The following is a 493,549-nucleotide window of genomic DNA, read 5'->3' as shown; positions in this document are numbered from 1 at the left end:
CCGAGTGATGTGACAGTTTACAGACCTCACATGTGTAATCAGTGAAAACACACTAAGACCTGTTCTCATCAAGCAAAACTGCAAACTTCCACTTTAAAGGTCAAATTATTTCAAGATTAAGTATCAAATTCCAGCTTCTGATGCAGTTCTCTTATTCACCTACCTGACATTTGCAAACCTTTCAAGATAATTGTAAATAACCGTGACTCAAGGCGGCACAATGTCACTGTGATGTTAGAACTCTAACATACAGAAACCTCCAGTCTGGGCCAGAAACACACAGGAAAGGTTAAGGTGTGTTTGTCACTGCAGCCTTAAAAAAATCGAAAGTTTCTCAGTTCATTCTTTCTGGGTTTTTGGGGCTGATGCTTCCTGGTACACAGGAAGTGAGGATTTCCCTCACTTCCTGTGTACCAGGGAAAGATCAGGATACAATATGAATCACTTGTGTTGATGAATTGGTACTAATGGGAAGCAAAATGTATTTTTAGAATGTCACAGGCTGTTACTTTAATGAGAGGACCAGGGGAAGGTAATCCAGTTATGAGCATCGACTGAGTTATGAAGACAATGAGAACATTTGATAGAAGTAAAGTATTAGAGCAGCACTGACAGTCCTTTCTGAATGCAGTTATGTTTGCATCTGTCTGTCTGTCTGTCGTTTTGCTGGGAAGTGAGAGAGCAGGCCCCTCAGCAAAGCCCCTTGGCATTCTGTCACGCAATGGGCTGTAAAAATGCTTATCCAACACACACACACACACACACACACATACACACACACTCAGGTTATCCAGCATGCAGACAGCCGAGTGCCAGTCGGGAGTAATTCCTGCTCGGGGCACTGTGCTCCAGGCAAGGCAGGCGCGTGCTGGATATTTCATTATTCATTAATTTACTGTTTAACAAATCCTGTCATTACTGAGTCCGAGTCGAGTTCACACACACACACAAAACACACACTTGCAGCAGCAGGGGTGTCAGGCATGGCAAATCTGCCTGTTTGATCCCGGCCTTCTCAACAAACGGGGAGAGAGCCATGAATAATAAGAAACGCGAAGCCTCGCCGGAACGAGGGAGCGTGACACTGTCTCACAAAAAGCCCTTTAGCGTGGAGCAAAGCTCCGCCGGGGCCTCACCGAGGGCCCAGGGTTCATCATATGAAAAGACAAAACAAACAGTTGGCACAGCCATGATCGATATGAAAGGCAAAGCTCCCCCACACACACACACAATAAAAAAGTGAATCAGTCATGTTTGACAAAAGATGCAGCACTGTTTGCTTTCTTTACGCGGAGGTGTCTAGCATGGCTGCTGTTTACTGCTTTCACCACTGACTCCACTAATGGGATAAGGATTAAAGCTGTGAGTGTGTTTTTGGCTCAAACAACCCCGTTTTTTGGCTGAAATCCCTGCAAAAACAAAGGAGGTATCATCCAGAGTTTTCACCCAAACAGTTGAACATACACAGACTGATGAACTCATGCACTGGAATAATGACTTTTTTACTTTCCCTTTTCAGTCTAGTTGAGTTAATTAATTAACAAAGCAAACCTCCAGGGTACAAATATTCATTATTTCACAGGAAGAAAACAAGTATCATAAATATTATAATGCTATATTTTGTTGTACAAATACATTTTATTCCAACTAAACTCTTAATGTCAGGGTGTGACACTAAGACAGGAGAAAGTGGGGGGATCAGACCTGCAGGGAAGCGAAGGCTTAAAGCCTTCAAGCATTGGCAATGAATGCCACAGTGTAAGGATAAGACTGGTGTTCCAGAGGGGGGATACACTTTATTTCTCAATCTGCTGCCCTCAACTACGCCGCGGTGTGTGGGTGGCCACAGACTTGATGTCATTAACATGTGACATATGTAGAGCTGACTGGAAGTGGCTGGAGGCCAGTGTTTGTCTCCACTGCTGTTCTCGTGTCTGCAGGGCCAAGCAGGCAGGGACTGGGCTTTGTCAGCACTCAAGCAGCCAGCCAGCCAGCCAGCCAGCCAGGCCACTGTCTGCTGCTGTTGATAGTGAACGCATTTATCAGTATGCATGACGGACAGTCATGAATGTGTGTTTGCTGGTAGCTCAGGGCGGGAGCGGAGGGTGGTGGTGGTGATGGGGGAGGAGGAGGAAGAGGAGAGGGGGTCTTGGTTGAATGGCTGGGCAGGGACACGGGCAGTCCGGGTCCCTAAGTTTGGACTAAAGACGCTGAGTTGAAGTGACACAGCTGCTGCTGCTGCTGCTGAGGCAAGGCTGCGTCTCCAGACGGGTCAAGGTTACACAGAGGAGAATACACTTCAGCCTTGTAGCTTCTTCAGACACACACACACACACTCCCTCTCGCCTGCACCACAAGGTCAGAAAAATCCTCTTACTCTTGCCAATTAGAACAGTAGAACATCATCAACATGTCATCTGAATTTATAGCTCCGATCCCTTTGATTGACAGCTCTAACTTATAACTTCACTGTCACACCTTTATCTGCTTTCATATTTAACACTGGTGTGAAAGTGAGACCTGGTGAGGCTGGACACAATACACTAGCATTGTGGGCCATCTCTGTGTCAAGGGCTTTAGTTGCATGGTAGTCAAATTATGCAGGTTTGACCAGGCTAATGAATCTGTAGCCTAACCTTAGAAGAAATGGCAAAAGCGTCATAATGTAGTATTTTTTCATAGATATTATCCATAGACAAAGAATCTGACACCACCTATATGTGTCTGAGGAGCCATTTTGAGCTACAATAGGGGCTTTAAGTGTCACTAAGTTAGCAGCATCTGAGTCTGCCTGAATTCCCAGTTATTTCAAATACAGGCAAGAAGCAAGTCCTCAAGTAGAGCTGAGACAGGGGGCGGCCATACATGATCATGGGAAATTAAATAATATATTGAAAAAAATCTTCCCCTGTCTCCACCAGGCTGTAAACATGTTTATTTCTGATTTAAAGTTGGACATTTTAACACGAAATTCTGTGTGGATTGAATGACCTTTGGGTGCCAGAGATGCAGTGGTAAATGCATGTTTTATTCAATCATGTCAAAAAGACTTTGACAAAGCTGCAAAACAGGAACAATATCTTATTTTAATCCAAAACTATTTATGTATTATCTATAAAGGAAGAGGAAATGAGTCATTGGTGTGTGAGAATTACTGCAGTAACTGTGCATCGTCCCTACTGAACTTGTGTGTGTGTGCCATTATTTACCCCTCATTAACCAATCCTTCCCAGCACACACACACTCCCCTGAGAGTCCTTATTAGCTGTGTTGGAGGCATGTTTGGGTCATACCACTTACAGAGAGGCATGAACAGGGAGGAGAGGAATCTCTGTCTCCTTCTGAGACCTACAGAGATTCACAGGAAGATGATGAATACTTTAATAAACTGTGAAACATTTGATTTTATATATGTTCTGTGAAAACAGAAACTGATTTTCAGCTACAGACACTGGAATTTGTGAGTTAAGAATGTGTCCTGTTGTTTTGTTTTAGAGAACGCAAAATTCTAATACCATTTAGGACATCTGGAGACGTGTATGAGATGTATATGTAATATAATATATCTTAATAAAAAAAACAGGGCACCTCACATGGCTATCAAATTAAATGTCCTTTAAAAAGTGGTTAAAAACAATACATTTTGCAAATGTAATAACCGGCTACTGTATTTAAACTAGTCTATCAATCATTCTATCCTTTAACTATGCAGAAACTGAGTGACCCATGCACTCAGCTGTACGCCATAATGTTGCGGTACCCTAGACGGGGATTTGTTGTAAATTTTATTAGTTCTAAAATATGGCTGCAAATTTAGGATGTAATACACTTAAGTACAGTCAGGAAATGTTTTGCTAACGGTTGCTAATCCATGAAGAAGTGGCAAGGAAAAACAGGTGAATCAGTGTGGTTTCAAAGTCAGTGAGCCATCTGAACTGTGCTGGATGTTTGGCTCCTGGTTCCAGGTTCCAGGTTCCATTAACATCCCAATTAGTGATTGTGCACCAACACAATCAAAGATGATGAAATGATAACGAGGCTGGCTATAGAAGAGGATAAAAGACACACTGTATTGTTTGTTGTTTACAGATATAATAAAAATTCTGCTTGGTTCACCGACTTTGTGGAGACGGTCAGAGGGAGCGAGAGAGGAGGATTTGGCCTCAGGGCTGTAGAGGTCTCTGTTCAGTGTCTGAACAAAATGCCTAGTCTGATCGAGTGAGCAAGGCCATGAACTACCATCAACCCCTATAGCATCCAGCCACTCTCACAACACTCTGTGTGTGTGTGTGTGTGTGTGTGTGTGTGTGTGTGTAAGGGTAGACACATAAAACAATCAGTCCTCTGACAGTTCAGTCTGATGGGACGTATATAATGCTGTTTGTTTTAATGCATATTTAATATAGAATAGCCTTAAACGCACCATATGCTGAAGCAGAATGTTTAATATTATTATGACAATAAATGGATAGGGATTATTTTCAGGGTTTGTCTTTGAAATATATTAAAGTAAAACGAGTATATAAAGGTTACAGGATATAAGACATATCAGGTTTTAGTACTACTCCTCCCTCATTTTTAATCTCTTGGTGGTTGCCGTGGTGATCAATGCAATAATAATGTGTGGAATAAACATAGACATTAACCTTAGGAGAAACCATATTAAACTTTTTGCAGAGCATAGTTAAAAAATCAGATCATTTAGTTATAGCTGGTTATTCCACAACGTCTGATTTTTAATACCCATATCTGTGTGTGTCTGTGAGTGAGTGTGTCTGACACGGGGACAAGGAGACAAAGGGGACACTGGTGTGGCCGATGGGCTGCTTGTGTTAGTTTGGATGGCAGCAGCAGGGCTTTCTTTGACATTGAACCAAGAGGACAGGAGGAGGGCCCGGCCATGACGCTCATCACATCTGAAGCCCCCATCTGTACTGGTGTCTCCCCACCAGTCAACTAGCCAACGTGCGCACACACTAACATGCACGCATCTAATCTTTTCTGACAGTGCTCACATTCAGTTAGGCCCCACAGTGCTTGTGCATGTCACTGACCATAAACAAAACATACACTCCTCTACAGGAGGACACGGCGGGGCGTGGGTTACCCGAGAAATACCAGAAGACAAGGGTGTAGTGAGGGTGTGTTGCAGAAGTGTGTGTGTGATGTGTGTGATGTTTATGATGATTGTGTGTGTGTGAAGCTTCCAGGGAAGGAGAACAGATGCCTGCAGGTCATGTCATATCCCTGACATTAGGGCAAAGTCAATGGCAGCAGAGCCAATGGAAAACAAAGGGACGCAAGTTTAGCAAGCATGGCGGGTGCAGTATGAGGTCATAGCATCGCATTATCCGAATGTCTGCTTCTTTCAGTATTTATGGAGGATTTGTTTCTACAGCATGGAAATAAAATGAAGCCCTATATGGGAAGAGCCAAAAAAGTTCAAGTGACCAAGAGACAGAACAAACATGTAAAATGGTTGCCCAGGAAACACAAGTCTTTCTTCACAGATGTTAGCTAACGCCTAGCATTGTGTCTCAAATGGTTATCTTTCACTTACTTTGAGCAACACATCAGGACTTTGATTAGGAAGTTTCTTCCTGGTTTTTTCTTCTTCTTCCTGAACCTTATATCCAGCACTCCCCTGTCCGTATGGGCCAAAGCTTAAAAATATTTGTGTACAGCTCCTGCTTTAGTATGAGGCAGATATACACTCATCTCATGATGCACTGATTGGTGCATGACTCTTAGTGGGGGCGACGACTGGCTCTCTGTTTTGTCGGCTTCTAGTCTAAAGCCCAGAAAGCTCCACTACAAGCATGCACAAATACAGGAAGTACAGTGTGTACAGCAGCAGCTTCAGGGTCCATCAGTGGCAAGTAAATAAGCTGAGAGCTCTGGAAGCAGGCTGCATGGAAGGAGGTGAGACAGGTACTTTATTTGGACAGGTTTAGTTCAGGGCTCCAAAATACTAAACAATGCTATAGATTCACAAAAACATCGTTACCACTCATATCATATCAACCTGACCTGTTTGTAAGATAGTTTGTGCAGGTCTAGAATTATTTCTCATTCCAATGTTCAAAAGTTTAAATATAAAACACATTTTTTAAAAAAGAAGGAAGAGGAAATCATTTATTCCTCTTTAGAAAAAATATTGACAGACACGCTCCCCCGAGGTTATTTCTCATATTTTTAGCTACTGTCAAAAATTATTACTTTAGATTTTGCCATTGTGTTTGTGTAGATGAGCTTCCAGTGAGGGGGTCCCTAGAGAAAAAGTTGGAATCCCAGTGCACCAGCTCTTTGGCTGCTGGCTGCTTGGTAAATGGAAACACGGTGAGACGTTTTCCACCAGAGAGACGGTGCTGTTCAAAGGCACTTCTAGTTTTACTAAGCGATACAGAGTGGAGTAACACGGGAGAAGGTGAGAACGGCATAAACAAAAGAAGCAAAACATCATGTAGATAGCATGTATCTTTAGATCAATTATTCAGCACAACAAGTTATCATGGTTGAGGGAGAGAGCTAACAAAAACCACCTCCAAATATATGATAAAGTTTACCCACACCAAGATTACCTTCATGGTTAACATGAGATAAGCAATGACTGCTAGGTCATGGATCCAAAGGGGGGAAAAGTGAGTACCATATAATATGTATATAATATAATATAATATGTATATAACAATATACATATCTGTATTAGGCCAATCATTAGACTGATAAATGTATCCATCATCCAATATGTATACGTATAAATAATACGTAGCATATTAGTTTATGCTTTGGCAGATATTTTGTTGTATCATTGCACTGTTGCAACAAATTAGGAAAGCAAAGGGTAGTGTTTTCAGGGACCTTAATACGTGATGGACCATGTCTATATGACATGCTAACAATTAGCATAAAGATGAGTAGTGCACCAAGAGTGTTCAAATAAATCTAATTTCCATCTCCGCTATTATTAGCAAACCTCAGTTACTTCAAGGCGTTAATAATAATAAGTGTGTCACAGCAGGTCCGTCACCCTTTAAGGTCCATGGAAACATTTCTGTTGTCTTGAGGGTATTTTCACTGCATGTGTATTCAAATTGATGAAGATAATTGATTTACTGCTCTTCGGTCCCTTCACATGTGTCTTATGGGGTTACACACCTTCTGTACGGGATATTTGTATATTTGATCACTTATATAGTGTTATACTTACATTTGGCATTTAACATGCAAATTACAAAAAGGTACGGTTGCGCTTTTAAGGAGAGAGGCCTCGGTTTCTACCCATATATGTACGATTTATGTTTAAGAAACTCACAGTTTCTGCTGCAGAAGAATATATGTAATAGTGAAGAATACACAATCTAGTGGATTCAGATACACTGCTGCCTCCCTTTAAGTTCACTTGGAAGAACAACTGCCCATCCGTTATGCCCACCTGACAAAATCCTGCAGGGCTAATGGACAGAAACTTCCTAGTGGCTCCTACTAATGCTGGTTTTAGGTTACTTTAATAAACACACACACACACACCAGTTTGGACACTGATTGACAGCTCTGACCTGAATGTGCACATGGCTCTGACCCTCGAGCTACAAGCAAGCATACACATACCACACACTTATATTCTTACATGTAAGCAAAAGACAAAAGTATATCATGCTATCTGTGTAAGCATGTGTTAGATATAAGTATAAATGTATGCATCTAAGCTTTTAACTAAGCCTTTACATTTATTTAAATTCCTTTTTTTCATTCTAATTTTATTTGTCACAGGGGAATAACTGTGACTACATCAGCAGGACAAAAACACAACTTTCCCTTTATTCACATTTATATTGTGCATTGTTGTCAAGTCAGGATTGTGGGTTGCTGTGCAGATGGAGCATTGTTTTCTCTCAGATCTTCCTCACAATGAGCCACAGGCGAGTCGCAGTGAGTGTTAAAAGGAGGAATACCAGCCACTTCCAGCAGTGCGCCTCAACTCGCCCGCTGGAGCCAACAGTGGGCGAATATCATCCTGCTCACATAATCATTTGACTTCAGCGTGGTGGACTGAGGGGTTGTTCTTATGACCTGCAGGGCCTCGGGAGGGGGGGGGGGGGGCTACAGTACAGTGGTTTGTTGGGATCATGTGAACTGGGAATGATGAGGAACTACATTCAGTTGAGAGAGTATCAGCTCAATCCTTGGCGACTTTGTTGAAACTTTTAGCTTAAACCGCAGAGCCAAATGTCTCCATTAGCATTTTTTATTAACATATATAAGTTTAGGGGATTTGAAGAGGGGAACAGATGCAAAAGAATGTGTATCCCCACCAATTTTTTTCGAGGCACAAACTGAGAAAATTACTACCATTATCCTGAAATCACTTTTTAATTTGAATGAATTGACTTAGGCATAAAAAATATTACATACTATGTTGCGACTGTGTCATGCAAAGCGGTGATAAAGTGTAATAAAGCAGACATGCCCTATTTCTAACTTTTTAAAAACAGTGCAGTGTAGCACACACACACACCACACCACACACACTGATAGCAAAGGCGGAGCAGAGTGTAGTAAGGCAGAAAGCGAGGAGGAGGGCTCACCATCTTCTCCGTTAAGCCTGGCTGACTAATTCTTGCTGCTAATTTGCGTTTGGGTTAATTAACTAATTACTGAGGATGTCTGAGGGCGAGGCTGTCTGTCAGCCTGTATCAGTAATTATTTTCATCGTTTTAAATTAGACTCAGGACTCACTAGACTCAATTTCTCCCTCCCACAGAACACACACATACTGACGCATCCCACCAGTATAGAGATCCTATAGCTTCTATATCAGGTCTGCAGAAAAAAATGAAGGTTCAGATAATCTGCATTATAACCAGTGTGATCATTTATAAGAAGAAACTGCGGCTAATTTGACACTTTAAATTTATACCCACTGCATCCCTGTGTGGTGCGAGGTTATAAGGATTTAGCTTGTGTAGTCCTGATCAATACCGCTCTCATATCTGTCCTTTTCAATTGAAGCTGGCTCCGCAGACTGGTTAGTGGAGCTTATCATAAAGTCTGGAAACAGCTAACAAACAGTAGGTCTGCCTGAAGGTAACAAGCACCTCTACAGTGTCCGGACACATTTCCTAAGCCACATTCACACAATAATAAGAACAACACAAGTTGCTTCATGGCTGAGGGCATTTCGCTGTGGTTACAGAGGAGAAACAGGATCCAGGAAAGTGAATAATAAATCCAGTTACAAGGAGTTACATGGACAAGGACACTGCCACATGGCAAATGCAGCGGCCCCTCCTACACAGACCAAAAACCTGTGGGTGGCATGTGTTCACCCATTTTCATGTACAGTTTGATCGGACCACTTACTTTGTCACTTTGCTTTGTTTTATGTTGTTGGCTCCATGGCTACTTCGATAGGTTTAGAAAACATAAACAAAAACATTGTCACAAAAAAAAATGCATATTTGGTTGACAGGAACAACACATGGTTAAAGTTAGATGGTCAGAATAGCACATTTGGGACTAAGGCCTAACTGTGTCAGCTAATCAAGGGACTGTTACAGCAGCAAAAATCTGCATGAGGATGCTGGAGGGGTGGTTGGTGGCTCTGACCCCGAGACCCACCCAAGAGTCTCGGGGTTAGAGCCAGCCTCCCAGGGCCTGTTACTTAACTTATTTTCTTGCTTCATGGACACACTGAATGTGATCTTCATCAACAGTAGCATCACAAATGCCTGGTTAAAAGTTAGGCGTTAACATCATCAGTTTATGTGAAGGTCATCGTTTGAGTCAGAAAAAGACATTTTATGAAGAAATTCCTCCGATGCTGCTACCATGGTGATGAGTCTTGCCTTTCAACAATATGTTCTGTGGTCATTCTTCTGAGACCTGGAAACATCAGCTGCTTATTATGTTTTCTTAGTGACAATGGACTGGATTAAACATGTTACAAGACAACTTCTCTATCCGCTGCAGGCTAATGTGTCATTTCCGTGGCTACCATACTGCAAGCCCCAGCCTGACTGAAATAATTACATGCACTTATTAATGCACTTATTAACACTCGGACCAATGGACCTGTACTTGTGCATTAATACATGTATATGGTAATTATTATGGCCTCATTTTGTGAGGTAATCATCAATTGGGTTAATGGTGTAAGACATTGTACTCTACTCAGTACAATGCGTTGCTGTTTGGACACACATCCATGGAGGACAGTCAGATGTTTGTCAGGGTAAACAATATGTGCTATGATTTGTATTTTAATATTGACATCATAGAAGGAAATATGTACTAGAAAGAGAAACAGCTTCAGCTCTTACAACATCCTTGAAAAATTACTTCTTTCAGTGCTCATTATTTTCTGTAAAGCTCTATATGTGGTCCTTGCTTTGGTGCTAAAATCGTTGTTTGTTGGCTTATTGTTGCTGTTCAGATGTTTCATGCCCAGAATAAAATGCCTCATCAGCTTTCTGTCGGGTCAGAGAGAGAGAGAGAGAGAGATGGGGGGGGGGGTCTGTATATGTGAGCAGATCTCTGGCAGAGCAGCCGCACAGCAGATTTCATCCCAAGAAGCCAACTTTAGTAAATAGGCAGAACTAATGAGGACACTGAATACACACGTGCACACATAGACAGACAGCCAAACCCACATACACACAACTCAGTGTCTGAGCATTTGGAGGCCCCGGGGCCCCGGGGCCAGAGCAGCCCAGATACCTGATGGGAGCAGGGACATCAAAGCTGCAGGATTAGAGAGAGGAGAGAGGAGAGAGCGCCGCAGGAGGAAATGCTAACTTATTATCGCTTCCCAGCTAATCCTGTTATCTACAGAATATAGCTGTGTTTAACCCCCCCTACACACCTCCCTCCAACAACACACACATATGATGTACACACACAGAATTCAGTGTTCATGGGGTTCAACAGCCTCCCAGAGCGCCCCCCTGTTTCCACACCAGACCCCCAAAAACCATCTGCCTCCGCATCTCGGTTACAGATAACGTAGATGTAGTTGAACCTTCACCAAGTGAAGTCCAAGTCCCGTTCTTTCATCTAGATCCTTCTCCGGCAGCCTAGTTTTAGGTTAATAACTTGTTCCCAAATGGGTTTGGAGTTCCACGTCAGTTTTTGTAGGCTTTCAGGTGATGTAACACGCCCTCTGGCAGACATACTGGAGGTCCACAGATCAGGGTCGCCTCGGGCTCACAGAGACACCAAAGCTGAATGTGATTTAGTTCCCCTCAATCCATTTTCACTCAGAACGCCTACATTCACAAACCCGACTCTGTATAAAAAATTGCTTCAAACTATGTGTAAGTTCCAAAGTCATCATGTTTCTTAAAGTCATTATTTAACTCCTAGTCAGCTCAAATAACTTAAAACAAGATGAAAAGAATAAATGTTACCACACTATTAAATTTAAGCCTACATAAACATGCAGATATAAGGTGTAGATCTGCTCCCCAGACTTTGTTATTCAGAAAAGCTGATCTGGTTGGTCATGCTCACTTTAACCCCTTCCACCCGGGAGTCTCTGTATCAGGACCATCTGTTATTAAAATGCAACACACCGCCATTTTTTGAAGGTTGCCAACCATGGAACATTTTCTGCAGAAGCCACCTGGTACTACTAATTTTGGCAGAGCTGCAGTGTAGAATTTTTACAACAGTGTTACTGAGTCCTATTTACACTCCAATTTAAAGTTCTGATGGGACAGAAGTTCTACACTAAGTGTCCCCAGTGTATCCAAAGAGGCCAAGGTTCTTCAGTCTGATGTGGAGCTACATCCGATTGAAACAATCAAGGACTTTAATGTGCAACGTTCGCAAACACTCCCCTTTCGTGTTGTTTGGGACAAAAACGTCTTTTAACAGTTTTAAAAATATATCAAATAAATATTTTTTTCATATTTTTTTGCATAGACCTTTTAATTAACTTCAAAAAGTAGTTAAAAATCATTTTCCCCCAGGATTCTACCCTTTAACATACACACACAGTGTGTAGACACACAATTATTTGCTAAAATACTCCCTATAACTCCATATACAATCCAGAAACTGCACTACATAAGCACAGGTGTGCAGGTAAAGGGTTTTAATAGGGTCATCAGGTTGTTAACTGTAAAACCACACATTTTACCTCCTACCAACAGGGTAAACCACCAACAATCAAGAATGCATGATTATGGTGTTGCCATGGCTGTGCAGTCTATGGGACAAAAATGTCCAACACATTAGGGAGAAAAAATGAAAATCCAGTGCTGTGCAAAAACTAATAATACAATAAAGTCAATGTTGTTACTAATGTTTGACATGACCAAGACTGTAATAAAGGTTAAAAAAAAATCCAGTCCACATTCACCTTTTCTATTAAAAATGTTTTGTGTGTTTTTTTCCAATTTTCAGCACCACCCCCTTATGAAATTAGTGTTAAATGGTTAAAATCCTGGGGGGAAATTATTTTTTCACTACTTTTGATCAGAACTGTTAATTGAAGTTAATTAAAAGGTCTATTCAAAAAAATTTGAACAAAAATATTTATCATATATATTTTTAAAACCGTTAAAATTAGAGGACGTTTTTGTCCCGAACAACACGAAAGGGGGTAAAATTTGTCCACAAACATGTTGTCACATCTTTACAAAGAAAACAATGTAAATGCAAAAGACAATAGATATGTTATATGACATCTTTAAACTGAATTGACTTGTAAACCTGCTGTTTATGTAGCCACACTGCAAAAAATAGTGTAGCTAACCCCTAACCTCTATTTATTTTAATGACTAACCCCAAAACAAACAAAAAAACAAAATGGAATTGAAGTTCACAACTGTCACAAAATGATGCAAGTATGCCAATGGGTGCATGGGTGCTGAACTCCTGGGTGACAGTGCACTGCAGGTAGGAGTCAGGAAACAAATGGCTGATTCATGTGTGGGAAGAATGCTAGTTCTGCTAATGCAATTGTTTCAAGGCTGCTGGTTGGGGGAGTGTGTATATAGGAAGCATAATGATTCATGCTGCACATGGATAAAACTGACAGGTGTTGTGTTGTGTAGCTTGTTTGCTAGTTAGCCACCATTTGTGAGCAGGTAAGACTAAACTTTCTTGGTTCTCAAACTCTGATGGGCTCCCTCTCTGTATAATTGGAGTGTTGTGGGAGCTATGACAGATGAGATTAAAGACACACTGTTGTGTATATGGTCACCAAACTGTTGCTGATGTGCTATGTTAATGTTAATGAATAACAACTGTGTAAAATACAGTGAGAGTGATTGAGCAGCCGGCCCTTGTGTAGTATGTTTAAGATAATGATTCCTTTTATGTTCCGCAGGAGCTCTAAAATAAAAAATGTACTTGTTGCATATTCTGCCCTCTCTGCTTAGTTCACTTCAAACCAGGCTTTTGTTTAGAATAAACACCAAATATTGCACATTGCATCTATTTACAGTTTCATAATCGCATTTATTGACTCTTGGAAAAGGGCAGCAAAGTAATCATCCTTCTGACAACATGTAGGTGGCACACGGAAAATTCTACCGAGTTAAGCTGCAATACAATGTGGTGTGAGATTTTTGGCTGGTGCATATACTGTAGATTAGGCTTCCTCCATTGAGCATCATGTAAACTGTGTCAGTGTTAATTACATACTAAAACCACAACAACTTATTTTACTACTGCGACACGGCTGCACTGATGCAAAGGTACCAAGTGGTCCTGCACATTCATTTACTGCAGGTACGAGAGTTTACTGCTGGCCATAATTAGCTCATTGTCCTTTGTGACCATAACACCTGTAAAATAAAGACAGGAAGCAAAAGAGAGGAGAGAGGGAGGAAGATGAAAGAGAACGTTTCTTGCAGATAGTGTTTATGTGAAGAGAAGTACTAAAAGAATATAGTGTGCTAATACATGTAGATGAAGTAAAATTGTCATTAGGCTAATCAGTACTAAACTAATTGGGAGTCATGGACCCTCCTATCAGCTAATTCTAACCCTAAACCCCAGCCCATATCTGCAAGCAAATGGAGGACGGGAGAGAGAAAGAAAAGTGGAGGGAAAGAGCTGAAAATGAGAGTGAGGTAAAGAGAGGAAGAGAGAGATGAAGCCTAATTAAGAGTGCTGGGATTTATGCAAATGAGACGGTGCTGATATGGTAATCAGAGCCTGCAGGGCCGTAACAGGCTGTGTGCTATACACTCTGTGTGTGTGTGTGTGTGTGTATCTAAGAGGCTGACAGCTGGCTGTGAGGAAGGTCAGAGCCAATCAGGCTCTTACTCTAATGCACACTGCCCTCTGGCCACTCTACCATCTCTCTCTCTCTCAGCTCCTCACCGTTATCCTAACACTCTCCATGCATTCTCTCTCTCTCTCTCTCTCTCTCTCTCTCTCTCTCTTCCTCTTGCTCGCTCACTCTCTCTCTCTTTACGTTTCACTGGTTGTCTGTCTTGATGCATCCTGACATGCACACAATCTCAAACCTACACACAACAATTGTTTTCACACATTTTCTGACAATTTGACTTAAATTCACATTTATAACTTCAATGCACTAGATTTTCTTGTTATGATACTGACATGTATATGCACATAAAAAAGGGTCATTAGTAGCTATTATTTTTCTTCCAGTCTGTCCTTGCTGCAAGAAGGGGCTTTACAACAAAATACGCACACAATTTATAAGTATTTCAGAATACCTGCATGCTCATCTGGACAAGCATACAAACATACAACATGCAACAGCAGTAGACTGTATAACAGAATGACAACTTTGTTCTGCTCATTCTACAAAAGTGATGCTAAAGTATGTTAGCTTACATAAACATAAATCTATATAATAAACCATTTCTTGGAGAGAAAAATATTTGAGGGGGTTATGAGCTTTACTGCAGCCAGACACCAGGTGGCAATCTAGATGTTTACGCTTCAATTTTAGCCAGCTGTTATGGTGCCCATCTTAACAAAACACAGATTCTCTGTTGGAAAATAAACATTAACATTCAGAAGCAGAGTCGAATGTCCCCACAGGACTAGATAGTCAACCCAACTAAATGGGTTTTAAAGGTTGCACCATGTTATGCAAATGCAGCACAATATACAGGGAATACAAAGCTGTGGGACAGCGAATCTGAATCCACACTTACACTGAACTGTTTTTCTCACCAACTCTGGCCAAAGGTGTGGTGTGGTAGAGAAGCATTTATTACAAAAAAAAATATGAAAAATCTGAGAATTGTTGCTTTGCCAATATTGATTGTGGGGTGCAGATTGTATGTTTTTTGGGAAGTTAAATAATTAGATATCAATACATTTATTTGGCTGGATTTCTTTATGAAGCTACACAGAAAGACGAACATTATGGTAAAGTTAGAGTAATATAGAAAAAGGATTAGGACAGATTTAGACCATTATTGTTATATTATCTATGTCCAGATCTGACATCACATGACTGTGAGTTCTCCAGCCTCCACCTCTAATATTTCCAGTCTTTGAAATATGGTTACATGTTTGAACTCAAAACTCCATCTTTACCTAAACCTAGCCATGTTTCTAATGCCTACCCCTTAACTAGGGCTGCAAATAATGACTATTTAAATAGTTGACTAGTCATCGACTACCCTAATGACTAGTCGACTAATGGTCTACTTTGGACCGCTAATTTCTCGTTGCTTCATCCGCCTCCATGCTGCTGTCAAGTATCTCTGCTACTGGATTCTGGGTTTAAAAAAGAATGAGTGTGTTTGTCCCATATCTGCCTGAGGCGCATTACTACGGAATCTAAACACTTACTACACACCGAACTAACAAACAGCTCATCTGAGTTTCAAACCCAGGACCTGATACACCTTATCCACACAGACACTCCGATCAGGGTACAAGGCCGGACACAGTAGAATGGGCTTTAATGATGAGGCACACTTCAGCTTTATAATTAGCTACATATGTTGCTGTCTGGTATCTGAAATTGATAAATACAATAAATGAAAGGGTGCTAGCTTAGTAACATATCTTAACTTGAACATAGATAATCGTTTGCACATTAAATTTTCAGACTGTATAACTCCTCCCCTTTCTGTAGGGAGAAGCGCTAGATAATCATGTCAGGCATCACTGTCATTCCCTCCACTTGTCTATATTATGTTTACTTAGCACCTTACATCTCCATATTTGTATCCATGTATCATATATTGTGCTCATACTGCGTACTGTACTCTTTTTTGGATTATAGTGACACTTATACTTATACTCTGTACTTAACTGCGTTTATTGTGACTTGATACCTCTGGCACAAGAATTTCCTTCAGGATTAATAAAGTTTTATCTTATCTTATCTTATCTTATCTTAAATAACAATACAGATTGCTACTACTTGGGTACTTATAACCCACCTTATCACAAACTCAGACAGGCTTCAACGCAAAGGAACACGAAAGCTGCCGCTAACGGGCCAACATATTCTCAAGGACCCCTTAGCTGCCCAAGGAGGTGCCTGACTATAAAACACTAAATATAGCTCTGAACAGTTCCTGCATAAACTCAGCAATAATAGGGAATTTACAACACTACCTTTAATCAGTAGTTTTTAATGCTTAACCCAAACCATGACTAAAAACAAAAGAATGGTAACCAGGAGTGAAAAGAGAAGTGGACATGGGATGTAATTATCGACCAAATGTGTCAGCAGCAGGTGTTCAAAACCAGGATGTTGTGAGTATTTTCTAAACATTCATGTGTAACTATAATTGTGCCATAACCCTAACAGACAGATGCTGCAGAAACTGGATACGAGGAGGAGAGTTGCAGAGGCACCGCAAGCACAAAAAGTGTTCACATCAGCTTCACATTTCACACACAAGCAGTTCTACTCCTTTACCAACTGCAGAGTGGATTTTATTGACTACAGGCTACTAATACTCCACAAGTGAACTTCGGGTATATATATGTATACCTCTGAAGTATATTGTATAATTTAATCAGGATTTTAGAGTGATAGCAGAAATAAGAAACGATTTCTGACAACATGCAGTATTCTTTTATAAGAAGTCTGACAATGGTACACAACAGCAAAATAAGGAAGTGATGTATAGGACACACTCAGGAAGGATGTCCAATGTATTAGCAAAGTCAGTGTCACACCATTTTAATATCACATATTCATCTTCCCACCTTCTCATAAACCCAGAGCCAGTGGAGCTGATCTGCTGTGTCTGAACACATTTGCCTGGCTCAAACATAATGAGGAGGAGACATGTTACCTGTGTGCACTGTGCTGCTGACCTCACGCTATGATTTTAAACTTTACTGTTTAACCATGTACCAATATATCCATAATAGCTGATATCACTGGCTGATACAGATCAATATAGCTGTCATCATATACCTGTTTCTACAGATCTGTACAGTAACACCAGCGATCAGGAGAAAGTGGAAAATACATTACATTACATACAATACATAATACGTGTGTGTGACAATGAACAAAATTCTGCACACACTTATACACTACTGTTAAAAAGTTTGGGGTCACTTGGAAATGACTTTTTTTTCAATGAAGATAACATTAAAGTAATCAGACATACAGTCTAAACAATTAAACAATTAAACATTGTTAATGTGGTAAATGACTGTTCTAGTTAGAAAAGGCTGATTTTTAATGGAATATATACAAAGGTATACAGAGGCCCTTTTCCAGCAACCATCACTCCTGTGTTCTAATGGTACATTGTGTTAGTTAATTGTGTTAAAAGGCTGCACAGCTGAAACCGTTATGCTGATCAGAGAAGCTATAGAACTGGCCAGGTGACCCCAAACTTTAGAACGGTAGTGTATGTACTACTAAAGCATTCCACAAGAGGCCACACCAGAGATCACAGCCCAAACATAAACAGCCCGTATTACTTCCTTATAGCATCATTCTGTGGAAAAAGTGGACTAACAAAGCAGTCTGAACAGCTGGACAGACTGTCCTCCCCTTGTCTCCAGGTCAAGGCTATTCTGAACTTGGGTTTGCTACTTTCAAAACCTCACACCAAATCCCCCAAACTGTTAGAGCATGTGTGGAATGTGCACAAGAAAGACCTGCAGTCTGAGAAGAGTGACTTTACACATACATCACTGAAGGCTCTCTGGACCTCACAAGTGGAATGAAACACAGATCTGTTTAATAATTGTTAAAATCATCCATGTATGTGCACCAACACACACACACAGATACATACACACACACACAGAACCCTGGGCAATGTGGTCATATCAACACATCTGAGTGTAATCCAGTTAACAGAGTATCCCAAATGACTAAATTAATCAGAGAAAAACTATCTGGCTCATCTCTCTGTGCTGCTTTGATGTGCACACACACACACACACACAAAAACACACGATCTTTTACACACATGGATACACATATAGAGGAGGAATCAGTGTGGAACATTGGTCTGAGAAATTACTTTACCTGCTCTGATAATAAGGCCTCAAACCCACGGAGGGGCCCGTGAGATCCTATCATTATACAGACACACCCAGAGGCATGGAAACACACACATACACACACACCTCTGTTGTAAAGATGGGAGCGAGAAAGATCAAAAGGATGCATTGATTCACAATTTCAGATAGACAGAAGAATAGCAGGAAAAATAACAACCATAACTCTGTTGTATCTGCGGAGTACAAGTCACAGCATTCTTAATTGATGATGCTTTGTAGATACAGCACATGTTACTGTACTGTAACACAGCTCTGACTTCCTGATCCTCTTTTATGTTACAGCTGCTCACAAATGAATAAAGGTGGCTCCTTTCTGTTGTGTCATCTTTTGAACATCATGTTACAAAATGTGCAACTACAAGCAGTTTTTTTTTTTTTTATTATAGTTGACATTTTTGGTGCTTTTCCACAAATGCATTTTATCTTTATGTAACAACAAAACATAGATGTCAATCATCCAAAAAGACAGAAATAGGTCATTATTTATAAATAATTTGGTACGTTTACAAGTTAAAATCTTAGGAATGTTGTTAATAGCTAACCATGTGGTGAATAAGTGATCAGCAGGCAGCATCAAATAGCATTGAATCAATTAGACGCATCATGGTCAAATATCCACTTAGGCTATGTATTTAAACTTAGCTATAGCTACAGGCCCTCAGGGGCGAGCATGATGATGTTCATCCTCAGATTTTTGAAGGTATCTTGAGTTCTTCACACTGAAAGTCTCATTTTTTAAAGCTACATTACAGTCATTGTCACATTGGTAAGAAAAAGTTCCTATGTAAATAAATTTAGGGTTATCCAGAAGTTTTATGCCAAATTGTGTAAAAATGATATGTAAACTCTGTATTTGCGCCCAACTTATTTTGTTTGTCAAATGTGGCTTGGCTATGAAAAGTTAATGTTGCAGGTTACACACATAAAAAAATAACCTATTTCGCTCTAGAAAAAAAAAAAATTTTTAAAGCAACAAATAGGCATTGGACGGTTCAGAAAAAAAATCTGAATTGTTCAATACACATGTCTCGGTGCATGCAGGAAGGATTTTTTTAGACTGATTTTCCAAATCTATTTTTTTTAGTCAAAGGTGACTAGCAACAAATCTTGTGACTTTCTCTGGTGACTTTTGGACACTAACATGAAAGCATGTATTGTTGTGCAGTTACTTTCCTGAACAGCGGGTGCGACTGTGAGCGGTCAGAGCAGAGAGGAGACTCCAATCGTGCAAAAAGCGTCATACCTTACAGACGGGATGTAAATAGCATATTTCAACAGCAAAAACAACAGTGGTAGTTCAAATGCTTTCAATTATGCAAATTAAGCAATGATGTCATTTAGTGGGACAGCCAATAGCTACTTTTCTTACTGAAGAGTTGGCAACACTGGAGCATCTCTCTGAAGCACTAACACAAGCAGTGACAGGATGGAAGCTTCAGAGGGGCGACAGCAGCAACACAAAGTAACTGATTCTTAAACATGGCAAATGTTGGATTAGGCTATATATATTATGCTGATCTATGGTATTTCCAGAGTAAATAAAAAAAAACCTTAAACTTAAACAATGTAAACCGAACTGACAACCGTGACCCCAGAACTTCGAAGTTTTAATTACATGTAAGACTTTTTGTGTCACATCCCTTCAGTGAAAACCATTATTCTTGAGATGTTTCCTGTTCTGCTAGAAACACATTCTGGTTGGTCGACGGATGCTCCAGCTGACCAATATTACAGTGTCGCCATATTAGCATGTGATCCAACATCTTTGGACCATTTGGGGTTTTCTGGATTGATTAAAAAGAGGCATGTTAGCAGAACCAGGTGGCTTTGAGCTAAACCAACACTCACAAGCTGAAACCTCCATTAAAATAATGAAAGCAATAAAAGCAACAACAACAACAACAATAATAAAACCTTTGGAAAACATTTCATAAACCATCAGCAGCCAATTAGAGGAGCCGGCACAGGCTGTGCTGTGTTGTGCTTTGTGTCTATGTGTGTGTGTTGGGTATTAGAGCATTACAGCGCCCAGCCCGGCTGTGCCCTGCAGGCCCGACCTTCTAATCATTATCTGTCTGTCTTATTACGCTCCAAACCGGGCCACTCTTAAATAAAATATGCAAAGGTTTCTTAAATGATGACCCGAGGCTGCGCGCGCCGCCGCTGCTCTACATGCTGTTAATCTGAGAAATGCAAATTCCCTTCATCTCGCACTCGCCTTTATTAACTTTTTTGAATTTAAAATTCCACGAACAATGAGTTCTGTCAGCTTCTGAAATGATATTTTCTCTCCTCTTTTTATGTGCGCACGGAAGCGAGTTTAGAGCATGAAATTACCAGGGGAAATATGAGCGGTTTCATCTCTCCCGCACAATTTAATTGGCTGCTTTGCAATTATTAGTTTTTGCTGCTAAAGTTTTTTTTTTTTTACACTTACTGTTTCCTTAAAGTGGCAGCTCACAACAGTTTTTTATTTTTTCCGGGTATTTACGTGCAGTACCACCACTAGCCATCAGCCAGCTGCTCTGATTGGACAGTCGTTTCCATGTGATTTTTGCAGTGATTTGATGTTCAGATTTCAAATTCAGTGACGCTGAGCACAGACCTGGAAATTCTCTGGCAGATAAAAATTAGACAGACATATACAGATGGCTACTTCACACAGAAACACAGGTTTATAGCACATGGCATGCATTTTTCTTTACATTAAAAACAAAATAACAAACACAGGAGGGTGTCTAATTCTGAACTTTTTCTCCTTCCTGCTCTCTGTCTGAAATCTTGCCCCTCTCTCTGTCCCTCTCCTCTCATCCTTCACGCTCTCATACAGGATCAAACACAGCTACAGACAAGCATGGACTTCTCTCTTCAGCTCCACAGACTGTCAAATCAACGTGGTAATGTGTTCATCACTGTTTTTCATATTTCAGTTTTAGCCTTTCTTTTAGCTTTGTTTAGGTCTGAAGATGGACTCTTATCATATTATTTACGTTTAAACAATTCCAAAAAATCCTTTGTGCATTCATAATCCATGCAGTTTTGTTATACAAGACTATTAATTATGCAGCTTTAGGCACTGACAGAAACAAGTGCCTTACAGTCACACATTCGCACAAATATCAACACTGCACCCACTGGGACCTATTTTAGGTTAGGTTACTTGCCCAAGGACACTTCAGCATGCAGCAAGGGATGGAACCACCAACCATACCATTAGTGGACAACTGTTCAACCACTAAATCCACAGCCACCAAGGATGAAATAATAGCTACATTACTCATCTTGGGAAATTAGACCAATTGGACTTTACCCGCTATACTCCTGTGTAATACCAGTTTAGACCACAAGTTGGTACAGTGAGTCAGAGTAGTAACCTTAATCCTAATCACTTCCTGATTTCCCAAACTACACGGCTAGCTGACGGTCATAATTGCAGAACATGTGTTAATTGTGCATTATATATGTGTTAAAATGAACATGCAATAAAACATTAAGAAGTTAACTTAAATTCTACTTCTTATCTTTTAAAAATGAGTTTTTCTTTCCATCTTCCTCCTCTCTGTCTCTTCTTTTCTCCACCTCCTGTGTGGCGGCGCAGAGTAATGGACTATGTTATGAATGTGTGGAAAGCCACTCACACAATTGCTTCAGATGAATAATGACTCTGAACTAATGTTGATTAGAAAGAAAGGAGACGCAAACATAACGAGGGCTTGCGCTTCATTCCCCTTAATCACCCTCCTTATTTACCTCTCTGCCGAAGTGCTTAGTCTCAGCAGCTCCACTCAGAGGAAGATGATCTGAAACATGAAACATGTCAGTCTACACTATTCTAAGTATATACTGTATATTAAAAAGGCATGAGCATGAACCAACACATGGTTACACATGGACATAACAGCACATCATCTCACAAAAGACCACATTTGGAGGTGGAGCTGTGGATGGTGGCTCTCATTTAGCTTCAGATTTTCACCCAGAGAGCTACAGTACATGACCCCTGAGGGCATTTTGCTTTCATTTATTGGAGATCTCAATGACCAAGTGGCAATCTCTGGGACTAATGTGAAAGTTTAACAACTGCAGTTCCACCTTTAACCTCTGGGGCCTGTCTTTAAAAGTGAGTCAGTCCCGCATGGACCTCCATGTTAAAATGTATCACTATGTGGCCTTGAATAACATTCATTCATACTTGCTCTACCAAACTAGTGTCACTGTGATTGTAATCATTAGTAGTAAGACAGATGAGATTGATTATTTACCTAAGAGATTTCAGAAATTTCTATTATATAGATGGTTAAATATGATATATGCAAGAAATCTGTTGGGTTGTTTTTGTCAACAATCTCATCACCAAAGGAAAAATAGAGACTGTACACTCACTGTACACATGAATCTCGTATGCTCCCAAACAGCATGTACACAGATCCTACGACTCTTCTGTAACAAGCTGTAATTTAACTCTGCAAACATCGCTGCACCCCCACAATTACAGCATTTCCCCGCTCTCATCAACCTTATTCCTTTGTCCTTTTGGTGCACAACTGCTGTACTTCAAAGTACATTCACACACACAATCACACCCCCGCCCTCTCTTCTCTGTGTTCTCCTGCCCCTCAATCCACTTTGTTTTGCCGACAGTGTTCAATAAAATAACTGTCTAGCTGTTGAAGATGCTGACGCTAACTCAACACAGCAACAATGTTAACTCGCCATTTTATTTTCAAACTCTATGGTTGAGGCATAGACATTCTAACTTTCAAAAGGCTGTAGAGCACCCGCAAATGGTTAAAAGAGGAACCACACCGTGGAAACAAAGTGATGGTGCTGTGCTTGTGTGTGTGATGAATTGTTGTGATGCTGGGGAGTGGAGTACTTGATTAGCTGACCGTATCATTGCCAGAAGTGCAGTGCATTGTGAGTGATGGAGAGGTGGCGCAGTGACACTTGCGCACACATGCAAACAAACATTTACACACAAGCACATTTATCTTCCCTGTGATATTGTTGGTATTGAATAATTCAATGATTTTATCAGCCTCAACCATAACAAATGACTTAATTATGCTAATCGGAACCAGAAACTCAGACGTGTGTGTGTGTGTGTGTGTGTCAGCAGGATTGACAGGGGCCTGCAGGCCTTCAGCACTGAAACGCTGATCTGGAATTTCACATCCTTATCCTGAAAGCCTTAGGACACCACACACACACATACATATGTACACACACCTCTCAGACACACACACTTACTGCTCAAAAAGCCACAGGGCAATTAGCACTACACTACCTAGAGTCTTTTGATTTGCATACCAAGTCAGACAGAATTCATATCAGTGTGCAGCAAGTGTGACACACACTACGCACCAGAACACACACACACGTGTGCACAAAGGCCAGTGGATTGCTGCCTCCACAGTAAGGTTATAATTCAGCGTGATGGACTGTCTGTGTCTGCAGTGTATCACCGTGGGGTAGATACAACAAGGAGACAAACACCTGTCTGCTGAAAAGTACTGAAAATGAAAACACTTTCTGATGTTACACTATCATATATCAGTCATCTATGAAGGATGTCAATACAGATAATATGCTAATCATTACATAGGGTTTAAAGAAAGCCAAAAAGTGCAGTTTCCAGTCCCCCACATGCTCCAAAGGTTAGAATCACAACTCACAATCCACATAGACCTTCACGTCAAAATGTCCAACTTTATTTACAGCCTGGAACAAGAACAGTTTTGATCTCTACTATTTGTTAATTAATTAATCAGTTTTTACATATTAATTTCACATCGGGTGTGACCACTTTGAGTGACAGGTGTGTGCCATCTACTGAAGTGTCCGCCACCTGCTTCATCTGCACTCTTGTTCCACCAGGGCTGTTCAACTGAGACTTCATAGTGTTGCTTACATCTTTTACACCGGCTTATTCACATCAAGGCCCACATTTTAGTACAGTTTCAGTTCAGAAATATGTTATTTTATCCATAAAACAGTAGTGCTGTGCTAATGGATGCTGATTAATCAGTTGAAAAAACTGAGATGCTCTGAGTTGTCGGAATACTCAGAGACATCTCTACAGAGGCTCTGTTGCTGCTTGCTGGATGCGTTAAATCATGATAGCGGAAGCTGTAAAGTGCTTTGCGGCATCACTAATGGATATAAAGAGGTATTTTTTTAACCTAATAGACTTCATAGGACATTCTGGATATCCCTATAAAAAAAACGGACGTTTTTTGTATAAATTATCTGGTTCAACATCTTTAACTATTTTCGGGTTATTCAAGTATTAGGAAGACTCAGTGCCAACATGGCTGACTGAGCTCCAACAACTCTGTGTTAATGTAAAGAGGGTTTGTCCATTTGTCCATTAAAATGTTGACTTCTGAAGATCAAGGAAGAAAACAACCAAACTGAACCGGGAATAAATAAGTTATAAGGCTCTGAAGAGGAAGGAACCCATATAAGTGTGGCCTGAGCTTATGAGCTATAACGATAGAAAAAAAACTCTAAATGTGAAAGTTCAGCAAAGTTCTCCTAACAGCCATTTCGTACTGTATTATTGCATCATTGCAGATATGACAATAAATAAATGCTCAAAATCTGCAGCTGATATTCAAATACTAAAGCTCATATTTATGCTTAAAAAATGTATGTATAAAAATTAAATTCAATCTTTTATAAAATAAATCAATCAATAAATAAATAAAAATCAATGCTCACACACACACACCTGAATGTTTTGTGTCTGGGCATAAAATTTGATTTAAAAACTTTTAAATTTAAAGATTTAAAAAAAAAAAACTTCTTTCTTTGCTGCATATTTAGTCTTGAGGTTTGAGGGGTTTTATTTTATCTTCTACAAATAAGTTGAACTTTGTGGGTACGTGTGCTCTCAGCCTGTTTATTTTCTCCTGTTAAACATTCAGCACGCCTTTAGCTCAGTGCTGTCCAGCAGCACAGAAACACTATATTTGATGGAGGCCATGAAGACTTTTATGGAAAACAGCTGTATTGAATCTGTTCCAGAGCTTTTTTTTTCTTCCCCCCACCTCATGAATGAAATTTCCCATGCTGCACTGCTCCAGGCTTTGGCACATCTATGAGGTAGAGCGCTCTTTCTTTCTTTCTTTGTCTCTTTCTTTAATGCCTTCACACACCTTATAGCCATTCGTCAATTACCGACACACATTTTGGCAACAAACACACCATTAATTGAAAGATTTAATTAGCATTAAAACCAGGAGTAATTAACATCTTTTCTGCTGCGCTCTCTGAGCTGGGCTCAAATTCTATTAAGGCTTTAAGCAGCTCTCTATTTCCCTGACTTTTTGTAGCATCTGCAGATGTGTGTGTGTGTGTGTGGACGTGTGTGTGTGTGTGTGTACTCAGGGCCCCAGGTAAGAAGCCTCCGTGAGGAGTCGAGCACCAAGGCCAGGCCTGCTGGGTGCCCAGGGGAGAAAAAGAAGAAAGGCAGTTGAGGAGGGAGGCGAAGACGAAGAGAGAGGGAAAAAAAGAGGGAGGAGGTCAAGAAGGAAGGGGAGGGGAGCGCCTGAAAGGGGAATGGAGGGGAGAAGGAAGGTGGGAGGCAAAGGAAAGACACGAATGAGGGAGAGAAGGATCGACAGAGGGAATAAAAGAGGAGGAGAGAAGAAGACTGGGATGTGTGTGGGGGTGGGGGGGTGGGGGGTCGTGTGAAAAGACAGAAATGTGTGGTGAAGCAGTGCAAGTATACACACTGAGGATTAACCATGTGTGTGTGGCAGTGTGTTTTACATACAGAACGTGTTTGCACATACTTCTGTGTGTGTGAGAGAGAGGCCTACTTGGAGCAGGGGCCTGGATTAGTTGCGTTTGCCAGGGCTGGGGGGCAGGATTAGCAGGCCGGGCTGCTGTCTGACGCCGCTCTGCCACCACTAATGGCATTATTAATAGGCAGCTAAAAAATTCATTAAAAAATCCATTAAAAATAAATGTGTTTTACATAAGATTTTGCCCCAGGTAGAAGGGATAGGGGGAGGCAATGGGTGAGATGGGTGCATGAGGGAGAGAGAAAAGAAAAGGGCGACTGCGAGCTTTGAGGTCAGCTCGGCATCACAGTTCAGATAGTGGAGAGAAAAGCAGCAAGGAGTAAATACACAAACACCCAACCGACTGGAAATCATGATTTGGGATAATGAGGCTAAACCAACAATACTGACATTTCCACTGCTCACAGACACATATAGAGTGCCGACGTCAAACACATCAACCTCGGATGTTAAATACAGGTCTGCTGCTGCTGTCAGTCATCCTGTCAAATATTAAAATATGTCTTCAACAGGACATTCAAGTGAAGTATGCTGATTCAAAATGGCTCAAAACAGGAAAGACAACCTTGCCTTATTTTTTCCAGTTAATTCCAAACTAAGGTATCATAGCTTAATTTTTAAAAGGCTCACATACTTCCTTCAATATTCAAAGCGTTAAAGTGATGCAAGAAACAAACAAAAATAAATAAATAAATCTGCCCCCTAACAATGCCCTTGTACACAAGAATGCTCTCTTATTGCATAGCGCAAAGGCAGTAGCTAGCCATACAGTATCAGAACATATATGTAACTATCCTAAGTATAGACATCAGCTGTGATACTGACATCAGTGTTACTCAAGGTTAGTCAGGTTCTAATTTATACATCCTAATTAGAGTCAGCACCATTACATTACATCAGTGAAGTGAGTTAGTTGAATGAAGTGTTTTAATAGAAAGAAAGAAAGACAAAAACTGGACTGTACTTTATTCAATACAAAACCAAAACAAATGCTGCTGCACTGAGCTTCTGTCGACACATCACCCTGCACTATTATCTGTGTGTTAAACTGATTAGCCTCTTCAAATTAGAGACATGTTTCGGGATTATTATTAACTGAGAGAAAGAGCAAGATGATCAAGAGGTCAAAGGTGAGGAGGTTCTGCTTTGTGTGCGCCCTGGGGGCATTTAACCAAATCAGATTAACAACAATAGATGCAGCTATCCACACACACCCACCCACACACACACACACACTATATATAAAATAGGGGGTGCAGGGGCCTCACAAAGTGCCCTGGGGGCCTTCGCTGTAGCCTGGAGGCGTCACATGTAGAAAGAAGTCAAGGGGGAATTCTTCTTCACATTATAACTCACTGACATCTCCTAACACATGCAACAACATATACAAACAAACACACAGATATGCAACGTGTGCAATAATGGAATTTGAATAAACAGGCAATGAGATGTAGCTTTGACAGAAATCATAGTTATTTCCATCATGGCCACTCAGCACCTCAGTGTAGATAACGCACACACTGCTGCTCCAACTCATGCACAGCATGCGCATAAACTTATTTACATTTTAATTGCTGTCAAAACAAGCCAGCAACGTCTGCAGCGATCAGAACAAAAACACAAAACTTAGATTTGGATTTACACACAAGTTTCCTGCTTACACGACTCCTACTCCACCTGTTACTGCCAACATAGGAGCCTCCCAAAAGACCTTAGTCTTCTTCAGTGGTCCAGTTATGTCATATAATATCAGAGCAATCAGTACCTTCAGTACTATTTCAGTCTGCAGTATGTTAGGTTTCTGTGAAACAGTCACGATTTAATGTTTTGCACTTACATGATTTGTAAACCACAGTATTTAACTCCTTTAAAGGTAGGGTAGGAGATTTCATTCTGATGCACTTTTTGTTAAATTAGTGTAACGTCTCTTTACAATCCGATAGCAACCAATTAGTTTGGCAGTTTCGCTTTAAACAAAGAATATTAATCATCTGTGGAAGCTATAAAACGCTAAAAATATCAGCCAATCCTACGAGGCGCCCCTGCGCGGAGTATTGGCTGGTTGTCACTCTCTTCCTGCTCTGCGTGCACCAGAGGTACGTGCATGATGGCCGAAGTAACAGACTGGTTGGGAGGCGCGGCTTCAGGGTGACCTCCAAGAGAAAGGGGCGTGTGTTTACTTTCAAAATCTGGCTGACTCTCACTGAGATTTCAAAATCTCCTACCTTTAATGTCCAATCCTAATCCTGTGAAGGGGAAAACGAGATGATCGTGATATGATACACTTAATTAAACTAAAGTGACATGAACCCAGGAAGAGTCATCCACCGCTCTATTTTCACAAACAAAACTGGATGAATAGTGCTAATGTGCATTAAACAATGGGTTAAATAACATGACAATTTCACATAAAGAGACACAAAGCTGCATGCACTGCACCTATTGTACAAATATGCATACATCATAAAATGACATAATATACAATAGCACAAAAAACTACAGGGTGAAAAAAGCTGCAGAGGGTCATGATCCGATCATGATCAGCTGTGGTAGGAGAGTGTAACTAAGGTGGATGTGCCAGAGCCAGAAATTTTAGAAAATGGCCACAATGACAACAAATTGTGACAGTTCCACTTAAAACCATTATCAAAAGAGAATGACTTTGACGATGCAGTGAATGTAACAGCACAACTAAATGGTAATTCAGTCTGACTAGCAGGATAGCATAATCTGAACCCAAAAAACTCAGTGATGGTAGCTGAGAAGATTCTGAACCTGGATTTTTACTGATCCACAATACTGAATATCAAAGATTTTTTGCTACTTGGGGCTAGAATTGAACTTGGTCTCCTCCTCCTCCTCCTTCTACAACATCACCACCCTCCATCAAATGCTTGTTGGGTTGATATCATAAGGTGATTAAGAATATGTCAGCAAAGGGAATCTGAATCCGGAAAAAAGTAAAATGCAACTTACCAAATTTGGGCGAGGAAGGGCAGAAAGTAAAAGGCAGGAAAGAGCACCTCCCGCTGTGCAGAGAAAAAGACAGCGAAAAGTCAGCAACATTCACACTCAAAGCAAACATCAAACATCATCAAACACACAGAATGAGACACTTTGATCTCCCTGGCTCCACAGGAAGCCAGCATCTTTAGAAAATCCTCCAAATGTAAATTAATTTACTACAGATAGAGATCCCGAGGCGCTGGTGTGCATCCGAACATCAGACATCAGAGGGTTAAACCCAAACTCTGCAGCTCAGCCCACAGAGACACTTCAGCCCTGGTGAGTACATTTTAACCCAGGGCCATGCACGCAGGTCCCCACTGACAGCCAAACTAATGTGCATGACTGAGTCTTACATTACTCCGGAGTCGATTGCAGAATCTGTTTGTGTTCATCATTACTGACATCATAAAAAATGCCTTTTCCTCAGCAGATCTTCGTTCCAGCAGAGGCCTCTATCTGAGCACTGAGTGTTGGAGGAGGATTTAGGAAGTGTAAGCAAACAGAAGATTCCTCTGCAGGCATTCGGCCATTGATGAAGATTCTCAGTCATCCAGGTCATAATACAAATAGAAGATTGAAGCAAGGCATCTGGACTTGTAGAGTTTTCTTGAAGACGTTTCGCTGCTCATCCAAGCAGCTTCATCAGTTCTAACTGTTTGGTGGGGAAACATGGTTTATATGTGGTGGCAGAGCTCAGTGTGTGGGTCTGGATAAAACTTACAAATAGCACTAAATGTTTCCATACTTACCTGATCTGGCTGCCTGTGCCAGCTGTGTTTAACGACTGGCTATCGACTATGGAACTGCTGGAGGGGGACTGGTTGACAGCCCTTTGTTCTTACTGTGAGCATTTCTCACTGCACTGGACTGCATTGCTGTGTTTCTCCCTGGGAGTCTTATCTTTTGGGTGAACCAGTCTCTGTCTCAGTGTTGTCATCGGTTTGAAATGGACCGGGATGTCATGGTTTTTGAAGATCCTGCAGAGTTTCTCTGATACTCCTGACACATATGGAATGGAGATGTTCTTTCTCTGTCGGTTGTCCTTCTTGTTGTTGGGGGGTCTTGTTTTTGTGGCTGTGATGAGTGCCCACTTGGGGTAGCCACAGGTTTGCAGGGCCTTCCTGATGTGGTGTTGCTCCTTCTTCTTCCTCGCTGAGCTGGTTGGTACAGTTTGTGCTCTGTGCTGCAGGGTCCTGATGACTCCCAGTTTGTGTTCCAGTGGGTGGTGTGAATCAAACAGCAGGTACACTTCCACGTTCAATTCAATTCAGTTTTTTTTATATAGCGCATTTTACAATCAGAAATTGTCTCAAGGCGCTTCATAGATACTCAGAGCGTGAGACCCAGAACCTGAACCCCCCTAAGAGCACTGTGGCAAGGAAAAACTCCCTTTAAGAGGAAGAAACCTTGAGCAGGACCCGTCTACTTAAGGGGGAACCAGTCCTGCTGCTAGTCGGCCGGGTAGAGGAGGAGAAGAAGAGGGAGACAGGACAGAGAGGATGAAGGAGAGAGAGAGAGAGAGAGGAGCAAATATGCAGCAAACATGATACAGTACAGAGCAAACATGACAGTAAGATGAAACAGTGATTATATTATAATGGATATCTATATATATCGTCAGTCCATAAGTAGTAATTGGAATTTGATAGTAATCAAAGCAAAGATGAGCAGCAGGGGCTGATGAAGTCAATGAGCACAGGAGAGTTCAGGGGTTGGACTGCAGGTCAGTATGCAGGTCTTGAGACCTGCAAAGAGAGAGAGAGAGCGAGAGCAAGGCACAAAACTATGAGGAAGACAGTAAACACAGATTATGAGATGATATTACCCAGTATGAGCCAGACTAAGGAGAGTAGAGGAGAGGTCAGAGGGTGAGAGGGATACTGCTCAGTGGATCATGTTTGTGCCCCCCGACAACGTAGGCCTAGAGCAGCATAGCTGTGCTAAAAGTTAAGATTTTATCAGCCCTATGACACCTGTTATACCTGTAGCTGAGGCGACTGTAACTATACCTACCAGCCCTACACACTAGGTCTAAGGCTAACTAAACGCCTTACTAAACAGAAAAGTTGTAAGTCTAGTCTTAAAGGTGGAGGCAGTGTCTGCCTCTCAGACCCAGATTGGTAATCGGGACCATAATAGCAGTGCCTCATAGCTGAAAGCTCGTCCTCCCATTTTACTTTTATGAATCCTAGGAACTACAAGTAAACCTGCACTCAGAGATCTGTGTCCTATTAGGAACATATGGTACTATCAGGTCCTGCAGATACAATGGAGCAAGTCCATGAAGAGCCTTGTAGGTTAGAAGAAGGATCTGTGTAGACTCAAGTGTATTCTTGAGTCTACTGGGAGCCAGTGAAGAGATGCTAGAACAGGAGAGATATGATCCCTTTGGCTGCTTCCGTCAGAACTCTAGATGCTGCATTCTGGATCAGCTGCAGACTATTGATGGAGTAATGTGGACATCCAGACAATAAAGAGTTGCAGTAGTCCAGTTTTGAAGTGACAAAAGCATGGATGAGCTTTACAGCATCACTCTGAGAGAGGATGCTCCTGATCTTAGCAATATTACGCAGGTGAAAGAAAGCAGTCTTGGAGACCTGTTTAATATCAGAGACAAACGTCATGTCTTGATCAAAGATAACTCCGAGGTTCCTCACAGTCATACTGGAGGCCAAAGTAATTCCAAAAACAATGACCTCAGTCTTGTCCAAGTGCTTCTGGATGATGTTTCCTAGAGGGAGCATGTAGAGGGTGAACAAGATGGGTCCGAGCACACAACCCTGTGGAACACCGTGATTAACCCTTGTACATGAGGAGGAAACATCATTAACATGAACAAAGTGAGATAATAAGATAAATATGATTTAAACCAGCGCAGTGCTGTTCTTGTAATCCTGATCTCGTGTTCTAATCTGTGTAGCAGGATGCGATGATCTACTGTGTCGAAGGCAGCACTGAGATCCAGTAGAATGAGTACAGAGACGAGTCCACGAGGAGGTCATTAGTGACTTTAAGCAGTGCTGTTTCTGTGCTGTGATGGGCTCTGAATCCACACTGGAAAGCATCGAGCAGACTTCCTATGCAGGTGGTCATTTAGCTGACTTACAACAGCTGTTTCGAGTATTTTGGAGATAAAGGTGAGGTTGGAGATCTGTCTGTAGTTTCCTAAGATGTCCGGGTCCAGTGAAGGTTTTTTAGGTATCGGAATGATCACAGCAGTTTTAAAAGCCTGTGGTACATATCCTGTTTCCAGAGACAGGTTGATCTGTCCTAATATAGAGTCTCCGATCAGAGGACTAGCATCCTTGAGGAGATGTGATGGGATCGGATCCAAAAGACAGGTAGTAGGTTTAGACTTGCTGATGCTGGTGGTCAGCTCAGGGAGGCCGTTGGGCATGAAGCAGTCCAGATCCTATATCAGGATCTGTTTCCAGAAGTAGCGGTGTATCCTCAGCGGTCACAGAGAGATTGTGGTTGATTAGTCCTCTAATAGTGGTGATGGTGGTGAAGAAGCTCATGAAGTCTTCACTACTAAGAGCTGCAGGAATGCGAGGCTCCACAGAGCTGTGGCCCTTGTCAGCCTGGCTAAAGCGTTAAAGAGAAAGCTTGGGTTGTTCTTGTTTTCTTCTATTAGTGATGAATAGTAGGCTGTCCTAGCTTTACGAAGGGCCTTCTTATACGTCAGCAAACTGTCTCTCCAGGCCCTCTGGGAGTCATCTGATTTAGAGGACTGCCACTTCCTCTCCATCCTTCGTGTAATCCGTTTCAGTGATCGGATATTGGAGTTGTACCACGGAGCTAGCCTCTTCTGATTTGTAGTTTTCTTCTTCAGTGGAGCAATCCTGTTTAAGAATGAGTGTAATGTGTCTGCAGTGTTGTTGACAAAGCAGGAGTAATATTTAAGTTGGTACCCCCTAAGTACTGGTAGGATTGCTGTCCTAAACTGCGATACGGCGTCTTCAGACAGACATCTGCTGTAGTAGACCTTTTCCTCAGATGCTGATAGGTCTGAAAGAGAGAAGTCAAAGGTTATTAATGAGTGATCTGAAAGAACAGGATTTTGAGACCACACTAGCAGGTTCTCAGCTTCCAAGCCAGTAGGTGAGAACCAGATCAAGGGTGTGACTGTGACAGTGTGTGGGTTCATTTACTAACTGATAGAACCCAACTGAATCCAAGAGTGAGTTGAAGGCAGTCTTCAGACTGTCGGAGTCAACGTCTATATGAATGTTAAAGTCACCCACTATAATGACTTTATCTGTGCTGAGCACTAAACTTGATAAGAAGTCTGAAAACTCCAGCAGGAACTCTGAATAACAAGCAGCAGGTGGACGATACACTATGACGAGTAAAACAAATTCTGACTTCTTCCAGCTTCCGTGAGACTCTCAAAAGAAGTATGAGTAGACTTAGGTTTAGGAGTCATCCGAAGACTGGAGCGGTAGATTGCTGCCACTCCTCCGTGACCTGTAACTCGAGGAACATGACAGTTAACATAACAACACGGAGTTGATTCATTTAAAGCAACATATTCATCCTGTAACCATGTCTCAGTGAGACAAAATATATCAGTGGGATGATCAATAATTAAGTCATTAACTAAGAGCGACTTAAAGTGGAGGGATCAAATGTTAAACAATCCATACCTGAGTGTTCTGTTACCTTGTTCTATGTGTTTGTGTGTGCTAGTGTGTATTTTTATGAGGTTATTATGATTAATATATCTTAACTTGTGTGCTTGATGAACTGTGGGAGGACGTGCGACTGACACCACTTCAATAACATTGTTAAGCTTAGCGTTTCTATGTGTATTTGTATTTAATGTGTTTTTAACGGAGGGCGGCAGTCCTCCAGAAGCAGCAGAGAGGTGTGTAGGACAGCGACTCTGCCTCCTGGCCTCGACCCTGGGTTGTCAGGTTGGTCTAATAAACTTGGCTATGTTGCTAGAAATCAGAGCTGCACCACCCTGGGTGGGATGAATGCCGTCTCTCCTAATAAGACCAGGTTTCCCCCAGAAAGTTTCCCAGTTATCTATAAAGGCCCCGTTTTCTGGACACCACCATGACAGCCAGCGACGGAGCGAGCTTCCTTCGAACCGCCACCCAACCTCTCTGACTTTCCGCCTGGGCGGCTAACATCAGCTAAGGCAGGCCGGTCCGCACAGGCTAAGTGCTGCTGGCTAGCTGCTGCGGCTACAGGTCTATTATCTAACGTGCAGAGCCGACCCTCTAACTTGCTTAGCCTCGCCTCCAAGACTGTGAATAAGCTACACTTTGTGCACACCTCACGCTCACTAAAGGAGGCAGAGGAATAGCTAAACATGTCACACACCTTGCAGTGGGCAGGAGAGGGAGAGGCAGAGGGAGAGCGAGTGGAAGAAGCCATGCTAATCGCTAATGCTAACCGCTAAGTTACGGTAAGCTTCGCTACAGTGATAAACGAGAAGGGAACCCAGAGACTGCTGCACTTAACTCTAATACTAAGGTGCTTGTGTATTACCACAATAAAAGCAAACACAATTATGTCTAATGCAGAAAGTCCGTAGCACCAACAACGCACACCAAGTGAACAAACAAACAGGACAGTGTCGAAACAGGAAGTGACGCAATACGTTACCCGGAAAGTTGAGGCTCCTGTCCTCCTCAATGTGTACTGTGCAGTCCAAGAAGGCCAGATTGTTGTCCCTGGTGTCCTCCCGAGTGAACTTGATGTTGTTGTCCACTGCATTGATGTGTTCTGTGAACCGTTCCACTTCCCAAGTATGTTTTAATGCTTGAATTATGTGCACTAGGGGTGTGCATCTCTCCAACATACGATCTGATATGTATCTCAATACATGGAGTATGATACGATTCAGAAACGATACATTTTAAAATGGAACGATTCAGTTCGATTCGATAGGATTTCATTGCGATACGATACGCTTTGATTCGATTTGACAGTTTTTTCTTTAAAGTAGACAATTTACAATTTGTACAATTTACATTATGAATTAACATGTCTGAACTATAGATGTAGCATTACTTGACTTCCAATAGATTTGTTAAAGACAAGAGAACATCTGTAACTTTTGACATGTGAATTCAGAAACATGTCATGTTTATTAGTGTAACATATTGCACTGTAAGAACTTTACAAAGCCCCTCTGACAATGAAAAACAAACAATATTCAAGCTCATTATTGGCACAAATTAAAGCCAAATAATCAACTAAACAAGGTGAAGGAAATACACCTTTGGAGGTCTGTTGGCCTCAGATCAAGCAACAATAAGCTACTGAGGTAGAATATAACATTTGAAAAGACATACCTCGTGTAATATTTTCTGAAAACAGAACACAGAAAGGGTACAGGATCACTAAACTGTAACCACACAAAGAATATCAGCCTGCAATATAATTTGCACTTGCTTGGTGAAATGTAGTGTATTTCACTTTTTGAAATTCTGCCAGATGTAAACTGAAAACAAACTACCAAAAACAAATTTTTACACTTTGAGACAGTGTCCATTCCTCTATGCTTGGTGCACTCACACATGTACACACACTCTCATAAATCTTCACACTTGTGCTTGTCAAGGTTCTTCTTGAGAAAAATCAGTTGATCAACATGGTCATGTCGGAGTACACTGCGTTGTGTGGAAACAATGTCTCCTGCGGTACTGAAAACTCTTTCTGAGGCCACACTGGTGGCTGGTATGCAGAGATATTTTTTTGCAAGAGACGATAGCAGTAGCAGGTCTGCCTGTGCTTTCCACCAGTGTAGTGGGTTGTCAGTCAGGGGCAAAGAATTCCGTTCTCTGTACCTCAAGACTTCCTCACTGGCCTTCTCTCTTGAAGATCGTGCTGCTGCTCTCATTTCAAAGGTCTCCCCAAACAGCTGGTCCAGTGCTGCACTGCTTTTTTCTTTTTGCATGGAGGATCATCATCTGAAATACAATGCAATCAGTATATATTACTGGTTGTTTTCTGTAAGCCTTTAGAAATTATCTCTCACCTTATATCATATGCTTATACCTCACTATGTATAAAAAACACACCTTTTGACTTATCCTGGATCTGTTGACCAACTATCTTGTTGTCTATATCTCTATGAGAAGGTTCTCTCTGCATTGGATTCTGCTGATCAACATGTTCCTGGCTGTCTACACCCTCTGCTTCCTAATGAAATTAATGTAAAAAATGATGATTAAAATATTAGGAAAACATTTACAATAACCTCAAACTCAAAACTTGAATTAACTAGTGTAATTTTTGTTAAATCTTGGAATACTGTATATAGATGATAACTCATATGTAGCAGAATAGAGCTAAATATTACCATATGTTCAAGAGCAGCTGTAATAACACTATTACCAATAATAACACTATAATTGAAATGCAAGCGTTTATTATACTTGAGTGTTGTTCTGGACACAGTATCACGATTTTGACCCCCTGAACGTGCTCAAAAACTCACCAAATTTGGCACAAAATTGTCCCCCGACGAAAATCGCGACTTAACACTGTCACCATTAGCGGGTGTGGCTGCATGGCTCTGCAGCGCCCCCTAAAGTGTGAAAATATTCACCGCAACTGCTACAGGCTTGACACTCGGTACACTGATGGATCGCCTTGTGACAAGAAAAAAAAGCCTCTTGGACGAAAATTCCATGACGTACAGGAAGTCCGTCATTTTGAAAAAAACACGCCATGTTGCACTCCTCGCACTTTTACGAACTCCTCCTAGGGGACTTGCCCAATCGGGCTGAAAATAAATTGGTGTGCTCGCCCTTAAGGAGTTAGGGACCAAATGTTAACAAAAATGTAGCACTTCGCGGCACTTATACGGTTAGGCTGTGGCGCCACTACGAAGTTGACCCTTCGCCAACACACAGGAAATAAATGTATTTGTGCCTGTATCTCCCACATACTTCATCCTATGTAGATGAAAAAAATCAGGCACGCTGAGCCTGTCTTTGTTTAGGATGAGCCTGTCTTAGATTGATATGCTAATGATCTGATACTCTCATAGAGCCACGTACTGGCAGTATCAAATGTGTTCAGGCTGATAATCCATGTTCCACACCGCATTTGAACGAACTCCTCCTAGGGAAATACTCTGATAGACCTGAGATTTTGTCATATGGTTCTGAAGGCAGCTCGATGTTACACCGTGTGGGTGGGGCAATGCCAAGAAGGTGACCCTTCACCACCATAGAGAACGCTGCTGTGTTTCTTGATTTTTTAATCCTAGCTGCCTCTTATTCTATCATGACATCAGCCCTGTGCACCTTTTCATATCAACTTATCGTCATATGTGGGCGTGGCGAAATAGCTCAGCAGCACCCCCTAGAATGAGATCTGAGTCCCCGCTTGACCTACAGATATGAAAATCCGGTACACATATGTATCACCTCTAGACGAGAAAAAAAGTCTCTTGGAGGTATCCTCTAAAACGCACAGGAAGTCCGCCATTTTTAAAAAAACTGCGCCATTTTGCATTTTTCACTCCCATCACTTTTACGAACTCCTCCTAGGGGATTTGTCCAATCGGGCTGAAAATTGGTCTGGTTACTCTCAGGTATTAGGGACCGAAAGTAGGGTTGTGCAATTTGACGATAAAAGATCGTGAAGGATTTGAACATGTTGGCGATCGGCCAGAACGGACATATCGTTTTATCGTCCATAGAGCACCTTCTATTAATTGCAGTTCTATGTTCGTGCAGCCACATTAGTTTTTTTCACTCGTCCAACTCTCAGTGCGCTTAATGTGAACCTGACCAACCAATGACAAACTCCCTGTTAGGAAGCTACGGCTTAAAACGAAAAGAAAACGGAGGAACTGGTCCCGAACTCCACCTCCACAGTGGAAGTGTCATGAGCCAGGGTCTTGGCTCCTTGTCTTATTATATTGTTTATTTTGTTATTTAGTTTTCAGTGTTTGTCCTCTTTCTCTGCTCCTCCTCAGTCCTTCCCTCTCTCCTTCTCTTCCTCCCTCCTCTTTCTCTGCTCCTCCTCAGTCCTTCCCTCTCTCCTTCTGTTCCTCCTCCCTCCTGTTCTCTGCTCCTCAGTCCTTCCCTCTCTCCTCCTCTAGCCTCCTCCCTGATTATCAGCTCCTCCCTAATTGTGTTCACCTGTGTCGTCTCTCCTCTTTTTAATCCCTGTGCCTTCCCTTTGTCTTTGTCAGTTCTTCCCTTGTGATTCCCCGTGTGCACCCCCGTGTGTACTCCCTTGTGATCCACCTCTTCGTCCTTCTTCTTCCTCCGTGTTTCCTCATGTTTCCCCGATCATCCTCAGGTTTGGTTTGGTTTATTCTTTTGTGTTTATTTTGTACTTTTTACCTTTTGTCTGGCACTGTTTCCAGTAGCCCTCCTTTCGTTTACCTGCTCCTCTGGACTGCTTTTGTTATCTAGCTTTGAATAAAGCTCCTATTGTTGAACATTATTTTTGTCTGCGCCTGGGTCCTATTAAAACCCCACACGTCACATAACAGAAGAACTGACCATAATGGACCCAGCAGACTATTTGTTCGACTACGTTTCTGCCTTAAAGGGGGTGGAGGAGCGTAGGAACTTCTTTTTGGCAAACTGGGAGTTTGTATGGGATTATGCCCTCCTTCCTAGGTTTGAGACTTTGTTCGAAGGGACTCGGCTGGCCATGAGGTTTCCCTCTTTGGGTGTGAGATCTGGGGGACGTAGGCGGCGTCGGCGTCCAGCTGCTGTTCCTGAGACAGCTGGAGACCCAGCCGAGGCCCCTTCCTCGCCCTCAGTGGAGCCAGCAGGGCTCCAGATGACGCCGCCACTTCCGGTTCCGTCCGGAGGCGGGCCCCCGGCGACGCCGCCACTTCCGGTTCCGTCCGGAGGCGGGCCCCCGACGACGTCGCTCCTCCCCGCTCCGTCAGAGGGCGGACTCCAGACGACTCCGCCACTTCCGGTTCCGCCCGGAGGCGGGCCCCCGGCGACTCCGCCACTTCCGGTTCCGCCCGGAGGCGGGCCCCCGGCGACGTCGCTACTTCCGGTTCCGCCCGGAGGCGGACTCCAGGCGACGTCGCTCCTCCCCGCTCCGTCGGAGCCAGCAGGGCTCCAGACGACGTCGCTCCTCCCCGCTCCGTCAGAGGGCGGACTCCAGACGACATCGCTCCTCCCCGCTCCGTCAGAGGGCGGACTCCAGACGACGTCGCTCCTCCCCGCTCCGTCAGAGGGCGGACTCCAGACGACGTCGCTCCTCCCCGCTCCGTCTGAGGGCGGGCTTCTGGCGAGGTCACTTCCTCCCGAGCAACCCGAGGGTGGTCTTCCCTGTGCTGCCCCTTGTGAACTGTCTAACGAGACATTGGATTTTTTATTCTGTGGAACAGCTGTGGCTCTGACTTTGACACTGGGGATAGTCTATTCAGATTACGTTGGACTTTCAGCCTTAGCCTCCTGTTCGGTCCTGGGTCACAGTCCTGACCCAGGAGAGCCCTCAGCCTTTGTGACCGGTCTAGTCACCGAGGTTTCCTCGCCCCTGGTCTCCAGTCCCACGGTTCTGTTTTCCTGTCCGGACCCCGGAGGGTCCTCGTCTCTGGTTTCCTGTCCGGACCCCGGAGGGTCCTCGTCTCTGGTTTTCTGTCCGGACCCCGGAGGGTCCTCGTCTCTGGTTTCCTGTCCGGACCCCGGAGGGTCCTCTGCCTTGGCCTCCTGTCCGGACCCCAGAGGGTCCTCTGCCTTGGCTTCCTGTCCAGACCCCGGAGGGTCCGCAGCCTCGTCCTCGTCTCTGGCTTCCTGTCGAGACCCCGGAGGGTCCCCTGCCTCGTCTTCGGCTCTGGTCTCCTGTCTGGACCCTGGAGGGTCTTCTGCTTCGTCTTCGGCTCTGGTCTCCTGTCTGGACCCTGGAGGGTCTTCTGCTTCGTCTTCGGCTCTGGTCTCCTGTCTGGACCCTGGAGGGTCCGCGGCCTCGTCTTCGCTGGTGTTCTGCCCGGACCCTGGAGGGTCCGCTGCCTCGACTTCGCTGGTGTTCTGCCCGGACCCTGGAGGGTCCGCTGCCTCGTCTTCGCTGGTGTTCTGCCCTGACCCTGGTGGGTCAGCCTCACCGTCTCCGCTGACCTTCTGCCCGGACCCTGGAGGGTCCGCAGCCTCGTCTCCGCCGACCTTCTGCCCTGACCCTGGTGGGTCAGCCTCATTGTCTCCGCCGACCTTCTGCCCTGACCCTGGTGGGTCAGCCTCATCGTCTCCGCTGGTCTTCAGCCCGGACCCAGGAGGGTTTGTCGTCTCGTCCTCGCTGGTCTTCAGCCCGGACCCAGGAGGGTTTGTCGTCTCGTCCTCGCTGGTCTTCAGCCCGGACCCAGGAGGGTTTGTCGTCTCGTCCTCGCTGGTCTTCTGCCCGGACCCAGGAGGGTCCGTCATCTCGTCTTCCTCGCTGGTCTTCAGCCCGGACCCAGGAGGGTCCGTCATCTCGTCCTTGCTGGTCTTCATCCCGGACCCAGGAGGGTTTGTCGTCTTGTCCTCGCTGGTCTTCAGCCTGGACCCAGGTGGGTCCGTCTCGCCTTCATCGCTGGTGGTCTTCCGCCCGGACCCTGGAGGGTCCGTGTCTCCATCGCTGGTGGTCTTCCGCCCGGACCCTGGTGGGTCCGCGTCTCCATCGCTGGTGGTCTTCCGCCCGGACCCTGGAGGGTCCGCGTCTCCATCGCTGGTGGTCTTCCGCCCGGACCCTGGAGGGTCCGCGTCTCCATCGCTGGTGGTCTTCTGCCCGGACCCCAGAGAGCCCTCAGCCATGTCCCTGCTGTGCTGCCACCCGGACCCCGGAGGGTCCTCACCCCTGTCCATGCTGGGCTTCCGACCGGACCCTGGAGGGCCCGTGACTCTGCCCCAACTGGCCCTTTTGCCCTTTTCCTTGCCTCTGTTGGGCAGCTGCCAGGACCCAGAAGGCCCCAAACCCCTGACTGTTTTGGCCCCCTGGCCATTTTTGACTCTGTTTGGGCCCTCTGGCCAGTTTGACTCTGTTTTGGCCCCCTGGCCATTTATGAACTTTGTCTTCTTCCCGAACTTTTGCCCATTGGGTCACCTTGTGTTGAACTCTGGCCTTGTAATTTTGTTTTGGTCCCTCCTCCGGACCTCCCCCCACCCTCCCGGCTCAGTTTTGGACTCTTGTTGTATTTTTCCTTCAGGGACGTCTGGGAGCCGTCCCTTGAGGGGGGGGTACTGTCATGAGCCAGGGTCTTGGCTCCTTGTCTTATTATATTGTTTATTTTGTTATTTAGTTTTCAGTGTTTGTCCTCTTTCTCTGCTCCTCCTCAGTCCTTCCCTCTCTCCTTCTCTTCCTCCCTCCTCTTTCTCTGCTCCTCCTCAGTCCTTCCCTCTCTCCTTCTGTTCCTCCTCCCTCCTGTTCTCTGCTCCTCAGTCCTTCCCTCTCTCCTCCTCTAGCCTCCTCCCTGATTATCAGCTCCTCCCTAATTGTGTTCACCTGTGTCGTCTCTCCTCTTTTTAATCCCTGTGCCTTCCCTTTGTCTTTGTCAGTTCTTCCCTTGTGATTCCCCGTGTGCACCCCCGTGTGTACTCCCTTGTGATCCACCTCTTCGTCCTTCTTCTTCCTCCGTGTTTCCTCATGTTTCCCCGATCATCCTCAGGTTTGGTTTGGTTTATTCTTTTGTGTTTATTTTGTACTTTTTACCTTTTGTCTGGCACTGTTTCCAGTAGCCCTCCTTTCGTTTACCTGCTCCTCTGGACTGCTTTTGTTATCTAGCTTTGAATAAAGCTCCTATTGTTGAACATTATTTTTGTCTGCGCCTGGGTCCTATTAAAACCCCACACGTCACATAATAGGAAGGGCTGCGTGTACACGAATGTATTATAATGCTACGAGCACGTACGCGCCCACCTCTCTGAACATTATCAGCTCGTTATATTCAGGTTCGCTGCTGTTGTGCCGTCAGCAGCTCTTCTACACCTGTGTGTGTGTGTGCGCGTGCGCAGTGGGAGGGCCACGTGTGTACATCGGATGCAGACAGAGGCAACAGCTAATGACGTTATACCAAAACAATAACTCAGGCATTTGAGGAAGAGGCTCCATATGAGGACTCTAGTAAATGGTGGACAGAGGAGACAGCAGCAGCTCCGTTTTTCCTTAGATATGATTCCCACTAAAGTTTGATCATGCGTTCTAAATCACATTGAACTTTAAGAGTTACTTAAGTCTCAATACTGTATTTATTGTTTAACCTTAGGAGGCACACTTCAGTCTGCTTAAATGACTGTTGAATAATACTTTACAGAATTACATTAGAGTCTTCTTTTTAACCTATTTGAAATACAACTTTATTTTGTTCTGTAATTGTTATTTAAATTTTCATGTTTATTAAAAACTAATACTGAGTGCACGTTAGAGTTGTTTGCCTTTAAAATCTACTGATAATTTTTGAGTGAAGTGAGAAGGCTACCTGACGTCATTTACATAGAAACATGCAAATTAGTGTCAATGCAAAAACAAATCATGATAAAATTGTGATCGTGATTTTATCATTAAAGAATCGTGATATAAAATTTTTGCCATGTCACCCACCCCTAACTGAAAGTTATCAAAAACGCAGTACTTCGTCACACGGTCTGGCTGTGGCGCCGCCACGAATTTGACCCTTCGCCAACGCATGGGAAGTAGATGTTTTTGTGGCTGTATCTCCCACATACTTCATCCTATGTGGATGAAACTTTACAGTCATGCTGAGCATCTGACTCTGCACAGATTGATATGCTGATATGCTACAGTCACTGCGCCACCTACTGGCCCGGAGGACCTGTCTTTTATATATGTGCTTGCAGCTTTAATTTATTTTGTAATTTAATGAAATTGTGTGTTTGTGTGTTTTACCTTGCTAAGCAGGGCAGTAGCTTCAGCTGTAAAACTTATGAATATGCTCTCAGCTTATTCATCACTGAGGAATGGAAGAGTTTTAAAACGAGGGTCTAAAGCAGATGCAGTCTGAGGTCCTTGAGATGTGTGTACCGCTTCTCAAAGTCATTGGAAAATGCCTTCTTCATCTCTCTGAGTGGGGCAATCATTGATACTGTGGGCATCTCATCCTCACAAAGGATAGTTGTCACAACTTTGACAGGGGCCATCAACCTGACGATGTCCTCATCTTTCCAGATGTTGAGGGACAGCTGGTGTTTTTATCAGAGAACTGTAAAGGCTGCAAAAACCAAACATCTTTCTGATGTACCACGTGTTTTGTTTAAAACTGTAAACTCTGTTCTTAATGCTCCACAGTCAATTGCTTGGAGAATTCCAGTGAAGTATGTGAGAACATCCTGAACTTTTTCATTGACAAGGTTGTGAGCACTAGGGCCCTGATTACTCTCCCTTCTTATGATCCTTCCATTTCTGTCACATGCTCGGCTGTGTTTGACCAGTTTGAGCATGTCAGCCTGCCTTTTCCGAGAGAAATAATTGATCATTTGAAACCTGCTGGGTCTCCCAATGATCCAGTCCCACCTCGTCTTTTGAAAGAGGTCTGTTCTACTCTGGCACCACATTTGCTTAACATCATAAACAGCAGTTTGTCAAGTGGGAGTGTACCTGTGAGTTTTAAGCATGCGGTGGTGACACCACTGGTTAAAAAGCCTGGCTTAGACCTTTCTGTACTTTCTAATTTTAGGCCAATTTTTCTTTCTTAGATTCTGGAGAAAATTGTCTACTGTCAGCTGAATTCTTTTTTAGAGTGAGCACATCACTCCGGTTTTAGCTTCCATTCATTGGCTCCCAGTGCATTTTAGGATTGATTTTAAAATTCTTTTATTTGTTTTTATATGTCTTAATGGCCTCGCCCCACAGTATCTGTCCGACCTGCGTCACCTATACCCTCCCTCACGCTCTCTCAGGTCGGCAGTCATCCCAAAAACAAAGAGGAAATTGAGAGGTAATCGTGCTTTCGCAGTCACTGCCCCCAAACTATGGAACAATCTGCCCTGCCAACAGGGTTGATTTTAAAGTGCTATATAAATAAAGCTGAGTTGAGTCATAGGAGCTGTTCCAGCGGGTGGTTCTTTGTGAGCAATGTTCCAGTCAATACATGCTTCTTTTAATAAAGCACCTATATTTTTGCCCGTGTGGGACTCATTGAATACCCTGGTTTGTAAAACATGACTCCTCAACTCCCAGCTGGGAGAGATGTGCACTGTGATTGTCACATAGGAATCAGTTGCACATGACGTCCAGGCATCTGTGGTAATTGCCACTCATTCTGCGTTAGACATCTGTTCTTTGACTTCAACTTTTACTTTATTATACGGCTCTGGCACGCACTTGTCAGTGAAATGCTGCTGACTTGGCATGTTGTAACGGGGCTCCAGTGTCTTTATCATGTCCCGAAAACCCTTGTTCTCCACGACAGAGTATGGTCTCAAGTCTTTAACAATTATTGTTTAATAACAATAAAATTACGTTATTGACGCCGTTATTACCTTGGCTCTAGCTGAGTTGTGGCTGAGCTTCGGCTGGAAGAAGTCTTGTATGTCTGTGTCCTGTCGTGTCTTTGCTCGTTGCCTGTTTCCCCATGGCGTCTCACCAAGTGAGTGTTGAGATTTGTCGTACTACCGGTGTACTTTATTGTGGTTTTACACTCTTTGCATATCGCAGCGGTTTTATCCAGTGCTCCAGCCTCCATCCCTCATATAGAATCCAAATCTCTTCTGGACCTTTGACTTTAAACTTGATGGTGCGTCGGTGTCTGACAATAGATATTTATCACAATAAAGATAAAAATAAATAATATAAAACTTATACACCAGCCAAAATTATAGAGTAATGTCCCAGGAAGGATTTATGGATATTTTCAGTTACTCTGCACAATATTTGTATTACTGCAAACAACAGATTAACTGTAACATTAGGTGTAATTTGATTCATACTGTAACAGTGCTTACAAAGTTTTTGTTTTGAACTTTAGCTACACCTAATTTCTCTAAATATCCTACTTAACATTCAATATATCCTGCACTATCAATGGGTGTAGCAGTTGCTCTAGCAACTACCGTATTAATGTACACACTATGTTTGCTTAAATTCTATCCTTAAAATCCTAATGAATGTACAAGACCTATGTGAAGAGCTAATGTTGCTAGCGCTAGCTTAAACATGCTCATCTTTGCATCATGCTAGCTAGCGTCACTAGCGCTAACGCCGCTAACATCGCTTGCGCTAGCTTAGCAGCTATTCATTATATCACCTCGCCTCATAAACGGAGCACATTTGTTTTGTGCTACTTTTTATCTAAGCAACTTACCTCAACATGACAGAGCCAGACGAGTTATTTCCGCTATTGCAGTTGAACCAGTACGAGAGAAATGCACATGTCAGAACCAAGTGCTGCCACCTAGTGTCGGATATAGGTGTCAGATTTCTGTCGGTTTTCAGTACAAGTCTTTATTACTCATACTTTTTCAGTTAAGGTTACTTAGAGTTGATAAGTTTAATTTAGTTCTCCACCAAAAAGTTGTATTAACTACCGTACGTGTAACAGCAGAGTCAGCAAAGTAAGCACAGATCAGTAAAGATCACTTCATATTTTAAGTTATACTAGCAATTACATTTTACAGTGTAGGTGCACGAGCCTCCTGCTTCCATGACTGACTCCTGCTTCCACTTCTTTGCCTGTATTTGGAGTTAAGGTGGATATATTACTACCAAAATATTGGTCCCAAACATCCAATACCTGCCAAGCTAATATATTGTGTATCTATACCTCCACTGAGCAGCAGTTTGGGTCACAGTATGTGTTCTTTTTTAAGAGTCAGGATTTCAAAACAGGTGAAAAGGGCTCCAAACAACATCTCTCCACATCACCTCCAGCAGGATTTCATGTAAGGAATGCTCGCCATGCTGTCTACATATCTGTCCTTCAGGTTACGATCAGACATGAGCTTATCCTCTGCTGACTGACATGCTTGTCTTTGCCCTGTCAGAGTAGAATAGCTGGTAATTGTGAGACCAGGACTCTGTGTCTCTCTTCTATACCTCTCCTTCACACGCTGCGGCCCCTCTGCCCCGCTAACCTGCCTCCAGGTCCTATAATCTTTTTACAATGTGTTGAAACAGAGCAATAAATCTGTTAGCTTACAATCTAATTTCCCTGGCCTTTTCCAGAAATCCTCATAAACTTTTGGCGCCCCCATTAAAGGCCCTATTGAATCAGAGCGCTTAATCTGCTTCCAGGTGAGGGGTCAGAAAATGAATGCTTTGAGATCCATCACGCTGACGGGAGCAGAGAAAACTGGGCGAGGGAGAGCGCTGGGGAAAAGGGCAGCATCTCTTCCTCATAGGTCAATAGCAGCCAAGAGAGTCAGTCATTCACTTTTTCCCTCAGTGCCGCTCTCATTTTCCATTTAATATGGACATCCAATTAATGTGAGCACGTCTGGAGCGGCCCGGATCCCTGTGAGTTATTGCCCATCATCCCGCCAGTTATGGTTCAACAGAAGAGGAGCAGAAAGGAAAGGAAAGGAAAGGAAAGGAAAGGAAAGGAAAGGAAAGGAAAGGAAAGGCATGGCATAGGGACAAGAGAAATACAAAAAGGGGGGGGGGGGGGGGGCGAGGAATAGGAAATGAAAAGCAAAAAACGGAGGAGGAAAGGAGAGGAAAGGAAACAAGGAAAGAAAGAGAGAAGAGAGAGGGTAAAAGAAACAAGGAAAGAAATCAGGATAGAAGAAAGAAAGGGGCTGAGGAGGAGAGGAAAAGTGCCTTAGAAGAATTAGAGATAACTGATTGGTTGTTAGGACAACAATGGCTGCCCCTGATTGGCTGCTAGGAGGAAGAAGCAGATTAGTTTCCAAAGTGGTGTAACAGACACCTGAGTGTTGTGTGTGTGTGTCCAAACAGCATTACACCAGGGTCTGAGATATTAAACCTGGACAGCACCACCTTATTGTTGCAGCAACAGGGATTTGTCATTGTACCTCATTATCCAATTAACACTATGTGGGCCCGCGGCCAAACACACACTAACCGGACCTTCCTCTGAATGTCTATGTGGTTAACGTGTGGGTTTCATCCAAGCTGTAATAGGAAATGTTGGAAGAAACTTTTAGCACAGCTGCTAGCTGCTAATGCATTTGCTCTTTTTTTAAAATCATGACACTTTGGCAGACTTCAGGTCATTAAAAAAAAACAATTATTAAGCTTCAGATTTAGGCTAACCCATCTTATGGGTGATAAAGTGGGTTGTCCGTCATGTTTAAATGCTTTTGTATCACCATTAAAAAGAGCATATGTAAAATAAAGTTCGACTTAACTCGCTGTTTTGCTCCCGTTACCATTTTTTTGGTAGAACGTATGTTTTAGCGTAGCATGCGCCTTATAATACGGTGTGCCTTATGTATGTGTTGAGTACAGAAATAGACCCTGTAATTGCGTAGCATGCGCCTTATATGCAATTCTTTCAGTGTCCACTTGAGGCTAGCTCCAGTAGTGAGTCAATACATTTTCAGACATGACAGGGCTCAGCATTAATGTTTAACCCAATTGCCTGGCACCATAACTCTATGGTTGGGCAAGTGAAATGTTAACCAGGCAAGTGAAAAACAAAGAAATGCATCTGTATTTTTTTGCCAGAATAGATCTGTCCACAGTCTATTAAAGAGACAATAAGAAGAAACATCTTAAATACTTGCCCTCAGCTGCACATCATTGCACGTTTACATTACAATTCTGGCCAGTTTGGAGTGTAAATCAAGCTGCCAAGATTAGGGAAAAATATGCTGACTCTCCTAATTTAAAAAAAATGCAGCTGAATGTCACAGATGACATCAGATGCAGTTTACAAAAAGTACCAGGATGTCACAAAAGGTTTGTCTATCTTTATTTACAAGCTGTGTGAGAATGTCAAAGGATATGACACAAAACATTAATTTTACTAAAACCGTTTTAATAAAACTACTCAGGATAGTGGAAAAGTGTTTCAAATTGACTTGTCACTATGGCACATTTTTGGACTTTAGAATTTCATTTCAGAAAATTGTGGGAAAGCAGGTGTCCCAGAGTAAAAAGACAGCCCGTCCTCTCGGCGGCTTGGCACGCAGGGCTCAAAGTGGACAAATTGAAACCTTAAGTGGAGAGAAGAGAATGCAGGAAAAGAAAACAAACTAATAAAGAGCATATCAAAATATGGGTCATCCCTGTATTTTCCTAGATTTGGAAACATTTCAAACTAAATGGAAAAAATGTGCATTTCATTAAATGCTAATATCTGAGAGCAGCTCCAGACCCTCTCTCTCTCTGCTTACAAAAGACATCTCTCCCCGATTTTTGGAGCAAAATACAGGAGTTATTGCAAGGATACAGGAAGTATTCCAGTGCAGAGCCCTCTAAATCCTGATGTCAGATGTTTTATTATTAAAACTCAGTCCATGCTTTGCTGTTCTCAGAGGCTCAAAGACAGAGAGGAAAAGAGAGACGGGACAGGCTGGAGTCACTAATAATGCCAGATACAACACATCTTAACTGGTCGTCTGCTGTAACACCAATGGAAATGAACGCTCAGCAGCCTTATGTAAAAGACAATCACAAATAAACATTTTACATGAATGAAATACCCTGTATCTTCTGAAGTATATTACATTTTTAAACTTTCTGACCTTTTTCCACAGAGCACAGGAAATGTGGAAAGAGGAAGGGGAGTGACCACAAGAATGCAAAGCATAAAGATGTCCAGCACAGTTTAATCTCAGAGGTCAGCTCAATCAGCTGTGCTATTCACCAGTATCATGGAATTTCAATGAAATCCTGATCAAGCCCATCAACCTCAGATAAGTCTTTGTATAGGAGAGATTTCTGAACTAATGCACTGGTTTGCCAGGTGATTTGAAAGTTATCAGGCCAATGACAGGCTGTGATCATTGGCACAGTTCTGGCAGATGAGTAGAAGGTCCGTTATCCTCCATTGTGATGAGTGTTAAGAGAGATACGCCTGTTACAATTAGGGGGATGCTGGTTTATCTTATGAAAAGTTAACGCAAACAATCTATGGACAAAAGTGTGTCAGCCTCCACGTTTCTGATTTCCTGTCCAGCTCATTAAGATTTGTAAAGTCTAATGAAAAGGGATGAGGTCGATGATAAAAGTTTGGAACTACAAGTCTGGAAACTGAAACATTTTCAGGATAGTTTGTCCATAAAATATCAGAATACATTGACTGATAAATCATGGAAAAGATAGTCATTAATCCTAACAATCATCAGACTGCAGCATTAAGAACTAAAACCAGACCATTGTGTCCATGACACCATCAACTGGCCTGACCAGCTTAGCAGCACCTGGAAATGTTTCCCTTTATTAAGAATGAATAAGTAATAATGTCTCTACTGGAAGACACGAGCACTGTGCTAGCCATATACCAATAGAGATGGAGTATGTTACAGTAATATTGCTGAGCATGTGCACAAGAAACTCTACTGGATTTATTTTTGTAATCTGTCATGGTTAAGTAAGCTCTATTGACATGATTATGACGACAAAAACATAACTACTATGCCTCAGTGTTAAATCTATTGGATGATCGCCCATCTACAGGTAGAGAACAGAGGAATGTTCCTTTAAGATAGTCCAAATTATTAAGTCCAAAAATAGAGAGATTTCCAGACAGGTCTTATAATGACACTGTGTCAGGCTCAGTGCATCAAAAGGTTACAGTGATATAAAGTAGGTCAGCAATGACCTTCAGACAGACTCATAAAATACCAACACCTTTTCCACAGTCGTAAGAGAGTTTAGAAAAAGTGATTAGACAAAAAAAAAATAGACAAATCATAGCCATTTACAGCAAATAAAATCTGCATGGCAGAATTGCATAAGCACTCTGGCCTTGGAGAAAAGTGGATGGGATTGTGTGTGTTGTCAAGAGTGTGTCTGCACTGCATCGTAGCAATGTTTATAAAGACCTAATGTTTCCTGACATCCCACAGTTAAAGTATCATAGAGGCAGAATGATCGCCCCTGGCTAGTGGGAAAGAGACTGCCTGGGGCCTTTCGCTCTGGGCAAGATTGTGTGCATGTATGAGTGTGTGAGTGTGAGTGTGTGTGTGTGTGTGTGTGTGTGTGTGGTGAAACGGCCTTTCAACATGCAATATTCTCTGTGTCATCAGCGTAAACAGCTGAACAGGGTGTTCAAGGGAGCGAGGAGGAGAAAGACAGGAGGAGGGCGGTAGGGAAAAAAAAAGCTCTCACAGCTGACTCGCAGCATTACAGCCTGGCTTTGCTCCGGACTCCTTTTAATGAAGGAGAAAGAGAGGGAATATCTTTGTGTTAAGTCATTTCTTATCATCTCATTATGCTTCCCTCTCTCCTTCCTTCTCACATTCTGTCTTACTTTGCCTGCACAGTACGCTACGATCTCCATTAGCAGGGATGCCGAGAGAGAGAGAGGGAGAGCTGTGGAGTTAAAGCCCGTTTGTTGTCGTCCCTGAAATAATCAAGCGGCTTTATAATATTCAGCACTAAATTATTCAAGTGTTTAAGGCTCAGAAGTTTGAGCAAATTGCTGCCTTTCCTCCTCTTTTTTTTTTTTTTTATTTTGTTAACGATGTGCACCGCCGGGCCCAAAACTACTGCAGGCCTGGACTTGTGGTCTGATCTTCTCTTATTAGCACTCCCAAACCCTTTAGTGCTTTTAAGGTTGAGATCTTCAGCTCCTATAAATAGGCAATTAACATCAGAGCAGATTCCCACAATGCAATTAGTGCTAAAGAATAAGGCTTTTTAATATTCTTAATGTCAATGTAGGTAATAGCTGCCAAAGAAGTGTGTCTAATAGATACACAAAGCCATACCTTACAGATGTATTATTAGGACACAGCTGCAGTGGTTTTTGGCCTGTAGCTGCCAGTGTGTAGGAATGAGTGAGAGAGAAAGGGAGGGGTCAGGATACAGTAGTTTCTAATAGTGTCTAGTGTGAGTCCACACAACAGATGAAGTCATTTCACACTCGTCTGTGAATGAAATGAGAGCCCGGTGATACCATCTCCCCTCGCGCCCGCTCTCTGCCAGCTAAGCTTTTGATCTTCCTGAGCGGCGCTGAAATGATCTTCTGTCCGAGTTTTTTACAGCAAATCAGTGCCGGACAATTCTCTCCCTCTGTCCCCATTTTCTGTCTCATTCTGAAAAGCCACCGAGCCAAGAGTTCAAAGCTGGAGCCCAGATGAGATGAGCACCACTCCTTCGTGAGGAATTACATTAGTGCCTGGCTGTCCCATGTGCCAGCACGCAATACATCAGAAAGAGAATATTTTCATGACTTGAAGATGTCCTTATAGTGCTGTAAAGGGCTGACAGAGCGTTACTGCAAATTCCTGTGGCATTAACCTGCATGTGTGTCGATTGGACTGTGATCAGGGGGAGCAAAAATAGATCTTAGGTGCTACATCTGACTGCAAGCACACAAAACAGAAAGGAACTCTATTCTGCTGTTAGACATGATATAATCACCTATTAGGAATCATTTAACACACCAAGCTCCATCTCTAACATAACCTCACCTCAGCACTCAAGATTTGGGTGTCAAAAATCAAACCACCCAGTCCCAGTAAGACAATAAAATACACATAAACAAAACATTCTTGAACTTTGTGCACCCCCTTAGGCCTTTTCCTCACCTTCCATTTGCAGTTGTAGTACCATGATTTCTATTGGTTAGCATAAGGTAAAGCACAGCACCAGGGCAAACAGGATGCCGTGGCGTAAAGGAAGTCTTACAAAAATGACACCAGTGGTGCATCAGTTTTCAACTCTCAAGGTAATGCATCATCCTGCTGCATGTGAATGCAACAAGTTGGCAATACAAGGGGTGATGGTGGTGGTGGTGGGTCATTTCTAAGCGGCAGCCTCCGGGGCTCAGACATGAAGCTAATGCTGAAAACTCCAAAAGTGAGCCAATCCCCATAGAATGTGTTAAAACTGTCCAAGTATACAGCAGAAACCAACAGGTGATGTCACAGAAGCTTCGGCCATAGTTTTATACTGTCAATGATCAACACACAGAGTGCGATTGCTACATAAAAGTTTATGTACTACTCATTTTTTGTATTCTTCCCCGTCATTTTCAGGTCATGCAATTAGGTTTAGAAGAAATAATGTCTGTTACCATAGCATGAGAGCTTATTTGTTGTGTGTAGAGTTACTACCTGTGACACCGGCTCAGAGGCTCAACTAAATTTTCCAACACTGTTCCATGTTACTATCAGATTTTCAATTTAGCTTGAAGTTTGTGTCAGTCCTTAGACAATTATTAATACAGAGTTAAATAAACCTGTGATGGACTGTTGTCAACTCAGAGTGAGCTTTCCGCCCGCCTGCCTCAGCTACACTCTCACTCCACCTCTTTACCTATATTAGTGTCATTCTGTATGGAATCTATGTGAGGCTTCTTTTCCCTCTGCAGTGACAGTGTGGAGGTTTCAGGACTGCAACGTTCAGACACGGCTAGCTAGATAAGCTATATTACAGAAGAGAGTCCAACTCTGCATGATGACGCGATTTAAGACTCTAAAAATGCTAATAAAAATAAGAAAAACTGAAAATGTGTTCTCAAGAATTTGGATTAAAATTCAATGTCCTAGAAAAAGTACAAAACAAAGGTTGTGTGTATCAAACTCATCCACACATTCTCTTTATCTCTCTTCTTGTGCTCATGTGGAGAGAGAGAGAGAGAGCAACATGCAGGGAGGGAGAGTTGAGCCATGAATCATGACTATTATCATTAGGTTAAGCACCAACCAACCCCAAAGGCAGTGAAAGCCTCTGTGGAGAAACGGCACTCTAAATGAGCCTGATTATTATTATTGTCCTCCAAATGAGAGTGATTAGTATTGATGTCTAAATGAGCACTGAGGTTATTATTGCCATGATTATTATTATTATTAGTATTGTTATTGTGGTGCTGTTATGAGGAGCAGGCCGCCTTGCTCATCTTCGCTTCATTCACTTTTAATTCCACAGGCTGCTTCTTTTACCGACAGCAGCGCCACATGGCTGCTGTGACACTCACACACACACACACACACATCTACATGGATGCAAAAAAAAGCTGCAATCATAGCTAGACATGCAATACAAAGCGACAGGCCAACATGTCAAAACAGACAAAACACACACGTTCATGCATGCACATACACACATGTATTAAAATAACCAGTGCTAACCTGAAGGAAGGCTGCATGCATCAGTCTCTTATGGAACAGATGGTTCGAATTCCCTGAAACAGAATAAATAAATCATCATTACATCTGGACAGATTGCAGATTCGAGGAACCAGCTGAAAGGAATGTTGCATATGTTAATTCAGCGATCGACGTGAGGGGGCCCATCATCCCCACCGTGTTGTTTTTGGAGCTAATCGTAGCTGCTAATCTGTGGGTAAATACTGCTGCTGTAGGTTATTAAAACGTCAGAAAAACCTTACAAAGATTCATTCAAAGGGCAAATCTGGATTAGAACTAGGCCGGTCTTTGTGCAATCCGTACACATTTGCGAACATGTGCGTTTATGTGTGAGTCAGGACAGCTGTCAGATCACTTCGCTGATTGGCCGATGTGACAGGCATCAAAAAGCGCCGTGGGAGGTGCAAGGAGGAGGCGGGCTGCCCAGCTGTCAATCACTGCCAGTCACAAGTCCAGCTCAGCTAACAAAGTATCACCTGGGCCCACACATACACATACAACCCTATAAAATCCCACATTAACACACATAATCCATAAACTGCCATGCATACATTCACAAACACAAAATGGCACAATCACATAAAACAGACAAGACACAAACTTGAACTGCTATGCACACACCAGCTATATATCTCTCTCACACACACACACGTCATCAGTCTTAACACAGACAGGCATTCATTTTGACAGAGTAATTATGACGTCCCACTCTGAAGGAGCCCTGGGCTGAAAGGTGAGAGTTATTGATCCCACACAGGAGGAAATTTATCAATGTCCAACCGCTCAGCTCTGACAGGAACCCAATCCACTTAGAGCACAATGTTCAAACGGCTCAAGTCTGCTTGGAAAACACACAAACACACACACACACCTCAGTGGAAGAGAAGCCGACTGGGACTGAGAGCAAGGCGAGGGGGTCAGATGGGAACGTCAGATAACCAGACACAGCTTTTGTCTCATCATCCTCCTTTTCTGCTGAACTTATTACATTTAAATACAGTGAATTTTCATGTATTGTCATTGACCTCTGCGTTTATATTTGCAGACCCTGCTGCTAACCCAAAACATGCGTTTTTGGTGGTACTGTAATCTGGCTTCTATCATTCATGCACAACTCTTATGTTCTATTCAGTACTATATATTTATGATTTGGCTTATGTTGATTGACTAACATTCACCAAGACTGGGACGCTCCAAACTGCATCCTGTTGCTATAAACTGTGATAGAATGTGAAGGCAATTCTAACTCAAAGTGAGACACACTTCCATTTCTCGTTGAAGCAAGCAATTGGCCCAATCTTTGTTAATAGCAAGTTTCAGAAGTTTGATAAAACTTATTGAGTTGTGTGTAAAGTTAGCAACGTCAGGTGTGTAAACTTCTGAATAAATATCTAGCTTGGCCAGCCATTATAATTGCTTTTCTACTCTAGGTAAAGAAATAGCCTTGTCTTTGTAGATTCAAGACGGATTTCCAGAGTCCAAATGTACCAAATATTGACACAGTTACAGGATGGCACGGGCTACACAAACACCAGCTGTTTATGTAGCCTTTACATTTTAACCACTGCCGCCTTTGCCCGAACTAACGAAAAAGCAGCAGTAACTGTCAGCCACAGAAAAGTCGGGTATGGGTTTTATATTGCTTCCATCTGTTTTATGTGCCAGTCTGCCAGGGGCTACAGGTTTTTGGCAATTATTCACACACATACTACCAACGGCAAAACCAATCCTAGCTTTCAAAAGCAGTACACGCCACCTTCTAAAACATCACTTCGAGTTTCTAATTTTTCCTTAATTCTCTAAATTTACACACACTAAAACTATGCAGAAGAGAATATATGTATTAGTACGGTATACTTCTTGAGATGTGGCTTTATGTGAATGTTGGAATCTGGGAGAAAAATACAAGATAAGAGCATTAATCACATTTAAGCTTCAATTTTAATTTAATGAATGTCAAATCATTTGTTTCCTCTCAGTGTGTTGCACACAGTCTGAGTTCTCACTCTGCCGCTGTACTGAAAGCTTGTGTCAAAATATTTAGACTGCTTTCAAAACTCCCCGCACCCATGTTGGTTGGAGTCAGTAACATTTATCTCTGACTGACAGATCAAGGCATTAGACTCTGGCTTACCGCAGCTTGAAAAGATTTTGATATCAAGCTTGTAAGTACTGGGATTCTCGCCACAGGAGAACTTGCTCCGATTTTATAACACAGACAGTGAATTTAAGAACTACGGAGCTCACTGTACCTTATTGAGACCAGAGATCTGCAAGCCCAGTGTTTGACATAAATGTCAATAAAACGAGGTTTGAGTTACATAATGATGTTGCCTTAGACAACCTAGAGCTTTTTCTCACACCACATAGCTTCTGATCCAAAAAATATGTCATCTGATCATATTAAAGAAAATCACATATTATATAATCACATATCAGGGTTACATTTACAAAGAGCCCGCTTTCAAACTGCCATTTTCACCCATCAGTCTTAAGGTCAGTCAATCTGTCCCTATAGAGGAGAAGCAGCTTTTCAGCATGATGCTTCCACCACCATGCTTCACTGAAGAGTGGTGTTAGCTGGATGGTAAGCAGTGCCTGGTGTTAGCTAGGTATTCAGCAGTACAAGGCATTAGCCAGGTCAGCAGTGACTGGTGGCTCTTAGATTAAGTGTGGTCTAATCAAACTAGACCTCAAGATCTTAACTTATTAGTCATCGTGGATAGATCTGTGGCTATAAAAGCTAATAAAATCTTCAACTTATTACTTGTTGGTCAACCTGCTGCCTGCTTTTAATCAGTTTGTGAACTACAAAGATGGATGGGGAGGCTGATTTTTAAAAGAATCGACATATTGCAAACTGCTGAGGTGAAAAGTGTGACTATAGATTAGTCGCCATGGCGATATAATAGGAACATTTGGGAAGTTAAATGAAAGCTAAGGGAGGAAACACCAACATCAAAGTATGCAGATTGGCGTTTGTATCAAAACTACAGGAACTGCTTTATCTATTAATTGTATCACTTTACTTTTCCATTTGAATACATTTGGTCCAGGTAGTCTAATATTATGAACTGTTTACATACAGATAAGAGGTACAATATTTTTTTCCACACCACCATCAGACAGGGATCAGGATGTGCTATTTATTTCCTTGAAACCATTTTCAGCAATTTTCTGGATCATAAAAAAACTGATTGCTTTCTCCATTTATAGTAGTTTGGTCAATATTTCTGTCAGAAGCCTGCTTTCAAAATGAGACTGTCACCAGAAAGACCCGTTTACTCAAATGTCAGCAAAAAAAAGTGTGCTGAAAAATGCAACCATTAGGGACCTGTGTGTGTTGTAAAGTTTTGATCCTTATAAGTACACCAGGGGAAAAACACATAGGGCACTTCATTATCTGCCTTTCCATTCATCGACTCCACCATCATCCCAGCCGAGAACCTGTGGACATCTGCCTGAAGCCCGAGGTGATGCCCGCACCTTCATTTTTCTCAGACAATGAGTGGAATCATTTCGCCTCGCGCTGTCCTCTCCATCATTATTGACACAGAATTATTGATCAAGACCTCGGCCGGTAAATTACAACCTATTAGTCAAACTCTTTTCCCCCTAGATTTCAGACAGACCGAAGAGCAAGAGTGAGATTATGAAGAAGGTAGATGGTGGCTTACTCTGCTGACTGGTATTATATATTCCAGAAATTCTACATTTTTTTGCCTGTTAAGGAGATTTATTAGGTGAATGCAGATTAAACTGTAGACAAATACAGCCCATTCCTCAAGGTGGTCCTGCCACCGAAACAACATTAGTTCAAGGAAGCCGAGGTTTCAGGTGAAATCTACAACACGTGAAGTTAGAGAGCCCACCATCCTCACTTAATTTTTTTTTTTTTTTTTGATGTTTTGCCTGAGGCCTATCCTACTAAAGAGAAGTAATTTGGCTTATCTTATCCCAGAGACCTAGCAGCTGCTTTTTATTCTTTTTTGTGAGGTCTTTTTTCTCATTTAGTCCAACAAAGATTGTCCTCATAGATTGACCTTCTCTGTGCCTGCAGGCCGTTGCCCTCATGCCAGTAACTAGATAACACACTCTATCAGAGATTTGAGAAAATCATTGGGAAAGCAGTGGGGCTGATAGTGGCATCAATCCTAACCTGACACCAGGCTGGGTCAACCATTTATCTCTCCACACTGCCTCTGGTCACAACAGCGGCCATCTTGCTCTGCTACATCCTTCTTTAATAACCTTGGCCATGTCTCTTTGCAGACTGAGAGGATAAGGAAGCACGGCACTCCTAGCGCCTCGCCTGATCGCTGCTGTTTTGTTTGCATTTACCCGTGACAATCACGTTTTCGGGTTTCAAGATCGACAAGATCCTCAAACACGCATGCAAGAAATGTGTCTATTGAGAGGGCAAAAACTCACAAACTCGTTAGCATGAGAGTTAATGGTGACTCCGCTGTCATTAATTCCCCATGGTGTTTTACTTAAATGCTTCTATATTGGTAGAGTAAGAGCTTCCCAGAGGCCTCTCAGTGCTAAGATCGTTGTTTTTCACTTACTAACAATGAACTTATGATCAGAGCGCTCCAAGGCTCTTAAAAATGCCCCACAGGATCATTACAGACCCTGTGTGTGCTTGTGTGTGTGTGTGGTGCCAATGAGGCCGGCAGAGCAGCAGTGTGTCCGAGGCTCATCTTGGTGCTCTGTGGCACAGCCGGGATGAGTGGGGAGGTTAAATGGGGCGTCATCAATCTCAATGAAGTGCAATTATTTTCTCACTTATTAATCATTGCAGGCTAATAGCTAGTGGCAAAGCCGGGCCCACCATTTGTCAAACTTAGCAGATTTCTGTAATTTTGTTTCCCCATTTTCCCTCTAATGTTTGTGTAGACTTTGGCAGATATCTATGGAGGGCTGCAATAAGTCTGTGCCTCCAAGTATCTATCTCCTACCTGCACTGCAGAACTAACTGAACTTCTCGCTGTTTCTCCTTGTGAGTGATTCTCTCCATTTCAGAGCTGAGTGACTATTTCATGGTCTGTGGCTGAGCAGAATGGAAAGCTTTATTTGCAGGGTGCAGCATGGACGGCCTATTGATGGTTACCTACACTCAAACCCTTACAAACTTCTTACATTACTCCATATTGCAGGTTGTTTGTTTCTAATTCCACCGCCATATGTGTAGAAAATACATTTTTAAGACCATTTGCCACACTGAGAAACAGTCATTTGGCAAATGCAAATGTAAGTTGACATTTACAAGAATGGTCATAATGTGCATTTTTATCTAACAAGATACCGTTGGAAATGTGCCCACTAAGGTCATGATTAAACAGTGACCTAATGCCAGGTTGAAATGAATTGTTTAGCTGCCTGTCACGGTGCTTCCATTCAGAAGACTGGGTCTGAGGAGTGATACAGTGTTGGGACACATCTGTGCCATTTTGAAGGCTCATATAAATGTGGCAGAGAAATGCATCTAATCCCAAGAAGCACCAAGTGATGGGACAGATAGCAATGCTGATGTTCTGGTTAAAAAAAAAAACAATCAGCACAGAGGCACTCTTCATTGACTTTGTATTGCATATTTATGTCTGCTAGAAAAAAAACGATAAATATGTCTAAAAGTTGATTTATTTGAGTATGACTTACCAACAAGGTAAATAACCCAGAGCTAAGTTTTTATAAGTCTACAGACCATAAAACTGAATCTTTATGGAGATAAAAGCAGAGACAGGAGGCAATAACATGTGAGGGATTAGCAGTTTTCTTGTAGAAGAGTGAAATGGTGAGGAGACACATTCCTATACAATACAAAGTCAATGGAGAGCAATTGTTTCTTCCCATCTCTGAGTGTGATGCCAATATTAATTACTTTAAATATGTGACACTCGAAACTTGCCAATGTATTTTAGCATTTTAGCATCATGTGACTGGCTGTGCCACCATCTGTTCAGCTGCTACATGTGCTGCAGACACTGCTGACAGTATTGTAAACAAACAAATAGATAACATACACCTACAGCATAAAGCATTGCAGTATTACAAACATGTAACACAACACAGGTAAAACTTTGAAAGGCCGATACATCTATGTATAAAAACACTCCAGAGCTTAAAACATTTTTTTGAAATTCTCTGTAACAATTCATATGATATATTTTGATTTGTTTACAGCTTTTCCCTTTTACCTCTACATACTCAATAAAATCAGTTATTTCCACAATGATTTTTATAGAACTTGAGTCACTTAAAATAAACATTATTTTTGTGTGTTATTTTCACTGTGCCAAGTCAATTACATCAATCAAAATCTAGCTGTATAAAAAAAACGATATATAAATAACTGATCAAAATACTGAACTTGTGAAGAAAAACTATAAGTGGCAATGAAAGTACTACTCATAAATACTACTTTAAATTTTTGTGGCCTGTCTGCAGCTTTCCTTTATATTTTAAAGTGTATGTGTTTTATTCCACTATCTCTACATGTTGTATAATGTCACTCAATTCTTATAAACAAATGCAAAGAGACTGTAAGCGTTGGACCAGCTAACAACAAAAAAGTGTTGCGTACAGAAAAATTAAACTGCAATGATATTTGAAATCTTTCCATTAAACTCATTTTGCTGAGAGCATTTTGCAGCAGATTATCTTTACATAGTATTATTTTTAACAGGATTCATCACCAATCTCATTCTAAGTGATGACCAAAACTATGATGTTGTGCATTACCAAATATAATATTTTCTTTTGTTTTAAATCCTGACTAGTAGCCACTAGTCAGTACTTTACATCCCGTAGCACCTTAAATATCAGAATCTCTGGGTCACGGATTCAGGACACACTGACAGCCAGAGGCAACAAACTGTCTGAGGCCCGTCTGCAGGATGCAGAAGCTGAGCAGCTCTGTCTGCCAGATGTGTCAGCAGCTTGAAAAGGCTGCTTTTTCTACCATTATGTCTTTGTGGTGTCTTAATTGTTTATTTCATTTCATTTTCATTTATTTACAGAGACCAAAAAATGTGGATATTGCTAAATTAATATTTTTTAAAGATGACAACCAGAACAATTGAATGAATGAAAGTCACATTTTAACTGTATTCAACAACACATAATTGGACTCAAACTTAACATTCACTGCTCTTTATTTTACTGTGATTGGGAGACACGGTGATGCATAAATGGTTGGTGAAATCTGTAATTTGCCCCTCAGCCATATAAAGAACAGGCAGATGTGTTTAAAGAAATAACACAGCCCTGTGGATGTGTTTGGTTTGGCAGCTTTATTCACTGAAAACTGGAGGCTGCAGAGAGAAAATTTAAGCATGGGCAATGGGGGACATCTAGTGGTAGTACCACAGAAGAACATGCTATTTAAACTGGTGTAGTATAGATTCACCTTTATACAACCAGACAAACCTGAAAACTGTTACAACACACCATACTGTCTGACTCGGTGAAACATTTAAATATTTAACACAATACGTAATGTGTGACACTTATGTGTATGCATCACATGCATAGCTGCAATGGGGGAAAAAAGGTATAACATCTGTAAACCACAATGATAATACAAACTAAGACTTCCGTGAAATATTGCAAAACAACAGAATAGGGTTGGGCGGTATTAAGGTATACCGGCGGGGCACACAGGTAGCGACGGTATCATTTTTAATACCGTCAATAAAAAAATGCAATCCACTTATAGAAGATAAGGATCAAATATTAAACATATTTTATTTGATGCCTTTGTGGTTGAATCTTCAGTTTTACTTCAGTAGTATAATATATTTTACTTTTTGAGATGTTTGATAAAGTTTATGAATATGACGTGATCTCGGTAGATCGCTAGATCCACCCTCGAGAGGTGGATCTAGCAGGATTGGCTCAAATGTGGCTCAGGTGTGAACGCAAATGTGGCTAGCGAATCCGGCTTGCCACATTATTAGCCATATTACGAGGCGCCACCTAGTGGTTTGGAGAACAGCAAACACGCTGGATGAAGCCGGATTGAGTGCGGACACAACTGTGTGCTAGCCAGATTTGAAAATAGGTCTGAACGCATTCAGCTTAAAGGCTGTCTGGGCTCAATCCTACTCTAGCTGGAATGACTTTCTCCAGTGTGAACGGGGCCTTAAGAAGCGGTGACACATACCGAGCTTTACCGGTATAAATGACACCTGCCAGCCAAGTCTATGGCAAGCCAGCCACTCTTTACGCCATACAGCGTTTTACTTCCACTAAACCTGCTTTTCCAGCGCTGTGCGCAATTACGCACATGTACACACTACTGATGTGGCACTCTGAGATCGGTACTAGCGAAAACCAGGCACGCCAAATACCACGGTGGGACCTCTGGCTGCTGGCAGTTGTGAACTTCAAATACACCAAAGCCATACATTTAAAATTCTCTGAGCAAATATGAACCCATTGTCACCAAAAATAATTTTTCACTACAGTTGTATTTTTACTAGAGTATATTTTCAGTTTACAAATAAACACTGTACCAATATGTCAAATAACAACAAGCCGATAGGCTAATGAGCGTAATAATTACCAAACACAGACGTCCGTTGTAGTCCTTGTCGCTGCCAATGTTTGTGTCGTCCACTCTGATTTTACTCACCGTATTAGGCTCCCATAATTCAGGATTCAACATGCAGAAGTCTCAATTTCCAAGCGAGTTGAGTACTTTCAGGTTGATATTACGCGCCATTAGGATGAAGCATGCTTACAAACACTTCCGCAAAACCAGCCAATCAGAAAAGGAGAGCGGTTCTTAAAGAGACAGGAGGTGATGTGATAGTTTTATTATGTGTTTTACTTTAATTTTTGTACACCACAAATAAAACATCAATATGTTGTTGCTTCATTGACTCATTGAATCAGTTACACAGTAGACAGTGATGTATTTGTTTATTAATTTTTAACAAAGGTTGTGAAAATTATTATTTCGTAGTGTAATGTTATGTGACTTCACATTAGGACACTTAATTTGAGTCTGAAGGACTCCTGAAGTCATTTTAGTTCCTTCTTAAGGCCATGAATAATACATGGCATAGGAGGTCTGTTTGTGAATACACAATGAAAAACATTTATACACTGCTCAAAAAAATAAAGAGAACACTTAAAGAACACAATGTAACTCTAAGTCAGTCACACTTCTGTGAAATCAGCCTGTCCAGTTAGGAAGCAATACTGATTGTGAATCAGTTCCAGCTGCTGTTGTGCAAATGGAACAGACAACAGGTGGAAATGAGGCAGTTAAAGACAAGCCCTATAAAGGAGGGCGTAGGAGGGCAACAACCCAGCAGCAGGATCACTACCTCCTCCTTTGTGCAAGGAGGAGCACTGCCAGAGCCCTGCAACATGACCTCCAGCAGGCCACTAATATGCTTGTTTCTGCTCTCACTGTGAGTCCATGAGGGTGGTATGAGGGCCCGATGTTCACAAGTGGGGCTTGTGCTTTACAGACCAACGCTGTGCAGGGCGATTGGCATTTGCCAGAGAACACCAAGATTAGCAGATTCACTATTGGCGCCCTGTGCTCTTCACGGATGAGAGAAGGTTCACACTGACACGTCTGATGTGACAGACGTGACAAAGTCTGGAGACGCCGTGTACATTGTTCTGCTGCCTGTAACATCCTCCAGCATGACCAGTTTTGTGGTGGGTCAGTAATAGTGTGGGGAGGCATTTCTTTGTGCCAGCCACAGGTACCCTGACTGCCATTAGGTACCAGGATGAGATCCTCAGACACATTGTGAGACCATATGCTGGTGCAGTGGGCCCTGGGTTCCATCTGATGCATGACAATCCTGATTTTATTTGATGTTTTTTATGATTTTATTCTTTTTATGATTGTAATTTCCTTCTTAATTTAATGTTGTATTCTGTGATTTCATCTTATTTAAAGCACTCTGAATTGCCTTGTGTATGAATGGTGCTATATAAATAAAGCTTGCCTTTCATTTTGAGTATGGTTCCAAATCCAGACCTCCATGGGTTAATAATTTTGATTTACATTTATCATTTGTATCATATTTTGTCCTCAACTTATTCCACTATGTAATGAATGAAGATTTTCAACTGGAATATTTCATTCAATGAGATCTAGATCTAGATCTAGTGTTCCCATTATTTTTTGAGCAGTAGTTTTTGTCATTTTATGATAAGACTTGTAATATTAGAATTGTACCACAAGGTGTCAGCCTTGCAACAGAAAAGAGTGGACATCAGAAGATAAACTATCTAAACAGCTTCTATGTGCATTTATTAAATTAATCCTGAATGAAAATACTTGTGTGTATTTGTTTGGAGGAATTACAAAGAGAAATCGCACTGCGTTGCTCTTTCGGGCTTGGTAGTAGCTGACACTGTCCACAGCCGCTAATTTACCCTGCAGACTAATCCATTTGGATCCACATTAGATTAATGGACAAAAACGGTGCAATTTGTTTGCAGCATTATGAAACGCTTCCAGCTCACAGGACTGAAAAATCAATGCAGTCATCACGGAGATTAATGCTCAGAGAAGGGACTTTCCCTTCTCTCATTTTTTATGTTTATCACATCAGCTGATGAATTCGTGATTCATCAATTTGTGACTGAAAAGGCTGTTTTTTAGTGAACTGCTCCTTTTCCTGAAGAACACAACTCCTCATAGTCATCGTGTCCCCGCCCAGCTGAACATGACTCCCACTGCTGTGTCCCCGCCCAGTGCGTGAGTGTGGACGGGGAAGATAACAGTGGAGAAGGGCAGGGTCTTCCCGCACATGAAAGAAGAGTCGATACACGCGCGATGTAGCCTACTTTCTCTTTTGACAGATGACACGCCGATACGCAGATCGAGGCTTTATTTGCGCCTAACCTGGACTCGGCGTGACATTTGTGATTCCTGTGGGCGTTGCTGCGCCGACACCGGCGATGTTGTTCAACTTTGAGAAGTAGCCTGTGTGGATTTGTAGCTAGAGCTGAGACGGAATGCGCGGATTTGGTGGCTTTTTATCTCGTGTTTTCTTCGTGGAACATTGTCGTGACCTCAGCCACTTTGCCGCGGACATCAGGCTGTTTTTTTAACGTGATTTTAACAGCAAACATGCAGCATGATGTGGAGTTACAGCAGCGCTTCTAACAGACTGCGTACCTGTGTAGAAACAAGGCAAGGTTGCACGTCGCGCTTGTGCAGAGGTTCTATGGGTAACCGCCGTGCGTAACGCTGGCTCTCCATGGAGCTCTGGTGGAGAAGCTGCTCATCACAACCCACACTTTAAACAGTGAGAGACACTTGAAGCGAAGATGAGTCAGGACCAAGACGGGATATCGCTACCGGTCCCTTGTTTTGGTGCTTGTCACGGCAGAGAGAGCCTCAGCGGGGAGAATACCAGCAGCAACAGCGGAGCTGTTGGCGGCGGAATCCCTGCAGCCGGGACTTTCTGGCAGGATTCTGTGATAGGAGGCGTCAGTCCGACCCCCGGGAGCTGCCCGATGGAAGGGGGAGGCTTACTGTCCACCGGTAAGTCATGCAAAAGCAGGCCGGTGACGGTGGCCTATGTTGTGAACGGAGAGGCGAGCCAGCAGAGTAACGCGGAGAGCATGGCCCTGCAGTGCCTGAAGGACGCGTGTGAGACGGTGGGCAGCAAGCTGGAGACCGTCAACTTTGGGAAACTGGACTTTGGGGAGACCACTGTGCTGGACAGCTTTTACAACGCTGGTAAGTCGAGTCAACCACCAACTACTCATCCATCAAGTAAACCATATGTGACTGACAACATGAAAGATTGATCATAAGTGTTTGTACAGTTCACATCAAAGTCATAACTCATCCTGCAGATGTGATCAAATTGGGTGATTTGGCCTTTTTACGCCAATCCTCCTCCAGTGATTTCACAGGGTTTAACTATGCTCTCCATTATAATGTTTAAAGGTCTGTGGAGCAGAGTGAGTCTGTCACCCCTGAAGTGTGATTATTTCACCTCCCTGTCAGAGGTCAGAGGTCATAGTAGCTGCTGCATTCTGTTCTCTATTCTTAGAGATAGTTTGCTTGGAAGACAGGTTGCTCCGGGCTGCCCAAACAAAACACACATTGACACACACACAGACACACACACGTTACTGCATGTCAGGGCTTGAACCTGCAGCCTCGAGTCTTTTCCACACCGTAACTACTGGATGTCATGGCAGCAAAACTGACAGCATCATTTGTGGTTGATTTAATTTGCTCCAAAAAAATGTGGAGATCATTGTTAAAGTTTCCCCACACACACAGTTTCCTACTTCTATTGTGCGCTTCCTGTGTTGTGCAGCAGGAGTGTCATGGTTTGAGCCGTGAGGCTGGACTTTCCACTGGAATCTACAGGCAGAGACGCACGCCATGTTCTACCTCTTACTCATACTGCACTGTACATGTAGTTGGCTCGTAATCCTGCTGGAAATGTTCAGTTGCATAATAAGATCTCAGACAGCAGACCTTAGAGGGATTTGGGTAAAATTCAAAACAGCTGTAATGCACAGTTTGCATGTCACTAAGATATTCAGCATTATGATTTGTTGAGCAGATATAAATCTGCACATCATATATGTGGGACAGCTATTTAAAGCCACAAGCCTTTTAGAGAATAGGGCTGTAATCAACCAAAGAAAGTCTTGGTCAACTGAAAGCCTCAAATTCCGACTAAAAATCGACTAATCAAGGGGGGGGTGTACCTGTGTGCGAGTACCCATAAATATTCAGCAAACCACCAGCCGGTACTCTCTGTCTCTAGTGGGTCAGGCTAAACCAAAGTAGTGAAAACAAGGGGGGTGTTCAAAGATTGACTGTTACCTGTGAAATGGGTGTGCAGAAAACCCCCATTAGCACTTGGTACATTCCTCCTGATAAAATTACACGCAAGAAAAAGTCGACCAATCAGAATTTTCAATAAAACTATTATTTCTCCTGCCAATAGCATCTAAAACAAATGACCAAAGAGCACCTTAATGACAGTTATGAGTGAAAATATAGATGCTGTAGATGCTGCTGCATGTGTTTTAGAACCCTTTAATAGGGAGGTTTGGCCATCTATTAAAGAAGTGATGAGGCTTGCAGTAGTGTACATCATCCTCTCTAAAAATGGTAATAATGAAAAGCTTATTAATGGTTGCATTAAACCAATTTTTCTTTATTTTTCCTCACAATATTGATTTTTTGCATTAAGTCATTAACTGAGACAGGGCAAATAAAAATCAATTCGGAGGTTGCACATGTTAGTAAGCATTGATAACTCTAAATATAATTTTTTCGATTCTATTCATTCATGTCTTATATGGCAGATCTGACCCATAAAGTGTTCAAATATTCAAGTATAGTTGTTTTGCAGACACATTGATTACACTGTATTTGTGATGGGCTGATGTTGTCTGATCGATGTCATGGCTATAACATAAGTCATAATAGTTAATTTGTATGGGTGCACTTTATTTAACATGGCCATCTGAAAATCACCCTCAGATTGTGACACAGTAGCTACCCTAAGTGGTCCAAACAAGGACATCAGGTTCACAGTTCCGGGCTCAGTGATGGCTGGCTGATGCAGTCTGATCCCACAGAGGACTCAATGTAAGCACAGTACAGAGGCATGAGACTGGTGTTTTTTAAAAAATTAGACTTAAGTCTAAGACTTAGACTTAGAATTAAACAATTTTCTCAGTCAGTTCCCTGTATATTATTTGCTCTTCCTACTTTGAACAATGTTCTCATACCTCACATGGAAGGGTGGTGGCATTTTCCTAGAAACTGTGGTATCTGTTCAAACACACACTTCTTTATCCTCTTCCTGCACAAGTGTGTAGCAGAGATGAATGCCAGTCAACAACTGCACAAAAAACAATGATGCTGACTGGAAGTGTGTGTGTTCCTTAATTTGAAAAGAGGATTTGTCAGATTCAAATGCAGCCCTTACATGATGCTGCGGACAGACAGGGCAGAGCCTGCCACAAAAGGCAATGTAACTGTCAGAAGTAACAATAAACAAAGTAGATCTATAGAGCCTGTGTAGGTGGGCATCGTTTATAATTTAATGGCAGCAGTCCTGGATTCCAAACAATTCAATGCAACACAGGTGAATGCACCAGCTAACTGAGGCTTTTAGCATCGACTAACTTATTTCAGAAGTCAATGTTTGTAGATGTTTCTAATCTGATCGCATTGATGGAACATCAAGTGAGAGAAGATGAGGGGATTGGATCGATGGTGCTATGTCTGCACAGCAATCATGAAGTACTCAGGTAGAAATTGCTCAGTATGTTCCTAATGACATATGGCTTCAGTCAACTACAGGCCTTTACTAATGGAACATCTGACAGGGCAGATACCTCAGTCAGTGATTGGGTAAACACAACCTGAACTGAGAGCAGCTCAATACAAGTTAATGTTAGACTGATATGCCCTGTTAAATGCAGCAGTCGATGTGAATCAGGGATCAAACTTTTTTGGTCATTGCTGTGGTATGCAGGACTTTGTTTCTGCAGTTGATCATTATGTTACAACACGGTATAATTCATAGGCAGTTCAGTGAGTTTCTGAACTGTTCCTCAAAGCAGCTTTGCCTTAGTGTTTGGTGGCTGTTTTTATCTGGCCAGATTGCCTTTGGTAGTTCCACCAAGACATACATTGTGGTCATCAGGGGGTGAACAGTGACACCATCAACTCTTACACCTTAGCATGTTTATCACCCCTGTGATCAGATTATGTCGGCCCAATGTCCAAATATGTAGTTCTGATCATCTGGTGTAAATGTACCCATAGAAACTACTGAACAACCAAACTACATGATGATCTACTTTGAATTTAATGATCTGATCCTTCATTGATGCAGGGACCAGGCCTCGGGCCCTATAAGGGTAAAGGAGTCATCATAAACTGAGGTGTGGCAGGAGATCCTAACACTCTGCAGATAGTTCAGATGTTAGTTGAGAGGGTGGGTCAAGGGTGGACCAGGACACACTTGCATGCACATTTGCATTAGTGATCCGATCTCAATGCGCCTTTAATCCATGCTAGGTTGATTCATAATGGTACTTTAGAGCAGTCCTTGTGTTAGATATATGTTAGTCCAGGTAGTATAAAATGACCAGGCAAGGTCCTACTATATCCAGGGTCAACTCCGCAGGGGGGCCAGGTGGCAACTTCAGATTGAGATTGTCTCGGGATTCACTGGCATACTCAGCTTTTCAGCTGAGAGGCAATGCTGCTCTGAAATCCCATCAGCTGGCCCTCTGCTAAGTTGTTTATCCTCCGTCCTGTTTACTCTTCATGCTTGACTGCCTCCTAGAGGTCAGAAAGCACAAGGTCAGAGGGAATTTGTCGACTGGCGGCTCTCTGGCGTCTGGGGTAAAAGTACCATCACCTCAGTGGGAGAAGTAAGTTGCAGTGAGTACATGTTTCTTCTTCTCATGCTGGCATTTCACAACAGGAAGCATAGTGTGGACTCACTGTGTGACACATTGTGAAATTCACTGTACAGATTTATGTCAGGAATTAAACTCTCAGACAGGCTGTCAAATGGATATTATGCATGTTCTGGGATCTAACATGCTTACATGCAGGAGCAAAACTAACTTTCAGGACTTGTCAGAGTTCATTTAAGGTGAATGGCAGCAGGAGTGGGTAAAGAAAGTAGCAAAGGGTGACAAGGAACTGAGTCATCTCAGTTTTTGTATCATGGTTAAGACAGGACAAGCAGACCAGTTTCCTCAGTGTGCTGTCATGCGACATGTTCACAATGCAGTATATAATTATATCACCATAACCATGCTGCAGCAGAGGTGTGATACTCATCTGTCTTTACAATTACTCCTCTTACATACACTATGCAGCTACTGTTGCTTCTGTTTTGTTTCACTGTCTGACTTCTAAATACACACCGCAAATGTTAAACAGTAAAGTGGATGCAAATCTGCATGGGTGGCTGTGGGTAAGGAAAAAAAAACATTCTGGGCAACAACATAAAGAGTTTCAGTTTACATGATCAGCTGCATAGTGTGTGTCTGTGTGTGTTTCTGTGTATACACTTATCCCAGTAAGGTAGATGTCTGGTCTCTTGTAGAATCCCAACACACAACATGCAAACAATTCATGAATTGAAGTTGCTTCATATTGTGCTTAGTGGTGGTAAATCCAGATCTTTTTGTGGATTCAGGGTTCCTCTGATTCACTCACTAAACTGATCCGGGTCAGTGAGCCATCTTGGTTGCCTCATGCATAATTGGCCATCAAGGCTTCCACTAATTTCCAACTGTTCACCTTCAGAAGTACTCGGATGACACAGCCATAGTTAGTTGTGTGGAGAACGGATGGGAGGATGAGTATAGAGGCCTTGTGGAGTGTTTTGTCAGGTGGTGTTAAGAGAATCACCTGCAGCTGAACGTGGCCAAGACAAAGCAGATGGTGGTGGACTACCACAGGGAAAAGCCCCCGCCCTCCCCAGTCTGTATCAGTGGGAAAGATGTGGACATAGTCCCATCTTACAAATTCCTGGGGGTCCAACTGGACAATAAACTGGAGTGACACTGAGGCACAAGAAGGGCATGAGCAGACTGTACTTCCTGAGGAGACTCAGGTCCTTCAATGTCTGCAGCAGGATGCTCCACATGTTCTACCAGTCTGTCATGGTGAGCACCATCTTCTTTGCTGTGGTGTGCTGGGGATCAGGCATTAAAGCAAAGGACGCCAACAGACTGGACAAACTCGTCAAAAAGGCAGGGTTTGTTGTTGGCTTTAAGCTCGCCAACCTGGAGGAGGTGGCGAGGGAAAGAGTGCTGACTAAACTGCTGTCAATCATGAACAATCCCTCCGACCCTCTCCACAACACTGTGGACAGACTGAGAAGCAGCTTCAGCAACAGACTCCTGCTGCCCCGCTGCTCTAAGAAACGGTACAGGAACTCATTCCTGCCGTCCACCATCAGACTGTATGTAACTCCTCTGTGACTGTCAGAGCTGTGCTCACTAACTCGGACTAAAGCATCATCACAGGTGCATTTCAAACTACTCAGTTACATTAACTGTGTGTTACGCTTCTTATCTTCATTGATCTGCTTTATGTGTGTGTATGTACATTTTCTTCTTCTTTTGTTGCTGCTGTGCATGTGCCCAGACCTTAGTCAGAATTAAATAAATAAATTTATATATGACTGTAAATATACTGTATAATTATGTATTTATTTCAAAATTTGTTCTTCAGACACCACATTTATGTATCTCACGGCATTATTTTTAAACAACTTGGCCGAGTATAGGTAAAAGATCGTTTATTAGGTCAAACAGTAGCTCACACTTTTCATGGATATTCCTGGAAATACCAAGAAATTATCCACCATGATTTTTTTTTTGTGTGTGTGATGATTTTACCGTTTCTTATCTGTAGCCCACTTCTCAGGTTTTCCAGGTGTATATTTGCACTCGTTTTTTTTGCCCAGTGCAGCTGCCTCATAGTGCAGCTGCACTGGGTTCCTCATTCCTATCAGGGGAAGTAAGAGTGATTAGGTTAAAACATTGTTTGCTTGTCATTAATACGAATCCCCATTGTTTCAAAAGAATTCTGTTTCATTGAAATACAAGCAGGAAGTACATTAAATATTAGGAAAGGTTAAGAAACCCTTTATTTGTCCCACTTTTTGGGAAATTGCATATGCATGTCAGGGCAGCATGTGTTGCGGCACAGGTTTCTCCCAGTGTGTTTGTTCACATTCTGTTCTCAGCTATTTTCTTCCCCTCGGGGCTATGGCATAACAGTTTGTAAAATCTCTCAGTGTGTGAAAAAGCAACAAAAGTGGAGCAGAGGTAAAGAGTCTGCCAGGAGGAGCGGTGTGCAGGGCTGGCAGGTCGGCCTCATTTCCTCCATCATGGTGCTTTCTGGGCCGTTTCTTTCAAAGCAGACTTGTGGCTAAAAATAAAGGGAGCATTTATCTCTCTGCTGGGCAGGGCATCAGAACTACTGAATAACCATTGTGTAGTATTTCCCATACAATCCTGTGGTAGAGCATTTGTAGACAGAAATGCTCAGCTGAAGGACTGTAAGCCCCCTTTTTTCCCATTCCCAGGGTTATATTTTTGGTCTGTATTTGGCCCCACGTATTTTATCACAGATAGAGACAAGCATGCATTTGGGCTATTTGTGTACAGTTCAAAATCACTGATTATTGTTTTGGTTTGTGTTTTTATGCAAAGAAAAATAAAAGCAACGCGTCGTTTCACATGGGTAGTAAAGACTCCCTGAGGGACCAACATGCAGCGCCTTGTCTTTACCTGGAACTGTGGCCTGACTAGTTTTGAGTCCTAGGAAACTGTTATAAGAGTAGACGCCTTGCAGCAGACTGATCCGAATTACCTGTTGTAGGAGGACACACAAAGCTGGGCATACGCTGTATAATGTTAAAAAAAATGTTTTCTACTGTACAAGTAGATCATCTTCAATGAGTCAGATTTTGTGCCAGATTTTGAAAGTAAACACACGCCCCTTGCTCTCAGAGCTCACCCCGAAGCCAAGCCTCCCAATCACATGGACGCGCATTGCCTGAAGACAAGTCTGTGACTTCGGCCATCATGCACGTACCTCTCTGGTGCGCGCAGAGCAGGAAGAGAGTGACAATCAGCCAATACTCCACGCAGGGTCATCCCAGAGGATTGGCTGATGTTTTTAGCATTTTATAGCTTCCACAGATGATTAATATTCTTCGTTTTAATGCGAAACTGTCTAACTAATTGGTTGCTATCGGATTGTAAAGAGAAGTTACACTAATTTAACAAACAAACAACAGTGTATCAGAATGAAATCTCCTACCCTACCTTTTAATAATGCTAATAAATAAGGCAGCCAAACAGTAGCAGCTGGTAAATACCAACTACTGGTATCTTGACTTGACAGGAAGAAGAGGAAACCTCAAACCACTAACCTTCTCCGCTCTTTGTATCTTGTCATATTTGAGCACAGATTGTGTCTTGTTGCCGTGACGCTTTTAGAATCTATCAAAGCTACCAAGCTAGCTAAACAATTTGCATCCGCGTAGATGATACTTCCGTATTTGTGTGAAAATGAGGGCATAATAAGGTAGCTATATGGGGTTAATTTTGGACAACTTGTACCACAACAATTACAGATACAAATCAGTATGAAATACATAACCAAAAGTGGAAAAGGCAAATTAAATTATAAAAAGATGTAATCGTGCACAAGTAAGACTACTTGTTCGCCTACCTCAGTTCTTTTACTGCTCTACCTCTTTGCTTGTATTTGGATCAAACAGGAGTTAGGCAGACTTACATGCTACCATCATGGTGACAGGTGGAGACTCCAAAAACTGTAAGTGACCTCACAGAGTGAGGTGACATGATGATTGGTCCAAACAAACGGCCCGGCAAGACCTAGGCAGCATGTGATCTTGCAACTCAAAAGAATCCAGCTGCTTAACAAGGTTGCTTTTAATAATTCCTTATAGCTTGGGAAGGTGATTGCTGGTTACTATCACATTAGATCAGAATCAGGTCTGCTAACACAAGAAGAATAATTTCAGTAGAAGTCATTATAATGTTTCCAGTTATTATATAGTAAAAGTCTGACATTGTCACAATGGTAACCCAGCAGGAACTCCACATTTAAGTCTATAGTCCACAGCAGCCTGCATATCACAGCAATGAATCATCATTAGTAGCATGGGTTTAAGAGCCAAAAATCATGTAGCTGCCCTAACAGGCATACACAACCACCCTCCTCCCTGCTGTTCCTGGAAATCTGGCAGAGGATTTGGACTTTATGCTCTTGAAGGTTGCTTTTTTTAGGGAGAGGAAAAAGACCTCTTGAGTGTGGGAAATAATTTCCAGTGGAGCTTGGGGACAGTAATTCAACTGTCTCCCTCCTGTCCTCTATGTGTGCCGAGCTCCAGGGAAAAAACTCTTTCTGCACTCTGCTCCACTAACAGCACCAGCCTCATTCCCTCCTTCTTTATTAGAGATAAAGGGGGGGAAATGCACACTGATGGCTTCACTCACAGCATTTCCTCACTGAGTTGCCATGGTTACAACATCTTATGTGTAGCTGTTATGTAATTGATTGTAACAAGTGCTTTATTCACCTACTGTACTTCTCTTGCTGGAGTCAAATGGGGCCATCGCTATAAAACTGCAGGTCTACACAGCTGGCACTTGACTGACCATTGTGTACAACTGCTCACTGATGTAACCACAAGGACTTTTAGCATTTCCATGCAATGACAATTTCACAAATAGGAAGTGCTGTTAGGCCAAAGTGAGAGTACAAACTAACACATGCAAACAATTTATGCTTCACTTTCCCAGTCAGATGAAGCAGATTGTACAGTATACTGCTGTAATCCTCTGACAGGGGAACAGCTGTGGTATACTGGAAATAACATGGAGGAAAGCAATAAAGTATTTATCAGCAAAGTTAAACAAGATACAAGGATTCCTCCTGTTCTACATCGATAAACACGCAGCTTGCAGAAGTAACTGGGTCTTTAAAAAGATACCAGCACTGTACATTCAACTTAGATTGGTGTGTGCATAGGGGGAAGTCTAAGGCAGGGAGAGCACATACTTCTCTGTGTATATGAGAAAATATATTTCCCCACATGCCCATGTGCATATAAAGAAGCCTAAGGCAGTGAGAGCACAATATTCCATGAGAATATGTGAAAAGCCTAAGATTTGGCAGTACAACTCAATACCCCAACAAGTGCGTATGTGTAAAAGTTCAAGGAGGGTAGAGCACAGTGTGAATGCCTAGAAAGTCTAATGTAGAGAAAACACAATTCCCATCCTTCATGTGCAATTGTGGAATGCTTAAGGTGGGGAGAACACAATGCATTCACCTTACGTACATGAAAAACCTAAGGAGGGCACATTTTGTTATGTAAATAAGTGGGGGGCCATAGGTCGGGAGAACACATCGTCTAACACTAACATATGCATAGAAAGACAAGGGGACCAACAGCAAGGTGTCATCCTAGGCTGTAAGAGCTTGTAAGTAGTGCAAGGGAGTCATTATTCTGAAAATAATTAGCATATTTCTGCTAACGCTAACGACTCCAAATTCTGTTAAGTCATCATGCTACATATTATCATGTATCATGTTCTGCATTGCAGTGCAGTCAGAAATCAGACAACACACGAGTGATCATGAAGTTGTTTTGTATTATGCATATATGCATATTCCACTGCATATAAAGCTGAAGGGATGTATAGTGGGGTGTCTCAGCGTTGTTTATAGCTGATGGCAGTTTGTAGCGACTGTTTACATTCTCCACATCCCACACTCATTAAAATAGATTTCTTTGTGTCCAAATGTATTTGGCTGTGGGCACAGTGGAGACTTTGCATTGCTGAAATAATCCATATCCACTTGAACAGTCTCCAGTGCCGTTTAGACCCTGCTGTGATTGTAATATTGAGCAGATACCCCCTTCCAAAAAGAGCATGTGGAACTGGTGGCGGCTCTCAGTGGAGGGCTGAGAAGGATCTATAAAGAGGAGGCAAAAGACATGCAGGATGGTCTCCAGTGTATTCATGCAGCTCACCACTCACTCAGCTGCTCATCACCTCCCTTTTCTTCCCCCCCTCAGAGGCCCCGCAGGGCCTAAGGAACCTGCAGCAGCAGGCCCAGTGCTGCTCAAAGTGTGAGAGAGTATTGAATTATTTTCCCTCCTCTGCTTTGAGCTGTAGGCGAAGGAATCGGTTTAGTTTTTGGTCAACAGCAGCAGGTCCAGCCGTAGGAGGTGCAGCAGGATTATCAGGACATCACTATGCATGTTTCACTCCAATTTATCTTATCTTTCCCTGCTGTAGACACACGTTGGTTTATTAGCTATTTACAAGAAACACCAATCAATGTGCGCATGTGATCGTGTGATGGCCTGTGACTCAAGTCTCTCTGCCGCTGTCTCTCATGCTGCCTTCTGTCAACACTATGTTGGCAGGTCCGCTCTTACACTGGCATAAACTCAGCTTTGGTAAGCAATCACGACATGAGACTGCTCTCCAGAATCAGTCAGAGACTTCCAGTGTACACATGATGGTTTCCATTTCTCTGCTGTTTGTCTGCATGAAATCAAATTCATCATCTTGAATGTGGCAGATTATACATTATAAAGCTGCTCGCAGGATTCATTTTTGCTGTTTTTTAGCATTTTATTCAACCTGCAGAGCAATTTCTTCTTTGATGTGTTTACAGTTTCACATGCTTATTATCTACAAAGTAGTAGTAGTAGACCTTGTAAATGTGATTGCAGCAGGTCTACATGTTCAATAAATATTAAAGGACCTTGACTTTTGAAACATAAGACATTAGCATTCCATATAATTACCAGGCACACTGTGCAGCATGTGCCATGATTATAAGGTGCTATAATGTATGAAAAAAAATGCTGAAGCATATTGAAACATGCTGAAGTGCAAAAACTGCAGTTCCTCTAATGGCCACCTGAGTGTGGCTCCAACAGTGAGTCAACAGTGGAGTCATTCCATGTTAAAATGAACTGTTTTTACAAATACATTTATTTGTAAAAACACTTTAGGCTCTATAACGATCAGTTTCTCCATGTGGAGCTGGGGTTCAGCTACCCTCATATAGAGCAGACCAATTTTTATTCGCTTTGAAATGTTATTTTTTGCTGTATAAATGTATATGGATTTACCGTAGACCTGTCCATGGTGTACCCAAACTCTCACCCGTAGATAGCTGGGATAGGCTCCACCCCCTGTGACCCTGCACTGCAGGACAAAATGTGGGGCAGATGATGGATGGATGGATGGATGGATTTATTGTGACTCAATGTGCTGGACACAGCTGAGAAAATGTGTGATTTGGTCTGAAAGGCTGCCACTGCATGCAGCTTCTGTTGTTTGTTGTTATGAGAGCAGGCTGAAATATACACTCCACGCTGATGCTAGTCGAATGTTGTCAGCCCCCGATGGGCTTTATTGTGAGCACAAAGCACTTGTGTGAACTGATTGCTCGTCTCATCTTACAATCTTTCATTTTTTTCCTTCATATTTGCACCAAGTTGGCTGAGCTCCTTCCTCACCACCTTTATTAGACCTGCCTTGTGACACAGCAGCAAACATTTTTCACGGCTCAGACAAGCAGGTGAGGTTTCCAAGCAGAGCGGTACAAAACTGTTTTTTCTTTCTTTTTTTCTGCCGAATACAGCTGAGCTGTTGCTCTTAATGGCGCCTTTGCATTAAAATCTGTTTCAGATGTAATATTGATGGGGTCTGCTGCCAGCAGAGAAATGTAATAAGCTTATCTTTTATTCATCAGACAACCTGTGCTGTCTGATGCTGATGGGAGCAGTGAGTGTGATTAAAAAGTTGCTAGACAAAACAAGATAGATGTTTGCCTTTAAAAAAAAACATTGGTCTGGCAATTTATCTTTTATAATATGACTCTTTTTTGTATAATTTTATCAGGTCATTTGTTACTTCGTTACCTCTTATATTGTCACTGACATCAGAACTTCCGGAGTCAGACACTGTTGCAGTGCAGGAATAATCCAGCAGCCAACCAGGATGATAATCTGCTGGATAGCCCATGCAATCTTACCTTACTGCAGGTCCAGGTCTCCATTTTTAAGTGTTGCCTGATGCATTTGGTGAGGGAGGGAATGGCTCTCTGGTTAATCCTGCTCTCCAGAGGTTATCACTTACATTTTTTGATTACCTGTTTGCACTAGTGATACACTGATCTAATATTAATATCAGATATTGGCCTCAATATTAACTACTTAGCTAGATCAGGTATCCAATAATGGGGCCAATCTAGTTGTGTCAACTCTGTTTGTGTTACATGCTACTTCATGCATCAGAGTCATGTGGAGCATACCGGTGGACTTGACTCACAAGGAACACATAGAGTGAGTCAGATTTATTGAGGTATTTAATGACATTACAACATCTCTAAAGGAAATGATATCAGTTTGGTATCCGGTATTGCTCAATAGGCAAAGCCCTAGGCAGCCCTTTGATTGGTCTGCCTATGACATATACAGTTCTGTTAAGTCATCATGCTACATATTATCATGTATCATGTTCTGCGTTGCAGTGCAGTCAGAAATCAGACAACACATGAGTGATCATGAAGTTATTTTGTGTTATGCATATATGCATATTCCACTGCATATAAAGCTGAAGGGATGTATAGTGGGGTGTCTCAGCGTTGTTTATAGCTGATGGCAGTTTGTAGCGACTGTTTACATTCTCCTTATGAGCCTTATGAGCGTATGTTTGCCAATACGTGCTGTTTAAAAAGTTGTGCCTCCTATAGGAAGACATATTTTATTTCCAAACAAAATGTAGTACCAGTATCAGCCCCAAAAATCCAATATCAGTCAGGCAGTTGTAGACACCAGTATTACTTTGTATTAGGGATCTCTGCAACATAACTACTATTTATTACTGTTAAGGCATGAATATTTGTTCTGAGAATTTTGTCAATGACTCCAGTCTGGATCTGATCACCTTAAGACCACAGCTATGACTCGAGTATCTGTTGCTGCTGTAAACCGTAGATGCTGTAATGGTGGTAACATTACATCTATTTTGCAGTTGTCAGACTTTCTGAGAAACACAATTTTCAGCTCCTCTTCAAAAAGCGAACAACCCATCATCTGAGTGTACGCTGACATCAACTGAAGACGACTGACTGAATGTTTCGGTGGTTTTTCAACAGCTCTAATGGGCAGCAGGCTTGAAACGGCCCATTAGAAGGTAAAAGATTGGGTCAGCAGGGTCAGAGCATATCTGCACCTCCCAGAATCTGTGTAATGTGTTTGTTGACACAGAGAGGTGGATAGTTGGAAACAGATGAAAAAGCAGGGCACGGCCTTTATCTCTGTGACTCTCTGTTATTGCTGGAACACGGCCATCAGGTCATCAGGTGATTTGTTTTTGTTGTTATCAGCAGCTGGAGGACCACCATCCTCCACACTCCAGTGTTTTTTGGTGTTCCATGCCAAACACAATGTCATCTAACAGCATGAACAGCCCTCTAGTCAATGAAGTCTTTGGTAAAAGTCCACTAGCAAAACAGAGCAGCCTGAAGCCCTGCTGCCCTGAGTGACTGTTAGCAATATTTACTCCTCCTTGACCTATTGATCCTGACCTGTCCGGTTTGGGTTCAGCTGACATCAATGAGGTTATTGAGTGTATTTGTATTCACTGTCATCCTTATTAATGGGATTCATTGAAGACTTCTGAATTAGCTCCACTTGTATGTCTGACATGAGAATCTATAGCTATACGGACAGGCTGAGCATCGCCTTCTTCTTACACACTTCATTACACGCTTATTGGCAGTTTTCACTGTAAAATCAATAAAAACAGGCAAGTGGTGGCTGTAATTAAAAGCAGACACGTGGAGCTTTGACATAATGCAGGCTTTAAACACATGAGTGTTTTATTGATATATTGACTTTGTCAAATGATCATGAGAGACTGTTTATATACAAGCAGGGTTTAATGTATAGAAAGATGGAGTAGAGCTCAGACGGGTGGTCCTGTAAACCAGCAGGCACTGCTCATTCAAACCTTAAATTATTCATAATTATATACTATAAACAGATGAGCTATATGCTTCTGGTACCAGCCTGTAAACATGTTTGTTTCTGCTGTAAGGTTTTAAAAAGGAACATCTAAGGCACATATGTCAAAGTCAAGGCCCGCGGGCCGAATCTGGCCCGTTAATGAATTATCTGTGGCCCCCGGGATGATATTTGATTAGTATTAGAACCGGCCCGCAGGCCGTAGCCGCCCGCTGGTGTTTTGCACGCACTAATACTACATTTCCCACAATGCAACGGTAACCCGCGAACTCACTGCAGCAAGCGGACTTCGGCTTCATCATTCATTAGCAGTCAGACCAGATGTCAACTTTCAGCTACCTCCTCCACAAAAAACGGCTAAACGGAAGGTGGATGCTGAGAACAGGGGGTTTCAAGCTCGGTGGGAGGCAGAGTACATGTTCACTGAGGTAAATGGCAAACCTGTGTGTCTTCTGTGTGGAGAAAGTTTGGCTGTAATGAAAGAATACAATTTAAGAAGGCACCATGAAACGTCTAAGAAACACACAGACAAAGACAAGAATATGGACACGGAACAAAGGCTACAGAAGAAGAATGTACAGGACATGTGATTTTTCTTTGAAGGTAGTTTGTTCTTGTCTGTGTGCCTGCTGAAAAATGTTTTCCCGATTATTCATTTAATCATTAAATAATACACTGTGTTAGGTCTTGGTTCAATAGGCTACGTGCAATCATTTCAATATGTTTTAATAAACATTGAATCAGTCTGGCCCTCGGCTTATAGCCAATTTGTTTTTTTGGCCCTCTGTGTATTTGACTTTGACATCCCTGATCTAAGGGGTTGGACTCACTTTTAAAAGCAGCCTCGAGTGGCCGTTCGATGAACTGCATGTCTGCTACCAGTAACGGAACTTCCATTATTTTTCTGGGGACATTTTTTTTATATATTTTGTTTAGCTGAGTGATTGCTCTGTCTTCTTAAGTTATAACCCTGTCAACCTGCTCCATTGATGCCTTTATTTCATTCTCAGACATCGCCGTGGTAGAGATGACAGACGCCTTCCGCCAGCCCTCACTTTTCTATCACCTGGGGGTCAGAGAGAGCTTCAGCATGGCCAACAACATCATCCTGTACTGCGACACTAACTCCGACTCCCTGCAGTCCCTGCAGGTAAGCCGTCATCAAGCCGGCGGAAACCGGGACACTCTGACCCCTCATCACTTTAGCAACAATCCAAACAATCACAAAGGTGCTGATTAAAGACTATATTTAGGAGGGGGCTGGGAGGAAATGTAATTTGATGGCAGCAGCACATAAAAGCATTGGTAATAAGACTTAAGGAAATGCAATTCTGCTTTTATGACTAAAAGTGTCTTCCTTGATTGATTTGCATTTTTTTCTCTCAGTGGTGGTTTGGCTCCTTCTTCTCAGGGATTACAGTGTCCAATACAGTGATGGTCTTTTTCACTTTAATGTAGTGTTTTTAGGTGAACCTTTTAGCCTCTATAAAGGATATTTTCATTTTAGTCTGGATTATTTCTTTGCTGAGAAGTTTCTAAACAAAATATAATAATATGAAGTGGGCCTTCAACAGAGTAACCAGGCAACCAGTTTATTTGTGTTTAAAAAAGACATTTTGGAACAGGGCCTAGAGGCCAGTGGGGGAACTGCAGTTTTTGACACTTAGGCTTCATTTCTCAGCCCCAGATAGACGACAAATTAGAGGGAAACTCGGGTAGTGTCAGGGAAGGGAGTCGGTTACCTGTTTTTTACAGGTTTGCAATAAAAACAGCATGTGTCAGCATGTTAGAACAAGTGTCAGTTCTTTAGCTCCTGTGTGTCAGACAAGGCTAAAAAAAGCAGCTGTGACTTAACAGCAGAGGAACACTGAGGCCTTTCTTTTACGTCGCGTGGTGAAGAGAAGCTGCACAGCCAACCTACAGTAATGCTCAAAGGGCAGTTTGAACGTGCACTCTTTGATGCTCTGATGTAAGCTCACAGGAGTTTCCCCTCCCTGTGGTGTGGCACGGTGCCTACCCGTCTGGCATAGTCGGTGGGCTTGCTGCTCCTCCTCACCCAGCCTGACAAGAACGTTTGCCTCCGGTGGTTTCCTTCTGATCTTTATAAGACTGTGAAATTGTTTAAAAATTCAATATAGGAGCTCGATTATTAAAAAAATGCACCTTAAAAAGCCTTAGTGTTCCTCCCTTTGTTTCTGTAAAATAATACACGAGCATGCTAAAGATCTTTTATACTTTTCATTTCCTCTTTTGAGTTAAACACAGCAGCATGAAAAAGACTATTGATTGGACACATTCTGAAGGTCATCACAGCACTTACATTCTGTAATATGATATTGATGCTTTGCATGCACACATTATTGCCATGTATTCCTCAGGGGGAAAGTAACACTGTGCCATATTATGTTGTAGCAGTATAAGGATATTTCTTTTGTGCTATAAGAGATCTGTACTCTGTGTAAAGGGACAGTTCACCCTAAAACCAAAAATATATATATCAGAGCTTTATAATGACACCAGTACTTAGGTACTTAGGGTGTAAAACTTAACAAAGCATACATTTAATGTTGATGAAGATTCTCAGTCATCCAGGTCATAATACGTAGAGAAGATTGAAGCAAGGCGTCTGGACTTGTAGAGTTTTCTTGAAGACGTTTCACTGCTCCTCCAAGCAGCTTCATCAGTTCTGTTTGGTGTTGGCCTTTCTTCTGTGGAGTGGTTGTTTAGTTTCTCCAATGTACAGATCAGAGCATTCCTCACTGCACTGGACTGCATATATCACATTGCTGTGTTTCTCCCTGGGAGTCTTATCCTTCGGGTGAACCAGTTTCTGTCTCAGTGTTATCATTGGTTTGAAATGGACCGGGATGTCATGGTTGTTGAAGATCCTGTGGAGTTTCTCTGATACTCCTGACACATATGAAATGGAGATGTTTCTCTTCCGTTGGTTGTTGTCCTTTTTGTGGCTTTTTTTGTGCCCACTTGGGGTAGCCACATGTTTGCAGGGCCTTCCTGATGTGGTGTTGCTCCTTCTTCTCCCCCTCTGAGCTGGTTGGTACAGTTTGTGCTCTGTGCTGCAGGGTCCTGATGAGTCACTCTGTGAAGAAGCCACCCCCCAGTCTTTACATTTTTTTCAGTGTTATGTTATTCAACAAGGACTTATTTTGGAGAGAGAAACAACCTTGAGTTGTGTTGCCGTGCCTACACCCTGGACAAAGGCATTACATCTCTGTCTCGTCTGTACACAGCTCCATCCCATTTGTTCAGAAAGGCCTTGAAGATCAGAGCTAACATTCATGCATTTATTATAGGTCAATTTGTTGCAATTTGACTGGCTGGCCACATGGCACAAAGAAATGTTGTGTAATGACACTTAAGGGGGCAAAGTGTAAGATGATTTCCATTCGATTTTCTTTCACCTGTCCCTTTCTATGGTGACCAGTGCACCAAACACACAAAACCAATTGAAAGCCCCTTAAATTTTATTTAAAGCTGTTGATGCTACTATCAAAGTCTGTCCGCAGATACTTCCTTGATGTCTCCTCATCTGTGACGCCTGCACATAACAACCACTCCTGCTGCCGGCTCCCTGTCCTCCTCCTCCCTGAAAAACAAAGCACAGAGCACAAATGATAAATGAGAGTGGGTTTATTTCTATGACTGCACTCACATGAACACATGATCCTCCTGGTCTGATCATATGCCATTTACACAGAACATGGGTACCATGGCCATTCATGTCCCTGTATACATGATCACATCAACAGTATCCAGGTTTTTTATCATGTACCCCAGAGAACGTTCAGAATCCTGGATGCAGCATTATGCTGCTAACTGAAACCAGGATGAGATGTGATTAGGTGTAATATAGAATATAACCATGTAAGTGCAGTTTATAATGAAGCTATAGCTAGCTGTACATAACTGCAATGATAAATTTCTGCATGTATTTCAGCTCACATCTTGTTCTTGGCATTGCAGCAGGAGCAGGAAGTGTACATATTGTGATAACACAACAAAAACAGCATCTAATCCACATATTCTGAGCATGTCTGCTCTATTCTAAGCAACTTGGATAAATAGGATTAGGATTACAGATAGGTTAAACATTTATTTAATTGAAATTACAGATCGGCATGGGATTGTGCAAATTATAAAAGCTAATTCAGGGCTATACCTTTTGAAATATTACTCAAGAAAGGAAAACAGCACAAAGCGCAGCAGCCATTATTGTTGTTGTGTATGTGTGAAGGAAAAACATTGTGCATGAACAGTTAAAGATACTTCTCACTGTGCTTTTTTCCATAATGCATCTACTTTGCTCTTTTCTCCATCCATTCAGCTGTTAAACAACCACCAAAATTCCTACAAAGAACATGTTGGCTGTCTCTGTAGTGATGCACTGAATTTACTCTTCCAGGATTGTTATATTTGAACCCCCTCCCCAGGAAAAAATGATCTTCTTTGAATGTTTTCTTCTCTTTTCTCTCTTCTTTCAGGAGATCATTTGCCAGAAGAACACTGTAAGTACACAAAACATTTGCTTTTTTTTTTTTGTTTTTCACACATTACTCACCCATTGCTCACACATCACACATATTATGTGTTGCAAAGAATATGTTTTTTTTTTTTTTTTTTTTTTTTTACAACGTGCAGTGAACAGTGCCTTATGTTGCCTCCTCTCTGTGTTGTTAAAGGTTGCCTTCTCTCTCTCTCTCTGGTGCTTTTTTATTTTTGTTTGAAAGCTGTGATAAACGTTCGGTTTCATGTAAAAATGTTCTCTTCCACTTTCAAGATGGGTTTCTCAGATGACAGCTGTTTCGTGACATGTGGTGAGGCGGGATCTGCATTTATAAAAAAAAAAAAAAAAAAAAAAGGTGCACAAGCATTTTGAAAATTTGACTTGCAAAAACTGCAGCATTCAAATGCAGCGCTGCCTTAAAAGCTAAGGAAATCCTGTTCTTAACTGCCTCAGATGCTGCCTGCAGAACAGTCAGTCTGTCATAGATTTATGCACTGGAAGACGCATTTCGTTGATACTGTTGATGCACTAATTGGTCTCTGGCTGTGTTGTTTAGCACATAGAGGCCAGGAGTCCATGTTCAGGAGCCAGATGAAAGGCTTAGTTCTATCTTAAGTGGCTTTTCAGAGTAGAAGGATGTGGCCTGGGCTGCATGAAACGCACTGTTCTCTGACACTGACACGCACTGCGCGAGGAGAGCTGATTATCACTCGCAGTATTAGAGTGTGAACTCACGGCTCTGTCTCTCTTTTTATGTGCACTCCTTTCTCTCTTTGTTCTCTCTCTTTCCTGCTCCTATTAATGCCCTCTGCACTGGTAAAAAGCATTTAAAGTGGACTTTTTGATCATTTATTTCCATTTCCACAATAATGTTTTCCCATCTTTAGTTCCTGAAGTCACTCCTGACCTACGTCTTGCATGATACAATCTAAAGCATGACCTTTCGACCTTAAATACAATATATGTACTATAATATGTGCTGTTTACGACCACCTAATAAATAAGTCCTTTCTCTTAGCTCTGTTTTTGGTCTCCTCCACATCCTGCAGTAAAAAAACTTGGACCAAAAATAAAGGCGACACCATGTTCTGGTTTGTCTTTAGCTGTTTCAACCAGAAAGCTCAAAGAAATGATCATCCCTGTTTGCTGTGGAAAAACATCATAGATGATGAATGGGCTGTACAGGGAGCCAGCAAGCACATAATGGTGGTTGGTTGTCCACATGCTTTTGTCCATATAGTGTATGTGTCTTTACCATGTACCAGATGTAAATCTCCCCTCTGTTCTGGCATTATGTAGAAAATAAGACTATGAGCATGTTGAGAGTGGTGGAAAAAAACATGCATATTCAGGTTCTTAATATCAGGCATAAACAACTCAAACCAGATCATCCATCTTGATTTTTGATTCTTACTTAAGTTTTTTTATGATGTGGTCCTGGCTGCGCAACATGTATGTGACTCTTGGTGATTCCTCTTTTTGGGTTGGCCTTTGGTCTACAGATCCAGATCTGATCCATGCTCACAGAGTCAAGCTCTTGCTTAGGAGTAGTAGATTGTTGTAGAGACTTCAGGACCAGGTGAGCTGTCAGCTTGGTCCTTTGGAGTTTATTGTCAGATCACATCATAGATTGTGTCATGTGGTCTCCGTGTAGTGACAATTCTGCTGGGGCAGGTGCAAAGGTGCCTGATTATTCTCTGCTCTCAGAAAAGCATGTGTTGCTAATTGTCTTTAACAAAGTACATTTAACTGCCTACCAGGATAATTGAAATCCAGGTAATCATCCTCTGTTTCTGCATATCCAATTAGTGTAATTACATACAGATTTGGTCCTCTGTGTTGGTTTTGTTGGGTACAACCTGCCACAGCCTGAAGTGTGTGCTTCCCACATGTAAACTAGAATTAAGCTGCAGTTTGTGTGTGTGAAGGTGAGAGAGTAGACAGCGCTTCTCCTGTACGATCCTGTTGTAACTACAGATGGACTAAACAAGATGACTCACTGGCTGAAAAACTGACTCACTCTCAGTCACATTCACCAGATTCCCCCATGAGCCGGGGTTGTCACGTGTGTTTCAGCTCAGAAACCTGTTACCTGTTACCTGTAAATGGCCAGTGCAGGTGAGCTTCAGATGACCCCTGAAATATGCATCGGCCTGTGAAAACAAACCTGCCATGTGATCCCTGTGATGGCACTGCACACACACACACACATGGAGGGGCTAAATATAGCTTTAAGATTTAGCAACCTGTCTGGCTACATCTAACAGAGGCAGGGGTCACAGGTTTATTTTTGACAGTCGTGCATCACCGCTGCTGCAGGAGCTGATGATGTCATGAAAAGCTGTTGCACAGGAGGAAGTAGTTATCAGAGGATGGCTTTCATTGCTTCAACACTGCACCTTCCTTTCACTTCCTTTTTTTTCTCTTTCTGCTGGTGCTGAGAGCAGCAGTATGTCTTTTCTCAAAGCTGAAAGCGTGATAGAATATTAAAGGATGGGTAGCATCTCCTCAGTCTGGGAATAGCTCTCCTCGAAAAGACCTCAGCCCTTTCAGAATCAGAATCAGAATTACTTTATTTATCCCCGAGGGGAAATTCTTTAACTACTTTAGGTTAGCAGATTTCCTGCACCTCTGTAAACGCCACACACACACACACACACGTGTTTTGTCTTTTGTTTATTCAGCAGTGATGGACAACAGGAGAATGGAGAGACTGGAGAATTAAAACAAAAAACAAAGAGCAAATGTCTAGAATTTGAGCTAAGTAAATAAAGACTTTAGGTGCTAGCTAACAGTGAAGCAGACATGAGAGCTTTGCAGCTTTGGTTTCTGCACAATTTTCTCTCCTGCATGAACAAGTGGAATGTAAGCTGTGGTTGAAAGAGAGCACAGCTTCTAATTAGGCTGTCACCATCATCACAGCTCTCCTGTCTGCTGCTGCCTGTTTAGAAACTAAAGACAAGGTCACATAAACACTATTGTGTGTGTGCAGACAGATCAATGATGAAGCTTTGGGGAAGCAGCTCAGACTTCCCAAGGCAAACTGCTTCCTCTCTGTACAATGATTTACAGAACATTTGAACTGAACAACAGTATTATCATTAATATATAATAAAGTCTGTGTTCATTGGATGTAATCCTTATTTTTTTCAACGATACACCCACATTTGGCTTAAACGTCCCTTTTGCCTCTTCACACCAATCCCACAGCGTCTTCTGATATTAAAATGTATAATTCTGATCCGTTTTCTCTCACATTCACAGACATGCTCAGCAAACTACACCTTCATCCCATACATGGTGACGCCCCACAACAAGGTGTACTGCTGTGACAGCAGCCTGATGAAGGGTCTGACTGAGCTGATGCAGCCCAGCTTCGAGATGCTGCTGGGGCCCATCTGCATGCCCCTGCTAGACCGCTTCATCCAGCTGCTCAAAGTGTCAGAGGCCAACTCCCAGTGAGTAAACCGGACCCAGACTCCGATTTCTGCCATAGATTGCTCATCACGTTTTTCATCAACTATAATTGAAAAGCTATTGGTAACATTCACCCCTGTGGCAAGTCAAACTCACTTCACTTTAATTCAGGCCTTCTTCTTTAATAGAAGAACTTATTTAGATGTAGAAAACGCAATGTTTGGATGATGCTTATGAAAAATCTGCAATATGCATTCTGTTCCTCCTGTTGTTGGCCGTTGTATATTGAACATTAATAATTAATCCAAACTCTACGTATGATTTGTAGTAGCTGTAAAGGTACTGTTGTGTTTGGTGTGTTGCCAAATCACACAATTTCTGCTAATCAGCATCTAGGCATCTAGCTGCATTGTTGATTTGCTAAGCTAATATCAGCAGGCTACTAAGATGCTAAGTTATCAGAGTGAATGCACATTTTCACTACTCGAATAAGAAAGGTGGCTGGGTGCTCCCTTAGAGATAGGGTGAGGAGCTCTGAGTAGAGCCGCTGCTTTATTACATTGAGAGGAGTCAGCTGAGGTGGCTCTGGCATCTGTTTCGGATGCCTCCTGGATGCCTCCCTGGGAACGCCTCGGGATTCCCCCAGAAGAGCTGGAAGTAATGTCCGGTGAGAGGGAAGTCTGGACGTCCCTGCTTAGACTGCTGCCCCTGCAACCCGACCCCGGATAAGCGGTTGAAGATGGATGGATGGAACTTGAATAAAAATACAAACACATTGAGATTTTTTGCAAACCATAGCTAGCTATATCACTGCTGGGGTTTTGGGTAGGATATTTATTTTATCTATTTTTTTGCCTTTGCGTGGCTTATTGAAGTGTTAATGACCCTGATTTTTTTTTCTTTTCTTTCTTTCTTTCTTATTAATACTACCAGCAGAGCATTTGGGTTTGATTATGAGGAAGCAAAGGCATCTATTTAAAGGCATTCCTGCCAACAGAGGTGTCTCTGAATGCATTACTTTTGTTGGAAATGCCCTTTAAAATATGCAAAAGGTTACACAAGGGAAACAATGTGTGAGTGATTTATTGCACACAGTCAGGTGAAGGTTGACACATAAATCCCAGATCAGAGATCAGGAAGAAAGCATTTATAGTGTGAGGAGAAGAATCAGTGTGCAGGTGTTTGAACAGAAGAGGCCTTATTATACCCATACTCATTCTTGCTTTAGTCACTGTAATTATTTTTTTCGTGTGCGTTCATCAACTTTGACTACATTTTGAAAAAAACAAAAAATCTTTGTCTTAGTTGCTGTGGTAATATTGTTGACTCTCCTGCCAGCAGACAAAACAGCAGCCAGTTAGTTCTTCTTCAGCTCCAAGTGACGCAGGTTTACAGGCAGGTTCCCCTCGATTTGGGTTTCGTCTGCTAGAGACCAACGTATTCAAGCCATACTGTCTGTAAAGGTCTTCTTCAGGTTCTCTGCCTCTTCAGTAGTCATTTATCAGTCAAACTGACTAGAAGTTTATTTAGTTTAATCAAAATCTATGACCGATTTCTGCTAAAAGCTCATTTAAAACAAGAACAAAATGTCTCACCTCTTACCAAAGAATGATCAGACATTATGAGAAACGGCGCCACAATGCAGGAAATGAATGACTTTGTGTCTGGAAAATGTTTATCTTTAAACAAATGTTGGCGTGAATTGCCGCTTTTTATAGTTAGCACAATAACACAATATGCTTCTAGGTGCATTGCAATGTTACGTGTAATCTCTTACATGCACGTATATGTGTTTGTTACTGCAGTCAGTATTTCCGTGAGACCATCCTGAACGAGATCCGTAAGGCTCGGGAGCTGTACACGGGCAAGGAGCTGGCCGCAGAGCTGAGCCGAATCCAGCAACGTCTGGACAACGTGGAGTGCCTTTCAGTGGATGTCGTCATCAACCTGCTGCTGACGTACAGGGACATCCAGGTACAGCCGTTAAATGTGCACTGACTGAGCAGCAGTGTTGCTCAAAGCAGACAAATAATACCCCTTGCTGGGAGGTCGGTGGTTCGATCACCTGCCCTGGCTGCAGGCCAATGTGTCCTTGGGCAAGTTGCTCCCACTGGTGTGTGAATGTGGGCTTGTGTGCACGAAAGGGGTATATGTGAAGTAGTGTAAAGTGCTCTGAGCAGGTAGAAAAGCACTATATAGACCATTTACCCACATAGGGTACGGACAACACAACTGTGCTCAGCCTCATAACAAACAACAGGGCGGAGGCAGGCTCATGGTTCCTTGTTTACTCCCTTTGCTCCCTTTAAATCTGCCGCCCTTCCCGCTCTTTAGTCTTGGCAGTAGCACTCACATACAGATCCTCCCACTCACCATAGGCAGTGGCTCATAAATCATTCATTAGAACAACAAGCATTGAGGATGTGCTGAATTATTCAACATGCATTGGGTATATTGACTGTGTAGGCTAGTGTAAGAAACAAAAATGCGATGAAGAGGCCACTCAATTATTGAAGTCGGTGTCTGTGTTAAGACATCTGAAAGGCTTCCCTTTAGTTTTCGAACTCACGGTGAAAGCACAGCAATGTCTAATCAACGTGTCCTTTACTCGTCGTCTAGGATTACGAGTCCATCGTGAAGCTGGTGGAGACTCTGGAGAAGCTTCCAACCTTTGACCCCATGGCTCATCCACATGTGAAGTTCCACTACGCCTTTGCACTGAATCGGTAAGATGACACAATAACTGTGTCTATACAAATAGACACACTGTGTACAGTGCAATAAAAAAAAATGAATGCGAATGTTTTGAGTGTGAAAATCACGGTTTTAAATGTTTTCAGTGGGTGACAGGACTGGACTACAGGCCGGTTTAGCACCCAGAACTAAAACAAAAAATGAGTGCAGCTATTCTGACTGATGGGTTTTTGGGATGATGTGAGCTTTGTGAACGATCCATCAGAAGATAGTACACTGTGCTCATAAAGGGGTGGACAGGCTCAACAACAATGCTCACTTAGCTTTTTGCCTCAATTGGTACTAAGGGGCCCAAAGTGTGCCAGGAAAATTTCCCCTACAACATTACAGCTGCAACAGCAGCCGGAACTTGCTGATACAAGGCAGGATGGATCCATGCTTTATGTTGTTTACACTAAATTCTCTGGCACCAGAAAAAAAGACCAGGAAGTGTTTTTTTTACAGTCCTATTGGCCAGTGTTGGCGAGTCTGTGTAAATTGTGGCCTCAGCTTGCTGTTCTTAGCTGTCAGGAGCGTCAGCCAGTGTGTCCTTCTGCTGCTGTACTCCATCTGCTTCAAGGTTGTTGTGCGTTCAGAGATGCTGTTGTTCTGTGTAGTCCTTTGTTGCTTGTATGAGTTCCTGCTGCCTTTTCTTTTTTCAACAACTATGCCTTGATTGTGTTAACAATAAATAAAAAGCCTAATAACCCCCCCCCCTGTTAAAATTGGGTTTCTTCTACATATACAGCATCCCAAGCTTTTTTTGTATGAGTTAGTTCCTTTATTACCAGTAAACGTAACTTGGCATCATGTGCCCGAGCAGCAGTAATACACATGTGCTCTTCTCAGGCAAAGACAGGAGATGCACACCACAGGAGGTTTTGGCTGCCTGTTTTTCTCACCAGCTGCCTTTCTAGTAAACTTCCTGCGGGTTTCATGGTGCGACTGCCTCTAACAGCAATAAAAAGCAGCTTCCACGTAATTCTGAGATGAATCTTTAAGTTCTGTTGCGAGGATTGACAAGACGTTGTGACACAGCTGTAAGAGGTCTTCAGGAGGACTTAATGAGCTTGCACACAAATGCCCGTCCAGTGTGTGTTGCTGTTGTGAAACTGAATGAATTTTTTCCTTCAGCTCTGACTCAGTAGCGTGCACTGAGATTATTATCAATGTTTAGTGCACAGTAAGTGATCTGAAAGTAAAAGCTAAATGAATCTGTCAGGTTAAAGTGGCTTTAGCCTCAAGCATGTGAATGTTGGATGCTGCTGAGAGCCTGACAGGAAAAGCGAGGAAAGAATCTCCTCTACCCATCATCAGCACTCTGGAGAGAAGAAAGAAAGGAAGCACAAGGAAGGGAGTGAGCAGGTTGTGCTCTTCCCTCTGGGCTGGCCTCCATAGTAATAGCTGTCAGCTCATATGTTTTATTTAACCTTGGCACCTTGCAGGGGCAGCCGTGTTATGTTTAGTAGGATTCTCTTCATGACTATCACACGTTTTCTTAAATAAAGACCAGGCTGATTAAAATGTCACGCTGTACCGTGAAACAAAGATTCCCCCAACAGAGGACGTGCGCTCAGAATACATTAGCATAATAACTAGGAATCAGATGTTTTTTGAAGCTTATAGACACCTTTGTAGATATATGGTTTGTTGACCAGCAGGATTAAATGCTTTAATAAACTTAAACTGCTGCTGCAATTAATACACAAGACACATATTTGACCTGAATATGACTCTACTTTTGAAAAACAAAGCCGTTTTATTGGGTCCCCACCAATGTCCAGCGATTACTAAGTTGTCCCCGCCAATAATTCGATCCCCTTTGGAAAAACAGATTTACAGTGTGCAGGAAGGGTTAAATTCTGTTTTTTTTCTGGTGTCCTACCAATAGATATTTTCCTGTCCCAAAGCCCTTGATATTCTGATTCTGATTGCTTATATCAAGGGCTCTGGTCCTACTGTGCCACATATGGCCATGTGATCGGCTGGGCCTTACCCTGCTGTCATGTGTGTGGCTACGTTAGTGCATATCAAAGAAATGGCAGCCATTAAGAAGGTCTGTATAAGGAGCTATTTTATAAACAAACCTGTAAGTCACTTAGGCACTGTTCACACAGAAAGTCAATCCAGCTAGAGCAGGATTGTATCTGGATAGCCTTTAAAGTGGATACATTCAGACCTATTTTCAAATCACACACGCATGTCCACGCTTAATCCGGCTTAATCCGGCTTGTTTGTGGTCCTCCAAACCGCTAGGTGGTGCCTTGTAATATACAAAGTCTGTTCAGGCCGTGGTAGGACCACGTGTGCGCATGCATCGTGCGTTTTTTTTTGTCTCGTTTTTTCTTTTTTTCAGTTCAAAAAGCAGTTTATTCCTTTGTAGCCCTGTCTAACGAAGCAAAGCTGTCATAGTTTGATGGTTGTTTACATACAGCTTTTGTACGCAACCCGGACACTGTCCCCATGAACCAGAAGTATCACGTCGCTAGCAGGATTTGCTAGCAGGATTTGCTAGCTGCATTTGCGTTCAGACCTGAGCCTAGACCAATGTCAAAAGCAAATCTACCCACCCTGTTGGATATTTAACACCAGGGCTGTTGCATGAGACTTAAAGTCACACCATAGTGTCACAAATGATGACTCATCCTGCACTTGGGGATTTTGTACACACTGAAATATTCAGGCCTTTGGAGCTGACCATCAGAGCAGACTGAGCTTGTCAGGAAAGGGGGAGGAAAACAAACACACAACCAACATGGCCTATCCCATCTCATTACATACTGGACACATGACCAGGAAGACTGATCACATCCCGTGTATGGCAAAAGTCGGTCATCAGCAGGGACATTTAGCATGTGGGACGGACGGGAGAGTCATACTCAGGGTTCAACTAGGGGGCAGGTTTAGTTGATGTCAGTTAGGTGTCATTATGAAGCCTGAGTTGAAGTTTCACTGCCTCTGCTTCCTCATTCCTTCATGGTTTGGTTTCTCAGTTACCATGGTTATGACTCCCGCCCTTTTGACAAAATGATTGGTTGAAGAAGACAGACTTACACCGCTTTGCCGTGTGCTAAAGCAAAACTGTGGAAGTCTATAGGACAACTGAAGCTAAGGTGGATGCTACGTTTATAAGCTGTGATCATGGGTTTGTAGATTTTGATGCTCTGTCATCAGTTGTAATCAATAATCTGAAAAACCAATCAGAGAAATGAAGCATGTGATATAGGCAGAGCAACAACCAGTTATACCGATATGTTTTTTTTTTAAATAGGACAGTGAAGGTGCTTTGTCTTTCTATAGTAATTTAGGTGTACTAATAAAAAGGTAGAATTATGTGCAAGAGTTAGATCATTAAATCAGTTTAATGTTTAATTAATAAGTATGACAGCTTTCATGGACAGACATGTAATTTAAGTAATTAACACCTGAAGAGTTCATTTTCTAATGAATAAGCCCTCAGATAATGTCCTTACAGTTCAGTTATAACCTGCAGTAGCTGAATGATAGCCTTCAGTACAGTCTGAGTTTCACCGTGCTAAATAAGAGTCCTGATTCTTTTATTGAACTCGGTGTCCTCTGTAATTTAAGCAGGGCTGCTAATGGCCTCCTCCGTGCCAGCTATCACTTTCCCTACAACAAAGGCCGTGCAACTGTTCCCTAGCTACTTGCACGCAAACACATGTGCACCCACACGGCTACTGTTCTTCTAAACACAATCTGTGGAGTTTCTCTATTGTTCTGTTCCAAATCTATCCATTGATGATGTGATTTACAGAATATGTAGGTGATCGAAAATATTTTTTGTGTGTGTGTTGTCTTTGTGTAGGAGGAACCTGCCGGGTGATAGACAGAAAGCCTTGGACATAATGCTGCCGCTGGTGGAGGGCGAGGAGCAGGTAGCATCGGACATCTACTGCATGGTGGGGCGGATCTACAAGGACATGTTCCTGGAATCTCACTTTACTGACACCCAGAGCCGAGACAGCAGCGCACAATGGTGAGACAGGATGTGTGCATGTGTGAGACACTGAGTCACCTATAAATATCATTAGAGATGTTTTTGAAGGGTAAAAAAATGCATTTAGCATGAATGATGCCATCAGCGCTGCAGTTGTTAAAAGGTGTTATCAGGAAGGTAATGAAAATCAAAAGTCTGTCATGGACAGACTTTTTTTTATTTGAATTAGGCTAATTCATGTACTCCACAGCAGTGCTCGGGCCCTAATAATAATAAAAAACACTACAATTACAATAGGGCCTTCTCACCACTCGGTGCCCTAATAATAATAATAAACCACTCGGTGCTCGGGCCCTAAATAAACATTACAATTACAATAGGGCCTTCGCACGTTTCATGCTCGGACCCTAATAATAACACTGTCATGCTGGTGATTGTCTTAATCTGGAAATAGTTTTTAAGATCTCATATCTAAATATGCTGCTTAGATAATCAAGCGCCCATCTGCCTGTTATTTTCAGCTCAATGCCACAACTTGGCGCAGGCTTCTAATAACGTTCACACGCCTTCCCTCCGCAGAACAGATTGCTCATTAAATAAATGATTTATTTTTTGTTTTATGGAGGCACTCACAGTCACTGTTTGTCGTTCTGTGGCCCCAACTCAATATGGCTGTAATTGTTTTTTCTCTCTCAAAGTGTCTCAGAGAGCCAGAGGATGGGAGCCCTATGTGCAGCTATCCGTTTTCTCTCGGAGATGCTTGGGATTTGGAATGACGCATTTCTTGGAGGAACACTGTTTGTTGGGCTCATTTTTTAATTTTTTTTTCTCTCTTTCAGGTTTAAAAAGGGCTTCGAGTCAGAGCCGACACTACACTCTGGTATCAACTACGCCGTTCTGCTGCTGGCTGCGGGACACCAGTTTGACACGTCTTTTGAGCTTCGTAAAGTTGGTGAGTAGAGAGCCAGGCTGGATGTTTGTGCGTCTTGTGTCTTTGTGTGGAGCTTTTTTATTAAACAGGACATTTGATGCTAATCACCCTCTGAGATTGAACCCCTGCAAATTCCTTAGGGCATTTTCGCATCTTTCAGCTGATCGTTTCGGTATTATGTGCTCTCATCAGCTCCTATTTCTAGCAGCAGCAGGCAGCTGTTTCTAGTAAAAAAACAACAAGTGGACAAACTCCTTGAGGGTGTTTTCACACCTGGTCCCTTTTAAAAGATCTGAACTCAGTCCTCTTTAAGTGGACCAAAATGTGTTCACACTGTGAGTTTATTACAAAGAGAACCAGGTTCTCTTTGGCCTCGTTCACACTGGATAAAGTCAATCCTGTTTACATACGGCTTTTTTAAGCGACCCGGACACTGTCCCTGTAAACCGGAAGTATCATGCCGCTAGCAGGATTCGCTAGCTGCATTTGCGTTCAGACCTGAGCCACATTTGAGCCAATCCGGCTAGATCCACCTTTGAGTGTTGGATTGAAATCAGTCCGGATATATCCGGATTCACGTTGTTCAGACTCAGAAAAAAACTATCCATACATATATCCAGATACGGCCTGAGTCCCGCTCTAGCCAGTTTTATTTCCCCAGTGTGAACGGGGTCTTTCTGGTGTAGTTCAGCATTGTTGTCGCCTCAGTCCTCTTTCTGTTCACACCAGGTCCTCTAGAGCTCCCAGACCCCCTGTGCACTGAATTCTGGGTAGTTTGAAGCAAAATATCTGCTGCTATGCTTGCCTCCTCCTGTGTTTTCTGGTTAAATTAGTGCACAATTATAAGGAAAATAGAGCTATTCATTACATATGAGCACAAAAAGGGTGGAAAGTTCAAATATATGCAAAAAATCATCGATCTGAATTCGTTTAGAGGGCTGAAAGGGAGTAAAAAAAGAAGAGTTAAAAACACCCTGAGTGACTGCTGAACATTTTGGAGCAACTAACCTAGAAAAATATTATAATTTTTATTTTTTTTTATTTAGGGCCACATTTGTTTTTACGATAAAATAAAGATAAAAAAATATCAGTATCAGGACCTTCAAAAAAAATGAAAAAACTGCACCTGTTCTATTTTGTCATGGAGGAAACCAGTCAGTTTAATGTTGATGATAAGATGATATTATATGTAGACTTAATTTAATGTTAAAATCCCCACTTTATCATTGTAATATATTCTTATTATTATCTGACTGAGCTGCTGTTATTAAGTGAACAATAATTGGAGATAATCTTGCTCTGTGTCTGTGTAATCTACTAATCCTAAAAAATCTGGCCTTAAATTTAAGTGTAATATCCTCCTTCCTCTTCCTGTTAGATTTGTTTTGGTCTGGAGGGAAGTATGTGACTGCCTGCTAAACGTTGGTGCCTTGCAGGTGGCACACTGTCAGTTGAAAAACACACCTATGTGGATAAACCAGGAAACTACAGCTCTGTAGTTTAATCTGTTAGGATTGATGCTGTAATATATAAATATAACTTTTATAGGGTGGTGTTTCACTTTCTGTTCTCAAAAGGCAAAGGGTGTAATGTAGCCTGGTCTGTATTGTGTGTTTTTTTCTTTCCTGTGAAATCTGAGGCTCAGAGGAGCTGGGGAATGTGGGAAACATAAATTAACCCCACCCTCCAAATGACAGTTTCTGCAGACAAAGTGTAGCCGCAGATGCATAAAATAACATAAAGAGTAAAGACTTGACAGGTTGTGGCACATCCAATATTTGACCTTTTGTTGCTCCAGTTGTGTACAAATATGTTTACTATCTCGTTCCCAGGAGTTAAGCTGAGCAGCCTGCTGGGTAAAAAAGGCAGCCTGGACAAGCTGCAGAGTTACTGGGATGTGGGCTTCTTCCTGGGCGCCAGTATCCTGGCCTGCGACAACACCAGGGTCATCCAGGCGTCTGAGAAACTCTTCAAACTCAAAGCCCCCATCTGGTGAGAACACAAAAAAACACACACTCGAGACCACCTCCATCACCAACTGCTCCTGTGTCACTGTGTGATCTGAAGTTTGCTTTCCCATGAGGCCGCGGTGGCCATCTGTGTTTCTTTCAGTTAATATGGCGGCCTCAAAATGTATTTGTGTTGCTCATTGATTTCATACAATAGAAGCCGATGTGTAGTTACTGTGGTTGGTTCCAGGTATCTGCACTCGCTGGTGGAGACCATCTTGATTTACCAGCACTTTAAAAAGCCCAGCGGGGAGCAGCCGGCTTCCAAACAGGAGCTGATGGACTTCTGGATGGACTTCCTGGTGGAGGCGACCAAGAAAGATGTCTCCTCTGTACGATTCCCTGTAAGTGGGCACACCTAAAGCATCAAATTGACATTTTCCGAAGACTTTTTTTCTAATATTAAAAACTTGTGTATTCATACTTTCGACAGGTGTTGATATTGGAGCCCACTAAAGTGTACCAGCCTTCATATTTATCCATAAACAAAGACGTGGATGACAACACGGTGTCTATCTGGCACGTCGCTCCTGATGACAAGGTGACCATCTACAATAAAGACTGCTGCATCTTTGAGCTGGTTGTGGTGTGTTTGATCAGTATCGACTGTGCTGCCAGTCACCATGGCAACATTACACTGCTTTACATTATTGTACAGTAAAGGTGATAATAAAACTAGACAGATGATGATGATGATGATGACTACAGATTTCTTTACTCTGTGGATTATTTCCTTGTTATTTGTGTTATTTTCCTTGTTACCCATTATTAGAAATTGAAACTCACTGTGTCATCATATGTGCAGAAATGATGTCATTCCTTCTCTTCTGTCCTGCAGAACAAGGGGATACACGAGTGGAACTTCAGCGGCACGTCTGTGCGAGGCGTCAGGTCAGTGCAGCACTCGAGCTTCAGCTAGCGTGGTGCATAAAGGAGAAATAAAACCACAAGTGTTCAGCAGAGCACAGGCTAAGAGATGGAGTGTAAACAGCAGACTCTGGGTTTAGTTAGCATTTTGCTGGGAGGAGGCCGTCTTGCGCTCCTTTTATGATTTTTGTGGCAGACTACAGGGAGTCGCAGCACTGTGCTTTCAGCTCCAGGCCAGGAAGCACATTTTCTAAACTGTCGAGACTACACTTCCTGTGAGTCCCTGCTTTGTATGAACTTTGCTGCATGACTCAGAGCACATGTTGTGTCATGTGCAGATGTGTGTAAGCATGCGCAAAAAAACACAAATATACATTACATTACATATGTGCTTTAAGCTAGCACCACTTCACCTCTCACAGCTGCACACAGCAGTATCATCCTTTTTTTTTACCAGAGACAGTTTTCCTGATGTCTTGCTCTGTGCCTGTTTTTTTTTTTTTTTTCAACGCTCCTCAAAGGAATTCACTGTCAGATCAGTGAGAAGTGGAGGGCCGTGCTCACATGTTGCTAGGGAACAACTCATTCTCTGTGCCCACTCAGCTTGCAGACAGTCAGCGGGACACAATAGCAGCTCTGCGAGCAGCTCGTACGACCACACACACACAGAGGCTTTCCGTTTGTCTGGTTCAGCGGCTCTGGCCTTGGCACTGCCACTCCAGAAAATGGAGAGTAGTGCTCATCAAAACAACGATGTCAGTGCTGCTCATGGCAACTTTTATTTGCTTCAGTGGGGATTTTGCAAACACACATAACACCACACATGAGCTTTGTGTGTATGTCTTTTATGTTTAACTGAAGCTGCCTCCATGTGCAGTGTTAAACTATTACATCGCCTTGCAGTCTTCATGGTAGATGTCATGAGTTCAGTGAAAGGCTTAAGTGTATCCATCCGAGTCATCTGCTCCCAAGTGATGAGTAGACAACTAACTGTGCACTGTCTCTCTACAGCATCTCCAAGTTCGATGAACGCAGCGCCTTTCTCTACGTCCTTCACAATGCAGAAGACTTCCAGATCTATTTCTGTACAGAGATGCACTGTAAAAGGTTGGTCAGACATATATGTGTAATGTTTATGACATCATATAACATCAGACATCTGACATCCAGTCATCCTTGTGTTGTAGCATGAGTCTGCAGTCATGCTAGAAGCTCTATGCTTTGAGCATGTTCATCCTCTCACTCTGATGAGGAAAACGTTAACATTTCGAGTAATCATGCTAACACCCGCATAGCCTCGAGTGTACTCACTGCTGTATGGCGCTCTTTGCTGGGCTGTCTTAAGCAATTTCCCCATTGTGGGACTAATAAAGGTTTCAAATTTAATTTAAAATTTGTAAAGGTTGAAATCAAAAAGCACTATTTACAGAGAGATTATTCATAAGCCTCTTTAGCCTATTCAAATTCTTAGTAGGAAACTCCTTATATCCTGCTCATTTTTGAACCAACATCGTCCGATAAATGTGTGACAGGCCACGATGATGTACTGTGCCTCCTCTGTGGTTGCACCCATCCCTACAAGTACCGGTAGTTGAAGTGCACTTGTCAGCTCTGCACTCAGGTGGGAAATTTCACACTTTCCCCGTCACCACCACGAGCACACCTTGTGCACACCATTGTGTTTCTCTCTGGCTGCTCGTTGAAGTGTTCAGATTTGTGACTTGCACATCTGAGCCCTGCCGAGCACTTCCAGTTCCATTATTAAGAGCGTGAGAGAGTCAGTGAGTCATGCCTGCTGTTGTTATGATGCTGCTTTCATTTGGGCAGGAGTGAGAAAGAAGGAAGGAAGGAAGGCACACGTGTGTGTGTGTGACTGAACACCTGTGTGACAGCATGACGAGGAGACGCGCTAATTCACAGCTTGCGGTAAAAGGTCACTGTACGACATGTATCTGTGTGGGAAGTGTGTTTGTAAACATACTGTAACCCCTTCTGGATCAGATCACCAGCTAAATAACACAACTCAGCCTCAATATGTAATAAAGGGATCGCAGACAAACTGTGCAAACTAGAACATACATTTTTGAATAAAAATAATATGTTGTATTGCTCTAAGATATCAGATCTTGCATTCAGAGTCAGATGTCTGATCACTTCATATTGTGAAATATATAGCAGTACAGAGCAAGACACCTGGTGTCGGTGTATTAAATCTTATCTCCATACAATATGGACAAACCATCTGTGAACCACATGCGTTTCTTTGGTCTCCATTTTTCTGGTGAAGGTGAGATGAGGTCAAGTGTCAGGTGGCCTTAAAGATATTTTTCTTTGAGTTTATTTTCACACAAAGTTATCATCTAAATCCTCACTGTAAGCTGAAACAATTGAATAGAAGTTTGGAAATTTTAGTTTCTACTGGTTCATCCACTAAATTTCAGAATACATTGATTGATTAGGATTTAGAGTGCTTTCACACCTTTTAAAAGAACTGAACTCAGTCCTCTTTAAGTCGACCAAAAAGTGGAGCAACAGAAAAAGCTCTCAGTTCTTCTTGTGTTCACACTGTGAGTATATTACAAAGAGGATCGGCTTCTCTTTCTGGTCCAGTTTAGATTTGTTGGGGCCTCGGTCCTCTTTCTGTTCACACCAGATTCTCTAGAGCTCTCAGACCCCCACTGCACTGAATTCTGGGTAGTATTCACTTGAAGCAAAATGTCTGCTGCTATGCTTGCCTCCTGTATTTTCTAGTTAAATTCGCGCATATTCAAAAGAAGTTATTAGTTACATCTGAGCACAAAAAGCGATTGAGGAGACTACATTATTTATTGCCATAATTATTGTTTATTGGGTGTCTAAATACTACATGGTATTTATTGGTTCACTTTAAAGGGGTTTTGGGTATGGTTGGAGCGTTCCCTTATGTGCAAAAAATGCTGAGTCATCAATCTGAGTTAGTTTAGAGGGCTGAAAGGGACCAAGTGTGAAAACACCCTAAGATTAAGATTAAGGATTATTTTATGAATCCTAAATTTAGGTAGCAGTACCAGCAGCATACATAAAAAAACAAGCAAAGAACAATCAATACAATATATACAGGAAAACACTCATATGCAAACACGCACATCAGCAGCAATCAATCATGGATAATCTAATCAGGCTATGACATTAAGATATTATACCATTACAACTAAAAACAGACTAGCAGTATGCGAAAGGTGGTGGCGTCCCTTTACTTTTGGTAACATAGTGTGTGTGATTTCAGACCTATGTGGTGCAGTGGGTGTGAGAACAACATGGCCAGTAATGTTATGCTTTTATTTTGAAAGTTTTTTTCTGTCTCCTTTTAAACATGATAACATGTATTATTACATGTGATATTAATAAATGAGATTTCATTTGGACTGCTCTGGACTCTTTTCTTTTGGCAGATTCTGTGATCTGGTTAACAGCATAACAGAAGAAGCTTGGAAAGGACCGGAGGAAGGAGACTGTGATGCTGATACGTTAGAGGTGAGATGCAGAACCTTGAATATACACTCTTGAAACTCTTTTTGTGTGTGTGTGTGTGTGTGAGTTGCTCCACATTGTTTGGTTGCATCCTGTTTTGTTTCTCTTCACCCACCGTTGAAATGTCACAGGAAATATGTGGTGTTTGACAGAAAAAAAATGCTAATTAGTGTTGCAACTTGGTGTTTTGATGTAGGTTTTGTGGCTTAATTGTTAAATTTTCATCCTTTTCCACCCATCTTTTCTTAATTCATCTTGTCACAATTCAGATTCACAATTCAGATTATAATAACAGGATCAAAACACAGCAGCAAACACTGAGAAGTGAACAGTAACCTGCTGAGATAAGACCTGGATTTTTTGCTGCTGTGCTTTATGATGCTGACGGTGTGCTGAACAGACACCTGCTGCTGCATTCACCTGTCTTCACCAACGAGCAGAGCCAAAGGGGTGGGGGGGGAGAAAAGCTAATTACACAAAATGCCGCTGCGCCCTCTGTGACTCAGCGTGGCTCAGATCGACTGCCTAACAGGTCCTCTCACAGGAACTTTTTAAATGTCTGTTTGACATGTGATCAGCCTGACCTGAGGGATGTAGCTTTAGCAGCCACTTAGCACAACAAAGAAAAAAAGATTTTAAATACATTTTAGGCATTATACAGAATATAATATTTGAATTTTGTATTTATTAGCTTGTTAGCACCAGAGTGTCACTGCTAGCCAAAAATGGACACACACACAAATTAGTACATTTAGGTTTGAATAAATAAGTAAATGTGTGGAAATTTTTGATGACCAAAATGTGTTTGTGTGATGTGTTGTATTTAGATCATTTTTCAAATATGTCTTCAGACTGAGTTTCACGGTGTGTGTCTTTTGTCTCTGCAGTACGACTATGAATACGACGAGCACGGAGAGAGGGTGGTCCTGGGAAAAGGCACGTTCGGAGTGGTGTACGCAGGCCGAGACCTCAGCAACCAGGTCCGACTCGCCATCAAAGAAATACCAGAGAGGGACAGCAGGTCAGGAACATGTGCCATCATAATGGTTTTTTATTCACACAGGCACAAGCAACAGAGGCCTAAGAACAGTGATATTCATGATACCCAGAGGATAAATCCTGAAGTTTTTCCCTGACCTTTTGAACTTTGACCTTTGCTATAGTGCCAACATCACAGCAAAATGTCATATTATCTGATTAGCACGCTGCTATGGGGGTTAAATATTTGAAGCCACCTGCAGTCATGGTTTACATCATGATTAGCTCAGGTCTATTAATTGTACTGTTCTGTTACTGCCTCACCCTGCTGTCGGGCAACATTTAGAGGACAGCTGCAGCATACCCTGTGGGGTTCTTGTGGAGTGGCTGGTTAATGGAGGGGACCGTGAAGTCAAACTCCCAACCTCCACCTTTTTAATTTCCCATCACTGCTCCTAAAGCTGGTCCACTCACGGTTCCACCTACTTCCACCTCAGACTGCAAGACTCTCTCACAGACTAGAGGATTCCACCGTCACGCTAATCACATCAGTGAGTCAGCCAGGCGCTCAGCTGTGAAGAATGTGGGGAATTTAGGGTAAATAGTTCAGATGTGGAGCTCTCTCCAGCAGAAAGAAGAGAGAGAGATATGTCTAGCACTGGTACTCTTTTCATCATTTTAATGTGTCATTTTGTTTTTCATACAGGTACTCTCAGCCACTCCATGAGGAGATTGCCCTGCACAAACACCTAAAGCACAAGAACATCGTCCAGTACCTCGGCTCCATCAGCGAGAACGGCTTCATCAAGATCTTCATGGAGCAGGTGCCCGGAGGTGAGGTCATTACTGCCATGCTCTGACTGAATAACTAAGAGCACTGCATTGATAAACGCCACAGTGCGGGATCAGGTGGAAATAAATTGGGGTTTGTGTAATCAGATCTGTCAGGTCAGATCGGGTGTATAGATCGCTGCTGTACTTTGTCCCTTTGTGTGTGCAGGGAGTCTGTCTGCACTGCTCAGATCCAAGTGGGGCCCTCTTAAAAACAACGAGCCCACCATCGGCTTCTACACGCGCCAGATCCTGGAGGGGCTCAAATATCTGCACGACAATCAGATAGCACACAGAGACATCAAGGTGATGACAGCTTCTCTTTGACCCCGTTCACACTGGGGAAATCAATCCAGCTAGAGCAGGATTCGGGCCATATCTGGATATATCCGGAAGCTTGAAGCTTGATAAGAGGAACAGAGGAGACTAAAGTGCAGGAGGGTGTGCGTTTAAAGGGTTATTCCAAATAGATTGTTCCAGGTTTAAACACATACCTTTTCATAACAGCCTTTTAAAGATCTCTCCCTAGCTTCGGGAAGAAGTTGCAGACTCCTTCTAAAAATACATGAAAGGGGCAGCCTTGCTTTATCAGATTAAGTCGGTAGCTTCTCAATCCAAAGATGGTTTCATACAGAAATTCCCTCCTGATGTTTCTTTGGACAGATATGCAGCAACAGCGGCACAGTTTATCCCTCTGATTACAGTGGCCAAGTGAATTTAACAGACTGCAGCTTATGAAAACATGTACAAAGAGAGAACAAAAAACACCTGATTAAGAAAACAACATGCACTGCATGTAGTCAGAAGAATAAAATAGTTGTAAGTGTGACACACGTCATTTTTGCTAACAGTAAATTCTGTCGTATTGGCTACATCACAGTAAGGGTTTAAGAGGCTCTCCTTGTGTTATCTCAGCGATGACAAACCAACACTGATAACAATCCCATTAGAGGCAGCGGCCTCTTCCTCCACACATCTACCTAACTTAACAACTGGCTCATATAAGCCTCGTTAGCACCATGTAAATGTTAATCACCTTGTTTTGGCTCAGAACCCCACCTCCTACGTGCAAAGCTGTAGCTGCGGTGTGTCAGTTTTCAGGGATTTGCAGGCAGTTTTGCTTATTATCAGAATCCGAATCAGAATCAGAAATACTTTATTGATCCCAGGGGGGAAATTGCTTTCATTCCAGGTGCTCCATGTATACTAAAAAAAAAACAGGTTAGAAATATAAAATAAGGTAGTAGTAGTAGTAGTAAGAGTAAAATAAATATAAAACCTAATAAATTCTAAACATTCAAGTAAAATCCAGGCAAGTGAAAACTGATAGTCATATATAATACAACTAATACTGTGTGCAGTAAAATCTTGTCTACAATAAATCCAATATGGATATAATTACAAGACAGTGTGTTAGATTGTCTGATCTCAGAGGGAGGAGTTGTACAGTTTGATAGCCACAGGAAGGAATGACCTCCTGTGGCGCTCAGTGGTGCATTTAGGAGGGATCAGTCTGGCACTGAAAGTACTCCTGCACCTCAGCAGCACGTGGTGGAGAGGATGGAAGCTGTTCTCCAGGATCCCCTGCAGCTTACACAGCATCCTTCTGTCTGACACACCCACAACATCACCGGCCCTTCTGATCAGTTTATTGAGTCTGTTTGTGTCCGCTGGCAGAGTCATCAGAAAACTTCTGAAGATGACATGACTCTGTCTGGTAGCTGAAGTCAGAGGTGTAGAGCGTGAAGAGGAAGGGAGAGGGGACTGTCCCTTGTGGGGCCGTGGTGCTGCTGACCACTGTATCAGACAAACGCCGCTGCATCCGCACATACTGTGGTCTACCAGTTAGATAATCCACAATCCATGACACAAGGGGGGGCTCTACCTGCATCGCTGTCAGTTTCTCACCCAGGAGAGCCGGCTTGATGGTGTTGAAGGCACTGGAGAATTCAAAAAACATTACTCTCACAGTGCTCGCTGGCTTGTCCAGGTGGGTGTAGACACGGTTCAGCAGGTAAATGATGGCATCCTCAACTCCCAGCTGGGGCTGGTAGGCGAACTGGAGAGGGTCCAGGTGAGGCCTAACAGTAGGCCGGAGCTGTTCCAGAATGAGTCTCTCCATTATCTCAGTGGCATCGTTTCGATGTGTGCGTATTCTCACGGATGTGCTTTCAATTCACAGGGTGACAACGTCCTCATCAACACCTACAGCGGCGTCCTGAAAATATCAGATTTTGGCACATCTAAGAGGTTGGCTGGGATTAACCCTTGCACTGAGACTTTCACAGGTACGGGTACAACACTGTTCACACAGCACATACTCAGACAGGCTTGATAAAGTCTTAAAGTTTGCTCAGTAGTAGCCATAAATACACTTAAGCATCGAAGTAATCCCAGCACAGTGTCTTTGGACAGCACCATTAATCCAGCCTTATTTACTCAGCCAGTAGGTGACATCACTGAAAATAGCTGACTGCTGCTATTCACAGACACTGTGTTTGAGTCTGCAGTTAGATCGGGTGGGTCTGCAGCTCTCTGATGTCACCACCACGGCCGCCAGTGGCAACTCAGCTTGACCTTTTGAGTCGTCTGACAGCAGCCTGAATGGCGGAGCTCTTTCAGGAAACTGGGCTACTCCTTTTTATAGTCCAAGCCTGCTAAAAATGTATCCCCGTCTGTTCTTATGCCTGTACACAGGTTACTAATAGCAGCAAATAAGCAGCCAGCCAACAATATACTTCTTATTATTATCTGAATATTCATCTGTGGTTGTGTTACTATTTTGTGTTGTTTCTCAGGCACATTGCAGTACATGGCTCCTGAAATTATAGACAAGGGTCCTCGGGGTTACGGCAAGCCGGCAGACATCTGGTCCCTGGGTTGCACCATCATAGAGATGGCCACTGGGAAACCACCTTTCTATGAACTGGGAGAACCACAAGCTGCTATGTTTAAGGTACTATCCTACTAAATAGTGTGTTTATTTTCACCCTAAAGATGCACACGACAAGTAGGGAAGTACTGGTTAAGGGGTGTCTTAGGCTAAGTTAGGGACACCTGTCTGTATTTTGCTGTGTATAGGAGTTTCAAATCTGGTGTCTGTTGGGTAATTTCAGCACCAGTGCAGCAGTAGCCAAATGTAAGAAATTGTATGGAAACGGAGTAGGTGTAGCCTTCTGGGGGTACGGCGGAGCCTCTAGTGGAAAAAAAAATAAGGTTTTAAATCACAGACTAGTGTTCAAAACAAGAAAAAAAAATCTAATATAATGATGTACTGTAGGTAACACTTGATGATGTACTGTAGGTAACACTTACTGCACATATTTGACAAACTATCCAAGAGTCAGAACAGAGAAATCAGAACAGATAGATGGTTTAGGCTCCTGACTGTGATTATTAGGAGCCATGGACAGTTCTGGTGTCACACCATCTTTCATTGTCATGTAAAAACTATGAAACATAACCACCATTATAACCCCATTATCTCCCCCATCTGCAGGCTGTAACTTGGTCGAGCCCAGTAGAAACTCCAAAGAGAGTAGTGCACGAACATTTGTTTGAACACAAACAAGCTCAGTGAGAGTAACCTTCTGTTGACGTGTGTTTGATATTTTCTTTGGGTGGAAATGGAGACTGCTCCCTACCAACGAATTATTGTTCTTAGCCATGTGCAGCCCATTAAGGGCAGTGGAGATGTTTAAGGGATGTGTGGAGAGCGTGACAGCCCTGCTGTCAATGCTCTGAATCATGCAGTTTTCCATATGATGTGATAAAATTAAATAAGGACCTTATAGTAAGGAAAACAGAAAAGGAGAAACTTGGATTTCCTCTCACAGTTTCTGGATATATCATTGTGTGTACAGTCCATAATCTCCATCTCTAAAAGGATCTCATGTTGTGTCTGCAATTTGTATGGAATTCTCTTAAACAGTCCTCTTCATGGAATGTCTCAAGGGAGGGGCATCTCTCTGCTAATCTTAAGTCAACATTCCTCAACACGAACGGCAGGAATTTCTAGTGTTACCTCTCAACAACTGCTGCCTCGAGCTACAGCCGGGCCCATGGTAGTCTAACTTCACTGGGTAAACACTGTCTTTGCAGCTAAAGTAATCAAACAGTTTAGCCAGAGGGGAAAAATCTATATTATTATTCTAAAGGTGCATTCTGTAGGTGCTTTTTGTGTTATTTTTCTCATTTTTAAGGTATGTTGTGAGTGTTTGTACTGTAGCACAGTGATAATCTAACAACCAACATGCATGGTCGGTTAGATAAGCTATCTGTTTGTAGCATCCCTAGAGGCTGGTAGCTGAGGAAGAGGTGGGTGTTAACAGTATGCAAGAAAGCAGAAGAGCAGCAATGCTAGGCTAGAAACACCAGCCAGTGAGCCCTTCCACTGTCCTGCTGTCAAATAACTGACCATAAGCATTAGCCATTGTTGCCTTTTCTTGTTTTTTAACTGTTGCCAATTCAGTAACCATCTGGTGGTACAAAGTGGTATTACACCATCCAGAACTAACTGATTATTATGCTAACTTATCAGGCCAGCTGTGCAACACAATATGTAGACATCATACATAAACCTTTGTGTCGTCCTGCCTTCTTTAATTGAGTGTGTGTCCATTTATTTTCAGGTTGGCATGTTTAAGATCCACCCAGAGATCCCAGAGTCCATGTCGTTAGAGGCCAAAGCCTTCATCCTGCGCTGCTTCGAGCCTGACCCAGATCGGCGCGCCACCGCCCTCGACCTGCTCACTGACGAGTTCCTCACCGTCACCAGCCGCAAAAAGAAGAGCAAGAGCAGTTTCACGGGTGGGTTTAATTCTCAAGTCTGTCTGCTTTATGTTTACACCATCCCAGCTTGCATAAAGTTAAAGGTTAAAAAACAGCACAGTAAGCTTGTAAATCATAATCTGTTTGCTGACAGATTTCTTCTGTTTTTCCCTGCAGCACTGACATCGGGGTCAGGTGAGCAATTTTGTCCCCCACACTGTCAGTTTTGTGATACATATGCATGCTTTGCCGAAGAGAATCTAGGCAACAGTTCACATTTTTCTCCTGCCAATGGCGACCTACCTTGTGCAACTAGGATCTTTTCAAGACTACACAAGTAGATGCATGAACATCTTTTTAATCAGTGTAATGACTTATACACAACAATTTACTGCCAGATAAATCAGCTCAAAAGGAGGACAATTTCAATCAGTTTTCACTAGTTTGATCCTCTTAAAGGCTTCAGTTCTCTTTGTTATAGAAGAATAGCATCATTTCCTGATTGGCACAGGCAGCTGTCTCATTAGATCATTTTTGTGTGTATGCACCCTCTTTAAGAGTTTATTTTTTATATTCAGAGTACCTCCGCAGTATCTCCCTGCCTGTGCCGGTGGTGGTTGAGGACACCAGCAGCAGCAGTGAGTACGGCTCTGTCTCCCCTGACAACGACCTCAACACCAACCCCTTCATCTTCAAGCCCAGCGTCAAGTGCTACAGTGAGAGGGATGTCAAGGGACCCAGGTCGCTCTTTCTCAGGTAGAACAGCTGAAACCAGAGCATGATTTTTGACACCTTGAATGAGGCTGCCATTGTGGTCTAAGCTAGAGGTGTAGATATAATCCTGACCTACATTTACACACCTAGGGCCATTTCATACTCAACCAGGGGCACACAGACACGAGACACATTGGCCACCATAATGCATGCTTGCGTGTGTAATACCATATGACCCCAACGGGGGAAATAATGCCAGTAAAAGCAAATAACATAAAAATAATGAATGACAAATAAAACACTATTAGTAGTATGGCAAATAAAATAGCATTATAATAGTATTATTATAATATATAATGGTATATAAACATATTAAGTAAATTAAAAATTAATGAGTTATGTTAACTAATTATTAAATTCAAATTAAAGTTAAATTAAAATGTTTAAAAAAGAGACTTTAATTAAATTAAGTAAAAAATTCTAATGCTAAAATACTATAAATAAATAAATAGACTATAAATGAAATAAATACTATAAAATTAAGTACACAGTGCAGACTGTGCAATCTAAATAGGTAAACAGTATAATTTAATTAAAAGCCTGTTTCTAATAATAATAATAATAATAATAGGTTTGTAGGATTGTCATATATTAAGCCAGTTAAGACATTTATGCGTTGCTACTCAGCATTCCGGTGGAAAACTTCGAGGACCACAGTGCCCCTCCATCTCCTGATGAGAAGGACTCAGGCTTCTTCATGCTTCGAAAAGACAGCGAGAGACGAGCCACCCTGCACCACATCCTGACAGAGGACCAGGACAAGGTGGTGGCTAACTTAATGGAAGCCCTCACACAGGTCTGTAATGGAATAAACTATCAGAAGGTGTGTGTGTATGTGTATAAACCCAAGGCTTTTCCCCTCCTCCACCTCCAGGGCTCAGAAGAAATGAAGCTGAAAGCTCAACACATCTCCACCCTTGTGGTCAGCCTGGCCGACTTTGTTCGCATGGCGGACAGGAAAATCATCGCCAACACTCTGTCTCAACTCAAACTGGAGCTGGACTTTGACAGCACCGCCATCAGTCAGCTGCAGGTTGTGCTGTTTAGCTTCCAGGATGCTGTAAGTATCAACAGAAACACAGGGAGGCTTGAGAAGCAGGTCTCTCTTATGAATTACTGATCATAACGGGAATATAAAACATCATCAGTTTGAGATTTATTTATTACAATTGAGAATTGAGGTTCTTCTGGCCTTCGCATAAAGCAAAAAACACATGAGCTGCAGACAGCAGCAGGCTGCACTGTGAAACACTTATAACCTTTAAACACGGTGATAAAAAGACACACACACACATGCAGAAATACAGATGAAAAGACTGTAGAACAAGTGGTTGTTTTCATACTGAGGGTTATTGCATAATCCTAGAGGAAGATGAGGCTATGGTGCCTCCTGTTGGTCATCGGTGCAGACTGTTGAGCTGCAAGTGATAAGAGTGTCATCATATAATATATTACATACATACATTATACAAACATATTTAGTATAAAGAATGCAATTTAAAGTGGAAATTATCTCATTTCCAGGTAAACAAAGTGCTGAGAAACCACAACATCAAGCCTCACTGGATGTTTGCTCTGGACAACATCATCCGTAAAGCTGTGCAGACCGCCATCACAATCCTGGTTCCAGGTAATATGGATGGATGGATGGATGCATGGTTGGTTGAATGTGGGGTGGATGAATGGATGGATGATGAATGGATGGATATGTGGATTAAATAATGAATGTTTGGGTGAATGCATAATTGGATGGATTAATGGATGGATGCATGGTTGGGTGAATGTGGAGGTGGGTGCATGGATAGGTGGATGGATGAATTGATGGATGTATATATGAATGAGTGCCGCTAAACATGTGTTGCTGCTGTGCTCAGAGCTGAGGCCTCACTTCAGTCTGGCCTCTGAGAGCGACCCGGCTGATCAGGACGATGTCGATGATGACGGCGAGCCAGACAGGAACTCCACCCACCAGAGCCGGGCGCCTCCTGTCGCCACTCACGATGACACAGTTGTCACATCAGGAGTCAGCACGCTCAGCTCCACTGTCTCCCACGAGTCCCACAATGCACAGCACTCGGTGAGCATGGAGCTGGGCCGAATGAAGCTGGAGACCAACAGGTAAACGTTCACAGCAGGGGAGGATGTTTTCAGCTTCACGTCTGGCAAAAAAAACTCTGAAATAAATTCTCCTTCTGTGCTCCCTCTGACATTGTTTGACTCCAGGCTGCTGGAACAGCTGCTGGAGAAGGAGAGAGAGTATCAGGCTATCCTGCAACACGTGCTGGAGGAGAGAGAGCAAGAGATCAGACTACTGAGGATGCGATCTGAGCCAACAGGTCCGTGATTTACCTTTTTACACTCACTCCTTTGCTGCTGCAAATCCCAGTCTGCCTTCCCGTTTTAAGTTTTTTGAGTCACTTCCCTTTCCACAGAAATGTATGCCTAAAAAATGGAACAGGCTTATAAACAGTGCAGAGAAATATCCAATGATGCTCAGCTTTCTAAACAATTTATACAAGTCATGACATGAGGGATGCACACAAACAAAGCTCTTTTAGCACCTACTGAAGGTGCAAATGATGCATTTCCTGCTCCAATTAGGTGTGTATTGAAGTAAAGTTCTGCTGTGAAGCAGAAGCAATATAATCAGATTATATTAGTAAAAATAAGTCCAATTGTTTTTGGGCACATATTGGAGGGAAAAGTGTGCAAAAATAAATTATCCCATACATCATTTTTTAATGTAGGGTGCAGGTTTTCTTCTGTAAATGTGTCCTCTGTATGTTCTCTGTTAGACCCCTCCCTGTCATCAGATGGCCTAGAGGGACAGAGAAGTCAATCTGCAGAGACACATGAAGACCCAGCACTGACCAGCTGGCTGAGGCTTTACGGCGCAGACCAAGACTCCATAGACAGGGTGGGTGCGCGCATGTCTCTGTCGCTCTCTCAGATGTCAGATTAATGGTGGTTGTCGTGTATTTTTCATACACAAAGATGTATTCCATTGTCATGTTTCTCCAGATATTGAATGAGGAGTATACATTGAATGACATCCTCAATGATGTAACGAGAGACGATCTGAAGAGTTTGAGACTGAGGTAGTGAACAGTTTTCTTTATATGACTGGCAGTTTCGCTTCTGCTTTTAGGCACATAACACAATGCTGACATCTGCAGCTCTCTGATAAACAGGAAGACGGCATGAAGCTCTGACAGCTGTCTGTTAATTTCTTGTTCTTACTGTAAATGTAAACATTCAAATTCAAAATGATGTTCTCAGAGTGACACTTTTTTGGCACTTAAACTGAAATCAAAGACACAACATCATTAATACAAGCCAAGATGTGCATGGTGTGTATATCTCTGTATTTGGCGCCCCCTAGTTGTCATATCAAAATGAATGCAGCACATGGTGGCAGACTTAGACTGCTGTAATTTTACAAAAGTCCTAAATATTTCTTCTCTGAAGGATCAATAAAGTTGGAAGAACCCATAATCTGATCTATTCCAGCACACCCCACATAGTGTCCTTTGGTTTCCAGCATCTTTCTATACTCTGGTTGTTGTATTAGGATTATCATATGGGCTGTAAAAACATATTGACATATTGAGAACCTCCTTACATGTAGGAGCCACATACACGGCCATAGATACCACTCAGGTCCCCAAGGTCTGGACCTCAGTATTGTTTGCAAGGTGCATATCATAAATGTCACATAATGATTGGTGCTGCAAAGATGTTATATAATACCAAGATGTTTCACGTGCTTGTTTGTTGTATGTGTGGGTGGATGATGGGAGAATTAAAGGCTTTGTGGTTAATACAATATATTTTAACATCACAAAGGTTTTACTGCAGTAAAGTGAGACGTCATCTGAAAAAGTTCTGTTATGCCAGCTGACGTATAGTACGAGTTCTGCGGGCATCCAACATTACATGTGTTGATGCTGTTTTCTCTGCTCTTCCTGTCAGAGGTGGAGTCCTGTGTAAACTATGGAAGGCCATCACAGACCACAGGCAGAAGTTGACCTAAGGCCTTGAGAGAGGCAACAACCACTCAGAGAAACTCAGCATTTCCTCTTTACCTCAGTATTTATAGGAGCAAGATGTTTCAGGAGGAGTGCGGCGTGTTCACCGTGTGTGCAGAGCAGCTTTCCACCCACACAAAAGAAGATCTCCTGGAGAATTTTTCAAATGAGCATTTTCTGGGGGATATTAGGTCATTTTTTCAAAGTCAGAATTTATTCAGAAGGGCCACTAGTTTTCTTATGCCTGATGGACACAACACAGCTTTTGTTACAGATGTGTGTTAAGATGGTTGTAAAATTAAATTATGACATGATCTGTCTTTAAAAGATGTTTACAAATAAAAATCCCCTAGAGACTGACTGTTTTCTAATACAAGCCTGAGATACAAAATACTACATTCAACACCATCTGTACTAATATTCCTTATGGTCTTATCACTACTTTATTTAAATGTATTTTAATTTAATTGCCATGGTAACCTGAAGGACATCAGTGTATGCCCTCAATGAGTTTTTTTTAATCCAAACTCAGATTGTTTTGATATTGACAGTGCTTCTTTTTTCACATTTCCTGCTATAATATGAATCAGTTTTACTTTTCATTTCATTTCCTTATCAGGAACAGTGCACACTGTTAAAACAGAAACAACTCTATTGTGTAAATATTGTGTTATAGGGTTCTATGTGGAGACCTTTATGTACCTATAAAAAAAAGATTAACAATTTTCATGTGGATTGGACCAAGTTTACGATGAACACGTGACAAATGAATTGTATATTCTTGTATTTTTTAGTGTAACAAATCACCTGAGAGAATAATAAGTTACTAATTCATAACATCATATCAGACTATTTGTTTTTTATTGTTGTACACTGACGAAATTGTGTTGCCTGTGTAGATGTGATCATTAATGTGTTCATATTGTAATGAAAAATCTTTCACATTGAAGAGCCTTTTTTTATTGTTATTATTATTTTTAAACCATGATGTCAGAAACGAGGGACGTAATCATGAACTGTGTGTTCTTTTTGTTTCATATCTAAAGTAAATCAAGATTTGTTGTGTTATATTGTTAAAATAAAAGTTTTCAACCGAAGCTGTGAAAGACATGAGTCACTGAATCTTAATTTACAACTTACTGGGGTTGAAAAAGGTTCATACAGAAAGAGAAGTGATAATATCTGACATCCATAATTCACTTCTTTCTTTTTAAAATAAAAGCAGTTTTTATGATTTATATGCAAAGGTCATTAAGTTTGTCATGTCAGGGTTCATCAGGAGGAGGACACAAATGCAGAGGCATGGAGCGGTTAAGGTTAACAAAAGCTCCTTTATTCAAAGCCAGGAGGGCAAAACAATACAAATAATTAATATATTATTAATAACGTGCTGCAAGTGGCCCTTCCAAACTACAAAAAAATGTTAACCTGAAACATAATAATACTATTATTATTATTATTATTATTATACTAAAGAAATGGGAAAAACACGTTATCACAAAATATTGATCAGTTAACGATGATAACGGGACCTGCTACAGGTGAACTGTTCTCCGCCATGTTTGTTCATCATTGTGACGTCAGCTTCTCGCGGTCTCCCCCTCCCCTCACCATGACAACGACAGATTTGTAGCATCGTCAGAGGACAAGCGGTGAGCTCCGTGGCTCATGTTTTATTTACCCGAACAGCGTATTTAAAGCCGGGGATTTATTTGGTGTAGGGAGGCCGCCTGCGCTGTGAGGGACCCTCATGACTGGGGAGCCAGTCGGAGGCAGAGGTAGAGGCTGTTTTTCTGCGTGAACGACAACATGGCTCTGCTTCAGCATCCCGGGCCGCTGCTGCCACTGCTGGCTTCTGCGCTGCTGCTGTTCGGCGTGAAGCGCATCGACAGTCGTTCTTCGCCCATATCTGATTTAAAATCCAAAATATCTGGCGTGGAGGAGCTCCTGGAGGAATTCCGCAAGCAGCTCCAGCAGGACCAGGCGCACAGGGCAGGGGATGTGATTGACTCCTGCGTGGGCGACTTTAACGCAGTCGGGGAACGCATTATCCGGGCCAGGGCCTCCATCGAGCAGGGGGCCACTTTCCTGCTAGCCCCGGAGAGGGTGTACACCTGGAAGGACTGCCTGCACGCCTGCTGCTCTCAGCCTCACTGCACCGTGGCGTTGGTCCAGGAGGAGCGGCGGCAGCCCGGGGACACCATCAGCTGCTACCTGTTCAACTGCACGTACAGGGGTAAAAATGTCTGCTCCTTCGCTCCGCAGCAGGGCTTTACCACCTACAGCCGGTCCCCCAACATAACGCAGGGACACCTCCCCGCTCAGGCCGGCGGCCCAGCCAGGAGGCCCGGGGAAGAGGAGGATGACACACAACAAGGTGGGGCAGGGCTGTTGTTATGCTTGGAACCTGGCCTTGGAAATACAGGCTATGTGAAACATTAAATGAGTACACTGATCAAGTCATTAGACATTAGCATTTTGTTGTTATTATCCAGCTAACAACAAGAAGTGTCATGAAGAGCGGTGGCTGAGCTCATGTCCAAGGCTTTTTATGATTTTTTTTTCAAGGAAACAACAATTTACAATGCGTAAATGTGTCCATTTATTTAATCTCAGAATGAAAACAGAATTTCTTTCCTGACTTTTTATCCTGATTAAGCAGGAGGGGCGAGTTAATGATTTGCCTTAATGGCTGTAGCTGTGTTAAATGAGGTCACTCTGAGAGCAGGTGCAGGTGTTCAGATGAGAACAGCTTTCTTGCATTAAGAAAACACACCTAATTCATGAACAAGGTGCAGTCCTTCAGTTGCAGAAAATAAAATAAGTGAAATAAACTAAGAATGGAGAATAAATCTGTCACGTGGTGTACGTCGTCCTCTGTGCTTTTGCAGATGCGGATGAGCCTCCTCGCAGCGATGCCGGACAGGACGTGGTGATCCAGCTGCCCACAGACTGGGCCGTGCTGGACGGCCGGGACAGCGTGGACGACCATGGGATCAACCACTTTGAATGGACACTGGTTAAAGGGGACACAGCTATCAATATGAAGGTCAGTGTATATTCTGCTGTTATATGATGTTTTGCAGCTGAATGGAGACACACAAGGCGAAGCTCATATTGTTTGCTCTCATAGGGAGCAGGTGTCTCTAACATTTCCATGTGCTGTATTTAAATAGTCACTAAATGTCCTCACAGGCACCAGTGACTAAATGCATTTGAGTATTTGCATTAGTTAAGTCAACAAGGTGGCTTGTGTGCAGAGCTCCATAAACCTTTTCTGTATCAGCAAAGATAAGAGTTTTTCATGCCCAATCTGCAGCATGGACAGCAGCAGCGTCAGACCCTGAAACTTGACCTGCTTGTACATATAGTAATAGATCACAAACACGTGTAAAATATTTTTTTACACTTTAAGAACTTCAGTTCTTACACTTTAAGAACTGAAGTTGATTATGAGCTATCCATCATAGCTCAAGCAATAATGAATGTATATATAATTACAGCATTCATGTAGGAAAATACTATTGGATTGTCTTTATCAGATATGTGTCTGTGTGGAGTTTGCACGTTCTCCCTTCATGGGTTTTCTCCGGGTGCTCCGGCTTCCTCCCACATTCTAAAGATGTGCTTGTTAGGTCAACTGGTGACTCTAAATTGCCCATAGGTGTGAGTGTGAATGGTTGTTTGTTTGTGTGTGTTGCCCTGTGATGGACTGGCGACCTGTCCTGGCGTTACACTGTAACACAAAGTGGGTTCAGATGATGGATGGAGCTCCATGTTAACGTGAATCAGCCTCAATTGAAAGTGCAGTTAGATTTGTCTGCTGACATTATCACATACGCATATAGTGTTGTTTATATTGCTCAATACCTTTTAACAAACAGAAATAGTCTTATATTTTGAGCTGCTTTACTCCGCTGTTTACAATACTGTCGGCAGTGTCTGCAGCACATGTAGCACCATCACAGCTGAGCATATGGTGTTGCAGTCAGTCACATGTCACCTACTAGCCAGCAACACTATCTGTATAATGTTGAGAAGCTACATAATAAGATAAACTACCAATAAAATTATACAATAGAATCAAAAAAGAGTATACATATTAACAGTTATTGCACAGGTGAGTGGAGGTAGAAGTGGTTTGTAAAAAACTATACATAGTGCATCAAAAGAACCTAAATAAATAGTTTATTGTACACTGCGGTGTGTAAATATTGCACCTATCAAAAGTGTTCATTATACAGTCTAACAGCAGCAGGAAAGAAATCTCTCCTTCACACACCGAGGGTTGAGCAGTCTCCATATTGATATATTTACACAAAAATATCTGTTTGGTGCCATCCAGCCCTGAAGGTTGCTGATGCATTTATAATATAGATACACATGTAAATAAACTCCACATGGCTACGTAACCAATATAGCAATGAGACCTGATAAGCATCAACAACACAATGGTTGGTAGGAACAGGGTTATAGTGGAGTTACTGTAAAGGGAAACAGTATTATAGCATAAATTAGAAAGGTAATATATATTTTACAAACACAGATTTAATGAAGACACTGCTGGACTATTTGCCTGATGACATCTGTATGTAAAGCTTTTTCACATTTATGTTCTTTAAAAAAACATCCTTGAACAAACAATAGTGTCTGAAATATATTATGATTATATATTATATTATTTATTTTGAAGGCGACCCATCCAGGACTGTTAAAGATCAGCGGCCTCCAGGAGGGTGTGTACACGTTCCAGATGACGGTCACAGACACAGCGGGACAGAAGAGCTCGGACAACGTCTCCGTCACTGTCCTGGCACCGAAACACCAAGCAGAAGGTGAGAAGGCGGACATCTTTGTCCTGCAGTGTAGTCTTTAATGTCACAGTGCTGTAAAGTTCATGTGAAGCCTGCGTCTGTGCCCACAGTGTGTACCGGTCACTGCTCAAACTACCAGTTCAAGTGCGACGATGGCTGCTGCATTGACATCACCTACGCCTGTGATGGAAAGCAACACTGTCCAGACCGCTCTGATGAAGACTTCTGCCCAAACTGTAAGAAATATGAATGTTAGAATGACAAAAATGATGTTATCATCATCTGTGTACTGATTATATTTTTGGGGTTTATTTCTAGTTGATAGCAACCGGAAGTCAGTGACCCACCCTGTGGAGTTACCCAGCCTTCAGCAACCTGTAGCCCAGACAGAGGAGGCTAAGGAGGACTCTGTGCTCCCCAGGAAGGCCCTCACACCACCAGCCGACAGGAGCAACTCTGCTCCATTACAACGTCCCAGTGAACAGGAGGATTCGGTCAGTCAAGGTAAAGTCCTGATGGTACCTGTTTGTATATTTGTGTGACAGAATGATTCTGTCTCTGTGTCATTAGTCTGGACATGGAGACAGATGGAGCTTGTAGGCAGCCGCTGAGTCAGAGCAGTGAGCCACAGGACCACTCTGCATTCCCACTGAAAGCAGCTCTCTGCCTGCATCTCCTCTAAGTGCAGGAACAAAGCTTCTCTGTCCCCTCCGCCATCCGATCCCTGAATCACACCAACCAAAAAGGCCTTCTCTCCCCCATTGTTATTTCTTCACCATTACATGCCTGAGGTGGGGCGTTCTCAGGAGTCTTTTCTTTAGCTCACAATACACTCAGCCTTGTGTACAAATGCTAAGTAACGAGAGAGACTGAAGTCAAACGAAAGCATGAAATATCACTGATGCATGATTGAGCTCGTCTGACTCTGAGGCTGAGTCAATGGTGAAAGTGTGTGTGTTTCTTTTAGATCCGTGTGCTGCAGCTCCAGTCGTGGGTCCATGTAAAGGAATCTTCCCACGCTGGTACTATGACCAAAATGCAGGCGAGTGCAAACACTTCCTGTATGGTGGTTGTCAGGGTAACCATAACAACTTCCTACAGGAATCGGACTGTGTCAGTGAATGTATACAAAAAAGTAAGGACTACCCATCATTTTCATTTTTTTCTTGCATTTCTTTTATAAATGCAAAACCATGAATTCATTTGATTTAATATTCGTGAACGTCTTTTAGGTCCAGCTTTCAGACCGGCAAGCGTGGCCCCACCAGTCACCAAGCAGACTGAGATAGGTAAGTACATCTAATGTTACTGGAGTCAGTAATATAGCGTTAGTGACTGGCCGCTTCTTATTCTGAGCTGTATTCATTTTTTTGTCGAAGCTGCTCCTAAAGAGTCCCAAAAACAAGCAGAGAGTGACACCATCTCCAAACCTTTTCCAGTAATGGGAGGACATCCAGGCCCTGAATCAGGTTAGACCTTGTGTGTCTCCTGTGTCTTTGTGATGAAATATGTTGCTCCACTCGTCCACCCTCCTCCTGTCTCATCCTCCAGGTGCGATCCTTCCTCTGGCGCTCGGCCTGATCATCACTGCTCTGCTGCTGCTTATGATCGGCTGTCGCCTTAGACTCGTCCGTCACAAACTGAAGAAAGCTCGACCTCTCACCACAGAGGAGTCTGATTACCTCATCAATGGCATGTACCTGTAGCCAATCAGCCGAGAGACAGACAAAGGTCACCAGAGTCTGATCCAGGAGGGTTTTTTGCACTCTTGCAGTCCAGTGTCTGTTTTTGTCCTTGTTACATGATGGAAACAGCTGATGCTCTGCTGTCATGAACCTTCCACACTGACTGGTACTGTAAATCTGCTGCTGATAGATGCTGCCTTCACAGCCTATGACATATTCCGATTGCTTGTGCATTGATATTTATGTTAAGAAAACCTGATTTTGACTCATTGTTAACAAAAAACATTCCTCAAAGGTGACACATAAAAGGACCATTTGTCCTTTTTATTTTCATTGATTGATTCCTGAAGTTGTTTGATATCAATTATTTGTCAATTAGCACTGCACTGTAGCACTGCACAAAATATGGTGTATTTCTGCCACTGTGTGGCACTAATGTGCCATATTTGTGCTGCAAATTTAAAGTGTTTTAAAGGAACAGTTCACTCCAACTTCAAATAGTCACATCCTTCACATAGCCTGCGCTACTATTATCCATGTAGAGTGGGTGTAGAAATTTGTGCCTCTCTAATGTGACAGAACTACACTCTACAAGAGCAGGTCGCTGCAGACGTCACAGCCCAGTTACTCCTAAAAAATCCACATGACAGTGCAGGGAGGCAGAGCACATCTATTTATGACACCAGGCTACGTTTAAACATTGATGGCCTGCTCCTTGATTGGGCTGCACACTGCCTTCTGTGCAGTGATACTGTTGCTGGGTGTAGTTTGGTTAAAAAAAAAAAAGACATTTGATTTTTGGGGGAAAACTGTTTTAAGTCAGCTTAAGGGCAGAAATATGACATGTAAGACTGCCTATTTTAGTTCAACAGGAATCAACTAATTTTAATAACGTTCACCTGAATCGTGTTAAAGCCACAGCAACCTCCTATGATCTATTGTCCTGTCTGAAATTTTACTTTGTTAAACACATGTGGAGTATCATATGTACTATATATTCGTGCAGATGTATTCCCTCAAAGTGCTGTCTTTCATGTGAGTTAATAAAATTTATTATATATATAAAAATACTATTGAATTGTTAGTTCACAATCATACTCATGACAGATTACACTACAACATAAGACTTTAATGTGCACAAAATATTCAATAAGAAAAAGGCAAGACAAAAACATAAGCATCTGTTTATTTTCATTTGCCATTCCAGAAACTGTGAAAGCCAAATGTCCATCACTTCCATCTCCCAAAATAAAATGTGTTTTTTTTTTATTTCATGTTTTTGAAAGAAAACAGACATTCATTTGCTTTATATTGTTGGTGTTTATTTTGGCAAAGCAGTGACTCTCCCCATTTAGTGCGAGTCGCCAGAGGAGCCTGCACAAACTGTTAATGCAAAGCAACACAAGTGGAAAAGCACACAGCCCTGCGTGTTGGTGTTATTAGTGTTCTGCTCTCAGTGGAGTATATTCACTATGATTCCAGGTGTTGCTTATATTCTACGTGTAGAGTGCTGCACAATAAACAGGATGTGTTATTGTCATTGTGTTGCCTGTATGCATGTGTGTGTTTTTGATACTGCTGGCAGGGGGGAAAAAGCTGATATTTGAGCAGAAAGGTCTACAGTTATATGATCGGCACACACACACACTGTAGCTATGTGACTTATCTAAAAAAGGCTCAGGCGTTTTTCTTCACTGTTGTCCTGCTGTTCATCCTACATTCAGCTTTGATGCTGCTGAAATGTACAAAACATCTGACTGCCATTCAAATGGTGAAACCACAAAAGAAAAAAAATCAAACCTAAAATCCAGTGGTTAAAAAGTAAACCCAAAAGATGCAGGCCTGGAACTAAAACAAGCCCTCTTGTAAATTTCTGTGCTGAGCTCAAAAGCAGTCCTCCATCCCTGCCATTCAGGGCTGTCATCAGTGTGATACTCCAGTCCCTCCTTAAACAAAAAAAAGCATGTATGTTATGCTTTGAACAAAATGTCAATGGCTATCTGACCACATCCAGGTTTTCTCCAGGTTTCAAACGAAAAAGGTGGATTATGGGCTGCATTCCTCTTCAAAGTTCATCCCTGCGAGAGACACAGATTCACTGTTAGAACAGAAAACATGCAAAGAAACAACCTGGCTCCTGTCATGCAAACAGAATCACATGCAAAATGTTAAGAAACACATGGCATGGAAACAGTTGTTTTTGTCTGCATCTCACAGAGAAAAGATTAAAGCAACATATTTTAGGAGTTGGGTTTTATTGTCTAATAGGCATCCAAATTGACCAAGCATTCATGCTCTTAAAAAACGAAACCTTCACACTGTTGCTTTTGTGTTAAGGCATTTAAGAAAAAAAGTTAATTGCATTAGTTGGGTGGGTTTTATTGAACCAATTTGCAACTATGGTGTTAAAAAAAGATGAAGGAAACGTGCAGCTTTGTTGGTATGGTATGGAAGAAGCAAAAAAAGTCAACAAGCAGCAAAACGCAGCCCCTTGTCATCCATTGCTTGCTCCAAGCCACACCATTTCACCTTTGCCACTGTGAGAAGGAGAGAGGGGGAGGAGGGGGGAGAAGGAAGTCACTTCCACCTGGACCACTGCTTGTCTTTGTCTGTTAAAGGCACATAAATCACCCCCATCAAGGGCTTCATTTTGGTGCTGCCATCCTCCATCTTGTCATACTGCTCCAGCATCTGATTTCCTCCCGCCGGGCCCACAGGCAAAATGAGCCGGCCACCAGGCTTCAACTGATCCAGGAGCTGGAAGACATGCATGAGAGATAAGTGTAGGTCGATGGCCGAACATAATGTGATCAACAGGATTCTAGTAGAACTCACAGCTTGTGGGACAGTGGGAGCTGCTGCGCCAACATGGATGGCGTCATATGGCGCCTCCTCTGTGTAGCCCATCCGTCCGTCTCCCACTGAAACACACCACAGGGTATCACTTACATCCTGCTAGACTCAACAGTGAAGGAAATCCTCAGCAAACTGTTTCATTATCTATCTATTAAATAAAGATTTTATTATCTGCAATGGCTTCATCAACACTATTTTCATCTCACTCATTGTTTTAGTGACAACGAACAACAGACAACTCTCCATGTAGGTCTGAAAACACAGCTGGACATAAGAATGGTCGCCAGCTGCTCAAAAAACATCTTCTCTCCACCATATGTTGACAATAGCTGCTGTACAGTAACTGTTAGCATGGCTAACAAGGTAGGCAATGCCTGTAACTTATCCAACACAGCTCCTGAGAGGAGTTTGGAAGCTAGGTGTAAACATAGTGAACATCGGAAAGAATGGATGCTGAACTGCAGATCCTCCCTCAACCAGGCTGCTGCCAGAGGTTTTCTCCAAATGGTGTATGACATCACTAATACACAAAATGTATTTTACTACTATTCTAAATCCAAAAGATGAACTATAATAATTGTTTCATCCCTTACATTAATGTCAAAATATTGCTTTGAACCCAAACATCGTAGACTTTTTAAGCACTGAAGTTCATCCAAACAACTTTTATTATTAATAACTTGGGCATGTCTGCGAAAGTAGGCACCCCCTGCTCAATTATTTAGCACTACAGGCTGTTTTTTCACTGCTAGAGATCATTGTACAGTCTCCTGTTTTATACGGAAGAGAAAAAAGAAAGCAGTATGCATTAAGTGCATGTGTTTGTCATCTATAATGTCTTACCTACAAGCGTGACTCGTCCCGATGTTATCAAACTAGGATCATCTTTCTTCACATTGTTTATAGAATCATCTACCAGCTCTTTGATGTGATCAATTCCTATAACTTTCCCTTTAGGACCTACCTGTGAAGGAGGAAAAAAAAGAGGTTCATGCATTTATTTCATACATTTTACATGAACTAGTTGGCATGTTATTGAATGCAAACAAAAAAATAAAAAATACAAAATCAGTACGTCACCAATAAGAAATCATATGTGTTTACCCGTCATGTGTGTGGCTCACCATTCGTGCGAAGCAAACGGACAGGATTCCACTGCCAGAGCCGACGTCCAGGGCTTTGGCTCCATCATACAGTTGGTCGTGTAGAAGCTCCAGGGCGTAGGCATGCTGGGTGGATGTGGCGTCAACAGACAAACAAACAAACAAAAAACCTTGCATTATAACCAATTAGTCAGCATTTATACTACATCTCTAAGACCACCCAGGGGAGATACAACTAGCTGCTTGTCTCATTGGGTTATTTATTTTAACTTGTGGCAGAAAACATAATAATCTAATAAGCCCAAAAAAATCTTCTAAAAATAGATGAATAACTGATTGGAATCAAGCTGTACAAAAACTATGCACAAATGTCTAAATGTCTGTATATTCATACCATGTGAGGGGCGCTGATGGTTGCTTGGTAACCTTATAGGTTAAAAAAAGGACAAAAGTTGTGTTAGTTCATCGCTCAGACAGAGTAGTTTTGCAATGTGCTGCGATGCATAAGTGATCTCATGAGCAGACGTACCTATTGACTGCGGCGAGTCCATGTAAGGGTTACATCTAGAGAAATGTGCTCGGTCTGTGGCCAGCATTACTTCGTAGACCTTGTCAGATTTAATAATGCCATTTTCTGAGGACACAAAAGAGTTTGTCACTGTGTATTATTGAAACACAAGCAGAAACACACGGCAGAAGTACAGGTGCAGCAGAATCAGACAGACAAGGACATTTTACATAAATTACATTTGGGGTGTGCAATATAACCACGCATACTGTGAGGTTACTCATTAACTCTATTTCCCATTTCTGTAAGTAAGACAGGGTTTAGCACACTAACAACGCAAATACACAAGTCATGGAAGAAACCACAAAGAGAGAGTGTCAGTATCTTCAGGATAATCCCTCCCAACAGGTTCCTATAATGACTTGAGCCAAATGCAAGAAAAGCCAACGACAGCCGGCACCGTTCTCATTCCTGACCTCCCCCCGTGCCCCCACAACATGTCTCTTTAGGATGTGTTACAAATAAACCACACAAGTTGCCAAACAGACACCTACAAGGGATTTCTATAATTTAAAATAAGCAATAGTATTCTATTTAAAGCTGTTTTATTCCTATCCATAATTACCCTCTACAAAATGTGTATAATTTAGAGACACATTTCATACTTCCTGCAGCACATGCATAGCTGGGTGCTAAAAATTAATGAGGCACTCAAGATTTAACTGACTGGTCTTAGTCCAAGAGGACAGAGTGAGACAATAAGAAAGTCGTGAATTAGCATGCATCCTGCGTGTGACCTGCTTAAATGCAGCTTATGCAAACTTGAGTTCAATTTAAGCCATTTATGTGTTTAATGGGTCACCGACCAGTGAAGTGGACAAAATGAAAGCACATAAAGCAGAGAAGAATAAGAAGTAATAATGCAGCAATTACACTTATTCTGATTTGTACCATCAATTATTACCAAAGAGCTTAAACTTCCTTATATTATATGTTCTTTTTTGTACAACTACAACATAGCAACACATAAATAATAAACTAGGGTTACTAGCCTGCAAACCAACCAGCTTTAAGCAAAATACTTGCAGCTTGCAATAATATACTGGACTGCACAGAATATAAATAGCCCTGGTAGATATTTAATATTGAAAGTTGCGTTCGCGTCTGCAGATATCATCACAGTGAGTATAATCTGATGAAGTGCATGTCAGTTCAGAGTCTGTGTGTTTGAACAGTAGCTGTCAATGGCTAAGTCTTTGTTTACCACACACTGCACTACACTCTGCTGGCAGATCAAGCCATGTGGCATTGATAGTATTATTACAGTGGACATGGCACTATAACCATTAAACGGGGTGGCACACTGCTCTTTTTCTGCACCCTGAGTGCAACTGATAGCAGTTGTGACACAGCAAGTTGTCACGTTCAATCATCCACTAACAATGCCCCCTCAACAAACTAGCCTCACATGCACAGTTGTCACTGTCATTTACGTAAAAGCAGCGTGAACCCTTAGAAATAACTATCAATGAACGTGGGCAGGGCACTTAGCTAGATACTGCTATCGCTAGCTTCAACGTCCCAAATGACGCACATAGTAGCTCTATGCATGCTAAGCTAACTTCCAACAAACATGAAGCTGCACAAATATTCTACTGCTTCACACAATAAAAATGTAATATTGTTTTTATGACTGGGTCTTTTTCTGCAATGACGAAGGCATGCAGCTCTTCCTCGCCGTAAACGTGCTTTGGGAAAGGGGTGGAGAGAGGCAACGCTAGGTCTACGACAACACAGCACATAGATTAGCTCAGCTAGCTACCGCTCCTCTGTTTAACCACAGCCTCTAAACTGAACCGTTTTACGCATGGCGTGTCGATGTAAGTATCGGTGCCGCCGCTTCACAAACCATTCGGACTTACTGCGGAGGTTGTTGACAAGCTCTGCGTGGCTCGCTCCTCCTGATTTCCAGGCCATTATTAAACAGACTTTGCGGAGTAAGTAGACAGCAGCTGTCAGTGCCGCGCCTGCGCCAACGGTTTTGCCGATGAAGCTGACCACCTCCAGAGCAGACGGCGGAGCGGCGGATACGTCACTAGACATCCAAATGATTTTAGAGCAGGGCCGCTAATTAAACACACGCCCTCATCTAGGACAGTATAATATTCATCAAATAAATGAAATGTGTAGATATGTGCCTACGCCAACGTTTGGGAACGCAAGGGGAATGCCACATTCCCACACTCTGTGCTTTATCAGATTTGCCGCAGTAACATGGACTGCAGCCGCTAGGTGGAGTGCCACATTATTAGTCGGTGTTAAACGAAAAGCGGATTCTGGCTTGTTTGGCCTTACTGGGCCACCATCCTTACGTACGAAGTAGCAGGCGCGTACTGTTCGGTCTTGTTCATGAATGCTAAGCTAACGCCATTAATAGTTTGTTCGTTTTGAATTGTAGAAACGGGCTGTCTTTCCATGGAATGTATAAATGCTAAATACGTGTCCCAGAAAATCAGCAAAACGAGATGGCGGCCAATATCGTACTCGTCTCTGCAACAACCAGAGATATTTGCGACTGGCTCGTGGGACAACGAGGTTGGGAAGTTGACAGTTATCATTTACGATAAATATGACTAAAATGGTCAAATGTTTTGTATGTTTCTCTTATTGGCTCACTGTACACACTCTACACCTATCTTTTTGGTATTTTAATCGAATGTATGAAGCAGTGTTATATTTGCTGCCCAGATGTTAATAACCTCAAACTACTGTTCATATTTTGCAATATAAAGATATTTAACACGGTTAAAGTCCGTAATATAAATTAGAAAAAATGTACATTACAAAGGCAATGCTATTTGATCATTGTGTCATTATTGATCGTTGATAAGATTTTGCTCAATTGTGACTTCATTTGTCCCAATCTGTGTCTACTGCAGGACAACAAGATTTCTATTTGGTCTGTTGGGACTAATGGAGGTTCTGGACTAGAAGATGAACTTGAAGGTGATCCACAGCTTTTATGTGAACACAAGCATGATGGAGATGTGCTCGACCTTCAAGTAAGACTCAGCATTATATCAATTGACCATGTTTAATGTCAGCACTCATTCAGAGATAAAGAACAATGGTATAATATAAAGTTATACATGCATACAATAGAGGAATCATTCACATGCTTTCACATAATGCCACTGCTTGGCTGTTTTGTGGTTAATTTACAGTTTTTGGACCAAGACAGAATTGTCACAGCATCGTCATCGGGAGCTGTCACCATCTTTCGCCACCACCAAAACACCCAGGTACTGTGAATTCTGTTTTCTTATGTAGGAAGTAAAATAAATAAAAACCAAATGAGATTATTTTGGGAGGACATTTAGTTGTGCTGAGCAGAGCTGTAATGTAAATAGTTGAGACACAGTTTCTTGTACAAACAACAAATACCGCCTTCTGACTCCTTCACAATAATAGCGTTGTGTTCTATTTTTCAATTGCAGGCAATGTCTATTTCACAGCACTGGGCAAGGGCCCACCGTTATCCTTGTAACAATGCGCCCTGTACTGGCGTTGTGTGCAGTAGTCCTGAGATTGTAACGGTTGGTGAAGATGGTGGGATCATTGTCTTCAGAGCCGACCATGAAGGAGTGATTCGAGTCATAGGTAAGTAATAAGCTGTATAATAAGCTGCTGTAACCTGACTTTCATGTGTAATATTTTGAACTCACGTACAACAAGGTATTAATGAGTGACCGTTATTTTTTAGAAAATGCGGACAGCAGCACAATTCATGCTGTGACTTACCTGAGGACAACAGAGATTTTAACCGTGAACTCCATCGGTCAGCTTAAGCTGTGGGATTTCAGACAACAAAGCAATTCACCATCCCAGATTCTCTCCCTGTAAGATGCTTGAAAAGGTAGATTTTTATATGTTTTCTTTGGCATGTTTTGATTATAAATGAGCTGGATGTGTTCTTTTTTTTAGGTCAGGGGACAGAGTTCCTTTGCACTGTGTGGACAGACACCCAAATCAGCAACATATTGTGGCCACAGGAGGTCAAGACGGCATGCTCTGTGTCTGGGATGTGAGACAGGGCAACGCGCCCTTCTCACTTATGGAGGCGCACTCTGCTGAAAGTAAGATAATGGGCAGATAAACTGAACTGTTTAGTTTAAATTAAACATTCATTCTTACATTTTTTTATTTTGTTTGGACAGTGTGGGAGGTTCACTTCCACCCAACCAACCCAGACCACCTGTTTACATGTTCAGAGGACGGCTCATTGCTGCACTGGGAGACTTCGTCACATTCAGACATGCCCTCTTTCTTACAAGGTGAGGAATGTTGATGGAGTTAAACAACTCTGTTGTTTAATGTGATCGGAAGTAGATACTTAAGATGCTGCAAAGATGCTCTAAAGTCATCATTTATTATTGTGTTTCCAGGTGGAAGAAACAGTAGTATAATTTCTCGCAGTGCAATGGCCCCAGCTGGAGGGAACCAGTCGCTCATTAGCGCCTGGCTTAGTGGAGACTCCAGCAAAGGCCACCTGGAGACGACTCACATGCTGCCCAGCCAGACGCTCTCCGTCAATAGTTTGGATGTACTTGGACAGTATCTTGTATGTGGGACTGACGGAGAAGCAATTTTTGTCAACAGACAGGTCCCAGTTTAAATAAAGTTGCTGTCAACTTCTGCGACAAGAGATCAGCTGTCTGATGGATTGCACAGGGAGGTTTTTCTTGTGTATTTGTCTGGGATTGCTTCATTCATCACACCTCAAGGTTTTGTAAGCCATTCCAAATAGCATAGTTCAATCCAACTCTTTTTTACAGATAAAATTGTTAAATAAAATGTAATAAAAAGCCTTATTACAAATGTATCAAGGGTTCATTGATTCTTTTATTAATACTGGACTATATATGACTGTTCAAAGCTATATATTTGCTTGTTTACCCAGCCTCAGCTCTACTTACACTCCATGTCTGTCAATTTTTGAGCATTATTACAGAAAACAAGCAGCATCCGGGTATTTTATATGAAGTTTCACCAGGGTTCACTAATGAGTCTTTTAGGAGGACTTCCGGCTGTGCTTTAGAAATTAAAATTCTACTGTCGTACCGCTGTGAAGGAATGAAGGTCTGACATTATGCCGACGTACATGGAACTTTTACATTACGCAATACGTGTATTTTGTTGTTACAAATCCCATCACAAAATGTTTTATTTCTGAATCAAGCCTGCTAAAATATGGCAACAGAGCTTTATTATGAAAGCTTGGGGCCGGAAGTGTGTTGCGTTAGTTTTGCGTGTGGTTTATCGGTGTTGTACTTGTCATTCAGACATCCCAGGAATTCAACACGACAAGGAACCAGCCACCACGGCACAACAAGGACATTTTTAGTTAAAATTGTGTTCTTGTTGACAGGAAACGACGAGCAATTCTCGTTATTTGTTAAAGCAGGAAACGCGTCGAGGAAAGTGGCAGAAACAGACACTAGTAAGTTGTCTAACTGAGCTAACTGTTGCCATAGCTAGCAGGCTAATTCTCAACCTGTTGTTGAATTAGCCTAGCAGCAAATGGATGCCTTCAACACACAGGCCGCGGAGGCTCTGCTGCGCCGTTTGACTTTAAATGAACTCAAACTAGCGATACATTTCTGGCTAAATAACAGATATATTTGGAGGAATATGACAGAGATTTTTTGTGTTTAATGCTCCACCTGGCGCAGCAGGATTCGCGTTAACGACGCGCTGTTAGCGTAAAATGCTAATAACGCTAGCAAGTGGATGAGGTCTTGGTTTGTGAGAGCATACGGTTTCCTCTGAGGCAGGTTTCCCTTCATATGTCATTCATATATCGAAGTGAAAGTAGTAAAGTAATGGTATTACTGTATTTTACTCAACATCATAATTCAGAATAAGCCACAGTATTGTCATCTGAAAGTTAATTGCTACTCTGATTTGTCCAGCCTGTTAGGTAACATAACATGTACTCTGGATGCCTGCTCATCTCATATTGGTTTTTGCATATTTGCAGCCGCGGAATGCAGATGTGAGGTCAGACATCACAGACCTTTACCGTCCCTGCAGCCCTGGATTGGTGACATCCTGTTCATCCCCATCATCGTCCTCATACATGCTCTTACATGAAGAGAGGGGAGAAACCCGAAGGTTACAGACAGATGAGACCCAAAACGTTCCCCGCCAGTAACTACAGCGGCAACAGCCAGCAAATGCTGCAGGAAATACGGAACAGCCTGCGGAACCTGTCAAAACCCTCAGACCAGCAGCCTAAAGTTGATGTTGGTGAGCAAGGAAAAATGCACCCTGAGGACCCAAGGCAACAGGGACGATGCAGCAACCCCAAAAACCCCTACCATAAGGCCTTACAGGAGATACGCAAATCCCTGTTGCCTTTTGCCAATAAGTCAAACACTTCAGGACCTGAGGATAACAAACACATGTCTCTTGACCTCCCCTGTGCTGGGTTTGAAGAGGTGAGCAGATTACTTGTTTGTGTCTTTGTGTAGGGGGATTATTTGAAAAATGACGGGTATGCAAAGTGGAATGACGAGTTTGTACAGTTGACAATGCTGAAGTCATCTCTTAGTTGGTAGAGTGTGTGCATGCAACTGACGTATGTGGTGGTACCAGTATGTAGTGTAGTAGTATCAAACTGTAACACACAATTGAGGATAATCTGCACATCAAACCCCTTCAGATATTTAAATGTAAGAGTTTACTCGACCATTTTCATATGGCTGTTGCACAAACAAAGTACTGTGATTACCTAAATTAAGTCACTTGTTTTGTTTTTTGCCTCTAAAGCCAAGCAGCATTCGTGGTGCAGGGGTTGTTGCGGATTATATGGGTAAAGTGAGCTACCAGGACTCAATGGCCATTGCCAACCCCAACAATATAGGCCTGAAAGCCCCAGGTACGTATACAGTCCTCTGGGATTTTTTTTTGTCCTTTACCTTCCACCCAGGGCTATTCATTTAGCCACAATATTGTTTGTAGGATTTGGGGCATTTTCCTGAAATGACAATACATACTGTGACAAAGAGTATGTAAGGGGATGTTCACAGTGGCAGTAAGATGATTTACTAAATCAAAGGACATGACTGTGTTATGTACTGTACTATTTAACCATTAGGACTTAACTGACACATTCTGCTTTCAGATACGCAGCTCTTTTTTGTTGGGTGTCTCAGGAAGTATTCTTGACAATACAACACATCCTAACTTTTCTATTAGTTGGCTCTGTTATAATTATTTGTCATGTTTAACATTTTAATTAACATGCTGACATACAGTTGTATATCCACCTTCATAATCCTTGACATTGCCATCACGTTCCACTTGTCATAATTACTTTCAAGGTTGAGGTTTAAAGAGATGACTTGTGTACATGTGAGCTGTTGTACTGATACTTTTTGTGTCCCTATAGGAGCTCCTCACATCCAGCAGGCTGTGCTGAGAAGGCCAAGCTGGAAGGGCTCTAAAGAGTCTCTGGCTCCTCGACATGGTCCTCTCATGGTGGATGGGATGATGTACCGCTCAGACAGCCCTGGACCACCTCCTGCCTTCCCACAAGGCCACCCAGGTAATAGTCAGAGAGTCAATCCTCCCTTGCCACCTCAGGTGCGCAGCGTCACACCCCCACCAAACCGCGGAGCCATGCCACCTGCATCATCCTGGGACAGCAACCCATCAACCAAGCGCTACTCCGGAAACATGGATTACCTTGGGCCCCGTATCTCTCCAGTACCGCAGGGGGCCTGGCCTGATGGGTACCCCGCAGCAGCAGCAGCACAGAATCAGCGTGGGATCAGCCCAGTGCCTGTGGGTCACCAGCCCATCATAATGCAAAGCTCTGGGGCAAACAAGTTCACCTTCCCCTCCAGCTGGACACAAAATGGTTCCACTCAGCCAGACTACATGGGAGGAACCAGCAGACAGCCCCCTCCACCTTACCCAGTCAACCAGAGCAGCCGCCATAGTCCAACCGATCAGCAGATGCAGGGGCCAGGATCCTCTCCTTCTTATGTCAATGGTGGAAACATCCCTCAGTCCATGATGGTGCCCAACCGGAACAGTCACAACCTAGATATGTACAGCATAGGTCCTCCTCAGTCTTGGCCCCAGCCCCCTCTGGCCTCAAACCAGCCTCAGTCCTCCTCTGGCAACAGCAGCAACCAGGATCTGTCTCCGTCATGGCAGCACAACATTCCTGTCCGCTCTAATTCTTTTAACAACCACCAGCTGAATGGCCGACCTGCCCACCCAGCTAGCTCCCAGCCCTCTGCCACCACTGTCACTGCCATCACACAGGCTCCCATCTTGCAGCCAGTGAAAAGCATGCGTGTCCAGAAACCTGAACTGCACACCGCTGTTGCCCCCACACATCCTCCATGGCTGCAGCAGGTTCAGCCATCTACAGCTGCAACTGCCTACCCAGAACCCCCAGCGTCTGTCACTCAAATCCCTGTAACACCCGAGGTGCCTAGCTACCAAGGCCCCCCTCCACCATACCCCAAGCACCTCCTCCAGCAGCAGGCTGCACCCTGCCCCCCAGCGTATGATGCAGGGGTCAACAGACTCAGCATAGGTAGAGAGGAGCCTGCTGAAGGGGAAAGCGCCACCGGCGACAACCCCAGAGAGGAAGCATCAGAAAGCCCTGAAAGTGCTGCAGCAACAGAAAGAGAGAAGCAAATCACAACATCTCCTGTTCCAGTGCGCCGCAACAAGAAAGATGAGGAGCGCAGAGGGGAGTCTGGCCGAGTCGCTTTGTATTCCCCTCAAGCCTTTAAGTTTTTCATGGAGCAACATGTTGAGAACATTCTGAAGAGCCATCATATGCGGATAAGGAGGCGGAAGCAGCTGGAAAGTGAGATGCAGCGGGTAAGAACACTGATAAAAGTTTTTCTGACCAGTTTTAAATGTTTTTATATTGTTTTCCAGCCTTTTTTTCCCCTTTTACTGTCTTGTTTTACCTGATATTTTTCATACTGCTCTTTTTCTTAGCTGTTCTTTCTCTTTCTCTCCTCGCTGTCATTAACAGCTGATCTAAAAGGTAACAGTTTCTCTGCTGTCCTGTGACACACATTATTCATTCACATAACGTGTTTGTTGAGAGACTGGTGTGTGGATCCTAAGCGTACTGCATTTTGTGATAAAAAGCATGTAGCTAAAGTAAATGCATGCCACTCCATAGCCTGCATTTTACTGATTATGCTATTTTGTTTCAGAAAATCACCTGGGAATATGTTGCATACAAAGTTGATGTTAAATGAATGTTACGCTGCTTTTCTTAGTGTCTTGCTTTCTAACCAGATGTGTGGTTTGTATGTTGTATTTGACTGTTGATCTTGTTCTGTGCTCAGGTGGGCTTATCTTCTGAAGCCCAAGAGCAGATGCGTATGATGCTCTGCCAGAAGGAATCCAACTACATCCGGCTAAAGCGGGCCAAGATGGATAAGTCCATGTTCAAACGGATCAAGACACTTGGCATCGGAGCTTTTGGTGAGGTGTGCTTGGCCAGAAAAGAGGACACTGGAGCACTGTACGCCATGAAGACACTTCGTAAGAAAGATGTGCTGCTCAGAAATCAGGTGGCTCACGTCAAGGCTGAGAGGGACATACTCGCTGAGGCCGACAACGAGTGGGTAGTGCGTCTCTACTACTCCTTCCAGGACAAGGACAACCTTTACTTCGTCATGGAGTACATCCCCGGAGGGGACATGATGAGCCTTCTTATCCGACTCGGCATCTTCAAAGAAGAGCTGGCCCAGTTTTACATTGCGGAGCTCACCTGCGCTGTGGAGAGCGTCCACAAGATGGGCTTCATCCACCGGGACATCAAGCCTGACAACATCCTCATAGACCGAGATGGACACATAAAGCTGACCGACTTTGGCCTTTGTACTGGCTTCCGCTGGACCCATGACTCCAAGTATTACCAGAGCGGTAGGTACCAACTTTCATTACCTCAGGCAAAAAAATTCATGTATGAGTAAGCTAACAATTTTTCAAAAAATCACCAATTACATATAGCCACGCTTCAGGTTGCTTGCTTATGTGCATCAACATTTAACATAAAATAATGTCACGTCATTATAATAAGGTAAGATAAGTAAGACCTTATCCTGTAAGCTCGTTCAGAGCCGTTTTCAAAGGAGGACCTTTGTATCTTTGTAAACATCTGCACTACTCTGTTTGACTTTCCTCTTGTTATAGTAGCTGCATCTCCAAGTTCTCATGTTAGCTTTTTTACTCGTATCTATCAGAGGTCCACCCTCCTTATCAGACCAAAGTAAGAAATAATGTGAACTCTCTCCAGGTGACCATGTGAGGCAAGACAGCATGGACTTCAGCAAGGAGTGGGAGGATCCAGCTAACTGCCGCTGCTCAGACCGGCTGAAGCCTCTGGAGAGAAGAAAGGCCCGGCAGCACCAGCGCTGCTTGGCCCACTCCCTGGTGGGGACTCCCAACTATATAGCACCAGAGGTTCTGCTCAGAACAGGTAAGTGGACCAGAACCCTCGAAATTAAATATGCACAAAAATTAAAACGAGAGCAGCAAACTTCCTCCCAAATCCTGCAATAAGGTGTATTTATAGTACGATTGCTTTAAATCTTTTCCTGTTCTTCAGGATACACCCAGCTCTGTGATTGGTGGAGCGTTGGTGTCATCTTATATGAGATGGTTGTTGGACAGCCTCCATTCTTGGCGACCACACCCCTGGAGACGCAGCTGAAGGTATGCCAGGAACTTACAGTGAAATGTCATGCATCCACAGACTTCTATTGTTTGTTCATGTTGTTTTATTTTGTTTACTTTCTCTTTGGAATCAGGTGATAAACTGGATGAACACGCTGCACATTCCCCCACAGGCCAAGCTCAGCCCAGAGGCCTCCGATCTCATAGTTAAACTGTGCCGTGGTCCCGAGGACCGCCTCGGCAAGAACGGCACAGATGAAATCAAAGCCCATCCTTTCTTCAAGAGCATCGACTTCTCCAGCGACCTGAGGCAGCAGGTGGCGCCCTATATCCCAACCATCGCTCACTCCACTGACACCTCCAACTTCGACCCCGTAGACCCAGAAAAACTGTGGAGCAGCGACGGCGATGACAAGGACAACCACAACGACACCCTGAACGGCTGGTTCCGCAACGGCAAGCACCCAGAGCACGCCTTTTACGAGTTCACCTTCCGACGCTTCTTCGACGATAACGGCCACCCGTACAGCTGCCCCAAACCCATCGAGTATGAGAGTTATAACGAGGATGAGGCAGACTCAGAGGGGATGGCACAGGAGGCAGCGACACAGGGCCGTGACCTGGTGTACGTGTAGAGCCTGGGGCCTGCACAGAACAGATTTGTGGCAGGTGTCTGTGTATGTGAAGGGGGTTGTTGCGGTACAGTATCTAAAACCTCGGCCATAGGAAAGTATTTTGCAGTACATAATTACATTAACAAACACACACTACAGATTTAAGGAGTAGTACCACATTTTGGGGACATATGACATTTTAAAAAATGTCATATGCCTCTCTGTCCTAAACCCTCTCCCCCCTTAAACCCTTAATTTATTTAAGAAGTTTTACCTGGTGATGCTGTCATTTAAAAAAAATCGTCTTAATTTATATTATGTCTATTGCAATGGGGACTTAGTGTCGTAGAGATTTGCAGGGATAAATTGCTCTAATTATTAATTGCTGTGCCTTTTGTGATTTATTCTTACTTTTCACCAAAAATAAAAGGGGTTAATAATCAGACTGGCATTTTAAAATGAAACGTAGCAGTAGTTGATTGAACTACAGTAGATTTGTGTTGTTTTATTTTTCTAATTTATACCTAAATGTATTTATAAATTAATTTGTACACAGTGGATGTAAATATTTTCTCTTCCCTGTCAGCTGATTTTGTCCTCTTTTATTGGGCAGGCCCTTGTCAGTGTCCACTGATGCCTATCTACTTTCTGCCTCTTAACAGTAATTTACAGGTACAGATTTAATGCCTCATTTTTCTTCCATTTACACTTCATACTCATCTCTCAACCAAAGCACTAAGTAAGTGGGTGTTGACTGTAGTAAGTAACCATGAAAGTAGTATTTTGTGGTTTTATATTCACACTATCAGCCAGAAGAGCCTTCCCTGTAGGCGCCTCGTCACTTCATCTTCTAGAACTGTAAGAGAAACTGGACTCTTGGTCACATATCATGATGATTGTGTAAACCGCTGTACTTTTCTCTGTGTGTAGGAAAGATCTCTGAACGTAGTTGTTATGGACTTAACGGTGACCACTGTCATTCTGCACTGGTTTTTTTTGTGTGTTTTCATTGTGAGAGAATTTTATTTTTGTGTACATTGTTGCTCTGGGAGGTTTGGGAATAGGGTGATAAATAAAGAATGTAAAGAACAAAACTTGCACACCTGTGAATTCAGAGTCCTGGTGATTACCATCTAGTAGAAACAAGACTACTGAGGTTTATTGATTACAGTAACAGTAAATCATCACCCCAACTGTCAGGGCCTCATGTAGGCTAAAAGTTCAGTGAAGGACATACTTTGATAAGATCATGAAAGTGTTCTGCCCCAAAATAGGTCACAATATGAGCAGTGTTTTCATGTTTTACAGGGCTGAAATCTAAAAGTTCAGCGAAAAAAGCATATATTTATACTCATGTAGCTGGAACAGTTTACCCAGTTAGTTTTAAATGTAATTTTTTTTTAAAAAGTACACTTTGAGTAAATGGTTACTGTGTAAGGTTTGCCGGCTCATTGTCACCTGTGCTGTTCCTCCAGCAGGGAGTTAAACTATCTGTTTTGAATAATGAATATAAGCAAGACCAACAACCATAAACACTTTAACCGACTCGCTGAGGTTTTAAACACAATCCTCAGTCCATCTTTTAATGATGGACTTTTCTTTTCTTTGTTTTTTCTCTGTGGTGATGGCTTCAATTTCACAGTGCAAACATCAAATGACACACATGCACACAATTGAGGACAAACAAGTTAACTTAAACAAGCTTATTTTTAATGGATCTGCAAAATTGTTTGAATTTCCAAAGAGAACTTCTGTACCTCCCACCCACAGTTACCCAGTGACAAATGTTACACAACGTTACAGAAACGCTTCCACCCAAAGTAATCTGCATGCAGGAAAAAAAAAAAAACCCAAAAAGGGGGAAAAAAACAAAAATTGTAAAATAAATCATACAGATAAAAATAAAACATTAATAAACAGGACATACTGTATAATGCCGTTCTCTTGGCTGGAGGAGAAATTCAAACGCTTTAGCTTCAGCTCGGCTTCTTCGAGACAAAGAGCCTGAACCGACAGAATAATAAACTGTAATTTCATTGGGTGGATGTGGCTCCGCCCACCACACAGCCCCGCCCCTGTCTTCCATATAAGGCACAGGACAAAATAAACCCCCACATACAAAAGGAGCTAGCCACGCCTCTGTCACTTGGTAACAAATAGTAAATGACCAAATACGTTAGACAACAGAAACCTCACTAAGTGTACAAAATGTTAATCCTACATGTTTTTTCTCTTTTTTTCACTTTGATTTCCTCTGACTGAAGGTGAGTGCTGTGGGTGGGTAAGGTTCAGAGGGAGAGGGGGGAGGTGAGGGCGTCCAAACAGGTGATCAAACAGGCAAAAGAAATATTAAAAATATGAGCTTGTCTTTTCACACATTTTTTTTTCTTTTTTCTTAACAACCTTTTAAAACAAATGACAAGAAACGTGACTGGATTTCTCTTTTTATCAGAAATAAAAATGATCATCAGATGCAGAGTGGAGGAACATTGGGGGGGGGGGGCAGAGAGGAGGAGGGTTAGATGACTGTGGTTTATTGTTTTATTCTGATAAAGAGACAGAGAGTGTCAGTGTGCAAGAAAACTCTTGAGACAGGTTAGGGGGCGAGAGAGTTAGACTTAGCAGTTAGAGAGAGAGACACAGAGAGAAAAAAAGTAAGTGTGTGTATGTGTCTGTGTGCGTTAGTGTGAGTGAAACAAGAGTTGTTGTTCAACTGCAGCACTTGCTCTTCCAGCCTGTGACTCCACCTCCACTGCTGATGTCGACATTTTCACTGTTGGGCTCTTTTACAGGTGTCTGTCACACAAACAGGAGAGATACGGCTTGTTAAGTACGTCGCACTTGAGGAAAATTCTAACACTGAAAGTGACCTTGAAACGCTCACCAAGGAACAACACAAACAAAACTTGTCTTGAAGTTCAGTGCAGGTTTAAGCTTGTGTTGTTATGATCACTCAAACCTCACTTCTGTGTCCGCAAAAGCTTTATTCAGTCATATTAATGGTCCCTTTTGAACAGCAACTAGGACGGTTGGAAGAAACACCCTCCTGTGCACACATCAGGCAGCAGGTGGCTCTGTCGGTCCATAAACATTTGCACCTCAGGTCAGCATTTTAATCAAGTTTCTATTTCCCTCTGTTCATTTGTTGATGCATTTCTGGCTATTTTCTCTGAAAAGGAAACCTGCAACCATCAACACGACCCATTACAAGTGTGGACAGTGTGTCTTTAAGAACTTGTTCTGAGCGACTATAATCCAGATATTAGTCAGTACCTGCCTGCAGCTAAAACAGCTAATTCAGTTTGACCTAAACGGTAACTTTCAGGGCTGAATATGAAGCAAATGATTGAATGATGATGCAATTCCTCATGTGGCCACTTGAGGCTTCCTTTAACGAGGGAGCTATACATAGACCTTGAGGTTAAATGTTTTTCTATAGATACTTTCTCATGCCAGGGATATTTTTGTCTATAACTCATTTAATTATATTTAGCCTAAAATGTTTAAGTGTCCCATGCACCTATTTGGATCATTTGATCATAACTACCAACACTGAACCTCAGAACTGCGTTTGACTCTTTGGCAGCATGTATCAAACACCTTCAAATAAACAGCACTTTATCAGGTGACTGAAAGCACACACCTTTCTGAGGATGTCTTCTGCTAACGTGAGGAAAGCCTTCTCGATGTTGATGTTGGCCTTAGCACTCGTCTCAAAAAACCTAATGCCATGCTCCCTCGCAATCTGTGGATAAGAGAGCAGCTCTGTTAGTGGACGTGGAGGTCCAGTCCAAAAATAAAGAGAGTAGGACAGGATATCAGGTATCACTGAAGCGTGCACAAACACACACACTGTGCTAGCCAGGTGTGCGTGTGTGTATGAGTAAGCAGCAGATCTGTATCTGTCACTATCCTGAGTAGTGACTGCAGGTTTTCTTAGATAATATGAAGAAAAACTTTCCAAAGGCCCACACATGTTTTCAGTTAGTCTGAAGGATTAGATCACTGCATGCAGTGTTTTCAATCAAGTAAAAACAAATACAAAAAATACACCGAGCTAAAATATTATGATCAAACAACGTCATAAGGTCTGGGCTATTTTTGACATTTTTCATCCGGTGTTAAATGAGGGTAAAATGGACAGATGAGCCACTTTGATATGTACCAAGTTATCAGAATTAGGCGACTAGATCAGAGAAACACTGAAGCTAAATACAAGTGATGACAAACTCTGAAATGACAGAACACAAACCCGCCAGGAAACTGGATAACTAAAATATAACCACATTTAAAATTAAACTAATAAATAAGACTTCATTAAGATGGATTTAGTCTCCATATTTCAATTAAAACAAAAACGTCTGCACTTCTCAACAGAAATAGGAAGTCCTGATTGACACTCATGTGACTGGCAGCCACATGAAAAACCATCAAGCTTTTTGCTGATCTACAGGTTTCCTACAGCTGATGTGTGGAGTGAATAACTGGCTTGTGGAGGCTGTAAATACTTAAATATGCCATGAATGTGATCTATTTCATAAAATTGTTTATACACTGCTAATGGCGTATGATTCAAGAAAGCATGTTGTTTAAGCAGCTACATGGCATGTGTAGACTAACAGCAGCTTAATGTACATTGCATGTAAACTATAGACTATACATTAATGTAAAGAAGTCTGCTCTGTGTCAAAGACTGAGCTGATTAAGGCCTTTGAAGTGAATGTCCAGAGCAGCACGAGCTAATCAGCCAATCAACACAGGCCCTCGATGACGAAATACCTCCACACCGCAGTCACTCACCTGCTCCCCCTTGGCTTTTGGTACGACCCTCTTGTCCTCCATGTCACACTTGTTGCCTAGCAGCATTCTCTCAACATCCTCATTTGCATGCTGTAAAATACACACAAAGGGTCAATCCGATCAAACAATATATGGGCAATAAGTATGTTTTTATTTAAAAAAAGTGTTTCTGCAAAATTGATAATAGCCACTAGGGGGCAGACAATGTGGTTGATACACATCAAGGTGTCAAACAACATCAAACAGCTCAATCTGAGAAAGCGACGGTGAGAAAAATTACAAGAAATCCTTCCAGCCAATCCCAAACCAAGCCAATCCCTAAGTGTTACACCTTCACACTGATTGTGTAATATTGCAGTGTTTTGTTGCACCAAAGAATAATGAAGACGGATAATGTGAGATATCCAATATCTGTCACATTAAATAATCTAGTCTGTTTGATCTGGATAGGATCCCAGAAGATCTCACATAATAGAAGAATCACACTTGAGATAAAGGATACAAAAAAAAAATCATAATTATCCTGAAAGATTTATAGGGGAGCAGCACAAGGATGAAGTGATCATATGTCACCAACAGAATGACATCTAATATAATCACCACACAATTTTTGAGGGAGACTGACGTCACTAGCTGCATTAGGCTAAAAACGATGAGCCCTTTATGACCTTGTCTGTCGGTGTGACATATTACAAGCGTCTTGGCCTCTCACACTGCTATTTTCCAATCCTGTGCAACACCTGGAGTGCATCATCTACAATAACGTAACATGCATGAAAATAAAATTTGTAAAAAAAAAAAAGTATAGTAATTTCTGACTATTTGGTGTGAAGGTTCTGTTTTTAATAATAATCTAGATTTAAAACAAAGAGTGGTTCCTCTACAGTGAAACAGATGCACGCAGACATCTGGCTCATCTGACACAATTTAGTCACAGACTTCAAATCCACAGCTCGCTGCACACAGTTTAGTAGCTGGCTTGTTAGTCACACTGGCTGCATTCCCATCAAATATTTAACACTGTGTCATACGCCAAGGATAAAACAAAAAGCCCAAAAGGAGCGCCATAACACAAGGTCTGACCTAAGAGCATACGCCCACATAATGGTCAGTGTGTCTTGGGAGGCTTTGTGTGCCTGTGTCTAACCTCGTCAATGTTGCGCAGCCATTTGCTGATGTTTTCGAAGCTCTTGGCGTTGGTGATGTCGTAGACCAGCATGATGCCCATGGCTCCTCTGTAGTAGGAGGTGGTGATGGTGTGGAACCGTTCCTGACCCGCTGTGTCCCTACAAACAACAATACACACATTTTATTCGTATATTCTCTATTTTGCGTGTTAAAACCGTAACCAAAACAACAAACGGTTCTGTAATTAACTGTAATTACTGAGATGTTCTGCCTTCAACACTTATGTGCTACAACAAACTCAAATTCTTTGCATTTGTTACTTATTTACTGAAATATTATGTCAGATTGTGTGCCAGACATGTGGCATGTATTTGTGATGCAATTCTTTACTTTACCAACAGAGGCTGATAAAAGTCATAAAATATTTAATGCTCCATTAGTGCACTGTAGATTTGAGCCCAAAAAAGGGTATGCTGCCAGCCCAAAGGGCAAAGCGTTGCTTAATAATAATTTCTTCTCGCTCTCTATATGAGGAGCCAGCTGTGCTGGAGAAGTCGAGTTGAACCTGGAACAAACGCATTCAAATCCACCGCAGGCTAAACCGTGTCCCTCACACGTCTGCACTAGTATGCACCTCAACTATGACATTTTCCTATCTGGTGAAGCCCTGCCAGCATCCATCCATCACTGCTGATACAGGAAAATAGAGGACACCCAGGAGGAGCAGGCTTAAAAATAGCAAACCTGCACTTCGAAACGCTACTTCAGCGAACTCTGAAACAGTAAAAGTACAAGTTTACACAAGCTGTGCAGCGGGTGGTAAGGTAATACTGTAATCTGCACAGAATATGCTCACAAAGGGAGAAGAGAAAATGTGATTTGTACAACCAAAAAAGAGGCCTAGTGGACAGTATGAGGACAAATGTATCAGGCCAGATCACATTAAAATGAAGAATATTAATCATCTGTGGAAGCTATAAAACGCTAAAAACATCAGCTAATCCCCCGAGACCACCCTGCGTGGAGTATTGGCTGGTTGTCACTCCCTTCCTGCTCTGCGCTCACCAGAGAGGTACGCGCATGATGGCCGAAGTCACAGACCGCAGCTTGTCTTCAGGTAATGCGCGTCCATGTGATTGGGAGGAGTGGCTTCGGGGTGAGCTCCGAGAGAAAGGGGCGTGTGTTTACTTTCGAAAACTAGCTGACTCTCAGAGTTTTCAAAATCTCCTACCCTACCTTTAAAAATGTTATATATATATATCAAACATGTGCTCTAGTGGTTTTCTATGGACAAGGAAATGGAAACATACCAAGACATACACATGCAGTGCCTTTAAACTTCAAGCTAACATCAAGGGCAGCAACAATTTCTCAGAAACAACAGTTTCTCAATTTATTGTTTGTCCTCAAACAATGCACAAACACTTATTGCCAATTACCCTATGCACTGTATTTAACCTGTAGTTACAATGACAAGCAGTCACAAAGCCCAAAATCCATTTTTTTTCCTATTGTTTGTGCTTTCTCACACAACAGTGGGTGTGTATACTGGTGTCCCTGTCTAGATAACACTGAAAGGTTAGCACTTGTGAATAGACCGTCTCCTGAGAAGACAAGGGATCATAAAAATGCTTCCATATCAATTACAGTTTTATTTATTGACCTCAAATCTAACAACTGACTCTTTATGATTTTAAGTGACAAATAACTCATCTTTAACCCTGTGAACATCAAAATCGTCCACCAGTCCAAAAAATGCACACCAATCATCACAGCAATACACTGCCAAAACAGGAAGAACACCAAACTTATCCTTCAGTGCATCGTGTTTAAAGTTCCAGTACAGTTCCTTCATAAAATACAACCAAATATAAACCATAATATTTCATTAACACCAATTTTTTTAATCTATTTACAAGTTGGGAATAAAACAAGTACCACAACTATTTATTTTTATGTTATGTAATCTATTTTTTCCTCTTTATGATGTGTAGCATTGTTAAGTGCTGTTTCTCTAGAGGTGCAGAACATTGTATTGGAGTGCAAAAATGGGACTAGTGACATACACATAGAAACTGATGAGCCTCCATTCAAAAGCAAAAACCTGGCATGATCTCTCAGAGCTCAAGATTTAAAATTCAAATGACACTGAATAACAATATTTGTTGTGTGAAGTGGTTAACTGTCAGTTCCAGTTGGAGGGGGGAAAATCAGCTGTTTGGGACTACAATGATAACCCTAGAGATGGACTGATGACCATTTCCTGTTCTAGCATACTTTAGTGCTTAGGGGAGGTATGTGGAACAGATGTTTCACTCACAATACACAAACTCAAGAGGCTACACTGAAATATGATTTTCACCATGTCTGTGTGTTGCTTGCAAATACATATGCAAAAAAAGCTAGTCTCACCAGATCTGTAGTTTGATCTTCTTTCCTTGTAATTCAACAGTTTTGATCTTGAAGTCTATTCCTGTAAAACAAAAACAAATGTGTCAGCATATGCAATAAAAAGCATGCATTAAAAAGTGACGTGCTCGACACAGTGGCACAGATGAATGGATAAATGAAGGCTTTCAAACACAGACTGTAAACAACAAGAAGCTCAGAAAATGATACAGAGAATCACACACAGCCAAAGAAAGACATTTAGGGGAAATGAGAAATTAGTGGCAAGTGTTTTCAACAGAGGGACAATAACGTTATCTCTTCCTGATTCTGTGGTGTCATGCCCAGCCTTGAACCTATCAGCAGACAGCTGGCCAACAATGGGCACACAAGAAGCAGGTTACTGAGAAAAATCAGGTTAAAGGTAGAAAACCAGAATGTTTATATGTAGCACAATCACCCCATTAAACATAAATCATCAGAGTTAGCCATAGATGCTTCACAGAAAATGACACACCACACCAAAATCTAAAAGCACAAGTGAAATGAATGAACATTTTCACACAAAGTGTCCTGCACTGTCAGCTTTGTGAAGGCCTAGGAGAAGCCACTTTAAGGTCACCAAACGGTGTTTTCCTGTTAAAATACCGAGCTGTCAGTTCTGCTCTGGTCAGAAAGTGTGGCTGGTTAAAAAGTCTGAAAAACAGCTGTGCACTAGGTGGGGCAGGGCTACAGAATAATGAAGAACAGGCCGCCAAAGTGTGACTCACTAAAGTGTGCACTCCCCAGGGAGAGAAAGAGAGGGGAAGAGCGAGGTAGTTGGACAAAAAGAAATGAAGACAACAGGGATTAATACTCAGGATAAGGAGGAGCGTTTTCTTAAAAAGTTAAGCTCTCAAAATCAGGCTCAGCAGGGATGACGTTAACTGTGTGTGAGCAAATACACTGTGTGAATCTTTTTTTCCCCCTTTGTGAGGTGCACTGTAGGCTTGTGCAAAATCGTATGGTGTGCAATTAATCGTCAGAAAAACTGTCAATAAATCAATATCAATCAAAATCAATAAATATTTCAAACATGGTTTGTGCCTAATCACTACTTACCAGCTTAACCTGTTAGAATGAAGTAAACTTGACTGATGATTTGTCAGTATCATTTTGGAACAATGTGGCGATTTAGTCAAAAACATGTAAGTGCAATTGTCATCAATTAATCGTTATCGGCTAAATGCCACAAATAATCGTGATTAATTTTTTTGCCAATATCACCCAACCCTAGTGCACTGGCAAGCTGTCAAGGGAATATGCACATTGTGTAATCACACTATTTACCCAATCATTGGAAAATTAGGCACACTTCACTAGAGTGTGAATGACACTTTCCATGATTTTTGAAGACATCTTTACCAGAAAGTACATGGTTTATGGACGGCTTTCTTCTTAACCCCAGAGGATCAATTCCTTCCACAAGTATGAATTCCACTGTAGCTATTCGCCAGTTTCCATGCACAATTTATTACACATATTTTGGAATGAGATTTCAGATTGCAACATGCCGCATATTCAGGACTTTTAATATGCATATTCTCTAAATGTGTAAGGGGAAGGAGCTGAGAGGGGGGACACTCAAAGGACTAGGAAATGAGGATGATGAGGGTGGGGGGGGGTGGGGATTTCCAGTTGGGGGTATTTTGAGAAGCAGCTGTGCATCTGTGTCTCCAAAGGTATGAGTACTGTGTCAGAAGAACACACTCCCGTTTCACATGTCCTGTTCCTGCGGTTTCCTCACACACTTTCAGGTACTTTTAAAGTTTGCTGCTATGTGGGGAGTTTTCTAAACATAACAGGTAAAGGTTTTATGGCATCTTGACAACTTATTTCCTATTATAGTTATCTCTTTCAAAACCATTCTGTCTGCTGCTGTTTATTGTTTGAAAACTTTTGTCCACGTCTGTCTTCCAGCCTCAATGTGGTCAAATAAAATAAATCTTTACTGTCATTCTAGTAATTCAGCCTGTATCAGTTTTTGTATGCACTCTGCTACATTGCTTTAGTTACTTTTGTATACTGGTTTCATACTGTGGGGGCTGAGTATCCAAAGAAACTCTATCCAGCAAATGTAGATCAAACAGCCAATTACATATCACTTATAATCACCACCATAACCATCACAGCAGGATAAATACTGCTTCCTTTTTTTCCAAGAGCACAAAAAAGAAGCACTAGACAGCATATCAACTAAGGATTGGCTATATTCGAAATAAATTAACATCAGGATCATTTTACAGAGTTGAATAACATAGTCAGTAACAAGTCAGTATTACAAACGTTCCAGAGGATGACATGTTGGACATATTCTTAATTTTTTTAAAGCTTATCTCACTGCATGCTGCTTTGTTTTGAATACAGACATACAACTATGACACTAGATAGAAGCTTAAGACTGCATAATAGGTATGTGGTGGCTTCAAAGGGGCCATCTCTGGAAAGGAAAATGAGAAAACTATGCGAGTTTCCAGATTCCTAACATTTATATCAAGGTAACATTTCCGGAATGGATTCAAGCAGTTCTTGCTGCAAATTCAGGCAAAGTAATTTACCTAAGCAAACCAATGTAAAGAATAACTCCTGCATTTGCTGCACATGCTTGCAGGCTTCAACTTACTACCCAACTTGGCAGAAAAAGCAAGGAGCAAAGGTCATTATCGGACTTGGAGAACCTGTTCGTCTAGGCTGCTTTTCACCCCTGCATCTGTTTTTTTTCCCTCTGCATATGCTCGCTTTAATCCAAATAAAGGCCACCCAGTCACTTCAATCTTGTGTCTGATTTAACAAAGTTTATCCAGCAGATATTTAAAGAGGAACAAACCTGAAATGCAAACTCTACTTAAAGTCGGGGAAAGCTAAAACACAAAATACATGTGACGGCAAACTTTGCAGCAGTTCAACAGTTCACGGCTGTACCTCAACAAATCTAATCTAGCCTGGATGCCACTGTGAACACTGTTGCCCATTATGGCTGTGTGTCGTTAGGTCATACAGTCAGGACGAGCTGACGGACAGACACAGACACACACAGACACAGACAGACACACACAAGTTACAAAAAGGAGTCTTGAAATAAAAGCTCAGTCCAGAGATCAAGGATGTCAATGCCAGCACATTGTAAACAGTAAACCAAGTGTGGTTCTGCAAAGCACATCTAATGTTACACTATTACTCAGCACTGATCTTAAGCAACGGGGGTAAATGGAGTCTCAACTTGGCCCATACAGGGATTTGACATAGTTTGACAATTGACTCATGTGAGCGTGACGTTAGACGCATGCGTGGAAGAAAAAGGCTGATGATGCCACCATGATGAATTGTTTATGGTTCTCAGGAAGCTATGAAAAGTACATTTACTTCAGTAACAACTAGTTGTATGTCATCTGTGTATTTCCCAATACTAAGTGTATTCTAGCTACAGTCATCTGACAGTTTTATTGTGTACACTGCACTTTCAAAACATGTTTATAACAGACGATTGTAACGTCAAGATTAACGACAACAATCTGAAGCAACCTGTTATGAATAATTGTAATTTTTTCCCAATTCAAGAACATTTTGCTTCTACTGCCACTGTACTTTTACTTCTGTTAGCTGTGTAGTGTTCCTATACGTTAGTGCTGCCACGATCTAAATGCGTCCGTAGCTTTAAAAGACTTTTGAATAAAAACCGACATCTTTGTAACTTTGATGGTGCAATCGATGTTAGGAACAACTCTATAATGGTATAAACGCGGACACTTAGAAACAAACATGTGATGTACAAAGAGGGGCGATTTTATGGTTGTTGTAGCAGCAGCACGGCCCTGCGATGCTACTAGCCTTGTTAGCTTATTAGCCACTGGGTCAACTGTCATGACAGCAATTGCTGTAGCACATAAACCACTTTGAAGTCAAGTTCAGTCCAAACAATGATGTTTTCTCATGAAAGACTTTTGGAATTGTGGGTTTGGCTTAAAACGTACATGGCCTAGCCTTCAAGCTAACCTGCACGGGCCTGAGAGAGCCAATCCATGCTGATAGCATACTAGCTAACTAAATATGTCCTGCCTACCATTTCCAGCTGCAGGGTAGTGTCAGGCGGGTCTCCCAGCTGTCAAACTACCACCGATGGCGGTTAAACAAAATCAGAAACACCTGGAACAACAACCCACTCCGTGCCTGTGTCCCTGGTGTCTACTTACCTATGGTGGAGATGAAGGTTGTGTTGAAGGCGTCGTCAGAGAAGCGGAACAGCACACAGGTCTTCCCAACGCCCGAGTCGCCGATCAGAAGCAGCTTGAACAGCAAGTCGTACGTCTTCTTCGCCATTGAAAATCAGCTTGTGTTCACCCAGATAGATACAACAACCGATAACCTAGCTCGCCTATGTGAAGTCTAAAGCCAGCTCCTTGGCCAACCTGACCAACTATCCCCGGTCCTCCTGACTGTTAACAGTTAACAAGCTGGGATTTGTTGGTTAGCTTGGCAAGCTAGTTGGCTAAATACCACCCAAATAACGCGCCCGTAGACGAGTCCGTGAAGTTATATATCCCAAGCCCGACTCTTTCCCCCCTACAACATGAGAACAGAAAGCAAAAATAGGATCTCCTTCGGTGTGATTCCTCTTTTCCACTCTTTCTTTTCTCCCACACAGTCGGGACAAAATGGCTCCTCTCTCTCTCTCTCTCTCTCTCTCTCTACCCGACTCACTCTTTCTTCAAACTAACGGCGAGCTAATTCAAATTCTCGGCACACCCCGTCATTCCGGAGCCCTGCCACAAACTCGACCGAGAAGAATTTGAAAAAAAATCACAACAAGAAAGTGTGTCAGATTCTCTGTCCGTTCAGGGCAATTTCCCTTTTTTCCAGGAGAGATTAGAACCGAAATATAGACGACCGCCGTCGCCTTCGAATGGGAGCCTCCGCGGCGACACCCTAGACCCACTGGCACGCCTTTCCCCGCCTCTTCTGTCAAAGCTTACTCCTCTGATTGGTAAACGTAGCTGTCAGTCCCTTAAGAGTCCTAATGTGATTGGCTATACTGGACAATTTGGCGAGGTAAAGGGGGCGTGTCCTAGCGTGACAGAGAGGGCAAATGTTACTGACTAAGTTCCTCGGACATTGAGGCTCAGAGCTCTCTTTGCTTCTCAACGTGAGACATATACCTTTTGATCCAATATGGCAGCCAGTTTCACGCGGTTCCCAGGCAGCAGGGGTGTGTTTCAGTTTTCATGGCAAGCTGGCATTTTGGTTGCAGTGACTATCCCAGCTGTGAGTCAGGCAAAGTGATGTCATATATAAGTACTTCGGTGCTTGTTACGGGCGTTTCCCCACATCCTCTTCTCTGCGAACTGCGGGAATATTTATCTTCCAAAGCCCTTTAATAACTGTACACACTGAGAGACTATCTACATGTACACATCATTACTGTAGGTGTATGTGTCAGTGTGGGAGAGAGAGACTCCTTCTTCCGCCTGTCACAGTAGTTTGACTCTCAGACACTCCTTAGGAATGCCGAGTATGCCCTGAATCTTACTGCCAAGTACAGACTTGAGTGAGACAGAGAAAGTAATAGATGTTAAACAGGAAAAGTTTAACTGTCTTTTTGCAACTTGCAACTAATCCACTAAACTAATCTTTTAAATGGCATAAAAAAGTCACTTTTTAAACTATGTAATCAATCTATCTCCAATAATCCATATAGCTTAGAAGCTAGCTTGCTAAACAAAGTTGTTGTTCTACTAAATAGTTTTTAAACGTTTCTAGATATTTGTGACGTTGTTAAATATAATAACTAGTCAAAAACTGCATTTCCCATGATTTATGTTCATGTTATGTGCATGTTAGCTAGACCTGCTACGCTAACGATGCCATAAGCTAGCAATTCAGGTAAGTCCTTAGCTTGTAGCTACTCTTCAAGCTAAGGGTCACTTTGATATAACCAAACTATTTTTAATACTTAAAAACAAATTCTTTTATGAAATGTATTTATTTTAAGAAAATGTTTATTTTGAACTACTTTGAAAATTATTAAAAACAATACAAAAGTATATAATATGTCTCATGATTTTTCACAAATACATCGCAAGAGGTGATTTAAGTATTTAAGAAGTATAAATCGCCTGTGTCCATGCTGTTAAAAAAAATGCTCAATTAATAAATGAACAATAGAAATGCATCAAGATTTGTATAATGTCATGTGTACTTGGGAAATAACTTTTCTTCTAGGGACAATGAATGTTCTTCCAATTAGTTGATTAGATTTCTCTGTCTGGACAACACACCCTATAGAACCATGATACTGCTGAGCATCCAATTCAATAAGTTATGCTTTAATGTGGAACTCTTTCCAGATCAGGCAGCATTCCTGGATTTTGCTGCAGAGACCGCCCAGGGTGTTTGTCTCACACTAACACAACTCACATTTCTACTCTGTTCTGGCAGTGATAAAGAGGGAGGTCTGAAGTCTGTCTTTACATGTTCCTGTTTGACACGTGTTTTATTAAGAACGTTTGTCTTTATTTGGCAGCTGAGAGGCAACAGGAAGCACGAGCAGAGAAGGGGGGGGGGTAAGTGTGCGTTGATAGACTGCAGTATGTTTAGCTGGAAAAAGTTTCCCTTTCCTTGTGTTGACGTCCTTAAGCTTAACAATCTCCATGGTAACTGGGTTCACTATGTGTAGGCAGTGAGTTATTATCTGTGCATTTCTTGATCATTTTCACAATTTTATTAGCAAAATGTGTATTACGTAAATAAAAATAATATTTGTACATTCAGTCCTGGTGATGTCAAAATTACCTTTTAGCATTTTCAAGTCACATGACCTCACATGCCTTTTATTCGTATCATAGTTCCTTGTAAATGACTCATTAAATGTGACACCAGGAACACCTGAGCTAATGTGAAACTTTTGTAAACATGTGGGTTAATTTTCCAGTTTTGCTCCTTCTCAGTGAGGTCAATTCTTCATCTTTGACCTTTGACCTTACCAATCAAACAGAAAGGGTTAAAACAGAACAAGGTTAATGTGGAAACTTTTAGGAGAATCAACTTCCAAACCCTTAACGCAACACAGGGGGCGCTGTTGTGTCACAGTTGAGAAGGAGCGATGGTTAAATAAGCCTTGTTATATTATATTATATTATATTATATTATATTATATTATATTATATTATATTATAATTAATTTGACTGTGATACAGATCTGTTTTTGTTGTTTATTTGCTATTATTCTCACAATAAGAATGTGTAACTGTAACAGTTTGACCAGATGGTGGCAGTTGGACAAGAATTAACTCTTTGCTGAGGCTGAACTCAATCTCCCAGGATGCTTTGTTGCACACCGCAGTGATGTGGGGTGTGGCGTTTGAATGACTGTGTGTGTATCTGCCAGTGTGTGTGTGTGTTTTGCGTACAGGCGGGGGGGAGAAGCTGTGTCTGTCCGCACAGAGCGAGAGACGCAAATCCAGCTCGAGCGGAGGGACGGGAGGATGCGGACAGCGGTGTGCGGCGGAACCTGCCCAACCAGGAGGACATGAGTGCGCTGTCTGATTTGATTTGTGTCATTACCGGCTTTGTTGGATTTTTTTTCTTCACCGACTGAATGGAGCGGGACTGTAACGGAGCGTCGATCCAAAGCGTGAGGGGGTGCTGAACCATCTGTCTGCTTGTAGGCTAATATTACAGACAATAAGAAGAAGAAATCAGCTATTAGACGCAGTGACAGCTCACTGTTGTGCTGGTAAAGGTCTGAGTGTGTGTTATTAGACACTGTAGCTGTTTTCCTTTGTGATTAGACCAAGAAGCCATACTGAATTTGTTAGTAGTCATTGAAAAATTCACAAATCCAGGCTGACATAGACCTGTGTAGTTTTGGATCATATAAATCATTAGAAGGCAACCATGTCAAAGAATAAAAGCAGCGAATCGGTGAAGGTAGTAGTCAGATGCCGCCCTTTGAACCGGAAAGAGGAGTCCAATGGGCCTGCAGGGGGGATCGTGCAGATGGATCTCCGGCTTGGACAGGTGATCCTCAGAAACCCTCGTGCACCACAAAGTGAGCCCCAGAAAACCTTTACATTCGATGCAGTCTACGATCCAAACTCCAAACAGAGAGAACTGTACGACGAGAGTGTGCGGCCGCTGATAGATTCAGTGCTTGCAGGGTTCAATGGCACCATATTTGCATACGGACAGACCGGAACTGGAAAGACATACACCATGCAGGGAGCATGGCGGGATCCAGAGAAACGAGGCGTGATTCCCAACGCTTTTGACCACATCTTCACGCACATCTCCCGTTCCCAGTCTGACAAGCAGTACCTGGTGCGGGCGTCCTACCTCGAAATCTATCGAGAGGAGGTCCGGGATCTTCTCGATCCCAACCACGCTAACGCAAGAGCCCTGGAGCTCAGAGAGAGCCCGGACACAGGGGTGTATGTTCGAGATCTCACGTCATGTGTCTGCAAGAGCATCAAAGAGATCGAGGAGGTCATGAACGTAGGCAATCAGGCCAGGGCGGTTGGGATGACAGACATGAACGAGCATTCGTCCAGGTCCCATGCCTTGTTCCTGATCACAGTGGAATGTAGCCAGCCTGGGCCAGATGGGAGGAACCATATTCGAGTGGGGCGCCTTAACCTGGTGGACCTGGCTGGCAGTGAGCGCCAAACCAAGACTGGCGTCCAAGGAGAGCGCTTGAAAGAAGCTGCCAAGATCAACCTTTCCCTGTCAGCGCTGGGGAATGTGATCTCAGCTTTAGCAGATGGGCGCAGTGGCCATGTGCCATACCGGGACTCTAAGCTAACCCGGCTGTTGCAGGACTCTTTGGGTGGGAATGCTAAGACTGTCATGGTGGCCACGCTTGGCCCTTCATCACAGCACTATGATGAAACACTTACCACCCTACGGTACGCCAACCGAGCAAAGAACATCCAGAACCAGCCCAGAGTCAACGAGGACCCCAAAGATGCTCTCCTGCGTGAGTTCCAGAAAGAGATCGCTCGCCTCCGTGCCCAGCTCGACCACAGGAAGTGGAGGAGCAAACAGAAGAAGGAGCAGCTGGATGGCGAGTGCTGGGACGAAGGGATGGAGGGCGAAGAAGAGGAGGAGGTGGAGAAGGACGCAGAGGAGTACGTGATAATGGAAGAGCAACGGTTGGAGAGGGAGAAGGAGGCCATCCGAGAAGATCAGTTCCTGCTGGCTGAGGAGAAGCAGAGGCTGCTGGGAGAGAAGGAGAAGATGATGGGAGATCTGAGGAAGGAGCAGGAAGCCACAGAGCAGCTGACTGCCAAATACAAGGTAAGTTCTGATAGAGTGTTGGAGCTTTCAGAGCTGATGGTCACATGTTCTCTGTTCCTTCATCAATTAGTGTAGGACAAACAAATAAAGCCAATAAGGTCAACTGCAGAAATTTAGGGCTGGTTTGAGGTCGTGCAACAAGAACTCAGCATTGTGGTTCCTTCCGGATACCTAGCAAGCACCACAGGAAGAACAAACTGAATGAAAAGGTGGAGCAGGTTCTGTTGGGCTATCGCAATGTGACTCACTCAAGAATTTTTGATTTATTAGGTCAACTTGTGAGTCTAAGGTAGCTAAACAGACCTATTGGACCTATACATTCCTGTAAACCTGAGTGCCTGTGGTTGAAAAACACCTTCTGTTGGTCTGCATACTACCTTGCCCATCCAGCCATTAATGCCATTACTCATGCTTTGCATGGTTGAAATTTAGTCTGCAACAAATATGATAAATGGTATGATTGTTAGGTTGGGGACAAAAAAAATATGTAGGTCTGGTCAGTTGTGCAGACAGGAACTGTGAGCACTGTAGTCTGAAATGTCTGTCATCTCTTTGATATATTCACACAGCCAGCTATCAAAGACTCAGAGCTGCATTAATTACTTGCTCTGATTCATATCCACTCAATAAGTCACTCATGCAGAATGACTGCATCTCTGCAGTGTGGCACTGTAGCTTCAGCCTGGATGGTTCAACACAGGACCAGCTGGATCGGCTTAATCCCCATCCTGAAGCTCAGAGGTGAAGAGAACAGAGGAGAGTCTCCCTCACTGTGGAGTGACAGGAAGATGAGCCGATGATCAGTTTGTGAAGTTGAATCTTTTTGGTGTTTGCACGTCATATGCTATATAGGGAGGCTTTAACAACTCTTAGAGCAGCAGTGTGATTGAAGCTGTGAAGAAGATATGTTTTACATTTTTTCAAAGGTTGCCCTCATGTGCCCCAACACAACACGCACTGTGATGTAATTCCGGTCTGTCGAGGCTGATGTCAGTGCACGTATTGATCTGTTTGCCTCTTCTACCATATTTGATTTGCACCATGCAGAGTTGCACTAAACAACAAAAAGCAATACCGTGATGATAACAGGATTATAATACAGAAGTATATACACAGTGATACAACAGCTGTCTGCCTGCTGATGCTACTCTGGCTGCTGGGATCTTCTATGACATTGTTTATGTTTCTGAAGTAGCACTGCTCACACATTGTTAGTCACCGTGAGCTCATCTGTCAGTGTAATATAAAATCATGGCATGTGCTGGCAAATTGTCAGCTTCTAAGGGTTAAAATGTCAGGTTGTATACTTTATAATGATGTAAAGCTGTCTGATGCCAAAACTCAGCTCTCTCATTCACTTTACATAAAGTTTAATTTCCCCTCAGCTTTCATGATCAACACAAAAAGGTCACTGAAATTAACAAAAATTAAAAACTCCATTGAACTTGTGACTACCTACTCACAAGAAGAGGAGCCATTTGTAAGATTTGGCACTTTAGTGAGTGGTCCGAGGTGTCACCACATCTGTCTCTCCTTACATTTTTTTGTGTCTTGCTGCTCTCAAAAGAGCTGTGGTGTCAGTATTTCTAAGCGCTAAACTGTATAAATCTGTATGTTTGATGCTGACTAAGCGGCTGACGAATGAAAAGAATCAGCAGCTCTCCACCTGAGCAGGAAGATGGTTAAGAATTATTTCCTGCTTCTGGTGCATCAGTCTGTTGTCTGTTATCTAAAATCAGCTGCTCAAAAGTAGCGTCTGAACTTTCTTGCAAGTTGTTCTTCAAGAAACAAGACAAAAAGACCCAATTAACAGTGAAAAAACTAAGCACAATTGGCAAACAAAGTAGTGATGACATCAGCAACCTCTTCCACTAAGATAAACAAAGAGATTAGTGGTCTCTTTTCTGGAGGTCCAAGATGATGCTGACTTCTAAAAAAAATGTTAGGGAGGCCACTGACAATTATCCTTCATATACATCATGGATAGATGTCAACTGATATTATAGTAATTGTATTATCTAGTCAACTTAATGGTGGTTCCTAGCTACAGCTTCTGCTTTCATCTGATTGGTTAAGACTGATATTAACCCACCAATAACAGATTATGGCCTGAAGGTCCTTTTTTTCCTCCTCTCTGCTTTGCTGACCACTGAAAGAGAGAGAGGTTGCCAGGCAGAGAGTCAAAGAGAGAGAGAGCAGCAATAAGCTTAGAAATAACCAATTATAGACAACATCAGCTGTTAGTTCCTCATACACAAGAGAAGTAGGTCAGAAAGCAGTCTTGTGAGGCCGTGTTGGGTCAGCTGGTGCTTCTGCAGGGTGCTGTTAGCTAACTGGCCCCTGAAGGTGCAGCGCTCCATCTGTGGATTGGCGCAACTGTTCCTGAGCTGTTGCCTCCTCGACTACAGGGGCTACAGCTTTACAAAGGTAACAACGTCTGACATGTTGTTGGCTCTGCAGGTCATTACATTGAAGTTACAGAAGCTTTTGTTCAGACCTGAGACCGTGGTTTTAGGAAGTTTCACTGGTCTCTTCACTCTTCTTAACTTCAGCCTTTATTCATGCCATTATGAAACACCCGGTCCTAAGTGGAGATCTTCATGTGGAGCAGCAGCTTCTCGTCATCTGTGTGCAACCCTCCACTTAGACTATACTTAGATCTGCTTTTCTGGGTCACACTGAAACGTCTCTCTTCTTCTTTCATCTCTCACATCCAAGCCCTGACCGTGTTTCTGCCTACCTTATGCTCACATTTGTGTTCTGCCATATTTTTCTTTTACTTGTTAGAGTTTTTGATCACATGAGCTTTTTTTTCAGACCTTTTAGGAAAATCTTTAGTTCTATGATAGCTGCTGAACTGATGAAGATCACATGGTATGGCTGAAACATCCAATAGGGGAGCTGTAGTGAATAACGTGGCACTTATTCAGTGAGGACCTTTAATTTGTCTCATTATTCCTATTGAAGGCACTAATTTCTCTATAAAGCTTTGTCTGGAGTAAACTTAGTAATGTTAGTTTGTGATTACTAAACATTTAATTAGCTTGTCACCAGAGTGTGAATCTAACAGCTGAAACTAAGCATAAAAGTCTCCGTGGCAGGCTGGCCAGTATAATTCTGTGTGGGGGAAACACTGCGCTCTTTCTCTGCCTGTGCTTTTGATCTCTTGATTGCTTTTGTATGGAACCTAAAATAGTTGTTGCATTGTCAGGAGAGGAGGGAAACTTGGCCTGAAGCAGGATAGTAACAAATAAATAGCATGTGGTTGCAGTTTCTGTATCATCACTAATAATGTGAACATATAGCATGAGCTCATTTCTACCCTCAGTGCATCATCCGCTCTGTCCTTTGTTATCGGAGGATGTTAAAGTGCATTAAGGTTTTTCCTGCTTCCTGCCAGCTGAAGCTCAGCTAATCAGAGCGCACGGGCAACAACAATACCCAGTGCCTCATGGGAAATATCATCAGCGTGACACACAACTACTGTATACACGTGCATACGTGCACATACGTATCAGGTTTCAAGAGTGAGCACAATGTGTTTTCAACACACACACAGGCATTTAGGCCTTTCTGTCCGAGCTTTTTTCCTCCTCTAATTTGACAGGAAAGCAGCTATATAAACAGGAAACACAGTCATTCTATCCATGAAGCTGTGCCTGTATGTGTGTGCGTGAATGTGTGTGTGTGTGCCTGCTTGCCTATGCGCAGTAGAGAGTAGGCTGATAAACAGAAACTGCTCATCTCTGCTCTCCATCTTTCAACATGGAGGGTTTCATCACTGAAATATTGATGAATTAACTCTTTGTGGGTCTGTGTGTGTGTGTGTGTGTGTGTGTGTGCACTGACACTTGCATGTTGGCTTTATGTGGCTTTATCTTGCACGGAGCAGGAAGTGAAAATATTTTTTTGGATGGATGATAGATGTAAAATATTGGTGATGTAATCTTATACCCTATTAAATATACAAAACTCTTATCAAAACATGAATAATGTAACCATTTTTATAGCCGCTGTTCAAAGAACTAAATGAAGACATAAACAAACATGCTGTGATGTTTTAACAGGTTGTGTTTATGTAGATATGTGCCCTCCTGTGGTCAGTATGTGTATTTGTCTTTCAATTAGCAGACAGATTTAGTCTAATCTGTGATGTATCAATCGAGCAGTTTGTTAGCCTGCAGTTCACCCAGTGGCCACTTGAGGGTGTCATGTTAAAATATCCAATGTTACAGGAGATGTTTACAGCCTGGAAAAAAAATAGTATAATAATGATTTTCACAGCCGAGGGGCGCTGTCATGCTAAAGCTGGATCCATACGCCGCGAGAACAGAGAACTCCCTTCCCCCTGCAGACGTTACGCCCACAAAATGGCGATCTCGTACACATGGCCTGGGCAGAACTTTTTCTCTCAAGGCTGTGCATCAACAATGTTGTGATTGGTCGGAATTTATTGTGGGCGTGATGAATGTGGAGAAGTGCGAGAGCTTCTTCAGGTGCAGAACACACAGACAGAAGGAGGAAGTACAACGACGATGGACAGTTTAGATGAGCAGCTGGCAAACAGCTCCTGGAAGGAGAAACACGGCACACAGAGCAGAGTCTGTCCAAAAGGTGGAGATAAAATTTAATCCCAGTATTGATCACGGTGTTACAGTGGCTCGTGCACATTAAACACTGGGAGACGGGATGTATTATTGCAGACAGTCATCCACACGTTCACAGAATTAAAATCACACAGACCAGAGGTCTGCTACAGTCAGCTACACTGATCTTCTATCTATTGTCATGCTGTACACCCTCTTTTCCTGAACATGTTGATGAAGATTCTCAGTCATCCAGGTCATCATACGTAGAGAAGATTGAAGCAAGGCGTCTGGACTTGTGGAGTTTTCTAGAAGACGTTTCGCTGCTCATCCAAGCAGCTTCATCAGTTCTAACTGTTTGGTGGGAAAACATGGTTTATATGTGGTTACAGACCTATGTGGGTGGGTCTGGGTAAAAACTTAAAAACTTACAAACAATAGCACTAAATGTTTCCATACTTACCTGTGATGTTCTGGCTGACTGGGCCAGGTGTGTCTAACGACTGGCTAACGACTATGAAACTGCCGGAGGTGGACTGGTTGACAGCCCTTTGTTCTTGCTGTGAGTATGTGCAAACTTCCTGGGAATGGATGGAATCACTGCATTGTATGTGGTAGAAAGATGATGTCTGAGGCCACCACCTCTGTTAAGGGAAGGTTTTTCCAGCTTAACATAGATGGCTTCCTTGACTCCTCTTTCATACCACCTTGTCTAAAGACAGGGAGGAAAGAAGTCCAGACGCCTTGCTTCAATCTTCCCTGAACATTATCAGCTCGTTAGGCCAGGTAACCACGACTGTGCTCACAATTTACAATACAATTGCATTGTCAACCTTTTGTGTGTGACGTGCACTGCGTAGGAGGGCCGTATGAGGAGTTCTGCACACACACGTCTCGCGTTTTTGTTTTTACTCTTACCACCCGTGGAGCGAGTTCTCTGTTCTCTGTTCTTGTGGAGTATGGAACAGCCTTAAGGCCTACTTAGGCTTATGTGATTGTCCAGCAAGCCTTGTTCTGTGGCCTGTCTTTTCAATGAGCTAAGCTAAACTAAGCTAACAGCTGCTGGTTCCAGCTTTATATCAGTAGAACTAGATTTTAGATCCAATACACAATATTTCCTAGGTTCTTCTGCTAGAGGCCACAAACTTATCAACAACCTATTGCACAGAATATTGTCAATAGTTCAAGGGAAAATATATATTTAGATATACAAAATAGAGATTAATTCCTGCAGAAATTGTGTGATTTCACATCCTTAACTGGATCATTTGTTAGGAGATGACTGACAGTGAGTACACCATAATGAGATTTGAGACTTCAGGCTGTGGCTGATGAGGTGGTTTTTGCGTCAGCTAATGTGAAACAGATCCTCCAGAGATATCCTGGCCTTGGATTTTCTTCCTAACCTTTTCTTTTTCATCCTCACAGTTTTCTTCTTCTGCTGTCTCTTCCCAGCATGCTTTCTGTCCCTCTGCTGCACACACACGAAACCTGTTGTCGTCACATTGTATTTATAGCCCGGTTGCTCCCAGCGGGGCCTTGCCTCATTTTGATTGGCTGGCTGCGGTAGATGAGCCGGCTCAATATGCAACACTTCCCCATTCTCTTCACTTTCCCATCAGGAGATGGATCAGTCACAGCCAAAAGAGCTTGAGCATGCAAACTGGCACACACACACACACACACACACACATAGCAGCAATGCAATGTATTTATAATTGCTTCAGTGTTTTCACCTTTTAGCATCCTCTTGCGGACACTGCGGTTCAGAGAGTAAACACAAAAATATGTATCACAGAGCCAGATCTCTGCACGCATGCACAGTTGCTGTTGTTTTCTTCTTAATTCCAAATCTTTTTCTTGCTTGTGCAAAACCAGTGCCCTACATCACCCATAATTCAACTGGCTGAGGTTAGGTTGTGATGTGCTAGTAGCAGGGAATGTTCTTTAGCTATTAGCTTGTAGGTGAGATGAGGAACAGAGGATGCTTGTCATTTGCTTCTGTTCACACAGTGAGAATTCAGAACCCTTACAGCAACAACAACATTACCTTTAGTTGCAAAATGCTTTCTGAAAATCAAAAATTCAAGATACCGTGTTTAAAAATATGTCACTTAATAAGTTGTTCCCCAGTCAATGTTCATAGCAATAGTTGTCAGGTGAAGGAATAAATGTATCTTTGTGTGCAGCAGGCAAGGTTTTCCTGCAAAAAGCCATCACAACAATGCCTACATGTACCAGGATGCATTGCATCTGCGTTGAAAGCAGTCTGAACATTTGAACACCACAAACAAAGATTTCAATATGTCTGAGCGCCCCCTGTATACCAAACAGCTTGAGAATCAGTGATGTCATCGATGTCACACCCTGACTGTTTGTATGGTATTTGTGTTAACACAGATACCGGTATATACACCTTAGTGTGGATTTCAGTCAGGACTGTAGTAATGGTGGACGAGTGAGGAACAGAACATAAGTCAGTATGATGGCCTCCAAAGTGACGGGAAGACGACTCTGTGTATCTGATTGGAGCCTTGGCTTGTCGCAAAAGAGAATAATGACTCCAGTTACAAGGGAGCTGTTTCATGTGATTGAAGTACATTGGGTGAGTCATCTTCCCCCCTTCCTCCTCCCTTCCTGTCTCCTTTTCATCATCACTTTCTGCCTCTTATATGTGGAAAAAAAGCTTTACATAGCAGTTCAAAACATGATGTGTGTTTTGTTGTAACCTAAATTGACTGGCTGTTATTCTATTGTTTTTTTCACCTTCTTCCTGGAAATTTGCCTTAAGAACACATGATCCCATGTTTGTGGTGAATTCCAGGATAAGTGAATTTTAAAGTGAACACAAATGTCAAACTGTGTCCACTTCCAATTGAATTTCTACACTCTTCTAATGGAACATTTAGTTATGCATTTCTGGAAATATGTCCCTTTTTCTTTTTCGCAGTGACTAAAAAGATAGCTGTTTATATATTTCATGCCCTTCTCTGGGCATTTGTATGCAGCTCATTGGATGGAAAAATGGTGGAAAAACTTATTGCAGATGGATGAATTATAAGTTTGGCAGCCTTTATACCTGTGTACATTGGTCAGAGGGTCAGGCAGGCAGTCCAGCAAAACGTGACTATATGTTATTTTGAAGAGAAGGTTTAGAGTAAATCTACATATTTTGGTTTGTGTGTGAAGACGTGTTGGCATTGCAATTGGCTCCACAGAATCATGTGATCACAAGAAGAAGAAATGAGCTCCATCAAAATAAGAGTTTTAGTAAAAGAACTTGTTTGACATTGAAGTCTTACCCAATAAGAGCTGTGTATTCACTGGATATATCATGATGAACAGACGGGTGGAGGAAAACCGAAGCTCTGATTTAAATGTAAAATGTCAAGTTGAGTCACTGACCATTCATAGGCCTCATCATAAAAGTCTGCATATAAGAGGAGCAGAGACACGAGATGCATGAGAGGGAAACTCCCTGACATGAATCAGCTCTTTAATGAAGCTGAAAGAATATGACACAATACAAAGAGTAGCAAACCAGGCAGTCACACACACACCGAACACAAAGACAGCTCGAAACAAAGAGGCTTTTTGTGGAGACCCGCTGCAGACGCATCCTCTCTGAAGGACTGCACTGTACTGTGCATGAGTTTAAGTGTGTTTGTGTTTGCTCATATAATCAAGGGGGCAGTGTGGTATGTGCAAATGCCAGAGTGTATAGGCTTCACACACACACACAGTCTTTTTGTAAAAGTCCTGGAATGTGGCCAATACTAAAATAGCTTCTGTTTGCCCGTCTTTGGGCCCCTTTCCTTTCTACGTGTTCTTCTCTGTGCCACTCTTTTACACATACACTCTCAGGGAAAGGATCTACATAATTGTGTGTGTCTGTGTGTGTGTGTGTCTGTGTGTGAGTTTGAGTGTGTGTGTATGGTTCCCTAGGTTCCCTAATCTCCTTGGTTACCAGGGATGCTATAACCAGAGGCTATGGAATGATCAAATGTTTCAGATATTATTAACGCACACATTATAATATCTGCACCTTTGAAGGGTAAAAGTATAAAAAGTGAAACACAGAAAGAAGCAAACACTCACAGAGGACATTCAAATTCTAATTTAACCATTTCATAGCATATAGCAGCTGTGTGTACAGTTGATACACTCAATGAATGCTTCTCTTTGAGATAAATGCTACAATGCTAACAATTGACAACAATTATGTACAATGTTTGGACCACAATAATATTATTATTGTACATAATATTAACAATATTATAATTACAATGGTCCAAACAGGTCTTAGAATGTTAGCATGCTAACTTAAAAATTTGTTGTGCATTATTTCATTTTAACCTTGTTCATCCCGAGAATACATAAAAATAAGCAAATATTAATTATTAATTAATTAACACTTGCTAAATTACACTCTAGCACTCTTGCTGACTATAGATCAGCCTTTTGTTGCTATATGCTAAGAAGGTCTAGCCTCATTCAGTTATAAAGATATGTGCAATAACACATATACTGAATTAATTTAAATCTATTGCTCACACAGAGTAATTTAATAAAGACTGCTGAGTCATGCGTCTGTAGTCCTGGTTGTGAATTACATCTGAAGCTCTATAAGGTTTTTTTCAGCACAGCTCTGCTTGTTGTAGTATGGTGTCATCATGGCTGACGTTAGGCTGCCAGCCTCCAGCGACTGTCTGCCTTATCAGCACAAAGTCTGCACTGACTGCAGCTCACAAAGCCTCAACTGTTTAATGTCCACATGAACTCTGTCTGACCCCCCGTCTGTCAGAGATCAATAGTTACATTGTTCTCACTGAGGTGTGATGTCAGTTAGAATTTGGATGATATATAATTCTTTGATCAGTGTTTCTTTGTTATGAAAAAACGTCAAAAACTGATACATTTTAAGTTTTATAAGTTTTATGACACAGAACAAGATGATAAACACCATGACATCTGTGAATGAAGGGTTAATCGACAGCTTTAATCATAAAATCACTTCTTTAAAAAAAAAAGCTGTAAAAGTGTTACCGTTCTTATATGAATCCACATGTTTGTTGTTCTCAGGCCATGGAGAGCAAGCTGCTGGTTGGTGGAAAGAACATCATAGATCACACCAATGAGCAGCAGAAGATGCTGGAGATAAAAAGGCAGGAGATTGCAGAGCAGGTAACGACACAGAATCCACATTTACAGCACGCTACATTCTGTTCTGTCATCATCTGTACATTCATGTGGTTCGGTTTATGCTCTCAGTCACGTGGTGAGAGGGAGATGCAGCAGCAGCTGTTGGCTCAGGACGAAGAGACGCTGGAGCTGAGGGAGACGTTCACTTCTCTGCAACAGGAAGTCGAGGCCAAGACCAAGAAACTCAAGAAGGTATTCCTACTGCAGCTACACATGTGAAACGTCTGTAACATGAAGATACACACCTAATGTGAGAACATTCCTCTTTACCTTATCTGACCCCTGACCTGGACACCCACCTCCTCCCCCCTTCTCCGCCTGATTGGATACACACTTAAATCTCACAGTACCTCAAGGTTTGTCCTGTTGTCCCGTCTTCACTCTTTTCCACACTAACCGTCAGACTCAGGTTCTCCCTCACTAAACCTGCCACCGTGCAGAGCTTAAAATAATACCCCTCCACAGCTCCACACAATGTGACTAACAGTCCCCTAACTGATTCCCAAAGTGAGCCTGCTCCTACTGCATGATCTCTGAAGAAAACATTTTTTTCACACTGCACTTTTTTTTTGCTTTTCTTCCAAATTCTTCATGTTTTATGAGCAATTGATGCAAAATAAAGGTGACAGCAGGCAATGCATGCATTTTCTGCCTGCAGAGAGAAAACAGAGAGGCAATGTTAAGATGCTTCTGAAGGACACTGACAGCATTACATGCGCACCCATATTAACCTGAGAAAAGCATACTCTGAATGAGGCGCCGCTATGTAAACACCCTCTTCTGATTACCTTAGACTGATTAAGGTCACAGTCAGAGTAAACCATAATCGTAAAATACACTGCTCAAACAAGGGAACACTAAAATAACACCTCCTGCATCTCACTGAATGAAATATTCCAGTTGAAAATCTTTATTCATTACTTAGTAAAATATGTTGAGGACAAAATAACATAAAAATGATCAATGTGAATCTAAATTATTAACCCATGGAGGTCTGGATTTGGAACCATACTCAAAATAAAAGTGGAAAATCACATTAGAGGCTGTTCCAACTTGAGTGGAAGTTCCTCAAGACAAGTCAGAATGAGGCTCAGTAGTGTGTGCGACCTCCACGTGCCTGTACGACCTCCCTACAACACCTGGGCATGCTCCTCATGAGGCAGCAGATGTTGTCCTGAGGGATCTCCTCCCAGATCTGGATTAAAGCATCAGTCAACTCCTGGACCCCTGGTCTGTGGTGCGACGTGGCGCTGGTGGATAGCATCAATGCCTACATTACCCAGGGCCCACTGTAACAGCATATGGTCTCACAATGGGTCTGAGGATCTCATCCCGGTACCTAACGGCAGTCAGGGTACCTCTGGCTAGCACATGAAGGGCTTTGCGGCTACCAAAGAAATGTCTCCCCACACTGTTACTGACCCACCACCAAACCGGTCATGCTGGAGGATGTTGCAGGCAGCAGAGCGTTCTCCACGGCGTCTCCAGACTGTCACATCTGTCACATGTGCTCAGTGTGAACCTGCTCTCATCCGTGAAGAGCACAGGGCGCCAATGCTGAATCTGCCAATATTGGTGTTCTCTGGCAATTGCCAATCGCCCTGCACGGTGTTTGGCTGTAAGAACAAGCCCCCCTTGTACTGTCAGGCCCTCATACCACCGTCATGGAGTCTGTTTCTTACAGTTTGAGCAGAAACATGCATATTAGGGGCCTGCTGGAGGTCATGTTGCAGGGCTCTGGCAGTGCTCCTCCTGTTCCTCCTTGCACAAAGGAGGAGGTAGCAGTCCTGCTGCTGGGTTGTTGCCCTCCTACGGCCTCCTCCACGTCTCCTGGTATCGCCTCCATGCTCTTGACACTGTGCTGACAGACACAGCAAACCTTCTTGCCACAGCTCTCATTGATGCTCTCCTGGATGAGCTGCACTACCTGAGCAACGTGGGAAGGAATTATTTACAAACATTGCACACCAGCATAGATGGTAATGGAATATGGCACAATAAAAATAGTACAGTAAAAATAAAAGATGAATTATATACAACATTGCACACCAGCAAGGTTATTGATACACAGGGATATTGCGTTATTGCACTTTATAGTAATAAATTATTGCACGTGTGTTGTATCAGGCAGGCTGTACTCCTCCCTCTGTCTCCCCCTCCTGCCAAAAGCAGAGTTGTAAAGTTTGATGGATCGGGGGACAAAGGAGTCTCTGAGTCTGTTGGTCCTGCTCTTGGGGAGGAGCAGCCTGTGACTGTTCAGGCTCCTCTGAGCACGGATGACAGTGTGCAGAGGATGACTGGCATCATCCACAATGGCCAGAAGTTTTTTTAGTGTTCTCCTCTCTGCCACTGTCACCAGGGAGTCCAGCTTCATTCCAACTACAGAGCCGGCCCGCCTGATAAGTTTGTCCATCCTGTTAGCACACCTTTTGTTAATGTTACCCCCCAACAGACAACAGCACAAAAAAGTGTACTGGCCACCACAGACTGGTAGAATATCCACAGGAGTTTCCTGCAGATGTTGAAGGCTCCCAGTCTTCGCAGGAAGTACAGACGGCTCTGGCCCTTCTTGTACAGGTGATCTGTACAGCATGTCCAGTCCAGCTTGTTGTCCAGCCACAACCCGAGGTACTTGTAGTTGCCTACAATCTCCGCCTCTTCGTCCCTGATGGTCACTGGGCGTGGCTGTGGGCTGGACTTCCTGAAGTCGATGACCAGCTCTTTAGTCTTTGAGGTGTTAAGCTGGAGATGGTTCACCTGACTCCAGGTGAGAAAGTCACTGACTACATTCCTGTACTCGTCCTCTCCATCATCCCTGATACACCCCACGATGGCTGTATCATCTGTAAACTTCTGGATGTGACACAGTTCTGAGTTGTAACAGAAGTCTGAGGTGCAAAGGGTGAAGAGGACGGGGGCCAGCACCGTCCCCTGGGGAGCTCCGGTGCTGCCTATTACAGTGTCTGATGTGGTGTCCTTAAGCCTGACATACTGCGGTCTCTCCGTGAGGTAGTCAGCAATCCAGGACACCAAGTAGTGGTCCACTAACATCTCCCTCAGTTTGTCCAGTAGTTCAAGAATAGGATCCTCACTGTGCCCCTCCCTTTGTCCAGATGTGGTTGAACACGGTGTAGGAGGTAGAGAATGGCGTCCTCCTCACCCACACCTGCCCTGCCCAAACTGTAGGGGGTCCTGAGCCTGATGCACTTGGGGCTTGAGGAGGTTGAGGATGAGCCGCTTCTTTGTCTTCATCAACTGTGATGTGAGTGCCACCGGTCTGTAGTCGTTCAGCTCACAAGGGCAGTTTCTCTTTGGAACTGGAACAACACAGGATGTTTTCCACAGGGTAGGCCCAGCTGTAGACTGAGGTTGAAGACATGCTGGAGTGGTTCCCCCAGTTCAGCAGCACAGGTCCTCAGCAGCCCAGAGGGCACCCTGTTGGGCCCGCCGTTTTCTTTAGGTGGAGCCTCCTCAGTTCTCTCCTCACCTGGTCTGCTGTGATGGATGGATGTTGAGATGATGGGGGTGAGATGAAGGATGCTGAGATGGGGGGAAGGGTGATAGGTGGGGGGTGGGTTTTTTTTTACTCTTACCACCCGTGGAGCGACGAGCAAGTTCTCTGTTCTCGTGGAGTATGGAACAGCCCTTAGTCCTCAGTGCAAAAAGTTCTTCTCTTGAATAAACAAGACGACTGTCGCATGGTGGTGCCATGTTAGAATTAAAATATATCCACAGGATACATAAATAAGTAGATAAAAACGTTAAAGTACTGTAAGAAAACACTCGGGTGCCACTGGTAAGGCAGCCATCTCCTACAGCGCCGAAAGTAGCAGATTTCACAGAAGAGTGACTGACTTGGAGGTACATCGTGTTCTTTAAGTGTTCCCTTTATTGTTTTGAGCAGTGTATATGTGGAGTATGTTGATCTTAGTTAGATTATTACAGCATTATTGCATGTAAAATGTTAATGTTTTAATGTCAATTTTAGAATTAGACAGAAGCACAGGCTCTTCTTAATTACACTCATCAGCCACTCCATTAGCTGCTCATTAAATCGAATCAGCCAATCAGATGGCAGCAGCTCAGACATGTAGACATGGTGAGGACGACCTGTGAAGTTCAAAGCAGCATCAGAATTAGAGAAAGAAAGGTTATCTTTGAATGAATGTTTTGGGAGTTTCACACACACACACCTAGCTCTATTGTTTACAGGAAACCCAGTGAGCAGTAGTTCTTTCTAAATGTCAGTGGTCAGAGGAGAATGGTCAGACTGGTTAGAGCTGATAGGAACTCAGACAAGCACTGGTCTGTGTAGAAAAAGCAGCTCTGAATATACAACAACCTTGAACTCACCAACATTGAACAACAGAAGACTGGAAAAAAAACACTTCTTGGTCTGATGACGCTTTTAATTCTGCTTCTGCAGAATTTAGCAAGTATGTATCTTTGTGTGATGTAGCTTTAGCTGTAGGAACATCATCTGATGAGCTGCAGTGTCATGAGGGCTGAAGTCAACCTTATTAAATCCTTGGGTAAAGTTAACACTGTGAAAGAGCAGGAGCACAGAGGAAGGAGCCAAGTTGGTGAGCTCCCATTGGCTGGCTGGCTTCTCAGACACCAGTGCCTCCAGTGCTGTTGCTATGGGCAACTGAGCTGGAAACCAGTTCATCAGCGGGAACTTACTGCCTCTCCTCACCCTCTCTGCTCCTCTCTTTCCATCTAGCTGTACGCCAAGCTCCAGTGCATCAAAGCGGAGATCCAGGACGTGAACGATGAGCACGTGAGGAGCCGGCAGGAGCTGGAGCAAACACAGAACGAGCTCACCAGAGAGCTCAAGTTCAAGTGAGTGAGGACAAGTAAACCTTATTAAATGCAGAGCCAAATACAAAACCTTACTATGAAATCTGTAAACAATACCTCCTTTATTAACACAGATTTTTCTGTGACTTGACCTCTAAATAAATCACTGCATTGCAGGTATCTGATCATAGAGAACTTCATCCCTCCAGAGGAGAAGAATAAGATCATGAGCCGGCTGAATTTTGACCCCGAGGAGGATCAGTGGAAGTTCCAGTCTCTTGTTCCTGCTGAAAGGTCAGTGCTTAAATATTCCCATTTGGGCAATTTCTGCAGCTTCATAGCATTCAAACCTAATTGGATTGGTGCATTGATTTGTAATTGATTTCTTTGTATCTCATTGTTCCACACTCTTCAGTAAACCCTCGCAGATAAAAAAAAGACCGGCATCTGCGGTTGGATACAAACGACCCATCAGCCAGTATGCCAGGGTTGCCATAGCAATGGGAGCTCATTCCAGATACAGGGTAAGTGTATAGTCATGTTGTAGGGAAATGCAACAACAAAGTGTGAAATTTAATATTATAGTTGACCTTTGTGTGTTTTAGGCTGAAAACATCATGTTTCTGGAGCTGGACATGACTCCTCCAAACACTGTGTCGCTGGATCGCTCGACAGAGGCAGAGACCAACCAAAGTCCCTCTGTGGACAACTCCCCCACTAAGGACAAAGGTGTCCGCAAGTCTCGCTCCTGGTGAGATTGGACTCCTTCAAAAGTTTCAAAACCCTGTTAATACTGAGAGCTTAGTTTAGCTAGATTCCATTGGTCAAGCTAACATTAGCAGAACAGGCATATATGACAGATGATATGATATGATTTTGCTCAAAGAACACTTAGGAAATACTAAGGAAACCTGACTGTACAGTCCAGCCATTGTCTGACTACTGAGCCATAAATGACTTAGAGTCAATGCATCTCTAAATAGGATTATTCGGGATTAGCCACACCCTCTCCAGGTCGCCCTAATCTCGCGGTTTATCTGTCATTCTCTCAGATGCTTGTAATCTCAATTCTGATGGATAATCTTATTAATCTGTCTAAATTGTTTGTAAAAACAGAGACTGTACATTAACAATTATTTTTTTATTTTAATCCACACTTTTCCTTTGCAGGTGTCAGACCCCAAAATCCATGACTTCCTCCTCGTCTAATGTTTCTTTGTCGGCATGTCACATGGGCACACCAACAGCGGCGCAGTAAAGCTTTACTGACAGGAGGTTTTTTTATTATTATAATTATTATTTATTTTATTCTTCTACTTCCTCTTATGGCCAGTGATCCTCTTAAAAGCCTCTCAGTGAGGCCTACAGCTGGGACGCAAACACACGCCACCACCTCTGCTGGATCCTAACAGGGTCACAGACTCTTTAGAAACGATTCTCTGACAGGAAACTGAATGACCTCAGAAACTTTGTAAAACACTGTAAAGACCCAACCAAACCGACTACCGCTCCCTTTTCCTGCATGTTTCAGGCCGAGAACCCAGATCAACCATCGAATAACTGACGGTTGTGTGCGTGAGTGTGTGTGAAGTGTGTACATACAGGGCAGTATGATTGCTTGCTTTTATTTCTAGTTGTGACCAATCTGAAAGCTCACAAGTTTCTTGAATCCCCTGTAAGACATCTGTGTAAATCTGTTTTCTGTGTAAAAGGTTCATAGTTCATATGTCCATGTTGGCTTTAGTGGAAAAAAGAAGAAGATTTAAGATGTGTGTCTGTTGTTGGTCAGATGAGGTCCTGTGAAACCTGAATGATGACCTGTACCTGTTTCCCATCATTCTTCTTTCCCTTCACACTGTCCAATTCAAGTGAAATGTCTTATTATTAATGTCATTAAAATGAAGAAGAAATTAGGTGGGTCATGCCTTTAAAATCAATATATTTGGATTTGTATTCATGCAATTGAAATGGACATTGAAATTATGATACTTACATTGGACCTAAATACCTTTTTAGGTCCATTCAGGATTTAATAAACATTAGAAGTATCAGAACAGTTATTGTAGGCCATGGAAGCTGGTCAAAATATCACTGAAACTGATTTTACCATAATCTAAACCTGTATTATAAATATAATAATAGAATAGTATATTTAAATGATTGTCGGTCAGAGATCTACAGCTGGAATTCAGAAAAGCACACTTTATTTTATTTAGTGAAATTAACAACCCTCCAAGTGAAATATAGCAGGAACAACGTTCACACTTAATCCTAATAAAAACTGAAAATAAGAGCTAACGTGATTCTAAAATGCTCATCTGTATCTCCACCAGTTTTCACATGACAGAAATGAAAGATGAAAGCAAAACAATGTTTAATGGTCCTTTTTAGTCTAGGCAGTCTCTTCAGTGAATATGTGATATTTGACAAGGTTAAAATGTATTGTGACATTTTTTAATGACTGACGCAGCCTCATGCCTGGCAGTAAAAACAAATGTGTTTAATATAAACCAGAGGCTGACAAAAAAGGATGGAGGGCTGCAGTGGTAACCCCATGTTTGCAGCTGAAGTGCAGCAGACCGCTGTGTTCAGAGAGCACATTTAGTGTCACTTCATGGAGGTTAAAAAGAGCAAAACAGTGGGGGGTCGGGCTGACCAATTATCACTGGATTATTGATGCAAGAGATCCAGTTACAGTGAACCTCCCACTGCCTGTAAGAGGTCTTATTAACAGTGTACTGTATAGTGGATATGTGTCTTCTTCCTGCTGTCCTGCTGAATGTGCATGATATATAAAACCACATCAATTAAAGTGGCAAAAAATGTGTCATCACGCATCGTTTTGGACTGTTGTCAACGATCCAATCCTCTCTCAGCCATTTACAGATACACACGGAGGATTTTATGTTTTTACTCATAATTGACCCAGTTTGTTAGCGATCAAAAGTGGCGCTTGAAATGCTCCGAGGCTTCTTCCAAATGTATGTATTTGTGCTGTAAAATACGTGCAGTTACCTTTTTTTCTGAAAGATTTACACCAAGCAGAAGTGTGTTACTGACATGGAAGAAGACATAATGCATTTATTTGGAGAGTTTTATCATACAAAAAAACACACAGAATGCTGTCTGGAAATACCTTAGAATGTGTAGGAATTTTTTATGATAGTGAGATGGATAATATGAATATGATGGTGATACAAGGATAAACATGATTGGGTTGAACAAACGTGTGAAGAAAAGTGACCCTGCCTCTTAATATTTTATAAACATTTTGGTCAAATTAAGGCTACACAACACCTGTGTTTATGTCGGTTACATCTGTGTGAGGCCTGTAAAATATTGTAAAAATGTGTGTGTGTGTGTGTGAGGGCTATGGGGGTGGGAAGGAGGAGGAGGATGGACAGATGCAAGGATCCAAAGACAATCAGGAAGTGAAGAGTCAGAGTGGAGGAGGTGGATACTGAGCCTGTTTCCATGGTAACCTGCCTGTAGAGGGTGTGCTTGGATGGGGGTTTGATGGGGGGTTGTGTGTCTATATGTATGTATGTATGTATCATGGAGGGCCAGGTTGGATGTGCACATGTCTGGCTTGTGAAAATAAATAAAAAATAAAAAAACAAACAATAAAGACACTGACTGGTATAGATGCCTGCCAATCAATCATTTTCTTTATGAGCAATAGCTTTTTTTGTAAAGTGTGTCAAATTAAGATGTTTTTTTAGACCAAAATAAATAACTACAAAATTTATATTAAATAAAAAAGTATTCATTTTTGAAATTCCAATACTGCAATTCCACATTAAAAAAATAAAAAATGAATAAAATATTTTAACACAGCCATAACATAACATATTAATATTATTAATATAACAATGATTATATTAAATTTACAATCTCATGTCCTCATGTTTGATTTATGAGCTCACCTATTCAGGTTTGGTGATGACACATCATAGGTGACGCACACAGGTCTGTAAATTCCTTCCTGTAGTCATTTTAGTTGGCTCACAGGTGATGGAGGCCTCCTCTTTATCATCTGCCTGCCGAAGTTTAATATTTTATGAATTGAGAGCTGCTTCATCGGGGCAGATTCTCTCTGACAACAAATGTCAAAACACTGAATTCTGGCTCGCATATTAAAATATGTTGTTTTTGTATGTTGTAATTGGCTGTCTCAGACACCTAACAGTATCACTGCTCTTTCCCTACTTATCAGACCTATTTACCCAGATTATCTGATGTGATCACACATCAGTCCTGATCTGAAACAGACCACAGCAAGCTTCATTGATCACATGTTATGCAACTGATTGCTGCATTGCTGCACAGTGATCCCAGCAGGTAAATGAGAGGTGTGTAGAGTTTTTTTAGAGGTAGCCATTCAGCACTGAGGTGCTGGCTGGAGGTCAGGGTTTACTGTCTGAGCTGAGGCTGCCCTCTGCTGTACAACGAGAGGACAACACAAAATTTCTGTGACAGTTTGAAGAGCCTTATGTCACAGTAAAGCTTTTCTAACACTGCAGAAATGATTTACCAGTTACTACCACACAGATTTACAAGAAAGTGTGTCACCGTGACAGGTAAATTGCATGTAATTTTCCCTATTTTTACTGTCTGTTGTGCAAGTTCAATTTTAACCCAGTCGAACAGAAGAAATGGGTTCAGACCACAGGGAGTGAAAACATTATGATCTGTGTGATGTGCACTGTCAGCTGTCAACTGCTTTTTTTTTTTTTTAATGTGTTTTTGTTATAAATTATGGATGATGGCAACAAAAGCTCAGTGCGTTTAAGTGATGAGTCCTAAGTAATTTCCAAGAGTTTAAATCGAGGCAACTGGACTCAAGTATTGTGCAACACGGTATGGGAGAGGTGAGAGATGTGCTTCCTTCACAATCAGTGGTGGCCCTGGTTCACACACCATGATGTTGTGTCTTTTAGGTGTGATTGGTAAAATCAGTAAAACATTTTGTTTTCAATTTAATTATGGTGGAAAAAGACAATGATAATAGCAAAAAATAGACAGAATAATTATAGTGCACATATAAATAAATGTAGCCATGAATGATGCCACTGCATGTTTCAAGGGTATAGTAAACATAAAAGTTAGAATGAGTTTTTCTGGCCATATGAAGCCATATTTTAAAGTTATAATCACATTAAGTATGATTTTTATTACATTTTTAAATGTCACATCTGGCACTTAGAAGAAGTAGAAATTTCACAGTGGGACAAAATGTTGAAAAAATAAGACGTTTTCACTGCTGTGTGACCTGAGTGGAGTAGTCCGACAGAGGAACATTATATAAACCAACAGGAAACTGACACCTGAGCTCCTGAACAGGGCTCAGCAGTGTCACATTAGTCCTGTCCAACCAGGTCACGAAGTTCTTCAGATGATCATCACAGTGGAATCTGTTCATGCTAAGGTCGAGGACACTCAGAGAGTGGAAAGCTGCAGGGTCAGGGGAGGCAATGAAATTGTTGGAGAGGCTAAGCCTTTGCAGACTTTTGGGGAAAATGTCAGGCTGGAGATAAGTCAGGCTGTTGAAAGAGAGGTCCATCTCCACAGCTGAGGACAGACCTTTGAAGATGTCGTTAGGAAGAGCCTGCAGTGAGTTGTGGGTCAGGCTGAGACTGGTCACATGTCTGAGATTGTCAAACAGATTCAGACACTTGCCCTGAGTCCAGATGGTCTGGAGGGAGCTTCCATGGAGATCCAGTATTCGGAAATTATTCGGACCGATCTGTGTACTGAGCGTGCACACCTGGATTCTGTTTCCACCGTAGAAGAGAGACTGGAGATGCTTCAGCTGAGACACAAAGGTGTAAACATCCCCCAAATTTGTTAACCTGTTGTCCTTAATGTTTAGTTTCTTGACATTACTTGCGAACTGGGTGATAGTGTTCACAGAAGAGGACGTCAGCCTGTTGTCATCCAACATGAGATAGGCTAGACTGGGCAGAGCTGCAGGGAAGCCTAGGTCTCTCAGAGAGTTTCCTGTCAGATACAATGCTGTCAGGTTGGGAAGTCCATCAAAAGAGTGATAACCCAACGCACCAATGTGATTATGAGACAAGTCTAACACACGCAGGTTTGTCAGAGAGGCAAATGTGTAAGAGTAGATTTCCCCCAGCAGGTTGTGTGACAGGTTGAGCATTTTTAAATGATCCTGCAGACCTTGAAAGGCATTTCTGTGAATCTGATTCACTCTGTTTTGGGAAACATCAATAATTGCAACTTCTCTGAGTAGACTAAAAACCCTCTCTTTCAATGCAGATATTTTGTTTTTAGACAGATCCAACAACATGACTGAACTGTTCCCCAAACCTTCAAAAATGCTGCGGTTTGGATCAGGGAGGTTATTAAAGGAGAAACCTCTGCCCATGTGCCCTGACAGTTTGAGATGGGAGATCTTTGTCCCCTGGATAGCTCTGAAAAAACGCTTGTATTTGCCAACACTCAGTCCACTGTAGGACATGTCCAGTGTCTCAAAGGACATTCCTCTGAAAGGATTCCCACATTTCTGCCAGTCAAACATGTCACTGGACATTGCTTTAAGGTGGACAGAGTTCAGGCTCAGGGTGGTGAAGTGCTTTCCCTGGAAACCAACAAGATCAGACTCACAAATTTGATCAAATTTGTTCAACTTGAGATTAATGTGTTTCAAATTGGTCATATTAGCAAAGAACAGTGAAGGCTGGAGCCTCTCTATCTGATTCCCAAAGAGGTCCAGGGTCTGTAAGGACAACAGCGGCTCAAGATAATGGTCTCTCAATATAGAGCCATTAAGTGAGCAGTAATCAAGGCGGAGATTCTCTAGACTGGGCAGCCCCTCAAACGCCTGTGGCTCTAGGTGAAGGCCGACATTATAGCCAAGCATCAGCGTCCTCAGATGTCTCTGCCTGCTGAAGCTGTTGTTCCTGATCACAAGCGGCACTAGCTGTCGTCCAAGGTCCAGCTCCACCAGATTCTCCAGGCCTAAAAAGGAGGTAGAGTTGATCTCAGGGATGTGGTTCATCTCCAGGTACAAGTGGGTGATGTGGGGAGGCAGATGAGGAACCGAGCGGAGGCCCTTAGCGGCACAGTAGGCCAATGAACGTATTATGAAACATGATGGGAAACAGCCAGGCACCTGCAAGAAACAGCAGAAATCGTAATAGCATAAGGTTTTGTGTGTGTGTGTGTATCTACATTAGTTTTAATTGACCATAAAAACAAAAGTCTATGACCATGATGGCTTAAATGTTTCATCTTTGTGACATATTGTGGCAACACTGCACTAAAATGTCACTGGCCTATGTTGTTTTAATTAATTTGGCCTCTTTTGTGTTGCTACTTGACATTTTGAACTTTTTTTGTAAAAACTAAGAAAACACAAGTTTTTAAAATTACAGTTCATGGGACACAGATTAGCCAATAATTTACAGCTGACGTATACAGTGTCAATATACACAAAGCGTCATAAGATGTTTACATACCTGCAGGAAAACCCCAATAACAACCAGCTGAAGAGCCAGCATCCACATCCTCATGCTGCGTGAAAGAATCCAGTGTAAGTCAGATTCAGCGTGACCTGCAAAGGCAGTGTTTTTATCTGTGTGTGTTTGCGTAACATTCCGTGAACCTTGCTTAACTGAGTGGGATTTCCCTTTTTCTAAGGCACAGTCCAGGTTTACATGAGAACGGAAAGTACATCTGCACATTTGTTGTGCACTGTTGCTATGTACTATATCATATGCGTGCGATGTCAGGACACCAACTTATGGTGTCAATACCAACAATATTGCAAAAATAGCTGTTTTTCAAAACTAGTTTTGTGTTGTGTAATTATTTAACAGTGTTAACAGCTCAGCAAAACAGACCGCATGTAATGGTTTTGCATTACATGCATTTGTCATGTTCACATTAACAAAAAGACACAGTAAGAGGCCAAAGATATGATAACATACACACATAATAAATCATTGTGAGTGTGTGTGTGACACTAGTGTTGTAGGAGGGAGGGAAAGGAAGATATAATAATAATAATATCACTCCCTGTCATTCTGTTTTTTCCCCATGTAATGACATTACACATGAAATTCAGGTATGTTTTATTACACAGTTGGATATTCAACTCTTGCTCTGTTCTGATTTGTACATCAATTTAATGAGATGTCAGGATGAGTGGGAGGCGGACACAAGTGCGAAGACAAAGGGCAGTTACTAGTCAAAAATAAGGTCTTTATTTAAAGAAAGTTCAGGCAAGCGGTAGGGTAAGTAGGGCAGCAGACTGTGGTAACTAACAACAGGACTAACAATCACTGGGAAAAACTCACACGGAAAATAAATACGCTCAGTAAATAAACTCAGGAAAAACTAGTCACAGAAACTAAAGGTCACTGGGCCAAACGGGCCACAGGTAAAAACTACACAAACAAGGACTAGGGCTAAGACGAGGAACTCTGGAACACTATGGTAACACAGGTAGGTAAAACTAAGGCAAGGACTCAAGAACACTACGGCAAGAACAGGTGAGTAAAACTGAGGTAAAGAACTCAAAAACACAAAAACACAGGTAATATACTATAACTAAAAAATCAGGATTACAAAGCTAGGACAAAGACGAACAAACCCACAGACATCCAAGGTTGAAGAGACAGAGACTAAATACACAAGGTACAGGGGAGACAATGAGACACAGGTGGCACACATTAGGGCAGGGCAGGTAATCACACAATGAGGGAAAACACAGGAAGTAAAACACAGGACAATACACAAGGAGGGCAGGACTATCAAAATAAAACAGCAAACACAAGACAAGACAGAGTCCAGAGAGCAGGAAGATGATCCAGTCTCTGGGGAAACTGGCCTTTGAGCAGCTGCAGAAGGGAAACCTTATCTTCATTGAACAGTATAATATATTTTTAAGTTAAAAATTGTGTATTATAACATAATTGTATCTAAAAATTTTTAACATGAAGTGTGGTCATACATATTAAGAGCATATGTACCCTGTATAAATACGTATTTTAAACATATTTAATACTTCTACAATTTTAGCAGCACCAAAAATCTTCCAAGTGAGAGTGTTCAGATGGAGTGTGTGTGTAACAAAGTAATAACTAGGATTCCTACCATTGTAAAGATGTAAATTCAGCTCATGAAGACGCTCTGATACTGTGATAAAACTTTCTGCTATGATGATCTAAAGATCAAAAAGAGATGCTAACTTCCTGGTTAGACTAAAAGAATACTTCATCCCTGCTGCAATAAGGTGATCCATGTTGCTTTTGCTTTGCTACGTCTCGTGCTGATCTGTACTTCACTGACTGTTGAGCACCATCTTGTGCACAGACATTAGAAGTGTCAGACGACAAGTGACTTGTTCTGTGTTGGAACAAAGAAATCTACTCATGGTATTAATGAATTGTCAAATAAGCCAATGAGAAAATAATGTTCAAATTAAATGTTCAAAATAATGCCCATTCATTGTAATTTGCCTAAATCACTGACACTGACTGACTATGTGTGTGTGTGTGTGTGTGTGCCATCACACAGGGTTGATGAATTTCACAACCCTTGGACACTAAATGTTTGCACAGCAGTATTTCAGCTTTTCCTAATTACAACTATAACTACTGTGTACACTTTAGAACAGTAGGCTACAGCTACTGTGTTTGTTTCGGCCCACCATGATTTTTTTTAATACAATATGCAGAGGCATATAGAAAAATTCACGTTGCAATACCATAGTTGGCCACTAGGACACATTGACACATTTTCTGCAAGGATGATTGACTTGCAGTTTCCTCCATAGAGTGCTTCAGCCCAGGAATGGACTGTTATGGGTTATTTTTTTCACAAATCGATGTGCACCTTCTGTTACACATTTTATATACTTCATGTCGTCAGCAGTCATATTATAACAAGAGATTTTTATACTTTATTTACAACAATATAACACAGTATATGCCTGTAAATACAACACCAGTGATTTTTTTAACCTTTTAAGAATAAAAACAAAATGTGCACAAAGTTAACATTAAATTTTTAATTCTGTTGTAAAGTTGTCATAATTGATTTGGCAATTATTAAATTAATTGTTTAACCTAAAGGGGGGAGGGGGGGGGGGCAACAAGAGATCTGCCCCTGGCCCCCTCTGACAGGTCACTCCGTCCATGTTGGTTGTAATGGTTAACTTGAGCTGATTTATAGACATATTTCAAATGGGAAAACACTGACATAGTATCGCATTTGAAATATACATTTTTAAACATACATACTAAAAGTGAACTGTTAGATGTAAAGTGAGCTGATTCACTATCGAGGGGGAAGGGGCCGGACGGACCGGGGAGGAGTGACTTTCTTTCAAAAATAGTACACTTCATCACAGCAGCAACCGGTGCAGCAGCAGCGGCGGGCGGTATGGAGGGTGTGAAACATGGCTTATTACGGAAATAAATAACGGGACCGGGTGGTGGACGATAGCATTACAACCGAAGAGGAGGGAAAAGGACACGGTTAGAAGAGAAGAGAGAGACAAGAAAGTGGGTTACAGCTGAAGTCAGTGCCGCACGTTTCAGTGTTGATGTTGGTATTTGTCCACGAATACCTGCCGAAAATAGTCCCGGTAAGTGAAGCTCGTCTCATATAGCATGCTAAAGGCTTATAACTTAAAACTATACATATAAATGAAGGTTTTTGTTTTCTTAAACATGACTTTTTTTGTGTGAAAAATGTACGCGAGTTGACGTTTAAGGAACACATTCATTCGGTGGAACAAGGTAAACAGGGAGTTAAACTTTTCTGCAATATGGCCGCTCAGATGTCACACAGTATCCCAGAAGTAGGCTGAACTAGAAGAGCTTTTGACTCAAGTCTGTTTTTTGTAATTAAAGGGACCTAAAAGTGTAACAGGAACGCAGTTTATATGTTGTACCTATAAAGGTGTGTGCAGCGGCGCCTCTCTCCGTCTTCAGTACAGTAGTGGACCAAAGACATGCCCACTTTTTAAATCAAAACTACTATTGGTGCTTGTGTCCACTGCTGTGGGAAGAATGTTACTCCATCCAAAAATCTGCCGTTTTCGGGTTATCGTGCTTGTTGCCAAACACACATGCGTCGTGGAGCACGTCCCAATGCCTTGTTGTAGTCTTACCGGTGTATTGTGAAATTCGGCACACAATATACAGCACACACACAGCGATATGTGCATATATGTGCAGTGAACCAGGCTCAATGGAAACAGATGTAGCAAGAATGTGAAGACAAGGATGTGTGTTTGGAGTCACTACATCAGTTCATCCGATCAGATAGGTGAAATGGTTTAATTAATAATAATAGCAGTTAATGACTTAACAAATGAATCATTTCCTGTGACATGTGGGGTCAGATGGAATGATGTATCACAGCACAGCCTGTCAAAATCTGTTATCGGAGGCGGCTAAAGCATGTTGGAGGATCCATGTCCACAACTCCATGGCAGTCCAGATCTTATAATTCTACAAAAGTGATGTTAACTCAGGGGGGTGTCCTCTTAAATACATTACTTTTAAATAAAATCCAGGTTGACACATACACAAGTTAGATTATTGTCTGATTTCTTTAACATGTTCGGTAAAATGTACGATCAAATGTTTGTTCCCAAATTATCTATCTAAGTTTGTTTTGATCTTTTATTTAGTAATAAATAAACGATCAAAAAATACTTATGTAAAAATGTACATAAGTGAAAATGTTCACACAGTCTGGCAAGGTTATCGCTCTGTTTTCTTTCAATGGTATTTAATGGTGAAGTTCAATAACAGCTGGGATGTGTACAGGTTGTGATTGAACATGTAAACATCCACATCCTAGAACACCCCCCCCCCCCCCCCCCCCCCTTAACCAAAGGAGGAAACCAAATGGAGAAGACTGACAGTGAAAAGAAGAGATTGCACTAACTGATGGGCCTAACTGCCCTGAAGGCAACTGTTTCCCTGATAGATGTGTATTGTGTGCTTTAATATGAGCAGTGGGTGATTTGTTTGGACGGGGCACAATGAAAGATGAAACATGAATTAGGCACTCCACAGATTATCCAGGCCTTCTGCCCCTTGTACCTGATTTACCTGCAAGAAATTCATTCTCCATTTCAGCGTCTCCTGTAACATTTGAGTGTCTACACATGGAAAGATTTTAGTTGCTGTTGATTTACAGCAGCGCTGAGCTGTGTTAACTGTTTCCACTGTGGGTGGGGAGATAATAGCGGTGAGGGAGAAACCTATGATTATCCTCCTCTGGTTTATATACTTTCTTAGGAATTAAATTATAGTGAAATTTAAGCATTCTTTATTTTAAATGAATCCCACCACTCTTGGTGACCTCAGAGCTCTCCAGTCAGACTCTGAACTGTCTTCTCTGCTGTAAACTATATTTTAATGGCTTTCAACACAGAATTACTAGTTCTGAAATTTCTTTGGAGCAAATTTGCTTGCTTTGAACTCCTGTAATGGTTAGATGTTTGACAGTGCAGTATGTTTGCTCTCCAGTCTGTTCATTGATCTGCTGTGTAGCTTTGTGACTGAATCTACAGGAATCCAGTACAAACAGTGATGGTCCCTGGTCCCCATGGTGTTGAATTATTATACCTGGTAGATCTTAGTTTTTACCCTAGGGATTATTATTAGGGCCCGAGCACCGAACGGTGCAAGAGCCCTATTGAAACCCTAGGGTTTTCATTCATCTAACTCGATGATCGCAGTTTTGGAGGCCTTAAGGCTGTTCCGTACTCCACGAGAACAGAGAAGAGTGAAAAAAAAAGTTTGTTTCGGCACGGAGGTACCATACTCCGTGAGATGTGTGTGTGCAGAACTCCTCATACAGCCCTCCCACGCAGCGCACATCACACACAAAAGGTTGACATGCAATTGTTTTCTAAATTGTGAGCACAGTCGTGGTTACCTGGCCTAACGAACTGATAATGTTCAGGGAAGGTTAGGCATGACAATAGAATAGAGTGTAGCTGACTGTAGCAGACCTCTGGTCAGTGTGAGTTTAATTCTGTGAACGTGTGGATGACTGTCTGCAATAATACATCCCGTCTCCTGGTGTTTAAGGTGCGTGAGCCGCTGTAACGCCATGATCAATACTGGGATTCATTTTTATCGCCACCTTTTGGACAGACGCTCTCCTCTGTGCGCCGTGTTTCTCCCTCCAGGAGCTGTTTGCCAGCTGCTCATCTAAACTGTCCATCGTCGTTGTACTTCCTCCTTCTGTCTGTGTGTTCTGCACCTGAAAAAGCTCTTGCGCTTCTCCACATTCATCACGCCCACAATAAATTCCGACCAATCACAGCATGGTTGACGCACAGCCTTGAGAGAAAAAGTTCTGCCCGGGCCATGTGTACGAGAGTGCTGCACAACGGGCGGTCCGAGAGAAAAAATGACGTCATTTTGTGGGCGTAACTATAACTGTGTTTACTGTCCGATCTGTACCAAATGTCACATGTGTGATCAGTCTGACCCTAAACACATCTATACAACAATATTGACGTTTTGACAGAGCGCCACCTACTGGCTACAAAAAGTATCATATTAGCAAGAGACAATAAGGAACACACACGTTCAAGATTGTGTACTAAAGTATTACGGTTTGAAGAGGGCGTGGTTTCAAAATTTGACAATTCCATACCAACCAGGAAGTTGCTGTAACTTCTGTGGTTACTGTCTGATCTGCCCCAAAATGGACATGTATGATCGGAGCCACACCCTGAATACTTGGGTAAGACATTGTTCAGTTTTTGACAGAGCGCCACCTACTGGCTACACAAAATGTTGTGTTTTCATAGGTTTCATAGGTGTTTTAAATTAGCTGTTAAAGACGGGATTTTACAACTGTGTTAAAGTATCACAGCAGCAATTGTTGTAGGTTTTGTGACTGTTGCAAGGTACCCTGTAGAAATGCCAGTACTTACCAAGAACATAAGCATGAGACGATTTAGTTGGCAAAAGCAGTGTCCTGTCGGGTAACATTATGTCCTGATGTGGTTAGAAACTTAGCACAGGTGCGTCATGTTCCTACATCCATTCATGAGGAATAAGCTGCAACAGTTCTTTTGGTTTTGTTTGATCTTATTGGATCTTTAAAGACAACAAATTCAACTATATATGGAGTTCAGAACATGCAACTTGTCTTGGTATGCTAGCTGCCCATCCTAAATGTGTAACCACAGATGTGTTGCTTCTGTTTTTACATGCATGGTGACAACCCCCAGGGGTTGTGCCAGGTCAGACGGGTTGTCTCTTCGATCGTCTCAGGGATCGGAGGTCAGGAGTGAAAGACTGGGGAGGCAGAAAGAGCTTTAGGGTTCAACTTGCTTGTAGTCAGTGCTGAGGAGGTTGAAGGTGTTACTGCGTGAAAAAGGAAGCTCTAGGAAATGTTGTTGGTGAACTAAACTTTGTATTCTTATGGGGTTTAAGCAACAAGTGGGCAAAAGGAGGAATGTTAGATTTTTGTTTGTCAATATAAAGCCCCGTATCTTATGCTTCTTCAAGTATTTACTTAACCATTTGTCAAAAATGACTTTGCTGCATGTTATAAAGCATAATAAGACTAAAAAGTCAAGTGTCTTTAGAGGGTTCATTAATAGATCTGAGATTTATATAAAATATGGTCTATGGTGAACATATTTCACTATTTTCTGTTGTTGTTGACTGTAGCATACGCCATTTTTTTTCATTGATCCTATATACATTTCCTGAGGAGATTCACATGTGATGTCAGTTAAAAAACATTATACAGTGGCTAGGATACATTGACTGGACCTGGTCCAATTTTCAAGCAGTAAACTAAATGCAGCCTTTGTTCTGTTGAAATTTCTAGTTTAAAGCCAAGTTACAGTTTATCTGGTCTTCATTATGTCCAAAAATGTTTGGGGACCCTTGAGTCCAGACCAAACCACAAGCAATCCTGTCAGCCCCACATAATGAAAGTTTCTTAATTTCCTAAATCTTAAAAAAATAAAAGAAGAGAATTCTACAAATCTTAATTTGGGGGACTTGGGCTTGTGAGGAAGCCTCAAATGTTTTATGCACAGTAAAAGCTCATTCAGAGGATAAATGAGGCTCATACTTTAGGTATTTCAGGTATGTCAGAGGCTAAAGTTGCAGCGCACAGTACTGTAAATACATCGTGTATACACACACGCACTGCACAGGTCCTGTCAGGGCAGACAGTGAGAATAGTGAGCAGCTGCAAGTGGTAATGTAGTCATGTGGCATAGATAGAGTGGTAAACACCCTCTTTAGTACCTCCCATCCTGCCAGACGCCTGTTTCTGCAGCAGTGACATCGTGCTCTGTCCTATTTGAGGAGGTTCTAATCGGTGGAATCACCCTCAGAACTCAGTGGTGAGTCCACATGAGAGCAACTGATGTTTACAGTAAGGACAGGGGTGTGTGTGAGAAAGAGAGAGTTTAGGTTGTGGTAGGCAAAGATAATGTGTGTATTTGTGTTCAGGACCATTTGTCTTGCTCGGGTGTTTGATCTGCATGAGCAGTTTAGATGAGAGGTGTGTGTGTGTGTGTGTGGTGGCTTTAATGAACAGGTGCACTGGTTGGGTGGTCTGTTCCAAAGCCACACCTGTTTTATATCTTACTATATTGTTGTAGGGAAATAAAAACAGTGTGATAAATCTTTTTCATGACTTGTTTCAGTGCAATAATGTGAGGAACTTTAACACAGTGTTAAATATCTTGATCTAATATACCACTGGCAACGTGGAAGGAGCTATTTTGGAGCTACTGGTCCTGGAAATAGAGTCCCATTATTTTTTCCCATAGACGGTGACACTGCATGTAGACTCAAAGCTGGATGCCTTCTGGAGCTGGAAAGAGATATTCTCTCTCATAACTGTAGATATCTGTGGATGCTCGTCATCCAGGTCATAGTCATTTTCAAGAGTTTAAATCGAGGCAACTGGACTCAAGGATTGTTTTTTGAAGATGTTTCGGCACTCCCCCAAGTGGCTTCTTTATCTCAATCCTTAAATCCAGTTGCCTCGATTTAAACTCTTGGAAATAAACTCTGTAGAGCAACGATGAAGCCATGTTTTCACTGCAGCAGCCACTGAGCCTTATGAGTGTTACAGTACAAAGAGGTAAAACTAGCAGCTAATGTCAGGTCTGTAGGATTGTGACATTATCCAGGACATAATAAGTTGCATTACAGTGCAAAGACAGCTGAGGATGTTGACAGTTTTCATTCTTGTGATTATGATCTTCTGTGGCTTCTGAGGTTAGTAACTACATGGCAACAGGAACATCATATTCTTGTCAGCACGTTGTGCTGTGGTGATACCACAGGGCAGGGCATTATATTATTATATAGTGATATAATATATATATTATTATATTTCCTGTTGATTTGAGTGTTATAACTTTGAAATTGAGTGTGAATGTTGTGTGATACAGAGCTATTGCCTCAGTAATACTTGTGACACCTGCAGACAGGATGTAACATGCTTCCTGTTGAGTCTTCTATAAAATGCCGAATGTTTTCACATTCAATCATACTAACACTCTTTGGATATTAATAAAACATGTTTAGCTTTATTTTCCAGCTCTTACAGCATGTTAGGTTTAAAGATGTGAAACAGAATGTGCTAAAAATAATAATTTACATGTTAAAAACCTCAGTGATCTGCAGGTTTACTGTTGCATGAAATTGGCGCAGGCAGAGGAACTACTTTGTTCTTCACAGTCAAATGACACAATGATTATAAAAAAGTCATTGTTTGCTGCATAAAGCAAAACTAAAACTCTGTATAGATTTACTTTTAAAGGAACACGCTACCAATGTAATGAAATTGGGTTCTTCTCCCACAGTTAGATAAGTGGGCATTTTTGTGTCAGTGTATCCAACTAGCATGTTGTGAGCAAAAGTGAGCACAAAACATTTTTTCCTAATAACTTCTTGTGACCTGCATATTTACAACAAGTACAAATGGCAATGTATGCAGATTAACACGAGGCAATTGATATATCTTTTAGGACTATATTCTGATAAAGCACTGCTACATGGGTGTAAAGATATATAAGTTACAATCATAGATAACTAGCCCTGCCCTCTATCTGTCCAATCAGCTCTAGGGGAGATGGTGAAAAACCCAATTTTATGAAATGGTGGCGTATTCCTTTAAAAGAAACAACCATCAGCTTTTTAGCAGAGATTAGAATAGGAAATTGCAACATGTCTAAGCCGTGGTCAGAGAGGTGTGGTCGTCATATGAGCAGTTGGATTTAATGTGATTGTCTCCTAATAAAATAATTTTTATCTTTAAATAGATGTGTGTGCTGAGCTAACAAGTCTGTGGGGAGTGTGTGTCCAGCAGGTTGTGCATGTGTCTATAGCCTGAAAAGTCTTCTCAAACTGCCTTTCTTTTTTCTCTGTTTCTCTGCTAGACGTCCTTTATTGAGGCTCCTCTGTCCCGTGTGACCCCCTGACACAGAGAGGTATGGCCACACACACTCAAACACTGAGCTTTAATAAGTGAAGCATTCAGCTACTTTTTCTAAACCTAAGCCAGAGTTTAGTGCAAGGCTTAGTGTTTCCTCAGTGCAGTGTGTGTATGTGTGTGTATTCAGAGCAGTATGTGTTGTTTGTTTCTGTGAAGCTCAGCAAATGACAGCCATAATAAAACACCATGGTGCAACACAAGTGTAAATCGCCACCCACACAAACACAGAGAAGAAAAGCAACACACATGCGGTCAGCTGTTTAATACTGTACCTGCCGGTGCTGTTTTTCTCTCTCTTCAACATACTTCACTCTCTAAACTCTTGTCAGTCATCAGTTTCTACTGAATGTCTGCTGCTTTAATCCAGGTATTTACTGTAATCCAACCTTTCTTATTTTGCAAACAAAGCTTGAGCATTTCAATCCATTACGTCTGTGGCTTCAGTGCCACCTTCTACTGTTTAGTGTTATTGATTAACTGTGTGTGGTGCACTAACATCACTGGTGATTTACTCCTTTAATAGCAGTAACTTATGTGGATGGTTCTTTTTGCTTTGAGAACACATAAGCTATACACAAATTAGTTTAGATATGGTTTCATATTCTTACAGTATGTTAAAATGGCTCAAAGACTTGTAACTACATTTTAACTGTAACCTCTGCCTCCTAAATGCCCTCAAATCACACCCACATAGAGTTATTATTGCATTCTTCCAGTCGCAACATAAAATCAACCATTCAAACTATAGGTATCTTAGTACCTGTGAAGTGTAGAAGAGAAGTGTTTGCATGTGCATGTTCTCCTTTTCAGCTCTGGTAGTTTGCTGTGCTGCAGACTGAACTTCAGATACATTTCTTTTGTACTTTGCCTCAGCATTCAAGAAACCACCCAACTTTGTATGTAGTGTTACAAGAAGCTTTAATTAAATGTGCGAGTTGCAGAGTTAAAATAAGAAGCGAGTCTCGCAGACCAAATGTTCCCCCGTGTCAGTTTTACACACACAGACAGACACTGACTGACAGACAGGGTATAGTTATCACCAAGGCCAGGCTGGAAATAACAATTTACTCACTATGGGAGTGCACTGTGGTAACTGGTGAGACTTTTGGAAGCAGTCATGGCTCTTTTTTTGACTCGTGTATGCATCCAATCCAGGAGGCTCAGTGAAGTTATAAAACATCAGCAACACTCACTGACCCTCATACATGTGACTGTCCTGCTCTAATATTAGGTGCTAAAGAGTTTTCAACTATTTTTAGAGTCAATTAGTTGAATCAAGTTAAATGTTTTTCTAATATTTTTTTATATCCTTTGAAAAACTATTTATTAGCATCATTTTTGGAATGAATGTAACTTGAATGTAACTTTGGTAATCACTTTTTTTTATCACCAAGCAGCTCCAATGGATAGACTTTTAACCAACATACAAAGCATAACATGGCCATACACGAACATAACCAAAAAATAAGGAATCCACAATGTCAGAGGCTTTGGTATCTTTAGATCTAGATATTGGGCTTAAAATTAAAAATGAACCATTGGCCAGTCAAATGGGGATAATGGTAGATAAGTTAACACTTATACTCACGTTTTCCCAGATTACACAAAACTCAAAAATGGTGTCAGAATGTCAGTGAGTGTGTAAGAGGGACAGGTGTACCTTTAACAATAAACCTTTAATTACCCAATTTGATGTGTTAAATTTACTGTATAAAAGGCTGAATGTCATTTGCTTCAGGATTTGTCATTAAACCAAAAGTAGATGAACAATCTTGGCATATCAGATATAAGCAAAAAAATCAAGGCTTACCCTTGTGTCTTTCATAGTCTGCCTATTCAGAGCTGCTCACGGTATATATATATATATATATATATATATATATATATAAACTACTGGGTGCAGAACAAGTCTGAAAGTAACAAATCTGTTAAAGGCAGGAGACAGCTTGCCTCTTTATCCAAACATCTGAATGAAAGGCTGTCGTCTTAAACTCCTGATGTTTCTGCAGCATTCCAGGTTTACGCAAACATGTTTCATGTTTTTCATCCCTTTGCTTGCATTAGGGGTCACCTGCAAGTAACAGTTGCATGAGGTAACCTTTAGTATGCGTCTACAGTGATGTCTTGACTGATGGTGTCAACATTGTACTGTGGTTTTAATACTGGTTAGAGACTGGTTTACTGTGCTGTGTGTGACATTTATGTTCATATACAGCTCCACTGTGATGCTAGTTTCAGGCGTGCAGTGTATGTGTTAAATGGTCTCACTGAACTTACTTCGGAAGTCTTAAGCTCCTCTGATTTTGTCAAATAAGAAGTGCCAGGGGAAAATACAAGCAGAGATCTGGCTACTGGATCAGGGATTTTTTTATGTCTGAGCACTTGCACTTGAGTAAGTCCTATCAATAGGAGTTTGTGTAAGAGAGAGAGGGAGGCTGCAATGAAACAGCTGTAAAGATGTAAAGGAATGTGTGTGTATGTTTCTGGGAGAGAGAGAGACTGAAAGGAGGAATCCTTCTTTTGTCTGAATGAAGCATGAAGTCTCCTGGGAAGCTTTCAAATCCTCTCTGGAATGTGTGTGTGTGTGCATGTGCATTTGTGTGTTGGGGGTTGATGTGTCACCACATTTTTATAAGAAATGCAAATATTTGTTTGTGTGGGTTTCACATTTGTGTTTTTATACCTTCTACCACAGTGATTCATATCCTTATTTTTCTATGTCACCTGACAGCACAGGTCTTCTTTCTTTCCTGTCTTTTTGTCTTTTTTTCTGTCTTCCGTTCCTCCCACCCTGCCCCCTCTCTTCTTCCTCTGTACCCTTGTTATGTTCTCCATGTGCCAGCCTACAGATCAGATTTCATCAGCTGCTCCCATTAATGTGTTTATTTACCAAGTACTCCACTCATCCTCTAGTGATATCTGACTACTGTGCTAGTGGGTGTGTCGCTGTGAGTCTCTATTTAAAAGTAAAGATATGGTTGTGGTTTGCTGTAGAGTTGTTGAAATAAATCACCACATAACATGCTGCACACAGGACAACTGACCGCTGTGATACTGTGTCTCAGGCACATGTTGCACACATAAGAATGCCACTAAACATTGCGAAAGAAATTCAAAACAAACAGATGAACATTTAAACTGTCTCTTCTAACTTTTTTAGTGCTTGGACAGAAACCCAGAACTAGTTTCCCTGCGGTTCTGTGCTCCATGCAGGATGGTGATGGAGGAGAGGAGCCAGAGAGACAGAGGGAGGGGGGCACCAGTGATTGCAGGAGCAGAGGGGAGGCAGATCTTCATAGAGCTTGGTGAGTGACCTTTGACTATTTATGTAGGAATTTTGGCAACAACTCTTATTTCCCTCATTCAGTAAGCTTTAGCGTGTCCTAGACTCTGTTATCTATCACTTAGCTTGGTAATGGTCTGTGAGGACTTATTGTGCATTCTGTCCTGGCAGAGTTTTTATTTGTCTTATTGTTTCATTGTCCCCTGCAGGGGAGCAGAACCTTGATGCCATTTGTCTCTCAACATACCGAACAGCCTGCAAGCTCAGATTTATACAGAAGAGATGCAACTGTAAGTCATTACTGCTCTTTTTAGGCATAGAATAAATGCAATGATCATATTTCGGTTGTTTTCCTTCAAACAATTTTCATTTTTTTCCCTTCAGTGCATTTGATTGACATATACAATGTGATTGAGGCTGTGCGGGACGCTGGTCTGAACGCTGTGGAGCTGAACGCTGGCATCTCGGTCATCAGACTGGAGAACCTTGTGTCCTCTCTGTTCAACCAGCTCATAAAACGTCTCCCCACCACACACACCATCAACCCACAAGAAAGCACCATCCTGCTGGTTGAATTCTTGCTAGCCGCCATTGAAAGGTAACTACAGTGGTGTCCTGTTGTTTTTAAAAAAAAAACCACACATATGCCTGTGTCACTGTACTGTCATGTAAACTGTGTTGGTGTGTGTTGCAGTGAGCCAGGCAGCCGTCTGACGGTCCTCTCCGTGAAGGCGATGCTGGCGACACTGTGTGGAGGGAAGCTGGTAGATAAACTTCGCTGTGAGTACCAGCTCAAAACTGTCACAGATCAGCACCTCCTTAAACATTCTGTAGAAAATATGCAGGCATCGTGTGCAGGATTGCTGAATAATGTTAACTCATAACAGGATTAAGACAGCCATGCTCTATAGAGAACTATAACTTCCAAAAATCACAAATAAAAAGCTGAATAATTGTAATAAAAACATGAACTTTATTCAACAAATACATGAATATGTCATCAGTTGTATCAAAATTAACAGTAAACCAAAATGTAGGCATGTATTGACTCTTTTTTGTGACATAATTTAATCTGAACCCTGAACCTGAACCCGTCATATTCAAATAGACTTTTCAAATTTAATCTGGGAGGCCATTCTGTTCCTACAAACAGTGGTATTATATTATCTCTATGGCTGAGTTTGACTTTCATTTATTTTAGATCCCAGCATCACTGAATCTGGGCTCTGTTGTTGATCCATGCATAATCTTTCAATTTAAGACATTGTGGTACAAGCTTACAAACACAATTTACTGTGTTTATGTTTATTTATTTATTATATTTTGTTAGAAGGTATAGGAGATGTGTACATGTTGCATAAGTGCCACCTTGTGGAAATCACAGGTTAATGCAGCTGTTGCGCATGCTGATTCTCCTTGGAGTTTTAATCATGCTGCTGTGGGGTGAAAAGACTCACCTCTCATGTGTGTGTGTAGATGTTTTTTCTCAGGTCTCTGACTCTGGTGGTGTGTTGGTACTGTCCAAGTTTGACAGTTTTCTGAGGGAGGCACTTAGGCTGCCCACTGTGTTACATGAAGGGCCGTCCTTTGGCTATACACACACCGTAGCAAGCTCCTGCTTCCCACAACAGGTACACACCCACACCACTAATCTGACTCATATGGTAGCTACGAGGAGTAAGTATGTGCTGTGTGTTTCTAAAGTTTTATCTGTTGTTAATTTGGTGTGCAGAAGAGAGTGATGCTCAACATGTTCCTCGACATTGTGGCTGACCCTCCTCAGTGTCTCGTCTGGCTGCCTCTGATGCACCGCATGGCCAATGTAGAACATGGTACAAACGCACATACACAGTATTTAAACTGTAAGACAGAAGAGATTCTGGGTTGCAAGAGAGAAAATTTTAAGGAATGGGTGAACAATTTTTAACACATGGGGTGATATTGAGATAGTATTTATAAAAATGAGCCAATAAGCTGACACTGTGTATTACGGATGTTATTATTTTTAAGTTTTGACAAGACTACATCTCTGCAGCGGCCTGACTTGCCATCTTTTGATTTTATCAACCTGTCACCCTTGTCACTCTTATATGGCTGAATATTTGACACTCTTTATTCTTTTTTTCAGTCTTTCACCCTGTGTCATGCTCCTACTGTCGTGGCAATGGCATGACAGGCTTCCGCTATCGCTGCCTCCGTTGCCGTGGCTACCAGCTCTGCCAGAACTGCTTTTGGCGCGGCAACGCCAGTGGCTCTCATAGCAACCAGCATCAGATGAAGGAGCACTCATCCTGGGTGAGTCACTGTGTGGTTACTCATTCATCACACCGGGGGCACTTACTGTGTGTGTGTGTAAGTGGACCTCAATCTTTGTGAGGACCACTGTAAATTTTAGAGGTTGGCAGAAGGGCTCTTGGAAAATAATATAACATGACGTTTTGTCTGGTCCTCACTTCAGCAGGGCTGAAAGGAGAAAGGGTAGAATTAAGAACACATATTTCCAAAAAAACAATCCCAAACAAATGTTATTTAATAGATCTGCACAAGGTGTTATCCAAATGCAGATGCCTTGATATCTACATATTGTTAACCTATTTTTTCTGTTATGATATATTTATCTCTGAAAATCTAAATGGAAAAGACAAAAACATCGCACCAGTTTTCAATGAAGAAATCATATATTAATAGATGGAGACATTTTTGAATTATTCATCACCAAATCTTGGTATCCTTTCTCTTATTAATGTTTCACTTGCAGGGATAAATCTCTTCGCTAGTAGAGCTCCCATACAAACAACTTGTGCTTACAGTCCTCTGCAGACCATATAAATTATAGCAGCAGTTTTAGAAAGTAATTTATATTTGTATCTTTATGTGCATCAGAATTTTGCTGTTACACATGGGGTTATATTACCCCCTTGATAACATGTGTTGCATACACCTGTCAGAACATAATCTTCACACATAGTTTGTCTGTTTACTCATTAGACGGTTACATAGCCATTATTCCCTCTAACACTTTCAGGTGTCCAGTCACTGTTATTTACTGCTGCCACAGGTTTTTTTTTTTTTGAATTGTCATCATCATGCATAATTTTTCAGCATGACCTGGTTATACTGTGATTGAACATAACATTCTGACCACTGACAGGTGAAGGAAATAACACTGATTATCTGGTTATCATGGCACCTGTGGTGGAATATATCAAGCAACCATTGAATATTTGTTTCCAAGTTTGATGTGTTACAAGCATGAAACATGGCAGCAGCATTTGATTGACTCTGACATACTGGGGTGCAGTATATCCAAAGCTGCAGCTCTTGTGGGGCCTGCAGGAGGCAAATGAAGACAGGCCTGTGTGGCTGATCTAACAGAGCCGAGAGTGCAGCTTAAACTGCTAAAAACTGTTGTTGTGTATATGGCTGTGCAGCTGCTGCTCAGGTTATTTATGCTGATCCTGCTGCTGAAAGCTCCTACAATGGACACATCTAACTGAACCACAGAGCAGTGAAAGCTGCTCTGATGTATCATGTTTTGTTTTGCATTACATGGATGACCAGGTGCCTGTGCATCGCTTACCTGGGCTTCACATGGCAACAGAATACACTATGAGAAGAAGGCAGTGTGATGTTTTGGGCTATGTTCTGCTGGGAAACCTTGGGTCATAGCAGATAAAGCCACAGGCGTTACAGATAAAATTACAAATTCTATCAGAGATGTTCAGTACTGGGTAAATCTCGGTAATGATTAAACAAATCTATTGTTAGCTAGATTTTCCTGAGCTGTAAACTACTATTACTGTTTTTGAGTTCACATATTACAATATAATTAGGGCCCGAGCACGAAATGTGCGAGAGCCCTATTGAAATGCAAGCGTTTATTTTTATTATACATCATTCTTGTTCCGCCCACGGTATTGTGAATTTAACCCCCTGAACGTGCTCAAAAACTCACCAAATTTGGCACAAAATTGTCCCCCTACGAAAATCGTGACTTGACACCCTCGACATTGGCGGGTGTGGCCGCATGGCTCTGCAGCGCCCCCTAAAGTGTGAAAATATTCACCGCAAGTGCTACAGACTTCAGACTCGGTACACTGATGTGTCGCCTTATGACAAGAAAAAAGCCTCTTGGATGAAAATTCCACAATGTACAAGAAGTCCGCCATTTTGAAAAAACCACGCCTTGTTCCAATTTACTCACCCCGCACTTTTGCGAACTCCTCCTAGGGGAATTGCTTGATAAGTGTAGCTACTATGTCCAATACATTTTGACTGTAATCTTCATACAGTCAAAAAACTGTTTGCTTCCCCATTCATCAGCACCGGATGCTTTAATTTTCCCACTTAAATCACCTGTGGCAGCCTGTGGCACTGCCACGGGCGCCCCTCCTTTAGCGCCCCCTAATGCCTCTGACACCTATTTACAATTACTTAAACATATGGCTCTTACACACCAGCCCCTAATTGCTTCTGGCAGAAGACAGAGCAATTTAAAAAAAAATATTTACAGGAGCCATAAAAAAGAAAACAAAACAAAATAAAAAACAAAGCCAAAGACAAACATTCATATACATTTGTACTTGCAAATCATTCTATATTTCCTATTATGCAGTTAATTATCGTTGTGTGACTTTGTCAGTTAATTCATTCTCACTCTGTAGCTTCACATAACAGGCAAATTCTAGTCACAGGTCTTTTAATCATATTTGTTTTTGTCTGAAGACGAACAGAACGGACAAGACTTTTCTTATCAGGAAATGTCTTTAATATTCTCCCAAGTAGCCAGGATCCATGTGGAGCTCTAGAATCCATAACTATAACAACATCTCCAGGCAAGAAACTTCTTTTTTCCTTTGTCCATTTTTGTCTTTCTTGTAACAAGGGGAGATATTCGTGAATCCACCTTTTCCAGAAGAGGTCAGAAATATACTGGACCTGTTTCCATCTTCCTTTTGCATACAGATCACTCTTCTCAAAGAGTCTTGGTGGGAAAATTGGTTTCCCCTTCATGAGAAGTAAGTGATTTGGAGTTAAAGCCTCTAGGTCATTTGGATCTTCTGACAGTTTGGTGATGGGTCGATCATTCAGGATCACTTTGGCTTCACAGAGTACAGTTTGAAACCCTTCGTCATCCAAACTTTGTTGATGGAGAACAGAATTTAAGATTTTTCTGATCATCCGGATGATGCGCTCCCAGACACCACCATGATGTGATCCAGCAGGCGGATTAAAACTCCATTTGATGCCCCTCTGTGCCAGTGCCTTTTCAATTTGGTTTTGATTTAGAGAAGCTAAGACCTCTCTTAGCTCTCTGTCTGCTCCCACGAAGTTTGTCCCATGATCTGACCTCATGTGAGAAACTTGACCTCGTCGGCAAATTAATCGTCGTAAAGCGTTAATGCATGAACTTGTGTCAAGGGAGTAAGCCACTTATAAATGAATGGCCCAACTTGTCATACATGTGAAGATTACTCCGTAACGCTCTATGATGCTACGTCCCCTTTTTACGTCCACAGGACCAAAATAATCCACACCGACGTTTGTGAATGGAGGAAGCTCGGCAACAACTCTCTCTGTAGGCAAATCTGCCATTTTATGTTCACCAGCTTTTCCTTGATGACACCTGCAGAATCTGCAACTTGTTATTATTCTCCTCACACAGAATTAGCCTTTGTTGTCCAATATTTCTTCCTTACGGCAGAAAGTACTTGATTTCTTCCTCCATGACCCAACTGTTCATGAAAATGGCGAAGAATGAGGTCGGAGATATGCTGATCCTTGGCTAAGATGAGAGGATGCTTCGCAAATTCAGGCATAGCTGCTCTATTCAGTCGTCCTCCTACTCTAAGCATCCCTTCATGCAAACTTGGATCCAGTTTGTAGATGCTGCTACTCCTTTTTATTTCCGATTTGTTGTTCAATGCAGCAATTTCGTTGGGAAATCTTTTTCGCTGACAGAAAGAAATTATTGATGTTTCAGCATCTAAGAGATCGTCCAGCACCATCTTTTGACTTCCTAATGAAGATCTAAGTGCTTGCATCTCTATTTGCACATCTACAGGTGATGATCCATCAACATCAATATTTGCAGTTCGCAACTGTTTTCTTTTCTTACTTAGTTGGGCCGGTGATTTTGTCCATGTATGCTGCTGTAACCTTTAAGCCGTTTCCAAAATGTTCTTTAAGGCTACATCACAGCCAAGCAGTTGCTTTCTCAGTAACCATATGAAGGTAGCTGCGTACCACATCTCTTGGTGGCCCTCTGGTGAATTGCTCCAGGTAGTACAAACAATCTCCTTTATTGTTGGTTTTTGCTTCTACGCAGTACTCGAAAGCTTTTATAAATGTTTGAAACTCCAGAGGAAAAAATGGGATTTCTCTATGTGGAAGAAAATGAGAAGTTTGAGCTTGCACAAGGAGTGTTGTTATTTTGTTTTGTTGTTGTAGCAAGCTGTAGAGATCTACTGAAGGTTGATTGTTATACTGAGAGGGAAGAGGGTTTTGATCGACTTATGTTGCTTGACCATGCAGAGGATCCAAAGTTGCTCTGAGTGTAGGCTCCTCCTTAGTAGACCTTCCTGTTCTTCTAGAGCATGTTTTTCTTTTAATGCAGCAGCACGGGCTAGGGGTGCAGCCTTTTCTGCCTCTGCTTTAATGCGTGCAGAAGAAGTACTAGATTTGCTACTTCTGGAACTTTTGTGACTTGATTGTTTATTAGATGATTTAGAAGATTTGTCAACACATTTGAAATACTGTCATGTGGTTCAACACACACTTCATCTTTACCATTATTACCCAAACCTTCAATAACATGGTCACCATTGTCAGTAGGAGGAACAATTTGAGTATTAGACAACCACCTGTTCACCTCAGCAATAAAATCATTAACACTCAGCAATTTTGCTTTGAACCACACTTCATTTTTTGTTGCTTTATCTTGTGGTAACAGTAGAGTCCTGTGAATTTGTTTGGTTTCATCACACAAATTCCCCATTTCCCTACAGACGTGAAAATCGGTACGCATATTTATCACCTCTAGACGAGAAAAAAGTCTCTTGGAGGTATCCTCTAAAATGCACAGGAAGTCCGCCATTTTGAAAAAACTGCGCCATTTTGCATTTTTCACTCCTTGCACTTTTACGAACTCCACCTAGGGGATTTGTCCAGTCCACCTGCAAATCGGTCTGGTTACTCTTAAGGCATTAGGGACCAAAAGTTCAAAAACGCAGCACTTCGTCATATGGTCTGACTGTGGCACCGCCACGAAGTTGACCCTTCACCAACGCACAGGAAACAGGATGTTTTTGTGGCTGTACCTCCCTCATACTTCATCCTATGTGGATGAAACTTTACAGTCATGCTGAACATCTGACTGCACAGATCGATATGCTGATAGGCTACAGTCATTGCGCCACCTACTGGCCGGAGGCCCTGTATTTTGTATATGTGTGTCTTGGTGTCCTCTTCTGGCCTGCAGACCACAGCTCCTGTTGGTACCGGGGTAGGAGAGGATGTGGGGGGATAGGGGAGTCGGTGGCTGCTGGTCCCGCGGACCGCAAGGAGTCCGAGGGCCTGTCATCGCTGCTTGCAGCTTTAATTCCTACTTATATTTCTTCTTTACATCATGATTGATGAACTTTGACTTTGTTTGAATATGATTTTATTTTTTATATTTTTTGAAATAATTATTATTTATGTGTATTTGTGTACAGAAGTCTCCAGCGTCGAAGCTTGGCCTAGCCCTCAGCAGGACTCTGGGCTGTGTGTCATCCAGGGAGCCCTCCCACCCAATTTACTCAGAGGAACCGGAGAGGACCCTCAACCTCGCCAACATAGTGTATGATTTGACTCTGGATTTGTCTGTTTTTCAGCCGAATGTTTGAATATTAGAACAAAATAAGTTAAATTTATATTCTCTAATCAGTATTTGTAAAGTCATTGAAGCTACTAACGTAAGTATAAAGGCTACAAAGCACCAGAGAAGTTAAAGGGCTTTTGTTGTAGCTGTTAATGTTTGACAGTGAAACTCTTTACTTTTAATCAAAGACAGTAAGACATCTACTACTAGTGATCATTTCTAGTACAAAACGCTGCCCTGCTATCATCTGTGCAGTTCCATTCACAGAGATAACATGAATGAAATAAAAGTCCCACCTCTGCAGTCAAACAGTTCGGTTGCTCCGCCTCCTGTGGTGAATCTGCACGTTTGATTTTTCCAAACTGCAGCAGAGCGGGTCATTACAGACCTGCAGGCATTAGCCTTATATTGAGCCCAGCACACAGAACTTAGCACTGATGTGAGTATGCTTACAGCGATTTCATTTCTGTTTCTCTTTCAAACCAATTTTTTTTATAAATTATTTTTTTTTTACCCCCTGGATCTACATTCTTTCTCCCTCTGGTGATCTTTGGCCTGTCTGTGTTTGCTCATTACGATTCACTATTGCATGATTGCACACAAAAACCATGTGAGAGTGTGTGAGTGCAAGGATGTGTGTCTTCTGGTAGGAAGGCCTTTGTGGTTAAAATATTTTATGTTGTATTTCTCAGTATTTGTTTACGCTGTTGATTATATTTAATCTGTGTGTATTTGCAGCCCCTCCAAACCTTTAGGGAACAACAGTGAGGCCATGTTGCTGTCTTCACCATTGCCTGAGTCCTCCAAGAGGTAAAGTACCACCTCAAATGAGGCCAATGGGGCTTAATAATACACTAAATTATTTATTTCTTGTAAATTAGTACACAAACATTCAACACTGTACAGCAACCCAGACTTTAGTTTCTTTTCTGGAAGAAGATATTTTTTTCAGATAATTGTTAAGTCATTGCTATTACCTTGTAAATTCCATCTTTTTTGGTTTTATGACTATTGGGATGTGTGACTGTTTATATAATTAAAAATGTATTATCAGGTTAAAAAAATGCATGTTTTTTATTTTTTTAGTAATGTCAATACTCTATTACCATTTTTTCATGCACCAAATAACTGATTAAAAAACATACAATCCTGTTAAAAATATTGAGATAGACATGAGATAATAGTAGAAGTAAAAGTCATCTTATGTCTGTTTTTCTGTCCCTCCAGTTTGGCAGCAGCACAGCGTATGAATGAGGAGCACGCTCTGATTGCGGCATATGTGAATCGCCTCCAAAGCAGCCCACGGTGAGAGATAGAGAGAGAGAGAGAGAGAGAGAGAGCACAGCAGGGCAGAAGGTTGTATAAGGGGTTTAATGTGGGTGTAGGGAGGCAAGCAAAGTGCAGTACAGTTACAGTGAATACGGAAAGTATTCACTCTTTGTTAAATTGCAGCCATTTGCTAAAAGCATTTAAGTTCATTTTTTCCTCAATAATGTACACACAGCACCGCATATCGACAGAAAAACACAGAATTGTTGACATTTTTGCAGATGTATTAAAAAGAAAAAGTGGAATATGACAAGGTTCTAAGTATTCAGAGCCTTTGCTGTGACACTATATTGAACTCCGGTCCTGTATATTTCTTCTGATCATCCTTGAGATGTTTCTACACCTTCAGTTGAGTCCAGCTGTCTTTGATGATAGTGATTGGACTTGATTAGGAAAGCCACACACTTGTCTGTATAAGACCTTACAGCTCACAGTGCATGTTAGAGCACATGAGGATCATGAGGTCAAAGGAACTGCCTGAAGAGCTCAGAGACAGAATTGTGGCAAGGCACAGATCTGGACAAGGTTACAAAGAAAAAGCTGCTGCACTTAAGGTTTTTTAAATTTACCCTTTAATTTGAAAGAACAGAACATATAAGAACCAACACAAGCACATTGTGTCTACCCCCTGTAAACCCACAGTGTTGGTCTTTAACATACTGATACCTTCCAAAAGGTATCAGTATGAGCCTAAGTATGTGCTGTAATGTGTCATCATGGACTTAACTTTTCATTTATACATTACATAAAAACCTTAGAGAGATAAATTGTGAAATGCTATTCTGTTCCTCTATACAGCCTCTAGCTGTGTGAATGTCATTAATCTGATTTTATGTTCCAGTAGCCTGGACAGTCCTAGCAGGCAAGATGAAGAGCACAAACTGATCGCTCGCTACACCTCCCGTCTGGCTGAGACTGACAGCACAGGAGTGAGTCACACCCATCTCTTAACTGCTAATATTTAAAATATACAGGTTATATAAGCACAGAGCAAGAAAGAGAATATAAATATATATAATAGTTAAATATAATAACAATAGCTTTGTGTGGTTCTTATATGACAAATCATCAACCCACAGTCAGCACCCTTTTTTCTGTGCCTTTCAGGTGATCCCAACCAGAAGCATTAACTTCGATGTGAACAAACAGAAGAGAGAGCTCATTGCTCAGCTGGAGTGTAAAAACAGGTAGCAATGTGTGGAGACTCTACGGCACAGTTCTTTGACAAAACACAGATCAAATGGACGAATTATGCAACTTTGTAATATTTCATCGGATTAAAACTGAAGTGTAGACACATCAAATATATCCGGTTTCAAATTTATACAAAAATGACGATCATTTAATTGTACCACTTCCCTCAAACAGTGGCAGATCTTTTTAAGGAAACTAGCAAATAGGAGGGTTAATGGAAGGTCTCAAATAAAGAATGTACTACTCCTGTCCCACTCTACAAAGAAACTTAACATGCCCCAAAACTCACCAAACTTGGTAGAAAAATTAATTTGCCTGAAAAATTTTGAAATTTGCTCACTTTTGAAACTTACATGGTAAAATGGCTCTATAGCGCCCCCTACGCGTAGCCCCTCTGGCCAGTTTGACACAGGATCGTGCAAATTGGCACACATATGTATCACCCCAAGGTGCACAAAAGGTGATTTCTGACACTCCTACAAAACTTTTCACGCCTCGCATACCTTATCCAATTGATCTGAAATTCACTGTGTCCACTCAGGACACCATAGGGAATAGATGCATTCCAAAACTCTTTCAAAAGTTTCACGGCCGGGCCCTCAAAGTTGACCATTCGCCATTACAAAAAAACTCGCATTTTTTGCAGTACCACCAACATACTTCATGCAATGTGGACAAAATCTTACAGTACTGCTATGGACCCGAGTCTGAACAGATATATATGCTAATAGGATAATACAGTCATAACACCACCTACTGGCAGCAGGAAATTTCTCTTTTAAACATGTTTTTGTTCGAGAGGAGAGGAGAGCATAGGACAGGAAACTGCGATAGCCCCGCGAATCGCAAGGTGTGCGAGGGCCCGCAATGCTGCTTGCAGCTTTAATTTTCACTTTTAATGCTGTAATCTCATCCCAGCATTAAAAAAATCTTTACTTGTTAACTATAATAATGTTTTGTAGTGATGGCCATTTCCTCTGCAGAAAGAAAATATTTTCAATAAGTCTTTAAATAAGATACAACTATAATGTGGTTATCAACCTGTGTGTTCTTATGTTGGATATGTTCACTAAATCATATCTTCTAAAGGAACCTGCAGAAGTGTGTGTTCTTGGCTGTGTCTTTTCACAATCTGCTCACTCACATATCATTGCCCAGGCCTTTAGCTGACCAGTGTGTTTTTCATTTCCCAGAGAGATCTTGGCAGAGATCAAACGTCTCCGCACAGAGCATGACGCAGCATGCCAGCCCAGCCCAGACAAGGGAAGCACCAACCCCACTCTGCTAGCCGAGCTCCGCTTGCTCAGGTAAACACAGACGCCATCAGAGGACTTGTGCAGAAACCTCCTCTCTGTATACACTCTGTGATGATGGATTCTTTTGTGTTTTCTTTAAAGCCTTTGGAAAACCCACAAAAAAGCTGTGTTAAAAAGCTAAACTTTTTGTAGTTTCTGTATTGTGTGTTCTGCCTTCACAGCATTGGGTCAGAACTGGCGGAAAATTTGCTGTGTTGTTTTGCAGCACAGAAGGAGAGTTCTTTCTGGCAGATGGCTTTGACAGATGGCGTGTTTTGCTCAAAAAAAGACAAACTAGAAATCACTTCCAACATGTTTATGCTTTTCAGTAAAAACAAAAACTGCAAGAAAAAGTAGAGGGGGGTGGGGTGGGCGGGCTGGTGGGGGGGCTTAGAATGAATTTCGCCGCTGTGTCCTTGACATGAAGCAAAAACAGTTCTGCTTATGAGAGGTGGTTGTTACTGATTTATCCCAGATATGAGCTGCATTTGCAGCAATCACGCAGATTAAGCAGAAAATCTTTCTCAGTGATACACAGTAGCAGAAAATTTTTGTCTGCTGCAATTCAACCATTGTGGGATGCCCAAATTAAAAGTATTTGAAGTAACAAATGGTGTATTTAAGGTGTGTGTCCTTCGGGCAAGTGGTTAAGATTTTTAATTTCATGTGAATTACATCAATGCAGACAAGCATCATTAACCACCTTTTCAGATTTAGATGTGGAGAACGAGCTGAGAGACTTTATGAAATGGGATTTATTAAGTCACCAAATTAAATATTAATTTTTTTTTTCTTCCAGCAACTTCCACATCTGGGTCTGGATCCCTATTTGCAAAACACACACACATTAAAAACAAAGACAAAACAAATCAATGTGTGTGCTTGTGGATGCTGTGCACATGCAGAGGATCATCCTCACCTTCTTCCTCGGTCTCTGCTTAAGCATCACCGAATCTAAAAATATTTAACAATTATCATCTGGATTAAGGAAGCAAACTTTAGCATCACAGTTTACGGAGTCAAATTAAAGTGATGCACAAGCAGGCATATTCTTTAGAGGCTTTGTGTGGCACATCGACATGACTCTGACTTAACAATATGAATGAGCATGTGGTTTGTGTTGTGTTGTGTCAACAATATATAAACACCTGATTGCTAATCCAGAATTCAGTGCAGTTCTCTGTAGCTGTTATTAATTATCCATATTGTCATTGCTAGTAATATCACCATCTGGTGTGACTCTTACAAGTCATGGGAATCTGTTTCATTCCCAGCACAGATTAAACACAACATGTCGCCTTGGATAATACAGCACCCACTGTTAAAGCTTTGCACTAGGACCATAAGAGCACAAAGCTGATTTCACAGTGACTCACAGATTGTTTTAGTTGTTTATTTACTCATTTATCTTACCATATAAAGGGTTATCCAGAGAATGAGGACAAAAGCCATGCTCCTGCTTTAATGTTGCATCCAGACCACATACTGTTTGGAAAAAAGAGTGTAAACACCTCTCTGTGTTTGTGTATATATATGCTGACTGTTAAATCTTTATTTCCTAGAAATAGTTTGAAAGGAGTGCTGATACAGAGCATTTTGTCAAGTGAAAAGACAAGACAGTTGACAGTGTTGTCAGTGTTTTATTGATTGGTCCAGACTTCTGCTTTTTTTTTCTTAAACAGTCCAGTGTACAAACACATGCTTGTTCTAGAAAATGTGTAACTTAATATCGACTAGTACTTTTCCCAAGTGTGCAGAATACGGTATGCACTTTCAGTTGACAGAGATAACCTTGAAGGTGACCCTGTCACCACACAGGAGACAACTAACACGATCCATGACATGATCTAATAACACTACACTGGCACAGAAACTCCAAATGACCAACTGTCAGCAGGCTGTGCCCTAAGACTCCTTGGGCCAGATGAGAAGCAGATTCAGAGATAGCCTGCTGTTTTTGAGGAGGATCCAGAGGTTTGTGCACGAGGGCCACTTGCATGGAGGTTCAAAAAACGTTATTTTAACAAAGAAGACATCCTTTTGCTCCTTAAATGGATCATGTCTTAAACCAGGGCTTCTTTTTTACAGTCATTAGAGACTGATACTCAAGATTCAAGAAGTTTATTGTCAAATGCACAGCACTTTACAGTTACTCTGAGCAATGAAATTCTTACTTTAAGAGTTCCCTTCGCATGACTTTGTACACAACTAAACTAAGATAAAAGACAGACTTATATTAAGTCATAAGAATAAAAATAAGAACAAGCAACAAGAACAAAAGAAAGGAAAATGTGCAGTTCTATGTACAGAGGGTAAAGTGTTACCAGTGTTTAAGGTGCATTGTTTATGTATTATTGTTTGAGGTAGTACATTTAGAGTGTGCAATTATGTTAACAGATTGTACATGCAAAAACAAATATGTGCAATTTTTGCATTGTGGCAATGATGTTACATAAATGTTCAGTCAGTGTTCAGCAGCCTGATGGCCTGCGGATAGAAACTGTTTTTTAGTCTTGTTGTCCTTGCTTTCACACCCCTGAAGCGTCTGCCTGACGGCAGGAGTGTGAACAGTGTGTGCTGTGGGTGAGTGCGGTCTTTGATGATGTTGTGGGCCCTCTTTGTGACCCGGGCATTGTAGATGTCCTGTAGAGGTGGGAAAGCTGCTCCACAGATGAATTGTGCCGTTTTAATGACACACTGGAGAGCCTTCCTGTCCTGAATGGTGCAGTTCCCATACCAGACTGTGATGGAGTTTGTCAGGACACTGTCCACTGTGCATCTGTAGAAGTTGCTGAGGACTTTGGAGGGTAATCCAAATTTTCTCAGCTTCCTGAGAAAGAAGAGTCTCTGTTGAGCCTTCTTGATGATCTGCCGTGTGTTGTGTACCCAGGTGAGATCCTCACTGATGTGGGTACCGAGGAGTTTTCTCCCTCTCTACCTGGGCCTCGTGGATGTAAAGTGGGGCGTGCTGGTCTCTCCTCTTCCTTGGGTCAATAATCATCTCCTTAGTCTTCTCAGCATTTAAGGAGAGATTATTTTCCTGGCACCAGGACACCAACTGAGCCACCTCTTGCCTGTAGGCTGCCTCATCTCCTCCAGTGATTGTAGGGGAAGAGGGTGTACAGCAATGGACTGAGCACACAGCCTTGGGGGGTTCCTATGCTCACAGTCTTTGTGGCTGATGCCCTGGCACCAACTCTGACAGTCTGGGGTCTGTCTGTGAGGAAGTCCTGGACCCAGCGGCAGAGGGGGGGATGTCAGTCCAAGAGTGAAGAGCTTTTCAGCCAGTGTGAAGGGAATGACAGTGTTAAATACTGAGCTGTAATCTATAAACGTGTGTGGGACATGACTATCCTCTCAAAACACTTCATAACAATAGAAGTAAGGGCGATAGTCATTCAAACAGGTTATTTTGTTTTTTCTTGGGGTGGGTGGTTTCTTGGTGGTCTTAAAGCATGTGGGCACAGATGACTGAGAGAGAGACAAATTGAAAATGTCTGTAAAAACCTCAGCCAGCTCTGAAGAGCAGGCCCTCAAAGCATGGCCAGGGATGTTGTCAGGGCCAGCTGCTTTTCAGGGGTTTGTCCTCATCAGAGTCCTGCACACCTCAGTTGAAGTCAGAGTGAGTGAAGAGCTCTGTGCTGCCTCTGCTGGTAGAATCCCTCTGTGCTGGTTGGTGTTGAGGGTGTCGAAGCGAGCGTAGAACTTATTCAGCTCATCTGTAGTGTTCTGTGGCTGTCTGTGACCATACTGCTCCTCTGCTGGAAGTCTGTGATGTGACGTAGGCCCTGTCACATGCTCCGGGAGTCTGAGTTGTTGTAGTATCCCTCCAGCTTCAGTCTGTACTGCCTCTTGGTTTCCCCGATGGCTCTACGTAGATCATATCTGGCCTTTTTGTAGGCTTCAACATCACCAGAGTTGAATGCAGTGAAGCGCGCATGTAGCATAGAGCGTACCTCACAGGTCATCCAGGGTTTCTGATTAGGAAATATTTTGCAGCACTGGGTGGGGACAATGTTATCACCACAGGTGCTGATGTAGCTAGTGATGGGTGATGCATATCCACAGAACTCTGCTCAGACACCTTCAGTAACATCACATTTATTTTGATTAACCATGGTGAAGATTTACTAAAGATTTCAGCTGGCTCTGAAGATGCGTTATGTGAATTCTATTTTACTTTTTTTGTGCACTTTTACTCCTGCCTCCTCCTGTAGTGTGTCAGTAATGGAGTGTGGGTTTGATATGTGTTGCAGACAGAGGAAAGATGAACTGGAGCAAAGGATGTCGTCTCTGCAAGAGAGCAGGAGGGAGCTGATGGTGCAGCTAGAGGGACTGATGAAGCTGCTCAAGGTGACACACATTAGATAATGTCTTCAGCATGTTTGTGTTGTCACACACTAGAGGGCAAAGTTTCCCCCCCTTTCCTCACATCTCCCTGATTCTGTCCATGCCTCTCTTTCCTCTATGATTACCTCCTTTTATAACCGAGCTCTGGCTGTATCTGACATCTTCTTTTCCATCCTTTCCTTCCTGTTGCCCACAATGTGCCCATGTAGGATGAGGAACAGCGACAGGCAGTAAGTTTGGACACACGCTGGAAAACAAGAAGGACAGGGCTTCACCTTTCTAGCTGGAACTTAGAGATGATATTTTTTAGTGGATTCTGAAGGTCCTAAATGAGGCATAACAACCTCATGATTTCATCTCATAGGCGCAGGCAGCTGGCTCTTCTCACGTCTCTCCTTCCCGGCCGAGCCCATCAACCGTCCGCTCTGTAGGTGCCGCTTCTCCCCAGACTCACATGTATCCCCCTCAAGATTCCCTTGCTGGGGTGGGTGGGGATGTGCAAGAGGCCTTTGCTCAAGGTAAGACTGGAATTTGTGTATAGTATAAATATATAATAAACTTACAGTTGTGTGTCTTTTACATGGAAGAAAAGAGCTGTGTATTTTAAAGAGTGTCCTCTGCTGCAGCTTTACTTACATTTTGTGTGATGGTAAAAAATTAGATGACCGTAAAGTAGTGTATCAACATTTTAAAAAAAATGCTGTCTTCCCTCCAGGCCCAAGAAGAAACCTGAGGAACGACCTCCTCGTTGCGGCTGACTCCATTACCAACACTGTGTCGTCACTGGTCAAAGAGCTCCACTCTGGTACCTCCAATATTTGGCCATGTCTTTTTAACGTATAAAGAGAAACTTGAAGCCTCATCTTGCTGTGAAGAAATGCTGGATTAGGTTTAACATGTTCATTTGTTGACATTCTCCTCTGCTTTCTGATTAGATGATGGTCGGGAGGAGGAGGAGAGACTGCTGAATGGAAAGGACAGAGGTGAATTCACTCTCGCATGTCTTATCCACTATATTCTTCTTCTTCTTCTTTACTTACTTTACTGGCAAAACTTCACACTAACATGCTCACAGAGGTGGGTAGAGTAGCCAAATAGTTTACTCAAGTAAGAGTATAGTTACTTTAAAATAATTTTACTCACGTAAAAGTAAAAAGTAGACCTCCAAATATGTACTCAAGTAAGAGTAAAAAAGTACTAGGTGAAAAAACTACTGAAGTACTGAGTAAATGTTTGAGTAACATCATATTTATTCCTTATATATGTATTGTTATTATTGTACTTTTATCGTAATCAGGTAAAAGTAAAAAATGTGCAAATCGTTGCCAGCAGACTGGTAATTTTGTATCAAAACTTAAATAATGAGCAAAACTAATCTTACATCTTTCCAAATAACTTAAATAATTGTATTGCAGAAGTTTTAAAACATTCCAGTTTCCAAATGTATTTTATACAACAACAAAAAAAGAACATACATTTTGTATGTAGTTTGTGAGAACCTAGACTATTTAAAGTCACAAAACAATTGTCCTTCCTTCCTTGTCCTTCAATCAACCACAATTAGAACACTGTTCAGCAAATGAACAAGAGGACACAACAGAAGACATTATGTGTGTGTGTGTAGGGGTGTGTATGACAAAGTGAGTGGGTTCTGTGCATGTGTGGTGCTTGTTCTGTCCTAAAGAATCACTGAACTGATGGTTAAGCTTCAACAATAGCTGGCTCTCAGATTCTTGCTGTAAAGCTGTCATCGTTTAGCAGTAAACAGGAGCATGGCATGACTAAAAAGTCTCTCGCAGGCTGGAGACGCAGGCAAGGATTTTGGAAAAATTGTCAAGAAGCAGTTACTTCCGGTTTCCTGTAGGTGGCACTGTGCAGGTGACTCATGTGCATGCAGACGTGTCTGGGGACGAACCATTATGACGTCAAAAAAATTGGAGGACGTTAGGATGATGTACGGCGAAGTTATAAGCAGACCCCTTAAGGGCGAGCGCACCAATTTTCAGCCGTATCAAGCAATTCCCCTAGGAGGAGTTCGCAAAAGTGCGGGGAGTGTAAATTGGAACAAGGCGTGGTTTTTTAAAAATGGCGGACTTCCTGTACATCGTGGAATTTTTGTCCAAGAGGTTTTTTTTCTTATCACGAGGCGATACATCAGTGTAGCGTGTTTCAGGTCTGTAGCACTTGCGGTGAATATTTTCACTCTTTAGGGGGCACTGCAGATGAATGAAGCCATGCCCGCTAATGGCGACAGTGTGAAGTCGCGGTTTTCGTTTTGTGATTTGGTACGTTTTTGAGCACATTCAGTGGGGCAAAATCACGATACCGGAGCCGGAAGAAGAATGACGTATAATAAAAAAAGCTTGCGTTTCAATAGGGCTCTCGCACGTTTCGTGTTCGGGCCCTAATAATAAACACAACAATTACAATACCACCACTTGGTGCTCAGGCCCTAATATTAATAGCACCTACGAATACAACAGAGTCTTCGCACCACTCGGTGCTCGGACCCTAATAAAAAACATTACAATTACAATAGGGCCTTTGCACCACTCGGTGCTCTGGCCCTAACAAGTCTACATAAATACCTGCTTTCCAGATGCTCTCCTCTGTTATCCAGGATGTTCGAAATCTTGGTAGTAGTATTGCTGCTGCAATCAGCTCAGGGTCCTCCATGGGGTCTCCAAAACATTTCTAAATCCCATGGAGAAGGGCATCAACCAGAGGTCTGCAGACTTTGCAGGATGACTCTAGCCTTTTTAGCTTCTCCCTCAACTGGTAAAGTGTTGTGTGCTGTACGCAGCACAGATGAATGCGCTGTTAAATGCATTAAACATTAAAATTACCACTACGTGTTTTCTCAGATTCGATGTCAATTTTTTGTACGCCGAAAGGTCTGTCTGTTTTGGAAGTCAGAGCAAGCACCGCATAAGGAAGCTGTTTTTTTGTGTCTTCTGTCGGGTCCTCTTTTTCTGTCCTGGCACTTGCTTCTGCCATTTTCGTGTTTGTCACTGTTTCTGCACAGTGTTGGGAAGATGACTTTAGAAATGTAATTGGTTACAATTACAAGTTACTTTGTTAAAAATGTAATAGCAGTGTAATTATTTTAATTACTTTATGAAAGTAATGTAACTAATTACATTTGATTACATTTTAATTACTTTTCTTAATTTTGAATGAATGGTTCTGCAGGTACACTGGAGACAGGATCACTCAAGCTATCTTGGCCAGTTTAGCGCAATCAGGGTAGATTTAGCTGAAATCTAATGAGGAATTCATGCTGTTGAGAAGGTCAAGCCTCTAGTCAGGGAGAAGCGATGTGAGCACTTGTGAGCGGGGCTGTAGCTGCAGAGAACCAATCAGAAGGCTGCTGGTATGCAGTTTAAAAATATTCAATAATTCATAATTCAAGCTTTTCTGGAAGTTGTTCAAATCAAATATAATTAAAATTGTAACGCTTGAAATTTCCAAAAGAAACTGTAATTTAATTACATATTTTTCTCCAGTATTGTAACTAATTACAAATACGTTCATTTTGTAATTAAATTACGTAACGGCGTCACATGTAATTCGTTACTCCACCAACACTGTTTCTGCATGTGTTCTTGTCGAAAGAAGTTCTTCTGCCGTTTGTTTGTGTGTGCATGCACATTGCAGCATCGGTGCATCTGATTTGTCATACGGAGCCTGTGGTCTAGTTTGATTGGCGGAACATGGTCAGGTGGTCACAGCTTCCCAGAGGGAAGTATTCTTCCACTGCTTCACTTGGCTGAGGCAGAAAGATGCATGTAACGAGTAGCGAGTCCATGTTTGGCCAATGTAGCGGAGTGAGTAGCGTTATTTGCTCGCAAATTTAAGTAAAAGTAAAAAGTATCAGACATTAAATTTACTCATATGAGTAAATTTTTTCCAAAACGTTACTCAAGTAAATGTAACGGTGTAAATGTAATGCGTAATACTACCCACCTCTGCATGCTCATCCTAAAGGGATTCTAAAGCTCATATACTGACCATCACTTGCTGGCTTGCAGTATTGTCGAAATAACACATGTAATGCTGCTTTATTGTGTATATAACAACCAATTTAAAAAAAACATGATTGGAAGTCCTACTAAAGGGAGGAAGCTTCAAAATCAAATTGGCCACTTTCAGTGACAGTGACATCCTGATGTTTTAGTGATGAAAATATTGCAATAACTCAGGCCCCCGTGTCTCTTCAATGTGTTCCAGCCTGCAAAAGTATATATACACCCAAAAGCTCCATAGCCCATTCAGGTGTGACCACAGTGCTGCAAGTTGACATATTTCGCTGTCTGTTTCTCACTGTTTCACATTTCTGGCCTGACTTTCAGAATTTTTGTTTATTTTAAGTTAGTGTTAACTTTTATAGTGTTCACATCATCTGTGCTGCTCTGCACTGTATGTGTGGGGAGATGCTTCAACATACAACCAACACACATGGACATGTGGGAAAATGTAACATGACTATATTTATAAAGGTAGATTAGAAAATTAATTTTTTAAAATTTAATTTAATTAATTTTTTTTTTTGCACAGTGAAAAGTCCCTCATCAGCTTTCCCTGCACTCGTACAAACATCTTTTCCTGCATGTAATTTCTGAGCCTGTCCGTCCTCTGGCGCTCTTTTTATAGGCCTCCTTTTATTCTCCAGGTGCGCCCGCCTGCATCATAGCAAGCTTCATTACCGTGCCATCTCATTAGCCGTGCTTTATGGAGCCCCTCCTCTTTACGAGAGGACCGCCTGCAGAAGTCGTAGTGGTGTAACTACTTCCTGGTCTGCTCCCCGGGTTCAGCCCTAACGCTCATTAGAATACTAACCTGCGTTACTTATCCATTGACCCCTGAACAGCCAGACAGACAGGAGGACAGGGTGCACCCCAACATTCAACACAGTTAAGTGTTAAACTTTAAATACCAATCCTGCGTTAGACCAGCCGTTGTAAAATATTTCACTGGAATTAGTTAATATTAGGAGCACCTGCCAACTGTAAGTCGTGTTTTATGTTTCTATGCTTAGAACCCGTCTGCTTCTTTTTACAGTTTCTGGCAAAAACTTACAGCACTTGTTTTAGCTTTATTCTGCCGTTCTCTGAGCTAACTGCTAATCTATTCTCTCTGTTCAGCAGGTTAGAACGACAGCAGGACAAACAAAAACAGTAAGTCCTCTCATGTGATTCCTTTTTTATTACATGATAATCATAAAAACTCACTCTGGACTGTTTTCAGAACAAAGAGGCTGCATTCATGTTTTATGGGAAAATACAGCGAATGACTTGATGACTCAAACTACTTGTTTATGCATTTGAACCTGTTGGCACAGGCCTCCAAACATTGTTTATGTGCAGTAGCAAACTAAAAACTGCACCATAAACCAAAGACAGAAGCTGCAACAAGTACAGTAGTTGGTTCTTGAAGTAAGAAATTCAGAATTATGAACGTTTTGGCATTATGATGGTTACCTTTTAAATTATTTGCTTCTTACAAAATCTTAGCTTAGCATAAAGACGTGGAAAACGTAGGTAGAGGAAACCAAATTTCAAAGTATGTATGTGTCTTTGTTGGCTATATATATATATATATATATATATATATATATATATATAGGATATATAAATTTAATTTCCCATGGTAAAATTACAGAGTGAGGGCTTAGTTAGCATCACAGTAATTAATTAGCTAACGAGTTTGTTTGTGTAGACTAAGAAGTGTAAAAGCACATGGTGTGATGGTATGGTGTGATAATATGCCTGCTGCTTCATAATTATTATACAGACATAAACCAGTCATCTTCTCGTCTCAGCTGGCAGCCAGAAACTAAATGGGTGTATTTCTCCTTATTATGTTTCTAAACATTAAATTCTGATTGGCTGTCTGACTGATCAATCCTGCTCTTCCTCTCTCCTCAGACAGAGTGATGCTTCATCAAGGCCAAAGAAGACTGACCCCGCTGGGATTAATATGTATCTTCTACTATTCTTTATTAGCCAATGGGGAGTTAGAGCTCCTCAGCTAATCAACCAATCACGATGCTGGACGCCAAATGACCGCTGGGTCCCTACTGATGTATAGCTGTGATTCTGTGTGTGTGTGTCTTGTCACTGTGGTTTGTTGTGATTTGATCGTGCATAGCTAAACGTGGAATCTGAAACCTACTGATTTGTACTGTAAGCATGTGCTTGTGTGTGTGCTCTGTGATTTTTGAGCTGCCGGAGGGTGGAGAAAGTGAGAAGGATGGAACAGAGAGATGTGAAGGACAGAAGTGCAGGAGAGTTTCAGGATCAAGATACTTGTACGTAACCATGGACTGAGAAAGTAGAAGAAAATCAAGAGAGTCAAAAAGACAAGAAGCGAGCTGTAAAGTTTTACGTTTCGGCACTGTGTGCTTAGTATTTATTGCTTTGGTCTGATAATTTTTTGTGCCATTTAATTGTTTGGTTTAAATGTGTTTGTGTATGTGAGTGTAGTCAGGCCCTGCTGAGACAATAAGCTTTAATGGGACGTTTCCTGCTGCATTAAGCACGCCTGCCCCATCTGGCCCTAGTGCTCAAACCATAGAGTATATATTAAAACAACAACCGTACTTACCAACTGTACATAAGTGAAGCCAAAATGTCCATAAAATGGACCTAAATGTGAGCGTATACTCCAAACTTTATGCAGTCGAGCTGGCTCAGCTTTTCTGTTCTCCGCCCATCATAAATGTTCACATTAAAATGATCAGTGACTTCAGCTGTCGACCACTTTTTCCCCTGTAGTCTGACTGTGCTTTTAGTCTGTACATCCTTGGCTTCACTTCTTGGGGAGCTGTCTGGATGACATTAGTGCTGTTGGTGCCAGTATGATAGCAGCTCAGGTTGTCCAGGCCTTTCTGTGTATTCTGGTACTGCAGTAGGACTACAGTCAAAGAGAAGATATATGATTACTGTGTGTGTCTGTGTGTGCGAGAGAGAATGTGGTCTCAACAGGGTCAGTTTAGCAAACGAGTAGCAAAGTTGGAAATAGGCACTTACTTCGCCCAACATTACAAATGTGTTGTACCTACAGTTAGTGCAGGCACGCTGATGAGAATCTTCCACAAATATTGTTACCTTCTTCCATCTTCCATTCTACCATCTTTTTATGTCAGGATTAATCATTTTAATTTGGTTAATTTCATCAAATCAAGGCAGTAAGTGTAACAAGTTGTGAATGTGTGACTGCATAAGCAGTTAGCTGGCGATCTAAATCTACATCTCCTGTTATTTAAAGCAGTAATCCACTCAAGCTTTAATATACTTAATGCATGAGACTACATTTGTCAAAGGTTGGATTATCCACAGACAGACACTGAAACCAGTTGTTTTATACAAACATTTCTGCTGTAAAGTTGGACATTTTAACATTTTTATTTTTTTAGCTGAGCTCAAAAGTCAAAAGTCAAAGTCAGCTTTATTGTTAAATCTGCTATATGTGCTGGACATACAGAGAATCGAAATTGCGTTACTCTTCACTCCGCAACATATAACATATAACTAAAAACTAAAGATAAATATAAAGTGTAAAAAAATGTACCTACAATGAGGCACACACAAAATGAAGGCACAAAATGAAGGCACAATGCAGTAAGAGTGCAAAAGATGTATAGTGCAAGACAGTGCAGTTGGCATAATGTAAACACTCCCAATTTAAAAAAAAATAATTCACAATTTTTTAATAAATACATAGTTATTTATTCAGTTGCCCAATCCAAATCTCCTCCTACTACCTACTCTTTGCTACCTCTTTTAAGCTTTCTGCCAAATGCAGAGGATTGTGGAAGTTGAAGTTCTGTTGATGCAGAGTGCATTTTACATGCCTCTATCAACCAATAACTCAACAGCTGTAAGAAGTTTTCAACACATTTCAGGTTTTAGAAACCTGTTCTGGCTCCTTCAGGTTGCATTGTTTTAGTGAGCACTCACAGCTAGGATGATCACATTCTCAGTCTGCTGAATAACTGACTGTATGAGTGACTTAAATGAATGAGCTCATGTGTCAAGTGTGTGTGAGAGAAAAATGGACAGACGCGTCCTGACATGAAACTGTAAACACCTACTGCTCTGAACCTGCTGGAGCTGACGGTGTGAGTGAAGAGTGTGGATCTGTGTTTTATCTGCAATAAATAATATTTACCGTCTTCTCTGACTCTGGTCTCTCTCGTGACCTCAGCACTTGGTCTGTTGAGGTCTGAGTTACAGTTTGGCAAAACAAATACGTCTTAAATCTGTTATAAATCTGTGAAACAGGCTGAAAACCGCACTCTGTATTATTCCTGGAAATCGATCTATTTGTAAAATTCCTTGACTCCCCTCATGTGGAATACAGCTTTTCTAAATCCAGACATTTTTGCAGAGACTCCTAAAACCACAGTGAATACAGGAAAATACAGAATAAGAGCAGGATTTGACAAAGAGTGTTTGATTTTAAATGAAGAAGTTTCAGGTCAGTCATGCAATGGAAGCTCTACCCTACATTCCTATTTTTAGACTACAAGCCTAAAAATATTGAGTCATTTTAAGAATGGCTGGGATTTTAGGTTGGAAAAATAAGAGCTGCAAGCTGCCAAAAAAAGTTTCACATCCAAGATGTGTGTTACTATAAATAAACCCACCCAACACACTCCCATCTTTCTCCTTTATGTCCAAACTCTCTCCTTGATTTAGTGTCCTCATTTGTATGGATGAGCAGTTCCCACTTTTCCCATGAGCTTATTCCAGAGGTCATAATGTGTTTGTGAGAGGGCGTATGCAAGGTGGGGGGTGTATAGACTGAATGAAGCTCATTTAGGCTGTCTGTTGTTGGTGACCTCAGGACCACTATAAATAACCCCTCCTCCTATAGTCACAGCACACTCAGTTATGACCCTGTGGAGTTTGGATCAGTGCACCTTTCCCTTCTTCAGAGGTCAAACTGAGTTTAAATGTCCCTTCTGGAGACAAAATTGGCTTGTCCTTACAATGATATAAAGACATTTTGATCTGAAGCAACAATTGATTCTGGATCTATGTAGAGAATTAAGTCGTCACTCAAAGAGTTAATAGGATATTTATCAATCAATCAAGCTTTATTTGTACAGCACTTTTTGTGCAGGTAAGAGCAATCCAAAGTGCTTATCACATGATTTATAGGTCAACAAAGAAACATTAAAAAATCAAATACATACACTAAAACAGGTGGCTAAAAATAAGCAGCAATAAAAGTAAAGCCAAGTAGTAGTTTTAGCATGGACAGAGATGACGCGTCCCCATCAATGTTCAGCAATTACTAAATTGTCCCAATAATTTAAACCCCAACTTTAAAAAAAAAAAAAAAAGATTCTCAGTGGGTGCAGGAAGGGTTAAGTTCCATTCTTTTCTGGCACCCTACCAGTAGATATCCTCCTGTCCCAAAGCCCTTGATATTCTGATTCTGATTGGGTTATATCAAGGGCTCTGGTCCTACCGTAACACATGTGATCATGCCATGTGATTGGCTGGGCCTTTCCCTGCTGTCATGTGTGTGGCTATGTCGGTTGGCGGCACTAAAACACATGGGAGACGGCGAGTGCGAAACAGTTGTTGGAATCTTAGGTCCCCACCAATGTCTAAAGCAAAAACAGAAGTGCATCAATACTAGGTGTGAACCATCTAGTATTGATGCAAGTGGTTTGAGGTTCACCACATAATGCATACAGTACTTCCTACTTCTGAATCAGTGTTCCTGTAGTAGTAGATGCCACAGGAGGACAGCACAGCCTGTTATGCTAGGCTAGTATGGTGTGATTCATCTCTAAATGAACTCCAAAATGAGTCAATGTAAAGATAATGAGTGCAAACTTGCAGTTGTATTCTAATATACATTTTCTGCTTGTTCTGTGTCCACAGCAGTTAAACAGCAGGTTCCAGCATGTCGCAGCATAGTTGAGCTTCACCTGTGGTAAAAGAAGGGGAAGCTGAAAGAACCCTACCGGCCAAATGAGAAAACTAGCCGGTGTGTTTGATTCACCTGCAAGGTGTAGGTAGAGAGATGTAGAGAAGGTCTAAGGTTCTGCACACCTAAAAAAAACAAGAAAAATCTGTCCTCCAGCTATTAAATTTGAGATTTAGGTTTTGAATCTGAAGCTCGGCTTGGACCCTGACCTTTATGCCTTCAGGCTGTCAGGCACCGAGCTCAGACGGTACTGTATATTGTTACACAGTAGCTCGTCTTACCCTTCACAGCGATGATGATCACGCCTCGACATTAACCTGGGGTCAAAAATGAGCAGGTGCTCCTTTTATTAATGTTCCATTCTTTCCCACTCTGTGCACCTGTGCTGGACATTTACAGCTCCACAGGCTGGACACCTGGCCATTTAACCCAGTTAATGTCCACATTGAAGCTGGACCCTTTTTTCAGCATTTATCATACATGGAGACACTGCATGTTGAAATAGTGGCATTGAATATTCATCTGAATTGTCAAATATCCCCTCGCCCCCATGATGTCACAACTGTACTGGCCTTCGTGCAGTCATTCACCACCTCATTCTCAAGGGTTTATTGCCAAAAAATGTTGTTTCTGCTGTAAAACTGGGGGTCTATTCCAAAATGTAACCAAACAGTCCGAAGAACCGGACTCACTGTATCCATGGCAAAACTTCCTGCTACTTGCAGGAGTTTACATGTAAGCTAGGTGAGAACTACACCTGTCGGGAGGGTTTGTTCGTGTTCGCGTGCACGTTGGTACAGTGTAGACTTTAGGACCTCGCGGAAACTTTCTCTCCGGTGCGGCAGCCTCTGCGGCTCGTGAGGGAGCGAGCAGGCCAGAGAGAGAGTGGGTGAGAGAGAGAGAGGCAGGCGGGGGAGCGCGAGCCAGCAGCGGAGAGAGAAGACCCGGTAGAGCGCGAGAAGGGAGAGAGAGAGAGAGAGAGAGAGAGAGAGAGAGAGAGAGAGTGTGTGTGTGTGTGTGTGTGTGAGAGAGAGAGAGAGAGGGGGAGAGAGAGATCAAGAGTGAACGAGAGGAGAGAGAGCGACGACCGTCAGGGTCCGGGTGCCTGAGGGACGGACGAAACGGTAAATATAAACATTACATTTTGGCTCGTGAACGCACACCCGCACCCGTTACAGCAGTCAAGTTAGCTACAGTCATCTCCTGAAGTCATCGCTCGCGCGTTGGTTCCGTTTTAGCAGATGATGTGCGCGTGAAGACGGAGCGGTTCGTACACGGAGCGAGCGAGTGAACTTGGGGAGTTCTTGTGTACAGTGGGAGGAAAATCACAGCCACCGGACGGCCGTTATATAACCAATGTGTGTTAAACTCTGTCCGCTGGTGGCGCGTACAACACCCCCCACCCCCACCCCCCACGACACGAGCAGGTAACGTTAAACCGGAGCGCACCGTCCTCTTCACCCACCAGATGCAGACAGACACATCAGCGCGCGGAACCGTCGTCTCCGCGAGAGCGAGCAAACGCACAGACTCGCGCCTGCCGGGGTTACCGAGTGCATTCGGTCTGAAACGCGCAGCCGTGTGTGTTTTTTACCTGACCCAGTAAAGCTTATCGTCACTACACACTCAGACACGTGCCTCTCACCGGCTGCCCGCCCCAAACACACCACGCCGGGATTATACGACGTTTATAAGAGGCCGTCCGGTAAAGGCCGCGTGAGGTCGCTCCCAATATTAATTGTCATACAGCTTGGTCTCATCAAGCTAGCGGGAACGACTAGACTCACCCGGAACAGACTTTAAAAATAAAAGTCTTTGATGAACTCTAGTTAAACTCGTCTATTTCATTTGATAACAGATCTTACATGTGGTCGAATAGCTTGTGAACAGGCTATTACAACTGTTACATTCTAAATTCATTTTAAATTAGGTCATTAAGTAAATTGTGATCTAAACGTAGCCGTCTCATTTTCATCTCTCCAGTTAGATAGTATAAGACGTCTTGCTAAAATCTTAAAACCCTTAATCCATTAATTACACTGTCAGGGATTTTGACTCATCAACCCAAATGACCTTAATATTTTAATATGCTGGCTATATAAATGTACTTTTGTCTATGATACTGACGATGTGAATATTGTAATTTGAAAATTTAATTTTGCAGACCATAGTTAGACCATAGTGTTACCCAATTTTAGATCATCTTGCATATATTTTTTAATATGCATACCTTCACTGAAAACAGATCATAACTTGATTTGTGATTAAATTCTATTGCAATATAGATTATTTTATTCCATGCTTTTATTTTGAAGGTAATTGCTCCACTTCCCTGTATGGTCACTGTCTGACTGTCATTACCTTGACATACATCTGAAGCTTTTTCTCTGCAACCATTTCTCCTCCCACCAGTCCAAGCTTTGCTTGGCCCTTTGACTATGGTCTAATTTAAACCACTGCTGACATGAACACTGGAACACTTTAAATGAGTGTAGACTGGCTATAGGAGCATGAGGTGTGTGTGTGTGTGACCTAAATACGCAGAACTTGGAGCAGTCACTTGGCTTGCAGCCTGGAGCCCTTTCAGGGAGCCCCCAGGAGTGGAGGGGTGGATACTGTACACCCATTTCTGCAAAGTTTCCACCCCGTCTTTCCGCTGGCTTGCTGCCTGTTGTCTTTACAGTAGGTGATGTAAGGCCACGGCATGAGGAGTGACATACTGTACAATACGTCTTGAGCAAAGCCAGACACACTGGCTGCAGTCACACTGTGCTCAAATCCAGATCACTGCTGGGATCTAGGTTTCTTTTAGGTACGCTGAAACATCACATTTAAGCTCTATTTTGACAAAACACACTCTTGAACTGCAGTGTATAAATGCAGAAATAACAATGTGAAACTGGGACCTCAACTGTCATCACACAAAGAGCTGGTCAGACGTCTAGGCACTGATTTAATGTCAGAAACCCTGTGGCAGGAAATTATGTCAGAAGAAGGAAAGTGGTTGGTTTTCTTGGTTTTAGTAAAAAATGAAGCTCACATATGGAGTCTGGAGAGTCTTTTGTACTTAATGGGCTCTTAGAGGTAACAGGATACTTTCACAATGCAAAGAAAATATGAGTAACTAGCTAAATTTCCCCCCAAGGCCCCTATACTGCTTGGTCTGTCTCCGTTTGATTTTCCATTATAAGGTATTAACACCAGCTAAATACACTTCAAACTTTTAAAAAAGGATGCAGATGGCATTGTTTGAGTACTAGGCTTGCGCACACTGCATAGCCTTTCTGTGATATCTCCAAAAAATTAGTCAATCTCCGTAGATCTCCATGTTAAAATGTGTAACCTAATTTTGTGTCTGCATCCACCGAAAACTGTTCATAACCCTCTAAGGTTGCAAAAAAAATCATTAAATGGGACAAGGTCTAGTCTGTGGAAAACTTCTTGTTTATCGTGATGTGCTGCTTCTGTTGCCCAGCAACAGAAGTCATCAATGTTGCATTCGATGTTTACATTTACTGTCCGGCCATTAGAATTCAGTTTGTGCAGTTCACTGTATTTTATTAATCGATCCAATGATTGTAGGGCTGCAAAGGATCCACCCAATGCACCCTGTATTAGTAGGAATAAGAAGGATGCCAACTGACATTCTGTAGGGCCTTTGAAGTGGAATAATATTGTAGAAATAACAACTCAACTATTTGTTTTAATGTGTGTTCTTGTACTGTACGTACAAAGAAAGACTTTAGATTGATGTGCCACTGTGTTGTTTTTTTTTTAAATCAGTGGCTATACCTTTGTTGTAGTTGGTTGCATGCTTAGATTCTTCTGTGAAATGGTTTAAAAAAATCTTTTGTATGATGCTGTAAACATGTTTATGTCTGTTGCAAATGTGGACATTCACTTTTGGTGCCAGCCACAAGTGGACTTTTGAGGAACTTTTGAAGAACTTCAAAGTTTGCTGCAGATTCTGACACCTCAGATTAGATCCATGGCAGGTTTGGGGTTAATGCAGGGTGACGGGAGGAATCTGGGGAGGTACCGTAGATTTAATTGTTCCTAACTAAAGTATCTATACATTTGATTGTGCTGTAAAAGTCCATTCACTTCACCTAATTTGTATCGCATACACACAGTTTTTCCAAAAATGAAATAACATATGGCTTTGTACTTGTGTGAAATAATAATAAGCCACTTATTTTAAAGTGTGTGTTGCCAATAGCAGTTGGTAAACGCCCATGTAATGTGCATATGTACTGACAATCTGCCAAAACTGCTGTAGAAAAAAAAACCTGCATGAGCAATCTAAATCAGGATTTTACTGAAAATGTGTCACGAACCCGTCCCTGTGCCCTCATTCCTTTGTGCCTCTGCTCTCTAGTTTTGTCATAAATAATCTTCTATATAACGAAAAATGTTAATGAGGGAGATGAGATGAGAGGATGATGAAACGAGAGCCAATATGAGCTCAAGTACGTACAAGGTCACACATGGCTGGCTCTCCAAAAAGAACACTTCTCTCACAGCTGCCCTCCTCTCGGCGTACAAGCTCCACTAAAACACTCTGCGTGCTAGAATCAGCCTCATTGTTTTGAATCATTCAGATGCAGTTCATTCATGTGTACAAAAAATATAATCTTCACAGTAGCGATTGCACAGATGTGATATCTAACAGAAACTTAGGCGATCAAACTCAATTCAGATTAAAGACAAATATGTTGGATGGCATTGTCAGCTGTCTGTGCTAGCAGTGCAGTGTCCTCTGTGGGGTCTTAAGTTTATAGGATGAATCTAGAATGATGTTATTCTAGTTGTCGCATCCAGAACTGTAAACAACCATTTATTTTATTGCTACCTTGCAATACTAAAATGTGCTGCTACTATTGTTAGCTTAAACCCCGTTTACTTATACCTGCCTACATCCTTTCCTTTAAAAATATGCAGCAGTTGGTGGTGCTTCCTGGCATGCTCCCTTTCATTGTTTATTATGGGCATTACATCTGAGGCAGCCCCATCAGGGCCCATTTTAGGACCCAGAAGTGGGCCTAAAATGGTTACTGTGTAGCCAGCCTTGGTCAGTAATGGTAATTTGTTCACTTGTATCCGCACAAGATTAACTCATGTGCATGCATGTAGAACTCGGCTCTCTCAACCTCTTGAATGTGCACAAGATTAACTTGGTCACTCACACATGCACACTCATTTGACCCCTGCACATAAAATAGGTACGTATGTAGGTAATTCTACTCAGATGTCAAATATGGTTTAAAGACTACACAGTGGAATCTGGAATTTGCTCTCCTTTTCTATTATTGATTGTAAAAACAAAGCAAAAGCTATAAAAATATGTTACATTAATGGTAAAGGTTCATATCAGCTTCAGTGTGTGTGTGTATTCTGTCTCCTGTTCCTCAACATTTTAGCTGCATTTACCTTCAGTCTGAATGCAGCCATTTTGTCTAATGAAACTAGACATTTTATCTAGCCACATCAATCATTCTCTGACAGCTATGTAGAAAGCTACCCTGATTCCACCAGATTCCACTGACGGCACCTGCATATGTGTGTGAGTTAACATGTTGCAGCTCAGAAACAGAATATTTTTGCACACGTAGGACTTCCATCCAGTTAGTAGAGAAGCACACACACACACACCTGTTGGACAGCCTTGACCTTAGGGATTTGTGTGTGTGTGTAGGAGTGAGGAGAGAGGTGGATTGACTCAGAAAGTGAGAAATGTCAGCCACATACTGAGAATGATTTCTTACTCAAATCTGACAAATTTTGTCTTGCTGCACATCCACTCATGTCACCCTGTGTGTGTGTGTTTTGTTTTTCACCTATTGCTCACAGGAGAGAGAGGGAGGAGTGAGTGAGTGATCGTTCAACCGACCGACACTGAATGAGGCTGCACCTGGTGCTTCTGACGGCCTTTCCCATGTTTTGACTTGCTCCGTTTTTATACTTTGTAAACGTGGTTTTTACCGAGCCGCTCCCTGCCATGCCGTCCAACAGTCCTGCCGCCGCCGAACCGCCCCAGACACCAGAGAACAACATCTCCAATGATGCGGTGAGAGACATATAATTTTGTTAATGTTAATATAATTAGAATAAAAAATACCCCCAGTATAGTAATTGAATGAAACTAGCTGTGCCACAAGCAATAAAATACACTTTACAGCAGCCATGTAGTGACATGTATGGAGTCAAAAGTGTGCCAGAAAGATACGTACAGGAAACAACAATGTAACACAATTTACCTTACAAAAGAAGGACAAAATACAGAAAACACCCGAAAATATGTACATTTAAAACTGGAAAGAAATAATATATATACAATTAATATGCCATGCAGTACAGTTTATATATATATATATATATATATATATATATATATATATATATATATATATATATATATATATATATATATATATATTCACTACACTATATTCACTATTCACTAATTATAATATATATATATATATTATAATTCATTAGCTAGTTGTAGCGAATGTGTCAGTTCTCTATAGGAAATAATGTGTTACAAACAACAACAACAAAGGATAAAATGTGATTTGTCTTCTTTAAATCATTTAAACAAAGGAAATAGAATTGTTAATTGCAACATACAATTATTTTATTAATTAAATATAGTTATGTGGTAAAAATATCTGGTACTTTTTGTATTGTTTCAGTAGCTCTATGTGTCACAGACTCCTTTTTAAATTCCTGCTTTATCAATGTAGAAGCAATCCATCTGTGTTATACAGTAAGTGCACGAGTCACAAGCCCCTTTCACACAAGATCACACTCTATATACTATACAATACTGCTAAGAGGACATACTCTTTATGTTTTATTTGCTTGTTTACAAAACAAGTGTTCTTTGGGGCATATGGGGTATTGCATTATTAAAGGTGTGTCGTTGTTTCATGCACCGTGATGGCCCACCCTTTCACACAGCCATCATTTTGGCAGTGTGACTACATTTGCCTAACTTAATTATCTGCTGTGCACCCTCTGCATTTTACACAGAGTAGCGACGCACAATAAAGGCAACAAGTTATGACCTTGTCCTGGCTGTATGAAAGGGACATTAAATTATGTAAAGGATAATGTGCTACAAGGTTAGATTTTGCTTTAATGAACAGATTGCTACACATGATCCTGTTACATCATTGCTACATAATAGGCTGATCTATTCAAATGATTCATTTGATATCAAATGTTGTGGCTGATCTGTTCACTTTAGTTCTTTGTTTGGATGCTATATATTGAATCTGCAGTAAATGGAAGGTAAGGCATTGTTCACACTGGAGAAAGTCAATCCAGCTAGAGTAGGATTGTATCTGGATAGCCTTTAAGGTGGATATGTTCAGACCTATTTTAAAATCTGGCTATCACACACACATGTCCGTGCTCAATCTGGCTTAATCCGCCTTGTTTGTTGTCCTCCAAACCTCTTGGTGGCGCCTCGTAATATACCGAGTCCTTTCAGGCCGCGTGTGCGCATGCGTTGTGTTTTTATTTTGTCCAGTGTTGCTCCTTCCTTTGTTTTGTTTTAATTTATAAAGCAGTTTATTCCTTTGTAGCCCTGTCTAAAATAAACTCGGGGCAAAGCTGCCGTAGTTCGACGGTTGTTTAAATGCGGCTTTGGTATGCAACCCGGACACTATCCCTGTGAACCGGAAGTATCACGTCGCTAGCCGGATTCGCCACATTTGAGCCAATCTGGCTAGATCCACCTCCGAGAGGTGGATTGAAATCAAGCTGGATATAGCCGGATTCGTGGTGTTCACACTCAGAAAAAAACTATTTGGATATATCCAGATACGGCCCAAATCCTGCTCTAGCCAGATTGATTTTCCCAGTGTGAATGGGGCCTAAGAGTCAGCTGTATGGAGGTATTTTCACACTTGCCAGGCCAATAAGGTCAATGGTTACTTGCAATATCTGCAATGAAAATGGTATCTCATTGTGGCCAATATGCTAAGGTATAGGTACTGTTATCAACACCGAAAAAGTTAGATTGGTGTATCCCAAAAAGTTCCCTGGTGACCAGAACCGCATCCATAGCAACAGTCCTAGTCCTAGCAAACCACATAAGGCTGTGACCAATCAGAATCAAGTCTTCAACACAGCCATGTAATAACTGTTGCATGGCTGTCATTAATACTGTTATAAATGAAAATACAAAATAATAACTTTTCCATCTACACTTGGTACTTCTTTTGCTCTTATGACTTTTATTATCACTGCTACTATTATTATACATATTGAAATAGCTCTACTACTGTTATTTTTGCAGCCACAGATATTATTACAGCCACCACCTCTTTTACTGCAGCTGTCATTACCACTACTACTCTAATCTGTTTTTAGCCAACACTCACAAACAACCTGGCAAGTCAGACTGCATGTGTTTGTAATATTTAAACTTACAGTTATTCATTCACTGCAGACCTCTGCATTCCACACACTCACTTGACCCCGTGCAGGTGAGACCAGCACAGGGTTTTAGACAGTCCTGAGCAGGCACACATTAAGTCAACAGGTGAAAAATGGCCCCTCTCATTTGTGTCCCCAGAGCCCGGCGCTGTGGCTCTCATAAATCTGGGAGAAGTTTGAAGTTCACTCTATAATGGCACTCTGCAAAAGACCCATCTCACTCGCTTCAGTTCCACAGTCACCTGCTGGCAGCAAGCCAAAACAAAGTTTCCTTATAGAGTTGTTCTTTTTAACTTCCGGAGAATTAGCACCCTCACAAACATTTGAGAACAACCCTTAGAGGAATCAGAGGAAGTAGCTGAGTTTGAAGACACAGTAAGGAGAACAGAGGAGTTGACTGATGCCATTTATAATCTGTTGCATGTGACAGGAGCTAGTAATCAAATGCTGGAGACAGAAACGCATTTCTAAGAGTAAGGCTATGAGTTTGTGAGATTAGAAATCATTTCAAAGGCTGTAAACTTACTCAAAAGAGATTTAAAGACAGAGAAAGAATGGCCAAAACATTTACTATAAAATCTTAAGCACTACTCTGCTCACCAAGCATGAGATTTGACTGTCTTTTGTTCCTCAGTGCTGTCCATTGTTGACATTTACAAAGACTGCTTAAAGATTGTCAAAAGGTGTGCCTTGGGAATAAGAGCTGTATGTAACATCTTGAACATGTGGACAATGTTTTATTCCACATGCAACGCCTCATGGATGCAGACTATCCTTCAAGCTGCATTATGCTGATCTCTAAGTTCTACAAGTAGGAGCCACAACACACTGTTTTAGACTGTTTTAGTCTCTCTTTAAATATGTATGCAGTGCTTCAAATCTAATATATATGTAAGGAGAGGGAGATTAAAATACTTATGCACTGCATCAGATACTTTGTGTTTTAAGGGTTGAATGCTTTGGCTAATAGGTACCAGTGTTCACAACACATCCTGCAAGCTACAAACATGGTCCATAGATGGTAGTTTGAGTGTGGGCAGCAAAGTTTTTGCTGTGGGTCTGGCTCCACACTAGAGGAGCCTTGGTCTAATTCTGCTCTGATTTACTCCTCCTTGGGGGTGCTCCTAGTTTTAAGACTGATCCAAACCTCTTTATACAATAGTCTGAGTAATTAGCAGATCTGCCTGAAGCGTTGACAAACTCATCAGGGATGTGATGATTAATCAGGATGATATGTGGAGTAGCAGATGTTAGTTTGTAATGTTGACCTCCGTTGTATGCTACAGCCTGTGTTGTGTGTGTCTCCTCAACTTCATACCACAACTTGTTGCGCCATAGTCTCTATTTTGTTTATATTTGCCTTCCCATGAGATAGCGTCAGACAGCATGAGATTTGCTAACATCCTGTGAGGTCATGTGAGGTCCTCCCTCTGGCTTCACTTCACTAATATCTAGTGTGCGTTGCAGTATTGCTTTTTGTATAAAGGAGGCTGAAAAAATGCATAATGTTTATGGACACACAATATTGAATTTTTGCCCCATCCAATATGCTGAGCAACTGTAGCTAGCAGTATCTGACATTTTAAAAACCTCCACGCTGCAGACCAACTTGTTCCTATCACACACTCTACTGACATACTGACATCATTTTTGATGCAAACACGTAAGACACTGTGAGTATTATAGTCACTTTATCTGCCAATATCTCCTTTTTATTGGCTGATGGGTGACAACCATCAACATTCTACATGTATGTAGGCTAAATCGAGTTGTTGTCACTGTTTTTGTCTTTGGGAGAGTATTGGATTCAAAGTGAAATAGAGAAAGAGGGCAGATGAGGAGGGTGATGTAGGAAACAAGCACAAAAAGAAAGAAAGAGGGGAAAGAGGCCAAGTGGACGCCAAGGGGATGTGGAAGAAAGAAAGAGGACAAGCTGTCTGCTGCCGATGGGATCCTCCTCTGCCTGCCTGGTGTGCAGTCTGGTTGCTTAGCGACTGCAGTGGCCTAAAATAACCTGCCGGGAGACAGAAATAGACCACAGAAATATGGACAAATTGGCATGTGTGTGCGCGTTTCCGTGTATGTGACACATTTTTCAAGGTATGTGATCGGCATGTTTTATCTGACGTAGCTGTACTATTTTATACTTTTCACCTGTTGCACACTGAACACATTGATTGTGTGTACTGTTAGAGTGTGTGTGTGTATCATGACATAGGCATATGCCCAGCACAGTAGGCAGGCAAGCACAAAAAGCCATTACCCTTTCTAGCAGGTTGCTATGCTGATCGTCAGGGAAGTGACATCAGAATGTTTAGTCAGCACAGCGGCCCCATCGGAGACAGTTGCTAAGCAGTTTCTGCACCTTAGCAACCACTCCACTGTCACCGTAACACCGGGTCCAGCAGAGCAGAGAGAGGGGAAATGGAGAAAGGCTATTGCAAGCCTGACAAAAGGCACTGCACAGCGTCAGGGCGAACAGGGAGAAACAAGAATCACCATCATTATTAGCATGACAGAGGAAGCACAATAAATAGGCAGCAAAAAAATGACAAATCCCAAAATAATACATGTAGTTGATGTAGAACAAGTACAAGAGCTTCTCATATTTAATACTGGCAGTCTGTGGTGAAGTTTGAGGATAGAACAATATACAGTATGTACCACACGGCAATAGAAATGAAAGTATTTGTACTTCGTATCTGTACTCAAGTACATTTTAATTCAATTCAATTCAATTCAATTTAACATATCTATACTTTACTTTTACACCTATACTTTCTACTCCACTACATTTCTACAATGTCGTTACATTTTATGAGTACAGTTTCAAAATGTTGCCTCAGTCTACACAAAAATATGGATTGCGTTTCTATGGCTGCAGTTTAAACCAATCAGGTGCCTCTATCAGCTCCAATGTTGCAGAGCCCAGCAGTAGACTAGATTGTCCCTGTCCTCCTGTCCTTTGCAGCTAACCTTACCATTGAACATGGATCCAGAGTCAGCGTTCACTGAACTGAGCCACCCGTGAGCGTATTTAAAAGATATGTTTGAATGAAGTAGTAGTGACATCTGTAGAGGCAGAAGGTTACCAGGAGTTATATCTGCATTTATTAACACGGCACCACTTAGATACTGACACAACTTATTGTGTGAGTATTTTTACTTGTAATGCTTTAAGTACATTTAAAAGTAAGTACTTAAGACTTTCACTTAAGTGGGATTTCTGATGTAGCACTTCTACTTTTACTTAAGCTTCAGTATTTCCTCCACCAGTGCTTGAAACTTAATCATAAAGGGTAGTGGTTGATCTAAACCTTTTGTCAAAGTGTTAAAAAATGTTACCAAATAAAACGCTACTCCATTGCTGTGTGTTAGTGGTGCTCTGTAATGATCTGCATTGATGTTGGTGGAATGGTGAATGTCAGCAAACTGGCTGCTAGATATCAGTTACAATTGACGCCCTCAGGTGCAGGTGGGATGTAAAAAGAGTTTAAAGTATGCGTTTGTCATGCACAAATCAGCACTTTGAAGGACTGTAAGCAACATTAAACTAATCCCATGTACTATGACACTTTGCCTGGTTCCACAGAAAAGTCACTATACCGCACACCCATAAATGTATAGATGCACAAAACACAGGGATAGGGCTAATTTCTGAATCCAACCTAAAACATTTGTCCTTGTTTTGCCTTCTTGTTCTTTGGTTTTACAAAAATGCAATTATTGTTACATGTGTTTTTGCATGCATTTTTCACATTGTCTCATTTGAAATTAGAAAATAGTTAATAATCTGGGAGAGCCCTATTCATAAGAGTACTCATTTGTAAGGGGTAGGAAAAGGAATTCTAAACACACCTAACAGCAGCAGACTAGGAATAAAGCCCTGTGAACATATTTGTTATAATCCTTCTCTGTTATCTTAAACAAGCCAAATGTACTCCCAGCTGATACATTTATAGCTGTCTGCTCTTTTGAAAGTCTAATGTTTCTCTCTGGTAAGAGTGACATTTATTTAATTTCTGCCTGAGGCAGCGATGCACATAAAGGGAGCTTAAACTTGAATAAAAAAAAAAAAGCCTGTAATGAAAATCAGAGCAGCGGGCCTCCTGGCTACAACACTGAAACACCCTCAGGCATTATAGCTTACATGATAAGGCCAGATTTAAGTTTCACTTGAGATGCATTAGAATAGATAACAATAGACAGCGGGAAATAGCATGCAGGGAATCAGCATCACCTACAGGTGTTGCTCTTTCACATGTCCTCTTGGGCCAATAAAAACTTTAACCAGGGATGATGAAAAAAATAGAGAGCACAGATCTGACCTCAGGTTTGATTGGACCATCAGATTATTGGAAAGAAGATTGTATCACCTTAGAGATTACCACTCTGTGTCAGACAGCAGTTTTACAGCTCTGGCACAGCACTCAATTTAATCCGTATCCAACAGTGATTTTGAGCAATTTCTTGTCTCTATATCGGCTGTTTCCGCACACATCGAGTGTTTACCATTATGCCTTTAAAGCAAAAGTTTTTATTTTGCTAAAATGACATTTTATTTATTTATTTCCACTTAAAAAACATCTTAATCAGTAGCAGCTCATCAACATTGCAGATTGTAACAAAATTCCAGAGATAAGAGACACTCAGGAGAATTTTGTCCCAGATTTGTAGCGATGTATAGCGAGAATAAATAACAAAATTGTAAGATATATGCGTGTGAGTAACAGGTCATGGCCACTTCAATAAGTGTGTGACGTAAGCAAGTCTCTGACCAAGAGAACTCAGCACATTGCAAAAAAGAAAACACCTGCAAGTAGAAAAAGCAAAGAAACCAGTGAATTTGTCCTGCATTCATTGTAGCAGTACCTCGAGCTCCATCCAAATCCAGTCCAGTTCATCATTATTAGGGCCGTTTGAAGAGTGATACATTACATAGAGTTTCATCATTTATGCTATTTGTTTCTTTCACTAGTTACATATTAATCTTTCCATGTGTTGCTGAACTCATCTCCATGTTAGGGCATGGTTCCTCTGTGTGCTTATCAGATTGTGTAGTCGTGATTTTAATCTTAACTTCCTAAAAGCTGGTTTGCATTAAACAAACTCTAACAAATTCATAATAATTCTTTCATTCTTCTTTGATATTCAGAATGTACATCATAATCATTTTGCTCTTGTTTGCATCAACTTTTAAATAAGGAGGCAATTGCAGTGGAAATCACATTGCAAGGCTTTTATTTTGAAAAATCAACTCACTTCAGACTTGGCGAAATGTGTTGTACATAAGTGAGATGCCAACACCTATTTTTGACATGATATATGAATTAAAAGACATAGAGATGCGTGTTATTCCAGCTCTTCACTTCACTAGGCAGTCTAGTGTATTTTAACACACACATGTGCAGCACACTGTTTTAATTTCATATAATAATATTGTAAAATTACAACATTGCTGGTTGACATCTTGCCTGCTCCACCACCACACTAAAGAAGCTGAAGGAACAGATGAAAACATAAATACATACAAGAGTCACATCTAAGCAAAGCTGGATTTCCTATCTGCAAACATGTGATTTATTGGTTTTCTCTTATATGTTACCGCATGAGAAAATATAGCTTGTTCTTTAAGTCTCCTTCAAATAAAAACTGTAAGTGAGACATTTTCTTAAAGCTTTAATATTAACACTATTGTCAGTCATGTGTTACCCTTTACTGGTTCTGTCTTGTTTTCCATTGACTTCCCCTGAGCGTGTTTTAACCACAATGCTTTGAATCATTGTTGCTTTAATGCGGTGTCACTGCTGACATCAATTATAACTTCATACAGTCAGAGCCCTGTGTTTGATGTGGCCTCTTTGTGATTGCCCAGAGTGAAGACGGAGCAGACCGGGACAGTCCAGAGGAGGGGACGCCAGCAAGTCCCCGCACCAAGCGCAGAGTGGGTCGTCCTGGCAGGAAACGCAAACAGCTGCTTCCTGTGAGTACTGTAATTATAGTCCGTTTAATGCTTTAAAGTGATTGATTATTCATTCTGCAGAAAGATGCAGGCACTCTTTCCAGGAGCACTTTGTTTCACTGTTATGAAGTCACACCTGCAAGCTACTGAATGTTTCATCTCATAATACAGAGTACTGCAATAATTAAGTGTCACATTTGAGTGTGTTTGACAGTTAATGTGACAAAGTGCTTGCCTCCTTGCAGAAGGTGGTGTGGGTTTGCTTTTCTCCTGCTTTGATAAAGACATTTTCATCAAGAACGGGAATTCCCCTTCACACTGACGGGGAGCAGATGCAATCAGTACTCATCCTCCATGTATGATGATAACTTCTTACCCATCACATTTTCTATACAGCACTCCAAGTCACAGTGAGACAGAATGTGGATTGTCTTGCATTGATAGCAGTATCAGAAAAAAGGGCATGTGGGTTCAGCTATGAGTAAATTTCTCAAAGTGAAAAATGCATTTACTGAAATCAAGATCTGTAGCAAGAGAAAATGATTCACACAGAACACGTCCCTTACTCTTTACATTTTAACATACAGAAACGTTTTTTCATAAGACTCTGTGGGGACTGACTCATGTTTAAAGCCAGCCTCAAGTGGCCATGTGAAGAATGACCGCTTTTTTAGCTTTTATATGTTCCATTAGTTCAGCAATAATAACCACAGAGAATTGTTACTGAGCTATTGCACGGACAGTTTATTTTTTGACTGCCACAGACTTCACTTCTTTGAGCACTTTGCCTCCTCCATATTTCTCCCTCCATTCATCCTCTTATCGCTCACCTTGGTGTGTGTGTGCCTCTGTGCTGACTAAACTCTTTAGCCAAATCAGCAAGTCAATATAGCTGATCAAACAGCCTCAGACACAAAGAATACAGTGAGCTACTGTGAGAGAGTGTGTGTTCTATGTGTGTGCGTGTGCATACACGTGTGCCGCAGAGCAGGTCTGATCATGCTTTGATGTCTGAACCCTGAGAAGCAGGCAAGATTAATGTGAGTTCTGACACACACACACACACACTGCAGTTATGACATACTGTACTTGTTATGTGTCATCTCTGCATGTGTACTTTTTCACTTACAGTAGCCCCCTTTAACCGGAGTACAGTAGTAGTAGGAATACTTGAAGCAGTAGTAGCAGCAGTTCTACTTAGTGGTGAAGGAAGTACTCAAGCTTGTTAGTAGTTAGTAGGTCTTAAGCATTTACTTTTAAATTTACTTACTTATTTTACTAAGTATTAAAGGTAAAAATAATCAAACAATAAGTTGTCTCCTAATATCTAGGTGGTGCCATTTTGATAAAGAATGCAGATATAGCTCCTGGTAATACTTGTGACTCTACAGATGTCACTACTAGTAAATCTTCAGCAACTTCCATTCCATTCCAGAAAGAATGCTCTGGTATATCCACCAATCATTTTGGACCCTCAAAATTCAAACATATCTTTTAAATACACCCAGGTGGCTCAGTTCAGTGAAGGGTACTCTGGATCCATGTTCAATGGTAAGGTTAGCTGCAAAGGACAGGAGGACAGGGACAGTCTTGTCTCCTGCTGTGCTGCTGCCAGACGTGAGCTCTGCAACATTGGAGCTGATAGAGCCACCTGATTTAAACTTCAGTGATAGCAACACAATCTATATTTTTGTCTAGACTGAGGCAACATTTTGGCAAAACTGTGTTCATAAAAACGACATTGTAGAAATGTAGTGGAGTAGAAAGTGTAGATAATTGCTCTAAAATGTAATGGAGTAAAAGTCTAAAGTATGCACTATTATTTTTACTTAGTAAAGTAAAGTATAGATATGTAAAAATGTACGTACTTAAGTACAGTAAGGAAGTGCAAATACTTAGTTACATTCCACCACTAGTTCTACTAGCAGAATAATTAAAGTTTTTAATAGTAAAGGTTGTAGTAGCTGTCAAATCATAACATTGGCAGCATTAGTGGTGGCATTAGTGGGATAACAATAGTAATGGCTATACACTGTGCGATTTGTAGCAATCTTATGAGACCACTGCATGACACACTATGCGACGTGAATCTAATAAACTTTGGTACGATGTCAAGTTTGATGCATGCATTGTACGAAGACCAGGCATGCGATCGCAGGTCTTAGCAGCTGTCACACTTTCAGATAGTCATCCTAAATTTCTGACACCGCTAGAATTTTATCTCGGGTTATCTTTAGTCGCAAGAAGCTGACAACGTTGAACCTGTCTCACAGTGTGATGTAAGACCAGCGTTTTACAGCCACGACCAAAGATATCGCCACGATTCTCCTACAATACGAGCCTGTAAGAGTACTACTACTACAATGATTGTACATAAGTAATGGTACTATAAATGATTGTAGTTCAGCAGTAATATAATGAAAAGTAATTGTACAGTGGTAATGGAACTATAATAATAGTAGCAGCGGGAGTCAGGATAATATTTCAAATTACTTGAAGTAACAGAAGTAATGTAGTATATAGTGGTAGTGTTACCTTTAGTAGTTACAATAACTCAGTTGTACCTGTAGTGTTGTATTGCCAAGTATGATAGAATACAATAGAACTATTATGCTTGGATACAAATAGCTGCAATAATAGTTGCAGTAATGGTGGTTGCATAGCATACTAATACTAGATCCAGTTACTAGTAATAAGTTAAAATGGCAGTGGTTGAACTTGAAATTGCAATAGTGGCTACTGCTAGAGCAGTAGTAATAGTCAGTTTCATAGTGGAACTATAGCACTACTATTAGTCTAATAGTAATACAATAGTAGGAACACTTGTACTCTATTATACTCAAGAGAGTTATCAGTGATAGTATCATAATAGCATAATATTTCCAGTAATAGTATTACTATAGTAGTAGTAGAAATTGTAGAAGTAGTAATAGCAGCAGTGATAGCACCATAATATGTACAGTACGTATGGTGCCAGGGATGTTTACTCTAATAGTGTAGTAATATTAGCAGTATAGCAAAAGAATCACATGTAGTTGTATCTATAGTGGATAAAGCATGTTCTCCTTGTCCACTAAACACACATGTTATAGATTAAATCACACACACTGAGACAGACAGAAACATACACACATACAGCGAGTGTACCCAGGAATAGAGCCATTGTGTGGAGCTTCGGGGTGGAGCTGTCACTGACACTAACTATAGAGAGCAGAGAGGGAGGGCAGGAGGGAGCCTCACTTTCTCCTCTCTCCTTCACTCCTCTATTACAAGCACACACACACACACTTGTGCCTGTAAACACTTATTACAGTAATGATGATGGTTTCATGGATAATTAGATTAGTTTTCCTCTTCTAAACTATTTCAAGCCTCGATATTGTTTTTCTTTATCCTTCCGCACTCGCTGTGTCTTAGTCCGCCTGGCTTCTGTATACTTTTTCATCTTACTTATACTCAAGGTGTCGGCCTCTTCCTATCCATTAGTTTCTCCCTCATTTCTCTCCCTCGGGTGGAACCATGTGTGCAACAGCTGGTGGGTTATTATGCATATGCGTGTGTAAAAAGAACTTTGGAGTACAGTAGGACATTAAAATCCTATCACAGCCACACTCAGTTGAGATGTCAACCGATATGAATAATGCATAATGAATAACTCTACAGTGTAAGGCTAAAATCTAATTATCAAACTGCTCGGGTTAAAGGATGACTCAATAACCAGTGCTTTTGGTACAGCATGGTGTCCGTTTTGCACCCAAACCACAAAGCTCACAGAAAGATTGTATCAAACTTTTGGTTACAATGATTGACCTGTCCTGGTGAATAAAAACATAATTTTCTTGGGCCAAAAAACGAAAAAGATTCTGTAATAATTCCTTTATATCCATTGTGTCAGGCCTGTAGTGAATCATTAGTTAAAAATCTGATGTAATACAACAGTAGGCCTGCCCGAGAAACTATGCAGCCTTTCTGTTATCATGATTAAAGTCCCTCCAGATGTGTATGTAGCTCACACATCCTAATTGGACACCTTATTAGTGATTTCCTAAATGCAGGTTTACTGGTTTTCACACCATGCACTGTGTTGTCTGCTACATCTATCTAATTAGAACCAACAAGTCATACTTGTTTTTGTGTGTTTTTGAATTTTCACATAATTAATACAGACCTACATTCACTTTCAAAGTAATGAATAATTAATTGTTTGTTTTCTATTTCCCTCTCAAATGTTTTGCCAGTACAATAGGTACATGTAGTTGAAACCAATGCATGAGAGAGATGTCACCTTTATTATTGTACATAGATACAAATGGGGTTAATGTAATAATAATAGTCACTGGAACTGCAACAAAAGGTCAGTTTTTAATATATTTGATGATTCCTGCTCCTTAAAGAAGTTATTTCTTACATATACATGACAAGAAACTGAATTCTCTCAGTAACATTCAGGTTATCAGATAATTAAAATGATTACTATTTATTGTTATGTTATGGTATTTATTGGAGGTCTGACACATAAATGATCAAATAAGTCAATGATTATTAAAACGCATATATGGCTGTTTGGCCACAATTTTCAAAAGGCAAAGTCTGCTGATAAGGTGAGGTGAATGGTGTCTGAATCCAGCTCATTATCTAATACAAGTTCATGTAAGCAGCCTGCGATCAGAGATCCACCTATGTCAAAGAGGTTGTGATGTTAAGGGTCTAAATTTAAGCTGCAGAGTTGGACATGTTAACATGGATGTGTATGGAGATGGAGAGGAGTTGCAGTTTTTTTTGACAATCCCAATATTGATCTACAACAGGGTTTTCTGCCATTTTATTTTTTTTTGCTTTAACACTTTTTGACCCAACCCATAAACACAGATAGTTTCAATGCAGTCACAGAGTTAGCCATTGTTATCCAAGGAGCAACCTTGAAAGATGAGAAATGAATCCAAAAAACTGCAGTTCTCCCCACGGCCTGTCGGGGCTGGCTTGATCCTCATAGACGTCTATGTTATAATGTCCATCCTTACTGCAGAAATAAACGTGTTGCATAGTGAGACAAACTGTGCATAATCAAGGCCTTACTGCTTTGAGTGGTAGACCTATGATGGCAGGGTTAAATGGTATGAAGAATAGTCAAAATCTTCCATAGTGACTCTAAACAGCACTTCAGACCTGTATACATCACAGATGTTTTTCCCTCATACACTGTCTATAGATCTGCATTTTCTTCAAACAGTCGGTGCATTGTAGCAATTACAAATAACAGAAATATAATTGTGTGTCTTGTGCACACATTTCTGCACATATGTGTAATTTCTCTGTCACACTATTGACAGGAACACAATACATTTACATTTCTACATCTCATGTGGGTATGTTGTAATAATGCATTTTAATTCAGCTACTCCACTTCTATAAATCAAGACACAACTGGCTGCCAATCTGTCTGCTGTGTCAGATTATTTTTGGCGCACTATTGTTTTATTTTTTGCTACATCCTGTTCTCTTGTCAGCCCCCCCTTTGGTATTATTTCTGTTTCATCAGATTAATTAGATACAGCACACTGTAGCTCTAGTTAGAGTGTCAGGTACTTTCCACTCCGTCAGTAAGATCAAGGTGACAGTGCAGGTCAGTGAGAGCCACCAGCATTAGATATGCTTTCTGTGCTTCAGTGTCGCTTCTTGCTCCATCTCTTGTTTTCAAGCGGAATCCTCCCACTACAACTCTAAAGCTGCATTAAGCAATGACATGAAATGTGAATCAACACTGTGGTGTGCAACCTGCAACCGCATTAAGGTCATAGTTCACCGGCCCAAATGAAAGTCAACCACCAGTGCACCTGCTCTCAGAAAAGGAAGTGTACAGCCGGCTCCACTGGCTGTACACTTCCTCTTTGTAGCTGTAAGGCAAAGAGGCGAAGTGGCTATAAAAACGATCCAAAGACATCCAGATATTTTTCTCATGAATTTACATTCCACCTGGTGCCAGAAAGATGACTGCAAGTCCAGATTCCTCTGAATGTGTAAGTAGTCAGTTGTTTGCTTGAAAGTTAGCAGATGTAGTGTTAAATTGCCTAATGCAGCTTTAATTTTCATTTTGGGCTACAACATTAAATGTTACGCCCACATGCTCGCATCAAAAGAACACAAGTTAGAAACGAGTTTGCTCTTTTATCGGGGTTAATTCATTCCATGATCAGTTTGTTGCACATTTTTGTTAAATGCACTTGAGCTTATTTATTCATAGTGTCCACAACTTACATTTTTAAATAATGCTTGTACATAGCAAGTTTTACACTCATTGCAACTACTTGATCAAAAAATGTGTGGTTTGACTTATTTAGTTTGAATGTTTGAGATGTATAAAGCCTGTGAAAAGCTTCTATCAGAAATGTGCACACAAACTTGTCTGCTGTTTCTGCTGAGTTAGTTTTAATAAGAGTTAATGGACATGTATTACATGTAATCCTGTTTTCATGCTTCTTGCAATGCTTAAGATCTTAATATATCTCCTGAAAACATAAAAGCCCTGCTGCCTTTTAGTGTTTGATCCTGTATTAAAGCTAAATATGACATTTTTAGTAGTGCACTTGAACCGCTAGTATTGTTCCTTTGCAGGGTTGTTTCTGTTTGAGTGTGAAACTTATGTGCGGGTGTAGCTCGGTCTGTCCCGGGGCCCTTTTAGTCACCTTTTCTGTTCTCTGCCTTTTACAGGCCTTCTCAGCTGCTCATTATAGCCTTTTGTGGGCTTGTTAGCGCAAGCTAGTATTAGTGTAGCCTTTGAGCTTGAGCTTTCACCCTTGCTCTCCACTTTTTTTTAACAACCTATCTATAAAAATCTGTTAGCATCACACACACATAAAACTCTGTTGGCCGTTAATGCTGGTCAGCTGATGGATATGCTGCTGAATTACAGGCAGGAGATTGTTGTCCCATTCTGCAGTGTAGTTACAATACATTTGAAATGGACACAGCATTTACTTATTTATAAGTATACTTATCTATTAATTAGCCAGTAATACATTTATCAATAAGTTTAGGCATATGTTTGGAGCAGTTAGCGTCAATTACCTGTGCTTGTCAATCATTAACACCCCGCCTTCTCTTCTCTTGTGTGTGTCTGTTATGTGTGTGTTAATGGCAACTGTGGGTGTTTACAACACTGATCCTATGCAGACACACTACCTGCTCTATATTGTACAAGTGTAGAGCAATAGGTGTACACAGGTATTTTAGTAGCCTCTAGATTGCGTCTACATGTGTTTTATGTGTGTATAAAACCTGAATGTATGTTCATGCAGCGTTTTCTCAGACTGTGCTCTGCCTGCTTCCCAGGAGATGGCAACCTCTGACCCCTGTGCAAACGCCCCCCCAACTCCCCCCGAGGAGCCGGAGCCAGAGCCCTCCCCTCGCAAGAAACGTGGGCGTCGGAAACTAGAGCAAACGGATAAGAACAAAGGTATAGATCTAATGCAGAGTCCTATATGTTCATACAATTCTTCTATTTTTTAGCAAGTCATGTAAGCTTAAAATTATTCAAAAGCATTTGTCAGTGTACTTGAAGTATGACGACCAAAATGACTTCCAGATTGCAGCATTTGCTGGCATTTTGACTTTAAATATGGATGTGATGAAAACCATGACTTTACCTCCTCATTAAACCTCTTGTTAAATCTGTACAAATGAGCCATTTCCTGTAACTTTTCTTCTCCTGCAGACGAGCCAGACGACAGAAACTGTGACTCCCCCAGAGAGGTGAGAACACTTCTGCTCGTTCTCTACACCCAGAAATAAAGTTGACTGGATATACAAGTCTGTAATGTGCCCTGTGTGTATGTGTGTGAAGGGTGAGACCGGCAGGCTGCGGAGGAGGCCAGTCCCCAGAGTAACGTTCCAGGCTGGAGATCCGTACTACATCAGCAGGAGACAAAGAGAAGAATGGCTCAGCCGCTGGAAGATGGAGGTGGGAGACAAACAAGTCTCTGTCTGTGTAAATTTATAGCAACACTAAAATCTTTTAAAAGGCACAATCAGAATTAGGGTACTAACTGGTTTGGTGCAAAGCTGCAGAAAAAGTTTGCAATGAAAGGGAAAATCACTAAAGAAGCTAAACAAATTTCTTAACAGAATTGCACGGAACTGTGCTTATCAGTGTTTATAGTTCCATTTAATATGTCGGGGATTTAAGTTGGTATGTTTCTGTTAAGTGTCAGTTTTATTAAAATAAAAAAAGAAGAGTCCACAAAATCTGTAAGATTTTCTGTCCTGCTTAAAAATTGAAGCAACAACTGCCAGCTTGTTTAGTTCGCAGCGTCAATCATAATGTGGTACCACTGGTCTACTTACAGTAATTATTTTCCTCACGCCTGCCACTGCTCAACACCCCCTAAAAGCTACGCCATTGCTTCATTTCTGCTGCTCCACCTCCACCTGGCATCCACCTGTATGCTTAGGTGTCACTCCACACTTCCTTGCTGTTGCTTTAAGGGCACTTTCCTTAAGTTCTGCCCCATTTAACCAGTGTTTTCCAGCCATCCAAATATATATTCAGTGGAACATATCTTGGATAGACATTTAGGGTCAAAACACAAGCATCTGGAAATATTCTTTTGTTTAACCTGCATTCACACGCTATTTTTCATTTTGTTAAGCCTTACTCACACTATTTTGGAGTTTAGAGTCACGCTGCCCTGCCCTCTCTCTCTTCTCTGCAGAGTGTTGTTTGTTTACACTGAAGGGGTGTGAACTTCCCCTCCACACAGACACTAACCTGTGAAAGATGAACTGTTCAGTTTCATTGCAGTGACATTTACACAGTAGCTGACACGTGAAAGTGAAAACAAACCCTTTTCGTAGATGCTAGTCGCTCTAGAGCGCTGTAGTGTTTCTGTACTCTTAAGACTAAACCTTGCTGTAAACATGTTGTGACAACACAACACTCAACAATAACACTCTAGACAATACTGATCTGCCTCAACAAATTTTCTTTTCTGTCTTTACATGGCCAGAAAAAGCTTCACGCTTGTTTTCTTTGTTACCAAGGACCTGCGTATGTGATTAGTTACTTGAAGAGGGGCAGGAGTGACAACACTAGTGTCTTTCATGTAGAAGCATCCACGCAGCAGAGACACAGTGCTCTGAAAAAGCATTTTTTCTTGAGGCTTCTCTTTAAATGTCACAGTCTGCCTGCATGTTTGCAGCTTGTTTCTGTGTCCCATACAATTTACCGTTAATACAGTTGAATCATTTAATGCCTATATTATATTGTTGTTAACTGACATTAGCACACTATTTATGTGTAAAAGAATTAGTAGGAGGTAGTGTGTGTGTGTGTGTGTGTGTTTGTCTGTTTGTGTGTGTGTGTGAGGATGACCTAAAATTCAAAAAGAGGATGACTGAAGAGACAGGATGTGTGGTCATGAATGAATGTAGAGTAAAGTGTGAGAGTGTGTGAGAGGGAGACTGAGGACGTCTCAGGCAAAAACCACGAGTGGCTGCAGTTTCCTCTTTCTCTTTTTTCAATAAGTTGTGCCGCTGCAGTCAGTGTGTGTGGACAGACTCTGACAATCTATGCGGCAGGAGTGCAAAAATAACTTGAAACATGTTTAGAAGAGATAAATAAACATATGAGATGTAACAGGCAAGCATATGAAAACACACTGACAGTCTATTTGGTCAAACTGATACCAGCTTGTCTTCCAACTGTTGCATGTGACAGATGGAGAGAGTTAGATAGAGCCATGCTGTAGAGATGTGTGACTTCCTGTCTCACTCTTCTGACTCATCCAATAAGCGAGCAGAAATGCTACAAAGTGAGTAGAAGAAGGAGAATTGAATGTAAATAAAACTCAACCAAAAACAGATATTGACAGTGAAGGAAGAGAAAAAAAAGTGTGAGTGTGTCTGATGGAAAGAGAGAAAGTGGGGTGAAATTAGCGATGAGGACAGAGGTTAAACAGTTCCAGGTTTCTGCCTGTGTGTGTGTGTGTTCGCTCTGTCAGTCAGTGAAAGTGCTGCCAGCTGTTAACACCGCCATCTAACACCCCCTTATGAAAGAAAGAAACCTCAAAACTCTGCAAAAATACATTTTAGTTCCTTTGTCTGTCTTTAACACAGATCGTTGCCTGCATGTTTTCTTGAGGCCCTAATACATATTATTTCCCTCCTCGCAATATAAGCCACATTTTTGCTTTCTTGTTTGTTTTTTTTTCCTCCTCATTCTCTTATCACCTCTACTAACTCAATGTTTTATGGTTGCAACCAGAGATCACTTGGTTCCTTGATGGGCCCCGATGCCTGCACTGTGCCATAAGGACTACCTCAAAGTGTGCACTTGTTGAAAGTGCACTCAGGGGTGTAAGTGGGCAAGGGACCAAAGCTTTTAGGAGCTGAACTGGGACAGTTCTGCGTACACCTCTTCCATTGGGATAAAAAAACATGGCACCAGCCATATCCCTGGTTGGACTACTACTTTCCTTATTGGTTAGCTGTTCAAACCTCACAATGCTACAGGGATGGGCAGCATTAAGGGCACAGAAGATTACTTATAGAGAACAATATTGGGACCTTCTACGTTCTTGCCCCCTTTAACGAGAACACGCTATTTTTGAATGACAAAAATAAAACATGAAAACTATATCTCATAGCAAACAATTGTTCACATGTGGCAGTCTGCGCCATCATCTCCTCAGCTGTGAGCTGCTACTGGTACATGTACTGCAGACAGTGCTAAGAGTATTGTGACTAATGGAGCTACAGCAGCTCGCGCTATGTGATGATTCACACGTGCAACATCTGATTCTGATTTACATCTTTTTTTTGGAGGGGGGTGTATATTTTGAGATTAAAGTCGCAAATTGGCTAGAAAAAACTCTTTGCAGCTGTTTTTCTTGGTCAAGGAATCACGTCGCGTTTTATCACGGTGTTATTTTCTTCACAGCATTGCCACAAGTACAACTTGATGAGCTTTTCCACAGCAACCATGACAGCAAGCAACGTCTCTCCAGATGTGCGAATATATAGCCTAATGTCAAACAATATCTGAGGTTTTTCTGTGAATTTCTATTTTTTTCATGCAAATTTACTACTTTAATCTCAGAATATTGACCGCTCCAGGTGAGCATTTTTTTCTTCAATCACCCTAATACACCATCATACTTTTTTGTGGTTTAACTGTAGGGTTTGTTTTCAGTTTAACATGAATCTAATAACAGAAGTTTCCAACTACCAATGAAGAAAGTTTTAGTAGCTAAATCAGCAGGGATTTTTGGGGAGTTGGTGAAGACAAAACCAGAGATATTAAAGGATATTTGACTTTTTGACCAAAAGACTAACAGCTAATATGATTTAGGATTAGGATTTATTTTGTTTCAGCTGAACTGTAAGGTCCTGACCCTACCACTTCCAATTGCCTTGTCAACTCTAAGGCTTACCTAACCTTTCACCTCAGTCCAGATACGCACACATACAAACTCTAACCTGGACTTTGTGTGTGTGTGTGTGTGTGTGTGTGTGTGTGTGTGTGTGTCATAATTGCTCTTAAAACCCTGGGGCTACCAGACATAACTCCACACTAATGCTACTCTTTGTCCATGTGTGTTGTTCACCTAAAACATCTGTTGGATGAAGTAGCCAGTAAATCACACACTTCACTGCCAGCCAATCACCACAGAGGTTGAAGAAGACTGAAGGACGAGTGTAGCTAAGGGGACACAGAAAGAGAAGTGTAGGAGAAGGAGGAGGAGGTGAGAAAGTGGCAGATGAAGAAAATGACAGACAGAAAGAGAGCCAGGGAGGAAGGGTTGCCTTTGCAGAGCTGCCGTGTCCGGCCTGTAAGTGTTTTTTTTCTTCTCCTTGTCTGTAAAGTATCATTAAGAAAGCTTTGCCAACTTTGTAACTGGCTGGAAAAGTAGGCACATGGATGCCTGCTGTGTTAACCCTTGTATGGATGTGGCTCATTTTAGCATTTTCACAAGATTGTCAAGAAGATGCACTCTAACCTTTTTTGGCTTGTAACAAAACCTAGAAATCAGAAAGGAATGACACTTTTAATCTCTTTTAATGTATCCTGCTGGGATCTCTAGGTTTGCAATGGACTAAGAAGTAGTTTAAATGTATAAAATGTGACTTTTTTGATTTGTGCAGCAGCTGCAATGGCTGAGTTTGTTTGGTAGCTCTGGCAGTTTCTATACAATTATAGAGCCTCATGGGTGGAATGGTGGGTGGTAAATGGTTAATTATTGGAAAAGAACCCCAAGCCACCAAACTATGCCTCTGCAGAGTTCATGTGAGGCTTGCTACATTTTGGCTTTGTCTTAAAGCAGTAAGCAGGCAGACATTTTAGATCCAATTTAATTCTGTTTTCTGTTTATTTGTGTCTTTTTGTTTTTGGAGAATTTAACTCCAAATATTTGTATGTTATTAAGTCCCTGAAGTCCTGTGCCTCTATGGAAAGAAAACTCAAACATGTATCTGTGCAGTATAACACAGTAATCAAGAAATCATAACAAATAAAAGACAAAGTTGATTTTTACTTTAGTTATTTTCCAGCCACTTAATTTATGTCATGTCACTGTAGGTCACATGAATTAATCATGGGTTCATTGTTTGATGGGTTAGCATTGAATGGGGCAGATTTGTTTGCCAGTTTAAATCTTTTCTTGTCTCTGGTATGCCACTGAAATCTTAGAAAACTGGTTCCTAATTGCTAAAAACATCAAAACCACCCAAGTGTGGTTTGGTTGGTATTATATTCCACTTTTATAATGGCTGTAAAGGCTTTCTGAAGGCTGCCTAACCATGAGAAAAACAACAAATCTGACAACAAAGGATCAGTATATAATAATATATAAACTTCTTGCTCAGTAGAAAAGGCCTAAAAACACCAAATATGTAAATAACTAAAACACATAAGCAAAATAATACACTGCTGGTTTTCTTCTTCAAGGTAAAAGACATCATTTTCCATTTATATTTAGTTTGCATTATTTTTACTGGCCAGAAACTCATGCAAACACACAACTAATATGTTAATAAATAAAAAAAAACACCATAGAGCGGCACTTAGTTATTATCCTTAAACAGCCACCAGATCCATGTTGTTTTCATTCATTTCATTATAAAAGACATCAGGAGAACTTCATGGAAAACACTGATTTCTTTAACGTGTCCCACGGCTGCAATCGATGCTGATGAAAGAGCAGTCACTCAGTGTGTGTTGCTTATTGACATTGTAAGAGAGGGGCTTAACTGCTCTTTTAATTGTGCTGTGTGTGTATGTGTGTGTGAGAGATATGTTGAGCAATGCCTGGTTCATGTGGAGGTCAGGGTCGGTCACGCTCGTGAAGGGGGAGTGGTTTAAGAAATGGCTCATTGGTCAGGTCACAGGGTGAAGGGTTGCAGGTCAAGGGAGAGTGGGGGGAGGGGCAGGGCTAAGAGTGAAAACACTGACCAGGCTGTGGGGTTTGTCAAAGTTCAAAGTCGTAAGTCACAACATTACAACCGCTGTCTGTGTTCCTGCATTCTGAGCGTTAGGATCATCTCACTGAATATTTACTCCTGTTTATTGAACTTGTTAAGGTATTTTCTTCATCTTTCATTCATGTGATTGACTTTGGAAAATGTTGGTTAGATCCTGGACCTACAGCCCTATTGAGGAAGTCTTGAACGAGGCCCAGCAAAGTGGAAGTCTTCCAGTTTAAATGTTGCCAAGTGGCCTAATTACTGTACGTTTTATAGGTTAGGAGGTAATTTAACTTCTCACAACCATCACACTTATACTGATTGCAGCATATATAACGATGTTGAATAGGGTTGTAAAACAGCATTATGTGACGGTGTGTGGAGAGTAGTTTTGTTGCTTTTGAGTCAGCTGAGTGTGGGATAGAAAAGAGTCTAATGCACCTTCTGTTGCACCTTATTGCACTGGTGAATCAGACAGAAGTGGCACATCTTTTGTGTTCTGATTGATTGCATGAAGTCAACCCCCCTATAGATTTATCTCTGACCGGAGAGTTCTGTTCACAGAAACTCTGAGCATATGAACAGATTTGTCAGATCTTGTCATCAGTGAGTCATCTTCATCTGTGAAAAGCTGCTAAACTTCCAGGTGGAGCGTTCAATCTGCTGATGTTGCCAGGCAACAAAGACAGTTTCCTCCTGTGAGCAAAAATGCTTTCTCAGATCCAAGTTTTTTAATGACATGATCCGGCCCACTGAAATGGCTAAGAGACAGGTTTAGATTTTTAATACCGTTAACCAATGAATGAAACTGAATGAAATGAAGATTTCAAATACACTCATGAAGTCTATAAGCTTAAAAAGGCAAAATTTCATAGGTGCAATTAATACAATATTATAACAAGCAGCATTGCAGGCCCTCGCACAGCTTGCGATCCGCAGGGCCATCGCTGTCTCCTCTCCTATGAAGTATGTTGGTGGTACTGCAGAAAATACAGTGTGTCTTTGTAATGGCGAATGGTCAAATTTGAGGCCACGCCCCGCCACACCGTAACACTTTTGACAGAGTTTTGGAATGCTTCTATTCCTTATGGTGTCCTGAATGTACACAGTGAATTTCAGCTGAATTGAATGAAATATGCAAAGCGTGTCTTGTCTCCTTCGATGACATCAGTGGACTTTTGACATGGCACGTACCAAGCTAAAACAGAGGGGCTACATGTTATGTTAGGGGGCGCTAAAGGGCCATTTTCCCATGTGCGTTTCAAAATTTTTCAGCCAAATTAATTTTTCTACCAAATTTGGTGAGTTTTGGGACATGTTAAGGCCTCCAAAAATGCAATCTTAGGGGGGAAAAAAATAGAGCTCTCGCACGTTTCGTGCTCGGGCCCTAATAATAAAATCATATCTGTAGATGACAGTCTATTGTGCAAGTATGTAATGCCACCCTTTAAGTATATGATAACAACTACAGTGCACATCTGGCACACATTTATTAGGGCCCGAGCACTGAACGGTGCGGGTTTCAGTAGGGCTCTCGCACCGTTCAGTGCTCGGGCCCTAATAAATTACATTACATACTTGCACAATAAACTGTCATCTACAGATACGATTTTATTATTAGGGCCCGAGCACGAAACGTGCGAGAGCTCTATTTTTTCCCCCCCTAAGATCGCATTTTTGGAGGCCTTAACATGTCCCAAAACTCACCAAATTTGGTAGGGCCTGAGCATGAAATGTGCGAGAGCCCTATTGAAATACAAGGGGTTATTAGTTTGATTGCTGCAAGCAATGGTCTTCATCCTCTTTCTTCTTCTTCTTTCTTTCTTTCTTCTATCTTTCTTATTCTTCTATGTTTTTTGGTGCAGTATATCTTCAGCATACATTGACCGATTTCAGCCATTCAACTATCAAAATGTTCAAGACATTCCGGGTCAACTTCAAGTTTTTTTCAAAAAATTATAATTTGAAGTCTATGAGAGAGCCCTTCAACGAGGTTCATCTGCCAAATGTATCTCCTCCTACAAATTTCACGCTACAGACTCCATTTTAGTCCTAAAACGCTCATTAGATGCTATCAAACTTGTATTCAGAATTTTCTAATTCCGGATCATTTCCACCAGCCAGGCTCTCAAAGTTGGAGTGGTTTTTGAGGTCTCCTCTGCTGTTACCATGGTGACAGGCTGACACACAGAGGCATACACAGACGCATACAAAGCTCTGAATTGCTCTGATTCTTTAGCAATTCAGAGCAATCCTTCACATCAGCATGCTTCAGCTGCAACAATCAAACTTTGCTGCATTTTCTTCAGGAAATACCCTTTTCTAGTTAGGGCCTGAGCACCGAATGGTGCAAGAGCCCTATTGAAACCCTTAGGATTATTATTTTTCATTCCCCCCCCCCCCCCCCCTTTGATCGCATTTTTGGGGGCCTTAACATGCCCCAAAACTCGGTAGAAAAATTCATTGAAAAATTTTGAAATTTGCTGAGTTTTTAAACGCACATGGAAATATGGCTCTATAGCGCCCCCTAACGCATAGCCCCTCTGGCCGGTTTGACACAGGATTATGAAAATTGGCACACATATGCATGACCTTAATACGCACAAAAAAGTCTCTTGGACCCCCCCTCCAAACCCAACAGGAAGTCCGCCATTTTAAAGTTTGCAGCCATTTTTGGCGATTTGTGACCCTGCTACAAAACTTTTCACGCCTCACATACTTCATGGAATTTAGCTGAAATTCACTGTGTCCACTCAGGACACCATAGGGAATAGACACATTCCAAAACTCTTTCAAAAGTGTTAAGCTGGATCCATACTCCGCGAGACAAAGAGCGGAGAACGCACTCCACGGGTGGTAAGAGATAAAAAAAAAAGGTCTTTTCCGCACTGAGGTACCATACTCCGCGAGACGCGTGTGTGCAGAACTCCTCATACGGCCCGCCCACTAAACTATAAGGAAAGACTTTACTGAGTTTTTTAACACACCACAAGGACTTGTGCCATGGCAAGAGGGCATTATACAGAGAGGGGGCCTGCAACAGCGTGAGATGTCCGGCGATGAGTTGTGAAAATGCGACATTAAAAGTAACAATAGCAAAGATTCAGTGTTTGTGCCTTTATGACCACATTTGCACATCTACTGTGTTCCAATGTGCCTGCGATACTTCAAACTGTCCGGTGATGAGCTGTGAAGATGCGACATTAAAAGTAACAATAGCAAAGATATACAGACATTGTTAACGAGCCTATTATGCCCGGGTATGTAGGAGTATATAGAATGGTAATAACAGTCACCATCTGGTATGTGTGAATGTCTGGAGTTATGGGTGACAAATCACCCTGACTTGCCTTTCTTTCTTTCTTTTATTGCTCATCATGCAAAACCAGTATGGTCTTATCTAAATCTGTTGAATCAGTGCTGTTTATACACCTACCTATATACCTGGAGAGGCTCTTGCGCTTCTCCACTTTCATCACGCCCACAATAAAATTCCGACCAATCACAGCATGGTTGCCGCACAGCCTTGAAAGACAAAGTTCGGCCCGGACCCTGTGCACAAAAGTGCGGATCAGCGGGCGGTCAGAGACAAAAAATGACGTCATTTTGTGGGCGTAACGTCTGCAGGGGGGGAAAATGTCTTTGTCTCGCGGAGTATGGATCCAGCTTTACGGTGTGGTGGGGGCGTGGACCATTTGCCATTACAAAGAAACACTGTATTTTCTGCAGTACCACCAACATACTTTATGCAATGTGGACAAAATCTTACAGTACTGCTATGGACCCGAGTCTGAACAGCTATATATGCTAATATGATGACACAGTCATAGCGCCACCTACTGGCAGCAGGAAATTTGTCTTTTAAACATGTTTTTGTTCTACGTCTCTGGAAATGAGAGGACAGGAGAGCATAGGACAGGAGAGTATAGGACAGGAAACTGCAATGGCCCCGCGGGTCGCAAGGTGCGCGAGGGCCCGCAATGCTGCTTGCAGCTTTCATTTTTTTTCCTTTCCCCCCCTAAGATCGCATTTTTGGAGACCTTAACATACCCCAAAACTCACCAAACTTGGTAGAAAAATTCATTCACCTGATAAAGTTTGAAATTTGCTGACTTTTGAAACGCACATGGGAAAATGGCTCTATAGCGCCCCCTAACGCGTAGCCCCTCTAGCCCATTTTGACACAGGATTATGAAAATTGGCACACATATTCATTAATTTTCACGCCTCGCATACTTCATCCAATTGAGCTGAAATTCACTACCAGTACCAGTACCAGTACACTATTCAGTACCACCAACATACTTTATGCAATGTCGACAAAATCTTACAGTACTGCTATGGACCTAAGTCTGAACAGATATATATGCTAATAGGATGATGCGGTCATAGCGCCACCGGAACAGGAACTTTGTCTTGTAAAAATGTGTTTGTTGTACGTGTTTGGAAATGAGAGGAGAGCATAGGAGATGAGAACATAGGAGAGGGGAATGCGATGGCCCTGCGGATCACAAGGTGTGCGAGGGCCCGCAATGCCGCTTGCAGCTATTGGATCCAAAATTGATAAAAAGGTCAAAAACAATATTTCACGTTTTTCATAGAAACAGAATTAAGAGAAAAAAGGAGATAAAAAAGCATTTTGCAGCAGCATTTCCATGTAGATTATTTAGAAATGACATATGGAGTGACAGCATATGGAGATTCCCTTACAGTGTGTATAAGTGTGTGAGTGTGCTGCTCTGTGTTATTGTGTGTGTGGTCTGTCTATGATCCATGTAACAGTCTGATTAGGATTTTATGAGGTCAGAGGTCAATAGGAGCGAGGAGAAGCAACCTTCTCACCTTGGGGGTCAAACTTAGGACAGCACTGTCATGACCTGACACTCACACTACTTTTACTGTCTTTTCCACTTGGATGCTGCTGATCTCCCCTCTTTCTTTCCTTGTCCTGTCCTATGACATAAACGTGTTGTTTAACCGGTATTTGTTACTTTCTATTAAAGACAGCCAAATGGTTCTCTACAGTAGTAACATGTTTTTTAGGTCATGGAACAGCTCCAGTGGAGTCATAGGATCTCAATCTGTAGAGCAGCAAGCAGTGTAGTAACCAGTGAGGTCATGGTTATTCTTACTTTTCCGTTTCTTTTTTTATTACATAGTGCTCAGTTTTCCACCATGCTACTTTTGTCTTTTAGCTAAGTTGCTAAATAAAGTTCATTGCTTCATTGCTTTGAGACTTGAATGTGTTTTTATTGATAATATTTTGTATGATTGCGTTTTAGTATTTTTATTTTATTTCATGTTGTGGTTTCACAGTGAGCTAACTGGCTATAGGTCCTTATAAGATATCATTGTAATCTTATCTTCAAAAAGTAAGGTTCCGTACATGCATGCTGCTGATTTTTTTTGTCCTTTAGGTAAAAGTATGAAGTCAGAACAGAGCTCTCTGGGTTGTCCCGCATCAAGGCAGGAGAACAACATACTCCTCGTTTACAAACACCTTTTATCCAATCTTGAGATCCATAAAATGACATGTCCTCCCTTAATTCTGCACCATTGGGGTCAGCTCAACTGCTATTTAGTTTACCTTTAACCATTACCTTATTTGGTAATGGTTAAACCTGAGAGTCAGGAGAAAAACAGGAAGGAAATAACAGGGGATTCCACTCTGTTGATAATAAGCAGGTTGAACATAATTTCCCCCACAGGAATGATCACTTTCCCATAAGAGAGTGACTTTATGATGAGCCATAAAAGCTTACACCTCTTCCCCCATGTAAGTTCACTTCCAGTCCTGAAATCTCATATGCTGTGGGTCAGATCTAAAGTGACCAGGAAGAGAAACTCGCGGGAGGGGCACGTTGTAAAGTTGATTCTAGGAGATGGATACATTCTTTCTGTCAAGATCCTGATTTACAACCTTAACTTGCTATCAACCAGAGTTGTCTCCAAAGAGCAGAAAACAACTGACAGAGGAATTGAATTACAAAGTCTATGAGAAGAAGGAAATTCCACACATCTCAATACATTCAGTGTACCTGGCTTATTTTGATCTTCTATAAAACTTACTACACATAAACACTCATAAAAACTCATTATAATAATATGTATATAGTAATAAACACAAGAATGAATACTTCATGTTAGGGACACACTTCTAGATATGTGGACCCACACTACATAATAACACCATGCAGAATAAAATCTTTCACCCGACAGTATCTGCTCTCTACTTCCTGTTCGGTGTTTTACATTGTTCTGTTTTATAATATAATCCTATTTGCTCACTCGCTCACTCTTTGTCTCCTCTCACTCTCTCTCTCTCTTTTCCCGAGTTGAACCCATTGAACCGTTTCCCCACCGCACCCTCACTCTTCACTCACTTCCTGTTTTAGAGTAACAATTAAAGGATTGTTCCTTTAAGGTTTTGACATAGACCGGCTACGGCATCAGCTGGAAAGAACCTCAAAAAACATCAGATTGTGAGGCCTCCTTGAGGGACAGTCTGTGTGTGTAGAACAGTTGTGAAGTTGTTGTTTTGGTTAGGAACAAAACGTATGTGTCATTTTGACTTGAATGAGTAATCTATTATCTAATCATATCAACACCAGTGGAGGAGGATGTGTGGTGGATGTGTTGGTGTTTTACCCAAGGGAAACATGTGGAATTCTGTGGTACTGGAAAATCGAATGTAGCGCAAAGGATTGTTGTTCGGCTTTCAGAACCAATGCTCAGAGTCACTGCGTTATTTATAGTGGCTTGTTTCTTTCTGTATTTGCAGATTTTGTTTTTTACAAAATAAACGTGTCCCTAGTAAGTTTAAACCCAATATCAGTTCAGATAGAATTTATTATTATAATAACTTAGATTTCTAACAGTTCTTTTGTTCCTGTTTCGCAGGCAGAGCGGCGGGCATACAGAGAGGCGGAGATAAACATGATGGACGACCTATCAGAGGCTGACTTTCACAAAGAGGAGGAGCCTGCCAGCCCAGCTCCTCCTCCTTCACAACAACACACAGACCCTGCCTCTCCAACAGTCGCTGTGACGCCAGAGCCAGTTGCCAGGGGAGAACAGGCCACACCCAGCGAGATAGAGTACCAGGTGAGGTGTAATAACTTTATCTTCCAATTCATTTGTCACATCTTTTAAAGAGAATATTTTAACTGTGCAGGTACTGTTGCCTAGCAACGCGGACAGCTGCAGCTGATTCACTCATGTGGAGACTTTGTTATGTTTGTAAACGTACAATAAATCCAAAAAATATTTGGACAGGTTTGGTGTAAAGAATCTGGCTGTTGAGTCCTTCACATTCACAAACAGGAAAAAATGGCTGCATTAGTCAGCCTTATTGTGCTACTGTGATGCAGTCAGCCTTAAGATGCTGGCTATGAAAGATGACTCAGTTTCTCCAGTCACTAAAAGCCCTTCTAGACTTTAGAAACAAATAATGTAACTAAAAGATTCATTACTGACTGTTTTGGCGCTTTGAATAATGTGTTCTTTAGTAAATGAAAACGCTCTGTGCGTGCTAACAGGATGGGCGGGGCTTTGGCATCGGGACACTGGTGTTTGGGAAGCTGCGAGGTTTCTCCTGGTGGCCCGGCAGGATTGTCTCCTGGTGGATGAGTGGCCGGAGTCGAGCTGCTGATGGTACTCGCTGGGTGATGTGGTTTGGAGACGGCAAATTTTCTGTGGTAAGTTATTAATTTATTCCAAGACAACTTTTACTATAAAATGTCTGCTTTTGTAGCCATTCATTGTTATTTTTTTCATTCAAATAAGAATGAAACGGGACCTAAAGTCAACCTGAACAAGCATTTTGAGTTCTCTTTTCTGATTGTTTTTTTCTTATTATTAGGTTTGTGTAGAGAAGCTGATGCCCCTGAGCTCTTTCTTATCTGCCTTCCACCAACCAACCTACAACAAACAGTCCATGTACCGGAAAGCCATCTTTGAGGCTCTGCAGGTACAGTAGCACCTATAAAACATCAGATTTATTGTAAAATATAGAAGAATATTGTATAAATACAGGAACAAGCCAGATGCTTTTTTATATGTATTTTGGTCCGTCACTCCTATAATCGTCATTTTCAAACTGTAAACGCTCTGTTTATTTTGTGTTTAGGTGGCTAGCGTGAGGGCAGGGAGGCCAGTTCCTTCCTGTGATGCAAGCGACGACGCAGAGGGGGTGGAGCTTCAGACCAGAGAGATGATAGAGTGGGCCATGACCGGCTTCCTGCCTGCTGGTCCACAATCACTGGACCCACCAGAGGGTATACAAGCATCGCTGATCACACAATAATACACAGTATTCCATACATCTGCTTATTTAACACTTTCTTATACCCACAGAGGAACAAAATCCATATAAAGAAGTGTACCCAGAGATGTGGGTGGAGCCTGAGGCGGCGTACACGCCCCCACCCGCAAAGAAACCACGCAAGGCCTCAGCCGAGAAAGGAAAGATCAGAGAAGTGATCGACGAAGGGACTAGAGGTAAACACAAGCGTTTCAGCGGGACCTGCTTCAAACTTTTATATACTAGTGTCAGAAGATGTCCTTTAAAAAAAGTCTTTATTTATTTAAAGTAATGTTTTTGAATGTGTTGTTTTCAGAGCGACTCATATATGAGATCAAGAAGAAGACCAGGAATATAGAAGGTAAAAGCAACTTAAATCAAAGGTATATCAGACAAAAGTCTACAAGAAATACTGTAAATGTGTTTTATTTTATACGTTTGATTTCATTCTCATCTTTTCTTCTATTGCATTTGACATTTGTATTGCTATACTATTATTGGGCAATTAACACTCCAAAGGAACACAATTTTAAACACAGTGAAGCTTAAAGTTTTTTTAGATTTAATGATCTTACAGTCCTTTAATGAGTTTATGTATTGTAGGTCAAGGTCGAGCATTGGAGCTCCAAATGCTGTAGCGCAATTTACATTTGCATTTTTACAACACATAACTTTTTACTCTATTCTACCTCATCTCTTCCTGAGCTGTGGTCATGTGACTGCTGGTGACAAGTGAGTCGGTCTTGGCTTCCTAGTTGAGCTGGGAGTTCAGACTCACAATGTTCTTTGTAGAAACTAATTTGTACAAAGTGTTAGACTAGCAAGCTGCAATTATGTCAGTTTTTCTGATTAAACCGTAAAACCAGCAAGTTTTGGGGTTTAGAAAGTCAGTAAAAACATATAACTAAATGTAATCTATGAGCTGGACAGAGTAGGTAACTGTTGGATATTCATCTTATGTGACATCTGTGTTTGCTTGTTCAGATATCTGCATCTCCTGCGGAAGCCTCAACGTCTCTCTGGAGCATCCTCTTTTTGTAGGAGCAATGTGCCAGGGCTGCAAAGTAAGAACCTTGTTCTCATGTCACAACAATTCAACAGTATTTTTATGTGTGACATTGTACTAAAGTGTATAACAGATCTACAGTATAATCAATATCATCCAGACTGGCTCCAGGATGAAGTGAACAGAGGCTTCTTCTTGTGGCTGTAGATAGTTCTCCATGACTCTGTGTATATATCATTGTCGTGCTGTAGAAAGAAGTTAGGACCAATCAGACGGCTTCCTGATGGTTCAGTGTGACGAACAGGAATCTAAAGTGCCTAAACCATCTCTACAGTACTGTATGAAATTCACATATTGAAAACATCTGCTTAGGTTGTGATATTGAAACCAAATGTGTCAGTAATAGTGAATCAAAGGGACGTCTTATTGGCAGGTCATACATGTTTTGGCAGCGATCAGACCCCAACACATGTAAAGCACCCCAGTCTTTGAAACTTGGCCCATGTTTACAAGTTTATAACTCTGTAATGACTATTTTTATTGTGGTTTTGGTTTTTTTAATGGATGGATTTGAGTCTGAAATTGTGACTTTTGAACCTGGAACCAGAAAATGTCAAAATGACATTTTCTATTGATAGATTACTTAAACAGTCAGTGGTGTTTCCCCTGAAGGCAATTCTTAGCTGTTAGCTGTTTTGACAGTGTTAAAAATATTGTTGGTTAAATATTGACGATCTGAGATATTTCACTGGCACACAAAAATAAGCTGAATTCCGACATGGTGTATACATAAACGCACCCTCAGTGGTCTTCTCCTGATCCTGTTTTGTTCTTTTGGCAGAACTCGTTTCTGGAGTGCGCCTATCAGTACGACGACGACGGCTATCAGTCCTACTGCACCATCTGCTGTGGAGGCAGGGAAGTGCTCATGTGTGGCAACAACAACTGCTGTCGGTCAGTAACAGTGCTGTGTGTATAGGGTTGAGTCTGGGATTGGCAAGCAGCAGCTCCTTTAAGTGGCAAGGATGAGGTTTTGGATTTCACATTTACAGAAACAATTTACCCATAAATGTCTAAAATATAATTTATGGCTCTTTCTATTGGCAACCAGCTCACATGGAACAGATTTATTTATTTGAATACAGAGTACACAGTTGATTTTGGCTTCTGGCCTCTGGCCTCCTCATGCAAACACAGCAGAGATCAAGATGCCAAAAATATACAATCTTTTTAGAAATGATCGGGTTACTCAAGAAAACCCACAGACCTCGATTTGAATACTTTCCACTCTTAATTGTGCATAAGCTTAAGTCTTAATAAAAAAACTTAAATGAAAATAGAGAAAACAGAGAAATTATCAGGACCAAAACAGACATTTTTGACTTGGAGGTCTATAAAAATTGCTTCAGTTTTGGAGGCGCCCTCAAGTGGCCACTTGAGGAACGGCAGCTTTTTTGGCCCTGGATGTTGCTGCTTTGCCTTCATGATTACTCGCTGTGTGTTGTTGGGTGGGCAGGTGTTTCTGTGTGGAGTGTGTGGACCTGTTGGTGGGTGCTGGCTCCGCTGCGGCGGCCATCAAAGAAGATCCCTGGAACTGCTACATGTGTGGACCCCAGAGCGCCTACGGGTTGCTGCGGCGACGGGATGACTGGCCCCGCAGGCTACAGCACTTCTTCGCCAACAACCACGAACAAGAATTCGTAAGTCTCTCTCAGACACTCAGAACTTCATTGCCAAGAAGTGCTGTTAGGAATATCAACCCAGTGTTTAATGTTTAATTGCAATCACTTGTGATGCATTAATGCTTTATGAACACATTATGGAGAGTGGGGAATTATGTGACAAATGTTCCCCAGCTGTAATCAGCCTGTAGATGGGAACATTAGAGTTGTGTGGTATGACTGATAACAACCAGGACACCTCATTAAATCTGCTTTAAAATGATGATTGACTTCATAATACTGCTTTTTTAGGAGCAGACATTTCAGCTCAATTCAGACACTGCATCCTACCAGCACTGTGGATCACTGGGGGCTGGGGCTTTTCAGCTTTTAAGTCTCCATGTACACTACTGGTCGAAGGTTTTAACAACCCAACTGTTTTATTGAAAATTAAAGCAGTTTTGGTCCAATGAATAGGTGAGCTGCCAGAGGTTAAAAAGAGGTCAGGTTACCCAAAACTGAGGAATAATGTACATTTCAGAATTATACAATACTTTTTCATGGAAAAATATACTCTGCGTCATTATTTGTGTGTTGCTATAAAAATGTTAAAAAGAGAGACAGACCATCACATGTACGTCTTACCTACAGCGAAAATGTGAAGATCAAGGTGTCAGAAGTCTGGAAGAGGTCTGGCAGACCTAAAGTCACAAAAGAAGTGAAGTTTCTGAGAGTCAATAGCTTGTGTGATAGGTGGCTCACAGGCGATAGGCGCTTCAAGCACAACTAAATAGTGGTCGCAGTAAGCTGATCTCAGTTTCAACTGAAGAGAAGACTTTAAGTTGTAGTTTTGAACTATCAAGTTGCAGCAAGAAAGCCATGACTAAGATGTCAGAATAGGAAAAAATCACTGCCAATGGACTACTGAAAACTGGAAGTGATGGACTGATGAATCAAAACTTGAAATCTTCGGTTCATCACGCAGGATTTTTGTACACGGTCGAGTAGGTGAAAGGATGGCTCCTCAAGTGTGTGACATCAACTATCAAACATGAAGGAGGAAGCATGATGGTCTGGGGCTGTCGGTGACTTGTACAGTGTGGGAGGTACCATGAACCAAAAAATGGCTACCAAAGCATTCTGCAGCATCATGCAGTACCCTATGGTATGCATCTATTTGGTCAGAGGTTCATCCTAAAACAAGATAATGACACAAAACAAATTCAAATCATGACAGAATGACCTTAGGAGCTGGTTTGGGATGAAATGGACAGAAGAGTGATAGCAAAGCAACCTACAATGATCTCAGTCAGTCATTTAAGTGATATTATCAACTTCTCATGAGTGTCTTTTTTCTTTCTTTATCTTAGGAACCAGCCAAGTTGTATCATCCAGTGGCAGCAGAGAAGAGGCAACCAATCAGAGTCCTCTCCCTGTTTGATGGCATTGCCACAGGTATTTTTGTAATCATAACTGTTGATTAGGAGGCAAATTATTTAAACCAAATTATTTGATTTAAGCTATTTTATAATTGACTTCTAAAGTATGATTTTAATTTATAATTTGTTCAGGTCTGCTGGTGCTGAAGGATTTGGGCATCCAGGTGGATAAGTATGTGGCATCTGAAGTGTGCGAAGACTCCATCACTGTCGGCATGGTCAGACACCAGGGACGCATCATGTACGTGGGAGACGTACGCAATGTAACTCACAAACATGTAAGTGAAATATTCTCATCTTAAGTAAAGCAAAGATGTCTGTCCTGTGTGCTGGATTTAACTCCTGCTGTTGTTTTTCACCATCAGATCGAAGAGTGGGGCCCCTTTGACCTGGTGATCGGAGGCAGCCCCTGCAACGACTTGTCCATTGTCAACCCTGCAAGAAAAGGCCTTTATGGTGAGACTTGGTGTTATAATCAATGAAAGTCTGTTGTTTTTCTTTAATTTGTGGATGTTTTTAAAAAGCTGAATTTCTTTATCTTCTCACAGAGGGAACTGGGCGGTTGTTTTTTGAGTTTTACCGCCTTCTGCATGAGGCGCGACCAAAACCGGGCGATGAGCGGCCATTCTTCTGGCTGTTTGAGAATGTAGTGGCTATGGGAGTCAGCGACAAACGGGACATCTCCCGATTTCTAGAGGTAGAACAAGCAAAGTCCCACAACACAACACAGTGGCATAAAAAAGACACAATGTATTTTCCTGGAACATATAATGTCACATATAGACAAATAAAACAGGAAGTAACCCTGCTCTTCGTCTTCAGTGTAACCCAGTCATGATCGATGCCAAGGAGGTCTCAGCTGCACACCGCGCACGCTATTTCTGGGGAAACCTGCCAGGAATGTCCAGGTGATACAACACACACACATACACGCACACACACACAAGTTACATGCTCTGTTCATTTAGGATCATAACTTTTAATTCAGTTTACGTGGTTTCTGCAGACCTCTGACACCGATGGCTAATGACAAGCTGGACCTACAAGAGTGCCTGGAGCATGGCCGTACAGCAAAGGTATCCCGTGTTCAACCTGTGAGTGTGTGTGTGTGTGAGTGTATTTGTATATTTATTTTGTTAATAGATGATCTTTGAAACATTCTGTTGTTTTTATTTTGTGGTTATGTATTATAGAAATGTGGAGAGTAGGTGTAGTAGGATTAAAAAAGGCATGTGTGTGTTTGTTTGTCTGTATCTGTCTGTTGGGTGTGCGTATGGTTCTGGATGCTAATTCCAGTTTGAGAAGTTGCGTACGATAACGACACGCTCCAACTCTGTGAAGCAGGGGAAAGACGAGCATTTCCCTGTCATAATGGACAACAAGGAGGACATCCTCTGGTGTACTGAGATGGAAAGGTACAGTGCTGTGTGTGTGCTCTCAGTGATTGTGCTTGTTTGTGTTTTAACCAGTGGTGGAAAGTATTTGTACTTTGTTACTTTACTTAAGTAAAAATAATAGTGCATATATTTACGCCATTACATTTTGCAGCTATTATCTGTACTTTCTACTCCACTACATTTCTACAGTGTTGTAGTTACTTGTTACATTTTATGAATACAGTGCTGGACTGATGTGAGGTCAGACTCTGCATGGAGGTGGTGTTTCGCTGCCAGCTGTGTTTCTATAATGAGCCTCAGTCATGATGCCAGTGCTCTGGCTCAGTTAGCTAACCAGTTAGCTGCTGTCTGCTAACACAAATCCATCCTTTAATGTCTGATTAACATTAATCATAACATTAATCTACAGCAGGAATACTTATACAGTAAAAATGGTGAATGCCTGTTTTTTATTAGCAGCCTCTCTGTTCACGTGATGCCCACAGCCTGCCTCATGACACACAGACCTGTCCATAGCTGGTTCTGGGTACATTTCAAAGATTTCTGTACTAAAAAATGTAAATTAACTACACATTGTCCATTTTAATTTTAAGATGATTTCTTTGATTATTTTAACCTGTTCAGATATCCTTTGCAATGGAAATCAATAATATATATCGGTGTGTGAGTACCTCTACATTTATTACTTTAAGTACATTTATAAGTAACACTTAAGACTTTTACTTAACCCTCGGGCGTCATTGGGGACTTTTTTGTCCATTTGGGTAATTTTTGCCTCTTTACCTGGCCACCATTTTATCTGTGTTGGTGCATATGGCACAATTTTTTGTAACAAAGACTCTCTCTAGACACATTTTAGAATTCCAATTTAAATTTTTCAAATACATCACCAGAACATGGTGAAACAAATTTACTACCCTTTTGTGTCATTAGGGGACAAAAAAGTCCACTTCCAAAAAACTGCTATAAAAAATTAACAGATTAATATTTTTTCTTACTTTTTTCTGCATAAATATGTTAAACAACTTCAGCCCTGCTCAAAACTACCAAACATTAAATCATTTTGAGGAATTTAACCGTTTAAATGCCAGTTTGATTACTTGATGTTACAGTAATTTTTTATGAAGAAAACACAAAAAATGAGTTATTTTCCACAAAACAAAAGTTAGGTGGCTGAGGCATTATTTTTATATCTGTCATGGATAGGTCAAAGATTAGCCAAAATATTGAGTTTGATGCATTATTAGTTTTTGTGTAGCAGCAGTTTAAAATGGTATTTTCCACTTAGGGCCCATTAACTCCTATTATAATACTACATTTTTTAATATCATAACTATAACAACATATAACCATGCATTTCTTGATGTAAGGGTTTCATTTTTGAAAAAAATAGTTAAATTTGACATTTTCTACTGTTCACCACTAAAATCAGCCATTAACCCATTATATTCCTATGCATAAAATCCTTGTGTTTTGTGGATGTGTTTTGGATTGTGTTCAGTAGGCTGTTTTAAGTGTGTGTGCATGTGTTTGTACATGTGTGTATGTGTCCATGTGTGTGCATACGTGTGTGTGTGGTGTGTGTGTGTGTGTGTGTGTATGCATGCATCTGTGTGCTGTTTCATGTGTCTTTGCAGTAGTCATTGTTGGTGTTAAAACTTATGTATGTAATGTCTGATGAAGTTACTTCAGTATATACCATCTACAGACATACAAACACTCTTTCAAGTAAACAAAAACATGCCCCCTTCAATGTGTCAAGGTGAAGAAAACATAATTTTGTTTCTGTGACAACCAAGGAGCAAGATGAAGATGGTGTTTCTATGTGGAAGAGGCTCAGGATGAAATGATGCTGCCTGTAACTGCTAGAGAGATTCAGGGAAGTGAAACATCCAGAAAAAGAGGAGTCTGGACGCCAGGACTGCAGCCAGGTGCTGCTGGCTAACTGCTGTTTGTGTTTTCTCCACATTGACCTCCTTGAAGTGCAGTAGGAAGAGGTGGGGGGGCATGTTTTTGTGTACTTCAAAGAGTGCGTTTGTGGCTGTTTGTGACAGTGTACTGCAGAAACTTCATCAGACATTACAAGCTTTACAAGGTCAACATACATACTACAAAAACACATGAAACGGCAAACACACACACATGCACACACACACACATGCATGCACACATGCACGCACACACACTTAAAACAGCCTACTAAGCGCAATAACACAACCACAAAAAATGATGAAATCACAAGGATTTCATGCATAGCAATATAATGGGTTCATGGCTGATTTTAGTGCTGAACAGTAGAAAATGTCAAATTTAACTATTTTTTTCAAAAATGGAAGGGGGCATATTTTTGTTTACTTGAAAGACTGTCTGTGAATGGTATATACTGAAGTAACTTCATCAGACATTACATACATAAGTTTTAACACCAACAATGACTACTGCAAAGACACATGAAACAGCACACAGATGCATGCATACACACACACACACACCACACACACACACACGTATGCACACACATGGACACATACACACATGTACAAACACATGCACACACACTTAAAACAGCCTACTGAACACAATCCAAAACACATCTGCAAAACACAAGGATTTTATGCATAGGAATATAATGGGTTAATGGCTGATTTTAGTGGTGAACAGTAGAAAATGTCAAATTTAACTATTTTTTTCAAAAATGAAACCCTTACATCAAGAAATGCATGGTTATATGTTGTTATAGTTATGATATTAAAAAATGTAGTATTATAATAGGAGTTAATGGGCCCTAAGTGGAAAATACCATTTTAAACTGCTGCTACACAAAAACTAATAATGCATCAACTCAATATTTTGGCTAATCTTTGACCTATCCATGACAGATATAAAAATAATGCCTCAGCCACCTAACTTTTGTTTTGTGGAAAATAACTCATTTTTTGTGTTTTCTTCATAAAAAAATTACTGTGACATCAAGTAATCAAACTGGCATTTAAAGGGTTAAATTCCTCAAAATGATTTAATGTTTGGTAGTTTTGAGCAGGGCTGAAGTTGTTTAACATATTTATGCAGAAAAAAGTAAGAAAAAATATTAATCTGTTAATTTTTTATAGCAGTTTTTTGGAAGAGGACTTTTTTGTCCCCTAATGACACAAAAGGGTAGTAAATTTTAAAACTGCTGCTACACAAAAACTAATAATGCATTAAACTCAATATTTTGGCTAATCTTTGACCTATCCATGACAGATATAAAAATAATGCCTCAGCCACCTAACTTCTGTTTTGTGGAAAATAACTCATTTTTTGTGTTTTCTTCATAAAAAAATTACTGTGACATCAAGTAATCAAACTGGCATTTAAAGGGTTAAATTCCTCAAAATGATTTAATGTTTGGTAGTTTTGAGCAGGGCTGAAGTTGTTTAACATATTTATGCAGAAAAAAGTAAGAAAAAATATTAATCTGTTAATTTTTTATAGCAGTTTTCTGGAAGTGGACTTTTTTGTCCCCTAATGACACAAAAGGGTAGTAAATTAAAGTGACGCCTGAGGGTTAAGTAGGATTGTTGAATATAGTATATATTTTGCTGGTTATTTGTACTTTTACTTAAGTACCAAGCTTCGGTACTTCCTCCACCACTGGTTTTAGCTCTAGATCTTCTCCAGAAATAAATAAAACATGTAGTAACTGCAACCTGTCTTCTTTCATCATGACACTGTTAATGTGTCACTGTCTCACAGTGACAAACTTTAAAAATCCAGATATTTTATTTACTTCTATAATCATACTGTTCCATGTTTAAACCCTCAATTAAGCAGAACGTTGTTTTCTTGACTAATTGTGTGATCATGAATGATGACTGTTAATATTGGATATTTTTAGTTTTTTTGTCTTTCCTGACATCAAACCTCAAACCTCAAACCTCTTTCCTGACCTCAGCACAGTGTCACTCTTCTTTAGTCACTATGATTCACACTGTAATGTGTTTACCTAAAATTACTCCCCACAAGTTTGTATTTTACTCACATTTACTCATTTATCTATCAAGATTTTATGTGATTTTTCTTTTTCATTTATTATTTTTTAATAATATTATTATAATAGTATAGTATAGTTATTATTATAGTTATTGTTTTTGCAGTTTCTGAATTCATCTTGTGCAGATTTAGTTTTCGTCTTTGTCCATTTTGGCACATAAAACGAGTTTCATTTTAAATTGTAATAGTACATTTAGGTTGTGATGACATCCTCCAGTTACGTCCTCAGATTACAGTGGTCCCTATATTTGCGAATAAATTGTCAGAAAACCTTTTTTTTTCATGTGTTCTTCATTTATTAAAATAATTAATTCTCTGCTGTTTTCCAGGGTCTTTGGTTTCCCCGTCCACTACACTGACGTGTCCAACATGAGTCGTTTAGCACGGCAGCGGCTGCTGGGACGATCCTGGAGTGTCCCCGTCATCAGGCACCTCTTCGCCCCGCTCAAAGAGTACTTCGCCTGCAACTAGTCACACACCAACTTTCTCTCTCTCTCTCACACACACAGTAAAAAACTACACACAGCAAGTACATGAAGGTTGACTGGACATATACCACACACACATACACACATACACACATGCTCACTGTAAAGGACTGCTTCCCTAGATCCCATGTAGACCACTGGCTGACCTAAGTCCCCTGGTGCTACCTTGCTGATTTACACACACACCCTCACACACAAACGGGTGCAGGGTTTCTGTACTGTAAATCTTCATACACAAACTTCCTGTCCGACCTTGAAACTGATGTCTTCGGCTTTACTACTGTGTCGTATAGTCAGCTGGAGCTCAAACCTCCAGGGGGCGCCAGACTAACCCTTGTTTTTAATATCTCTCTGAGTACATCAACACACCAATGAATCTCTCCTAACAGTAAATGTAATCATGTGTGGTGACAGTGCTGCTGGTGTATTACAGAACACACACACATACACATACACACACACACACACACACCAGTTAATGCTCTTGGTGCTGGTCAGGCAGTGATACACTCCAAATGGTGCCACTTTAATACAACACTTTTACAACAGTTTTTGGTGCTCTTGGAGACTGAACAGTCTCCAGTTGTTTCAGTCGCTGCAGTTTTGTTTAACCAGACTAATTCATAGTGATCGGAGGCAGAGTTTATAGACAGATGTAAAGCCTTTTTCTCAACACGTAATCAGATGCATGTTTTCTAAAGGAGGAGCTGCTCTGTTGGTACAAATAATTCCATGTGTAAACCTGACCTGACTGGATTAAATGTTGTCAGTGTGTGGCACAAAATATAAAATACTGGAAGGAAGGATACTTAGGTTATATTAGGACATAATCTCCCTACCTCCTCTGAATGTAGGGCGCCCTCCTGTGGGCAGAAGCATCAACACACAGTCAATGTCAGATGTGGCTGTGGTTTCATTAAATAATGAGGAAGGCACTATATGAAATAATATAGCACCTGACTTCATGCCAGATATTGATTGATTGTGCACATGTGTATCATAGATCGTTGCAACACATATATCACATTGTTGGTGGAGAAAGTGCTACTACTAGTTATCAGAGATCGAAACACAGCAGTGAAACTAATGCTTATTTTTAGTACATAAAATATGCCAATAAATATAAAAAGTACTGTCTACTTCTACACTGCTTTCTGAAATGAGTATTTTTCATATAAAATGTCAGGTTTAACATCATCTTGTATGATTATTTCTGCCTGCAGAGCAGCTCCTGTCGGCTAAAACACAGCAGCATTTAATGTACTGTCAGCTTCTCGTGTGCCTCAGCTGTAGTGTCGCCCTTTATTTATCTGGTTAAAAGGTGACTCGTCCACCAGGCCTCCAGCTGCCATGCTCCAAAATGTCCTCCAGTTATATTACTGCAGCGACGTCCACTAAAAACCAGAGGTAGACCTTTACTCTATAGACACTATGCTGGTTTTCTACTTCCAATGACTGAAACAGATAGCCCTGTATAAGTAACAGATACTTCCAACACAATACTTCACACAGGATTATACGACCTGTCGTGGGTGATTCTTTTGCCTTTTTTCCCCCCAATGCATGCTGGGATAAACCCAGCTCTTAAAGAAAACAGTTGGTCATCAACACTATGAAAAACACCCCTGTGTGTGTGTGTTTTATTTTGACAGGGCTGTCTCTGAAAAATACATTTCAGTCTGGTGCTTTTAGTCCTCAGGCGACACCTTCCGATCCTCTGACCTTCCTCAGAATATACCAGCTAACAACTGGACACATGCAGTCTTTGCGCTCACACAAACACAAAGACACACAAAAAACTCTCTCAAACCAACAGTTACCAGCAGCTTCAGGTTTTTTTCCATCATGTTTACTCTCTCTGTTTATACAACCAACCTTGAGGTGCTTTTTAAAACTGCTCTTTTTTACAGTGCTTTTGCAGGTCTCTCACACACACACACACATATATATATATATATATATATATATATATATATATATATATACACACACACACACACTTGCTGGGAACACAGTGCTGACATTCACGCTTTTACTGCTCCGTCGCTACAAAACATCAGCACATGCACACACACGCACTGTGTTCTCGCCGGCCGCCTGTTGCCATCAGGCTTCCCCACGGCGCTGCCGGGTGTGACATCATCACCCCGCGTCGCTTGGTGCTCCTGAAACCCCACCACCCCATCTGATATCCCTGACCCTACCCCACCACACCCCACCCCCCCGGGTGCTGCATGTCAGTCAGTCAGTGTAATTTCTGATTCCATGTTAGATTAGGGAGTAATGATAATAATAATAATGGTAATAATAATTACAATAATAATCTGTTATTGTGTGTGTGTACTGTTCCAGGTTGGTGCTCAGTTCAGTTCAGTCTCAGCCTGTAGGGGAGAGAGAGAGGCTCGAGAAAGCATATATTACAGTTAGTATAGTGACTTGTTCTATTGTACCCATGAATGCCAGAAGAAATTGTTGGACCGACGTGCTGCACAACGCTCTCAGACCAGAGATGAGTTGAAATAACACTGGCATTGTTGTAGTTGCAGCAAAACACAGCGTTTGTTTTGGAATTGCTGAACATACTGGTTTCCAAACCTCTTGACATTTAGACCAATCAGCAACCTGTGGGAAACAGCTACCAGTCATAGGTGTGTTTTAAATGTGTTAAATGTCTTACAATGACTGTAAAGAACATGCTAATTGCTACTTGCTAACTTTTACATATTGGTGTCCTCCCGTGGTTAGTTGATCTGATTGACATGTGACTGTGGCGACTTCCAAAATGGCTGATCATTCACTGTCAATTATTCATGTCACTTTTGTTAAATACCAAATGTTAGCATGCTAACATTGCACTCCCATTGGTGCAGTGTACACTGTTTACTTCGATGCTTGTGAGTTTTAACAAGGTAATGCTGTAACATGGCAACATAATTTGTAACATTTTCTACCAGACTACTTTTAGCTTCTAGTTTTGCTAAATTAACCCACAGATAGCTCTTATCTTGACAACAAGGGGACGGCACTTAGAGAAAAATAAACTGTTTACTGTTTCAAAAACAATAGATGCAGTTTCTGATGCCGCCATTTTTGCTAGTTTTAAAATTCTCACCCTTTCTGCTGTGTAGCAACAATGGCGACTGTTGAGGGTGATTCTGCTTTTTTAACTGACCCCCTTCCAGGTTCTAACAGTATACTGTGGATGCTCACATTTTGTCTGCTAAGTGCGAACCTGTTTTCATTCTGTAATAATTGTTTGTGTGTTAGCATGCTAATAGTATCTGTGTACAGACTGGAATAATACAATTTTACTCAAATCAGAACTCAACTATACAAAATGTGAAATTAGAAATTAGATTTTAGTTTTCCGGTGTTAATTCAACATGTTTCTGTCTGAGAGTGACGTGGGACAAAAGCATGAGGAAGAGAGTCGACACTTTGAAATGGGTGGGTGACACGGTGATGACGTTTCTGTTCGCCTATCAATAGCTTTGAGGCTGAGTGATGCGCTGTTTTAAACACTGATACACATTCACACAACAAACACACACACAAGACACTGTTACCGACGCTCACACAGAAAAAGACATGCACAACACCTACAAACACGACGCCGTGGCGCATGCAGACGCTCATCTCATGGACTAAATGAAAGATGAGCTTTTAGGAAAAAGGAGGACCTGGTGGTGTTTCAAAAGGTGCTAAAATTTTATCTGAAAATAAGAAAAATATATTGTTAGGAGTATAAATCAAATTTGTCTTTACAATGACTGTATTTAAGTTTGTTGTAGTATTGAAAAGGCACTATTATTATTTTACTCTTGTATGAATATGAACTAATTAAAAAGGCATTTTAACTTTGTACTTGAACAATGTAAGAAATGAAAAGTGAATAAAAAAGGACTGTTTCTTGTGATTTAGCCTTAAGGCTCTGTCTTTTTTTACCCATACATCAATATGTTGTCTTACTGTAACATCTTATTTAAGTTCCTTTTTTTAATGTGGGTTGAAGCTCTCCGAAGTTTGCTGACATCAAATCAACACAGTAACACTCAGTTTCTTGAAGATTTTTAGTACACTTTATGATTTTGTATTGATTTTGTGTGTCACTGTTAAAACCCTTCAAGGTCTATGGGTGTTTTGGGGGACTTTCCTCGCCTGGCATTCTTTGTGTTTTACTGCTCATTAATTATGCCAAGTTTTAATCTGGTCTTGCAATGTTGTGCTGTAGAACAGTTTTACTTACTGTCGTTTGCAAGCTAATAGTTCATATGTCTTTATAATGTATCAATATATACATTAAATATGTCAACAGGTTGAGCATTCTAGGGTTAATTGATTGTCTTGTGAGTCTGCTCCTTTTAATTAATTCCCCTGAATTCCCAGCACAGCAGCAGTCAGCCAGGCTGCCAGAGAGGACACTTCTGTCCTCATGCTGTGGCCCTGTCAGCCCCACGACGTTGCATTCAAGGTGGTGACAAATGAATGCAAACTTAATTGTACAGATGAATGCATTAAATTGAAGCTGCTCATTCATCAGGCATGCTGGGTTAGTCGGTTTACGTCATTGTAAATGAAACTATTATTTTTTTAAAACATGTATTTATATTTTAGTGGTAAGTAAGGAAAGAACATTGAGTTCAATAAAAATTAATTTAATTTTCGTCTCATCCATTTCTGATCGCCATATTTCCAACGGAGCTGAATGTAGCACATCTCTGGAAGCAGGAACAGACACGCCCCTGCCTACTGACAGGAGACCCCTTCGACAGACACATCCGCTTTCCCATTGGTCAGATCCTTCGTTGGGCTGGTTCGAACGGCTCCTGATTGGCCGCAGCCGGAAAGTCGGGGAAGAAGCATCTGTGGCTCGCGCTGTGCCAGCTGTCCTCGCGCACTCTGCTAGTGCTGGGCAACGGAGAAAATCTCCCGCGGAGGAGGGTCTGTGAAATCTACAAGAAAAAGGAGGTAAGGAGCCAGAAAAAGGATAAAAATGAATATGTCAGGGCGCCCTGGCTGAAATTTAACAGTATTTGACAAATATAAATAATATAAATGACCTGCATGACGTTAAAATGTGCATTATATGTCTTTAATGAAGGCATTCGTTTTTCGTTTAGGGCAGAACATTAGCTAAATGTCATTAGTGTATATTGCCTATGTAAAGAATTTAACTTAAAGCGAGGCCTCTCGCCCGTTTCATTTGAATGTGAATTAATTAATGCGAGCTTTCTTTTCCAACGACCAAAAATATGAATGAATGTCACATAAATAAATGCTGTGAAAAATGGTCGCCTGGCACTGTGGTGAAATAGCATCTTGTGCCTTTCGGCGACGAAATATGGGTGAGATGTGAGTCTGTGTGTGTGTGTGTGTATTTGGCGTGCCGTCAGTGCAGTGTTACGTAAGTCTGCTATTCGGTTGTAGTTAATTGTCGGTTCTGCCAAATATATAGGGTCATGGTGATTATAAATAGGAGGGTGTGTGGTCGTCCTGCATACAAACGAATGAGTGTGTGTGTGTGTGTGTGTGTGTGTGGTTGGGTACCAAATGTGAACAGGTGATTATATATCTGTCCTTTGTTGGATTGTGTATTAAGGTGTGGTGTATGGTTGATCAAGATGCTAAAGCTTTAACAGAATGCATTCTGATGATCCTGGAGGATGCTTCTGTTGGTCTTTTATGTGTACCACACTAAATTGATCCAAATTAGATGATAACATGCATCATGGATCATTCTAGCCTACAGCTAGAATGATCCATGATGCATGTTTTGCATGTGAATTAACATCACTGTATCTTTACATCATGAGACAGTATGTGGTGCTGCAGTGGCTTGCACTGTCCCCACACAGCAGTAAGAACGGTGTTATAACCTCTGCCTCTACAAGTGCTGGTCCATGTGACGTGTATTTCATCATCCACGTGTACATACCTGCGTATCAGGAGGTGCTGCACACATGAACAGTAGATCAGTATATATACACTTTGGTGTTTTTTATAAACTTGATTCATGTTTTCATTACACATTTTGCAGAAGAGACATTGTTTAGAAGTAGACATACAGATGCAGAAAATTTCCAACCTGTCCACATTTGTAGCTAGAAACTCTGTGGCGTGTCTGCACATGGGCTGAACTTGTAAGAGTGTCTGTAAATTATTGAGGTCATGGTGATGAAAGGTTTTCACCAGTTAATAACCTAGAGCCAATATAGAAAATGTTATCTTTTTTCTGCTTCTACTTACTCCAAGTTGAGCTTCTGCTCCAGTTGTTGTGCTTGAAGGTGTGTGCTTAGATTGGACCTCTGTCTTAAAATCAATGCCTAGATGTTAGAGTCAATCAAGTTCAAAGAATGATTGAAAGAATAAGTAAAGAATAAGTATAGAACATGTTTGAATACAAAGATATTTATATCTTCTCTGGATGCTTACAATCACAGTCACCGACAAAAGCCTGCAGTCATTGATGGAATGTAATTTGCTTTGAGTTACACGTGGAGCTAGGGGCATAAATATTCAGAGACTTTCTCGGAAGACATGGTGTTGAGTGAAAAAATGTTCAACCCCTAAATATTCACATCAGGTTGCATTATCAACTTGCTGATAACAAAGCTTCTTCAAGTGGCTGCATTGGCCATTGTTAGAAAGTTCTGAAAATGACTGGGCTGAAGGGATGTGTGTGGGGATGTGCATTCTGGAACTGTTTGACCATCCAACATCCATGACCTGTAGCATGATAACACATCAGTGCACAACAAATTTCCCTTAAGGGTGTCATTATTAAGGTACTGAATATCTAATTACGCTTTCCTGCATCAATGCATCTCCATAGAAATCCATGCTAAAAGCCTAGCTGTACAACAGAAATAAGCATGTCAGGGAGCATTCTGCAACATTTATTTCCAGTCCATGAGCTTAACATGTGTAATGTTTGCCTTTTGCATGGTGCTGAATGGGAAACAATTGGCACAAAAGAAAGGTCTAGGTCAAAGGTCAGACTAAAAGTATGTCAGGGAAATATAATTGTGGATTTTGATAAGGAAAAAGAGGATGACTTTTAACAAAATATACAGTGTGATAAAATGTGTACGTGCATGTGTGTGAGTGATAAATAGTCCGTAATCCTCTTGAGTGATGCCCCAGTTAGCTGTGTGGCATCATTGTTATTGTGTGTTTATCTGTGTGTATTCACTTATTGCTTATTCATCCGTGAACCTCCAGTAGCACCCAGGACCGTTTAAACCTCAATTTGTGTGTGTGTTAAATAGATCAATGTCTATTGTTATCTCAAAGCATTTGAAAATGTGTCTGATGCGCATTTGTTATGGAATCTTAAAAACCTCTACTACACACACACATGGGTGGGGTACACACTATATATTGACTGTCGCATATGCACACATGTATACCGTCCTTCCCTTTGGCGATTGCTCTGGATCAAGCAGAAGTCAGCAGCTGTCTACTCCTTTCTTCTCACTTACAGCATGCACCAGCACACACACAGACATAAACACACACGCACATTTATATTTACGTGCCACACATGTAGCTTGCACATGCTCAGTAGCAGACATCTGAGCATGTCAGTAGCCACTATATCAAATTTAAACTGACTTTGCCTCATCACGGTGTGTCAGTATTATTGGCAGTTTTTTCTAGTATCTGTGAAGTTGCTGTGTGCTTGTTATAAATCTGTGTGGCACTGTGATAATGTGATATTGGGAGTCTGAATTAAATGCAGTCTGCTCTTCATTTTTTATTAATTAACTCCCCTTTCTAAAAACTGTCTGCATGAGAGGAGGAACATTAGGGTGTGTCTCCTTGCATGTTAAACTGGTGTTTATATGTGCAGGTACTTGCTTTGTGCATCTGTGTGTTTGTCTGTAGTCATTTGTGTATGTGCTGAAGCAGATTGTTCCAGGGTGCATGAGAAGTGCTGCCTAGTGTGTGTGTGTGTGTGTCTTGTAAAACTGCTATGACACAGCAGAATTCAGAAGCACAGACTGTAGCCCTAAAACAAAGAACTGCTAAAATAGAAGAGTGTTTTTCAGCATGTTGGCCTGGAGATTTAATTTTTTGGACACAGTTAGGCCACTACAGATGACCTTGTAGGCTAGATACAAAACAGATCCTTTCCTGCTGATACAAGATCAAAATGGTGTAAAAATGTGACTACTTGTCTCGTTATTTTTAAACAGTGACTGTATACGTCCATAGATCTTGCCACAGGATATATATTTCCTGTGCCTCTAGAAAGCTGTGTGGCAGCCTGTGACTATGTTGTGGGGTAAAAGCGTTTTCTTTATATTTACATATATTATAGAAAAGCTATTTAGACCCCATCATTTGCCACCACAGCATTGTGTTAGAAAGGTGTGTCATGTTTACATCTTTATCCATTGTGAAGTTTGGACTAATAAATGACAACCATTGCATCTATTGAGGAGGGAATTATACCTAATCCAGCTGTGTATCGATCGATCAATGGGGTCAGAACCTCTGCTCACAGATGGACCACATAACCCTGAAGGCTGAATTGTCAGCATGGAGTGTCAGGGCCCCACCGTCTTCCTGTCTCCTCGCCTAACAGTGATGACTCATTTGTAAGTATTAGGTGTCAATGTTCAGAATGTCATTTATATAAGTTGACAGTAATTTCCTTTGGCTCTACAGTCCTCACAGACATACAAAGCTGGCACTGTCCAGGGCAGCGGTCTGTTTAGTCAGCTCTCAGATTCAGTCTTGTGTGTGGGTTTGGACAGAGCTGACTGGAAAATAGTGACAACAGCAGCCTCAGCCTTAAAATATCAGTCATAGAGGCCAGGCTTTCATGTAGACATCATTGTCTGCTTAAATTTTGGATGAAGTGGCAGAGGACTGAAAGAAGTGAAAGAACTGAAAAAACAGCATGGCTGGCAAATGGATGTGATGGATCAGTATTTGTACTGTTTTGAAGCCGGTCTGTGTCTGGTGTTTGCTGGTTTGTGTGAATTAAGCAGCATTGTCAGGCTGTGTATACTGTGTGTCTGAATCATCCTGCAGAAAGTAATCAGTCTTTTGATTTGGCACTGGGCCTGTTGCACTGTTTCCAATGTGGTGTCAGTTTCTATTGGATTTAGTGCGAGTCAGTGGCTGGTGGCCCTCACATCCAATTTATGACTGGCAGATCTTCTGTGCAAATAATCAAGGCTGAGCCTCATCAGCACGTAGTTACATAATTATTATATAAGGTGCCTAATTTGTAACAAAACAGCCTGTAGAAAAAAGTTATTTAATATTTTGTCAGCCCTTTAAAATAGAAACAAATAAGCTAGTTTTACTAAGGAAACACATTAAGATTAAGATTAAGATTAACTTTATTGATCCCCGTGGGGAAATTAAGTTGTAGTAGCAGCATTTAAAAGAATAAATACAATAAAGACAAGCAACAACTCTTGTGATGTACATACACACACACACACACACACATAAAGCAGATCAAGGAGAAGACAGAAACATAAAAACAGTTAATGTAACTGAGTAGTTTGAAATGCACCTGTGATGATGCTTTAGTCTGAGTTTGTGAGCACAGCTCTGACAGTCACAGATGAGTTATACAGTCTGATGGCAGATGGTAGGAATTACTTCCTGTACCATTCCTTAGAGCAGCGGGGCAGCAGGAGTCTGTTGCTGAAGCTGCTTCTCAGTCTGTCCACAGTGTGTTGAGGATCTGCTGCAAACATTGAAGGACCTGAGTCTCCTCAGGAAGTACAGTCTGCTCATGCCCTTCTTGTAAACAGCCTCAGTGTTTGTGGACCACTCCAGTTCATTGTCCAGTTAGACACCCAGGAACATCTCCTTTGTCTTGACCATGTTCAGCTGCAGGTGATTCTCTTAACACCACCTGACAAAACACTCCACAAGGCCCCTGTACTCATCCTCCTGTCTGTTCTCCACACACCCAACTATGGCTGTGTCATCCGAGTACTTCTAAAGGTGACGCAACTCAGAGCAGTACTGGAAGTCAGCTGTGTAGGTGGTGAATAGAAAGGGAGACAGCACAGTTCCTTGAGGAACCCCAGTGTTGCTGGTCTGGGTGTCAGACACACAGCTCTGCAGTCTCACAAACTGTGGTCGGCTTGTCAAGTATTCCTCAATCCACAAGACTAGGCGAGAATCCACCTGCATCTTCTCTAACTTAATCCTCAACAGTCTCAGCTGGATGGTGTTGAAGACTCCATGACCGAACACATGACCGTAGTCCTGCTAAAGCAGTCCCTGTGTAAGAGGTAAGGAGGTGTTTTTGTGCCTCTAAACCAGCAGGAGAAGTAGTCTTGGGCCATATTTAAGGCTGTGTGAAGCAGTGTCCTGGCACCCCACATTGCAGTGCATGAGACCATTTACAGACACTGCACCTCTGACCATGCACTGCTAGAATGCTCTAAAGCAGCATTATGATTTTGTGTTGTCTATCCTGGACAAACCTTCACTTGGACCCAAGGATGAACTGATTTGGTGAAGGCGGTCTTAGGCCTTAGATCACTGTGACCTCCTGTCTGTTCAGTTTCTGTGAGTATGATCAATATGTAATACAAATTTATTTTCAGTAGATACAACTAAAAGGTCAAAGGTTAACTTCCCTGTGACAGTATTATGCGTAAACACAGTTTTTTATTGAATTGCTTTACAACCTTCTCTACAACATGATAGTTAGTGATGTCATACGTACAATGGTAATTCCAGTCTATAAAATGCCAGACATGAAAACTGTAAAAAATTCACACAATTGAAGGTCTCATTTTGTCTCACAAGAATTAGTATTATTAGTACCAGAGGATCTTGTGGTGTTTTTGCTTGTCTTAAACCATTATACCCCTAACCTTCTACTGAACTTTGTTGATTTTTAGATGAATTATGGCCTTGGTGGTTTAGTATGCGTCGCTGTACCATGGCATGCAAGTGTTTGTATGTGCATGTGTGTGTGTGTGCTTGCACATGGCCTTTTTTCACTGAAAGCACTCCAGTTCCCATCTCCAGGGAAACCAATCTTTTATTCTGGCTGCCAAGCCTTGAGGGCACTGCTCTATATACTGCACACCCCTCCACCACCATGTTTACCACATTCACTTTATGTTTCATCTCCGCACAATCACCCACTTTCTACTCCTCCTCTTCCATCAGCGGGCATTTCTCTTTCTCTGGCCATACTGGTTTCTCTCATTTTAAGTTCTCTTTCTGTTTTTTTTCATCCCTTCTTCATGCCCACAATCTTCTCTAAACTCAATTTCTGTTCAATGCACTAGCAATAGGCTTAGCTCTTGTCTCAGAGAGAGCATGAATTTCTTAGAATCTGCTCTTCTTTGATAGTAAAAGTCACACTGAAACTACTCATCTTTCTTTAAAGCAATTGCTGTACCATAGAACTACATTAAGTTACACCTTACATGAGTTCTGGTGTAATTCAGTGATTTGTGTCTCCTGCAGCTGTGATACAGATTTCAGGCTCTAGATGTTTTCTCTGTTCATTATTCCATTCACTATACTCTTTTCATTCTCCTGTCACCCCCCTCTTCTGTCTTTTCCTTCTCACTTGTTTTCCTCCATCTCTTTGAGTTGATTCTGTGTGACTACGAGGCCATTGTGTCCTGCCATCAGACACATTGCATACTGCCATCCATGCAGAATGCACACAGAGATGTTTGTAGAAGAACCTTTCAGGTTGTAGATCCCATTAGTGTTGTTCAGGCTACTTTTTCAGTAATGATCTGAAAGTATCACACATTAAACAAAAACTGCAGTGTGATGTTTAACTTTTTTTTAAGTTTTACTATAAAGGGTTTTAAAACAAATTTTAACTTTCCTATTCTTATTAGGTCAAGAGATTCTCTCAACAAGCTAGCCATAACTGTAAATAGTCTCCTGAAAAACAGCTCGCCTTGGTCTCAGAGGTTTCAAATAACTCCTGTACTGTCTGTGACACAACCTGAAATTACCATAGCCAGGAGTAATCATTGTGTACCAGGCCTTCATACACAAAAGTGCTCATACAGCAGAAATTAGGCTAATTGGTTACATGTGTCTTAACCAGACGCCTCAGAGGTTCATTTTAATTAATTTTGTTTCATTTATTTATACTGCAGAGACACACAGAATAATGCCTTTCTTATTCTGATGTATCAGTTGGTTGAAAAATATGTCAGGAAGGACCAGCCGAACCAGTCCATTCAACAGCAGAACTTTTACAATACCACAGATGCTATAATAGATTTGTGAATTACAGAACCACCACTTAATATTTAATTGACCTAGCTGACACACTAAAAGCTTAGAGCAAGTTTTTGCCTCGTGAGACAAAAAGGCAGAAATGTGTCACGAACTGCAATTGTGTAACAGCACACAATTCAAGCCAGAAAGACAACAGTTATCTCTTTTATAGATCTAAGAATACTGCCCAGTATATCAAAGTTTCTGTATTTTAACAAAATCAGAACCAAAAATCCAGTGTTTGCCTGGCTCTTACACTGTGCACTTTTTTTTTTCTAGGATGATGGCTGCTAACATGGGGTCCATGCGTATCCTCATTAAGGGAGGGAAGGTAGTCAATGACGACTTCACCCAGGAAGCGGATGTCTACATTGAGAACGGCATTATACAACAGGTAAACCACACAAGTGCATGTTCAGTCAGATGCACAAATTTCCACACATCCCCAGCTGTTGGTGTGACTCACAATGATCCACTGTGAACTCTGTGACTCCACATGATGATAGTGAACACTGTAATTAGCCCACATATTGTTGCCATGGAGAAAAGCATCAGTTTATGTGAACAGGATGCATTTGACCATGCTCCTACTAAAACACTCTCTACTCTACTACCATGGCAACACATGAGATTTTTCATTCACTTTCACAGCAGCAGAACGTAGTGAGGTGACAGCTTGGTCATTTAAAGTTTGTTGTGTATAACTGTAGTGCACATTCCTGGGAGATGCACAAGTTGGGAGGTTACCCAAGCTTTCTCTGCCATGTTTGAATTCAGTATCTCAAGAACTCAAAATATGTGTCAAAAAGTTACAGTATGTGATGTTTTTTTCTGTGCCTCTCTGACAGGTTGGAAAGGAACTAATGATACCAGGTGGGGCTAAGGTGATTGATGCCTCTGGGAAGCTGGTGTTACCTGGTGGAATAGACACCAGTGTACACCTGCAGCAGACATTCATGAATGCTACCATCCAGGATGACTTCTATAGTGGAACCAAGGTACACACACACACACAGGACATTTTCTATGGCTCAGCACGTCTGGATGCCTGTCATTAAACACATTTAGAAACCAGAGACAGCTGTCTCACTCAGACATGCCTTTTCTGTCACTCTCTGTTCTGTCTATCGTCAAATGTTCACCCCTGCTTTCGACTTCATTCATTCATCAAGACTAATGGCCGCATATGTTCTCATACTAGTCGTGTATGAAGCTGTCAGCTGTCGGTAGTTTATGGTACACTTTTTTTACACACACTTGCAGACAGCTGTTCTGTTCTGTTTTCATTTGTTAGTTTATTTCCTTAAGGATGCTCTGCAGGTTTTCTACTGATCCCCTTAGACTCTGAGCAGGGAGAACAATTTAGTGATTTGGAGAGGCAGTGTAATTGTTGCTCTTCAGTGGTATGCATCAAGATCATTTTACTATTGACGACTTAAGTGTAGATTTACTGAAGAGTATAAAATACTCCTGGACTACAGAGCAAGAAGAGATTATTTGGAAGCATTCTGAAGCAAATCTTCAAATCATCTTCCAGGCACTGCCACAAAACTTTGTCGCAGTATTAACTGCAGGGACTTGTGTGTATGTACTGTAGCTTAATGAAATGAGGCTTGAGTTTAATGCTAACTGAAGCGTGGTGAACAGAATTTGGGCAGGATTGACTCATCTGTATGCCAGTCCCCCCCCCCACAGCAACCCCCAAATCATCAATCCCTACACTCACTGCCATGGCAACTAAACCCTGCTCTTTGACTGGAAATTTCAGTGTGTGTGTGTGTGTGTGTGTGCATGCCTGACTTCGTTACCACAGCAACGGCTCATGTGCAATTGTTGAACCCCAAATCTATTTCCTTCCTCATCCACCCCCCCCCTCCCACTATTTATGTCTGCTTTCCTTCCTTCCTCCCCCCCTGCTTCTCTGCTTCACCCCCTTCTGTCTCACCCATCACGCCTCTTGGAAGGCAATCAATTTATATAACAGCGTCTAATGTTAGAAGGACATATTAAATGGATACAAATGATCAGTTTATGTATGCGTTCAAGCATCTTGTTAAAGATAATATAACGTAAACATAAATTTTGATTTAAATATTAGGTTTTAGATTTAGATGGAGTACCAGAGTACCCATGAGTACACATCCACCAAAGTGCTTTTTGCTCCTAATCATTGACTGCAACAGACAATTTAATAGGTTTCGGGATATAAAAGTAAATGGAGTAATTTTTCAGTTTAGTCATCTCAATATTATGGAACACATGCTTCTGAAGGTCATTACAATAAAGAGCTGTTACTGGCTGCCTTCTGTAATAAAATAAAGCAGTATATCTCCCAGCAGGCAGAGATCATTTAAATGCCTCTGCAGGCCGAAGAGAAGATGAGACGAGTGGATGGAAGAAGGTGAGGTGTTCAGCTATAACATGAAGTATGACTGGTGGTGAAAGGGGCTGATCAGAGAGCTGCAGTGGTAATCTGTCTGACACTGATGGCCTCCCGGACTCTGACGTACTGGGACTCTCTCATCCTCTCACATCAGTCACTCACAGTCTGTACTCCTCTTTCAAATGTACGAGCTTTACACATGTGATCTAATTTCTGTGTTCTTATTGGTTATTTCTGGGCAGCAATTATAATAATTTCACCCCCAGTTAATCTCTTTATGATTATAATAATTTAGTCCATAAAATGTTTCTGCTGCTGCTCAAATGCTGTTGCCACACCAGCACAGAGACAGACACTCATTTCCACTCAGGCTATCTTACTTTCTCTCCAGTGGATTATCTTCACAGTAGGGGTTAGGGGTCTTTAATAGAGTGAAGGATTCATGTCACTGTTTAGGGTTTGTGTGTCACCCACCATTTCAGCTTTGCTCTCAGTGATCCGCAGCATGTTGAGGGATGGATGTACAGTATAATTTAGATTAAGACTATGGATTAAGTGAATAAAAATACTGCACACCCCCCCCCCCTGTTGTTTGTTTGTTTGTGTTAGCTTTATAAATAATCCTGTCCACTGTCTATTAGTACATTTGGTTGGTTCATTTTTCAAAATATGACAAATGAAATCTCTTTGTTTGGTGGAAACTATAAGTGTTGCAGTACACATGCATGACTACAATATTACCTTGTCATTCAGTAACTTCTTTGCTACCTTCAAATAGTGTTGGGGTTTACTACTGCCAAGCAAAATCATGTCAGAGGAGATGAAAGTAAAACTCTCAAAAACATTAGACTACCAGCATAAGAGTTTTTTTGTGTAAAAAAGACATTCATATTCATCCTGTAGTTTTCACCATAGCACCACAGGGAGAGTAAGCTGCATCTCGCTGCATATTAGTTAGGCAGAGTCAAAGAAGAGACAGAGATTCTTTGTGAATTCTTTGTTCATATTTTTGTAGTGAAAATCTGGTTAATTGGCAGCATTAGTGGGCACAGAGCTTATGTAATGATGGGAGAAATACAGTTTGAAGAGACGAGACGCTGACGACGAGGAGGGAGAGTCTGCCGACTTCGAGCTCCTGTTATCAGACGCTGATGAAGAAGAAACAAACTTCAGAATCACCGGTGGGGCTGCAAAGCCGGGCGTCGCGATGAGAGAAATCCCTTCGGCGTCTTCTCCCCTGGATCTCGACATGCAGGACATGTGCAAACGTGCAGCTGCAAGGCTCAACATCCCGTGGCCCACGGTTCAAGCCGAGGAAGTCAGGTCTCGCTTTGATGGCAAGAAGCTGCCCAAAGCAAAGAAGACAGGGAAACAAGTGGAGAGAGGCATCCGCGTGGCCACCTACATAGACGACTGGCTTGTCGCAGCCTCTACACCCCAGGAGGCGGCCCACCATACAGATGTTCTCAGGAAACATCTGGTGAGTTTGGGGTTTCGCCTGAATATAGAAAAAAGCATGTTGACACCCTCTCAGTGCATCACCTTCATAGGCCTGACTTTGGACTCTCTCCAAGGCAGAGCTTTCCTGTCTCAGGACAGGGTGGTGGCAATGAAAGGAAGCCTTGCACTGTCTCACAGGGGCAACACAGTCACACTCAGATAGTGTCAGCGGCTGTTAGGCCTGATGGCCTCATCTGTGGTGGTGATACCCCTGGCACACCTGTACATGAGAGGGCCTCAGCGATGGGTAACCTCCCTTGGCCTAGATCTTCTTCGAGATGGTCATCGAAGGGTGAGGCTTTCTGTGGACTGCTCCCTGGCTCTGCGCCAGTGGAAGAGCCCAGGGTTTCTGACCCAGGGTGCTACCATGGGAACTGTTTCGGCCAGGAAGGTGATCTCTACAGATGCCTCTCTCACAGGCTGGGGTGCTACACATAAAGGGAGGACAACGGGAAGTGGGGCCCTCACATGCGCTTCACCCACATAAACTGTCTTGGAGCTGATTGCTGTTGCATTTGGCTCTAAAACATTTCCTCCCCTGGCTGCGGGGACACCATGTCCTAGTGAGGACAAACAACTCCACCGTGGTATCCTACATCAACAGGCAGGGAGGTTTGAGATCTCTGCGGTTGCATGCGCTGGAACACAGACTGATAGTCTGGAGCAATGTACACTTTCAGTCACTGAGAGCGACTCATGTTCCAGGCGTACTGAATTGCGGGGCGGACCTGCTCTCCAGGGGGATCCCTCTATATGCAGACTGGAGACTTCACCCAGAAGTGGTGAAGCAGATTTGGCTGCGGTATGGACGGCGACAGTGGACCTTTTCGCGTCAGTGGCTCTCATTTCTCCAACTCTGGCCAGAGTGAGGGAGAAGGGGCTGGTCGTGATCCTGGTGGCTCCGCACTGGCCAGCGAAACACTGGATGGCGGAGATTTTCCAGCTTCTGGTGGGCACGCCATGGCAGCTGCTATTGCATGGGGACCTGCTATCCCAGGCACAAGGGGAAATATTTCACCCTCACCCAGAGAGGCTGGCTCTGTGGGCCTGGCCCGTGAGTGGTGGCAAGTGTTTGAGAGCTGGTGCTCGGAGTCCCAGGCCATTCCTTTTCAGCGTTCTGTGGGGGTGATTTTATCCTTTCTGCGGGACCTCATTGAGAAGGGAAAATCTTTCTCAACCATCAAGGTGTACCTGGCGGCAATCTCTGCTTGCCATGTTGGTTTTGATGGTAAATCTGTCGGTCGACACCCTCTGGTGTGTCAATTCATGAAAGGTGCACAATTTAAATTGGCTGTATCTAGGTCTCTTACGTCATCATGGGACCTGCCCACGGTGCTGGATGCTCTTTCTGGTCCACCTTTTGAACCACTGGATCAGGTGGACTTGAAGGTGCTATCTCTTAAGGCGGCGCTGCTCCTGGCCTTGGCCTCGGCTAAGTGCATCAGTGAGGTTCATGCCCTGTCTGTGCATGAAGCTTGTACCCAGTATGCAGCCTAACCCAGCCTTTATCCCAAAGGTGGTTGGGTCTCTCTCCCCAATAGAGCTGGTTGCTTTTTATCCACCGCCTTACTCCTCTGAGGAGCATCGGCGTCTGCATACGCTGTGTCCGGTCCGTGCACTAAGGACCTATCTGGACAGGACAAAGGGTGTTAGGCAGAGTGACCAGTTGTTTGTGTCCTGGGCTAAGCCATGTGTGGGCAAGCCAATCTCATAACAGCGCCTTTTCCCAATGGATTGTGGAGGCTAAGCTCTGGCTTACACAACCAAAGGTCTTCAGCCTCCTGCTGGTCTGCGTGCGCACTCCTTGCTGCTTCCTGGGCTCTGTTTAGGGGGATTTCAGCCCAGGAAATTTGTGCAGCTGCAAGTTGGGCTTCACCCCACACTTTTGCTAGGTTTTACAAGTTGGATGTTACGGTTCCAACCCTGGCACATTCAGTTCTTGGGGTAGAGCTTTCACGGGGTACAACCCACTCTTCGTGAGGCCCCTCTGGGACAGTTGTTATTTTTACAGGCGTGTCTGGCAATCCAGGAGTCAGTATTTCTCCCATAGTGAGACACGAAATGAATGCTATGAAAGAGAACTGGAGGTTATGGCTATAACCATGGTTCTCTGATTAGCATGAGTGAGTGTCTCACCAGACCACCCTCCTTGCTATGGAAGCGAGGAAGAGGTGAGCTTGTTTGAATGGTGACTGAAGCTATGTCAGCCTATTATATAGGAGGAGGGTCCCGGTCCCTCCCGACATAGACGTCACTGATACCAGCCCCAAGGGCTGGTGTAGTGTAATTAAAGCGTCTGTCGGGATCACACAGGGGGCGTTCTCCCATAGTGAGACACTCATGCTAATCAGAGAACCATGCTTATAGCCATAACCTCCAGTTTTAACTGAGTTGGTACTTCTTAGATCTTATAACAGATTTGCTGTTAAGAACAGTCTAATTTTAGACGTTGATGTGGTAAATACAGGAGTGGATCGACTGATTATTTCCTGTACATCTTTCTCCTTTACTTTCTCCTCTCTGCTTTATCATTTTTTTTAAAGTGGAGTGGCAGTACATTTTAATTTAGGCCATGCAGACAGACAGCATAAATCCCACAATCCCCGAGCTGTGTATCCATGTCCTCGATCTCTCTCACACACATGCACACACATTAACATTCACTGACAGTGATAAATGACTCTACACTCTTAATGCACACACATGTGTAGTAAATGCTGACGATGCAGATGATTGGGACTGGTTTCTATGGTAACGGGAAACTTGGTTGCTCATTGCTGTCATGGAGAAACAGATAACCTCTTCTGTGTCTGCGAGACGTCTGGAGTCTGGACGAATGACTTCACGTCGACAAAAAATGTTAAATGTAATGTTTTTTTACTGTATTTTTTTAGCTTAAAAGTGTATAAGCAGGTATAGGACGTGATAAGTCTTTTCATTTCCTGTTTTATGTACCATTTTTACCTTTTCCTCATCACTCCTCAGTGCAATATTGCTGTTAGAGGATATTGAAAGGGACTGTCACCACAATTTCGGATGGAGAGAGGAGGAGGAGGAAGGTGGGATGTTCGACAGGCATGGCTGAGCAGTATCTGTTGTCATGGTTACACAATCGTGCATTTACCATTCAGCTGATTGAGACGAATCACCACGCACCACTCCCTTCACCCTAACAGTTACCTAGCCTCCCTTTTGCATCTCCTCCACCCAGTCTTTTCATCTTCATCAGTAGTTCGATGTCTTATCATCTTACTCTTCATCGTCATTATTTTCTAATTTGGAGCTGCTATGAAGCTGCTGTGAAATACCACCATCACATACAGAATGCATTTCTCAACATATAAATCTAAACTCTAATTTTGATAGATTTAGTTAAGTCACAGATAAATACATAGGGGTAGGAAGCAGGAAACTAGGCTGAGAACGTCAATAAAATATGACCAAAACAGTTTTAGGTTAACCTTCATGTCCTTGCTTGACTGTCTGAATCCCAGTAAATAGTGAACTATAATGATGAGACAACAGCTCATGAGGAAGGACTATTGTCACCAGACAAACAGAGTCTGTGTGCTGTACAGTGGCATCATTGTCCTCTTTCTAATCAGTCTGTCTATTTGTCGTTTCTCCCTTTCCCTCATCCCCTCTCACCTCACACAGGCTGCTCTGATGGGTGGCACCACCATGGTGATGGCTCTGGTCCTGCCTGAACAGCACTGCTCCCTGGTGGATGCTTACGAGAAGTGCAGAGCTCTGGCTGATGCCAAGGCGTGCTGTGACTACACTCTGCATGTTGGGGTGACCTGGTGGGGACCAAAGGTTTGTGTGTTTGTATGTGAAAAGTGAAAGCATGGAAATGCCTTGACAACAGATGCCATTCTTTAACTTTTGTTTCTTCAAGCTGAATTAATAATACAGCAGCCAAACCTTTTTTCGTTTCTGGGTGAAATGTGTAATGACCTAGATTAAACGTTACAAGAACTGGGTTAACACACATGCTCAGTGGGCACATTAGGCAGATTTTATGAGTCAACGTGGCTTATTCAGCCTTTGGCTTTAATGTCAGTACTATCTCATCTGCTGCCTCTGTGCATATGCCACATCTTATACAGATAGTAAAAGCTTTAACACCTGACTGTCTGTAATCTAGCATGTATTATCACCCTTGTTACTGTGTGATATAATTGTAGCTAGAGCTTCGAAAAAGTACTGTTATTAATCCTTCATTGTTTTATTCTATTTGGCATTTGAAAAGCTTATCTTAATTATACTGTCATTTGAAAGTTAATTGTATATGTGTTTTGCTTATTGTTGTACTAATGCCTTATATTACTGGCTGTAAGTCATCTAGTCGAGATGCAGTGAGGAGGTGGCACTCAGACACAAGGAAATCAGAAAAATGTTTTCAATAAAAATATAATCAGTAGCTTGCAGCATCTCATTTGTTTTAGTGGTCACATTATCTTGTGGTATTTTTTGTATTAAATGTCAAATACATTGTTTTCAACCAATCCTTGAAAAATACTCAAATGTAAGTATTTTATTTACATTTTTAATTTGTAATTTGCTCTTTAAATGTCATCTGCACAAGAATTTCCTCCATGATTAATAAAGTCATTCTTACCTTACCTTAATTTAGCTTAAAACACAGAAAAGCAGCAAATTCTCACATTGTGAGCTGAAATTTGAGAATTTGCATTTCATCACCAGAAATTGGTTACATTTTTTTACATTCTGTAAAAAAATAATAATGAGGACCAGTTAATATGGAAGCACAGAGTGTGTGTTCATCTAGACTATGGTGTTACATGTATTTGCTGTATCTTATTGGCCTACAGAAACAGAGCAGCTGGTTACACTATAGTTTGTTAAATTGATTTTTCTATGTGCCAAATGTCTGTGGAATCGTGATCTCATTCTGACTGCTTTCCAAGCATATTTCATGCCCCATATAACTAATACACACACACACACAGTTTCGTTTTCATTCCATACCCACATTCAGACCACTTACTGTGCTGCACCATCTGCTCTTGCCAGCATACCATTGTGAGCTCTGTGTGACCTCCTCTGAACTTTGAACAGGTGCGCAGTGAGATGGAGACATTAGTGAGGGAGCACGGAGTGAACTCCTTCCAGATGTTTATGGCCTACAAAGACATGATGATGCTGCGGGATTCAGAGCTCTACCAGACACTGCAGACCTGTAAAGACATCGGCGCCATTGCTCGTGTCCATGCCGAGAACGGAGAGCTGGTGGCAGAGGTACACAGCAGACACACTAAAATCACTCCATATTTACTATATGTTTCGCTTCAGAAAAAATCACCAGTGCAAACTTTTTTGTCAGAGAAGTTGAGGAAAGACTTGCAAAACTGTAAACTGTAAAGACTGATATGTGTATGTGTTGGTGTAAATAGGGCGCCAAAGAAGCTCTGGATTTGGGCATCAGTGGACCAGAAGGAATAGAAATCAGTCGACCAGAGGAGGTAAATTAACAGTTGAGGTTATTTACTATCACTTAGTTTTGTAGTAAATGTTTTACTAAGTTTAAAGAGGGGGGAAAACATATTCTGCTCTTTTGCTTGTTATTTTTAAGGTTCACCTTGTTCTGTTTTGTTGCAGCTGGAGTCTGAGGCTACTCACAGAGCCATCACCATTGCGAACAGGGTAAATAGACCAGACTAGGAAATACACCACAGCACATTTAAATTTATCCACACAGATCACTTTTTTGCAGAAATGTCGGCATGCATTTTTTAATCCCATAAAAGATACTGAATTAAAATTTTCTGTATAATCACTGGCAGGCAAAAAGAGCTGTGTGACCCATTCACACTTCTGATTACAGGCCCGCTGTCCCATCTATCTGGTGAATGTTTCCAGTGTGTCTGCTGGAGACATGATTGCTGCTGCTAAGATTCAGGGTGAGTTCTTTATAGAAAGAAAACCCAAATCGAGTAGATGTGATGAAGAAGCACTTGATAAACACCTTCCTCTTCTCATTGTGTCTCTCCAGGTAAGGTGGTCCATGCTGAGACCACGGTCGCCCATGCTGTGCTGAATGGGATGCAGTATTACCACCAGGACTGGGCCCATGCTGCCGCCCATGTTATTGTCCCTCCTCTTCGCATCGACCCAACCACACCCAGCTACCTCATGGGGCTGCTGGGCAAGTATGTCTGCTGCACACAGTAGTATCCCGTAATGCTCTGATCACACAGCACACTGCCCTAAACTGAACTTCCTGTGTTACAGTGACACCCTGAGCGTTGTGGCATCAGAGCATCGTCCATTCAACACAAAGCAGAGAGCTCTGGGCAAAGAGGACTTCACTAAGATCCCTCATGGAGTGGCTGGAGTCCAGGACAGGATGAGTGTCATTTGGGAGAGAGGAGTGGTACGTTTGTGTTGGCATTACCTAGACACTACAGTAAGTTTGTTTGATTATAATTTGTTTGTTGTTTGCTCAAAACTTGCAACATGCCTGCAGGTTACAGGAAAAATGGATGAGAACCACTTTGTGGCAGCAACCAGCTCTAACGCTGCAAAGATCTACAACCTATACCCACGCAAGGGTCGCATCATCCCTGGTGCCGATGCTGACGTGGTGGTCTGGGACCCAGATGCAACAAGGTACAGTGAGCATCTGACTTTCTTACTCATCGTGGATTCAGTGCGTAACACAGACTGCTTTTCTTTGTGTGTGTGCAGGACCATCTCTGTGAGCACTCAGGTGCAGGGCGGAGACTTCAATCTGTATGAGGGGTTGCGCTGTCATGGCGTTCCCCTGGTCACCATCAGCCGAGGTCGTCTGGTGTGTGAAAACGGCGTGTTCATGTGTGCCGAGGGCTCTGGAAAGTTCTACCCACAGCGCACTTTCCCTGACTACCTCTATAAGAAGATGGTCCAGAGAGAAAAGGTTCACTTTCACGCTCAAAATAGTTATAAATAGTTTTTCTTTTAAGTAAAGTTGTTCTTTTAGGACTCTTCATGCTGTTCTCTGCTGTGTCTGCTGACAGCAAACTTTCTGCAATCACACACCCGTTGTGTGTGACTCCACTGATCTGACAGCCTGCTGAGAGGATTTAATGCTTCTGTTCTCTTTTGTAGGCTGACACGGTTTTTCTGCAGCTGTTGATCTTCAGTGGATTCTCTATACTACATTTTCCATCTTTGTTGCACTTCATAAAAATGAACAACCTACTTACTAAACTTACTGGTTTGCCAGCCACCAAATATGCCAAATATTTTCAGGTCTCAGCAGAAAGATTTGATGATTTGTCTATTATTAGCTCCAGACACAACATGATCCACTGTGTCAGCCGCTGAGTAAGTGTAGTAGGAAATACTCACCAAGTAGAGCAATTGTAGTTAGAGTTACATGGGGAGGTATGTGTCAAGTAACTCCATTAAAAACAAAAAGTATACATCATACCCTCTTTAGAATAGGTCAGCCAAACTTTACAACAGTATCTCAATCCTGCACAAGAGGTTTTTTTTGGTCACTACTGAGTTTCATGTAATGTAGTTTCACTCTCTCTGTTCCAGACTCAGGCTTATAAAGGAGTTGAAAGGGATGCTTACTCTGGTGATGTGGCCAAGGTTGCCAACACTATGAAGAAGGAGCTTGGTCTGGGCTCCACGGATGGAGAGAACCCCTCAAAACCCTGTGCTCGGGTGCACCAGGGAATCCGAGACCTCCATGAGTCGTCTTTCAGCCTCTCAGGTTAGCCAAAATGAAAATCAACAGAAAATCAATGTAATGTTGTGATGTTGTCTGTATGTTTCTCTCAGGATCCCAGGTTGATGATCATATCCCGAAGAGGTCTTCAGCCCGGATCCTGGCCCCTCCTGGTGGCCGCTCCAGCGGTATCTGGTAATCCCTGGTGCTCGGGCTTCAACCGTCCAAGCCTCTGTGTTTTGTATATTTCTGAGTAACCAGGAAAACTGCACTGATTTTCAATCACAGGACAAAAGTCTAGAAGGGAACATTAATTCAAGCACGGCACTGTGATTGGTAACTGACGATCAGTGATTTGCCAAAGGAACTTTTACAAATCTCATTTGTGTCTTAATTGACTGACCTGATTAATTACATGAGAGTAAATGGCATTCTGTGAATTTAAAACATTTTTACTAAATTCAAGCTGATCAGGCTAACATTGACAAAGTCTGCTCAACTGTGAAAGATAAAAACCAGTACAGTTTTTGATGGTTTAAACTAATGTTGATCGAATTATTTAAAACTAGTAGAACTTGATTTAGTGAAATATCTATTATACCCTTCTCACACACACGTAACATACAGCACACTGTAGACACCATAGCTTTAAACTCATATGAAGATGTGTATGGATTATGTTTGTGATTATAACACCCACCGCTGTCATCGTGGGTTCCTCTAACAGTGTTTTTGTTTCCAACGGGTGAACCGTGCTGTGTGGTGATGAAATCCAACTGCTTTAAACACCGTGTGATTTTAACTGCTACACTTTCTAAACAGAATAGGACTCAACCTCCTCCATCCTTACACTTTCACTGCCTCTGACAAAAACAGACACATATCCTAGAAACATCCCTGCATCACCTGCAATGTAACAAGGTCTTTAGAGTGCAAGTATCAACCTGTGTGCTTATCCAAGAAACCTAAGTCACAGGAGCATGTGGCATCTATAGACTCTGCAGAGCACATGACAGTAGGACGGCGGTGAAGGTAAAACAGTCACTGCTGCTAATACACAGCATGATTAGGTGATTTGTTATTAAAGGGATGCAGTGCCTTCTCGTTCACCAGAGAGATATCTTAGAACCTTCTAAGCAAATACAGAAAACACCTGGGGCTTAATTTATTAAATCATGGTGATGGCACTTTCACAACTGGCTTCTCCATAAAAAGCTTTTTTTCTTTCGTGCAAAAATGTTGCCTGAGCTAAGGCCAAAATGTGCTCTTAAGCAGACAACCCACAGCTAAGTGGCATGTTGGTTCTGCACCAGTGTGAGAAGAGTAACTCTCCACACCTGTATTTATCATGCTAAAAGGATAATCAACACACCTAGCACTGGGCTCTTGGACTTTAGTTCCCATCTTGACCTCATTGCTCACTACTGTGCATAGACACAAGCACTGAGCACAATAAATGAGGCCTCAGATTGTGAATGCTGAGTTGCAGAGGCTTGTTTGAAAGTGAATTTTCTTTCTGTGGAAAAATGAAGCGGGGTTGTTATTAGAGCAGTGTGTCTCCACAGAGTAGGATGATTGAGCTGCACAGGCTGAAGAAGAAAACCACTGATCCTCTCACCTCCTGATGATGTCTCATTCCTGCCTAGCAGTATTATATTTATACATGACCACGTGTTGTTGTCTGTGTACTCTATATATTTAGAAGTCTTTTTTTTAATTAAAAGAATAAATGTGCCAATGTAAATCACCTGTGCCACACCAACACCCATGCATGAAGAGCACCTTGTGAGCAGGAGATGGAGAAGCATCGTCTCTCCCGAAAGCCACAGGTTCACAAAAAATGGTGCTGTTTTTCTACGATTACCTATAATGACGTTATTTTATTGTTGGTTGGTTTTGTTGTTTTGAAGGCACTGTGACTGCTCAGTGGCTGCGTGTGTTTGTAGATTATTGTTGTGTTGGACAGTGAACCTGTTGAAACTGTAAAAGTGGCTGCTTGTTTCTTACCACAAGAATAACAGCAAAAGAATAAAGTATAAAAAAAGATTAAGACTCTATTTGTGTCACATTTTTAACAGGATTTGTGTTCTTATCAAGTTTAATGATTAATAAAGTAGTTTATAGATAGAAATGAACACACTATGATCATTTAAATTTAAAGAATCTGTCTCAGAAATGCTCTACAAACTGAGAACAAACACAGACCATTTTAGTTAATGCTAAATGGCATGTCCTTTGAAAGAGATGAAGAGACTGCATTAGTTTACGGAGAGATGATTTTGAGGCCACATTTTTCTCTCATATTCTCATTGTTCAAAAAATTGAACTAAAATAAGACTCAATTCTGTCACCTTTTTTTCTTATGTCCTAAAGACGTCTTTTTCGGACTTCCTATTAACGTCTTTGCAGAAGTCTGCACTGATTATCACCTATAGGTCCAATGTAATAATGTCCTGGACACCTATATAAAAGTAGGGCCACGTTGCACACAGAGAGAGAGAGAGTTGTGCGTAATTACGCACATGGTACTGGAGATCAGTCAGGTTCTAACAGAGGAGCATCACTGTTTCACTTAATATGTTATACTTTTAGATGATTTTATTTCTTTATCTGTCGTGTCGGAGAATCGCATCTGCTGTGTGATGACAGAGAAAACAAAACACATGCTTTGTCACAGGGCCACAGTGACTAAAGTGGGTGCACAGTTATTGATCACAGGTATCTCCGGCAGAAGTGTCTTTTACAAAGCACTTTTAATTTGTGAGCAACTCACAAGGTATGTGCCTGTTGTCCGGCGGCAGCCTGTGTCCACAAGCAGTGTGAGGAGGTGGACACAGTAGGCTGAGGCGGCCATGCAGGACTGCTTTGAGTGCACAGACTGGGATGCACTCTGCCAGCCTCACAAGAAGGACATCTTGCTTTTTGCTACACAGAAGGACCTGAGAATAAAAATCGGGGAGGCCAAGGAGAAGTACAGGAGAACGCTGGAGTAGAAACTTCAGCAAAACAACACAAGAGAGGTGTGGAGTGGCATGAGGACTGGTTACAGGTCGAGCAGCAGTGGTGGAGTTAATGGAATGTGGAAAGGGCCAATGAGCTGAATCAGTTTTTTTTAACAGATTTGATACAGTGACCCCAATTCACCCTGCTAACGACTCTCTTCCCCCACAGCTCATCCAGATGGCCCTGCTCGCACCTCGTCCTCAGACCTCTCGGCTGACAGTCATCACCTGGGAATTACTGGTTCCCCACCTCCACCGATCACCATCAAAAACAGAGCAGGTAAGAAGACAGCTGCAGAGACTCCACACAGGCAAAGATGCAGGCCCTGATGGCATGAGCCCCAGCTAAGTGGAGTACTTCATCATGTCTTCAACCTCAGGCTGAGTCTTCAGAGTCCCCATCATGTGGAAGACATCATGCCTCGTTCCTGTTCCAAAGACGCCACGTCCCAGCGACTTGAAGGACTACAGGCCCGTGGCTCTGACGTCACACATTATGAAGATGAGTGGAGTGGAGGACGCTGTCTGCTGAACAGAGTCTACACCCACCTGGATAAGCCGGCAAGCACTGTGAGAATCATGTTTTGTTTATTTTTCAAGTGCTTTTGACACCATCAGGACGGCCCTGTTGGCTGAGAAGCTGACAGCGATGCAGGTGGATGCCCCACTGGTGTCCTGGATGGTGGACTATCTGACTGGCAGGCCACAGTATGTACGCCTACAGAGCTGTATGTCAGACAGACTGATCAGCAACACCGGGGCTCCACAGGGGACCGTCCTCTCTCCCTTCCTCTTCACTCTCTACACCACAGACTTCAACTACTGCACAGAGACCTGCCACCTCCAGAAATTCTCTGATGACTCTGCAGTGGCAGCGGTTGGATGGTGGTGGTGATGAGAGGGAGTACAGGTTAGTGGTGGATAACTTTGTCACCTGCAGCGAGAGCAACCACCTACTGCTCAATGTGACAAAAACAAAGGAACTAGTGGTGGATCTGAGGAAGGCTCCAGTGACCCCTACCAGCATCAAAGGTGTCAGTGAGGAGGTGGTGGAGAAGTACAAATACCTGGGAATGTACTTGGACCACAAACTGGAGTAAGAAAGTGAACACCGTTTACAGGAAGGGCCAGAGTCGCCTCTACTTTCTGAGGCAGATGAGGTCCTTTAACATCTGCAGGACAATGCTGACACAACTCAGGGATTTAAATTCTATCTAGGTATTTAGACATTTATTATATATTTCTATTTCATATTTCAATTTATCTTTGATTTCTTTGTCTGTAACAAAAAAGATTTTTTTTCTATTTTTTGGTATGCTCAAGTATATCTAGTTGGTACAAATCAATCTCGTGGCAAAAATCAGTTAATTTTGACAAGAATCTCAGCAAATTCAATTAATATTTACTACATGTTTGTATTTAGATATACTATATTTCTAAGGTAAATTGATTTAAATTTAAGATTTAGTTTGCACTACAGGACACTTTGTTGCCACAGTTTTTTGTTTATAATCTACACAAATACTATACTATGTGTAACAAACAACCACACATAAAAATGTTAGAAAATTTATTTTTCTTGACATAAATTGCTTTTACATAAATTGTGTTCACTTTTAGGGACAGCCTGGAATAGTCCAAGTCAGGGAGCAGTTTCTGAAAAACTTTGTTAGTATACCTGATCTCCTTGGAAAGGGAAAGGGAAATGCAAGGTCCACTACATAAGCCTCACACCTTCTAGCACATCTCTTAGGCCATCAATCTTGGTATTGTAGATTTTCATCCTTTGTGTAGCAAGATCTTTAGACACACCGTCTCCATCATCATCCTGAAACAAACCAAACATAGTGTATTTCAACCAGAAAAACCGAATCAGTATTCCTGAGTCCCAAGTCAAAGTTTGACCTGAAAGTACTCTTACTTAGCTTTAAATGAACTGAAGACATGCCAGGTGGGACTAGAAGCTATGGCAGAGAATCAACATTATTCTTTTTAGAATGTGCTTTAACTTACATCATACTCTTTGAAAAGCTGCTCTGTGGCTTCTCCCATGTGCACCATCCAGCAGCCAATGACAGCCTCCCTTCTCATGTCGATGCTCTGATTTTGAGGAGCCTGAAACAAAAATAATAAATATTTTCTATTACCACTCACTAAATGTTGTTATTTCTTAATAATCCAAATCAATGCTGTTCTGGTGCAAGCTGGTCAAATAGGTTAAAAAGGTTATACAGTCCTATTGTCACGCGGTTACTTACAAAATGCTGACTTTTAAGGAAAATGGACACATCAGATACCTTTATTGATTTTTGTGTAAGGGATATCAGACTTTGATCTAACAAGTTGTACTTTTTTCAAGTACCTTATATCATTGTTAAACAACCGAATCAAGTTAATAAGGATACTTGCTGAATCCCCAGGAAGTCAGACGTCCTAATCAAGCATCAACTAACCTTTTCAACCTCAGCTCTGGAGGCTGCCCTCAAAGAAAGTTCCACACGTGTTAGATATAAACAATATTAGTTCTGCAAATTTCATATTAAAGTAGTTTTTAAACGACAAATAACTTGAAATATTAACTGGAAATAAACGTAAAATATTAACAAACAAGCACACTGAATAATACCTTGAGGGAGAGCAGCCTGCAACTTCAGCCCAACATTTCCACCCTTGGAATGGAAGAGAGAGACAGGAAGCTGGGAGTGTATTCATCTAGCTTTGACATGAACTTTGGTTCCAGGAGCACCTTGGTGATTCTGTGAAACTTGTCCTGAAGCTGAAAGACAACAAAATGAAAATAACACATTCAGACCAAAATAATACAAGTAGACTTATAGTTCTTACATTTTTAAAAGGAAAACATTTTGATCTGTCTTTTTAGTATGACCATTATGGCCTTACACTTTCAAGCACTATTGAACATGAATCCTGTTAAACTGTATAATCTCAAAATTCATCTGAATATCACTTAGGAAAAGGTTGACAGTCTATAAATCAATCAATCCAGTTTTCATTTATTTATTTTAACAAACGCGTTCAAATAAACCCTGTAGGATTAGAGTTGCGACTGTGATCGAGCCATAAGCACTGCAACACAAACTGAGGTGAAGTTAGAGCGAGTTGACCGAGGAGCGAACCAGTGGGGACATGTAGACCTGCGCAGACAAACAGGTTCAGTTTGTTGACATTAGCATAAACGTGTCCGAGTTATCAAAGCACTCACATCTCCTACGTACACAACAAACGCGAACAAGCACATGGCACATACTAAAGTGGAGCATCTTATGCATAACACAAGCATCTCCTTAATGTGGATTTCACTCCTGCTCCAATCCCTCTCAAACATTGTAGGTACGCACACACACGTAACGTGGTTACACTGTGTAGTGATAGCTACGCTAACATGCTAACACTATTTTAAATCGGCTACTTGGTCGCGAAATAACACTCTCGTGCCACGCCATGCTAGCTACAGGGCTCACCTATAACTATACAGCTACATTCAAACTTACAGCGCGGTGAATAAAGTAGGTACGTTGTACAGCAAAACAACAGCCACCTGCTGCATGAAGTGGCTAAGAAACGTTTTGTTCTACAAAAGTAAAGTACAAAAGTGGTCTTACCTGTCGAAAGCTGGATGACTGCAGCTCTTGCAGAGTGAGGACGGCCGCGCAAAATGCAGTGGGCAGAAACAGGGTGGAAGTTAAAGTGATTGAAACCAAATAGCTCCCAATGAGTAAAATCCATCAATTTTCTGCATCTTTTGCATTTCTGATCAAATCTAATTAACCTCTCAGTGTATCAGAGCTAATTTTACTTGATCAAAACCTGAGTAGAATAAATTAATAAAGCATACAAATGCATTGATTTTAATTTAGCCTGATTTCAAACTGCACACACTCTTTTTTATTATGTATAGGTTACTAATAGTTATTTATTAAATCCTACTCAATCCTAATTCCCCTTTTTACAGTGTAGGCCTACAGGACACTAATCTGCTGCAGCGTGGTGGAAACCTCAGTCTGTTTTAATAAACTATTTTATTATGTCATGTGCACGACTCCAGCAAGCAGCTATAAATTAAACATAAAGAAGTCAAATACCTTCGCACGAATAAAAAAAATGATTTTCTGAATTTTGTATTATTTATAATATAAATATATTATTATTATTATTATTATTATTATTATTATTATTATTGGTATTGGTATTTACATGTGAATATCAAATAAACGAGCACAGACTGGATTCGAGTATTTGTCCTGCAGCGAGGGCTGCAATCAGTCGGACACCGTCTCCATCATGGCGCTTCAATGGGCACAGTTTCACATAAACTAATGTAGAAACCTGCACTCTCTTACGCATGCGCAGTATGTGCAGCGCTTGTAGAGGCAGTCTCGCGCAACTTGCTGAGGCTACAGTCGGGGTTATAGCAACGGAAGCCCATCAGAGAAACAACGGGACGGCTGAGAGAGGGACGGTGTCTGCCTCAGTAAGTAATATCATCTCAGCTTCACTTAAAAATCACCACTACGGGCTGAAGTTTATTATTATTATTTAACGTCTGCTTTCATTCATGTGTCGGATAAACACGAACCGTCCCGTAGGTGACAGCTGGTCTTTCATTGGTAACCTGCGTATGTGTATTATCGAAAAGGCCTCCAGAGGGGGGTAACGTCAGGCTAAAAAAGTCCTGTTTTCACTCACACTTGTGTGTATTTTAAGCTCACTCACAACTCTGCGGTGAAATTACATTCATTGGAAATCCATTGAATTCAATAACAACAGCCAAACAGACATTTCGCTCGACTAGCAGCATTAGCAGTAAAGTAGTTAGCCGGGAGCTAGCTGGCCAGTCACAGAGGCAGCGGTGCCTGTCGCACCGTAAAACGGCTGTAAGGTCAGCTGTCAAAACACCCAGCTGAGCCGGGAAACAGACCGACACCGGCTGCACGGTTATTACCACACAGGGATTTACGTGTTGTTATATTACATTTTATGTGCGCGTGCTATCACACAACAGTTTACATTATTTAAAATCCTCTTCTTTATTGGATTAAAAACGTGTCTGTTAATCCTTAGTAACTATTTATATAAGAAAAGTTGAGTAAAAATTTTCCATGTTGCTTGTTTTACATAACTAAAAATACGAATTCTATACAGTTCTTTTAATTTATTTCAGTGGTTATATCATTATATATTATCAGCATTATTTGTAGGGGAATAACTTAGTCAGTTATAATGGTATTATGAAGCTCTGCAGTCTGCATTTTTTTTCGTTTTCTTTTTATTATTATCATTTATTATTTTGCTAATCTTATATTTTGGCACTGTAATATTCCTGTGACCTATCAGGTTCTCAGATTTGCTTCCAATCACATACATTCATGTAATAGCACAGTCTTAAAGGAAAGATAGGGTAAAAGAAGAAAGAAAATCCTCACAATTAAAAAGCTAAATCTAAACACATGGCACTATCAATTAAAGTTATTAAATTAATTAATAAATAGAATTGATTGTTGAGTTATTTATATTTGATTATTGTAGCAAATAAATTAAATTTTTGAGCCACAATTTGTTGTCTGTACACTTACCTGTCAATGTATGAGCTATTTTAGTTTATAGTGTGAAACTATAAACTATAAAATGAAGAAATTAAAAATGTATAAGATACTAATAACCAGGCAGTTGATGAATCAGATGGCTTTGATGTTCTGGAAATAAGAATAAGATAATTGTATGTTACAGTGTGGATTTAGCCCCTGAAAGAATGTAATAAATAAATAAATATTTGCAAGCCACAGCCAAATTAGCAGCATTTGCCTATTGTACAGTGTTAGTTCTGTGAAGCCCGGCGCTCAGGAAGTGATTGTTAAGCACAACATCCTGTATAGTGTTTACTTTGGAGGCTGTCAGTTCACAGGAAATGCTGCAGCATTGTTGGATTATTCCCTATCTCTAGCTGTTACTGTGATGGATTGTTGCTGTATTGGGGTTTCATGCCTGTTAGACACATCTAGTGCTGATCTGGGCTAAACTGTGATGGGTTAGAGCATTTTGAACCTGGGCTAACAGGATTACCTGAGACAGAGATTAGTGAGTGAACTAGTGACTGACTGCTAGTCTATGTGGGACATGTCTTTGGGACCTGTTGAGGAGCTCTTGAGTCAGACAGCTTCTCTATAGAAACCATGCACAGACAATTAATTGATCTATTTTCCACAATTGTTTAAAAGGGGAACATTTAATTTCTCCTTTGATGGTTTTGCCACAAAAGTAGCTTTTATGACTGACATTCACTCTGGTATTGGTTTCTCTCTCCAGGTCTTTCTTTAAGGTGTAGAAGCACAACCCAGTTCTCAACAGTACACACCCACATACAGCTAGCACAAGTAAGTAAAGTCTTTTTTTCATCCAAATCTGACATGTTATCCTCATTAGACAGATCATATATTATTATTGCAATTCATTATATTTAAATAACAGTTTGCTTCCTAACTAGTTTATAAATGTTATACTTGAAAAGGTCTGCTTGTGGTTTACAGCTGTGGCAGCATTTCCAATTATAGACTATTTGTAGCCTATCATAGTCTTATAATCCTAAAATATTTTAGCACAGTATACTGCGCTGCTGCTAGTCCTTCAATGGATGATTACAGGATAACCACAGTGACATGAACCCACATGCGCCCTTGCATCATTAACAATACACCTGCCATGGCTAAAGCCTCTTTTCCACAGAGGTTGTGGTATAACTGTAAAGCCCGCTTCTTTATGCTATCTTTGCTTATGTTTGCTGACTTACAAACACCAAAAGAAGCTGGTGTAATGCTACCTAAGATCACCCTTATAATCACCAGTGACAGCTAATAAATACTACAAGGGTACAGTTGATTGTCTCTCTGTTGTGAAGACGTAACAGAAAATAACTTTTGTGTCAAAAACAAGTGTGAAGATTGGATAAAAACAGCACAGAACAGACACGTCCACACACACATTCAGACAGTCCTTGCTTTATTACACAAGATGATGCTGTTTCCTGTCATATTCTACCATAACTTTGGTCCAAGGTTTGGAAAATATATTGATTGAAAAGATTTGTGTTATGCAAGCAGACAGTCTATCTTTGAAGTGTTAATCAGTGACATTGTCTTGTGCATCCAGTATCAGACACTTCTTTTTCCTCAGTGTCTTTATTTGTAAAGAAACATGGCTGTTCATTCACCTGCTGCATATAATACAAATGTATATGTGTTTCTGTGTGAAGCTGGAGGATGGCGGTGAATGTCTACTCCACGTCTATGAACGTAGACAACCTGAGTCGTCATGACATGCTGGCATGGGTCAACGACTCTCTACAACTCACCTACACAAAGATCGAGCAGCTCTGTTCGGGTAAGCACACACACACACACAGCAACCATTCTTTACCTATTAATTTAATTGGAAATGTATACTATATGTGTTGGTGTATTTTTTGTAGGTGGTGCTTACTGCCAGTTCATGGACATGCTGTTTCCAGGGTGCATATTGTTGAAGAAAGTGAAGTTCAATGCTAAACTGGAGCATGAGTACATCCACAATTTCAAGGTCTTACAGGCTGCTTTCAAGAGAATGAACGTGGACAAGGTTAGAGCACAAGTACACACACACACACACACACAGATTACATCATCCTCTCTGTTGGCACAGCTATTAAAGCAGTGCATTGACACAAGAGACAGCAGTTAGCATGCTTTAAGAAATAGGCTAAGTGTGCTTTGTTTATCTGTTAAAATAATCCAGATTTTTACCAAACATTGATCCTTTTATCAATATTATATAGACTCCATATATTACTACAGCTCTAATATGAAAGTCAGGTGCCTTTTAAGTGAGTTTACGTGCATTTAAAAACTATTAAAAACGTACAAGAAAAACATGTGTATTATATAGTGACGTTTTTAATTTTGTTGACATTTTCGTCATGCAGTTAGGTCAAAACTTCTTTCACAAGAAAGAACTTTGCACTTATTTTTACTGCTCGGATAACTGTTTTCATCTTGTTTGCCAACTTTGAAATGTTCTTCTAATGTTCTTGACGTGTGCTGCTGACCACTTGGCCAGGTCACCCTTGTAAATGAGATCTGGATCTCAATGGGTTTTTTACCTGGTTAAATAAATGTTAAATAAAAAATAAATAAAAACAAAACCTTCTTTCCATTTATGTCTTTCTTCTTCTCCTTGTTTGTCCCTCTGAGATCATTCCTGTGGAGAGGTTGGTGAAAGGAAGGTTCCAGGACAACTTTGAGTTCCTTCAGTGGTTTAAGAAGTTCTTTGATGCTAACTATGATGGGAAAGAATATGACCCTCTACTGATGAGACAGGGCCAGGAAGGAACACCACCTCCACCCAACCCAGGTATAACATGGCTAATCACAAGTGTGTGTGGTGTGTGTCAGCTTCATTTCATCACCTCTTCATACAACAACATCCCCAATTCTAACCCAGGTGCACCCATTCATCACAAACCTAAAAGACCCACTCGCTCAGGTAACATTACCTCCTTGAGCATGTGTGTGTTTGTCCATGGTTCTGCTTACCTTTATTCAAACTATGGGTTTCTGGCTGGTTGTGGGCATCATTCGGATAAGGGGGATTGTTTCTCAGTTTGCAGCAGCAGTCATCTTTTAAGCAAACACTCTTGAGCATTTTACACAATATTTTTCTTGCTTAAGTAAAAGTGCTCCATGTACAAAGTGCTGAAAAGAGAAAACTAAAAGAAAATGTCTAATAAATAGCGAGTTGTTGCTACTGCTTTAAGCAGACTAGTTTTCAGTGGGATTCTAATCAGTGGACAGTAAGGATGTGTGTCATCATCTATGTTTTGGTCTCAAACTGTGGTGATGACACCCATTATTAAAAGTAATAATATGAACATGCTTATACATGAAAATAGGCTCAAACCTGCTAAAGAATGTCCACCAAAACATTCTATTGAGAGTCTGAATCTGTGTGTGTGTGCATGTGTGTGTCCTGCTCTGACATTTCCATCTTTGTGCCTTTACATGTATGCAATTAACTTGGATATGAAATTACACTATGCTGGTTACTGTACATGTAAATGTCTTTGGTTTCAGTAACCTGGATTAGACATAGGAATCTAATAGGAATCTACTATAAATTCATGAAATTAGAAGAAATAAGCCTGTTTCCTGGAGTTTTATAAGTAGGCGAGTCATACTCGACACCTACTGTGTTATTTGCATAAAATAGCAGAGACTGCACCTTTATGCAAACCTCATTCAATGTTTGCATAATAAGAACATATATATAGCACAGTACTTCTGTGTGTTCATCCAACAGGATATACAACAATCATACAAAGCAATATACAGCTATATGAGCAAATGAAGACTGAATCTGTTAAGTCTGGCACCAGAGCATTTTTTCAAATTAAAAATGTAGGGGACCACACACACAGGACCAAGTACAACTGATTTTAACTAATGCACACTAGTTGATTTTGCTAGTGGATTTCACTGCATAGATTCTACAGACTCGTGCCACAGAAACTTGCATCAGCTTGAGAAGAAAAACAAATGTGAGGATGATTATCATTGTCAGCTGAGCATTGTTAGACATATTGTAAAAGCACTTGGGTTGTTGCCATGGTTTTTTTAGATCTATATATCCTTTTCCTAGTTGCATCATGTGTTTTGGTTGCCCCCAGATTTGTGAACTTCCCAGTCTTCTGCTGTTATTGGCTGCTGCAGTATGACCAGTAGTCATACTATCAAACATGTTTAAAATATTTATAATTTAGGATTGGGGAGGCTCTGACTTGATCAGGAGCAGATTATGTAGACAAAATGAAGCCACAAATCAGACCATGCACCCCCTACCCCGATTACGGGAAAATTGGGCCCATAATTGTGCATAAAATCATGCAGTATGTAGTCCGCCTAAGTCTCAAAGCGACTGACAAAGACTCAATGTGACACAGTGCTTTAGCAAGTATTCAAACCAGTATAGATTTATAAATGTGTGCTTCTCTGGTTTAGGCCCCATGAGAACATCTCCCACAGCACCGAAGAGTGTCCCCACCCCGCAGAGGCAGATCAATGTAGCAGCAGCCCGCAGGAACATCCCTGTGACCCGTAACGGTGGAGACACTGAGCTCATAGAGCTCAACCAGCAGGTACCACTGCTCTCATCTCTTCAGACCGTCCAGTTGTTTAATCTGCTGGTTGCTCACCAAATGGTTGATGCTCACCATGATGGTTTTAAAGTTTCTCATACTATGAAACTGGTTTTAATTAACAGTAAGGTGACCTTATGGGGATTATTTGTTCCTGCTCTGTACAAAGTTTTCATGAACTTCCACAATAATCATTGTTCTCTGTATCTGGTCATAGGTGTTGGATCTGAAGCTGACTATAGATGGACTAGAGAAGGAGAGGGACTTCTACTTTGGAAAGCTGAGAGACATTGAGCTCATCTGCCAGGAGAATGAAAATGAAAACAGCCCAGTCCTCAGCAAAATCATAGACATACTGTATGCTACAGAGGTAAATACAGTCCAAGTAACACAATATGGGCGTGCCTTTTTAAAGTTTTTAAGCAACTTTATTCGATTTTATATCTCCAGGGTGCACCTTGCCTTGTAATCGTCCCTTATCAGACACTTATACTGAGCCAGTTAGAATTCCAGATAGTTGTTAAAATCTACCTTTAGGTCTCATCTGTCCTCTCCTGATTGTGGACAACAACATTTATAATATGAGAGAGAATATTAGTTATTAATTAATTGTCAGATATATTGATTTAGCATGCTGAAAAATATAAAAAAATAGCTTGAAGTTCAGCAATGCAGTGACCAAAATAAATAACAGTTAGCACTATAATAAGCCTGGTCTGATGATCACTAATTTTTTTAGTGAGCTTTCAAAGCACCCTTAGGAATTTTGCTGAGGTACCAAGATAATAGATGATAGATGCTGCTAGTCAGTCCTAGACACTGCAGAATGATGTGACGATTGTAATAAGGGATATAAACAAAAATAGGAGAGCCACACTGAAGCACACTGAGCATCTTTTTGAAACACTGACATTAATCCGAAGTGCTGTAAAATTACATATTAAGTAAGCTACGGGTGTCCAAAGTCCAGCGTGTTATTTTTGACCTCCTAGCTAAACACAATAAATCATACAAAAACAATTCTTACGTACACTCATTGTGTAACATTTACGTGATGTTCTGAGCAGACCATTGTCAGCTCACTGTACACAACACCGGTTCAGCACTTCGACACAATTCACCATGAGACTGAACATGCTTATACATACAACCTGCTATTAGTGTCTGTGCCATACATGTAGAGTTCTGTGCCTTGTTACCAGTGGCTCGATAAAATCTAAAAATGCGACATATGTAAAGAAAATATGAACTTGTTTGTCTCCATTCGTGTGAGCAGACTGTCCATTATAAACTGTGAAGTTTTATCAGTGTAGCAATGAGCAGTCTGTCTTTGTTTGTTAACGTTCTTTATTGTTAAACTGCCAACTGTACACAGTGTGAGTCGCTGCACTTCTCTCCAAACTAATCTGCCGTACTTCAGTACGCATCTCATGTCAATACATCTTTAAGTCTTGTTTGCATGTACCGCAAACCTGTGTAAACATTATATAAAATTAAACAAGAATTGCTTGAGCTCAGCACTAAATGACTCCCACCTATGTAGTCTACATCTACTGCTCTTAAACCAGACCCCCCATATGCTGTATAATTAGATCTCACTCTCACAGTAGTGTCAATAACTGGCCTGTTGCTCAGTTATCACAATCACACAGTTACATTTATGCTGTAAATTCTGTATGTTTATCTGAATGCTTAAATGTTGTTTGTTTGCTGTGTGAAATGAAGTAGTTACTGTATATAATGTCATCAGGGACTGTTGGCCCTCGGACACTTTCGCATAATCAAATCTGGCCCCTGCATTAAGCTCCCAACAGCAATCTGACTAGTGTGGACCTGTTACAAAAGAGAAAGAAGTCCAGGCATCAGCACATTTATGAGGACGTGCAGTTTACTACTACTTTACTACTGACTGTGTAAGTCTTACAGACTGTAAAGTGGGTCATAAAGTTTTAAGCTGTAAGAAAGATTAACTGCAGTTTGTCTGAATGTCTTTCTTTAATGGGTGGATTAAGCTAACAAGGCTCCAACCACTGATGATATGTGGCTTTTACAGGAGGGATTTGCACCACCAGAGGAGGATGAAATTGATGAAGCCCGAGGAGACCAGGAAGAGTTCTGAACACTTCCCTTCATCACTCTTATCACCTCCTGACCTTTCATCCTTCAATCCCACCATTACATCATTTTTGACCCTCTTATTTTTTACAACTCCCCCTTTTCCCACTTCTTATCCATGGCTGTTCATATTCATGATGAATTTGATGAACAGCCTATCTTCCCAGACTCTTACTATTAAAGAACACTTAACCAGACCTGTCTGGACTAGGGCTCAGAAGCCTGGCTAGGCTTTCTCGACTTACTCTAACCTGTTAGCAGACTGCTGCACTGAAGTGCTAGTTCAGCCTGCTGGTCTGTCAAAGGTTTAAGGTTAACAGCAATGAGATTACAGGGGTGCAGCACTGGAGGCTGTTTAAGGAGCCAGGTCACTTTCTCTCACCATGCACTTGGATTGGTAACCACACACAGATGCACACACATGCATCAGTGCTCTGCTGAATATAATGTGATCAGTTTTATGATGTTTAAGCTGAGTGAGATTACAAAAGGTGAGAGACCCACGCGTGGATATATTTTGACTGTATTGCATTTGATGACACATGTGAACGTTTAGCCCGCAGACATATCACAGACTTACAACTGCTCACATGTACATTTGTCAAGAAGTCATCATTCTGAGGTCGGCACACCACAGATTCGTTCTTATTCATCTCCACCTAGTAGGGGTTTGTTTATAAAACTGCCCTGACAGCTTGCTTAGGAGACAGCACCATGTATTTATGTTTTTATTTATTTGTCTTTTTTTTAAAATCTGCTCTATACAGTTTCTGAAAAAAAATAAATGTGTTGGGTAGATTAAAGGTGCACTAAATGTAGCGGAACAAAATGACTGAAATGATCCAAAATGCCAACATGCAGTGACTGGCTGCAGCCAGAAAGATATAGGAAGATGCAATTTTATATTTTGTAGATTTATTTTAAAGAATTGTTTTTTATTTGCATTGACTTGCTCAATGGCCAAGTAAGAGGCTCAGTGAAAAACCTTTTGATCAGACAAATGTCAAGCTTTCAATTCTTTGAATGAATAAATGTAAAAAGAATAAGACTACAGATGGACACTTCTACATATTAATGTTTGACCATGTTAACGGAGTTAAACATTTTAGCTGCTAACATTAATCTTCTGTTGCCGTATTTAATTGAGTTTTTATATGTTGCATAGCGTTAAAACGCCACAGTGGCTGCCAAAGAACAAACGGTTTGATTTATTGTCATCAACAGCATGGCTTAGTGTGATTGACTTTAGTTGGACTAGTGAGAGTAGAAAACTCTTTCACTGTGTGTTGCCATGGCAGCCATGTGATAAACTTGCATCATTGGATTTACTGCTGGAATGAAATAAAGCTCTGAGGTTCAAGAAATGTAACAGTTCTGCTAACTGTGTGATGCTTGGCATGATGGTGTGTGTGTGTTTAATCTTCATTATTTATCATATTGCTCTGTTTCCCAATGCATTTCAGGGCTGCCGTTACAATGCTAAGATGTCATTTGTACTAGAAAATAATGTGTTTTATGTACAGACCTTAATATAATAATAATAATAATAATAATGTCCTGATTCAGCGGGATGCCTGTGTTCAATCAGTGGTAAAACTTCCACTTATTGAATGAAGAAGGTCTTGAGTTAGCTTCTAGGGGTTTGTGCCAAATGCTAAGTGACTCATTTGAGCTACGCTGCAGCCAACATTTACCATCTGTTCCACAGACAGAACACTGCAGCAGGTCTATGGTGTAAATGGACCTGACACTTGTCAGTGATAGTGGTACAACCACCCAGGGATGAGGCAGTATACTTACAGAAAAGAGGACATTTAACATTTATAGCCTGTGAGGAAAACAGCCTCTGGTTCACAAAAAGATGTCATTTTAGATTTTGTGTGTTTTTCTAGATTATAAATGATTAAAAATTTAGTGCAGGACAAATGCATCATTTTATTGAGAGCATCTAGCACAGTGAACCCCTAAATTCATATACACGTTCTTTAAATAAGTCATCTCCAAATCACTTATTGTGTCCAAGACAAGCTTGTAAACCTGTGAATATTTGGGATTTTGTTTTCAGTAACTTGACCAATTGGGCCTATTTGATGGAATATTAAAAAGAAATCAACCTTGTTAATCAGATTACTATCAGCTCTAAGCATATTTTATCTGATAAATGTGGATGTGTTTGATTTTAGTGATAAATGTTGCTTCAGACAGGGGTTGGTTTATCGTTTGGTCTATAAAATCTATTCTAAATAGTCCTAAATGTGTATTTGCTGAATAAAATGCCTGATTTATTCGATTATTTTCTTATAAGCGATTACGGTAATAAATTCGTTGTCAATGTTATTTTAATCAGCATTTACACGGTTTGCCAAAATAGATAAAAACTGAGCTGATAGTAATAAAATTGATAAATTAGGTAACATTTAGTTATTTTGTATTTTATATTAATAATGAAACGTGATGCTTTGAACCGCAGTTATGAAAGTTAACGGTTCAAACGCATCACTCTGACGTCACGCCGAAAAAAGAGACGTGGCACGCGGACGTTTAAATGATCAGAGCAACGTCCCGTCTTCGTTTCACTCAGCAGGGAGAAGGAATCAGGAAGTTACGGTACCCAAACCATTAACACCCCACCTGGTCCAGGGACATGGCTTCAAATAATGGCTCAGCCGCCAAATGGGAGGTTGTGAAGAAAGGGAAGAAAAACAGCTCAGGAGCAAAGAACGCGTCTGAAAAGAAACCCGGCAGCGGGGCACGGAAAGCCCTGGGCGAGTCGAACCAGCCATCCAGACGTAAGTGAACACGGGCCGCTGTGCACCGCTTGCTAGCTGCTGCCCCGTAATGTATTTGCCTCTCTGTAAAAGTTCACACGTAAAAACGAGGACGTGTTTGCACTAAGCCGTATTTTATTTGATATAAACCCCACTGGATAATATTGTAAACGTTTATGGCTCACAGCTGTCATCTGATTTAATAAGCTAGCCAATATAGCTTAGCCTCACGTAGTATTTCCTGTTAAAATGTATTGTTGTTCTTTTGGGGGTTTTAATTAATCCTTGAGGAATATTATAACCTCTGTGCTGACACATTACCTGGCCTCTCTCTGCCATGTGGCTTTGTCACGTAAAGTTTTAAGGAATGGCTTCTTAGCTAGCATATGCAGTTAGCTTGTTAGCAGCTCCTATTGCAATGTGTCAACAAAGTCAACGTCATCACTGAGGAGATGCATCTCAGAAACATGCAGATTCTCCACCTTTTGTCTTATTGTTTTATAGTTTTAATTGTATTGTACAGATATATATTGAAGTGGTGACATTAAGCACCATTAACGTGTTTCCATCGAACTTACAATAACAGTTGTCACTGTCCTGAATGGTCATTTAATGACGTGGCGATTTAAACCCTATATTTCCTCAATTCTACGTTTAATTACGTGTTAGACAGTATTTATTGTCTTTATGTCACCATTTAAGCCTTTTTCTTTTAGCCCAGCCAGTGTTCTTTTAAACATATGGTGTGATGTAAATAGCTTAGATTTATTTTTGCACTTTATGCCTTACTCAAATTCTGCACCCTATCTTCCAACATGGCTGTAATTAGATCTGACTTGGTCCCTGTTATTTGTTCATGCAGCACTTATCAGTGAATCCTCCTGTCCAAAGTCTGTCTAATCACACTGAACATGGTTGTGTCAATGTGGAGATTGTGGAAGGGTTTTTATATAAAAAGAAGTCTTTGTGTTTTGGAAAAATGTATGTAAGGAATTTATTTAACCTACACATTTGTAAAATGTAAGCTGGCTCATACTTATGTAAACTGATTAGATTAATATTAACTCATAATAATAATAATAAGTATAATCTCTCAATTTGTGGTAATAAATGCTGTCAGTGCTCGATCATGAGACTTATTATTGCTCAGTTTGTGGTTTTGTTGTATAATCTAATAATCTATAAAAGTATATCCGGCAGGCTTTTGTATCTCTTAGATCAAGAGAAGTGTAGCCACAAAATCAGACGTTATATAATAATTTAACAAATAAAAAAATAGATTTGTTGTTTGGCATTGACTCAGGCTTCTCTTGTTGCTATTTACACATACTTTAGGAAGGTTGTGTTCAATAATTGCTTGTATGATGTTGAGGAAATTTTGAGGAAAGTTTTAAATACTTTCTCTAGTACACTACCAAAATCCTGTGTTAAAAATAACACCACATGTCACATTTGTCACATTTAAAAAGAGATATACCCATTTTTACTTTGTGACAGTACTAGGTACATATTTGTCCCTGCAGTCTGAAGTAGTTTGCTCTGTTTCTAATTCTCCTATCAGCTATTCTTCTATTGGTGTGAAAATCCAGTGACTGTAACAGGGCCACGCTGGGCACTCTTCAGATTACACCCCACCGACTCTCTGTCTCTCTCCTTGGTGACAGACATTGAGTCCTGCATGGGCAAAAGCCCGATCCAGATCTTATCTATTATTATAGAGAAAAGGGCAGCTGAGTTTTTCCCTTATTTTGTGTAGTATTTCAATATTTATATATACTGTGTGGTTGTCCTAAAACCGATACATAGTGCTAAGGGTATGCACATTTTCCTTCTAACAAAATGCCACATTAGTAGTCAAAGAGAACAGATGATATATCATTGTTAATTAATATATTTAGAGCAATACAAAAACACCTTCCCCAAAGACTGATTGGTGTAATAATGTGTAATATGTGCGTCCCAGATTTACTAAGATGGTAGCCAAGTCTATTTTCCTTATAGGCAGAAAATAGAAATCTTAAATAACTCATCCAGTATAAACTGCCCTAGTAAGAACTCGTAGTGTGTGTAGATGTCTTCCTGAACTAACATGTTCACCTGAGAAGACACTCCTCACTCTGTTTGTGTTTGACATTTATTTAGACTGGTGACATTTCTCCAAGTGTGCTGCAGTCATGTGCTTCTTCTTCTTTGATTAAGACATGTTGACAAAGGTGTTTGCCTGCTGTTTATTTTTTTGTCATGCAAGTGGATGTGGCTGTTTAATAGTTATGTTTTAAGTAATGCTCATTATCTGATATACATTAATGAACATCATTTCAGAAAAACAAATGGTCTTCTTTGTTGTAGGTACTTATTAAGACAGCACATTTATGTATCATTGAAATGTGTTTTAACAGCACTGTGGTCTGCAGAATTGCTTATTGCTCCTGTAGCAGATGTCTGTGCATGTCAGGAGGAGCTGCCTTTGAAAAAGGCCAACTTCTTGACACTTGTAGATTTTTGAACACCTGGTCAGATTTCCTCAATCTCAGCTTTCAGTGCCTTCTTTAATGTTCTGCTTTCTAATGCCGACTCAGCTGTTTGTGATTATTTGCCTTAGACAGACACAGATGACAACTGGACTTCAGTGTGGACAGTCTTTGAGGAGTTTAACGTGATTCGTGTAGTAGACTACAGTGTTGCTGTGGTTGGCTAACTTTTTATGCAGAAGTTCTGGTGTTAGTGTTTTATATCAGATCCAGATGGAGATGTTTCAGTGTGATAACAAATCCCTTCTTTGCTTCACAGCCCTGTGTTTTGCCGACACACACTTACCAGATATAAATTTAGGTCTCACAGCAACATGTACTGCAGAATGATCAGTGAACAACCGGTGACCTCTGTCAACAACTGCTCAAGTTGGTGGGTGGGTCTGACAGGAATTCTTGTGTGCAGTCTTGTGGGCCCACTACTACTGTAGGTGACTTTGTAGGCATTAGAGTTACAGACAGAGACAATTTAATAACATGAGTTTCAACTGAGGGTTGTACTGTTATTATTTGTGGAAATAACTGCTGCAATAGGTGCTGCAGGACGGACAGGAGGTGAGACCTTACCACAGCATCTGTAGGTTTTCTTCAGATGGTGTGCAGAATAGAGTGGCGTTAAATAGAATTTTTGGTGGTATCAAATCAATAAAACAAAGTTATGCTGCACAAAGGCATAATTGAGTTTTAGATTTAAACTCTTGAACTCTTTATGCACTGACTTCAGATGTGACAGGGCCAGACGCTGCTTAGAGTTTTCTGCTTATTTGTTGGTTTTCAGAGGCTTTAAAATGAGATTCCCTAAAAATATCTGTTACTGTTGTTGCCTTTACCGTTCCAGTAAGTGTTCTTAAGTGTGAGTGTACATAGCATGTTTGAAAGAAGTAGCATATAGGGAATACCATACTTGGAATACTGCGGGTGCTTAACTCTATTCCTCTGTGAATTGTAATCAGTGTTTCATGAATTTTGCCTTGGTTAATTACGCAAGCCTTGGAGGGAGGGATAAGTAAGAGGCTGAATGTGAGGGGAGTGAGCAACCCGAGAGGGGAAATACCATGGTTTCATGGAGCTACTTGATTTTCAGGACACAGCATAGAGAAAATGTGCTTCATTTAAACACGCGCCATCTAACCAGTTCTGCCTTGTTTCTTTCAGCTCCAATCAAGATGTCAGAAACACTATACGATGGCTTCGAAAAGATGGGAAAGAAGCAGAACAAGGAGCAGGTTCCGCCGCCAGCAGACCCTCAAAACAAGAAGCCCTTGTCAAGTAAATCGTCCAAGAAATCATCGCACTCCAGCAGTACAGTCACACCAGCAAATCACAAAACCCTTGAGGAAGCCTTCAAAGCTGTGAGTAGAGCATGTTGCCTCTTCTGTTGTTTCTTTACAGTCCAATGGCATGTCAGACGTGTGTAAAGAAAAGAGAAATTGAGATTGTTTGTTCTTTATACAGTAAAATAACTTTACTGTAAACTGTAGATCTAAACTAAACTTATCACCATCAACACATTGAAACAAAGCCTCATTGTACTGTCTTCAAAACACACTGTCACATGCTGCAGCATTTGGTCTGTGGTTAATGGATGTTCTGTCTGAGAATACAGCTCTGATTTATTTATTATTAACTATATTATTATTATTATTTATATTGCAGAGCAATCACACTAATAAATACATTTTATTAAAATATTGTATATCATTATTACTATAAGGGCCCGAGCACCGAATGGTGCAAGCGTAACAGCTACGGCAATGAAAACTGGTATGCTGATATATCGCCTCATGCCAGGAAACATTGCTTTAGAAAAAAAATTCCACCCCCTACAGGGCGTCGGCCATCTTGGAAAAACCACGCCATGTTCCAATTTGCACACCCCGCACTTTCGCAAACTCCTCCTAGGGGAATTGCTTGATACTGCTGAAAATTGGTGCTCTCGCCGTTAAGGGGTTTAGGGACCAAAAGTTATCAAAAACGCAGCACTTCGTCATACGGTCTGGCTGTGGCGCCACCACGAAGTTGACCCATCGCCAACGCACAGGAAACACGTTTTTGTGGCTGTATCTCCCACATACTTCATCCTATGTGGATGTAAAAAATCAGACATGATGAGCCTGGCATACTGAACAGATCGATATGCTAATGAGCTTATACACTCTACACTATAAAGCACCTACTGGCAGTATGAATTGTGTTCAGGCTGATTATCCTTGTTCCACACCTCGTATTTTAACGAACTCCTCCAAGCGAAATACTCTGGCAGACCTGAGATTTTGTCACATGGTTCTGAAGACATGGCTGAGCAAAAGTTATCAAAAACGCAGCTCAATGTTACACGGTGTGGGTGGGGCGCCGCCACGAATTTGACCTTTCGCCAATGCACAGGAAACTGATGTTTTTGTGGCTTTACAGTCATGCTGAACATCTGACTCTGCACGCATTGATATGCTGATATGATACAGTCACTGCACCACCTACTGGCCGGAGGACCTGTCTTTTGTATATGTGCATTTTGGTGTCCTCTTCTGGCCTGCAGACCACAGCTCCTGCGGGTACCGGGGAAAGAGAGGACGTGGGACTATAGGGGAGGCGGCGGCTGCTGGTCCCGCGGACCGCAAGGAGTGCGAGGGCCTGTCATCGCTGCTTGCAGCTTTAATTATTATTATTGTTATTATTGTTATTATTATTATTATTAGTGTGATTGCAGAGCAAACTAATGTACAACTCAAAAAGTAGCCATGCTATACAGCTGAAACTTTGTGAAAATATTTTCCAGATGTATATACTTAAATATAGTTAAAACCGCTCCACCATGTGGTGAGATATATAGTGTCAAAAACGTTTTTAGTAATAACTCAGCAACCCTGAGGGCTACAGCAACGTGCCTGGTATCCATGGATTCAGTAGACGATGAGGAAAAGTGTGCTGTAGGCCACGTCCATTTGCGTCATAATAGTTTTCTGTCATCTTGGATTTCATGCTAAACATACTTTTATTTTTCTATTCCATATACTCCATCTAATCCAAACTTTGGTCAAAACATTAGTGTACAACTGTAAATAGTGTAAGATTTTTTATTTTGAAATAACTAATAGAGTATTATTGCTATTGGCTAAAAAACCTTTGTGGACATGGGCATGTGTACTTAATGTACTATAACTCATGCATACTGTAACATATTGCTGCCAAATTTGGGTCACCTACGTAGGCTAGTACTAGAATTTAGGGGGCGCTATAGTGAAAACATGTGTATTACTCAACATAAATCCATCCTGTTTTTCAAATGCTTCTATGAAATACCTGATGTGACTTTAAACTGTACAGGCTTCAGAAGTGAGACCTGGCAGCCAGTTCAGTCCTTGGTAACATGCTTCTTATAGTAAAACTATGAAGCTGTAGTGCTAACCTCTGACCACTTACAAAGTCACAATACTGTAAAGCTTTACAGCCGTGCTGCAGCTCTTTTAAAGCTTCATCTGCAGCATGCTGTATGGGCTGCTAGCTGCAGTGAGCAGCTCTGCAATCACTCTTGCAGTTTCTTCAGGAACTGCCAATCTAGTTTATTTGTTTCTGTTGTCTTTAGTTGGATGTCGGGGACCTGAAGCAGCAGTTGGCTCGCAGTCAGACCCTGTTCCCAGAAAACCCTTCAGTTTGGGTCAAAGACCTAGCGGGATACCTCAACCTCCATCTAACTGCACCCGAGACTGAGCCCACACTCAGCAGCTATGCTCATGGTCAGTCAAACTCAGGCTTTATTTTGATATTCCCTAAAATATGTCAGTCAATACTGTGCAGACTAACGTTTTTGCACTGTAACTCATATCCATTTGTTCATCTTTTTGTCCCAGACTACCCATACTGCCTTACAGGAAAGGAGCTGAGGGGCGTGATTAAAGGCCTCATCGGACGCTGCAATAACATTCTGCCAGATTTGTTCGACTACTGTGTTTACACAATGCTCAGGGAGCTGGACAGACAGTCAGGTAAATGCAGGAGCTTTTTAGACACTTTTTGTTTTTCCTGTCACTCAGGTCTGGCGTATTATTTGATAGTATTGTCTGAGCAATAACATTTTAGCATCCACATGTGTGGAGGATACGCCACCTGTGAAATATGTTTACTTAATGGGGAAAAAGAAATTAGTTGGTCACTGCCACTGAAAAAAATAGATCCATGCAAGCTAGCTGCTGTAGTCATCATCTGACACAGATTCAGGAAATGACTGCTGGTTTCTGAACTCTGTTAAATGTTGATTTTATTTTCTCACTAAAGATCTTAGCCAGATTATAATCTGTCTTAGCTTTATTCTTCTGTTATGAAGGGGGCTATAAACCACACTTCCTCCAGCACTTTTCCTTAAATTAGTATTTTGCATTAGTGTAAAGATCGAACAAAAACGGCTCTTTCTTCTTGTTCCAGGAGAACCTCTGCATGGCTACAGAGTTTGCATTCAGGCAATCCTGCAGGACAAGCCAAGAATGGCTACCCAAAACCTGCCGGAGGTGAGTCTGTGTCTTTCTGTCTGTGTGTGCCCTGCAGATTATGGGTACGCAGTACTGCTTCCCTGCACTTTTCTGGTATAAGTGCGTTTCTACCCCATTTGCTACATTTTCTTTGTCAAGCTGGCAGTTTCAGATCAATTGTCAAATTCCCCCCCGCTGGATTTGTGTTTTGCAATAATCTTGCAATATGTGTTGTAATACTCTTCTCTCTCTCTTCCTTCATAGTATTTGGAGTTACTGCGATCAGTTCAGAATCGTCCTGTGAAGTGTTTGACTATCATGTGGGCTCTGGGCCAAGCTGGGTTTTATGACCTCAGCCAGGGACTAAGAGGTAATAAACAATTACCATTAAAACACTACTGCAAAAAATAATTAGTACTTTTCATACTGATATGTAGACATCCATTTGTCTACCCCTTCACCCGCTTTCTAAACAAGATGTGATGACAGAAATTCTAGGTTGGGGTCATTGAAACAACAGAGCTCAATTGAGCAATAAGATCTATTAACAGCCAGTTGTTGGCTGGTTACACCGTGAGTCTGCAGCATGAGGGCATGAGAGGATGAATATTCTTAGGAGATATAACAACCTTCATCTGCAAACTAAGGTTACAGAGAATTATTTTACTTCCTGAAGGCAAGGAGTGACTCATTTTTGAGGCTGTTTGCTGAGCTGCATAATATCCAAGGACCCTGTTTTTTCATGTTGTGTTTGATCTCAATAAAACTGCACCATGGATGAAATGTTTGGGTAAACCCAGGCCACTTTCTGCACAAGACTAGATTGTGTATACGGTTCATTTACTGATATTTAAGGCTTTGACCTGTGATCTGCACAGGAAGTGGTGTTAATAGTGTGTGTTTCCTTAAGTACTACCAAAGGAAAGTCTCCTGTCTCCTGCCTCCTGTTCATTGTTGCCTGAATAATTACACCCGCCCTGCTGAAGTTAAATGGCAGAAGTAAAGGTTTCCTAAATATAACATTTTGTGTGCTTCAGTGTGGCTGGGCATCATGCTTCCTGTGCTGGGAGTGAAGTCCTTGTCTTCATACGCCATCGCCTATCTAGAGAGACTTCTCCTGTAAGTTAACTGAGAAATATCTTTTTTCCACATAATTTGTCTGTTGGTTATTGGCTTTCCAAAACTGTTGGTATTGTGTGTATTTCACAGTGTTCCTGTTATTTTCCTCATTTGCAGATACAGATGCTTTAATAAAAGGAAACTGTAGAAAACTTTTGAAAACCTTCCAACACCTGTTCCTAATCTCTTCCTTTTCACAGACTTCATGCAAACCTGACAAAAGGATTTGGCATCATGGGTCCTAAAGAGTTCTTTCCTCTACTTGACTTTGCCTTCATGCCAAAGAATGCCCTGTCATCTAGGTAAATCCAAAGATCTATTGCCGACAATTCATTGATGACAGCTTAGTGAGTTTTTGCCTTCGTGTCTGTTCAGTCTGCAGGAGCAGCTGAGGCGTTTGTATCCTCGACTGAAGGTCCTTGCTTTTGGAGCCAAGCCTGAGAACACATTACACACATACCTGCCATCATTTCTGTCCAGAGCCACGCCACACTGTCCGGATGACATGAAGAGAGAGGTGAGACACACACATGGCTGCTAAAAACATCTGTGTGTGGTTTAGCACAATACAACATCATGAAAGAGCAATTATATTGATAGTATAGGGGTGGGCGATATGGCAAAACATTTATATCACGATTCTTTAATGGTAAAATCACGATCACGATTTGTTTTTACATTGACTCTAATTTGCATGTTTCCGTGTAAATGACTTAAGGTAGCCTAATCTGTCACTTCTCAAAAATCTATCAATAGATTTTAAAGGCAAACAACAACTCTGATAAAGTGCACTCTATTAGTTTTTAATAAACATTAAAATAATAGCAATACAGAACAAAATAAAGTTTTATTTCAAATAGGTTAAAAAGAAGACTAATGTAATTCTAAAGTATTATTCAACAGTCATTTAAACAGACTTGTGACAGTACAGCACAAACAGTGTGCCTCCTAAGGTTAAACAATAAATACAGTATTGAGACTTGAGTAACTCTTCAATTTGATTTAGAACACATGATCAAACTTTAGTGGGAATCATATCTAAGGAAAAACTGACCTACTGCTGTCACTGTGTGCCTGCATTATCATTGTTTTGATATAACGTCATTAGCAGTGGCCTCTGTCTGCATCTGATGTACACACACATGCACAGAACTCCTCATACGGCCCTCTTACACACGCACACACACAGGTTTAGAAGAGCTGCTGAGGGCAGAAACGGCAGCAAACCTAAATATAACAACCTGATAATGTTCAGAGAGGTGGGCGCGTACGTGCTCGTAGCATGATAATGCATACGTATACATGCGGCCCTTCCACAGCAGAACACACCACGCACAGGCACACAGGCTTATAAGACGCGCCGCTGCTGCCGGCAGAAACAGCAGCGAACATAAACATGGAGTTCGTTTTAGGGACCAACTCCTCCGTTTTCTTTTTGTTTTCAGGCATGGCTTCCTAACAGGGAGGCTGTCATTGGTTGGTCGTGTTCACATTAAGCGCACTGAGAGTTGGCCGAGGGGGGAAAAAAAAAAAAAAACCCATGCGCGAACATTGAACTGCAATTAATAGAAGGTGCCCTATGGACGATAAAACGATCTGTCAGTTCTGGCAGATCGCCAACATGTTCAAATCTTTTATCGTCAAATCGCACACCCCTATGATAGTATTTAAATATCTCTCACTGTTGATTGATAAGCTCTGGCAGTTTAATGTGGTCGAGGAAGTTGTATCCCCTAAACCGAGTCCTGCTGTCTGTGATGTGTTTCTTGCAGCTGCTCAGCAGTATGACGGAGTGTTTGTGTGTGGATGTTCAGAGCCTAGGGGTGTGGAGGCAGCTGTACACCAAACACTTACCCCAGTCCAGGTGAGGCATACACTTAAAAGATAAAAAAATCATTTTATCTGTAATGATAAAATGTATAGTATATACTAATAAATGGATTGGACATCATTCTGTTGTTGTTGTCCTTTGCTAGTCTGCTGTTGAACCACTTATTGAAGTCTTGGAACATCCTGCCACCAAAGGTATGACTCCTATGATGTGGTCAGAGCGGCTTAAAACATTGCATTTACATGTAGAACATGTAATGCATTTCTAAAGTGAAAGCGCTCCTTCATGGTGGCTGGCATTTTTCATTTTTAGCTACGGAAGAATCTAGAGGAAACGATCCAGTCTTTCAGAGTGACCAATGATGAGATGAGAGGCTCTGTTGAATCTCAAGACCTTCAGGATTGCAATAACCTGTGCCAGGTATGACAAAGCCCTTGTTTGATTTCACGAAATTTTGAAAAAAGTCAGTAAAATGTAAGCTGTAAAATACAGTATCTGCTGAATGTAGCTGAAACCTGGATTATGTTTGTAGAATCTTCAGGTGAAGATGCGTGGTCGCGGGTTTCCCTGGTCCAAACTGTTCATGGTTTTGCTTGTGTTCGCTGCTGGCTTCATCGCCCATGACATCAGATCTCATGGCTCAGTCAAAGGTTCGTCTGAGAGATATTTAATTATTACAAGCCCTAGACCTCATGTTTGTCTTATCTCGCTGTTTACCTGAGGGTTGTTTTGTGTTTCAGATTCTGCCACAGCAAGGTATCTACACACCTCAGGGGTTACGGCTGTATCTCAGCAGGCCTGGGGCAAAATAACAGTCTACTCAAAGCAGGGCTTCAGGTATGACTTCAAGTTCTGGTTCTTTTCAGACTTTGACCCTGTTGACTTTTATACATCCTAGCTTGTTAAAAGCACTTAAAAATAGCCCTGTATGAATCAGGCTTCTGATTCATTCCTGTTGGTACTCATGCTCACAAAGCTCTGGTCTGGTTTTACTGGCCTAGAGTTACACTTTGTGCCTCTGCAAGTACACAAGGGTCCCGAGCTGAAACACTTCTCTTAATTAATGCCTTGAATCCAACAGATAATACAATGCTCGACATTCAAACAAACATGTTTATTGTCTCGTTTGTTTTCTGCTTCCTCTGTAGCTGGTTGGAGACAAACACCCCTTATTATTACTCAGAGTGTGCACGGGTTTTGGGGCCACTAATGGAACAAGGTCTGGAAACAGCTAAAACAGCTGCCATCTTCATGTCTGAAAAAACCATGAAGTTTGTCCTCTGGGTAAAAGAAACCACACCTCTGGTCATAGAATGGGTAAGAGTGTGCACGTCAAACCTTATGCTGTTTAAGTAGCTCTCCAAAATGGTGTTGGTAGTATGGATTCCACAGGGTACTGTAAACCTTTCTTTGACTCGGGTGTAGTGTTTAAACTGATGTTTTCCCCCTCTTGTCTTTGCTCAGGTGAATACCAACACTCCAGATAGTGTATTCCAGTTTTTGGCACATTTGAAAGAGCTACTCATCTTCATCCATCAGAACTACATCCTGCCAGCACTGGTATACATGTCTGACCTGCTACAACGAGCGTGGACCATTCTACAGGACTCCTGCAAGTCAGTACCCACAGCAGCCTGTTGTTCTGAAGGTGTAGAAGCAGAATTAGAGCTGGTATTAAAGGTGTCAGGAGCCAGTTTAGCCAGGATCAAGAATACAGTTAATAATCTAAAAGCAAAACAAGTGATGTTTTTTTTATATATGCATTTGTCCCACAGCCTGTTCCTGCTGAGGGCTAGTCTGGGCTAGGAAGTGATGAGGGCATCAGGTCTGGAAAGTCCCAGGCTCATGTTCAAAAATAGTTATTTACATTTTTGTCGAGGAGGAGTAGTGAGCCATCATCTGTTCAATAATTTTTTTTTCTGAATCCCTTCTTGAGGTCCAAGCCAGGTCAGATAGCTCTTATCACACAGACTGAGACACAAACTGTACCAGTGTTACACCACATTCAGTGAACCACTAATCATCCTCACTGCAGGAGAAAGTGGTGTGACATAAAGTGATTTATGTCCTATACATGTACAAATGCTCTCTGTTTTTTTTGTTGTTGCAGTGGGGAGGTGTCAGTGTCGTGTCTGCAGGGCCATGCCTTGTCCTTCACCAACTCAACATGGCAGTTACTCCAACACACAACCTCAGCCATTAAGACATGGGCCCAGGATCTGCTGACACGAGCAGGATAACAGGACACGGAGATGAATTACCACACAGAAAGATGAATACTGTTCACTTATACACACACTCTGACCCAGTGTGAGGGTGCTTTTCAGTGCATCAGCTCCTCTGAAGCTGTGATTGGACACTGCAGGGTCAGGCAAAAAACAAACTCACTTAAAAAAGACCTTTTGTGGCTAAAGTTTGATCAGTTTGCTGTCGTATAGATGTTTTTTTTCTACCAATCTTTTTGTCACTGCTGGATGCGAAGGTCGTGTCTTTCTCTCTCCTTGAGTTTTCTACGGCAAATTTTCAGCTATTGTTTTGAACTCAGATTCTGTAATTTATAGAAATTATATAGATTTGTAGATGATTTATAAACCATTTTTATTTCAAGATTTAAAAATGTTTTAGGGAAACTTGCTAAAAGGCAGGGAAAAGACCAAAAAACAAGCCACTGAAAATCTCATCAGTCCAACCATGTGTCCTTTTCATTATGAAGTCAGATCAGTGTGTACCAGTGTGTACAAAGCCTTCATCAAACCTGGGTGAGGAGTCACATCTGCTGGTGGAGTGACTCCAGTGGCCAGTGAGTGTTTACAGTGGCCAGAAGAGGAGTCTCACATCAGTCCTGAGGAAGAATAAACTCACCATCTGTCTCTTTGTCTGTCATCACATCACCGCCTCGTCTTTGCATTATTTTCTGTCCTGTTCCTTATGCTTCATCTGCCACCGGTAGCTCAGCACCAGAGCTCCAAGACGCATTGCTGATTTACTAACTGCTTCTTCTATTCAAGATGTTTGGATGGAAATGGAGCGACTAATGTCTTACTTTGTAATGTAAATGATTTATAATAAAGATTTCAATACAATGTACTGTTATTTTTCCAGACTGAAAAATATTACATCTGCATTATTGCAATTATTCAGCATCTTATTTTTATTTATTATGCTGCATAATTCATTATTATTAAGGTGTGTCTGTGACTGTTCAGGACATGATAATGCAGCATTACTATCAGAGTGCCAAAGACGTCAGGGTGTCAGGTTGAGGATTCCAAACTATTATTAAATACTGTATAAGTTTTATATTGTATATCTTGTATATTTTCTTCTCCCTACTTTTTGACATGCTACTACTACAGCTTTAAAGCTAAAAACATGCTTTCAAAACTAAAGTGTGTCTAAATGTGATGACACCCTTGCTATGACTTTTAGTGCTGATAACTGTAAAAGCTGATTTTATATGATTTATTTTGTGAATTCATTTTTTTAATGGTCGTCTATGGGACAATCTGACAACATAGTAATTTAAAATGTACAACTCAAAAAGTAGCCATGCTATACAGTTGAAACTTTGTGAAAATATTTTACAGATGTATATACTTAAATATAGTTAAAACTGTTGTCATGGCGCCACCATGTGGTGAGATATAAAGTGTCAAAAACTGAAAAACGTTTTTAGTAATAACTCAGCAACCCTGAGGGCTACAGCAACGTGCCTGGTATCCATGGATTCAGTAGATGATGAGGAAAAGTGTGCTGTAGGCACGTCCATTTGCGTCATAATAGTTTTTCCGCCATCTTGGATTTTATGCTAAACATACTTTTATTTTTCTATTCCACATACTTCATCCAATCCTTACCAAACTTTGGACAAACCATTAGTGTACAACTGTAGATAGTGTAAGATTTTTTTATTTCCGAATAGCTAATAGAGTTTCATTGCTATTGGCTGAAAAAATGTTTGTGGGCATGGCCATGTGTACTTAATGCACTATAACTCATGCATACTGTAACATATTGCTGCCAAACTATGCAGGCTAGTACTAGGATTTAGTGTACCAAGTTTCATGCTGTTTGGACACTGGGGGGCGCTATAGTGAAAATATATGTATTACTCAACATAAACCCATTCTGTTTTCCAAATGCTTCTGTGAAATACCTGATATGACTTTAAACTGTACAGGCTTCAGAAGTGAGACCTGGCAGCCAGTTCAGCCTTGGTAACGTCCTTCTTATAGTAAAACTATGAAGCTGTAGTGCTAACCTCTGTCCACTTACAAAGTCACAATTCTGTAAAGATTTACAGCCGTGCTGCAGCTCTTTTAAAGCTTCATCTGCAGCATGCTGTATGTGCTGCTAGCTGCAGTGAGCAGCTCTGCAATCACACTTGCAGTTTCTTCAGGAACTGCCATTCTAGTTATTATTAAGTATTCAAGAGGCGGCTGAAACAGAGAAAGAGGAGTCAAGAAAGCTATCTTATGTTGGGAAAAAGTCTTCCCTTCTAACTATTTAGCCATATAAGTATGTAAGCTATTTTCAGCATCAGCATTTAGCACTACACCGGGTTATGGACGCACTTTCAGCCCCTTGGATAGCTCAGGTGTAATGCCCGAATCCTCCAGTTTTTTCCCTCTGAGTTGAAAGGTCTTGTTAGAAAACTGCATGTATCATTACATTATTTACTTGTGTAGTGACTGCAATTATCACTAAAAAATACTATATATATATTTTTAAATGAATCATTAGTCATAATTCTTTAATAAAATCTGACATGCAAAGACAGGGAACATTATTTTGCAGTCTCACCAAAACGTAGCTGAGCAAGTTATTAAAACAAACACACCCAACATCAGTCGATCAGTCGACCTGGCAGTGAAAATCGGCATCAAACATTGTTACTGCTACATGAGTGTTTCTCCACACCCACAAAAATGACCATCATGGTTCCTGATGTCCTATTCTTTTCCTCGTCCTCCTGTGGTTAAGAGCTCAGCCAAGTCGGTTTGGTCTGAAAGCAGCTTTTAAACCACAAGTCCTGGCGCCGTCCCTAGCTGGCTCACTTTCTGCTTCAAAAAGCAAAAACTTTCCATTTGTCCTTGTTTTTTTGTTTTTAAAAAGCGGTGTCATTATAGTTACAGCAAGCGAAGAGCAGCAGGGGAGCATCCCAACAGCTTATTGTCTTATCTGCTTGCTGCCACATTTTAAACTTTTCACATGAAGTCATCTGAGTCGTAGCCATCCTGCACACAAGGACAAGTCACAAACATTACTAAAGTTGGTGTTGAAAGTTAATTAGACATGTACTGTGGTCAGAGAACAGTGAGTAATACACACCTCGTTAGTTTTCATGTTTTCACTCTTCATCAGTGAAGAATAGCTCCTAGGCAGAAAAAAACCCCAGCTTTTAAGATATTTACATATCGTTTTGTTTTCAGTGCAACCAAACTTGACTGATTTGTACCTGAGCTCCTCCATCTCTTTTTTCTTCTTCTGGTCTTCCTTCTCTCTCTTCTTTTGTTCCTGCAACTGGGCTTTCTTCTCGTTTCTCTCCTCCCTGTCTCTTGACTCTTTCTCTGCTGCCAGGTCGGGGAATCGTTCTTCTTTGGTTTTCTCCAGACGGTTCACTATCTCATTGATCTTCTTCTCCACTGCAACAATCTTCACCTGCAAGAAGCATGCATGCACAAGCACATATTCAATGTTAAAAATATGCCCAGTTAAAGTTTTTTTTACATCCTTGTGCTTAGTGGCATTTTGCTGACCTCCTTCTGTCGATGAAAGCCGATTTGTCCAACGTCCATATCTCCTGTCTTCTTCAGGTTGGCCCACGGTGTGTAAACCACATTGATGTTGTTCATCTTGCAGCCTGATGGGAAATCGGGCATACAACACAACAGGAAGTGTCAGCATATCTGCAGTGCGCAGGGTACTCACAATATGTTATTCACAAAAAGCAGAGTAAGGCGAGTATTTTTCCCTTTTACCTTGGATGCTGTTGTTTTTCACCAGCTGTGCACAGTCTATCAGCACCTCTGGAGGAATATCATTTATGGTTTGACCCTAAAAATGAACCACATACAATAATCACAACTGCTTGTTTTCCTGGGCAGAGAAAGAAAATCAGTAGCATGTATTTGTTTTTTAGCTGAAACCACGAGTGTGAACAGTTGTTTGATTTATTGGATTTTAGAGCTACTGTCTCTTTACCTTTGGCAATCTCAGATAAACGTGAGCTGATGACAATTTGTCCACATGAAACCTGGTGGAATGCGGGAAAAACATTTATTAAAGTAAAATCCACAAGTCCTCTATTATAACACCATGGCAGGTTCTTTGCATTCTTTGTGTCCATCACAATTATGTACGATATCTATGTAAACGCATCCCTCTGTAATCATACTGTTGCGCATGTGCTTCTCTTATCATAAAATAAAGACTTACCAGATGTCTTCAGGCCACCCGTACTTGATGAGATCCTCATCTGTTAGCAGACATAGTCTTATGTTAAAAGTGGTGATGACAAATGTTTACATAACGTATGCAAGTAAAGAAGGTCGTGTTGATGATCAAACGCTAATAATCTTACTTTCGTATTTGTCTTTTCCCATGTAGATTGTATGGGGGATGCTCACAACTGAAACATGAAGAGGTTACCCACGATTACTGAGTAAAATATTAAAGATACAATCACATAAAACGGCTTTAAATCAACGAAGCTAATCAAGCTACCAGCTAACACTTGTGCTAGCCAACAGCTGCACTTACCGGCACTTGTGAAGTAAAACACCATTTTACGTGAATTAAATGTTCCCACTGATAAACAACAGAAACAAACACCAATGTCTGTAGGCTAAAGGGGTTTCAAACACAACGAAGTATCATCAGCTGTGTGTCGATTGTCTCTGCTGTCAGCTTTCGCATGTACAAGTTGACCCGGGAAGTTATTGCCTAGCTTAGTGGCGCTAGACAGTTAGCATGGAGCAGACCGGAAGCTGCTACAAAATAAAAGCTTGACGTTTCATGACAGTGGTCACTAGCTAAATATATTGAAGGTCTACTGAGACCTGTAGCTGTGTCGACGCTCTTGAGTCTTAGTTACATTACTTTTCTTTTATTAGGATTCCCCTTATTTACATTAATTGCTATCCCATTCTCGTTTATTTTGTAGCTCAGACCGAACTTTCCTCCCAGCATTTCCGTTTCCGGTCTGGTTATGTAGCTTTTTTTTTAACTGGAGCGCGCTCTTCAAAACACAGAGAAGAAACGCGGGCAGAAGAAGACAGAAGCGACAGAGACTCGGACTTTATATCAACATTTTACGTTTATGTAGCACAACAAAAACGTGTTCGGTGAGAAAAGATGAACAAATTTCTTTGCTCTATATTTGGTTTTGGATACTTTGTGTCGCTCTTAAATGGCTTATTTTATAATTATATATATAATTGTCGTTGACAATAGCTACGTATGTACTTTTAGATTAGGACAGAAAATGGCTTCTGCTTGAATACAGGTAACTGCTGATGAATGTTAAATTGTTATTAAGTCAGAAGTCGTGTGTATATTAGCGAATCAATCCCGCCAATTACCTCTGCTTTGCGCTTAACTATTCTAGAATTTTATCGGCTAACAGTGCCGCTTTGCTAATGCTCACGTAGAGCTACGTTGAATATGTGAACAAACACAATAGAACAGGCGCAGTGTTATATGGAGAACACTGATCAATATCGTAATCAATCATCATTCTCGTATACAATAACATCAGTGGGGTGTCGTTTGTCGCTGTGGCCCTTACACGCTGTCTTTATTCGAACTCCTGCGGAATTTAGTATCAGCCTCTCGACAAATGGTCAAGGCTGTTCCATACTCCACGAGAACAGAGAACTCGCTCCACGGGTGGTAAGAGATAAAAAAATGGCCCTCCTGGAAGGAGGAACACGGCGCACAGAGGAGAGTGTCTGTCCAAAAGGTGGCGATATAAAAATTAATCCCAGTATTGATCACGGTGTTACAGCGGCTCGACGCACAGTAAACACCGGGAGACGGGATGTATTATTGCAGACAGTCATCCACACGTTCACAGAATTAAACTCACACAGACCAGAGGTCTGCTACAGTCAGCTACACTGATCTTCTATCTATTGTCAGCTATGCGGCCCCTTCCCTGAACATTATCAGCTCGTTAGGCCAGGTAACCACGGCTGTGCTCACAATTCATCCATACTGAGAAGTACGGACCACTCAAGATCTCACAAGAGTTGGTACATATTAGAAACAATATATTACAAGTATCACTAAACATTTGTCCTAATCCGAATATCATGGCAACATAATTTGTGATGAATTAAAACAGAATCAACTGTTTTCAAAATCTTTGAGAACCAGTTGCACACTACAAGAGTTTTCCTTAGCTGTAACGGTTAAAGGTGTGCCAGATTGTTAACCCTGAAGAGATGATAACGTGTGTCTGTTTGTAGGTGAAGTCTGGAAATGAAGTCCTCTACTACAAGGAAGAGAAAGCTCTCCTCTCTGCACCCTGACAGGTGAGCTGTGAATTAAACATTTTTTTTTAATTTGGAAAACAAACTTTATATATAATTAAAGAATGAAACTATGGTGTTAACTACTACAAACTCTTCCTGGCTCATGTACTAGTAATATAGTTATCATAACTCTCTTATCTAGTTTTCACATAAGGACTAAATCAAATATGTTTTAAACCTGTGGCTCTGTTGTTAATTCTCATCTTGTATTTTGTTACTCAAAACACCAGTAACCTGGCCAACAATGAGGTGTCTCCAGTAAAGAGAAGGTCTCCAAGAAAGCCTTGGCAGTCTCCCACCAGGAAGAAGACTGTCAGGCATCTGGATGAGGAAGACTGTCCCTCTCCACAGAAATCTCCACATAGACCAGCAGGTAAATGAGACTCATCTGACAAACATGTTGTTTATGGTTAGAGAGTAAACATGTGCTGCCTGATATGATATAAAATTGCACATCTTGTTTTTATTTCTTTCCCAAGGTTCCCCAAGCAGATCACCCCGTAAATCTCCATTCAAATCACCTGTGCTTACAAGCTCCTTCTACGGCAAGCAGAAGCCCAGCTATCTCACTCCACTTGAGAGGAGAGCATTAAGGGAGTCTCTGCCTCCTCCACCTGCTCCTCCCTCTCCTCCTCCTTTGACCAAAAAGCCAGCGAAGAAGACCAGGATGAGTGTTAAAGGAGGTGGCAAGCCCAAAAAGGTGGTTGCATGTAGTAATGAAGGGAAGCTCGGTGTGAAGAGAGATACATCATCTACAAAGCTGAAAAGCAGGTTTGTTTTCCTCCACCGTCAGCGTTGGGGCTTCTGCAGCAAGTGTTGTACTTCTCATCATCCCTCATCTGATGTGTTTTTGTTTTAATTCAGCAATGTTCCTGCTAAATCATCACCGTCTTCCACCACGGTACCTGCTAGCAACAAACCAGCGGAGCCCAAGAAGGCGATCACTATCAGTTTCAGCAGCCTAAAGCCCAAACCCAAGATCTTTGTTGGAGCTGCCTTCTTTGGTACAGGGAAGAAACCTACATCCATGTACAAGAGAACTGCGCCCAAGTCCTCAGCCAGGCCCACTTCAGTCCCAGCGAAAAGAAGCAAAGTACTGCCGCAAGTGAAGAGTGAGAAGCCAAAGCAGCAGCCGCAGGCCACTCCACTGATGAACCAACAACTGACAGATACTGACAAGGTGTGTGTTTGTTTCAAACTGACATTTAGCCACTTCTGGGCAAAAAAGACAGTATAATCAAAGACCTTTTTAGTGTAGTACAATAAAATGATTCACCTTTAATTATTTAAAGCAATGAATGAATACAATGCATGTCTGGCTGTGCTACATCTAAACAGCAACACATTGTCAAGTAGAATATGACTAAATGATTACATTTAGCATTATTTTAATTGGTGCATCCAAGCACAACTAACACTAAAGGCTGTCCTATAGCATGCAGAAGTTGATCAGTATTTTGCTGTGGTTCCTTCCTGCAGACTTCTGTCCAGCTCCCTGACCAGGAGGAAAACCAACCAAGCACCAAGCAGAGAGCAAAGTTTGACCTAACAGACTGGATGGACTCTATAGATGAAGAACCTAAACCTCCACAGACATTAGGGTACTTTGCTGATGTGTAAAACTACTGGCCGAGCTGATTTGTTTTCCTCTAAATTGCATTAAGCATGTGTAAATGAATGCCTCCAGGTAATGAGTTTTCTCTACCTCCCACAGTTCCCCTAAAATGTCAGAGAAATGTGGGATCACCCAGCAGCTTAAGATTGTGTTGACAAGGACCCCAATACCAAGTTCTGCATATCTAACCTCCTTCTGCAACACTCAGGTACACATGCACATGTTTATACAGAACTATGGCCATTTGTGATTATAATACCTTATCTTATATTTGATTCTCTATATGTCCAGCACATATGGCAGTATTGACAATGAAGCTGACTTTGACTGATAATATTAATGTAGTTGATCAATCCCCTCAGTGCAATGTCACTGTGTTGAATGAAATATTTGTGCATGTGTAATATAGACTTTGTTTCTTTCTCAGGATGATGCTCTGACGGAGGACGCATCAGAGCCCATATTTGACCTCAGTGATGTAAACCCCACCAGTGCTGCCTCCAGTCCGCCCAAAGGTGTGCACTCACATTGTTATTTGAACACTGTACAACACAAACCAGGTCCTACAAAAACCTGCAGATTTTTTTGCTGCAATATTTGAGGGATTCATGTGTTTTTGTTTTTTATCTTCCCAGAGTCTGCAGCAGTGTATCCCATATTTGGTTCTGCCTCAAAAAGGTGACGGCTTCTTTAGTTTTCAACAAGTTCCAATATAATATCATTACCATTCACTCATTCATTTATTTGGCTTTCAGGTTAAAGAGCAAAGCACTGCGGCCTCCGGCGTCCTGCAGCACCCCTTCTGCATCTCTGCATAGTCCCTCTGCAGCTGCAAAAGAGCGAAGTGTTCGCAGGAAGAAAGAGAAGCAGGACAATGACCAACTCATTATTGCAAGTTCATGTCGCTTTTTGGTCCATATTTGTGTATCTCAGTAGATCCACTTTTTTTTAAGAATTTTATTGTATTTATTATTACGGATATATTTTTCTTTCACCATCAGGATGCAGGTCAGAAGCAGTTTGGAGCGACAACCTGCAGCTCGTGTGGGATGATATACAGTGCCGACAATCAGGAGGACAATTTCCAGCACTCCCAGTTCCACCAGCGATTCCTCGACTCCATCAAGTTTGTGGTAAATTCTTTCTTCATTAGGGCCCGAGCACTGGCGGTGCGAGAGCCCTATTGAACCTCTAGGGATTATTATATATTTTCTGCGTCCACTAAGGACACCATAGGGAATAGACGCATTCCAAAACTCTTACAAAAGTGTTACGGTGTGGCAGGGGCGTGGCCTCAAAGTTGACCATTCTCCATTACAAAGGAACTCACTCTATTTTCTGCAGTACCACAACATACTTCATGCAATGTGGACAAAATCTTACAGTACTGCTATGGACCAGAGTCTGAACAGATACATATGCTAATAGGTTGATACAGTCATAGCGTTCCGAACTTTCTCTTGTAAACATGTGTTTGTTGTACGTCTCTGGAAATGAGATGAGAGGCCCCATGGTTCGCAAGGTGTGCAAGGGCCCGCAATTCTGCTTGCAGCTTTAATTCTCTTTAAACCCCAGAGCACGCCCTCAATGCAAATGTCAGATTATCATGCTATTTAGGATTGTATGACTCATTTGACATTTATTGGAATGACTATTACCTCATAATGTGCTGGTTGTATTATATATATCATTGAACTGTAATTTATTCTGTAGTATTTTCTGGACACCTTCAGTTTGTTTTGAGTTTAAATTGTAACTCAAGCTTCTCTGTGTGTTTATCCAGGGGTGGAAGAAGGAGCGCATGGTGGCTGAGTTCTGGGATGGGAAGATCCTCCTGGTCATGCCGGATGATCCCAAATATGCCATCAAAAAGGTATGCGCCTGCACACCGGATGCACTTCAGCTCATTGCTTCTACCGTTGTGTACATCCAGATTTTATTTTATTGTTTTTTTCAGGCTGAGGATGTTCGGCATGTAGCAGACAGTGAGCTGGGTTTCCAGCAGGTCTCTCTCAGCAGGCCGACACAGGCTAAAACCTACCTGTTCATCAACACAGAGCGACTGGTGGTGGGGTGTCTGGTTGCTGAACCAATACGACAGGTACAGATGTGACTACATGATAACTGCTGTGAATCAATTAATATCTAACTGACTTCAATTTACACCTTGAATCAACAAGTCATGGCTTGTATATAAATACTTGAACGTCCCTGCAGGCTTACAGAGTCCTCGAGCAGCCAGATCGACAAAAGGATATGACAAAGGACGACTTTATGGAGCGACACAGGGCCTGGTGCTGCTCCACTGTCCCAGAACAAGCTCTGTGTGGAATCAGCCGGATCTGGGTTTTCAGCCTGGCCAGACGACAGGGAATCGCAACCCGTATGCTGGACACAGTCAGGTTAGCTTAAATTTATGTCATCTTTTGTCATCTAACCAAAGTATCAATGTCAAACAAGAATGTTTAAGGGTTATGGTAATTTTACTGTTTCATTACTTTTCCTCTTAGGAGTACATTTATGTATGGGAGTCATCTGACCAAGGAGGAAATCGCCTTCTCTGATCCGACACCTGACGGCAAACTGTTTGCCACCAAATACTGCAACACGCCAACTTTCCTTGTTTATAACTTCATTGCGTGAGATTATTAATCTCAAATACACACATTAAAGCTGCATGCTGAACAGATGTTGAATTGTTCATACCACATTAACTGATCTTCAGCTAGTTAAGTTCTTTCACATGCAAACTAGAATCTGCAGGTTTCCATGTTGTGTATGTTTTAAACTTCAGATGTAGGACATTATGTCTAGAGTTTTTAAAGGTTTATGGTACATCAGTATTTATATTCAGAACTGCCGTTTTTTTATTATTGAATGTTGCATAATGGCAGCACACCCATGTTCATATTTTTCTTGATAACGACTGCTGTGTAAAGACATTTCATGTGTTGTTTTGACTGCTTTTCGTGTTGCTATGGATAAAACTGGAAACCTCTGATAGTATATGTCCATCTCAATAGATTTTGTTTTTACTTCAAGTTTGAGGTTTTCTGGGCGCTTTGAAAGGTTATGTTGCTGCCACACAAGTGTTAAAGGTGGATACCATCATTAAAGGACAGTTCTACTTTGTATATAGATTTAATAAAATGTTGCTTTTCTTTGATTCCAGCTTGTTTCCTGAGACTACATGATGAGTTTTAACAAAAAAGACTGCTTTGGGCTTAAACTCTAACTTAACATTTTGCACCTGTGTTATTACCAAGAATTGGATTAGTAGTCTTGCATAAATAAGTGTAACTGTTTATATTTGTTTGCTTCCAAGACTTTAGCTCCTCTGACACAGCCTCTGCTATAATGCTGTCTCCATGTATCTATCTCATGGATGCACTTTGGATGTATGCTGGTAGACCTCACAGGGTTAACCCAGCATGCAAAAATCTTTCTAAAGTTTTTTATGCAAGAAACTGAAACTGACTTCTGTATATTTATATATATTTAGCAAGTTAAACAATTTGAACATCTGGAGTCACTTTAATATTTAACAAACATCTGCTGATGATGGCCATGTGACGCAGAAAGCTCCATGAAACCAAGCAAGAGATTTAAGGATCAATTTTTTATTTGTAGACTTTACATGTAAAATACAAGAAATTAACACATAATGTTTGCTTCTGCATTTGCTACTTCTGGAATATAGAAAATGCACATTAACATAATTGGATGCATGGCCAACAACAAAAGAGTAACAGGAAATTGGTAAAAACATTTACAGTGTAAAAGCTGACAATACACGTGCAACATACAAAGAGTAACAAGAAAATCAAGGCCCACGCTGAACAGATTTAACACACTACATCCCTAACCTGAAAACTCCAAAAACAGTTGTGCGAATCGGTAAGTTAATTTTTGTTTTTTTTACAGTGTATTGTTGCTTTCCAAAGCCTGGACAATCTGGGCAGCTGACGGCCTCTTTTTTGGGTCTTGCTCTGTGCAGAGGTAGAAGAGCTCCACCATTCTCTTGTAAGAGCTGCCCAGAGCCTTGGTATCCAGAGGTGGCCTCGTTCCCAGACGCTCATAGTATGCATCCTCATCAAAGCTCTCTTCCACTGAGTCCTCTGAAATATAAAGTGTTAACATGTTGCATAAATCCCGAATGTAGGTTTTTTTTCCCTTTATCTAGACTTCTAAAATATCAGTGATTTATTTATTTTTTTAAATTACAAGTGAATGTAATCAGTGTATAAATCACAGAGGATCTCACCTTCATCCTCTTCATCATCATCCTCCAGCATCTCCAGATGAGGCATGGCCAGAGTCATCATCTCCCACAGTGTCAGTCCATAGGCGAAGATATCAGCTTTGTCTGTGATCTCTCCTCCCTCCAGAGCTTCCTTTGGATTCCACGGCTCTGTTCCAATGTACTCTGCTTTTGGAGCTGACACTGAGCACAAAAAATGAGAGTATTATAACTCTATTTATACACTTGGCCAGTTTGTCTACACTCCATGATGCAGTCACCAAATATTATTTATTTATTTATTTATTTTTATTTTAGATACTGTATTAATCCCAGAGGGAAATTCTTTACGGCTGTGTCATACATTGGGTGAAGTGTCTTGCCCAAGAACACACAACCGTGACTAGGGAGAGACTGTTGTCCCCTGTTATGTTTTAACAACCAATGCTTGAGATCTTTGAGACTGCATAGGAAACTTACAATCAGTTTAAATTAAATCTAAAACACACTCTTGGTCTTTTTGAACCTCACACCTCAATTTAAAAATTTATAATTAGTAAAATTAGTGCACATGATTGTTTAGAATTTGGTATAACAGTATCTTCAAACTTCTAGTGACTCATTTTATGAAACTCTTACCTTTCATGTTCTCATCCAGCCACAGGGACACTCCAACATCACAGATCTTCACAGTCTCAAAGTCACCCTTTATGACCACGTTACAGGACTTCATGTCACCATGCAGCAGCTTCTTCTCATTGTGAAGGTACTGTGAAAAAAAGACAAACATTGTTTACACACCTGCAAATCACACTCATTTTATAAAGCAGTGGTTGTTGTGTACAGCTGTGACAACTGTTGACAGTGAGGACCTACCTGGAGGCCACGAGCCACATGCAGGGCCACTTTCTCTATGATGGCAGCAGGGAATGCTTTCATGCCGCTCTCCTTCCTCTTCTCTATCAGGTCATTGAGGGATTGCTCTCCTCCGTACTCCATGGCCAGACACTTTGAGCCATCTTTAGCCACGGTAAAGGCACGGAATCCTTCATGTTGGGATGAAGATGCAGAATTAACACCATAACTTCTAATGGATACAATGTATTTCCCCCAGGGGAAAATGAAGCAATGAACAAACCTTTGAACATTGCATGGATTACAAACATTATAGTCATTTTCATCCCAGAATTAATGAGTAAATCTCACACAATCTCAAAAAACACAACCTTACCAACAATGTTTGGGTGATTGATCTCCTTCAGAACTTTTGCCTCCTCACTGAGGCGCTGCTGGTAAACAGACACTTGTTTGGACACACATTTAGTGTTGATCTTCTTCACAGCCCAGGGTGATGCATTCTGCTTTTCCCATCTATGAATAAAACCGATTATTAAAATGTCCGCCACGTACATGAAAACATGAATGACTCTTATTAAACAGCAACGTAGAAAAATTATGGAGGTTGATTTATCTCCACTTTGGGCAGCACAAACAAACCTGTTCATGAGGTAAACGTTGACTCCGGTCCCACAACCCAGCTTCTTCATGAAAGGGGAGGCCGGGATGGTAATGGGGGTACCTCCGGTACTCAAGGGGCTCCTCACTCGGACATTTTTAGGAGTTTTAAATGCACCCTCATCATTGCTAGAGACAGGGGAGGCCATTCTGTCAGAGGAAACATATATTATTATGATTAACCGACTTGTGCTACAATGCTACTTAAGAACATTAATATAGATACAGTCACTTGTTGATATGGCCTCAGCCACAGGTAGAATAGGGCCGATAAACAGCTGTGCTGCTACAGGCATACGCTGTCAGGGGACACAAATATTATCCAAGCCATTCCCTGTCCACCTCGAGCCCTCTTATGTCTCATTTTTCTCATCAGCCTGATTCCTACTAGTGATTCATGTCATTAACTGTGTTTGCTGTCTTCCTCAGAGTTTTCTCTCTCCCTCTCTCTGCCTCCAGACCTGCAGTTCGACACCTGACGATGCTTATTGCCTGCACAAGTCTCATGATAACTGATGGTGTATACATCCGCTATAATATAAACATTAGTGACCAAAGCTAACGTCCAAACTGCCTAAATGACAAAGATAGCTTAATGATATGAAGATAGGTTGCTCCGCTGATAAGTTAAAGCGGCGATATGTTTAATACTTGTTTTAAAACATGAAACATGGTCGGTAATTTAGCAAAAGTGACATTACCTGCTTTTTTTGCCTGACAACAAAAACACCGCGGACGCTGTTACTAAACGCGCCGAACGTTCAAAATGAAGCACGCATGTACGGCAGCTGCAGACGGTCAAACACAGCGGAAAGCGTTTGCCTAAAAAAACGAACATACACACAACTGTAGCTCACAATAAAACAACTCATAGTACAAAGTAGTGGCCAACGGCTATTGTGACGTACGTCGACTGTAATGTGAGGGTGCTGTTCCTTTATTATTTGAGTGGAACAACTTTTCCATTCCCCCCGCAAGACTGAAGGTTTGGGAGAGAAGGGAAAGACCGTCGCCAGAGCAGAATCATAACAATATAGAGCAACTTCCTGAGCTCAGCGAGGATCTGGATACCAGAGGAGGAGATACAGAAAGAAAAGCCTGCCTGCAGACTTTAAGGACTACCCAGACAGGACAGGGAGGAGAAACTGGACCACGCATGTTTAGACGTCCACCTGCAACACGACTACGCATCGAAACCTGAACCTGCAGTGGTTGATTTGGTGTTGGAGAAAAATGCATCTCTCCGGGTGGAAATTCACCATCGCCAACAGATCGAGGGACACACACTGAGGCAGCGGTTCGGCATTCACCGCTTTGCTGCCTCGGACAAGGATATCAAGGTACCGTAAGTCGTGTGTGTGAGAGTGAGAGAGAGAGAGAGACTCACTCGCTTTTTTCTCTCACACACACGCAAGAGTTTGACATCCATATGGGCAGTTTGTATTTTTCACAGATTTAATTAAAGTTATGTTGTGTAGTTAATTACATTTCTTTAGGTTTGCATCATATGATCTGCTGATGCAGTTCTGGGGCTTGCTCGCAAACTCTCTACCACACATGCTCAGGTTCGTCAAGCACTGAGAGGAGCTCTCACAGAGTCAAATGCTGCAGCCCGTTTTCTGCAGCCCATTGATGAGTTTTTCCTATTTTTGAATTACCTTGCCCTTGGATCGGAGCAACAGCGCCTTGCTGACCAGTACAATATTCATCGGTTCACGGTCAGCAGAATCATAACAATATGGAGCAACTTCCTCAGCTCAGCGAGGATCTGGATACCAGAGGAGGAGATACAGAAAAACCTGCCTGCAGACTTTAAGGACTACCCAGACACCACAGTCATCCTTGACTGCACTGAGCTGAGGTGTCAATGCCCATTTTCCCTTTTCCACCAGAGTGAGGTGTTTCCCTCCTACAAGTCCCACTGCACTCTGAAGGGGCTTATTGGGATTGTGCCGCATGGGCCAGTGACATTTGTCTCTGCGCTTTATGCTGGGTCTGTTAGTGACAAACAGATTACCCGTGAATCTGCTCAAACCTAGAGTGGCTGTCGTGGTAGACAGAGGTTTCCTTATTGATGACATTGTGCCCTGCAAGGTTTACAGGCCAGCCTTCCTCTCTGGCAGGCCTCAAATGTTTGAGACCCAGGCTACAGCGCGTCTAAGGGTGCATGTGGGGTGCTTCAGTTGCAGAGTCAAAGAGCACAAGATTATTGATTCTGTGATTCCCCTGCAGGTTTTTGGTACCATCAATCAATTGTACAACTGTGGCTTGTCTCCTTACAAATTATGAAAATTGGCCACTGGTAAAGGCTTGAGCAAAGAAACCTGAGGTCTGAGGATTTCCAACAGTAAAGGGAACCACACTGTATATTTATAGACCTACAGAAAGGCACTGCATATCAGGTTTTCAGCCAGGTGACCTTCAACAAGTATGTATGATATGTCAAGTCAAGTCAAGTCAAGTCAGCTTTATTGTCAACTCTGCTATATGTGCTGAACATACAGAGAATCGAAATTGCGTTACTCTTCACTCCGCAACATATAACATGTAACTAAAAACTAAAGATAAATATAAAGTGTAAAAAAATGTACCTACAATGAGGCACACACAAAATACAAGGCACATAATGAAGGCACAATGCAGTAAGAGTGCAAAAGATGTATAGTGCAAGTCAGTGCAGTTGGCATAATATAAACAGGAATGGTTTAACTTATAACAGCTTATTGAGACTGGTATGAGAGTGCAAAAGATGCAATGGTGCAAGTCAGTGCAGTTGGCATAATGTAACAGTCCAGGAATAGTTTAAGTTATAGCAGCTTATATGAGACTGGTGTGACATGACAGGGTAAAAAGTGACTGGTGCACAGAGTTCCTTTGGTAAAGTGGCTGGTACAAAGAGTTCCTATCTTGGGTGGTGGTAGGGGTGAGGGGATGGTGGTAGGGGTAGGGGGTGGGGGGTGGTGTCAGGGAAGGGGGAGAAAGTGGGGCACAGCAGGGAGAGAGTTCAGCTTCCTGACAGCCTGGTGGATGAAGCTGTCCCTCAGTCTGCTGGTCCTGGCCCGGAGGCTGCGCAGTCTCTTTCCTGATGGCAGCAGACTGAAGAAGCGGTGTGAAGGGTGGGTGGGGTCTCCTGTGATGCGGAGGGCCTTTCGGGTGAGACGGCTGTCGTAGAGGTCTTGGAGGGAGGGGAGAGGGACGCCGGTGATCCTCTCAGCTGCTCTCACTATGCGATGAAGCGTCTTCCTGCAGGTGGCGGTGCAGGCTCCGTACCACACAGTGAAGCAGCTGGACAGGATGCTCTCAACAGCCCCTCTGTAGAAGGTGCACAGGATGGAGGGAGGGGCTCTGGCTCTTTTGAGCTTGCGGAGGAAGTAGAGGCGCTGCTGTGCCTTCTTGGTCAGGGATGCAGTGTTGTTAGTCCAGGAGAGGTCCTCAGTGATGTGCACACCCAGGAACTTGGTGCTGCTCACCTGCTCCACAGCAGCCCCGTCGATGGTCAGAGGGGTGTGCTGACTGTGTGCTCTCCTGTAGTCCACAACCATCTCCTTTGTCTTCTCCACATTCAGGGAGAGGTTGTGGTCTCTGCACCACCCGGCCAGAAGGTGCACCTCATTCCTGTAGTATGTTTCATCTCCACCGGAGATGAGACCCACCACAGTTGTGTCGTCCGCAAACTTCACAAAGATGTTGGTGTTGTGTGTTGGCGTGCAGTCATGGGTCAGCAGAGTGAATATGTGCAGTGAATATGTGCAGTGCCCTGATGAGGGTTATCTGAGTTAAGCTTGATATTCAGTGCCTTTATAAAAGATCGGCAATATTTAAAATAATAGAATCATTTTTTCAATTCCTTTATCTTATCAGATATTTATTTCAATAATCAGTTTGTATACAGTTTAGGCCTTTGATGCTACTTTGTTAAAAATGCTTCTTTGAGAAATGCTTTTGCTTGTCTCTTATCTTTGAAAACTAAACTTAAGTCTTACAAAACACTGAAATGCTGAGATCCAAGTCATTTACTGCTCATTTAATCTAAACGCCACAATCAAAAACACAATGTATGGGATTAGAATGCCTGCCATAATCTGAACCTGATTTAAAACCTTCAAATTCAATGTTTAAAATTTTAAAACCTGAAAAATATTTTGCAAGTCTGAAAATAAGTTTTGAAACCTTGAATATATTTTGAAAGGCTGAAAAAAGTTTTGAATCTCTGCAAACATAATTTTGTATTTAAATTTCTATTTTTCATAAGTGCAACATCATCATCACATCTTCAGAGATTCAAACCTCTCGTTGCATCCTTACCGTTTTTTTTAAAAAACATTTTCAGAGTTTCAAATTTGGCATTTGTTCTCCCACCACATTTAGTTTGGACACATGGAGCGTCTGATGGACATCTTCACAGGGCGAGGTCCCAAAGTGCCATGTCTGGCTGTTTTAGTGGTGTGCCGCTCTGTGGCTCACATGTCTCTGCTAACATTTAACAGTTACCGGAAGTGCTGTGGCTGGCTGAAGATTCTGGAAGTATCCAAACTGAAGTGGGCAGCATTAATGTTTTTACGTAACAGGTCAAGTTGAATTATTTGTCTTTTTATTTATTTAAAAACCATTCTGGCTGTAAAATGACACATGAAAGCTTAAATTAGAAATGTATTAGTCTTTGATTGTGTGGCTCTTGATTTTTGGGTGTTTGATGCACAAATTACACATATATTGTTTGTTTGTTTTCACACCAGAACTTTTTTTCTGCCACTGAGAGCAGGGACAGTGTATGTAAGGCTGCAACTCTAAGGACCAAAATGATCCAGCTTTGACAGGGATGTGATGGTACTGTATTGACACCTGGGACTGGGAAAGTAAAGGTCTGATAAAGTGTTAGGTTCAAACCCCAAACATTTGTATTACACAACCTGCACAAAAGAGACACAGAGAGTTAGATATCTTTTTACTTGCAAGGAGAGTGACCAGAGACTGCTCAGTTACAATCTCCCGCGCCACTCTGAAGCAGCTCTGGGTTCTCCAAGCCTTTTATTAGTTGGGAACGCCCTAATACATAGTTACTAAGGGACAAAGGGTTCATGCATCACAAATCTTAGTTTCGTTTTACGATGTCCTTGAACACCTCTAACAACTTCTGTGTGAACAGTGTGTGTGTGTGTCATCTTCGGCCTTTGTTCTTTCTTCCAGTAAAGTGGTTAAACATTAAACATTCTATACATTAGACATTCTATGTGAAGGTCAGGGTTCAACTAAAGTAAGCATACCTTCAAACATAAACACTCATGTGGTTTAAGTTAACTCAAGCAGAAAAACACTCAGGTGATTTAGGTTAACTCAAACAGAAGCATAAATCAACAGGGTAAATGCTACTACACACAGTAAGATACTTAAATCATTATGCACACATAAAGAGTAAGATGTAACTCATATAATGAAGTAAAAGTAGGATAACTTATGTACATTGATTCCAACATTTCCCTCCTGTTTATTCACTTTTACTGCTTTATGTTACATCCTTTAATGACCACTTCTGGTTAAGATTTTCGGTCACAAATTCATACATGCAGTATAAAATGGTACACTCAGAGGGATGGATCATCTCAGTCAGGTAGGAAGACAGCCATGTCTTCGTCATCGTCATCCTCATCCTCCTGTGGAGTTTCTACAACAAAAGGTAACAGAGCATACACTTCCCGCATCTCTGCTCTAACAGGTGCTATGGCGGTGGTTATCATTCTAGTGCACAATGCTCTAATGCAGGGAATGCAACAACATCCACATAAGGTGAGAATAGCGGCAAATACAGCGATAGACATGATGATGGACATCACCAATTGTTTATACTTGCCAAACATGTCTCCAAAACCGTTCCACAGCGATGTGTCCACTCCAGAATGGTCTTTCATCTTGCTGTTAAGGGATTTTAAGCCTTCCAGAGCCCTGGTAAGGCTGCTCGTGAATAGCGGAGAAACCTTCTTCAGTTTTGTTTCCTAATTTCTGCACATTAAAGTGGATGTAGTTGATTCGGTCTACATTTTTATTAATAGTGCACCACCGACATAAAACAGATTCAAAACCTACAGAAACTTGGTTTACCAGTTTATACTCATCTGGGACGCCCCTGGGTACTCCGATGCTGTCTATGTATGTCGGGACATCACCCTGCCAAGACCTAGTGGATCTCCTTTTAGCTGTATGGATCCAATGATGAGGCATCACACTTTTAACATTTTCAACTAAATCTGAAGCTGAGAGAGGAATGAGGGATACAGGCAGAATCAGTGTTACAGAAGCACACAGTCCTGTGGTTTTAGCTGGTAATTCATCAAACAATCTGTCATCTCCACACCACCACCAGATGTCGCTGCGGGACTTTGGCTTGAAGTGCTCACCCACAGTTTTCACAGCATAACATTGTGTGTCATTCAGTCTTCCCAGTCTTTTACCTGTACCTGTACGGTTAACACATGTGAAATTTCCTGCAGCCACTTTGTTAGAAAACTTAGGCTTTTCCTTTCAGGTGGAGTTAGAGGGTGAATTTTATCCCAAAAGGAACATTTTGCTGACGGAGTAGTATAGTTCATTACATTTACTAGGCATGTCAAATTCAAAGCTGAAGGTACAACCTGTAGGAGTGGTCTAGCACTCAAACACACAACACAATCTGCCTGTGCTGCTTGGGCAGCTTGTTCTGCCATTAAAAGCCAATTATTCTCAAATCCTGAAATGCCAGTAGTGATTTTGAACCATTCATCCGTCTCACCATCTTCCTCCTTAATGATGATTGTCTTTGTCCTTGGTTGGCTTCCTGCCACAACGAGTTTACCCTCCGTGTTGTTGAAAGTCGTGTCCTGTCCTGCACTCAGAAGGGAACATAATCGTAAAATCCAGCATGGATCACGACCTGATATCCAGGCACACAAGTATACTCGTCTACAGTTTTCTCTGTCTAAGAGTACATGTCCAGATTTGACCTTCAATGTTACACTGTCTTTAGTGACCATCAGGGTAGGAATGATTCTCTTAAATTCCTGGGCACACTCAGCCCATCCGTAGGAATTTGGAGCCCAATTCAGATCAGTAGATCTAAAAACTGTACCCCACGACCCGCTTTCACCCATAGGTGACTTACCATAGGGAGTACAATCAAGGTAAAATGTATGTCCGAAATAGTCTTTTGGCTGTGAACGATGAACTGCAGTCTGAAAGGCGGAACTAGGAATAACAATGGTCTGGCTCACAGCTACAGAGTTGTAACACAAAACTACTCCTGGGTTGAAGTCAGGTTGCTGATATTTTTCTGAGCATGGGTGTACAGGAACAAAGTCGATCGCTCTCTTTTCCTTAGCTGATAGTATCTCATATCTTTCCCATAACAAGATTATAGTTATAGCAACGAGTCCGATTGCTCCTGCTACGGCTACCATCCTCTTATGTGCTGGGGTCAACACCATTTTTCAACACTCCTAAGACTCCTCCTAAATCACCTGCCCAGAGTGGTGGACAATCTTCACCGGGTTTGAGACGACAGCAACCTATGGTTACGGCCCCCTTTGTAGTCGGCCTTTGCTCTGGAGGTGCCTGTTTTGAGAAGTCACTAATCTACACCAAATACCACAGCACTATCACTACAATACAGAGGATGATAGCAACTGCCTGCGCTATAATCATAAAAGTTATTTTACTCATGTTTGATTATTTTCTTACAATGAGACAAATGAACCCAAGTACTCCTTTCTGCAACCTTCACTGCTGTGCCAGTTGTTAAAAGTACCTGATACGGGCCTTCCCACTTAGGTGAATGCCAATGTTTCTTCTTTATACTTTTTATCAGGACCCAGTCTCCTGGCTCTACTAGCTGGTCATCCTGTGGGAACACAGAGGGTGTATCATCGTTATCGGTCTGATTAAACACCTCTTTTCGTTGCTCCAGCATTTTTCTCATGTAGTCAGCTAAAGTACTTTCGTCATCAGTTTCCCACACATTTTGAAAGAAAGGCAATCTGTAAGGTCTGCCAAACAGAATTTCATAAGGTGTTAGTCCATTTGTACTTGTAATGTTTATGTACAACTTTACTAAATCTAAGCATTTAGTCCATGGTCTGTTTGTCTCTTCCATACATTTCTTAAGTCTATTTTTTATTGTTCCATTCATTCTCTCTACCAACCCTGCGCTCTGTGGATGATAAGCACAATGGTGTTTTAGATCTATACAAAACATTTTGCCTATGTTAGAGATTAGTTGATTTACAAAATGAGAACCATTATCACTGTAGATTTTTTCTGGAATCCCATAGCGAGGAATAATGTCTTTACACAAAGCTTTCGCTACCGTTAGTGCGTCTGGGTTTTTAGTAGGAAATAGTTCAATCCATTTTGAAAAAGAATCAATTATGACTAAACAGTATTTTTTACCTTCACTTTTGTTTAGTTCTATGAAATCCATGTGTATGTGCTGGAACGGATAATTAGGTTTTGGAAACTGTCCTCTTTTTGGTCTCAAATTGCCTTGAGCATTATGTTTTGCACATATCAAACATGCTCTGCAAACATTTTTTGAATAGGAATTGAATCCATATGTTGTGTACTTTCTGGCTACCAAGCTCAACATCCCCCCTGTGGAGACATGTGTTTGCCCATGGCTCCATATAGCGGCCCATTTATATAGATTTTTTGGTAGGATTGGTTTATTTTCTGGTCATGTGTATATTCCCTCTTTTAGTTGTGCCCCCTTTCGTTTCCACTGTTCCAGCTCTTGGTTGGGTGATTGTTGTTGCATATCACGTAGTATGTCATGGTTTAAGCTAGTGTCTGACATACTGAAAACATGGATTTCACCCTGCGCGGCTTCTTTTGCTGTTTTGTCTGCAAATGCATTTCCTCTAGAAATAGGATCAGTCCCGTTTGTGTGTGCTGCACATTTGCATATGGCTAATTGTTTCGGCAAATTTATAGCCTGTAGCAGTTCTGAGAGAAGTTTTGCATGTGTTACTGGTTTTCCTGTAGATGTTATCATGCCTCTATTTTTCCAATGTTGCGCAAATGTATGAGTTGTTGCATATGCGTATTGGCTGTCAGTGTAAATTGTTGCTATTTTGTCTTTCATTAATTTACAAGCTTCAGTGAGAGCTACTAATTCTGCTGCTTGTGCAGAAAAATGTTGAGGGAGTGCCTCTGCTCTCAAAACCTTATCTTGTGTTACGACAGCATAGCCTGTCTTTGTTTTTCCTTTATCATCCTTTTTAGAAGAACCGTCAACAAACAGTGTGTGTCCCTGCTGTAAAGGAATGTCCTTTAAGTCTGCTCTGCTCTTGGCTGTCTGTTCTGATAGAGATTCGCAGTTATGAGGCTCCCCCTCCCCTTCCGTGGGCACGAGTGTAGCCGGGTTAAGTACTGTGCACCGTTCTATTTTTAGATGTGGCTGTGAGAGTAAAATGGACATGCAGGATAAGTGTCTGGCCGGGGAGAGAAAAGTCATTTTGGTTTGCAATAATAAGGCAGACACAGCATGAGGGACTTTTAAAAGTAACGGATGAAAAAGTACAATGTCTGCACTTGAAATTACAGCTAATGACGCAGCGATCACTGCTCTCACGCAATGAGGCAATGCACATGCTACAGCATCCAACTTTGTCGAGTAGTAGGCAATTGGCCTGAGTTTATTTCCATGCATTTGTGTCAAAACTGAGGTCATGAAATATCCTTTACAATCTACCATTTGCACAAACTCCTTTTGGTAGTCTGGTAAGGCCAATGTGCAGCTGCTTACCATGGCCTGTTTTAAATTGCACAGAGCATTTTCAGCTTCAATTGTCCACTTAAGGCTGTCAGACATTTTCAATTCTTCCTTATACATCAAAGACTGTAATGGTGCAGTTAATTCTGCGTAATTCGGCACCCAACTTCGGCAATAATTAGTCAAACCTAAAAATGACATCATCTGCTTTTTTGTTAGTGGCTTGGGTGCTTGTAGGATTGCAGCTTTTCTCTCCTCCAGTATTGTTCTCCCCCCTGTACATAACTGGTGTCCTAAATATTTTACTTTTTCCTGACAGAACTGTAGTTTGCTTTTGTTTACTTTATGGCCCTCTTGTGCCAAATGTTTTAACAATGCAATCGTGTCCGTTTTACAGCCTGCCTCTGTTTCTGACGCCACGAGAATGTCATCTACATAAGTAAGCAATTGACTCTTACTTGGAGGTTCAAAAGTGGAAAGACTAGAAGCAATTACTTGTGAATAAATAGTTGGACTTTCACAATAACCTTGAGGCAACCTGGTGTATGTGTATCTTTTCCCTTTGAAAGTAAATGCAAACCAGAATTGGCTATCTTTATGCACTGGTACCGAAAAGAATGCATTGCTTATGTCTATCACAGTAAAATATTTAGCTTTTGGATTCAGTGAATTTAATAGTGTATGTGGGTCTGCTACGCATGGAGACCTCTGAATTACTGCATTATTCACTGCTACCAAATCCTGAACCATCCTCCACCCTGTAGATGGAGGCGCCTTTTTCACTGGAAAAATAGGCGTGTTCACTGGGGAGTCTGCGCATTCTATCAATACACCTGCTTTCTTTAAATCCTCAATTACCGGTTCTATTCCTTCCATTGCATCAGGCTTTAAAGGATACTGTTTTATTCTAGGACGATGTTCTGTTTTGGGCCTGATTATTACCGGTTGTGCTCGTTTCACTAGTCCTACATCCGTGGGTCCTTGTGACCATAGTTCAGAGGGAACTTGTTTCAATAAATTTTCCTGCTCATCAGTGAAGAAAATGTATCACTTTTCAGTTTCAGCCAAATGTACTCCTGCTTGGACAGTTACAGTCCAGAATAATGCTTTTCTGGTCAGTTCAGTTGAATCACTATACCAGGTGTTTACACCTGTTGCTGTCCAATCACAAGCTTTCTCTCCTCTATTCACTAGCTGTCCGAGATCTCTCCATCTAGCATGTGTGTGTTTACATAGAGAGATGTGCATATGGTTCCAGTGTTGTCTGTACAAAGTTTTAACTTGATCTGGTACAGTGACTGCAGCTGCAGCATTTGCTATACCATCAGAATACAAGTATGTCACTGTCACTTTAGCAGGTGTGACTTTATCCAAACGTTCTTTATACTTAGGATCAACGTGGTCAGTGTACCACATGGTGATATGCAAATCATTTGGTGACATTTGATCCTGAACCTGCCTCACCGCTCCTTTCCCTTCATTCATAAGAGAATCTCCCATAGAAATGGGTGGCCCGTTAGGGACGTCAAGTGTATAGTAGTAATTAGGTTTCCCTGTCCCTTGCACTACATATACTTCATCTGGTTTCTGTCTGATCATTTTTAATCCTTCAGATGTTGGTACAATGGCTAGGCCTAGAGAAACTAAGGCATCTCTTCCAAGCAAATTTACTGGACATTCTGGCAGCCACAAAACTGATAGCTGACATGATTTTCCTTTCGGGTCTCTAAGCCATATAGGTTCTGTTTCTTGAACCATTTTAATAGCACCTTGTGCTGATCGTACAGTAGAATAATTAGGGCCCAATGAAAGGTGCGGTAGCTTTTCTCTAATTGTGGTCCTGCACGCTCCAGTGTCACAAAGAAATTTAACTGGAGTGCCTTGTACCATTATAGTGATCTCTGGCCTTATTTTCTCCTCAAAAAACAAATCCTCTAGATTTAACACTTCCTCTCCTTCATCAACCTCTCCCTCAGGTTCTCCTTCTAACTGTGTATGTTCTAGTCATGCCGTCCCGTGACTGTGGGGGGAGGGATTGCTTCTGCAATCTCTCGCTATGTGGCCTTCCTTTCCGCATGACCAGCACGCTCTGGGGTTATCAGTTGAGCGTGACCTAAAACCTCCTCTGCCTCTGGCCCTACCGCGTCCGCGACCTCGACCTCTGGCTTGTTGATAAAACACAGCTGGCTCTTCTTCTTCCTGATAGAAAATCAACTCCTTTTTTCCTTTTTTGCTGCTAATGACTTTCTCCGCATGCAGGGCATGATTTACATACTCTGCGAGTGTTCCCCCGCTCATGCCTATATAATGACGACTTACCCACCCACTAATCTCTGGTAGTGAGCCTGAGTGTAAAGCGTTTTTTAGCTGTTGTTTATAAGCTCCATCATCAGCGTCATTCATCTCTAGACCACTGTGCGCTCTAAAAATTTTCTCCATCCTTACTCTGTACTCCTCAAACGGCTCCTCTGGCTTTTGTTTACACCTTCCAATTTCAGTGTAATTTGCTCTCCTTCTATATCTGTTTCTGATCCGGTCTAAAAGCGGATTCACATTTCCATTTAATTCCCCACTCTCAGGAGGATGAATCTGGTTTTGTGCATCAGTAGGGGAATAATTTCCTTTTACATAAAACCAGTCAGGACCTGTCAAGGTCATCCAAATTTGCTGAACTTCTGCTCCATTTAAATGATATGATTGTCGCAGATTTTCCATTTGTGTGATGCATTCCTCAACATCCTCCTTAGGGTGCGGAATCCCCTCAACTGCTTTTTTAACATCACTTTGAGTCCAAGTTCTGAATACTCTAATTACCTCTCTCTCACCCTCCTTACGCTGTCCTGCTATTTTGATCCAGACCTGCGTGTGTTCATAACCTTCTTTTTTCAATTTATTTTTATCATCTTTACATTTGAGCCTAATTTTGAGTTGCAGGTCTTTTACATTAGTAGTTGATAGTTTACCATTAAAACTATACTTTTTTATCCAATGACCTAACGGTTCTATCGCGGCTTCATCTGCCTTTTGGACTATTTTCCAATCTTTACAAGTTAACTCATCAATTAACTTTTGTCGGGTTTTGCTTTGCCCCTTCCCCATTTTGATCTAGATGTTGGATCCAGTGGGTCTTAATACCTGCTGTATTCTATCACTGGATTTCTTTCAACAAGATGGCAATCAATAACCTTTTGTGGTAAAACTCACTTCAACCTTTTCAGGTGGAGTTTTCTTGCCTACATGCATCCACAAAGGCTCACCATTTGAGTCTTGTTGTTTTATATGAAATATAATTACCTAGTGGTAATTATTTTTCCATTCACACATTTACTTTCACACCTTTTTGTTCGAACGTGCACTTCACTTTTTACTTTTAATTTTAACACAGTTGCCAAACAGGTTCCGCTGTCCTACGTAGAATTTAACTAGTCGTTTTAAACTAGGGGAGTCTACCCTCCTGCGGACTTTTTTACTTGACCTGATAGAGTCTAGAATTGTCAGGGTTTTATTCACTTTTTCACTTCTTCAACACACAGAGGAGTTCACCATCCTCTTGTCAACACACAGAGGATTCCACCATCCTCTTGTACTTCTTATCTTTTACTGCGCGCGTCTTTCACACATTCCCCCTTTTTAAGGAAATCTATACTCACACTCGTCTGTGTCTCCTGGACTTTCCGTCAACCATCGGACCCCAGCCCACGAGGGAGGGACCAGTCCCGGAAAGGGTCTCAAGCAGTGGCCACTGTCTTTCTCTGGATCTCACCTCGTTCGCTGGGATCGTCAGGTATCTTGGAATCCGGCTCGAAGGACCAATTAAATGTTAGGTTCAAAACCCAAACATTTGTATTACACAACCTGCACAAAAGAGACACAGAGAGTTAGATATCTTTTTACTTGCAAGGAGAGTGACCAGAGACTGCTCAGTTACAATCTCCCGCGCCACTCTGAAGCAGCTCTGGGTTCTCCAAGCCTTTTATTAGTTGGGAACGCCCTAATACATAGTTACTAAGGGACAAAGGGTTCATGCATCACAAATCTTAGTTTCGTTTTACGATGTCCTTGAACACCTCTAACAACTTCTGTGTGAACAGTGTGTGTGTGTGTCATCTTCGGCCTTTGTTCTTTCTTCCAGTAAAGTGGTTAAACATTAAACATTCTATACATTAGACATTCTATGTGAAGGTCAGGGTTCAACTAAAGTAAGCATACCTTCAAACATAAACACTCATGTGGTTTAAGTTAACTCAAGCAGAAAAACACTCAGGTGATTTAGGTTAACTCAAACAGAAGCATAAATCAACAGGGTAAATGCTACTACACACAGTAAGATACTTAAATCATTATGCACACATAAAGAGTAAGATGTAACTCATATAATGAAGTAAAAGTAGGATAACTTATGTACATTGATTCCAACATAAAGGGTGATGGGGACCAAAATGTGAAGATGTGAAGAGCTTTTATGTTGGACATTTATGTTGTTGCAATACAGATTGTCACCACCTGAGGGCAGCCTTGTCATAACAGCGTTAGATGGATCAGGTGCAAGTGTGCCAGTGCTGCAGGTAGGACTTTGTTTTGAATCGTTTCCTGATTTAAAGGTTTAATAAAGGTTCTTCTTTGTTTTTATTCATGATTGTTTTTTCCATCATTTCTGAAATCTGAAACATCCTGATTATGTCTAAGGGGATCTCTGTCCTTTTCGGTTCATGTCTGCTCACTCCTCAACATCCGGGCATCATCTAAAAAGAATTCCTTGCTGGTGATAGTGACCTCAACCGCCGACTCTCTTGATCCCATTTTTGTTTTATCTCCCTCACACACACACTGCAGCTCAGTCTCCTCTTTGTGCAGAGGAATAGTTGTTTCATTATGAGGAAGAGGAAGAGGAATGCGGTCTGATGACAAATGCATGTGGAAAGGAAGACAGGGACTTTCTCTCTATCTGTCTCTTTTTCTGTTATGCAGTTCCTTTTTTCCCCCTAAAGGGAAATGAGCTCATGTTTGTTGTTGTGGTGCATTTTATAGAATAAGGATGGGTGAGTCTCTCCCTCATCCTCCTCACACTTGTCCCACCTTCTCCCTCACCCCTTTCTCTTTCTCTGCCTCCCACTTAATCAGCTGGTTAATATAGAGCAACTCCCCCTCCAATCAGCGGCCAAGCCCCTCCTCTCCTGCCCAATCACCGCTCAGCAATTCATTTAAAAATCTCTCCGTCTCCTCTCCAGCTGTCTTTCGGATCCATTTCGACAACCCTCCTCCACCCCAAGCTCCACCAGTTCCTCATCAGGGCAAGGCCTCTTATCCCCTGCTCTTCTGCTCCTTCACCACCACCAGGTCTAGACCAGGGGGGGATTCCTGCCTAAGCAGCCTCATCTCCTGTCCTTTCCCCCTTCGGATGTCGGTCATCGCATCGTGGTCTAGAACGCCAGTGCACATTTCATTCATTCATTCACTGTATTTCAATAATTTCTTTCTCATCTGAACATCTAGTCTCTCCTGATTGAAATGGCAGAGGAGCTTGTTGTAGACTAGAGAGATTTACTCAGCGATGAAATGATGATTGATCAGATCATGATTGGTTGGAGCCTGCCACTGAAAGTAATGACCCACACCATTCATTCAGATTCTACCTGATGCGTGTAGTTCCTGTTGAAAGTGAAGCTACGTGGTTCAACGCAATAATGTGGCTGATTGTCTCAGGGGCGCCTTTGCACAGCCTGCACCTGGGGCCCTACCTGGTGTGGTGGACCCTAGGCTCGATTCGATCTCATGCTCAGCACTGTCCTTCAGTCCAGCCTTGTTGAGCCTCTGGAAGGATTTTTTAATGTCCTCTACCTGTCAGTAGTACAGACTCTGGAGGGGTCCATCCATGAATGAGGTCCTGTTCATAGTGTTGGATTTAAGATGGAACCCTCCATGCATTGTTAGGAGCATTCTGGTTTTGAGTCTGTGGCCTTTATACTGTCTTTAGCCAGCTTATTCTGCCACTGGGCTACCTGGTGACTGGCAGGTAGGTCCACAACTTTAGTTGGGTTCAATCCAAGTAGTTTTATTAACATAATTAGCAACAAGCATCAAAATAATATTGCATTACCTACTGCAATATTAATTGTCACATGTGAATCCTTAAAGCCAAAGTCAATCTGTTCCACAGCTTTGACACATTTGAAACCTTCATGCAATAAAATATATAACTCTGTAAAAAAATACCCTTACACTTTGATGTACCTCATAAAAAGTAATGAAGTCTTACCTTCCTGGATGACAAGTAAAACCATGTTGATACAAATCAGACCATCTTCACAGACTTCATTCAGACTTCAGACGATTTTTTTTACCTGATCCTTTCTACATTCGCTTCACATGTGGAAACATTCACACGTGTGATTGCTGTCCAGAGCTGTCAGTCTGAGCACATGTTTTAGCACACACACACCTGCTGACGTCAGGTGTGTGCTTCCAATTCACCGTTACATGTTAGCTGAAATAACAAAGCTCACCCGTTTAAACAAGTCTACATTTTATTATTGCAGCAGTGCATTATGCAGCATTTTAGAGTTACAAATCAACACAACATGATTAAAAAAAGCTTTGTGTATTGTATCAAGTATTTTTAATGATGTTTATGCATGTTAAGTCCACAGCCCCTTATATGTGCCCAGTGTAATAAAAACAGAAATATTTTTCACAATTGCTTATTTAAAAGTAGTAGAGTACAACCTGTCAGGGTTTCGAGTCTGGGCTTTTATTTTGGTAGTTTATTTTCTGTTTGCATTAATTTGAGTTTTACTAGTTACTTCCTGTTTTATTTTGGCACTTGTTTTTTCCCTTGTGTTTCAGGTCTGTTGACTTCCCCTTCCTCATGTGTGCTCCCTTCCCCCCCCTGTGATTACCTGCTCCGCCCTAATGTGCTTCACCTGTGTCCTATTGTCTTCCCGCCCTCCTGTGTATAAAGTCTGTGTGTTTCCTCCCTCTTGTTGCCAGTTCGTTTTGTGAGTATTCCTAGCGACACAGCCGTCCAAGTTGCCTTTCTGCGCTTGTGATTTTCCCTTCGAGTTTTTCAGTGAGTTTTGTATTTCCCTGTGAGTGACCTGTTTCTGGATCTGACTACTGTTTTTGCCTTTGCCCTTTTTGATACCTTTGCCTCGCGGACTGAACTCTTGTGTGCCGATCATTGCTTTGGAATTAACTACTGTTTTTGCCTTTGCCCTTTTGATATCTTTGCCCCGTGGACTGAACTCCTGTGTACCGACCATTGCCTGCATTAAAACTGTGATTTGCCTTATACTTCCGGCTCCGCTGCATCTGTGTCCTCCATTCTGTATCGGCCCTGACACAACCCATAAGTACAAAATCCAACATTTTAGATCTGCACAGGAACAACTATGAGACACCTTTCAAAAATGTGCCATTTTTTACATTTTAAAGTTAATGGAGTTATTTGGCCCCAATCAGACTGAAGCTCTGATCTGAGGTCCGGTCAACAGATTTATCCCTGTGATAGGCTGCACCTCTGCTGGGAAGAAACATCAATCAGGATACATAACGCTGTGAGAGGCAAAAGCTTAACATAGGGTGACGCTGCCTTTACATGTTTCTGCTGTCTGAACTGTGCCCATAATATTTTGGCCAGGATAAGATATGACACATCACATCACATGTCAGTGTCAATAGCTGCAGTTCCTCCTACGGCCTCTGGGGGCTGTCTCCAAAAGACCTCAATGTTAAATTGTCCAGCAGAAATAAACATGTTTACAGTTTTTTTTTTAATGTGAAGTCTACCAACCATCCTCTCATGTTATGTCTGTGACCGATGAGATAGGGTTTGTATTGAATGGAATCAGCTGTGAAGGCAAGGGAGACCAGCACAGAGTCAATGAGTATAACTGGATTAGGAAGATTTTTTAGTTGATTGCTATCTGGTACCTCACCACTAATTGTCCAAGTACCAGTGCAACCCTAGTCATGGTAGTGTAGCTTTATGATATTTAACCAACAGAGTTAGCCTGCTTGCAAACTTTAAACTATAAGGTTAAAGATTAGATCTGCTGGATAATGAAAAGAAAAGTAAGTAGTGATATCAGTACAACCAAAAGGTTATGTTGAAAAAAAGGTTGGTATCAACTAGGTTAGTATCAATACAGTTTAGTGGAATGCTAGACTCAAAAACTGTAATTTAAAACAACAGTATTTTCTCAAATCATTTTTTTTTCAGAGAAAATATATGGACGGAGCCCTGGGTGATATTTATGGGTGTTATTTTGGAAATGAGTAATAACTCTGAATGTGAAGCTTCTACCAGATGAATGAGATATAAAAGTTGGATACTGGATATAAAAGATAAGAAGAAAAGAAGCTGCCTGTGCCTAAGAAAGAATTTCCATATATCCTGGAGCAATAAGACATAGGAGACAACAGCATGATGTTATATGCCTGAGATATCTAGGTATAACATGCTAACCAGCTGGCCACAGACCATCCAGTCTGCCATCAATAAGGTGGTTGAGTGAGTTATTAATTTCTAATATAGAAATCATCCAACAACCAATGCCTGATGTCAAAAGGCTCCAAAGAGAACCAGAGGCCCAGCAAAAAAAGGCACAATTGGTTGCTAGTGGTGTGTGTAATCAGTGCTTTTCAAGTTCATTGACTGGAGGTCAGGTGTCTTGTTTGTTTGATGATATAACTGAATAATTGATATTTTATGCACAATTTATTAACTCTACAATCAATTATGTTCTTAAAGTGATCGTTCTTTGATTCACACAGACTGGGGATATGAGCGATCTGCTAGTCTGTCACATAGACTGTATATAAAGATGGATGACATCACTCCCACTTTCTTTATTTAACAAAAGCACAGCCAAAATATCTTTCTTACAGGCACTGCCATGTCGGAAACAGACGATATATTGGAACCAGAGTCTGTCCAGTAGAGGTCGTAAGGTGATGCCTCAAAGTCAATGCTGCACCCATGCCCCATGTTGTGCCCATGTCCTATAAGCTAACATGGTGCGGCGGACAATCCAGATGTTTTGGAATAATAATTTGCAATATTCAGATGTGTTATTGCTTCTCACTGCTATGTTAAAACATTTTTTATAATGAATATGTGGCTATTTTAACTAACACTATCAGTTGAGGTATAATTCTGTGGTTGATGGAGCTGCACTCACTAACTTCCACTTTCCCTTCTTCACTTTGTCCTCTTTTGTGGTTTAGAACAGAAACCTCGACAAACACCCAGAGATTCATTTTCAATTTTTTTTGCCAGGATTAAAGGTGCACTAAAAATGTTCCCCTTTTCAAATATAAAACATGGCAGGTTCAAGGTTCCTGCATATTTTAACCCAACCTGCAGCTCAATGTCTGCTGCGTCTGCTGCTGGCTCATAGGAAGACTTCTCTGGATCTGAGAGCAGCCATAAAGAAAGATATCCTGCTGAGAGTAGAGTGAAACACTGAAAAATAGTCCATTGTGGTTAGTTTGGTGTGTGTGTGCAATTTATGGCAGTAAACACTGACAGATCCATAAATCCATAAATCGTACATGGCAGGCGTCCATGCATCATCTGTTTATACTCATCTGTTCTTCATAATTGCTTTATCTGTCAACATAGTGACTGTTAACCCTTTACAAAAAGTGACTATATTGGTGTCAATTGGTGATTTGCAGGCTAAATTGTGCAGATATGGTAGAACAGGTCCACAAGTTAACATACTGTATATACAAATATATAACCTTACAGAAATGTTATGGCAAAAACAGGATGCATTGAGCAACATTTGTTTGGAGATGTGTCTATAAATCTTTAAGGCCACAGATGGTAGGAGCGGTTGTCAAGTTTGGTGGTTCAATTGCATCCTGGTTGCATGCCGATGTGTCTCTGGGCAAGACACTTAACCCAAAGCTGCCCACAGGTTCTTTCAGTAGGTAGAAAAAAGCACTATTTAAATATACAACTTTATTTTTTAAGGCCTGGGAATATCTGTGTTCCTTGTGTTCTGCAGTGTGAGTAGCAGGAACAAGAATTTCACCTGCAAGAGTCAACTTTGACTGAGGATCAATCTGGCATGAACACAGTAAACCCATGATGATGATGATGTTTTACAGTCTCAGGCTTGCAAATCACCAAATAATGACCTACTATGCAATCCTACAATACATATAATAAGGCAACACTGTGGTATGCTTAGCAAAAGCCATTCCTTACATAATACTGTGAAGAGCAGCTGCCTGTCAGTGACAAAGTCTTGTCTGTTTGTTTAAGTGACTTTCAGGTCCTCAGTAACCTGGAAACAACCAGCTGGTTCTCCCCTCCAACAGGGACTTCAAAGCCTGTCCGACCCCTCTGAGGGAAGCTTTTCTGCCCTTCGTGGGCAGCCGAGTGCTATGATTCAGTCTAATGAAGCATCCTGTTGTGTGATCATTCTCCTGCATACCAGCTTTGCAGCCGATGAAAACACAGAACAGGCAAATGTTGCCCAAGATTCAGTCCTGTGGCTGAAAGATTTCCTCCTAAAAAAGCTGCAGGATTGTCAGGTGAGATGGCAGGTGTATAAGCAGCATACTGCTAATATGACGCTCCTGACCAGACATTTGTCACCTCGTACAAGTCTGATGAACGTTCAGACAGTGCAGGTTACGCCGGCGTCCTCAACATGGCCGCAGTTGGTTTTTCCCCAGCCAGAGAACTTACACTGGTGGATGGTGTCTTCGTTTCCTGTGCACGCAACATCATCCATCCAGATTAGACCGGTACCTGTGCAGAGAGAGAGACCATCACATTACAAAACTGATAAATGCATATAAAGAAGGTCATTAACTCTTTTTTTCATCAACCATGACAACATCCAAGTTTAGAAGAAATATCATTTATTTGGAAGAAATAAATTCACATCTGGTCGTCATTACTTCCTGTGACATCTCATTCGCACTTCCCTTTGCTTCCAACAAAGCATTGAGCTGAGTTGTGTTCCTGTGTCAACGAGCCAAATGTTTTGGTGACAATCGAAACCAATCAAAGTAAAACTAATACTAAAGTCCAAGTACACCATTAGAAATGTGTGTTTGTGATCCTGTGATTTTGACACTGAGCACTCTCCGTGCTTCCTCTCTGTTGATCAGATAGTATTGTATCCGGTAATAAAGTATACAGTTCCAGCTGGTAGACAGAGCTTTTGGCAGCATTTTGTTTTGCAACACTTTGAGAAGGTTGGAGGAGACAGCCCTCAGCTTTAAAGGAAGAACGGACATTTGGTTGCACTCACATGCCGATTCTGCAGTTTAATGATTCATAACTAAAGGGTTCGTCAGAAACACTAAAATGTGGAGATGTAAGATGTCATCTGCTCTACACAACAGCACCTCTGCAAGCCTCAACATCTCATAAAAATAACGACACAAATCACAACGAGGCACAAAAACAATGAAAGGACCACAAAGCTGCTTCATGAACTGAGGTGTATACTTTTTTTTTTTTTTTTTATTTTAGATACTGTATTGATCCCAGAGGGAAATTCGTTACGGCTGCTGCACAAGCAGTGTCATACAATGACTAGCAAGGCGCGCCACAGGCTAGGGTGAAGTGTCTTGCCCAAGAACACACAACAGTGACTAGGGAGGAGTTGGGATCAAACCACCAACCTTCCGGTTATTGGACAACCCTGCTATCCCACTGCGCCACTGTTGCCCAAAACAAGCAACCAAGGCCCCAGCGAGAATTGAACTCGCGACCCCTGGTTTACAAGACCAGTGCTCTAACCACTGAGCTATGAGGCCCACCTTAAAAGGAATCCCATGTATTAAGGCAGCCATTTTGAATGTTTTCAATGTGTGCACTTCCACCTCCTTCTCAAGCCTCCTACTTGCTGCTACACACCCGAACAGGGACTTGAACCCTGGACCCTCAGATTAAAAGTCTGATGCTCTACCGACTGAGCTATCCGGGCTCTACAAGACAGTCACTACAGTCCCGCACAGGAATGGACTGTAAAGATCAGGAAAAAGTCCACTTCTGCAGAAAAGACACCTCCAAGCCAGACTGAAGTATCACCAAATAATGACTGAAGTTTCCTAAAGACAGCCTTGAGAAATATTACACATTGGAAGAGGGTCATTCAGTCAGATGCTGGTTTTAGTCAAAGCGGTGTTGCCTTCATTTGGAGAAAGGAAGGAGAGGAGAAAACCCAAATATAGTTCCCACACTTAAACACGCTGGTGGCAGTATAATGCTGTCAGGATACTTCAGTGAATCTGGAACTGGGAATCTTGTCAGGGTGGAAGGAATCATGAAAAAAAGAAAAGATCTGAGTATCTGGAAAGAAAACCTGAAGCAGTCAGCAGCAAAACTGGAACATGTTGTTCATTATTATTACATGTTATTACATGTTATTATTATTATTATAAACATGACACTCCAGCTGTTCTGCTGCTGAGCCCTTTGAGGGTGTAATGGACACAGACCTTTAAACCTGCTTACACTGGATCTTAACGCACATTAACAGCGCTGTTTTCAGGTCCACAATACATCTGCTTGCACCAAATTTATAATACTTCTCACAAAATAAGTGTTGAGTCACTGAAACACTGTGTGGGTTTTCAGGGGAACACCCAAGAGTCGTTGGATTACAGAGAGATTTAGGGGATTTAGCGAGGAATTTTTTAGGCTTTTTGTGAAAATAATGTCTGCAGGAAATCAGTCAATAAAAGCTAGTCTCAGTTTTTTTTCTCCTAACCCATTGGCTTGGTTTTTGTTCATTTTGGTTGTAGTGTGTACTCTCTAAGCTCTAAGCTCTGAATCAGAGAAAGTTAGCAACCCTGTGAATTCCAGATTCTTTCAAAGTGTATCTATGTATGTAGCTATGATGCTGCTGTTGTCTAGGGGTCAGCCCCTGGAACAGGGGCTTTTCCTCCAATTTTCCAGGGCCTTGAAGGTAACAACTGCGCCTGGACAAAGACTCTGGATGATGTAAGGCTGACTGGTGAATGAAATAAAATGAGGGAGAGAAAAAGAGAGGTGGATACGTCCCCTGAGACCCTTTCTTGACGACATCTGGCTCACATGACTTTCCCTATAAAACCAGAATATTAATCCCTGCAGCATTTTAGGGCACTGTTCATACAGTACCACTCAACAGCAGAAAACAGCCGAGTTAGTAAAAAACCCCAACGACTTCCATCCACTGTGAATATGTGCTGTGGAAAACACATTGATAGAGGCTTGTTTATTTCACACCAACCTTCAGGATTTAGCTTGAAAGAAGGAACAATATCATCTACACATTTCTGTGTTAGTAGTATTCATTTTTAATTTTTCTGGAGCTCAGGACTATAGCCTTAATTTCTGTGCAGTCTGTTTAGAAAGTTGAGAGAGCCATAATCCAGCTCATTTCTAATGCTATCATCATTCACTATCATGAAATCTAATCTCATTCAGGAGATGCTCATATGGATCCTGCTGTAGTGTGAAGGCTGCTGTAAGACAGTAAAACAGATTTCCATAGTGGTGAATAATGCTGTTATTATTATTATTATTATTATTATTATTATTATTATTAATAATAATAATAATAATAATAATAATAATAATAATAATAATAATAATAATAATAATAATAATAATAATTCATGGAGGCTACAGGTATTGCTTTAGCCTGATAGATCCATTGTGAAGAATGTTATCCAGTAACACAATTAATACAGCAGCAAACAAGACCACATGTGTGGGTCTTTAAATGTGTTTTGTACCATGTCCAAAGCGCCCAGTCTTGTGGACCTCAGCTGCGCCTTTGTATCCCAGCATCTTACAGACCACATCTCCGTCCCTTTTGTCCCAGACGTCGTCACACACCGTCCCCCACCGCTGCTCATGGAAAACCTCCACACGGCCTTCATGAGGACCAGACCCATTCACCAAACGCACCAGGGTCTCCACAACTGCAAAGAACACAAACAGACATAAGGATGTGAGTCTGCTGATACACAAAAACACTGAGAGTGATTTTTACTTTTAAAAGAGTGTGCAGACAGCCTTTTATGTATTTAGTCGTTATTAGTGCCACCATAACATTAAAAACAACTCTCTTTTATCTGGTGAGACTTTAACCCACATTGTGTTCATTGTTCAGTGTTTATGAGTTTAATGAAACCATGTGAAATCCAACCAAGAAATAATCTATGATTCAAGAACAATAAATAAAATTACTCTAGGGACTTTTTCTGCCTATTTGAGGCCTCAAATAGCTGTAAGAAAATATTTGTTTCAATGATTGCTAAGGCCATAATCTAACTTAGTTCGGAAGTATGAGCCCAACAGTCATTCAAGAGCTCGAAGCAGGGAAACAGGACTTGTAGGGCTTATCTTGAAGATGTTTCACTGCCAACAGCTTCATCAGGTCTGATCCACAGAGGAGGTAGTAGTACCACCTGCTGGTGTAGTATACCTGCTAATCCTCGCTAATCTTTCACCAATCATGTTGTAAATCTACCTTTAGATTATTGGTTTTCTACAGAAATTCCATGATGGAGGACAAATGACAAAGTCCAGGCCTTTGTTAGGCAATTCTTTACAGGTCGGCATCCAGCAGCAATATGAGATTGCCTGAAGTTTAACTGTCATTGTTAAAGAGCAGCTGCCTCAAGATAGCAACAGTATATTCAGAATGGAGTGTGTGTTTGTATTAGGAGAGGATTCACAGATCTGCTGTTCATCTCATATTCATGAAAGTATGCAGCAGCTGTACTCATATAATTGACTTGATTTATCGCCGTTCAGAAAGCAGAGAGAAAGACGGAAAACACACACACACACACACACACATACACAACTCTGGACTGCTCATCATTAAGAATGTTGACAGATTGCTGCAGAGTGAAGCCAGACACATTATCTAAACAGGATATTAGTCTCATCAGACCATCATAAATTTTAACTGTGTACCATTTAACTCCCATCATATAGTAGGGCAGTGTGCACTCACTAGCCCATCATAATTTAATACCTATTATACTGTCATATCTGCTGCACATATTTGTATCATATTCTCTCTGAATTACAGCCAATTAAAGCCAGGGATTAGATATTATTTCATCCTCCTGCTGCTGTTTGTGTAGTGAAGTAAGTAAAGGGGGCAGCACATGCTTAAGCTGAGAACTCAACACTCAATTACCTGAAACAGATGTTTGTTCACTCATCAGACATTCAGACATAGTGAGTATGGGACAATGGCTGACATTTCATTTAAATGTCATACATCAGTAGAAACCAGGCAAATGTGTGACACACATCACCTAAACAATCAACAGCAACCATGAGGAGGTACAGCAACTTTATTAACATTTAACATTTCTTCATATTTTGAATTCATATGGGTTGAGTTCTAGAAGAAACAATTCAACACAATATATTTATATAGCGCATTTTAGAATTAGAATTGTCTTAAGGCAATTTAAAATGACTCCAGAGCCTGAACCCAATTAAAAAGCCACACTACAATGTAAGACTTCGCAACCTTAGTTTAATGGGCTAGAAGGACTGTTATGCCAGACTTAAAGTTAAATTAATGATAGCAGATAAGAAATATGATGTCCCATCAATGTACCACAACACAATGGAAAGCTTGTTTCACATAAGTGAAAAATTAAGGGCAAGATTCTGTTGAAAAATGGTCACTCATTCCCTAAAACATGTTAATATAATAAAATGTCAGTGTGTCATAACCACTAATTTCATTTTGGCTCAGAATACATGAAAATAAATGAGGCTGTTAAAAAAAGACCTCAGAAATCTGTTTTGAAATAATTAAATGACCTTAATGATTTCCCAGCGTCTTAAATTTTGATGATACACATGCCCACTGTGAGAAAAGTTAGCAATCAAAATAAATAGCTCTTTAAAGTGATTACGCAAAACATCAGGAACCGTGCTGTCTAACTTGTCCTGTCTCCACAGCCTGACAGCTCTCATGTTGTCCTTGGATGGCCAACAAAGTGTTTCGCCCCGAAACAGACACACAGCCTAATTTAGACATAACAAGCCTTGTACCTTTTCTGTAAAAGTAAGGGACATTAATGTGAGCTTTGCGAGATGACTGTTTTTGTTCAGGGAAAGCCAGTCCAGCCAGCTCCGAGTGCTGGTGTTGTCCAATTAGTTCAAGCCTCAGAGGCTAGAGGGAAGGCTGCAGCAACCACAACCTGAAGGGGCCAAAACACGGAGCGATCGAGTATTACTAATGTTTATCTGGCAGGCAGGAAGAATCTGGACCGAATGGCTTCAGGACAACAGGCTAACTAAGTCCATCTGTTCATAAAATTTTTTTTTAAAACTCACGTTAATGCTTTCCTCATTTTGCTCTTTGAATTTCTTTTATGTTGTTTTAACTCTTGCATGTTCATCGTCTCTTCTTCTTGTTTAGAGTTATTTGTTTCTCAGCCAAACTTGAAATTTGGCACACAGAAAACAGTCCACCCATTTTTTTTATATTTTAAAGCAACGGTTTGACATTTTAAAAAACACAAATGTTTTGTAGATACAACACGACTTCAGATGACAGCCTAGAATCAAGACTGAAAACATTCAGTCTGACAGTAATAAAACCCAGCTCCTCCGAAGCTCCATGTAACACACTACAAAAAGTTCAATCTGCTGATTGTGAAGATAAAACCTCACTGCTTTACAGGGACATGTGTTTGCTTAACTGTGTATGTGCATGAAATTAGAAGTCAATTAAATTAAACTACACAGTAGGGGAGCTCCATTGTATTCCAGAAATATAAAATTGGATTCAGAAATTGTTCAAAACAACAGTCAACTTCACTTCAGAAAATACATATATTTCGTCTGGGTGTGTACCTTTTGTGTTGCTGTGGGAGGGACGCACCAAACAGATCTTATAACTTGGCTTAAGGTGGATTTTCACATGAAAATATACTCGCTGAGTACCAGGGTAAGAAGGTAATTTCTCATTAGAGTCTGAAATAATTTATTATTGCATCCATGTAGCTGCACAGTAAGAAAAAAAAATCCAACATTAAACCCACCGCACTCAACACCGGACCCCTGAGTTTAAACTGCCAGATGGTATCTCTTGTGTAATATGTCAACTGTCAAGAGAAAATTACACAAAAGGTTTGCAACGGGCCCAAAATGGAAAAGCAAACTCAGAGGTTTTGTTACAAGTACCCATGGGAAAAAAATGGTTTCTGCACACAGGCAAATAGTTGGACTTTAGCCACTTTTAATGTGGGGATACAGTGCAGTTTATAACAATGTAATCAGGTTCTAAACTATGAAGGGAAGTGCATCTGTAGCCAGTGCTCATGTAAAACAAGGGTGCAACATGTCGCACTCTTCCTACCTCAGCATGCAGGCTAAAGGTGCCACAACAACCCACCATTCTGTCTCTGCACACACTCTCTTTGCACAGCTACTAACTTATGGACATGTAGCTTTAATCTATCTCCATAGATGAATCAGACAGACTACGAGACAACACACGTGCTTACTGTGACTGAGTCCTGAGACTACAGGGTTCTACAGGCTTGAACTTCAACAGACAGCCACCATAACCAGCACAGGTCCACCCACTGAGGTCCTCCACCACATATAAACCATGTTCCCCACCAAACAGTTAGAACTGATGAAGAAGAGAAATGGCCTGGATAACTGAGACTTTCATGGATCGACGTTACCACTAAGTTTACCACGTTCTTTTAAGGCGCACAGAAATATAAACAATCATGGCTCACATCACTTTATGTGTGTTGTGTTATATACGAAACATCTTGAGAATTTGTTGATGAAGAGTCTCAGTCATCCAGGTCATCATACGTAGAGAAGATTGAAGCAAGGCGTCTGGACTTGTAGAGTTTTCTAGAAGACGTTTCGCTGCTCATCCAAGCAGCTTCATCAGTTCTAACTGTTTGGTGGGGAAACATGGTTTATATGTGGTTGCAGACCTCAGTGGGTGGGTCTGGGTAAAACTTAAATAAGCAATAGCACTAAATGTTTCCATACTTACCTGTGATGTTCTGGCTGACTGGGCCAGGTGTGTCTAACGACTGGCTAACGACTATGAAACTGCCGGAGGTGGACTGGTTGACAGCCCTTTGTTCTTACTGTGAGTATGTGCAAACTTCCTGGGAATGGATGGAATCACTGCATTGTATGTGGTAGAAAGATGATGTCTGAGGCCACCACCTCTGTTAAGGGAAGGTTTTTCCAGCTTAACATAGATGGCTTCCCTGACTCCTCTTTCAAACCACCTTTCCTCCCTGTCTAAAATGTGAACATTGTTGTCCTCAAAGGAGTGTCCTTTGTCTTTGAGGTGGAGGTGAACAGCTGAGTCTTGTCCTGAGGAGGAGAGGATTGTACTGGAAATAAGTGGTGGTCAGGCAGAGGTCCAGCAGGTCACAGATGTGGTCTGGCGTTAGGTTGGTTCTCTCCTTGAGTGTGCTATAAACCATGTTTCCCCACCAAACAGTTAGAACTGATGAAGCTGCTTGGATGAGCAGCGAAACGTCTTCAAGAAAACTCTACAAGTCCAGACGCCTTGCTTCAATCTTCTCTACATCTTGAGAATTTATTGTGAGCATCTAATCCAAAACCTCTTCAAAAGCCCATTAACTCGCCCATGAACATTTTAGCACATATTGTATGAACAATATGTGCTAAAAAAAACAAAATGTGCTAAAATGTTCATGTGTCTGTGTTTGTGCAGGTATGAGCTGAAGTCTTTGTGTTCAACCTGAAGGAGGTTTTGCGAAAGAGAAAATGCATGATGTGGTGATTTGCCAGCAGCATGTGGGCCCAGCCAGCCAGCAGCATGTGGGCCCAGGTTGACTGTCTTTTCTGTAAAACTTCCGTGTCTTGTAAATGACGTGAGGACAGAGCTGATCGTTGACACTTCTGTAATGGGCAGAAACAGCTCTCATGTGGTAACTATTTGATCGAAAACGCCGGCCCATCACCCCTCAGCCCTGATGAGGTAACAAAGGAAGACTAATATCTGTGGCTGTGGCTGTGGTTTTCAGGGGGTTTTAATATATTTTTTCTGTCCACCTGACTCCAGATTGGTGGTTTTGTAGAAGGTTTCGCATTACAACCACACAACATGTGTCTCTCAGCTCCTTGCACAGGATGTCAGGTGGGGGCAAAGATGCATGAAGCCCATAAAGTCATTAGCTTGTAAATTTCAGTTCCTGTGTCATTGGTTTTGGTTGGTGGGTGCTAATGTGTGTGATGTGTTACATTATATACTGCAGGTAACTTGATTGACATACAATTTTAGGTTAGTAAAATATCATTTATTTTTATTTTACTGCTTTTTTTGTTATTAATAGCCACATGTGGTCCACCATAATTACTTATTTAATATGTTGTCTGTTAGAACTGACTCACTCTTAGGACCAGCCTCAAGTGGCCACTTGAGGAACTGCAGTTTTATTTTCAATCACATCATTATCTTTTCTTTAATATGTCAGGAAAGGATTTTAAGGGATTTTTTTCTTATTTTTGGCACATAGAGAAGCAAGATTTTTCTTTTTTTTTCAAATTGTTCCAGTTAATGATTTGATTCGTCTATTTTAATCTGTGACCTGTTTGCAAACCTTAATCTACACACTTCTGCTTCAGTATTTTAATCTCCAGATATTTCCTTCAGGTCTGGTTATTCAACCCTGTTTAATGGGGCATGGTTAGCAAACAAATGGTGCTCACTTAGCATGCGAAAGTGGGACCGTGCATTGTCGAGGTTTTCCCTTTATAGCTATGTGACAAAACTTCATTTGATTATTTGCCTATCAGATATTTGTTTTCCATTTTTTGATAACGTGAATTTTACAGAACATTATAATAATAACAGTTAAGTATTTTAGCTGCTTATTTTTTCACCATACCATTTTAGCAGTTTGGCCCTGTAAGTTTAAAAGAATAATAAAATACTAAACTTTCCCTCAACCACAAACTTCTCTCCCTCTCTCCTCTTTTGTGAGATATGACTTCAAACCTGCTGTATAACTGCATAAGAATTTCCAGTTATGGCGGCCCTCATTTTCCCTGCTGCTGTTGTCATGGTGAATCTAAGAGCTGATTGAAGTGATTTAAATCAGCTGCTCTGGTTAACAGGAAACTCTGAGTTTCTCATCTTAGGTGAGGTCAACTCAGAGTTGATGTTTAAACTCTGAGTTTGTTGAACCTCCTTTCTGAAACAGGACCCAGGAGAAAAAAGTATTTTTAATTATTCAAGCATGGGCATGTTTGCAAACTTTTCTTTCTCCTGCTGTGGGTTTGGTTACATGAAGGTGAAATGATGTTACCTCCATCAGTTTTACTGTACATGTTTATCCTGTGGTATCACAGAAACATCACAATGTTTGATCAGAGTTGACAGAGGAACATGATATAAAGTAAACATTAGTACTGCTAGTATATTAGGAGTGCTAAATTACAATAGCAGGAGCAGATGATGGACAAACAGACAGTTACTGCACTAATTAATGGAAATAAGAGTACCGTAAAACATCCAACCTGCTGTCTGCACCGACACTTCATTCCAATGCTGAGTCTTTTAACAGAACGCTTTCCCTTCACTGGAATTACTGACACTGCAGTGGACCATCTGTAATCATGTGTGGTCATCTTACAAGATGGAAGCTGCAGTTACTGCTGCCAGCAGCTTCACAGACTCGGCATTACTTGTAGGATGTTATTATTCAGAAGGGATTAGAGAACAGAACTGTAACACAAATCATCCCATCTCTGTCATTTTTTTCGCCGTTGTCAAGGAACAGTGGTGAGTAAAATTCACTATTATTATAGAAATAATGTAAAGTAATCCATTAGAAATGGGTAATATGGATCAGACAGAGTAGAGATGCATTACAACGTATTTTATGTCTATAGTGGTTGGGTAAAAAAATGTTGATGTTCATCGTTATGGTAGCAAAGAAGCGTTTCTTGAGGTTTGTATTGTTGAAGCCTGTGTTGTGACATGTTCACAGTGCTGTTGTAGCTGACCATCTGCTTTAGTCTGCATCTTTATAACATTTCATTTGTGAGGTCCTCAGAAATTCAACTTTATGTGTTATATCTATTTAAGTGTGTTGTGGTCATAACCTAGGCTGGGGTCCCACTGGGCACCATTTCTGAAGCACAGCACCTCCATCTGGACCATAGACGTCATTGCTGATTTACTATTTACTGGACTTTAACCACTACATAAGTGGTAAACTAGTAGTAATATTGACACATTGTATCGAGTTGCATTCAGATAAAAAAATTTGGAGAGAAGGTGCAATTTCTATGCGTAATTATCACCACACTGCACATATTACATTTTAACACTATTATACTTTTCAAATATAAGCGCTGACCTGCTTTCTCTCCTTGGTCTCCTCGGTCGCCTTTCTCTCCTTTGAAGCCACTTTCTCCTCGGTCACCTGCAGACAGAACACAACCTCAGATTAACTGATAATGGACATCACTGTTACACTGTGTTCCTTCCAAAATATGGTGCTGAAAAGGATGAAATGTATGTATAGAAGCAAGAGTTTTTTAATGTGCCGATATCTACCAGAGGGGCAGCAACCTATTCATCAGCATCACATATGTAACACAGTGATAACCACACGATAAACACCCAGAGGAGAGAAGAGTTCAACCTTTCTTTACCTCAAAGTCACTTCCTCTTCTTTGTGTATTTTTAGCAGAGACCTCATAAAAGGTGAACCCTGTAATTGCCTCATGATATGGGCATAAAATTGGAAAATTAGACGCTACCATGTATTCTGGCTTTAATTTTCTCCTAAGTGCTGTGGTTAATAGGAGATTTTTCCACCATGAAATCGAGAAAGAAGGAGAGCAGATACGTTTTTCGATGCATCTGCACAATGTAGGTGTTTGTACACTGGAAAAGTTTAAATCACTGTGGTTTCTGCCCGATTATGGTACACTTACACACAACAGCTCGCACCAATCAGCAGTTTGGATACAACTTCTTCGTCATTTGTTTCCCTTTGAAAATGCAGGTTTATTCCAAATTGCGTCCAAAGCAGGAGAGTTTGTTTTAACTCTAACAGTTACCAGCCATGAGGTTTGAAAACCACCGGCCTGTTTATGCCATGGAGCTATAACAGGATCGGCTTCAAGTGGGCAGCTGTCCCACCTATAATTTTTTTAACATCTTTGACCACAGCATAGGTGCCAGCCGAGGTGGCACTCACAGACCTGCTAACCATGTGTTATAGCCCCTGTGTGCGTCTGGCCAGCGCAGCTAACACTCCGTCACACCCTTTGCCTGTGATGTCCTCGGCTGTCAGTGTCAGCCTCTGTTTTGACCACATCCTTAATGACTAAATAAGCACAAACACACTGGCGAGCTGCTGCAGGACCACAAGACACAGTAGATGCAGATGATTTAAAACTGTAAACAGAGATTTAGAGTGCTGGTGGTCCTCTAAGGCTGCAATGGGTACAATTTTAGCTCTACAACTAATGGCTACAGTGAGTTTAGTGGCACTTAGCAACATGCTAACTTGCTAAACAACAATTGTGAAAGCATTAAGTCCATCCTCATTGGGAAACTGGATGGATTTCTTTGTATTAATTCTAATTACATTCAGACATATAATTTTGTGTAAGTGTAGGAATGCTTCGAGTGACACAACTCACAGCTTCCTGCTTCTACGAGATGCTTCTCCTGCCCCTCTCTTTACCTGAATTTGGCTTAACTCAGAGGTGGACTCAGAGGCTGCCAACATGGTGGCTGTTGGAGCCTCCCTCAGAGACTCAATAGTGTCACAGCAGATCTATTCATTTTGTTACAGACTATGACCCACATCAAGACCTTTTGCCCCAACCAATCAGTGACTGAAAACAAATGTCAAGATCCTTAGTTTACTACTTACAATATACTTACTAGTATTTTTATTGTCTTCTGTTTAGAGTCTGTTCTATTTCCATGGGTTAATTCCAAAATCACACACTTACTCCCTACATGGGGAGTAAGTATGTGATTTTGGAAACAGCCCTGCTCTGTGATTGGCTGCCTTGCCCTTATTGTCTCGTTAACTTCACCTGCTGTATTCAGTCAACGTGCTTCTTCTGTGTTTGTTTGTATGTTTTCCGTTTTTCATGTTTGTAGATTTCTGACTTTATTTTAATTTAATCATATATCATCATATAAAGCGAAAAATGATGGAACGTGCATTTTGAGAGATTTTGAGAGACAACAATATCAGTATATAATATTTAGTTCTTTTTTTCATATATGTGTTTTAATAATCTATTATTTATTGTACTATTCAGATTTTGTAATTCGCTCTGATGTGCAGCAGGACTGGGGGTGTGGGTGACAGTATTTGTGTATGTGTCTTGTTATGTATTGTTGTTTTGTTGTGCTTTATTGTCTTGTGTTTTCATATATGTTTTGGCCCCTTTATTTAAGTTACCAAGGGCACGTTCGATGATGACTCTGTGTAACAAACCATCTGGCATGTTAGGCTGAAATTAAACAATTAAAACTACAAAAAAATTATTCACCAAGGGCCAATGAATGCTTAAATTGCTCCGTCTGGTGACTGTATGACTTTAACATGCCTTCACCTTGTGGTAATATCACAGATATGGTCCCCACCTCGTTCTCTTCTTGTCCCACACTCATCTATATAAAGCCACCGTGAAGCCTCCCAGTGCTGTTTTTACATGCTCTCAGTGTCCCTCCTCTCTTCATACACTGAAGCCCCATTTATACCAGAAGGTCTACAAACTCTTCACCCTTCACTGGTCTGTTGAACCCACAACCAAAAACACACATTGTTGAGGAAAGTAAAAACATCTGTGTAGATCACCGTTTTTCTTGTTTGTGTGGTTTTGAGTTGCTCATCACATAATTAAGTTGTCAGTAACAGACTTTTTGTGGGTGTCACTCTTTTCATGTTTGCTCATCCATGGTGGTTATCACTCCTTGTGGTGGGTTTTCCCATGTTTTCTTCTGTGTACTCCAAACACATGAAGGCTCACTTTGAGTAGATTACAACATGCTAGCTATTATTTACAACAAATGATCAGTTCCACTAAGCACAAACTGGGGCAGTTGGGAAACAGGCTCTCTGACCATGTTTCCAGTAAGGAGCCTCACAACAAGAGCTGCTGGAAAAAGATAATTCTTTAGACTGTTCCGGGAAAATAACAAAACAATGTCATGACATCTGTTGCCACACATTTGTGATACTTTGGCAACCAATAATAACAGACAGGCATTTAAATCTGGAATAATCTAATTGTTTGCATGATTGATTGATTATCCATGACATTCTGACATTGGAAAATGTTCCTGTTTCCAAACAGTTCCAAACTGCCTTCCTCTATCCGCATACAAACATTACAAAACTGACTAGAGCCTGGTACAGAGTTAGAAACAACAGAGCAGCCTGGGCCAAGGGTCTGATAGCTATTGGCCAATTTTTAGACTCAACACTGAACATGTCAGCAAACAACCCAGCTCTGATCGGCAACAGCTGCTGGCTAAATGCATCCAATGACATGCTTATACAAGAAACATAGAGCCTTATCAAATTAGTCACAGCTATGAGTTGTCCTGTAGAGTTACAGCACATCTAAGTGTGGCAGCTGGTAACACCAAAGAAGAAACAGCAACACAGTCTTACATCCTGCTCTGCAGCTTTTGATCATAGCTGATTTATTTTGTTTTTCAGCCATTTCCTGTTTTATTTTGAAAAAAAGACTCATTTTTTTCTCCTTTTAACTTCTGGCATGGTCTATGCTTCTTGGATACCTTTTCCTGTGACCAATCCTGAGTGTTAGAATTTCCATTACTGTGCATTATAAAAATGTGCTCATATTAAAGTAAAATTCCAGTGTGCAATTGAATACTAAAGGGAAATCAAAATGCAACTTGACAACACATAATGGTATATTCATATTCATATTATAACCCTAATCGGAATATTATTATACACTCATTATGGTTGATTGAGTCACATATAATTATAATTCTATTTAAGCATTTTCCAGAAAATATTCATGTTTATTCCATACTCATGGCTCACTGATGTGATTAGCACAGGCAGCTGTTTCTCTGAAATAAACAGAAGATATGGGTCGTTAAGCAATTAAAAGTTGCATGGCGAAACACGAAGAACACAGTGGCACCTGTTGGTGACGTCAGAAGTTTTGGTTCCTAATGATTCCAAGTAAGTAAGCTCCTTCTCTTCACACAGGAGAAGCAATTTGAGAGCATTTGAGAAGCAAGTCTTTCTGTTTATACGTCTGATATAATCTGGACTGTAAACGTGTTGACATGATTCAGCTGCCAGTTGTACAAGGCTACGGGGAAAACAGCCTTTTTTTTCTACTGGTTGACTACTGAGTCAGTGTGGCTGCTGTTGCAGTTTCAGACACACATGCAGTTTTCTATATCTGGTTTATATAGAGAAATTTTGGTGGTCTGAGTTTTAAATACAAATGCATATACCAATGAAGGCCTGTTATGTTAGAGGGTGTTTATATATATAATTTGCCCATTGGCCACACCGTATTTTCTTTTTTAATAAATATGAATACAATGTAGTCTGGTCAGTTTTCACATATATATGATGTTAATTAGGGATGTCCCGATCCAATCACGTGATCGGAAATCGGGCCCGATTACGTGATTTCAGACTCGATCGGAATCGGACGTTACCTCCCAATCAGGACTCGGATATATATTTATTAGGGCGGTTAAAGTTAGCACCTTCTGTGCAGGGTGGCTCTATATCTTGTAGTGTAGGGGTATGACAGGTGCCTTTGGTGCGAGAGGTCCTGGGTTCGAGACCTCGATCAGCTGTTGCGTGTGTGAAAGGTTGTAGCTTGGGAAGGCTGAAGCATTTAAAGTTGCCGGCAATGCATGGCGGGCAGTTTGGCAAAGCAGCACACATGTGGAAATCCACAGTTGATGCGACAGCGATGAACAGTCAGCGCGAAGCGCTCTCAACACACGTTTTGCTTTTGTAGAAAACCCTAAAAGTATCGGATCGGGACTCGGTATCGCTGGATACTCAAAGTCAAATTATTTGGACTCGGACTCAAGGGAAAAAAAACCTGATTGGGACATCCCTAATGGTAATCAGTACTTGATAATCAGATCTGTTAGTCTGGATCATGGATCATTTATCATTCTATTAGTAGTACATGCTTTAATATGTTCTGCTCTCTCTCTTTGTATTCACTAACACAGGTATAAGAAGAAAACAAATATCAGTTCCTGTTCCTATAGTGACATCCCAACATCATCAGATGTACCTTTAGGGCCAACAGGTCCAGCTTCTCCTTTTTCTCCCTGCACGCCGTTGACCCCAACAGACCCCTTCATTCCATGTGCACCTTGGTTGCCTTTTTCTCCCATAAATCCTGAAACACATACATAAACAGGAAGGTCATAACATGCTGCATCAAATAACACTAACATGGTAAGTTTATTTGGTTAAAAATGTGCACAAGCAGAGGATACAAATATCATACTGGCTTTTACTTACAGTAGAAAAATGAATTCATTCATCCATATAGTCACTGATGTCTATTAGCTACAGATGACATATTACCTTGGTGGACTACTTTCTGCATCCATGAGTATGCAAAGATGACAAAAGTTGAGAGTGTGTATGAGAACAAAATGCATATCATCAGCCACTGTATTAGACCCAGATGTTCAACTGCTCATCATGCAGCCAATCAGATGGCAGCAGCTCAGTAGTACATGCATGTAGTGTAGAGTACATGCATTAAGTGTAGAGCAGCATCAGAATGAGGAAGGTGACTGAAGTGACTTTAAATTTCTCTCTCTCAGCTTTATGACAAATAACAAAGGCTTCAGTTGTTTGTATCTGTTATAATCTGACACCTCAAATACAGTTTAAAAGGAGATCAATGGGTCTTGAGTCATCTGGGGACATGGCAGCATAGAGGTGTGTGTCATCAGTGTAAGTGTAACACCCTGATAACTACCAAGAAAAAGCATTAATTAAAAATGCAGGACATAGAACTTTGGGGTACACCACAAATCACTGTATAGCTGTGATGTTATCATGTTAATAATAAGGAGAATCTCTGAGGAATGTTTACAGTACCTTGTTGTATTCGTGACACTAAGAATTAGGACAGTATTATAGGCAAAATTGATACAGTACCTTGTTGTATCCGTGACACTAAGAATTAAGACAGGCAATTAAGGCAAAATTGATCAACCATTTGTTGAAGCTGTAGTTCTATTGTTCACCTTTTTTCTTAGCTTGCAAGGATTATAATCCCAGCATAATTTTGGGTAAATCTGTGTGGGCTTCTAACATCTAAAAATGCTCTAATTTTGGTGTTAAAGGTGTATTAGTCAGTGTAATTAGCAGTTTGAGATGACTTTTTGTATAAGTAGTTAAAAACATCTTCCTTTTCTTAGTGGCATCAACAAAGGAAGCACTGAGTCAGGACAGAAAAACAAATCTGATGACACACTGAGGCTGGTGTGTTTCTGAACCAAACTTGTAAATTCAGGGGAAAAAATGGAAGAATGGATGAGGATAAAAGTCCCACTTGATTTGATTTTATCAGCTGTCATGAGCAGCAAATAAAGCGGTCCACCATCTGTCAATGCCTCAACATTTGATGGATATGTAAAAACATCTTTGTTTTAATCCTGTGAAAAATACCAACCATGTGGCAGACTACAAGAATCTTTGTTTACAGTGAACTCACACAGTTATAGACTGAGCGTTTACACTGTTGTGACTACACAAATTATGAATGAAACAGAAATCAGAGTCAGAAAAACAAAGTAAACTGATGACAGATGATGTCATCTAACTCGGGCTCTGCTCAAAAGCCCCAGCGGGAAAAATGCTATCAATCATATTTTGGACCTGCTGCAGAGGTGTCATGCAGGTCAGTCCAACTGGATCGCTCAGCGAGTCAAAGAGCACAGAGGCTGGATGAGATGACACATTCCTTTGGCTTCCGCGCAAATGGAGCAACAAGCACGTGTTGCAAAACAAGCACAGTGCAGCAGTAAACATTACCAATCAATCATCCATCATCAAAAACAGTTTTAGAAAAAGGCACCAAGGCTCTGAGAACTATTATATAATTACTCCTGTTGTGTTTCGAGAGCTTAAAAGTAGCCTCACTTCATCTACCACAGAGCCATGGTCTACTCACCAAAGGAGGTCCACAAGTAGATGGTGCTACTTAACTAATAAACTACAATGAAGCAGGGAGAGCCTGGACGATGTGGAAGGACAAGAACGATCATCGTGACCCCACAGCACGTGACACCACATATACAGACAGGTTCTAGATAACTCTTATATTAGTCAGGAAACTGAGTATAGGAGAGTGGTGAACAAAACCACCTGCAGCTCACACTAAGAAGAAAGACCACTAAAAACATTGATGCCATGCAAAGTTCAGAGCTGCCTGTAGAGACAGCTCCTTCGATGTCAGTAGAACCACATCGCATGTATAGAACTTCCTCATCCAGAAAGCTAATTCTGTACTGGAAGCGAGTCTTTGGTGGAGGTTTATCTCTTTTATCACTTGTGTGTCTCATCTCATGATCAAATAACACAAAAGCACATTGACACAACTTTGGCTGCCATTTTTGAGCAGGATCCTGGGAGATTTCTGCAGCAGTTTGCTGCACAGAACAATCCTGCTTTCTGAGTGCTGCTGGTGGACCACCTGGAAAAGGCTCACACTGTTAAAGGAGCCAATGATCTCTGACACAGCTATGAGAGGACATAAACAAGATTCAGAGAAGGAACTCTCTACCAGGAAAACACTCAAACACACAAGTCCACTGTGATGATGCCTGCCATCAACCAAAGGTCACCCTGGTTACCTGATCTATCCCCTCTTTCCTAAAAAAATCAAAAAGGCCAATGATTGTCATTTGACAGCGATTGATGTTAAAAACATAGCTCTTGTCTCCAAAGGCTTCCTTTAGTTGGTAATGCATGAGAATGTCACACTGAAAATATGTACGTATGATGGGTTTCAGCAAGTTTTTCATAGACCTGTTTCAGATTAGATACAACCTTTCATCTGAAGCTTCATTTAACAGAATAGGATGTTTAATGACAAAAAGTCTCTTTATAGTAAACAATGCACCACTCTGACTTATTGTTGTTCTCTGCAGTTTTCTAGGAACTATGGCAGCTGTGGAGGCCCAGTGTCAGGGGTTCCCCTTTAGTAGCAACACAATACTTCTTGGTAACGTTCATCAGCTGGGGAATGTGGTACAGATGATGACAGGGGGACAACCTAAGCGGTGATGATCCAAGAGGTACAGTACCAAGTTGAAGGGAGGCCCCAGAACATCTGGATTCATATTGTTGTTTGTACGGTTCAGTATCTTTGAAGAATTGTAATTTCATGGAGCTGAGGTGCTGAGTTTGCCTGGATGAATGTTCATGTTGCGGTTTTAGAGGAGGTATTAACTTTAAGACAAAGACAGACGAGGCGTCCCAGAGGCCCTGTCTGAAAATAAATCCACACCCAAAAGTCTGGGGGTCGTGTTTTCTTGAGCGGATTTATATAACCTTTTACTCTCACTGTATTATTAATTCAACTTCATGCGATCACTAAAGCAGAGGGAGAAACACAAAGCCAGACTCTGTTTGTGCTAAAAGTGTCTAGATTTTCACTCTTCACACGACTTTCTTTGGTGTGTACATATAACATCAGACTTGCATGCTTTTCCTGCTATGTAATGGACTTTCCTGCATTTCTTGTCCTGACAGAAGACATGTGCACCAATAAGTCTCAAACTAAGTAAAAGCCTGTGCTCTCTGGCTGTACCCACCTCTTAAACCTGTTAATCCAGGTATCCCAGGTGGCCCCAGGTGACCTGTGTCACCCTTCTCTCCCTTAGGCCCTGGAGGTCCTGGATAGAAGGATGGAAAAATATTTTGTATTACACAAATAATGCAAATGCTGCTGCACAGTGTGTCATTGATAGAAACTGAACCCATATGTGATTTTTCTAAAAATGAATCTGGTGTGTTATGATCAGACATCTGAAGTACATTATGAGAGGCTGCATCACGGTTTATTTAGTATAAATAAAGGCAGCAATTCAAGGGCCTCTTCTTATTTCAGCATGTTGGACAAAAGATGGAGCTGTGTGATATGAAGGGGTCATGCAGATTATCACCTGGAAAGAGAACATGCAGTATCAAATGAATGCATCAACTCCAGAGGCCATCATATTTATCATGGACACACGCAGTCACTCAGCAGCCTATCAAAGTCCAAACTAGGCCTACCAGTAGTCTCAGAATTGTGTCCAAATGTTTGTTGCGCTTGGACTCTCTGGAGAAAGAGCCTAAAAAAAAAAAGTTTAACATTGAAAGTGTGTGTTTGTGTATGTGTCAGAGAGAGAGATCTGATCACAATAGAAACCACATGTTTAACAAGGTGGACTAGAACACAGCTTGTGGGATTACTTAGAAATTCAGGACATGTTATTGTCCAGAAGTTCCTCCTATTTAAAGGCTGTTTCTCTGGTGCTGACCAGCTTTGAGACACAGACCTGCCAGCTGCTGCCAGCTGCACACTCTAAATCAGGGGTGGGCAATTATTTTTTTTGCGAGGGCCACATAGACTTCCATTAGAAAAGCAAAGGGCCACAAAAACATACAAAAACATCTGAAGCTGAAGGTTTTTATTTCACTTTATGAAGTCAACACTGACCTCATATATCAGCCTGTTCTTGTTTTGTAAAATGACATTTTCTGGTAAAATAAAGGTTAAAATAAATAATGTGATATAACCACATAAATACATTAATAGCATAAATACTATAATCAGATATATGGAACTACTAAAGGCAACTAACTGATTAATAAAACAGCTTTTGATGTTATTATTCATATGTGACTATTGTCATATGACGTAGTTTATCTCAACCGCAACCGCGTTTCACCTTAAATCACCTATAATGTTTGCTGCGTTACCAGCTCTGTCTGTGCTGAGTTAGGGTGCACGATGTTCCATTATCAAGAACGTTGGTCGTCTTCTCTGTCAACATATCCGCGCTTATGTGTGTACGTGTGTGTGAACGCGGACGGGAGGAGTTTTGGGGTCGTTGCAAATGGGCGGGACAAAATGGCTCTACAGCGTCCCCTATCAATTTAAAAAATGAGCTTTCGTTAAATGTAGCTACTCCAAACTAAGCAAAATGTAAGGGGCGTTTTGAAAATTTCAAGGGGGCGCTGTAGAGCCATTTTGCCGTGCCCATTTGCAGCGAGTATACCATTTCGCAATTTTCGCCACCCCTGATGAGTGTGCAAAATTTGGGGATTTGAGGATTTTAGGAGCATCCGTGGTGAAGTTATACCAGCTGCAGTACCCTATGTGTTACCCTTCTGTATTTAAGCCCTGTGCTCCCCTCTTGTTAGTCCGTCTGTTTATCAATGGCATGTTCCTGTGTGTGTTTCCATCCTTCCCTTTGGATCGGTTTGTGTTTTACTAGTTTGTTCTTGTTGGATTAGTTAGTTGCTTTTTACTCCTTTGATTTGTACTTTCTGGGATTTTATGTTTTTTGACCTTTTTGGCTTTATTATTAAAAGCTCACTTTTAGTTCACTTCAGCCTTTGTATCTGCATTTGGGTCCAAACACCCCCATAACACAACATTGATAGTCTTGTCCTCCTTGTATTTTGTCTTGTGCTTGAAATCTGTTGTTCCCCTCCTTGGTTGATTACCTGCCCTGCCCTAATGTGTGTCACCTGTGTCTCGTTGTCTTCCCTGGTCCTTGTGTATTTAGTCTTTGTCTTCCCTACACTCAAACTTGCCAGTTTGTCTCATCGTCCTGCCTTCGTTACCCCACTTGGCCATGTTTTTGAACCTGCCTTAGATTCTTGCTTTGTAACCTTGTTTTTTGCCTTGCTGAGTTTTTGCCATGTTTCGTTTGATTTTGTGTTTGGATTTTGCCCTCCTGACATTTTTGATTTTTGAACCCACTCTGCATTCTGCACCTGTGTCCGCTCACCTGCACAAACCCTGACAGCACAAATCGGCCAACATGGACACAGCTGATACAGAAGTGGTCTTATCGGCTGCTTCTAGCCAGAGCCGTGAGTTGACCCCTTACGAGTATGTTATTCACTGGAGCCTGATGAACCAACTCAGGAGGAAGCTCCAGGCCGAGCTGGACCTGGTTGATCACCTGCCATCACCTCCCACGGACTGGGAGGAGGTGTTGCAATGGACTAATCACCGGATCTCCGTGCTCCAGATGCTGGGGAAACTGTGGAACGCCAAGCAGGAACTCTGAGCCAATATGGAGCTAGCATTGAATGCTAACCCTTTGCTCCACTTCCACTACGCTCAGGCGTTTCAGGACATGGAGAAGTTTCCAGCGCCTGTGGCTCCCATGCTGCCCACCTGGTTTCCCCGACCAACGCACGATTCTGTTGGGGGTCTTCGGGGAGTTTGAAACCGGTTGCATCGGCTCCATCTCTAGCCACTGTCCCGGAGACCTCCCAGCTGCCCACGAAGACGACGCCGTGCCTCCCGGAGCCGCCCAAGGGTGGGCCCTAGACGACGTCATCACTTCCGGTGCCGCCATGGGGCAGGCTCCAGATGTCGTCACCACTTCCGGTGCCGCCGGGGGGCGGGCTCCAGATGTCGTCATCACTTCCAGTGCCGCCAGGGGGTGGGCTCAAAACAGGTTAATAAAGTATACTGTAAGGTCATTCTCCATTTACTGACTAGCAGAGCTAGAAATAGGTGGAACCAAAATCTGTCAGTTTAGTGTGTGTGTTCCTTTAATAGTTTACATGAGCACCAACACATCAAAAGTCCATAATTCAGTACACGGCAGTGATAAATGACCTATTTCTTGTCCTTAGGTAACGGTGTGTGGGCCCCGTTCATGAAATGTCAGCATATATGCAGTCTCTCACACAAACTGCTGTCAAACTGAAAGATAGTTATGAAACCCAAGAAGATGAGGTTTGCTTCATACCAGTTACAATCTTGCAGAGTGGGACTGCACAGTGACACAGGAGGAGGAGGAGAGTGGAGAAAAGGAGTAATGAAACAGCAAGAGGAGGAACAAAAATACGGAATAGAACATGCAGAAACAACTTAATTTCACAATGGAGTCTTTGTGATGTATCAGTCCCTCCGATGTGTTTTATGGCATTTTAGATGCCTTTTATGTTTAGACACAAACTCTGTGTGTGGTGGAGTGACATAAATCCATGAAAATATAGACCCTGTTTTAGGTCCCCCTGTATCAGTCAGCTCTCCTAATAATGCCGCTCTCTCCAAAGGTCCTCAAAAGTGATATTTTGAGTCTGTATGTAAGTAACATATGTGGCATTAAGATCACAGTGAGTCAGAACGGGGGTTAAAGACGACTAAGCTATATAAAAACAAGACAAGGCGAAAAGAAGCAAACAGAGGAGAGTAAACATGGATAGAGATGTGAAGCTTTTCTTGGCTAAGGTGACTGGGAGCTAACAACAAATGGGCTGCGGAGCTGAAACTAACGACAGAGCCGAGCGCTGGAGTTTTCATCCTGGATGCAGTGACTAAATTTAACCCACAATTGTTTCCAGGTTCAGAAGAAACTGCATCCCACCCACATGTGAAGCAGACCCGAGATCAGGGGTCGCTTTCAGTTTGTGTTGCCATCAATCAGCTTGGGCTGCCAGGATTACATCATGGCATACCTATTCTGATTCTAACAGGCCAGAGGAGTCATTTGGTATGCTGGCGGCCAAGTACGTACCATGTCAGAACTAATCAGGCCTGTGCACATTAGAGAAAGAACATTCTGAGTTGCTTAATACCCGGGGTAGTAATCCCACAGTGTAAAATCACGTTTGCATGCTAGAGTCACTTGCACTCAATCACACTGCAAACATGATGAGCTGATGATCTTTGTGGAGCACTGATGTCCACCCAGAGAGATTCATTTCAACATTCCTCTGCTGTTCTTCATGGATTCTCATCTCAGTCTCATCTGCAAAGTGCATCTCCTCATAGATAAGTGATGTTTTGGCACTTATGTTTGGATTCTTATAACACAAAGTATCATAGAGCCAGAGAAGCCCTGATTAAAGTTCTGAGCAACCATGTCCAACTTTTGGAACACTACTGTTTCTCTCCAGGGCCATAGCATCCACTGAGGTCCTTGAGGACTTTGGTAATGTTTTTGAGATACATATTACTTACAACAAAAATATTAAACAATGCTAAAGGCTGTTACATGACATCACTTTGTTCTTGGAGCGCTGGTTCGTCAGCTCTCCCAGCTTGTTCTTGACGCATAACTTTTTTTAATCCGAGTCCGAGAACTTTTGGTCGGAATTTTAGAGTGGGCGTGGCCAATGTGGAGAAGCGGAAAAGCTACTTAAGGGGTGCAGAATCCACACAGGTAAAACAATACTGTCTTCCATACCTATTGTTTAAGCTATTATCATGCTACGAGCACATGTGTGCTTGTTATCATCCCTTATTCAGGTAAACAGATATTTGGGCAAACAAGCAAGACTGATATCTTCCTCCTCGCCCGCTTCAATTATGTTCACCTAAACGGCTGTTTCTGGCATTGTTCAGCAGAGAAATGTTCAAAACCTGCGCCCTGCAGTGGGAGGGCCATATGAGGAGGTCTGCACACACATTTGATAGTGATGGAGCAAGGTGTTTAGATGCACATCTATACAAGGTGTTGCATTATGGGTGGATAGCGCAGCCAAAAAAGGATATAGAGAAGGTCTAGATGAGGAACACATCCGAACAAAAATACTGGTCATCATTGTAAAAGGATGCCTTAGTATGTACACTGTTGGCTAAAAATGGCTAATGTGTTCACATCACAGTGTTGTAATGTGTGTTTGTGTCATCAAGATACAGTATTGGCTGAGTAATGATAGCAGGAGATATATGCATGTGTGAGCAATGCCAGCACAGGCAATGCTGCACTGAGGCTACAGCAGAGACGACTCCTTGTAGTTACCTAATATGACATGTTATTAAAAGGGACTTAAACTTTGTTTCTATTGTGTTTCCGTCTGCTGACCTTCTAATATGGTGAGATTCTTCAGGGCCATGGAGTGTTCCCAGTCCTTCAGACGGAGGTCCTCTGTGATGGTGTTCAGGATCTCCATCTCATTCCTCAGCTGGGCCTCCGTGTGGACGTGGGTCACCCACAAACTGCTGGTGTCCTCCGTGATGTTGCTGATCTGGATCTGGAGTAGAACGAGCGTAGTGAGAACAGGTCTTTTTCAGCAGCACTTTTAAAATGCAGAATATTTTTGTTGAAATCTGTCGTGGACTTCTAACCTGCAAGTCATGTATCTTCAAGTGGTGAATACTGATGTCGTTGCTGAAGGTGTGATTGACAGCTCCAACGGTCCAGTTAACCTCGTCTAATTTCTCTCTCAGAGTACTTACTTGACCAGAGGTTTCCCTGAAACAAGTAGAACAAGAACATTTTTTCACTGGTTTGTCCATAAAATATCAAAATACATTGACTGATTAATCACGGACAGTCAATCAATACTATAGCAGTAAGATTTATAAATAAAAACAGCCCAGCAGGATGATAACATACCTGAGTAGGTGGTCGTGGTCACGGACCCTTGATGAGGCACGGTACACCTCCACGCTCAGGCCTGTCAGGTTCCTTTCAAGGGAGTTGCTTAGTGAAGACAACCTGTCATCCAGCTGCACCAGGTAGCCCTCTGACTGAAGGGAGTGAGCCTGAACACTCCTCAACTCCACCTCGAGGCCCTGCAAAAGGAAGAGGACTCATCTGACTGACAGTGGTGCAGAATCACATCGAAATTTTAGGTAGCTTGAACCTATCAGATGAACACATGTTGAAGGATTTTATTACGTCATGATGCTAACACAACTCCAGATTGCTTCTTCTTCCTGTTTCACAGAACACCTCCCTCCCTCCCACCCTCCCTCCATCCCTCCAGCTAAACATAATACAGACATGTTTGGTCTTTTTTAATCTTGACTAGTACCTTGATGAGGATCTCCAGCCTCTGTAGCCAGTCGCTGTGGTTCTGGAAGAGGTTTTCCAGTTTCCAGATGTTCTCCAGCAGATCGGCCTGAGGGCAGTCCTCTCCGAGGTTCTGCTGGTGCAGCCGGGAGCGTTCCGACATCCGGGTCGTATTCTCCATCAGCACCTCCTGCTGCGAAGGCACCTGGGAGCGTGAGACTGGGGAGTGACAGAGAGAGAGAGAGTGATAGAGGAGTGAGAGATTCGTTCTGAGAGTTGATTCAATGATCCCACAGCTACAGCAAAAGTCCCCAAATCGGGTTTCATTTAATATCAGTCACTACTGTCAGCATGGAGCTGGCCAGTGCCGTAATGCAGAGCAGATGTTGATTGAGACGCCTGTACGGATCTTGGTTGCTGAATGTATTGCTGTGTTAAATCAAGAGCTAAATATTTTTATGAGTTTCCAAACTTGGCTGACTGTGAGGCTCTCTGCTGTAACGTGACATTGTGGAAACACTGCCTGCAGGAGAAGGATTTTCAAGATATGACGTATGGATTTCCAGTGATAAAAGAGTGTTTTACTGCACTTCCTGGTGTGTGGATGCTACTGTTTAGAGGCAATAAGCTACTTCTGAAAGTTATATATGTCAGTAGACTGCTCTCTACTGAAAGGATGCAGGACAGTTTTTCAGTTCAGTCAGATTAAAGTACACACCTACTGTGGTTAAATATTAAGGAGATGCCCAATGCTAAAATCACTGAAGTGACCTGTGTATTAAATTGGCTAGCTTGTTTGCAAATTACTTATGTTATATAATGCAATACAAAGTCCATCCGTCCTCCCAACCGCTTAGTCAAACATCATGGTAGCAACTTCCTTCCCCCAGTTACTCCCAGGTCAGCCGGGAGATACAATCCCTTGCAGCAAGGCCTAGATGGAAATGTCTTTAGCTAGGTGGCTAAGCTTAGCTCACTTGCTATTATTATGTGAGTTTTTTTTTTGCTAGGGCTCTCTTTAGCCATGATACACAATGTATATTATCCATGGTTGGACAAAAACGTCTAAAAAACAATCTAACGGCCAAACTAACAAAAGAACTAAAAAGAGACTGAAACTAAAAAAATAATCAAACAAAATGTTAAAAAAAAACAAATCCTGAATGAACTGCACACAAACAAATGGGGACAATGGAGACAATGGGTGGCAACAATGGCCTTAAATAATCAAGAATGGAGGGAACACAAGACGAAAACGTAAAACAGACAGAAAGGAACCACAATCTAAAGAGGGCAAAATAAACCCAAACCCAGGAAAATACAAATACACCAAAACAACTAGGAATACAGAAAACTACAGATTCAAATGAAAACAAACAAAGTAAACAAGGTGTTACCACCCCTGGCTCTGCTAGGGGAAAGGGAAGAAACATAAACCAGATGAAATTGATTAGGCAAATTTTTTTTAATTGACAAAATAAATAAAACCAATTAATAAAAGAATAACAAAATCAAGCAATCAAAAAAGTGGGAGCTTTCAAATAAACAACTGTAACAAAAGACACAACAGCTCCGACAGTAAACAAAGCAACAGAGTGCATGGGGTTAACAGAAGCTACCAAAACCTGTGCTAAAAACGAGAGGCAAGAACACAAGCATAGTGCTAGCCAACACGAGTACTACTATGAGAGGCATGTCTTCTTCAAAAGGTCCCTGATTGGTCCAACAATCTTCATCGTGGAAGCAGACGAGCCAACCAGCGGGCGCCACGGACACAATGTTGTCATGACGCCAGCACAGGGCGATGGGCCCAATGGAACGACAAGGGGGTGCAAACCTAAATGACTCTGAATAAGCCATGAACCTGACTCTAAGGTACTTTTTGTTTATTTACATAGCACATTCATAAGGGCATAACCTACCAAAGTGCTTAACATTAAAATATCAAACCAATAAAATACATAAATAAGATTTTTCTATTAAAATGTCAAAAATATTAGCCCTAAATGCAGAGAGATAGAGAGATATGCAGTAAACACACAAATCATCCGTAAGAAAAACAGCATGTGACTTTGAGTCAGCATGATCTGAAAAGTGCTTATTTTAGCTGTTCCATCACATATGTTGACAGTTAACACAGAGCGGATCTGGTGTTTGGCTGTGGCATAAAGGCCACTCTCTCTGTTCTCCACTGTGTCTAATGAGAAAAATCTCCTCGGTTTTATGTTATGTTGAAAGCACGCTGCATGGTAACGGCTCCATCGCCTGGGAGATATTTTGTAAGCAGACACCCAGCAATGCACCATGACAACATCCTCTCTGCAGGACCAGTGCGTGAAAAAAAAAACCCCTCAGATGGAGAAATAAGGAATTTCTTAGGAAATGGAGGTAGGCGGATAATTCCCTTTACGCACGACAGCCTGACACACTCCGAGTGTTTGTCGTGATGACAATGTGTTCCTGTGTGTGTGCAGGGGTTCAGCATCCAGGGTCAAGAAACATCAGCAGGAAGAGAAGTGCCACTGATGCAAACAAACCATCTACATTCCTGCTGATTATGTGTGTTAGCTTTACTCCCAATGAGCTGAAGAAGTAAATAAGCTGAAATCTCTTGCTTGATTGCTAAATGATGGTTTGTCATCAGCTGCGTTTTTCTCATCTCCAGTGACTTCAATCATGCCTCTCCATCATCCACACTGCCCACATTCACACGGTATGTCACCTGCCCAACCAGAGACAATAAAACACTGGATTTATTTTTTGCCAACATCAAGGAGGCCTATGTGACACCGCCCCTCCCCCCTCTGGCAAGATCTGACCATAACCTGGTGCATGTTCAGCCAGTGTACAAACCCCTTGTGAGCAGGCAACCACCAGTCATTCGCACAGTAAGGAGATGGACCGACGAAGCTGAGGAGGCCCTGCTTCGAGTCCACTGTGTAGGAAGTTTTTTCAGAGGACCATGGGGAGGACATAGATGGTCTCACTCAGTGTGTAACAGACTACATCAACTTCTGTATGGAGAGCTATGTACCTACCAGGAAGGTTCGCTGCTTCTCCAACAGCAAGCCCTGAATCACCCCTGACATCAAGGCTCTCCTTAAAGAGAAGAAGAGAGCCTTCAAGTCAGGAAACAGGGAGGAGCTGCGGACTGTGCAAAAGGAACTGAGGCGGAGGATCAAAGAGGGGAAGAACATATACAGGAGGAAACTGGAGGCTCAGCTGCAGGACAACAACATCAGTGGTGTCTGGAAGGGCGAGAGCTGGCTAAGATCAAAGCGAGGAAAGCTACAGGTCCGGATGGCATCAGTGCCAGGCTCCTAAAGCCCTGTGCTGAACAGCTGTGTGGGATCTTTGAGCACATGTTCAACCTAAGCCTGAGGTTGGCAAAGGTACCACTACTGTGGAAAACATCATATGTGGTGCCGGTGCCAAAGAACCTCAACAGACATCCCATCTGATGAAGACCCTGGAGAGGCTGGTTCTTTCCTGCCTGCGCCCCCTGGTGGACTCATCGATGGACGTCCTGCAGTTTGCCTATCAGCTTGGCATTGGAGTGGATGATGCTGTCATCTACCTCCTACAAAGGTCTCTTTCTCACCTGGAGAAAGCTGGGAGCACTGTGAGTTCTATGATTTTTCCAGTGCGTTTAACACCATCCAGCCCACTCTCCTGGGGGACAAACTGGTGCAATCAGGGGTGGACCACAACCTCACATCATGGATACTGGACTACCTGACAAATAGACCACAGTTTGAGGGCACAGGGCTGTGTGTCTGACGTGGTCATCTGCAGCATGGGAGCCCCACAAGGAACTGTTCTTGCTCCCTTCCTTTTTACACTTTACACTGCAGACTTCTGCCACCTCTCACCCAGCTGTCATCTACAGAAGTTCTCTGATGACTCTGCAGTGGTCGGCCTCATCACAGACGACGATGACAGGGAGTACAGAGGACTTATCCAGGACTTTACAGACTAGTGCCATGGAAACTATCTCCAGATGAACATGGGTAAAACCAAGGAGCTGGTGGTGAATTTCCTTAGGCACAACCACTCCTGCCCCACACCAGTGAACATCCAGGGACTGGACATTGAGACAAGAGTGGACTCTTATAAGTACCTGGGTGTTCATCTGAACAAGAAACTGGACTGGTCTGACAACACAGTTGCACTTTACAAAAAGGGCCAGAGCAGACTCCACCTCCTGAGGAGACTCAGGTCCCTTGGATTACAGGGACCACTCATGAGGACTTTTTATGACACTGTGGTGGCATCTGCCATCTTTTATGGAGTGGTCTGCTTGAGCAGCAGCACCTCGGCAGCAGACAGGAAGAAACTGAACAGACTGATTAAGAAAGCCAGCTCTGTTCTGGGGAGCCCACTTGATCCTGTGGAGGAGGTGGGGGATCGGAGGATGCTGGCAAAGCTATCCTCCCTGATGGAGAACACCACCCACCCCATGCACAGCACTGAGCAGCTCCTTCAGTGACAGGCTGCTCCATCCACGCTGTGTAAAGGAGCGCTATCGCAGGTCCTACCTGCTGCCGTCAGACTGTACAATCAGGCCTGCTCGCAGTAGCTTATGTGTATATGTGTGTGTACATATGCATATGTATGTATACATCCTCTCCTAGCTAAGACCACACTACCTCCTGTATAATAACTTGGTCATGCAGTGCAATAACAGCTCTTATGTATATAATGTAAACTGTCATCTTTACCACACCAGATCGTAATGTTCAGTACTGTCACTTTATTCTGTTTTTATTCTGTTAGTCACTTTATTCTGTTAATTAATTAAAAACATTCATTTTCACCATACCAGATCATCATGTGCAATAACAGTTTAGTACTCGAGTCCCTTTATTCTGGTATTTAATCAAGCATTCATTCACCTTGTGTTCAATCTATTTATGTATTTTTCTATATATTTTTTTCTTCTTTTGTGTGCTGTTGCTGCTCTAACACAGTGAACTGTGGGAGACTAATAAAAGATTATATTATATTATCTTATCTTATCTTATCTTATTGATCAGAAAAATGGTCCACTGGTGTCAATTCCTGCCATGTGCTGGATCCCCCCGTACCTCTAATGGAAGTGTGTTGCCTTATATACATCATACGACCAGGCACAGCTATGGTTGGTTAGGCTCGGTGGAATTAGTATTAGTTAAATGTACCTAAGACCAGCATAAGAGTTAAAGGTAGGGTAGGAGATCTTGAAAACTCAGTGAGTAACAGCCAGAATTTGAAAATACACTCCCGCCTTCTTCTTTCTGAGCCCACCCTGAAGCCACGCCTCCTAATCACAGGGACGTGCAGTATGTGTTCACAGAAGGGTCGCACCGCGACCTGCATCAGCCGGATCTCATTCACAAGTAAAAAACACATAACATCATGATAAATGTGGCAGTTATTGCAAGCTAGATCTGCCAAGCAAAAATGTTAGTGTATGAAAACAGTGTGTAATACTATTTATATAATAATGAGTGCAGTGTTGCAGGCTAACTAGCCACAGCAGTCATGTTAAGCTAGTCACCATGACTAGCCATGATGCTACACCGTCTTTGCTTTGAATGCTCAGCGTAGTGTGTTCCTACTCAGTCAGTTTGTGTTATGGATGAACTCCTGTAAAGCTAATCAACAAGGGTAGTGATGCTACACAGCCACTTAGCATTGGATTTATGAATCTTTAGTGCAACAGTGGCGCAGTGGTATAGCAGGGTTGTCCAGTAACCAGAAGGTTGGTGGTTTGATCCCAACTCCTCCCTAGTCACTGTTGTGTGTTCTTGGGCAAGACACTTGGGCGCGCCTTGCTAGTCATTGTATGACACTGCTTGGCAGCAGCTGTAAAGAATTTCAGATTATTAAAGTATCTAAAATAAAAAAAAATTGTTTACAGAGCAGTCTGCTCCCTAGAGATATTCAGCTACCTCACATCACCAGACACCTACCTGCTCTACTTTAGTCTGAACACCAATCATATGCAAGACAGTAAAGCTCTGTTTATTGACAATATATAAATGTTTATTGTTTACTGATTGACAGGTCAGAATTCAAATCCTGAGCCTGGAGCAGACCCATCAGCTGCTGGAGCTCCGTCTGAACCAAGTCTGACATCTGACCTCCTCAACATGGTCCTCCTGCAGCGGGTGCTGCTATATTATGAAAACAATGGCCAAACAATGTAAAAGTAAAAATCGATCACGATACTATGATATTTCGATCACGATACTATGATATTTCGATCAAATCAATACTATTTATGGTACTTTGCCTTACTTTGTAAAAAATTTATTTACAGAGATCAATTATAATATTGCGTCTGACAAAAAGAGGCCTTCATCACCTCTACGTCAAGTTCCACAGCCTGCATTTATAAAAAATATTGTATGAGCAGGTGCTTGTCCATGATGGAGACCAGAAGAGGTAAGCATCTTATTCCCAAGCCCCAAAACACTCAGTCAACACTGCTACACTGCAAAAGCAGAAATCTGCATTGGTATCCCTCTTCATGCAAAACTATGAGTCAATACCACATTTGTACTTCTAATCCTTTAAGGATAATTAGAAGTTACACATGGCGCTCTGGAACAGAGTTTAACATTAAAGCGATCCAAAAATGGCATCCAAATTTTTGGTTTCCAAATTTAGTGAAATTTGTCAGAGCAGCCACAGTAAGGTGCAGAATTACATTCCTTACCCGCAGACAGATTGGGTCTGTGTGTTCTCACAGTTCAAGACAACTGTGTGCTATTAGAGCAAAGACATATAAACCTATAACAGATATACTGCTGCCAGGACACATTCAAACACATTTTTCCACAGCAGGTCTCACTTAGGTTTTCTCTGGTTACACCGCCGCCTCCAGGAATCATTCATTAGCATTTAGAAACCGTGCTCTGTTAATTATTGTCTGTTAAAGCACTGCACTGTTAACGTGGAGATCTTTGTATATACAGCATCCTCATTCATCAAACCACAAGGGTCACTGTAAGGGTAGAAGAATTGTCTTTGCTCCTCTAAAAGCAGTATTTATTGGGTGCTTTGTCCACTCTTCAACACTTGTGCCCACAACTTCTCATTAGAGAAGCGAACTTAAGTGCCAAAGCTGAAGACTGAAGGACAGACTGAATGACCCCCTGAATCACTTGATAAGAACGAACTAGTAATTCAGTAATTGCCTTTGTCCTTGACCTTTGTCCGAAGCTTAAAAATAAAACCTAATGATATTTTAGTTTTGTCTGTTGCTAGAAAAACAAGAGCATACATTCATTTTCAATACAGATGTTGATAAATGACCTCTGCGCCTGACCCTACTGTCTTTCTATCACCTTTGTCTCCTTGTCTCCCCATGTGATTTTAGACACTGATGATGAGAAACGGACTGAAAGGCGAGACGGTCGCCTGAAAAATCCATTTTAATGCTCAGCTCTGATGGATGGAAAAGTCATCTTGTGTGTCTTCCTACTACCCCCATTCTTTACTGTGTATTTCACATAAGCACACACACACAGTGGCATGGCAGCAGTATTTGAAAGAGATTAGTCCTAAATTCACAGCTTCATGGTCTTTGAATGCTTCTGTTCAGACACAGACGAGGACACTTTGTCCATTCATGTATCAAATGCTAGGAGACCAGGCCAGCTCAACAGCTGGGCTTCACTGTGTCATGTGAAAGGATCTTATGTTAGTCTGCACTGTTGTCTGACTTCACTCAGGCTGGGAAGCACATTCACTAAACACACAACCACAAGGTGAACAAACTACACGTAAACAACAGGTCAGGAGGGGCAGGTCAAGTTCATGGTTGGAGAGGGGTTAACTGGATTTAATGAAGTGGAATTCTGTCACTGTAAACTCACACTGAGACAGCACTGCTGTGTGTGGTTTAAGTGGAATAGACCTCAAATATATCATCATATATATATTATACAATACTGTAAATGGCTCTTCAAATAAAACATAGTACATCTGTCAGGTGGGCTGCTAGGTAAGTACTAATTAAAGCTGGTATGATATATGGCACTTATGTGAGTACAAAATGATAAGAAAAAAGACCATCCAGCCACTGAAATGTCTTTATAAAAAGAAGATACCACTAAGTGTAAAACAACAACCCTCAGTGTGTTCATCCTTGCAGTTCATCGTTGTGTATTTGCAGCAAAATGACTTCCTGTTCCTTTGTACTTCTTCCCCAAACTTATTGCTTTAAGGACTTCCTGCCTTCTTTGTTAAGGTACACCATCAAATCAGGTTTTACCACCAAAAAGGCTCCCAGTCCTCACTGTACCCAGACTGATAAGAGCAAAAACAACATCTGGATACCCACAATGCCATGAGCACATGCACACACATGCACACAAGTAGGCTGACTGGACAGTGTCATGGTCAGGACAGTGATGGGAGACAGAGGGAGGTCTGTCAGAGCTGCATTCCTAAAGGCAAAGCCAAAAACAACATGGTGCCTTCATTTATCTCTTGATCTACAGCCTGCGTGTGTGCTACTAACTTTTAGTTTGTAAGTTCCCATGACACTAAAAGGATAGGATTAGGCTTGGTTGTGGTAAGTCAAAGCAAACTCCTCCTAAAGTGAGCATGAAACATCTTCAAGAAAACTCTACAAGTTCAGATCCCTTGCCCACCCTGGGCTTCAACTTCACTCTGAGCACTTGGATCATGAACTTTCTCACAAAAAGACCACAGCAAGTTAAAGTAGGAAACCACACTTCCTCTACTGTCGTCTTAAGCACAGGGTGGTGTGCTGAACCATCTGTTCTTCACACTATTCACACATGACTGCAAACCCAGCCACAACTCCAATGCCATAATTAAATATGCAGACAACACCACAGTCATCAGACCGATCTCCAACAGAAATGAATCCACCTACAGACTAGAAGTAGACTGGCTACTTTTTCCTGACACGGTTAAAACAGGTTAAACTCCCTCCTCCCCTGCTGCTGAAATTCTACTTGAACACGACAAAGTCCATCCTGACCAACAGTGTAGTATGCTCTCTGCACTGCTGCTAAAAAACTACAGCTAAAGCTTGTTCCATACTCCATGAGAACAGAGAACAGAGAACTCGCTCCACAGGTGGTAGGAGTAAAAAAAAAGTTTCTTTCGGGAGAAGTGTGTGTGCATACGACCCTCCCACGCAGCGCACGTCACACACAAGGTTGGCAATTGTATTGCAAATTGTGAGCACACTCGTGGTTACCTGGCCTAATGAGCTGATAATGCTCAGGGAAGAGGGTGTATAGTATGACAATAGATAGAAGATCAGTGTAGCTGACTGTAGCAGACCTCTGGTCTGTGTGAATTTAATTCTGTGAACATGTGGATGACTGTCTGCAATAATACATCATATCTCCCGGTGTTTAATGTGTGCGTCGAGCCACTGTAACGCCGTGATCAATACTGGGATTCATTTTTATTGCCACCTTTTGGACAGACACTCTCCTCTGTGCGCCGTTTTTCTCCTTCCAGGAGCTGTTTGCCAGCTGCTCATCTAAACTGTCCATCGTCGCTGTACTTCCTCCTTCTGTCTGTGTGTTCTGTACCTGAAGAAGCTCTTGCCGTTCTCCACATTTATCATGCCCACTAAATTCTGACCAATCACACCAATTGTTTTCGCATAGCACTAAGAGAAAAAGTTCTGCCTGGGCCATGTGTCCGATAGAGCTTCAGAACAGGCTCTCCGAGAGAAAAATGATGTCATTTTGTGGGCGTAACGAGTTCTCTGTTCTCGTGGAGTATGGATCCAGCTTAAACCGAGTGGTGAAGGCAGCTCAACGCATTGTTGGTATGGAACTTCCACAACTGGGAAACTTCAAGACACAAGAACTAAACAAAAACCCACAGAAACAAAACACTAGCCCTAGGATTACAGGAGAACAACAATAACTAAACACAGATTAAACTAAAAACCCAAAACAAGGAAACAAAACCAGAAATAAACACCAGGTCATGACAATAAGAGCCTCAAAGGACTCATTATCATCTTCACCAAGCATTATTTTTTATTTAAATTTTATTTTTCCTGTAAATTTTAAATTTGTAAATTTTATTTTTCCTGTAAGTAATATAAATAATTAAAAGCTCTTTTCCCTCATAACCATGATGCTGTGCTGTGGTTTAATAGACACAATTTAACTAAAGAAAATCTATAAAAACTACCTAATAAATAATTGATTATTTTTAAATAAAATTTCAAATATTTAATAAACTATTCACCCTGTTATTCTTCCTTTTTGTTGCTGTATAATATTTATTTGAATAAAACTTACAAAAAAGAAAACAATGTAATGATTTTTGTGTATGTTAAATAAAGTTATATAATGCATAAATATTCATCCTTTCAGGGTTTTAGCATGAGTCAGGGCTTTTATTTTGTAGTTTGGTTGTGTTTGCTTTCTAGTTTGCTTCTCTGGTTTTTTATTATTTCCTGCTTTATTCTTTTTAAATCACTGACCTCCCTCTTGTTTCAAGTGTCTTGTCTTCCCCTTCCTAATGTGCTCTCTCCTCCTCCGGGTGATTACCTGCCTAATGGCTGTAAACTAAACGTTTTGATTGGATGTTGTTTCTTGACTGTTTACTGTAGTATAGTATAAAGTATAGTTCACGTAAGGAGCAATATTATCGTTATTATATCAAATGATCATTCTGTCTGTTGTCATTTTGTTGTAGGAGGAGCAGAGAGAAACAGATGAAACCTGACAATTGATAACGGAGGAGATGAGGCTGGAGAGGGAGGGAGAGGAGAGAGAGAGAGGGAGCAGAGAGAGAGGGAGAGGAGAGAGAGAGAGAGAGAGAGGGAGCAGAGAGAGAGAGGGAGAGAGACAGAGAGAAAGAACGGACAGACCTCAGCTCATTGAGAGGATGGTGGACAGCAGTGATTTTTATGTTCTGTGTTATTTAACCCTCATGGACTGTTCGCAAACACTACCCTTATGTGTTGTTCGGGACAAAAACATCCCCTAACTTTTAACAGTTTTAAAAATATGTCAGATTAATATTTTTTTTGAATTTTTTTTGCATAGACCTTTTAATTAACTTCAGTTCTAATCAACAGTAGTGAAAATCAATCAAACTGAAGTTAATTAAAAGGTCTATGCAAAAAAAGATTTATTTGATATATTTTTAAAACCGGATGCCACGGTGAAGACCTTGGAGTCCTCTGGCTGTGAGTGGGACATCATCTGGGGGAGGGGGGTGTCTGTCTCCTCTGTCCACCACATCGTCCATCAGGGTTTGCAGGGCTGACAATCGGCGGCTGCCATGTTAATAAAGATGTTTTTAAAAAGGGCAAAAATAAACATTTAGCTATTTAATTTAAAGTATTAAAATTACAAACAGACCCTGTATCAAGTCTTACAATTGAATAAAATATAAATTACATTTAATCATATTTGTCTATCTACTGGTTATATGGCTAGCATTTGCTCAGTAACTGGTATATTAATTATGATCAATAATATGGTTAAACAGCAGCTTACTGTTACCTCCCCACTGCACTCTCAGCCTGAAGAAAATGAGCCGTCACCGGTTTTGCTGCCGCTGGAGCCGCCTCTCCTCTTCCTCCAACAACAAATAAATATATTAAAAAATTCCAAATTTCTAAATCCACACTGTTGTCCCGTTTGTTGTCTAGTCCGTGTTGTGTCGCTGTCGCTGCTTTTGTTTTTCCCGGGGCAAAATTTATGACGTTGCGCCACAATCAGGAAGTGCTTTGAAGGCCAGACCGTCCCATTTACCAACGGTGGAGGATCCTCCGGAGGATCCTCAGGAGGACGTGGCCTCCTGAGACCGTGTAGTAGGCTGCGTCCTCCGAAGGATGCAGACCCTGAATTGAGACACAGCTTTTGTGTCAGAAGTTGTTACAAAATTGCTAAACCTGGAGACCTAGCATGTCTCTGCTCCTCTACATAGTAAGAGGAGCTGTATCAAATGCAAACACATGAAAAGTGCTTACAACAACAGAAATGCAAACACTACCTGGAATGCTTCTATTACTAGACTACAGCCGACACACTACACAAAAAAAGGTCTCACGAACTGACGCGCAGACTGCCGCAAACTCCATTTTTCTCAGTTTTTGTGTGTTCACATTAAAACGTGAATACGGCGTTTTCCAAAATCTCCACTTTTTAGAGTATTTAGAAAGATTCGTTTTCAGAGGCAAACAGTCTTTGTTTTTCAAAATACCAGTTTAACTAATAATAAACGGGGTCTAAGCTGCTGGCTGTCTTGCACCTGTGTCTGCCATCCACTTTGAAGAGACTGACCTAATTGAACAGAGGTCCAGCAGTATCAGCTGCAATAGTCTCTCAATTAGTAAAATAGAGATCAGCTGAGTGTGTGTGTGTCTAGTGATTGTATGTAAGACACTTGTGTGTGAGAGTCCAGTCACTGCATATGAGAATTTCTAGCTAGGATTAGACCACAAAGACAAAAGGAAAGTCTGACAAAATCTCATTGAACCCACCAAACTTTAGCTACTGTCAAAGAAAGCGCATTTTAAAACTGTACTAGAGATCACCCAATGATATGTGGTGGTCTCTGAGGTTATAATTCCATTTTTAACCAATAAAAAAAGAAACATTGAAGGGAATATATACCTTTGTACATGTTTACAGTAAAAAAGGCAGCCACATTTTTTTTTGCTTTTAAACATTAAGCAATAATCAACAGTAGAATAGAATACACTGTAATATCTGTGGATGCTCTCATTCATCCAGGTCATAGTCATTTCCAAGAGTTTTAATCGAGGCAACTGTACTTAAGGATTGTTTTTTGAAGACGTTTCGCCACTCCCCCAAGTGGCTTCTTCAGTTCTGCTACTTTTCTGGTTGGGAACCTGAGTTTTATGTGTTCAGGACCTCTGTGGGTGGATCTTGCAGGAGCTCACATGACTAAGATCCCTATAGTCGGTTAATGGTCAGTTAACGACCAGAAACTGTCTCTGGGCCATGTGCATGTCTAGTGGACGGCCCATCGTTAGGGTTTGAATGTGAGTGAAGTCTGCTGGGAAGGGATAAAGGAACAGAGTTGTGAACAGGTGAGAGCTGATGCCTCACTAGTTGACTAGTTGATGGCCCATCGTTAGGGTTTGAATGTGAGTGAAGTCTGCTGGGAAGGGATGAAAGGACAAAGTTGAGACAGGACAGGTGAGAGCTGATGCCTCAGCCCTCCTCCTCTGTTTAGAGAGGGTTTTTCTATTCTTCATCTATTTCACATAGATGGCTTCTTTGACTCCTCTTTCATACCATCTGTCCTCCTTGTCTAGGATTTGGACATTATTATCCTCCTGTGCTGTGCCATCCTTCTGTGTAGTGGTTGTTTCACTATAGAGATCAGAGCATTCCTCACTGCACTGAACTGCATAGATTACATTGTTCTGTCTGTCTCTGGGAGTTTTGTCCTTGGGGTGGACCAGTTTTTGTCTCAGTGTAGAGCTGGGTTTAAAGTGTACTGGGATCTGATGTGCATTGAAAATCCTTCTGAGTTTCACAGAAACTTCTGATATATATGGGATGACAATGTTTTTCCGGCGTGACTGGTCCTGTTCTGGTTGGGCTGTCTGCTGTTCTGTCCTTTTGCCAGCTTTCACCAGGGCCCAGTTTGGGTAGCCACAAGTTCTGAGCACTGTGTTTACCTGTTTTTGCTCCTTAGTTCTACCTTCTGTCTTAGTGGGTATTGTTTGTGCCCCGTGTTGTAGGGTCCTGATGACCCCCAGCTTATGCTCCAGTGGGTGGTGTGAGTCAAAAAGTAGATATTGGTCTGTGTGGGTTGGTTTCCTGTAGACCTCAATGCTTAGGCCCCTGTCTGCTTCAGAGTGAACAAGGTAGTCACGAAATGCCAGACTGTTGTCTTTGACATCCTCCCGAGTGAATTGGATGTTTTTGTCCACTGCATTTATGCGTTTGGTGAAGTGCTCCACTTCACTAGTTCGGATCTTCACCCATGTGTCATCCACATTTCTGAACCAGTGGGATGGAGCTGTTCCTGGGAAGAAAGCTAGAGCTCAAGCCTCCAACACTTCCATGTAAAGGTTGGCCACAATTGAGGATACAGGTGACCCCATGGCACAGCCATGTTTTTGTCATGTTGGTCATGGATTTATTTTCATGATTAATGATTATAATGCACAGAATAATGTAAGTTGTGAATGTAAACGGTGTAAAATGCCTCTTCACCTGGCATAATTGTCATTTTTCAGTAGCCGTTTCTTGTCTTCAGTGCAGCATTTCCAATCCATCAACCAGAGAAGAAAGCGATCTGACCTCTTAGCATATAGCATAAAGAGAATTTATATCTACTGAGGTGACAAAATGATTATATAAGCATAATAAAAAGAGGAAAACCATGTGTTTCTGCTCTCTGTTTCACCTGCACTGTCCATCACTAGGATCAGTTTGGCACACTGCTTTACACTTCAAGGCAAGGTGGTGCCATCTTCTACAACAAACCAAAAGCTAAAGCTTTGCTAGTTTCATGTTATTCATAAAGCGGTTACCGGAAAGAAAGACCCATGCAAAATTAATCGACATTATATTCCCTTTAAATCCACAGAGGGTGGGGAGCAGGCAGGAAATGACATTCTTATCACACTCAGATCACATGTTTGGGATGAGGTCCGGACTCCACGTTCACCCATGCATCCCTGTCTGCATCCCACTCATACATAACTGCTGCTCTGGGTTCAGTCCTAGACACACAAACGCAGCAGCTGTGAATATATACACACCACTGCTGAGCCGCAGGCTCTTACTAATGGAATGTGAATATATCTGCACAACAAAGACTTTTGGTTTACTCAAATGGATGTAATGTTCAAGACAAAGATTCAAAATGGCAGACACTGTAGATGAGGAGCCGTATTTTTGGGGTTTTTCCTCTGTTTGCTTTAAAGTTTTGCATGTGTGGACTTGAGCCAGCTGTATCTCAGCTGCAGGAATGTCCAAATGAAGTGACAGCAAGCCACAGAGTTTGTTGAATCTGAACATGGGCTTAGTCTGATGCGGCAGACATCAAAGTGAGGCTCCTACTGTGACAGGCCAGATGACTTCACACTGTGTGTGTGTACACAATAATTTCCGATTCATGGATTATTAAAGTAAGGTGGCGGTGCAGTGACTAGCCTCACAGCAAGAAGGTTGCTGGTTCGATTCTGACTGTGGGGCCTTTCTGCGTGGAGTTTGCACGTTCTTGCTGTGTGCGTGGGTTTTCTCTGGGTGCTCCGGCTACCTCCCACATTCTAAAGACATGGTCTTTAGTTCAATTTGTGACTCTAGATTGCCCGTTGGTGTGAGTGTGAATGGTTGTTTGTCTGTGTGGTGCCCTGTGATGGACTGGTTACCCGTCCATGATGTAACCCTGCCTCTCACCTGTAGATTGCTGTGACCCTGCACTGCAGGATAGAGCAGGTTTCAATGAATGAATAGATTATTTTAAACATTTTGTAAACAGTGTGTAGACTGCTGAAACACTTATGACCCTACAGCCAGGAGGCTGAAACAGATGTTGCAGAGAACAAGCTAATAGGCTATTGTGTTTCACTGAAATCGTTATGTCAATGTTACTGGATGAAAACAATGCACATTCACGCCTGTTAGCATATAGCACGTTCCATTTTGTTAACATACAGAGCGTTCCAGTTCCTAGAATACCTCTAATTTTCTTTCCTGGTATTAAGCATTTATGATTTTTATCATCTTTACAGCAGAAAATGATAAAACCCTAAAAATAACTGTTGCCTTGTACATTGATTGCATTTAGAGTTTTGAACTAACCACTGACAGCTAAGGATGAACAAATCTGCATAAAGAAGATGAAACAACCTGAAGATAATCTAACATTCCACAAGGGGCTTTGAATAATCTGGGCCAAAAAAACAGTACTCTGGCAGAAGATCCTGTTGTATTTGAGTCAATGATCTGGACAATACATCTTTTTCTTCGCTGTTTTTTCCCTCTCTGGCCATGGCTTTGGCTTTCTGCCTTTCCACCTGCATGCCTGTAGCTGATACATTCGTCATCACATTATTTCATTTCAGATCATCAGTTCACCAACATATTTCACTACTAAAGCCTGAACTCTTGCAGTTTGTGTTTTTAGTCTTAAACTTTGGTGCCTCACGTACCATACCGCACTCCAAACCCCACCACTCACGGTTGCCTCTTGCAGCATATAAACCAACACCTTGGAGTTCTATCGTGCAACTAAACTGGTTTACAGCTTCCATAAAGTGCTACATTACTGCATGCTCAGTATGTAAACAAAGCTGTAAAATGTTTCATTTCAGGGGTCATTTAAGCTGCTTTTGCCATATTGAAAAACATCAGAATGAGAATGGATTGGAAAAGATGAAACTGCAGGATTCATTTAGGAGGTAGGAGACACATGTTTGTTAAGATCCAGAGATACACACAGGAGACAGGGAATGTGACCACAACTGAACCTCTCATATATACCGCTCAAAGTGTCACATCCAGTTCCAAAAAGCAGCAATATTATTGTTAAAGACACATCACATTTTATTTCTTTTGTTCCTAGCTGTCATCCAACCAACTAATACCCAGCCAGCTTTGAGGCGCCAGCTCTCATAATTCACTATTGTATGTGTCACTGATCTCCACCACCACAATTAGCCAGATCAAACCAGTGTGTGTCTGTGTGTGTGTGAAAGAGTCTTTGTAATCTGTTGTTGCATAATTAGTCTGCTAGTAAAAACACAGAAAAAAAGAGGACTAATTTAGACGGCTGGAATCCCAAAGCTTTAACCCCCTCCCTCTGCGGCAGATTTATAAAATCAGTGTAGCTGTTTATGGAGGGCTGCATCTGTAAGGCCTGCTGCTTTTATTTGTGTTGGAGTGACTAACACAATTCAGTGTCTGCTTTCATTGCATCTCATGATCTTATTTGGCTCAAAGCTGAAATGATGTGTGAAGTCCTGCATGAAGGAGGTGGCGAGGGAAAGAGTGCTGGCTAAACCTGTCAATCATGAACAATCCCTCCCACCCTCTCTACAACACCGTGGACAGACTGATAAGCAGCTTCAGCAACAGACTCCTGCTGCCCCGCTGCCTGTCTGTCTGTCCGTCCGTAAGGTAATGATCACAATTATTGGGATTCACATGTACCCACTGAGTGGTTCTGGTGATGTTTTAGCCTGGAACAAAATGTACGGCCTTATTCCTTATGACTTTCAAACATTACTCATTGGGTTTAATTCAGCAAATAAGCAAACCAGTTGCACAAAGTAAATGTGAATAAGCATAAGCTGACATAAACTTAATATCATATACATAATATTTGAGAGTTATTATAGCCTGGCACATGTCCATTTACTTCTTATCATATTGTGTATTATTCAACATTAGCAATTACAGAAAACTTACTTAATGCTTGAAAATCATTAAAGAAATCTTTGCAGTAGTAGAGAGCGAAAGAATGAAGTCTGCTCCAATTCTTCTTGACATGTTAATGACCTGTGTCTGCTTGAATGAGGCTGTCTACTGACCTTTGGGGCTGCTCTTGTCTTGGCTGACTTTTCTCTCCCTTTTGGTTTGTGTCTGTGTGTGCGCGCACCCCACCCCTATGATGGACTCCTACTGGGAATGCTGGACTGTCTCCAGACTCTTCAGAAAAGGGCCAGAGAACAGAAACTCATTAGAAAAGGCTTTATGTTCACAGAGTCAATTTAGAGGCCCATGTATGTTTGTGGATGTGTTATGCATGCGAGTGTGTTATATGTATGGTATCACACCTCGTCTTCCCCAGCCAAAAAAAATACTGTTTTCATATGGGTGTGGTAGACTTTTGAAGTTTGTCTTAGGAGTAGTAGTAGTAGTGGTACAGATTTGCCCTTAGAACCTTTTTCTACACATAAACTTAGCACACATATGGTCTACATTCAGGACAGTTCAGTATCATGTATCATGCAGTGTGTGCTTTTTTAAATACCCTCAAAAGAGCTAAAGTAATCGAAGGCTTGCGGTTTTGCTAAAAGGAGCAAGTCATTGTTTTCATAATTGTCAGGTACATCTGACCTCTGCCTCACCAGTGTCCCACAGGTCTAGTTTTTCTTTTCTTTTTTGCATCACAATTTTCAGGAGAAGGACTAAAAATCTCAACAGAGAGAAAAAAACCTAAGAGTCATGAAGGGTTAGGGTTAGGGAGTCATGAAATCCTTAGTTCAAACATAGTGGGTGTCCATGTGGTATCCCTGTGTGATTAAAACAGCGATGCCACACAGCAGCTCAACAACATATCTCATAACAACATACCAGCAACATTCCTATCGCCAATTTCTGCCTGATATATAGTAAAGCCTGAGGTGAACATACATGGAAATTATGACATTCTTTTGGCTACCATGGTAAAAAAAGTTTTTTTTTCTGAAGAATTCTGGCAGAAAAAAAATGCTCCAAAACATTCAAACAGTCATTTTACTTAAAAACTATACACTCCTTCTGGGGCCAAACCATATAGATTTAAAATTTTGACTTTGTCATTGGTGCATAGAAGATATATGTAAGACATACTGTGTAATGACACTCAGCAATTCAAATGTTTCTACGCAACACATTGACTTCCTGAATGAAGGGCTGGAGGATGCAGTCTGTTATAAATGACCTTGCTTCTGAAGAGTGCAGACGCTTTTCTGCTTGCTCCTGCTCTTGCCTGCCTTTACTTTACTTTTTACCTTTTTATCTTTCACTCTTTTTCCCCCCAAAGATTTTACAGTTCAATTTTATACCCATGATACGTTTTGTACCACTGGATGTTTGGATTTTAACTTTTTAAACAAATCAACGGACCTGCTGCAGCTCACTTTGTCTACTCATCAGCCTAGTGAAGAAATGTCTGGAGCAGACACCACAACAAGCTTACGCTGCCAAAACTGCTGGAATTATCTTCAGGAAATCACCGAGCTTAAAGCAAAGATTTTTGCCCTGGAAATGGAAAAAGGACTCCATGAGACTCTCCCGATCACACCCGGTGGTAAGAAGACTAAATATGCATCAACAAAATGCAGTGTTAATTATGATTCTGCCGCTGATACGCTAAACCTGGATGACACTGTGTCCTTTCCAAAACTTATGAAAGCTGGTCCTAAACAGACTGATGCCACCTGGCATACACTTGGTGCCAAACCAAAAAGGCACAGAACGAGAAAAATGAATGATAATATCAGTGGGACATACGCTGCATCACCAGGCATACAGCTCAGAAACAAATATCATCCGTTGTCTGAGTTGGCTGTAAACGAGCCAGTATACAATGCAGTCAATAAGAAATGGGACATAAAGAATAAAACAGACGAAACATCGGGCACACAGAGGCAGAGAATCTGTGTCAGAAGTGAAGGACAAAGATATCTTGCTGCTTGGAGACGGCGCTATCAGTGACGTCAAGAATGAAAGAATGCTCACATGCAGCTATCCGAGTGCCACGGTCACTGATATAACAGGACTTCTCCCTCAGGTTATGTCAAACCACCCAGGAGTCAAACAGATCATTCTGCATGTGGGTGCAGTTGACACCAACAGGGGCGAATCAGAACTGTTGAAAAAAGATTTCTCTAAACTTTTTTTGGACGTGGACTGAGGCGGCTAACCGATAATCTTCTCCACTCTGTGAGACACCAAAACGCCTCCGACCACCCCTGGGCCCAACCTAAGGCTCCACTGCAAAGTGAACACCAGCTGCAGGGGGACAACAGCAGGACCGCTTCACCGGATCTCCCTACCTCACCTCCTCCAATACAGCCCTGCACCCCCTCAGCTGCATCCTCTTCCAACTCCTCGATATCCATCTCCCCCCCTGCTTCACCTCTTGGGTTTCCAAGTCACATGGAGAGTTTGGTGAAGTCTGGGATCAAAATGGTCCCCCTCACCCCCAATCTAGCCAGATCAAGAGTCCTATCCTCAACACTGAAACATCCACCAGCATCCCCCCAGACACCTCCCTCAAGGCCCCCAAGATGCAGTATCTCCCCTCCGTCCTCCCCCCAGATTATGCAGCTGAGGTCAACCCAACCCACCCCTCCATCTTCCACTGCCCTAAGCACACCATCTAAGCCTCCCCGGCCACCACCCAGATAACTGGCCTCTAAGGCCTTTAACAGCACCAAGATTGCAATCAGGGACTAGGACACCTAGGGCTTCTGCTGTTTGAGGACTTGTACCCATAATAATCCCACTACCAACCTGAGGCCCAGGGAGAGAGCACTCTCCCACAGCGTAGCTTCATCAATTCCTGTTTTGATAAGTAAAGGAAAAGAAAGCCCCATCATCCAAGAAATGTACTATCAAATTTAAAATCTATCTGTCCCTCAGTCTGTCCCTGAACATAGACAGGACACAGGTTTTAATACATTAAATTTAGCTCTCTTAAATGTTAGGTCTTTGGCAGGCAAATCGTTCTTAATTAATGATTTTATTCAAAAGCACCATCTGGATTTTATGTTTTTAACTGAAACCTGGTTGGGGCAAGACAATAGTGCAGCAGTTCTTATTGAGTCTAATCCTCCTAACTTTGGTTTCATGAGTGAAGCAAGATTGCACAAGAAAGGAGGAGGAGTCGCCATTTTGTTTAATGACTGCCTCCAGTGCAAAAAGGTATCCTATGGAAAGTTTGACTCTTTTGAATATGTTGCCTTTCAGCTAAAATCCTCCTGTCAAGCAACCTTTGCAGTTATTTACAAAACCCCGAAATACAATGCAAAGTTCTTTGATGAGTTTGGCAAACTATTGTCTATTATGTGCATTGACTATGATTGTGTTGTCTTAGTGGGTGACTTTAACATTCATGTTGATAATCCTAATGATGGAAGTGCCAAAGAACTCTTTAACATCCTAGATAGCTTTGGGCTTTCACAGCATGTAACAGACTCAACACATAACAAGGGACATATACTGGATCTAGTTATTTCCAAAGGTCTGAACATCTCTGAGGTTGTGGTGACCGATGTTGCTCTTTCTGATCATTACTGTGTTGCGTTTAAAACGACCAACCCTGCTAATCCCAACAAGGTAGAAGGAAAGGTGATCAGAAAGCGTCACATTAATGATAACACCTGTGCACTGTTCACACAGGCTTTTGTACCATCACCAACCCTGCCCACAGCTCCTGTTGACGACCTTGTAAACAGTTTCAGTTCCAAAGTTATGACTGTTATTGATTCAATTGCCCCGATCAGAACCAAAGTTCTGTCAGGAAAGAAAAAGTCACCTTGGAGAAATGCCACACTGGTTAAAGCTCAAAAAAGAGTCTGCAGACAGGCAGAACGCAGATGGAGAAAAACTAAACTCTAGGTTCATTATAACATTTACAAAGAGAGCCTACATAACTACAACCAGGAACTGAAAAATGCAAGACAATCCTATTTTTCAGAGATCATCGATAGGAACAGCAACAATGCTCGCACATTGTTCTCTGTTATAGACAGACTGACAAACCCAGGAGTATCAGTCCCACCTGAACTGCTGTCTAAAAAGTCTCTAAAAAATCTTTTTTCACAGATAAAGTGTTAAAAATAAGACAAACAGTCTGTAGCTCTAGCTCTGGCAAAACCATAATGTCACTTGTGCCTTCTCATCCACCAGTTAAGCTGGCACATTTTAACCTTCTAGATAATATAGCACTGACAGAAACTGTTAAACAGTTAAAACCCACAACATGCTCACTTGACAATCTACCTACACATTTTCTTAAAAACGTTTTTAACTGCATATTGTCAGATGTGTTGCAGATAGTTAACAATTCTCTTCAGTCAGGGGCCCTGGCCCCCCCAGGCCCTGAAAAGTGCAGTAATCAAACCTCTGCTCAAAAAATCAAATCTGGATGCTTCAGCAATAAATAACTACAGGCCAATATCTAACCTTCCTTTTCTGGGAAAGGTCATTGAAAAGGCTGTTTTTCAACAAATTCATGCATCTTTGGTGCAAAACAATCTTTTTAATGAATTTCAGTCTGGATTTCGAGCACACCACAGCACTGAGACTGCACTTATTAAGGTCTTAAATGACATACATCAGAATAATGATGCATCCAAAGTCTCCGTCTTAGTACTGCTGGACCTTAGTGCTGCATTTGATACAGCTGATCACAACATACTGCTCGACAGGCTGGAGCAGTGGGTGGGATTTACTGGCACTGTGTTAAACTGGTTCAAATCTTACTTACATGATAGGGACTACTTTGTGTCAATTGGTAACTATGAGTCTGACCGAACTAAAATCACATGCGGGGTTCCTCAAGGGTCCACTCTTGGACCACTTCTGTTCAACATCTACATGCTGCCCCTAGCTCAGATCATAGAACAGCACAACATCTCCTACCACACCTATGCAGACGACACACAGCTTTATATATCAGTGTCATCACATGACTACAGTCCCTTACACTCACTAAGTAAGTGTACTCAACAAATCAATGAGTGGATGAGCCAGAACTTTCTCCAGCTCAATGCTGACAAAACAGAGATGATTGTTTTTGTCCCCAAAAATGAAAGAGCTAAGATCAGTGCTTACCTTGACTCCATGTCACTGAAGGTCACAAACCAAGCCAGAAATCTCGGTGTAATACTCGACTCAGACCTGAATTTTAACACCCATGTAAAAGCCATTACTAAGTCTGCCTATTACCACCTGAAAAACATTGCTAGGATCAAGGGCTTTCTGTCCAAACAAGACACAGAAAAACGTATTCATGCATTTATTTTCAGTAGGCTAGATTATTGTAACGGCGTCCTCACAGGTCTTAGCAAAAAATCCATCAGGCAGCTGCAGCTGGTCCAAAATGCTGCTGCTAGAGTTCTGAGTAACACCAGGAAAATGGACCACATCACACCGGTCCTCAAATCACTGCACTGGCTTCCTGTGAGTCAAAGGATCCATTTCAAAACTTTACTCCTGGTCTACAAAGCACTGAATGGTCTTGGACCAAAATACATCCTGGACTTATTGGTTCCCTATGAACCATCCAGACGCTTCAGATCATCAGGGACAGGCCTACTGTGTGTACCCAGGGTCAGAACCAGAGTAAAGCAGGATTCAGTTATTCTGCCCCTCACCTGTGGAACAGCCTTCCTGAACACCTGAGGTCTGCTCAGACAGTCACTTCATTTAAGTCAGGCCTGAAAACACATTTGTTTACTGCAGCATTCTCCTAATTTCTTGACTGCACTCTTCTCATTTAATCATCCTGATTTTATTTGATGTTTTTTTATGATTTTATTCTCTTTATGATTTTAATTTCCTTCTTAATTTAATGTTTTAATATGTTTTTATTCTGTGATTTCATCTTATGTAAAGCACTCTGAATTGCCTTGTGTATGAATGGTGCTATATAAATAAAGCTTGCCTTGCCTTGCCTTGCAGACACAGTTCATCTGATTAAAGTCACAGCTGGTCATGTGACCAATGACAAGGGCAGAGGACTGCATTCATACTGGTCCTTTTGGAATATCACTGCAACAGACTAAACTATTATTCGTTTATGAGCGTTTATGAGCTCATGTGATCCTCTCTCAGGTCAGAGCTGTCACTCAGGAATGTCCTATGAATATTCTGCAGGAGGAGAAACTGATGTAAAACAAGAAAGTAAACAACGATAACAAATCATGACCACATGCAGCAACAGCACTACAAAGACCAGAGCCCAAAAATAAACCAGGGCCTACTGCCCGTTTCCACTTGGCAATAACATGCCTGTTACCTACAGTATCACTGAAAGACACAGGCTCTTGTTGGAAGATTTCATGGCTTAAAAGAAGAATAACAAATCCACCATCATGTTTTCCAGCAATTAGCTGGTGAAAAGGAAAAGAGCATCACCGTGCCTGAGCTGCATGTTTTCTCCAACTGGAAAACATGACTCAGCAGCATCAGAGGAACCATGTTTTAAGATCTGCAGCAAGTCATCCTTTTACTACATGTACAAAAACATGACATCCCTCAATACTTTGCAGGGTAGCATGTATAACAGTAGAAGTCCACAACCGCCAGATCTCAATCCAGCTCATAAACACAGATCCTTATCCTCCAGTCTCAAACACCCCGACATATTCTGTCTGCAAGGCCATATATGGGCCAATGTCTGGCTATTAGATGTGTTTGTTGGGTGTTTTATACAACCTGTTATTCCAAGAGCTGACTCCAGATGTAACACTGAGTATTTGTAACCATGTCTTGCCAAAAAGTAAGCAAAAACATCCCATTCATTGAAACAGGGGAGAAAGAGGTGCTCCTCCGAGGACCTGCCTATGCCAAGCTGGACTGGTTCTGTAATAATAATAATACCTATAGTTCTATTTTTCTTTATTTCGAACTAAAACTAGCATGCATTTTGTGTTAAAGCACATCAGGACTAGGGATGGACCAATGATGTTACTTCTGGCGCGTGACATAGCATCCTTGCAAACCTAGAATTGATGAAACGGATCAGCTCCATTATCTGATACAACCAAGACCATTTTCAGGCTGTCGCCCTGTAACCAGGAACATTTTGAAAAGATTTCTTCTATTTGGCACAAATGTTGCCTTTGTGTCGAACAGGAACCATTTAGAAATGAGATATTTTTGCATTGTTTTACAGCTCTACTATGCACCTGGAACACCTTAAAAGCTGTTCCATACTCCACGAGAACAGAGAACTCGCTCCACGGGTGGTAAGAGTAAAAAAAAAAGTTTGTTTCGGCACGGAGGTACCATACTCCGCGAGACATGTGTGTGCAGAACTCCTCATACGGCCCTCCTACGCAGCACATGTCACACACAAATGGTTGACAATGCAATTGTATTGCAAATTGTGTGCACAGTCGTGGTTACCTGGCCTAACGAGTTGATAATGTTCAGGGAAGAGGGTGTACAGCATGACAATAGATAGAAGATCAGTGCAGCTGACTGTAGCAGACCTCTGGTCTGTGTGAGTTTATTTCTGTGAATGTGTGGATGACTGTCTGCAATAATACATCCCGTCTCCCGGTGTTTAATGTGCACGAGCCACTGTAACGCCGTGATCAATACTGGGATTAAATTTTATCGCCACCTTTTGGACAGACACTCTGCTCTGTGCGCTGTGTTTCTCCTTCCAGGAGCTGTTTGCCAGCTGCTCATCTAAACTGTCCATCGTTGTTGTACTTCCTCCTTCTGTCTGTGTGTTCTGCACCTGAAGAAGCTCTTGCGCTTCACCACATTCATCACGCTCACAATAAATTTCGACCAATCACAGCATGGTTGATGCACAGCCCTGAGAGAAAAAGTTCTGCCTGCGCCATGTGTCCGAGAGAGCTGCACAACGGGCGGACCGAGAGAAAAATGACTTCATTTTGTGGGCGCAACGTCGGCAGGGGGGAGGAAGTTCTCTGTTCTCGTGGAGTATGGATCCAGCTTAAGCCCCATAGCCCAGATGGACTCACCAGTTTGGAGAATGGATGGAGGGATGGGTGATCGTTCATATTTTATTAATGAAATATAATTTCCCTTTATTATTTGTATATATTAAGCAGAAAGACATTTTGACTACCAGCCCTTAGATTTATCGTGTGGGCCCTGATCCCAAAGTTAAGAGCCACTTCTCTCCACCACATACTCCCTTGTGAAGACCTCTGGGACTCTTCATGATCAAGCTACATCTCACCAGAATTTGGACCAACAGACTATTCACAGCTGCCAAGTAAATGTTACAAAGACAAACATGTCTTTTAAGCAAGCTTTTCACCATCTCTGAGCTATGTCAGTCAAAACAAGTGATTGCAGAGACAAATGTTTTTTTTTCCTGACGGGCGCCTCTAAGATGATAAAAGTCTGGTTTCTAGCCCAAAGACTTATAGGCTGACCAACCTATACTGAGCCTCCTGACCAGACCTTGGCAGAGCTCTCTGCTATTTACATGGAGATAATCTGCTAGATAATGGACTGATGAGGCAGCTCTTCACCACATGACGAATGCAGCAGGATACATCTGGCTCTTTCATCCTCTGTCAGTTCGCTCTGTAGCATCTCTGTTTCTGTTTATCATGCTCCGACCCTTCACGTCTAACACTGAGATTTAAGATCAGAAGTGCTGACACAGACACTATATTATACCTATCCTGTTACTAATGCAGACGCTCGAAGCCAGAGATAATTCCGGTACAAATAAAATATGGATGTATCTGAATGCACGCTAGATGCTGGGAAGTTGGTGGAAGGCCAAGAAGGTGGAAAAAGACAAAAAAGACAAAGTCAAGTGAGAATTCAAACAGAAAGCTAATGAACACTGAAAACTGCCAGGTCGCTATGAGTGTGTGTGTGCGTGCACTCTTGTGGTATGAATGCGTGTGTGCGTGTGACGGAGGGGGGCCTCCTCGTGCAGTCACACTAGAGCCACTTAGCTTTTGGATGGCCAGCATGTAATTTAAAAGAGGCTGGCTGAAAAGCCTGGTTTGATTGCTTTTCTTAAACAACCTCATCTAAAAAGCCTTAAATAAGCGAATACCTCTGTGACGACAGCAAAGCCGTTCCAAGTCCTTCATCTCTGCAATCCTGGGAATACACACAGAGCCACATCCATTTAATGGCATCAGCCGTGTGGTTACAGCATGAGTGGGTGGCTCCGGGAGATGAGGCCTTGAAATGAAATTAGGATTAGTGCGAGCAGTTGATTCCTCCAGGATCCTGCTGATCTGAAGCCAGACAGCCTGTTTTTTTTTTTTTTTTTTTTTGGGGGGGGGGGGGGGGGGTCTGTCACTGTTGGTTCTAACTCTATTTCTCTCCCAACTTCTTTCCCCTCTGTCTCCGTCATCCTGTCTTTGTCCTCCTTTTCTTTAATCACAGAGCTGACATTTACAAGGAGGCCGCAGCAGGGTTCGCAGAAGGAAACAGCCATAAAGTCTGACACACCTCTACAGGGTTTAACACACACACACACACACATCAGTTGGCCATGAAGCTGCTGTGGCATTCTGCCAGTGTTTTTCCAAATCAACTAGAAGGAGGAGAAATATGCTGGAATAGAGCACTGTGTCTCAGGCAGAGTGATATGTAATAACAACAGCTAATGCTAATTTCTATCAGTCACATGTCCAGATTTCCACACAATAGTTTCACTTATTTGGTGCCAATCGCTGTTATGTTTGAAAGACTGTTCTGTTTTGCTGGGCAAATGAAGAATTATCCTTCATTATGTTGTTACACAATATACAGATATAAAGATGAGTTTGTGCCTCAGAGGTCAGAGACACCTTCAGACTTCAAGTATGAATCAATCAATCAATCAATCAATATACATATTCTGGTGCATTAAAATTTCTAATGTTTAAATGTTATTTTTTTGGAGAACTAAATTTGTATATATTTTTAGTTCATTGACAAAATATTTGGTCCTTTTAATATAACACTACCTACGACTGTCTAACTTTCTAAGAAAAGAACGCTATGATTTCATTTGTTTATCTGAATGTTTATTTGAAGACGTGATGTTAAAACCAGAGTCTGGACCCATTACAGCCTTCTATAACCCCCATTATTTGCAGACCAGAAGAGATATGTAATTCATATTGCAAATTCTTCTCCCAACCAGTAAGGTGCCCAGGATGCATCCTAACCAGGCATCCTAACCCCAAAATAATCCCAAATAACAACCAAACTGATCCTTCCTGGCATAAACAAATGCTCGCCTGATCTGGGACAGCGACATTTCAATAACAAAGTCTAACCAATTAAGCAATCTTACCAAATTGGAAGAAATTTCAAGAGATCTTTTCTGTGACATCACATCTGAAGAATCGGATGTGGTCTTGACCACAGATGCCTGCTAAAACTATCTATTTGCCAAAATCAACATCACTGAAGGAATTGACAGGACTTTCCACACTTCCGTTGCTTTCTGACATTCATCTGGGCCTGATTTGAAAAGGTGACAAATTAGATTCTGAACCCTCGAAGAACCCTCTGCACAACTGAACCAAATTATCATCAGCTGCCAGTTGATGAATTAAACCAAAGGTGGTGCTGTTTTTCAGGGAACCATATGGTCGCCACACTGCCCCTCCTTACTGTATTGTGTAAAAGGATAAGCATGCTGTGACACACTTTCACATGTGGGAATCGACTTTAAACCTGCTGAACATGTGAGGAGTTCTGCACTAGCACAGAAAGCCTGCAGGTCATCTGTGCACAGCAACTTGGAAAACTGATTTCACAACTCGGATTTGACAATCTCCAAAGACAGTGAGTAGTTACAGTGACATCGCGCTACATTTGGCATCTAAAAATTAAAGGCTGAATGGCAACAAAAGCTTTGCTAAGTGTAGAGAGGCGATAAAATCAGCAGCAAGGGGAGGTTGTGCTTCCTCTGAAAGTTTATTCATTTTGTGTGCATGTGTGTGTGTTCTTAACCTTAACAGACATTTTAAAAGGGGGGAGAGTTTCAAACCACATCCCGGAGTGTTACCTAAGACTAACTCAATGTGCTTTTATAGTGCAAATGTGTACAATATATGTGTGTGTGTGCTACATTACAATACAATACATACAATTCAACTTTCAGGAAAGGCTGATGTCATCTGCATAACAGAGCTGTGAGAAGACACATCCATCCATCCATCCATCCATCCATCCATATTCAACCGCGTTATCCATGGCTGGGTTGCAGGGGCAGCAGTCTAAGCAGGGACACCCAGATTTCCCTCTCACTAGACACTTTTTCTAGCTCTTCCGGGGGAATCCCGAAGTGTTCCCAGGCGAGCCGAGAGACATAGTCTCTTCACCGTGTCCGGGGTCTCCTCCCAGTGGAACATGCCTGGAACACCTCCCCAGGGCAACCTGATCTCACAGAAATATGTGAAACACGATTGTTAGCACTGCATTACGTGGCACTGACACGAAATGTAGTGAAATCACGTGCAGGCACCACGGAAAACTGTCTTCATAGTCAATGCGGGGCATTTTCGTAGGGACACCACAGTTTTTTAATACGTGTGGACACCATCCCGTCATTAAATAAGGAAATGCTGTTGCACACAATTATATCAAGCACTGTTGCATCAGAAAAAACTTTTATCGATCAAATAAATGTGTATGTCGACATAGATAGTCCGACTGAGGAAGCGGCCTTCAGGCAGCAGATACAGTGCCTTGCGAAAGTATTTGGCCCCCTTGAACTTTGTGACCTTTTGCCACATTTCAGGCTTCAAACATAAAGATATAAAACTGTAAGTTTTTGTGAAGAATCAACAACAAGTGGGACACAATCATGAAGTGGAACGAAATTTATTGGATATTTCAAACTTTTTTAACAAATAAAAAACAGAAAAATTGGGCGTGCAAAATTATTCAGCCCCCTTAAGTTAATACTTTGTAGCGCCACCTTTTGCTGCGATTACAGCTGTAAGTCGCTTTGGGTATGTTTCTATCAGTCTTGCACATCGAGAAACTGGAATTTTTGCCCATTCCTCCTTGCAAAACAGCTCGAGCTCAGTGAGGTTGGATGGAGAGCGTTTGTGAACAGCAGTTTTCAGATCTTTCCACAGATTCTCGATTGGATTCAGGTCTGGACTTTGACTTGGCCATTCTAACACCTGGATATGTTTATTTGTGAACCATTCCATTGTAGATTTTGCTTTATGTTTTGGATCATTGTCTTGTTGGAAGACAAATCTCCGTCCCAGTCTCAGGTCTTTTGCAGACTCCATCAGGTTTTCTTCCAGAATGGTCCTGTATTTGGCTCCATCCATCTTCCCATCAATTTTAACCATCTTCCCTGTCCCTGCTGAAGAAAAGCAGGCCCAAACCATGATGCTGCCACCGCCATGTTTGACAGTGGGGATGGTGTGTTGAGGGTGATGAGCTGTGTTGCTTTTACGCCAAACATAACGTTTTGCATTGTTGCCAAAAAGTTCGATTTTGGTTTCATCTGACCAGAGCACCTTTTTCCACATATTTGGTGTGTCTCCCAGGTGGCTTGTGGCAAACTTTAAACGACACTTTTTATGGATATCTTTAAGAAATGGCTTTCTTCTTGCCACTCTTCCATAAAGGCCAGATTTGTGCAGTACACGACTGATTGTTGTCCTATGGACAGAGTCTCCCACCTCAGCTGTGGATCTCTGCAGTTCATCCAGAGTGATCATGGGCCTCTTGGCTGCATCTCTGATCAGTCTTCTCCTTGTATGAGCTGAAAGTTTAGTGGGACGGCCAGGTCTTGGTAGATTTGCAGTGGTCTGATACTCCTTCCATTTCAATATTATCGCTTGCACAGTGCTCCTTGGGATGTTTAAAGCTTGGGAAATCTTTTTGTATCCAAATCCAGCTTTAAACTTCTCCACAACAGTATCTCGGACCTGCCTGGTGTGTTCCTTGTTCTTCATGACGCTCTCTGTGCTTTAAACGGACCTCTGAGACTATCACAGTACAGGTGCATTTATAAGGAGACTTGATTACACACAGGTGGATTCCATTTATCATCATTAGTCATTTAGGTCAACATTGGATCATTCAGAGATCCTCACTGAACTTCTGGAGAGAGTTTGCTGCACTGAAAGTAAAGGGGCTGAATAATTTTGCACGCCCAACTTTTCTGTTTTTTATTTGTTAAAAAAGTTTGAAATATCCAATAAATTTCGTTCCACTTCATGATTGTGTCCCACTTGTTGTTGATTCTTCACAAAAACTTACAGTTTTATATCTTTATGTTTGAAGCCTGAAATGTGGCAAAAGGTCACAAAGTTCAAGGGGGCCAAATACTTTCGCAAGGCACTGTAGTTTGTGTAATAATAATACGAACCGTCCCTCATTCATTTCTATAGGCACTCATGTCCGTGGTGTCCATATGTATTAAAAAACAATGGTGTCCCTACGAAAATGCCCCGCATTGACTTTCTATGGAGACAGTTTTCCGTGGTGCCTGCACGTAATTTCACTACATTTCGTGTCGGTGCTACGTATAGCAGTGTTACCAATCTGTGCGTATGTCACATATTTCTTTGAGATCAGGTTGCCCAGGGAGGCATCAAGGAGGCATTTAAAACAGTTGCTCTCAATGTGGAGGATCAGCGGCTCTACTCCGAGCTCCACTCAGGTGACAGAGCTCCTCACAATATCTCTAAGAAGCGCCCAGCCACCCTTCAAAGGAAACTCATTTTGGCCACTTGACTTATATTCATGATCTCATTCTTTTGGTCAGTACCCAGCGCTCATGACCATAGGTACACACATAATGTGTATACGTTTTTCAACATGTATGGCACAGCTACAGTTTATAGCTCCACTATTTTCCCCATTTCCTCTGACGGAGGCTGTGTAACCCCCAGCAGGTCTTCATCATCCTGAAGACATGGATGCCCATTGCTGCACAGTATCCTGCTTATTACAGGGCGAAAAAATAAATCAATAAAATTGACCAAACTTCTTTAGTGAACTGGGAACTCAGAAAGCCAAGATCAATCACTCTCACATTTCTGTGCTGACCTTAAAATAAATAGCCAAAAGCATCCTAAAAGCAACAGTTAAACTATTAACTAGCTAAGAATCATTGATAAATGGTGAAATTTTAACGTTTCTGCAACCCCAAGGTCACAAGCAGTTCAAATGAACATGTCAACAAAAGTCGTACTGGAGTTCAGCTGGCAAAGAGTTTGGAAAAAGAGATCTATAACAGCTAAAAGATTATTTGCTAACAGCCTTATTCGTACAGACTGTAGCCTGTATGTGATTTAAACAGTTTTCTTTTGATTTAACAGCCCGCCTCCTATATATTACAATCAAAACATCAGCACAAAACGTGTCAGAGCGGGCTCGGCTGCAGGGGAAAAATCAGGCAGCACCTCCTCCATCTTTGTCTCAATCTTTGTCAACAGTTTGCACAATAAAAAATGGATAAATGTGGGAGTACACACAATAAACACCTGCTCAATTGCATTGGCAGCTCGCTAATCAATAATCAATAATTCAAAGCAGATACTCCTGAGCTACTATAATATTCCTCAACAACCAAAATGACTTACAGTAGGATGGAAAACTATCAGCAACATGTCTTAAACATCCTACCTGCCAAGCAGAGTCCAAAGATGATGAGAAGTACCAGGATGTAGAGGGAGACAATGGCGTACTTGATGGCTGACAGGGAGTTCAGGTGAGTGCAGCACTGGTCCTGTTTCCTGCGACGCATCGAAGAAACTGTTCAAAACAGAAAAAAAGTCAATCCCCATTGACTACCATGTTAAAATGTCCAAATATACAGCAGAAATAAACATGTTTACAGCAAAATGCTTTTATTATTATTTATATACCATTACTTATATTGACTATGAAATATTACTAGAATTAAAAGATATTTGGTATTTGATGCACAGCATTTCCAAAGCAGGAAACGCAAGCAGAAGCCTGGGAAACTGGAGATCAGGGATGTTTGATGGTAGATTTTGGAGATACTAGACACCAAAACCAACATGGACAGGCTTCTACTGGGGCATGTCAACCTGCTGCCGTCCAAACTGATGTATGGACGACTACAACTGTGTCAGCAGTTAAACCCTTTGAGCAGAAGTGTGGATTTTGAACATGTATTGTGTCAGGTTGCGGTGGAAAAAGGACTCAGATGCAATTATGAATGAATTTGCTAGTGGTGGTATATTAACAACAAAACTAGAACCAAACCCAAATTCCAAACTCCAAAAATACAAAAACCCAACCCAAGAAACTCAAGCAGAAAATAATCTAAATTTACTAAAATGAAGGAGAAACAAAGAGAAACAGGGGAAATGACGATGACAGTCTGGCACAGACAAAGGGAACCACAGGACCTAAATAGACAAAGGAACAGGACACAGGTGAAACACATTAGGGCGGGGCAAACAATCACCAAAGGCGGGAACACAAAAGAAGTAAAACACAGACAAGCACAAGGGAGACAAGACTTTCAAAACAAAACAGGAAACAAGACAGAACCAAAGCAACTTCACAAAGACTGCCAGAAACAAGACAACACAGGGAACACAAGGAAACCTAAAAACTAAGAATTAACTCAAGAAAACAAAGGAAGAACCAAACAACAAATCACCAAATCATTACATATTGTGCCGTCTTCCTATGCTAAGCGAGCACTGCACCGTTTGAGCTAATACCCCATTTCTTGCAATATGATGAACAGAATTTGGATGAGAAAGTAGGGCATGCATGTGCAAACTTCCTGCTTGAAAATAGTTTCAAGTTTATAGAGAATTGTTCCAGTGGCATATATATATATATATATATATATATAACACACATAGTCTCAGCTGTGCACAGATACACACACAGTGATAGCTGTAATTCATGTCACCACTTAACACTTCTCTCGGGGTCAACAGACATTACAGAATAAGTCTTGTGGTGTGTGTGTGCTTGGCAGGAGGTAGCAATCAGTCTGCTGACACTGCTGATGGGAACATTCCCCTCAGGTCAAAAGGCGAAGACATTTTTGAGGATTGTTCCAGAGTTACACCCTTCATCAATCTTTTGGAGAGGAATGAGATATTTAAGTGTTGTCAGACATCATCGGTAATGTCTGCAAGCAATAATCCTCGACACTTGGAAAGGTTTGCTGACTCAAGCAGAAGTTTTCATAAAAGTTTCAGAAGGTCCTAAATCTTCTGAAAATTATATTTATGTTGGTGTCAAAAATTGTCCACTGACATGCTAACCGCTTGCTTTAAAAGACCATCAGCATCTTGCTGTGTTAATCTAACATGAAGCTTGTGACGGTGATCATAGACTGTATATAGCTATGGACGAATCTTCTGTCAGGATCTGTAGGTTTCTGAAGAACTGTTTTAAGTCGATGTGGGAGGCCCTGACTGTCGCCAAAGTCCTAAAACAAAAGGCACCGAGGTGGAGCACGAGTGGTGCTGAGGCAGGGTGGTGTGGATGAATTGACCCCTGTAATGTTGACACAACAAGGGAAGTTATCGATAGAGACCAAAACCATTTTTGTACCAGGCTATAACCATGTTTATAGAGAGAAACTCTAAGGTTCCTTGAAGAAAACCTACCAAATTATGATACCATGGTAACAGACTCAGATTATAACTCAGGTTTGACTCGTTTTGAGTACTCAGCCCTTGCACTAAACATGTTTCATGAAACAGCCTCTGGTCCATCTGTCCTTCATGTCCTGAGCTGTGACATGAACATTATGATGAATATTACACCCACGGGGATATCATGAGGTTATAATGAGATTCCATCTTTCTGTGAACAGTCATGACGTTAGCTCGAGTCTGAGTTTTAAACACAAACACTGATCCTGCAGCGCGGCCTCCTAACAGCATGCTTTAATTTGGACCATGACAATCCATCAGTGGATGCTGGTGGATTGTTGCTGATGCACACACACACACACACACACACAGACTTCCCCTTTATGATTAAGAACACACATTCCTCCACCGTAAGGCAAACACAGCTGGCTCAGATGTGTGTGTCACATGGTTGGAATGTATAGAAAACAGAAATGGAGGGTTGCTATGAGTCTGCCTCCTCAGTCACGCTGGACTTCACAAACACACTTTTGTTAAAAGAGGAGACAAAACAAACACACACCAGATCAGACAACAACCAGCAGCCTGATGGGTATATCCACTCCTCATTTTCTGTCTCCTTATGTTTCTTTAATTAGCTCAGTATTTTCCAAACTCATGTCTGTAATGTTATGTAAGTGGAGCAAGAGCAGGGAGGTAATTAGCTTAGCATAAACAGTCAAAGTTGACACTGTGATGGCTTCTTGTACTGTTTAAATAAACAGTTTAGCTGCACTGCATATGGTTATCTTTTATTAGTAGGTTCAATGCTAAGCTAGGCTAGTTGCTTTTTGACTATTAGCACTTGTAGCTCTTTTTTTTCATCTGTCATTTTTAGGTTATACGCCAGTTTGGATGAAAGTTTACATGAAGTCGTAATAGGAGTTTTGAAACTAGAGAACACATCCAACAACATATTTGGTTTAATTGGAGTAGATTAAAGCAATCATGGAATATGAGGTGGAGCATGAGTGAAGCTCATGTGGAGGGCAACGGCCTAAAATATGCAACTCACTCAAATATTATACCTTAAAAGTACATCAGGGATGACATCTTGTGGCCCAAAATAAAAGTTAGTATTTAACACGCAAGAAATTAAAAAGTCATCTGTGAGGTATTTTGTTGTCAGGACAATGCAACTGAAGGTGCTAAAAACACATTTCCTTGGTTTTAGGACTCGTTCCTGCAGCCCTGTTATTATCACATGTGCAGCTGTCATAAACAAAGGAATACCCTAGTGACTCAAACTGTGTTTATTTCTGCTGTAAATTAGAACATTTTAACATGGAGGCCTATTGGTATTGACTCACTTTTTGAAGCAGCCCTCATGTGGCTAACTGAAGAATTACAGTTTTGGCAATTTTGCCTTTGAGTTATTTTCACAACTATGGAACATAGTATATATATATATATATATATATATATATATATTTCTATGTGGAATTATATGTGTTTCCTGACTAACATCCCAGAGGTTGAAGAGCCAAAATCCATTCATCCAGTTGCTCCATAAACATATGTATAAATGAAATTATGCTGTTGCATGTTCCATTAAAATCCTGTGTCTCTCTGTTGTCAAAGTACAGCTCTACATGGATGAAGGATTTAATGAGCACATTAAACTAACAAGTTTGGAGGTTGACATTTCCGACACATGTACAGAGTGTGTTTATTTTCAGCGGCGTGAGTCAGTCACTGGCATGATCTGTGAATGTGGATGTTTTTGGTGAAATTAGTGAATTTACAAGAACACTGTTGCCTTTAAGTTAAACTTTCCAAAAATCAAACACACATGGTGCTTGGCGACCTGTTTCCCCAAGCAAAACAGCACAGATTGTGTGTGTTTTTTCTAAGGCTCTAATGTATGTCTGCATGCTCTGCCATTAACAATTCAATATCAGATTAATAGTAACATGCTGCTACAGTCATTATTAACACATAAGACTGTGGCCGAGAGCTTCGATAACACCTCATCAGAGCATGCAGCCAATAAACACTGCTTGTTCTTCCAAGATTTTACCCATAATTCACAGTATTGCCTGTACAGTTGAAACCCGGCCCAGGCCCCGTGTAGAACTAATCGTCTCTAATTGAACGAGGTGCGACATTGTTGTAGGATTAGTGAATCTGGACGAGGACATGGTTTCCTATGTGAGAGGACCATTGTGTGCTGTCCATTAAAATGTCAACAAATGTTCCGGTTAATGTTCTCTAAGTCTTTCCCACCAGTCTGGGGTTGTAACCCGAGAGCCGCGCAGGGTCAACTGTGGATTCACTTAACTGCACCTGTACTCACTCACACATGTACAGATCTTGGTCCTGGACATTTCTGGCTATCACAGATGACCACAGTGAGAGGAGAGGGAATACCGAGCGGTGACTGCATCGCCTCTTATTAAGAGTCTGTGTCGGTTATCAGTGTGTGGGTGTGTTTGTGTGGCCCATTTTCAGACAACCAATAACTCAATGTTCCTTTTATTTCCTATATTCCAAGAAATTACTGAGAGCTGTGATTAGAGAACATCACCCTATAAACCTGCTGTGATCAGCTTTAGTCCAGGGCTACAGATGAATGTCAGTTCACTACACTCACATCGCCTCAGCAGATCTTAGTCCAAGAGAGCACCTTATGGTGGAATGGGAGATTCACATCATGATGTCAACCTGCAGCAACGGTGTGCTAAGACAGCCATAAAAAACAACAATCACCTCCATTCTTCTACTAACCTTCGTCACACAAGTTGAGTTTGGACAAGTTGCGTCCATCGTAGACCTCTTCGTACATGGAGCCGTTCTCCCTCTCCTCATTTGTGCTCAGATACATGGCTTTGTTCTCCATCTCCTCCTGACTGAAGAAAGAAAATATATGTGACACACTAAAAAACTACTTTCCCTTGGCTACCATGGTGACACGTCCATCCCTGATTGGATGACTTTACATGCATGTATTCACACACCCCTACAGTGCTTAGTGAATTCTGTTACACAGGTATTTTTTTTATTGATACAATGCTTGTGTGCGCACTGTTAGCTTGGCGCATTAAGCTACATACGCCACTTTAATTGTAAACAGAGGGGCTTTTAATGGCTTCTTTTTGGAACATTCTTCCAAAAAGGACAATAGCATAGATGGATAGCTACATGCTAGGTATAGTGCTGCAGACAGTGCTGTGGGTTAAAAAGGTGAAGCATGGTCAAACTGTGTGATGACACAAACCTATAGATGTTCTTTTCCTGCTTAGTAATTGGTGAAAATATCAGCCAATATACACACACAGGTGGTGTCAATATCAGCACACTGATAAATCTGTAGATCTGTGATGTGTGTTTTACTTCCAATGCCCTATAATAACTGCAGATGATGTGGACCAGCTGTGGGAACTTTGTGTTGCAGTTTGAGCTACTTGGTGGTAAGGTTGGTCACAGAGCGAGAGAGAGAGAGAGTTTATTACAGTTTTCTGTGTGTTTTCAAAAAATAAGTATGAATGTTTTTTTTGCTTTATTATTTTTTCTTTCTTTTTCTGGTAAATTTTTAGTACAGTCATACGACACCACTATAGCCTGGATATTGTGAAAACCCAGGTTGTCCTGAAAAAAAAAGATGCATATTACCTGATTGCGCATTACAAGATGACCGTTCTATGAGCAAAAATTCACAAAGAATGCCGGCGAGGAAAAGCCACCAAAACACCCTTAGACCTGGGGGGTTATTACATTTTAGTACAAAGATCTTATATTGTAATATTGATTTTATGGAGATTTTATTAAGAGATAAAGACGTTACTTTTGAGATACTTGTTTTTTGAAGAATCTGTCATGTCATGTTTTAAAAAATAAAGAGAAGCTTAAGACCACAATTAACTGTCTGGTTTCTACAAACTGTACTCCTCTAAATGTGAAATACATATAGATTTTACATATTGTGTTAATTATCAATATCGACTGATATGGAAAGAAATTATCATGGCCATATCGTCCAGCCCTACTGACTCCTCAAATTGTGTCTTTAGCAGCTGTGAATTTAAAAAGTTTAAGGACATGACAGGTATGGCCAAGATCCAACATGTCGTCAAGCACATAAAAATCTACTGATGACATTTCCTGGGAGGGGAATGTGTGTAATTCCACCCTAAACACAATGTTCATCTAGCAAGTGCAGGTCTGGTATAAATCTGTTTTTTAATTAGCAGCTCATTTACTTTGGTGAAGTTCTTTCACACGCCACATATGATATAAACCAAATATGAAGGAAGTGAAAGGGAACACAGAAAACAGATAAGACAGGCTGAGGTTAAAATACAATCTGCTCACACTCACACACAAGCCCCGGTGGTGGATCTGTGAGTGTTTGAGAAAGTCGTTAAAAAGCACTCACTCAGGATTTTCTCATTAGTCTGAAACTATCAGAGCTACAATGGAGATCCTACTAAACACTCCACACCTCATGGATGTGCATTTGTGTGCAACTGTGTCAACAGAGTGAGCTTTTGTGAGTGGGTTGAGTTATCTCCCAATTACACTGACCGGCTGCTCTTTTAGTGCCAACAGGGGACGGTGGGAAAGAAAAGTGGAAGTGGACAGAGTCTTACCCTCACTTACCCCCGATGGTGGAATTAACACAAATCCAGGCTTGGGTTTAAACACTAGACCTATGTGGTTAGGTTTAGAAAAAAAATCATGCATCTTATAAACACTTTAGCAGCAGCTGCACAAACCATGGATCAGGTCACTGAAATGCACCAAGTGACAGATTGGTGGATTTGAAATCCACTGAAGAAAGCAGACAGGTCTTGCTCTGTCCTTGTCATAATAAGAAGAAACAATTATCTTGTCATGCCTTGTAGGATTTGCCCCCAACTGAGCATCCAATTGTCTGTGAGGTCAGAGGGGAAGCAGTGTGTGGGGTCTCTGCTTTATATTTAAAGCAGATTTAGCCATATAGCTGAAGGGAAGAGCGAGTGAATGGAATGGAGACATAAACACTGCATGAAAAGTTCATTAAACTTTGTGTATTTATTTCAAAATAAAAGCCCACAAGCTTATTTTCAATAGGCTTACTACTGAAGCACCTGAATGCACCATCCATATACTGTAGTACAGTATGCATTCCCTGTCATTGCTCGCCCATCCATGTGTAACATTAACCCATTTTCCTCGGTTAATTGAAGCACAGGTACTTCACCCATGACTGCTTAAAGGGACACCATTCTGCAGATGAGGTCCATTAAATGTGCACTTCCTGTCCTTTTGTGGTGCGCCGCTCCAATAGTTAAATAGCATGCAGTAAACTAGCTGTTTAACTTCAAATTAAACCAATGAAGATATAACAGTATTCCACCCTGAAGACAGAGACCTGCTGCTTTGCCATTGTTTTTCAGATGCAGGACAAACGTCATGAACACTCATTCAATGCAGAAGCTGCCACAGTTGCCAGATTGGTTGATTCTAAACTCATAAAAATAAGTGTGCTACCTCAAATGATAGGTGACACTTAACATAAAACAGCATCTGAGAAAAAAAACTCACCGTGTCAGCTGTCAACTAGTAATGAATCAGCTCCTCGTGTCTCATAATTTCCCAAAAAAAAGTTCCGTCCTGACGCAAATCCGTCAGTTTAAATTGAGCAGGCGGCTGTCTGTGAGCACGCACAGTCTCTGGGAGCGCGGCTCTGCAGTGGACTGAACAAGCTTTTGACATTTGGGCTGATATACCTACAGCATCAGTCATGTGACCGCCGGCTGAAGTTTGTAGCCGAGCAGCTGCTGGTGTAGAAAGAGCGGAGACAGGTCCCACCTGCTGTACGGCAGCGCCCTCTGTCGGATGGAGATGAGTTACACAGCCAGTTTGATATTTTACTGATATGTTGCAGCCATGTAACAAACATCCGTCGCTGACATTATTATTATTAGGCTATTATTATTTACACCTGATAGAGGATGACGGCTGGTGGTGCCTTCACATACACACTTAAACTAATATTATACCACATTATCATGAGGCTATAAAAGGTCATTCAATACCGTGACTTGGATAAACAAGTTAAACTATTTTTTGACTATTGCTTTGTATTAATTTGAAATTATTTGTATTATTTGTATGTACCAGAATACATTCATTTGCAATGCAATTGAATATTTCCGACTGCACTGGAAAGCATCCCAAGGGAGTGAAGGTGAGGGGCGGAGCTTAAGAAACATACTTCACCAGACCGTACAGGTACAGGCAAGGGTCGCCATTAAACTTTAACCGAACGAACCGGGCTGGAGGTAAGAAGAACTTTTATTAGACACAATACTACATAAAAGCGTGTAAATATGTCTGTGGTGTGATGTCTGCAGTGTGCTGTGGGCGTTTTATGTTGTTTAAAGTTAAAGTTGTTCATCGATAGGTTAAATCCGGTAGGCGGGTTGTTTCTGCCGAATAAGCCAAGCTCTGAATTTCTCCGCACAGTTACACACATGTTATAACACTACAAAGTCTTTTGACACCAACTCCTTTTATTCGGCACCAGACTTTCAATGCAAACACATGTTCTTTAGGCAAAATTGCAATATTTACACTCAGACTTTAATCTTAAAGCTGCTTAATGTTTCGACATTTGCTATTAAAAAGCCTTATTTCAGAATCAGAATCGTGTCTGACCTTGCTTCTGAAGACGCTTTTCTGCTTGCTCCTGCTCTTGCCTGCCTTTACTTTACTTTATACCTTTTTATCTTTCACTCTTTTTCCCCCCAAAGATTTTACAGTTCAATTTTATACCCATGATACGTTTTGTACCATTAAATGTATAGATTTTAACTTTTTAAACAAATCAACGGACCTGCTGCAGCTCACTTTGTCTACTCATCAGCCTAGTGAAGAAATGTCTGGAGCAGACACCACAACAAGCTCACATTGCCAAAACTGCTGGAATTATCTTGAGGAAATCACCGAGCCATCCCGGTCCATTTTAAACCTATGACAACACTGAGACAGAGACTGGTTCACCAGAAGGACAAGATTCCCAGGGAGAAACACAGCAATGTGATATATGCAGTCCAGTGCAGTGAGGAATGCTCTGATCTGTACATTGGAGAAACTAAACAACCACTCCACAGAAGAATGGCTCAGCACAGGAGAGCCACCTCCTCAGGACAAGACTCAGCTGTTCACCTCCACCTCAAAGACAAAGGACACTCCTTTGAGGACAACAATGTTCACATTTTAGACAGGGAGGAAAGGTGGTTTGGAAGAGGAGTCAAGGAAGCCATCTATGTTAAGCTGGAAAAACCTTCCCTTAACAGAGGTGGTGGCCTCAGACATCATCTTTCTACCACATACAATGCAGTGATTCCATCCATTCCCAGGAAGTTTGCACATACTCACAGCAAGAACAAAGGGCTGTCAACCAGTCCCCCTCCGGCAGTTTCATAGTCGTTAGCCAGTCGTTAGACACACCTGGCCCAGTCAGCCAGAACATCACAGGTAAGTATGGAAACATTTAGTGCTATTGTTTTTTTAAGTTTTTTAAATTTTTTACCCAGACCCACCCACATAGGTCTTTAACCACATATAAACGATGTTTCCCCACCAAACAGTTAGAACTGATGAAGCTGCTTGGATGAGCAGCGAAACGTCTTCTAGAAAACTCTACAAGTCCAGACGCCTTGCTTCAATCTTCTCTAAGCTTAAAGCAAAGATTTTTGGCCTGGAAATGGAAAAAGGACTCTATGAGACTCTCCTGATCACACCCGGTGGTAAGAAGACTAAATCTGCATCAACAAAATGCAGTGTTAATTATGATTCTGCCGCTGATACGCTAAACCTGGATGACACTGTGTCCTTTCCAAAACTTATGAATGCTGGTCCTAAACAGACTGATGCCACCTGGCATACACTTGGTGCCAAACCAAAAAGGCACAGAATGAGAAAAATGAATGATAATATCAGTGGGGTATACACAGCATCACCAGGCATACAGCTCAGAAACAAATATCAACCACTGTCTGAGTTGGCTGTAAATGAGCCAGTATACAATGCATTCAATAAGAAACGGGACATAAAGAATAAAACAGAGAGGGAGACAAAGACGAAACATCGGGTACACAGAGGCAGAGAATCTGTGTCAGAAGTGAAGGACAAAGATATCTTGCTGCTCGGAGACGGCGCTATCACTGACATCAAGAATGAAAGAATGCTCACATGCAGCTATCCGAGTGCCACGGTCACTGATCTCCCACAGTGCAGATTCATCAATTCATGTTTTCATAAGTAAAAGGAAAAGAAAGCCCCATCATCCAAGAAATGCATTATCAAATTTAAAATCTATTCCATGTCAGCCACAGTCTGTCCCCGAACATAGACAGGACACGGGTTTTTATACATTAAATTTAGCTCTCTTAAATGTTAGGTCTTTGGCAGGCAAATCGTTCTTAATTAATGATTTTATTTAAAAGAGCCATGGATTTTATGTTTTTAACTGAAAATTGGTTGGGGCAAGACAATAGTGCAGCAGTTCTTATTGAGTCTACTCCAACTAACTTTGGTTTCATGAGTGAAGCAAGATTGCACAAGAAAGGAGAAGGAGCAACCTTTGCAGTTATAAAACCCCAAAATACAATGCTAAGTTCTTTGATGAGTTTGCCAAACTATTGACTTTGATTGTGTTGTCTTAGTGGGTGACTTTAACATTCATGTTGATTCATGTTGTTTGGGGCAACAGTGGCGCAGTGGGATAGGCAAGACACTTCACCCTAGCCTGTGGCGCGCCTTGCTAGTCATTGTATGACACTGCTTGTGCAGCAGCCGTAACGAATTTCCCTCTGGGGATTAATACAGTATCTAAAATAAAAAAAAAGCTGTGGTCTGCAGGGCAGAAGAGTACAGCAAAACACACATGTAGAAAAGACAGGTCCGGTAGGTGGCGCAGTGACTGTAGCATATCAGCATGTCAATCTGTGCAGTGTCCGATGTTAAGCATGACTGTAAAGTTTCATCCACATAGGATGAAGAATGTGGGAGATACAGCCAAAAATACATGTATTTCCTGTGAGTTGGCCAGGGTCACGGCCAGACCATGTGACGAAGTGCTGCGTTTTTGATAACTTTTGGTCCCTAATGCCTTAAGAGTAAGCAGACCAAGTTTGGAGGATTGGAGAAATCCTCTAGGACAGTGGTCCCCAACCACCGGGCCGGGGACCGGTACCGGTCCGTGGGTCATTTGGTACCGGGCCGCACAGAAAGACTGAGCAAAACATATATTATTCATTATCTGAGTCTGAAAGCTGTTTCATTTATAAATCGATCAGATTCATCCGCCTGTGCCTTTAAGCACCTGCCCAGACGCTTGTCTCGGTCAGCAAAAATGAATAAAAAACAAACGTCTTTGGAGAGCTTCTTCGGAAAGGGGAAAAGGCCTAACGAGGAGACAGAAGAAGAGGAGCCTACCCCTTCAAAGAAAAAGAAACCTGCATTTAAAAGACTATATCAGGAGTCCTATTTAAAATACGGATTTATTGCAACAGGTGATTCTCACACACCAAGTCCGCTCTGAGTGATGTGTGGCGACAGACTCGCAAATGAGGCAACGAAGCCTTCAAAACTGCGAGACCGAGCACCCTGCATTAAAAGACAAGCCATGGAGTTTTTTGAAAGAAGAAAACATGAACAAGAAGGACAGAAGCAATTAATGACGGCCAAAACAAAATTACGGAGTGGACTGGACATAAGAAACACACTTCGGGTGTCATGTCTCCCATTATCCTCAGATGGGACCGCCTCATTGCTGAGAAAGCTCAAAGGCTCCCACTAATTAAGCATAGGAGTAAGTTGTCTCTTTATGCACTTTTTTTTCTGTGCCGGTCCGTGAAAGTATTGTTTTACATGATACCGGTCCGTGGTGCAAAAAAGGTTGAGGACCGCTGCTCTAGGAGGAGTTCGTAAAAGTGCGGGAAGTGAAAACTGAAAAATGGTGCAGTTTTTTCAAAATGGTGGACTGCCTGTGCATTTTAGAGGATACCTCCAAGAGACTTTTTTTCTTGTCTAGAGGTGTTACATGTGCGTACCAATTTTCGTGTAGGTCAAACGGGGAAGAAGATCTTATTCCAGGGGGTGCTGCTGATGAGCCATGTGGCCACGCCCACATATGACGATGAGGTGATATGAAAAGGTGCACAGGGGCTTATGTCATGATAGAGTAAGAGACAGGCAGGATGAACAAATCAAGAAACACAGCAGCTTTCGCTATGGTGGCGAAGGGTCACCTTTGTGGTGATGCCCTGCCCACACGGTGTAACATCGAGCTGCGTTTTTGATAACTTGCTCAGCCATGTCTTCAGAACCAGGTGACAAAATCTCAGGTCCGTCAGAGTATTTCCCTATGAGGAGGTTGTTCAAATACGAGGTGTGGAACATGGATAATCAGCCTGAACACAATTCATACCGCCAGTAGGTGGCGCTATAAGAGTTTCTGGTCATTAGCATATCAATCTGTTCAGAATGACATGCTCAGCATGCCTGATTTTTTTCATCCACATAGGATGAAGTATGTAGGAGATACAGGCACAAACACATCCATTTCCTGTGTGTTGGCGAAGGGTAAACTTCGTGGTGGCGCCACAGCCAGACCATACGACGAAGTGCTGCGTTTTTGATAACTTTTGGTCCCTAAGCCCTTAAGGGTGAGTGCACCAATTTTCAACCGTATCAAGCAATTCCACTAGGAGGAGTTCGCAAAACTGCGGGGTGTGCAAATTGGAACAAGGCGTGGTTTTTTCAATATGGCAGACTTTCTGTACACCGTGGAACTTCCGTCCAAGAGGGGTTTTTTTCTTGTCACGAGGCGATACATCATTGTACTGAGTACGAAGTCTGTAGCACTTGCGGTGAATATTTTCACACTTTAGGGGGCGCTGCAGAGTCATGAGGCCACGCCCGCCAATGACGACAGTGTCAAGTTGCGATTTTCGTCGGGGGACAATTTTGTGCCAAATTTGGTGAGTTTTTGAGCACGTTCAGGGGGGCAAAACCGTGATACCGGAGCCGGAACAAGAATACGGAATAATAATAATAAGAAACGCATGAATTTCAATAGGGCTCTTGCACCATTCGGTGCTCGGGCCCTAATAAAAGCTTGCATTTCAATAGGGCTCTTGCACCATTCGGTGCTCGGGCCCTAACAAGACAAACAGTCTGTAGCTCTAGCTCTGGCAAAACCATAATGTCACTTGTGCCTTCTCATCCACCAGTTAAGCTGGCACATTTTAACCTTCTAGATAATAAAGCACTGACAGAAACTGTTAAACAGTTTAAACCCACAACATGCTCACTTGACAATCTGCCTACAAATTTTCTTGAAAATGTTTTCTGGGAAAGGTCATTGAAAAGGCTGTTTTTCAGCAAATTCATGCATTTTGCAAAACAATCTTTTTAATGAATTTCTGTCTGGAATTCAAGTGCACCACGGCACTGAGACTGCACTTATTAAGGTCTTAAATGACATACACCAGAATAATGATGCATCCAAAGTCTTCGTCTTAGTACTGCTGGACCTTAGTGCTGCATTCGATACAGTTGATCACAGCATGCTGCTCGACAGGCTGGAGCAGTGGGTGGGATTTACTGGCACTGTGTTAAACTGGTTCAAATCTTACTTACATGATAGGGACTACTTTGTGTCAATTGGTAACTATGAGTCTGACCGAACTAAGATCACATGTGGGGTTCCTCAAGGGTCTATTCTTGGACCACTTCTGTTCAACATCTACATGCTGCCCCTAGCTCAGATCATAGAACAGCACAACATCTCCTATCAAACCTATGCAGACAACACACAGCTTTATATATCAGTGTCATCACATGACTACATGTTGTGTGAGTTTTCAGGTAGGAGATCCACATGCAGGGTTCACGAGCAAAGTCTTTATTTAAAAACAAAGTTTAACTAAAAACATCCACTAGGGCTTTCTGTCCAAACAAGACACTGAAAAACTTATTCATGCATTTATTTTCAGTAGGCTAGATTATTGTAATGGCGTCCTCACAGGGCTTAGCAAAAAATCAGTCAGGCAGCTGCAGCTGGTCCAAAATGCTGCTGCTAGAGTTCTGAGGAATACCAGGAAAATGGACCACATCACACCGGTCCTCAAATCACTGCACTGGCTTCCTGTAAGTCAAAGGATACATTTCAAACCTTTACTCCTGGTCTACAAAGCACTGAATGGTCTTGGACCAAAATATATCCTGGACTTATTGGTTCCCTATGAACCATCCAGATGCCTGAGATCATCAGGGACAGGCCTACTGTGTGTACCCAGGGTCAGAACCAAACAGAGTGAAGCAGGATTCAGTTATTCTGCCCCTCACCTGTGGAACATCCTTCCTGAACACTTGAGGCCTGCTCAGACGGTCACTTTATTTAAGTCAGGCCTGAAAACTCATTTGTTTCATCTCCGTTTTGTCAGCATTGAGCTGGAGAAAGTTCTGGCTCATCCACTCATTGATTTGTTGAGTACACTTACTTAGTGAGTGTAAGGGACTGTAGTCATGTGATGACACTGATATATAAAGCTGTGTGTCGTCTGCATAGGTGTGGTAGGAGATGTTGTGCTGTTCTATGATCTCAGCCTGTCGAGCAGTATGTTGTGATCAACTGTATCAAATGCAGCACTAAGGTCCAGCAGCACTAAGACAGAGACTTTGGATGCATCATTATTCTGATGTATGTCATTTAAGACCTTAATAAGTGCAGTCTCAGTGCTGTGATGTGCTCGAAATCCAGACTGAAATTCATTAAAAAGATTGTTTTGCACCAAAAATGCATGAATTTGTTGAAAAACAGCCTTTTCAATGACCTTTCCCAGAAAAGGAAGGTTAGATATTGGCCCTGTAGTTATTTATTGCTGAAGCATCCAGATTTGATTTTTTGAGCAGAGGTTTGATTACTGCACTTTTCAGGGCCTGGGGAAACTGCCCTGACTGAAGAGAGCTGTTAACTATCTGCAACACATCTGACGATATGCAGTTAAAAACGTTTTTAAGAAAATGTGTAGGCAGATTGTCAAGTGAGCATGTTGTGGGTTTTAACTGTTTAAGAGTTTCTGTCAGTGCTGTATTATCTAGAAGGTTAAAATGTGCCAGCTTAACTGGTGGATGAGAAGGCACAAGTGACATTATGGTTTTGCCAGAGCTAGAGCTACAGACTGTCTTATTTTTAACACTTTATCTGTGAAAAAAGATGCAAAGTCATTGCATGACTTTTTAGACAGCAGTTCAGGTGGGACTGACACTCCTGGGTTTGTCAATCTGTCTATAACAGAGAACAATGTGCGAGCATTGTTGCTGTTCCTATCGATGATCTCTGAAAAATAGGATTGTCTTGCATTTTTCAGTTCCTGGTTGTAGTTATGTAGGCTCTCTTCGTAAATGTTATAATGAACCTGGAGTTTAGTTTCTCCATCTGCGTTCTGCCTGTCTGCAGACTCTTTTTTGAGCTTTAACCAGTGTGGCATTTCTCCAAGGTGACTTTTTCTTTCCTGACAGAACTTTGGTTCTGATTGGGGCAATTGAATCAATAACAGTCATAACTTTGGAACTGAAACTGTTTACAAGGTCGTCAACAGGAGCTGTGGGCAGGGTTGGTGATGGTACAAAAGCCTGTGTGAACAGTGCACAGGTGTTATCATTAATGTGACGCTTTCTGATCACCTTTCCTTCTACCTTGATGGGATTAGCAGGGTTGGTCGTTTTAAACGCAACACAGTAATGATCAGAAAGAGCAACATCGGTCACCACAACCTCAGAGATGTTCAGACCTTTGGAAATAACTAGATCCAGTATATGTCCCTTGTTATGTGTTGAGTCTGTTACATGCTGTGACAGCCCAAAGTTATCCAGGATGTTAAAGAGTTCTTTGGCACTTCCATCATTAGGATTATCAACATGAATGTTAAAGTCACCCACTAAGACAACACAATCAAAGTCAATGCACATAATAGACAATAGTTTGGCAAACTCATCAAAGAACTTTGCATTGTATTTCGGGGTTTTGTAAATAACTGCAAAGGTTGCTTGACAGGAGGATTTTAGCTGAAGAGCAACATATTCAAAAGAGTCAAACTTTCCGTAGGACACCTTTTTGCACTGGAGGCAGTCATTAAACAAAATGGCGACTCCTCCTCCTGTCTTGTGCAATCTTGCTTCACTCATGAAACCAAAGTTAGGAGGAGTAGACTCAATAAGAACTGCTGCACTATTGTCTTGCCCCAACTAAGTTTCAGTTAAAAACATAAAATCCAGATGGTGCTTTTGAATAAAATCATTAATTAAGAACGATTTGCCTGCCAAAGACCTAACATTTAAGAGAGCTAAATTTAATGTATTAAAACCCATGTCCTGTTTGTGTTCGGGGACAGACTGTGGTTGACATTGAATAGATTTTAAATTTGATAGTACATTTCTTGGATGATGGGGCTTTCTTTTCCTTTTACTTATCAAAACATGAATTGATGAAGCTACGCTGTGGGAGAGTGCTCTCTCCCTGGGCCTCAGGTTGGTAGTGGGATTATTATGGGTACAAGTCCTCAAACAGCAGAAGCCCTTGGTGTCCTAGTCCCTGATTGCAGCCTAACCCTAACCCTGAGCTGCATAATCTGGGGGAAGGACGGAGGGGAGATACTGCATCTTGGGGGCCTTGAGGGAGGTGTCTGGGGGGATGCTGGTGGATGTTTCAGTGTTGAGGATAGGACCCTTGATCTGGCTAGATTGGGGGTGAGGGGGACCATTTTGATCCCAGACTTCACCAAACTCTCCATGTGACTTGGAAACCCAAGAGGTGAAGCAGGGGGGGAGATGGATATCGAGGAGTTGGAAGAGGATATAGCTGACGGGGTGCAGGGCTGTAGTGGAGGAGGTGAGGTGGGTAGATCCGGTGAAGCGGTCCTGCTGTTGTCCCCCTGCAGCTGGTGTTCACTTTGCAGTGGAGCCTTAGGCTGGGCCCAGGGGGGGTCGGAGGCGTTTCGGTGTCTCACAGAGTGGAGAAGATTATTGGTTAGCCGCCTCAGTCCACGTCCATTCAGATGAGGGCCTCTTCCTTTGAACAGGTCATCACATTCCCAGAACAGGTTGAAGTTGTCGATGAAGGTCACTGCATGTGTCTCACAGGTCTTAGACAGCCAAGTATTCAGTGCAAGCAGGCGACTGAATTTATTTATCCTTCTATCAATGTTTGGGAGTGGCCCACTGATAAATGATTTCAGTTTGTTGAGTATCTCTAAAAGTTTAGAGAAATCTTTTTTCAGCAGTTCTGATTCGCCCCTGTTGGTGTCAACTGCACCCACATGCAGAATGATCTGTTTGACTCCTGGGTGGTTTGACATGACCTGAGGGAGAAGTCCTGTTATATCAGTGACCGTGGCACTCGGATAGCTGCATGTGAGCATTCTTTCATTCTTGACGTCAGTGATAGTGCCGTCTCCAAGCAGCAAGATATCTTTGTCCTTCACTTCTGACACAGATTCTCTGCCTCTGTGTGCCCGATGTTTTGTCTTCGTCTCCCTCTCTGTTTTATTCTTTATGTCCCATTTCTTATTGACTGCATTGTATACTGGCTCGTTTACAGCCAACTCAGACAATGGTTGATATTTGTTTCTGAGCTGTATGCCTGGTGATGCAGCGTATGTCCCACTGATATTTTCATTCATTTTTCTCATTCTGTGTCTTTTTGGTTTGGCGCCAAGTGTATGCCAGGTGGCATCAGTCTGTTTAGGACCAGCTTTCATAAGTTTTGGAAAGGACAGTGTCGTCCAGGTTTTTAGCATATCAGCAGCAGAATCATAATTAACACTGCATTTTGTTGATACAGATTTAGTCTTCTTACCACCGGGTGTGATCGGGAGAGTCTCATGGAGTCCTTTTTCCATTTCCAGGGCAAAAATCTTTGCTTTAAGCTCGGTGATTTCCTGAAGATAATTCCAGCAGTTTTGGCAGAGTAAGCTTGTTGTGGTGTCTGCTCCAGACATTTCTTCACTAGGCTGATGAGTAGACAAAGTGAGCTGCAGCAGGTCCGTTGATTTGTTTAAAAAGTTAAAATCCAAACATCCAGTGATACAAAACGTATCATGGGTATAAGATTGAACTGTAAAATCTTTGTGGGTAAAAAGAGTGAAAGATAAAAAGGTAAAAAGTAAAGTAAAGGCAGGCAAGAGCAGGAGCAAGCAGAAAAGCGTCTGCACTCTTCAGAAGCAAGGACGTAGAATATGATCAGAGTCTGACCCTGAACACATCTATACAACAATATTGAGGCTTTGACAGAGCGCCACCTACTGGCTACACAAAATGTTGTGTTTTCATAGGTTTTTCTGCATGCCCCTGTGGCCTGTTTTGGGGAGGCTCATGAAAATTAGCACACATATGCATCACCCCCAAGACCATTCACCATTACAAAGGAACTCGCTCTATTTTCTGCAGTACCACCAACATAGTTCATGCAATGTGGACAAAATCTTACAGTACTGCTATGGACGCAAGTCTGAACAGATATATATGCTAATAGGATGATACAGTCATAGCGCCACCTACTGGCAACAGGAACTTTGTCTTGTAAACGTGTGTTTGCTGTAAATCTCTGGAAATAAGAGGAGAGGAGAGCATAAGAGACAAGAGCAGGGGAAGGGTGACAGCGATGGCCCCTCGGATCGCAAGGTGTGCGAGGGCCCGCAATGCTGCTTGCAGCTTTAATTATAGGTCCTTTTTATTACATTAGCAGCTAGGCCTCAGTGACATGACATATAATTAGCTTTCTCTAACTTTTTGTTGCATTATTGGACAAATTACAAAATCACAACATAATTAATAGTTTTAGAAAATATTAATCATGTGTCAGGGAGAATTCTGCGATGAGCCAATCCTGCTGCAATTTCATAGTTTTATATCATTATGTATTAATACACAGCTTATTTTAATAGAAGTAGAGCCTAAATTATGGTTTATGAGGTTAATGGGCCAATATGCTGATGAATATGATAATAAAATAATTCAGATGTCTGTGTTCTGTGTCCTTTCAGGTGGTTGTACTGTGATGGGCCTGTCAAAGCGAGCGTCGTCATGGTCGGTGGAGGAGGTGTTGGAATGGGTTCAAGAACAACATCCTAACCACATGAACCTCCTCCACAAAGCTATCATTAAACATGCCGTGTCAGGTACTACATTCAAACTACACACACAAGTGTTAAATCCTCATTTCAAAGGCACTGAATGCATTTGCAGGCCGTGCATTGCTGAGACTGAAGGAGCATCACCTGGAGCTCCTTGGGGTGGAGGATGAGGAGCAGCAGCAGGAAATCCTGCAGGACCTCCTCCTCCTCAGGGTTCAGGAAGAAATCGATGAACTCAGTGACATATGCTCAGGTGAGAATGCTAAATGTATTCTGTTCATGTTGTGCCTGAGCTTCTCACTAATAAAACAGTCTTAGAGAAGATGCTAGTCATTTCCATCCTACAGATTAACATGCTGCTAACTTCTATTTAAATCTCTTCTGCAGAGTGCTATTCTTCATAAAGGGCTACACAAATCCTCGGAGAGAAGAAAACTCTGCAGACTTTTTTATTTCCCATCCATCCATGTGAAGTTGAGAATAAGATGGGAGTGATGGAAATAACAAGAGAAGGTGAACGGAGGGAAGGATCGATGAGGAGTGAAGAGAGTAAAAAACCCATTTCCTGTGTGAAATCGGACCTGTGCAGATGGATGAGATTAGTTTTTGTCTGGTTATCTCTTTCTGATCCCTGCTGTCCATTAGTCTCTGTCTGTTTTTCTTTGTCTGCATCCAATCATAGAATCATCATAGAATGTGAGCACTACTTTGGATGTACTGAATGAGGAAAATAGCCCCACTGTGTGTTTGAATGACTGTACACTGTCAGTGATACTTATATGACGCTACTGATCTTTAGCATCACCATGATGTTGGTGGTTTTGGGTGAAAGCTGTTTGAATAAATTGTTGCCTCATTTCTAAATAGCAAAAATTAGCATCCCTTTATAAGGTCCCCATTTTCTTTTGTCCCTTCTCCTTTCCTTTCTTCATCATGGAAATCTAACCTGAATCCACAGAGTCCAGACTGAATCTTCGTATAGAGCCATAGAACTGCAATGGCTGGCCAGACTTACCGTCTGGCTGTGGCGCCACAACGAATTTGATCCTTCACCAACCCACAGGAAATGGATGTATTTGTGGCTGTCTCTCCCACATACATCATCCTATGTGGATGAAAAAAATCAGGCATTCTGAACAGATTGATATACTAATGAGCTGATACACACATAGCGCCACCTACTGGCAGTATGAATTGTGTTCAGGCCGATTATCCATGTTCCACACCTTGTTTGAACGAACTCCTTGGGAAATACTTTGACAGACCTAAGATTTTGTCACATGGTTCTGAAGACATGGCTGATCAAAAGTTATCAAAAACACAGATCGATGTTACACCATGTGGGCAGAGCAACACCACAAAGGTGAGGCTAGGCTCTGTTTCTCCTTCCCCCTCTCAAGGCATCAAGTCCGTAGATTGCTGTTATGTCATGCATTCTTTTTAACAATTGTCTTTCATTTTACATGATTTCCACCTAGAGCCCAGATATGTAAGTATTGACCTCAATTCTCATCTCTGTCTCTGTTTCGGGGGGATCTTCTGATCCAGCGGCCTCTCCTCTTGCGTTTTCCCCCCTTTCTGGATGTGGTCTTCACGATGGGGTCTAGGACGCCAATGCACATTCAAACTTTGTACTTAATAAATCTTTCTCATTCAGTTCGCTGAGTCTCTCATGATTGAACTGAATATGTTGGTGTGTCCAAAAGAGCATTATTTCAGCCAGAGAAGCTCATTTTGTGAATATGTGATAAATACAGGTCAGAACTCAATAAAATAAGCTGCAATTGAGTGAAAGTACACTAAATATGATGAAAACAGCTCAATTCAGTCATAATATTGCTAAAATGAGTTGAAAATATATTGGTGTGTGCAAAAGTGCATTATCACAGCGAGAGAAGCTCATTTTGTGCATATGTGATAAATACAGGTCAGAACAAATAGAATCAGCCTCAACGGAGTAAAATTGCACTAGATATGATGAAAACAGCTCAATTCAGTGATAAAATGAGCTGAAACACAACTGAATATGTTGGTGTGTCCAAAAGAGCATAATTTCAGCGAGAGAAGCTCATTTTCTGCATATTTGATAAATACAGGTCAGAAGACTACAAAATCAGCTGCAACTGAGTGAAAGTACACTGAATATGATGAAAACAGCTCAATTCAGTCATAATATTGCTAAAATGAGCTGAAACACTACTGAATATGTTGGTGTGTCCAAAAGTGCATTATCTCAGCGAGAGAAGCTCATTTTGTGCATATGTGATAAAAACAGGTCAGAACTCAATAAAATCAGCTGCAACTGAGTGAAAGTACAATAAATATGATGAAAACAGCTCAATTCAGTGATAATATTGCTGAAATGAGCTGAAACACAAATGTAGCTCTCAGCGTAAGTTCAATCAGGAAGACTCTATTTCCCGTCATTCACCATTTATCCCTATCCGCTTCCTAATCTTTCTCCCTCTATCCCTCACTCCTCTGCTCCCCTTCTCTTCCGCTCTCTTAGTCAGGCGCTTAATAGAAAGCACCTCCCTCACCAATCAGCTGTCGCTTTCCATCCCTCTCCTGACCAATCACAGCTTAGCACGAAATTTAAAAGTCTTCGTCTCTTCTCCAGCTGTCTTCTGATCGACCCAACCCTCCTCCACCCCAAGCACCACCAGATCCACGCCAGTAAGGCCTCCTATTTCCTGCCCTCCAGCTCTCCACCACCACCAGGTCTAGACCCCGGTGGGGATCTTATGATCCAGCAGCCTCTCCTCTTGCGTTTTCCCCCCTTTCCGGATGTGGTCTTCACGATGGGGTCTAGGACGCCAATGCACATTCAAACTTTGTACTTAATAAATCTTTCTCATTCAGTTCGCTGAGTCTCTCATGATTGAACTGAATATGTTGGTGTGTCCAAAAGAGCATTATTTCAGCCAGAGAAGCTCATTTTGTGAATATGTGATAAATACAGGTCAGAACTCAATAAAATAAGCTGCAATTGAGTGAAAGTACACTAAATATGATGAAAACAGCTCAATTCAGTCATAATATTGCTAAAATGAGTTGAAAATATATTGGTGTGTGCAAAAGTGCATTTTCTCAGCCAGAGAAGCTCATTTTGTGCATATGTGATAAATACAGGTCAGAACAAATAGAATCAGCCTCAACGGAGTAAAATTGCACTAGATATGATGAAAACAGCTCAATTCAGTTATAAAATGAGCTGAAACACAAATGAATATGTTGGTGTGTCCAAAAGAGCATAATTTCAGCGAGAGAAGCTCATTTTGTGCATATTTGATAAATACAGGTCAGAAGACTACAAAATCAGCTGCAACTGAGTGAAAGTACACCGAATATGATGAAAACAGCTCAATTCAGTCATAATATTGCTAAGAGCTGAAAATATGTTGGTGTGTGCAAAAGTGCATTTTCTCAGCCAGAGAAGCTCATTTTGTGCATATGTGATAAATACAGGTCAGAACACTACAAAAAATCAGCTGCAACTAAGTAAAATTACACTAAATATGATGAAAATAGCTCAATTCAGTCATAGTATTGTTAAAATGAGCTGAAACACAACTAAATATGTTGGTGTGTCCAAAAGAGCATAATTTCAGCCAGAGAAGCTCATTTTGTGCATATGTGATAAATACAGGTCAGAGCATAATAAAATCAGATCAGCTGCAACTGAGTGAAAGTACACTAAATATGATGAAAACAGCTCAATTCAGTGATAAAATGAGCTGAAACACAACTGAATATGTTGGTGTGTCCAAAAGAGCATTACCTCAGCGAGAGAAGCTCATTTTGTGCATATGTGATAAAAACAGGTCAGAAGACTACAAAATCAGCTGCAACTAAGTAAAATTACACTAAATATGATGAAAATAGCTCAATTCAGGCATAATATTGCTAAAATGGGCTGAAAATATATTGGTGTGTGCAAAAGTGCATTTTCTCAGCCAGAGAAGCTCATTTTGTGCATATGTGATAAATACAGGTCAGAACACTACAAAATCAGCTGCAACTAATTAAATTACACTAAATATGATGAAAATAGCTCAATTCAGGCATAGTATTGTTAAAATGAGCTGAAACACAACTAAATATGTTGGTGTGTCCAAAAGAGCATAATTTCAGCCAGAGAAGCTCATTTTGTGCATATGTGATAAATCCAGGTCAGAGCATAATAAAATCAGATCAGCTGCAACTGAGAGAAAGTACACTAAACAGCTCAATTCAGTCATAATATTGCTAAAATGAGTTGAAAATATATTGGTGTGTGCAAAAGTGCATTATCACAGCGAGAGAAGCTCATTTTGTGCATATGTGATAAATACAGGTCAGAACAAATAGAATCAGCCTCAACGGAGTAAAATTGCACTAGATATGATGAAAACAGCTCAATTCAGTTATAAAATGAGCTGAAACACAAATGAATATGTTGGTGTGTCCAAAAGAGCATAATTTCAGCGAGAGAAGCTCATTTTGTGCATATTTGATAAATACAGGTCAGAAGACTACAAAATCAGCTGCAACTGAGTGAAAGTACACCGAATATGATGAAAACAGCTCAATTCAGTCATAATATTGCTAAGAGCTGAAAATATGTTGGTGTGTGCAAAAGTGCATTTTCTCAGCCAGAGAAGCTCATTTTGTGCATATGTGATAAATACAGGTCAGAACACTACAAAATCAGCTGCAACTATAAGTAAAATTACACTAAATATGATGAAAATAGCTCAATTCAGTCATAATATTGCTAAAATGGGCTGAAAATATATTGGTGTGTGCAAAAGTGCATTATCTCAGCCAGAGAAGCTCATTTTGTGCATATGTGATAAATACAGGTCAGAACACTACAAAATCAGCTGCAACTAATTAAATTACACTAAATATGATGAAAATAGCTCAATTCAGTCATAGTTTTGTTAAAATGAGCTGAAACACAACTAAATATGTTGGTGTGTCCAAAAGAGCATAATTTCAGCCAGAGAAGCTCATTTTGTGCATATGTGATAAATACAGGTCAGAGCATAATAAAATCAGATCAGCTGCAACTGAGTAAATTTACACTAAATATGATGAAAATAGCTCAATTCAGTCATAGTATTGTTAAAATGAGCTGAAACACAACTGAATATGTTGGTGTGTCCAAAAGAGCATAATTTCAGCGAGAGAAGCTCATTTTGTGCATATTTGATAAATACAGGTCAGAAGACTACAAAATCAGCTGCAACTGAGTGAAAGTACACTGAATATGATGAAAACAGCTCAATTCAGTCATAATATTGCTAAGAGCTGAAAATATGTTGGTGTGTGCAAAAGTGCATTATCTCAGCCAGAGAAGCTCATTTTGTGAATATGTGATAAATACAGGTCAGAACACTACAAAATCAGCTGCAACTAAGTAAAATTACACTAAATATGATGAAAACAGCTCAGTTCAGTGATAAAATAAGCTGAAACACAACTGAATATGTTGGTGTGTCCAAAAGTGCATTATGACAGCGAGAGAAGCTCATTTTGTGCATATTTGATAAATACAGGTCAGAACACAATAAAATCAGCTGCAACTGAGTGAAAGTGCACTAAATATGATGAAAACAGCTCAATTCAGTCATAATATTGCTAATAAGAGCTGAAACACAACTGAATACGTTGGTATGTCCAAAAGTACTTTATCTCAACGAGAGAAGCTCATTTTGTGAATATGTGATAAATACAGGTCAGAACAAATAGAATCAGCCTCAACTGAGTAAAATTACACTAAATTTGATGAAAACAGCTCAATTCAGTCATAGTATTGTTAAAATGAGTTGAAACACAACTAAATATGTTGATGTTTCCAAAAGTGCATTGTTTCAGCGAGAGAAGCTCATTTTGTGCATATTTGATAAATACAGGTCAGAACACAATAAAATCAGCTGCAACTGAGTGAAAGTACACTAAATATGATGAAAACAGCTCAATTCAGTCATAATATTGCTAATAAGAGCTGAAACACTACTGAATATGTTGGTGTGTCCAAAAGTACATTATCTCAGCGAAAGAAGTTCATTTTGTGCATATGTGATAAATACAGGTCAGAACAAATAGAATCAGCCTCAACTGAGTAAAATTACACTAAATATGACGAAAACAGCTCAATTCAGTCATACTATTGTTAAAATGAGCTGAAACACAACTGAATATGTTGGTGTTTCCAAAAGTGCATTATTTCATTTTGTGCATAATACAGGTCAGAACACAATAAAATCAGCTGCAACTGAGTAAAAGTTCACTAAATATGATGAAAACAGCTGCATTCAGTCATAACATTGCTAAATATTGCAATGGTATCGTTTCTGACTCCAGATCAGAAGTTTGCATGTTCAAATCATGTCAGGGTTATTTGTTTTATGCAATTTGGTGTCCTCCCTAGTCAACTTGATGTTGTCGTCCACTGCGTTGATGTGTTCTGTGAGCCGTCCCACTTAGGGTCTTCTCTGTGGCGTTTGAGGTGGGGATGCAGGTGAGCAAGGAGGTAATGAGAGTGATGAGACCATGTTGTCAGGCAGAGCAGCTGCAGTTCAAGCTGCTTTTTACAAGCTGTTTAAAGAGAGAAGCAAGAAAACAACAGTCAGCATCATCTTTCATAAAAACACAGGACAATAACATGTGAGACACAGAGTTTTATGATCAGTGCTCCCCCTGCTGGTTAGGACCATTGCTCATTGTAGAGCACCTTCCTAATAATGTAAACAGCGCAGAATGGACAGTGAAAGCTTGTAGGTAGTCTCAAACTACCATGTGATCATGAACTGTTAGGATTAAAATTCCCCTTGTTTCTTCTGATCCCCTCCCGAGTTGGTTTATGAGGAAGGAGCGGATAAATTCTGGTCTCAAGATTACAATTTATTGAACATTGAGGCAGATTCTGAGTCACAGAGCTCTGGGTTGTTGCACGCAAAGAACCAAAAAAGAACAACGCAAGAACAGAACAACCAACAAGAACAAACAACCACACAGCAACAACGAACAATGCAACAACAACTGGACATGGAATTCACACATTCATATACCACATGGGCGTTCCTGCCTTCCGGCCCACAGGGGCATCTACTCCCCCCCTGCAGACAGATTAGTGTTTATTCTCTAATAAGCTAAAGCTCCAATTCCTTAAATCTCATAGGTTGTGAGTCCGATCTAGGGGTGACCATAACATGGGGCACTCAGGAGAAAAACACATTCCTTTAGAATCTGGCTTTTATCAGGTCAAAGGTGCTGCTGTCCTTGGTCTGAATTTATGACCATCTCGTCTCTCCAGAGAGCAGAAAAACAACTGATCTCATGTGCCACAGCCTGAACTGCAGAAAACAAAGTTATATGACACACTATAAAATTACTTCTTAATACCTTCAGTATCCTCAAATTACTTTGATTTTCTATAAAACTTCCTAACACATAAACACTTATGAAAATCACATTATTAAGCGATAAACACATATAAACATGAATGCTTCATGTTAGGGACACACTCCTATATATCTGAACACACACTGCATGTTAACACTGTGCAGAATAAATTCTTTCACCCTACAATTCCCTCTTTTGAGCTCTTATAAGAGCTCACAACAAATCTTCCTCGTCATCGTCGTTACCTGGCTCGGGCGTCCCTGCTGCCAGCAGAGGCATCTGATATGGAGGAGAATGAAAACCTGAATCATTTCAATTGCCGACACAATTAACCTGTAACCTAAACAGTGCACACAGGGAATACAACAACAACCACATGTAGTCAAACTACCCAAGAATGCTGCAAAATAAGTGATTAGTGACAATACAACCACCTTCCAGGGTCCCAGCACCGTAAGAGTTGTCAAACCTTCTAAAGCTTTAGCGTCGGGAGCAGTGTAGCAGGAATGAAAGTACAACACATTTCATCAAACATAGCACATACACCTCCTCTCTCTGCCAATGACATATCCAAAGCCATCCGGTTCTGTACTGAAATTGAATCCCCATGCATCGTCTGGATATAATGGGGCAGCTTCAGTGTACAGGTGATGCACAGGCAACACAACCTGACATATTTTGCTCCCTCACCTGTTTTACCATCCATCTGAGCTAAAAATTATCATCCTCATAACCAGTAGATAACGCTAATACATTGAACGGGGTGAGCTTAGTGTAATCATGGACTACAATATCGGGTTCGGAGTCCCAACATTGGCCAGGCACTCCGGAAGGTCCAGGCCAATAATTGATAACATAATTGGATTCTCCGCCCACCTGGTTGCTGATGGTTTTAGCTGTTTTAGGTGCCCAATTCGTGTGCTGCCATACATGTTGCCATGAAGAACACCATCTTCAGGCCAATGGCCACCCCAACCCACCAACATAGACACCATACTGTCTCCACAATGCATTATGTCCCCCGCAGTTGATCACTGCACACAAATCAAAGATAAAAGAGGACTCTGAACCCTTATAGTAGTCTAAATCTATACCTCCCCCGTTTCTCACACATGCATCTTCTCCTGTCCCTGGTGCTCTCCTCACCCTGCGTGTGCTGGGCCCTGGATTTGACATACCATTAGATCCTGGAAGACTTACAAAATAATTATGTTCACACAAAAATAAAGTCAAAGATACAATAACTACTGACATGAAAACACAAGCTCCCAACACCCTCCAGTTACCCCACAGTCCCATCTTGTCTTGGCTGAAATTCACCGTCTCATCGTCTTCAACCAAGTAGGGTAGACTACCTACTGGTCACACTCCTGGTTTCAGGGGGTTATTCTGCCCCTTTTATTTTATCCTCCTCCTGCTCCTTCTAATGTCGGCCAGCGTCCGTCCTGGCTCCAGTAATACCAGCCGCCCCTTTCAGGAGGTGCACTCCACCACCTGGTAAGGGCCTGTCCACCTTGGCTCTGACCATTTCTTCTTTATCACCTTCAGGAGGACCTACTCAGTGTGTGGCGTGTCCTCATCTGGTCTCTCAGTTTCTCCTTTCACCTGTGATATAAATACTCACACCAAAGCTTAAAATTCATTATATTATGGTTTATATTAATACCATACTGCATACTTCTTTGGTCTCAGCCGGCCAGCTGGTCCAGGAAACTGTCGACCTGCGTAGGAACAGTCTGTTCGATGCTTTCCAGTCTAGATTCAGAGCCCATCACAGCACAGAAACAGCACTGCTTAAAGTCACCAATGACCTCCTCATGGCATCGGACCGGGGTCTCGTCTCTGTACTCGTTCTACTGGATCTCAGTGCTGCCTTCGACACCGTAGATCATCGCATCCTGCTACACAGATTGGAACACGAGATCAGGATTACAGGAACAGCACTGCACTGGTTTAAATCATGTTTATCTGACAGATTTCATTTTGTTCACACTAACGATGTGTCTTCCACAGGTACAAGGGTTAACCACGGTGTTCCACAGGGTTCTGTGCTCACCTGTGTTCACCCTCTACATGCTCCCTCTAGGAAACATCATCCAGAAGCACGGCATAAACTTTCATTGTTATGCTGATGATACCCAGCTGTATTTATCCATGAAGCCTGAAGAAACGGAGCCGCTAGTCAGACTACTGGTCCCTGATCTCTCCTGTGCTCATCGACTTCACTAGCCCCTGCTGCTCATCCTTGCTATCAAATTACTATTCCTACTTATGGACTAACGATATATATAGATATCTATTGCAATATAATCACTGTTTCATCTTGCTGTCATGTTTGCTCTGTACTGTATCATGTTTGTATCATGTTTGCTCCTCTCTCTCTCTCTCTCTCTCTCCCTCTCTCCCTCTCCTTCATCCTCTCTCTCTCTCTCTCTCCCTCATCCCCTCTGACTAGCAGCAGGACTGGTTCCCCCTTAAGTTGACGGGTCCTGCTCAAGGTTTCTTCCTCTTAAAAGGAGTTTTTCCTTGGCACAGTGCTCTTAGGGGGGTTCCTGTGAAGCGCTTTGAGACAATGTCTGATTGTAATATGCGCTATATAAATAAAACTGAATTGAATTGAACTGAATGAATCTAGGCCCACTGGCTGTGAATAAAGGGGATATGGCTGCATGAATCTAGGCCCGCTGGCTACGAAAACATGGGGAATTGACGATACAGCAGTAATAGGTGAAACTCACCAGGGACGGAGAGATTTCTGAGATGCGATCGCATGTTCGGTGTGATGCAGAGATGAAGGGGATACCTTGAGCTGACAGAATGACGCCCACTGGCTGAGATGCATGGATATTGCCTTGAATGAAACTTGATATCTGCCTTGATATCTTGACTGACAGTACATTAATTATAAAGCTTGAGGGAAAGCTGGGAGGAGCATTACACCACCACCAGTAATATGATGAAAAACTCACATAATGATGAAATCACAGTAATGTGATTAACAATCCTACCAGCTAGGCCAGGTGGGCCTGAAGATGAATGTGTAGAGAGAAGATGACCGAGGGTGCCCATTAGCAGGAATTCATTAGTTAAATGGCCTTGCTTGAAACGAAGCAAGCTATGATAGCATTAGTTATATGGCCTACATGAAAAGAACCAAATGCTGTGTTAGCATAGCTAAATGGCCTTGCATGAACTGGAGCCACTGAGTTGCTGCTGAAGTAGTTGCACCTATTCTAAAGGAATGACCCGAATAATGATTAGGGGATAATGGGGATCTGACGAGAGGTTGTATGAAGTGAGCATAAAACCAGTTCCTAGACAGAGGGAGAGATTCCTGTGATAAACGAGGGACTTGAGGATCTGACTGGGACGAACCTGTAAATAACCGCTCATGGATTTAAAAGGAAAGAAGGATGAATTAGTGCGGGCTATGACTACTGAGCATGCACCACTGCATTTAGGGCGTTATGACAGCTTGTAGTGGTTAGATGGAATACTAGTTCTGAGAAGGTGACTTCTAGAGGGATTGAAGGAATGGGAGGCCTACTCTAAGAAAGCCAAAAGCTAAGCGAAGAGGGAAACCAATTAGGGGAGAATTGAAAGGGTTATATAGGCCACAGGGAGTCTAGAGGAGAGGGAGAAGCCTTCGAATGCCTTTAAATAGTATAACTGCAGGTTTGAGAAATAACCTGAGATTGAATTGAATGTGAGCCGACAAGGTTCTGATGTGAATGTATGAACCACCGGGAGCACCCTTATCTAAACTAAATGCGTTTGCGTTTCCAATGATGAACCCAAATGAAGCAAGCCCGGCTATAGGATAGATGGATGCATGCAGCACGGAACAGACAGAATTGTGAGAATTTAAAGGCCGGCATCTAGCGAACCACTGCCCTTGGAGGAAATAACCCCCCAAAACCCACAGATGGGCTCCATCTGTGAACAACCTGAGAAAATCGGATGAATGCCTGTCATCATTAAAAGAACAAGACCATGTTGCGAGCTCATAGCAGGTGAGACCGGATCCGCAGATCACGCTGCAGCCTTGGTTCAAAGCAACATGGACACGGAAGTTAGGAACTGTGGAGGAGCATCTAAAATGATATGAAAGGTTGGCCTTATGAATGGTATAGTTGCTGCTTGGAGATATATGAATGCAGATTTTGAGATCTTGAAGCGCTCTAAAATTATCTTGATTTAGCTGTGTTTTATTTATTAATTTATATCAGAATTTCTAAGGGGGAGAGATGGTTTCATGTCAGAAGGGATGAGCGTAATGCAGGGGAACTCCGGGTGGGATTTTTTTTTTATATAAACTAATATTTATTTATGTTATTTATTAGTAATATCTAACCGTTTGTCCTATCAAACCACATGAATTTAAACGTAGCACAATAGCTATTACGACAGAATAGCGAACTCGCTTGTCATACATGTAAACACGAGCACATGGCTACTTAATATGCAGACAGTTCGGCTACGTCATCGTCGTGATAACGTTGGACAGTGGATCAACTCACGTTGTCAATTACGCACGTCAGGTAAGAAGCTCCATGCAACTGATCCAAAGATGACTAAGCAGGGATGTCTGAGGAGGAAATCATCCAGCATGTGAGGATAGAGGGAACTCTAGTTTCTTCAGCAGAATCTGGCATAAGGCTTTTGACGCGAGATTGAAGATGCAGGTACAGATGCAAATGAGACGAACGGTGAAATATATATACATTTTAAATCCCACTTAATGCCGAAAAGATTCCATTGCAATTGGTGAATGGAGGAATCTAAATGCATCAGAGAAGTCGGCTCCCTGGCCCATGAATAGATAAGTTTAAAGAGCTATCCGTTGGCATAAAGAGGGGACAAAGGGTCCGGCGTAATCAGACTAATTGCTGAAATGGGCCGGAGCGAGGAGCGGACAGATCGAATAATGCCATTCTGCAGGAGTATTGCGTGTGGCTATGCCGCCGGGTTTGTAAGAGAGAGGAGAGCGGAGGGGATTTATATACGGTAGCCCCTCTAGTTCTTTCTGCTCAGAGACTATTGAGTTTTCATATCGTGCTGATTGGATTATTATTTTTTTATACCTGTGAAACCAAGAGGAGATAAAACAAGACATGAACCAGAGAGTTGACAAACGCGAAATGAGGATTTGAAAGAGCAGTGAGCCCACAAGCGCCACATGAATTACTGAGATCATTTGGGACCCCGGCGATCATGTCCAAATTCGGAGTCCACTGACCAGGCCAGGCTAGTAGCCGAATAGTGGGAATAAGCGCTGCTTACTGGAAGTGCTAGTGATATTGATAGAATATGTTTTCTGCCTAGGGCCCCGAGCATGAGAGGGGCCCTAAGACGGTCGGTCAGTTAGTCCCACCATTCAACTACAACTGTTTTGGCGCATTGACACATTCGCCCCGCCCTCACGGGGCCCTGTGACAGCGCTGCTGGAAGCGTTCAAAATAAAGGAGGAAGCACACACTCTGCAGGCTGCAAGGAAAGACGGCAAAAGAAAGAAAGAAAGAAGAAGAAAGAAGAGGCGAAACGGGAGAGAGGTAAGAGTCTGTAACACAGCTGAGCCTCATCTTACTCCACCACTGTTTGTCTTTTTTCACATTTCACATTTCATTTTTCACATTTTTAAATTATGTTTTTCATCAGGTGCTGTGCTCAAACACCAACGTCTGTGTCTCCTCATGAAGATGCCACAGCCTCCACAGATGAAGGTATGTGCATTATGAATAATCTGGATTATTTACAGTGTTAATTATCAGGCTGATCATTATGGTCTTATACCACACAGGCCATGTGGAGCCCTGTTTCCTTAAGATAATATTTTCATGTGTGTTCACACATTATTTAAATAAAATGGTTGCTTATATAATCACCACTGTAAATGTCTTTGTGTTTGGGGTGGCATTTCTATAGAATCTTGTAGCCCGTAGGGCCCCAGTTTTACCTTCTTGCCTAGGGCCCCTATAGTGTCAAGCAACGGCTCTGTCAGAACCTTGTCGGCTCACATTCAATTCAATCTCAGGTTATTTCTCAAACCTGCAGTTATACTATTTAAAGGCATTCGAAGGCTTCTCCCTCTCCTCTAGACTCCCCGTGGCCTATAACCCTTTCAATTCTCCACTAATTGGTTTCAACCCAGATCAGGTGTATTTCTCCTTCTGTTGATTCGCTCCTGGAATCCCTCTTCGCTTAGCTTTTGGCTTTCTTAGAGTAGGCCTCCCATTCCTTCAATCCCTCTAGAAGTCACCTTCTAGGACTAGTATTCCATCTAACCACTACAAGCTGTCGTAACACCCTAAATGCAGTGGTGCATGTTCAGTAGTCATAGTCCGCACTAATTCGTCCTTCTGTCCTTTTAAATCCATGAGCGGTTATTTACAGGTTCGTCCCATTCAGATCCTCAAGTCCCTTGTTTATCACAGGAATCTCTCCCTCTGTCTAGGAACTGGTTTTATGCTCACTTCATACAACCTCTCGTCAGATCCCAATTATCCCCTAATCATTATTCGGGTCATTCCTTTAGAATAGGTGCAACTACTTCAGCAGCAACTCAGTGGCTCCGGTTCATGCAAGGCAAGGCAAGCTTTATTTATATAGCATCATTTATACACAAGGCAATTTAGAGTGCTTTACATAAGATTAAATCACAGAATAAAAACATTTAAAAACATTAAATTAAGACGGAAATTAAAATCATAAAAAGAATAAAATCATAAAATCATCAAATAAAATCAGGGTGATTAAATGAGAAGAGTGCAGTCAAATAATTAGGGGAACGCTGCAGTAAACAAATGTGTTTTCAGGCCTGACTTAACCCTCATGGACTGTTCGCAAACACTACCCTTATGTGTTGTTCGGGACAAAAACGTCCCCTAACTTTAACGGTTTTAAAAATATATCAGATAAATATTTTTTTGAAATTTTTTTGCATAGAATTAACTTCAGTTCTAATCAACAGTAGTGAAAAAAACATTTTTCCCCAGGATTTTAACCCTTTAATCACCAATTTTATAAGGGGTGGTGCTGAAAATTGAAAAAAAAAACACACAAAATGGCTCATTTTTAATAGAAAAGGTGAATGTGGACTGGATTTTTTTTAACCTTTATTACAGTCTTGATCATGTCAAACATCAGTAAAAAAATGACTTTATTGCATTATTAGTTTTTGCACAGCACTGGATTTTTTTTCTCCCATTTTGTCCCATAGACTTACATTATAAGCACACTTTTTTGACTGCACAGCCATGGCACTACATAATCATGCATTCTTGGTTGTTGGTGGTTTACCCTGTTGGTAGGAGGTAAAATTTGTGTGCGAGCATTGTTGCTGTTCCTATCGATAATTTCTGAAAAATAGGATTGTCTTGCATTTTTCAGTTCCTGGTTTTAGTTATGTAGGCTCTCTTTGTAAATGGTATAATGAACCTGGAGTTTAGTTTTTCTCCATCTGCGTTCTGCCTGTCTGCAGACTCTTTTTTGAGCTTTAACCAGTGTGGCATTTCTCCAAGGTGACTTTTTCTTTCCTGGCAAAACTTTGGTTCTGATCGGGGCAATTGAATCAATAACAGTCATAACTTTGGAACTGAAACTGTTTACAAGGTCATCAACAGGAGCTGTGGGCAGGGTTGGTGATGGTACAAATGCCTGTGTGAACAGTGCACAGGTCTTATCATTAATATGACGCGTTCTGAACACCTTTCCTTCTACCTTGTTGGGATTAGCAGGGGTGGTCGTTTTAAACGCAACACAGTAATGATCAGAAAGAGCAACATCGGTCACCACAACCTCAGAGATGTTCAGACCTTTGGAAATAACTAGATCCAGTATATGTCCCTTGTTATGTGTTGAGTCTGTTACATGCTGTGACAGCCCAAAGCTATCTAGGATGTTAAAGAGTTCTTTGGCACTTCCATCATTAGGATTATCAACATGAATGTTAAAGTCACCCACTAAGACAACACAATCAAAGTCAATGCACGTAATACACAATAGTTTGGCAAACTCATCAAAGAACTTTGCATTGTATTTCGGGGTCAATAAGAACTGCTGCACTATTGTCTTGCCCCAACCAAGTTTCAGTTAAAAACATAAAATCCAGATGGTCCTTTTGAATAAAATCATTAATTAAGAACGATTTGCCTGCCAAAGACCTAACATTTAAGAGAGCTAAATTTAATGTATTAAAACCCATGTCCTGTTTGTGTTCGGGGACAGACTGTGGCTGACATGGAATAGATTTTTAATTTGATAGTACATTTCTTGGATGATGGGGCTTTCTTTTCCTTTTACTTATCAAAATATGAATTGATGAAGCTACGCTGTGGGAGAGTGCTCTCTCCCTGGGCCTCAGGTTGGTAGTGGGATTATTATGGGTACAAGTCCTCAAACAGCAGAAGCCCTGGGTGTCCTAGTCCCTGATTGCAGCCTTGGTGTTGTTAAAGGCCTTAGAGGCCAGTGCTCTGGGTGGTGGCCGGGGAGGCTTAAGGCTGTTCCATACTCTGCGAGACAAAGAGCGGAGAACGCACTCCACGGGTGGTAAGAGATAAAAAAAAAGGTCTTTTCCGCACTGAGGTACCATACTCCGCGAGACGTGTGTGTGCAGAACTCCTCATACGGCCCGCCCACTAAACTATAAGGAAAGACTTTACTGAGTTTTTTAACATACCACAAGGACTTGTGCCATGGCAAGAGGGCATTATACAGAGAGGGTGCCTGCAACAGCGTGAGATGTCCGGCGATGAGTTGTGAAAATGCGACATTAAAAGTAACAATAGCAAAGAGTGTTTGTGCCTTTATGACCACATTTGCACATCTACTGTGTTCCAATGTGCCTGCGATACTTCAAACTTTCCGGTGATGAGCTGTGAAGATGCGACATTAAAAGTAACAATAGCAAAGATATACAGACATTGTTAACGAGCTATTATGCCCGGGTATGTAGGAGTATATAGAATGGTAATAACAGTCACCATCTGGTATGTGTGAATGGCTGTCTGGAGTTATTGGTGACAAATCACCCTTACTTGCCTTTCTTTCTTTTATTGCTCATCATGCAAAACCGGTATGGTCTTATCTAAATCTGCTGAATCAGTGCTTTTTATACACCTACCTATATACACTCAACAAAAATATAAACGCAACACTTTTGTTTTTGCTCCCATGTTTCATGAGATGGACTTGAAGATCTAAACTTCATTCCAGATAAACAATATTACCATTCCTCTCAAACATTGTTCACAAATCTGTCTAAATGTGTGATAGTGAGCACTTCTGCTTTGCTGAGATAATCCATCCCACCTCACAGGTGTGCCACATCAAGATGCTGATCTGACATCATGATTAGTGCACAGGTGTACCTTAAACTGCCCACAATAAAAGGCCACCCTGAAATGTGCATTTTGTTTCTGCTTTATTGGCGGTCTGGGGACTCAGAACCAGTCAGTATCTGGTGTGACCACCATTTGCCTCATGCAGTGCAACACATCTTCTTCGCATAGAGTTTATCAGATTGTCTATTGTGGCCTGTGGAATGTTGGTCCACTCCTCTTCAATGGCTGTGCGAAGTTGCTGGATATTAGTGGGAACTGGTGCACGCTGTCGTATACGCCGGTCAAGCACATACCAAACATGTTCAATGGGTGACATGTCCGGTGAGTATGCTGGCCATGCAAGAACTGGGACATTTTCAGCTTCCAAGAATTGTGTACAGATCCTTGCAACTGGGGCCGTGCATTATCTTGCTGAAACATGAGGTGATGTTCATGGATGTATGGCACAACAATGGGCCTCAGGATCTCATCACGGTATCTCTGTACATTCAAAATGCCATCAATAAAATGCACCTGTGTTCTTCGTCCATAACAGATGCCTGCCCATACCATGACCCCACCACCACCATGGGCCACTCGATCCACAACATTGACATCAGCAAAGCGCTCACCCACACGACGCCACACACGCTGTCTGCCATCTGCCCTGAACAATGTAAACCGAGATTCATCCGTGAAGAGAACACCTCTCCAACGTGCTAGACGCCATCGAATGTGAGCATTTGCCCACTCAAGTCTGTTACGGCGACGATCTGGAGTCAGGTTAAGACCCCGATGAGGACGACGAGCATGCAGTTGAGCTTCCCTGAGACGGTTTCTGACAGTTTGTGCAGAAATTGTTTGGTTATGCACAACCAATTGTTTCAGCAGCTGTCTGAGTGGCTGGTCTCAGACGATCTCGGAGGTGAACCTGCTGGATGTGGAGGTCCTGGGCTGGTGTGGTTACTCGTGGTCTGCGGTTGTGAGGCCGGTTGGATGTACTGCCATATTCTCTGAAACGCCTTTGGAGACGGCTTATGGTGGAGAAATGAACATTCAATGCACGAGCAACAGATCTGGTTGACATTCCTGCTGTCAGCATGCCAATTGCACGCTCCCTCAATGCTTGTGGCATCTGTGGCATTTTGCTGTGAGACAAAACTGCACATTTCAGGGTGGCCTTTTATTGTGGGCAGTTTGAGGTACACCTGTGCACTAATCATGATGTCAGATCAGCATCTTGATGTGGCACACCTGTGAGGTGGGATGGATTATCTCAGCAAAGCAGAAGTGCTCACTATCACACATTTAGACAGATTTGTGAACAATGTTTGAGAGGAATGGTAATATTGTGTATCTGGAATGAAGTTTAGATCTTCAAGTCCATCTCATGAAACATGGGAGCAAAAACAAAAGTGTTGCGTTTATATTTTTGTTGAGTGTATTTAATTCAATTAAATTCAATTCAATTCAGTTTTATTTATATAGCGCATATTACAATCAGACATTGTCTAAAAGCGCTTCACAGGAACCCCCCTAAGAGCACTGTGGCAAGGAAAAACTCCCTTTAAGAGGAAGAAAGCTTGAGCAGGACCCGTCAGCTTAAGGGGGAACCAGTCCTGCCGCTAGTCAGAGAGGATTAAGGAGAGAGAGAGAGAGAGGAGAGAGAGGATGAAGGAGAGAGAGAGAGAGGAGCAAACATGATACAAACATGATACAGTACAGAGCAAACATGACAGCAAGATGAAACAGTGATTATATTGTAATGGATATCTATATATATCATCAGTCCATAAGTAGGAATAGTAATTTGGTAGCAAAGATGAGCAGTAGGGGCTAGTGAAGTCGATGAGCACAGGAGAGATCAGGGGCCAGACTGCAGGTCAGTATGCAGGTCTTGAGAGCTGCAAAGAGAGAGAGCGAGAGCGAGGCACAGAACTACGAGGAAGACAGTAAACATAGATTATGAGACGATATTACCCAGTATGAGCCAGACTAAGGAGAGTAGAGGAGAGGTCAGAGGGTGAGGGGGAAACTGCTCAAAGGGTCATGTTTGTACCCCCGACAACGTAGGCCTAGAGAGAGGTCAGGGGCCGGACTGCAGGTCAGCATGGTCAGCATGGGTGTTGAGACCTGTAAAGAGACAGAGAGCGAGAGCGAGGCACAGAACTACGAGGAAGACAGTAAACACAGATTATGAGACGATATTACCCAGTATGAGCCAGACTAAGGAGAGTAGAGGAGAGGTCAGAGGGTGAGGGGGAAACTGCTGAGAGGATCATGTTTGTGCCCCCCGACAATGTAGGCCTAGAGCAGCATAGCTGTGCTACACACTAGGTCTAAGGCTAACTGTACGCCTTACTAAACAGAAAGGTTTTAAGTCTAGTCTTAAAGGTGGAGGCAGTAATGTGGACATCCTGACAATAAAGAGTTGCAGTAGTCCAGTCTTGAAGTGACAAAAGCATGGATGAGCTTTTCAGCATCACTCTGAGAGAGGATGCTCCTGATCTTAGTAATATTACGCAGGTGAAAGAAAGTGGTCTTGGAGACCTGCTTAATATGAGAAACAAATGACATGTCTTGGTCAAAGATGTCTCCAAGGTTCCCCACAGTCGTAGTGGAGGCCAAAGTAATTCCAACCAGAGAGAAAGTAGAAACTAGTTCTGAGATGTTTAGGTCAAAAAACAATGACCTCAGTCTTGTCCGAGTAAAAAGTTGGAGGACATCTAGTCCCTTATGTCCTTTAGACATGCCTGTAGTCTGACTAGCGGCTCTGTTTCTTCAGGCTTCATGGATAAATACAGCTGGGTATCATCAGCATAACAATGAAAGTTTATGCCGTGCTTCTGGATGATGTTTCCTAGAGGGAGCATGTAGAGGGTGAACAGGATCGGTCCGAGCACAGAACCCTGTGGAACACCATGATTAACATCGTTAGCGAAAAAAGTGAAATCTGTCAGATAAATATGATTTAAACCAGCGCAGTGCTGTTCCTGTAATCCTGATCTCGTGTTCTAATATGTGTAGCAGGATGCGATGATCTACTGAATTTACTACTGAATTTAGTTGTGTTTCAGCTCAGTTAAGCAATATTATCACTGAATAGTTTTCATCATATTTAAATGATATAAAGGTTTCAATTATTAATTATATTTAGTGTACTTTTACTCAGTTGAGGCTGATTCTATTGTGTCCTGACCTGTATTTATCACATATGCACAAAATGAGCTTCTTTCGCTGAGATAATGCTCTTTTGGACACACCAACACATTTAGTTGTGTTTCAACTCATTTTAGCAATATTATGACTGAATTGTGCACATACTTTGCACAACACAACACAACATATTTTGTCAGGGTATGTGCGGGTGAAGCAGACACAGATGCAGAATCACAGGGCGGTCAGGTGGCAAAACAAAGTCAGGCCAGGAGGGCAAACAAAGCAAACTAAAAATTACACTTGCCACGGTTAAAAAGGCAAGGCAAAAGTTAACTAACTAAAAATCACACGAAACATGGAAAAGCCACTACAGGGCAAAAACAAGGCTAAATCTAAGCATGGCATGGAAAAACCTGGTCATAGCGTCGATGCATGGACACACAATCCCCTAGAGTGAGGACGAGACAAACTGGCAGAGAGTGCAGGGAAGACAAAGACTAAATACACAAGGGCTAGGGAAGACAACTACACACAGGTGACACACATGAGGGCAGGGCAGGTAATCAACAAGGAGGGAAAACACAGGAAGTAAAACACAAGACAATACACAGGGAGGACAGGACTACCAAAGTATAACAGGAAACACAAGACAAGACTAGACAACTAAACACAAACCCAGGGAAACAAAACACCAGAATTACAGGAAAATAACAATAACTAAACACAGATTAAACTAAAAATCCCAAAACAAGGAAAACAAAACCATAAATACACCAGGTCGTGACATATTTAGGAGGGCACAACTACTCCTGCCCTACACCAGTGAACATCCAGGGACTGGACATTGAGATAGTGGACTCTACAAGTACCTCGGTGTTCATCTGAACAAGAAACTGGATTGGTCTGACAACACAGCTGCACTTTACAAAAAGGGCCAGAGCAGACTCCACCTCCTGAGGAGACTCAGGTCCTTTGGAGTCCTGAGGACTTTTCATGACGCTGTGGTGGCATCTGCCTCTTTTATGGAGTGGTCTGCTGGACCAGCAGCACCTCGGCAGCAAACAGGAAGAGACTGAACAGACTGATTTAAGCTGGATCCATACTCCGCGAGACAAAGAGCGGAGAACGCGCTCCACGGGTGGTAAGAGATACAAAAAAAAGGTCTTTTCCGCACTGAGGTACCATACTCCGCGAGACGCGTGTGTGCAGAACTCCTCATACGGCCCGCCCACTAAACTATAAGGAAAGACTTTACTGAGTTTTTAACACACCACAAGGACTTGTGCCATGGCAAGAGGGCATTACACAGAGAGGGTGCCTGCAACAGCGTGAGATGTCCGGCGATGAGTTGTGAAAATGCGACATTAAAAGTAACAATAGCAAAGATTCAGTGTTTGTGCCTTTATGACCATATTTGCACATCTACTGTGTTCCAATGTGCCTGCGATACTTCAAACTGTCCGGTGATGAGCTGTGAAGATGCGACATTAAAAGTAACAATAGCAAAGATATACAGACATTGTTAACGAGCCTATTATGCCCGGGTATGTAGGAGTATATAGAATGGTAACAGTCACCATCTGGTATGTGTGAATGGCTGTCTGGAGTTATTGGTGACAAATCACCCTGACTTGCCTTTCTTTCTTTCTTTTATTGCTCATCATGCAAAACCGGTATGGTCTTATCTAAATCTGTTGAATCAGTGCTGTTTACACACCTACCTATATACCTGGAGAGGCTCTTGCGCTTCTCCACTTTCATCACGCCCACAATAAATTCCGACCAATCACAGCATGGTTGCCGCACAGCCTTGAAAGACAAAGTTCGGCCCGGACCCTGTGCACAGGAGTGCGGATCAGCGGGCGGTCAGAGACAAAAAATGACGTCATTTTGTGGGCGTAACGTCTGCAGGGGGGAAAAATGTCTTTGTCTCGCGGAGTATGGATCCAGCTTAAGAAGGCCAGCTCTGTGCTGGGGAGCCCACTAGATCCTGTGGAGGAGGTGGAAGATCAGAGGATCTCCCACCTGATCCTGATCCTCTGATCTGGTATGTTACTGAATGTTATTCCTGTAAGACCTGGTGTTCATTTATGGTTTTGTTTTCCTTGTTTTGGGTTTTTAGTTTAATCTGTTTAGTTATTGTTATTTTCCTGTAGTTCTAGTGTTTTGTTTCTCTGGGTTTTTGTTTAGTTCTTGTGTCTTGTCTTGTGCTTCCTGTTTTACTTTGATAGTCCTGTCCCCCCTGTGCATTGTCTGGAGTTCTGCTTCCTGTGTTTTCCCTCTTTGTGTTCTCCCTCCTCCTCCTGGTGATTACCTGCTCCTCCATTATGTGTCCCACCTGTGTCCAATTGTCCACCCTGATCCCTTTGTATTTAGTATTTGTCCTCCCTGCACTCGGTGCTAGTTTGTCTCGTTGCTTTGGGAACGTGTTCATGTCCTGCCAGCCTTGACAAAGAGAATCTCCTGGTGACTATGCTTCGCTATGCTCTGTACTTTTGAACTTGAACTCTTGGCTATATAAAGGCTTGTGTGCAGTGGAAACAAATAATGTATGTATATATAGCATGGAAACACAGTGTAGTTTGTGTTGGTGCAGGTATCAATTCAAGTCAATTCAGTTTTATATATACAGCGCATTTTCAGAAGTCTCAAAGTGCTTCACAGAGACCCAGAGCCTGAACTCCCTTAAGATCAACAGTGTCAGGAAAAACTCCCTTTTAACAGGAAGAAAACCTTGAACATGACTCGATTCATAGGGAGAACCTTCCTGTTGCCAGTCGGCCAAGTAGAGGAGGAGAAGAAGAGAGAGAGAGGACAGAGAGGATGAAATATAGAGAGAGGAACAAACACTCAGCAAACATCAAACATTAGAGAGAACAAAAAGAACACCATAACATGATAAGCAGGAGATGTATTTACATTCCACGTTACAATGGCAGTATGTAGATTTTGAAAGACAACTCAATGTGTGAGGACTAGTATTTTTAATAGTTAAAGTACATGTAAACCAGAGGTTTATGTTGGTAGATATGTAGAAGGGGTTCTAAGTGAGTCATGTGTGCTACATGGTCAAGATAATGGCTATTGAAATGCAATGGTAGTTTTGTGTGTGTCAACTGATTAAGTGGTGATATGCATTTGAATGGTTAAAGCACAGGGAAGTTAGAGGTGTGAAAGTCAAAGTTAGCAGGCTGAATGTATAGCAAAAGGAGGACCATGATAATGAAGCTAAGTGCTTCCCTGTATTATTTCCTACTGGATGTAATACACATGCTTCTAGTCGACCAGTTTATTTGACACGGTCAAGATATTTTAATAACAGGATTCTTCATGCTGATGGCAGGTTTGCACAGAACATTGAGTACATCCTCTATGCTTAGTACATGTCAGAATTAGAACAGGTGAAGTCTAATGTTTCCATAGCATTACGAAAGGGTCATGGTAGTCTGCCCTCTGACACTATCAATGAAGTTTTGAAAAGTGATGCTTCTCTGAAAAACTTGTTGAAGCAGCGAAACGTCTTCTAGAAAACTCTACAAGTCCAGACGCCTTGCTTCAATCTTCTCTACGTATGATGACCTGGATGACTGAGAATCTTCATCAACATGTTGCCAATCACTTTGGGAAGGACACCCTACAATTGGTGAGGGAACATGAAAAGACCTCTAGGAAACTGGCAGACTACAGGAACCACCTACGCTTCAGCCTGAGATGCAGACAGGAAAAGTTAACCCCGAACAGCCTACGTCTCGGATCCACTGTCAAGGGCCACAGAGCAGACACCATCCTGCAGAAAGCCCAGAACCAACTCCTCAACGAAAGGATCAGACAGATCAACTTCACCATAGACGCTCTCATGGTCACCACGGAGCAGACAAGATCACAGCTTGCCACCCTCCTACCCAGCGAAGTCATGGATGAAGTCATCAAACTGACTGAAAAAGTCCAGACGGCACAGCACACCAGGGGTAAGGAATGACAAAAATGCAAATTCCATAAATTGAAAACTGTTTTCTCTGTTAAAAATGCAGCTAACCTTCACACATGGAGGAGGGAAGACCACTCACTGCCACAGCAGGACACCCAGGACAAATGGGTAAAGAACCTCTCAGACAGACAACTGAGCCAGCCGGAAAAAGACGTGTTGGCCAAAGGACTCAACTTTGCCATCTCGCCAGAGCAGATTCCAGTGGTGGACCTCATCACAGCCACAGAGTCAGCCATCAAGAACAACAACCTGACAGACACAGAAGCTGAGCAACTCCGCTTGAAGGTCACAGCCACACTCTCCACTGCTAAAGCACCGCCATCCAACCTCTCCAGTGATGAAAGGAAGGCCCTGATTGCACTACAAAAGGACCGGGACATCACCATCTTATCAGCAGACAAAGGAAGATGCACAGTGGTGCTCAACACACAGGACTACCACTCCAAAGTGACAGATCTCCTCAGTGACACAGCCACATATGAGACACTGAAGAGGGACCCCACCGGAAACTACAAGAAGAAACTAGTCAGCTACCTACAAAAACTGGAGAAGGACCAAATCATCAACCGCAAGCTCTACTTTCGACTGTATCCTGGGGAAGCCACTCCACGCCTGTATGGACTCCCCAAGATGCACAAGGAAGGAGTCCCCCTCAGACCCATCGTCAGCAGCACAAACTCAGTCACATACAACGTGGCTAAGCACTTGGCTGAACTCCTGACACCACTGGTAGGTGACACACCACATCACATCCACAACTCTCAGGACTTTGTGAACAAGGTGGAGAAGATCCAAATGGACCCAGATGACACCATGGTCTCATTTGATGTCACCTCCTTGTTCACCTGCATCCCTACATCAGAAGCCACAGAGATGGTAAGGACATGCCTCACACAAGACAGCACACTCAAGGAGAGAACCAACCTAACGCCAGACCACATCTGTGACCTGTTGGACCTCTGCCTGACCACCACTTATTTCCAGTACAATGGGAACTTTTACAGACAGAAGCACGGCTGTGCGATGGGATCACCTGTGTCTCCTATTGTGGCCAACCTCTACATGGAAGAAGTGGAGAGAAGAGCCCTGAGTTCCTTTCCGGGAACCACCCCCACCCATTGGTTTAGATATGTGGATGACACCTGGGTCAAAATCAAGACCAACGAAGTGGAACGGTTCACAGAACACATCAACGCAGTGGATAACAACATCAAATTCACTCGCGAGGACACCAAGGACAACAATCTGGCCTTCTTGGACCACACAGTACATATTGAGGAGGACAGGAGCCTCAATGTGGAAGTATACAAGAAACCCACACACACGGACCAGTACCTGTTGTTTGATTCACACCACCCACTGGAACACAAACTGGGAGTCATCAGGACCCTGCAGCACAGAGCACAAACTGTACCAACCAGCTCAGAGGGGAAGAAGAAGGAGCAACACCACATCAGGAAGGCCCTGCAAACATGTGGCTACCCGAAGTGGGCACTCATCAAAGCCACAAAAACAAGACCCCCCAACAACAAGAAGAAGGACAACACCAGGCGGAGAAAGAACATCTCCATTCCATATGTGTCAGGAGTATCAGAGAAACTCTGCAGGATCTTCAACAACCATGACATCCCGGTCCATTTCAAACCTATGACAACACTGAGACAGAGACTGGTTCACCCGAAGGATAAGATTCCCAGGGAGAAACACAGCAATGTGATATATGCAGTCCAGTGCAGTGAGGAATGCTCTGATCTGTACATTGGAGAAACTAAACAACCACTCCACAGAAGAATGGCTCAGCACAGGAGAGCCACCTCCTCAGGACAAGACTCAGCTGTTCACCTCCACCTCAAAGACAAAGGACACTCCTTTGAGGACAACAATGTTCACATTTTAGACAGGGAGGAAAGGTGGTATGAAAGAGGAGTCAAGGAAGCATCTATGTTAAGCTGGAAAAACCTTCCCTTAACAGAGGTGGTGGCCTCAGACATCATCTTTCCACCACATACAATGCAGTGATTCCATCCATTCCCAGGAAGTTTGCACATACTCACAGTAAGAACAAAGGGCTGTCAACCAGTCCCCCTCCGGCAGTTTCATAGTCATTAGCCAGTCATTAGACACACCTGGCCCAGTCAGCCAGAACATCACAGGTAAGTATGGAAACATTTAGTGCTATTGTTTTTTTAAGTTTTACCCAGACCCACCCACATAGGTCTGTAACCACATATTTCCCCACCAAACAGTTAGAACTGATGAAGCTGCTTGGATGAGCAGCGAAACGTCTTCTAGAAAACTCTACAAGTCCAGACGCCTTGCTTCAATCTTCTCTACGTATGATGACCTGGATGACTGAGAATCTTCATCAACATGTTGAAGTGTGATGAAGGCTATCGTTTCCTAAGGCCTATTCGAGGCACTCCAGCTTTTTGGCAGGGAGCTCAGCGTGACCTGCTGGCTTGTGTGCTTGGTATCCCGACGTGGTTTTGCTTATTTTCCTCTGCAGATTTGCGTCAGTCAGTAGGTGTTGATCAATCCACGTTTGAAGAAGCGTATCAGCGGTTAGCTAAAAAGACACATGTGGTTTTGAAACGTGACATCAATGAGGTTTGGATAAATCAGTACAACAAGTCTCTGCTTCAGTGCTGGAATGCCAATTTAGACATACAATATGTAGTTGATGCATATGCATGTGTTGTCTACATTATATCCTACATATCAATGTCTGAAAGGCAGATGGGATTGTTGTTGGAGCATGCACAAAGAGATGCAGTCAAACAGATCACTGATGCAAGAGAGGCTTTACAAAAGCTGGGCAGTGTTTACCTAAACCACAGAGATGTCAGTGCTCAAGAAGCAGTGTACAGACTGACCAATATGCGTCTGAAAGAGTGTTCCATAAAAGTTGTGTTTGTGCCAACAGGGGAAAACATTGTTAAAATGAGTTCACCTCTGAGTGTTTTAAGGCAAAAGGCAGCAACTGGAGATGTCACCACATCAGACATGTGGATGACTGGTTTGGTTGATCGTTACAAGAACAGGCCTAATGATCCAGAGTTTGATAATATGTGTTTAGCAACATTTGCGTCAGAGTATCGTGTGCTCACTAAAAATGAGTCAGATTACACTGACCAACAACTGCGGACGAATAACAAAACACACACGTACACAGCCTGCAGTAGTTCATTATGCGTTATCCAAAAACCCTGAAGCATATTATCTTAGCATTCTGCAGTTGATTGTCCCATTTCGTGTAGACTCACAGTTGAAACCTCCAGGTTTTGATTTGTTTGAGCAGTTTTACAGGGATGGCCATGTCCAATTTACTGATGGCCCTAAACACAAAGTGAAGACAGTTGTGGACATGAATAGAAACACTTTTGAAAAAGATGCAGATGACCTTGATAACATTGCAAGTTTGACAATAATGCTGTGTTAGAAAATGCCTGGTGTGAACTGTGCCCTGAGCAAGAACTAGAGCACTTAGAGTGTTTACAACAACAGCAAAACACTGTACATGTACTAGAAGGAGAAACAGAAGCTATCCCTGACTTGGCCACTGACAGACAGCAAGCTTCTCATTTGGAGAAACGGCAGAACATCTTGAGTCGCAGCGAAGGTTTGACGTTGATTCGTAGTCTAAATGATATACAGCTTTCTGTGTTCTATAGGATTTGTCAGTGGTGCTTAGAAAAAGCTGCAGGGAACAATCCAGATCCTCTGCATGTTTTTATTACAGGTGGGGCTGGCACCGGTAAAAGCCACTTAATTAGAGCTATTCAATATGAAGCCACGAGGTTACAGTCTCCATTGTGTCACCAGCCTGACAACATTTGTGTGCTTTTAACAGCCCCAACTGGTATTGCTGCATACAATTTGCAGGCAACTACCATCCACACTACATTCAGCATAGGTAAAGATGTCCGTTTACCATACACACCTTTGGGAGAAGAGAAGATCAACTCCTTAAGAGCAAAATACATAGATCTTCAACTCCTGATTATAGATGGTGGATCACAATCTGTTAACATATATCCATGGCAGACTGAGGCAAATTAAGTGCTTGTTCTCCTTTCAGAAATGTCAGTGTTATTGCTGTGGGGGACTTTCTCCAGTTAAAGGGAAACCTCTGTATGCAGACATTGCTGGTTTCAACTTGTGGTCCTCTGTGTTTAATGTTGTGGAGCTGACGCAGATTGTTAGACAGAAAGATCAGGTGTTTGCCCATTTGCTCAACAGGATTAGGACAAGACCAAAAGGCACCCCAATGTTAGCAGAAGATGTACACATGTTAAATAGTTGTGAGACAGAAGATAGTTCAGTATTACACATATTTGCAACAAATGCACAGGTTACTGAGTATAACATCACTCAGTTACAAAAAACATGCCCTGACTACATTGAGATATCGGCTCAGGACTATATGACTGATTTAAAAAAAAAAAAGTGGTACCGTATTTTCACGACCATAAGGCGCACCGCATTATAAGGCGCAGTGTCAGTTACACGGTCTATTTCTGTCCTCAGCGCATACACAAGGCGCACCGTACTACAAGGCGCAGGTTACGCTAAAACATACCAGTACGTAAATTCAGTAAAAACCGGCTGGATATCAGCGAGGAGCCGGTGCAGCCTCTCTCTCAACAGTGGCAGCGACAGAGAAACAGCGTGTGTGTTTCTATGGGCAGAGCAGTGGCTGCTGCTGAATGCCTGTTGTGATTCCAACTTTATCTTTACACTTTATTAACAAATAAAGTATATATAAATTGCACCACAGTGATTCCTAATTCATTATTGCTCTGAAATTATGCTGGCTTTCAGAAAAGCTCGGACAACACTGAGACGCTAAGACGCATGCTACGCTAAAACATACCAGTACGTAAATAAAAAGGTAACGGGACAAAAACATAGAGATAAGTCGAACTTTATTACAGCTTTGTACAATACACTCACATTTTAATCAATCCTCTCCCGCAAACCCATCAAAGTCCTCATCTTAAGCGTCAGAATAAAACAACTGTGCGAGTGCTTGCATACCAGCTTCCCTCTCATCGCTGTCAGAGTCACTGTTGTTGCCGGCTGGCTCCGATATCCAGCGGTTGAAGTTCTTTGTTAACCCTCCCGGGAAAACGGCAAGCTCCGAATTTGTCTGCTTCACCTGTTTTTTTACTCCAGCGGTGAGATGGGCGCGCATGGAGTCACAGATCAGCAGCGAGGGTGATACGTGGAAAAAACACCCGGTCTCTTTACGTAAACTTCCCTGAGCAACTCTCCTGCGATCGGACCCTCGCATCTCAGCTTTAAGACAGAGAGTTACGTTGCGCTGCAGAAGCGAAAACCCAGGAAACATCCTCCGCAAGCCGCTCACATCTCTATCAGCAGCGTTTCAGTAAAAACCGGCTGGATATCAGTGAGGAGCCGGTGCAGCCGCTCTCTCGACGGTGGCAGCGACAGAGAAACAGCGTGTGTGTTTCTATGGGCAGAAGAGTGGCTGCTGCTGAATGCCTGTTGTGATTCCAACTTTATCTTTACACTTTATTTCTTTTTTATCTTTACTTTATTAATAAATAAAGACCATCTTCGGATATACGTTGTCCCGCATTTTAATCAGATGCACCACAGTGATTCCTAATTCATCCTTACCAGTGACTGACTGTACAGAACATTTATTACAACAATAAACAGGAAACAACTGCGCGAGTTCAAACCTGCCAGCTTCCCTCTCATCGCTGTCAGAGTCACAGCCGCACACGTTGCCGGCTGGCTGTTCGGAAATTATTATTATTATTGTTCGGAAATTATGCCGGCTTTCACAAAAGCTCGGGCAACAGTCACTGCAGAAACATGAGCCCATGTGTCCACAATCCATTCACATAACTGACGTAACTCGCCCGGCGCTGCCTCGCAGTAAAGCTGTGCTCGCTGTCCGCCATCCATCGCTCCCACACCGCTCGCAACTTTACTTTGAACGCCCTGTTTACGCCGATGTCCAGCGGTTGGAGTTCTTTGTTAACCCTCCCGGGATAACGGCAAGCTATGAATTCATCTGCTTCGCCTGTATTTTTACACCAGCGGTGAGACGGGCGTACGCGGAGTCGCGGATCAGCTCTTTACATAAACTTCCCTGAGCCACTCCTCGTCTCCTCATTTCTCCTTAACAAAGACTCCTGCTGGAAACATTTCTTTAGGCAGAGTCTTTCTCTTCCATAGGCGGAAGTTTCTGTCCATTACCATCCAGTCCACCACTACAGTCCGTATTGATACCGTGCTGGTCCCCATTCTCTCCACAGTTTGGTTCACGGGGATTTCGAAAGTGAGGTGGACTTCATCCATGTTGGTGATGTGGCTGGGCTGGATGTTTTTGCTGGCAATGTTGTCACTGCATAACGCGGAAGCTGTAATCCGCTGGAAGTTGCTGCGCCAGTACTGTAGCATTCAGCTGATTGGTGAATTGCTGCCAGCGTACGTAGTGTACGCTGGCAGCAATTCACCAATCGGCTGAACCGGTGTGTTATGTAGTATCCATCTGATTGGTTCATCGCTGCTAGTGTACGTAGTGTACGTATGACGTACTGTTCAGCTGATTGGTGAATTGCTGCCAGCGTACGTAGTTTACGTACCACGTCCCCTTGTCTGGTACTCAACCCATACACAAGGCGCACCGTATTAAGTATTAGTTTAGTATTAAGGCGCAGGGCCAACTTTTGAGAAAATTTTAGACTTTTAGGTGCGCCTTATAGTCGTGAAAATACGGTAAGTTTAAATTGATAACTGGCCACCACACACAAACATATGGTACTTGTTTGTCCGAGGAGCTGGTGTTGGGTCAAGGTGCTCATGTTATGTTGTGTAAAAATGTGGATGTCATGGATGGTCTGGTCAATGGTGTACAGTGGGGAAAAAAAGTATTTAGTCAGCCACCAATTGTGCAAGTTCTCCCACTTAAAAAGATGAGAGAGGCCTGTAATTTTCATCATATGTATACCTGAACTATGAGAGACAAAATAAGAAAAGAAAATGTAGAAAATCACATTGTAGGATTTTTAATGAATTAATTGGTAAATTCCTCAGTAAAAGAAGTATTTGGTCACCTACAAACAAGCAAGATTTCTGGCTCTCACAGACCTGTAACTTTTTCTTTAAGAGGCTCCTCTGTCCTCCACTCGTTACCTGTATTAATGGCATCTGTTTGGAGTCGTTATCAGCATAAAAGACACCTGTCCACAACCTCAAACAGTCACACTCCAAACTCCACTATGGCCAAGACCAAAGAGCTGTCAAAGGACACCAGAAACAAAATTGTAGACCTGCACCAGGCTGGGAAGACTGAATCTGCAATAGGTAAGCAGCTTGGTGTGAAGAAATCAACTGTGGGAGCAATATTAGAAAATGGAAGACATACAAGACCACTGATAATCTCCCTCGATCTGGGGCTCCACGCAAGATCTCACCCTGTGGGGTCAAAATGATCACCAGAACTGTGAGCAAAAATCCCAGAACCACACGGGGGGACCTAGTGAATGACCTCCGGAGAGCTGGGACCAAAGTAACAAAAGCTACCATCAGTAACACACTGCGCCGCCAGGGACTCAAATCCTGCAGTGCCAGACGTGTCCCCCTGCTTAAACCAGTACATATCCAGGCCCGTTTGAAGTTTGCTAGAGAGCATTTGGATGATCCAGAAGAGGATTGGGAGAATGTCATATGGTCAGATGAAACCAAAATAGAACTTTTTGGTAAAAACTCAACTTGTCGTGTTTGGAGGAGAAAGAATGCTGAGTTGCATCCGAAGAACACCATACCTACTGTGAAGCATGGGGGTGGAAACATCATGCTTTGGGGCTGTTTTTCTGCAAAGGGACCTGGACGACTGATCCGTGTAAATGAAAGAATGAATGGGGCCATGTATCGTGAGATTTTGAGTGAAAACCTCCTTCCATCAGCAAGGGCATTGAAGATGAAACGTGGCTGGGTCTTTCAACATGACAATGATCCCAAACACACCGCCCGGGCAACAAAGGAGTGGCTTCGTAAGAAGCATTTCAAGGTCCTGGAGTGGCCTAGCCAGTCTCCAGATCTCAACCCCATAGAAAATCTTTGGAGGGAGTTGAAAGTCGTGTTACCCAGCGCCAGCCCCAAAACATTACTGCTCTAGAGGAGATCTGCATGGAGGAATGGGCCAAAATACCAGCAAAAGTGTGTGAAAACCTTGTGAAGACTTACAGAAAACGTTTGACCTCTGTCATTGCCAACAAAGGGTATATAACAAAGTATTGAGATGAGATTTTTTTATTGACCAAATACTTATTTTCCACCATAATTTGCAAATAAATTCTTTAAAAATCCTACAATGTGATTTTCTGGATTTTTGTTTCTCATTTTGTCTCTCATAGTTGAGGTATACCTGTGATGAAAATTACAGGGCTCTCTCATCTTTTTAAATAGGAGAACTTGCACAATTGGTGGCTGACTAAATACTTTTTTTCCCCACTGTATGTGGAACTGTTACACACATAGTCAATAGTGAAAAAAATTGCTTTCCACTAAAGGTCTTTGTACACTTTGATGATAACAATGTGGGTGCCATAAGGAGAAGGCAGACAGGCAGAATGTCTAATCAGTTGCTAAGGTCCACACCTATTGAACCAGAGGAAGAGACAGCAACAAAGAAAGGTGGAAAGTGGCGACAATTTCCACTCAAACTAGCATATGCATGCACAGTGCACAAAGTGCAGGGCCTCGCTGTTGATAAAGCAGTGGTGAGCTTTAAAAGGATCTTCGCACCAGGTCAGGCTTATGTAGCACTAAGTCGTGTCAGATCTCTATCAGGGCTTATTGTTCAGGATTTCGATGAGAAGCGAGTATACTGTAAGGAGGGTGTTACAGAGAGAATAGCACAGATGACTCCTCTTTTCACAGAAACTCCAACAGAACACACCTTATGTGCATCCACATTCAGTGTGTTTCTCATGAATCCAAGGGTTGCCTGCACATGTGGCAGATTTAAGAGCCTCTGTGCAACATTTACATTGTCACAGAAACATGGCTTTCAGCTAACACCTCAGGTGATTCTGTAGCAATTCCAGGATACACATTTCACAATGCTCCATGTAGCTCCAGTTATAGTAGTCACATTCCATCATTAGCTGCATTACAAACACAACAACATCGAGGTGTTGGCATTTACAGTTTAGACAACAGCACCTATGACATACTGAAACTTGCACCAGAGAATGTGGAATGTATCACATACACTTGCAGAGATTTCTTGCTTCTTGCTTGCTGATGTATATCGACCTCCAAGTTACAGCATGTCATTGTTTAAAAATCATCTCCTGTTAGTAAACCAGCTAGAGTTAGAAAACAGCACTGTAGTCATCATGGGTGATTTCAATGATGACATCAAAAAATCATCTACACTGTGCACATTTTTCACACACAGAGGATACTTTCAACATGTAAAACACCCAACTACAGATAAAGGCACACTGATTGACCATGTGTACGTGAAAACACAGCAGTACAATGTTGATGTCAAAGTTATGCCAATGTATTTCAGTGACCATGAGGGGATCCTCTGCTATTTTACCTCCAAACATGGTCATATAGAATTAGACAATAACCATACATGGACAAACTACTGTTAGACTCCTTAATACTAGCCTGCAGTGTGTACACATGATTGTATGTATGTATGTATGTATGTATGTATTTTTGTTGTATTTTTTGTTACACGTACACATGTGTATGTACATCATTAAATATTTAATCTAGCCACGGAGGTCTTTAACGATGGATTTCTGTGCCGGTCCCAAGCCCGGAAAAATAGAGAGGGTTGCAGCTGAAGGAAGGCAGCGTAAAAGTTTCCAAATGACAAACATGCACATCTGTGCAATGCTATACACGTGAATGTCATGTGTTTGTTCATGTGTGTGTGGGTGTTTGTGTCTAGAGTGTTTTATGTGTTTTTACGTTGGTGAATGTCCATGTGTATGGCAATATGACCCATACACCAGGTGGATATGGTGTATGGGTCATATTGCCTGTTATTTTGTCATGTTTTGGATCCTCCCTCCTCCTTCTGTTGTGTTTGTTTTATTCAGGCACATACTGTTTGGCTGATCCCTGTACAGCTCATGTTGATCAATGGGAAGTATGAAGAAACCTGCAATACGCTGCATGACAAAGAACCTGTGAAAGACACTAGGACAATTGCCAGATTATTCTGTGTTGCTTTATGGTGGGTGTAGTAATGCACATCTATACTTGTGCTTTGGAGGTGATTTCCCTCTCCTTAGTGATTTCCCTCTCCTATCACCACCATCTCTATAACCTTACCTCTTCTCTTTGTCAAAAGAATGTGAAATATTATGTAAAATATTATACACAACATATAACTGTTCTCCTTTTTTTTCTCCTTTACAGTGTCACCACCTTCATGTTCCAGGTATCTGATGGCATCTTAGCAGTGCCCTCTGCCCTATTCACGTGAAACCACCCATCTCCATAATAATTTGTATGACAGTTTGTGTAACACAGTAAAATAGATGGCTTGAATCCTAAATGTGACACATTAGGCACACACCAACACACACTAGATAATCATGTCAGGCATATATATATATATATACTCTGTACTTAACTGCATTTAATGTAACTTGATACCTCTGGCACAAGAATTTCCTTCGGGATTAATAAAGTTTTATCTTATCTTATCTTATCTTATCTTACCCTATCTATGTGCTTTTTTTTGCACTCCATAATGACAATATAGGCAGCTGGCCAGCATTAAGCTTATAATGTATGTAATTAATTTAGAGTTGTAGACATGTTGATATCTGTTGTTTTTCCAGTTGCAACAATGCACAACTTTGCTGTTTCTGTAAAAACATTCTTATTGTTGCCCTTCCCAAACCAGTTTATGGCCTTAGCATGCACAGTATTAGTATTAGTAAAGTGAAATGTTTCATGTCCAACATCTGAAATAAACATTACTCATTGTAAGTCTTTCAGTTTCAGGATTGGGTATTTATTAGACGAGACAGAAAAAGTCCTCCCTCCAGTGGGGGGCATACAAGCACAAACATATTTTCCTGTGTGTCGGCAAAGGATCAAATTAATGGCAGTGCCTAAGACAGACCGTACGTTATCTTTCCCCTAGTACCGGATCAAGCTGTGGTCTGCAAGACAAAAGAGACCACCAAAACACACATGCAAAGGACAGGTCCTCCGGCCAGTAGGTGGCACAGTGACTGTAGCATATCAACATATCAATGTGTGTGGAGTGTGATGTTCAGCGTCACTGTCCGTATGACGAAGCCAGACTGTATGACGAAGTGCTGCATTTTTGATAACTTTTGGTCCCCAATCCTTTAAGAGTATCCACACCAATTTTCAGCTGGATTGGAAAAATCCCCTAGGAGTTCACAAAGTTGCAGGGAGCGTTGGTGAAGGGTCAACTTCGTGGCGGCACTACAGCCAGACCGTATGACGAAGTGCTGCGTTTTTGATAACTTTTGGTCCCTAAAGGGCAAGCGCACCAAATGTCAGGCCTATCAAGCAATTCCCCTAGGAGGGGCATGGTTTTTTCAAAATGGTGGGCTTCCTGTACATCTTGCACATCCATAGGAGCTGCAGCCACCGCCTCCCCTACCATCCCACAACCTCTCTCCCCCGGTACTGGCACGAGCTGTGGTCTGCAGGGCAGAAGAGTACACCAAAACACACATATACAAAAGACAGGTCCTCCGGTCAGTAGGTGGCGCAGTGACTAGCTCATGAGCATATCAGTGTGTGCAGTCAGATGTTCAGCATGACTGTAAGGTTTCATCCACATACAGTGATGAAAATGTAACGAGCATATTTATAAAGGTAGATACTGTGCCAGTGATCTCCAATTCAATTCATATTATTATTTATAAAAAACTAGGTGGCCCTTTGCTTTTCTAATGTGGCCCTTGCAAAAAAGTAATTGCCCACCCCTGCTCTTAGGAGAGACACAGTCGCGCTGTGTACCCTTTAAAAATGCTGCGCGACTATGCTTAAGATGTTACCGCGGTGCTGCAACCGACATATTTTATTGTCATCTGCTCTTAAAAAGCACAGATCTTGCCCGACTTTCAGAACACTGAACTACTTTAACTTTTACTTTAACTCGAATGGTTTTCTTCTGTAGAAATATCTTCACATCATCTGTGCTGCTCTGCACTGTGTGTGTGTTTCAACATACAACCAGCATACACTCAAAGTAGACATGGACACACACAGAGAGGACAGAGGAGTAACCAGTGAATGACAGCAAAAGATTCTTACAATGATAAAATAACAGGAGCGTATTTATAAAGGTAGATGCTGTGCCAGTGGTCTCCAATTTAAATTATTATTTATGAAAAAAATGTGGCCCTTTGCTTTTCTTATGGAAGTCTATGCGGCCCTCGCAAAAAAAATAATTGCCCACCCCAGAGCTAGAGAAAGTCTGGCAACAAGGAGGTTTGACAAGTTTCTTCTCCTCCAGTTATAACTTTGAGCCTTAGGGTTTTAGCAGGTTAGAAAAAAGATGGATGAAGATAAGCACCCTGGCCGCTTACTTTAAAATTTATTGTTGAATCCTTGCTGCACATCTTGTTTTGGCACTTATGCTGCACTTGTGTATATAAGTAGAGTTGCAACTAGTTTACTAGTTTAATAACTAGTTATTCCTCCAGTTTTAACCATGCAGGTTTGTCTGCTAGCTACCCACTACCATCATTATGTTAATTATTACACTATGAGCCTCAAAGGTTCACAGTTCCATCATAGCTGTTGGCATGTTTTTGTTTATTTTACAGTTCAGTAAAAGTTTGACATTTGCTTTGGGTTTAAATATTTTTCTTTCATATTAAGGTCATTTTTGTGTGTCTCACTGCAGGAAATTTGGAGAAGGCTGATAAGAATAAAGTGTCTGAGGTATTCTAAGGCCAGATCCTAAAGTGTTTTAACAGAGGCTCAGTTTCAAAGTGTGATGTCTATCTGTAAGCTGTTGACAACACAAGGAATATGTGTTACAATTAATTAGATTGCATTGTGTTTATTTTAACTGAAAAACATTGGTGCAGCTGGCGTCCATTTACAAAATGAAGGTATGCCCCAAATCAGAACACCACACTCTCTAGTAAGACAATCTGAGATGGTGCCTGTTGTGTCAGTCCAAGTGATTATAAGCCTTCAGGCAGACATATGCAGATGTCACACTAAATTTATAGTATAATGATAAGACCCCACAGACAAATGACATCATTAAGGGTTCTGATCCAGCTCTGAAGAAGTTACAATACAGGGTTTACGTTATATGAATGTAGTTTATGGTTGTTTCATAAAAGTGCAGGAGCTGTGCTTGTGTGATCTTTTGGGAGTATTATACAAGTCCTTAAAAACCTCAACTTTAGATGTCCTGTGTCTTTTGCTCCCAAGCACTTACTTGCATAGTGTGACAATGTCTCTGTAAAAGCACCTGTGCTGTATGTCTACAATAAACATAAAGCAAAGCACACTGTATATAAATAATTATGGGTAATTCTTAGATAACTATTTTAAATAAATCTTTGTTGCCGACATGTCAAAGTTTCAATTAAAAAAAACAAGGGTCAGCTATAGGATTTAATAAAATAACATTTTAAGAAGGGATGTGAATGTGGTGCTGCTAGACTGATCACAAACATTTTAAAAGTTTTTATTTTAATTGAATGACCCTTGGCAGTAAAATGCACATTGTTTTAAAGACATCCAAAGAAGCTGTGATAAGAGAAGAATCTCCTCATCATGGGTGATAGTTCAGTCTCCCAGGTGAATGCCCGCTGCTGATGAGTAGAGGGCTAGCCACTGCTTCTATAGCAACAGGATAGGTTTACTTAGAGTCAGAGGTCACAGGTCATAGTCAAACTCATGTGCCAGGTAGATCCTGCGGAATATGAGTGTAGCCAAAGCCAGAGTGAGCACCACAATCAGGACTGCTGAGCCTGCATGGCTTCGATCTTGAGGCTGCTGAGGAGTTGGGGTTAAAGCCACTATGCTGACGGTTGGCTCTGGGCCATCTCTCTGATCGTGTTGAGCATGCTGGGTATGCTGCTGGGTATGGCGCTGCCTGGGGCTGAGAGGACAAGTGGAGCTGGTAGCAGTGTGGATCTGGGGTTCCTCTACAACTGTGGCTGGAGGCATCTGAGCCTGTGGATAAGGATGGCATTATGAGGATTACTGATGATTGGCGCCCCGTTTTACTTGGCTAACAGGCATCAAGTCACACAAAATCTGATCTTCACAACACATGACGTGGAAGTGTATTTATGGGATAAACAAAGGAGATTTTTGAGGACATCTAGAGCTGTTGCTTAACAGGCTGGAAAATGGTTCTAAAGAGTTTGGACTACTAACAGAACTAAAATGTAACTATGTATCTGTTGACAGAACTCAATAAAAAAAGAAGTTAATAAAAATAAAATCCACAGTCAAGCACCAGCACTAAGGTGAAGGCTAAAGGCTTGGAGATACAAGCCCTCTGTTCCATTAGTATTAATGGGGAATGTCAACTCAATAGCAAACAAAACAGACGAACTGGCTACACTGCTTCTATAGGGAGTGTGGTCTGCTGTGTTTCACCAAGGAGGATGTGGAGACGAACCAGTTAAACAACTTCTTCAACAGGTTTGTAAGCCCTGCCCCCACCACTGCAACCTTCATATGACAAGTTCTTTTTTAAAAAATTACTGTCAAAATCCCTCTTGTACTGCTAACTAATCAATGAAAAGATTGAACTTACAATGCACAACAAAATTATTTGAGTGGTTGTAGCCTGATAAACAAAAACTTACTCTTAAACTTATTTTTTTTCATGGCCCAATAAAGAATAAAAAAGTCTTCCCATAACCGGAATTTACTACCAGCGGCTGTGTGGATGCTGGGAAAGCTTTTATACACTGTGAAATAGTTGCCAGCAATGTTGCATCATCTTTAGTTGACAGACAAAACATACAGAACTATTAAGAATCCTTTATGACTTAAGATTAAGGAAATAGCATTGTTGCAACAGCAGACATATAGTGGCAGAAAATATAATATACAGTATAAAGAAAACTACTGGTAAGGATACAAGTATAGCTAAAGAAAAGGATACATTATAAAAGTAACTACCTTAAAAATGTGGTTTTATTACACCTACCTCCCCAGCCTGAGAAACGAAAGAAGATTTCTGGCCTGCAGATGTAGAGTTGTCTGCCTGTGTAAGTGTTGAAGTCCTGTCCTCTGAACCATTCTCAACAGGCTGTCTGGATGAACTGGACTCTGCCTGCATGGACATTGAGACTGTAGCTGTCAGTGTCTTTTTCAATTCAAATGGACTTAAAATGGCTCAAACTATAGACCAAACAATATTTGAAAGATAAGACAAAAATGATAAACATGGAAGCTAAAACTCATTAACAACTAAGCTAATAATAATAATAATAATGATAATAATAATAATAATAATAATATTGCGCTTTTCTGCTCTGTTGGACAGGCACTCTCAAGCACTTTTACATTGAGATGCATTATTCATTCACACCACATTCGCACAGTGGCAGTGGTAAGCTACTGATGTGGCCGACCACCACCGATTCATTCATACGCATTCATACATGCACTTGAGGCAATGTGGGTAAAGTGCCTTGCCTAGGGGCACACAACAATGACTAGGGAGGAGCTGGGGTCGAACTGCTGACCTTCCGGTTATTGGACAACCCTGCTACTGAGCCACCGCTGCCCCCCATTAACCAACCAGGCATAATATTATGACCACCTGCCTAATATTAACCACTTTTGCTGCCAAACCTGCCCTGACCCATCAAGGCATGGACTTCAATATACCCCTGAAGATGCCCTGTGGTATCTTGTACCAAGCTGTTAGCAGCAGATCCTTCAAATCCAGAAAGTTCTGAGGTGGGGCCTCCATAGATCAGACATGTTTGTCTAGTACATCCCACGGGTGCTTGATTAGATTAAAATCTGGGGAATTTGGAGGCCAAGTCAACACCTTAAACTTGTTGTGCTCCTCAAACCATTCCTAAAACATTTTTGCTTTGTGGCACAGCACACTATCATGCTGAAAGAGGCCAAGGCCATCAGGTAATACAGTTTGAAACAGTGTGAAATAATAATAACAAATCAACTTTATATTGCGCTTTTCAGGACACTCAAGAGGCTTGACAAGTAGAGAAAAAATACTAACAATTAATAGTAATGTCTGTTAGTTTTTGAGTTTCTGATTGGGGGAGCGAATTCCAGAGTGTTCCAGAGGGCTGCAGTGGTGAATGCTTGGCCCCCCAGGGTTCAGTTCTTGGTTCTGGTAATAGGGTGAGGAGGTTGGAGTCAGTGGATCGAAGGTGGCTGTACTGGACAGGAAGCCAGTGGAGCTTTTGCACGATAGGGTTGATGTGGTCTCTGCAGTGGGTGTGGGTACTCAGCCGGGCAGCGGAATTCTGTATGTAGTTTTATGAGGTCAGTAGAAGGAAGTCCAAAGAGAATGCTATTGCAGCAGTCAAGTTTGGAAGTTATAAAGGCATGAATTATTATTTCTGCAGTGGACTGAGATGTTACTGTTGTGGGATTTGAAAGTGAGGGTGGGGTCCATTATGATGCCAAAGTTTTTCCATTGTGGAGGAGGAGGGGGTGACACTACATTTGGCGACTTTCCAAATCTTTTTTATCAAAAGCAACTAGCGACTCTCTCTGGTGACTTTTGGAGACTGACTGAAAGCACATATTTTTCTGCAGTCAGGCTACTCTCTTTGACAAGCAGACAACCTCGGTGAATTGTAAACGCACAACCATACAGACATGGCATGCTGCTGTGCAAATAAGATAAATAACATATGGCTATTTAGTTTGTTTAACAAAAGAACAAGGTATATACCTGCTGTATAGGAAAGGTTATCTTGAATGGCTTATGTTATGATCTGGCGCTATACAGAAAATTAAAAAAAATAAAAGTAAAATTGACTTGACCTTCTAATACAACAGATTTTTTTTATTTTGTTAGCAATGTTAGCAGAAACACTAAACTGATTCTAAAATACGGTAAATGTTGGATAATTAGGATATATATTTTGTGCTCATCTATGGTATTTCCAGAGTGTTAAAAGTAGAAAAAAATCAACATTGTAACAACAGTCAACATTGTACCGAAACCGAAAACCGTGACCCCAGAACCATTATATGAACTGAACCATGTATTTGGTGAACCGTTCCATCCCTAGTGTTGTTGCTGTTGAGTTTCAGGAAGTTGTTGTCCACCAAGTGATGACCCATTAGATATCAGTCTGGCAGTTTGTGATGATGGAGAGAATGACTAGGGTGATGAATTTGGTAGAGATGTAAAGATGTGTATCATCAGTATAACAATGAAAATGAAGTCCATGGCGATGTCTGATATGTCTAAGATGTAGTATGTAGAGAATGAACAGGAGTGGGCCAAGCCCCAGGGTACTCCTTAAAAAACTGGGGTGGTACAGGATTTACAATTGTTGATATAATGTTGACGTAATGGTGATGATTGGAGAGATAGGAGGTGAACCAGGTGAGTAATGATCCAGGGAACCAGTTTGTAATTGACTGGGATGTCATGGTTGTTGAAGATCCTGCGGAGTTTCTCTACAACTCCGGACACATATGGAATGGAGATGTTCTTTCTCCGTCGGTTGTTGTCCTTCTTCTTGTTGTTAGGGGGTCTTGTTTTTGTGGCTTTGATGAGTGCCCACTTGGGGTAGCCACAGGTTTGCAGGGCCTTCCTGATGTGGTGTTGCTCCTTCTTCTTCCCCTCTGAGCTGGTTGGTACAGTTTGTGCTCTGCGCTGCAGGGTCCTGATGACTCCCAGTTTGTGTTCTAGTGGGTGGTGTGAATCACTCAGGACACGACTCAGATGTTCACCTCCACCTCAAAGAGGAAGGACACTCTTTTGAGGACAAAAATGTCCACATCCTAGACAGAAAGGATAGATGGTTTGAAAGAGGAGTCAAGGAAGCCATCTATGTTAAGCTGGAAAAACCTTCCTTAACAGAGGTGGGGGCCTCAGACATCATCTTTCTACCACATACAATGCAATGCTTCCATCCTTTCCCAGGAAGTTTGCACATACTCACAGCAAGAACAAAGGGCTGTCAACCAGTCCTCCTCCAGCAGTCTCATAGTCCTTAGCCAGTCATTAGACACACCTGGCCCAGGCAGCCAGGCCATCACAGTTAATTATGGAAACATTTAGTGCTATTGTTTTGTATTGTTTGTAAGTTTAAGTAACATACTTTATAAACCATGTTTCCCCACCAAACAGAACTGATGAAGCTGCTTGGATGAGCAGCGCAACGCCTTCAAGAAAACACTACAAGTCCAGACGCCTTGCTTCAATCTTCTCCAAGTACCTTAAAAAGAACGCTGCAGTAAACAGTAGTGTTTTCAGGCCTGACTTAAATAAAGTGACTGTTTGAGCAGACCTCAGGTATTCAGGAAGGTTGTTCCACAGGTGAGGGGCAGAATAACTGACTCCTGCTTCCCTTTGTTTGGTCCTGACCCTGGGTACACACAGTAGGCCTGTCCCTGATGATCTCAGGGGTCTGGATGCTTCATAGGGAATCAATAAGTCCAGGATGTATTTTGTATTTTGGTCCAAGACCATTCAGTGCTTTGTAAACCAAGAGTAAAGTTTTGAAATGTATCCTTTGACTCACAGGAAGCCAGTGCAGTGATTTGAGGACCAGTGTAATGTGGTCCATTTTCCTGGTATTACTCAGAACTCTAGCAGCAGCATTTTGGACCAGCTGCAGCTCCCTGATTGATTTTTTGCTAAGAACTGTGAGAATGCCCTTACAATTATCAGAGGTGAAAGTAGCTGTGATACTAGAGTACTTCATTGTGTCTTCAACCTGAGCCTGAGTCTTCAGAGAGTCCCCGCTATGTGGAAGACATTTAGCCTCTTCCTGTTCTAAAGACGCCGCGCCCCAGCAACTTGAAGGACTACAGGACCGTGGCTCTGACGTCACACATTATGAAGACTCTGGAAAGACTCATCCTGGAACAGCTCCGGCCCATGGTCTAACCACATCTGGATCTCCTCCAGTTCATCTACCAGCCCCAGCTAGGAGTGGAGGACGCTGTTATCTTCCTGCTAAACAGTGTCTACACCCACCTGGACAAGCTGGCAAGCACTGTGAAAATCGTTTTTTGATTTTTCAAGTGCTTTTGACACCATCAGGCCAGCTCCGTTGGCTGAGAAGCTGACAGCGATGCAGGTGGATGCCCCACTGGTGTCCTGGATGGTGGACTATCTGACTGGCAGACCACAATATGTACGCCTACAGAGCTGTATGTCAGACAGACTGATTAGCAACACCGGGGCTCCACAGGGACCGTCCTCACTACTGCACAGAGACCTGCCCCCTCCAGAAATTCTCTGATGACTGCAGTGGTTGGATGCATTACTGGTGGTGATGAGAGGGAGTACAGGTCCGTGGTGGACAATTTTGTCACCTGGAGCAAGAGCAACCACCTATTGACAAACGCAAAGGAACTAGTGGTGGATCTGAGGAGGACAAAGGCTCCAGTGACCCCTACCAGCATCAAAGGGGTCAGTGTGGAGGTGGTGGAGGAGTACAAATACCTGGGAGTGTACTTGGACCATAAACTGGACTAGGGTAAGAACGTGGACACTGTGTACAGGAAGGGCCAGAGTCGCCTCCACTTTCTGAGGCAGATGAGATCCTTCAACATCTGCAGGATGATGCTGAGGATGTTCTTTGAGTCTGTGGTGGCCAGTGCCATCATGTATGCTGTTGTCTGCTGTGGAAGAGGGTGAGGGACATCAGACTCAACAGAATTATCAGTAAGGCCGGCCATGTTGTGGGAGAGGAACTGGACTCTCTGACAGAGATGTCCGAGAAGAGGATGTCCAAAATAAAGACTATACTGTACTGTCCCCAATGGCGGTTTTGGGCACGGGCAAACCGGCGGTCACCGGGGGCGGCATCACACAGGGGGCAGCACATATGCAAATTAGCGCCCCCTGCAGCTGCAGGTGCCCCTGCTTGCTGAGAAGCTGCTGTACAGAAGGTGTGAGAGAAGGGGAGGGGGCGCGGGGGACAGCTCACCTCTGGGTCTCCAAACGGAATGGACAGAGTCACTCTGTCCTGATAGCGTGCGTCACTGCGTGTTTGTGTATAGTGTGGATAGCGTGAATGATCGAAGGAGTGAGAGATCTTACTGTTAAGATCATTAAACAACACGGAAGTTTTGGGGCCAAACCGGACAGACAGCAGTGCTGCAGGCAGAGAGACAGAGGACTGTAGCCTGATGCTGGACTGAGAGTTTGATGCTGCGCGCTGTGTTTTTATAATGTTCACCCATGATGCGCTGCTCTGGCTTGTCAGTTAGCTAAAAAGTTATCTACTACATAAGTTCGTCCATCAATGACAGGCTGATTAACGTTAAACTAAAGTAAGAATACTGCTGACTGTCAGCTGGTTTTATGAGTTAAATACAGAGTAAAAAGTGGGAATGGTTATTTTTTATCCATATTTATCATCCATTCAGCCTCTCTTCGTTCGATGCCCACAGCCTGGACCATCACACAGGTATCAAAATGACCAGTGTTACACATTGCAACATTTATGCTGCTTACTGAAATCTTAAAAGCACTATCATTGCTAACAAAGAATTATATTTATGTATAAAATGAATTTTTTTGTCTGAATAATCAAGGACATATGTTTGATCCAGTACAATTGTAGTGCTCTAGTTCACATGCATTGTTAGTTTAATTTAAAAAAAAAATATAGACAATGGGGAATTTCTTTTTTTTATATCATTTATCATCATATTATTCATTTTGCAACCTGTCATGTTTGTTTTCTATATTTGTGCATGTTTGTTCCTCTCTCTCATCCTCTCTGTCCTGTCTCCCTCTTCATCTCCTCTCTCCTTCATCCTCTCTGTCCTGTCTCCCTCTTATCCCTTCTCTCTCCTTCATCCTCTCTGTCCTGTCTCCCTCTTCTTCTCCTCCTCTCCCCATCCAACTGGCAGCAGGAAGGTTCTCCTTATGAGCCGGGTCCTGCTCAAGGTTTCTACCTGTCAAAAGAGAGTTTTTCCTGACACTGTGGCTCTTGAGGGGGTTTAGGCTCTGGGTCTCTGTGAAGCACTTTGAGACCATTTCTGATTGTAAAATGCGCTATATTAATAAAACTGAATAGAATTGAATTGCAGCCATCCCACTTATTTAATGACCTCCGCTTTTTTTTTATAGGGGGGGGGATTTTAAATACACTTTAGATTTTAGACTTTAGACACAACTAAGGGATTTAAATGCTATCTAGGTATTTAGATAAGTATTATATATTTTAATTTCATCTTTGATTTCTATTTGTCTGTAACAAAAAAGAATTTCCCCTCAGGGATAAATCAAGGAATTCTGAGTCTGATGTCTTCACCAAACAGAACTGATGAAGCTGCTTGGATGCACAGAGAAATGTCTTTAAGAAAACTCTGCAAGTTCAGTTGCCTTGCTTCAACCTTCTGAATGAAAATGTAAATGAAATGAAATGAAATTTTCATCAGCACTGAGTGTTATTCACTTCATCTGTTAGTGGTCATAATGTTAGGCCTAATCGGTGTAACTTAAAGAAGATAATGTAATAAAATGATGATAATGTTCAACCAGTATTTAAAACTGCCTTATTAAAAGCCCAACACATAGTGGTAACAAGAGGACTGTAATTATAAACACCGCTAAACATACCAAATTGTTTGTCATATTTAAATTGAGCTTATCATGTCCCAACACATATATTTACCAAGCTAAATAAGTGTTCCTGGCCAGGGTCTCTCTTAGTACTGATAATTAAAGACCTCAATGAATCAGGCAAATTAGTGTCTTTGAGAAGAGAAAAAAAGTAAAAACAGCTATAGGAACTCATCCGTAGCTACTCTCTTTGCTCTTTGGGTTAGTTGAGTGAATTGTTAGTCAAACATGCCCCTATATAACATCTGTGTTGATACCTTGAAGTTGATCTGTTGAGCCAGTTCTTTAGCCTTGTGATCTTGTGGGCTGGTGTTGCTGTTGTGAGAGAGAGCCAGGAGTGCGGAGTGCATGGTGCAGCCGCAAGTCTCACAGCAGAATTCCAAAGACCTCCCAAGGAGAGCAGACAGTATACAGTGAAGTCATTTTGCCCTTTCACTTCTAAGTTATGAAACGTAAAACATTTATATAGTCAGAATCAGAAAAAAAAACTAATCCTTGCAAGGAGGCTGCTGTGTAAGAGTTGAAGAGTATGGAAGATATAAATGTAAACAAAAGTACAAGAAGTAGAATAAAACAAATGATAGCCCTGTGGTTCATGTTTGAAGTCTCTTGCTCCAAGACTGAATGGTATTAGCAAAGGTTGCTAGAGGGGCAGAGGGAGGACAGGTTGAAGAAAACTAAACTCAAATTGTGAACCCTCATAGAATACCATAAATGTCCATCATGATCATGATCAGGCTATTTGGGTTCCAGTGTTTGAGCACTTAGGTCTCCAGAGAAATCAACCATTTCTAAGTTTAATTTCCCAGACCACCACATGGTCTACTGGTTTGTTACACCACAAGCTAAGCAACTGGCAAGTTTCTCACCATCGTCCATAAAGAAAAAAAAAGTAAAAAAAGATAAGCATCCATGTTCTTATAGCTAAGTGTTTTCCTGCTGCCCTGTTCCTGTTCACTTTCTTTGTGGTATTCAAACAGATGACAGATAACTCTCTATCAATTGTTATCAGAACAACTTAAGCTGTATTTTCTCAACTGTCTGGCTTTGTACTGTTTTCATTGAGGAAAATGTGGTGTGAAATACAGTCTATATATGTCTATATATATGTGCCTCCTCATGCTGATATTATAGACAGTGATGTTACATGCTTGTATGGACCTTGCTGATTTAATATTTATCTAACATCATGCCAGTACTGATCATATCCTTGAACTTTGAGCTTATTAATTCAGCTTTTTAGTTCATAAGACCCACATAACACACTGTCCCATGGTACTCCAAAGACTTTCATCTCATTGTCATTCTCAAACCAAAACACCACATGCACAGGGTTTACCAAATCTTACTTTTTGGCAAGGGTACGTCTCTCTTCAGGGGTATAATCAAGCGATCCTATTGCACCTTCTCCTTTTGTTGGCATAAATCCAATAATTGCTATTAGGGCAGTTCGAACTGGGGAGAAAAAAGAGAAAAAAATTTAAAGCAAAGAGAAGATTTGAAAAACATATTGTTTAGTACGTATTACCTTTAAAAAAGCCACTGTGAACATCCTTCATAAAAAATGTTTCTCTTATAGTCACATACATACTGTATGTGTGTTTGTGTGTGCACAAATAAGTACAACAGTAGTACATGATATTACATACACAGCAGGGCTGAACGATCTATTGTTTTAGACCGAAAACTGCGATCTCAGACAACGCGATTTTGAAATCGTCAAAGCCACGGTTTTTTACACTGCTCCTAACTGAATCAGGTTTTGTTTTGTCAAATGCTACGGCTGAAAACGAAAAGAAAATGGAGGAACTGGTCCCTAAAACGAACTCCACCTTTATGTTCGGTACTGTTTTTGCCGGCAGCAGCGGCACTTTGTTCTAAATCACATTGAACTTTAGGAGTTACTTAAGTCTCAATACTGTATTTATTGTTTAACCTTAGGAGGCACACTTCAGTCTGTTTAAATGACTGTTGAATAATACTTTACAGAATTACATTATACAAATACATCTTCTTTTTAACCTATTTGAAATAAAACTTTATTTTGTTCTGTAATTGTTATTTCAATTTTCATGTTTATTGAAAACTAATACTGAGTGCATGTTATCAGAGTTTACTTTTAGATCTACTGATAGTTTTTGAGAATGACAGATTAGGCTACCTTAAGTCATTTACACAGAACCAAATTAGTGTCATTAGTGTAAAAACAAATCATGATAAAATCGTGATTGTGATTTTATCACTAAAGAATCGTGATATAAAATGTTTGCCATATCGCCCACCCCTAATACACAGGTTGTACCACTATACATAATTAGGTACATACACTGTAAAAGCGAGACCTTAAAATAATGTGTTACCATAATGGCCTATGTCATTCTTTGACATTTTTAGTCAGTAAAAGAGCCAAGTCATTGAAGCCAGCATTTTGCAGAGTAAAAAGGCTCCAGTAAATCTGTGGCTGTCACAGTCATAGGCTTTCTTAGGCCTGTCACGATAACAGATTTTGCTGGGCGATTAATTGCCAAGAGAAATTATTGCGGTAAGCGATAATATTGTCGTTTTGAGACGATGTTCAACTAATATAATGATAACGACATATAATGCAAGTACACCCTTTCAAAGATCAATAAACTTTCATTTCTAAAGAACATTTAACACTGGAAAGGCCCCCATCATCAACATTATTATTATTATTGTTATTAATGATATTAATATTAATGTTGATATTATTATTATGAGTAGTGGTAGGCCTATTACCATGGCTTATCTGAGCATAGTCAATGGAGTTAAGTCAACCCAACTAGCACTCTCTACCTGCTGCTGGGAGTGGGCTCACCTATACGCACATGTGTTTGTGTGTGCATGCGTTTGCGTGTGTATGCGCATCAGGCCGCTGCAGACAGCTGCAGTGAATTTTAAAAACGCCACCATGTAGACAGAAACACATAAAATAAACTGATAGCTCTCTCTCTCTCTCTGATAGCACGTTGTATACATAAGCATGTTTAGTCTCGTGGTGAATTGTGTCAAAGTGTTGAATGGGTGTTGTGCAGCTTCAGAGCACTCTGCTGTAACCAGCGTCCAAGCCCTGCAGCACTGTGACGCACCATGGCGACGCAGACAGCGAGCTGACCGTGGTCTGCTCAGAACATCCCATAAACGTTACACAATGAGAACTCCCTGTTAATTTGACACATTTTAAGACAGAAGCCGCAGGCCATATAAAGTCCGACGGCCAGACTTTGCACACTTTATACGCTAAGACGCACCGGAGTGATGCCTTTTGTCATCCAGCCTCTTTGGCAGCGAGAGGGAGAAAGATAGGAAAACAAACGAGTGTGCAAATGTAATATATTTAATATAATATAAACTTATCGAGCCCATTTAAAGTTATCGTGCAATTAATTGATTTATTGTTTATCGCGACAGGCCTAGGCTTTCTGTTAACATGAATGCACCGAATTGAAAATTCTTGGCCGAAAACCAAGGCTGAAAACCGAAACACCGAAAAAATGGCAAGACTGTGTACTAACCTCGATAAAATCAAGGCATTGCAAATGCATAACTTAATATTAATGTTTCAAAAAATATTACAAAATTATGAAACTATTTATTTAGCACATTCCAACAGTGCACAATATAATATAAAATAACTATAGCAGAAAAATAAAATAATCTGATCACATATACATTCATATATAGTAAATCAGAGCAGAATAGCCTGCTAATGTTTTGTTAAGGCACTGCAGGATCTCACTGAACATATAAAAAAATGAGGGTGCGGTGTGCGCTTCTCCAAGCGGGTTCTACGCATTCACATGGCCTGGATCATTTCTTGTGTGCGCTGCTTAATTCTCACATCCAAGTGTGATCTTTATAACATGAATCAAGTACCATTGCAATGAAGTGCAGATAATCTGACTAGATCTCAGTGAAACGCGTGCTGACAGACTCTAAGGGTGTACTTTTCAAAGTTTTCACTACGCGTGCTGCATTTAAAAGGAGAATGTCTGCTGCAGATGCATCAGAGGAGCTGATCACTTTAGTTAGCTGCTCAAATGGAGCATGAAAAGACACCTCAAACATGTTGGCGCTTCCAGACAAGCCTGTGCTGGTTACGTCATCACAACATCCTGTAGCAGCAAGTTGTTTTGGTGAAAAAAGTGTTTCGGCGGCCAAATATTCTCGATGGCCAAATATTTTGTGCATCCGTACCAGAAACCGTTTATAAAAATACCGGGATATAGAATTTTGGTCATACCGGCCAGCACTAGCATGTTGTTTTGTTTTGCTCGTCATTGCTCATGACATGCTAGTTGCATGCAAATTGACTAAGCTTAAGCATTTTCAGTGATTAGAAGAACAAACAAATCAAACATTCATTGACAAATAATCACTTTACAATTACCGTACTATCATGCAACTTTATTGCCTCTCTGACACTACTTACTGCTCCATGAAGGCTGCCAAGTCTCTGGATGGTGACCAGAGATGCTGAGACAAATCTTCTTCCCAACTTCAAATCTCCCATTTGGCTGACAAGAAAGGCAAAACAAAAAGAGGGTGGTTGTGAGTGGAGGTAAATTAATAAAACATACTGCTAAGGCTAAGGCTGCTTTGGAGGGGCTTTTGATTATCAACGGTGCATGAAAATGTGCATAGATTCTGTCATGAATGAATGAATAATTGTATTTTTGTACATCACATACATAATACGCTAAAAAAAAGGAATAAGCTGAAGCACCTGACATCTGTAATAGTTTTACCAACATTTCCCCAAATTTGACAAATTCTGCTGTTTTTTATGTTTATTCAATTTTAGCAAATCAATATTGAAGTCACCACAAACCAAAATCAACTTTTCACTTTGCTTTTCATATAACTCAGACATTTTCTTCCGAATGTGTGTACCTACAAAAAAATCTGTATTGTGTGTATGCTGGTCATACGCCCATCAGCAAGTGATCAGTGTTCTTAACTACTATGCGTGTTCACATTCGGAGTCATCTGCATTCAGAAACACCTCCAATTAAGTACACACATAGTTTTATACATATACTGTTGATAAAATAAGACCCCAGGACACAATGAAAAAAGTGTCCGTAATCTTACAGCTAATCCTCATATTCTCACAAAAATAGTGCAACAGTACAATGTTTAACAACTGTCACCAAATGTGATTCAAACATAAATAGCAACTTCTGCAACTTCCTGTTCTGCTTCAGTGGGAGAGTAAAAATGCAATTGAGTATGGCATTCATTTGTGTCTTACTGTGAGGAGGATGATGCTGGGGGGCTTCATGGGGTACTCTGGGGGAAGTATGATCCTGCCATGATAAACCCCACCATCAAAGTCTGAATCTGGAGGCCCACGTACAGAAAAGTGCCATTCAAAGAGGTTGTCCTATATAGAAAAAAAGTCACATTAAGCAAATGCTCATGAAAACAAAAGCTCCTTCAATGTACTTTATCCTGATTTTAACACAAATGAACACCAGGAGGAGGCTTGAGACACAGAAATGAAGTTGATACAGATTCTCCTACTGGTGGCAAGGAAAATAATAACTCTTTGTTGGCTCAAGTCCCAACCTCCCACCCTCCATCAATGGCGAGAGAGACACAAAAAAGTTATATTTAATGGAAAAACTAAATGCGAAACTGCATTTAAGAATTATCTAATATTTTTGTCTCTGTAGGCCCCTGTCCTTGCTTACTTTGGGTGGTGTAATGCGTGTGGACAAATGGTGCATATGTGAGAGGAATGCATGGTAAATACAGTATATTATGTTTTTGCTATATGTTTAACAGTAGCATATGTCTCATTAAGAGACGTGCATGAAGAAAAAGAGAATAAAACTGTCCGTCCCTGGAGCGGTATGCTCCTCTGTGCTTCCTGCCTACTGCCGGGAGGTTGAAGCAGGAAAGGAACAAATTATAAGTAACATAAAGACTACAAAGAGTAGTAATTTGCTTATTATTACATTGTTTTGACCTGATTATTTTGCGCTGAAATTAATTGCACACTCGAGTCTGCGAGTCTGTCGGCTCAGCGTTTTAACTCATGTGCAACTGCGCAATATTATAGCTCTGGATTTCCAAAAAATATATCATCATCTAGTGATATCAGCAAAAAACCTGTTGAGGAATATTTAGACAATTGTTTTTGTCATGTTATAATATTTACAGACACTATCACTTCGCTCTACACGTGTCCTGCGCACAGAGCAACACTTGAACACAGGTTTGGATGATGGGGAGGCGTAACATGCAGCCTGCTCTAGGTATATCTGAAAGATGCTGCTGCTGTTGCAAGCGAGAATGCCTAAAAAAATAAAACAATTCATTAGACTAAAACATAGAAATACGTCGATGTTCATATGCTTAAAACAGTTAAGGCAACCTGTTTGAAGTTTAGCTGTGATAGACACTTTATTGAGGGGAAATTCAGGATGCAAACTTTTTTCCAGTATCCATTTTCATGACATGCTGCCACCCTGCAGATGTCTCTGACATGGTAGAGGAGGACTGACTTTAATGACACGGTCAAAACTAAAGAAATATTCAGCAAACCACCGGGCCTGGTACGCTTCAGTGTATCTGTCTCTAGTGGGTTGGGCTAAACCAAAGTAGTGAAAACAAGTAGGTGTTCAAAAATAGACTTTCCATAGGGAAATACAATAGACCTGTGAAACGGGTGCTCTGAAAACACCCTGATTAGCACTTGGTACATTCTTCCTGATAAAATTAACGCTACAAAAAGTCGACCAATCAGAATTTTGGTCAAGCCAGAACAAGATTCACTCTCACTCTTGCCATTGTTCACTCAAGTGCTGGAAGCTAAACAATCAGTGAGAGACTTTAACAATACTCCTACTGCTCTAGCGGTGATTTGCACCATGACCAGAAACCAATGCAGTGGAGCAAACAGAAGTTTAAAGGGTTCACACTTATTCTGGTTAATACTTCTGCGTCAAATTGACGGCGTACCCCCTGAGATGCCCTGATGCCGTTGATTCTGGTGTCAAGATGGCACTGAGATGTTTGCTGGCCGTTTTATGTTTACCCTTATTTTTATCAATTTATTGTTTTTACTGTATTGGTGTATGTAATATTTTTTTATATTTTACTGTAAAGCACTTTTTCCAAGGCTGTGGCCTTCTATATATATATAGATGGGACATTGACATTGATTTGACGCAGAAGTATAAACCAGGCTTTACATGAGTGAGCAGCACACTGCTGGCTGAATGATGGCAGAGAGAAAGAGCTATTTTACCGCTGCAGACAAAGATACTGCAAACTGCAATGTTTGCAAGAAGCAATGTTACAAATATTTCTAGTAATTAAAGATGAACTTAATCATCTCCAGCATTAGTTAATGTAATTTTTCAACTGTAAATTGCTCATCATAGTTGTAATTTTAGAAGACTGAATAAATGTAGACACGATCTGTGATTCTAGAGCAGCACATACTTTGGTGCTGAACTCTCTCCATTAGACATAAAGCTGCCTATTGCTTTTTTGCCTGTTTGGGAGGCAGTACACTAAAGAGTAGCCCACTGTCAAATACCAACAGGTACCATAGCATAATTTTATCCTGATGTGAACTTACTTCCAGTGGTTGAGCATGGTAGTGCTCTGTAGGATCCCTCAGTTCTGCTGCCTCTTTCATCAGCCTCTTTACCGCTGGTTATTAATATGAAACAAACAAAAAACTGAGGTTACCACCTGCAGGGTAAAACAGTTGTCATTTCATGGTCATTACTGATTGCATCCGTCAACATATCCCCTTGGTAAGCAGTTACACCAAAATGGCATGGTACATTACAGGTGAGTACAATGAGGTTCATAAACAACCATTTTCTTTTAGCATTTGGCATCTGTACACCAGCACATTAAATAAATAAATACAACATTGAAGATATGAGCGAAGTTAATGCTTTCTGTTTCAATCCAAGCATTTTGACAAAAGTGTGACATTAACCTTTAAGGAATTATAGCCATTCTCCCTCACATTCAAAAGCGCTGGGAAATCTTGTTGCTGTATAGTTGAACACTGAGCAGGAACAACAAACTACTGTATAACTAAGCCACAACTCAAACCCGGTTCTGCCAACGATTCTAGCTTAATAAAATAAAACCAAACACAAAATCCGGTAATATGGTTGATAAATCTTCGTGGCTGTACAGACGATGTAAACAGACGTGTCCTAAACAACGCCTGTCACATATAATATTTTCGGGACACGTACTCTATTAGTTAAAACAGAAGTATGTGATGCATTTCGTACAAAAATGAAGATTTATCTCGGATACTAAATATATATTATATATATAAATACATATCCATACATTTTAAAATGAGCTTACCAGGACTCCTGAGGTTGTATTTATTTTCCATGTAGACTGTTGATGGGAGAGCAATAGTAGTTTTTAGCCAGCTAGCTCCTAGCTTACGTTGCCTCTTAACCTTAGCTTAATTAGCAGCCCGGCTAGCTTGGGTCGGATCTCAAAAGTGAATACGAGAGCTCAAACCGTGGATTACCGTCTCTTCTCGGTATAACTATATGGGGTCACAAATGAAGAATTAGAAGATTATTGGTGGAATACTTGTCGTACAATGTATCCACTGTTTCAGATTTTAAAGTATTTGCCAAACGTTAGTAGCATATGACATCATTAATGAAACGTAAATAAGGAAGTGAGTATTTCTTCTTCGTCTTCCCTGGAGTTTTACGGACGCTAGCATCCGCAAGGTTGCATTACCGCCACCCTCTGGACTAGCCACACTCTTATTTACGTCTATTGTGTTGATTATTCCAATATCACTCAAAAAAAATCATTAGTTCCCCTCCACTGTAATTTCACACTCAACAATAATTTATTGTATCTTATGTCTTTAACCCTGAATTCAATTTTCCATATCCTTCTCACTTTTGATGCATGATAACAGAAAATGCTCAACTGTTTTTTTTCCTATTTTTTCCTATTGCTAAGATCAGGAGCATCCTCTCTCAGAGTGATCCTGAAAAACTCATCTATGCTTTTGTTACTTTAAGACTGAAACTGCTGCAACTCACTATTGTCAGGATGTCCACCAGTAGGGATTCCTCGGAAACAACAAGGGAAGCTGAGCTTCCTCTAACATTTCACACAATAAATGGTCAAATATGCACTGTTATAAGCATCTTAGAATGTGTTTACATTCATGACTAAGTCTTTATCAATCTGTTTATTATTAATAATAATAATAATAATACATTTCATTGTATTCTCTGATTTTGAGTGTGCAGCACAGTCGGATGCTGAACATCTGATGCTCTTATTGTTGAATGCAGTAAGACCATGTGTTCATTGAATAAATGAAAAAAATTCGTAATTTCCTCGGATGCTGAGCTCCTCTGAAGGTGAATGGAAAGTGGGTTTACCGGAGGTGGGCCAGGATGCTAGGTTTCTGCCTGATGATTGGTGGAACTGTCTAATACCCCGTTCACACTGGGGAAAAAAATCTGGCTAAAGCGGGATTCGGGCCTATCCAGATGTTTTTTTTTTCTGAGTTTTTCTGATACCTTGAATCCGGCAGTATCCAGTTTGATTTCAATCAGGCTAGATCCACCCACGAGAGCTGGCTCAAATGTGGCTCAGGTGTGAACGCAAATGTGGCGTGAATCTGGCTAGAAAAAAAACGCACGACGCATGCGCACACGCGGTCCTACCGCGGCCTGAACGGACTCTGTATATTACGAGGCGCCACCTAGTGGTTTGGAGGACAGCAAACATGCTGGATGAAGCCAGATTGAGTGTGGAAGTGTGTGCTAGCCATATTTGAAAATAGGTCTGAACGCATCTAGCTTAAAGGCAGTCTGGGCTCAATCCTACTCTAGCTGGAATGACTTTCTCGAGTGTGAACGGGGCCTAAAAGGCTGAACCCCTTTTGATTGGCAGGGATTTTGGAAACAAACACTGGCATGTGAGAATTCAGTCCCTAGCGGATATACCTGAGTGAAGTCGTGAGACAACATTCTGTCCGGTCAGTTCATTTTCCACACATTGCACATATTACAGTCTGAATAAAACATACTGATCACTATAAAGTTGTTGAGTTTTGTTGTGTAAGTTTTGTTACTTCGTTCAAAATAATGTAGTTCAATAAATAGTTTAGTGGTATGGTTTGATAATCGGGAACACTCTAGTGAGAAGCCCTTCAGTTAGCCTGGAAAAAATTACAATTTCAATGTCCATTAATACATTTAAATGCCGGAACCTTGTGCTTACATATAAATAGAAATCATTTTAGTGAGACTTCATGCAACTTCATACTTTTATTATTTACAGATATTTAAAAATATGAAGAAAATTAAGTCAACTTTTAAAGTGGTGGAGTCAGTCACTTTTTATACGACCAGCAACCTATGACATGTTTGAAGTTTGATTAGTCATTCACAGGTCTGGTCAGGTTTGTTTTGACCACAGGCCCGTCCCTCTGTCCTCTCAGACCTGCCAAGTATGTCTGGGGCTTGGGTACATTGTTCTCACTGTCTCTCTTGCTTTGACAGGCTATGTTCTTGGGTGGCCAGGTCTGAGTGATGTTTTCCCGTCTCATGTGGCTCAGATCAGTCTGCACAGAATGCGTCTTTTTGGTTCGAATGTCAGCCTGCAATAATAGAATGAAACACAAAAGTTTTTCATGCTTAGATGCACCAAAAATTCTTCAACACTTGAATTACAATCACGAAAGCTCAATTGGAGTAAAAAATCGAATCTGGTTAGTGACCCGTGTCTGTACTACATAAAGTATACAATGTAAGACATTTTGTTTGTAAACAAAAGAGCGGTACGGAGAGCGGCGTGCGCGCTAGGCTACATGCTAACCCAGTCTCTTCCTCGCCAACGTAAGATCACTGGTTAACAAAATGGATGTGATTCGGCTGAGGGTCGTCTCATGGAGGAAAAACTAACAGGTTTAACTCCCCACTATGTCCAGTGATTTTTCAACCAGCAATAAAGCCAGCTATGGGACAGTTACTAAGTTTTTTTTTTTTTTTTTTACTTAAACACATATTAAATGTAATTACATAGCTTGTAGATCCACTCATAGCAGCAACAACTGATTGTTTCCTTTTTACTTTATTAGTCTCACATCTTTGTGGAGAAATTTGGGCCCACTCTTCTTTACAACATTGCTACAGCTCATTGAAGTTTTTTGGCGGTTGCATATGCAAAATCAAAACCTTAAATATTGGCATTTATAAATAAATTATAAGTTAAGGCATGGATCAGAGCATCCTGTGATGTTACGTTTTAGTTTGTTGGGGTTTATCTACAACAAGCAGGTTACTTGAAACAAGAGGTTATGCAAGAAGCATGTCGCTTTTTTTGTATGTGATTAACAAAACACCAAGCAACAAGAGACATGAAACACACACAAAACCAACAATACAACATCCAGATAATGTGAGAAAAAGAATGAAATTGAAATATATATCAGAAAGCTAGAGGTAATATCCTTCACTACTTGAATCACCATCATCAAAAAGTCAGTAAGATCCCCTAATTTAAGAAATTACTTTATCTGTCATGCAAATCTGACTCACCAGTTTGAGAGCTTTTCGTCGCAGCTCCCACTCATTCCATTCATATGACATGACAACATTTGTCTCCATAGGATGGATATCAGTCTGTGTGCCACTCTCGCACTTTGTGATTGGTTTCAACAGCTGATTATTACTTGGCTGCAAGTGAAAAATAAGTCATCAATATTAGAAATAAAATCCCAATAATATCAGTTAAAGTATAGTATCTAATGCAGTTACTGGTATATATTTCAATACTACTAAAGCACTAAAGAAAGTTTCAAATTCCACTACTGCAGATAAAAGGTATTTGGCTATTAGGTAACAGAAGGTGCTGACCTCAGAGTGTGAACTGACACAGAAAAACTGTTTGTGGAGTTTTAGGAGCTGAATGAGTTCAGGCGAGCCTTTGGCTTTGTCTGCCACCTCTGCCACAAAGTCATCAGGACGTAAGGCAAATTTCAAGGCAGCTTCTTTTGAACTAAAAACATACAGCTTCCCCTTGTGTTTTAGGACTCCAATATGTGGATTACCTGTAAAGAGAAGCACTCTATCAAACACTTGAAAGTAAAAAAAAAGGTGGATATCAAATTAGCACACATCTTTAAATGTTAGCAAGCTAATCTAAAGCTTTAAGATTACCAATCTTTTTTAGGCCAATTTTGCCCTATCCATATAAGCCCCTTGACTTGTATTTTAAGCAAATGGCCATTAAGGATGATGATTTCATTTCAAATTCAACTGATTCTACCCAGATATTGAGGTTCCTGCTTAAGCAGCTGCTTGCCAATCTAAAAGCTTTGTCTATATTTGGATAACCAGGCATTTACCTGGACTCAGGTGCTGCCACATGACAATGTCATAGGCTTTCAGAAACCTATGACATAACATATGAAGGTGAGGCCACCTGCTCAGTTCCTATTGAGACCAGATATTCAAATATCCATGATACTCACTGTATGATGAGAGCTTTTCACATACACCCAAATTTGACAAAGAATAAACATAAAAAAACTATATGGGATTTTGTATCATGAAACTAGTACCTGGAAGAAGAAGCCCATCTCTAATCACAAGTGTATAGGCACAGACTCCATTATACTGTAGCTGTAGTTCATTAAAACCGACTGTTGTTTCAGGCAGGAGCCACTCCTGTGTCTTCCATTGATTGGGATCAATATGTTCATCTGGAGGACAGAATGTAAAACCTGAGGATTCTGTCATTGTCTGTTCACCTGTCTCTATCTCAGACACCTCCAGCAGACTGTTAAGATAAGCTTCAGAAAACAATGTGGCCTGAGAGGTGCAGAAGGGTTGAAGATTGAACATGATGTTATTAAGGATGTTCAGGAGCTCAGCCTCCTCCTTAAGTCCAGACCACAGTTTTGAAAGCCCCTTGAATACTGGCTAAAGAAAAAAAAGAGAATGACAAGAGACCGATTAGTATACAGTATATACCAGGATTATTGCTTGTTATATACACTATACTGTGCAGACAAAAAAAAGGTAGGTTGGGGAACACGTGTTTTTTTATAATGCATATATATCTACATATGAACCATGTGATTTTGTTTAACCAAAGCAGAGAAAAATGTATCACAAACACCCTTAACTGTTGTGATCCATTGTTAAGTTGTTTTTTTTTTCATTTAAAACAAGTTTTCTTTGTAATTTTAGTATGTTTTGGTTTTTCCTGTTTTATTTTGAAAGTCCGTTGTCATTGTGTCTCGGGGTGTGTTTTACTTCCTTTTGTGTTTCTCTCCATTTATGATTGCTTGCCCTGCCCTAAGGTGTCACCTGTGTCTTGTTTACCCTCATGTGTTTGTCTTGTGCTCCCCTTGTGTCAGTTGGTCTGTTTTAGCTGTGGTGTTACCTCTCTGTTCCTGTGTTCCTTAGTGTGTTCTAGTTCCTCACCCTTACCCTTTTGGATTTCCTGTTGGGTTTGGTTTGTTTTCAGTTTTTTCCCTTTGGTTTGTACTTTGTAGTTTTGGGATTTTTGTGTTTATGGACTTTGGTTTGTAATTTTTTAAAAGCTCAACCTTAGTTGAACATTGCCCAGTACTTCTGTGCACTGTAATGCTGTCATTGACTGCATTTTGTCAATATAAAGTGTCATTTCATATTCATGCTTACTGTTTCCTGTCTTTAAACTTTGTACTTAACACACAGTCATACTGTTGATATATACATGACTGTGAGTATTTGACTATTTCTGTAGATGTATAAACAGAGGATTGAACCACACACTTACAAAAACATCTGCCGTTGGTACCACTGTCTTTGACTGAACTTTTTCTTTCAGCAGCTTCATCTGTAAAGATAGTTCCCTCTGCAGGATTTCAACATGCTTGCCACATAAACATGCATCAGCCTGGTGGTTAAGGGAAAATGCGTTATTATTTTTACTCAACATTTTGCAGAGGAAGATAAAGCCTTTACCAGTATTGACCTAAGTATACTGGTGAAGTATTTTTAGTATTTAGTATTGTAGACAGACCTTTCTGTCATTTTTTAACAGGTTTTCCTGTCTCTTAAATGCTACAAGGATCAAATCTAGATCAAACCTTTTTCTACCGATACTTATTTTGTATCTTTATTCTTGTTTTAGAAACCCCATATGGATCCTTCAGCTGCAAGATGCTTTAGGTAAATACTAGGTAAATCCTACAAACAGCTTAAACAGGTGAAAGAGTTCAAATCTTATTGTTATCCTTTATAGCAACATGCAAGCTCACCAGTAACAGTTTAAGGAAGACTTCATGCTGCCTCATGTTGTAGAGAGCCTGTTTGAGCAGGGCAATTGGCATGTCATAATGTTTAGGCTGAATGTTAGGGTCTGTTAGCTTCTCCACGAGAGCTGTGTATTTCCAGGCCAACCTCTGTGTTACAGTCAGCTCTTTTTCTATATTTTCATTGGTCACTGAAAGAGCTTCTTTAAGAACTGTAGGCACTGAAGAGAGGATGCAAAAACATATTGATTATTAGGATAATGTGGTATGGTGAAAGGGTATTAGCGTAAAGGTACAAAATACAAGCAAGCTTTACTGCCATCTGTTACTTAATTCATGGATGCTGGCCTCCTCTTCTCCCTTGCTAGCTTTGTTGAAAATCTTGATCCCTACAACAATCATGGTGAGTTCAGTGAGCTGCTGCTCTTTATCTTTCTTTGAGAGTGCCATGAAGGCTCTGAGTTCTGTTGGAGGGAAGACGCTCTGCAGGGCAGCTGAGACAAAAGAAAAGAAAACAAGTCAGATACAGTTCACAGAAAATCCTATATTAGGTGAATGTAAATTGCATATCTCAAACTCATTTCAAAGTAATATCTTAATTCAGTTAAAAGGAGATGCCTGTTAAGCTGTCACTTTGGCATTCTTTGGCAAGCAATGACCTGCTTTATCACAATAGAAATGTTGAATTAACACATCGCAAGTCACTGTGGCAGTGCATTTAATGAGCACAGCCTGTGTGTATCAGTTGCTGTTTGTTTGTTTGTTCAACAATGACTCCCTAGCATTAGTACTGCTTTGTAGCCTATTGGGATAACTTTAACCCATAATGTTCTGGCAAGGGGAAAATCTCCACAGTTTGATGAAATGCACATTTTCTTGTCTTGAAAAACTTGTTTTTTGAATGGACAAACTTAACTCATGGCGTAACCCATGGCAGATTCAATCACAAAATTTGTCTCTTTATTAACCTTGCCACCTATAGTCTCCAAAAGAAGGATGATTGTTGGTTGTGTTAATCTTTCTAGTGAGAGTGTAGTGAAGTAAGAATGAGACCTGTGGCCTCTTGCACAGCGGTGACATCTGTAGGTGATCCAATAGCAGAGTGCAGCAAGATGTAAGTGATGATTTTTTGGTACACAGCATGAAGCTCCTCCTTGGTTTTTACCCTACTGTCAGTGATCTCTTGTCTCACCGGACTTAGCCTGGACTCCACAAAATGGTAGATTTTCTCAAGAAACTCATCTGGTAAAAAAAGTCACAGTAACAATCACCTTATATACATTGTTATTATTATATTGGAATGGTTCACAGAACACAAAGCAGTGGATAACAACATCAAGTTCACTCGGGGGGACACACTAGGGACAACAATCTGTCCTTCATGGACTGGACAGTCCATTTGAGGAGGAAAAAAACAATAACTATACAACTTCTGTCTGCTGTGCCTGATGTTCCTTTTTGAAGTGAACTGTTCTGGTTGTAAGAGTTACTCTCTTCAACCATACAATATCAAACAATTTTGTTTCAAATGCTAAACATTTTACAGTGCTACTTACGTCGAGACGTATAGTTCATATCAAAATACACTTGCATTTTGATTGTGTCAAGAGATGGGCTGCACTTTTCCATGAGTTTATCCAAACATAGCTGTAAGACATTTTGAAGAAGATTAGAAGCAGAACTAATAACACTAATCTTTTAAGCAGTGGTTCTAGAAAACTTTTATACCAAATCTAGTCATTCATTTATTTGTGGCTGATTCATTGTCACATGAGTGGTAACAACTTTTTAAAGCTTTAAAATTATAAACAGACTGAGATTTGAACTTCTGGGATCAATAACTGCTATAAAGACATGAAGAAATACCTCCATCCATTGGTCTCTGTAAGTTCCCCTTTTGTGACAAATGTATAGGAGGTGAATTTTGTTGTGACCCACCTCCTTTAACAATATTAAGATATTGCAAAAACATGTTTTTGTATATGTATGTAGGTATGGTTGTTTTTTCTTTTCTTTTTTTTGTTTTAGAGGGGCTGGGCCTGGCTCTCCTGGGGCTGGAGTTGGCTGGTAACACACCTGGCTGGCACCACATCCTTAAACACCTCATCAACATCCATTTATCTACTGGGAGCTGTGGCCAGTCATCGCCATATCCTTCAACCTATAGTGGTAACACTTTCTAGGCCGCCTAGAGTTAACTAACTTTTTGATTAAGCACTAGTCTTCTCAGTGGTAATCCTGTTCTCTGCAGGGCTAGCTTTGTTTGATGGAACAGAGTTGATCCTGGAAGTTGGAATTTGTCTGTTTTTAACTTTACCTATGTTGTAGCATTATACCCATTAGATCAAACAAACAAACAAATTAGGCAAAATTAAACAGAGTAACTTACCTCAACAAGTTTTTGGACATCTTGATCGGACAATGTCCGATCAACATTAAACCCATTTCTCTTGTCCAGCAGCACAGCTTTCACCTGAGTATAAAAACACACAAATTGCTTCAGTTTGCCTGTGCTGGAGGTTGCTTGGGAAATTGAAAGCAGCTGGCCAATGCCTCCCTACCTATGTAAGACCCCCACCATCACCACAGTCTTCCTTTTTTCTTTTGGTTTTCCTCCATGATGCCACTGTTTTTGTTTGGTTGTATTACCCAGTTTCTGACTTAAGTTATACCTGTATTGTTTGGTTTGTGTGGTTGCTCTATTTTTGTTTTTTTTTATTATAAACTTTGTTAAATAAATCTTTGACAGCCTACATGGGTTACATTTGAGAAATGTGGTTTTAGGGGATTTTAAGACCAAGCATTATAGGTATACGTATTAGTAGATGAAAAGACAAAGACAACAGGCTTCTTTCTCCCCACCACCACTGCTGTAAAAGCATATGATGATGAATGAATGAAATGATACCCATTTTCGCTTGAAAAACCTGCCAATCTGCCATCGACTTTTTCTGCTACCATGGCGACGCGTACGTCAATAAACAAATGTTCCCTTGACTGATATCGACTTAATGTTATGTTTCACTGGTGGGAACGCGCTGAATACTTCATTAAAAGTAACAAACCCACCGTTTCCCCCCTTTTGTATAGTATGACAGTGACGGCTACTCGTTGTTTAATGACAAAAGTCACCGTTCTCATGTTTTTATGGTGATACCAGTGATTGTACTTACCATGAAAGCTACCAGAGTGTCGGATACTGCATGCCCCCTCGCTGCGCACTCCTTCGCTATTTCATGAATGATGTTTTTAATTGCGCTTTCTGCATGAGCCCGATACATCTCTACACCGACAAACAAGTACAACAGATTGTTGACGTTTGGTTGCCACGGTGATAGCTGGGGATGCATTTCGTCACCGGATGCATTAACCAGTGGCGTGTCCAGACCTTTTGAACTGGGGTGAAATCAGTATTTCGTGGGAACGATTTCTTTTTTTTTTTTTACCATGTCATCAGAGGCGCTCCGTAGTTTCCACACATTATGGAGAAGTAAAACATAATCAAACTGTTTCTAAAAATATGCCCTATATGTTCTAAAAAAAATCCAGACTAAATTACTGTACTACAATCTACTACAATCAAAAAGGATTTTCAACCGGGATTCATTGTTTTAAGAACCAGCACTTTATTCGCATCGCATAAGGTCGAATGCACCCATAGTTTTATTTTGTAAGTTTTTGTTTGTTTTATTTTGTAAGTAGGAACCGGAAGTGTTTTTTTTACTGTGCACTGAGTTTGTTGATAGTGACGTTGATGTCATGTAGCGTTACATATTTATTTAAAGCATCATTGCTGAAGAGACATTTTGCAGTCGTGATGTGATGTGATGTTATCTAGATACATAGGCGAAATCTCAAAGGTAACATTTTAAATTTGTTAAAGGTTTATAAAAATTAGTGCTCGTTAGCGAATGAACGTTTCTGCAAAGCTAATACACAAAGCTAATATGCTAGCGATGGGCGTGCTAACAATTGGCTGCTAATCGTATGTGCGTAAGGAAGGTAATCAAACTAAAACGCAGAGACTCATTGCAGCCACACATGTAATGTGACATGTTTTCTGTAAGGTCAATGTTGGTGAAACACTAAAGTGTTGGTAAATAACTAAAGCGGTACGGAAGTTACGTTGTATTGGAGCGGAAACATGAAGACGCCGTTCGGGAGGACCGGATTGATCGGACTTGCTATTGGATCTACAGCCGGTTTGGTTGTGGTTGCCTTGATAATTTACAGAAGGATCATTAGGCGGAAATCACACAGGGTTGTGCTGGAGCCCAGACCAGCACCAAGACTGGTCGACACGGAAAGCGAAGAAACCCTGGTGCAGCAGACTCTGAATGATGAGACGCTGAACGGTGAGTTAGCTCTGTTCTGTATGGCATTAATTCAAGCTTTAAAAAATATATATGTGACTGAAATCGTTCAAACCCCAATAACAACTCTGTTACATTGATTTTTTTTATCCTCGGTGGGTCTACAGTCTATAGTCGAGTACGTTTTCTGTGACCACTATACCAAAAATACCTGAATCTGAAACAATGCCCAGTTTATGTATCTCAAGCCAGAACCTGTCTGTAGTGATTCAGTTGTACAATGCCAGTGATCTTGAGATCACAGAGATCTGGTGTCATATGAAATCTAGAATCTAGTTCGGACAGCTCCAGTTATTTTCCTAAAATATATTTTCACAAATCATACGAGGCTTGCTCTGTGGTATAATTTATAACACATCTGAACTTTAAAACAGCTTTCATGACCCATGGAAAAGAAAGTGACAGAAAACCAGGACAACACACATTTTCTGTTGGACGCTGTAGCCAGGGTGACAAAAAAATCATAGCTCTGTTGACCCTTGTATACTTGCAGCTCTTAGTGGATGTGTTTCTTTACTAGTTTAATCACTAACAAAAACACAACATTGAAATTGAATTGAAAATGCTCTCGGAAACAAGATATGTAACAGGCATTTAAGGTTGCTGTGATCAGAACTTTACTTAAAAACACCTTTATCCAAGCATTCAAAAAACAATCTTGACCTATCGATTTGTAAAATACTTAAATATGTGACCATCTACATGGTCTCCCAGAAACTCCCAGAAATTCCTCACCAAATAGCCTGCAGCTGATCCAAAATGCAGCAGCAAAGAATCAGCAACAGAGATAACATTTCTCCTATTCCAGCTTGTCTTCACTGGCTTCTAGTACAATTCCCTTCACAGTGTGGTGTAGGTCTACTTGTAGTTCCCAGAATGTACACACGTAGAATGGAAGGATGAGCTTTTAGCTATCAGGGACATATACATATGTGTAATCCTGGCACCCTGAGACCCCATCATCCTTGGTAGCACACTTTTACATTTTTATATTAAAGAAGGGCTTTTTAAAAACCTGCCCTCAAACATTTAGCCTTATTTAACCTTGTTAGATATGGAGAGGGTAAATTCAATGGTGACAGCCAGCAAAGATATTCCCTTCTGAAGCAGTGCGATGCTATGGCAATGTAACAGTGTTTTGTGTATTGTTATGTTGCTTTTCTGCACTGCAGTTCTGCCATGACATCCATCTGTAAACCTCATGTTTAAAGGGGCTGACCAGGGACAGACCCAAAGTCTGACTCTCAAAGAAGGCCACAGACAAAATGTCATGGCATTTAGCCTGTGCAACACAAGACCTACATAAACAGGGCGAAACAGACAAATACACAAGGAGATGTTTTCAATCTTTTTTTAATTTAAACAAGTTAAAAACTTGTTTTCTTTTACCTCCCTCAGAGATGGAGGCTCAGCAGCATGCTCTGGCAGCAGTGGAGGCAGTGGTGCAGGGGCTGTCCCCAGAGCAGCAGATAGAGCTCAGGAACCAACTAGACCAGGTGCTGAGCTGCGTTGATTTGCTGCGTTCAGAGGTGGCTGAGCTGAGGGGAGGCCTACAGGAGATCGCACTACAGATTGTTCAGGATGTCAAGTGAGTTTGACTGTGGCAAGCTGCAGATTGCTGTCCCTGCTAAACATCAAGCAGGGAAGCACAGTGTTTTGTAATATCCAAATACTTCCTGTTGAAATGTCAGTTTAGCTGGTTCCAGTAGGTGTTCACAGCAGTGTCACATTGTAAATATGAGTGTTACACTGACGTGATGAAATGTCACTGTATGAGCCTGGCTGCCTCATGAAGTTTGTTAATGTTTACCCAGAAAGGGAGTAGAGGAAAGTCAGCAGGTACGACGAAGGCGACATGTCCCCAGAGAGCGGACTGACTCCACCAGCTCCAGCTCCATCTACTTCACTTGCAGTCAGGGTATGTCCAGCACCTATGAAGAGACCAGCGAAGCAGGGTATGTCATATGTGATGATTAGCACATTGTGTTGTTGTTATGTGGGTGGTTTTAAAGACATTTTGTAGTTGTAGTTATCTCCTGACAGCCACGTATCCCTGAATGTATTCAGTTCCAACTTGTTCGGCAGTCTTTATGCAGACTTGACAATGGCTGCTTTGTCATCATTTTAGGATTTAACAGATGGGTTTTCCTAAGGTTTAATGTGCCAGAAAGTTAGAGATCCACAGGCATGTGCTGGTACAGAAAGTAGTATAAATCATCATGCCACCTTACATCAAATTTCTGTAGTTGAAACACACCTTAAGTTCACAGGGGACAGGGGAAATGTCATGAGCACCACTCCGCAAACTTTGAAAGTTTTATTTTTTTAATTTGGTTACTTGTTTCATCAAATGCTGAAGTAGATGTATTAATGATCTGCACTATTATGTCAAAGGTATTCCACAGCATATGCTGAATCAGACTACACTGATCATGAGACAGACAGAGAGGAGGCTGTGCATGAGACTGAAGAGGAGTCTGAGGAAGAGGAGGACAGGAGCTGTGCCACAGTCCTCAACCTCCACCAGGAAGACTATCAGGAGGAGTTGGAGGAGAGGAGTCTGGTGGATAATGATGATGCGGGCAAGCTTCAGCTGGCGATTGAAGTTCCCAATGGGGAGCTTGCTCTCCTATTGGCTCAGAGTGATATCCTCCACACAGGAGATGCCAGACTAAAAGCAGAAGGCTTTCAATTGCTGCTGGACAACAGAACAGAAGTGAGTAAACATGCTGGTCACAACTGTCAACAGTTATTTTCCCAGTCAGCTTTTAGCTTTTGACAGCTTTTACACTGAGACACATCAATACATTCCTTTAAAGTATACACATTTAGTACAGTCCTGCTAACTGTTATTGGCACCCATGAAGTTAAATTACATAATCATAATGAATCAAGCAAAACAGTTTTTTTTCTATAGAGGACTGTTTTTAATGAGGCAACATTAAACCATTATGGTAGTTCAATCAACAACCATGCTGGCATGTTACTCTAATCTAAAAAAACAACATGAATACATGGGTGGTAACACCCGAAGCCTAAGGCCCCGTTCACACCGAGATGAAAGTGGCTGTATCCACTAAATTTTTGTATCGTTTAGGCGTTTCGTCCACATGAAGCCAGCATGTGAAAACACTAACTTTTGAAAATGCGTCCAAGGGTGGAAGAGTTTGTACTTTCCTGAAACGATGTCGACACAGCTCCACCCTCCCCTTACCCCGCATGCACTCACTCTGACAACAACAACAGCAATGGCGGCTCACTGGGTTGCGTGCGCACAGCTTTACCACCATGGACCGCAAACACCTGCAAAGAGTAGTGAAGACTGCGTCTAAGGTCACCAGGACTCCTCTGCCCTCTCTGCAGAGCATCTACCAGTGCAGAGTCCACAAGAGAGATGCCACCATCAACAAGGACCCCACCCAACAAGGTCTGTTCACTCTCCTCCCCTTAGGCTGGACGTACAGAAGTGCAGGACCACCAGACTCAGGAACTCTTTCTTCCCCTCCGCCATCAGACTCCTCAACACCTGACAGGAGTCTTTAACAATGGACTGTACCCTGCACCATGCAGTAACAGTTGAACTTGCAATACTGTTTATTTGTTCATTTATTGTTATATGCACCTTGTACCATGCTGTTTATTTTAATTCTCTGCTGAGTTTACACAACAGCTGATGTAGCACACATGCACATTTATGTGTATAGCTCTACTTACTTTCGGCGTAGTTTATATTTTATGTTTACTTATTTTCATGCTCTTCAATTTGCCCATTTTGTAAATTATTCTATTTTGTGATATTGTATGAGGGTAGCCTGCATTCACATGGTCCAATCAGGTGAATGAGGTGAAATATGCTGTTGGGGAAAAAAACATGCCAATATTCAAGAGCTTTAACAAACATTTGACACTTAAGTTGTGTGCTCATCACAAACAGGTGAACATTGACTGACGAGTGCATTCCTGATTTTGTGCCTGCAGTATGGAGACAGTAGGGAGTTTCTTTGGCGAATGGCTCGGGCTTATGTTGATATGTATAAATCCATTGAAGACAAACAAGAGAAGAAGACTTACGCACAACAAGGTAACCGATACCCACACAATCTCTGTGTTTCAGGGTAGTTTTACAGTCGTTTTTAAGTCTAATAAAAATAATAATAATAATAATGCAATTATTAGCACATTTGTGGACACTCAGTGTCTCTTTGCATCAATATTCAATTCAGTTCAGTATTTTCTGAATTGTTTCAAGGTGCTTAACAGTGACCCAGAGCCAGAACCCCTTAGGAGCACGCCGACTAGTTTCACATTTTAAGAGAAGAGCAACTATGGCCATGGATTCAGAGTTGGCTACAGCAAACAGTGAAGTCTAGGAGTCTGATATTTATGCAGAGGAAATGTAATAATGGCACTGCCTATTTAAAATATTTTTTAACACGAATCTGCCTTAGCCTGTGTAAAATCTACCTCAAACACATAAGACAAATCCTGGTTTTGGAGTACTGCTTAAAAAAAGTAGATTGGAGAATGCTTTTCTTTTTTGTTAGCTTTCCTGTAATGTATTTGTTTACCATGTACATGCCCCTTCTAGAAAATATTGTTCAGAGACACGGCATAAACATTATGCTGATGATACCCAGCAGTATTTAAGCATTTAGCAGAGCCGTTAGTCTGACTACAGGCATGTCTAAAGGACATAAAGGACTGGA

General features: G+C 41.5%; 21 protein-coding genes and 2 non-coding genes across 49 annotated transcripts in view; 13 read left to right on the top strand and 10 right to left on the bottom strand.

Annotated features, from left to right (window-relative positions):
* The first annotated feature begins 64,213 nt into the window (after window positions 1–64,213).
* LOC114428389 (mitogen-activated protein kinase kinase kinase 5-like) lies at window positions 64,214–113,339 on the top strand. Its single transcript, XM_028396744.1, has 30 exons — window positions 64,214–65,189; window positions 80,076–80,215; window positions 83,565–83,588; window positions 86,852–87,045; window positions 88,810–88,978; window positions 89,624–89,730; window positions 93,564–93,734; window positions 94,535–94,647; window positions 96,459–96,618; window positions 96,826–96,979; window positions 97,069–97,176; window positions 97,474–97,526; window positions 98,514–98,609; window positions 100,934–101,015; window positions 101,900–102,033; window positions 102,697–102,824; window positions 102,991–103,127; window positions 105,004–105,109; window positions 105,620–105,777; window positions 107,453–107,630; window positions 107,769–107,786; window positions 108,170–108,347; window positions 108,993–109,161; window positions 109,240–109,425; window positions 109,890–109,995; window positions 110,240–110,483; window positions 110,589–110,701; window positions 111,161–111,282; window positions 111,387–111,463; window positions 112,338–113,339. Exons 1-30 carry the CDS (start codon window positions 64,775–64,777, stop codon window positions 112,396–112,398), a joined length of 4,101 nt encoding a protein of 1,366 aa, XP_028252545.1. The 5' UTR covers window positions 64,214–64,774; the 3' UTR covers window positions 112,399–113,339.
* A 648-nt stretch (window positions 113,340–113,987) lies between these two features.
* On the top strand, window positions 113,988–119,962 carry LOC114428393 (low-density lipoprotein receptor-related protein 11-like). The gene is made up of 9 exons (XM_028396750.1): window positions 113,988–114,770; window positions 115,285–115,442; window positions 117,087–117,228; window positions 117,318–117,443; window positions 117,526–117,711; window positions 118,175–118,342; window positions 118,440–118,496; window positions 118,587–118,676; window positions 118,759–119,962. The coding sequence occupies exons 1-9, from the start codon at window positions 114,203–114,205 to the stop codon at window positions 118,911–118,913; spliced, it is 1,650 nt and encodes a 549-aa protein (XP_028252551.1). The 5' UTR covers window positions 113,988–114,202; the 3' UTR covers window positions 118,914–119,962.
* Window positions 119,963–120,060: 98 nt separating this feature from the next.
* LOC114428397 (protein-L-isoaspartate(D-aspartate) O-methyltransferase) lies at window positions 120,061–125,570 on the bottom strand. Of its 2 annotated transcripts, none has more exons than XM_028396755.1 (8): window positions 125,282–125,570; window positions 123,381–123,485; window positions 123,246–123,277; window positions 122,873–122,977; window positions 122,592–122,712; window positions 121,728–121,813; window positions 121,480–121,649; window positions 120,061–120,970 (listed from the first exon to the last, which is right to left on the bottom strand). In XM_028396755.1, the coding sequence occupies exons 1-8, from the start codon at window positions 125,460–125,462 to the stop codon at window positions 120,958–120,960; spliced, it is 813 nt and encodes a 270-aa protein (XP_028252556.1). In that variant the 5' UTR covers window positions 125,463–125,570; the 3' UTR covers window positions 120,061–120,957. The 2 variants fall into 2 exon arrangements, with proteins under 2 accessions (XP_028252556.1, XP_028252558.1); XM_028396757.1 differs by having other exon boundaries at window positions 121,422–121,649; window positions 125,282–125,567.
* A 120-nt stretch (window positions 125,571–125,690) lies between these two features.
* On the top strand, window positions 125,691–128,241 carry LOC114428394 (nucleoporin Nup43-like). Its single transcript, XM_028396751.1, has 8 exons — window positions 125,691–125,954; window positions 126,299–126,421; window positions 126,584–126,661; window positions 126,857–127,019; window positions 127,123–127,258; window positions 127,344–127,495; window positions 127,577–127,693; window positions 127,805–128,241. The coding sequence occupies exons 1-8, from the start codon at window positions 125,835–125,837 to the stop codon at window positions 128,032–128,034; spliced, it is 1,119 nt and encodes a 372-aa protein (XP_028252552.1). The 5' UTR covers window positions 125,691–125,834; the 3' UTR covers window positions 128,035–128,241.
* Window positions 128,242–128,689: 448 nt separating this feature from the next.
* LOC114428390 (serine/threonine-protein kinase LATS1-like) lies at window positions 128,690–134,898 on the top strand. Of its 3 annotated transcripts, XM_028396745.1 has the most exons (8): window positions 128,690–128,859; window positions 129,400–129,859; window positions 130,191–130,299; window positions 130,813–132,266; window positions 132,749–133,331; window positions 133,705–133,887; window positions 134,017–134,123; window positions 134,219–134,898. In XM_028396745.1, the coding sequence occupies exons 2-8, from the start codon at window positions 129,509–129,511 to the stop codon at window positions 134,717–134,719; spliced, it is 3,288 nt and encodes a 1,095-aa protein (XP_028252546.1). In that variant the 5' UTR covers window positions 128,690–128,859; window positions 129,400–129,508; the 3' UTR covers window positions 134,720–134,898. The 3 variants fall into 3 exon arrangements, with proteins under 3 accessions (XP_028252546.1, XP_028252547.1, XP_028252548.1); XM_028396746.1 differs by lacking the exons at window positions 133,705–133,887; window positions 134,017–134,123; window positions 134,219–134,898 and adding an exon at window positions 132,390–132,438 and having other exon boundaries at window positions 132,749–132,898; XM_028396747.1 differs by lacking the exons at window positions 133,705–133,887; window positions 134,017–134,123; window positions 134,219–134,898 and adding an exon at window positions 132,427–132,438 and having other exon boundaries at window positions 132,749–132,885.
* Window positions 134,899–137,066: 2,168 nt separating this feature from the next.
* On the bottom strand, window positions 137,067–147,983 carry LOC114428806 (ras-related protein Rab-10). The gene is made up of 6 exons (XM_028397517.1): window positions 147,244–147,983; window positions 143,039–143,099; window positions 140,646–140,784; window positions 139,499–139,588; window positions 138,342–138,443; window positions 137,067–137,494 (listed from the first exon to the last, which is right to left on the bottom strand). The coding sequence occupies exons 1-6, from the start codon at window positions 147,368–147,370 to the stop codon at window positions 137,408–137,410; spliced, it is 606 nt and encodes a 201-aa protein (XP_028253318.1). The 5' UTR covers window positions 147,371–147,983; the 3' UTR covers window positions 137,067–137,407.
* A 2,487-nt stretch (window positions 147,984–150,470) lies between these two features.
* On the top strand, window positions 150,471–170,376 carry kif3ca (kinesin family member 3Ca). The gene is made up of 8 exons (XM_028397515.1): window positions 150,471–152,341; window positions 162,010–162,111; window positions 162,199–162,321; window positions 166,853–166,971; window positions 167,107–167,223; window positions 167,345–167,453; window positions 167,535–167,680; window positions 168,100–170,376. Exons 1-8 carry the CDS (start codon window positions 150,944–150,946, stop codon window positions 168,185–168,187), a joined length of 2,202 nt encoding a protein of 733 aa, XP_028253316.1. The 5' UTR covers window positions 150,471–150,943; the 3' UTR covers window positions 168,188–170,376.
* A 1,692-nt stretch (window positions 170,377–172,068) lies between these two features.
* On the bottom strand, window positions 172,069–174,545 carry LOC114428805 (toll-like receptor 5). Its single transcript, XM_028397516.1, has 2 exons — window positions 174,411–174,545; window positions 172,069–174,064 (listed from the first exon to the last, which is right to left on the bottom strand). The coding sequence occupies exons 1-2, from the start codon at window positions 174,462–174,464 to the stop codon at window positions 172,187–172,189; spliced, it is 1,932 nt and encodes a 643-aa protein (XP_028253317.1). The 5' UTR covers window positions 174,465–174,545; the 3' UTR covers window positions 172,069–172,186.
* Window positions 174,546–177,112: 2,567 nt separating this feature from the next.
* Window positions 177,113–211,186, top strand: LOC114429168 (dystrobrevin beta-like). 9 transcript variants are annotated; one of them, XM_028398049.1, is made up of 23 exons: window positions 177,115–177,544; window positions 184,355–184,405; window positions 187,253–187,358; window positions 187,571–187,715; window positions 187,903–187,983; window positions 188,078–188,291; window positions 188,388–188,473; window positions 189,170–189,324; window positions 189,426–189,525; window positions 189,822–189,988; window positions 195,409–195,533; window positions 196,293–196,364; window positions 196,782–196,859; window positions 197,725–197,812; window positions 197,991–198,070; window positions 199,271–199,384; window positions 203,629–203,725; window positions 203,932–203,952; window positions 204,087–204,240; window positions 204,438–204,527; window positions 204,658–204,705; window positions 208,867–208,899; window positions 209,650–211,186. In XM_028398049.1, the coding sequence occupies exons 3-22, from the start codon at window positions 187,287–187,289 to the stop codon at window positions 208,872–208,874; spliced, it is 1,995 nt and encodes a 664-aa protein (XP_028253850.1). In that variant the 5' UTR covers window positions 177,115–177,544; window positions 184,355–184,405; window positions 187,253–187,286; the 3' UTR covers window positions 208,875–208,899; window positions 209,650–211,186. The 9 variants fall into 9 exon arrangements, with proteins under 9 accessions (XP_028253855.1, XP_028253850.1, XP_028253854.1 ...); XM_028398053.1 differs by having other exon boundaries at window positions 177,116–177,544; window positions 208,870–208,899; XM_028398051.1 differs by having other exon boundaries at window positions 177,117–177,544; window positions 197,728–197,812.
* Window positions 204,712–267,367, top strand: LOC114429164 (DNA (cytosine-5)-methyltransferase 3A-like). 10 transcript variants are annotated; one of them, XM_028398037.1, is made up of 24 exons: window positions 204,712–205,352; window positions 214,669–214,794; window positions 219,521–219,737; window positions 227,994–228,101; window positions 235,410–235,533; window positions 235,792–235,829; window positions 235,921–236,037; window positions 248,436–248,639; window positions 249,074–249,232; window positions 249,397–249,504; window positions 249,664–249,811; window positions 249,891–250,034; window positions 250,154–250,198; window positions 250,822–250,901; window positions 251,685–251,797; window positions 252,360–252,543; window positions 253,875–253,959; window positions 254,076–254,221; window positions 254,309–254,399; window positions 254,492–254,640; window positions 254,766–254,851; window positions 254,932–255,037; window positions 255,240–255,358; window positions 259,702–263,780. In XM_028398037.1, the coding sequence occupies exons 3-24, from the start codon at window positions 219,669–219,671 to the stop codon at window positions 259,841–259,843; spliced, it is 2,565 nt and encodes an 854-aa protein (XP_028253838.1). In that variant the 5' UTR covers window positions 204,712–205,352; window positions 214,669–214,794; window positions 219,521–219,668; the 3' UTR covers window positions 259,844–263,780. The 10 variants fall into 10 exon arrangements, with proteins under 10 accessions (XP_028253838.1, XP_028253840.1, XP_028253845.1 ...); XM_028398039.1 differs by lacking the exon at window positions 204,712–205,352 and adding an exon at window positions 267,354–267,367 and having other exon boundaries at window positions 214,614–214,794; window positions 259,702–259,880; XM_028398044.1 differs by lacking the exon at window positions 204,712–205,352 and having other exon boundaries at window positions 214,614–214,794; window positions 254,950–255,019; window positions 255,288–255,358.
* On the top strand, window positions 264,736–285,567 carry LOC114429170 (dihydropyrimidinase-related protein 5-like). The gene is made up of 14 exons (XM_028398060.1): window positions 264,736–264,828; window positions 272,383–272,497; window positions 272,952–273,101; window positions 279,644–279,802; window positions 281,069–281,248; window positions 281,404–281,472; window positions 281,609–281,653; window positions 281,835–281,910; window positions 282,003–282,159; window positions 282,242–282,383; window positions 282,477–282,619; window positions 282,698–282,905; window positions 283,535–283,712; window positions 283,781–285,567. Exons 2-14 carry the CDS (start codon window positions 272,384–272,386, stop codon window positions 283,864–283,866), a joined length of 1,707 nt encoding a protein of 568 aa, XP_028253861.1. The 5' UTR covers window positions 264,736–264,828; window position 272,383; the 3' UTR covers window positions 283,867–285,567.
* A 5,505-nt stretch (window positions 285,568–291,072) lies between these two features.
* LOC114429178 (microtubule-associated protein RP/EB family member 3-like) lies at window positions 291,073–299,037 on the top strand. 2 transcript variants are annotated; one of them, XM_028398073.1, is made up of 9 exons: window positions 291,073–291,161; window positions 292,994–293,061; window positions 293,937–294,064; window positions 294,153–294,298; window positions 294,910–295,069; window positions 295,160–295,201; window positions 296,713–296,849; window positions 297,067–297,219; window positions 298,903–299,037. In XM_028398073.1, exons 3-9 carry the CDS (start codon window positions 293,944–293,946, stop codon window positions 298,966–298,968), a joined length of 825 nt encoding a protein of 274 aa, XP_028253874.1. In that variant the 5' UTR covers window positions 291,073–291,161; window positions 292,994–293,061; window positions 293,937–293,943; the 3' UTR covers window positions 298,969–299,037. The 2 variants fall into 2 exon arrangements, with proteins under 2 accessions (XP_028253874.1, XP_028253875.1); XM_028398074.1 differs by lacking the exon at window positions 295,160–295,201.
* A 2,454-nt stretch (window positions 299,038–301,491) lies between these two features.
* tmem214 (transmembrane protein 214) lies at window positions 301,492–314,759 on the top strand. The gene is made up of 17 exons (XM_028398048.1): window positions 301,492–301,753; window positions 305,419–305,615; window positions 307,847–307,997; window positions 308,112–308,246; window positions 308,683–308,765; window positions 308,991–309,096; window positions 309,764–309,845; window positions 310,046–310,147; window positions 310,221–310,362; window positions 311,618–311,709; window positions 311,822–311,870; window positions 311,989–312,096; window positions 312,209–312,326; window positions 312,417–312,513; window positions 312,825–312,993; window positions 313,141–313,292; window positions 313,787–314,759. The coding sequence occupies exons 1-17, from the start codon at window positions 301,609–301,611 to the stop codon at window positions 313,914–313,916; spliced, it is 2,058 nt and encodes a 685-aa protein (XP_028253849.1). The 5' UTR covers window positions 301,492–301,608; the 3' UTR covers window positions 313,917–314,759.
* Window positions 314,760–316,398: 1,639 nt separating this feature from the next.
* On the bottom strand, window positions 316,399–318,628 carry ccdc25 (coiled-coil domain containing 25). Its single transcript, XM_028398075.1, has 9 exons — window positions 318,439–318,628; window positions 318,260–318,307; window positions 318,115–318,154; window positions 317,881–317,932; window positions 317,658–317,733; window positions 317,436–317,539; window positions 317,135–317,337; window positions 317,008–317,053; window positions 316,399–316,913 (listed from the first exon to the last, which is right to left on the bottom strand). Exons 1-9 carry the CDS (start codon window positions 318,461–318,463, stop codon window positions 316,884–316,886), a joined length of 624 nt encoding a protein of 207 aa, XP_028253876.1. The 5' UTR covers window positions 318,464–318,628; the 3' UTR covers window positions 316,399–316,883.
* A 280-nt stretch (window positions 318,629–318,908) lies between these two features.
* esco2 (establishment of sister chromatid cohesion N-acetyltransferase 2) lies at window positions 318,909–324,723 on the top strand. The gene is made up of 15 exons (XM_028398059.1): window positions 318,909–319,022; window positions 320,148–320,213; window positions 320,444–320,586; window positions 320,693–320,984; window positions 321,078–321,393; window positions 321,693–321,814; window positions 321,928–322,036; window positions 322,256–322,343; window positions 322,464–322,506; window positions 322,584–322,719; window positions 322,830–322,961; window positions 323,612–323,701; window positions 323,786–323,929; window positions 324,046–324,230; window positions 324,339–324,723. Exons 2-15 carry the CDS (start codon window positions 320,161–320,163, stop codon window positions 324,469–324,471), a joined length of 1,986 nt encoding a protein of 661 aa, XP_028253860.1. The 5' UTR covers window positions 318,909–319,022; window positions 320,148–320,160; the 3' UTR covers window positions 324,472–324,723.
* An 832-nt stretch (window positions 324,724–325,555) lies between these two features.
* pbk (PDZ binding kinase) lies at window positions 325,556–328,337 on the bottom strand. The gene is made up of 7 exons (XM_028398070.1): window positions 328,285–328,337; window positions 327,566–327,733; window positions 327,300–327,439; window positions 326,945–327,114; window positions 326,708–326,837; window positions 326,093–326,272; window positions 325,556–325,946 (listed from the first exon to the last, which is right to left on the bottom strand). The coding sequence occupies exons 2-7, from the start codon at window positions 327,730–327,732 to the stop codon at window positions 325,747–325,749; spliced, it is 987 nt and encodes a 328-aa protein (XP_028253871.1). The 5' UTR covers window position 327,733; window positions 328,285–328,337; the 3' UTR covers window positions 325,556–325,746.
* A 16,743-nt stretch (window positions 328,338–345,080) lies between these two features.
* On the bottom strand, window positions 345,081–413,050 carry scara5 (scavenger receptor class A, member 5 (putative)). 2 transcript variants are annotated; one of them, XM_028398061.1, is made up of 12 exons: window positions 412,914–413,050; window positions 410,115–410,236; window positions 405,379–405,507; window positions 373,359–373,555; window positions 372,938–373,116; window positions 372,667–372,793; window positions 372,404–372,572; window positions 367,172–367,252; window positions 363,625–363,732; window positions 358,695–358,760; window positions 351,072–351,260; window positions 345,081–348,084 (listed from the first exon to the last, which is right to left on the bottom strand). In XM_028398061.1, the coding sequence occupies exons 2-12, from the start codon at window positions 410,224–410,226 to the stop codon at window positions 347,951–347,953; spliced, it is 1,491 nt and encodes a 496-aa protein (XP_028253862.1). In that variant the 5' UTR covers window positions 410,227–410,236; window positions 412,914–413,050; the 3' UTR covers window positions 345,081–347,950. The 2 variants fall into 2 exon arrangements, with proteins under 2 accessions (XP_028253862.1, XP_028253863.1); XM_028398062.1 differs by lacking the exons at window positions 405,379–405,507; window positions 410,115–410,236; window positions 412,914–413,050 and adding an exon at window positions 399,830–399,954.
* On the bottom strand, window positions 349,031–349,103 carry trnat-ugu (transfer RNA threonine (anticodon UGU)). The gene has a single exon. It is a non-coding gene; the product is annotated as a tRNA-Thr (tRNA).
* Window positions 349,201–349,273, bottom strand: trnak-uuu (transfer RNA lysine (anticodon UUU)). The gene has a single exon. It is a non-coding gene; the product is annotated as a tRNA-Lys (tRNA).
* A 510-nt stretch (window positions 413,051–413,560) lies between the features above and the next one.
* Window positions 413,561–425,380, top strand: LOC114429181 (sterile alpha motif domain-containing protein 12-like). Its single transcript, XM_028398079.1, has 4 exons — window positions 413,561–413,653; window positions 424,427–424,561; window positions 424,629–424,769; window positions 424,904–425,380. Exons 2-4 carry the CDS (start codon window positions 424,441–424,443, stop codon window positions 424,918–424,920), a joined length of 279 nt encoding a protein of 92 aa, XP_028253880.1. The 5' UTR covers window positions 413,561–413,653; window positions 424,427–424,440; the 3' UTR covers window positions 424,921–425,380.
* A 36,045-nt stretch (window positions 425,381–461,425) lies between these two features.
* Window positions 461,426–478,881, bottom strand: ube2j1 (ubiquitin-conjugating enzyme E2, J1). Of its 2 annotated transcripts, none has more exons than XM_028398068.1 (8): window positions 478,539–478,881; window positions 477,781–477,854; window positions 475,441–475,572; window positions 474,619–474,703; window positions 471,515–471,620; window positions 470,423–470,555; window positions 463,566–463,691; window positions 461,426–462,574 (listed from the first exon to the last, which is right to left on the bottom strand). In XM_028398068.1, the coding sequence occupies exons 1-8, from the start codon at window positions 478,567–478,569 to the stop codon at window positions 462,275–462,277; spliced, it is 987 nt and encodes a 328-aa protein (XP_028253869.1). In that variant the 5' UTR covers window positions 478,570–478,881; the 3' UTR covers window positions 461,426–462,274. The 2 variants fall into 2 exon arrangements, with proteins under 2 accessions (XP_028253869.1, XP_028253870.1); XM_028398069.1 differs by having other exon boundaries at window positions 470,423–470,552.
* Window positions 478,882–480,600: 1,719 nt separating this feature from the next.
* cfap206 (cilia and flagella associated protein 206) lies at window positions 480,601–487,754 on the bottom strand. The gene is made up of 11 exons (XM_028397876.1): window positions 487,644–487,754; window positions 486,860–486,943; window positions 486,027–486,117; window positions 485,524–485,712; window positions 484,800–484,964; window positions 484,477–484,691; window positions 483,993–484,112; window positions 482,788–483,148; window positions 482,081–482,274; window positions 481,763–481,900; window positions 480,601–480,822 (listed from the first exon to the last, which is right to left on the bottom strand). Exons 1-11 carry the CDS (start codon window positions 487,749–487,751, stop codon window positions 480,601–480,603), a joined length of 1,887 nt encoding a protein of 628 aa, XP_028253677.1. The 5' UTR covers window positions 487,752–487,754.
* A 452-nt stretch (window positions 487,755–488,206) lies between these two features.
* rmdn3 (regulator of microtubule dynamics 3) overlaps window positions 488,207–493,549 on the top strand; it is a 15,044-nt gene continuing 9,701 nt past the window's right edge. For 3 of the 4 annotated variants that reach the window (XR_003669627.1, XM_028398063.1, XM_028398065.1), the window contains exons 1-5: window positions 488,207–488,825; window positions 490,242–490,431; window positions 490,658–490,798; window positions 491,238–491,559; window positions 492,822–492,924. Coding sequence is in view for 3 of the 4 variants with exons in the window: in XM_028398063.1 (XP_028253864.1) it covers window positions 488,615–488,825; window positions 490,242–490,431; window positions 490,658–490,798; window positions 491,238–491,559; window positions 492,822–492,924 (967 nt within the window). In the remaining variant the exon portion in view is untranslated. The remainder of the gene's footprint in view (window positions 488,826–490,241; window positions 490,432–490,657; window positions 490,799–491,237; window positions 491,560–492,821; window positions 492,925–493,549) is intronic. The other variant, XM_028398064.1, reaches the window with a different exon arrangement.

Source organism: Parambassis ranga, chromosome 24 (assembly GCF_900634625.1).
Source record: "Parambassis ranga chromosome 24, fParRan2.1, whole genome shotgun sequence".
Classification (NCBI taxonomy): Eukaryota; Metazoa; Chordata; class Actinopteri; family Ambassidae; genus Parambassis; species Parambassis ranga.
The sequence above is the reverse complement of the archived record's forward strand: the minus strand, read 5'-3'. Positions and strand labels throughout refer to the sequence as shown.

Excerpts from the sequence above, each read along its gene's own strand:
- LOC114428389 (XM_028396744.1), top strand. The coding sequence starts at position 64,775 with ATGAGTCAGGACCAAGACGGGATATCGCTACCGGTCCCTTGTTTTGGT. Across the intron at positions 109,426-109,889 it reads TGTTTAGCTTCCAGGATGCT|GTAAACAAAGTGCTGAGAAA; the intron begins GTAAGTATCAAC and ends TCTCATTTCCAG. Across the intron at positions 110,702-111,160 it reads GATGCGATCTGAGCCAACAG|ACCCCTCCCTGTCATCAGAT; the intron begins GTCCGTGATTTA and ends GTTCTCTGTTAG.
- LOC114428393 (XM_028396750.1), top strand. The coding sequence starts at position 114,203 with ATGGCTCTGCTTCAGCATCCCGGGCCGCTGCTGCCACTGCTGGCTTCT. Across the intron at positions 115,443-117,086 it reads ACACAGCTATCAATATGAAG|GCGACCCATCCAGGACTGTT; the intron begins GTCAGTGTATAT and ends TTTATTTTGAAG. Across the intron at positions 118,677-118,758 it reads ACATCCAGGCCCTGAATCAG|GTGCGATCCTTCCTCTGGCG; the intron begins GTTAGACCTTGT and ends CTCATCCTCCAG.
- LOC114428397 (XM_028396755.1), bottom strand. The coding sequence starts at position 125,462 with ATGTCTAGTGACGTATCCGCCGCTCCGCCGTCTGCTCTGGAGGTGGTC. Across the intron at positions 122,978-123,245 it reads CCATCAGCGCCCCTCACATG|CATGCCTACGCCCTGGAGCT; the intron begins GTATGAATATAC and ends ACATCCACCCAG. Across the intron at positions 121,650-121,727 it reads CTCCCACTGTCCCACAAGCT|CTCCTGGATCAGTTGAAGCC; the intron begins GTGAGTTCTACT and ends CATGTCTTCCAG.
- LOC114428394 (XM_028396751.1), top strand. The coding sequence starts at position 125,835 with ATGGAATGTATAAATGCTAAATACGTGTCCCAGAAAATCAGCAAAACG. Across the intron at positions 126,662-126,856 it reads GCCACCACCAAAACACCCAG|GCAATGTCTATTTCACAGCA; the intron begins GTACTGTGAATT and ends TTTCAATTGCAG. Across the intron at positions 127,694-127,804 it reads CATGCCCTCTTTCTTACAAG|GTGGAAGAAACAGTAGTATA; the intron begins GTGAGGAATGTT and ends TTGTGTTTCCAG.
- LOC114428390 (XM_028396745.1), top strand. The coding sequence starts at position 129,509 with ATGAAGAGAGGGGAGAAACCCGAAGGTTACAGACAGATGAGACCCAAA. Across the intron at positions 133,888-134,016 it reads AGAGGTTCTGCTCAGAACAG|GATACACCCAGCTCTGTGAT; the intron begins GTAAGTGGACCA and ends CCTGTTCTTCAG. Across the intron at positions 134,124-134,218 it reads CCCTGGAGACGCAGCTGAAG|GTGATAAACTGGATGAACAC; the intron begins GTATGCCAGGAA and ends CTTTGGAATCAG.
- LOC114428806 (XM_028397517.1), bottom strand. The coding sequence starts at position 147,370 with ATGGCGAAGAAGACGTACGACTTGCTGTTCAAGCTGCTTCTGATCGGC. Across the intron at positions 143,100-147,243 it reads AACCTTCATCTCCACCATAG|GAATAGACTTCAAGATCAAA; the intron begins GTAAGTAGACAC and ends TTTGTTTTACAG. Across the intron at positions 140,785-143,038 it reads AAGATCAAACTACAGATCTG|GGACACAGCGGGTCAGGAAC; the intron begins GTGAGACTAGCT and ends TGTTGTTTGTAG.
- kif3ca (XM_028397515.1), top strand. The coding sequence starts at position 150,944 with ATGTCAAAGAATAAAAGCAGCGAATCGGTGAAGGTAGTAGTCAGATGC. Across the intron at positions 162,322-166,852 it reads AGACCAAGAAACTCAAGAAG|CTGTACGCCAAGCTCCAGTG; the intron begins GTATTCCTACTG and ends CTTTCCATCTAG. Across the intron at positions 166,972-167,106 it reads ACCAGAGAGCTCAAGTTCAA|GTATCTGATCATAGAGAACT; the intron begins GTGAGTGAGGAC and ends ACTGCATTGCAG.
- LOC114428805 (XM_028397516.1), bottom strand. The coding sequence starts at position 174,464 with ATGAGGATGTGGATGCTGGCTCTTCAGCTGGTTGTTATTGGGGTTTTC. Across the intron at positions 174,065-174,410 it reads TTATTGGGGTTTTCCTGCAG|GTGCCTGGCTGTTTCCCATC; the intron begins GTATGTAAACAT and ends TGTTTCTTGCAG.
- LOC114429168 (XM_028398049.1), top strand. The coding sequence starts at position 187,287 with ATGTGTTTATTTACCAAGTACTCCACTCATCCTCTAGTGATATCTGAC. Across the intron at positions 196,365-196,781 it reads TTGCCTGAGTCCTCCAAGAG|TTTGGCAGCAGCACAGCGTA; the intron begins GTAAAGTACCAC and ends CTGTCCCTCCAG. Across the intron at positions 196,860-197,724 it reads CGCCTCCAAAGCAGCCCACG|TAGCCTGGACAGTCCTAGCA; the intron begins GTGAGAGATAGA and ends TTTATGTTCCAG.
- LOC114429164 (XM_028398039.1), top strand. The coding sequence starts at position 219,669 with ATGCCGTCCAACAGTCCTGCCGCCGCCGAACCGCCCCAGACACCAGAG. Across the intron at positions 235,534-235,791 it reads GCAAACGGATAAGAACAAAG|ACGAGCCAGACGACAGAAAC; the intron begins GTATAGATCTAA and ends CTTCTCCTGCAG. Across the intron at positions 254,641-254,765 it reads ACATCTCCCGATTTCTAGAG|TGTAACCCAGTCATGATCGA; the intron begins GTAGAACAAGCA and ends CTTCGTCTTCAG.
- LOC114429170 (XM_028398060.1), top strand. The coding sequence starts at position 272,384 with ATGATGGCTGCTAACATGGGGTCCATGCGTATCCTCATTAAGGGAGGG. Across the intron at positions 273,102-279,643 it reads ACTTCTATAGTGGAACCAAG|GCTGCTCTGATGGGTGGCAC; the intron begins GTACACACACAC and ends CACCTCACACAG. Across the intron at positions 281,249-281,403 it reads ACGGAGAGCTGGTGGCAGAG|GGCGCCAAAGAAGCTCTGGA; the intron begins GTACACAGCAGA and ends TGGTGTAAATAG.
- LOC114429178 (XM_028398073.1), top strand. The coding sequence starts at position 293,944 with ATGGCGGTGAATGTCTACTCCACGTCTATGAACGTAGACAACCTGAGT. Across the intron at positions 294,299-294,909 it reads AGAGAATGAACGTGGACAAG|ATCATTCCTGTGGAGAGGTT; the intron begins GTTAGAGCACAA and ends TGTCCCTCTGAG. Across the intron at positions 296,850-297,066 it reads TCATAGAGCTCAACCAGCAG|GTGTTGGATCTGAAGCTGAC; the intron begins GTACCACTGCTC and ends ATCTGGTCATAG.
- tmem214 (XM_028398048.1), top strand. The coding sequence starts at position 301,609 with ATGGCTTCAAATAATGGCTCAGCCGCCAAATGGGAGGTTGTGAAGAAA. Across the intron at positions 308,766-308,990 it reads CTACCCAAAACCTGCCGGAG|TATTTGGAGTTACTGCGATC; the intron begins GTGAGTCTGTGT and ends CTTCCTTCATAG. Across the intron at positions 310,363-311,617 it reads CGGATGACATGAAGAGAGAG|CTGCTCAGCAGTATGACGGA; the intron begins GTGAGACACACA and ends TGTTTCTTGCAG.
- ccdc25 (XM_028398075.1), bottom strand. The coding sequence starts at position 318,463 with ATGGTGTTTTACTTCACAAGTGCCG. Across the intron at positions 318,308-318,438 it reads GTTTTACTTCACAAGTGCCG|TTGTGAGCATCCCCCATACA; the intron begins GTAAGTGCAGCT and ends TTCATGTTTCAG. Across the intron at positions 317,540-317,657 it reads GAAAAACAACAGCATCCAAG|GCTGCAAGATGAACAACATC; the intron begins GTAAAAGGGAAA and ends ATTTCCCATCAG.
- esco2 (XM_028398059.1), top strand. The coding sequence starts at position 320,161 with ATGAAGTCCTCTACTACAAGGAAGAGAAAGCTCTCCTCTCTGCACCCT. Across the intron at positions 321,394-321,692 it reads AACTGACAGATACTGACAAG|ACTTCTGTCCAGCTCCCTGA; the intron begins GTGTGTGTTTGT and ends TCCTTCCTGCAG. Across the intron at positions 322,344-322,463 it reads TGCCTCCAGTCCGCCCAAAG|AGTCTGCAGCAGTGTATCCC; the intron begins GTGTGCACTCAC and ends TTATCTTCCCAG.
- pbk (XM_028398070.1), bottom strand. The coding sequence starts at position 327,732 with ATGGCCTCCCCTGTCTCTAGCAATGATGAGGGTGCATTTAAAACTCCT. Across the intron at positions 326,838-326,944 it reads ATGTGGCTCGTGGCCTCCAG|TACCTTCACAATGAGAAGAA; the intron begins GTAGGTCCTCAC and ends TTTTTTTCACAG. Across the intron at positions 325,947-326,092 it reads TGATGATGAAGAGGATGAAG|AGGACTCAGTGGAAGAGAGC; the intron begins GTGAGATCCTCT and ends TTTATATTTCAG.
- scara5 (XM_028398061.1), bottom strand. The coding sequence starts at position 410,226 with ATGGAGAACAAAGCCATGTATCTGAGCACAAATGAGGAGAGGGAGAAC. Across the intron at positions 372,573-372,666 it reads TGAAGATACATGACTTGCAG|ATCCAGATCAGCAACATCAC; the intron begins GTTAGAAGTCCA and ends GTTCTACTCCAG. Across the intron at positions 367,253-372,403 it reads GAATCTCACCATATTAGAAG|GACCTCCAGGGCCTAAGGGA; the intron begins GTCAGCAGACGG and ends CCTTCTATCCAG.
- LOC114429181 (XM_028398079.1), top strand. The coding sequence starts at position 424,441 with ATGGGCCTGTCAAAGCGAGCGTCGTCATGGTCGGTGGAGGAGGTGTTG. Across the intron at positions 424,562-424,628 it reads CATTAAACATGCCGTGTCAG|GCCGTGCATTGCTGAGACTG; the intron begins GTACTACATTCA and ends ATGCATTTGCAG.
- ube2j1 (XM_028398068.1), bottom strand. The coding sequence starts at position 478,569 with ATGGAAAATAAATACAACCTCAGGAGTCCTG. Across the intron at positions 475,573-477,780 it reads ACCATGCTCAACCACTGGAA|GACAACCTCTTTGAATGGCA; the intron begins GTAAGTTCACAT and ends TTTTCTATATAG. Across the intron at positions 474,704-475,440 it reads CCAGCATCATCCTCCTCACA|CCAAATGGGAGATTTGAAGT; the intron begins GTAAGACACAAA and ends CTTTCTTGTCAG.
- cfap206 (XM_028397876.1), bottom strand. The coding sequence starts at position 487,751 with ATGTATCGGGCTCATGCAGAAAGCGCAATTAAAAACATCATTCATGAA. Across the intron at positions 484,692-484,799 it reads GGCCAGCATCCATGAATTAA|TGCCTACAGTTCTTAAAGAA; the intron begins GTAACAGATGGC and ends TCCTCTCTTCAG. Across the intron at positions 481,901-482,080 it reads GTGTCAGTTCACACTCTGAG|CCAAGTAATAATCAGCTGTT; the intron begins GTCAGCACCTTC and ends TTTCACTTGCAG.